This window comes from Ambystoma mexicanum, chromosome 9 (assembly GCF_040938575.1).
Source record: "Ambystoma mexicanum isolate Mex_15411 chromosome 9, UKY_AmexF1_1, whole genome shotgun sequence".
Taxonomy (NCBI): domain Eukaryota; kingdom Metazoa; phylum Chordata; class Amphibia; order Caudata; family Ambystomatidae; genus Ambystoma; species Ambystoma mexicanum.
The window spans coordinates 730,213,605-730,790,320 of record NC_090931.1 but is presented as its reverse complement, the minus strand read 5'-3'; positions in this window follow the sequence as shown (position 1 = coordinate 730,790,320).

Below are 576,716 nucleotides of genomic sequence, written 5' to 3'. Positions count from 1 at the left end.
CTAGTGTTCTCCACAAATATCTTGCCCATGGAGGCGGTGTTGTCTCAGATGGTCCTGCCTAGAGAGGCAATGTTCTCCCGCCACTCCTGCCTTGCCTGTGCGTTGTCCTCCATGAACAAGGGCAGTCAGCACAACACAAGGGCAGTCAGCTGCTCAGCACGCTGCGGCCCTGCGGGTGCACCTGTAGAGGTGGACGGTTCCTGGGTGTCTTGCTTGGCCTCACTACTCGCCACCATCGGACTAAAGGGCCCTTCAATTAACTCCCACCTAGACTGCTCTGGGGTGGTGGCGTGGTCTGTCTCAAGGGATGAGATTTGGTGGGATGCCTGTGGACTGGGCCTGCGGGGCAGTTCTGGGGATTCATCCTCCACGGGCACCCATACCTCATCCTGTGCCGCCTCCACAGCCCGGGGTGCTGTGGCTGCCACCTCCCCAGACAAACTTGACTCCTCCGAGTTTGGTGCCTTGGCTGTTTCCTCTGGCTGTGCAAAATGTGTTGGCGCATCCACCTCTACGGCCCTTGGCAGCACCGGTGCACAGGCAACCTGGGGTGTCTTCACTGGTGGTGCACGGCGGCCCTTGGGTTGGCCCTTCGAGGTGGAAAGCTGGCTGGCCTCATCCCGGGACCTCTTCCGGGGTGTGGTTTACGCAGGGGTTGAGCCCTTTGCATCGCTGTCATGGTCAGAGCCTGTGCGGGTCGAAGAGAGGGACGGCATGAGTGATGTTTTGATAGGCATCATGCATACATTTGGACAATTGATCATCCACACAATCGAGGGTAATAGGCATTTGAGTTTGGATGATCACGTTGTTTGATACATGAGTGGGTTATGCAGGCATACGTCAGGGTCACTCATGTTGGCCAAGACCTATGCTATATGACATGCATATTTGTTGGGGCCTGCATGCTGTGTGACTTATGGCATTTACATTTTGTGTGGTATGTGTCAGGTACCGCATTGCCTTGCTGCAGGCATCTGCATGTGTCTCTGATGCGTCCGGCAAACTTGCTGGGAGTGTGTGTGTGTTGGGCCATGGCTTGCCTCTTTGGATGGACATATTGGTTGACTTTCATCAGACTCTGCATTACAGTGTTTTCTTAGGACACTCACCTCCATCCGCCGATGTTGTGGCGTCACACTCCATGTCACCGACACCTTCTATCCCCTCAATGTCAATGTTTGTTTGTTTGTTTGTTTGTTTGTTTGTTTATTTGTTTGGTAATGCGCACCAAGCCCTTGGGCAGACAGGCGCAACAGAAACAAGAAGTCTTAAAACTTAGTTACAGTGCAAAGGTAGCTATACATAGAGCAGTGATTGCAATAGGAGCAAGATACAAGTACAAGACACATTAAATACAAAGCAATGGTCTTGGTAAGTCAAGGAAGCATTATCATGAATGTCGGTATATGCACACCTATATATACATATATGTGAGTACAACCTTACATGTCTACATTATCGTATATCCATATTGCATACAAATATGACAAAGCAGATGATCATGCATGCCCAGTTAACCAAACTACAGTGTAGTTGGTGGAAGTCAAGGGTCGTGTAGGGGCTAGAGAGATAGGAGTGTGATTCGTCAGTTAGGTGTCATTGGTGTGTAGCCAATTGAGAATCTTATGTCTAAATGTAGGGTAGGGTTGTTCTAGCCTGAGGTCAACTGGTAATTTGTTCCAACATTGTGCAGCTTTAACAGGGAAACTAGTTCCTCCTGCTGTCAAACGTTTGAACCTAGGGATCTCCAACATAAATGGGTTGGTAGATCTCGTAGGGCGGGTAGCTGTTCTCCTGGTAAATTTATCCATTAGGTATGGAGGTGCTAGATTATTCAGGCATTTGGAGGAGAGGGAAGCTGTTTTGAGGAGAATTCTGTCTGTTATTTACAACCAATTTACCTCTTTCCTGAATTTGGTATTATGCTCTCTATAGGGGATGTTCAATGCTGCCCTCAGGGCGTTATTCTGCAATCTTTGAATTTCATCTGTAATATATTTGTTAGCTCCTGAGTACAGGGCATTACAGTAATCTAGTCTTGACATAATAAGAGCATTGGCTAGTGTGGTGCATCTCGCTCTCGAAAAGTATGGTCTGGAGGCTCTGATAAGTTTGCAGGTGTATGTTGTCGATGGGGCGAGGGAATTAACTTGCTTTTTGAGAGTGAGAGAGGAGTCCAAGTAGAATCCTAAAGTTTTAACTACAGACATCACCTTGATGTTGTTGTTATCAATGTTAATGGATGTGTAGTTTGGGCTGAGTTTTTGGATATTGGCTTCAGAACCTAAGATTAGTAGCTCCATTTTTTCGTCATCCAGGCAGAGGCCATGGGATGCCATCCATCCATCCATGCCTGAATGAGGGTGTATATTTTGTTCACCAAGGCTGAGTCCGCCTCAAAGTTGCCCGAAAGAGGTATGAGGATCTGTGTGTCATCTGCATAGTTAGTGTAGATGACACACAGTCTGTCCAACTTGTCAAACAGAGGCTTGGTGAAGATATTATACATAGTAGGGGAGACGCAGGAACCTTGTGGGACCCTGCAAGTTATTTTGATAGGGTTGGCAGAGGCTGAAGTAGAAAAGACTCTCATGGTCCTGTTGGCTAAGAAGGATTGGACCCAAGCTATAGCATCATTAGTGAAGCTGGCGGCAGATTGCAGGTGGTTGCATAACACTACATGGTCCACCAAGTCGAACGATGCCGACAGGTCCAGTGAGAGTAGCAAAGCTATTTTTCCATCATACTTTAATTCTTCAATTTGTGTCTTGAGGTCTAGCAGTGCTATTTCAGTGCTATGGAGAGGGTGGAAGCCTGATTGTCGTGAGCCAAGTAGGTGGTTAGCCTCCAGATAGTCCTGAATTTGTATGTAAGCAGCTCTCTCTAAGATTTCAAGAAGAAATGGTACAGTGGTGATGCGTCGGTAATTGGTAGGGATGGTGGGGTCTAGAGGTTGTTTTTTAAGTAATGGTAGAGCCCAGGATACTTTAAGGTTGGCCGGTACTGTGTTGGTTTTAAATGATGAGTTTATCAATTTGGAGATAAAAGGGGCTGGGTCTCTAGCTGCATCCTTTATTATCTGTGCTGGGCACGTGTCACCTTTACAATTAGAAGGTTTGAGGGAGAGTATTATTTTTTCTGTTTCAGTTATGGAGATGGTCTTGAATCTAAAGGGTGTGGTTGTCCTAGTCGCCGAAGGTTGACTAGTTTGTTGGTCAGTGAGTGGTAGTGAGGCCTTTTTTTGGCAATTTTGCATTGTAGGGATACAATTTTATTCGATAGAGCATTTTGTATGTTAGTACACCATGCTTTATCCTTTGGGGCATTGTTTATTGGTTGGATTGGGGATTCAAGTTCACGGAGTATGGAGAATAATTCTTTAGTGTTGGATTTAGCTTTCTCGATCCTGTCATTGAAGGTGTTCTTTTTAGCTGTGGTTATTTCTTTTTTGTACATTTTTGCAAATTCCGTGTGACGCCAAATAGACTGGAGTTTCCTTTTTTGTAATCTTAAGGATTTAAGTTGGGGGGTGAACCAGGCATTCAGGTGCGCTTCTTGCCTAGCTTTGCACAGTTTAACAGGAGCAATCGTGTCCAGTGCCTTAGTCATAGCATTCTTGAATGTGTTTACCAATGCGTCAGGGTTGTTGTTATTTTCCATTCCAGAAATGGCAGGGAGGAGAAGAGGGATACGTTTTTCTGCAGTAATATCCTTCTTACTTCTGGTAAGGAGAGGTGGTGCCATGTTATTATGTTTGGATCTGAGGAGGTCTAAAGCGGCAGAAAAATGTATTAAGTGATGATCTGTCCAGGATTGAGGGACAATATTGGTAATGTTGATGTTGCAGTTTAGTTCGGATACCCAGTCGGGGGTCCTTCCTTTAATGTGCGTTGGTGAGAGGACTTTTTGCGTGAGACCGTGGTCATTTAGTAAGGTTGCAATGGATTCGGCATGTTTGTTGTCGATATCATTAAAGCCTAGATTGAAATCTCCCAACAGTAGTGTTTGAGAGTGATCTTTGGTGTTGTCAGCTAGAAGACTAGTTAAGTCGTCTTCGAAGGTGCCTAGCGGCCAAGGGGGTCTATATATCAAGTGGATAGTTAGAGTACGGTTGTTAGAAAAGGGCAATTTGGCGGTAAGTACTTCACAAGATGTGAGGGGAGCTGAGGTGGCAAGTCTAATAGGGTGGGTTCTTTTGAAAATGATGGCTAGGCCACCACCTCTGGCATTAGGCCGGTCCACTCTAATGATTTGGTAGTTATCCGGTACTGCTAACATGAGAGTTGGTCCTGCGGCCTCATGTAGCCAGGTTTCAGTTATGGCCAGTAGATCGAGATTATCATTGTTTAAGATGTCTGCAATTTCAGTAGCATGGACTACCACTGATCTGGAGTTTATAAGGGACCCTGTTAGCATTAAGGTATTGTCAGAGTTGGCAGTTGGCGAAGTTTTGTGATAAAGGGTATCTTGGGAGGTGTGCTTTTTGAGTGGAGTTTGGTCAGTAGTATTGGTAGTTTGCGTTGGTGTGGAAGAGAGGTTCTTAGACCGGGTAGTAGTTCGTTTATTGGCGTTGTTAGGGGAGTTTCTATAAGGTTCATAGATAGGAGACAATCTAGACCTAAGTCTCAGGTTTCTATCCTTGGGGGGGGTTTATTATAGTGGCAGTGGCCATAATGATTATAATGGCACAGGTAAGTAATGCCGTCAGGGCTGGTTTAGTCAGGTAGGCAGAAGTCATTGTCAGACTATGCTGGGGTCTACTAACATCCAAGTGATTAATTTGGTGTAGATGAAGGGGGGAGGGACTTAGTACTATACCTGGCAGATGCTAGTTATGGTTAGATCACGTCTAGGCTAGTCAATGCAAGACACACTAAGGCTAAATGCAATAGAGGGCGCAGGGCACATCTAGGCTAGTCAGTGCAGAAACACAGATAGGCTAAATACAATAGAGGGCGCAGGGCACATCTAGGATAGTCAATGCCAGAACACAGATAGGATAAATGCAATTGTAGGCACAAGGCACATCTAGGCTAGTCAATGCGGAAACACAGATAGGCTAAATGCAATAGAGGGCACAGGGCACATCTAGGCTGGTCATTGCAAAAACACAGATAAGCTAAATGCAATAGAGGGCGCAGGGCACATCTAGGCTAGTCAATGCAAAAACACAGATATGCTAAATCCAATAGAGGGCGCAGGGCACATCAAGGCTAGTCAGTGCAGAAACACAGATAGGCTAAATGCAAAAGAGGGCGCAGGGCACATCTAGGCTAGTCAATGCCAGAACACAGATAGGATAAATGCAATTGTAGGCACAAGGCACTTTTAGACAAGTCAGTATAGCCTGGTAACAGTAATAGATTAAAGTGCATGTGATTATTTAAAACAATGAGGGTACCTCTAAGTGTGGCAGACACAGAGTGTCTATGAGTGCATGTGACTATTAAAGCAGTGATGGATCAGCTAAATGCTGTTTTCACCTGTGAAGGTTAATCAGACAGCAGTAGTAGGGGCAGTTGTTAGTTTCATCAGTGTAAGGTCCATAGGTAACAGACAGTGAATCGGTGGATACAACACGTGTAAACAGTGGCATGTTTGTCATCTCGCAAGAGAAGACGGTCATGAGAGGCACTACGCAGGCACCTGATATGTTACAATCACAAACGGGAGAATGGCAGTAGTTATGCGAAGTTCAAAAAGGCAGTAGCATCGATGATAGTTGGAGGGTCGAGATCCAAGGTGAAAGCAGCATGTGCAATGGCGAGGTGTTAGAGCGTTAGGTTATGGTGCCTCAGTGATCTGGACGGGTGATTTGGGCAGTCTGCAGTCTTAGACAGTGGAGTTAATGCGTTATACCGTGGGTTAATGCATTAAGTGGGGAAGGGACGGCAGTGATGTTTAGCAGTACAGGCACAATTTAACAGTTCACGGGCGGAATGGGGCAGGTATGACTTACCGGTATGGCGGCAGCAGCGCTGGGTGTCCAGAGCCCATAGGGCCCCAGACAGGTACACGACAGGTGATGTGCCTTTGTATGGGTGCCTTCGTGTGGAGCTAGCTTGTGCCTGCCGGCTCACAATTGGCTGCTCAAATGAAGGCAGGGAGCCAATGAGGCAAGGCGAGGGGGTCTATTGTTCCTCCTCAAAGCCGGGAAATATGGGTAGGCACTCTGATTTACTAGTCGGCCATTTTGTAATGGCATTTTCCTTGTGGGTGCTAATGGAGGCTAGCACAGATCATAGGCAAAACGGATCTGTTTGGATGATTACTGTCCAATCATTCTGGCGCAGATGTCCTCCCATGGGGTCAGCTTGATGGGGGAGCTGGCACCTCCGCCTGTTGCCATTGCCTGGCTCCTGTTGGCGGAGAGTATGTTCAGTACTTGCAGCCGCAAGTCTTCCCAGCGATTCCTGCAGTCTTTATGGTGTGTGGGGTGTTCCCGACTGCACTCACTTTCTGCACCACAAGTTCCCAGATCTCTTTTTTCTTCATGCTGTTGGCGAACACAATCTCAGCATGTTCCTGCAGGGTCCCAGCTAGCATGTCCAACTCATCTTCTTTGAAGCGCACCTTGCGCTGGCGGCGGCTCCCTTCTTAAGGGCCTTGGGCATTGTGGAGTGTTAGATGAAGGTTTTCAAACAGACAGCAGAGTCCCACAGGTCCTGTGTGCTGAGGATGGCAATGGATTGTGTTTTTAAAGATGGCCGCCATGCTCCTTCCCGTTCCTGTGCAATGACGCTACTTCCGGTTCCGCTTATTTATGGTGACTGTTATTAGCGGTGACCGCTATTAGCGGTGACCGCTAATGCTGCATTGGTTCATGCTGGTAGTGCAATCTGCGTTATGCATGATGCCGCTAAGGGCATTTTTCGTGCCTTTAACGGCATGGTGGTAATGCCCTTACCAGCATGGCACAAAGCATGTGCCCGCGAAGTCATAATAGCCCTCTATAAGCGGGCTATTGACTACACGGACACACTATTTGCGCCATGCCGGTAAGGACCATTACAATGGGGGTCAAAATGACCCCCATTGTGTTAGCCAGAGAGGCACGGTCACCTGTCACTTCTCAGTTTCATGGACAATCGCGGATTTCTTCACATAGGTCTGAGACTGATATAGTTGTGGAAAGGACGAATCAAGGCTTCCTTCTTGTTAACAATGGAGTTGAAGTGAAAGAGTATATACTGCCCAATAATGGCAGCACAATGCAAAAGAGAAAATGTTCACTGGGACTCTTTGATATTCAATTATGATATACTTTTCAAACACGCAAATTGTTGAAAAAATACGTTATGAGATGAAATTTGCCACATAAACTATTGGTGCTTTGTACCTACACCCACAGCTCTGTTGCTTCGATGTTGACTTGTGCTCAGTGAATGTTTCTTACTCATTGCTTTGTCCATAGGGACCCATGTACTGATGGCCACATTCAACTACTTGCCCAAAGCAGAGCTCATATTTAAGTGCTGCTCACTTTATCCAATGCAGAGAGGTTTGCTTATGACCTGCTAAGTCGTGGTGTATGTCTTCCCGGAATGATGTAAACGGAGACGTCAAAAATAAGTACATTTAATATCATTGGATAGTCTTTGGAGCTTAAATATTTTTTCTAAATAGATAGCAACAATATACATAAAGCAAATGATCAGATTTGGCATCTAAAATGTCTTGACTGACTACTGTCTATTTCCAATGCCAATAATAACATATGCCGGCAGATGTAATAATATTCCCCACGGATATGATGAATGCTTCTAATATATGTCATGCTCGCTATTTATATGTTACTAATAGTAACATGTAGCAAATTGGAAAAATCTATGAGATCGCCTTCATGATTTTGGTCTTCTAGGGTCAATAGTTAAAATGTAAACAAGTTTTGGATTAAATGATTATGAGCCAATAGATAGAGATGGCTTTTTAATTCCTTATTTGTAGAAATGTTCGCACTGCGGCCACAATGCTTTCGTAGCGCAAAATGTTAATCAAAAAGAAAACAAAATGGCTGCTATGGATGGTTTATAGAGATTTTACATGACAGACAGAGCTCCTTTCTACTAGTACCGTAAAATGGTTGTAGCAGAAAAGCGGAGGCAAAAAAGGGCTGGGCGGCAGAAGATACTGTCGACATGTAAGAATCGATATTTAGAAATTGTTATGGCATAGTTTTCAGGATGTGGGGGTTTCAGCAGCCCTTTCAATTACTCAGAATACAAGCCTGTATCCACAGATGCAGCTGCCGTTCTAGCCATTTTAATGGCCTGACACACTCAAGCCAGAAGATAATGCTTCATACTATTATCTTATTATTTCCAATGGTCAATTCAAATCAGATAGCTTTCTGGGTACAGGACAATTCCCCAAAGGATGTTCAGCACCATTAGGAAGCAAAACTGCAGTTCTGAATATTTAGAATATATATGAATTAAAACAGCTCATTCAAAAGCATGTAGTGCCACAATAAAACACCACACAATGCCAGGGGTTAATGAAGTAGAGGCCTACCAGAAACCAGCTATAATAATAATAATAATAATAATAATAATAATAATAATAATAATTATAATTATAATAATAATAATTATAATAATAATAATGTGTTTGTTTATATAATGCTTTCATCTAAAGTGCTTTACACAGGACATATTTACATACATTACTAATATTACCTAATCGAAAATGGTACACAAAGTAACATGAGGCGTTTGGGGCATAGCCTTAATCAAATAATCAAATAATTATAAATATGTGTAACTGTCAATTAAAATGAGGAGTGGCAGATGAGAAAGAACCACAAGTGTTGGCTGATGAAGAATATGCTGTACACCACAATGCCACTAACCAATATGATGAGATAAAATAATACATACCAAATAATTGCATCAACGGCTTAATAATAGAACCCAAGAGAATCTAGAGCCAATGATTAACATCTGGACTATCATATCTCCTTCCATCCACAACTGTGTGACTGTATTATTCCAGGGTATGCTGCTCCAGTGTGGGAGTAGCCATGACCTCCATTCTCTTAACTCGGATCATGTAGGACATTTTACACCAGTGCATTAAACCTCATCTTCCCCATGCATCAACTGCTCTTATCAGTGCTGTGAAAGTAACATTTTATGCTAGGGGAGACTTTCCAAATGTTGTTTGTTCACTGGAGTGCACACACACACATCCATTCAATGAGGTGAAAAGTGACCTGGTGAAGCAACGACTGATTAGGACGTTGTTTATCTATAATAATAAAAGGGTATCCAGTAAAAATGTTGAATGCACATTTTCGAATGCCTTTATGTCGAAAAGAAAAATGTTGGAAAAAAAAATTCTGCATATTATTTTTTTTTATTTTAAATATATTTTTTGGTTTAGTTAGTAAAATACATGGTCAATAAAAAAAAAAAACAGGGTGTTGGGGGGATCCCTCCCATTAAAAAAAATAAAATAAAATAAATCATATTTTTTTCCCAGCATTTTTCATTCGAGAAAAAGGCATTCGAAAATGTGACATTCGAAAATGTCACTATAAACCTAATAAAAGTGAACATTTGTGGGTTTGTGGCTTGGTGAAGTGTTGTTCCTTATACAATCCACACTGTTTCACCAATCTGCACCAAATATTGCATAGTTACATGCAATATTTGGTGCATGTAACTATGCAACCTCTGGACAATACTGGCTACGTGACATTCGGACACCCCACCCTGTTACCCGGATTACAGCAAAAGTCATCTATATGTATAAAAGTGAACATTTGTGGGTTTGTGGCTTGGGGAGGAATTGTTCCTTATACAATTCCAGACCGTTTCACCAATCTGCACCAATTTTGCAAAGTTACCTATGAGGGCCCTCTGGACATTACTGGCTAGAGGACAATTGGATATCACACCCCTTTCCCCAGATGTCAGCAAAATTATAAATGTGTTTGTGGCTTGGTGAAGCTTTGTTCCTTATACAATTCCACACTGTTTCACCAATCAGCACCAAAGTTTGCATATTTACCTGTTAGGTCCCTCCGGACTTTACTGACTGCAAAACATTTGGACACCCTATCCCTTTCCCCGGATTTCAGCACCTTCACACATGAGGCGGTTGCCTGAAATAAGCGAAACATCAATGTGATCATGGGAGGACGGGTCCTTAAACCTAGAATTCATGGTTTCTGGGACATTTGCACTGTAATGCACCACAACAAACTGCACCACACCAGGGTGAGTTAACAGGTGGGAGAGAGCACACTAGGTCCCAGTATGGAGCAGCCCACCAATTCTCGCCTCCCCTCAAAATCTGCTCTGGGATATGTCAGACAGCCACACACCCATTCTCACTGCAATTTACTTCAGAGTGCAAAGCACATCAAGAGATAAGCGAATCAGAACAGTGACCTACAGGATCATTTATTTTCAACAATTGATGAGAGTGTTGTCGTGCCTGTCCACAGAACCCGTTCAGAGCAAAGGTACTTTTTGCTAGATTACAATATACAAGACAAGGAATATGATACAGCATTGAAACACAAATAACCTCATTCTTGCGACAGTGGATGAGGGAGAAAAAAAGACAAATAATTCTCTTCACATTTTCCTCCCAGATCTACAGATTCCTCAGAAAGCAGGGAAAACTATTTGGTAAGACAAACATTCTTCCCTCAGTTGTCAGGTGGTGTGGCACAGGACCTCTGATCGGGTAATTGGGATAGTAGAAAATCTTGCACTTGCCATTCTTTTCTCATCACATCTTTGCTTCACACTGGAAAGGAAAAAGTGCATTCCTCGTGCATGCAGATATCACCAGGAATGAAAATAGTTGTGCAACTAAAAATTCTACATGAAATCTGGGGATGCAAGATATATTATACTGTTTTGAACTGGAGGCGGACTACAGGCTCACATCACGTGCTAGTACAAGGTGCAGAGACATATGGGGACAGTATAAACACTACATTATAATGAGACAGGAAACCTCATATTCTCAACTGCTGGGATTCACCTACATATCGCTGCAGGGTAGTTCATTTCAGCCCATGGGCCAGAGCAGCGAATCCTGGACGTCAAAGGGTGGGTGGCAGTATTCTGCTCTGCAAGTGTTGCTGTGCTCCTCTTCCATACCGCTGCAGCCTAGTTCAATTCAGCCCATGTCTCAGAGTGGTGAAGCCCAAGCATCAAAGGGCGGGCAGCAGTGTTCTGCTCTGCGGGTGTTGCTGGGCACCTCCTCTATATCGCTGCAGGCTACTTCAATTCAGCCCATGGTTCGGAGCGACAAAGACTTGCCGGGGTGATTTTCCCGGGGGCCAGCAAGGCCGTCCGCGTACCTCCGGGGCTGGGGAGGCCCCAACTCCTCCCGCGTCCCAAAAGGAGTATGAGACACATCCAAGAGCAAGGTAATAACTGCTGTTTATTGGAGTAATGGCAGGGATACGCTCAGACCGTATGCATCCGGAGAGGCTCTCGCCCTTAGTGGGGCTCGCAGGCCCTTTTTACAGCAGTGTGACGCGCTACTTGCATCACCTGGGAAAATCATCTCAAAACCTATCGCCACTTCGAGTTGGTTCCCCGAGTGGTAGGGTTAGTATAGTTACCCTATGGGTGAAATGTTAGTGGATAAGGACGGGACAGGTGGTACACTTGGGCTGTCCCTAAAAGTTGCTACATCGAAATTGTTACAAGGGGACCCTTGGTGATTATCTAAGAGTGATGGCATCAGTAATGAGCCCCTTCTGTTCTGATTGGTTCTCCCGTGAGCCCCCAAGCCTGGGACCATCGCCGTTCCCAGCTTGCGGTGTACCTGACATTGGCAATAATGTGCAACTATGTGTTTGTGGCGGACAATGGACAGTGCTGCATACGGGCTGGTGTGCATGTCTTTCCCATCGCTGTAGGTGTCCAACTTGTCGCTTCGTTGTTGCAGATTTGTGTCCCAGGCGTGGGACCCTGGCAATTCTCTGTCTCGTGAGCTTGGCACCTTGTCAGTTCGGCTTGGTCACGTGTGGGTAGACCGTAGCTGGAGTAGAATTATGAGCATTACATTTTGTATTCTGCCTCTGAGGGTTTGGCACCAGCAGGTATAACCTTGGCGCTGGGCGCGCAGCATGCGGGTTGCAACATCGCGGCCTTGGCTGTGGGCTCTCTTTGGGGGCTCGTTCTGCATGGTCAGCACTTGCATTTTCGTTCTGGGAGGATTTTCGTTTGCGAGGCTCCTGCCTGGAAACTCTTGCTTGCAGCCTACTTGGGCCTAATTTGTGGGTGGCGGTACATAATCCATACTATGGAGGTCGCGGGGTGCCAGAGTGTTATACGCAGCATTAGGTATATATGGTGGCGTCTTCATAGGGATAGGTAGCGAGAAAGCATCAGCAAGCATATACACGAGCTCTTCAGGCGTCTTGCGTTTCTGCGGTGCTGTAGAAGGCCTATGTGAAAAATAACAACGATGCATGTCCGTGGGTATGTCAGTCCGCTACGTCATAGCACTGAGTATATTCTTCGTGTGGGTTGGTGTGTGAGTGACCACTGTGCATGGTGGCACGTGTGTTCTTGTCTGTTGGCTATGTCGTCATGGCATCTCTAACAATGGTGATTTTCGTGGTTGGTGTCTAATCTAGCTGGTCCATGGCGCATGCGTCGGCTTGACCAGGGCGTGCTAGTGGGCATGCTCCTCGTATGTGTATGCCTTTGAAGCAGGATACTTTGTCATCTGGTAAGGAAGGGAATTGCTCAAACTCCTCTCGTGGGGGGTTCTTGGGCCGTGATCCCATAGGCCATGGTCTGGATGAGACTTGGGGGACGATGTTATCCCATTCTCCCACTTCAGCCTGGATGTCAAAGGGCAGGCAATGGTGTTCCGCTCCGCAGGTGTTCCACAACGAGCGTGTGAGCAACAAGCTAAGGAGATATTCAGAAAACATTAGCCCTTTTTATATCTACTCTACTTGGTTCTCAATGGTGATTTCCCCTGCATTGAGGTACTTTTGTCTCGCCCGTGTTGGCCACTGGTTGATGCCGGTTTGAATCGTGTTATGGAGTCGGCAAGGTCCGGTCTGCCCGGCAAAACATTGAGACTATTAGATTTGATCCCAGATTTATCCAGGTCTCGGGTTGTTGGGATGTCTGGCCACTCGAGTGCTACACTCTTGTGCTGGACTGCTCTCCAGCTGTGTAGCTTCAGGCTGTGATCCCTGTGGTGGAGAGTTTCAGCTTTCCTAATTGCCCATTACCACCGAATGATTGGGGGTTGGTGCTTGGACTGAGAGTATAGCCTATATTTCAGCTCTTAACATCTTTTCTTCTTCAATCTGGTTCAAAGGGTAGGCGGTTTATGCTTACATGGGTCTTGTTTCTGTGATTATAAACTTATGAAGGCATTTCTGATCCTTGCGGTACATTCCCATCTCAACCTGAGTCTACGTGTCTATGTGTCAGTTCAGTCAAATTACATTTTACACTGTGTTTACCAATTCATTGGATGGAGTAATGTTACTGATATATGCCGGTCACAATGCATGTTACATGATCACTAGTTAATGATGCATGTTATTAATTGATACTGAGATGACACCTAAACCTGGAAATAATATGACATGGGAATCCGGATGATGCATGATCGAGGAATACACGTTGCATTTACTTAATTGAAGAGTTGACTAATGTAACTGACTTTATTGAATCTATTGACCTTGAATAATGGATAATGTAAGCTTGGTTTTGAATGTGTTCAACGGAATAGAATTAGTTGTGGATGTTTATGTATAAATGATGTGAGAGGGGTATATGACATTTTGGTAATGTGAATAATTCCCTTAATGGTCCATTGAAAATGTTTTATGGGACACAAGTCAGACAAAGTGAAACCGTAAGGTTTCTTGTCGTGGAACATGGTGTTCCGTATAGATGGAGCTGAGCTGGTTACAACTTACAATGATTTCTGTTTATTTTACTGGGACTCAGTTGGGTCATTGGGGTTAATTGAGGATACGTAATACCATAGTTTGGGTAAAGAAAGTTGACTTAAGGAATCTTGAATTACAATGGGCGATTTTTGTGAACGAATGCTGAAATTAAACTAGATAGATGATTGCAATGTATATTATAATGTGGGGTAATCAGTATATATTGGGAGCGTATGGAAAAAAGTTGGAGGGTTGAAGGTAGTTGAGTCGGAAATTGAGGATGGGGACGGTCTAGCTCATTTACTTAGACATGGTGTTTTATTAGGATTTCAGAGTTTTTACTTTGTGCTAGGACGGTTAGTATTAGGATGGGGATCTTGATTTAACAAGATGGGGACAATGTTTTTCTAGAGTTGGGTTCCTCAGTTTCGTATTATAGATATTTGTGAAGTTCATTTGTATATAGGAGAGGTGTCTGGGACACTGGATTGTTTAAAATGTTATTTTTAGTTTGCAAATTTTGTCTGCTGTTGGTGTTTCGCTTCTTTTTCAGAGGGGGGATTTCGATTCACATCTGTAAATCATTTGTTGTGTATAATTGCTTTGGTTGAGTCTCCTTTAATTGAACAACCATTTACTGTGGGTAAGGTGGTGAATATGACGTCTGATCTACATGTGACTACTTGGAATGTTAATGGATTAAATAATCCACAAAAAAAATGAAGATTTTATCCTATTTGAAGGAATTGATGACTGATTTGTGTTTCATTCAAGAAACTAATCTCTTAAAAGATGAAAATGAAATTGGTTCCTCCTTTTCCTCACGATCAAGAGGTGTTGCCATTTTGTTTCTGAGAAATGTTCCGATTAAAGTACTGAGAGAAATAACTGACCTGGAGGGTAGATTGGTGGCATTATTGGTAAATATTCAAGGCTGTCTGGTTACTTTATGTAATATATATGCCCCATCAGTGGATGATGGGTCATTTTTTAGGAAAGTGGCTCAGACATTACAAGATTTAGGAACAAATAACATTATTCTAGGTGGAGATTTTAATGCTGTTTTGAACAAGGACATGGATAGAAGTGTATCTACTAGAAGTAAACAGACTGATCGTCATCATCTGGCTCTGGGAGACCTGCTTAAGGAACATACCTTGAAAGACTGCTGGCGGCTGGAACATCCGTGCACAAGGGAATATAGTTTTTACTCTGGTGCTCACTCTGTATATTCCAGACTTGATTTGCCGTTAACAGTGGGAAAAATGACTGCGAATTATAAGTCTAGTGGAATAGGCAACATTTTATTAACGGATCCTGCCCATGTATCTATGCACATTAAATTGATTAATGACAGAAAAAGACAACATACTTGGAAGATGAATTGTGCTGTCCTTCATGACGAGGGGGTACTAGAGAGGTTGAGAATGGAAATTGAATTCTTGTGTCAGAAAATCACAAGGGTGATTTGAGGCCAGAGATTGTATGGGAAACATTCAAATGTACCATGCAAGGCTATTTGATTGGTCTGACATGTGGGGAAAATAGAAAATGTGACACTAAACAAAAGGAACTTGAGAAAAAGATTGATGATCTGGCTAAGAAACAGATGGCGGATCCACTTGACAAGGACTGTATGGCGGAGTTGTTGGAACTAAAGAAGGAACTGAAAAATATAATTGATGAACGGACGGAAAGGAGATACCACTACGAGAACTGTGTATATTTTGAAAAAGGAGAGAAGTTCGACAGATGGCTGGCTTACAGGCTGAAGAAGAGGGAATCGAAGAGATCTATAACATCTATTCGAGACAGAGAAGGACAAGTCACCTTTCATCCAGAAGAGATCAACAATGTTTTTCGTGAATATTGTATGGATTTATATCAAAATTAATTTGACACAACTATCGGAGGAAAATATTTTCTAGAGAAAGCAGAAATTTCTAAACTTGCAGACATCGATTCAGAATTTCTTGAGAGTGAGATATCAGTGGATGAGATCAAAAGAGCTATCAACATATTGAATGTAGGAAAATCACCAGGACCTGATGGATTCCCAATGGAATTTTATAGGTTGTTACCAGACTCGGCTATTGCATTATTGAAAAACATGTGCATGGCCTCTTTGGCGAATGGGCTACTACCGACCACCACGAGACGTGCTATGATTTCGGTATTCCCAAAAAAAGGGGAAAGATGATACGCTTGCTGCGAGCTATAGGCCGATTAGTCTCATTAATACAGACAATAAAATCCTGGCAAAGGTCTTAGCAATTAGACTGGAAGGTATCTTCCCTACTTTGATCCACGAAAATCAATCGGGTGTCGTGAAAGGAAGGAAAACATCTAGTAACATTAGGAATCTTTTTCATACGATTTCAAAGGCAACAGATCCATTGGAGAATGCTGCAGTTGTTTCGTTAGATGCAGAAAAAGCATTCGATCGAGTAGATTGGGATTTCCTCTTTTCAGTCCTTGAAAAAATGGGTTTTGGTGAGACATTTAGGTCTTGGATTAGATTACTTTACACAGAACCAACAGCAGACGTCAATACAAATGGCTTACGCACAGAACCGTTCAAGCTAAAAAGAGGGATGAGGCAAGGTGGTCCTCTATCCTCTCTGCTATTTGTTATTGTGATCGAACCCCTGGCTGCTGTACTTAAATATCACCCAAATATAAAAGGATTATCATGCTGGGGGTTGCAACAAAAATTGTGGCTATTTGCAGATGACTTGCTACTAGTACTCAGGGAATTAGATCAGTGTTTGCCTACTCTCATGTAAATTTTGGCATTGTTTCACAAGTCCTCCAGATACAAAATAAATTGGAAAGAATCGGAAGTGTTACCCCTGGTACCGTGCTGTAATAAACGGTTTATAACCGATCTGGGATTTAGATGGTGCCCTGATAAAATGAAGTATCTGGGGATCTGTATTACTCAAAAAGTCAATGATCTGGTGAAGATAAACATGGATGAGGTCTGTTCAAACTTTAAAAATGATTTGGAACGCTGGGGCCTTTTAAATCTTTCATCATGGGTTAAGGTTAACGCTTTAAAAATGGTGTTGACCCCTAAGATCAACTATGTCCTCAGCATGACTCTGCTAAATGTTGATACACAATTTTGGAATGAGTTGGATAGGCTTATCCAAGGCTTCTTGTGGGATGGGAAACCCCCTAGATTGAAGTTGTGGAAGTTGCAATTACCTTTGGATAAAGGTGGAATGGGGGTGCAGAACTTTAAGGCGTATCATCTTGCCTACATGTTTGACTATTTGGTTCAATTCCTAACGCCGTCACCTGATGAGTGGGTTGTGGCAGAGACGAGCTATAATGGTCCTCTAACACCAAGGTCGATGTTGACTACAGAGTCTAGAACGAAATGTGTGAAAGATCCATTGACTGTTTGTCTGAGAAACTCATGGGACAAATTGAATAGATTAATTAATGTGAATGCATTTAAAGATCCTGGGGCATCGATATGGATGAATCCTTCCATTAATTGGAGAACAAAACTTTATTTTGGCCGGCATGGTTTTTGGGGGGAGTTAATTGGATTGAAGATCTCTTTAAGGAGTGAAAGTGGTTGGATATAAGAGAAATACAACAACAATATAGTATTGAAAATTTCAGAGCCTCAGAATACACAAAATTATAAAATGCAATTTGGGAGATTGATGTGAAGGCTACATTTAATCTGACTATACTCACAAGAGAGCCAAAGGATTGGGACGGTGGTCTAGCAAGCCGAGTGTACAAACTAATTGTGAACGTGTATAAGGGAAATAACTTGTTGAGAGATGAATGGAGTCGCAGAATTGAATCTGAAATTACTGCGGAATCTTGGATGAGAATGTGTGAAAATGTTAAACTATGTTCCTTGGGATTGACTGAGAGGACGAGACGAATTAAGATCCTTAATCGGGTTTACTGGACCCCCAAAATGTTATGGAAGAGAGGTCTGAAAGATGATCTAGGTTGTTGGAATTGTGTTCATGAGAGTGGTACATTGGAACATATGTTGTGGGACTGCAGGAAGGTGCTAGAATTTTGGACGGAATTAGGGGAGATCTTCGAGAAGGTTTTGAATGAGAGGATTGAGCTTGATTTTCAAACACTGGTTTTGGGTTGTGAGGATAACTTGTTAGATCTAACACAATGCCAGAAGAAATGGTTATATAGAGGTGCCATGATTTGAAAAAAAATCATCTTAAGGAATTGGAAAACTGCTACTACCTTACACAAAGATGTTTGGTTTCATGAAATGCATAGTCTGGCTGATGTGGAAAAGTTTTTTATACAAAAGACAAGACAAGAAAATGCTATTTAATAAGATATGGGGGAGATTTCTTTCAATATACTGAAAATGACAATTGTATATGTTCGGATGTGAATTCTACGAATGGGGGGTGGAATTTGTGTTCAGTGATTTGTAACCTTGTATATAGTTTATTTTTGTATTACCTTGATGTTTTTAATGTATTGTTGTATTGTTAAAATTGAAAATAAAATGTAAAAATAAATAAATAAAAGCTCAGTCTTTCTGGCTCTGTGGATTTGGGCAGGGGGCTGGAGCAGGGGGACAGACTCTGGCTGACCCTCAAGCTAGACAAGCATTCCCTGCTCCTGCCCCCATTGTGTTGGGCTGGGTGCGAGAAGGGCGGGTTGGCCGTCTGTCCCTGTACTTTTTGATTCCTGTAAACTGTGTTATTTAGTGCTACTTGTGGCCCAATTGTTGAGTGTATTTTGTACTTGTATGATTTAACCTCATTTTACTGTCTGCTCTGAGCATCTAGCCTCTTGGTATTTTTCCCTTTACCAATATAGGCATCTTTTGACACTTTGTGTTCATAATGGCTCATAAACATGTCCACAAAGGAAAGCCTTTACTCCAATTTCATCTAAGGAGCAACAGAAAAAAACTCTTTAAAATTGTTGAGCCAGTTAATGAGGTCAATGTTCATATCTTTGAAATCAAACATCTAATTCAGGATATCGATTGCTTAGATCCCCCATGGAAGAGGGAGAGGCCTTCCACAAATGAGATTCTAGTGACTTGTGTTATTGGTAATATTGCAGGCTCTAAGTGTGTAGCTATTGGTGATGCAGGCTAAAAAATATATTCCTCCTTTTGCTAGCTCTGGCATTGTTTGTCCTACACACTCCAGGAAGACTGCAAGGGATCCCCTTGTATATTTTCAGTTTAAGAGGAGAGCTGATCAAATACAGTGAAGGAATTGTGTACTGTCAGTTGGGCCAGTGGGTCAGAGTATTCCTAGTGATGTGATGGAAATCTATCCCCGAGATGATGAGTGTGATGTCTGTTAATGGACCATCTGCTGTAGCCATTGTCCCGCATGGAATTTTAGCAAAGGTGCAGCCTTTATGTAGGATTGGGGGCTGCAGATTAGTGGAGGTTCTGGGATGAGGACGTGTTGGTGGCAGTAGACAAGTGGAAGTAATGCTGATTGCTGGTAAGTAATCCTTGATTATCTCTTTGCGATTGGTCCAGCCAATGTCATACTTCACATTGTGGTGCAGAGTACTTAAACAGCGCTGTGTTCATTATGTCCTGGGGGTGTGTTGTGGGAGTGGCAGGAGCTACTCATTTTACTTTGTGATGCAGGTTTCTGCAAGCATTTCATTCTGTGAATCTGCTCCTGGTGCAGTACATTTGGCCTGCGCAATTTTCAAGCTAACTACTTTGCACTGATTTACCGCTTATTCTATGAGTTCTGGCCTACAAATCTTTTTTTATGTTGTAGTTTTGTAACAGGCCAAATTACAGCAGAAAAATAGATTCTAAGTGTAGTAAATGCTTGTAATGAAGACAGGAGTCTCCGAGCTTGTAAACGCTGTATTTATTCTATCATTGGTTTCATGCAGGATGCACACAACATGTGTGCCTCATTAACAGAGGCCAACGGGCCTAATGTGGCTGGGAGGCAACTGCCTTGTCTCCGTGTCCAAGTTTCATAAGGAGCGGGCCCCGTATGAGGAGGGCTCAGCAGGACGCGCCTTGTCGCGTCCTCCGCTCGTCCCGTAGTGCGCGCGAAGCGCGCGGGGGCGGAGCTTTGGTCCGCGACAAGATCTCGCGAGAGCACGCGCTCTCGCGATATCTCTACACATCTCCCTTTTTCAATGCACAGCGGAATCACTGTAAAACATAGTCATTATATCTCACCGGTCTTCTGTGTTCTCTTCTGGGCCGATCATCAGTTCTGGTGCAATTCTCCTGTTGCTCCTGATCGGGATCTGCACCCAGTGCTTCCGGTTCGACCTCAGTTTCCACCCTCTCTCTGTCGTCTCCTTCTGGTTCTCGTTCTTCACCTGCTCCGCAGTCTCTTTCGGTTTCCGTTCGTGATCTCTCTGGGGTCTTCGCTCTTCCCCGAGTCTTCTGGTATAGTGCCACTCTTTCAAGATTCCACGCTCGCCCGTCTTCCGTGCGAACATGATTTGTTCCTTTGTGAATCACTTTGATGGGTCGGCTAAACCGAGACCCTGTGACCTGATCTTTCTTCGGCAACTGGATTTTTACCAAGTCTCCTTTTCCTATGTCGGACGCCTGCTTGGTTCTTCTTCTCCTATCACTCCATAATTTCATGCGTGACTTGTTGCTTTCGATTCTCCAGACTACTTCTGCCATGTCCACCACTTCATCTTCTCGTATTTTCGACAACCATGGTGGAATCAGCGTGGATGCCGCACTCCTCCCTCTCAACATTTTGAACGGGGATATTTGGGTGATCCCATTTGGAGTGAGTCTGTGGGCCGCTATGGCCTCCTTGGTGGTTTTGAGCGGGTCCATGCCCGAAGCCGTTGCTAATTGTATGGCACCTTTTATGAACCTGTTGGCCCTCTCTACAAGCCCATTGGCTTGGGGGTGATATAGGGCCGCTTTCCTTTGTTTTATGTGATTTCTTTTTAAGAATTCCTCCATGTCTTTTGAGACTAGTTGCACCCCATTGTCTGTAACCACTTCCTTGGGGAGGCCTTCCCTCTGAAAAATTTCTGTGAGTACTTCTATAACGGTTGCCGTGGTTATGTTCGGGACGAACGCGGCCTCCACCCACTTGGATAGATAATCAACCAGTACTATGCCATACCGGTGTTCAGGTGCCATTGCTTCCAAAGGCCCTATGAAGTCAATGCCAAGCTTTGACCACACGGCTTCTGGAATTTCCGTGGGTATTAGGGGTGCTTGGCGAACCTTAAGTCTCTTGTCGCTGTTGAGACATTCATGGCAACGTTCTATCATGGATCGAATCTCCTGGTCCATGGATGGCCACCAGTAAGCCTCTCTCACTCTGCGACGGGTCATGGTGTTTCCCAAGTGGCCTGCGTGGGCTCTACATAGGATGATCCTTCTCATTCCTGTGGGAGGAATAATTTGATCAGATTTCATAATTATCCCCTCCGTTTCAGACAGTTCGTCCGACACCTTCCAGTAGGGTCTCATGCCCTCGGGCAACGCCTTTTCAGTTGGCCAACCTTCCTTGGTCCATTTGCGAATCATGGCCATGGTGGGGTCTTTCCCGTCTTCCTCTTCCCAGTGTCTCTCACTGAGTTCCAGGTAATCTGGCGCTCTCAAGTCCATGATGGATGCAACTATGCATTCTCCATGAAGGAAAGTGGTGGCTTTATCCTTACCCTCCGGCAGTCTCGACATGCAGTCAGCTTGTGAATTTTTCCAACCTGAGATATGCTGGATCTCAAACGTGTACTCTTGCAGCTTGGCTGCAATGCGTGCCAATCTGGGTGTGGATACTTTTGTGCCACCCGGGCTGAGCATATGGATGAGGGGCTTATGATCAGTTACTAACTTGAATTTGGTGCCCCATACATACGTCCTGAAGTGTTCTACCGCCCATGCACATGCCAACATTTCTTTTTCAATCGTGGAATAGTTCTGTTCCGCTTCCGATAATGCCTTCGATGCAAAGGCCACCACATGTTCAGTGTCACCTTTCTTTTGTGTTAGCACTGCTCCCAGTCCATAAGCACTGGCGTCGGTGGTTACGACTGTTACCCACGCCGGATTAAACGGTTGAAGGCACGGGGCATCTATGATGTGCTGCTTTATATTCACCATCGCCGTCCTTTGGGGTTCTTGCCATACAAATTCCGAGCCCTTTTTGAGTACGTCGCGAAGGGGTGCCGTGGTCTCGGAAAACTTCGGTATGAACTTCGCATAGTATTCAGCCAACCCCAGAAATGACCTTACTTCCTCTTTGCTGTTTGGTTCCGGTGCTTTAATGATTGCTTGCATGAGATTCTGTTTGGGACTGATACCCTTTTCTGAAATCTTGTACCCTAAGTATTCAACTTCTTTCACTCTGAGCAAGCATTTTTCATACCGCAACCGCACCCCTGCTACTTGTAGCTTGTTTAGGACAATTCTTAACGTGGCGTCGTGCGTCTGCTCATCCTCCGCATACACGAGGATGTCATCCTGGAAGTACACCACGTTTTTAACTTTCCTCAGCAAGACATCCATCATGCGTTGGAAAGCCGATGCTGCTGATGACAACCCGAATGGCATCTTGGTGAATTGGTAGGTGCCAAATGGAGTGATGAATGCCGTGAGGGGTTTCGACTCTTCATGTAGCTGTATTTGGTGGTATGCATTCCTCATGTCCAGTTTTGAAAATATTCTGGCTTCTTTCATTAACAGAATGAGTTCATTTATGCTTGGAAGAGGGTAGTTATCTGTGATGACTTCCAAGTTTAAACTGCGTAGATCTATGCATACTCTGAGTTCCTGTGATTGGGGTTTCTTTATAAGCACGACAGGGCTCAGCCATTCAGATGCTTCGATTTCTTCGATGACACCCTCCATCTTCATCTTTTCCAACTGACTTCTGAGGATGTCCCTTGCCGTGGCTGGTACTGGCCTCACTCGGTGCTTTACAGGGACTGCATTCCTTTTGAGCACTATTTTGTGCAGGAAACCCTTAATGTGCCCCGGCTCCTCCGAGAAAAGTGTTGGGTAGTCGCTTTTGACGACAGGTCCGCTCGTCACCCTGACCGACAGGACCTGATCTTCGGTGCTGGGATCCAGTCTGATTTTTAGCTTGTCTTGGTCGTCCCACCCTAGCACTGCTGGGCCTTCGTGACTGAAGTAGACCCTGGTTGTGGTTTCCCTTCCTTTGAATTCTACTTTGGCTTTGATGTATCCTAACAGTTCGACTGACGCCCCTCCAAAAACCGTGGGTTTGTGCCTCGTCATAAGCACTTGCACCTTTTCTTTTCCCACCATGTCCTTATATGTGCGAAGGGGAATGATCGTTAGATCCGAACCTGAATCTGCCATGACCCTTGTTTCCATGCCATCAATCTTGATCATGCAGTGAGGTTTCTCTCTCCTTGCTCTTGTGCTGTTCACCATGATGACTGTGGGTCTTCCTTCATCTTCTGAGGATGATTCTTTCTCTGTATTGCGATCTGCATTAAGGCTGGAGACTTTCTTGTTCCTCCACCGACACACAATGGAGAAATGGCCAATGCGTTTACAAATGGAGCACTCCTTGTCTCTGGCTGGGCACTCCCTGTCAAATGCCAGGTGTTTCGTGCTGGTGCACCTGTGACACTTTAGGGGTTCTTTCCTGTTCCCTCTCCCTTCTCTCGTGTCGGTTGCCGGCCTTTCTCTTCTTGCATGGAAACCCACAGCTTGTATTTCAGCGGAATTCTGGGCCCCAGTAAGCTCCTTTCGTCTTCCCGCCGTTTCCTCGACTGCTCTGGCGATCTCAATCGCTTTCTCCAATTGCAGTTCCTTTTCCACAATAAACTTATCTTGGACCTTCCGACTGTTGGTGTGGACGACCAACATGTCACATATGAGGCTCTCCGCATTGTTGCCAAAATTACACAGCGCTGCTAATTCCCTCAGCTTGGTGACGTAATCGTCAACTGGTTCAGACATTTCTTGCCTTCGCGTGTAAAACCGTATCCTGTGGAGCACTGTGTTCTCTTTACTGGCAAACCTTTTTACGATTCTCCTGACTGCCTCCTTGAAAACATCGTCATTGTCGCCAGCCACCGGTACCGGGGTGAGACTCTCGAATATTCTTTGACCTTCCACTCCCAGGGCATTTAGTAACATGGCCCTGCGCCTCGCCGCTGCGAACCCTGCCCCACCTAGGGCCTCCACATATGTCGTGAATAGGGGCTGCCATTGTGGCCATGGGATGGCAGGCCTACCTGGAGTTTGGAGAAAGGGTGGCGGTGGCGTTGTTCCTTGCATGCTCTTCCGTGAGTTCTGGTGGTGATCCTCGTCGCCAATTTATGTAGTAAATGCTTGTAATGAAGACAGGAGTCTCCGAGCTTGTAAACGCTGTATTTATTCTATCATTGGTTTCATGCAGGATGCACACAACATGTGTGCCTCATTAACAGAGGCCAACGGGGATAATGTGGCTGGGAGGCAACTGCCTTGTCTCCGTGTCCAAGTTTCATAAGGAGCGGGCCCCGTATGAGGAGGGCTCAGCAGGACGCGCCTTGTCGCGTCCTCCGCTCGTCCCGTAGTGCGCGCGAAGCGCGCGGGGGCGGAGCTTTGGTCCGCGACGAGATCTCGCGAGAGCACGCGCTCTTGCGATATCTCTACACTAAGCTCTCAAAAATGATGTAGGCATATTCTCAGACCACGTTTAAGCACAACCCACAATGGGTTCGCTTTAGGACAAATCTCAAAATATGAAAGTACCAATAAGTATGCCAACGTGCAACCAACTTTTTTTTAAATTCAAGATGTTACACGCCTGGACTGTAAGTGAAATTTTTCGGGGATGTTATTCGAGACGCCCTAATATTTAATACCCAAGGTGGATTGGCCCCTCGGCCTTACGGCCAGTGCCCGGGCCGAAATCGTCCCTGGGGAGTGAGGGCTGGTTTCTGGCAATGCCTGGGCCTGTTTGAAAAAAAAAGTGGAGAAAGAAAATGCCGTTCATCCTTCTTAGGTCGATAAATGAGTACCAACACAGGTTGGGTGATATTGTATACATATTTGTTCTATAAAAAAGAGCTTAAGTGTAAGTGCTATACAATAACAGATTATCATTTGGCCTTGGACGTCTGCTTGGATTCACAGTAATTTGAAAATATGGTTCTATACACACAGATATGTATATCACATTAGTAAAATCATAACCATATTTTTCGTTGTGTACTTAGGAACAATGCCATTTGATGCCACTTCCTTTTTTGTCAAGGGGTGAAAGGTCGTGTTTCATCGCTTCCCGGGATGTCACTTTGGGGTGGGGTCAAAGGACATAACTTCCGGTGATGTCATCAGAGGTCAAGGGTCATGAGGCGAGGGGTGGGCCACATGTTTTTGGGTCACCGGGCCTATTTCTTGTCCCAGTCCGACCCTGTTAATACCCGATTGAACATGAAATAAAATCCACAAGAAAAGTCAATGGTCTATGCAAATATCAAAGAAACAGCCTGCAAAGACTGTGACACCACATATATCCTTAACAAATTATGGCTACAAAGGCATAGTAAATTTCAAGAGAAAAAATGCCACCAGAAACAACTGAATTCCCTTGCAATAGAGATCATATTAAAGCTGGGTCTAGGGTTGAGGACAGGTACCTCAGGGTTGGAGCATTGTGTTAGTCAGAGAGGCGTGGTCACCTGTCACTTCTCAGTTTCATGGACAATCGCGGATTTCTTCACATATGTCTCAGATTAATAGAGTTGAGGAATAACTAATCACTGCTTCCTTCTTGCTAACAATGGAGTTGAAGTGAAAGAGTAGATAATGGCAGCACAATGCAAAAGAGACACTGTTCACTGGGACTCTTTGATATTCATATATAATATACTTTTCAAAAATGCAAATTGTTTAAAAAATACTTTATGGGTTGAAATTTGCCACATAAACTAATGGCGCGTTGTACCTTCACCCACAGCTCTGTTGCCTTGCTGCTGACTTGTACTCTACTCTGTGAATGTTTCGTAGCAATTGCTTTGTCCATAGGGACCCATGTACTGATGGTCACATTCAACTACTTGCCAAAAGCATAGCTCATATTTAAATGCTGCTCACTTTATCCAATGCAGAGAGGTTTGCTTATAACCTGCCAAGTCGTGGTGTATGTCTTCCCGGATGATGCAGAAGGAGACGTCCAAAATAAGTATTTAATATCATTGGACAGTCTTTCGAGTTTACATAATTTTCTTAAATAGATAGCAACAATATACTTGAAGCAAATGATCAGATTTTGCATCTAAAATGTCTTGACTGACTACTGCCTATTTCTAATGCCTACAATAACATATGCCGTCAGATTTAATAACATGTGCCACAGATATGATGAATGTTTGTACTATGTGTCATGCTCTCTATTTATATGTTACTTTTAGTAACATGTGGTATATGGGAAAAATCTATGAGATCGCCTCCATGATTTTGGTCTTCTAGGGTCAATAGTTAAAGTGTAAAAACGTTTTGGATAAAAAACAAAAATATGAGCCAATAGATTTTAACTAGAGATGGCTCTTTTAATCCCTAATTTGTAGAAATATTCGGACTGCTGCCACAAGGCTTTTGGAGCGCAAAATGCTCTTCAAAAAGAAAACAAAATGGCTGCTATGGATGGGCTATGCGGATTTTCCTTTACCGAAAGAGATCCTTTCTCCTAGTACCGTAAAATGGGTGTGGCAGAAAAGAGGAGGCACAAAAGGGCCGAAGGACAGAAGATGCTATCGAAATGTAAGAATTGATGTTTAGGAATTGTTATGGGACAGTTCGCGGGATGTCGGGGTTGTAGTATCCCTTTCACTCAGAATGCAGGCCTGTATCTCCGGATACAGCTGCCGTTCTAGCTGTTTGAATGGGCTGACACACTCAAGCCAAAGATAATGCTTCAAACTATTATCTTATTATTTCCAATGCTAAATTTAAATCAGATAGCTTTCTGGGTACAGGACAATTCCCCAAAAGATGTTCAGCACCATTAAGAAGCAAAACTGCTGCTTCTGAATATTTAGAATATATATGACTCAAAACAGCTAATTCAAAAGCATTTAGTGCCTCAATAAAACACCACACAATGCCAGGGGTTAATGAAGTAGAGGCCTACCAGAAAACAGCTATAATAATAGTAATAATAATAATAATAATAATAATAATAATAATAATAATAATAATAATAATATGTTTTTTATATAACGCTTTCATCTAAAGTACTTTACATAGGACAAATGTACATACATTACTATTATTACCTAATCGAAAATGGTACACAAAGTAACATGAGGGGATTGGGGAAAGCAGCATAGCCTTAACAGAATAATTATAAATATTTGTAACTGCCAATTAAAAGGAGGAGGGAGTGGCAGAGGAGATAGAACTACAAGTGTTGGCTGATTCTACACAAGTGCATGAAACCTAATTTTCCCCACTAATAAACTGGTCTTATCACTGCTGTGAAAGTAATATTCTATGCTAGGGGAGACTTTCCATATGTTGTTTGTGCACTGGACTGCACTCACAAATCTATTCAATGGAGTGATTAGTGACCTGGTGAAGCAGCTAGTGATTAGGAAGTTGTTTATGTATATTTATAAAAGTTAATATTTGAGGGTTTGTGGCTTGGTGAAGCATTGTTCCTTATACAATTCCACACCGTTTCACCAATCTGAACCAAATATTGCATATTTACATATCAGGACCCTCTGGACAATACTGGCTACATGAAATGTGGAAAGCCCACCCCATTCCCCAGATTACAGCAAAAGTCAAAATGCATTTGTGGGTTTGTGGCTTGGAGAAGCATTGTTCATTATACAATTCCACACCGTTTCACCAATCTGCACCAAATGCTGCATGGTACCGCACAAAAGGTACCTGTTAGGACCATAAAGACATTACTGTCTACATGACATTTGAAAACCCCACCCCTTTCCCCAGATTTCAGCAAAATTCTTTATTTGTTTGCGGGTTTGTGTCTTGGGGAAGTGTTGTTCCTTATACAATTCCACACTGTTTCACTAATCTGCACCCAATTTTGCAAAGTTACCAGTTAGGACTGTCTGGACATTACTGGCTACATGGCAATTGGATACCACACCCATTTCCCCAGATTTCAGCAAAACTATACAAATGTTTGTGGCTTGCGAAGCTTTGTTCCTTATACAATTCCACACTGTTTCACCAATCTGCAGCACATTTTGCATAGTTACCTGTGAGGACCCTCTGGAATTAACTGTCTGCATAACATTTGGGCACCCTACCAATTTCCCTGGATTTCATCACCTTCACACATAAGGTGGTTGCCTGAAATCGGCGAAACATCAATGTGATGATAGGAGGATGGGTCCTTAACCCTAGAATGCATGGTTTCTGGGACATTTACACTGCAATGCACCACAACAAACTGCACCATACCAAGGTGAGGCAAAAGGCGGGAGAGAACATAGTATGTCTCTTCGCGCTCTGAAACATTTGTGTATGAGCGCGATACAAATAAAATATCATATCATATGCAGCATCCCACCAATTCTCACCTCCCCACAAAGTCTGCTCCGGGATATGTCAGTCAGCCACACATGCTCATTCTCAGTGCAGTTTACTTCAGAGTCCATGGCGAATCAAGAGATAAGCGAATAAGAACAGCGACTTACAGGATCATTGATTTTCATCAATTGATGAGAGTGTTGTCATGTCTGTCCGCAGAAACCGTTCAGAGAAATTATACATTTTTCTTGTTTACAATATACTAAGACTAGTGATATGATAGAGCATTGAAACACAAATAACCTCATTCTTGGAACAGCGATGAAGGAGAAAAAAGACAGATAATTCTCTTCACATTTTTCACCCAGATCTACAGATTCTTCAGAAAGGAGGGATTGCCTGCAGTGTGGAGAAACTGCTGGTAGACACCGTAAATCAGACAATCACAAACGTATTGCTGACAGCAGAATCGTCATAATTGTGAGCTCTTATCGAGGAGATCCTGCACCACCTCAGACATCCCATGATTCCCCTGGAAAACTATTTGGTAAGACAAGCATTCCTCCCTCAGTTGTTAGGTGGTGTGGCACAGGACCTCTGATCGGGTCATTGGGATAGTAGGAAATCTTGCACTTGCCATTCTTTTCTCATCACATCTTTGCTGCCCACTGGAATGGAAAAAGTGCATTCCTCATGCATGCAGATGTCCCCAGGAATGCCAATAGTTGTGCTACTAAAGATTCTACATGAAACCTGTGGATGCAAGATATATCATACTGTTTTGAAATGGAGGCAGACTAGAGGCTCACAGCACGTGCTAGTGCAAGGTCCAGAGACATATGCAGACAGTATAAACACTACCTTTTCATGAGGCAGGAAACCTCATCTTCACAACTGCTGGGATTCTCAACCATATCGCTCCAGGGTACTTCAATTAAGCCCAGAGCCCGGAGCAGTGAAGCCTGGACATCAAAGGGTGGGTGGCAGTATTCTGCTCTGCATGTGCTCCTCTTCCATACCGCTGCAGCCTACTTCAAGTCAGCCCATGTCCCAGAGTGGTGAAGCCCGGGCATCAAATGACGGGCACCAGTTTTCTGCCCTGCAGGTGTTGCTGTGCTCCTCCTCCATATCACTGCAGACTACTTCAATTCAGCCCATGTTCCACGACAAGCGTGTGAGCCACAAGCTAAGCAGATATTCTAAAAACATCGGCCCTGCTTACCACTTCTCTACTTGGTTCTGGATGGTGATTTCCCCTGCATTGAGGTACAACCGGTTGATGCCGGTTTGAATTGTGTTATGGAGTCAGCAAGGTCCGGTCTGCCCGGTAAAACTTTGGGAATATTAGTTTTGGTCCCAGCTTTATCCAGTTCTCGGGTTGTTGGGCCGTCTGGCCATTCGAGTGCTACACTCATGTGCTGGACTGCCCTGCAGCTGTGTAGCTTCAGGCTGTGATCCCTGTGGAGGAGAGTTTCAGCTCATTCTTTTTGACTCTGTGGGTGTCATGTAGATTTGGGCAGGAGCCAGACTCTGGCTGCCCCTCAAGCTGGTCAAGCATGCCCGGCTCCTGCCCCCATTGTGTTGGGCTGGGAGTGAGAGGGTCATTTTGGTTGTCTGTCCCTTTACTTTTTGTATCCTGTAAACTATGTTATTTAGTGGCACTTGTGGCCCAATAGTTGGGTGTGTTTTGTACTTGTATGGTTTGACCTCAATTACTGCCAGCTCTGAGCGACTAGCATCTTCATATTTTTACCACCACTAGTATTGGCATCTTTTAACACTTTGTGTTCATAATCGCTCATAAACATGTCTAAAATCAAAGCTGTTACTCCAATTTCATCTCTGGAGCATCAGAAAACTATTTAAAATTGGTGAGCCAATTAATGAGGTCAATGTTCAAATCTCTGAAATCAAACATCTAATTTAGTATATTGATTGCCTAGATTCCCCCATGGAAGATGGAGAGGCCTTCCACAAATGAGATGCCAGTGACTGGTGTTATTATTTCTATTGTAGGCTCTATTTGTGTAGCTGTTGGTGATGGATGCAAGCTCATTGAGCAAGCTAAAAATTATATTCCTCCTTTTGCTAGCTCTGGCATCATGTGGTCTACACACTCCAGGAAGAATGTGAGGGATCCCCAAGAAGATTTTGAGGTTAAGAGGAGAGCTGACCAAATACAGGGAAGGAATTGTGTACTGTCAGCTGGGTCAATGGTCAATTTGTTGAGGTTCTTCAAATATTTACCTATAATGAATTCAAGGATGTATGTCCCAATTCCAGTTATGTGATTGACTCTGCCGTTCCACTATCTAATCATTTCTCCCCATTGATTACATTGGGTACCTTGAGTAATCAGGCTGAGCCATGTAAGGGCAAGCAGCTTGTTAAATCCGAAGAGGTTCTAGAAAAGGTAAAAATAAGAAAGTACCCTCCCATAGAGCGAAGACGATAAGAAGTAAGGGGAAGATGACAAATGCTTAATGCAAATGTAAATTTCTCACCTATATCCCTGGGGATCACTCGAAAACTGAGGTGTTCAATTTCTTCGAGACAAATTTGGGTAGTTTGAGAGAAAATGTTTCTATATTTAAGGATAAGATGAATCTGTATATTTTGTTTGGACTGTCTAATGAGTTAAGGTCATTCAATAACAGTATACAAACAAGTGTAATTAAAATTGATCAAGGACAGGGTTTCTTGTCTAAAATTCCCTCCCAGACTGGCACAAACCCTGCATCGATACCTCAAGAAGGGATGGGGTATAAGGTACAGTCAGGCCATAGGGACTCTCCTTCTCGTGAAGTACCGGGACACAGTACCAACCCGGGAAGTTCATCCTAGGCATTACACCTCCTGTTACCCATTCAAGATCTGCATTAAAAAGACACTCAGTAACACTGGAGGGCTGGTATGATGTTAAATGTGCCCAGGCTACACAATGTTTTGTGGATTGTCTGTCTTCCGCTCCACCTATTGATGAAATGTTGCTGCGAGTTAGACGTATTCACTACAAAAGAACCATGAAAAAAAGGAAATGTTCCTAAGAATGTGATGGACTGATCTGGCAGAAGCTTGTGACAATGGTGATTCTATCACCTTTTGACAGTTGGCCTTTGGAATAGGGGGATATGACTACCCAGTGCAGTATTACTGCTGATGCTTTTCAGAACCATTTTTCAACCGTATATGGGGGTGGACAGGACCGTTTTATGCCTAGTGATCTTGAAAAGAATTTGCAGGGCTCTATTGGTGGATTGACTATCACCTTGGAGGAGATTGCTTCTCCAGCCCGCGCGGACAACACACCACAAAGTCCCCGGGGACGCCAGCTGCCGTCACCAGCTACGCTCCACCTCCCGCACCGTGGGCTCTCGTTCCCTCCTTCCCGCAGCACAGAGACACCACGATTTCGGTGCTGCTCCTCCATGTAAGCGGCTCCAGCACGCTGTACCACGGCAGTCAAACCAGGCTGTTTGGGCCTACAAGGAGTCCTGCTGCTCTGTTGGCGCGTTCTGCCATCTTGAGAGTAACGGTCCCAGGGAGAATTTTGTCAATTTCATCCGCATTAACGCTCCGTTATCTCTGGAATCTGCGATCTGGGGATCCGCATTAGATTCTCCAGTCAGTCTTGCTAAAATCTTCCAGAGATAAAGTTGTTAAACGCTAACATTGCGTTGTTCGGGGCACCCTTCGGCGGAGCTCACAGCAGGCAGAGCCTCATTGCGTGCTGTGTAGCCACGCCCCCTTTAAGACTTTCTGACATGTGAGACCATGGAGAAAAAAATTAAATTGTTTAAAAAAATCAATACAAAAAGGAGTCACCCTACTCTAGTGTTAGACGTCCCATACACTGTATTTTAGTCTGTGTATTCTCACCCATGCTATTATATCTTGAGTAATTGTACCCATTAAATGTATCCCCATCTAGTTTACTGTCATGTATCCTCTGCTTTATTTATCCTCATTTGCCTTACATAACTACATGAGAAGTCTTATTCTGTATTGATGTTTTAACTTCTTTTGTATTATACAACCCGAAATGAGCCCCCTCTCCCTTTAACTACAAATGTGTACTAGTCTCAATGAACTCTAACCACGGTTATATTAAAAAAATGGTTTGGGGTACTATTTTGTTGTATTTTTGTATTTATATGTGACAAGTAGTACTTAAAAGGACTGTTTTGGGGTATACTGAATGTAGTATTTTAGCTCATTTGGAGTACTGTTGTGATGTTATGAAGGAGCACCATATTTCCTTCATCGGTTAGGTGTACTTCATCATGTCTATAATACAAATTGGCCATGCAGAACTGTATGTTGTTGTTTGAAATCCATAATTGGAAGTGGTCTCTCATGAATGCTGAAACTACTTTAACATTACTACATGATTTTTCAATTTTACCATTACATTTGATGAACCATTTCCATTTTCACCTCTGAGTCGGACTGGAAAAGATAAAGACGGTGTGAGGACAAAGTTCTATTAGTTTTTCCAAGTCTTGTTTCATCATTAAAGTAAGGGACACACCTCGTGCATTCCCCAAATCATTGCCGCAACAATGAATTAGTATGATGTCTGGATGCCCTGTCCTTTTCTGACTGAACTATTTTAGAAAAACTTGGAAGCAATACATTCCCCGCAATCCAAACCATTTAATTGTAAAACCAAGGTCCATGTTAAAATTTGGTTTCTCACAAAAAGCCCACAACCAAATCAGCCAACTATCTCTGACCAGCCACACAGTTTTCAAACCAGCCATGATATCTGCAGTCTTTCTCTATTTCCAGAAAAATGTTCCTAGTTTGAATTTCTAATAACTTCTATGAGTAGGCTATGTATGATGTGGGTGTTTTGTTGTTTGTAATTGGTTGATGTTACTGTTGTAATTCTGTGTTTGTCTGTGATAGATAACACTCAAAATGTATCAGCCATTTTTGTGTTTTGGTTAGTAAATATAATCCTCTTCTGGTTGTAGTACTCTCAATGCACTATAATCTCATTGTTTGTGTTCAACCCATCCATTACCTGTTTTTGAACTTTATCCGGCCTGCCTAACCGCAATCTTCTATATCCTAACAACTATGTATACTTTATCATCATCCACTTTAAATAACTCTATGAGCATTTGTGTATTGTATTAACACCTTTTAAGTACCATTGTATCATTACTGTCTCTTTTGTCATTTATATTCAATACTTTAAAAAAGGAATTCTAATAGCAGTGGCTATACAAAAAGGGGAATGATTGGTGTATTGAGGATTGAGCCCAGAAACAACAATGACTGTGGAATTTACCTGTGGCTATCCAGCACCCAACAAGTGAGAGGCGTTGCTACCCGTGGGTAAAAGTGGCACCCTGTGCAGCCGGCAAATGGCATGTCCTGCATTTGTGGACTTGTGGTAGACACGGCTATCTGACATTTTGGGTGTAGTAGCATCATAGATGCATTGAGTATTTTGGAGGATTGGGAGACAGTAGGGGATTGAAGGAGGGCCATTGGTATCATATGTAGGTGCTATAAAGAATGTTAGGGACACTTGTTTGGAGTTTGGAGGAGTGGAAATACATTTTTATGTTTGTTGTTTTTTTAGTTTTGCCACGGCTAACAGCAAACGACCATGAAGGGCTTCTCTATAAATGTGTCTATAAAAAAGGATGTGTGTAGGTGCGTCAACGCTTTTCGTCATTTTATTAGTTGTACCATTAGGAACAGCTATATTTATAGCTGCATCGATAACGCATACATTTTCTGTGCAATAATCATATTGTTCTGTGGATGATATAGCACAAAACTTTATTTGTGTGTGTTATTTTTTCTGCTTAGGTATTCTCTTATTTCATTTAAGGTTTTAAAGGCCAACTTGGTTTGGTTTTGGGCTTGCAAAAAAATTGACGTGTAGCCGCGGATACAAAGCAAAATCTTCAGCCATGTCAAACAGCTGATGTTATGAAAGATGCTGGTTGGGGAAAAAATTGATTTTTGTGAGTTTCATTTTTTGTTATTGGTTGTTGTAACTGTTCTATTTGTGTTGCTCTCTGTGATAGGTGGTGGTGAAAACGTGTCATCCATTTTAGTAGTTTTATTATTTGGTATTATTTTTGGAAAGTATAAAAGGCACCATTTTCTGCAGTGTTATCCTTTTGATTCCAGAACTTTCACTGTGCACATGGCAGGAGTATGGCTGCTGTGAAAGTAAGTGTTCACAAATATGCATATATTTGAAGGTTTATTTGCATTGTTGTGTGTGCTGGTAATATTAACCACTGCTGTCAGGTGGTGTTCATTATCATTTTGTTGATCTGCTCTGATTGTGAGGCAAGTATATTTTAATGTCTTTTTTTAAGTTTCACTAATATGGACGCGCATATTTTTCACATTCTTTTTCCAGGCAGACGGTTAGTTCCGCACGTACATAGCAACTGTGCTTGCCCCGTGTGTCGCGATCCCCTTCAAAGGTCATTGTAGGCTGCTTGTATTATGTATACGCTTATTTTTGTGTTTCTGGGTGCCATTTTTTCACACACGTGGTCTACAAGGGTTTGCGTGCACGTTTATTTTTGATTTTGGGCTGCCTATGCGTTGCGTGACCCGTCATCTTCCCCCAGGGGTCACAGTCAGCCTTGTTAGAGCACTAGGGTACGAATTCCATCTGGTATCCTACCCCTTTGACCCCCAATTGCCCAGGGCAATAGTTTACTGCAACTCCCATACCACAACAACATCAGTGCCATGGCTGGGAGGCGACCAAGAGGTAAGGGAGGCAAAGGTGGCTGACCCTCAAAAGGTGGGCGTGGTGGGCGTGGTAGGGGCGTGGCCGGGATTTGCAGGGTGCCCCTATGCCCCCATGTGTGGAGGAACAATCAGGGACACCCATGCCCCCCCCATGGTTGAGGGAAACATGGCTGACGCCATCCAAGCTCAGCCCCTGTTGGACCAGCCCATTGTGGCACCTGACCTGGCACAGGATGACTCCCTGGCTGACTTCCAGGTCAGCAGGTCTAGGCCACGTGTGGCGGTGCAAGTTGTTGTCACCAATCCACGTGGATCTGGGGCAGGTATGTCATCTGCTGCCTCAAGTATGCAGGGTGGGGAGGCTGCAGGGGCAGCTGTAGCTCCATCCACCCAGCTCTGACTCTCCCAGCCAGGACAGTGTCAGTCCAGGTCCATCATACTAACGTTCCCCCTGACAACATCACACTCCAGCCAATGCCTGCACCAAGTCCCATGGTCAGTGTGCATTCGCACACTCCTACTACCCAGTCCACTGGTGCTCCTGCCCCTAGTGACCAGAGCGGCGTAAGCCACTCACGATCCCCACCACCTTTGAAAAGAAAGAAGAAGAGTGCTCGTCCACTACAGGCTGATACCCCAGACACGGCTACACAGTCTGGCACGTCAAGGAAGCCTAGCTTCAATGAGGCCGAACGTGATGCACTTGTGGAGTATGTCTCCACACATGACCGCAAAATGTTGATTACTGCAGGGTGCAAGACCACACCTGGTCAACGTCAGGCACACTGGAAGACCGTCGCAGACATCATAAGTGCCCTTGGATTTGTGAGGCGCACAGCTGGTGATTGCTACAAGCGGTGGAATGACCTGAAACGCAGGGCAAACAAAAAGCTGACCTCAAATCATGCCGCTACTCTGGTGACTGGCAGTGGGTCTCCACCAGAGGACAACGAACTCACTATACATGAGTATGTTGCTGGGACCTGCATCACAGAGGAACAGATCCAAGGTGTGGGAGAACTGCCAGATTACGAGGCATTGTCCGGTGAGTGCACATGCATGTGTGTGTTATCCATGTGTATGTTGTGTGTGTGACGGGTTCTGATTGAGTGCCAGGTGAGGGTGTGTGTGCCTGAGTCGTTTGGGTCACCCATGTGCTTCATCCGAAACATTCTGCGGCCTTGGATTTGGGTATTACAGTATCCCTTCTGCCCACAGTAGACATTTTACGCAACATTACGGCAGTTGCCCTTGAAGTGGCATCTTGCAACAACATTGTTCCATATTTTTCAGTGTTCATCAGGCTGAATGTTCCAATTTTCCCACTTTCACTATGCATTTCTCAGCCCTATTGTCACATATGTGACATGCTTCTGTCATTCATTACACACCACATTGGCCCACATGTGTTACCTTGTTAGGTGAATGAGTACAGCATTCAGGCTGATTGAGAATCATGTCCATCTCACATGGATGGGTGACAGTACTCATTCACTGACATATGGCAGTACTTGTCATATGCACCATGTCTATGGTACATGCCATCTGTGTTTTGGCATGTGTCATGTATGTGGATTGGACATGCCACTCACAGGCCAATGTGTGATGGCACTGCTACCCAGCATGCAGCTAATGTGTTGCTCTTCCATCTTGGTGTCATCAGTGTCTGCCATTTGCCCCCCCCTTCCAACTCAGTGACAGTGCATGCATGGGAGGGTTATAGTCATGTGGAACATGTGTCAATCATGTACTGGTTCTGTAGCTTGTCAGGCCTATTTGTGTGCCATGGTGCTAATGCCTGTTTCCATTTTTTGTCTTTCATATTTTTGCAGGGGATGATGCACTTGATGCTGTTGAGGTTGGGGAGATGGTGCAGACCCAGGAGCGATCTTAGGCACGACCGGGCACCAGTGGGGGACGTGGTGTGGTGGGGGGTGAGAACCCAATCTTGCTGCAGACCATTCCCTCCAGGGGTGTCTCCGGGTGCACCTCCCCAGACCTCGATTCAGGTGCTGATTCGGATGATGAGACCTATGTGGCGTCGCAGGTAAGTCGTTCTGGCAGGGATTCTGTTCTGTCCAACCCACCTGCACCAGGGGGTAGAACCCTCTAAGGGGATGTCAGTGTTGGTAGGTCCGCCTTTGGTGGTTACGGATGCAGGGTCACACTCCGCAACATCTGATCCTGTTCCTGGGCCAGCAGATCAGAGGGGGAATGCAGTCCTGCAGCCTCAGGCAGTGCCGGCACAGCAAGGCGCAGTTCACCTTGCCCCAAACAGGTGTGGTGCCCGCCGACGCGGTGGCCGTACGCCACCAGGCAATACCGCATGGGAGCAATCCATATACGGTATGGCAAACCAACAGGCAGCATCAGCTGAGATGATGGCTCAAGCAATGGAGAGGGTGGCCACTTCCATTGTCCCCCCTTTAAGGCAGATGGAGCAACTACAGCAGGCAACAGACTCCATTTGCCAATCACACAGGGAGGACATGTTGGCGTCCAACAGGGACAGATGGGCGGCACTGGAGACTCTAGGCCAATCGATAGCAATAGAGTCCCAGGGCCACAGGGAAGCCCTGAGGGTAGAACTCCATCACCTCAGGGAGACTCTTGTTGACCTTGAGGCTTCTACTAACTTGAGGACAGAACAGGAGCTGGAGCGGCTCACACGTTCGCTCTCAGCTGAGATGCAGGCAACTCGGGAGGAGATCCGGTCATCACGTCAGGTGGTGCATGGGAATCTCCGCACTATAATCCTCCAGAACAAGACCTTCCACACCCGCATGCTTGCTGCCATGGAGGACCAGACCAGGGCTTTGCGTGGGCTGCCTCCCATAGTGCCACCACCTCCTGATGCAGCAGCAGAGGGTGGGGAGAGCGACAGCAGCGATTCTCTCACAATAGCGTAGCCGTGCAGACATGAGCCCATGGAGGTGTTTTTTTTTCCCAACATCCACACAGGTGGCTGTTGGTGTGCACCCTGTCCTCGGACCTCCTGGGTGGCCTCCCCCACACCCTCTAGCCCCCACATGGCCATTTTTGATTTTTTATTTTTTTTACAGTGTGTTGCCTTGTGTGGCTCCCGTGGGCATCCACTGTATTCCGGCTGGGCACATGCAGGCTTGTCATGAGTTTGGGTTAGATGCTTGGGTTTGTGAGACACACACCCCTCCTGCTTCCCGTTTCCATGGGCTTGCAAAGGGTGTGCCCAAGTGACAGTGACTTACACAGTGATGTTGGACTCCCATGAGCTGTGTGGGCAGTCTGTAGTCAATACTGTGTATACATTCCTAGTGGATATTGTTGTTGTATTGTACACTGCATGGTGTATTGATATGTGCTTGTGCATCCATGTCTTCCTCCTAATTTGCAGGTTACTTCCTCATGTCTTCACAAGGCCGTCTACTTTGCAGATGGAGTTCATGTTGTATGCAGTACACTGGCACATTTGCGTGGCAGCAACACTCTACAGTTGGAAGGGGTCGATGTGCTGGCTTATTCAGGTTGTAAGACTACCACTACTTTCACTTAGTACTGTCATGTTTTAGCAATTTGGGGGGTGTGGGGTTCGGGTCTGTATGGGTGCATGCTTGAGTGTGCGTGTGCTGAGTTAGGGGGGTGGGTCTTCGAGTTCGTGCCTGATTGGAGATGTTGACCCGAAGTGTGGTGGGAGCCATGGGGCTTAGTGTTTGGTTGGGGGTGAGGGGGCCATGGGGCATGGTGTTTGGTTGGGGGTGGGAGGCATGGGCATTGTGTTTAGTTGGGGGTGAGGGGGCCATGGGGCATAGTGTTTGGTTGGGGGTGAGGGGGCCATGGGGCATAGTGTTTGGTTGGGGGTGGGAGCCATGGGGCATTGTGTTTAGTTGGGGGTGAGGAGGCCATGGGTCATAGTGTTTGGTTGGGGGTAAGGGGGTCATGGGGCATAGTGTTTGTTTGGGGGTGGGAGCCATGGGGTATTGTGTTGCACTCCAAGAGTGAACCCAATAATAAAGCTGAAACAGGCACAGTTAGGAGATGTACATCCTTTGCTTTATGAGGAAACCTGACCCAACGAAGGCCATACTCCTCTTGGCCAACCTGAACAGCAAACTATAGCAGTGAAAAAGAACTGAATGTCCAATCAAGAGGCAATAAAATATATATGATTTGATTGAACAGACGATATACAATTACTAAATTGAAATGATTCATGACAATGGATAATGTGTAGTACTAAATGTACATTTGAAATGCAAATGAAATTCGTTACCCCTCAACAACATATTCTTTTTCCATGTGTTTAATACAAATTGGGGGTTGAAGGAGTCTCCTGCCACGCCCCACCTAACACCCCTCCCACATTTACTTTTTGAGCCGCTATAGCCCTCATGTAAGATACTTTCAGCCCTCTCTCAAAATCAGTTGTGCAACCCTGGCATAGATGTATGTCTTTTAATGACACAGAATTGGTGGTGTTTCGGTAGGGATGCACACAATGTAACACGTCCAGGTGAACAATCTCAGGCTGGTATGGTAGTGACAGTTGACTGTCCCTTGAGTCATCATCATTGATTGTCAGATGGTATGTGCCAGGGCTGTGTGCACTCACAGGGGTGTGATTTTGGGTGAAGTAATTAGCCACCAGCTGCGTACGGGCTGCCTCACCCCGTGCCCTTTCCCCTCCCATGCGCAGCGGCCGTGCATGTGGTTGGGGATGTGGGGGCACCACCATGTCCACGGGCAGGCCCCGGCGTGTTGCAACGTTATGCAGGGCACATGCTGCCACTATGATCCTGCACACTACTGGGGGAGCGTATAACAGCTGCCCGCCAGAACGGTCAAGGGAGCGAAAGCATGACTTGAGCACTCCGAATGTGTGCTCCACTATGCCCCGGGTTGCAATGTGGGCTGTGTTGTATCTTACCTCGGGTGGCATGGTGGGGTTCCGAATAGGCGTCATCATGTGGGCGCTCAGAGGGTAGGCACTGTCCCCTGGGGAGGTGGTGATGGGTATCATTAGTGGGGTTGTGACATTACTCAGTATCTGACATGCATGCATGTGCAGTGGCATTTATACTCACCAAGCAGCCATGTGTCGCCATGCCGCCCAGTTTCTAGGTCCCGGTTTAGGGTTGACATTCTGTAGATGAAACTGTCGTGGGTGGACCCTGGATAGTTGGCATATACTGAGGTGATGATTCCCTTGGCATCACATACTACCTGGACGTTGATGGAATGCCAGTGCTTGCGGTTTCTATAGATGTGCTCAGATGCCCTGGGGGGACATAGAGCCACATGGGTGCAATCAATGGCACCTAGCACTTTGGGAAATTGTGCCACCCCGTAGAAATCCTGGATGGCAGCCTGCCTTTCTACAGGTGTTCTGGGGCGGTATATGCGCCTGCGGACTGACGGGCGTGCAGTGATGATGGTCAAGACCTGGTGTAGACAGCGTGACTGCGTGGCCTGTGACACCCCCCCACTATGGCACTTGTCCGCTGAAATGATCCAGTGGCCAAGAAGTGCAGTACATTAAGGACCTCCTCCAGGGGGCTGAGTGCTTGGGAGCACAGAGTGGGTGATGTGAGGTCCTCCTCCCACTCACTGACCAGGTCGAGTATTATGTGAGGTGGAAACCTGTACCTCCCATACACCTGGTCATCAGGTATCCCAAAAAGGCTGGTTCTGGATGTAAACATTCTGGCCCTGACTATCCTCCTCCTTCTCCTGCGGTATCCCACGGCCACTGCTGCTAGGAACGGTATATTCATCCTGGCGTCTGAGCTTGTTTGTTGTTTGCGCGCACTTTTATGCTGCGCGGGTCGACGTATGCCTGCTTCCTGCTGGCGTACGTCTTTCCGGATTGGCGCGTCTTTTTTGGCGCATGCCTTAGCCCCGTTCAATTCCATTAATACGTGTTCTAGGTGAGCGTATGACCGTTACGCGCACTTGCCTCCTGTACTTCCCCGCCCACCCCAGTAATACACGTACCCCGCTCGCCCAGGCCCAATCGCGTATAAACATTCCTGCGAGCCCCTGAAATACACGCACCCCGCTCGCCCAGGCCCAATTGCGTGTAAAACTTCCTGCGCACCCCCGAAATACACGCACACGCTATTTTTGACACAGCGGGTGTCCGTGTTTGTCGCGTAGCCCTTTGCACGTCATTTGTCCTAGATGGCCACAGTATGGGACATTCATCAGAGCTGTATATACGTGCTTTTTGTTAGTGCACATTTTTTTAATGCGCAGGGACGCTACTGCCTGCCTTCGTGTGGCGGACGTGTGTTGATGTACATAGTTGACTTTTGGTTTGTGTCATGAGATCGCCATTTCACTGCTGGGGGTGGAGGTGCTGGGGGACATGAGTGGTGGCCTGCTGGCAGGTGCCCTGCACTGCTGGGTGGTGGGGGTGCTGGGGGCCATGAGTGGGACATGAGTGGGGGCCTGCTGGCAGGTGCCCTGCACTGCTGGGGGGTGGGGGTGCTGGGGGACATGAGTGGGGGCCTGCTGGAAGGTGCCCCTCACTGCTGGGGGGTGGGGGTGCTGGGGGACATGAGTGGGGGGCCTGCTGGCAGGTTCCCCGCACTGCTGGGGGGTGGGGGTGCAAGGGGACATGAGTGGGACATGAGTGGGGGCCTGCTGGCAGGTGCCCTGCACTGCTGGGGGGTGGGGGTGCTGGGGGACATGAGTGGGGGCCTGCTGGCAGGTGCCCCTCAGTGCTGGGGGCTGGGGGTGCTGGGGGACATGAGTGGGGGCCTGCTGGCAGGTGCCCTGCACTGCTGGGGGTGGGGGTGCAAGGGGACATGAGTGGGACATGAGTGGGGGCCTGCTGGCAGGTGCCCTGCACTGCTGGGGGGTGGGGGTGCAATGGGACATGAGTGGGACATGAGTGGGGGCCTGCTGGCAGGTGCCCTGCACTGCTGGGGGGTGGGGGTGCTGGGGGACATGAGTGGGGGCCTGCTGGCAGGTGCCCCTCACTGCTGGGGGGTGGGAGTGCTGGGGGACATGGGTGGGGGCCTGCTGGCAGGTACCCTGCACTGCTGGGGTGTGGGGGTGCTGGGGGACATGAGTGGGGGCCTGCTGGCAGGTGCCCCTCAGTGCTCGGGGTGGGGGTGCTGGGGGACATGAGTGGGGCCTGCTGGCAGGTGCCCCTCAGTGCTGGGGGGTGGGGGTGCAAGGGGACATGCGTGGGACATGAGTGGGGGCCTGCTGGCAGGTGCCCTGCACTGCTGGGGGGTGGGGGTGCTGGGGGACATGAGTGGGGGCCTGCTGGCAGGTGCCCCTCACTGCTGGGTGGTGGGAGTGCTGGGGGACATGGGTGGGGGCCTGCTGGAAGGTGCCCTGCACTGCTGGGGTGTGGGGGTGCTGGGGGACATGAGTGGGGGCCTGCTGGCAGGTGCCCCTCAGTGCTGGGGGTGGGGGTGCTGGGGGACATGAGTGGGGGCCTGCTGGCAGGTGCCCCTCAGTGCTGGGGGGTGGGGGTAGAGGGGGTCATGCTTTGGTGATCAGTAGTGCAAGCTGACATGTGGCTTGCCTGGGGGGCATGCCCATGATGGATGGGGGCCTGCTGGCAGGTGCCCTGCACTGCTGGGGGGTGGGGGTGCTGGGGGACACAGGGCCTATCGCATGTGAAACTTCACGCGAACCCCAGATTTACACATACCCCGCTCGCCCAAGGCCTATTGCGTATGAAACTTCCCGCAAACCCCAGATTTACACGTACCCCGCTCGCCCAAGACCTATCGCGTGTGAAACTTCCTGCGCACCCCCGAAATACACGCACATGCTATTTTCGACACAGCGGGTGTCGTGTTTGTTGCATACCCCTTTGCACATCATTTGTCCTAGAGGGCCACAGTATGGGACATCCATCAGAGCTGTATATACATGCTTTTTGTTAGTGCACATTTTGGCGCACATTTTTTTCATGCGCAGGGACGCTACCGCCTGCCTTCGTGTGGCGGACGTGTTTGGGCCTGTGTTTGCCCTATTCGATTCCATGAATACGTGTTGTAAGTGAGCCTGTGGGCGTTCCGCGCACTTGCCTCCAGTACTTCCCACGTAACGCCCACATTTTCACACGTTGTTCCCCATTCTGCGTGTCACACCCCGTGTTACGCCTACTTTGTTATGTGCGCCAAGCTATGTGCGCTTTCGCTGTGGCCGTAGCGCACGCCGTTAGATGACCTGTACGCCGGCGTGCGCCACGCAGATTTTCAGCGCATTTCCCAGATTTTACTCGCACACGGACTTCCATGAATCGATGTGCGCGGGTTTCGCTGCGATTTTCGCACTTGCACTGCGATTTTCGCACTTGCACTGCGATTCACACGGTTTCGCATGCTTGCGCAGGAATTTTCAGCGCACATTAATTCCATGAATCAGTCTGTAAATCTGCACAACTACTGCTCACAGCTCCAGTGAAGGGGGAAGACTACATGTAAGTCAAAAAAGGCTGCAGCCTAATATGGGGCAGACCATCAGGAAACATTTGAAGGCCCATGTATTAGTTTCTTTTTGTGAAAGGTGCATTGGACTTTCTCCATTTCTTTTTTGCCACACATTATGAACAATTATTTTTTTAAAGTGCTAGTATTACTAAATGTTTGATTGTTTTTCTTTCACATGTTCTCTAAGTGTACTTATCCCACCCTGTTCTCTCTTTTTCTCCAAGTTTACCTAACCTTCCCCATCCTCTGTCCTGCAACCACCCAGTATAACATCCTTTGTTTATTCTTACCCAGTTTATATATCCCTGTTTGTTTATTATTGTTGTAGTTTTTGTATTTTGTTATATTATTGCATGTTGTTATTTATCCAAGTTGTATTTTTTACCCAGTGACTCATTGATTACTATGTACAAAGAAAACAAAAGTGCTGTATGCTCAAATATTGTATTTTGTATAGTGCATGTGATGCACTGCATACAAGATATGAGGGTCATAAAAACATGTATAAACATGGTGTTTCTTAAAGTGTGTGTGTTCATTAACTAATAATGTTTTCTTTTTTTACAGATAGAAGGATTTTTTTAAACATAGATGAATAACTAACCGTGGCTACGGTATAGCCCAATGGGTTGTCGAATATTGGAGGTGCATTTAACCGCAGCAACAACTGGGGAGGGTCATTGCCGCGGGTACATTGGCCCATACCCATGGCCATTGGCCTCGATGTGCAAAAAAATGTAAGCTGCTTGTACCCGAAAGAGTCCTTTCTAAAGAGTATCTAATGGGTATAGATATATATACAAATCTATCTGATTTACACCCCAAAGTTTCATATTGTATCCACAGCTAGTAAAAATGTACATGAACTCTAGCCGCGGCTATGAGCGATGATTTATTTTAGAACATGCTTTTGGACGTTATTTAATTGCATTTGTGTATTTATTTGTGAAAAGTAATCTTTAAAAAAATGTTTTGGGGTACACTGAGTTTTGTATTTTAGCACATTTGGCATGCTCTCTTTATCATCATGTCCCTTACTTAACTCATTTTAATTACCATTGTATCACTACTATATCTTTTGTCATTTATATTCCATACTCAGTTAAAAAAAATCCTATAGCCTTGGGTACTTAAAAAGGGGTGTCATAGGTGTATTGACAATTGCGCGCAGGAACAGCAATGACTAACCCACCGCTGTCCCACATGCACCCCCATGTGCTGGATTGTTATCCGTGGCTATAAGTGGTGTTCTGTTCGGCCGCAGTAAATGAGCAGCCACCGGCACATCGTGCATTGGGTAGCCGTGGCTATAAAAATTTGTTTAAAAAAAATATATACTTATATGTGTGAGTAGTCATCTTGTAAAGTTTTTTTTTTTAAAGATATATTGACCCGACATTGTTTATTTATCTTGCTGAAGCACTTTTTATAAGTCTCAAGTGCAACTAGTGTACATTCAAGAGAAAATTAAACAGAATATAGAAGATATTTGAACAGAACTTTATATGTATTTGTAGAAGAACGATTTGGCCACTTTATTTTTTATAATCAAAACAATCATTCCTGCAAAAGAGTCTTGAATGACGTTTTAGCACCTGACATCCCTGTTGTGCTTCAAAAATGTTACATGTTTGAAGTGATTGCATTGAAAACAGTTCATCCTTCTCAAGTTATTGTTAGATTGCAAACAAAGATGTCAAACCTGCCTATAAGATCAATAGTACAAGCTATGAGAGGCAACATTGTGTATTTACCTCTCGACTTGGAAGAACTTGTCAACACTCTAGGGGTGAAGTTTGACATTTCAGATTCTTTGTTTGTTTTAGTATAGGGTGTTGTCACTAAAGATAAGAACGTTTGGCAACAGCTTATGGATATAGGAAATGTGAAAAACGCATTGGCATTTCTATTGGAGCACAATGATTTATACAAAGGCAGTATGGCTGTACCAGTCTTGTCTATGCTTGATGTTGAGTCAACAAACAAAAGCAGTGAAGGTCAGTTCCATCTATCTATCTTTTGCAGAAGGGAATAGTTTGTATGAACATTACACTATTCATCCTCACAACTCACGTGAAGTAATGGGTGACAGTTTAGAATTGTATCAAATGAAAGCAATGAAAGGTATACGAATCAGTGTCTGTGAAAAGACGTTAGAAGCTTGTTGTTTCCCTATGCTTGTAAAGGAGGCAGATTGGATGATCGGGAAGGTTCCAGTCTCTTCTTCAGACAATCATTGTACAAGAATGTATTCTGAAGATTTCCTGAATCAGCACTAATGTTGAAAGTATTTTTCCAATTATTGTGTGAAAGTGAATTTTCAACATTATGTTATGCTGTTGCTCATACACTTCAGACCGGAACTAGATTTCAAAATTGTGCTGCATGTGAGATGCTGCAACAGGTGAAATAAATAAATGAAGTTTTAGAGAGTAAACTTACCAATATTCTTAATACAATGAGAGGAACTCTGGAATATTGGTATAGGAGACACTCAGAGGTTAGATGCAGGATCAGAAACTCTGGCTTTCGAACTTGGTTTGCGACTTTAAGTTGCACTGAGTATGGTTGGGATGATCTTGCTGAGTGGATTCATAAAACTAATCCACAGAAAGAAAACATAGAACACTTTATATGTAATAAAGAAAATGGTGCATTAGGCACTATGAAATATTTCTTTTGGAGTTAAGAGTACCGGGCACGTGGGGCTCCACATACACATATGCTTTCTGGATTAAAGAAGCTCCTCAGTTTGGGTAAGAAAGTGATGGATGCGTGATGGAGTTCATAGAAAAATATGTAACCTGTTCCATTCCTGCTCAGCATGTGAATGCTGATCTATGGAACAAGGTGGAAAGATTTCAAAGGCACTCATGTGGAAAGTACTGTCAGAGAAAATACAAAAGTAAAGGCAAGCACTACAATCAGAGAAGATTTGGTTTTCCAAGGCCTGTGACACCAGTTGGTCGAGTGAATAGTTTGATGTCATCTGTTCGACACCATGTTACTGATAAGTCACCAAGAAATAAATATCGTTTAAAAAGAGATAAGGAATGCCAATTCATTAATGATTACAATCCTGTCATTGCTCAGCTCTGGAATGCAAATACTGATTTACAGTATATTGCTGATGATACAACAGCTGTTGCTCGTCATGTTACAGCATACATTACAAAAGCTGAAAAGAGCAATGCAGCTGATGTATGGGCAGATATACCAGCAGATAAAAGTCTTAGTCAGAAACCTCTAAGCTTTTCTCTAAATATGCTCTCACATAGAGAGTGTGGTAGCTACAAAGCTGTAGATCAGCTAACTAGTTTGCCTCAGTATGGATGTAGCATTATTGTACTTTGGTTCAGTCTTGGCTGAGCTAGTACTAGAAATCGGGTACTGAAGCCTTTGTGTCAAATTCTGCAGTTAACGAAACAGCACCTGACAATACAGAGATTCTGAAATCTAACTTGATTGATACATATTATCCAAATTGATCTGTAGAGTTGGAGGATCTTGCTTTACGTGATCGAAAAATATTGAAGCAGTGACAGAGTATGGTTTAATGTACATGGATGGACTGGTTGTGTACTCGTTGTCTAGTGAGACATGAGAAGGTAAGTCTCATCAAGTACATGATACTGTCTTGCCAAACTGCAAAGAAAAGGACATTATTTCATTTTTGTCTTTTGCAGTTGTTCTTCCAATGGCGAGCTGATAGTGATTTGTTTGGAAGTTTTTAAACTTTTTTGAAGAATCATTTTTTGTTAAAAAAAGCTTAATTGCATTTAAAAAATGTGAGCAGTACTTGGAGTTACTGGAGAAAGAATTACATCAAGTAGTACTTTTGTCAGCTGAATTGGCAAAAGAGAATCCTGAGGGAAGTCACGATTCTGCAGCAGGAAGTCAAAATGTGCTTGGTGAGACAATTTTTCAAACTGATGCTGTGCTTGCCATTGAAGAAGTAGAAAGTGCAATGCTACAAACTAACGTTGCAAATGCAAATTATGATGAAATAGTTACTAAACTTAATATAGAGAAAACATAAGTATATTATACATTTAAAGATAGGTTCTAACATGGTTTACAGCATGACAAGCCTGAAAGTTCTTGTGTCCAATGCAAACCTGTATTGTTGTATGTTAGTGGACAAGCTGGAACAGCTACATCTTTTTTAATTCATGCAATATGAGCTATGATCCTGAATGTAACTTATAGTTCTTTGTCATGTACTGCAAATGCTCCAACAGGTTTAGCAGCATTGATCGTAGGAGGTGTTACTTTACATTGACTGTTGATACTACCAGTGGAGCACGACAACAAACTAGAGTATTGAAAACTTAAGTATTAAGTGCAGCACAAGAAGTAGGAAAAGTTCAAAGAAAATTAAATACTTTGATTTTAGATGAAACAAGTATGGTATCAAACTTAATGCTAGCTTTCACTCACTCGCGAATGAAAGAAGTTTTGAAGACTGGCTACAATGTTTTGTTTGGAGGTAATCATGTAATTCTTTTGGAGACGTGTAACAATTAACTCATGTGAAAGGTCAACCAGTTTTCAAAATGTGCAATCTAAGGATAGTCAAAAAAGTATAGGAAGTGCTGGGAATTGTAACGTTTGGAATTATTCTGAATTTTAGGAACTTACCATTAATATGAGGCAATCTGTAGAGTTAGAGTAGACAGAAATGGTTAATATGATTCGTATAGGTGTTTATGAGGAGAATGTGAAAGCAGTCTTAAAGGGAAGACTGATTTCTAACATGTTTGATGCATATTGCAGTCCGCCTGATGTCATGTTGACTCTTTAGGAAAGAAACATTTCTTGTGTTGCTTTGAATGTGCACACTTGCAGAGTATAACACGTTTAAATCTACAATGGTACGGTCACAGAAGGAACATATTGTGGAAATAAAGTTGTGTTTTAGATGGTCATGTTATTCCATTCGAGTTGGATAAGAGAGTATAAGCTTGATTAGTTCAACTAGAGAATTCAATTTCTAAAACAGTATAGAAGCAGTTTTAAAACTGTGCATCAATGCACGAGTAATGCTAAAGAGGAACTTGAATGTAGGAATTGGTCTAGTCAATGGAGCGATAGAAAGAGTGCTTGCATTTCACACTTTTTCATCTCAGTACAAATATTGAACACTTTGAAGTAAAGTTTGATTGTGTAGAAGAAATTCCTTTTATTTCTCAGACCTCTTCACGTGTCATTGTGATCTACTTTGCACCCCGACCTCGGCCTCCCCAGTACACACACTCTCCTCACCTGAGCTGCTGGAAGTGTCAAGGTCTTGCAGGCGGCGTCTAGCGAGGTAGTCCTTCTGTTTTTTGGGAAGATGGTGCTTGTCACGGAGGGAAGCCACAGTGACTGCTGAAAAAACAGCTGTCCCGCGACTCCCTTCCGGAACCAAGCCAGAAAATCAGGGAAAAACCCCCATGGGGAAAAAACCCTGTAGTGAAGCAGTGACGCTGTTCAATCCAGATGTCAGTATGGACCGTTGGCAATGGTCGGATACGAGGCAGAGTACAGTGTCCTGTAGCGAAGGGATAGTCTCGATGCCAGGAGTGCCGGAGAAGCAGAGTTCGGGTAGCAGCGACCAGTGAGGCAGGAAGGAAGGCTGGACCTGGAATATGGGACTGCTGGAAAAAGGTAGGGCCTCAGGGAAGCAGAGAGGCCAGGTAAAGAGGGGGAAGGAGAAAAAGGAAGCAAGCGGCAAGAGCGGCAGCAAAGAGAGGGAGAGAGAGAGACCGGCAGAGCCCTGCTCCGCGAGTGGGAGAAGGAGGATGGCGACTGCGAGGAACAGGAGAGACTGGAGGGAAGCAGAGGCACCAAAACAGCACAAGAAGGAAGTTTCCGAAAGGAAGCCGAAGCCGGAGGACAGAAACAACACAGCGTGTTAACCTGGAAGACGGAAAAACAATCCAGAGGAGGGTTGCAACGCAGCGTCGTGCCGGAAGGCGGGGCCTTAAATACGACCGGCCGCGCTGCGCTACATCGCTGGAGACGAGGAAACAAAGAGGGGACTAAACTCTACCTCCGCGTCTCCAGCTCCAACGCGGAAGCAATCGCCAATCTCGACTGCGGCCGGCCTGGCGGATGACAGTATGCCCCTCACTAGATCGCACCCACCCCGGCTTCCCCAGGTGGAGGCGATGGAACTTGGCAAGCAAGCGAGGGGCATGTACCTGCGAAGCTGGCTCCCAGGAGTCCTCCGACTCAGGGTACCCCTTCCATGACAAGAGATATTCCAAACATCCCTGGTTATACCGAGAATCCCGGATGGCAGAGACTTCGTATTCCTCCTGAGAGGAGGTATGAGCCGGAGACTGCCGGAAGGGAGTCCGGGGATGTGGATCAGGGAAGTAGGTCTTGAGAAGAGAGGAATGAAAAACAGGGTGAATGCGTCTAAGAGACGGGGAGAGTCTCAAGCGATAGGCCACAGGATTAACCCTAGAGAGAATAGAGAAAGGACCCAGGAAGCGAGGTGAGAGTTTGGAGGGTCTCGTCCACCTGGGAAGAAACCTAGTCGACAACCACACTTTGTCCCCTGGTTTCCAGGACGGGCACGCTCTGCGGTGTTTGTCTGCACTAGCCTTATTCTGTCGTCTGCTGTCTTCCAGGCTGCGCAAAGCGATGGTCTGAGCCTCTTGAATATTCCTCAACACCTCTTCTGTCGTCGGAGAATTCGAGAATTTAGGCACATCTGAAATTAGGAATCTGGGATGGAACCCGTAGGTACAAAAAAATGGAGAGAGACTTGTGGCAGAGTGCTTGGAGTTGTTGTAAGAAAACTCCGCCGTTGGGAGTAGGGAGACCCAGTTGTCCTGATGTCTGGAAATGAAGCATCGCAGGTACTGCTCAAGTGTTGCATTGAGTCGCTCCGTCTGGCCGTTGGATTGTGGATGGAAACCTGAAGAAAGAGCCCTTTCTATACCCAATCGGGTGCACAGGGCCGACCAAAGCTTCGAGACATACTGACTACCTCGGTCCGAGATTATCTTGTCAGGTAACCCGTGTAGTTTGAAAATGTCTCGGGCAAACACCTCTGCCATCTTGGTTGCGGTGGGGAGACCCATTAAGGAAGAAAAATGAGCCAATTTAGAAAAGGCGTCCACCGTTACCATGATACAGGTACAAGCTTCGGATTTGGGAAGATCCACGATAAAATCAGTGGAAATAAGTCCCCACGGGCGAGTCAGCAGCTCCACTTGGGTAAGGAGTCCGAGGGGTTTACCCGAGGCGTACTTGGTCCTGGCACAAATGGGACATGTTTTAACATAATTCAGCACTTCCCTTCTGATATTGGGCCAGAGGAATGACCTTGATATTAGTTCAAGAGTACCGTCGCCACTTCTGTGCCCTCCCATGCGAGAGTCATGACACCAACTCCACACTTTGTTGCGTAGTGGACCTTCTGGGATGTACCACTTCCCTTTATAGAATACCCAGCCGTCCTTCATTTGAAAAGGGGAATCGGAACGAAAGGAGAGATGGGGTATCTCCTGCATGACAGTTGCTTTAACCTCTTTGAGAAAAGAGCCCACCGTGGCCAGTATTTGATTCCTGTGGAACATGGGCTCGACCTTGATAGCCGCTCTTTCGGTGTGGGAGTCCTTGCGAGACAAGGCATCGGCCAGACGATTGAGTGACCCAGGAATATAGGTGATCCGAAAGTCGTATAGTGAGAACAGGTATGCCCATCTTGCCTGTCTGGAGTTCGAACATTCCATCTCTTGTAAGGCCTTCAGGTCTTTGTGATCCGTACGAATGAGAAACGGGTGTCTTGCCCCCATAAGGAGATGCCGCCATTCATCACAAGCCGACTTCATGGCAAGCAACTCTTTTTCGAGAACGGAGTAGTTGAGTTGGCTGGGTGACAGCGTTTTAGACAGCTAAGCCACCGCGTGTTCAACTCCTTGAATAGTCTGAAGAAGCACGGCCCCAATGGCTATGGCAGATGCATCCGTCTCCAGAATGAATGGTAGTGTTTGATCCGGATGTTGTAGGATTGGGGCCGAGCAAAAAAGGCTCTTGAGACTGCAGAAACTCTGCTCCTCCGAGGCAGACCAAGAAAAAGGGTAGGCTTCTTTTTTAAGCAGTCTGGTGATGGGAAACACCACCTCCGAAAAGTTTGTGATGAACCTCCAATAGTAATTTGCAAGTCCTAAGAACCGCTGCACCTCCCGGATAGAAGTGGGGGCTGGCCAATCCAGTATGGCATTCACCTTGTCTTGGTCCATGGCTATCCCTCTTTCAGACAGGACATAACCCACGTATTGCACAGAAGGTTCAGCGAATCTGCATTTCTCTGCTTTAACGAGAAGATGATTCTTCCGAAAGCGTTCTAGTACCAGTCTGAGCTGCTCAATGTGTTCGGTCATATTAGGGGAGAACACCAGAATGTCATCCAGATAGATGACAACCGAAATTAAGAGCATGTCAGAAAACATTCTGTCCATAAACCTCTGGAATGCCGCTGGGGCATTCACCAATCCAAACGGCATAACTCGGTACTCAAACAATCCTAGGGGGCTCCGGAATGCGGTTTTCCACTCATCTCCTTCTGCGATTCGCAGCAGATGGTAAGCGTTCCGGAGATCCAGTATGGTAAATACTTTGGCTCCCTGTACCACCTCGATGATGTCCGTGATGAGGGGCATGGGATACCTATCACGAAAAGTAACTTTGTTTAGGCCCCGATAATCTATGCAGGGCCTAAGATCGGTAGAGTCTCTCTTCTTGATAAAGAATAGCGGTGCTCCAGTCGTTGATTTTGAGGGTTGAATCAGACCGTTCTCCAAATTGGTGTCTAAGTATTCCCGAAGAACCTGTCTCTCCGTCTGTGTGAAAGAGAACATTCGTCCGAATGGCACCAAAGCGTTGGCTTCCAGGTCGATGGTACAGTCTTCTGGCCGGTGAGGCGGCAACTGAGCATGAATGTATTCCTGAAACACCTCCGAGAATCCTGAACAGAAGTTGGGTAAGGCATGGACTCCTATGTGATGGTTGGAAGAGATCTTAACCGGTTGTAGGTCTCCCTGACCTTCCAGTGAGAAACATTGGTTACGGCAATAGGAGGAATCAAAACTTAGCTGGTTCTCAGTCCAATTTATCCGGGGATTATGCCGGCGGAGCCAAGGGATACCCAAAATGAAAGGGAAGTGGGCAGCCCTAATGATGTCGAAGCGTAGGACTTCCTTGAGATGGTCTATCGTCAGGGCTAGCTCCTCTGTAGTTTGGGTAATGGGGCCAGAGGATAAAGGGGACCCATCCACACCTTCAACCTTCTGACGCTCCTTCCACTGTATCCAGCGTAGACCCACTCAGTCTGCCCACAGGGTGTCGAGGAAGTTGCCCACCGCACCGCAGTCCAGTAGAGCTAGGGTCTTAATTTGTTGGCCGTCAAGGTCCAGAAGTACCGGAATCACCATAAGTCTGGAGTCCTCCTGCGACCCGGGTGAGGAGACCGAGAGGGAGACATAGGGACGAGGAGAAACATTTGGAGACCCTTGGTCATCTGTCCCTATTGATGCCGAGGGGGACCGTTTCCCGACCTCTTGCTTGGCAGTTCTGTGCAGTCTTTCAGAAGGTGTTGGTCCGAGCCACAGTAGGCACACAGACCTTTCTCCCGTCTGCGACGTCTTTCAGCCAAGGTCAGTGGTGAGGTGATCGGGTGGTACTGATCTGCATTGGTTCATCCGTCGGAGAGACTGTGGAACGCCCAGGGGAAGAGTGTGTAAGGGGTTCTGGAAGATAACCAAGGCCTTTTTGTTTGCGACGTTCAGCCCTCCTTTCTTGGAGGCAATATTCTATGTGAAGGGCCGCAGCAAGCAGATCCGCAAATGTAGGTGAACGAGGAGACCTCGCAGGCTCATCCTTAATTTCTTCCTTCAAACCCCTTCTGAAGATGGCGTATTGTGTGGATTTGGCCCATCCTGTTCCGGCCGCCAACGTTTTGAAGGTTGAGATGTAAGACAAGACATCCAGGGAGCCCTGTTTGACATCCAGCAGTTCTTCCCAAGCGGTAAACGATAATCCTGGGCGTTCAAAAGTCTGCTTTAGCAAATCCTGAAACGCCGAGAAATCCTGTAAAATGGCGTTACCACTGGTCACCAGCGGGGTAGCCCAGGATAGTGTGTTTCCTGTCATATTCGAAATCAGAAAACCCACTCGGGCTTGATCAGAAGAAAAAGTGCGGGGGCGAAAGGTGAAATATACCATACATGCTTCTAGAAACTCCTTCACCTTCTTGGGAGAGCCGTCAAATTTTCCGGAGGACAGTGCCATGGGTGGTAATTCAGAGGGAGCAGGTTCTCTAGCGGAGACCATCTGTTTTAGCAGTGCGTTCTCAGTCTTTACCCCTTGTAGCTCCTGAGACATTGCTTGAAATGCCTTCCATAACTCTTGGACCTGATCTTCCGCTGATATCGTGATTCCTTTTGGCGTTGCAATCTGTGATCTAGTATGCACCCCGACCTCGACCTCCCCAGTACACACACTCTCGTGACCTGAGCTGCTAGAAGTGTCAAGGTCTTGCAGGTGGCGTCTAGCGAGGTATTCCTTCTGTTTTTTGGGAAGATGGTGCTTGTCACGGAGGGAAGCCACAGTGACTGCTGAAAAAACAGCTGTCCCGCGACTCCCTTCCGGAACCAAGCCAGAAAATCAGGGAAAAACCCCCATGGGGAAAAAACCCTGTAGTGAAGCAGTGATGCTCTTCAATCCAGATGTCAGTATGGACCGTTGGCAATGGTCAAATACGAGGCAGAGTACAGTGTCCTGTAGCGACCAGTGCGGCAGGAAGGAAGGCTGGACCTGGAATATGGGACTGCTGGAAAAAGGTAGGGCCTCAGGGAAGCAGAGAGGCCCGGTAAAGAGGGGGAAGGAGAAAAAGGAAGCAAGCGGCGAGGGCTGCAGCAAAGAGAGGGAGAGAGAGAGACCGGCAGAGCCCTGCTCCGCGAGTGGGAGAAGGAGGATGCCGACTGCGAGGAACAGGAGAGACTGGAGGGAAGCAGAGGCACCGAAACAGCACAAGAAGGAAGTTTCCGAAAGGAAGCCGAAGCCGGAGGACAGAAACAACACAGCGTGTAAACCCGGAAGCAGGAAAAACAATCAAGAGGAGGGTTGCAACGCAGCGTCGTGCCGGAAGGCGGGGCCTTAAATACGACCGGCCACGCTGCGCTACATCGCTGGAGACGCGGAAACAAAGAGGGGACTAAACTCTACCTCTGCGTCTCCAGCTCCAATGCGGAAGCAATCGCCAACCTCGACTGCGGCCGGCCTGGCGGATGACAGTCATGCTTTTTAAGGATACCTTTGTGAAAAGAGCACAATATCCATTTTGCTCTGCATATGAAATGACTATTCATAAATCACAAGGGCTGAATTTAGAAGAACTTATTGACTTTGGTTATACAGTGTTTTGGAAGGAATGTCATATATAGCTCTGTCACGTGTGAAGAATATTGAAGGTTTATTTTTAATAAGCTTTGATGAAAGAAAAGTGACAGCTGTCATTTCTTGCATTGGAGAATATACTAGGTTACGTGTATTCTATGTTCCTCACCTGAACCTTATACCTGCACCTGCTAAGCACTTAGCCAGGAAACATAAGGAGCCAGTCAAACTACATTCAAATTAAATAATTTCCCTTAAGACTAAAAAAAAAACAATCTACCGGAGTTGGAGAGTTGTTCAACGATGACATACTCTCATTGCAGATTCAGTAATGAAACAGGAATTGAATGCTATTCTAATGCAGCTTTGTGTATGTTGTTTCAAATGACACCACTGATGCAAGAAATAGATTCCACAGCAGACAATCAGCGATGTGTGGAACTTTCAATTCTTAACATTTCTGTAGATGAAAAACCACACAGTACACATTCAGCAATGTAACTGCTGCAAGTGGAAATCAACAATTTCTCAAAATGCACAGGAAGATAGTCAAGAATTGTATATGACTGTCTTCAATTTATTAGTGCAGAAAACTGTTAGTGTGGATAGGTATGTATGAATTAGTTACAATTGGAATCATAAGTGTAAGAAAGAGTACACTACTCAGGATATTTATGAAATATTTGTATATATTCCTATCCATGAACAGAAAAAAGTGTAATTTTTTCTGAACCTTTAATTAAAGTATTCCATGACATGCAATGCAGTGACTGTGATTGTAATTTACAATCTACTCTGTAAAATCTAGCTTTTAATAAGTGTGTATTGATTATGTTTCAAAGATACATTGTTGAAGGTAGGAAAATTAACACATTATTAATGAATTGTGTGTGTTAATAGTCAAGTTTACATTAGTAAGAACACTTTTAAGACGTGTTTTATTATTTTTCATGAGGGGTCATCCATTCACTATGGACATTTTACAACATGGGCGCATACAGAAGTAGTTTTGGCTTCTTTGTAATGCCTCTATAGTGACACACCAAGCTAGATTGCCAAAGGGTTTAAAGAATGCTTATTTAATGTTGTTAGAGCAACATTTTGAAATATATGGTTTATATTCTTTGTGAATTTAAACATACAAAATAAAAGTTTGAAATTGAAGAATAGGGTAAAAAGTGTTTAATGTAAAGTAGAAGATAGATTGTTACTAGAATGTATTTTAAAATCAGTATGAAAAAAATATAGATAACATTTTGAAGATTATATACATTAAGAGGAGAAAACAGCAATCTGCAATCTTCTACTTCTATCTACTTCTGTTTTATTGTGTAAAACAGTGTGTATTTTAATATGAACATGTGTTCCCTATAAGTGCTAGGTTACATACATTGTTCCATGTACATTATTTTGAGTGTTAGGAAGCGTAGAAGGTCATGACTGTTTATATATGAAACAAGTAAACAGTAGGATGTATATACAAAAACAATAAAGTACAATGTGTGTAAAATAAATCACTTCTAACTACTTGAGTTTTAGGGAAGGATTTAGATATACTGTTTTTACTTGTCATGTGTATAGGTGGCCAAAATAAGGACGCACACAACGTTTTAAAAAAGGTATTCCAATTCAATAAAAAATTGAAAAAACAGTTTAATATAAGTGTTAGTTTGTTCAATGTTTAAAAAATTCTAATTGTAGTGTGGAAGTTTTCAGAAAAGTTGTACAATGTATTGTGTCATTAGACCGTGGACATTTTGATTTTTTTTATAGTAGTTTATACAAAATTGTCATTAGCTTCTGAAGTGTGTAGCTGACCAAAAAAAGGACGCACACCAAATAAAAAAAAGAAGTATTGTAATGGCACTGTAGAGATAATTATTATATTTTAAAATTTAGTTTGATTTAATTAAAACATGTATTTCACACTGCACACAGATATCTGTGCAAACAGAAGTTTAAATAACATTTTCCAGTTTTAAAGCATTTCAAATATGATGTGTACATTTTGAAATGTCATTATTAATTTCTCATGTGTGCATGTGGCAAAACAAAGGATGGACAAAGATTAAACAAGAAGTATTGAAATTACATTTGTTAGGTTCTTAGTTTAGCTTTTGGTGAATGTTAATACGTTTGCACACAGAAAGGTTTTATTGTCCACCTATTATTTGAAATATTTGTATGACTATACTTTAAACAGATTTATACTCAAAATAATGTTAGAATATTGGCTTGTCTTCATACATTTATTTGTAAAACTGAAGACATAGTTAGGTTGTATAACTTAGTTTCCTGGTTAAGTTTTCATACATTAATCTGCACATTTTTCATCATTTAATTTTGAATAATGTTTGTACAGTATTGAAACATGTCCTCATTCTAATGAAATGCCTTTATAGGTGCACAACTATTGACTATTGTATATTGACTATTGAAGACTAGTCAAGAGGCTCGACTAGGCCAAAACACGTGTCTGGGGTTGCTGATCGTACTCTTGTTCAGAGGAGATTTGTCTAGCATTTATGTGCTGGACTGTGAGACAAAGACTGATATGCAAATGGCTATTTCTCCTCCCGGAAAGGTGCACTGAGCTAAAACATGGTTGCAGACCCTCCTGAGTGGATGAAATTCCATAGAACAGGGTATTATACCCATGTTTGTTTTCAGTAGAGGGGCTCCCACACTCCTTTTTAACTTTCTAAAACGTGGGGTTTTACCCTAAGTAAACCAAGATAATCCAGATGTGGACCCCTTCCTCACTGTGTCTTAGAGAGGCTCAGATTCCCCTCACTGAAGAGTCCCGACTAGGCTGAAACACGTCTCTGGGGTTGCTGATGGTACTCATGTTCAGAGGAGATTTGCCTAGCATTTTGGTTCTGACTGCCCTTGTGGGTGGGACAAAGACTGATTCGCAAATGGATATGTCTCCTCTGTGAAGAGTACAGTGAGCTAAAATGTGTTTGTAGACCCTCCTGAGTGAAGACATTACATAGAACAGGGTATTTTACCCATGTTCACTATCGGTAGAGGGGCTCCCACACTCCCTTATAGTTAGGTTATATGTATTGGTTTGCTGGTTAAGGTTGCATACATTAATCTGCAAATCTGACATCATTTGCTATTAAATAATGTTTGTACAGTATTGGAACATAGCTTCATTGTAGTGAAATGCCTTTACAGTTGCACAAACTATTAACATTGTGTGTAATTCTATTGAGAATTTTCTGATGCAAAACCAAGTTTGTTGTTACTTAAATGGTTAGTGTAGTTGAGGTAATCATACAGCATTTATGTGTTGTATACTACACTGTAGATACCCCTCCTCTTTGAAAGTGTTATTCTTTTTTTGACACAATGTTTATTTTACACAGTTAACATTTTTATTTAACCCTTTAAGTGCCACCGACGAGCCGGCTCATCAGTAGAAACCGCTCCAGGTTGCCACCGACGAGCCGGCTCGTCGGTTTTGGCACTCTGCTTTGCTCGATCCCTGCAACGCGTAAAGCACGTCGGCGTGAAACTGAAAGTAAAATCACTGCAGCAGCCATTTTCGGCTGCTGCAGTGAAAGAAAGAAGGTAAGAGCCCTTCTTTTTCCGCGTCGATTTCCGGCTGTATTTCAAGCCGGAGATCGAGGTGGGTATCGTTGGAAAGGGGAGATTCTCCCCTTTACAACGATACCCACTGTGTGGCATTGCTACCTGCGGATCGGGCGCAGGGCGCGCGATCCGCGGGCAGCAATGTCACCGGATCAATACAGATCCGTTTGTGACGTGGGGGGAGGGGCTGCCTCTTAGGTAAGCGGCATCCTTCCCCCCGTGGACCCAAAGCATGGGGCAACCAAGGTAGAAAGGGGGGGCACCCCTTGTAACCCTCCCTGGGGCAGATATCTCCTCCTAGGAAGGGGCATCTGACCCCAGGGAGGGATGCATGAGGTGGGCCCCCCCCTATTTGCCCCCAGGGAGGGTTGCATGAAGTGGGGCCCTCCATTTGGGGTTGGGGGTGAGTGCCACCCCCCGTTGCTGTACAACATTCTCTGCCAATTTAGGGTGGCCCTCAGTCCCCCCTAAAATGCAGCCTACAATTTTGTATTCTTTTTTTTGTTTACCCAAGTTCACTTGGCGCAGATGGCCACATTAGTGTGCCAATCTTCCCCAGGGTGCCCAACCCCTACTGCCCCATCTATTGGGGGTCCTGCCCCACCTTTTGTGGTGGCCCTCTCCCCCCCATCCCAAATGGCTGAGGGGACACCTCATACAGCCCTCCCTGGGGGCAGATATCTGCTCCTAGGAAGGGGCATCTGATCCCTGGGAGGGATGCATGAGGTGGGGCCTCCCCTATCTGATGCCAGGGAGGGATGCATGAGATGGGGCCCTCCATTTGGGGTGGGGGGGCACCCCCTGTTACAGTAGAACATTCGCTGCCAATTTAGGGTGCCCCTCAGCCCCCCTAAAAAGCAGCCTACGATTTTGTATTATTAGTGTGCCAATCTGCCCCCAAGGTGCCCAAACTCAACTGCCCCATCTATTGGGGGTCCTGCCCCACCTTTTGTGGTGGCCCTCTCCTCCCCACCCCAAATGGCTGGGGGGACACCTCATGCAGCCCTCCCTGAGCCTCCTAGGAAGGGGGAGGGCTGCATGAGGTGTCCCTGCGGGGGTGTCTGGGTAATAAATTCTGGGGCGATTTGGGCAAATCATACCTCTGCGGATTCCCACAGGTGTCCTCTTTTTGGAAATGCATGGGGTTCCCTGTTTACCTTGGTGGCTTGGACACCCGAGTCCCATATCTGTATGTTGTGCCGGTCGGCAGAGCTTCTGAAATTCCTGTCTGAAAACAGACTTGGGGTTACTTGTGTTTTAGGCTTTCCCCTTGGCGGCCAGGTAAGTGCACCCACACATGTGAGGTACCATTTTCATCGGGACACCTGTGGGAACGTGGGACGGTAGGCTATGTGTTGTTGGGGCGTGTTTCGATGGGTGAGCCGAGCGAAATATGCGGAAAATGCGTTTGTTTTCCCACATTTCAGACTTTGCAGGGGTGTCTGGGTAATAAATTCAGGGGCAATTTGGGCAAATCATACCTCTGCTGATTCCCACAGGTGACCTCTTTTTGGAAATGCATGGGGTTCCCTGTTTTCCTTGGTGGCTTGGACAACCGAGGCCCATATCTGTATGTTGTGCCTGTCGGCAGAGCGTCGGAAATTCCGGTCTGAAAACAGACTTGGGGTTACTTGTGTTTTAGGCTTTCCCCTTGGCGGCCAGGTAGGTGCACCCACACATGTGAGGTACCGTTTTCATTGGGACACCTGTGGGAATGCGGGACGGTAGGCCATGTGTTGTTGGGGGCGTGTTTCGATAGGTGAGCCGAGCGAAATGTGCGGAAAATGTGTTTTTTTTCCCACATTTCGGACTTTGCGGGGGTGTCTGAGTAATACATTCTGGGGCGATTTGGGCAAATCATACCTCTGCCGATTCCCACAGGTGTCCTCTTTTCGGAAAAATGCATGGGGTTCCCTGTTTTCCTTGGTGCCTTGGACACCCGAGGCCCATATCTGTATGTTGTGTCGGTCGGCAGAGCGTCTGAAATTCCGGTCTGAAAACAGACTTGGGGTTACTTGTGTTTTAGGCTTTCCCCTTGGCGGCCAGGTAGGTGCACCCACACATGTGAGGTACTGTTTTCATTGGGACACCTGTGGGAACGCGGGACGGTAGGCCATGTGTTGTTGGGGGCGTGTTTCAATGGGTGAGCCGAGCAAAATGTGCAGAAAATGCGTTTTTTTCCCACATTTCGGACTTTGCGGGGGTGTCTGGGTAATAAATTCTGGGGCAATTTGGGCAAATCATACCTCTGCGGATTCCCACGGGTGTCCTCTTTTCGGAAATGCATGGGGTTCCCTGTTTTCCTTGATGGCTTGGACACCCGAGGCCCATATCTGTATGTTGTGCCAGTCGGCAGAGCGTCTGAAATTCTGGTCTGAAAACAGACTTGGGGTTACTTGTGTTTTAGGCTTTCCCCTTGGTGCCCAGGTAGGTGCAACCACACATGTGAGGTACCGTGTTCATCGGAACACCTCTGGGAACGCGGGACGGTAGACCATGTGTTGTTGGGGGCGTGTTTCGATGGGTGAGCCGAGCAAAATGTGCAGAAAGTGCATTTTTTTTCCCCACATTTCGGACTTTGCGGGGGTGTCTGGGTAATAAATTCCAGGGCGATTTGGGCAAATCATACCTCTGCGGATTCCCACCGGTGACCTCTTTTCGGAAATGCATGGTGTTCCCTGTTTTCCTTGGTGGCTTGGACACCCGAGGCCCATATCTGTATGTTGAGCCTGTCAGCAGAGCGTCGGAAATTCCAGTCTGAAAACAGACTTGGGGTTACTTGTGTTTTAGGCTTTCCCCTTGGCGGCCAGGTAGGTGCACCCACACATGTGAGGTACCATTTTCATCGGGACACCTGTGGGAACGCGGGACAGTAAGCCATGTGTTGTTGGGGGCGTGTTTCGATAGGTGAGCAGAGCAAAATGTGCGGAAAATGCGTTTTTTTCCCCACATTTCGGACTTTACGGAGGTGTCTGGTCAATAAATTGTGGGGCGATTTTGGCAAATCATACCTCTGTGGATTCCCACGGGTGTCCTCTTTTCGAAAATGCATGGGGTTCCCTGTTTTCCTCTGTGGCTTGGACACTCGAGGCCCATATCTGTATGGTGTGCCGGTCGGCAGAGCGTCTGAAATTCCAGTCTGAAAACAGACTTGGGGTTACTTGTGTTTTAGGCTTTCCCCTTGGCGCCCAGGTAGGTGCTCCCACACATGTGAGGTACTGTTTTCATTGGGACACCTGTGGGAACGCGGGACGGTAGGCCATGTGTTGTGTTTGTGTGGTTTTCATAACGTTTTCACCCATTTGCTGGTGCCCTTTGTCAAACAACCCTTTCATTTCCCAAATGTGACCTACATTTAGTCGCTGCTTTAGGCACCATACGCTTTTGGAACCTGCACAAGTCACCTACCCTTGAAAAGGCCTGCCTGTGCTCTTTCAAAAAATGTATACTTGCCATTCCTCACCACAATTGTTTTCCCGATTTACACATGCTAAGTGCGTTTGTTCAGGCCGTGTGCGCAAAACTCCTGTGTACCATGGCTCAGTGTTTGGCTTGTGGTATTGCTTATTTTGTAAAACACTACAAAAAATGTGTGCTCTCCTAGCTGCAAGAGTCGGGGGAATGTAGTAGAGCATTGCTTTTCTTAAAATTCATAGAAGCCATTGCCGTACCAAGCCAACCATGTCCAACACATACCTTTTTTTTCAGTCATTTTCCCGCTTTTCCCCCAATCTATGGTAGTTCCCCTACCTAGTTGTTGCCTGAGCTACGCAAATCACCCCTTCCTAAACTTGGAATTTTGTCTACTTTTCAGAAATGTATGCCTTTTCATCCTCCAAATCGGCTTTCCTACCCTTTTCTTCCATTCCGTCAATGCATGTCTAGTTGGTAAAAATGGCCAAAATCGCCTACCTCTCAAAAAACGGTTGAGAACCACATCAAAATAATGTTTTGCCGTTTCCACTCAACCTGTTCTTGAAAGCCAGGAAATTGGGAAATACAGCACAGCAAACCATTCGTTCCTAGCTCTTACAAGAAAAAAACCACAGGCTACCTTGTACATCAGTTTATTGGCATTTTTTGAAAAAAAAACAGGTTATCCCTTTAAGTGCCATGTGTATTTCCAACCAGGACACCAATCATGAGGTCCTGTGAGGGGTATTGCACTCTAAACGAAAACAACGCTAGCACAGAACTCCGCCAATTTTTTCTTTTTACAAAATCAACCCAACAAATGTCAAATCTTCATAGTTCCAGTTTATTTTGACAAAAAGTTCTAAAAAAGGAGAAAACACAGACTGACCGACGCCATTTTGCAGCATACTTGCCGCTTGTTCACACACATATATATGGAGTTTTTTTTTCTCTCCAACTAGAGTTTTTTTTTCTCTGCAGCATGATTAATGAATACAACCTTTTATTGGTTGTGTACTAGGAATACATTCAGTATTCACTTAGTATTATTATGAAAAAACATCACTATTCTTGTTTTTATTTTATTTAGACGTTTGATAAATATGATATATATATGTATGTACAATGCATATATGTATGCACACAGATTTTTATATGTTGTTATATTATTATTTATAGCCGCGGCTACAGCACAGGCCAATGAAATGCGGGTATATACAGGCAAGGCTGAAGTGAGCAATGACTGTTGTGATTATATCTGCGACTACATGCCCCCCTGTTAACATTGGTTACAAGTAAACATGTTGGGGGAATTTAGACACTCAAATCGCATAAAATAAATTACAATAGATATTCCAATACATTTTTGCAGTGTATGTTCAATTTCATCTACTTTTGTAGGTTAAAAGGTGGCCCTTAAAAGGGCCATTTTTGGGGAAGCAACGGGTGGGGGGGTTGTTACAGGGAAGGAAAACACATAAGGATGAAACATATAACAAAGGATATTAAAAAGGAACATCTTTTTTGGTATTTCATTTATTTATTTATTTTCTGAAAAAAGGGGGAAAATTTGCACTCAAAAATAAAACAAAATATCACAGTTAATTTGGTGTTTAGATATTAAGTTCTCCCATTCCTTAGTTGTGGCACCTCCCAGGGCTACCCATTGGTGCCATAGTTCACACATGACTCTCATAACTGACATATTGGGAGCCAGTAACTTTTAAACAAGTGCAGATGACACTGCTGCAGAAGTTGAGGCTTTATTCAGTGGTGGTGATGTCTCACTGGTGGATGCAGCTGCTGGGGGTGGTGCTGATTTATGGGCACGTAAGCCTGATGCATTTTTATTTCGTGGAGTTTGTGTGATTTCCGATACGCATCGTCCACATTATCCCAATGGACTCGCACCAGATGCTTTATCATTATTGATGTTCCCAGGCTTTGCGATGGAACATTAGAAGGGCCACATCGTAGTGTTTTATTGCACAATGTGCATAGTACATCCTTTGTCTCTTTTTTTTAGAACAGTGTTCTTTCACCTTGAAATATCACCAACTGTCTGCGGTGGTCTTCATTCCAGTTGCTTTCTTTCTGCGTGACGACGGATTGGGGACCCAGATGACATTGTCATCAGTGCTGCTGCTATCATGGTTGGACATGTTGGAATGTCCAACTGTGGAAGAAAATGTAAAACAACAAAAATAACAACACTAGAAACAAAGAGACAATGCCACAAAAAATGAAAAAGTAAAAAGTTAAAGAAAAAAAGTAAAACAAAAAAAGGGCAAACTGAACAATTCACAATCCAAGGTTCTAGAAGATTAGGTAAACAATGGGTAAAAAGGAAGAAAAATGTAAGGGTTAAAGTGACAAAAGTACTTCCAGTTACTTGGATAACCTTTCACTGACAAGCACTGATTACAATAATCAATATAAATATATTTTTTGTGGCTGGGTAGATAATTCGCAGCTACACACTGCCGCGTGCCCTGATTGTAAACTTTCACTCTTGCATATGTCCTCATATGGCATGGGCGTAGCAGAATTAATACATCTCACTTTGTGATTGGGGCATTCATTGACGTGGCTAGGAGTCACCTGTAGGCACGGAGCCGCAGCACGTGATATGATTGGCTTGCGCACCAGGCACAGAGATGTGTAGCTGCGTTGATGGAGCTTGACTTCCTATTGGCTCATTTTGCATGCGCAGATTTAATCAAAAGGCATGGGCGATGCCATGAATATACATTGCCACATGTGATTAGACTGTTTGTTGACGCGGATAGGAGTCACTGTAGTAACCGAATCGCAATGTGTGATATGATTGGCTGGCATATCAGGTGCAAAGATATTCCTATTGGGTCATTTTGCAGAAGCAGATTTCATCAAATGGCATGGGCATTGTCAGGGGCATGCAGGCAAAAGGGAAGAGAAAACAAGCAAAAACGAGAGGGACAAAAATGACTTGCACTAAACCTAGAAATGCTTTTAAACATGCCAAGATGGACAAACAGCCAGATAGAAGACTGCTTTGCCCTGCAAGGGAAGAGTGTATAAATACTACATTTCCCGGCAAGCCTTGGGCAGCCAGGAACCAAAGAGAGGCCGGACCCATCGGGGTATGCTAACGCGTATGCACGTGATTCAAAGCACGGGGCGTGTGCTTGAGTGTTCACGCAAGGAAGATGTGCATCAAGCAGCTCCTGCCAAAGAAACCTACGCGAGGGGCCCAGCCTTACCGGAGTTGCAGCCCGGCCCCTCGCAACACTCGGGTAAGTGCTGCAGCATTTTAGAAAGCAAAAGGGACTGGGGCAAAGTGCAGGGGGCTCCAGCCCACCCTTTAGCCCCCGCGCATACTGCATCTAAGTTGCCGCGTCCTTGCTTTTAACTATTACTTACCTATAGTTAGTTAACAGTATGCATTACATCAAACACGGTTGGGTGTTTCCCATCTCATGTGAAAGACAAAGCAGTCGCATGAGGCGATAAATAAACAATCCTAACATGTAACTCAAAAAGAAAGCCACGTGCAGCAATGCACGTTTTGACAGCAGGAGTCACTCACATTGAGCCTGCATGACTACCAAAGGCCACATGTGGCAGTCCACATTGTAGGCTGCTAGAGCTGCCCCATAACTTATGTTCCCTTAGATGGAAAGCCACATGCTGCAGCACATGTCATAGGAGGCAGATGTGTGCAATGAATGTCTTAATACATATGTAGAGCGAATTGCCCATGTGTGCTACAGTGTTCAGCATGCACTAATATGGTTGTTCTTTTTCAGCATGAGCCTGCTCTTGTAAGCAACTGGCGCACCACAGGACTTGACTGCCCATTGGAAACAACAGGACACACTTCATGGACCTTATACCCCAAAAGTTAAGTCTGCATGCTTGCTTATGTAACCACAGTAGTGGTATTGACAGATTCTTATGCACCAAGGCTCTCTTATTTTTGCATATGTGTGTATGGGTATGTATGATTGCATTGGGACGGCAGAGAGGGAACGTGGCAGACAAGGGGATTATGGATGCATCACAGCAATGCTCTACAAAAGCTGGATAAACGTGTGCAAAGATCTGAGCCTTTCCTAAAATACCCAGTCCTACCCATAACCTCGTTCTAAACATCTTTCCGGTTTCCCTACAACCCCCATACCTATCCAATCAACGATACCCTAACCCTCCTTCCCTGCAGTGGTCAGGAAAACCTGTGTAAGCTTTGCCTTGCAGGTCCCAAGAACATAGCAGGTGTGGCTGGTTCATGCCCCTCCTGCGCCTTGGAGCTGTGAACCACGACAGGTGTAGTCTCATCATTGCACCGCAGTGTGTCATTTGCTCGTTCGTTGACGTGGCTAGAAGGGTAGAGCAGCCCATGATCCAATTGGCTGCTAAAAACAGGAGCAAAGTCGTGTAGCCGCATCAACACAGCTTTCAAATAGATTGGGTCTTCCATTGATGTAGCTACTGCCACGTGCCGGCACAAATCCTCATTGGGCTATGCGATAGGTCAATAATTTAAGTGCAAACACGTCATTGTGCTTGGGTGTAGCTGTGCATACGGAAAACACATTCCGGTTGGCTATACCGCGTAACTGCTTTTACACCCCTCTCTCAAACACATTTTTTATGTTTTCTGTCATTGCTTTTTGTCTCTTGTAGGTTGAACTTCATTGTGAGCCTTGAGGAACTTTTAAAAACAGTACCTGGGTTTATCCATTCCTTTTTTACCTTTCTTCTTCCTAAACCTTTGTCCTTTGTGTTGTGCTTTGTAGTTTGTCATGTTTTGTTATTTTAGCTAGTTATATTTTTTTTTACCTTTTTGATATTAAATGGCAGAGTCCTTCTTGTGTTGCGTATTTTTACAGTTTTTATTTTTCCTCCACGTTCCTGCATTTCAAAGTGACTACGACCAGCAGTGATGATGAGGTGGTGTATGTGGCTTCAGCTTTATTGCCTCAGAAGCAATGTGCACAAAAAGACATAGCTGACAGTTGGCAATATTTCAGTGTAAAGGATCAACACAGCAAAAAGGAGATCAAATAGGTCATGTGCAATTTCTGATGTAAGGTTTTGCGGAGGGGACCTACACAACAGCCATCACAAAGCTTGGCGACATCCACGTTAATTCAACATCTTGTCCGAGTTATTTAGGATGAAGTGGATGAATTCTATAGGAAGGCTCATGTGAAACATAAAGTCAAAGCACATGGAGCAAGATCAGCACAGCAGTATTTATTATCTGTGTCACAGACTTCCAATTTGATGAACAGCTATTTTCCACCAACTAACACCCAATCTCAGTCCATCCTGCCTGCACCCTATCTTTCTAATTTTATTGCGATGTGCAAAACCTGACACAGCTTGATCGAGGTGGGAGCTGGCACCCTAAATTCTTGCGGCAGGGCTCTTTCAGAACATATGGCCAATTGCCAATGCTAGGTATATTTTTAAGTGTCCATTTCTTTTTACCCATTGTTTAGAAAATAAAACACAAAGAAATATACAAAATATAAAATGTTCAAAAAAATAGATGTTATTTTTTTAACCTTTTGTTATATGCATCAATCCTAGTTTGTTTCCCTTCCCAGTTCCTACATCTTATCTCCTTATCCCACAAAACGGTCCTTTTCAGGGCCAACTATTCAGTTATAAAAATAGACAATAAAAACACATACTGTAAATATGGATCAAATACCTTTAACTGATACTTTCGATACAGTGGGCCTCATTCCGAGTATGGCGGTAAGGGATAGCGGCCACCGGTAACGAGACCGGTGGCGGTAATCCCTTACCGCCATACTCCGAGTTCCCTTTGCGCCCTCGCCCTTAACGCCTGCTTTGAGCAGGTGTTAAAGTCGAGGGCGCAAAGGGGCCTCCAAGCCAATAACGGTGACCCTATGGGGGCTCATTTGGGAATGGGGAAGAGCCTTGGTGAATGGGGAATTACCGCTCCGCCAACCTTGGAATGGGGCGGTAATTCCGCCATCCACCAAGGCGCTGCCGGTCCGGGTACGGCGTCAACCAAGGCGTTAAAAGCGCCATTGGTTAGCGCCGTACTCGGAATGAGGCCCAGTGTGTGTTAAAAAAAAATATATATCCTTATGTATTTTATAATAGGCGTGTGGGAGCCGCGAGCAGAACCCCCCAGCCATTGTTGCATTTAGCCACTCATGCATTTAAATTGTAGTTACGTTGATCAGATTTAACGCAACAAAACCTTGAAATTCGGTGGATGTGGGAAGTCATGATGTGGGAAGTCATGACCAGCTTAACCCGGCACTTTCTCGTTGCAAAGCCCATGAGCACATGCATGTTATAAGAGAAGGGAATCACAATGACATAAAAAATTGAATAATGGGGGACAAAGCATTATGGGGAACATCAACAGGAATGTGCCGATGGTTTGCGCTGATAGCTTCAGCTGCGGAAACACCACTAGGTTTTGTTTGGGCCAAAAAGCCATGGCCTTTGGTAATGGGCAGAAGCCATGGACTTTCACCGTGGCCCCTTCACATGTTGTCCACTTGGTGCTGTGTCCACTGTACATGTTCCCCCATTATCTTTCTTTCTGATCCACTAAGTGGCCACGGCCAACTATACATGTCTTTCGGGCCCAATAACCAGGACCTAGATTTTAATTCACTACCATTCTTTCCCCCTCACTAGCCATGGCCTACCGCCCTGACCATTAGCCCCGGCCTTCAACTGTGGCCCCTTTACATGTTACCCCATTAACTTTTAAAAATGTAATTTATAACGTGCACAAATAGGGCTGAGGTATAAGAGCTCACAAAAAACATCAACAAACAACACAACACAAAAACAAACGATGACCATGGAACATGTCTAGCATAATTGCAGATAGGAAAACACAATCTTCTAACCCCAGAATCCTCCCGCAAATTTCATTAGCCTCTCTCAGCCTCGATGCTGCAAAGCACCAAGAACGATATAAAGGTGTTAAGGAGCAGGGTCAGGTCACCCCGTTCTCTTTCAGAGTTTTTTAAAACTACTGCCTGAATTTACCCCAAATTAGTCATGTAAATTAAGTCAATGCTTTATTCCCAAAATGCTTCTTATTTAATCATAATCTTCCAAGCGTTTTTCACACCGCGGCTGTAAAAAAAAAAAAGCTACACCTTTTCTCTAAGGTAACATAAATGCAAAAGGGCTGAAATAAGTGTTTTTTATGTTTTCTTAATAACTTTTTCATTTTCTGTGACTTGTTAAAAAAATATTCAGTTTAGTGGTGCTTTTGATAAACTGTTTGGAAATTTTCATCCAAATTCATCTAACAAGTCAAAAGTTATTTGCTCAACCTCTCTGCTGTAGACATCACCAAGTACGATTTTAAGGAGCAGGCGGCACCCCCTTCTCTGTCAAATAGTTTATAATTGACTAGATGGATTTACCCCAAACCAGTCAAGTAATTTAAGTCAATGCTTTGTGCCCCAGTTATTTCATATTTGGTCCAAATCCACCCAGTGGATTTCGCACTACAGCTGTTGAACAACTTCACTTTTTCTCTATGGGGAAATGAATTGGCTGAAAACAGTGAACTGTGTTTTTTTTAGTTTTATTCATAACTATTTAATTTTACAACCCTTTGTTCCAAAAATCTGCAGTTTGGGGGGTAGGGAGAGTGGTAGGGGCATCGACGTACTCCTTGTCCAAATCCATCCAGCAAGCCAAAAATTGCTACTCTTTCATTTCTGAAAACCCTGTCAGCCTCTCTGCTACAAAGCAACATAGGAGATATTTCCATCATTTTGGGAGAAGGGGCTATGCGCTTGACCAAAACTGTCACTTTTCTGTAAGGGAAAATTAATGGGGACTGGCTCAAAACAGTGTTGTTTACATTCTTAATAACTTTTCAAAAATTGTAACTGATGTTTCCCAAAATTTCCAGCCGGGGGAGGTGACATGGGGGCCATGAGTACAATTTTGTTTGCATAATTTCAACCAAATCCTTCATGCGAGTCAAACGTTGTTAGCAATACATTTTTGGGGTTTCCTATCGAACTCAATACTCAACTATAGTGCAGTGGTCGCAGCAATATAGTTAAGTTATTTAGCAAATTCCATAGGAAACCCAAATATTGCTAATAATGTTTAACTTGCATGATGGATTTGACTGATAATTTGCAAACAAAAGATGTGTGACACTCCCGCCCACCCCCAGACTGGAAATGTTTGGAAAAGATTTGTTAGAAAGTGAAAAAGTTATTAAGAAAGCAAAAGAAAACACTTTTTGGCATACTTGCATTCAATTTCCACATTTCTGTGCAATTCACAGAAAAAACCGCTGTGGACAGAATTGGACCAGGTAGGAACCAACTTGGGCACAAAGTGTTTACTCGATTTTCAGTAGAGGACAGGGGATATTCCATCCAGTAGTTGTTAAAATATTTCACATAGCATGGGGTGCCCTCTTCTCCCAGAATTATAGCTATATGTGTCAACAATGCATCAGCAAGCCTTTTCCATGTCCATGCATGATGGGACCTGAGGAAAGCTATTGGGCGAATATTTACAGTGCCCAAAAGAAACATAGTTATGTGCTTTGGCCAAAGGCAATGTCTAGTGGGCCGTTTAGGAAACCTATTGGAGCAGCATGTACAGTGGCCACGGCCAAATGCCATTGCTAGTGTGACCCAGGAAAGCTATTGGGGGAACATGTAGAGTGGACACGGGATAGTAGTGCATAAAAAGAAAATATGTTATGACAAAACCCTTGAAATTCACAGAGAAAAACCTGAGTTAATGTGCAGTTAAGATGTGCAAGATTTAAAACAACAAAACCCTTGAAATCCAGTCATAACCAGGTTAACTCTATGCATTTCTTTTGTAAAGCTCATGCGCACACACATTTTATGAGAGAAGGAATTCATAATGACATCAAAAATGCATTATGGGGGACATGGCATTGTGGGGGACATCAAAGGGAGGATGCTGAGTTAAACTGGTCATGACTTCCCACATTCTCTGAATTTCAAGGGGTTAGTTGCGTTGAATCTGTGCAACCTTCCTATACATTAACTAATGTTTTTTCGGTGAATATATACATACTTGAGATTGAAAATGAATGCTTGCGTGAGAGCCAGTAGTGGGATTCATGAATACATGTCGGCAGCTAAAATTCATTTGACTGACCAATTGTTCTTGTTTCTATAACACTGTGGTGGTTTCCTCTGTGTAAAATGAGAGACCATCTTTGTTTGAAATGGAATTTAATTCTTTAAATATATTTCGAGTTTGAATACACTGGGCCTCATTACAAATGTGGCGGAAAGGCAACAAGGGTGCCAGTAGTGCTACCTGCGCCGTTGTTAACTCTCCACCACATTACGAGTTCTGCTTGCCGGTGCCGGACTGCACGAGTAGTCTGACCAGGCGTGCAGACCGGCACCCGCGAGCAGAACTCGGGATTGCACCAGCACCGTTATTAATGGTGCCGGTGCAACCATGCTCCCGACCCCCATTCTACCATAAGGGGCAGAATGGGGACCGGGAGGCCGGCCATACCGGCACCCGCGAATGGGCAATTACCGGCCCATTCATCTCGTAATGGGCCGGTATTGGCCCATTCGCAGGTGCCGGGCCAGTAACGAGTTTGGCGGTAGCCGTGCCCTTAATAAGGGCACGGCTACCGCCAAACTCATAATGAGGCCCACTGTCTGTTTTTTTTACCCAGAATTGTAGGGTGGGATGGGATGGTATATAAGGTGGCATCCTAACAGAATCCATAACTAACGCCAATACGTATTTCTATAATGGTCATTCCCATAAGCCATTGTCAGAATAACGATGACATGGCCCATGAAGGACAGAGTGGGGTAGAGGCCCCCAAACAACAAAATAGGGACAGCATGTGGTTCCCAGGTCTGGATACAATGGTAGAGATGACTGTGAACACCCGCCATCTGTGTCAATGCATCATGGTGCAAGAGAAGCCAGAACTATTATCACTGTCCAAACTGCCTAATGCTATTTGGAGCTAAGTGGCTGTTGACTTCTTTGGTCCTCCGTGAGATGGCAAATATCTTTTTCACTGATGGATGAATAATATTGATTCCTGATTGTTTGAGATATTCCTTCGACCTTAGCATCTATGGTCCTTTCCATTTTGGATGACATATACTCAGCACAGTCATTCCAGTAGCCCTCAAATCAGACACCAGCCATCCTTTCAGTGGATATTATTTTACATGTTTAATGAGATACATAGGAGTGGAAAATAGGAACATAACACCCCTAATGTTCAAGGTGAATGGCGTAACTGAGAGATTTGTGGCCAGCCTCAAGAAAGCCTTCCAAATATGAGAGACCAGATAAATTCCCCGAAATCCAACTTTAAGCATGATACACCAAGACTATCAATATTCACCTCATAATACTACAGGGGCATGCCCGCGTAATAAATGCTAGGCACAAAAACTCCCAAGATACTATCATGTCTACCTCTGAAACAACCTGACTATGTAAACAAAGAACCGAGATTGGCAGCGCAAGTGTCAGTTAGACAAAGAAATATTCTGATTATCAGATCCATGCTAAATCATCCCAGCTGCAAGTCCTAGCAATGTTACCAGCAACTTTTTCAGACCTGGTCACTACGAGTCTGCTGATCGGTAGTTCAGGCCCCTAACGCCAGGGTTTTCACTGAAGCACCAGCACCGTTAACAACAGTGCTGGTGCTTACAGTACCACCGCCTCTGATATCCTGGTAACACCGGGATGTGAGGCGGTGGTAACAGTAAGGCAAGGTTGCCGGTGACCCGACAGCAACCTCGTAATGAGGACCACTGTCTTGGTTCAAAGACAGCGGGAGAGGAAGTCAGAGTTTACTTTGTCTCATCACCACTGATTATTACACACGTTAAAGGACCAAATATAACTATAAGGACTCCAAACCGAGTTGTTACAAGGAATGTATCTCACTTCAGGAGATACCATGATGCAGAGGTTGAATAAGAAGTAGCCAGCAAGTCCACGGGGGTGGAGACAGACTTTGGTGATCATAAGAATGTCCAAGAAGTGCCTAGCCAGTCGTGATCACAGAGTCACCACCCATGCAAAACATTTGTTGTTTGATTTTGATTGTATTAATTGCACACATAAACAACCTGTGGTTTGTTTGTTAGCACCCTGGGAAGATGTGTCCACCTACAAAGGGGTAAACAATTTGTCTTAGGGGGAGTATGACCCTGTCACCCTGTCAAGGAGAGCTAATCAGGAGGGAGAGCAGGATAAAAGGGAACAGGATGGGGAGGGGTAATAAGGCTGTACTTCTAGTCTAAGTACATCGCTGGGGACAGAACAACTGTCTCCAGGCTGCAGCTTGAGGTAAAGACTAGCAGATGCCGCCAGTCAGTCTCCGTCCATTATTCCACTTCATGTCCTTCATGCAGAAGGAGACAATACCACCCTGATCAGAGCTGTCAATGTTGTCCATTAAAAACGTAGCAGATCACTGCATCAGTGTTATTTTGTTCATATTTGTCTATCTGGTCCATTTCGACCCCCGTTGACATTCTGTGTGGCCAGGAGGGTGCATAATCCTATCTGATATACATGTTGATGAACTTGTGTACACATAGGGCCTCATTACGACCCAGGCGGTAAGTTACCGCCTGGGTCGTACCTTTACCACCATGGCGTAAACTACGTTTACGCCATGGTGGTTGGCGGACTTACCGCCCCATTCCGAGGTTGGCGGGGCGGTAAGTCCCCAATCCCCATTTACCCTTCCCCATTCCCATTTTTGCCCCATAGGGCATAATGGGAGTGGGGAAGGCGTTAATTACGCCACCGTAAATTACGGTGGCGTAATTAACAACAAGGACCCTTAGCGCCATGTATTTTAACACCTGCTAAAAGCAGGTGTTAAATCCTCCATGGCGCTAAGGGACCTCGGAATCAGGCGGTAAGGGTCGGCGCTGTTTACGCCGCCATAAACCCCTTACCGCCTGGGTCCTAATGAGGCCCATAGACATTTCATTTTCGAAATGACTGTGTTATGCATTGCGTTAATGAACCTTTGTAAATTAACCTTGCTTTTAATTATATGAACTTTCTACATTTCGCATGATAAAAGTTGCATATTCCCAGCTGCCATGTACATAGCTTCAACACCGTGTGTGGTGTGTCACATTTTATTTTAGATCAATTTTGGTAAGCAGCTTTCCACACTGTTGTGTTGACCATCTCGCTCTACACCGCGTAGCTTGAGCGTTGCCTCTTTACTGCCATGTATGGGTGCCTGGAGCTGGTGAGGCAATGAGCATTGCATTTACAAGGCGTGCTGGCAGACCTCCTGGGTCACAATCTGGACAGTGTCGAAGCGCTGCGGTTCATTCTCAGTGCCAAGTCCTCCTTTAGCTGGGCTGTTTGTGAAGCAAAACATGTGAAAATGTGAAACTAAGCTCCTTGCTGGATGTGTGGCCGTGCAAATCAAGAAACACCATTCTTCGGAAGTCCATGCAGCAACCGTTCAGGGAGGGAGTTTGCGAATTGATGGATTATTAGAGTGAGCTTGAAAACACACGGAGTTGTAGGATAATTAAAAAAGGCCTTGTGGATACCTTTTTTGGAAGCAGCATCAACTCTCTCTAGTGCCTAATCTGGAGTGAAAGGAGCTTTAGAGTGATTGGCTAATGCCTCTCACGTGATGGCTTTCAATCTAAACAGACACTGTTTGGAAAGTGAGAAGTCTGAAGCCAATCAAACATTGTGTGTTGTTCCAAAGGATTGGAATATAAGGGGATTCTTGCCTACCTGTCGGTTTTTGTAGGAAGATCCAAATACAAAGCTGGAAGAAATAGGTCTTCTCAAAGGGTCTTTGTATGAACTCAACCTTCCTCCGCCACTGTAGAAGATGAGGTGAAGGATCCTTAGACCCAGATCCTGTAAAACAGGGGTCTTCCCCTTCTTTGGGTAGATGTAATCTGGGCTCTCAAAGTGTGGGATGAGCAGAAAACAAGCAGAGAGAACATGCTGTGCCCTGGGGATCTATATCCATGTGAACGCAAAAAGCTCTTTAATACAGCCATTATGGATCATGCTTCTACTTTCCTGTGTGTTGCTCTGCAGGTTTTTATGGGAATAAAATGCAGTGTTCACAGTTATAAAGTAGTGAGTTTTTGTATGTCATAAACATCAGCAACAAAGAGAAAATGCACATAGAAACACACGCGCACACTAACACAAACACACAAATGCACAATCACAATCATTTTGGTCGAACAATCTCAGACCAGGTATTGTATAGGTCCAGAAGAAAAAAAATGCCAAACCCTTTGTAGACATGGAGTGTGAGTTACTGTCATGTAAACTGGTGAAGGATACAAACAAACTAACAAAAAATAGTCCATAGGCGCCCCTCTTTAGGAACAAACATGACTAAATGACCTGTTCCTTGGGAAGGTACCTACTCAAGAGTCCGCAGCCACACTTTAGCTCACTGTACCTTTCACAGATGGGAAATATCCATTTGCACATCATTCTTTGTCCCGACCACATGTGCAGTCCAGCACCCAGAGGCTATGGCAATTGTTTGTTTGTTTATTTATTTATATAGCACACCAAACCCTCCGGTATCTGGGCGCATTGTTAAAACGGTAATTATATAGCGCCTCCATAGTCTTTATATTGGCCTAGGCCTATTCGCGCTACATGGAAAACCGCATTGCAAAGTTCCGATTTTTGGATTAACTTCGCCGCAATTTTAAGATTCATCCGCCATTTTGATTTCCAATCGTGTGTTCGGTGTTCTAAAATGGTGGACTATGTTTTCGACTTGCAGCCAAGCCTTCCGACCTTTGCGTTTTGTTAATGTTTAGGTTGTCCGAGAGCCGACTGTTTAGACTGAGCAAAGAGACCTTGTGCTTCATATGAACTGTCATTCAAGTGTTGTCTGCGCTCACAAGCCTCATCCTTGTATAAACATTGGGACAATGAAGAACAAACCTCGAATGTATGCTTTAGCTGAACTACATTGAGAAGTAACTTGGAGCAAGGCTTACCGCGGGATCCGACAACATACACCACCACTCTGTATTCATGGAAATACAAACTTATGTAATCTTTGGCATGATATTGTAAAATCTGTATGTGAACTATGCATGAACTCTAGACCACAAATTATTAACGTGAAGAGAGGCTGAACAATATTACATGAATTGTATAAAAGTACACATTTTTAGATGTTCAGCACTCTCTCACCTCTCCTTGTCGGCTGGTACACACTCTGAGGTGTTGGGATCCAGAATGCTATCTGTTTTGCTTTGTAAACTGTACAGTAATAAAAGATCTGTGAATCTTTTTAGCCCGTGATTGGTGTATTTCCTTTGTGGTACTCAGGCTCGATATTTCTTTGTTCTTTCAGATGGCGCCCGAATAGGGACCCTCAAGATTGATGCCACCTCGCTGAAGAGTAGACGTGGCTATCGGACCGGGATCGGATGGTGAGAAAAGGGGGGCCCTTTTTGGATGAGATGAGATACCTCAACAGTACTGCACAATCTGATCCCTGGACGGTGAGCACGCTGTCCGAGATGGCATCTTGACGAGGGTCCATATATCGAGGCCGGCAGTTTTGCCGAAATCACCAACCACAAGGGTCCTTTGCCCTTTGTAATTTGATCGGACCTCCCTTTGTCCTTTGAATCAGGTGAGTCGTGCCCCGATTCCTAAGGATCCTGATATTCGGTTGTAGAATTGTGCTCGCGAGCATAATCGACGCCAGGTAACACCAGTAATCTGACATGCCTGGGAAACTATCTGCCTGTTTCAGGGCGTTATTCCGCAGAGACAGACAATCTTTGGAATTTGGCCATCCGGAACCACAGGAGGGGTTGCCGGCATGTACTATGTACTGTAAGTGCGGCATTGGTAGTATAGTATTCAATGATATTTGGCACAGACAAATTAGACATGCTTCTGAACGTCAGTGGCCATTCAATGGTAGTTTTTAGATTACCTGTATAGAGTATTTAGAATCCATATTGTTAACGGAAAAAGCTAGACCTGCAGCTTTTGATGTAATACAAAATTGGAAAAAGTAAGCTATGCAGCAACTTAGGAGTAAGGAGAAGCATGCACGTCGTCACATGTCAAATTCTGAAAAGGCATTATTGTACGATCAACAAAAACAGTCACAGTCTGTTAGAAACATGGATAGGGCTTTTCAACTTGGTATACAGAAAATATATCCGTCTAAAGATTTTCATGCCTCAGATGAGCTAATTGATGAACTCTTAAATGAACGTAGGCCTGGTGCCACTGCACCACCTCCGTATGTACATCTTCCTGTTGTCTTACCTCTTCCTGCTGTCGCTCCCCCTCCCGTAGCAATTCCTGTTCTTCCTCTTGCTCCTCCACCACCAGGTGTTGCTCCTCTTCCTGTTGTTGTTCCTCCACCTGTACCTGCACCTTTACCGACTGTTACTGTTCCAGTAAATCTGTTGTTTTGCCAGTAGTAGTGTCTCCACTACCTATTGTACAGGATTTGTCTGCTCACTCTTTCCCAAGTGGTTCTGCTATGCTTGTAGCTGATAAAGGGGCGAGTGCTGAATCAAAGATTGTAACGCGGAACACAGATTCCAAAGAAACAAGGAGAGATTTGAATGTATGGGCTATGCAATGTATAGAGAAAGGTGAAAAGTCTACTGTTTTATCTACACTCCTTAATCTAGAAAGTATACATATGGTGTCATGGGTAGATGATCCATAGGCCGCCCTGGGTTAGGGGGTCCTGGTAGAAGCCAGTTCGCTCAAAATTCTCAGTCATTCTCGCAAGATAATCAGCAACCTAGTGTAGGTAGCAGAAATATTTTTAATAATCCTTCAACTGCCTATTTTTCTGAAGATCTTATCTTTGACAATATATTGTTTCGTTAGGACAGCACAAAGCAGGGTCTGGATCCGATGCCTATTCCCGTTAATCAGAAAGGTCCCTACGTTGAGATGATGGTGGGGAATAGGAAGCATCTATATTTGATAGACACAGGAGCACAGAAGTGTTTCATTGATCATTCACGGGTTCCGGATATTACACTGTCAGGGCAGAATAACGTTTCTGTAGGGTTTTCTGGTACGCCAGTGGTTAGTCTGGTTTCTCTGTAGGTACCGATTTCACTGGGGCCATTCACGGATCATTGTCCATTACTTCTGACAACGAACTGTGGAGAGAATTTGTTGGGGTTGAATCTGTTGAAGTAATTAAATGCGGTAATTCATTGTTCTCCGGATGGAGTGTGTTTGACGATTTCACCTCAGCAATCTTCTGCCTCACAGTTTTTGACTAGACCTTTGCCGCCAATATTTAGTGAAGTTCTGGTGTGTTTATGGGCAGTTGACGACAATGATGTTGGTGTTATGAAAATTGAGCCTTTTAAAATTGTTTTGAAACTAGGAATTCAGTTGACACGAATTCCACAATATAAGATTTCAGTTGATGGTGAGCAAGTTTTGAAGTGTATAGTTTCTGACTTTGTACATCATGGCGTAATCTAAGAAATTGCAGGAAAATTGTGCAATAGCCTGATTTTACCAGTGTATAGGAAAATGGATAATGTGATTCTGTTCCGTTTCGTTATCGATGTACGCGCTATTAATAAGATTGTTGCTCTACAATTTCCAATTTTGCCTGATGTAACGACTATACTAACAATGATTCCAGCTTCTGCTACATGTGTGGGAGTGAGGGGCCAGTAGGCCACCCCATCCCTCTTTTCCTTAGTACAAACTTGGACCATGTGACTCCCATGGTGGGGGGTGCACCCGTTGCCCTTATGCAATGTCAGCATTGGTTGGCACTTGCGTAGATGGGACCAAGGCATCCATCTTTGTGCCCCCTTGATGCCATCTTGGTAACCAGGCCTCACTGTGATAATACGAAAAGGCTTCTCTCCCCTTTGCAACGCCACGCACACAGCACACATGGCCCCCACCTTTTCTCTCACTGTGTCTGGAAAACTCACGGCTCCATTCTCACGCTGAAGCCGGAGGTAATTGCAACAAAGAATGAATGTAACAACTCACTCTTCCTCTGAGATCACTGCCCTTCTTGTGAACCAGCTTGAGCCAAGCATCCATCTCCACAAATCTGTCCATGCCCCCTCACCCTTGCCATTGGAAAATTACTGCCAGTGTAACCCTGTGTCCCTGCAAGGTATTCTCTTGATGTACCAAATATGTGACCCCACCATGATACCTGCCAAGCAGACCCCCGACTAACATTAGACCCCTTTCACAATATATCGCCTCCCAATACAAACAAATGCCAACGTGCCTCTGATTCTTTACAAGTCCAGACCCCAGCTACAATCAATGCAATCATGATGGTCAAAATCCCTTAACCTGATGCTCTATATAAACCACTGTTATTGACGATGTAAATACATGTAAGACGTTTATAGGTTTACAATGATTTGTTCAAACGAATTGCAAAGTAATTATTTAGTGCATGCTTCACAAAGATGTATTATGTTAGCTTAGTTAGTGATCACCCCACCTCACAGCAACCTTACCTTCGTCTCTCCTGGACACTGACAACAGGATCACATGAAGTCCACCCTCCCGGCAAAGGAGCAACCAATCCAGATGGAACTGTGATGTCATCGCTATATGGGCCTATACAGACTGACCAATCCTGCACTGCCTCGACACCCTATACTAATTGCGTCATCTATGATGAGTTGTGCCTTTATAATATGATGTAACTGTGATATTTGTTAGAGCGCTCTCGGGCAGCAGAGTTCTTTGGATGCCAATTACATAAACTATTTTTTGAACTCTCGCAACCTGTCCTCGTAGCCTTATTCCCCGTCTGGGGAGTGTCTCATTTATTCTACTGCACATCTAAAGATGGGGAGGGCGCCTACAACCACAAGGGTACACAGAGAGTCTGAGCATTTATAATGGGGCTTTGAAAGAGCAGCTTGATACACTTGAGTTGCCTTCTACTTGTACATGGTTGCAGTATGTCAACAATCTTCTCTTAGCTGCAGACTCAGAAAGTGCTTGCAAGGAAGGCACTGTGTTATTGCTTATTCATCTAGAAAAGCATGGGCATAAAACTTAATTGAAAAAGTTTCAGTATTGTCGACAGGAGGTCGCCTGTTTAGTATATCTCCTGTCAAAGGATGGAAGAAGACTGACACCTGAACGAATTAAGAGCATTTCTAACATGTCTGTCCCAAATACACAGAAGGAAGTCAGAGCCTTGATAGGAATGGTTTCTAACTGTAGACAGTGGATCTCTAACTTCTCACTAGTGATAAAACCAATGTTGGCATTGACAAAGAAGGGCATTTCTTTGCCACTACCGTGGAACTTGCAACACCAGAAAGCTTTTGATCTGCTCATGACTGCAGTGTGTTCAGCACCGGTTTTGGGCCCACCAAATTATGATAAGGCCTTCGAGTTGTATGTGCATGAACGTGATGGATGTGCTTTGGCTGCGTTAACGCAGGAACATGGGGGGAAGAATAGACTGTGCAGTTATTTTTCCTCCACATTTGATCCTGTTGAATGCGCTTTGCCGATATGTCTGAGAGCTGTCGCTGCTGCTGCTTCATCTGTAAAACAAAGTGAGGGCATGGTCCTAGGCCATACTTTAACTGTAATGGTACCTCACTCTGTAGACGTTCTATTAAATAGAACACAAATGCAACACCTTACTTCCGCACGATTAACAAGATATGAACTGATCATATTTGCACGGAAAATCCAAATTAAGAGGTGTAGCCCATTGAATCCGGCTGAATTGTTTCCTCTTCCGCAAGATATTGCTTGCAATGACAAAATGTCACACAACTGCCTTTATACTACAGAGCAAGAAACTAAAGGCAGGATTGATTTAAAAGATACACCTCTGAATGATCCACAAGGTGAGCTGTTTTTTGATGGCTCCTGCTTCAAACTTCTGGATGGTACATCCACTGCTGCTTATGCCATCCCTACAATAAGCACGATCCTGGAAACCAAGAGAATTTTGCATAACTCTGCGGGGCCGCAGAGATTATCGCACTGACTCGAGCTTGTGAACTTTCCGAAGGGCTTAGAGTGAATATTTTACTGACAGCCAGTATGCCTTTGGGGTGGTTCACAACTTCGGTAGACTATCGGCAGAACAAGGTTTCTTGACCTCACAGGGAACAAAAATCCAACATGGCACCTTGATAGGTCAGCTACGCTCAGCACTTGCGCTTCCTACTCAACTAGCAATCATGATGTAGGGAAAGGGAACGCTTTTGCTGACAGGATAGCTAAACAGACTGCTACTGTTTTATATTCAGAGATGTATGTTACAAAGGAAGCCACAAATACCTTTACAGTAGATGAAGGGATTGAATCGATAAAGAATATTCAAGCTGATGTCACTTTATATGAACTCAAACACTGGGCTGAGGGTTTAGCAAGTTTGGATGAGGAAGGGTGTTGGGTAGACAGTTCAAAAGGAAGATGGATGCTACTTGATGCATATGTCATCACCATCGTTACAATGGCTGATGGTCCTACTCACATATGTGCTAGGAAAATCTGTAAAGTACTAGAATCTGTCTGTGTGAATGTCAATATTTCAAAAACTGCTGTGCGTTTTGTCCAGAATTGTATGGTTTGCTTACAGCATAATGCGGGGAAGGGTACGACGATACCGAGGGGTAGTTTTTCTGCCCCCTCTGTGCCTTTTGAAGTGATTAATTTCGACTTCATCCAGATGGAGCGCTGTAATAACTACAAATATGTCTTGGTAGTCATTTGTGCCTTTAGCAAGTTGGTTGAAGCCTTCCCTGTGAAAGATGCTACAGCAATGACAATGGTGAAAACCATGCTTAAGGAATATTTTCCTAGGTTTGGTTTGCCGAAGGTCATCTGGTCGGATAATGGTCCACATTTTATCACTGCTGTTATTCTGCAAATATGTGCAGGATTACAGATCGATAAACGGTTCCATTCGGCTAGACACGCTCAGAGTGCTGGACTTGTAGAACGCCATAATGGTATTTTGAAGAATAAACTCGCAAAGGTCTGTGCCAGTAGTAATTTGAAATGGCCAGATGCCTTACCTATAGCACTACTGTCCATGCGGACAAACTCACAGACTAGAACTGGGCTCTCCCCCTATGAGATTATAATGGGGAGGCCAGCTAACATTTGGAACCTGCCTAAACCTAAGAAGCTGAAAGATGTGGAGCAGTTGCTTCTTGTTGAATACTGTGACCAGTTAACTAAAAACTTGTATTTGATTTATCAACAGGTGTGAGAAACCCTCCCAGTTAAATACGAGGGGCCAGTTCACAGAATTTGACCCGGTGACTGGATGCTCACAAAATCATTTGAGAGAGCATCCAGCCTCGCTCCGTGCTGGAGAGGACAATTTCAGGTCCTGTTAGCCACAACGACTGCTGTACGAGTAACTGGCCGATGACATTGGATACACGCTACACACATCAAGAAGATACCTTTCACTTCGCCACACAACAGAGACGAAAAGAAGGAAACTACTTGCTCTGCTTCTGGTGATCAATTGGTCTTGAACAACACCAAAGGTATTTCGGAGACTCTTCCTGAGCCCGTGGGACCTGGGGAGACTGCTGCTTTGTCTCTGAATTCTTCTTCGGATCTTTCTGCACCCTTAAGCGACCTTGCCTCTGTTTCACCACTTCCGCAGGAAGCAAAAACACATTGTTCACAGATCACACAGTACCTGGAGTCTTAAGGTAAAATCTGCGTCCACAGCACTAGACTTACAGCACAGCACGGCTGTGCCCCCAGGAAACAACTGTTGAGCTTGTCCTTTGCCACTTTTGCGCTGAAACATAAGTAAGTGGCTGGGACCGGCAAAAGCTATCTTCAATCAAGATCAGTGGTCAGGAGATCACCAACAAACAAACTTACAGAGTCTACCGCAGAAACTTTCCAGAAGAGAACTTTAATGAACAATGCCTGTCACTATCTCTACTCGTACAGAGCAACCAATCGATTGTGTGGCTAACAAAGATATTGCACAGAAGAATACATGGTCCTTGAGGACGTACTGTTTTCTTGTAATTATGTTAACTGGTCTGACAGTAGTAATTGCTCTCGTGTTTTGGTACATTGAAGTTGTGCATCCACTTGAAACTTTTATACCTAATGAGAATGTTCCCACTATGTCTTCTCCTTTCATGCATCTGCACACTCTATCTCTTAGGGATTCCCAACACAGACAGAGTTATCACAACAATACGCTTTTGTTAATCATGAATGCAACCCATGCGATTTTGAATAGAACTAATTGCTGGATCTGTTCGCATTTGCCACAACACAGGGAAAAGGGGTAGGGCTGGTATATTCATCCTTTGCCTCTAATTACTGAATGCTATGCCTCTCTAAGGGCATTATTCTTTGGTCGTTGGAATGATAGCTTCTCAGGGAATTTCGACAGGACTAATTTAAATGAATTTGAAAGGTGAGTCCTGACGCCTCTGGGATGCTCCCTTTTCGCAAATAAGAGCAAGCTTAATGTTGCTTGTATTAGGCCTTCGGATAGACTTTCTAGACCTTTACAATCGTTACTTTCTTTTAAGATGGCTCCCATAGGCAACCGGGATGCTACGCTTCCTTCCTATACTATCAATCACAGGCCCAACACTGTTTCCTTCTGCATACAAAGGAATGGTTCTCAGTCAATGGGTACTTTTGAGGGTTATACCAATATTGCGAATTTGACTGGTGAGAACAGACCCTTGTATGTAGGCGATCCTGCTTATTTCATTTGTGGCAATGAAGCATATCCTTGGCTACCTAGGGATTGGCAGGGTACTTGTTATTTGGGTATCTTGCTACCAGGGGTATATGTAGCTAGCACCTCTGAGGTCTCTAGGGCTCGTCCAAGGCGGTACGAGAACAGTGATACTCCTTCACAAGTCATGGGTGATGCAGCAAAATCCTTTGTACCATTTTGGGGACAGATCATGAATTCCGAGGATAATAGGAGACTAGCAAGAGTATTGGAGAGAACCATCAACTGGACCACTGATATACTCTACAACATGATGTTAGAACAAAAAGCAATTCGATTAGTGGCTCTTCAGAACCGGATGTTGTTAGACGTCATTCTGGCTGAGCGTGGTGGACTATGTAAATTGGTGGGATCTGCTTGTTGCGTTTTCGTACCTGACTCCTCCCCTACCATATTCAAGGCAATGCAAAATCTGCACATCCTAAGTACAGAAGTACATGTTCCCGAGGGAAACTGGGATCTTAGTACTTGGCTCTGGGGCTTTTTACAGTCTTGGGAATGGAAACTCTTTTATGTCTTAATGGTAATCCTTGGTATGGTGTTCTGTTGTTGTTGCATACAATGTCTTCCTGTCATATCTTCGATGTTAGGGTTATGTTGTGCGCAAACTGTAGGAACATTAGGTCCAAAAATACTCACACCTGATAAAATGACTAATGTTGTTGTAATGAGGATATTACTGTCAAAGATTTGATGACAATTGATATATCTGATGAATGTGATTCAGGATGTACGGACATTGAAAAGTGGAGCTACGAGTAAAGCAACTATTTTTAGTAAGGCTCTTGGCTTAGGCCAAAAGGAGGGTTTGTTAAACGGTAATTATATAGTGCCTCCTTAGTATTTATATTGGCCTAAGCCTATTCGCGCTACATGGAAAACTGCATTGCAAAGTTCTGATTTTTGGGTTAACTTCGACGCCATGTTAAGATTCATCCACCATTTGGATTTCCACTTGTGTGTTCTACGTTCTAAAATGGTGGACTATGTTTTCAACTTGCAGCCAAGCCTTCTGACCTTTGAGTTCTGTTAATGTTTAGGTTGTCCGAGAGCCGACCGTTTAGACTGAGCAAAGAGACCTTGTGCTTCAGATGAACTGTCATTCAAGTGTTGTCTGCGCTCACAAGCCTCATCCTTGTATAAACATTGGGACAATGAAGAACAAACATATGCTTTATCTGAACTACATTGAGAAGTAACTTGGAGCAAGGCTTACCGCGGGATCCGAGAACATACATCACCACTGTGTCTTCATGGAAATACAAACTTATGTAATCATTCGCATGATATTGTAAAATTTGTATGTGGACAAGGCACGAACTCTAGACCATGTATTATTAATGTGAAGAGAGGCTGGACAATATTAGATGAATTGTATAAAAGCATGAGTTTTTAGATGTTCGGCACTCTCTCGCCTCTCCTTGTCAGCTGGTACACACTGCGAGGTGTTAGGAGCCAGATAGCTATCTGTTTTGCTTTGTAAACTGTGCAGTAATAAAATATCTGTGAATCTTTTTAACCCGTGATTGGGGTATTTCCTTTGTGGTACTCAGCCTCGATATTTCTTTGTTCTTTCAGCATTATATCATTAGATGAGAGATACATAGGCAGCGATAAGCATGTACCAGAGCTTGTTGCAATACATTACAGATATTTACAGGCAAAGATAAACATATGCAGGAACTTCTCTTCTGAACAAGAGTACCAACAGCAATCCCAGAACGTGTTTCAGCCTTGTTGAGCATCATCAGTGAGGTGGAGCTGTGCCTCTCTGAGCACAATGTGCAAGGGGTCCGCCTCTGGATGACCGTAGCAAACTTAGGATGACTAAACTGAAGTCCCTTAAACAATCAAAAAATAATCCATAGGCACCCCTCTTTGAGAATGAACACGGCTAAATTACCTGTTATTTGGGAAGGTTCCGACTGAAGAGTCTGCAGCCACACTTAAGCTCACTGTAACTTTCACAGAAGGTAAACATCCATTTGCATATCTGTCTTTGTCCTTCCAACATGGGCAGTCCAACACCGAAATGCTATGCCAATTCTATTTCTGTCCTCTCGACAATATCATTAACTTCGCAACCAGGTGTCTCTTCAAACTCCCTCACTACACACCTACTTTGTCTTTCCATCATCAGGCTGGATGGGTCAGAATAGAAAACACGGCCAGATATACATTTTCTTCTCTTGGTTCACCAATCTGTCCATGGTAAGGCACCACTGTATCTATCCTCCTCTATCCAACTCTACAAGCCTTTTCATAATATCTGTTCTGCCTCCATGTCTACCCTTGTTACACCTCGCTCTACCTTGTTCTTCCTCTCGCTTACGCTCTTCCTCTCTTCTTCTTCGACTTGTTGGTAATTCTCTTCCCCTGGACATCTGAGAAACAGTCCACATTGTTTTATTCAAAGCCAAACTGAAAGCCTACCTCCTCGCCTCTGAATTACCCTTTTAACCTACCTCTCATCTGCCTTCATGCAAAAAGATTACCCCTCCACTAACCTGCCTCTGTCCCTCACTTTCTCTGCCTCCACTCTAGAACGTCATCCATCATTGTTGCATCCCTAGCACAGCAGGCCGTAAAGCCTAGCTGCACTTAGACATGTCTAATGTTGATTGGTCTTAATCTATGGATGTCCACCCAAGTTTGGTCCCTGGTGACCGTTCCATTTACTCACTTCCACAACCTGGTCAGAATGCCCCTCAAACTCATTCCATTGTAAGAATCTCACTGCTTCTTGTCAAATCTGATATCGTAACTTTTGTAAGTTATTTTGTGATCAAAAGAGCTTTATTTTTCCCTGTATGCAAAAAAAATATAAATAAAAAAATGAAATGTCCCAAAATAGATAACGCAGCTTAGCACCCTAAGTGGTATGACCTGAGTAGTCATCCTATAAAAGCAACATCAAGGTGTACATTACAAGATAACAATTTTGTTTACAAATGTTCAGCAATTATGCATTTGGGAAAACAAATAATAGGTCATAACAAAGCAACATTGCATAACATATCCAGCAACTTAAAAATACTTGACATAGCATCACAGAACATAAAGTGGCATAACAGACCTAACAAAGCACTTAATGTAAAAGCAATGCAAATAATTATTTAACGCCCACATTTTCCCTTGTTCTTCCTCATTTTACAAGTTCTGCCCCTTCACCTGCACTCTGCACAAGCCACGCTCTGCGTGGTGTCTTGCGCATGGCACTCGGACACTCGTTAGAGACATGCCAGCCACGGACAAACGCCATGCAAGTCCTGAAAAAGTCCTGCCCAGTTCATTCCATGAATCGACAGGGTATTGTGCACAGAATGGCACTCAAAGTGCCGATTTTGCACGCAAATAATTCCATGAATCGGGCCCTATATATATATGTCATGCCATAAAATAAACTGTGTTCTACTGTGTAGGTTGCCATTTTTCCGGGGCGATTTTACTCAGACTTCATCTCTGGCATTAGTAGATCATCCAATCTTGTTTTTCCCTTTGCACTTTGGAATTTGCAGTGTTGCTTTTGCCCTTCTAACTTTTGACTTTGGGCAACTTGCGGGATCTGATAAGGCCAGTCCTTGATCAACTAAGAGTTTGCTCATTTATTTCTTTAACATCACTCACTTTTCAACACATTTCAGGGTCACAGAGACAGTGACAATGTCCTCATTGCTATAAGTATACCTCCCAAAAACACCAGAAAGTGATTGAATTTTGTGGCTTTGGTTTATCTTTGCAACTTCATAAACATGCTTTAAGGTATTTTATAGGAATCCGACAAGTGAATAAGCCATATAGCCATAAAATGCATAGATTGTGCTGCTAACTACCATTTTTTAGTGGAGCTAGTGAAGCCGAGGCGATCAATAATTCAACATGTGCACAGCAATGGATATAAGACTGTAATTAATATAATTTTGTTTAAGGTGACAGTGCTTTTTGAGAGTATGTTTTCTATGTTTACGTATGTTGGACTTTGAAGCTATGTATGTTCTGGGCTCGGCGTACATGCCATTGGTGTTAACAGTTTGTGCAACAACAAAAAAATGCATTTTGATGTATGACATGCATGTCTAACTCAGGATATGCATTAAATACTATTTGTCTGTGTATTTGTGAAAATGCAGATTAAAATGTTAAAAATTTGGTAAAATGTGTGTCACCTTGATGTGACTTAAATGTATAAGTACACGTCTGTTTGCCAACGTGTCAGACTAAGAGGTACGGATAATGCAATTCTGGCTTTTTGGCTTATGTATCACCCAGACTATGACTATTGCCCTATAGAAGATCCGGGTCTCCCTAAATTACTTTGTGTGTGTAGAGTAGGATTCTTGACATATGCATGTTAAGGAAGGGTGATAAGAGCATGCAATGGAGAGAAGATGTGATGTGTGTCAAGAAAAGAGGTGGGGGCATGCCACCAAAGTACACGATGTGTGGCACAGAACGGACATTAGGATATTTTCAGAAAAGGTGGTTGGAGGAATTTCAGGGCTGGAAGTTTGGAGACGTTTGAAGGGAGAACAATCATTACTTTCTCACAGAATAAGGACATGAGTAATCAGGACAGGCTTATTGGTTTCATCTCAAAGATTATGAAATGGAAACCAGGGCAGACTTAGCGGTGACATGTTAGGTGACATGTTAGGTTGTTTTGGAACGTGGGCATGAACATTAGGGTGATTTGGGGCATGTAATTGACAGATGATTGAATGCATGTTCCTGACATTCCCAGCATCTTCCCAGGTTGCCATCTTCCTAGGTTGCATTCCACTGGGCTGTGCTGCACACAGCTGATGACCCATGAACGACTGATGTGACAAGGGCTCAGATTACTGTGTGGGCAGCCATTGCCTTGGGGACATTGCCTGGAAAGCGAGCACATGGGAACGGCAAACAGTGATGCCTGTTTCCTTGTTTGCCCAGTCACCACCCTTGGAAAAGGAAACAGACCTCTCTATGAACAGGGAAGTGATGACATTCCCCTGTTAATGTATTCCCATGCTCACCTGCTGCATTTCACTTACAGGTAGCTCACTGTCATTCATTCTCTATTGTCACCTATTGCTGCGTGCTGTGCTCTAATTTGTGACTTAATACAATCCTGCTCCCTGATGTGCAACTGTGATTCTTTTCTCTTGTGCCCCATTGTATTTTCCTTAAAGGTTCCCCAATGTAACCTTGCTGTAAGTCTCCCAGGTGCCCCACTGTAATCCTGGTTGCTGGTGCCCCACTGTCATTTCAGTATCAAGTGTCCCACTTTGATTGGCTCCCTGGTCTCCCACTGTAATTCATGCCCTACTGTAATGTTGCTCCCTGGTTCCCACTATGCTTTGCTTCATAGGGTCCCCCTGTAATGTTTCTCCCTGGGGCCTGACTGTAATGTATGCCCTATTCTAATTCTGCTCGTTGGTGCTCAACTGTATCTTGCTTACAAGTGTCCTGCTGCAACCTTGCTCCAGGTCTCACAGATCTGGGGAGTGTTAGGGAGCCATATTTGAAACCTCACATTTGTCAATATGGTTTAATGGGAAAAGTGCCAATATCAGGGACTCAGATTCAGTCTCACCCTCAGTTGCTCCCTTTTACTCCTCTCCCGGACCTTACTTCTCCCTCTAGTCTATTCTCTCGCTCCCTTACACTCACCCACCCTGTTGCCCTCGCTCCAGTTGTCTTCTCGATCACTCTCTTCTGTCCCTCTGATGTCCACACTCTCTCTTCACTCCCCTCTCCTTTCCACTGTCTCTTCATCCTCTCCCTCCTTTCTCTACTCAGCTCTCCTCTCCCCCTCCACTCTACTCGTCTTATCACTCTCCTCTCCACTCTTCACAAACCTCTTCTCACCTCTCTCCTACACACAATGTTCTGTCTACACTTATGTAACTTAATCTTACCATATTCTCTACACCTATGTCTTGCAACTTCCTTCCCCTTGCCTCAGTCACGCTCACCAATACTTCCAATAGAACCTTCTACCACACACTCTCCTGTCTTTCAATTCCAATCTATTTCTAGTCCCTTACACTTCCCCCTCCATCTATCATTCATGTGTTTCCTCTCTTACATACCTATTACAGACACACTACCTCACACTATAGTGCACACAACTGATACCATTCCCTCTCACAAATACCTCATCTGCAATCTGCTCCAACACTGCCACCAACTCTTCAGCACTCCACTCATCAGTCGGTCCTCCTCCTGGTCTCTAAGGTCCACCACCACGCCCCCAGACCTCACCCCTGCAACCCACAATCTGCATCTCATTAACTCTCCTTATATACAGTGTATCTGATGGTTCTGTCATTCCTCCTCTATTAGCTGCAGATCTCATATGACTCTAGGGACCAATACAAATCTGTTATTTCTCCAGGAGGTGGGTCACACAGATGAGAGGCTTTAAAGAAATCCTTTAGCACTGCTCACCTTTCAGTCTCTGCTGGCAATATTGCATCCAGGTGTTCAGGCTACTCATTGTCCATGTGACCTTTCTCCTGTGCTGGTGATTTTGGTTTCAAATGTGGTTGGGGAGGATTTCAGTTTCTCTCCTGTTCCGCTGCAGTTTTTAACATTCCCAGTTTGCTTTCTGATGTCCGACCAGTTGCCTGAGGTCTACCTGGGGTTGGTAGGTCAGGTGCTTGGTGTCTCATTTCTGTGTGACATATAGAATTCAAGCCCACTCCCCGTCTGTTCATAATTCCATTTTCCAAGCCCCAGTCTAGGTGTTCTTCATGGCAATCATGTACATGCTGGGAGCTGTAGTCCTAGAAAAGGAAAGAGAGAACACTGACCAGAAAGACTAAATGGAGGCATCATGTGACAAATGGGGGTACCAGTAATAACATTCATGGAAAGGGCTGTGTTCATTGACTGGGGACCCCCAAACCCCCACTCCCCACATCTGTCACAAGGCAGGCTCTGGCGTTTGTCCATGTAAGCCTTCTGCCCCCAGTTTGCATTTCACTCTCTGAATACTCACTGTGTTTGTGCTGCATCTTGTCCAGTAAGTTGTACCCATTATAATTCGTTTCCATAATGCCCCAGTGTGAGTCGTATCCTACTGTAACCTACTCTTCGCGGCTCCACTATAATGTGTGACCCACTGTGACCTTGCAACCTTGGTGCCTTGCTTTCATTAGTGCCCAACCACAATGTTGCTCCTTACTGGGAAACGTACAGAGGTTTGCGTACAGTGGTCCAAACCGGCTTGAAATATAAAGAACAATAAGGCAATCATAATCAACCAGAAGTTGATTTTCATAGGGGTTGATGTCTCACGTTCCATGGCCAGGTTCAGCAGTTTTGATAGTGTCAAATGATGTCGCTACCAGATGTGTAAATTAGAAATAGGACTATCTGGGGGTGAATTAGTTCATTGTTTGGTTGGAGGTGGGATAATTGTGCTGGAAGGCCAAGCAATAAGATTCTCAATCTTCCTTCAGTCAGGCATCTCGTGCCCTATAAATGTATGGTGTCTAGAGTATGGGTCGGGTCAAGAACATGGTGACCCGTTTTGTGCAGTATGATGTTTTCCTTGACTTACAAGCCAATTAATAAAAGATAACTCTGTTTGCCATCACCAGATATTGATGTGTGAGTATGTTTTTTCACACACATGACTTTTCTTAATTTAAATAGAAACACTGGACCATAAGCCAAAGCAGAGAGGAATTCCACAGCAGAGAATTAGATAAACTGCAACCTCATCAATGGTCATGCTATGTCTAAGATCAGTAGAAGAATCTATGAGCTACTCACCAACAGAGGCACCAACATAATATTTATGAAGGACACTAGGTTACCAAATTTAAGGTCCTAAATGCAAATCATGAAGGAAAGGGAGGAGAGGGATAATGGTGATGCATAAAGACCATTTTATGGTTAAAGTAGAACCACTAACAAATGCCCCAAATAAATTATGAGTCACTCCTCATCCTTCCTAACCTCAACCACCAAACGCATCTATCCATCCTCGTGAAACACTGACCTCCATCATACGTCCTTGGCGTGGCAGAAAGACTCACAGATATGATCAGCAACCTTGTGGTGAAGTATTAACACTAAATTATACTTAGGGTGTGTCAACGTCTGGTATGAAAAAGAAATAAAACTTTAACCAGGTCACTCAGCCCCACATGCCCACCCTTCACCATAAACAAATGGTTAATTGGGCGAACAACACAGACAGAAACACATTAAGTGCAGGTTTCTGTGAAGAAGGCATAACTACTACAGGCCCATCTATCCACATACTGTGAAGTGACTACATTATTGTATATTGAGGAAGTGCACCTGCCTACGCTGTCCCAACCCATAAGGGACAAGCAAACATCATAAACAGAATTTAGAAAATTCTCAAATTAGAGGAACTTAATTTACTACAGGAGAACACCAAGCCAAGCATTCCATCCAGCAGTCACTCACTCACACTCTATGCTCACACGCTTTACTCAAGCTAACCATCCCACTTTCACTACTTCACAAAATATTGGATCCCTATTACTCGATCTTCCAAACCCCAGAAATCAAGGACATTCCAACTCTGACAGACTTCAAGATGGCCCTTAACAGCAAAGCCATCTTCCATAGTCTTGGAGTGCAGTAATTCCCAAAAATATTCCTACAATGATCATTAAATAGTGTTATCGCTGGATTGCATATCTCTAAATATTGTAACTAATTAAGACGTATTTCATTTCTGCACTCTCCCCATTTACAGTTTCCAGTTCCATCCCTGCTATCACCTATGTTAATGTAATAACTTCTAAATGATGACTTTGTAACAGAGCCAGCAATGGGACTGCTCTAGCTATCAATATCTCGGTTTTACCATTTCTTCTTGGGGGAGCACTGTGCATTTTAAATACATAAGCACAGCATCAGAAAAAAGCAATGAGTCATTTCCATTGCACTTGATGCCTGTAGGCAAGATTAGGCACAAACAATCATTGGCACCGCTCTATGAGAACGAACACAGCTAAATGGCCTCTTCTTTGTGAAAGTACCCGCTCGAGAGTACAGAGCTCAACCTCACTGATTAGACCCAACAAGTCTGAAACACGTCTCTGTGGTTGCTGTTGGTACTCTTGTTCAGAGGAGAATTGCCATAGCATTTTGGTGCTGGACTGCCCATGTGGGCAGGACAAAGACTGATATGCATATGGTTTTTACCTTCAGTGAAAGGTACAGTGAGCTAAAGTGTGGCTGCAGACTCTCGAGTGGGTGCTGTGGGAAACCAAAGGGTGTCTCACCCGCTGGTCCACAGGGACTTGTCATCCAGGTGGCCAGGATACGACCATCGCTTTTGATCTAGTTCCTGAGGGTGGACCAATGCGTGAGGATCACCTGGGTGAGGGGTCTTCGGGGTGTTGTGGTGAGGCAGCTGATGGTGAGATGCAGTATTCCCCCTTTTTTGTACACTTAACCCATTCTATTCTTTCTGATTATACAATGTCCCAACCCCCACCATTTCTATACAAATACTAGGCCAAGGAAGAGGGCGACTAAGAGTACCAAAACTAATTCTTACACATTGTACTGGACATGTCCCACTAATCAGGTCAGGCAAAGTCGGGCACTTGACTTTAAGTGCATACACCTGATACCAATTAGCTCTCCTCACAAGGATACAATGCGGAACACAGAAACACACTCTGAGCAAGGTGGAACACGAGTAAGAGCAGAACTTCTGGAGCAAGGTGAATCTACTGGAACAGAGCGATGAACCAAGGGATGAGAGCAGCGGGTCGAAAACACCATGAGTTTCCTACCGGTGGATGTTGCCTACAAAAGGCAGCGAAAAACACGTGCATAAGACCAAGTCTTAATTCAGAAGGCTTCATTGTGTTTCAAGGATGCCAGCGACCCTCCCGGGTGTACGGCAGAGTTGGGGAGGCGAGGTCAAGCCTGTGGTACTACACGTGACTCGTCAATTGGAAAAATAAAAGGACAAGAAAGAAATGCACACAGCCAGTGATTTGGCAAGCGACCTGAAAGGCCGATGTGTGCTAGAGAAAGATTAGAGTTGCAACATTATATTGCAAGTGAAGGCTGCATGCGTGTGGATGAGACGTGAAGAAAGGCAGATCCGTGAATGAACGTTGAAATAAAGGCAACTGTGAAACCAGCAATACTGAGTAATGGAGTGTTCCTGCGAAAGGAAGTATCCCACTTGAAAGTCTCTGTGAAAGATGAATTGTTTGTAGGAATAAAGTGAATGAACTATAAAAACAAGGTGATCAAAATTAAGCGAGAGAGAAGCGAAGAGTAAAAAGCTGAACGTTGAACTTTTAGTCGAAGTAGTCGTGCAGTGGTCTGTAAAGAAATCCACGCACATTTGAAAGTCTTTGACATCTGAAAATGGTCAGAGCCCGACTGAGGGAGACCTGAAGTGTAATAAGTTTGGGGAAGGGAGCCCCTGCCAGTATTGTTGAACTTCATGTGAAAGGTCTGAGTTCGACAGAGGGGGACCAACTTGAACCTTTGTTTTGAAGAGCTATGTATGAGCCCGACAGAGGGGGACCGGCGTGAGCCTTTTTGATGAATGTTGTTTGAAAGACAGGAAAAAGAGACTTTAATGTGGAAGTCCAGGCAGTCCTCGATCCACGTTTTGAACGGTTCTTGTGTGATGAAAACCTCAGCCAGAGTGTGTCATCCTGCCTGCAGGAACCACCTTGCTCCGTGCTGTCTAACATGGGGAGGAGAGCTGATTCAGCCACATTTATTCTTTATATTTGAACACTGATTTCCCTTACATACATATTTCCATTATACACTTTTTGTACAAGAGATAGGGCAAGCATTAGGTTTTGTTATCATAGGCCATTTTGATTTTACAGACACAACTAGGATTGTTTATTTATTATTTGATGGATCAAGACTACTCTCATCCTGGGTATAGGGCAAAGTAGGAGTGTTTCCAAACCCAGAAACTTTAATAAAGGTTTTACAAATATTACCTTTTTTGTCGGTGTCATACCTGTGATGCCATGCCTCCCCTACAGTACCTTGCCAAAGAACAGGAGCTGTGTTCATTCTCGCAGACTGGTGCCTATGATTATTTTTTGACTGTATGCAAGATTAGGCCTCGTGACCAGAGATGTGAAACACTCAGGGTGCTACAGCATTTAAATAACAGTGAGTTGTTTTCTTTCACACTTGACACAGCTACACAAGGGTAGACGATACTGTAATAATGGAGAGGGCACCACCTGTATATTTTATTACCAAATTGATAAACTCAAAAGATCAAGGAGCATCACAGTTAACCCAATGTTGCATCGTTGATGTGAACATGTGTCTAAAAGACCGTGGAGAGAAACCTCTAGGTGCTGTGTGATCACTTGCTGGTATCAAACAATTCACATTTTATTTCATTTATTTTATTGTTCATTTATAACGTGCCTAATAGCAGCCTGTGGATTCAAAGCATAGGATCAGGATTCGAACCTGTGTTCTGCCACATTATCTTGCTTCCAAGATAAGCGTGTTTCCCCTGAGCTATCCTTCTCATCCGTCTCATCCTCCTTATAAGTATAGTTCGAAACATAATTGACAACACCGTCAAATAGTTATGTATTTATTTATGTATTTTATTTATTGCATTTGTTAAACGCCCAAACCCTAAGGTATCACGCCGTTGTTACACATAGCTTACAATTTGGTTCAATAGCACTCAATATACATACATTTAAACATTTGATATACATACATATGAAAGGCAATGATACCGCAGATGACGTATTAAGGTATTAAGGTAGCTTAAAAAAAAAAACTTTAAGGAACAGATGCATAGAAACATAGTGGAGACAGATTACAAAGCAGAAATATTCTTTTGCGCCAATGACTTTCGGGAAGGAAATAATTCCTTCTTCAAGGGAAATCTCCAGTTTACATGTGGAGAAACAAATATAAAACAAAAGGAAATGGGGTGATCAACATGGTGATACATGGTATTAGAGGGTTTGTATAAATAAAGACTTCTTCATTCACCTCTCTTTTTTTATTAGATCTTTCAATTTCCCCAAGGCGGTCCTTGGCACATTTGCCACTCTTGTCACTCAAGTTGTCAGTAATATAACCATCATGATTTCCTCTGGATGGTCGCCGGATGGCCAGCCTCCCCTTGAGCAAGATCCTAGAAAGAAATAACCATATATTGCTATTTGGATCTCTGCCTTCTTAGATTTCAGGGCTTCCCAAAGTTTTTAGATGTTCTGCTCTGTTAAGTTCCCAATTCCTGCAATCTGTCCTTAGCCTGCCAGCCGGATCACACTGAATAATGTTAACATTTCTCATATCTTTCCTAACCTTCACTATGTTTACTGTCTATCCTATCGCTGACATCTTAGTTTAGCGATGTATCATTTTATTCTCCAGGGGGAAACTGCCTGGGTAAAAAATGCTTTGCAAGGAAACAGGACTATCACTACAAATATATTGTTTTTAAAGATGTTTACAAACGTTCTTTAGGGCAATTAATAACATCGTAAGTAGCCCATTTTAATTGAATGAGTACGTTGCACCGAGAAGTCCTGTTACATTTGGACTTTCATGCATAAAGGCCCCCTTCATGCAATTGTCATCATTCATACTACGAAGTGCAAAATGAAAAGCTGTAGGGCACATGGCGTAAATGTCGCCTATAATATACCCATGGCCGATGGCATTTGCAATGGCTGCTTTTAAACACAGTTGGACTGTAGAGACATCAAATGCATTTGTGCCAGCATGTAAATGTCATACTGGAAAACATTATTTTGGTTTTGACTGGTGGTGTCTTGGGCTGCGCTGGGAACAACAATTCCATTCCCTTCCATGCCCCTCTGTGCCACCAGCTAAAATAATGGAAACTCACTGGTAGGGTATCTGAGGTGTATAACAATGTAGAACACTTCCATACATTATTTATATGCCTATCATATCTCTATGGGACTTAATAAATGAGGCCCTAAATGTTGTATTTTTCATTAGTTTTTAGTTACTACTTGAATGTAGGGAAAAAAATTGGTTTGATATGATCATAGATATGTCACCCCCGAGGGGACATAGGCAGAGTGGTCACAAGACTGTCTTTGGTAAGGTCTGCGCGGTTTGTGCTGGGAGCGCATGCTAGGCTTCGCTCATAATGCATTCTCAATTAAAGGATTTGTTTTTCTGTTTGGTTTATCAAAACCTTTACAAAAAAGAAAAATAAACTCAACATACATCAAAAAAGTTATTTGACAGTGACAAAAATTCCACGTTACAATGCAGCAATTCGTATGTTAATGTCTTCATAAACTAGTCAGACACATGCTAAACAACTTAAGTCAGAATCTTGCTTTCGACATCTAAAAGAGCGATCAGTCTATAATTCAGGGGGTCCCACCTCTCACCCCTTTTATAGATGGGCACAACTTGCAACCAGCTCCATGACTCAGGAACCACTTCCGTTTCTGCAATACTTCCAAATAGAATAGACAGAATAGTTGACCAAACATTTGTGTCGCTCTTGAAAAGATTTATAGGAAGGCAGATAGGGCCTGGAGCCCCTGATGGTTTGGCCTTTGTAATTATTAGAAGGATGTCTTCCGAATTTGGTTTTATGATATGCGGGCCAGCCGTGTGGCCACTTTCTCGCTCATACTTGTCCAACGACACGATTATCACTTGAGTACACGTTTTTAAAGTGGGACGCCCAGGACGATTCCGCCACAGCATTTATCTGGGAGCGAGCTTGGGATGTTGTTGCTGCATTTACTTTTTCCCAAAAGAGGCGAGCGTCTTTCCTAGCTGTGATTCCCAATATGATTTCGGCATCTTGCAGCAATAGCACTGCATTGTTTTTTTTGTGGATTTTAATTTTAGAATCTTGACGTCCTGATCACATGAAATATTCTTTACTAGCCTAGACGCTCTCCTAAATGCTTGTTTCTTTATAACTAGATGATCATTATAAAAGTGTGGGGGCGCTCCCTGAACATACTGTTCTTCCTAAAGACATTTGTTGGAATCTTAGATAAACATGAGGCTAGAGTCTCAGCATAATTATCTACACGGAAATAAACCAGTTTCTTTCGTATGTGGACTTTTACAACAGCTCCATAAGATCTTTGTTTCGTTTCGTGGAAGCCTTGTTTTTCCATCTCACTCTATTCCCTCTGTTATTTAATATCAAGTTACGTGGACCATGTACATCAACTTTGGCATATATCACATCAAATTGTGTCATTACCACGTTATGGTGACTCCAGATGTTTTCCAGGACAGTGAAGTCTAAACAAGCATCAATTATCAAACGATCGACAAATATGTAATCTAATATCGAATAGCGTGACCCTCTGTGCCATGAAGGTAATCTTTTGCCTGTCCTCAGTCCGCCCTATTAACCATATGAAGGTCTACCTCTCATGGTGATTGCCCAATTTAACCCTGCCATTGCTTTAGCACTCTTAGGTCAATCATAAGCAGTCACTCTACGAGTGTCATCATCAAAAGCAATGTCAGGACAATCAGCGTTTAAATCACAGGCCACTAGGATGAAGCCCCCATTGTATGACATTGTCCATCTTATTATACAACTTTGTAAGGTGGTTAAGAAGTAATCTGGAACTGTGATCCCTTTGTGCCAGTAGATATTAACAAGAAGTATAGGTACTGATAGCTTAATGGAGTGTACCTCAGCAGCCAGTATACAAAACCGTAGATCTGTAAACTTCTTAACTGTCAACCCATGCCCAGTTCGAATGGCTATCAATAACCCTCCCAGTGATCTGCCCAGCTCAACAGAAATAGCAGCTTGAAATACAAGTTTGAAACGGTCCAATTACGGACAGGCAGTTAGCCATGTCTCTTGAAAGAAATGTATTGTATTCATTTTCAAATAAGACGAGGCATCAGCAGTCTCATTCAGGTGAACTGACCCTTGGGTATTCCAGGTGACAAATGAATGCTTAAGGATTTGTTTAAATCTGCTTCGGGCAATTCATCATTTGCTATTTCTGGCCCCCAAAGCTGGGGTTGGGTCAGAATGATTACGGCTGTTGCGTCCACTATGGTCACTTCACTGGTCTCTGTCTCCCTTGAGCGGTAATCCATCGTTGGAAATATTAAACTGAGATGCTAAATAACCAGTATCATAGTGGACCCTTTATTGGTCCTTACTTTTTTCGGTATTAAAGCCCAAGCCTTCAAGTTTCACACTTTCAGACAACACCAAATCCTTTACTAGCGGGGAAAAGAAATATATAACACATGTATTTGTTTGCGGTCAATTGGGGAAATTAATTTCTTGGATATCCAAAGAAGAAATAGAACGCAGTGACAGCATTTCTCTAAAAATGGTTAATACATTGGATCTTTTCAAGCAGACATCGACTTCCCGAAAGGACTGGCTGGTCTTGTAGAGATTCTTGATGTCCTTTGTGTCATATCGCAGTGGAAACTGAGCAGTTCGGAGAAGAGGTAGTTTCTTGGCCATCGACGCCTTCAGTTCTTCGTGATTATAGGAATGTTTATCAGGTCAAAAGTGAAGAAGATTATCGGTGGCATTATAAATCGTGTGATCATTCTCAGAAAGATCAAGACCTTGGGCACCATGTAGGACGAACGTGTGCACCTGCTAGGCTCACTTTAAACGGAGCTAGAATCATATTGATGATTCGCCACCAGAATCTTTAGGTCCATCAATTTACTATTTTACACAAAGCCTGCAAAGCTTGATGCCTCCAAAGCAGATGATAAATGCTTGTGGACTGAGCCAGGTCGAGGCCAGTATAATTTACCAAAAAGAGACAGCATGTCGACATTGATCTTAGCAGTCGATGAGGAGTTGCAACACCCTAGAATTGAAGGCGGTCTAAAATCCATGTTTTCACATTTTCACACGGATTAACTGGGAGAATAGGGATTACATTGTTCTGCAATCTCAGGGATAGCATAGATTAACCTCTGGTATTGGTTGTTATGGCAAGGGTAGAAAGTTTGTCTTCATTTCTGTGTTGGTCTTTTTGTGCTTTGAAATGGAACTGGTCATCTGTGGCTTTAAGGCAAGGATCAACTTGCACCTCAGTCTGAACACCAGCTGAGATGGAGGCCAATGGGACAATGTGGACTGTGACTGTGTTTTTGTTTACTCACAAGGTACACCTTTGGGGCAGGTCATTTTGCAGCACCATTAGAGAGTCTTCCTTGAAAGCATGGTTAGCGTAGCCGTCAGTAAAGGAATTCCTTCAGCTTCCGTTGCTATTATTCAAGAGTTGGCTTCATCAGTCATTTGCATCTGACTTCTTTGCCATATCTCAAAAAAGGAGATGACTGAAGCAGGACATTCGTTCATTTACACAAGGTTTTCTTTCTGGTTAAGTTCTTTATGCTCAAATTGACGTTTTTGTTTTTCGGACTTTGTGCCTCTTTTGTAATATGTCACACTTATTATCTTCATTGCCAATTTCTGGTATTGGTTCTCTTGTGTTATCATTTGTCAACGTGGCTGCAGGAGGCAAGGGCAAGGTACTCCGTTTCTGGACCTTTGATTCGACTAGTACAACTGAGTCATTGAGAATTATTAGGTTGGGACCGTCTTCATGTTTTTCAGCGAACCAGACAAGTGACAGTAATGGAAGGGGGCACAGCATCTCACCCATTAGGTCCAACTTCTGTGCAATCGCATCAAGATAATTTGTGTGGTCCCTAACTTCTTCATGGATGTTATCCTATAGCACAACAAAGGAACTGAGTACCATATTTAGTGCCAAAATCGTGGTTTAGGTCAGGCGAATTCTGTCATCCAGCTCCAATAATGTGTGCTGAAGGCCAGCTCTTTCCAAAGGAGGGCTGCAGTGGGCGCCCTCAGTTGCAAGTTGTTTAATATTCTTTTCTTCTAATAAATTTGCAAAAGGAGTTAGAGAATCGGGAGCCAAGCTGTCATTGAAAGGATGTAATGATAGGCTTGCGATGGCAGGGGAAGATGCTGAAGCTAAAGGAATACCGGGTTGGTCGAAAATCATTGATTCTGCCAAATTTATCATGCTAAAATCATTTGCATGTGAATGGTCCACCTCTTCTGGATTCCTCTCGATCAAGGGATTTGATTTCCGTACTGGAAACTGATTTTTTTAAGAAACTGCCCTTGTTGACATCAAAAGTCAGATTGATGAAATCAAAGATAAAGGTAACGCTGCCATCCTACTCCTTTTAGACCTCTCAGCAGCCTTCGACTTGGTCGATCACAAAATCCTCTGCAACCACCTATCTTCTGCAGCTCACTTGTCCTCCTTTCCTGCCATGTGGATACAATCCTTCCTGGCTAATAGAACAATGAGGGTCTTCTCACCAGTAGCAGCAGCTGACCCTATCCCTATCACATGTGGAGTCCCACAAGGCTCTTGTGTTTCGCCCACTTTGTACAATATATTTACAAAGCCACTCTTTGACAAACTGGACCATCTGGGTGTCACCTACACCAATTATGCAGATGACACCCATATACTTCTTACCCTCTCAGGTAACTACAATGCTGATGTCATCCGGATTAACAAAATCTTTACCATCATTCAGGCATGGATGGCCACACGGCCTCTGCCTGAACGATGAGAAAACTGAACTTCTCCTTGTCGGTTCACCCAGTAACCTATTGAAACGTAGCCCCAACTACAACAGCATCATCATCGATGGTAACACCATTCCCATTGTTAAAAGTGTGAAAACCCTTGGCTTTTATCTTGATGCCAACACTAACCTTTCCAAACAAATTAACATGACTGCCTCAGCCACTGCCTACACTGGTAAACTGATCAGGGACTGCAGACCTTTCGTGTCCTCTAATAGCTGCCTCACGCTGCCCCGGGCTCTCATACAGTCCAAACTGGACTACTGTAACAGTCTATATCTAGGCGCAAACCAATCCATAATTAATAAACTACAAGTACTCCAAAATAATGCGCCATGAGCAGCGTTAAACATCCCCAGGCGAGAACACATCTCTACCACCAGAAAATCGTGCAAAGGGCTCTCCATGCAACAACAATATCAACCTAAAAAACATCTGTCTCACATACAAAGCCTTAAACCATCTAGCCCCTCCTTATCTCACCAACAAATTTACCTTGAAATCTGCTGCCAGAATTACTAGATCCTCTAATACACTATGCCTAACGGTGCCCAGATTCACCTTAAAAAGAGCTTCAGGATCCAGTTTCACGCTCCTTGCCTCCCAACTCTGGAACACCTTACCATTCAACATGAAATCTATCGAGTCCTTTTAGCCATTTAGGAAACAGGTCATTAGATGGTTACTGAATAAAAACTAGCATTTACCATCTTCTCTCTACTATATCTGATGATATTGCCTATACCGTAATTGTGCTTTTTACTTACAAACTGTATAAATGTATAACTGTAAACTGTATATAATGTACTGTGTAACTTTGTACCGAAGCGCCCTTTTACCTCTGGGTCTGGAGCGCTATATAAATAAATAAAGCAAACAAACAAACAAATTAATGATTCAATTCTCTCCAGGAGGAGAATTCGTTGTGTGTTCAGTGATGTGGATTATAGGAACCAAACGGCTCATAGGATTTCTCAGGAGTGGCTCAGAAATTGTCAGTGGTAGTGCATTGTTCCCTAGGTTTGTTAAAAGTTCTGCAACAATTGTGTCTTCCTGGAAAGATACACAGTTCGATTTCACTTAAGAAAACTCTACAAATAAGCGGGGACTTTTTTGAGTGTTTGCATTCCATTTGCTTTGTTTGTTAATAATAGTTTCGACTTTCCCTTTATCGGCTTGAGTCTGACCTGACTCAAGCCAGTCTCTCCCTTTATTGCTGCAGTGCTTCTAACGAGGCATAGAAGACAAGAGGTAAGCCTTTACCTGTGATTGTCAGAGTCGTCTCAGAATCCTCTCAGTCCTCAGTCGCAGGCCACGGACCGCAGACTGCTTTACTGAACAATCACTTTGCGGCCACTTCACGGAAGTCACATGATTTTAAGGGCAGGCCCAGCAGCAGAGGGTGAAGTCACTGGAACAACCAGGTAGCCAAGAGCAAACAGGAGAAAGTCGGGAGCCATGGAACACACAGCCATCCAGACCGCAGACCGATTCACTTAATGGTCACTTCGCAGCCGCTTCGAGGAAGTCACATGATTTTAAAGGCAGGCTCAGCAGCAGAGGGTGGAGTCACTGGAACAGCCAGGTAGACAAGAGCAAACAGGAGAAAGTCAGGAGTCACAGAAAACACAGCTTTTTCAGACCGCACACCGCTTCACTTAACGGTCACTTGATTTAAAGGATTAATATTGTCTACTTACACTTACAGATCATTTGCCAGACTATTATTATTTAATGCACACATTATTGTATAATGCACACGTTCACATGAAGAAGTGCCATGGGGCTCAGATAATGTGCAGAAAAGTACTTGATGTAAAAGCATACAATAAAATATAGGATCTTTGCGTTGTTGGAGCAGCCACCCCCTCTGCCGTGTATTGTCGGCAGGCACTGTGAAAGCAAAATCAAAATATCGAGGCTGAGTACCCCAAAAGGAAATACACCGAACACGGTTTACAAAGGAACATACAAAGTACTTTATTTTAAACTGAATCCAGTTACAAAAAACAGAGCAAAATCAGATGCTATCGGCCCTCAGTACAACACAACGAACTCCAGTGTGGTTCAGTGTGTTCAGTGAGAGACGTTGTACATTAGAATGCATTCGCTTTTTATACATTTGATGGGCACGATGTCCAGCCCCACTTCGGGTTAATATTCCTTTTAATACATCACCGATCTAGGGTTCGTGCCAAGTCTCAAACAACCGCATATAACTGGTTTGCCTTTAATACATGTATCAACAAGCCTATGCAATAACTTCTATTATTCTAAGATTTTCCATGCAGGCTGTCCCAAACATTAATACAATGTATTTAAACAGGTGTTTTTAGTTCAGTATTTGAATACATTGTCTCAAAATATGCTCGTGGATTAGTTTCATTGCACGAGTAATCCTTCTACACATAGGTCAGCTAAGGACAAGGTCTCAGTTCACGACTTCAACAAGTGGCCTGCAGGCAAGTTACACATTAGCTATGTACAGAGGTCAAGACGGCCATGTTGTATTCTGGAATGACATCGTCCACCATTTTAACTCACAGGGTGACTTTTACAAAGCGAAGCCTAAAATGGCGGTATGACCTAAAATGGCGACTTACATGGATTTAAGGTCAGGACCTTGCAACACGGATTTCTTTCGCAAGCGACTTTCGAGCAGCTTGGCGTAGGCCAATATTAATATATTTATTACAATAGGAGGCACGATATACTTTCTCTTTCGACAAACCCTCCTTTTGGCCTATGCCAAGTGCTAAAAAACTACTTTGGATCTCCTTGCAAATAACTCCATGCATCATCGTCCATGCACCCCGAATCACTATCGGAAATATATATTGCCAGTAGGTCATTTGCTACAATATCTTTCAACACACGTTCTTTGGAAGTTTTATCCGGGACATACACTTTATGTCCTCTCGAATCTATCGCTTGTGCGCAACATCACCCTAGCATCGAACACATACCAGGTAGACACTGAATACAGCAACAAAGAAACAACAGGATTCCCAAAATAATTAGTGAGACCGAAAGTACCTTCCAACTCCAAGATCACAAGAAGTCCCAGAACCAAGCCCTTAGATCCCAGTTTCCCTCGGGAACATGCACTTCGGAACTAAGGACGTGCAGATTCTGTATTGCCTTGAAGATAGTTGGGGAGGAATCTGGGACGAAAACACAGCAAGCGGACCCCACTAATTTGCACACTCCACCACGCTCAGCTAGAATGACATCTAATGCCATTCGGTTTTGAAGTGCTACTAATCTTATCACCTTTTGTTCTAATGTCATATTATAGAGTATGTCCGTGGTCCGGTTGATGGTTCTCTCCAGTACTCTCGCTAGTTTTATGATATCTTCTGAATTCGCTATCTGCCCCCAAAATGGCACAACTGATTTAGCTATATCTCCCAAGATGTGTGCTGGGGTGTCACCATTCTTGTTCCGCAGTGGACGAGCCTTCGAAACTTCTTTTGTACTAGATATAAACACCCCAGGTAACAGGATCCCTAAATAACAGGTTCCCTGCCAATCCCTGGGCAACCATGGGAATGCTACATTACCGCAGACAAAGTAGACAGGTTCGCCTACATACAAAGGTCTGTTTTCCCCAGTCAAATTTGCAACGTTGGCACAACCTAGAAAATGTCCCATTGACTGAGTTCAATGCCTCTGCATGCAAAAAGAAACTGAATCGGGGCTATGGTTAACAGTGTAAGAAGGAGGCATGGCATCCTTAATGCCTATTGGAGCCATTTTAAAGGAATTCAAAGATTGGAAAGGACAAGACAGTTTATCAGAAGGCCTAATAGAAGCAACATTCGGTTTAACCTATTTGCAAAAAGCGAGCATCCCAGGGGAGTCAAAAACACGTTTCTCAAAACTATTCAAATTGGTTCCATCAAAGTTCCCTGAGATGCTATCATTCCATCGGCCAAAGAACAGTGCTCTAAGAGAAGCATAGCAAGCAGTTGTCAATGGTAAAGAATGAATATACCAACCTACCCCCTTATCCCCGTGTTGTGGTAAATGTGAGCAGACCCAACAGTTAGATTTATTAAAAATGGCATGTGTAGCATTCATGATAAGCAGTAAAGTGTTGTTGTGGTACCTTTGTCTGTGCTGAGAATCCCTAGGGGATAGAGTATGCAAATGTACAAAGGGAGTAGGAACAATGGGTGCACTTTCAGTAGGCAACAAAAGTTCTAAAGAGTGAGTTTCCTCGAGGTACCAAAATCCTAAGGAAGCGACTATTAAAAACCCAAATATCATTATAAAAATACAGAAATACATTTTCGGGGCCCAGGCATTTTTTCAATTGTCCCAGTTGGTCACCCCTTATTAACAAGTCCCATACGAGCAGAAGCGGTGGCAGGCATCGTAGTCTTCAAACGGATACTCTAAGGTTTGTTGCTGGCGACCTCCCGGTCGAGCGACTTCTTAGTCCTTCCACAACCCTAGCCAACAGAATCCCCTTTCTCAAATTTGGGCAAAAGCAAGCCCTCAATGGCTCTTTTACTTCTCCGAATGAACAGCCGAACCGTGCCATAAGTCTATCAGAAGCACAGCAAAACCGTGCCATAAGTCTATCAAATGCACAGCAGATCCGTGCCGTAAGTCTATTTTCGCGGTTGTAGGTTATATCTTACTTTTCCCGGTGCTGATTGATCCGGAAACAAGATGTCGTCACTTCCTGCTGGAAGCAACGTGTCGGAAGCAAGCAAAGGTGCTGAATTCGAAATAGCAGTTTCCGGATGCAAAATTTGTGGAGAGTGTGGAAAAATGGCAGCTTCCCCAAGCCTCACGGGTTCAGAGAAATTCTCCGACACACTCTCAGTGACACTTACTGCTTTGGGATCATTGGTTGCAGTGTCAGCGAGGGGTTCTGTTTCTTCTGTAACGTGTGGCACAGGGTGAGGAAGTTTCTTGATGTGGGACGCGTGTATCCAGTTCTTTCTCCCAGCGACCCGCACCGCTGTCTGGGTGACCAACAGTACTTGGAATGGCCCACGCCAGCGAGGCGCAAGGCAAGAGGAGCGTACAAACGATTTGACGAGCACCCAACTTCCAGGCCATATGCTGTGGCCCGGGGCCCCGTATCGCACAGGTAAAGCTTCTCGTATCTGGTGGTAAATCAAATACAGGCTTCTAGTCAATTGGCTACAATAATCTGAAAGTAGTACATTTTCAACATTTCTTAACGAGTTACATTAAGGAAGGTTCCAAATATTGGCAGGTCTCCCCGTTACCACCTCAAATGGAGAGAGCCCAGTCTTAGTTTGAGGGGCTGTGCGCATAGATAACAACATGATTGGTAAGGCGTCTGGCTATTTTAGTTTGGTGCCGGCACACGTCTTAGTAAGCTTGTTTTTGATGATACCATTGTGTCTTTCTACTAGTTCGGCGCTCTGAGCATGTCTGGCCAAATGGAACCGTTTGTCAATTCGTAATGCTGTACATATCTGCACAATTACAGCGGCGACAAAATGTGGACCATTGTCCGACCAGATAACTCTTGGCAAACCGAACCGTGGGAAGTATTCTTTTAACATTATTTTTGCAGTAGTCATAGCTGTAGCATCTTTAACAGGGAAAGCCTCAACCCATTTACTAAAAGCACAGATAACCACCAGTACATATTTCTCATTATCGCATCATTCCATTTCAATGAAATCAAAGTGGATCACTTCAAAGGGGACAGAGGGTGGCCCAAAACTACCCCTTGGAGTTACGGTCCCCTTTCCCACGTTGTGTTGGAGGCAAATCATACACTCCCGGACGTAGCGCTGGGCAATTTTCAAAATTTTGTCATTTACCCAAATTTTCTCTAACATTTTTGTCATTTTCTGGGCACATACATGCGTAGGACCATGGGCCATGATGAAACATCATCATGACATACGCGTCAGGGAGTAGCCATTTCCCTTCTACTATGTCCACACAACACCCGTCATCATCAAGTTTCCCCAGGCCTTCAGCCCACCTTTTCGATTTGTCTAACGTGGCATTAGCTTGGATATCCCGTACAGACCCATCACCCTCATCTATTGCATAAGCATCTACAGATTCCCTTGAAACATACATCTCCGTAAGGAGATTGGTAGCAGTTTGGCTAGCTATCTGATCAGCGAAAGCATTCCCTTTCCCTACATCATCTGTAATCTTTCGATGTGCTGCACATTTCATAACTGCTAACTGAGTAGGGAGCGCAAGCACTGAGAGTAGTTGTACTATTAGGGAGCCATGTTGAATTTTGGTGCCATGCGAAGTTAGGAACCCTCTCTCTGACCAAAGTCTCCCAAAGTTGTGGACCACCCCAAAGGCATACTGGCTATCAGTTTATATATTTACTGCAAGCCCTTTGGAAAGTTCACAAGCTCGGGCAGAATAATGCATGATTCTCTTAGTTTCCACAACCGTGCTCAATGTAGTGATTGCATAAGCAGCTGTGGATGTACCATCCGGAAGTTTGAAGCAGGAGCCATCACAAAACAGCTCTCCTTGCGGATTATCCAAAGGGGTATTCTTCAAATCAATTCTACCCTTTGTCTCTTGTTCGGTCGTATACAAACAATCATGTGGCACTTCATCGCCGCAAGTGGTATCTTGCGGGAAAGGTAGGAGTTCAGCCGGATTAAGAACACAACACCTCTTAATTTGAATGTGAGGAGCAAACAAGATCAATTCATATCTTGTCAACCGTGCAGAAGTGAGGTGTTGCGTTTGAGTTCGGTTCAGTAGAACATCTACAGAGTGAGGCACCATCAGGGTTAGATCATGGCCTAGGACCATTCCCTCACTCTGTTTTACAGACGCGGCAGCAGCAGCAACAGCTCGCAAACATCTTGGCAAAGCGCATGCTACAGGATCAAGGGCGGAAGAAAAGTAACCGCATGGCCTATTCTTCCCTCCATGTTCCTGCGTTAATACAGCCAAAGCACATCCATCACATTCATGCACAAACAACACAAAGGCCTTTTCATAGTTTGGTGTGCCCAAAACTGGTGCAGAGCATAATGCAGTCTTAAACAAGTCAAACGACTGCTAGTGTACCGCGTTCCATGGAAATGGAGAAGAAATGCCCTTCTTTGTCAAAGCCAACATCGGTTTGATCACTAGTGAAACATTTGGGATCCACAACCTACAGTAAGAAGCCATACCTATTAAGGCCCTAACCTCCTTCTGTGTATTTGGGACAGACATGCCAGAAATGTGTTTTATTCTTTCAGGTGTCAATCTTCTTCATTCCTTTGACAGGAGATAGCCTAAATAGGCGACCTCCTGACAACAATATTGACATTTTTTAAGCGAAGCTTTGTGACCATGTTTAGCTAGATGTATAAGTAATAACACAGTGCCCTCCTTACAGGCACTCTCAGAGTCAGCAGCTAGAAGCAAATCATCAACGTACTGAAGCAAAGTACAGGTAGAGGGTAATTCTACTGTAAATGCTAGGACTCTCTGTGTACCCTTGAGGTGCACGAGTAAATGTGAACGAGCATCCCCCTAAGGTGAACGCGAACAAATATCTACTATCCTTGTGTATAGGAATACTAAAGAAAGCATTCTTCAGGTCCACAACACTGAAGTAAGTAGCTGTAGCTGGAATCATGGTTAGGATTGTCGTTACATCAGGAACAATTGGAAATTGTGTTGCCACAACTTTATTAAGGGCACGTAAATAAATTATGAAACGGAATGGAAATGCATTATCGCCTTTCTTGTACACGGGTAAAATCAGGCTGTTACACAAACTTCCTGAAATGTCTTCAATCACCCCACGATGCACAAAATCGGAAACAATACATTTCAAAGCTCGCTCGCCCTCAACCGAAATCTTATACTGGGGAATGCGTGGCAGCTCAATTCCATGTTTCAAAACTATTTTGACAGGCTCAATCTGTAAAACACTGACATCATTGTCGTCGACAGCCCACAAGCTCTCTGGTACATTAATGAATTCTGGAGGCAAAGGTCTAGGGAAGAATTGCGAGGCAGAAAATTGCTGTGGTGAAATCGTCAAGCGCATTCCATCAGAAGAACAATAAATCAGTGCATTTAATTATTTTAACAGATTCAACCCCAGCAAGTTCTCTCCGCAATCCAAAGTCAACAGAAATGGACAATGGTCCGTAAATGGACCCAAAGAAATAGGTACCGGCATAGAAACCGGACAAACAACTGGTGTAACAGAAAACTCTACAGAAACATTGGTTTGCCCTGACAGTGGAATGTTTGGAACCTGTGAAAGATCAATGGAAAACTTCTGTGCTCCAGTGTCTATCAAAAACTGATGTTTCCTATTTCCCACCACCATTTTAATATAGGGACCTTTCTGATTGTCGGGAATAGGTGTAGGTTCCAAACCCTGCTTCGGGCAATCCTAACGAAACAGAATATCATCAAAAGGAAGCTCTTCAGATAAATGTGCAGCGGAAGGATGATCAAATATGTTCCTGGTGTCCACACTCGGAGCCTGATTGTCCTGCGAGAAAGGTTGCTGAGGGTCCTGTGTAAACTGACCCCTACCAGGGCCCCCTACACCCGGGCGACCTCTGGATCACCTACCCATATTACCAAATGTATTATTTGTCTTTTGTTGAAGGACGGGGCATTGTGCTCGCCAATGACCCTCTCGACGACAATAAGCACACTGGTTAATGTTCACAGGATCCAAGGGCACATTCCCCTGTGGGACATACTGACCTCTAACCTGAGAACTACCCCCTCTGGGGACCCCTAACAATTTGCTGCAATAGCACTTTAGTTTTTAAATCGCCTTTCCGTTTTTCAATCCTATCTTTTTCATTAATGACATGGTTCTCGCAGTACTGAGCCATGTGCAGTACTTCTGATTGTGATTTTGCCTGCCAAGCGCTCTCAGAAGACATCATTTGTGACTGGATGTCAGACAACAATCCACGTACAAATTTGTCCACAAATAATCTTTTCCCAGACTCTGTGCCTAAGTCTTGTCCACTGAAATCCGAGAATACCTGTCCGAACCGATTAAAGAACTCGGTAGCACCCTCAGACTTTCCTTGGACACAGGCCGTAAGCTTGTCCCAAATAATTCTCTTTTCAGGAATTATGGTTTTTAATTTAGCAACGATTCTGTCAGGCAAAGTTAATATCACCTGAGGCGGTCTTTCACCAGCTGGCCTTTCCCCATCGAGTCTAATTATTTTCACCCATGTAACTCCCAACCCGGGTACGTCGTCAATAGTTCTAACTTGTTTCCATAAATCTATGGGCAGGAGTACAGGAAACAACAAATCAATGTCACCTATGGTGAACACTGAGGACTGTAGAACGGACTCTATCTCTTTATAGAACCCTGTCGGATTTTTCCTAATATCAGGAATAGATTGCCTAATAGTATTCACTTCCTGTCTTGAGAACGGGACGTGAACGAACTGTGATACATAATGCGCAGGAATGTCCACAGCGACTATATTCCGTTCAACATCGGCCACAATCTCAACCTTCGGGACAAATGTCGGAGGAACCTCTCTCATAGGCAACTGAGAAGTAGGTGACTCCGAACGCTTACTAAGCAACAGAGCCAAGTCGAGCGCTAAAGCAGTTGAAGAAGTGTCAAGTGAAAAAGCTCTCTTATAAATGCTCAATAACTCTGTGGGACAACTAATCTTCCTTTTTACACAATCATCCTGCAGGTACTCTACCATTACCTGTATCACTTTCCTCTGCATTTCTAGCGTATATTGACTATATGTGTCATATACCTCAACTGGAGTTATCGATATGTCTGAAATCCATCTAATCACGTCTTTCTTACAAATTCGCGTTTCTTCAGATATCGATTTACGACACAGAAGGAACCTTTTCTGTACATACATATTTTCCTCCTTGTCATCCTCATTCTGTAACTTTTCTAACTCCTTTCTATACCCAAATAACCTCTTGACATGCTCATTTACCTTCTCCACAGTGTCTCTAGGAAGCGCTAGAGTATTTAGATCCCTTAACCTTTTCGGAAGATCTGCATTATTTAATCTTCCCCACATTATACATAACTGAATCCCTAAACCTTCAATAAAAACATTTTTCTCAGGAAAATGATCTGTAATACAAAGTGTGGCAAAAACGCGAGCTTGATCATCCTTCTCCATACAATGTTTAGCCCATGCAATTAACTCACGTTTCTTCTCCGGCGGTACAGTATTGCGAGTTACAACATTTGTTCCTGCACCTCGATCGATTACAAGTGGCTCAAGACCACTTGGAAAAGAGGGAGCAGGCATATTTGATGGAAGTACTATAACTGGTGCGATAAAAAGAGGTGGGGGAGCTGAGGAAGGGGAACATTAGGCAGAGCAAGAACAACAGGAACAACAACAGGTGGAGCAGGAATAACAGGAGGAAGAGGCAAAGCAGCAGGAAGAGGAACATATGTAGGTGGTGCAGAGGCACCAGGCCTTCGTTCATTTAATATTTTGTCAATAAACTCATCAGAAATATGAAGATCTTTAGAAGGATAGATTTTCTGAATACCGAGTGAGAAAGCCCTATCCATATTTTTAGTCGCCTCAGACTGTTTGTCCTGATCATATAACAATGCTTTTTCAGTGTACGTTTTATGACGGCGTGCATGTTTCTCCCTACTTTTAAGTTGTTGCAACGCTTCTTTTTTCCAATTCTGGAAAACATCAAATGCTGCAGGTCTAGCCTTTTTCTTTAATAGAATTGACTCTAAATACTCAATACGAGGGATTTCAAAACTACCCTTGATTGGCAACAGAGGTTCGGAGGCATGTCTGGTTTGTCTGTGCCAAATGTCATTAAATACTATACTTCCAATGCCATGCTTACAGTACATAGTACATGCCAGCGACCCCTCCTGTGATGCGGGACGGCTAAATTCCAATGATTGTCTATCACTGCGGAATAATGCCCTAAAGCAGGTAGACAATTTCCCAGGCATATCTCAAATTCTTGGTGTTACCTGGTCTATAATTGTGTCTGCAGATACAATGTGCCAAAATTCCAATTGTCAGGCTTAAATTAAGAATCGGGTCACGACTCACCTGACCAAACCTAAGGAGGTCCGATCGGATTTCTAAGAATCTTACCTAACTAATCTTACCTCGTGTATGGTGATTTCGTCCAATCTGCCCGCCTCGATAAGTGGACCCTCATCAAGATGCCGTCTCGGACCACACGCTTATCGTCCAAGGATCGGGTCGTGCAGCGCTGCTGAGGTGTCGTGTCTCGTTCAGGGGGCCCCTTATGTCACACTGTCCAATCCCGGTCCGATAGCGTGCGTCAATCTTCAACAATCCTGCATCAATCTTGAGGGTCCCTATTTGGGCACCAACTGTGAAAACAAAATCAAAATATTGAGGCTGAGTACCCCAAAAGGAAATACACCGAACACGGGTTACAAAGGAACATACAAAGTACTTTATTTTATACTGAATCCAGTTACAAAAAACAGAGCAAAATCAGACAGCTATCGGCCCCCAGTACAACACAACGAACTCCAGCGTGGTTCAGTGTGTTCAGTGAGAGACGTTGTACATTAGAATGCATTCGCTTTTTATACATTTGGTGGGCACGATGTCCAGCCCCACTTCGGGTTAATATTCCTTTTAATACATCACCGATCTAGGGTTTGTGCCAAGTCTCAAACAACCACATATAACTGGTTTGCCTTTAATACATGTATCAACAAGCCTATGCATTAACTGTGTATTCTAGGATTTTCCATGCAGGCCTTCTCAAACATTAATACAATGTAGTTAAACAGGTGTTCTTCGTTTAGTATTTGAATACATTGTCTCAACATATGCTCGTGGATTAGTTTCATTGCACGAGTAATCCTTCTACACATAGGTCAGCGAAGGACAAGGTCTCAGTTCACAACCTCAACAAGTGGCCTGCAGGCAAGTTACACATTAGCTATGTACAGAGGTCAAGACGGCCATGTTGTATTCTGGAATGACATTGTCCACCATTTTAACTGAAAGGGTTACTTTTACAAAGCGAAGCCTAAAATGGCGGTATGACCTAAAATGGCGGCTTACATGGATTTAAGGTCAGGACCTTGCAACACGGATTTCTTTCGCAAGCGACTTTCGAGCAGCTTGGCGTAGGCCAATATTAATATATCTATTACAATAGGAGGCACGATATACTTTCTCTTTTGACAGCACCAGCACGATGATGTCACCACACCAATAGCCTATGTCAGTAGAAGGGAACACAAGAGCCTCCCTTCAGTGTCTCCTGGACTGGAGTAATCTTTCTCTTCCTTCTTCAGCCTGGTGAGCACCAACATTTTCTGGCAGTAGTGGCAGTTTATGTTGTATTTTATCCCATTTTCAAGTGCTGCAGCATGGCATAGGTACCAGTGGCAGCAGCTGAGGATTGGAGGAGCCCTATTGAGGAGCTATGGCATTGCTGCTACTTGTGTGGTTCCCTCTGCAGGTTCAGTGCAGGGAGCATGGAAGACCAGCAGAATATGGCAATGTTGAGGAGAAGCGACAGAAAAGAGAACGACTGAGCCAGGCCTGCAGGGTGGTCAGGATGTGCCCTGGTAGGCTGCCCAAAAGTGAGAGATTCTGATGGGGTGTTTTATGGAAGTGAAATACTCTGTGGTACTTCATTCACGTTGACAGAGTAACTTTGTGCTTTTTTATTTTCATTTTTTAATGGGTGGTTCCCTCCCATACTCGCCCTATCACCCTCCTGCCCCTGCAACTTTCTTATGCCTCTGCATGATTGGGACAGATTCCCCAGTATCAAGAGACCTAAATAGGGCGACCTTGTATTTTCTGTACAGGCCTCGATGCTTTGGAATTCTCTCCCTTTCTACAGTTCGAGACCAGTCTGTTTATCACTTCTTCAGGAAATACATTCATGGTCAATTCTGAGATCTGCTTTTAGCACCTTGATGCCTCTGTTGGGGTGATTTGTTGTGCTTTATAAGATGTTTACCTGTCTACATACCTACCCACCTCCCACTGTGCCCACCCTCTACTCATTAATGCACATCTATATGTTTACATTCCCACCAAGTTATTTTGTCGAAGTGAAGTAGCACAACCTTTTTCACTTTGATAAAACAACAGTAAATGAGTGAAGGTCATAATAAGGAAAGGCCAAAGGAACAGGCCCCTGTGGGCTACTCAGGACTTTGGCCCAAAATATATTGAGTTAAGACCCACAGCCCTGACCCTATCGACCACAAATTGGTTGGCCAGATTAGCTAGGGAAATTGCTAGGTACCACCAGGGAATGTTAGGTGAATACAGTGATATGCACATTGGACTAACAGGGAACTGCATTATTTTGAGGTAGAGGGCAAGTGATATGGAGTGGCCGTATTGATATATTGTTTTGCTTCATTGGTATTGTGTTTGGCCCACATAATATTGCCTTTTTGCCCATTGCCACTGTGCTTTGCCAATATTAAAATACATTGGGCCTCATTACAACCCAGGCGGTAAGGGGTTAACGGCGCCGTAAAAGGTGTCGGCGCCGTTAAACCCTTACCGCCTAATTACGAGGTCCCTTTGCGGGTCCGGACCTTAACGGCTGGTTTTACCAGCCATTAAGGAAGGAACCCACAGTAATTCCGCCATTCACCATGGCGGAGTTGGTAAAATACCGGTGTCAACCATGGTGCTAATAGCGCCATGGTTAACGTCAGGGTCGTAATGAGGCCCATTGAGTATTGGCCACATTGAGATTGTGGTTGACCTGTGTTGTTGGGTTTTTCCCACATTTGATAGTCTGTGATTTTTTTCAAACCCACATGCATCAAGATGGAGGCTTAATAAACAGTGCCAGACATGTGGTGAGATAGCACAATTGCAAGGTGGTTGGAATTCAATATTTCAAGATGTTCCTGCTACTACCTAGGGAAGGGGAAGAGAATATGTATCAAATGAGTGGGTTGACCAAGCAAGCCCTCCTAAGGTCCTCACCCACTTCACCATCTGTACTGCCATGTATTACCTAATGTAATGTACTTTGATATTCTGTGATCTTTGCAATGTAGCATCTGTAACTCTTTACACCACTTGCATCATAATGATTAATTCCCCTCAATCTAGATGTACTCAATAATGTATTGAACATTTTTTACTTTACTGTACTCTAACTGCTGATATGAAGAATGCACCATTATACCTTTGGGTTAGGTGCACTATCTAAATAACTAAATAAATAAATAAATACAATAAAGACATAACTAAAACGTCTCCTTGATGTACCCTGATACACACTATAACTAGAGGACATCTCTGGGGGTCATGGCCACGATTCTGTGGGAGGAAGAGCCTTTCCTAGTGGAAGATTTGTGGGAGTATCAAGAGGTGATACAGCAAATGAATGAAAGGCATTGGAATCATGGGTGCCTTTTTTATCATCAGTGTTTCCAGCAACACACTGAGTTGACAACTTCTCATGCGTGGGATAAAATGCACAATGGCTTGTCACAGAAGGATGTGGACAGTTTATCCACTGGGACATTTTTCTCAGGATCCTCTCCCCAGATCCCTAGATACAAGTGTGTACAGTACAAAAGGGGTGGCTTCATAAAGAAAGTATTTCGCTGGAAGTTTGACTCTGGAGTGTGTTTTGAGAGGCACTCTGCAGGCCTGCCCACACATGCACCAACTGTGTGGTTCTCACCCCAGATTGGGCTGCTGAACACAAAGCAGAGATAGGAAATAGTGAGAAGAGAGACCCAGTAACAAGTCAGGCATCCAGGAAAGGGTTAAGAAAGACCCCAGAGGAACATGGTCAGAACAGTTTGCAGGTAGATAAAGGTACCATGGTGGCTCTGCATTTAAATGCTGATCAGCTACCCCCACTTGTAATTTTGTTAAGATTAAGAAAGTTCAGAAATTGTTATCATGACCAGAAACAGAAGAGTTTCTGTTGAAGGGATTTGCAGAGGGTTTTAGCTTTTTGTAAAAGTAACTAGGGCCAATAATCCCATGTCAGCAATGGAGCGATCAGCGCTACTATAGCAGTGGAAGAAGGAAAGACAGCTTGGTAGGGTTGTGAGTCTTCTCATGTCCCATGTCTATGCTGATTTTAAAGTGTGCCCACTGGGGTTCTTTCTTGAAATGAAGGAAGAGGAGTTCAGGCTGATCCATCACATGTTTTACCCAGAGGGATACTCGGTCAATGATCATTTAAGTAAGGAAGATTGCGTGGTGGTTTACATCTCATTCAACCAGTCAGAGCATATGGTCAGAGCTGTGGGAAAGGTTGCAATGCTGGATAAACTAGAGATTAACCTGGCATTTGGACATCAGATATGTATCCAGGACACTAGACACCAGGGTGTGTGTTGAAACGTTTCACCCGAGCTTCGTCCTGCACAACAGAAATCTTGCATTTATGCCTTCATAACAAACTTTAAAATTCTTAACACGACTCAGTGGTCCCAACATAAGGCTTGCGAGAGACGAAAATGTTCCCTCTGGACATCGATCCCATCCTGTGTGGCAGAAGGCTGAGTGAAATGACCATGGCCTGGAAAGCCTGGGCTTCCTTGCACGCTCCAAGGGGGCCATCAGGGCGGTGTATCCATAGCCATTGCTACGCAATGTACATGATGACTAGAAGAACAAATAGAAGATGCTGAAGATAGGGCTGGGTGGAAGTATCTGCACATCGCGGAGCTGCTCAAGACCCCTTCTTGGAGCTATATGTGGAACAATGTTTTGCAAATTTGGTTGGCCCTTTGGGCCTCTCCAGCTTGTTCTTGGTGGAAAGAGCACACCTGGTGCTAGCAAGGACCCCACCACCTGGCACACCCCCTTGTGCTGTAGTGGCCAGGCTACTTAACTACCGGGGCCAGGACACAATTCTGCAAACAGCGAGAAAGAGAGCAGCACTGATTGTCAATAATGCCAAGATCAATATAATTCTGGACTTCACTAGAGCTGTGCAGAAGGCGGGGTAATCTTTTGAAGCAGTCATGTATACGCTTCAGATTTGGGTGAATAAATATGCACTAAGACCAAGAGGGTAGCTCATGGGCAATGTGCTTGCCTTGGAAGGAAAACAATGCAGAGCATCACAAGGTTTTACTCCCGGTCCCATGTTTAGCAACTGCCCCAGTACTAAGCGTATTACAAAAGATGAATTAATTAATTGTTCTTCACAGCACATTTTTAAATCTTTCATGGAGACAAGGAATACTTCTTTGACAAACCAAAAGGCGCTTAGAACTAGATGGACATGCAGCTTCTAATGCAGAGAGCTTGTGAAAACCGCACACCAAGGGCCAACTAGAGAAACAACTGAACGGATGGAACTCCTTGACTATCAAAGCATGCAGAGGATCTGGACGATATGCTTGTCTTAGGCCATGATCCATGGACAGCTCAAATAGACCTTGGGGAAAAAGTGAACCCACTGACCCAGGACTCAGCTGTGAATCACTGTGTTGCAACGGATATGCGTGGAACAGGCTACACTACAACACGTTACACATAAAACGCCAGGGCTCTCAATATAAGTGCAGTGATGGAAGCAGCATTATTGGTGTCTGAGTAGCGTGTAATCACTGTGATTTGATGCTGTTGTTCTTGCGACAGATAAGGGATATAGGGATGGGCAGAGAATGGGGGTATTCTTAAATGTTGTTCTACCAATTTGGTTAAAGGGACGTATACAGGAGACATAGGGCCTCATGACGAGGTTGGAGGTAAGTAACTGTCCTTACCGGCATGGAGCAATTACCGTGTCCGTGTTGGTAAGAGCCCGCTAATAGCGGGCCATTACGAGTTTGCGGGCACAAGCTTTGCGCCATGCCGGTAAGGACATTACCGCCATGCCGCTAAAGACCCAAAAATGGCCCCTAGCGGCATCAAGGAATGCGCTGATAGCACTACTGCCATCGATGGACCCGGCATTAGCAGTGACCGCTAATAGCGGTGACCATGAATAAGCGGAACCGGAAGTAGCGTCATCGCACAGGAACGGAAAAGAGCACAGTGGCCATCTTTAAAAACACAATCCATTGCCATCCTCAGCACCCAGGACCTGCATCAGCACAACATTAGCCCCAACTTCACCTAACACTCCATCAGAATGCCCAAGGCCCTGAAGAAAGGTGCCTTGTGCAAAAGGTCAGTTTCTCAGTGGAGGAGCTAAATATGCTTGCGGACACACTTGCTGAAAATGCGGACGTCGTGTTTGTGCAAGACATGCGGCGTACCGCCCAGATAAGAAGGAAGGAGATCTGGGAGGAGGTGGCACGCAAAATTAGTGTGTTGGGTACCACCCCCGCACTGTAAAGAATGTGCGCAAGCGCTGGGATGACCTGCGCCTCCGTGTCAGGAGCATTCTTGCAGCCAATCGGAGCCAGGGCATGGGAACAGGTGGCGGAGGAAGCTCCCCGGTCAAGATGACACACTGGGAGGAGACATGTGCCAGCACAATTGGCATAGAGACAATTGAGGGAGTGGGGGAAATGGAGCATGGAGCGCCGTCATCGGCTGATGGAGGTGAGTCTCCACACAAACCACTGTAATGCAAAGCATGACGATGTCCCCCAAATGTGACAGAGAAATGAGGCAATGCATGGGGCATCACACACACATGTAAACAACCCTCCCTATAGGCTGTCCAGAGCACCATCACATCCCCATGCATGCAGCACCTCATACATGTGTCACCCAGAGGAATGCCTGCATGACCTACCTATATGGCAAGCAACCCGTATGTCACAACTCAAGTCCAAATAGCCTCAAATGTAGAAAACTGCAACAATACCAATATATGCATGATGCACTTAGAACCATCACTGATGCTTTCCCTCTCTTTGTCCCCCACAGGCTCACAACCTGACAGTGAGGATCAGGACTCCGCGGCACAGGCCACAACACCAATGAAGAAGGCCAGGGGCATGGAAGGAGGCAACAGGCCCACCACATCAAGGGGCTCTGGCAAACCAGGACTGCTGCAGAAGCCCAAAGCCACTCAGGATGCTACGTCACCAAGGCGTGAAAGGGGCACTGAAACCACAATAGCATCCACACTAGCCACTACCACCACACAGGAGCCAGTGGCAGAAGGCTCACTGTCCGCTGCAAACAGTTGGGTTGGAGAAGCAGCTGCCACGGCACCCCTGTCGGATGAAGATGGACAATGCCAAACACCTGTAGGACAGGGCACACCCAGCCCACAGCTGTCAACCCACCTCACCCCACGCCCCACATCCAATGCCAGCATCCATGAGCTGTCTGGTGGTGAGTCATTGCCAGGGAGGTGGAGCCCCAGGGAGAGTTCACCTGATGGCGGACCCATGCCGCACGCTGTGTCAATATCCACCGGTGTCAGGGACAGAGACCAGGGAATGAGCCTCATCCAACAGCGCCAGGAGGAGCTCACTGCGCTGGTTGGTCAGCACTTGAGCGAAGGTGCGCTGGCGAGGGAGGAGTGCCGTGAATATGCTACGGCCATTAAACTCGCAATAGAAGCGAGTACCACACGCATCTGTGATGAGTTGGCAGGTGTGAGGGAGGTCCTCAGCCGCATCGCGGATGCCATTGAGAGCCAGCGTCCTGCGCAGGGACTGGAGCAACCAGGCACCTCCTCCTCTGCCAGCCCCAGGCAGACCAGCCCCCTGCGCAGGTCCACACAGACCTTGCGGCGGCCAGACATGCAGCCACGCAATGCACACCATGTGTGGGGGAGTTGTGGTGGAGGGGGAGGGGGAGAGGGTATCTGGGGGAGTTGCGGGGGGAGGCGAATGGGGGAGAGGGGATTTGGGGGAGTTGTGGGGGGAAGGGGAGGGGGAGAGGGTGTGGGGAGAGGGTGTTTGGGTGAGTTGTGAGGGGAGGGGGAGAGGGGGTTTGGGGGAGTGGTGAGGGTAGGGGCAGAGGGGGTTTGGGGTGGAGGGTTTATGCACTTTCTATTCACCTTATGGTTAATACACCCGTTGTGTCAAGAACAAACACATGACTGGACATTGGTTATTGTGTATGTGTGCTTTATTGGTGGACAGTGCACAGTGTCCATTTCCCCCCAACACCCAGTGCCCTGAGTCCCGCATCCATTGCACCCTTCGCATCCATGTGTATTAGAAATATTGGTCTATCAGATTCTGGCGCACAGCACGTCCCTCCTGTGCATCGCCACCTTCCTGACATGCAACCCCATCTTCTTCCTCCTCCTCAACCTCACCAGGCAGTTGCAGTTCAATGTCAGGGGGCAGAGGCATGTTCCGTCTGATGCACATGTTGTGCAGCATGACACATGCCATGATGATCTTGGCCACCTTCTCATGCCCGTACAGGAGTGCCCCACCTGACCTGCTGAGGCAGCGAAAACCGTGCCTTCAAAAGGCCAAAGGTCTGTTCGATCACCACATGGGTACGGGTATGTGCACAATTTTAGTCCTCTTCGTGCCTGTTCTGCGGGGTCCAGACAGGGGTAAGGAGCCACCTCTTCAAGGGATAGCCAGCATCACCTGCATGGGTGCACCATTGGTTATGTGTAAGTGATTTCATCAAATGGAACCTGTACCTATCACACACAAGCCTACAGTGATTTGTTGCTCACATCCACATATCCCTGCATGAATGGAGATATTCAAAGTAACCGCAATGTGTGAAGTCACATGATCCACAGGTGTGCGTAGCATCGTCTAGTTGATGCAGGGGTGTCCTATTCCTTGCTAGTGTTCATGCACTGTGGTTGCCTATGGCAGTTGTTGCCATGATCTAGGTGATGTGTAGTTAATCGTATGCTTTGATCCGGTCACCGTAGGAACCAAACTCTTAATAATCTGCCATTCCATCCTTATGTCCTCATGCTGGCATGCTGCACTTCTGTGGTGGTGTGCCAGTGACATTCTGTAAATTGGCTCCGTGTGATTCCTTTCTACGCACTCATGGACACATGTCGGGTGTGATGCTGTTCAGCGTTCATTTGCATTGGGCATACTGACAGCATGTTGCTGCATTGTGTTGCAGGGGGTACGGTCTGATGATGTGCAGTGTACATGTTGATGGATATGGGATGGTTGCAGTACTGGCTTGTTGTCATTGTCATGCAGCTTACATCTTGCATATTGGATTCAGGTGTCAGGTTCAGTCTGAGCTGCTTTGGGGCACAGTGTATTGCAGTATGGGCATTGTTCAGTCTCTCAACTACTACCACCCAGGTGAAGTATGCATCTCTTCTCCCCCCAATCTCACCCAGGTGAGGTATGCACCCCCCCCCAATCTCATCCAGGTGAAGTATGCATCTCCCCCCCCCAATCTCACCCAGGTGAATTATGCATCACCCCCATCACACTGCCATGTGCGTGCGATGCAACTCACCAAGTAGCCAGGAAGATTGTCCGGCATGTTGCTCCATGTAGCGGGGTATCGTGGAGTTCCGCAGGACCATTGAATCATGGGTTGATCCGGGAAATCGGGCACAACAATGTGTGATGATCTTGTTTGAGTCACATACCATTTGCACATTGATGGAGTGGTATAGCTTACGGTTGCGGTACACTACCTCCATGACATGTGGGACCGAGAATTCCACATGGGTGCAGTCGAGGGCATCGATGCAATTTGGGATGCCTGCCAGTGCATGGAAGCCAATTTTGGTGTTGGAGATCTCCTGGGCAGTCCATGGTAGGGATATGTGGTCGCTTGTGTGCTTCAGGAGGGCATTGAGCACTTGGTTCAGCGTGCGTGAAAATAATGGTTGTGATATGCCATGCATCTGCCCTACCGTGTGCTGGTAGGTGCCTGTGGCCAGGAAGTGAAGCACAGACACCAACTTCAGTAGAGCGGGGATGGCGGTACGGATGTCTATGAGGCTGGTGATATCGTTATGTATCATGTCCACAATGGTGGTGATGGTGTCCCGGTCCAGACGGTACAGGGTGTGGATCTGCTCAGGGGTTAGGTTGAATGGACTGGCTCTGATGCAAGGGATTGGGGGCTGCCTGCGTGGTACAACTGCCTGCACTGGTGGGGCATGCTGTGCCTGTCTCACCCTCCTTCTCCTCCTGTGTCTCCTCTGTGCTGCCTGTTGTTGTTTTTGTTGTCGTTGTTGTTGTTGTTGTTGTTGTTGTTGTTGCTGGTGTAGCAATGCAAGCATGTCCTCCAGCCCCAGTATTGCTACTAGTATTGGAATCATTTTGGTGTGAGAAGGGGTGTGGGAAGGGGTGTGGTGTGCTCCTTTTGTGCTGGCACCGTCTACATTGCCTCCACCTGTGCTGATTGTGTGCCCTGTGGCAGTTGAGAACACTGCACATGGCAGTTTACGGGTGGTTCGCGATGCCGGTATTGCCAGCATGCCGGTATCCATTTATAGCGCCTTCTTCATGCCGGTATTTGCATGTCTGCCTGACTTGAGATCTCCTCCTGTTTACGGCATGCCGGTATTGCCGCCATGAAGGGTCGCTTGCCCGCGCCCATGCCGGTTTTAGAGGCACCGTTATTTACGGTACCGCTAATAGCGGGTTGGCAAGTCAGAATAGCCCGGAGTGGTAAGCGATGCCGGTAATCCATTACCGGCATCGTTTTTTCCTTACCTCCAACCTCGTAATGAGGCCCATAGACATGCAGAGGACAGCTGAGCACTTGTATTGTTTTATGCATTGTGTGATAGATGCAATGAGAAACAAGGAATTAAATGTTCCCTCGTTCCTGACCTGGAATGTGAACGGGATGTGTGACAAGCTCAAATGGGATCATCTTGAAATATCTTAATAGAAATAACTTAGATCTGGTGTTCCCTCAGGAAACTCATTTGTGGGGGGACAATAGTAAATTCTTCTCCTGAACCAATTATTCCTGTATGTGCAAGGCTCCAAGGGGGTTGTTCAAGAAATCCTCTCCTTAGTCAGTAACCAAAATAGAAAGAGATAATAGTGGCTGCTTTCTCCTGCTCATAGGGGAATTCTAGGGAGAGACATGGGGTCTCCTTCATCTATATGCTAGTTCTACCCTTCAGACCGACCAACACTCAGATCATTGTGGGGGACTTCAATGATGTCATGGACCGTGTACGTGATCACTTTACTAGAAAGGCTGGATTCACTGCGGGACAAACCAAATTATCTACTTTTACATATTCTGCTGTCCTGGTCGATATATGGTGGGACCAAGACTGGGACCAGAATGAATATTCCTTTCACGCAGGCAGGCATCTCTGTATGTCCCAGCTCATTTACTTCTTCACTAAACACTGTTCCACACATAGGTTAACAGGCGAAAATGTTTGGCTCGAGGGATTTCTGACCACTCCCCTCTAGTGATGTATACTTGGGACAGGACACCACACATTAAATGTGTTGGCAGTTACAGTCATACTACTTGAATACACCAGACATTGTGGACGTTATTCACACTACGACTACAGCATTCTATGAACTCCCTACCACCTCAGTAAATGATCCAAAGATCTTATGGGAGGGGTATAAGAAGGTATTATGAGGAGTGCTGATATCAGCACTAAGGTTAGGAAGAGAAAATGGATTGAGGCCCTCACTGAGCTGAAGATGAAAACCGGGGGAATGGGAGGGAGACTTTCTGGTTAACCCTTCTGATGTAACCCAACAGGCTTTGTGAAAAGCACGAGAAGAATACCATAATTGCTATAAAAATAATGCTAAGCAGGCATACTAGGATACCACGGACACATTTAAGAAGTGGGAGACAAGGTGGGGGAATGATTGCTTAGCTAGAATAGAGAGGTAAGGCATCCCGACATGTTCTGGAAATTGTGAATGATCAGGGGGAAGTGTTTCAGACGCGGGAATGATTGCGGAAGCATTTACAAGATACTATGAACGACTCTATCATGCACCCCAGACACAGTGGAATACTTGGGCCAGTGCCCTAACCCAAACTTGTGGCTTTCTTCAAATTGTCGGATCAACAGAAAACCAATCTGGAGTGAGAGGTGGGGATGGATGATGTCCTAGCGGCCATATTTGATCTACACTGTATGGGCCCGAATGTCAACACGATTGATGTGTCGAAAGCCCTGGGTGCCACAATTGTGAAAGTGCTGCTGCAGACGTTCAGAGAAAGCAAGGCTGATGGGGAGTTGCCTCCAGATCTCCAGATGGCATTTATAATAGTCTTCCCTTAAAAAGATAAATTCCCCAAATTTAGAGAATTTGTACTGACCAATATCATTGATAAACACTGAGGCTAAGATCTTCGCTAAGGTCCTCGCCAACCGCCTGCTCCATGCAATACCGTATCGGATCCCCCTGAATCAGTGTGGCTTCACCCATGGAAGATCCACTAGAATTAACATATGTTGGGTGCACATCATTCTTGTTCAAGCACAGGACATTGATACCCCTAAGGCCATGATGTCGGTCCTTTTTCGAAAAAGCATTTTATTGTAAAGCATGGCAGTTCCTTTAGGACGTGATGGCGGAGATTAGGTTTGGGGAAGAAAACCTGGGATGGGTGAAGTTATTTTTGTTTTATTTATTTTATTTTATTGTGATTCCGTTTTTTTCAAACTTTTCACAAACACAGACCCATACCTAAATCCATTAATTATATGAACAATACATCCTATCACATCTTTAACACATGGTCACATAAAAAATATTAAATACGGCACCCAGTCCAGACGCATCTTACAGCAAAAGCACATAATTGAGACTCACAGTATCACAATTATTACAAATCATTCAAATCCTAAACAAATGACTTAACTTAAAATATTAAGAATGTCTTTGACCTTCTTCGAAAATAGAAAAAAATAAATGATACATGCTTCATGTTCTCCACTCACAAATAAAGACAATTTTCTTCCATTGTTACCCCTTCATAATGGCCCACCTGAACAAGTACTAAGCATCTCAGTTGTATTAATGATTCGCAGTCTGCCAGTAGATGTTTCACTGTCTCCAGAGTATTTTCATCACACAGGCAACACACCTTCAATTCCCTTATGTTCTGGGTCCAAGCCCTGACTGTTTTGCGTGTTAGGACCGTATTAAACTTTATTTTCAAATATTCGCAGATCAGGAAATTTCCAGTACATTGTTTGACATATGAAGGTGTAGCCACCTGAATATAACATCACAATAACAGCCACGGTGGATGTCAATGGCCAGACCTTCTGCTCATTCCCACTGGAACGGGGCATGAGGCAGGGTTGCCCCCTACCCCCACTATTTTTTACCCTAGCAATTGAACCTTTGGCACTCTGGCTACGATCAGACACAGAGTGGTCATGCATAAGGTGGCCCAAGGGGCATGAGGACTGGGTGGCGATCTATGCCGATGTCCTACTTCCTTTCATGAGGGAAGTGGCCACGTTCATACCAAGCATCATGGACATTCTGTCAGGCTTTGGCACTTACAATGGCCTAGAGGTAAATTGGTATAGTAACCACAGGGAGCACTGGGGGATATGGTTTAAGGGTAGCGCATTAATAATTCAAATACTTGGGGATACAGGTTTTCAGAATGAGAGACGACTTCCTTAAAAAAACGTAGAACCTATTACCAGACATTTTCAGGGGCATATGCTCTGCTGGGCATCTCTTCCATTATCATTATTGGGATGAGCGGCTCTCTTCAAGATGCTCACACTCCCCAGATATTTGGTTGTCCTGTAGGATAAGCCCTATGACATCCTGGACACCGAGTTCGACACCTACGAAAGCTGCTATGGTAGAATTCTCAGCCGCGTATCTCCCTACAGATACCATGCTGCTCGGTCTGGGATGGCGGTATTGGGATAACGAATATGCGTGCATATTTTTGGGCCTCACACTTGGCTGTCACCAATGAATGGCTGCACTCAGAGACCACGTTACCGCATATCATATGCGATACCATGTGGATGCAGCCGGATAGCGTGGTCATGTTCCTATACAGTAAGAGGATGGGGGACCACACTGCCTGGGGCCTCAAGCCGGTACTTCACATTAAAGAGGCAATGCTAAAAAAGATGGGTTGGAAACAGATAACTTTATTTATTTGCATTTTTAAAGCAAATAAATACAGCTTGGGGGCATCAAGGCACTGTTACAGGAATATGTCTTAGTTGCGTATTTATAACGTGATTAATACCCAGAGGTTTCTAAGGGAGACCGGGGATTCTTGCTTCGTTTCATCTTGTTTCCAAGGCAAGCACGTCGCAGCTGAGCTAACCTCCTGGATAGTAACTTTGGATGCAGCTCTATGGAACAATAAGACCCAATCAGATGTTCAGAAAGCCAAACTGGGTCAGGGCTGGCTGAACAACAATATCGTACATTTAAAGGACATAAATGAGGACCAGCAAATCATCACATTTGCTAAACTTGCACCAACACGTACCTTGCCACAGAGAGAGCTCTGGAGGTATATTCAGCTGACACATGCTCTGAATGCTCTAAATCTGGATCTGGGGGCACTGTCTGCTCAATCCCTGCTGGAAGCTAATGGCATTGCCGAAATAATACCTCAGAGGGCAGTTTCTATATTGTATCAGGCAATCACATCATTCACTACCCTGCAAGTGCTCAAAGTGAAGGCAAGACACTTCAGGAATCTTGGCCCACTAAGCGGAGGAATGGGTGGAGGCTCTAAAGCATGCCAGGGAATACATTATTACTACCAAACTGTGATTAATGCAATTAAAATATGTACACAGAATATATTATGCTAGAGACAAGCTAAATGGGGTCACACCCCAGATCCCCACTGTCTTGGATGCAGAACGGCTCCGGGCACATTCAAACACATAGGGCCTCATTACACGGTAGGTGGTAAGGGATTACCGGCACTGGTAAGGGATTACAGCCACCGGTAAGGGCACCGGTGCCAGTAATCCCTTACCACTCTACTACGAGGTCCCTTAGCGGGTCCCTTCCCTAACGCCTGGTTTTACCAGGCGTTATGGACGGGACCCGTTGAGGGACTTCAGAGCTAATAACGGTACCGCAAACTGCGGTACCGTTATTAGCTCCATCCCCATTCCCATTGAGCCCTATGGGGGCTCAAATGGGAATGGGGAATGGTTCCCGGAATGGGGACTTAACGGGTCCTCCAAGGTCGGAATGACCCTGTAAGTCCCTATTCCGGGAACACGGACCCGGAATGCAGTAAGGGGGTAGCCATGGCGCTAATAGCGCCATGGTTACCGCCTACCGTGTAATGAGGCCGATAATATGGCAATGTCTGTGATACAGACTTATTGGTCCAGCGTGGTGATTCACCTATCCAGGGTTCTAGACAAACAAATCCTGGTCAATCCCAAGTTACTTTTATTGAGCATCTGAGGTGAGATTCAGGAGGGGAAATACGCAAAGCTCTGGGGTTCCTTCAGAATAACATCGTGCTACATTGGGGCAATGAAAAGCACCCTACATCTCAAAATGGAAAACAGGGTGTAGACACCTCCAAGTTCCTGGGGAAACATGTCTATAGGGTGTGGGGATGTCCACAAAAGCACAATAAAATCTGGCATAATCGGAGGATTTGGAGTAATGGGGCTGGGCAAACCGGATATTGAATGGGAAATACAATGCACTGCTGTCTCCAATTTTCAATTCAATGTTTATCCTCCCATGGGTCGATACAAGCAATGGTTGCCAGGTCTCTGCTAGTAATACGACCTTGTACCACAATGTTCACCGTGGCATATCGCTCATATTGCGGTACCCATGGGTGGGGATGCCATACTGTAAGTTATTTTTATTGTGTTAACTGAATTAACAGTTTTTACAAAAGAAAATCCTATTTCATCAAAAACTTTTGTATGTTTTCACATTTTGTTTTTTCAAATTGCTTCTCCAGTTGCTTATCAAAGGGCTAAGTCCTTTAAGGTTTTTCTGGTCATTGACAGGTAGCGTCCAAGTTCAAACTATGCAGAAAGTTTACAACAGCGATGACTGGTCTTCGACTTAGCCCATTCATCAAGCAAGACCACCAATAGTCCTCGTCCAGTCTTGAATATTCAGAATAGAGGTGACCTAGGGGGGTTTCCCTGTTGCCAGTGGTACCCGGGCAATGGAGAATCAAGTGTTTTAGGCTCTCCTTTGAGTCCTGATTCAGACAAAAACGGCAAGAGTCAGTCACAGATTTGCCTCGAGTTCTCAAGACCTCGTTTGTTTTTAAAATGTTCAGTCTTGCTCTCAAGAAAGTCGAAACGAAAGATCTTGTTCGGGAACATCAGTAAATAGCTGATAGGCTCATTTATTTTTGGGGAAAAAAGCGGCAGGTGGGTCGCAGATTTGTAATTCAGAGCTTTCAGCTGTGTGTCACACCAGTCAAATTCTTTCAATTTTTTTGCCGTCTTTGTTGGATTAACCAGAAACTCGTCCTCTGAACTTCCTATTGTTTTTAGGAGAGTTTGCTTTTTATGTATCCAGGTTGTAAGCATTTTGTTTGAGTTTTTCTGGATTTCTTCTTGGATTAGTGTGTAGATTTTCTCCTGTGATGGTCTCACTTCCCTGTAGAACATCAAGCTGTTAAGGGATACCGTGCCTTCGAGTGAGATAAGGCCGAGTTCTCTTCTTATAAGAGTTATTGACGTAGAGATAGGCAGTCAGAGGACTTTTTTCCAGAGGAAGCCTTCCAGTTTGGGCCAAATTGAGTCTGGAATACTTGGCATGGCTGCCACACTGTAGTTAAGGGCTGGAACCACTTTCATCCTGTAAAAGTTGATTGCCGCCTTAACTGAGAAGCGACCACATTTTTTGTGCATGATGATCAGTTGATTAGTCATGGTTTTGTTTTTATGGATCAAGAGGTCTAGCATTGGTTGCTCATTCATCTTATTGCTGAACATGGTGCCCAGGTTTCTGAAAGATTCCACCTCCTCAAGGCGGACGTTGTTGAAGAACCATGCCTCTGATGCTTTTCGTTTGGTACTTTTATCAGGCGCATCACTTTAGTTTTCAGGGCGTTGCTTTCCAGATCGTTGGTTTTCAGATATGCATTCAAATTGTCCAGTTTTCGCTGGAGCCCTATCTTTGTTTGGTCAATTAGAATATTATCATCTGCGTAAAGCAGCCTACTGATCTTTTCAGAGCCCAGAGAAGGGGGAAAAGCTTTTACATTTCTTTCGGCATGTTGGTAGTCGCCAGTGTAGGCGTTGTAAAGTGCCGGTGCCAAGGGACATCCTTGCTTTAGCCCGCAATTTGCACCAATTGGTGAGGAGAGTAGACCTGTACCATTGAGTCGGACTCTCATAGATGTTTCGGAGTAAAGTTCTTGTATAGGATCCAACAAAGCGGGGGGACAGTTCCAGTTGGTAAGTTTTGTCCATAGCTTCTCTCTGTTTACTTTGTCGAATGCTTTGGACAAGTCGTTAAAAGCCAGGCACAGGGGGGGCGCCCCTTCCTGTACTCTGGCCTCGAGAATGTTGATAGTAAATATGTTTGCCATGGTGCTTAGGTTTTTCCTAAAGCCAGTTTGGAAATCGTCCCACCCTTCTGAAGAAGACACCTAGATCTTGAAGCTGTCAAGTAGGAAGGATCCAAAGAGTTTTCCGATGCAGTCGAGGAGTGCGATGGGGCGATAGTTGTTCGGGTCGCCTCTGTCTCCTGATTTGTAAATAGGCACAACGTTTGCTGTTTTCCAGGACATCGGAATAGATCTAGTTGCCATGTACGATTCAAAGATTTCCGCTATCAGGATAGACCAGCTTGCCGGGTTGGATTTTAAGTCCATGTTTGACAGACCGTCAGGGCCGGGTGCTCGTGATGATTTTAGTTTCTTAATTTTAGATTCAATGCAAGTTGGGTCAATTTCAATGTCCCAATGGGTACTTCGATGTTTCAAAGATTCTATCCCCTTCTCGGGTAGGCCGAAGAGAGCTGAAAAGTGGGCAATCCAGGCTTCTTCTGGGACGCTAGATGAGAAAGCATCCTCACTTGATGAGCTTTTTGAAGTAATCAATGACCAGAAAGCCTTTGTTTGCTTGCCACTAAGTACTCACAGCATTTGCTCGGAATCGTCTTGATAAAGCTGGAGTTTGAAGCCTTTTAACCAGTTCTTATAAACATTGGTAGTGGTCCGAGCTGCTTCTCTATTAATAGTGGAAGGGAAACGTCTAGCCTTTCTTGTGGCTCGTCTCATTATAAGCCTTTTTTCTCTAAGTATCAAATTGTTATAGTGGTGTGTCTTCACTTTGCTTCGGCTAACAGTTTTTTGAATCTGGTATGGCTGTAGTAGGGGACAGTAGTCCGTGAGGCTACCTGCCTCTCTTAAAATGTCCAGTGCTTTTGCTTGACAATAATTTGTGGTTAGTGTCGTAATGGCTGAGCCTTTCAACCTCAGACGTTTGGAGTTGGCGTGGGTCTCAATGTTGGCCGATCTCAGGACACACAAGCTCTTATGGACGTGTAGGCGGGAAGCTGTCCACGTCATTTTCAAAAGGTTGTGGTCGCTGTTGCGTGTTCTGATAACCTCAAAGCCTGTGACCTGCGTCAGAAGGTTTCTGGAGAGATAGACATAGTCTATGGTAGCGTGTCTTCCTGCTAATCCCAGGTTGGGAGGACTGGGTGGGATGCTTTGCCCAAGAAGTGGGCGTTGTGAAGATCGAAAGTGTTCATCAAGTTAGCCCATTTCTTTCCTCTTTGTAGGGAGTTTTCTGGCAATGTTAAGATGTTGGCTTTTATTTGTGAATTTTTGACTCCTTTTTGCATGATCTTGACATTTAAATCACCACAGATGATTATACTGTCGATTGAGTTGTTTGATAGAGCATCTTTCAAAATGTTTTTGATGTTTGATGAGAAGTGCTCCGTTGCACATTCTTTAGGGTTCCAGTACAAGGTTACTAGTAAGTAAGTCGTTTTCTTTATTTTACTTGATCCTTGTTGGCTGGCGCCTCGTTGAATCACCGCTGCCAAGATGTGCGGCTCCTCCTTTATAACTTTAAGAAACTGGAGGTTGGATCCGATGAGCAGAGCAGTCAGTAATCCGGCCCTTGGTCGACCTGTGGCTCCTCTCAGGGCTGGAGAAAAGATGGTTACATAGCCTTCTATCGTTGGTTTGTTTTGGATCCATGTTTCTTGGAGACACCAAATGTCAGATGATCCCAAGTTTACATCTGAGGAGTTTGTCAGGTGGGTGAAGCCTTGTGTGTTCCAAGAACCCAAGGTTAGGCCGGTAATGGATTCCATGTTTGATGTCTGACCAGAGGAATCCTTGTTTATCTGTCTTATGTTTGATTGCTAGTAGCCTTGTTTTGTTGACAGGGCTTTGGGCAACCAGGCCCAATGGTTTGGATCTTCTTTGAGACTAATTTGATTCCGGTCGCCAGATGACTTCTCTTTTCCTTTAGTTGAGATGTCTAGTTCGATGGTAATGTTCCAGTTTTTCTGGGGACCTGACGGGACTCTTTCCAATTCTAGAGAGCTTGGACGATGGCCCTCGTTCTGTTTCTGCAGAGCGGACCTTGGGTTACGCCTGTTTGAAGATGACGAAACTCGCTCATACCGGTGAGAAGTCCCATTGGTACGTTGGTCATTCGTCTTTCTGGGTCTCGAGCGTCTTTCCAAATGATCTGTTTGTGACCTTCATTGATTGTGTAATCTATGAGATCGTATCTTAAAGCTCTTAATTTATTTTTTGCCTTGGTTAAGAGAGACTTTATTGTTTCAGAATGTATGTGTAAGTAAAGACTGTCAACTCGCTTTTTGTCTTGAAACTCCACAATCGTAAGATCTTCTGTCGATAGATTTTTTAGTGCTGGAACCAAGTGCAAGATTTTTAGAATGGTTTTCCTGTTGAGAATGAAAGCAGAATCTTCTTTCCAGATGCTTTTCAGGATGAAAGAGCGGGTCTTAGTAGACCTAGCAGAACGTCTTATGAGTTCTCTTTTTGCTCGCCGTTCTTTGCTTTTTTCTCTGGGTGTTTTCACGTGCTTTGAATTTCGGGGCCCTCTGGAATTTGAAGTTCGTTGTTTTCTTGATGTAAACGAGTGTCTGGCTGCATGATCTGATTTTGGTTGCCTTTTTGTGCTCCAATTTCTTGAAGTTGAACGCTCATCCCTGTGGCGACTTCTATGAACTCTAGAGTGCAATGAGTTGAATTTTCTGTCGGCCGTTCATATTTTGGTTTTTGAGAATCACCTCTCATTGATAGTTTCCTGTTAGATGAACGGGGCCTGGACCTAGCCCGCACAGGAGACTTTTCCGTTTTCTTGTCGGGTGGGTATTGAAACATTCTGGTGCCTTTATTTTTTGCCAGGAGGTTTAGTTTCTTCTCCTCCAGTGTTAAAAAGATTGGACTTGTTTGCTCCGGAGAGAGCATTTTTTTTTCTTGTTTTTGTTTTTGGTCAATGTCCTCAGTACTTGACGCAGGAGATTTACTATTTACGTTTCTTTTCCTTTTTTGTGGTGGCTTCCGATCGACCTCGTCCCAGTCCTCCCAGGTTTCTGTCTCATTCAAGGCCGCCTCCATCAACTCACTTTCCGTGATTGACAAGGTGGTATCGTCCGTATCCTGCTTTCCTTTGGTGTAGGTACATGAAATCTTTGGTTGAGTAAGAAGCGTAGGATCATTAGGTTTGGGCTCAAAAGGTAGGCAGGATTGTTTTAATGAAGATGCCAGACTGTTGTCATCGATTTTGAGTCTGGCTGAGGGCCTGCTCATCGTCGCCTTGGAGTGCCCACTCAGTTTAGCACCGTCTTTTTGGATGGATTGGTTAGAGGACCAGATTGCACATCCATTTTTCAGTTAAGGTTTGGTTACAGTTTTCAGATTGATTTTCTTCAGGTTAGTTGGAGACGACCGCAAAGTCTTAGTGTTCAAAGATTTGTTTTTTTCTTTTGATTTCAGTGTAGTCGAACTTGCAGGAGGAACTTCAGCTTTTGTCACTGCCTTCCGGCTAGATGGCTCGCTTATTGCTTGAGTGGTAATGGCTGTCGTGGCTTCTTTTGCCGAGTTTCCTGTAAATTGGAAGGTTTTGATGATTGGCTCATCCGTTTGAGTGGACTTCGAAAATTCTGTGCCAACGGCAGGATATCCAGGTTGCAGAGAAACTTCTCCCGTAGGAGGTTTATTGATTTCCTTTGCTATAATGTAGCCTTCAATGAAGGAAAGTCGCGTTTGCATGTGGGCCAATAAAGTTACTTGGTCTTTTGCTGAGTCGTTGAGCGCTTCATACAGCTTGGTGAAAGGAGCTAGTGCTATAGTCAGAGATGACATGATGGCAAAGAGGTCTGTTTTTCTTTTTGGAGATTTGGTGGGTGAGCCAGGAGCAGCTCTAGAGTCGGGCGTAGAGTTAGGGTCATGTCTTTCCGGTGAGGGTTGACGTAAATTATTGAGCCTCTCACTTGCAGAGTTCTCTTGGGTGGAACTACAGGGAGCAGCGTCTCTTTTCCGCACTTCCTGGTCGGTCGAATTTATTAAGTCTTTGCCCGGGAGTTTGATTCGGCATTGACTCTTTGTTGGAATTACAGAACCTCTTAGCACAGGATCCTCGACTGTCTTACTTGTGACAGGGACGCAGTTAATTTGCGCTTGGTCAGTGAAGGGTTTGGTATCCTTTTGTGTCGGTTTGGATTCTGGAGCGTTCAATGTGGTTCCAAGGCCTGTCCTCTCCACTTTGAGGTGCCATCTTTTCAGGAACTCAAGTTTGCGCAAAGAGTCTTTATCACTTTCGTGGTTCAGGTCTTGATGAGTTCCTTCCAAGAGTTCGGCGTCCGATAACTCAGCTTTGGCTTCCTCCTGCAGGTATTTTTTTTTGTCACAAAGAAATCGACTATGGATCCCATCGTTGGTGTTTTTTGAGCCTTGCAAGGGCGTGATGGTGTTTTGTCTTTCATCAGTGGTTTTTTACTCCGCTGCTGCTTAGTAAACTTGGGAAAAGACATCGTACATTGTTGTGACTGGCACTTAATGTTGGTTGCTACCATAGGATTGAGGCGACTTGTGAATACTGTTTCAGTCGGCGTGGAGTGTGGCTCCGAGAAATGGAGTCTTTGGGGGATGATTGGAGGTTTTGTGGCGTCCTCCGATACATCCAGGTAGTCTTCAGAGTACTCAATTGTAGAGTACGAGCAGTCCTCAGTGCTCTTGCCAATAGCCCTGTTTTTTGGGGGACTGGGTAGGTCCTCATTTTTGAGTGGTTGATGAATTTCCACTATGGTTTCATCTTTGTTCTGAAGGTCGGCTAATTTGGCTGACAAGATGGTAATTACCAAAGGCTTAGGCATACTTGGCACTTTTAGGGGGGTAACAGCTGGTTGGTGGACCCCCAATGCAGCTGGCTCCTTCGTTATCTGGGTCTCCTGATTTTCTGGAGGAGCAGGACCCAGTTTTAGGTTTTCTGGTGAAGTCGGGATCTGAGGATTACCCCGACCTGACGTTGAAGCGGGTTGAGCCTCTGAGCTTCGCAGTTCATCCGAGTTCAGCAAGGGCTGCATGGTCGGCAGAGTCTCCGAGACTGAGCCGCCACTCTGCCCCGTGTTTTCCAGCTCACTCCCCACCGTTTGCGGCTCATCGGCAGTGAGACTCGTCGCCTCCGCGGCGGGCTCCCGACCGGCGGCGGCGTTCAGTTCGAGAGGAGAAGGATTTCGGACGGGCGAGACTCGCCGATCCAAGGGGAAGGAACAGTGCGCCTTCGCAATTTCGCCCACAGAGACTTCCACCTTGGTGATGGCGTAATCGGCAGGGCAAATTGCTGGCTCCTCCGCTTGCAGGTCTTGAGGGCTAGTAGAGCCCGATGTACTGTTTTCAGGAGAGAGGGGGTGGTGGGGTAAGGTCTTGTTGTCAAACAGCGGGGCATGTTTGAACGTTTCCACCGCCACCGCTGCCATTGCGGGCTGGTCACTCCCCTCCATGTGACTATGCCGTTCCAGTGGTGTTGAAACTGGAGGAACATCTTCCAAGATGGTTAAGGCTTTACTGTAGTCTTCTTGGTGTTTGCTAGAGTCCCGCAGCACCAAAGCTTCAAGTTGTTTGGGGTTTTGTTGAGCTGTGCTTGCCTTCGTGGAGGGTGGTTATCTGGCGCGGCTCACCGGCTTCAAAGGACTCCGCCGCTCCAGGCCACTGTCCTCCGTCCGGGTTCGCTGGCTCCGAAGCCAGTGCCCCTCACTGCCCGTTTCACAGACTAGCATCTCTGAGGCAAACGGACCGCGGAGCGGCCACGGACTGCCGTAGACTGCGAGCACCTCAGTGAGCAGCTCCGCGGCTCAAATGAGGTTAAGAAAGCTGTGTGGGTCACTCCTCCCACCACAGCAATGGCGAGCAGACTGCAGGAAACAGGAGACTGCCGTAGACACATAGACTGCGAGCACCACAAGGACAGAGTGGAAGCCAGCGGCTGCTCAGGACCACCAAAACACCACAAATTGACGATGAAAACTGTAAGTTATGTACGGTAGTATGACCATGTACGGACTCACAGGTCCGACCAGTAATATTTTCCAGAATGCAGGCATTTTGCAACTCATTGATTGAAGTACCTATGGAACAGAGCACTGTCAGGTAATTTGTTGTTGTATAACCTTTTCATGAAAATCAATAAAAAGAAATGTAAAAAAAAGTATGTATCTAGATAGCTACAGGTTTCTGGAGTATTTACTTGGGAAGGCCATGCTATTATGATATGTACTTGCTCATAGGTTGTGACATTTCATTCACTGTATTTGAAAAGTTCAGTTCCTTTCTGGAATGGTGCTATATGGAAGAGGCGAGGTTGGATGGAGTGGAGCACTGCCTGGATGATTTTTTGATGTGTGAGTTCTAAGGGTTCTGCTCAATGTCAGACACTCTTGGAATGTTTCAAGTAATTCAATGTCATAGTGGTGGTCTGGCTAATGGAGCAGGAGAGGATCCAGCAAAATGGCTGCCATTTCTGCAGATATAGTTGGGCAGTGTAAAACAATCGCCCTAGCTGCTAGAGAGCAAGGTTAAGGTTTTTCCGGCAGCAACAAGAACATTTCTAATGGGTGACAAAATGATATTGGGTAAGCTGCATTTATTCATTAGAGAGCTAGACTTTGTGACTAGAGAGATTCTGATGGGTGTTCCCTTCTCCTGAAGACTTCACAAGGCTATCATGAACAGTGAATCAGGATCTCAGAGTGGGTGGCACCTTTTCAATGGGGGTCTCCCTGGGGAGATGGGGGAATGTGAGCAGCTCTGCTCTCTATCTCTTCATGGGGCAGTCTTAGGAAAGAGGTGGTGCGTACAGTGGTGGCCAGTGGATTCTCTTATTGGGGAGTTGAGTAAGAACATGAACTTCCTGCAGATGCTGTTGCAATTGGTTGCAGTCAAGATCTAAAGAGAGGAGATGACCAACTGTCAGATGGTGTTCAGTGAGGAGATCTGTTCGTTGTCCATGTGATGGACAGGCTATCTGCAATGTGCCTGCACATCTCATGCTTTTTTAAAGCATTGGTATTACCTTACCTAGAACTATATATCTTCTTTGTGATTAAGCTTATGGGGTGATCTATGAATCTAACTGTGGTTGCTTTATCTTATTTCAAGTGAGACACATTCTGAAAACTGGCATCAGAAGCAGAAAATGAACACAAAATAAGTTCCTAATAGAGGAACTCCCATCCCCTGCACACTTTCAGTAGCTCAAGAAAAATGAGCCACACACTTTAGAATGTATATTTACACAATGTATGTGTCTTTTGCAATCTTTCAATCTTTACAAACATGTTTCTGATATTTCAAATAATAAGACAAAAATCGCCACTCATTAAACATTTTGCATCTGTTTTAATATTCATAGGGCCTAACACGTTTCGAGAATGATCTCTTCCTCAGGGGCAATTTCTACATACAATTAATATCTAGAAAAGAAATTTCAAAACATATAATTACTTTTTTTGTAATTAACATGACTCAATAATATCAATAATGTTAATTTTAACTTAAAGCAGGTCCTCATAAAGTATATTTCCTATGGTATATCTTTTGCTCATTGTTGAAACATGATTATGTATCAGAAAATAACCTCCTTATTTGAAGATTATAATCCTAATTTCCTACTATGGGTGTGTTACCAACTTCTGTTTTGTTACAATATCCCTTACCTAAATATTCTGTAATTATCTAAAAATTCCTAACTTAGTTATGGTTACGTTTATACTGACCTGGATGGTCTACTTGATAAGCCCATATCCTGGACTGTGCTCAGCTAAGTCTGTTTTTCCGGATTTCTTAATATTCAATATCGTTTTCAGATCCTGCCTAGAGAAATACCTCTGGTGAGAGAATGATATTGCAAAATATTATATTTATTATAATAAAGACATATGTTCACCTTAAGCCTGTTGGGTATTTTGTATAGATTTGGGGCCTAGCGGTATTTTCTTATCGCCAAAAATGAAAATAATTCAGTAATAATCACTCTTTTCATTCAGATTGGATTTGGTATATAGTACCACAGTATACATACATTATTTCAGCACACAGATACATTTAGTGGTATACATTATGTTGGTATGCGTTATTGGTGGTATTTCTGGTGAGCATAATTCCTTTGTTTTATATGTGGCCACAGTATCCAGAACCCCTTATTTTTGTTTAGTTTGTTCGTGTGATCACTAGAGAGGCCTCAGGCTTACATTTCAGGAACACCACATTTTCATTTGGAGTGCCACCATGGGCTGTTCTCAGTGACTTATCTACATCAGTGAACTATGTCCAGGGCCTCTCTTTCTGCTGACTCATGTACCTCCAGCAGCAGGCTATTTCATTATGTTATTATTATGTTCCGTTCAAAAAACACACACACTTATATACTGAATGAAATCGTGCACACAGCTACCGCCAAGTCTTAATTTTAGCTACCTTAAAAATGACAATTGCACTGTCTAAACATCTTCCCATATTATCAGTGCTATAATGGTAGATGCACAAAGAAAAGAGAAAAATAATACACACTACCCGTCTGCTTTCAGATATTTTTGTGTATTATAAAAATTGCATTTCAACACGATCTTACTCTTTTTACAGAAATAAATGGAAATTGCACAGTAACAACATTATCTGTAACAAAATGAGAAGAGAGCGGCGAGAACATATTCAATTTATAAATGGAAATTGCACAGGAACAACATTATCTGTAACAAAATGAGAAGAGAGCGGTGAGAACATATTCAATTTGCAACATTAAACATGTTGATAAAACACTGGAATTCCCTCTTCTACTCTGACTGAATAGTTTCGAACACATACACACTGCCCGCGCACTCTGCAATATAATTACCAAGCGTGTCCAGCATGTGAAATTCTTCGGCTGGTCGCCTTCTGGAAGTGGCTCAATGCTCTCTCTTAATTCACCCCAGCAAGGACGAGCATCTGCCGTCACTCAAACCGGGGCTTATTGACTGGAATTCCCAATCTCTGCAGCAGTGCACTGGGATCTGCTTTTTTCATTCAGGAAACTCCCCAGCCACCAGCCAGGTCTTTCTCCGAGCTGTGTAAAATGTCTTATAACTATTTTCTTCCCCGAGATTCTATAGGAAAACTCTTGTTACCTCCCTTAATGTGACGTGCATCCAATAAAATCCATCATGTCCTATACTCCTACTCTCAACAATGGCTTGGCTTATACAGTTGCAACTGTAACAAAACTGATTTCCTGCTTATTCAAGTCTTTGCTTCCTGCAAATACTGTGGACAGAGCACAGATAGAAGCAAAGAGAAAAGAATCTGGATGCACGTTTAAAATGACTTTCAGAGCCTGTCTTTTCCATCTCATTTTACAGTGGAGAACACATTATATTATTAAAGAGTTAGAATCATGTTAGTATTGTTAATGAGGTTATTTCATTAATCCTCAAATGTGTTTCCTGCAACAGAGGAATTTAAGGTGAGAAAAAAATATATATGCTTTTAACTGTGAAAAAATTATTTGCATTTTAGATGTAGAAATCGTTTTTGACTGAATAGCCTGTTTTCATTTACATGTCCATGTCACACTGGCAACACATGCCTTGCTGTACCGCATTATAGCAATGCACCAAACCCATGCAGTGGTGCTGCATGAAAAAAAATGCTAAATAATCTTACAAGCCTCTAGTCTATAGCCTTGGTGTTCAGGACTGAACTAGCTGTTGATATGATACTGTCTCTGTCCAAGGAAAGTCAAGGGAAGCATGCAGATCTCATTAGTAATTACAGAAGATGTTAAAGTTCCTTGTTTAATGGGTGTCCAATTGTTTTGCAGAGAAATCAATGGAGTAATTTGTTTTGTTTGCCTGGAATTTGGGAGCGTGTAAATAATGGGAAGCACAGAGGATGTCCGCCATTTTATCTATTGCCCGAGCAGATGGAGAGGAATGAAGAAGAAGCCAATCCCTTTCAGTTAAGTAAATGTCCAGGAGAAAAGAGAGGACCAGCCAAAATAGACAAGGAAAAAAAAGAAAGGCATTTTTTGTGAAACTTTACAGAACATTATTGTCTGCCTGGCCTTTCAGTGCACGTTCTTACGTGTTTTTATGGTGCCACCATGGTGCGTGAACTGGCACTTAAAAGAAGAACATTTTATGGCAGGAACGTGGTGCAATGGAAGGACTGTTGGCTGGAGCAAGACCAAATGGGTTTAAAAATCCCAAGATCCAAGACTGACCAGTTGGACTATTGGTTATTCTGGGCATGGCAGAGGTGAAGCTATATCATACAGTGTGAATGGCTTAGAGCTCCTGTCATGTCAGGTGGTACAGGGATTTAGGAGGATGAAGCACACAACTTGGCTTTCTGGATGCAAATGGCCCCTGGGAAAATGTTCTATGAACTTTTTGCCCCTCCCCAAGGGTACGTGTGGAGCTTTCACAACTGGCAGGGCTTCAATTTCAATTTTAATTTCAATTTTATTAATATGCATACAGCATATTTGCTTTGTATATACAACATGTAAAACAAAGTTATCAATGCATAAAACACACTCATAAAATACATATGTATATATATATACACACAAAAAATGTGGACATAAAATTACAGTTCCATGGACTTAGACTAAAAAAAGATAATCTATAAAATTAAAATGTTAAATACAGTCAGTTCATAATTCATATAGTTCAAATATTTCAGTACATCTCAAGTAGAATTTAATCATAAAATAAATACAATGTAGGTCATTTCCATCCATCAACATATGCCACAACAACAAAGGTTCCCTACAAGTAAAAGTATTATTATAAGATTTCAGTGTTTGGTTAATAATAAAAGTAAGACATTCACATCTTGTCAGGATATGTTCTAGTGATTCTATTGTGTTTTCTCCACACATTTGGCAGTACCGCTCACTACATGATATACCTGTTCTCACACCCTCAACCTCTAGGTGCTTACATTGATTAAACTTTAGCAGGATATATTGTCTTACTACCCATGACTTTGGGAAAGTTGTGATGTATTTAGGGGTGCAGTTGGGGAGATGTATATACTTAATGAAAGGACCACTATTAGTCTTAGTGGATATTTGTACCACATTATTATCCTGATCAAATGATTTAATTTTCTATTTGAACCAGTGTTTCATCAGCATTGTGTTAATGGCAGACATGGCAAGGTCGCATCCGCTCTTCCATCGATTAAATATGGTAAAGATTTTTCCCCACATTACAGTCCATACATAGTTCTCCAGACCCAAGAGGCCCTCACATAATCAACCATGATTGTGCCATTATTCAATGTTCCCGGAAAAACTGGTAAGGCTACCTCCAAACTTGCAAGAAAATCTGGCACCCGTGAATGGGTAATTACTGGGGTATTCCGGCCCCCCCGGACCTGGTAATTGCCCTTTTGCGTGTGCCAGAATCGGGTGATCCCCATTCCCATTTAAGCCCCAGAGGGCTCAATGGGAATGGGGATGCCTGAAGCACTGGCATGGTTCATTACTGTGCCGGTGCTATAGGCAAGCTGTGTTCGCGGGTGCCTTTCATTCTGCCTGGTCAGACCTGGAGGAATGAAAGGCAGCCGTGAGCACAACACAGTGTTTGCCGGTCCAGATACAACGGTACCGGTAAGCTTACTGGTACGGTTGTATCCGGACCAGCAAACTCGTAATGAGGCCTTACTAAAATTGAAGAGATACAGGTTAATTCAAACTCAAAATAAAACAATTCTACAGGTATACGTTGTGGCAAATGAAATAGCCTAAGTATAATTTTTGCTTCAAATTTAATAAGCTCAGGCAGGGAACTATGACCCCATAGCTCGATTCCATAAGTAAGCACAGGAACTATTTTCATTGAGTATAGGAGTACAACAAAAAACCCTAACACCCACCTATTGCAAAGGGCGCACCCTTGAATGGGTAGTAGACCAAAACTGTGATGTAGACATCAGCTCTAACACCCCCAGCCCCTGGTCTGACCATCACCTTATACACTTCCCCATTCCTACCTGCGCCAACACATCCAAAATCTCAGCCCAATTCCACCTGCTTTAGCTAGAAGTGCATTGGACCTCATTAAAGAAAGGATCCTCCCCCACTTAGACACTCAAACTATCAACCTCCCAACCTCCTCAGACCCATCGGTGCTGGCGGATATATATAACTCAACGCTGAAAACAGCCGTTGACTCCATTGCACCACTGCAGAACAAAAAAGCGAACCAAATAAAACACTCTAATACTTGGTTCTCTGCAAAACAAAATGAACTACATGCCCTAAAACATAAAGCTTTGAGCAAATGGCTAGGTTTTCCACACAAATCCATGCTATCCTCTTACAAAACTCTGGCCACTCAATACAAGAAAGCCATAATTGCAGGCAAATCTTCTTCTTACAATGATAGAATCACCAATGCCACATCTGAATCAAAATAGCACTATGCCATCTTTAAAGAACTATCCACTTCTGCCACTAAATCACAAGAGATTGTTAAAGATAAAACATGGTGTAATACAGTACAATCAGCCCTGCTAAATAAAATGTATCTCTTGCAAAAGAAGATCAATGAGCATCACAAAAACCGCTCTAAACATATCAGGTTAGCATCCCTCCCTGACAGTAAGGTCACCAAATACAAAATAAAACCTTTCTCCTTCAGGGAAGTGACTGAGTCCGAAGTATTGTCAACAAAATCAAGCCATCCAACTGTAAAGGAGATGCCTGCCCAGCCAAACTAGTAAAGGACTGTGCAGAAAACCTATCCCCTTTTCTAAAAACATTCATCAACGCCTCGTCCAATTCCAACACAGTCCCTCACAGCCTAAAAGAATAATGGGTTTGCCCACTTCTAAAAAAAACCTCACTGGCTCCTGAAATAGCCAATAACTACAGGCCCATCACCACCGTCCCATTCCTGCTCATTATCTTGGATAAGGTTGCCTACACGCAAATCCAGCAATTTCTGGAGGAAGTCAAGATCTTAGGCAAAAGGCATTCAGGATTCCACGCAGGCCATGGGACAGAATCTGCCCGACTCGATCCCAAAATACAACTTGGCGACATTATGGACAAAGGCAAACTGGCACTTCTCCTCCTGCTAGATTTGTCGGCTGCCTTTGATCTAATCAACCATGATATTCTCGGTAAGCAACTGAAAAACACAGCCCACTTTTCCCCGGAAGCCACAGCATGGATTGCATCCTTCCTCAATGGAAGACTCATGAGAGTCTTCTCAGACTCTGCATGTGCCTCTCCAATCACCATACACTGTGTAGTCCCACAAGGATCATGTACGGTACCCAAACTGTATAACATCTTCACCCTCCCACTTTTCAATGACTTAGATCGTCGTGACACAGCCTACACAACTATGCTGACGACACACAAGTATTACTCCCCTTAACCAGCATCTATGAACAAGACTCTGCAGCCCTAACCAATATCTACACAGCTATCCAAACATGGATGGCAGCCAACAGCCTTTGTCTCAACTGCGATAAAACAGAGATCCTTGTGGTAGGCACCAAAGAAACGCTCAATAAACTATCCCTTCTGTATAGCTCCTTCAACATCAACAATACCACCATCACTGTCTCATCAACAGTAAAAACTCTAGGAGTATACCTGTCCATGACTTGCCAGGTCAGTGCCATAGCCCCCTCCGCTGCCCTCACCTCTAAAGTTATCAACGTAGTCAAATCTTTCCTATCAACCAAACATTGCCTGTCTATTGCCAGAGCCACAGTCAGCACCAAGCTTGATTATTGTAATGCCCTCTTCCTGGGCACCTCTGCCAAAAACCTCAACAAGCTACAAGTTACACAAAACAATGCCCTTAGAGCAGCACTGAGTATCCCTAAAAGGGAACACATCACCAGGGCAAGAAAAAACCCACATTGGCTGCCGGTGAAAGATCGCATTCTCTTTAAAACCTTGGCCATTACACACAAACGCCTCTCACTTAGCGCCTCCGCCGTATCTATCGGAAAGGATCACTCACAGCTCTTCATCCAGACCCACGAGAGCGCATCTCACTAACTAGATCTATGTCCCCTCATTCAAACGGTCCAAAGCAGGAGGCTCCAGTTTTCAACAACTAGCACCCAAAAACTGGAATACCCTCCCCACTGAACTAAGAAATGAAAAGTCCTATACAGTCTTCTGCAAAATGCTGAAAACCAAATTGTTCAACTGTTCATGTCACTTCTCTGTAACCAGCAACACTGTCTCAGGTTTGTTATGCTATTCCGCTGTTACCAATGAACATGCATCCTCCCACGGTTGTCTATATTGTCTGCACTTCGATCTTCTCATGTAAGTCTGTACTAAGCACGTATTGTGTAACAGCGCCACAATGCCCCAGGGCCGCTGTGCGCTATATACATTTAAATAAATAAATGAATGCTCTTACCGCACCTGCCAAGCTGCAACATTTCAATTTAATTTTCTCCCAATGTAATTTCCAATTCAGTCTCTCATCTACTAGGAGACCTAGATAATTATCGGAGTGTACACGTTCCAGTTTTTTCTCCTCAAGAAACCAACTCACATTTACCCTTTTTTTGTGATTGCGTTCAAAGACCACTATTGCGCTTTTTTCAATATTGCCCTGAAGACCATTCTGTTTAGCAAAGTCACCAAGGCCATTAATCAGACTTTGCATGCCTTTTGGTGTACAATCTAATACCAGCAGATAATCTGCATATCCCAACCAGCGGGTGCGCTGTGACCCGACTTTGACCGGACATAACATACTGGACTGAAAAGACATAGCAAAGTCAGCCTGGTACAATTATGTAGCAGCAACAGTAGGAATGGAAACAGATAATTGGCCAACAGCATTCAGTCGCACTTTGACACTAGTCTCAGAGTGGAATAACATTAACATACTCAAAAGTCCCAAAGGTATCTTCCATGCCATTAGCTGCCGCCAAAGGTTATGTCTTATCACTGTATCAAAAGCATTGCAGAAATCGATGAAGGCACCATACACTGTGGTTTCCTTACATGACCAGGCATATTCAACTGATGATACTAGTATATGTAGATTGTGAGGTGTCTTGGATTTTGCTCTGAAGCCAGTTTGGTACTTGCTTGGAATATCATTCTCATTTATCCATGTATCTAGTTCTGCTAAGAGTTTAAGTGCAAAACTTTTGCAGGGATGTCCAGCATTGCGAGCAGATGGTCATTTCTGGGATCACTGCGCTGACCCTTCTTGTATACAGGGAGGATGTGACTCTCCCTCCAGGTTACTGGGAGTGTTCCAGTGCTTCCAATATTCACGAAGAGCCACCAGAGTGTCTCTGCCCACATATCAGCAGACATCTTCAACAGACCATTGTTTATCCCATCGAGGCTGCATGCTTGTGAACTATTTAACTTTTCGATTATTTGTATTATGTCTGAGAAAGTGACTTTACATTGCCATGGAACATTTGGAATTTCCAACACTTTTTTAATTTCAATGCCAGCCCCCAATGTGGTCTTAATATGTCCAACCCATATCGCTTTGAGGACACAATTAATTGAGACATCACTTCTTTTCCCAGCTCTTATCGATTACCATATGGCTACAGTGTTATTGGTCATGGCCAAATGAGCTATATTTAGCCAACGTTCATTTTCACATTTTTTTTTGTGTTGTCGAAGCCAGCGTCTATATAATATTTTAGCTTCTTTGATTTTCCCATTAACCTCAACAGCATTGTAAGCCCATGTGGTGGAAGAGAGTAGAGTTGAGATAGTTACACAGAGTTGTTTTTTTGCGATGTTAATCTTAGGATCATAATCATTCCGTCGATTATATATTTTATTACTGCATTCCTGTGGTGTTTTGTACTCTCGTTGCGAGGCCACTGTACTTTTAATCAAGTCGATCATGGCAGAGAAGGTCACACTGATCTTATTTGGGCCAAACTCCGTACCATGACAATAATCGACAAACCCCAGGATCAATTGTTCAGTAGCTAATTTACCCTTGGCTAGGTTTGCTGGGTGCCATTGGATACTGTTGCCTCCATTTTTCAGAAGTATGTCACCACACATGTAATGTATTATTTGTTTTTTGGCTTGCCCGTGGTCTTAAGCAGCATGCACAGAGGTAAGTGATCACTCTCTTAGCGTGAAACTATTCCCATATCTAGTGTCAGTTGTAATCCAGTATCATTCACAAAAACATAGTCGAGAGTAGAGGCACTCTTCGAGCTTATTCGCGTAAATGCCCTTTACTCGTCCCCCTTACAGTGTCCGGTTTAACTGATCAAATTTTACATGGCAAGCATACTAGTCCATCCACTGGTAGCTCTTAGAGAATTGTGTTCATTATTTGGTCTAGGTCGAGGGTATACCCGCATATCTACATGTGTTAAACTAATATCTACATTAAAATCTCCCCTAACATTTATTGGAAATGTGTTCTGATAGGTTGCAATTACATTTCCCACGGCTGTCATGTTAATTTTTGTGGCAACATTATAAGAAGGGTCATACACATTGATAATAATGATGGTCAAGCTTGGTCTAGACAGCCTCCTAACCAGCAGCACAGGAGATTCACAGGGAATTTTATCTAGAGACCAGGGCTGGCAAACTCCAATCAGCAAGCCTCATTTAGGCCGGCCTAGACAACCTTTTGTTGTGATTTTTTGCACTGTTGCTCGCCCATCCAAGAGTAGATTTTCAACTAACCACGTTTCTTGCAAAACAATGATTGAGAATAATTCCATATTACACTACAGGCCATTGTCTCTGAACAGATGCGCAAAGCCACGGGTGTTCCAAGAGTACAGTATGTCAATGTCATCGACTCAGCACAGAGAGGTGTGTTTTGAAGGCTAATGACAACCATTGCCAATATTCTTCTTCCTTGGCGACCTCATCTCATTTGGCACATGTGTCGCTAACAGCTCCAGTTGTGAATTGCATATCATCTACAGTGCGCTGTGTTGTTTTGTTAATATGTGTGAGAGCTACCCTATGCGTTTCTTGATTGGGGCTATGGAGTCAGAGACTCCTTTTGGCTGTAGTCATGTCTTTATTTTTCCCATTACCTTGAGTATTGTCTCCATACTTCCTTAATGTCCCATACATTCTGGTTTTCTCCGGGTTGAAATCTACTATACTGCATGTAAAAACCATGTGAAATATCTCATTCTCATGTTTTAATATATATTCAAGTATGGATTCGGATTCAAACCAGATATTAGAAATACTTGTAGGTGTATGGTCAATTTGATCTACAATTTTGATATCATCTGATCCTATAACTCGCAGTCCAACAATAGAGTGGAATATTTAAAGGATTGTCGCCCTGTTCAGGGGAGGTAGGTGTGCATCCGCCATTATCGGTTTTATTTGTAAGGTTTTTTTAACTACCTCTGTGTGTGATCCTGAGGCAGGTTTAGATTGAGATTTTATTGGCCAAAGGTCTGTCAATTTCGTTTGGCCCAATGGATCACCAATCACATTGTGAGTCACAGACAGAATATTACCATTAGTTTGAGGTAAGGCAAACAATGGATCCTTCAGAGTTAATGTACTCAATGGGATTCCAGCCAGGATGATGGGAGTATTGGCGGGTATTGTAGGATCCAGTTTATCACCAGGTGGATGAGCTACCCTTCCCTGCACATTTTCCGTAATTTGTTTACATGTGCCATTAGTCAAAGAGTCAAGGGATTTGATTATATTCCCATGTACATTCTTCATTGATATACTACAGGCACTTTTCATAGGTTAAGTCCGTTGTGCGTACATAAAAGCATGCAACACAACATTTTTGGTTTTCTTCCTAGCAGATACACTTTTTGGCATTGTCTCTATTCTAAAGACTCAGATTCTTTGGATGATGAATTCACAGCTAAGTGTGTAGGTTTATCAGCCTTAAATATAAAATGAGCGCTCATGATGTTACCAGAGAGGTCAGTATTGGCAATCTGCTCACGCATTGTCTTTCGACTTTTGTTGATACATTTGTGATGGAGTACTGACTGAATATCCAGCTTATTCTCGGGTTTGCCGCAAGTAGTCACTGAAGTTGTTAATAGTCATTCAAAGACGAGGAACATTTCACTGGAAGACATGCTATTCAAACTGCTTTCAGATAACACAGATGCTAGCTTGTCTTCATTAGATTGTATTATCTCAGTGTCATGTGTGGCACAATGATCAGATGTGAGAAGAGGAGCGCCCGTATTGTGCATGTTGTTATTTGTCACTGGACTCTACAATTCCCCAGCATCATTTAATGTCTTTTCAAAAATTGATCTGTAGATCAATCGACATAACACACAGGGTTGATGTAATGTCAATTTCATTCCCCAGATATTCCACCTCGTCATTCATTAAAGGGAGATTGATGTTTTCATTTAGGTCTATTAGGCATTTGGTTGCCACTTGATGTATCATTTGACCAGTGCATGGTGGTCCAAGGAATGTCTTGTTTATTTTTGAACACTTCAACTAATCAGATATTTCTCCAATTTCGTTCTTAGGGTGATTAGTATTTAACAATATCTCCATACATTCATCATGACAATTAAAATCTTGTTTACCAGATTGTTAGCTCAGAGTTCTCACTCGAGGCAGGGCGGGGGTGGGGGGGTTCCAGTCAGCTTCACATCCGAAGAAATAACTTCAGATGACACTGCGTTATTACTATTTTTTAAGATCACATCGTCTATGAATTTTGTTCCCATGCAATTCAGGGATAGGTTAAATTCAGAAACAATCTCCTGGGCAGCCTTTTCTTCTTCTATTTTACTCAAAGTGATCTTTTTGGGAAAGAAAGTCGTCAATTTCTTTGTTTGAATCGCTGGATTAGAACGGAAAATAACTTTGGGGGGACAAGTGTGCCAAGAGCGATGTATGGGAATGGGAGTCGTTTTTCCAAGTACGGAATCCGTGTGTGTCTCATGTTTCATTCATACATTCTACGTCAGTCTCAATCCCCTTGCCGGACAGTATTCCTGCTTCCATTCCTAGCAATTGTGGTGTACCAGACAGCCCAAACACTAGATTCAAATATACTTCAAAGATTGCTGTAGGATATTGCTATAGGATAAACAAGGTGGGACATAGCTAGGGTGACCAGACGTCCGGGTTTTCCCGGGACAGTCCCGGGAAATCACCCTCAGTCCCGGGGTCCCGAAAGTTTTTTCATTTTTGAAACTGCGTCCGGGGTTTGCATGTTTGGAGGGCTACGGTAATTAAAACCGTAATTATTTTTCACAAAAATAACAGAATTTTTTACTTGGAGGTTTGGCTCGAACCCCCAACCTCTCAGGTACCAGTCAGAACACTTACTAACTGTGCCACAGAGACTGGCTTGGAAATAACTGTACAGCAAGCCATGTGATATCAATTAGAGCTAACGCTCGTTTTCAATTAACATGCTACGATTCACAGACAAAACTGCACAAATGAGATTATATACAGTTTATAGAAAGGAGAAGTGCTGGAAATATGGTTGGGGGGTCGTCGTGGGGGCGTGTTGGGAGAGGGGCGGTAATTGGTGGGCTGCGATGGGGTAGTCCCTCTTTTATGTTGTTGGCCGTCCCGGTTTTTTGTTTTGAAAATCTGGTCACCCTAGACATAGCGCAATGAGGGTCCCAGGCATTCACCTTAGCGGGCAAGTCAATTACAGACACGATACCGTAGTGAACCCTAATTGTGGGACGTGCACATATGATTGCACAGCGAATACACACGGAATTGGCTTGGGGAATGAACAGGAGAAAAACAAAGTAGTTGTCAATCATGTGGTTTCCAAGGATTACAATGATTCAACTGTCATATTTCTGGGCCTATACGAAAAGTATGTCGTAAAAAGATTTTACTGGGAGTGGAGACTGGCTCACACGGGATACACGGGATAGAACGGTTGGCTCCTAAGCGAACTCAGCCCAGCGCTACCAGCTAATGCCAACTGCACACTTACTGCACAGTTTCAGACGCACGGCCACCAATTTTATACAGGGCTTCCGGGTTCAAGGGTATAGGATGCTCTGAGTTTGCCCACATTGCGGTTGCTGCCAACACTGTCAACTGCACACTTACTGAACACTGTCAGGACTTCAGGCCTTGTGCCCAGCGATGAATGCTAAATGGCCGCTGGAGCATTTTTTTAGAGTACAATCACCATTTTGTTTGCTACCACATGGGTTTTTGGGGATCTGTGTGAACATTTCAATTCAGTGTTTTAGGCTTCTGAGTGATGGGATGTGGTATTTTGGTATGATCCCGGGTTTTGTCACCAAGTGAGAACATAGTGATGTGGCCAGGATGTGCAACTCATATTAGAGGTTTGAGGCTTTGCACACAAACACCGCATTAGAGTAGCACGTGCCCTTATGGTGGTGTGGTGTGTAGGTGGTAGGATAGCGACTAGGGTTTTTCCCCGTTTTAAGTTTGGCCAAGCATTTTTGTGGGTAACAGCTGATGACGATTGCTGCAGGGGGCTCCAGATGGGTCACATGGTTACCCCAACTCATCCGGCCCCTGGGTGGTGTCTGCTCGTCCATGGGGAGGTGCCAGTCTGGACACTTCGGCCTGCGTTTTACTGCAAAAGGGACTGACAGGTAGCTCTCGTCAGCTCAAATCTCCAGCCCTGGCAGCCTGGAGGCCTCAAGCCTGGGTAGGCTAAATCGAGTGGAGAGGCAGTTCTTTATCTAGGACACTGCCTAGTGCCTACCTCTGGATGTGGTCACAAACCGGATGGCGAGTGTAAGCAGATGTTCTAACCAGAGGCTTTTCACCTATCACTTGGCCTTCTTACCAATCAATACGTCTGCAGCCTTATGTAACCCAAACTGTGCAGCGTCTTTATCGCCTACACCATTTTGATTTCATGACTCGCAAGTTATTGAGCGTGCATTGGTTTATGTATGCGTGTTATTGAGGAAAGCGTGACTGAACCCATTCCCATCTCATCAAGATATACATTTTCTGGACTATTTAAGTTTGGCTTCATTTTCTTTTTTGATCTATCTGAGGACAGCATAAACATGCAAGCGATTGATTTTGCGAACCAAGGAGAAAAATCAGTCGCTGTACATCTTTATACAAGTGTGATTGAAATTGACCTGTTATCAATTGAAGCAGTTATCAACGTTGAGGAAATTCCACATTGTGTCCAAATAGAAGCACTACTAGACAAAAGGAGACCGCACAGGCTGACCCCTCATTCCCCTCAACCCGAGGTCAACTTTCACTAGCAGCGAAATCCCAGGACTGGAAGGACTGGTGAGGACGGCCTGGACACCTGCTGACGAGTTTGGAAACCTTGGCTTCCAGGAAAGGCTTGTTCCCGCAGGTTCTTGGCGAGAAGCAGGATTGTGCGATTGAATGGGATGGTGTTGGGTAAACTCAGTTCGCGTTCCAGGGAGTGTGAAGGACTTAAATAGCAATGCCTGTGTTTGAGCAGGAATGGAATTTAAGGGTTTAGGGCCGGATAACTATTTGCTATGCAAAGTACCGTACTCATTCTAAGGCAAGCAGTCACACATGAGAATGAACACAAAAAAAAACGGCTTCTTTGTAAGAGACCCGTAGCAACCCGCTAAGTGCAGAAATGGCGGACATGTTCAGGCTCGGCGCGTTTACAGTTTCCTCACAGGCTTTCCTTTGTCTTACCATGTCTGCATTGTAAGACTGTTTATCTTTTCCCAAGCGGCTTCTACAAACACGGCATAGCGATGACATAACGTGTTCCAAAGTTAGATGGTGTTTACTTTCCCCTGGCTGACCACCCACCGGAGCAGGCCCCAAGACTTGCCGCACTCCTCCCGGCGGACCCGCTCCTTCCCGACCAAGTGTGCGCGGCAGGCAAAGCGCCCCGCCTTGCTCTCAGTTTGGAGTAATTGTACGGGAGAAGGCGTTATGCAGAGAACCATTCATGATGGTTTAAAGTAGTGTTCAAGAATGATGATGGAGACAGAACACATGAAATGCCCATGTGTTCTTTTTTTACAGAAAATTGCAGAAGACAAAAGGCTGGGGAATGCCTTACTTATGCTTCTGTGAATCATATACCAGCTGCAACCTCTCCCACGCTTCCTCTCCATGCTCCATGGCTGTCCTATCATCATTTGAGGTGCACATTCTCTTTGCTATCAGCAGATCATTCTCTACCTGAGTCTATCCCCTTTTTTCTTTTCTCCACTTTTACCTTTCAATTTCCAAAATCTGATTTTTGAACAACACTTCACAGAACGCGGCCTGCCCTTATGGCTAACATGCACCCGCTTTGGCCCACAACAAAGTACACATAGTTTCCATTCATCTCGTCACACGTTTAACTGACCCTTCCGACCAGCACTCATCGAAACCACAAGTTTTCCACATCTTCCTTCCCGCTAGAGGGGTTGGGTCTTGGGCGAGAATGGAAGGTTCTGAGGGGCGTGGTGCCAGGCCAGGTCACACAATACAGTATCTCTTCATAGAAGCCAATCTTGGCAATTTGCATAAAAGCAAAGAGCATTATGGGAACATAAGTATGTCCAGAATTTTTAATTTTAAACATGCCTTACTGTGATTCAGTAAGAAACCCCTTTGAGGGAATAATGGAAGTTGGGGTCTGCAGTTTTAATTGGTCACACTACTCACCCTAAGAAAACAAATGTCACTACATTGCAGGACATATATACCAGTCTGGGCAACTATAACAAATATCTGAGACTTTTTGGCTGTTCCTATATTCAGTTATCTATGCCAAATCTACTGAAAGCGTCTGTTTGTTGAAACTTGGGTTGCTCATGCATGCGATAACTTGGCTTCAGGACAGATAAGCAACCCATGTTTCATGGAGCAGACTGCTTATAGAAGACTGGCAGTGCTGCAGTCTTCTGAAGCCTGAATGTTAAAGCGTGAGTTTTGTGGCCTTGCCTGGGTACAGGGCAGAAAAACATGTTTTGCCGGAGTCCCTCTCCGTTGTGTTCTTGCATATTCCCTGCACTGGGTCTAGTACATAATATCACTTTTAGGGCACTTGACAGGATGCAGCTGAAGTTTATGGTTGTGAATAGTACCTCCACGGAGTGGCTGTGACAGAAAGCTTCCTTTGTTCAAAGGGGCAGACGTTTTCTATTGCAGTTATTCAGGCTTTCAGGTGACCATTGACAGAAGATGGCGTATGCCTCCTTCCACCAATGTAAGGGCTTTAAGCTGATTCAGTGGTGGTTGCTATACCAGCAAAGGGGCTCCTTCTCCCTGCCTCACTACAGCTTCTTGGCCACTTCATCAACCCAGCCGCTGGGGTTTTAGCAGTAGGTGCTGACAGTTTGCAGGAGCATTACTACCACCCACACCGGTTCAGGCCTGGAAGTAGATGAAACCAAGCCAAAGGATTCCCTGATCCATTCTCACCAGCAAGGATTACTTACAAAGCTAGGCAGAGGGTATTCCAGAGGCATACATGAGTATTGGAGGAGTGCTGACCCTTCTGTCCCATAGCTGGAAGCCCACAGACCTTCAACCTACCAGATAGCTTATGGAGGCCGCCTAGCGGAGCGGGCAATCTGCAGGTTGGAAATGCTTCTGCCAGACTGATTACTGCCTCTGCCCCCCCACCCCTCAGACAATCATCCTTTAAAAGAAGTGACCCTTCCTTTCTCCAAGCTTAGTGGATGGGACTCCCAATGTGGACACCTCGCGGTGCAGCTGCTTCCACCAGGTGTTAAAAACAGAGACTTATCCTGATGCCAATATCTGCAATCCAGTTGTAAGCTGTAAATGTCAGAAATGGCGATTTTGGCTGGTAAAATCTTTGCGGTACATATGCTGGTTATCAGCATGCCACAAGAACACATTTTCCATAACCCAGACTGTGTCTAATAGGGGCGGGGAAACAACCCCTGTGTAGGAGGCCTAGATATCATTGCAAGGTCCAACGAAGACAGTGTTGTTAGAATTCTATCCACAGTGGTAATGTCCATTGACTTCAAACTCCCCCTAAAGGAACTTGACTACAACTTGTGTTCATGTATTACTAATGTTGTACACCCATTAGTTTGTACTAGCACTGCTATCGCTCCTTGGTTCGTCATGTGGCGTTTCCAAGAGGCAGATTAAGCCACTGTCTCAGCACAGGATCATTCGTTTATAGCTCAAGGGAAGGTAACCAGCTGCTCGCTAGGTGGCCTGGACTATGCTTCCCAGGATCCACTGCCGTTGACTATACTGGATAGTGCTGAAAGGAGTTGCAGTCCAGAACATCTGGAGAGTTGCAGGTGGCCGACCCCTCTTATATCTGAATGAAGGGCATTGAAGAAGTGCAAAGTTCGGACAGATGTCTTTGAATCAGGCATATCCCTCGCGCTGGCGCACAGCCACTTTTCATGCTCTTTAAATTGTGTTACATCTTATAACCCCATTTACCTAAATATGCTTTTTATCTATTCAAGCTTAATAAATATCCTTAAAACCAGATGTTTGAATGCTTTATTACATAAAGGGAGTTGCAAAGCCAGCTAGGCTTGTAACGCAAGCACGTTTAGAAAAAGTATTCTTGTTCTGCACCCAATTGCAATCATGCGTACAGGATAATTAATAATCCCGACAATTTAATGACCTGTATTCCGGATGAGAGAGCAAAATATCCAGATAGCGAAGCATCCCTTTACTCTATTAATCAGCGCGCTATGATCAGACATTCTCAGTTATCTGGACTATGTTAACCCTCATGTTGTTATCCCTAATGCTACTGCAAAGGGCTATTGCCGTGGCAGCAAATACATTGAGCCAGACAATAGGAGTGCCAGATAACACAATCTGTAATGCTGTTGATAAAGGCATCTGTTTGTCATTTGTATGGCTAACCATTGTATAGCTATTTAAAAAAGAAAAACACAGTTAGAATAGGGGCAATTGTATTTGTCCGTTCAGTTCAGGAAGGATCCTATCAAGTGTCAAACAAGGTGTCATTTGTTGATGTTCCGCAGACACTGCATGCAGACTGTTTGCATTTAGTGCGCAGGGATATATCACAGTACTACAGTACTTACTCAGTGGTATAGAAAGCGCATGTTTTCTGACATTAAAAAGCAGGTGCAGCTGCCACCCTGGCTTCCTGGCTCAGTAACTCTATGCACATCAGATCATCCAGCATCTCATTTCTTTGTGTGAGCCTGGGATTCCGGGGTAAAGAAATTCCACAGGAATGGCCAGATACCCAGACAAGGCGGTGGCGATACTTTCATAAACATTGCTGATTATCTAAATAGGGAGCCTTGCTCAAGGTGTGTCACCGCACCTCACCGCCTACCCCAGGGCCACCACTACTGCAGCCAAGAGGACCATCCTCAAGAAATATCAGAAATGTCATGTTGGGGAGGAAGAGCAAACATGGACCATTCCATTTCAGAAGGAATGAGGCATACAGTCAAAGTATGGGGTGCGGTAGGGGGGGCACCCACATCATATTGGAGGATCTCCAAGGGCTGGAGAATTTGAATCAAAGGCTCAGACAATGGCCAAAGAGGTGCCCAGGGCAAAAGAACACAATTAATAGGCAGCAAAGAGAAGACATTGCGGACTAGGGCAGAAAGCAGACACCAGTGGATAAGGGAAGACAATGTATACACACAACTGAGGATAAGAGGAATCTAGATCAATATTGCAACTTTAAATAATTTGCCATGGCATTAAGAAGGAAGTGTAAGAAAGGGTAACAATGAATGGCACCCACATAAAGAGACAGGCGTTCTGAGAGAGCTTGCAAAGGGGGCCTAAAGGTTACAGGCAGGTTGATCAGAAAGCATTGCCTTATAAGAAAAAGGGAAACTTGGCAGCTACTGTAGGAAGCGGGCATTCACGCTAGGCCTCTAGATCAGGAACACAAGGGAAGTTTGTATTCGTCAAGGAAATGACCAGGTGATGGAAGGAATGCAAGATTCAACAGTAAAGAAGGGGAGCTAATATAAGAAAGCAGGGGCACACCTTTGAGATTTAGCTGCATCAGAGGTTTGTGGAGGAAACATGGAAGAGGCTGAATCCTCCACATGGCTGGCGGACCAGCATCCCTCATGCCACATGCGGTATGGTGGGGACATGCACTGCAGGGCTTACGGAGTGAATGGGAATTATAGATTCAGAAGTGACCAACCTCTACACCCAACATACTATGGCAGGACGTGTTTCAAAAATAAAGGATGATGGACCGCACACCAGCCTTAATTATGTTCATGGGCATTTATTTGTTATAGGTTATAGTATCGAATCAAAAGGGTCGAATGACAAAAGGGTCGAGTCAATTCAACCGAAAAAAAGGATCACATTTTTTGGTGTAGAAACATCTTTTTTAAGCTAAACAAGAGCAAAAAAAAATAATATACATTTAAAAACACATTTGATCCTTTTGTTTTTGGTCGAATGCACTCTCATCTTTGGCATTCGATCCTTTTGTTTTTGAAACTTTAACTGGCCACCGTATTTATTCAGATAACAATATAAGCTTTGGGCAAGAGCACCGGCATCCCATCCGACCAGTACAGATCTCAACCGCCACTCTGAACCCAATGATGTCACCCCACGCTCACATTCCACGAGCTCCCATGCACGAGGACACTGAAGACATCACAACACTTCTCCCCCCCGTAAGAACACCACAACCAAGAAACACATCACAGCACTCCGCCCTCACAAGAAGACCACAACCAATGAAACAGATCACAATACTGCACTTGCCCCCAAAGTGTGGCCACCACATAAACAGCAAGTATGTCCAGAAAAATGAGCAACAACCAGTGTCTCCAACACGACACAAACTCCAACCCAAAAATGGCATTACGGCACAGAGCCTTCAATATGCATTACACGACAGTGCCTTCAATATGCATTACAGCACAGAGCCCACATGAACAGTCACAAAAAGAAGGTCCAACCACCAAAAACAAGCAGACGCAAAACCAACCAGATGACCCATTACTACCCATACCTCAGTTGTCCCCTAACCAAAACAACGTAACAGGAGACCAAAACCCTCGAGAACAAAAAACAACAAAACAAACATCCACCAGTCCTGAGCTGCCCCTCAGACCTAGGCCTGCCACACCTACTCTCCCCTCAAACAACAACATAATTAACATGCCAAACCATCGGTGCATAGATATCCGCCCGCCCCGAGCTGCCCCCGGGACATTGAGCCTGCCACGCTCGAACACAACCAGCCCTACCCAGGGCAACAACACGCACAAATGCCCCATGATGGTCCCTAATGCAACAACACCCCGAAAAACAACCAGGCCAACAACACTTCACCAAAAGACAACCCAACCAAAATAGAACGCAACAACACTATCAATTCCACCAAAACTTAGACTCCAAAGCAATTGATCTCTAGTCATACTTCCAGTCACAGCAACCAACTCACGTGTGACCCCAAGTCACAGCTTCCTCATAAGCAATGTAACAGCAAGTCACAATCTCTAACACTGACGTGACCCCAGGTCACATCCTCTAACACCATGTGACCCCAAGTCACAGCCTCTCTCTCCACATGACCCCAAGACACAGCCTCAACACCAATGTGTCCCCCAGTCACTCCCACTAACACCAACGTGACCCCAGGTCACAGCCTCCAACACCACGTGACCCCAAGTCACAGCCTCTAACTAACAGGCACTCCAAGCCAGTGCAACAGGACCCGGCCGGAACCCTGCCACACCCTGGAAAAACTGGCCACTCACCCTACCACTATTGAGACAGCGCACCCCTTACAGAATATAATTCACAACCACACACCTCACCACATGTACAACTGCGCACGACAGCACGAGACCGCAACCCACATCAATGCTGCATAACCACACAACAGAACATGGTGAGTTGCTTTAGAATAACTGAAAACCACACAGTATTAAATACACAGAGCATTAAATACCCAGGATTAACTACCCTCTCTCCAACCCCAAAGAGGATGCAACAGTCTCCACCTTGAGGAAAAACCCACCCTTAGGTCCGCCCCTGTAGGGGAATGTCACAAACCTTCCTTCCCGAAACGAGAAAGCCCTTGAGGTACAACCCACCATCAAGTTCGTCCCGGTCATAGGAACTTGGAAATTGCAAACTTTTATGCAGGAAATCCGTCCCACCTGAAAGGGAAAATTCCATAAAATGACAAAACAACGTCATCAAAAATTGAAACAAAACACTTGCTTAAAACATACCGTTACAACGATTAGTAAAACGTCGCTAGCATTATCAATACTTAAACTTTTACAGCTGTTACATACATGCGGGCCACAACATGAACACTCGCACACACACATATCGGACGGCCCAACGCCGCAACGTGGTGTAGGAGGCCACCACAGAACATCAACACTCCACTCAAACTGGCCTAACCCGACATCACAACGGTCAATACTCTGCAAGAACAAGATCGTTCATGTAGAGGTCCCACAGTTCGGATTGTACTCCTTCAAACTGCAAAGCAGAACACCACAACACTCGCAGTACAACTTGTCGAGGCCAACTTCCTCTCCACAAACCGCACATGCCCGCAGACATGACCTCTTTCCGTAACTCTGCAAACGGTGCTCAGGCGAACTTTGTACACCACCAAACTTCCTTTTCTAGGAAAGCTCCACTTCCCCCCTGACATGGGAACAGGCTTTACGCTCACCTATTCCACGCTCCGATGCCAGCGGACCACAGTTCACTGTTGCTCCAGTGTGACACGACAACAAACTACTCGCCAACTTCGAATCAACAACGGGCACTCTGCTTTCCACGCCACCCACAACGCTGCGTTCCAGCAGCGCTTCCTGGAACTCCCCTTTCAGAGCAGGCGACATCACCAACACAGTCGCCGGCTCTGTGGGAGCAGCATGTCCGTTGCGAAACCAACGGTCAGTTTGCTCAAACAGCTGCTGTTGCTCAAGATCACTCATTGTGACGGGCACACAGGAAAACACAGTACTGATAAGTCCACTCGCAACACAGGCCTTGACACTGCGATCGCCGGCTCACAACTCCACGGGTTGAATCACACTGCAGCTCAACACACCCTCCATGTCCGTCCGACCATGGACACCTCCAGCCAACCGCAAAGCTCCAAATGCGTGGCAGGATCCTCGCCCCGACCACCACGGCAGCACTTCTGACAATCCTGACCCTGGCCTCAGGCACCACTCCAGGGCCCGCTCCAGCACCACCTTCGACACTGGTCCCAAATGCCCATCCCTGTTAGGCCTGCTACAGTGTCCTCACCAATGCTCAGGCATGCTACTTGCCCTGACACCAACTCCGCCACTTGCCCTGACACCGACTCCACCAGGATTCACTGCAGAACTGACTTGGCACTGCTGTTGCCACAGACGACAGCTCAAGCACCTAGCACTGCTGGATGGGACGGGTGGCTGGGAGGGCGATGACCTCACACGTTAGGCCGCCCCTTCCACATCAGCGATCCCATACTCATCGCCAGTGTTAGAAATAAGGGATGATGGACTGCACACCAGCCTTCATTATGTTCATGGGTATTTATTCAGATAAGAATATAAGCTTTGTGCGAGAGCACCGGCGTCCCATCCGGCCAGTACAAATTTCAACCGCCACTCCAAACCCAATGATGTCACCCCATTCTCACATTCCACGAGCTCTCACGCACGAGGGCACTGAAGACATCACAACACTTCTCCCCCCGTAAGAAGACCACAACCAATGAAACCAATGAAACACATCACAACAAAGTGCTAATGTGTGGAAGTTACCTGGAAGAGGCGTGGACGAAGGACCTCATCACAGAGGCGTGATCAATGGACTATGCCCCTCAGGTGAATCTGCACCGATTGCCTCGCTGTTTGTAGCATATTTGCCAGGTAATGCCGGATTGCCTGATATGCCAATGGCTATTCTCAGCTGGTATGGGACATACAGCTAAAACAAGACGGATATCCCACTGAGCGGGCTTCCGCCCATGGATCACACTAGATTGCCTTTGGCTCTTTTTCTGTTGAGATCCCACTCATAGCTGACAACATCTAAACCTCTTAGTGACATTAAACTGTAAACGAGAGCGTTCCAGATGATGCCAAACAGGAAGATGTTCCTAAGAGTGATGCACGGGAGACTACAAATAGAGAAAATATGTGTCAAAAAGGCAGGCTACCCCCTCTAGTGACTATGGCAGAAGTATGAAGTAGGAGGAGAAGGTGGGTGGTGGAGAGCGGCACATTTCATATACCATAAGGCTTTGAGAATAAATGCAGAGCTCCTGGACATCATTTATAGTCACATAGGTTAATATCATGAATCGTGATGCTAGAAAGTAACAACCCTGAAGGCCTAAGTCACAGATTGTTTTCCGATGGGGTTTTGCCATTATAAAAGGTTTCTGTGAATTAGTCCCTGAATGTCTAGGTACTAACCGTGGATGAAGTTGAACTAACAATAGTGAAAGAACATGTGCGTTGAGGCCGGTTCAATGCTTCCGGGATATTGTTCCCCCAGTCGGGAAAGTGCCATTTCATTGACTTTCCATTACTTGAATTTTCTGATAGAACGGCATGGTTCATTATTGGAAACGTGCCCAGTTTTAGTATCCATAGCAAGCGAAACGCAAAAAGGGTTTTCCAGAGAAAAGAAAATGAAAAAAAACATCTGTATCAGTTCAGGGTTCAGCAATAAGTTCCGAGGAAAGGCGGTTATTACCATACGGATTACAAATTCCATAGGCGGGTGAATCAGAACATTCCGTAAATCCCTCAGGAATGTGGGAGCAGAAACATGACTAACCATGGAAAATGTACAAGTGAAAACTGCCTACGTTTATTATGAGAAGGTGAGGACAGCCTCAGTGTACAACCTAAACAGTCATTCGTGTCTAACTGAAGGTTAGTGATATTGCCACTGCTTGTTAGATATGTTGAGAGCCTCCATTTTATGCATTTAATGCATCTTAGGTCATATGCCCAAACAAAGCCATCTCCGGATTTCAACAGCAGAATGCACTTGTGACCATCAGTTGGAAGTGCAAGAATACAATTGCCAAACCATGTGTACCAGGTTGAACTTCTAGTACCCCTTGGAACTGGGTGATCTGCATCTGCTCACCCAGAGTTAGTTTCACATGGGGAAAATTGATGAACAAACAGACCAAGCTCTCAATAGGTGAGTGTAATAATGGTATAGATGTGCTACACACGAAATTGAATATATGGCCAATGTTAAAGATATGGGGCCTCATTCTGACTTTGGAGGTAGCCATGGGAATGGGGAAGGCGCTAATTATGGGCCCGCAAATAGCAGGCCCGTTATTAGCGCCCTGGTCCATTAGCGGGACCCACAAAGGACGTGCGGTCAGACCACACGTCCTTTGCGGGTCCCGCTGAGGGACCTCAGAATTGGGCGGGAAGGGTTTAACGGCACCGGTCTCCTTACCGGTGACCGTTAACCCTTAACACTCAACTCGGAATGAGGGCCATGGCCTTAGAGCTAAGAGGGAAGCAATATGGGCAGCACCTGGTCTGAACGCTCAGGGTGGAAGGGTACAGCCTCTGAATAGTTCTTTTAAGGACCGACTCATCTGCACCCAACATAGGAGTGGTAAGTGTAGCACACCAGAATATACGACAGGGGAAGGGACATGGACCACAGTCAATCAAAACAGTGGGGGTAGAACCGCCACTAACCAACCATATTAAAAAATGCACCCTTCTGCATACACCTCTCAAACTCTGAACTAAACACAACCACATTTATAGAGCACAACAAACCACATGCACTTCACCACACTGCAACAACAAAACAAACCACACATAGACTCACAGAACAGCACATGACAGCTATCCACTTAAAAGTCATCCACGCTGAGAGAAAGGTGTAAACCGAACTGAAGCTGCCAACAGCACATCACAGCTCCTTTACTCGTTCTCCTGCTCAGCCCTAATAACGTACACCTCCCCCTTGCCGTCTTGCCTTACAGATCCGCCAGAGTGCCAAGTGACCACGCAGGTGGTGGCAGTGTGCGGTATAAGAACCTTTAACATAACATACCTTTGTGAATATCGATGCTCGCTCAAAGGTCGATACAAGGACCGGGGGCGCAGGATAGGAGCAATCATGAATATCTGGTTATGAACTGCCCATAACATTTGAGCTAACAGTAAAAAAAGCACATGTTCACTTGAAGCAGGTTCAGTGCTGCTATGAAATTGTTTCCCGAGTTGGGAAAGTGCCATTTCATTGGCTTTCAATTACGTGAATATTCTTGATAGACCCGCATGGTTCATAATTGGATAAATGCCCACTTTAAGGATCCATAATAACAGAAAGCACTGAGAGTTTTCTGGGGAAAGGCAAATGGGAAGCGAGCGGTAGCAGTTCAGGGTTCAGCAACAAGTTCCCAGTACTGACAACCACAATGAAGGATTCCCAAGGCTAGCACATCAGAGCTTTCTGTAAGTTTCACCCAAATGTGGGAACAGAAACAGGACTTGTCTTGGAACATGAACAGGGGAAAACTGGCTTATCCAAAGAAATTAAGGACATCCTCAGTGTGCAATATGAGCAGCCTAAGCAGCGTAAGGTTGATCTTTTCACTGATTGTTACATATGCTGACAGCTATCTTGTATAGAACTCCATCGTATGAATCGTATGCATCTACGGTCTTATGCATGAGTTCGCTGATCTTATGCATGAGTTCGCTGAAACCAATTCTTCACCAGATATCTTCAGCACAATCCAAGTGCGGCCATCATGCCAGTTAAGTTGAAAGTGCAAGTATACAATTTGCGAACCATGGATACCAGGTTGAACTGGTGTACCCCTTGTAACGAGGTATCCACTCAATCAGGATTTAGATTTTCAATGGAAAAGTGGGCGCACAGAGCAACATCTGAATGGCTGATTGGAATGTGAGGCTTCATCTTGTGATGTTGTGGTACCTACAATGTTAAAGCATACACCTAATGTTAAAGGTATGGCCTTGGTTGCGCATTATCTGTTGGCTTATCCAGAGAGAACTGAATATGGAGGGACCTTAGCCGGTCAAGTGGCACAGAGGAGAGTGCTCGCTTTAACATCTGTGCAGAGCCTGCTGATGCAGGTTCGAATCCCGACAGGGCCAAACTGAGCCTTTCATCCTTCTGAGGTCGATAAATGAGCACCACACACTGTGGGTAATAATAAGCAGCGCTCAGATACCTGAGGGTTCGTAGCACTATATAAATGCCAAATTATTATTATTATTACAATGGGGCACCATTTGGTGTTTTGGGAGGCAAGATATCGGCTACTGTAATCCTTAGCAGGTCAGTGGTCAACAGTTGTGTTTCCTGATCTCTGATGCTGCAACACGTACCCTAGTGTCAATGAAGCTAATGTACAGGCAAGAGAGTCAGTGGAAGGGCCACTGGAGAAAGTACTGGATTTTAGCAAAGATAAACTTCTGAGGGTGGGGAACAGCATGTTCTGAGGCATACGTCGTCACAGTTATAATTGCCAGATTGGTGCAGTTGGACTCCAGACATCATAATTCAGGTACATTTATGGACACTCAGATCTTTTACAGGCCACAGTGTTCCTGTGTGTTGTATTTTTTGATGACAGGAGTCAGGTTCTATTTGGAACTGTTACCCTGATCGTCGTCGATCCCCGCTAATGTCGGGTCCACACATGGATGTGTAGCAAGTCTTTCCTTGAGAGCATAAGCTCCTCGTGGCCTGTGACTTACCCATGCCCATTGAATCAAGCGGAGAGGCACTATGTTCTTCAGTTTATATTCCAGGCAGGTGAGAAGTCCTAAGTCTGCAGATAATGGCAGCGCCTGTTTGGCAGATTGGTTCTGGCAATCGACCTTCAGTTTACACAGCCCTTTTTGTTAGGCTTCATCTTCTCCCTGGGATTTGTCCCTATGCTCAACTCCCTTTGGAGCAACCAAGTATAGATTCAGACTCTCCAGTGAAATCGATATTTTATGGTCTGACCTCTCCATAGTAAGGTGCATCCATTCAAACTTTTGTTGGACACCTGATCGCTGTGGATTGCCACATTCAAATGCTCACAGTGGCCCTCATTAGGACTCCAGTGGAAAACCATAGTGCTATTAGCACCATGGTTCGATGCCGGAGTCCACCATGGCGGAATGGGGAATTACCACCCCATTCCAAGGTTGGTGGGCGGTAATTCCCCATGCCACCATGGCCCTTCCCCATTCCCATTTTTGCCCCATAGGGCATAATGGGAATGGGGAAGGCGGTAAGTACGGTAGCGCAAATTGCGGTACCCGTACTAACCTCGAGAGTCCCTTTACGGGCACTTACTTTAACAGCTGGTCTAGACTTGAAACTTGATTTTGCACAGAGATTCCTCTTTAAAACATCGACAGGAAATAGCAAGCTGTACCACACAAAAGTTATAAACACACACCATGGACTGCCACCAACCAGATCGGCCCACACAGCTAATTGTGCGGGGTTACTCACACAGTGTACCTTTAGGGACATTGATCATGTAAGGCTTAGGGTCTTATGGGCACATCAAAAAGTCGAAGCTCAGATGAGGTAGTAGATGCAGACTTATCTGGGGAAATTCAATAAACCAGTCAGGAAAAAGAAGGAACAGTGATGTCTTTCCAGAGGTAAGGTTTAGGACTTTCAAACTCACAAAGAAAACACAGTCATACGTTGGGCATGCCATTTTGTTCAACATCAGCAATAAAAGGACAGCAGAAAATGAAATATTTTTGCAAGAAACCAGATTTTCAAGTTTCAAGAGATGGCTTGTGAAGTTTCGTTGCTAATAAACATTTTATCAGATATCTTGTTTGTTGTATATATTAGAAATTACTAGCCTGCAAGAAGCCACTCGTCCAGAGGCTGTTCTGCTAGCCGGTGAGCCTGGATGAGCATCACCAGGATAATCTTGTTAGTCAAACCAAATCCCACAGCTGGGATTTAGCAGACTTGTGATATTTCACAGAATTCCTCACAGCTCAAAATCAGTGCTGATGCGCCCAACTTTGCAGACCAATCAGAACCACCAAACCACTTGGACAAATTCAACCAAAAGCGACACTGGACGATTCAACACTGTCTGCAAAGTTAAAAAACAAGTTAATCTAGAATCAATTTAGGGAGCAAATTTCAATGACTTCTTATACCTTGAGGGGACACCAGGACTAAAGACACCAACACTACAAGGGCCTTGTGTTATTAAACATTGATACAGGAAACCACAATGTCAACATTAGAGAGAAAACACAACAATGTGCTCTCTGTTTCATACAGAAAATAGTAAACAGTGCATTTGTGTTCATCTAAAAACAGTTTCAGTTAAAAAGTACATGTGATTCAATATGTGCACCCCAGTGTGATCAGTGCTTAATTAAACAGTACATATTTCAATCGATCAGATAAAACACATAGTTCTTGCACAGAAAAACATTTTTTATAGCACTGAATCTTTTATATAGGAGCAGGAATGCAATAGTTATAATTCAAATTATGTAGTCTTTCGACTAAGGCCATGTTCATAACCAAACATGTTTCGTTCCTTTCAATATGTGTTATTACATCTAGGAACTTCTTCAGGGGATTTCTTTGTCTCTGGACCTTTCACAATACACCCATTTGGGTTAATTGAAATGCGTGCCAATGTTTGAAGTCACGATCAAGTAAAGTGCTCAATTATTGTTCTTCTACTTCTAAAATATGTTGCAGGATGTTATCAATGTAGGGTTGCCTGTATCGTGCAAAACACACAAAAACAGCTCAAGTTATATACTGTTCTTGTTATAGAGTTTTTTTTTCCTTCTATTAGTGACCTGAATTTAATACAAAGGCCTATCTTTCCTGGATTCCTACCTATAGTGTTCAATTTAAGTAGGTCATCTGAAGAGGTTCAATTGTTCTCTTGTCTCTTCCTTTGGGAACATAACATGGTATCCCTTGGTTATTACCACTAATCAATCTACTGTGTTGGGCTGCTTAATTTCGAGTGTAGAAAACACGTACCTGTTCTAGCCCTGGAAATGGACTTGGCTTCTACTTGCAATTCTATCTATATTTTCAATCTCCATATAACTTCTGTTAATTGTAGATTTCATGTACTCCCAAAAATGACACAACGTTGTCCTTTCAGTACATTATTTTGGTATTAACATTATGCACTTATTTGACAACATATTGAGAGTACTTAGAGAGTGCTTAGTTGTTGTACACGAGTTGTGGTTTATCATCAACTGCGCATCCTTGAAAGCATGTCTATGGAATCAGTTACAAGTAGTCCAGATTAGCCTTGAATGGCTCGCCTTCTGTGGGGTATGGAGAGTAGTGAGGACATTGGAAGTGGCTTGTAAAAAGAACATGACATCACAACCGCTGTGTAATCAGTTCATACACCTCAGTCGTGACTTCACAATGCCTGCTGCTTGTGTCAGCAGAGAGCACAATTTAAGCTGACACTGCAGAATTTAAAGCCACGAAAAGCATTTCATGGCCCTTGCGTGCAGAATAGTTTTCTGTGACACATGGCAGCTGGTGATTGACAAGGAAACTGTTTATGGTAGAGTGGTTCATTTGTGCCGTGCTTGAGTTTTACTCGTGTGAACAAGAATCTCCATTTTATTACTTATTTCATAGCACAAAATGAAAATTATGTTTCCAGTACATATTATTAAACTGCTCAAAAACATGTTTTGGAACACGCTAGGCGCTGCATTTTTCTGCTTATCTAAATCCAAACAGATGCTATAGTGATTATATTGATTAGCAAATGGAAGATCTATTACATTATATCATACAAGAGACGAGGTATTAACAGGAATGGCAGTGTGTGGCCATATAGTATAAGGGATGCAATAGCCGCTACCATACATGCAAAGGATATTGCAAGTTCGGCCTTGTTGCTTTTTTGGTCACAACGCTCATCGGTGACCTGCAATATTCTTATAATGTATGGTAGGGGGTACTTTATCCCACAAATAGTACCTCAGTGGGATTGTTTTAAATGATCTGTTTTGAATCCCAGAACATAATCATAGCTGAGTGAATTGAACATCATTGAGTTTCTTGGAAGTACAACCCTGCAGGAGCCATTTTTCAATCTCGGCCTGGCTCTCAGAGAAGAGGTTCTGAACAGCGGCCAAGTGACGCATGTAATGTATTCAGAATGTTTATAGTCTGATGCAGGAGGATTAACGTACCTTCATTCTGGCTGATCCCTAGTGTTAACACAAGCTTTTAATTGTTGTCCTCACTGAGGACCTGATCATTGTTATGTTACCAGGAATTTATAAAGCACATCTCTGACATTTTCATGACCTTGTGGCACTGGGTGATTCATGCTGACATCAGATACCTCCCGCCTCTACTCAAGCTGCAAAGTGAATTTGGCTGTGAGTGTGTCCAAGAGTCTGGTTGAACCAACATGGTTTAATCAGACTTACATTTCCATTTAGCTGTAAGTATTGCATTGACACTATAAATACAATTGCAGAGAAGGACAATTTGATACTCTGAAGACCTGCCAATCAAATCACTTCAAGATGTTTGGCCCTTCTTTCTTTTTGCAAGGGAGGTTGTACTCTGGTATTCCAAAGAACTTCAGCCTTGAAACAAGATATGGGCTAGCTGTGTTGCTGCCCAGAGTTTTTAGAGCAGAACTGGTTAAAGTGAAACCTCTTTAAAATGAAGATTACCATTAGTGGCTCCCAGAGATGCTTGATTTTGGGAAGTTAGAACCTGTTCTCTGATTAATTAAGTGGACATAGGGGTTCATTATGGGGTTGCTGATAAATACCTCCCGGTTGGCCCGCGGGCATCTGACAACCCGTAACACCCTTACAGCTGCCTGATATCCTGGTGCCACCGGGATATCACAAGTGGCGGTGGTAATGGTTACTCCCCAATTCCATGGAGACCAAAAGCACTCCATGGAAATGATGTCACTGAAACACCGACACCATTGCCAATGGTGCCAGTGCTTCAGTGAGATACATGCCAGTAGGGGCATGAAAACATGGCAGGTCAGGCCTGATGGGGGATCCGTAGTCCCTACCAGCATTCTCGTAGTACAGCGGTCTGGAAAGGGTGCCGGTACGTTGCTACCGGCAGCCTTATTTCTGGACCGCCACACTTGGAACGAGGGTCAGAGAGTAGTAATGTTGTAATGGTGCACAGGCTTCTGGAGCATCATGATTGAATCCAAAATATGAGATTTCCAACTCATAAGCATGCAGTATTTATTGCATTGTGGTATTCCCTGAAATATCAAATAATGTATATAACTAATGACCTATAATAGAGCAGATGTGCTTCAACCCACTTGACTTCCTGCTCACCTCTTTCTCTGTCCCTGGGCTTTACACAGATATGTGGGCCCTGAGCAACACATTACTGTGTTACCAATAGCCAGGGATGTCATTTGGGGGTTGTGAGGGGTAGCAACCGCTATCCCTGGCTCCCTCTCTGCAACTCCTAGACCTGTCCTTGTGACCACTGGGCCACTGGACAAAGAGGCAATGCTAAGAGCAGAATCTGGATTGCCCCTGAAAAAGGTGGTTGTAAATGCAGCTACAATGTGCCACAGCTGTTTTCACCTGGAATCTAAATATTGTTAGCTGGAGAGATACCAGGGATGCAGGATAAACCACGAAGCCGCCACCACTAACAAGTTGGCAGTCCATTAGTGAAGAATGGCTGAATGGTTGGTTTCGGAGGCGGGGCTGTCTGTGCAGCTTATACCCAGTACTGTAGCAACAGGAAGGGTATGAGGGCTAGGTCTAGCTAGCTGGGAATGGGTAAGAGCAGCCTGAAGTACTCAGTGACAGCACAGCATGAATGCACATCTCATCATTGTTTCTCGTTGTCTACTTTGCACATGTAGTGAGCCACTGGGCCTATGATCAGAGGGGTGCACCCCAGTGGCGTCTGCCACCAATCCTGGGCACTGGGTGGCTTGACCAAAATTTGCCAGACCTGCATCATAGGCACACTGTAGATAGAAACAAGGTCAGATAATTAATCTGCATGAAGCTGCCCTCCGCCTTTGAAGTAATACATCTGTTGCTTCCTCTAGCAAAACATATATATAATTGGATGGATAACTCAGTGGCAATACACTTGCTTTGGGAACAAGAGGATGAAGTGCAACATGGGTTCAGTTCCTGTTCCAGTGCTTACAAGCTGGGGGAGGTTGGCACTAAGCTACATATAAAGGACCCAAGAAAATAATACAATGGTGTTTTTCTAGGGGTGGTTTCATAGTGCTGCTACTGCTGTTTACATTTTAAAATAAAAAATAAAAACTTGCAATTACTGTTACCTGCAAAACACACCTCTCCTCTTTTTCCCATATTTCAAAAACACATGTGGGTTACTTACCAAATAAGCACAACAGAAAGGTGGTTGTTAGAAGGTTTCAAATCATCCAAAACCACTGGCTCTCTCTGGGTTTGAGGTGTGTTCTTTAGGCTCAATGTTAGGGAGGCTGGCACTGGTACTTAAGATGTTGTACTATCGATTTACAAATGTTGGAAGAGAGTGTTTGAGACATAATGCTTCTTAAGAGAGTTGGAATGCATTGAATGCAGATATAAGATGCTTGGGGAGGGCAATTGAGACTCACACTGTTGGGGTGTTGAAGGAGGGTACTGGAGACTTATGTTGCTAGTTTGCTTCAGGTTGATGGTGTTGGAGAATGCTGGAGACTTAAGTTGCTGGAGGGTGGCACTGTGTAAACATGAAGGTATTGGAGCAAGGCATTGGAGGTGTAAGGTCTTGGAGGGTGGGAGTGGGTGCCAGACATTTAAAGCTGTTGACTGAGGGCCATTAGTGGGGGCAGGGGGATATTCAGGCACTGCGAGACTGGTGGGAGTGGGTTGCTGTGCAATGATTCAAAGTGCCCTATTGACAAGAAAATCCCTGCGCGTATTGTCCAAGTGTAAAAGCATGACATGCTACAGCCTGTGATTGTCTTCTGGTTGGACTTGTGTTAGTCAATTGCTGTTTCCAGTCTGTGGCCAGACACCTGGCAATCCCTGGATGTCTGTGCTTTGGGGTTTAGGCCTCTTTGAGATGCACAGTCCATGTACAGTTTAACCAGAGTGATGTACAATAGTCCAGGTTGTTGTGTTGAGCGTCTGCATACATTCACAGTTATTTGCTAATATGGCCCTATACAAACTGATATTAACGCTGCATATGGTGATCCATTCTTGTATGAATTGTATATCATAATACAATGATATCATAACCATATTGTTCTTAGTGTACTGAGGAACAATGTATTTGATGCCACTTCCTGTTTTGTCAAGGGGTGAAAGGTCATGTGCCATCACTTCCCGGTTTGTCACATATGGGCCGCGGTCAAATGGCATCACTTCCTGTGATGTCATCAGAGGTCAAGGGTTTTGCAATGTCATTTCCGCTACACCTGGCATTTTGGTGAAATAACATCCCTCCCAATAGTGTGAATTGTAAAGTAGATCTGCCTGTCTGCCTGTTCTCGCCAAGCCTGCCTATGCTTTTACACTAACAGGCAAGGGAGGACTGGCAATTTTTGGCCTGGGGAGCAGTTCCAATGTTCTGGCTCATGATGCAGTGGCCCATACCCAAAATGCAGCTGCCACATCTTTCAGAACAACCAAACTCAATACAAACCTCTCCATCAACCACACATTCTGAAGTATATATGGTAGACATTATTGCCATTTCATTTTATGCATCGCTTTCATTTATGTTTGTGGCTTCTCAGAGACACCGCTGCCGGGAACCTTCCCACATCCAATCACTGTTAAATGATTTCACCAGGATAATATAATTTGGTGAGATGGAAAAGCTAGGATTTGAGCCCAGGTATCCATGTGTTCCAGTTTGCAGTTTGACAGCAGGCTACTTCCAATCTCATTCCATCCCATTTTGCATTTAGAATAATATAAAGATGTGTATAAGCTAGAACATTCAGTGATATAGCCAAACCAGAGGCTTTGTTCTATGAGCCAAACACATACCGGCATGTCAGAAAATACATGGTTGCCTTCCTCCTTCTCCACCCCACAACACAACACCCATACTCAGCACCCTGTGTCCCCTCCACAATATAAGAATGAACTTTGTATCCTTGATCTCCACCAGTATGCCTTCTATACATAGTTAATATTTATTTAAGGAGTAACACTATGGATCATACACCCATATGAGTAAGACTTTCCCTACAGACAGTTTAGGAAAACAAGGTTTTGTGACGAAAAAAAATAATTTGCACAGGATCACATAAAGTGTTAATTGTGGAAGGCAGGGATTTGTGCCTTAGCTTCCGTATTTCAGTTTCATATTTAGACAGCAGAGGAGAATTCATCTTCCTCTATTTGTTCTTCAATATTGGAACCAATAAAATACTTTCTGCAAAGTTGTTATTAAAGGGCTAAACTAGTCAACTGTTCAATAACTCTGGCTGTCAAAACACCAAGTCACATGATAAAACAACATGACAAAATATAGGAGAAGTTTTAATTCAAACACATCGTCATTAATGAATCACTTATTCAGAAAAAAGGGATTGAGACAGTCCCATAATTGCTTGCAGTGGCGTGCAGTTCTTGCACAGATCTCAGCCACAGTCATCTAATACACTAACATACCTTTCCAGATCTGCACCTCTATCTCATTTACACAATTTCATAACACATTACCCTCCAGTGTCTTTCCTTTGTGCCACATTCTCAATGTCCCTTCTCCCCCTTCCTTAAAATGAACTGTCAGATTTCTGTTCCCCTTTTGCGCCATCTCTTAACCCTTAACCCAATCCCCTTCCCTTATCCTACACTCCCACATTATCCTTGCTGACATTGCTCATTCAGCAATGTCTTGTCACTCACCCCTTCTGTTTTTCTGGCTCACATGTAGATGGTAGACCCCCTTGATTTTCAAGCCAGCCCCTCTGCCAGACATGACAAGAAGCTGTGGTTGTTGTCTTTCTTGTAACTATGGCTGTGGGGTCTTCACTTGGACAGTGCATAGTGAAAGATGCCATTGGGACTTGGCTTTTATTATGCTCCCAAAGTTCACTTTCCTTAAAAGTCAGCTGCATACTTCATTAAATGGAAGCAGCGGAAACTGCAAGGGAAGTCCACCTGTGATTTGGTGATTGAGAGGGAGTAAGAGTGACATGTCATATTCATTTATGTTTTGAAGGAAAGTGCAATCTGTGTGTATGTGACTGTGGTGATGTGTTTGAGTGCATTTTTGACCAGATAATGTATATGAGGAAGAATGTATCTGTGTTCATATGAGTAGGTTTATATATATGTGAAAATGTTGATTTGTATGTGTTTGTTGTTGGTCAAAACTTAGATGGGTCATTCAGTTTTGCGATTTTACTGGTCACCCAATCCAGGGTTTGATCAAATACTACTAGCAATTTCCATGATATACCAGTGGCAGTATTTCAGTGGCTGGTCTGACAAAAATGTGCCTATTTTTACCTCCAGCTAGGAGGTGAAGGTAAGAAATCCAGCTTGTCCACAAATGTTTTTGAACACTTTGTTTACATTACAAAATGGAAGTGTAAGCACTTCCCTTTCAAATAGTGTCCTTTTTTTTTTTTTACAGAGGGCCATGATTAATGGGTGGAACGGTGGAAATCTCTGATTCCCCAACGCACCACCTTACGTATGAATGTACTGACCCTTTTGCACATAATAACATGTGCAGTATTGGAATGAGCCACTACTAAACGTAATACATTTCCACCTTCACATTTAATGTGGAAATCGCTAAAAATGTATGTTAAACAAAACCTATTTACATTGCCACCAGCAGAGGCAGTATTTCAAAAAAGCCTCTGGTGGTATTCTCCAAATTCCCCTGTCTATCGATGGTAAACTATGAAGTGTACTGATTTTCAGAAGACACTGGTGGAGGTGGTAACGTTCTTCATTGGTATTTCATTAAAAAAAAATCTGGCCAGCACTGAATGCCCCCCATAGTTTGTAGTCTACTAATAATTAGTACCTGAACGTTAGTTCTTTCTGTGCATGTTTTTCAACTGGGCCCAAAGGTGAGTACCACCAACATTCTAACAGCCATTTCTATACGCTGTGTATAGTAAGATGTAGGGGTGCTATAATAGTGGTATTACACTTTATTTTTAAATGAACACACCAGTGATCAAGAAATTCACCAGAGCACAGGGGAAGCATAGTTTCAGAATGTAACTGAGGGAAAACTCTACTAAGATGTAGAGCCTTACTTCCTTGGCAAGTAGAGCCGGGAGAGCGAGCGAACCCAAGCAGAGGGCTGAAGAGGTGGTCTGGCCTGTCTCTAAAGGGCCAAATGTGGGCTGAGACAGAAAACCGATACCTGCAACCATAACATCAGGAGTGCGTTTAAAACAAAATAAATCATTCCAAGATAATAGGGCAGCAGGTGGTACTCATGGGCAGGCAGTGACCTGAAAGGAGGTTCAGGCCACAGCCCTGCTATGACCCAGGATACCTGGATCCCCAGTTCTGACCTGGGCCAGCCCGAAACTCACAGATAGCAGCTCTATCGGCAAGTAGGAGTCTTGATAAGTTGCCGAGGATTGCAACCACAGTGATGCCAACATTACCATCCAGGGTCACAGAATCTGTTATTAAAACGTGTATATTGCTGCAGCCTAGACTCCTCTCCCTCCCACTCACTCACTATGGAGGCCCATGTTTGGGGGCCACCCAGGTGAATCTGCAGCCTTGCTGAAGTTGAGATTATTGACTCCCCTCATATACACCGACACCAAGCAGGCCTTGCAGCACTTGGTTTCTTCCAATTATTCTGGATTCTTTAGGATTTTATCATGATCAATTTTCATTGTTTACATATTGCAGCTCTGGACCAGGGAGTAAAAGCTCAGAGAGTCTGGGTAAAGGGGGGGGGCGGTGGAGGAATTGTCCCCTTTCACCTCCCCAGCCTACCCCTGCATCCAGGACTTTGATGCATTTCTGTGGGAATTAGGACGTGCAAATATGTCCCAGCAAAATGGTTCAATAAAGTGTTAGACACGTTTTTCATATCTGCCCTTCAATTTGACAGAAGAAAATAATAATTTGAGTTTCTAGTGAGGAGGATGCAAAAGCAGCTAGGGTGCTACTCATACCTGGAAGCTGTCCCAGGTGTTCAGACACTGCCATAGGCTTGTGTTATTCAGATTGTGCAAGTGCAACAGCGCACAAGTGCAGGGTTGAAGGGAGAGGAGGGCAGTGCCAGGGAAGGGGGGGGTGCAAACAGGGCAGCAATGCTCTGAGTGAGTGCAGCCAGGGCAGAGCCTCTCTGGGTAAGTGCAAAGTGGCAGGGGCTGTAGAAGTTACAGTTACAGCCCCTAAGAGCGTGGTAGGCCTGGAGGCAGTGCATCGGAAACTGATCATGGAGGAGACAAGTTCCCAGTGAGACCATGGGGGTAGCTAAGCAACTAGTCTACGCAACAGGCAGGTAGGTCAACAGGGGAGAGAGAAAGAGAGAGAAAGCAGAGGAGACCATGAAAGTTCCTGAGCAGCTTCTGGAACTTCAGGTGGTCTGGCTTAGGTTTGAGAGGGGCAGGGAGGTCATTCTAGAGGGAGGCACATGCAGAGGAGAGAGATCTACCCCTGCTCTCTGCCTGCAGAAGTGTCTGACCCTCAGAGAGTTGGAGGTAGCTGAGCAAAGGGCTCGAGAAGGAAGGTATTTTGCAAGAGAGAGCTGGATTTAGTGCAGGCCCGGCTCCAGAAGTCCTTGTGGATGAAGCTGAGGGTCTTGAACCTCAACCTTGCAGCCACTGGGAGCCAGTGGAGAGAATTCAGGGCTGGAGAGATATGGTCCCTGGGCTTGAGTCCAAGGATAAATCTCACAGTCCTTTTCTGGATTAGTTGCAGAGGGCTGAGAGTAGAGGAAGGAAGTTTGAGAAAGAGGCTGTTGCAGTAGCCCAGCCTAGGATATGTCTCTGGATCAGTAAGACACTTTGTGCATTGACAGGCTATTCATGTTAGTGCATGTTATGCAACTCTAATGAATTCAGTGCACATGAATTCCTTATCTCACAGATACATGTCATCTGTCACCCCGGATAAATCACACCTCACACATTGACTCACCTACATCTAAGCCTGGATGACAAGCAAAAACCTGGAGCTCAGTCCCACAGTAATGGAATTTGTCCTACTTGGTCACCCATTTTCACAGGTTTCATTGACATGCACATTGATATCTTCACAGCTCAACTAGGACTAACTACCAAATCATTTCGGTTCACCATAGACAGCACTCTCTCCTTCCAATGACATCTCAGCCAAAACGATCAAACTGCCTGGTACCAGCTAACACTCCCTCAGAAGATAAACATCTTCTTTTCACCTAAGGACTTCAGAATCACAGTCCAGGCACTGGTAATCTCTCACATCGATGTGGGAAACACCCTCCTCACTGGTATTCCGGCAATTTATCCTACCCCATTTAGGGCCACCCAATACACATGACTCGAAAGGGAAACAAGACATTCACATACTTTTCTCCCACCATAAGAGATTTTCACTGACTTCAAATCCTTGCCAAAATGCTCTTTAAGTCTGCCTGCATTACCTACAATCAGACACCAGTTGCACAGTTGCCTAACGAACTTAAAAACTATATAGCTCAGGTGGGTCATGCTCCTCCAAGAGCCTGGGCATTGCTAGGCTTCAGATGACACTGGCATACAAGGAAAAATAACATAACACAGGCGTTCTCTAGCTACAGGCTTGTCTACTGGAACACAGTGCATGGCAAACCAAACCATGCACACTCTTGCAGAATTCCAGACCTTACACTTCAGTCAATACCGAGGTGCCCCCCAATGACATGCATAGAGGTATATTGTTTTCTAGCCAGGTTAACTATATATATACATATATATGAATCCCAAATGCTAAATACAAAAATTGCAGGGGTACTAGTGTTCAGTTTACTGCCTGAAACGTACACATAGTACGTTTCGCTTTTCTTCAAGTCCCTTCCTCATTCCCTCCTATTGAGAAATTAACAAACACTTCGTGTCTCTGTTTATAGCTTTTCAGGTCTATTTGTGGCACAATCATGCTAGGATAGACATTATTTGCACACAATGTTTACTGTTCAAAATTCGTGATATTGGCGGTTCACTTTAGAGATTGTACACCACTCTTTTTTAGGAGATAATAGAAGATGTGTAAGTCCCTCGGTCAAGCGATTTATGCATGTTTTACAAAGAGTTAAAGAAAAAGATTACAGAATGCTTCTAGCAGCAGAGCAGCGAGTGGAACAAAGCTTAGGGCGTGAGCAGCAATGCTGAAGGCAGCCCAGTAAGGGATTACAATCTTGGAACCAGCTGCCTTGAGCACAGATGTCTTTGCAAAGGTGCCTCCAGATGGCAGAAGGCCAGAGGACATGGGGTTATGTTCAACAAATCCAAACAATATATGCGTATATAAAAATGCTCTCGCAAACACATCAAACATCCAGCCAATGTCATGTTTCTCAAGACGATGGGTGCCAGCAGAGTGCTATCCTACTTATGAAAAGAGCAAACAAATGTGTAACCTTTGGACAGCTCTTCCATAGCTATGGTTCTGGGGAAGGCACTTACTCCTTAACATTTGCTCATATTCGATGACAAACTCCTGTGTGACGCCCACTGCTTTGTCTCATGACCCTACCGGTGAAATGTGCCCCCCAACGGTGTCCACACAGATCTTGTGTCCGTTCAGCAGCTCGCGCCTCAGCCTGTGGATGACTAACTGCATCCCGCGCACAGAGCTTTCCTTGCCATTTCCCCCCTCCCCCCCAACCCCTCACCATGATTTCAGTTTGTGGGAGAAACACTAAGCAATGCAATTCATAGAGGGCCATTGACCTGGACCTTCTCTTGCATGTGTATTTTGTTTGCCTAATGCGTTCCTTTTATAGAAAAGTATGCATGAACTCCTCGTGGTTGATTGTATCCAAAAATATGACAGTTAATAAGTGTTCAGTGGAGTCCAACCCCAGCGGCTATGAGTTTTTTGTATGGTTTGGAGATTGCACCCAGTCCAAAACAGTATTCGAATCCGCAAACGGAAAAAAGTGACATTTTTTCATCCCATGTATTCAATTTGTGGTTTGGGTAAATGCTGGTCCAAAACTCATCAGCACAGGCTTACGAGTCAGTGGAGGTCATTACGACCTTGGAGGTAGCCATGTTGCTATTTATGACATGGCTACCCCCATTCCGGGTACCAGGTCCGGGTTCCTGGAATGGGGAAATACCGGGCCATTCTGACCTTGGAGGGCCCGGTATTTCCCCATTCCAGGAACCCATCCCCATTCCCTTTCGGACCCCCATAGGGCTCAATGGGAATGGGGAGCATGCTAACAAAGGGCCCGTTAATGACGGGCCCGTTGTTAGCATGCTGGTCTGCTCGCGGGCCACGCTAAGGACGTGGGTCCCGCAAGGAGACCTCGTAATGAGGCGGTAGGGGGTTAACGCGGCGGGCAGCTCTACCGGCCCCGTTAACCTCCTGCCGCCAGGGTCGTAATGACCCCCAGGGTATACGAAAAGTGGTATGCATACAGCTAACATGTTTCTTTCAATGTTCCTTCTGTGACAGTGAATTGAGTTTGCCATTCTCAAAACCATCTGCTGCCTCCTCATCATTCCCTACACATCCAGCTGCCTCATCGCATTCACATTCTATAAAGCATTATGGTGGTCACTCCTGTCAGCATCCTTTCATCCCCTATGAATCCTAGTATCCCACACACCTCCCATTAACCCTGTCCTCTCCTTCCCATTTGGTATAATGTTTTTGTGTGGTTTACTTATGGCCACCCCCAATTCTGTTTTTCTCGACCATCGTGTATGCTGAAGATCCACACGTTATCCTTAAGATAGATAATGCTATGGCCAAAGGGGCTGCTGCCACCGGCTGCTGTGTGATCCAGGGCACAGGGGTAGTGACAGATGGATCCCTTGGCCATCCACAGCCAACCATGAAAGGGAGGCAGGTTTTTGCACAATCAGGCCATGTAACACTTCTCCTTAGTAGAGGCAGGTCAACACGGATACACTTTGGTGAGTCAACCCGCCACAGATGGAACCCTGCACTGAAGAGGGGACATATACATACAACTCATGTGAGACAACGATTGAAACATGCTCCGATCGCCATTGTGTTGTATAGGGGGAATATGGAGCCCAGATGATTTTGCTACAGTAAACTGAAAACATGGAGACAGCTTCGTCATAAAGTGAATGAGGACTTGCACAAAAGACTGTGCTTATGCAAGATTCTGCTTCTTGCGCACTACCATGATATTAAAGGGTGCAGCAAATTTACGTATGGAAGTGAGAGACGTTCTTCAACAAGTAAATTAAACTCCCAAAACTATCACCATTTATTGTCCCTTTTAACTACATTGGGCCTCATTACAACAGTGGCGGCCACGGTATGAACGGTGCCGGTAAGGCACCGGCACTGTTCATACCGGGCTGCCACATTACGAGTTCTGCTCGTGGGTCCCGCTCTGCACGCATGGCCAGACCACGCGTGCAGAGCGGCACCCGCGAGTAGCGCAGGATGGTAGCCACGGTACCATTATGGATGGTGCTGCTGCTACCATCCTCCCATTCCCATTGAGCCCTATGGGGGCTCAAATGGGAATGGGAACGTATCGGCTCCGGGTCCCATGCATGGGAATTACTGGGCCTTCAAAGGTCAGAATGGCCCGGTTATTCAACTTTCGCGGGACCCGGAGCTGGACCCGAGTTTGGGGTTAGCCATGCCCTTATTAAGGGCATGGCTACCCCCAACCTCGTAATGAGGCCCATTGTGTCCAGAGTCCAGGTTAATGATGCCAAGGTAAAGGCCCAGACATTTGGAGTGTGATTACAAGCAAAACAACTCAGCCCTAATTTCAGATTACTTATTTTGAAACTTTAAAGTTTAAAATAATAACTCAAACTCTGATCATGATATTATTCCTGATCGCAAAATGCAGAGAAAACACATCTGTGATTTTAAAAGTATGTTCCTTTCTTTCCAGTGCTAAAGTCATGTGAAAATGAAATCATACCTTATTATTATTATTATTATTATTATTATTATTATTATTATTATTATTATTATTATTATTGGGTTATTTATTGAGCACAGACCCAGCTTTGGGAAGCAACAGAGCATTTTACAATCATAGGGGGGAGACCACATTGAGGGATGCAGAGAAAAAAGGAGCGCGGAGCAAACAGGGGAGGGTGGGCAATTGGTAGCAAGGGATCTACAAGCAACCAGGGGGGAGAAACCATGGGGAGCAGATCAGCGAATCTCAGGTGGGGTGGGGAATGCAGGGTGTGTGGACCTAGTTGTTAGGAAGAAGGTATTAATTGAATAGGAAGGTTGTGAGCTATTTCCTTAACTGTAGAAGTGATGGGGAAATTCTGATGTCGATGGGCTGGACGTTCCAGAGTCTTGGAGTGTAGACAGAGAAGGCCTGTCTTCTGGTTCTTTCATTCCTGCAACATCATAATTCAAGTCTGCACATTTCCTTACTTCTGGGGGTTTGCAGGCCTCCAGAGATGCTGAGTTTCTCAGTGAGGTAGCTTGGGGACTGCAGCATGACAGCCTTGTAGATGATGCAACAGGAGTTAAAATTGATAGACGCTTGCAGTGGCAGCCAGTGCAGTTCGATGAGGGTTAGGGTGATGTGGTCAAATTTGTGGAGTCCTTTAATGAGTCTTGCTACATCATGCAACACACATTTCAGAGGTGCCAGGGTAATTGCCAGAAGGGCTTTCAAAAGGTCATTGCCACCATCCAGGTGAGAGAAGATCTAATTTTGGACAGCAGATCTGAAGTTGTTTTCTGAAATAAACGGCTTGATTTTCCACAAGAGCAAAGGTTGTTATCAGGCCATTTGTGTCTTCCCTGTTATGTCATTAGACTATAACAGATTTACTACTCACATTTCAAGTCAAGAGACTAGTTGTGAATGGCCCATGACACTTTGTGACAAGATTAAGGGAGGGGTTTAGATTATAAAACACCTTGCAGACAGATAGAGAGAAACATTATCATGATTAATCTGTATATTACTCAACAGAGATGGATGGAGAGAACCGACACCAGCACAAGGACTGGAATGCCATGGAGGCTGCAGGTAGGATTATCTCTATTCAAAAGGAGATAAGCAGGCCGTATGGGAGTCAATGCAACAGCTAACTGGGACTTTGCAGAATTAATTGTTTCAAAATGAGAGGGCCCAGCCTGATTCCCAAAGATAGAAAGTAACATTTTAAAGTAAGTACTCACCCCCGATATAAGTCCAAATTGCCCTGTAGTATTGTCAGGGTAACTCCCCAGGAGTAAGGGTGACATGGAGACAACAGAGGGGATGATAGTTTTAAAGAAACACAGGCATACTGTAAAATGAAAAATATTGTGCTGTTTCAGTATAGTGCAAAGTGAGTTTAATTTCCATAAAGCCCAATACATTTTTGTATTGAGTAGTGCAGTGCAAAACTGACAGCATTTTGTTAAACTAAAATGCAGATTGTTTCTATAGATTATGCCAAAATAAAACAGAATCTGTGTATCCTACCAGCATAGTCATTGATTCGGGCCATGGCACAGTCATGAAGCTCCATTACCTGATAACATATTATGTAAACTTTATTGGCAGACGGGGACTTGGTCATAAAGAATTGTTGTTGCTGAGAGGTAGATTAGAGGACTTATTTCTATTCACTGAAAACCTATGCAACTTCTTATTCTGCAATGAACGGGGGGACTCATCCTTGAACTGAAAGGGCAGGGGTACCTGCATCTAGTCAATACAATTGGGAAACATTCTCTTAGATCTGGTAGTTAAACCATATTTTTGTGCACTCCCTAAGAATCTCATTTTCCTAATGTAAACATGTAGGAGTCATGTACAATTTGTTATTGCCTGCATGTAAATCACCTGCACATAACTTATACATTCATAACCCAGCACTCATATAGGGGAACCAAGTAGAGTGAATATGTGCAAATACATATAATTTGTGTAAGTAACATTTCCCTGCTACCCTAATTGTTTTGATATTGGATAAAATCAAGCATTTTTGAAGAGTTGTGAAACAGTTTATTAAAATGCAACATAAATATATCTGAACACACTGGCCAGTAAGCAGCGCTATTATTATTTAAGTATATTGGGCCTCATTATGAGGAGGGCGGTAAGGTGTTAACGGTGCCGGTAAAGGTACCAGAGCTGTTAACCCCTTACCGCCCTATTACGAGGTCCGCTTGCGGGACCCGCTCACGACACCTGGTTTTTCCAAATGTCCTTAGCCGGACCAGCGAGCGGCCCATCATGCTAACAACGGGCCCGTCATTAACGGGCCCGTTGTTAGCATGCTCCCCATTCCCATTGAGCCATATGGGTGCTCAAATGGGAATGGGGATGGACCGGGTCCGGGTTCCCTGAATGGGCCACCACCTAAACTAATGTGTATTACTTCACTATAAGCAACAAAACAACCAAACTCTGCTTGAGTAACAACCAAAAAAAGTTAGGCACTGCTCTCCCCAAGTTCAATACACTTGGAACACTTTCTTTGCCTAACCAAAAATGTCATGCTGATAATTAACAAATGGTATCAAAATAGCAAAATGTATCAAATTTTGGTTGTAAATGTGTTTGTTGTTACTGCATCATGACTAGTGGTGCAACTAATGAATGTATTGGAATCCATCTATGTTTGCTAGAAGACTGTAAAATCAGTAAAACTGTTTATGATCAATCTTTCCGTTCTAGCTATTAGGAACCAATTGTTTTTTAAAAATGGTTTTCATGAAAAAGGTAATCTTTTGTCAAAATCCATTTCTGTTTTCCACCCCTATCCTGGAATCCATGCTTAGTTTAGATATGGGAAAACCTGGATCTGAACACTGTTTCCACTCCTTGATTACACGTAATGACAATGATTTTTCTTTGTGTTTCTATGTTGTCCACTTGATCTTTACTCATAAATACATGTAAATAAATGCATGTCCCCTGAATTAAGGGGTCTATAACAGTTGTTATGATTTATTCAGAAAAAAACTCTGTTATCCTTCGATGTGAGCAAAATTTGACTTACTTGCATGCTGGGAATAGGGTGATTATCTTTAACACTATCAAAGTTTCCTATAATCAATACAACATTCTACAATCTAAGAATGGTTTAGTTTTTTCCGGCGGCTACCATCCCCCCAGTTATACATACCCCCATTCCCATAGAGCCATATGGGTGCTCAAATGGTAATGGGGATGGACCGGGTCCGGGTTCCCTGAATGGGGAAATACTGGGCCCTCCAAGGTCGGAATGGCCCGGTATTTCACCATTCAGGTAACCCGGTCCGGACCCGAGTTTGGGGGTAACCGTGCCCTTATTAAGGGCATGGCTACCTCCAAACTCGTAATGAGGCCCAATATTGTGTTGCTTATATAGAAACTATCATAGACACCACTGTGTATGTGTGTATTGACAATAGTGAAATCTAAGCAGGTAGGTTCATTTCATTTTTTGTTCATAATCTTCCTGTGATTCAGGAACATTGCATTAAGCTGAAGACCACCTTTATATGGACGTGACTGTAATTCCTTTAAATAAATGCAGGCTTCCGTAAAACTCTTAGCCCAGAACTGTGGGATGGGATTGTATGAGCAGGGGACATGAGATTAGCCATGTAACACTAATGGCAGCTTACAAATTAGATTAAAAATATATACTTACATACATAAAGTGAGGGTGAGTATATTAGCATGTGAACCATAGTAGGGGGAGGCTCCTAAACTTACACAATTAAGCTTTAGTCTGGAGAGAACAAGAAAGTGTTGCACTGTGTTTTTCCCTTTCAAGTTGAAGGCCTTTTGTGTGAATACATGATTTAGAAATCCATGGCAAAAACACTGCAAAGGCAGAGAGAACCATGAATCCCAAGACGAGCATACAAACTATACACATATGAATTCAATAGACAATGACCACTCCCTGGGGGCTAGACATAGCTGAGATAAAAGACAGGTGGGGAACAGAGAGCTTTGGTGGGGAAGCTGAGGAAGCAGGACGTTGTTGGATGTTGAAAGGTGGTCTGTAGGAGGAAAGAAGCGGCAAACATTGACAGTAGAGAGAGAGTGAAAGCAGAGGACTTGGAGGAGGAAACTGTCAGGAGTGATTATGCAGAAGGGATACAGAAATGATAAGGAGGGGATCAAGAAGAGGGACATGGAGGTGGTGGAGTCAATACAAAGTGGAAGAATGTAATAAAAGAACTGTAAGCAGGCAGGTAGAACAACAAAGAAAGTGAGTGAATGGAGAATGTAGTTGGTGTACAGTCAAAGGAGAAGGGAGGAAAAATAAGGAGAAGACAAGGCAGGAGTTGAGGCAAGAGCAGAAACATTGAGTGTACTTTTGTATAATGCTGGGGGTAGAGAGACAGAAAGGAAGGCAGAACATTAACGAAGGCAAGTCAATTGCTGATGCAGACAAATTCTGAGAGGATAGCAGAGAAGAGGTGAAAAATGAAGTCAACATGGAAACGATGGGCAGTGGTATATATTTAAAAAGAAGAAGTGTAGACAAAGGAAAGACTGTGTGACAAAACGTTGAGGGGAAAGGTGAAGAATGAGCGGATTCCCTATTTACAAGACCTTTGCAAGTTGTTGCGGAGCTAAGGAACATTTTGTTGGCAGAATTCTCAGTTTTCTACTCGAGAGCGAGATGGAGAGTTAAACCAGTGAACCAGCATTCTGCCAAATCTCACTGGCCCACACCTTGATGGCAGCACTGGGGCTGGAGACAGCAAACATCTCCTCTGCAGCTGTCTAGGCTGAATGAAATTGTTCTCACGGTCCTTGAAGCCAGAACAAACAGATGCTTGAAATAAAAAGTGTTGTCAAGAAGCCCACGAAATTAATTCCAAGGACGTATATACTATACAGCCAAGAAAGCAGTGTTGAGATTATTTAACCTTCTTCGGGCGTGTAGGGGACTGTAAAAGGCCTACATATCTGGGAGCAAATCCACACCATGAACCTTATGACCTAGGGACTGGTTAAGAAAATTGACTTTGTGTTTGGGCAGAGTGATCGTGAGTTGGAATGTTTGCTTTGGTTTTCCTTTCATTCTAATCCCATGAGATGTCAAGTTGCCTAAATGTCGACCAATTCTGTGTTGTACTAAAATATGCTACAAAGTTGTTTCCTAATAAACCACAGAAATAAAAAAAATATATACATTTTAGAAATCCTAGCCATAATTATATCACATGGACCATGCAAGCCTACTCCCTACAATCTGTTTAAATTTAAGCCGAAAGACAATAGTGATTTGCCCTAGCGTCCTAGCCCTGCAAAATAAACAACATATCTCCTCTCCCAGTTAGTGTATTCTAAGGTAAGTGTCACATGACTTACAACATCCTGAATATCATGCAATTCTCTGATGCTACTTTATTTACACTTCTTCATACTGAGAGTTTTATATATGTTGGATACATGCTCTTGATGGTGTACACAGAGTGGGTGTAACCACTGGCAACATTATTACATGTGTCTGGAAAACACAGGCTAAATGAGCTGTCTATTGTAATCTTATAAAATGTGTTCCTGTCCTCAGATACTCACATGTGCATATGTTTGGAGTCAATCTGTTTATAACTAACACTGATTTTAATTTTTCAAGACCCTCGGTGTGATGCAATAGCTCACATCCTTAATGTAGGTCCTTGTTTCTTGTCACACCCTCATGTATTGGCCCACGTCTGTTTATATCGAGTGTGCTTTCTACTTCAGCATTGGTTGCACTTGCTTCGATTGTGTCAGTGCGCAGTCAGAGAAACAGATGAAATCTGAAGAATTGCAGTCTGACATCCCCTTTTCCACCCATGTACATGTGTCGTTGTTGGATAGTATGGACAAAGGAAGTAAAGTGAGAAAAAAAGAAGGAAAAAAAAGGAAAGAGTAGATGGGTAGAGGATGCAGTAAATGCAGTAGAGGAAAGGAATGGGAAAGGCTAGAGGTTGTTGGAGACTAATCAGTGTGTTGGAGTGGAAACACCATTAATAAACAATACAATTCTTGAACATCTGGCAGGCCCCAAAGGTTCCAATCAACTGTCATCAATCAGGATTTAGGTACTTGTAAGGAAATGAGCCACCACCCTTTGAAATTAGACAATTACATATCAGTGGTATTTCATGCCATTGACCACAAAACTCTCATCCAAAGGTTGTAACACCATATAAGCATCGCAGGTACCATGTTTATGTGGAACAAAGATTTGCTCTCGATCAAACAAAGCTCAGCTATTTCCTCACCCAATTCACTACTCTGGGATTTGGGGTTCCCCACTGCACTTCCCTTTCACTTCTTCTGTTTAATGCCTATTTAAGAACTCTTGCTAATGTCATCTGTTGTGTCACCTTAAAATGTCAAATGTGCACCATTGTCACTTAGATAATTGTAAGAGAATCCCCTTTCAGATTCACAACCTGTCATCTCCATTCTTCATGGTGGCTTGAAAGACATGAGAACCTGAATTACATTTAAGAATCAGGTGCTAAACTCTGACAAAACAGAAATGGTGTCCTCAGCTCCTACATAAATGATGTCTGCGTTTTATAGGTGGCCTATGGACATGAGTACTCCCCCTTACTGAAACCTTACGATAATAATGGAGGCTAAATCAACAAAGTGGTCAAATCATCCAAGAAGGATCTCAGGCAAGTCAACGCTTATCTTCACCGGTGGTCCTTTACATAGGCCGAGCTGTGTTTTGTATGAATCATGTTTCCATCTGTGCCGCTATACAGTTTGGCCCATTCTGTGTGCATTATAAATCCACAAATACAAATACAAAGACCATTACCCTAATCTTCTCAACAGCCACCGAGCTTCTCTCTTTAGAACAATCACCCTACCTAGATTGGCTTCGTAAATACCCTGCACATTGGCCTACCAACATCCTTCTATGTCAAGCCACAGTAAAAAAAAACTCCAGAACAATTTTTAAACTAAAACACCAGTCCAACCAAGGAAGCAACTGCACCGGATTCCAATTTCATCCAATGTCACCTTTAAAATGTGTTTCCTTGCCATAGAGCTATACACCACTCCAACCACACCAATCTGCAAGACTACTTTAAGCACCTGATTTACAGAATTTTCTGTGTCCTTAATAGTGACTTTGTCTATATGTGGAACCGACTTTGCTTGCCTTTCTGGGTCCTTGAGGATACGTCACCCAGGTCCATCCAGTCTCTGTGCGCAGTCGAGTGACTTGCATGAGACCCTTCGCAAAGTGTGGGAGGGGCCTAGGCAATGAGGTAAATAGGGGGGCGGAACATGCATTTCTCCCATTCCCCATGCAGAATGGGGAAGAACAAGGCATTCCGTGGGCCTACCGAGGGACGGCCTGCATGAGGAAATCACACTCCAGGCATTGCGCAAAACGAAGCATATTCATGTATCTGACCGTGCAACGTCATGTCGGGGGAAAATCAACATGCAAAGCTGCCTTTGTTTCGGGGAGACATCATGCAGGATTGCCAGGGTGCATGACTTTGTGGATGAGGAGGGCTCATAGGTTAGTATATTTGCCTATATCTGCTTTGAGTGGGGGCATGTCATGGGCGTTCCAGCTGCTACTTACACATATGGTTACTTTGTGGTTAAAATTAATAAATACGGGGATCGCGCATGACATACTTTTGAATGCAGGTACGCGCAAAGTGGTGTTACGCACAGACGACTTTGCAGGGTCTATGCACATTTTCTATACACAGTGCCCTAAGATTTATCATCCACCCAGGACTCTTTGATCGTCCAGTTACATGCTCCTCTCCATTCCAAACATCTCAGAAAAGCAGCTGGAGGTCTCTTCTTTGACTCTGAAACTCTTTTTCACAATCTCTGTAATAAAGAAAACTACACCAATTTTAGTGTCAACCTGGCGATTCACCTTCTCCACCACAGCTTCTGAACTGCTAATTTCATCTGTTTGTGGTACTTGTATTGCTCTTCTCCTCTCCTCTTACCCACTACTCTCCTCCCACCACTTTGCCTCAGACACTCTAAAGTGATATTGTAATGTGTTGCATGAGCATGCTACAACCAGCCAACAAATAATAATACAATAATATAAATATTATCCATGTTATTGCAGATACATTTTTTAATAGTGGATGAAGAAGACTTCGAAGGAAACCTTCAATGATTTCTTTTCAAAGTTCTCTACAGAAGCCAAAGCAAGCAAACATTAGTTACCCACATGTCATCTTCAAGATCCTTGGGATCATGGTCTTTAGATGTTGGTTTGGATCACATAAGTCTCCCTTGGATGTCCACTCTGTACATTTTCATCAACTGTTATTCTTTGGTCCTCTTTGGCTGTTCCACTGCTAAGCTCAAACGTGTACTGTGGTGTCTTCCGTTAACACATGTGTAACACAAGTATGTCTATCATTTCAATGATATGCTTGTTTGCCCCCATTTGCATCCAGCTGTTTTGCTAAACAGCATTCTTGATTATGCAGACCATTGTACAGCAGTCTTGTTCTTTCCCTTTTTGAGGTTACGCCTCCTATCATCATTGCAAGCAGGTATTTGTTTGAGTCACTCTCACTCAACCGTGCATTGTCCATGTTTTGTGTGTATTTTCCTTGAAGCCAGTGGGCATTTCGTGTTTCATCCTATGTCATGTCTCCCAATCTCTTCCTTGTGCTGGTGCTGCATCTGTTAAGTTCTTTTACTGAAGACTGATTTCCTTTTACTCAATGTCTTCTTTCTTTTGATAATTGTAACCACTGGATATTAACTGCAGTGTGCTGCTTTTGCATTCCTTTTTGGGTCCTCAAAGTCTTGCAATGTGGCCCAAAGGAAGTGGACCAGTGGCTATACAGGATGTTCTTCAATGTCAAAATGTTTGATATGCCGCTCCCGCACCTATGCTTCAGTATAACCAGTCTTTGAATGCTCTCCCTGAATTGAGGAGGGTAGGAGAGCGGCTCATTGCTTTTCACTCCGGCCTTCTGTTCTGACCAATAGTTTGCTGGACAATCCCGGTGCTCAAGCGAGGCACTTAGCCACTCCACAATCCTCACGGTGCTCATACAACTGGTGATTGCTGTGCATCGCACACTCACAAGAACGGATTTCTTTCCCACTGTGGCAACCTCTCTGGGAATGTCATGGTTGAGCACTTTAAATTCCGGTTGTGACTGGTCCACGGAAGTGCTAGGGAGAGGGTCTTCTAGAGTCTTACTTCAAGGCCCATTGCTTCTGAGGGCCAGTTTTCACAGGGCGTTTGCCCTTCTTTTGGTAAGGAAGCATGCTAACCCAGTGTCTCTCCCATTCCTCCCCCACCCCCATGGCGAGGGGGAAGGATTTCCTCCTCCATTTGTAGCATTTGCTAGAGCTAATTTGTAACCACTGACCTTAGCTTTAAGGTACACAGATTTTCGTTTCACATTTTTAGCACATTTTTGGCTCATGGCAGAGCTACAGCGAAGGACCACCAATAAAAAGCCATCTTGGCCATTCCTGATAACCAAAGATCATCGCGAGCGGCTTTCATGGACTGAGATGCATCTGCAGCTAATGTATGAGCAATGTTGCTTCTGAACTTTCCGAAAGTATTTGGTTTGTAGTTCTATTAACAGACCCTTTCCACGCTGCGCAGCGCATGGCTATTGTCCCCATTTGATGCATGTACACTGGGATGCTGTAGTGTGTGCACCATTCTTCATGTGGTAACGCCCGTATGTGTTGCATCCCCTCCCTCGCAGACCATCACCTCCAACCCGTGAATCGTGTTCTTTTGGGTGGCCCTTCGGTGCTATGGGTGTGCCTTTTCCTCCTTTTTAGGAATGCATAATAGCTCAGTAACGATCCCGTCTCTGGCCCTTTGGCCTTTTGCAAAACAAGAAAAACCAAGTCCTTATGTTAACGCAACATCGCGCCAGCAAACACAGCCTCCATTTTGGGCGTCGATCCAAAATACCACCTTGCTGTTGTAGCCTGTTTTTTCACGAATCAAAACAATGATGACATATTTGAAATAGCATTTCCTTTTGTTTCTGTGGCAGTGCGGATGGGGGAAACCTTGCTGTGCATCAAGCATCTCTGGAGGAATGGCAGGCCAGTTTCTTGGCCCGTATGAGGCGGGTGGCTGCCCGGGGCCCAATTGTCCAGAGGGTGCCATTGCAACAGTCCCTGAAGCCCTTCCAGGATTGAGGGGATGACATTCCCCAGTTTGTGAGGTAGCGCGATTGCCATAGGGAGAGTTCCTGGCACTGCCTCTTCTACAGTCAGAGGTTCCGTCAAGCACTTTCCTGACACTGTGGTGGGGTGAGTGCATAAGCACAACAATAAGAACACTTTAGTTCCCCCTGCAGCTAAAACCAGCCCCTCCCATCACAATGCCGGCAGGAAACTGCTAATGATGGGCCATTAGTTACTGAATGGTTTTGTGCCGGCATTGTGATGGGAGAGGAGGTGCAGTTGGATGTGGGAAGTGGGCTTGCATTGTAGGCAGCTTTGCCTCTCTGCAGATGTGCAAGTTAACACTTCACACTCTGATTCACGTTCATACAAGCACCACTATTGCAGTATAAAAAGTGCTTAAAAACGTTTACCTGTATGTCCTTGTTTCTCTTTCTTTAAGTATTTATTCATTTCTTTCTCGAAGATTGGGGGGATAACTGAAGGGTCTTCGCCTTGCAGAGACACACCATGGGCCCAGACACGGTACATACAGAGACCGGTATGGGCCCACGGTGCATCCCTGCAAGCCCAGGAAATGCCCAAAATAATAGTTTGAAGCAGCGCTATTTCTTTCATGCTGCTTCTTTTCCAAACTATATATCAATTCCACGTTAAACCACTCCCATGGCACTGGTGATGAGTTACTTCATTATGCTGATAATAGTTTTGACCAGTGTTGCTGCTGAGTAAATATTCTTTAAGACACAACATGGTTTATTTATTTATGCAATGTTTGACGGGTACATGGACATGGATAATTTATTCATGCAATGTTTGTCGGCTACCTGTATCTGACAAACATTGCATACATAAATATACAGGTAGCCGACTAACATTGCATGAATAAATAAATAATCAGGGTCCATGTATCCTTATAACAAGTCGACAGTCAGACTTTACTGTATCAAAGCATACACTTGATTCCCATTCAAATTATTTTAAAGTGATTGTTGTGTTCAGGTGTCTCCTTGTCATTGTCCTTTTGGCTTAGGTTGCCTGCAAACCCCCTTCAGCATCTTGTGTTCTTTGTTGGTTGTATATACTGCATCCTATGCCATATTCATGGTCTCTTGGTGTGCCCAGTCCTCATTATCTGCAGCCTAAGTGGGACTGGGGCATAAAATTGTCTTGGGCACCAATGAAAAAGTGGCCCACCATTGCAAATGGCAATTCATTCCTTGTGTGACCGACTGTTAGACTTTTGGTAGGAGTTCCTTCTCGAGAATAAACAAAATAGAACATTCCTAAGGGTATTCCGGTTTCTACAGCCAGTGTTTCCGCATTTCTTCATTGCATATGTTTCTAATTAATACCCCGCAGCAAAGTGGTATTGATTTGCAACGAGACTGATCAGTGATTTCAATGGACATCTAAATATCTAAATGGTGCTGTTAGCTGTAATGACAGCCATTGTTCATGTCATCCTTTGCATTGTTGGCTTTTCCAGCTTGTACAGAAGCCAATTAGATGCCAACTCACCAACAATGCAATACAAACGTGCCAATGCATTTCATAATGCCATTGCCCACTCTTTGCGGGTTGGACCAATTCCCGTTGTGTAATGGCTTGACATACGAAGAATGATTAGCTGGAGGGTTGCCCACAGCAATGCCAGCCACCACCTCTTTTGTATTGCCCAATATATGCCAGTATTCTGCAAGTTAAAAAAAACATTTTCATACTGATTGCGCCCACACATGTCTATTCTGTTGCACCAATATTAGTATGTCCACATAAGAACATACTCATGTTTGCTTGGCCCATAAGGCCAGCAATGATACTATCACAAAACATGTTCATGCTGGCTCAGCCAATCTATGCCAGTAGTGACATAAAAACATACTCCTGTTGGCTTTGTCTTTATGCCAGTAAATAAATAGCCACACCACAGTAAGAAAGCATTGCTTTGTGGGTTGCACAAATGCCCCACACCCCCATGTGTAAAAATGCAAACCATGTTACCTTTGCCCTTCATGTGAGCACACAATTCCAGGCCACAGTAGTACCCATGCTGCCCTGTTGTAGTACCCTCCCTCGACAAATGCGTGTCCCCTTTGCTATCCTTCCTCCCCGTTCACACTGAATTCGCTCATATGTGAGCACCTACAGACACACCTTTGCACACATACATACAGATGCATACATTCATGCATACCATCCTCGCACATACCATGCAAGCATACTGAAACAAACATGTTTTTTAAAACTGCTGTTTCCCTCCAGACGCGCCGCCGCCACCTCACTCTGCTGCTCCATATGCTGCCTGGTAACGTGCTCAACACAGACAGGAAGCAGGGAGAGCCTCCTGGTTTCTGACATATGTGGAGCATGGAACCCAGAGAATGAACCTTGCTGCTCAGTCTGCAGGGTGAAATCTGGAAATGCCCTCTGAGCGATGCATGCTCAGTGGGCATTTACAGATTTTGGATGGGCCTGACCCGCTAAGGCTCTACCCTATCTACCCCGTGCCATGGGTTATGGGTGAGGGGCAAAGATATTCCGGTGGTTATTGGCGGTGGGGGGTAAAGCAGGGTATCCATATTGTCCCTGTTTGATGGTTCGTTCATAATCAAAGAATGTCCAAACAAAAAGGGATATAGTCAGTTGCGTGGAGAACACATCTCCCTGCAAGAGAGGGAACCTCTGTGTTAATGTGCATCAGGGCTGGACTGCCCCACCGGGACAGCGGGACATCCCCCGGTAGGCGTCTGGCCTGTAGGGCCTCTTTTTGAGCGGATACACTTTGTTAAGCACAACGATCACAGATTTTGCCTCGGCTCTTCCTGCGTGGTTTGCCTTGAATTGGTTGCCACCGCAGTGCGACCGAGGCAGGCGCTGCAAATTTGGTCTTCCCAGAAGCTGGGCTGGGCTGGTCCCGCCCCGCTCCTGCACATGAGGGCCTCCTGGGCTGGGCACCAGAGGAACCGCACGTGGCCCTGGCCCCCTGCTTCAGCTCAGACTGCATCACTTGCACTGTGGAACAGACAGTCTGAACAAGTTAGGGCCCAGTCACTTTCTTGCTCTGCCCCCTCTATTTCCCTCTGCACCGGCACCCCCTACCTCTCCCTCTCTCATACTGCCTCTCTATGGTTCCATCTCTCTTTGACTCACACTGTCTCGCGCTCTCCCTTGTCTTGTGTGCTTCTCCTAAGATGTTGCCTCCATGTTCGCCTGCGCCGGAGCTCTGCTGCCAAACTCTCCTGCCAAATGTTTTGGTCAAAACCTGAAGATTGTACTGTTCCTGTCCCTCCCCCACCCAATGTCCAGAGCTCAAATTTCACACAAGGTCTGCCTGAGCCCTGCGCTCCCCCCGCAGCAACCCTTCTGCTCTCCACCCCTCCTCTGCCTCTCACACCAGACCACGCATTCTCCTGCGCCCGGGGTCGCTCTCACTCGCTAAATCCCATTCATTATATTTCATATTTTTATAAGAGTGATGCGGGCCAGACACGAAGCCCCGATGGGAACATGAATGCATAACTGGTAAAAGCGTTAGAAGTATGCCTTAAAAACAAGCAATGTTAAAGCCAACTGTTTTGGCTTTTGTGTAGGCATGAGATAGGCATTTGCCAGGTAGTGCCATAATGGTACTCGCAGGGCCTGTGCAGGCTGTAACACTGCAGGAATGCAGAGCAACAACAGCAAATGGTTAGAAATTGTTAAGGGAAGGGAGGGCACGCTCACTTCGGCAAGTTGCCATGCACTGCCATGGTGCCAGCGCCAGTCGCACCCACCACACACTCACGGCTACCACTGCTTAGTTATTTATTTTGTAGATATAACGGAGCATACGAATGGTTATGTATCAATGGTGTGATAGTGCTTATTTACTCTGTTGTGCACGTGGTACCTTAATTTACATGGCCTTGAGTTGGCACAAAGGATGTGGCAATGCCAGAGCACGCACAAAGATCGAAGTTTTAGTGGGAGATGGTATGATTATACATTTGCTTTTTATAGTAGCAATTTTATACTTATTTATATTATTTAATTTTTGATGATGAGAAAGGCATTATAAATGGGTGCACTTTCCTGCTCTGTCACGTTCAAGAAATAGCTCAGTCGGTCATTTTACCGGTTCAGGGTAAGGTAGCCAGGCCACCTATTCCTCTGGCATTTCTTGCAGTGCATTGCTGAAAGACCGATTGGTAATTGGGTGTACTCATTGATTATCGTATGGCGTTTCTCATCTGTTTTATGATTCGTTGCTAATACTTGCACTTTATTCATTTTTGGCGTCCTGGTTATTGATTTTCTCTGTGTCCAATTTATGTATATTGGCAAGGGGCCAGACTTGGGGTTTAAAGGGCCGACTCTTGGGGCGATAAATGGCAACTTTTGGACACATTCTACAGGAGCAAAGAATTGGGCCATGCGTTTCAATTGCCAGCGGGTGGCAGGGAAGAAAAGGCAATCGGAATCCAATGGGATTGAAAGCAAAGCGATTATCAGAGAAGGCGTAGGTACTTTCAACTGCAGTCAAGTGGAAGGACCCCATGTTAGTTATTGGCCTGGTGACACTGCTCAATATTCTTGCATGGATGATTTACTTGGAACAGGGAAGAGTCTTCACAGGGAGCGTTGTGTCCTGTGCAGGGAATTACAATTCGCGAGTGTGCAGCATGCAATGCACCCGATTTGTCTGCTGTATACAATGCAGGCATGAGTCAGTGGGCTGTGGAGATTGATGGAGTGAGTTGTGTAATTACCCACTAGAGTGGACCTATCATCTGTGCACATCTTTTGTATCTTGAGTTGTCTGATTTTGTAAATAGTTATGTTTGTGCTAGGCTTAACGTTATCAAAATATTCTTGTAGCTTCTTGACATCACTGTCCTGTCTCGCTGCTGTTGTAGTTGGTGAAATCCCTGCTAAATATAGGTAAAGGCAGAATAGAGTGGACTTGAGGCTAGGACCACAAACCAGGATGTCTTGTGTGATGCAGCTATTGTTTGAATGTGGGGTTGGTGGTCAGCAAGCTGTCACATTCTGTGCCATGCACCTGTTGGGAGGTGGGAGCGACCTCGTACTGGTCCATCACCTTGCTTTGTACATCTAACCTTTCTACAACCACTCCTTCCTTCAGAGGTCAGAGCAGCCTTGCACTTTCCCGCTAGTGACAAAATGACTACTGCCCTGCAGAAGTACAAGGCTGAGTAGTCTCTAGCCCGCCGACTCAGCCCTCTCACTTCTACAAAACAACAGTGATTCCAATCAAAAAGGTGAAACGGGCACAGGTTAAAAAAAACACGCCCTTCCCCGCCTGTATGGTGTTGAATGAGGCCCCAAACTCTCCAAACACATTGGCATTGGCGAAGTGGTCCCACCGAAAAACGAACCACTATGGTTGAAGGAGCAGGTGCCGAGCCACTTTGTCGGAACATTGTGGGCACTTCATTGGCATGACTCACTGATCTCATACCAAGTCAACCTTTTAAGTGCCACCTATAAGCTGAAACTATTGCATTAGAGTACAGCTAGGAAGAAATAGCAAATGAGGTCGGACACAAAGCTTGTACATGTTGTTTGGTTATTTACCCACCCATTGACTGCCCATGCCATGTGCTAATCCCCCTGGCCATTTCTACGCGCTTTCTGCCCCTCTTCACTCAAAACACATCCTCCTATGCTGTATTTGAGCTAGCTTTATCATGCCTTACCATCAAATTGTGTGCCTTAAGTGCCTGCCAGTGTTTTCTCAAAGCAGTCTTCCGAGAGTTAATGTTTTTATTGGAACTGTAAAAGTGCTACTTGTGAAATAAAAATGTCGACCAGGTCTCCCTTCAGCCACTCGATTTATAAGCACTATGCCTGTCCTTTACTGAAGTCCTGCTAAAAGCAAGTATTGGCAAAGCCAACAGTTATTAGCTTGTGTATCAATATTAGGCATTCACCAGGCTGTGCTATTATATGCCCACGTACTCTCGCCACTTTCTAGCTGCTACCATCAATGGACAGTTAGTACCACTACGAAAGTGCCTGGCAAATGCCTTTCCCATGCCTACACACAAGCCAAAACTGGTGGCATTGCCACTAGTCGTTTAAGAATGTATTTTATTTGTGTGCACTTACCAGCACAGGAACAGGATGAAATGGATTAGGGATGCATGTTGTCTGGGCACCTTTAATCCCACAATTCGTTTTCCACATCTGCAAAATGTGCAATATCCCAGGCCCCTCTATCATTTAAGATCTACTTTGAGAGATCATAAACTTATTTAAAACTAACTTTTAAATCCATATATATTTGCTTTAAATGCACTAATTTTGACAAATTGTATTCAACATTTTCTTGGAGGATACTGCCAATACCCTCATGGAAGGGTTGGGCTCACACGCTGTGCTCGCTCGTTCAGCGGAATATGGGGCCACTTTGAGAACATTTTCCAGGGCGACTTTTCGTTCCCAGTCTGGCCCTGATGTGCATTGGCCGAAACAAGACGTACGCAATATCTTTTAAAGAAATAGACAAGAAGTTGCAACCCTTCATGCAATAGCAAACTGTGTATGGAACTCAAAAACAGTTGTAACTCTCATTTGACCACCGCCAACCTCCAACAATGTAGTTTTTAATGCAAGCTCTACTACCACTGTAATTAAACAGCATACAATGAATGTGCAAATGTTTATAGAAGGTGCATTCAGCAATAGGAGTTAGTTAATAACAGCCAATAAAACCCCCCACTTCATTGCAACGAAAATTATCATTCTAATGTTTGGGGTGAGCACTTGAGGGCTGTCATAAGAGAAACGTTGCACATGTGCAGCACACATTTGTACTGTGATTTCCCCAATGGTTAAAATTGCCCAAAATGCAATTCATTTTTGTAATGGGACATGTGTTTGCCCTGTGAAAAATGGCGTGCAAATTTTGACTAAACTGGTGCAATGTTTCTTTAATAAAAGCCCTCCCACCCAACAAAGATACTGTGGCCCTCATTACGACCCAGGCGTTGGACCATGGTGCTAGTAGCACCATGGTCCATGCCGGTAACTTACCGACTCCGCCATAGCGGAATGGGGAATTACCGCCCCATTCCGAGGTTGGCGGGGCGGTAATTCCCCATGCCGCCATGGCCCTTCCCCATTCCCATTTTTGCCCCATAGGGCTCAATGGGAATGGGGAAGGCGCTAAGTACGCCACCGCAAATTGCGGCACCGTACTTAGCACCAAGGTCCCTTTGCGGGTTGGTTTTTTAACGCCTGCTAAAAGCAGGCGTTAAAGAGCCACCCGCAAAGGGACCTCGCAATCAGGCGTTAAGGGTTTAACGGCGCCGCCACCTTTTACGGTGCCGTTAACCCCTTAACGCCTGGGTTGTAATGAGGGCCTGTATCTTTTTGCTTGTACCCATGTATCCCTATGTAATGATTGGCTTGCGACCGTAACAAACATCAAGACATTGTGGCAGACTATGAGCAGGCCACCTCAATTTTTGTGCATGAACTAGTGTGGTTTGGAAAATAATGATTGCAAATAAATATATAATGTGCCAGCGTCTTACATCTGTTGCATCACCCGATGGACTGCGTCCAGTGCATGCTCAGCCGGTTCTGAAGACGACACCTGGTAAGCTTGTGCATCTGTTTATGAATGAAATGGTTTTGTGCTACTATGAAAGTGTTTACAGCATGAATTTCCATGAATGCACACACGATAGAGGGCCCGATCGCGCCAGATTTTCAGGATAAACACCGACAGGACCCTTTAAAGCGATTTTCAAGCACGGGGTGCACATCCATTATGGCCCCCCTAAACCAAAGAAAATAAGGGGTCAAATAATCACTGTTTTCCCCTCTCCCATTTTAAAATGATCTTCCATAGCTTGAGCTCTGTCGGCAGTGTTAAAAATAGCATGCTTAATCACTTCAAGACCTTTACCCCCTCATCCTCACCAGAATCAGTATAATGATAAACATTGGAAAAGCAAACAGTTTTGTTTAGGTATGGGGTAGGCATTTGCTAGGCACTGTTGTAAAGGTGCTACATGACCATGTGATCACAACACCCGGATATGCAATGATTACCTGGACATATGATGTCAATACCTCAAGCCAAAACTGCTGGTTTTGTTCTTGCTTCGTTTTAACATGACTTCAGTGCATTTAAGAGATATAAATGAAGTGGCTAAAGGCAAACTTGGTTAAGACACTTGTATTACACCAGTAGCCATTTACATATGCAATTAAGCTATACACTCTCAGCCCAGACTGCATAAAAAATCACAGGCAGGCCGAAGTTACTGTCTGATAGAGTGATCCCAAAGAGATCCCAGGAAGATATGTTTAGGGTGGGGAGAGGCAGGTACTGGGTGGAGATTAGCATGGCCGATGGCCGTCACTGTGGGGAAATAAACAAACAACACCCGCAAGTTGTGTGTCCCTCCTTGCATGTAATTTCCCTCCTACCTGTATTCCAGTGCAATACTTTCAGCTTATAGGTGGCGCTTAAGAGCCACCCAGTAGCTCAAACTAAAAGAAAGTGTAAAATCAAGGGCAAAGCTATCAGTCCACGACAAGGGTACTTGTGTTCTAGCATAGGCACAGGACACATTCTAACAATAGCCACACAGAAGCTAAATAAGCTGTAGTACAGATGCTTCCAGACCAGTAGCCATAGGAACAAGATGCGTATATCCCCCTAAAATCCTCCTAGAATAGACACAGACCTCGGATTAGCAGTAGTCAGTGGTTACATCAACAAAGAAAGCACTAGATGAAGTGGTAATGTTCATCCAGATGTGTCACCACAAGGAGAGAATACATCTGGTCAAGTGGGATTCAGGCCCTGAATGGGCACTGAGCCTTAATCGGATGATCCAATGGAGAAGTTAGGATGAGAAATGAATTATGTTTTATAAAATCAGTAAAGCATTTACTTTCTGAGGCATGTTACTTAAAACATTTTAAGAAATGACGTATGAGATTAAAGAACACTTATAGAGTACCATTTCTAAATATAAAATTATTGTTTTTATTTCTTCGTATATTGTAATGAAGGATGGTTGTATCATAACATGCTTTGCATAAATACCAGTTTAGTTTTTGTTTTAATCTAATGTGCAGAGTTGAGACTAGACAATGGTGATTTTTCACGAAAGATATTCATGAGTATTAAAGAGTACCCAAACATGCACACCTACACCCCTTTTGTCTTCTCTGAGAGATTGCTAAGATGTTTTGGAAATGTTGGCTTCGAAGACATGCTTGGGTACAAGCAAAATGTCTCTCCAGCATTCACAATATGATGAAAGACCAGTGCTCCAGGAAGAAGTCAGACTCCAGTGACTGAAACCTTTCCCCTCAGGATTTCCAGAAACTGGTTGAATGATGGGGTATCATAAGTATGGGCTGTTTGCATGCATAATAAAATACAATGATCAATGTTTTTTTCAGCTGCAGGTTAGAATTGATAGTGGTTGTGACAGACTCATAGTCTGAACTGCGTGCATGGCTTGCTATATGTTTTCCCTCTTGTTACACTCCTCCCAAGGGTGATTGCACACTGACAGACCCTAGGAAATTCAATTTTATTGACGCAATTTTGGAAGTCCCGAGCGGGTGCGTGGATGTGCCGGTCATGCTCCCATCTTGTCAAGACGTTGTGATCCATTCAGGAATAACCCTCTGATATCCCATGAGTATATCCAGAGGATGACCTGAAAGATCTCCGGCATGACAGTCATCCACAGGCTTTTTGGAGGTAACTCCTGGATTCCAACAGCAGTGGCATAACATGACTGAAAGGCAGAAAAACCCTGTGCAAGGCTTTGACACCTTCATATGCACCATGCCACATTTTCATGCATTTGCATGTTAGAAAGATGTGACGGAACGCAACTTGTGTTTCCGCCGCCTGCCTTCCTCTCCACCATACAAATGCTCAGGCATTTGTGCCGGCATGGATTATTAATCCCTGGAAGGTCAACTCAGCCTTTCATCTTTCCAAGGGCGATAAATGTGTACCAACTTTTGTTGGGTGATCAATGTATGTAAATATGTTCTCTTTAAAGTGCTATGTAAACAACACATCATTATCACAGACTCCACATTCTCAGCATCACATCTTTTCTACGTGTTTTAGCACTCTTGCACCCACAACAATGTGACGCATCTTCACACACTGAACCTGACAATGCCAATCATTTGAGTATGAGTTTGCACTTGCCAATTTAAAGGTGAAAAAGGAGTGTAAGCTATTAAAGTATTAGTTTGGTGAATAGGCCCCACCATTAATCTGTTCAATGAACACCCATCTAAACCACAGAACATTGCTAAGAACAGGGTGACCTTAACAACGTTATTAAATCTCTCTAGAAGGCCATTTTTCCACGGACAATACAAAGTGGTTCTCCCACGGCACATCCCAGTCCAGCACCGCAGAAAGTTCTGAATAAGTCATGACCAGAAATGCATTCTGTTATCAGTCAACAGGGTTGTGTGGATCCCTCTGTCTTAAAAAACCTTGCCCAAAACCTGAACTGCTCTGGTGTCAATTGCATCCCTGGCCCATGACAGCACCAGCCAGAGAGGTAGATATTACAAATGAAAATGCTCCTCGCTTCAGGCCATATGCCAGACACCAGCCCTGTGATATCTAGCACCAAATTCGACCACAGAAACACCGGCAACTGCACAGGTTATATGCCCAGTGCCAGTATGGGACTTATCTGTCTGTGCACATGCCAGTAAGATTTGTCTAACGTCTTCCATCTGCTGTTCCATGCCAGGCCCACCAATATTATTCCTGGATATGCTCTTCCATCTTGCTCCTTCCCCGATGGACATTATGGGCCATGCTGATAATAGGTGCAATAGCGTCCTCTAATCAGCAATTTGCCGGCTACACGCACCCCATTGTTGAATCTGGTAAACATCTTCCCCACAGCCCCCCTGTCTGGGCAGTATCGATCTCGCCTCCTCGCCATCACATAATGTGCATCCTGATTCCAAATGGGTGGTCTGGTTCCATGTGTTAAAATCATGGAAAAATGGCCATTTACACAAGAAATTGAGGCAAAAAGGCTGCGGTTTTGCCACCACAATACATGTAAAGGATGCGGGTGACACCCCTGCAACCCCCCGACCCATTATACCATTTAAGGGGAGCGGGGACACCCTCACAACCCCCGCTCCCCTTAAATGGTATAATGGGGTACACCTTTACCGGGTCAAACCACAGCATTTTTGCCGCAGTTTTTGGTAAAGGCGACATTTTTGCTGCGATTTTATTACTGCACACCGGTGGTCCATGACCTTTCACAGCAAGGACACACCTCTCCTTCTACTTTCCCTCGGGCGGTTGAAGTGGTAAGCAAGATAAGAATTGGCTGCAAGTCAGGTGAACATGAACATGGTATTCCGATGAACCTTAGGACCCCCTGTTATCACTGGGTGAGGTGCACTGTCCACCTTTGACAGTTGGAGTATGAATGGGCAGCTTGTAGTCGGTCTTCATCTCGAAAAGAATATCACACAGGGATAACCTGAAGTGATCTCAAGCCCACCTACAAGCAAAGGCCCCTTTTAAGTTTGGGCTATTAGGTGGAGCCAACACTATTGGATTAGAGTACAGCTACGGAGAAATGAATATGAGGAGGGACACAAAGGTTGTAGGTGTTGTTTGGTTATTTGCCCACCCATTGACTGCCCATGGACATGCTAATCCCTATGGCCATCCCCAAAAGGTTCCTGTCCCTCCCAGCTAAAAACACATTCTCCTGGGATCACTTTTAGCTCTTTTAATTCAAGGCTTACCATCAAACATTGTGCTCAAAGTGCCTGCCAGTGTTTTCTCAAAGTAGTTTTCTGAGAGTTAATGACTTCATTGGGGCTGTGCGCTACTGTTGTAATGAAAATGTCTTAGCCAGGTGTGCCTGCAGCCACTCGATGTACAATCACTATGCCTGTCCTTCACTGAAGTCATGTTAAAAACAAGTATTGGCAAAGCCAACCATTTTGGCTTGTGCATAAGGATTAGGCCTTTGCCAGGCACTGCTACTATAAGCCCAGGTACGCACACAATTTTGTACCTGCTAATATCACTAAGGCAGTGGATGGCTGGTGGGTTTCCCATGCCTACACAAAAGCCCAAACTGTTAGCATCGCCAATATTTGTTTCAATTTTCATTGTAATTATTTGTTCTGTGCTACAAACACCACCACAACCGTATGCCTGTCACACCACTGTGCAATGTCAGATTGGTCTCATCCAAGGGATTGAATTTGCCACCCAGAGGTGCTTGTGAAATGGCCTCTGTTATTGTTGAAATGGTGGTTTTACACTGATTGGGTCACGGATATTTCACACATTTCTTTTGCAATTTGCATTTTTCCCATTTAATCATCAATTTCCCATTTAATCAGTGCCACAATGCCTCAGGGTTGTTTGTGCGCTTTACAAATGAAATACATAAATAAATAAATAGCAAAATAAACCCAACCTACTTCAGGATGTTGAGTTGCTGCGGGCGGACCTCCTCCTGCAGACCGGCAGCCTTGGCAAAGATCCTGATCCTGGGACTACCTGATGCTGCTTAAACCCATGAGTAATTTCTGCATAACTCACTGGATGGCTGCTTAAGCCCAGGCTAGTCCGAGCGGCATCCGCTTAAATCTAAGGATTCCCACAGTGATGCTCTGGCATTTTAGGGATAAGGTAACTGCTGTTTTCAGGGCCAGTTTACAGAATTATAATTATAATTGGTTATTTATAATGTGCTTAATACCCAGAGGCGCTGATCGAATCTGTGTTGCTCTGCATTGACTTGCTTCCAAGGCCAGTGTTGCCCCTGAGCTATCCTACTGATTCTATCCTTACCCTTAGCATAAGACTTGGCCTGCCTCTAAATGCCTTCGACATGTCACATAGTTCACTTCTCATTTAGGGAAACAAGAGACAGCTAGGGAATGTCTGACTTGACCACAGATTCACTGATTTAAGCATGTGCGTCTAGTGAAGCAATTTAATACCGTTTAGAGGATAATTCGTTAAACCAGAGAACACTGGTACAATACTTTTTCAATTGACGCAATTACACAATTATATAGGAATCACATAATTCTTTGTGGTAATGGTTTATTCATGGTGCAAAGTTAGGAATCAGTCAATGCAAGTTTCACCTTGATGCTCATCACATGGGTGCATGGTGGTCAGTTCAACCGGTTTCCCAGGCAGAGGAACAGCGAATGAGGAAAATGTGGATGTTCATGGGTGCATGGAGCAAATATATTTAGGTTTGCCATTGTCTTCCCAGTGGAAAGTTAGTCCATAATGTGCATATGATATGCACATAGTGCTTATGGGGCACTGCGGCTGTGGGCCTGTTGGGTATTTTGTGTAGGTTTGGGGCCTTGCTTCGTTTCAGTGAGCATTCCTTATTACATTATATATGATTATTTAGTGGTATACATTTTTGCTGGTGGTATTTTCTGGTGATAAATTACTTAGTGGTGAGCATGATTTTCCTTCCCTTCATTATAGCCCCATCATATGAAACCTTCATTATTCTTATAATATTTCTGTGATCTATAGAGAGCCTTGGATTTACATTATTCAGAAAAACCACATTTTCATTTAGAGTGCCACCTGAGGCTGTTATCACTGATTGATCTACACCAGTGAACTATGTTTCCATATAGTATTCATAATAACATGTGGTATTATCACTAATTTATATACATTAGTGAACTATGTTTCCATAAAGTATTCACAATAACATGTGGTATTATCATTAATTTATATACATTAGTGAACTATTTTTTTTCCATAGGCCTCTTTTGCTGATTCATGTATGCTCAGCAAGAACTATTGTATTATATTCCACTTGGAAACCACACTCACATCCTGAGTGGAATCACGCACACAGTTATTTATAATCATTAAGTCTTATTTTTAGACAACGTATTCTTTCTGTTGTTTTATCTACATAGGAAAAATAACAAATGCACTACCCAAAAATCTTCCCTGTATCACGAGTGCTATTCCAGAAGCACTAAGAAAAGAGAAAAACAAAAACACTACAGGTTTGCTTGTATGTATTTTTTGTGTATTATAAACAGTTGCATTTCAAAACACCATCTTACCCTTTTGTTTTCCAGAAACAAACAGAAAAATGTACAGCAGCAGAACGATATTCACTTTGCATCATCTGTAACAAAAAGAGAAAAAAGAAAACATGCAGCAAAAGAACAATATTCACTTTGCAATATTACAGCGTGTCAATTAAACACAGGGGATTCCCTATTCCTATCCTTCCTGCCTGATATTAGATCATTCGTACAGCAGTCAAAGTCATCTCCATTCACTTTGATAATTACCAGCTATCTGTAGTTCTCCCACACGCAACCTTCCTGCGCTCGTCTCCGAGGAACGGGCCCGGGGTTTTCTTTTTAATTTTGAAGGATTAAAATGCACAGCGAGAACATGCAGTTCAATCTACAGTTCTCAAGCCATGCTAAGTGACCAGGAATCCCCAGTCTATGAAGGTCAGCAGTGCAGCTGAAACGACTCCTCACAGCAGCCCAGCAAAGGCGACCTCTCCACAGCAGCTCAGCAAAAGTGATCTAATCTTTTTCCTGTCAAATCTTTTCCAGCAGACCTCTGTTGCCTATGCAGTCTGTCTGCAGATATACGTCCCTCCAATCATATTAGCAGAAAGAGCATTAGGTTGCCACCCCTGTGTCACAAACAATGGGATCTTCATACTGTAATAACTGTTTCTGTTTGATTTCCTGTTGCCTTTCCATCCTTCACATTTCAGCGCAGCCAGAGAAAATCAGAGAAAAATGCACGTTTAAACTGAATCTCAGAACATGTCTTTCCTGCCTCTTTTTCCATATGGAGAGCACATTATAATGTTATTTAGTTAGTACTAGTGTTAGTATTGGTTACTTAAGTCAGTCAATTAGACAGCTAATGTGGTCTCCTGTGAATGAGGCATTTCAAGTAAGAGAAAAAAAAACAAATATATATTCTGGTGCTTTTAAATTTGCAACCTGTCTCCATTTGCATACTCATATGTTACACTGGTGACATATGGCTGGCTATATGTGTGCCACATTATAGCAGTAATGTGATCATATGCAGTGGCGCTGTACTCCAAAACACACTAAATTATACTACATACCCTCCTTTTTCTGAGAATTTGGCCATGGTCCAAGCCACAATTGGAAGAAACCCAACTTGCTCCTTTTCTTCTCTTAAATCATAGCAATTCAATAACATGAATAATAACCCATTTTACAATAAATCACTGTTCATCCACCGTAATACCAAAATTCATCTCTGAGTCCATTAGTCCTCACAAAATATTTTACATATTTGTTCCCAATTGAAGTGTTTATAGTTCATTGTCCTGTCCTTATACTTGAAGTCAATTATAAAACAATAAAATAAAATAAAGAATTAAAATAAAGAATTAAAATAACAGATTAAAATAATTAATTAAAATAATAAATATGTGGAACTCCATACTCCAGGGTACACCGGAATTCATGCACCAACAATGCTGCAAGTTCATTGTTCTTCTACTGTTGTCTGCCCCTGAGACGTCCCGATCAGCAACATCCCATCATCTGGTTTATTTGGCACACTCTTTCATCCTGGCACTCTTGGATGCTTTTTCCATAGGAGTCATCTCTTTGGCATCCCGGTTACTTTGTCTTCACCTCCACCCAGAGGCAGGCATCACTTGATCTTCATCCAGGGGACTCCACGACTCCATCCTCCCGTGTCCTCCGGTCCTGTGACCTCCGACCAAATATTTGTTAATCAATAGTCTAAATCAAATAGAAAAGAAACAAATTAAGTACATAGCACAATACTAACTTCACCCTTTTGCCAAAAACAAAATTATATATATATGTTCATGCACTTCATAAATCATTTCGCCCTCTTCCTCTCGCCTTCTGAAATTAAGCACATGTTAGAGAGAAAACAAACATACATAAAATAGCATTCAACATTTAATTTTGTAAAATAACTCCATTAGTTTCAGCCCCCATTTTTTTAATATATACATATACATATGTCACAGTATTTGTGTTCCATCACAATAATCAATTAAATCTATTTTTATTTCTCTGTCACTGTCCTATGACTAACCTCATTATTTTTTTAATGTATTTAAGGGACTCTATCTGTTTCTACACGCTCAAGTCTCCTTACCTCATGTTTGGGGTGCCATGGTTTAATTTGGTTTACATGAACAAACTGTTCTGTTGCTGTTTCACCTTCAGTTTAAAAAAATGTGTACACTACGGGAGAAATCTTATCTATAATTCGAAATGGCCCCTGACAGGCTGCCAGAAATTTAGAATTTTTCTGTTTACCTTTTACAAAATGAAATGTATACACCTGATCGCCCACACAATACTCTTTCACTGAAGTCTTTTTATCATAATATGACTTGGCACTGTCAGCAGCTCTTTCTAGATTTTGCTGCACAAAAGCAAATGCATGTTGTAAATGCTTCCTCTGTTCATCCATGTATTAATGAACTGTAGCTGCGCTCACAAGTGTCTGCTCATGTGTTCTCTATAGTAGGTGTTGCGGCAACACCATTTTCCTACCTGTCAAAACCTCATGGGGGCTAATACCTGTTGCTTTGGCAGGAGTTGATCTGATTTTCATCAAAACCAAAGGTAAACGTAAATCCCAGCTGGAACCTGCTTCTGCTACAAACTTCTTTAATATGTCCACAAAGGACCTATTACAGCGTTCAACTCCCCCAGAAGAAGCTGCTTGATATGCAATGTGGAATTTTCTGTTCACTCCCAGTATTTGCCATACCTTACTCATTAGAGCGCTTGTGAAATGACTTCCCCTGTCTGATTCTATTCTTTGTGGTAACCCAAATCTTGAAAACACATGATTCACCAGTAATGTAGCTGCTGTTTGCGCACTACAATCTGGTGCAGGAGTACACTCAATCCATTTTGACATCAAACACTACACACACAAAATGTAACGGTTCCCCCTGCTCGGCCTCTTTACAGGCCCTACATAGTCTATTTGAAAATCTGACCATGGAAGAGTTAAGCCTCTTTTCATTAATGGGGCTCTATGCATTGGTGAAGCAGGTTTAAATTGGGCACATACTAGTCATCCTCTAGTATATAATTCCACATCCTGGGACATATGTGGCCAGTAAGAATAATCTTTTAGTATCTCCAATGTTTCTTGTGAACCTCTGTGGCCTGCAGTTATTGCATCATGTGCATGGTGTAGCATTAACCCTCTGAATGAAAGGGGTACCACCCACTGTATTTGTCCTGTTATGGACTCTCTAATTATGAGACCATCCTGTAGTCTAATTCATTTTTTATTCTTTAATAGTACTCTTAACTCTTCTTTTCCCACACAATCATTTTCTGTTAAAGGGTTTTGTTCAGGGTCTATTAAATGTTTATAATATATTCCCAAAATTGGATCATCCTTTTGTGACTTAATCAGATCTTGATCCGGTGTATCGTAACTCCATTGTACCATTTGGTTGATCCACCTCTTTTGGCGCTTTAGAGCGTGTTACTGCATCAATTTGTATCTCACCCAGTAAATGTTCAATAGGTAGCAACTCTCCCATCACAGTCCCAATTTTAGCCAGGTGATCTGCCTTATCATTCCCCTCCTTATCCTCTCTTGGAGTTTTTAAATGTACAAAAAAATGTTCTCCAGTATATTATTAAATCATTCTCTGACACCAATTTGTCTATGGCTTGTATAATTTTTCTATGTTTAAGTGGCTTTTTGTTGTATGTAACCATGCCTCTCGCTTTCCACCCAGGTAAATATTCCACAAAGCTATTTCGTACATAATCAGAATCAGTCACCAGGACAATTTCATTAAATTTATTATCAACTGCAGTAGCAATTGCTTTATAAATGGCTGCCAATTCCGCTACTTGACTGCTCCCAGCTCCAATTCTCATCCCTATTCTGGGGATGCCTTCACATTTCAACCAGACATTTCCTATTCCTGACACTAATTGTTTACTACTGTCATTTTCAATGTGGAAAGCACAACCATCAACATATACAGTTGGCAAATCCTTGCATGTATTTTCATCAAAAGCTTTGTGTGGTGATTGCCCAAATTCCTGTAAACTAGATTCCACTTCTACTTTGTTAGATACATGTTCAGCTGCACAGTCATGTAGATCTGCCAAACCTTGAGCAACTGGGCTCTTTTTTATTTTGGCCATATCTCACTTCTACAGGAAAACCCTGTAATGCCAGTGTCCATGAAGTGATTCTGGACTGTGCTAGGTTGCCTGACCTAATTCTTTTACTCTCAAAAAACTGCAAAGGTTGATGATTTGTCTCAATAATCACCTTTTCTCCCTGAACAATGGGGCGGAAATGTTTTAGCGCCCATACAGTGGTCAAAAGGGCCTTTTCACATTTACTGAATTTAATTTCAACTTGGGAAAATGCCTTACTTGCATAGGCAATGGTTTTGTGATTCAAATCATGTTTTTGTGATAACATTGCTGATATACAATGTTCAGAGAAACCTATTTCTATAAAGAAATCCCTATCCTTTATGGGGTATGCTAAACATGGTGCCTTTGCAAGACATTCCTTTAATTTAGCCACTGCCTCAGACTGCTCTTTTTCCCATTTCCAGGGTGTATTCAGCTTTAGCAGTTTAGTCAATGGTTGAGTAATTTCAGCATAATTTTCAATGAATTACCTGTTATAGCCTGTCATTCCTAATAAACTGTTTTACCCTTTCACATTTTTAGGGTCTTTTAGTTTTTGTATGGCCTCTACTTTGTTCTTTTGTGGGTTTAGCCCATGTTCAGTCACTTCATGGCCTAGAAAATTCACTTTTTTCCTGCACCATTGTACTTTCTGTAAAGATACTTTGGCGCCCGCTTTCTGCAATTGTCCAAGAACATGTCTTATTTCATCAAAATAGTTTTTCAAGCTCTCATTTTTTATCAGTACATCATCCACATAAACTATGGTACCTCTTTCCGCTGCATCAGGCATGGCCTTTCTCAAAAATATTCCAAATTCACTCCCACTATTGACATACCCAAATGGAACTCTTAGCCATGCATATTGAGTCTTATCAAATGAAAATGAAAATAAATTCTGAATCTCCTCTGCCAATGGCACGCACCAATATCCAGAGGTGAGATCTAACGTGGTAAACACTTTTGAACCATGTACCTGAGCTAGGCCTTGATCAAAGAATGTCAGTGGCCATCTGGATACTGGCACTCTTTTATTTAATTCTCTCAAATCTGCACATAGCCGCCATTGACCATTTGGCTTTAACACACCTAAAATAGGTGTGTTGGATGTGCTATGAATAGGCCTGATAATTCCCTGAGACTCCAAACTTTTAATTATCTCTGCCAATTACTCTAAACATGCCAGTGGTAATCTATACTGGCGCACAAATACTGGGCTTCTACTACACCCTTCCGGTAGTGTGGCCACATGTAAATTAGTTAGACCGCAATCATAAGCATCTTTTGCAAATACATCTTTAAACTCCATAAATATCTTCCTCAATTCATTTCTATCCTCATCACTGTCGCATGCATCTGCTGATAAAATCTGCTCCTCTACCATTTTTGAAAATTCTGGAAAATCTTCCAGTAGACGAATCTCTGTGCTTTCCTCTAACTGTGTGGCTGTGTCTCTCTGTAAAGCTGCCACTTTTAAATATTTTGGCATATCAGCCTCCACTTCAATCGGCTGATTTTCTGTTTCATCTTCATCTACGTTAAATGTTATGCAATCCTCTTGATGACAGCACACTGTCTCATTTGAATCTTAAGGGTACACAGAATGAATTTTAAATATTCCTTTGGGCTGAAAATTCAGGTATTCTGGCAACTCACCCTTGGTATCTACATACTTTTCAGGTATATTTCCAATCACCACGTTATTTAGATCTGCAGTATAATGTGATTTTTGTATGGCCATTCCTAATGAGGAGTTTTCCTCTGAATGAATATCTTGACAACCTTTATTATTCACCATAATTTTTACAGACCCTTCACCAATATCTATCAATGGAATGTATTCATAATCCAGGCCTTGCTGTTTTATGGATTCATTCAAGCACACACATGCATCAGAGTCTTCTATCTGCTGTCCATTTTTGCATTTCAGTGTTATTGTAACCTGTTTGGTGAATGCAGGGATAATAGTACCCTTCCTCAGCTGTAATTCAATTGCATATGGGACCAGTTGTGCGCAATGATTAGCTCTTCTTTTGTCTTAAAATTCAGGTGCCGGCCCACCTAGGCTTGACCATATTTTTTGATTAAGGAAATCTAACACCATACACATTCTGTGCATTATATCATTGCCCATGTAAAAGTCATTTTGTGTCCCACTCACTATCCAAACATTATGGTGAATTGTTTTTTGTCCAATACTAATTTTAAGCATGCATCTGCCTGCAATTCGGTTTTCAAAGTCTGGACTATCCAAACCAGAGTCATATTCGTTTTTAATTCTAAATTTCGGGATCTCCTCCCTCTCCATTATTCTTTGCAACAATTTCTCATTAATGAAACTCCTTTCCTGTTCAAGTGCTAAAATGACTTTTGTTGTTTTAGAATAGTCATTTATACCAATGTGAACCCATGGTTGCTCATCTTCCATGTGTATTTCAGCAAGAGTGGTGATGTGTTTTTCTGTATTTGTTTTAGGAGCAGTATTCTGTTTGCATGTTTTCTCTTTTAAATAAAAACATAACATGTGCTCATCTGTGGCAGTTTGGCATTTTTTCCTTGGGTCCAAGTATATTTGTACAGATTGTTTCTCATCTTCACTCTGCATTTTGTCTTGACACATTAAGATAACAGTGACACTAGGCATGCAGCTATTCTGGAGATATACCTCCACTGCATCATTTGTTTTGGCAACTGTGTGACATTCATTTATATTGCTATTTTATGATTTTAGTTTCTTAGGTCTCAATGGTTTTTTGGTTAAGCACCACAATACTCCATTCACCCCATCTATGAGAGGAGACAATCTTTTCAGGCAATCTGTTCCCATCAGAAATGGAATTTCACAAATAAATGTGATCAATAAATCTTGTTTCATCCTGTGTTTTCCTATCTTTATGTCAACCTCAGTGACACCTATGATGGGCACCTCCTCCCCATTAAAATTATGCACTGGACCTTGATTTTCCTTCACTGTGATCTGATTCTGTGGGGATCTCCCTTCATTGATACTCTTTACCAATTCTTTAGACATAATTGTGGCCTGTGCGCCAGTTTCAATCATTGCAAATGTATTGCATTTTTCTTCTACAGTGATGGGAGCATAATACCTGTCTTCAACTTCCTCTAACACACATAAGAAGTGTGAATTCTTACCGATTTCAGGACTCACCTTTCTCAGGCCTTTTTCACTTTTGGCTAAACACATTGGTAAATGGAAAGACATTTTTCCCTCCTTTTTGCCCATTTCTGTGTGAGAAACTTTATCCATTTCCCCATGTTCAGAGGTTTTTTGGAGTGTGGCCACCGTTCGCCCATCCATCCAGGTATCATCAGAGGTCACATTACAACCCTCCAACTGAACATGTGTAGCAACATCACTAGGCAATTTGTCATTGTCTAACTCTGTGCATTTGTGGTTATTCGGTATGGTGCCAGTCCTTTTGACTTCTTCAAAAATATGTGGCTCAAAGAATTCTACAGGTGATTGACCTGTACCCTCCTTTTGAGTATTTCTTTTTTCTGCCTGTGTTTGGTCATTGTTTTGACTGCCCAGGGAAAGGGTTATACCATCCCCACTTACTCCCTGTTTACTGGTATTCCCCATGCATGAGTCATTTTTCTTAAATCTGTCTCTTTGTTCTTTTGGAATTTCAGGTTGTCCTTTTTCATTTGTACAAATCTCCAATGTTTGATTTAGCTCTAGGTTAAACCGTACCTCTCTTTTAGATGTATTTGCATTTTCTGTCACATGTTCATTTACTGGTACTTTCACTTTTAAATCATTAGGCATCTCAGAGTCATTATGCATAATTACATCAGAGCAATCTGTCTTTTTGGCACTTCAGGTATTATAAGTACTTAGTCACTTTTCAGAAACCACCCGGTCATTGTTATGGCTTTCTGCCCCCTCCTTTGATGACTGTTATTGTGCTGTACAGAGCATTCCTATTTGCTCAGCTAACATTTTCACTTGGGCCTCGAGACACTGGAATCTTTCCATCTCTCTATAATCCTCTCTCTGTGGCTTAGATCGATATTGGTTGTTTTCCCCCTGATTGGATCTATTCTGGTACCTCTAAGGGGAATGATTTCCATTGGGGTTGTTCCTGAACTCTTGATTCATATGTGGAGGGGATTGGGATGCACCCATCCTTTGGTTGTAGTCCCCTGGTGGGGAATCATTGTACTGACGTGGCGCATAATTCATATTCTGCCTCATGTCCTGTCTCTCATTTTGTGGGTACTGTCCTCTATGCTGGTTCCCATTATCAGTAAACCGATCCACATATCGGGGTCTGTCCTGATTACCATATAGCATGGTATTAGGATCAAGTCTACTTTGTGTCCCCACTGTCTGGTAGGGACCATTATGTCTTTGATCCTGGCCTTGTCTCTGATTATTATTCATACCTGACATATCAGGCCGATATCCTGCCCGGGGTCTGGCTCCATAGTACCTAGGGCTAATGTAGCTCTCCCTATTACTAGGATCATGTGATTGAAACATTGGTGCAGGGTGTTATGACATTTGTTGATTACCCCTTTGTTCTGGTGCCAAAATATTTTTACCTGGACTTTGAGCAGACTAAAGGGACATTTTGGCTGACCTGATTTCCATCACTATTGCTGAGGGTTCTTTAGATTTAGGTCTAGTATCTTTCATTTTATCACTTTCTCTACTCTGACAATAGAGTACTTCATATAGTTTTGTGCTTTGGTGTACAATCCATTCAAGGGACTTGTCACGGTCAAATTAACGGACCAATTGGGATATGATGTCTTTCGGTAGCCCATAGAAGTAGGCAGTTTTAAACTCATTAGAATTGGGGTCAAAAGATACATCAAAGCGAGAAAATGCTCTTTTTAAGTCTTGTAAAAACTGGCGAGGTGATGTGTTAGGCCCAGCAGTGATTCTGTAACCAACTTTCTTTGCCTCCTGCAATGACTGGAAAGGAGAAAAATGACGCCTAATCTCTTTTTCAAACTCTGCCCATGTCTTATTCTGCTGCTCATTCAATCCCCTTATGATACTGGCCGTGGGAGCATCTAAAGTTAAATGAAAATATAGCCTGTATTGTTCCTTGGGTATCTGGAGGGCTTTAAAAATGTCATGAACCACTTCTAAGTGATCCTCTATGCAGCATTTCCCTCCCTTTTTAAATGGTTTGATCAGGGCTTTGATGGATTTCATTATCTTTATGGGGCTACTTGTTGCAATGCATGGAATTGCACTACTTGGTGACTCAACCCTGGTTCCAGGTATAAGGGATTGGTGGCGGCCCCCAATGGGAGTATCAAATCCCCCAAGGGTGCTGCAACCAAGTTCAGTCACCGGCCCAGTCACTGGGGCACTAGCTCTTTGGGTAGAAATAGAATTCACCTCAACTCCATTGAATGTGGTGCCCTGCCGACTATCCTGTGGCCTGGAAATGCATATTTGCTGTTCCAAGTCCTTACACTTCTTAAGGAGCCTGTCTGCTTCGTTTTGCAAATAGTTGTTTTCATCACTCATTTTATTAATTACCTCCTGCATGTCACACATTTGCATTTGGCATTCATTGAATTCTTTGTTTCTCTTGTCTCTTTCTTGAAGCATTTTAACCATTTCCTGTTCTGCATTTTGGAGATCACTTTCTTTTTCAAAATGTTCTTTTTGTAAGGTCTGCATTTCTGAGACAACCTCATCTTTATCTTGTATAATGTGGTCCACCAATGCTTTTAAGTGTACCAATTCTTGTCACTGTCCTCAAACTGTTTCTTGCTTTTGGACAATTTAATATCAAAATCTCTGCATTTTAACTGCATGTCTTTTTGACATCCTTCTAATTCTGCTCTTAACATTTCCTCCTTTTTACTTGCCCCATCTAGGTCGGCTTTTAACCTGTTAATCAGCTTGGTATCATTTTCTTGCATTCGCAGGGACCTATTCAAAATAAACCAGATCTTGGCGCATAGCCGTATCAAACAATCTTTCTCTGCATGTTTATCGGCTGCATTTAACAACCTTAGAAGGCAGACCTGAATTATGCTGCCTTCTGCAAAAATATTGTCCAGTTTTTTTTGCTGCACTTCACCATGAATGCGGTCATGCCATTCTGTGGCACTGTTCGATGACCACGTTCCATGTGCATATAACTTTGCCTCTAAATATTGCACTAGCTCTGAGAATGTGGCTTCCCTTTAATGTACAGATGGCAGTGTGAGACACACATGCCATGCCCAGTAGGTGCTCTATGATCACTTTCCCAGCCTGCAACGCACCATAAATATGTTGGGTATTTTGTGTAGGTTTGGGGCCTTAATTCATTTCAGTGAGCATTCCTTATTACATTATATATGATGATTTAGTGGTATACATTTTTGTTGCTGGTATTTTCTGGTGGTAAATTACTTAGTGGTGAGCATGATTTTCCTTCCCTTCATTATAGCCCCATCATATGAAACCTTCCTTATTCTTATAATATTTCTGTGATCTATAGAGAGTCTTGGACTTACATTATTCAGAAACACCACATTTTCATATAGAGTGCCACCTGTGGCTATTATCACTAATTTATATACATTAGTGAACTATGTTTCCATAAAGTATTCAAAATAACATGTGGTATTATCACTAATTTATATACATTAGTGAACTATTTTTTTTCCATAGGCCTCTTTTGCTGATCCATGTACGCTCAGCAAGAACTATTGTATTATATTCCACTCAGAAAACACAATCACACCCTGAGTGGAATCACACACAAAGTTATTTATAATCACTAAGTCTTATTTTTAGACAACTTATTCTTTCTGTTGTTTTATCTACCTGGGAAAAATGACAAATGCACTACCTAAAAATCTTCCCTGTATCACGAGTGCTATTCCAGATGCACTAAGAAAAGAGAAAAACAAAAACACTACAGATTTGCTTGTATGTATTTTTTGTGTATTATAAACAGTTGCATTTCAAAACACCATCTTACCCTTTTGTTTTACAGAAACAAACAGAAAAATGTACAGCAGCAGAATGATATTCACTTTGCATCATCTGTAACAAAAAGAGAAAAAAGAAAACATGCAGCAAAAGAACAATATTCACTTTGCAATATTACAGCGTGTCAATTAAACACAGGGGATTCCCTATTCTTATCCTTCCTGTCTGATATTAGATCATTCGTACAGCAGTCAAAGTCATCTCCATTCACTTTGATCATTACCAGCTATCTGTAGTTCTCCCACACGCAACCTTCCTGTGCTCGTCTCCGAGGAATGGGCCCGGGGTTTTCTTTTTAATTGTGAAGGATTAAAATGCACAGCGAGAACATGCAGTTCAATCTACAGTTCTCAAGCCATGCTAAGTGACCAGGAATCCCCAGTCTATGAAGGTCAGCAGTGCAGCTGAAATGACACTTCACAGCAGCCCAGCAAAGGTGACCTCTTCACAGCAGCTCAGCAAAAGTAATCTGATCTTTTTCCTGTCAAATCTTTTCCAGCAGACCTCTGTTGCCTACGCAGTCTGTCTGCAGATATACTTCCCTCCAATCATATTAGCAGAAAGAGCATTAGGTTGCCACCCCTGTGTCACAAACAATGGGATCCTCATACTGTAATAACTGTTTCTGTTTGATTTCCTGTTGCCTTTCCATCCTTCACATTTCAGCGCAGCCAGAGAAAATCAGAGAAAAATGCGCGTTTAAACTGAATCTCAGAACATGTCTTTTCTGCCTCTTTTTCCACATGGAGAGCACATTATAATGTTATTTAGTTAGTACTAGTGTTAGTATTGGTTAATTAAGTCAGTCAATTAGACAGCTAATGTGGTCACCTGTGAATGAGGCATTTCAAGTAAGAGAAAAAAAACCAAATATATATTCTGGTGCTTTTAAATTTGCAACCTGTCTCCATTTGCATACTCATATGTTACACTGGCGACATATGGCTGGCTATATGTGTGCCACAATATAGCAGTAATATGTAGTGGCGCTGTACTCCAAAACACACTAAATTATACTACAGGCCCTACTAGCACTAAGTGCATTTGAGAGTTTGATGTCCCGTCACTGTGAGCCCCATGAATAAGACGTATGGTAGAGTTAAGTGGTGCTTCCAATGGAATAATAAGTGCAGACTGATCTATCATTTATTTGAACGTGTATACAGTAAGTCTAGCTCGAGAGTAACAGAGCACTTTACCGCATGTGGAATGCAGTGTTGCACTTGACATTTTTGGACTGGGGCACAGTACTGTTGGCAAAAGGGCTGAAAAACATGGATTTAGTCATGTGGAAGGTATTGATGGAAGAGACACTTTTTTTAGTGTTTTGTGAGACTGGTGTATGAAGGTGGAGTTCCGAGCAAGAACAAGAACTGCTGAAACATCAAGAAAAGTGGAGCATTTCATAAGTCACTAAAGGATAAAATGAGGCATTTTGCTGAGTGTCAGTGGCCACAAAAATAAGCTGGAATAAAGACATTCATTCGGGGTATTTTGTTTAGCAAGCAAACTCTGTTTCTTCTGGGTGAGACATCAAGTATACTTGCATGAGAGCTGCAGCATGATTACCTCTTTGAAAGGCATGCTGGCATACGAAGAACAGTTGAACCTGTATCTTTTGGTGGATATACATGGCAAAATAATAGTTATACTGTTCAATTATGTACCACTGGTGCCACAACAAACACGAAAGAATCTGCACCAATTGTTTACGTCCTTTGCCGCTCCAACTAAATCCTGACAGAAGATACGCTTGGATTTCGTAGAGAAATTTCCAGTATCAGAAGGATACACTACCATACTCGAAGTAGTAGCTTCTCTCATAAAATGTGCACATAAACTTCAATGAGGTGCGCTTTAGCACAATTCTTTATTTCAGACATAGTTAAATTGCATGCACTTCCCGGAGCAAAAAGAACATCACATGGGCTTCCAGATGATATAAAGACTTTTTTTGAGCAAGGTGTAACGTGTTTGTGTTTGTATTTGATAGGTGTTCTAACTATCAACCACAATGAGATGGTCAATCTGAAAGGTTAACCTGTAAATGGAACAGTGTTTACAATGTTTCATGATGCAATTTCCAAATTAATTACTCTCTAAATGCTTGCAGCCCCACATATTTTCTCCAGTTTTCTCTGTATATGGTTTTCACCTCAGTATGTTTCCTCCGGGTGTGGACATGCACACTTTGCCACTAGCAAATAATAATTTCATGTTATTAAAGTGTACACTCCTGAAAGTAATTGCGCACCTAAAAGGTGCCAAGGAAAGTTCAAATAAATATCTTGGCAAAAATGGCATAGGTGCTCAACAGTACAAGGTTGGCCAGACAGTCACATGCAAGCGTGTTCTCAATGTGTACTATTGTTCATTGGACCATTTGGGATTTCTAAAAGAGTGAGAAGTGTGGAAAACAAAAATTAAAATTGCCACAGCATTGGAAAATGCATCCAGTATTTTATGAATACTTATTACAACCAGCCAATAGCAACTATAAGGGCCAACACCCCCCCTCCCCCTCCGACAGCTGTAGAAGGGACACGAATTTGAGGTAGAGGCACTTTCGGATTCTATATACTCCCCCATTTGAGCCAAATTATCCTATAATATTACTCTATCAGCCTTATCAAAAGCTGTTCCTAGGTCGATTAAAGGCTACATAGATGGATTTTTTCTATGAATGAACAGACTTGTATAGTATCAAAATACAGCCAAAAATCCTGATCTACCATGACCATTCCCTTCATAAAACCTGCCTTTACGCCTTTGGTGATGTTATGTTTACAAACCCAGCTTTCAAGGGCATTCACTAAAGCCTTCCTATATGTGTAGACATACCATCAATTAAAGAGATGCACTTGTAATTCTCGGGTTCAAGCCCTTCGCTTATTTTGAATATTGAGATAATAATTGCCTTTTTGCAGTTTGTCGGAATACATTCAGGTTCATTGACCAAGTTAAAAAGATACGTTAAGAAAGGAACACGGATGCCAGGTTTTAACTTAAATAAATAAGTCAGATGTTTATCCTCTCTTTGGACTTTACCCTCCTTTTGAGATTGTAATCCTCTATAGACTTAATGTTCAGTCATGTGAATCTTTTTACTGTTTGTGGGTCGCCAATCTGTGGAGAGGTTTCACTGACAACTGAGTCTTCGTTTGTTATGTGTACATTCTGTATCAGACCAAGTACTAACGCTGTAAGGAAGAGTCCTGCAATTTCCAGAAAATTCTTTCGAGAGACTTCCATACATTTAATCTACAGTTTCAGTGATGACACTTTGTAGTATGAAACATTGCTCCAGTCTTTGGGAAGTAGCCTGATATATTAATGGTAATTGAGTATCATAATACAACTTCAAATATTTTACACATCTTCTGTTGTTAAGAGTGGGATCATATGTTTGCGTGACACTAATGCTTACGTCTGTATTAGTGTTAGACAACATACGGTATAAACAGAAAGATGACCTACAATAGGATGCAATCCATATGACTACAATACTTGCCCTTTCAAAATGGTGTGTAGCTGGCCTGTCTCCTAGAAAAAAAGCATTACAGCCACTCACACCCATGGTGCATGTAAAGGAAGGACGGATTTTAGCATTATGTTACATTTTATTGCATTGCTGGGCTATTCAATCTCTAATTTCCCAGGCTTCACCCTTCTCATCTATTAAAGGCAAGCACTCACCCGAAGGTTCAAATTGCATAATTAGATTGCCCCACCAGTTACAAAACATTTCTCCCTATTTTAAACCTTCTATAAGTTTATTGGTCAATTCTTCAATTGTATTTAGAATAGCTATCACTTGATTTCTCTTATGTGATCTTAAATACATGTTAAACAAAATGAGTGCAAATTATTCTGGACCTTACGAGAAATACACATAGGGCCTGATTCATGGAAGTGTTTTATAAAGGTGCAATACCATAGGAAAACGTTCCATGAATCAGGCCCATAAGATCTTGGGAGTTGCTGCCTATAATATTTACAGGCACATTTAAGCAAATATCCAGAATGACTGCCAACCCACCACCTGGGCGCCCGATGGGGTCATTTTCTGTCATTTTTTATAGGTCTTAGGCTTGAGGTTACAGAAGGAATCATCTGTTGACCATGTTTCCTGGAAACACATTATTTTGTGAGATCCAACAAATGTATTTCAATCTGGGTCCATTAACCTGTTTGTAATGCCAGAAATATTTCATGTGGCTAGCTTAGAGCATAGGTAGCCCCCCCAACACATTGATAATAACATGTAGCACTGGATTCATTTCTCAGGGCAATATCTGCTCAAGGAGACGCCCCCAATGTCAGTCGATTCTGTTGATAGGCATTGCAGTTATGGAATTTTTTTAGGCCTTTATAGATACACACAGTGTTGGGTTGACTCCTGTAATAATCTGTTTTTCTGTTGCTTTTGTCTACAGTCCAAAATGTCTTCCATATGTTTACCCAGAATAATTTCTGAGTTAATAGGACTGTATGTTCTATAATCGACCCAGTTCTAGTAAGTGATCTCTCAGCACAGCTTTCACAACATCAACCTTATTTTCAAACGGATCTGCAAAATACACTGGTTCTAATTCATCAAATCATTTCCGTGTAAAACAGGGATTTGCGTGCCTTTCTGCGTGTAAATCCCTGTTTGCCGAATGGGGATTTGCGGGCAGAATGGCATGCAAATCCCTGTTTTACACGCAAATAATTCCATGAATCGGTGCCACTGTGTCAAACAAATCCTGAAACACTATTGATAAACAGCCCTTCATCTATAGAATCCAATGTCAAACATTTTTTGTCAGGTTTTCTCTATTCTATCTTGAACCTTTACATAATGTAGACACCCCAAACATTAGCGATGTGTTTTGTGGAAAAATAGTGGAAAGGTTGAATTTTTGCATCTTGCACCGGGTGGAAACATTTACCTCTCCCCGAACTAAAGCCCAGTATAAAGGGGCACCGGGTTTACACATGTATGCCTTTCGCGAATCCTGATGTACTTGTATTGTTAAGAGCATAGTCTGATTTTTCTTTTTCTTTAAGTAAGAGCCAATCACTTTCAGGAGCAGGGAATATTAGACCTCTGAAATGCCATTAAAATAAGTGGCATTTACATCAGAAGATTATTTTATTAAATGCAACATGACTGACAATCCACTTGACAAGACATTTCAATACCCCTCAAACTCGAACCAAACACAACCACAAACCTAAAATGCAGCAATCCGCACAAACTTCACTAAACTGCAACAACAAAACAAACTGCACATTGACTTGCATAACAGCACACAACAACTACCGACCGTAAAACAACTCAAGCCCAGCCAACGGACCCACCAGGCTGAGGTTGCCAACAGCACATCACTGCTATTTTGCACTTTTTCAGCTTCCTCCCACTAACTCACTCCCCGCCTCCTCTACCTCTTTCAGAGCCGCCAGAGAGCCAGGGTACCGCGCCGGTGGTGATAGTGCACGGTACAAATATCCTTTAACATTAACATTCACATTAACATTAACATTAACATGTGTTTGCTTCGTAGTATTGTGTGCTGCTGCCGTAGGTTGGAGAGAAGAGCTGGAAGTCTTATTATTTAACGGGGTTGCTTGTTAGGTTGAGAAAAAGAACGTCTAATCCATTCAACCTCAGAGCGATTTACTGTTGCCGTAGCCAGTCATATATACTGTAGGTCTGTGATCATGCCACACCTTTAGCATGAAGGCAGATCATCAGCCACGTTATTTGAGTTTACAACAAAATCCTGCAGGATAGAGTTAGTCTGCATGTTAGCCAGGTCTGAAGTGAGATGCTATATTCTTTTCGAAACAATATCTGAACAAAGTTTTCCCTGAATAATGTGTGATGCTTCATCTAAAAAATCAGCTAACGGGCAAACTCTGTAATATATTAAACCACTTCTTTGTCAGTGATGGAACATTGAGAGGGGGTTGCAAACTCTTGTGCAATTTGTGAAGGGACTGCTTCTGAATTATGCACCTGTATTGGCAGATGAACATTACATCCCCTGAGCTGGCCCTGAGATCGGCCAACTGCATATCTCAGGATATCATCTTTATGAACTAATTTGGAATCTGAAGGCTTATTAACATTTGTCGATACAGATGTAGATACCGACTACTGAACCTCCTTCCTGAAATGATGTAATGTTAAGTGTTAATGGAAAGTGACTCATAGCACCCAATAGAAACTACATTTTAATTGATTATGGTGTTAATCTCATTTTATGGGCCATGGAATTGGCAAATCTCTTCTTTGTTTCTGGAGCTGCTGCCATATGCTTCATATGCAATTCAATCAAAGAAGAACAATAGGGAAAGAAAGAAAGAAAGAAAGAAAGAAAGAAAGAAAGAAAGAAAGAAAGAAAGAAAGAAAGAAAGAAAGAAAGAAAGAAAGAAAGAAAGAAAGAAAGAAAGAAAGAAAGAAAGAAAGAAAGAAAGAAAGATGTATTTCCACTCTTGGTATTAACTTTAGTAATTGCTCTTTAACAGGCACTTGGTGGACATTTGTCTAGCAATGCATTATGGGACATGTGGACCCAGGTGCAATAAATGTTAACCTTCTGCTTTGATACCAGGTGCTATTATGTACCGCATATACGTACACGAGACCTGCACCTTCATTTTGATAATACATGATTAACATTACTCCACCCCTGGCCCCAAAAACATTGCATTTTCCAATCACCTCCCTAACGGAAGTTTGGTGGCTATTCTCAGCACTGAGGTCAGGGGTATCTGGAGCAATTGGTGGCTTCTGTTAGAAGGAAAAAACAAAGCAACAATAAGAGGCAATAGTTTTTCTTCTGAGTGGTTGTCTCAACTTTATTTCCATGTAAAATGCAACAATAGCATTTGATAAGAACAGACTCTGTAGTTAGTGCCAGCTCTACGATTGGAGTTGTTGCTTTTAAAGGCAGGATAGTTAAATTCTGGTTGACTGGCAGACTTACTACCGCTGCATGGCAGAACATGCTACCCCTAAGCGTTACCAAGCCACAGCACTGGAAAACTATGACAGCTTTCTTGAAACCATGAAAACAGTCTCGCTTTCGGGGCCGTGTCTTGTTATGTGGATGTGATGCAGCCTTGCACATACAATCTGCAAATGATTCTGAACACTACTCTGTTTCCTTGCATCAGATGCAGGGCGTGCTTTCCCAGTCCTGGGGCTTGCATGCTGGGATTCCTGTGTATTTTACATCCACAATGCACAGCTACACAGTGTTACTACACTGTTCATCAAAAAGATCATAACAGCACAGTTTATTTCATGAAGGCCCAAAACACCCCATGTCTGCTGTCCTTTGATGCACCTGATTGCATGAAGGGACAGGGAAGGATTCAGAAACCGTGCCCATCTTTGCACTGTACGCATCACCTGTTGAATGTTAAAAAAAAACATTATTGTGTCCATAAGAAAGAATTGCTGAAGTTTGTGGGGTTTAACTAACCTGGGTCCTTCCATCTCTGGGTCATTTCTCTGTCTGTATTATCATTAAGACAAGTATTTCTGGGCGGCAGTTGGTGAGTGCTTTATCCAATGGGATGGCCACAACATCGACTTTCTGATTTTGCTTGCTCTACTTCTCAGTGAACCTCTGCCATCTCCCCTTCTGCTCCCATTCTCAACTGATTCACTTCTGAGAGCCCAGTCTTTCAGTTTAGTCCTTGCATCATAGGCGCCTATTCAGGACATCATGGGTACTTAGCAATGCCACAGGGATGGATGGAAATGACCTACTGAAAGGATGAAATTACACACCCCAACAAGACAGAAAGAGACAACCAGCCAGAGGTAACCAAACCTTTGCAGGAGGCTAAGACAATAACCTCGCTACCTCAAGTCTGTATTACCAAAAAAGTACACACTTTGACTGGCCCTTCACGCACACCAAGTCAATCAATCACATCACAACATACCACACACGTATTAAGGAAGGACATTAAAAAAATAGCAACCTAACATATTTGTTGAGAGGGAATTGTCTGGCCCTTGTGTTTTAATGTTTCTAATTCCTAGTATTTTTATATGCTGTTTTAGTATTTTGGCACTGGATGTCACGAAGCCTATAAGTAATTTTGAACTCCGGACGGATTAACCATCCTGTGCAATTGATAGATGAACGGACTACTTCTAAGTCCCAAGTAAACATACAATATCCTGTTGTCAGCCAAGCCGCAATGCCATTGCTGCTCCAATTATGAATAAGCTCAAACTGCGCATTGCCTAGTTGTGATCTTTACTGTTTGCAAACATGAGAAGAAAAGGTGAGGGAGCTCAAAAGTAGTGTTTGATGTCAAGGCAATTCAAACCTGTGTGCTTTGATACCTGCACAGATTATTTTAACATGAAGTTTAACAGGCTTGGTGTTCTGCTAATGAGCTCTGCCTTAATGCCAGTAAGACCAATGTCTTTCTATTGGGATGCCTGATCCCAGCTTACCTCCTACTCTCTGGCTGCCCGCCATGAGCCCCCCATCACCCTCTTATTTGGAAAATCTTCAACTCCTCTCTATCCTTCTCCCATCACATCATGGACCTTGCCAAGAAGTCGAACTTTCAGCTCCCCCTCCTCAAAGGCATTGTCCCTTTTCTCACCATCCGCCAGGATCTCTGACATGCTCTAGGATGGACTACTGCAACAGCCTCTTCCTCAATCCACTCTTTCCCCCCTTCGCCCTCTTCAATTAATCCAGAATAGGGCTGCACAACTTATCCTTGGCCTCAAGCACAGGAACCACATCTCTGCTGCCCAAAAATCTCTCCACTGGATCTTGGTGACTGCAAGGATCAAACCCAAATTGCTCTGCATCATTCACAAGGTATTCTGGGGCCTGCAAACCCATTACATCCAACTTTTCTCCCTAACTACCTGCCTGCTAGAGCCCTTCGGTCCCCAAGCTCCAACTCTCTGCTCACCAGATGTTTCCACAAGCACAGAGTGGGGGGTATATCTCATTCTTCGGCAGCAGCATCCCTCTGGAACTGCCTCCCTACCCTCTCCGACCTGAGCCAGATCTACTTAAGTTCTAGACGCTTCTCAAGACTTTCCTTTTCTCCTCCTCCTTTCCTCTCCCCCTCCTGTGCTAATGTTCCCCCCACTGCAGCTACTGGTGCCTGGTCCTTTATGGTTATTACTGGGGCCAGACCATCCTCGAAAAGTCTATACCCCACCACACCAATCCAGCACTTGCCCTCAGGGACCCTGCTCAGACCAGCCTGATCTTGGTTCACTAGCTGTCCCCTACCCCTGGAATCCATCTGTGTTCTTGTATTGATCCCTGTTGGTTTTATTTGTAATGAACCGCAGTTTGAACTTGCCATTGACAGAGTCCTCTGTGTATCTTGGGGGAGGGAGTTGGGCCCTCAAGGTCCACGGACTACCAGCATCGCTCTGGAATACCAGGGAGTTCTCCCCAACAAGTTGGTAACAGCAATGATGGTTTGATCCATCAGACCGGCAAAAGGTCATCTCATGCGCTGCAGAACCTGAGAGACTGCAGGACCCTTGCATATTTTGAGAAGACGGGGAACACGTGCCCGTGGAAAGGTGTGGGGAGCCAGCTTCGAAATTATCCTGCTCGAAGTCAGCGAGGGTGAGTGAATGGCTGAACGGTCTCCTGAAGGAGGCCATAGCCAAAACGACGCAGAGCACAGTGAAAATGTGGGTGCACTGCTTACCTCTGGCTTTGTTTGTATTACACAATAAGACTGGGTTTCACCACCATTTAATGCCACATGAGGTGGTTAGAGGATGGCAAATGCAACTGCCGCTGGCTCCTCCCACAAGAGCAGTGAAAGACTGTGAGAGTAGTGCAGATGTGTTAGGACAAGAGATGTATTAATACATTACTTGCTTGATTGCTAGTGGCTCTTTTATCTTTCGCCAGATACGACGACAACTGAAGAGCCAAGAAGACAGCGAAGAGAGCAACTGTGACAACACACCAAGACACTCAGAACTTAAGAATCAAGTAAATATGGGGGACCTAGTTTGACTGTGGAATTTTATCTGCAGGTGGAACACACCAAGGTTCACAGGTCCTCACACAGTGGAAAAGGTGGCCGATCGAGCAGTGAAACTGGAAGGGAAGGCAGTATGGAACCACATGTCTGATATCAAGCCCTACAAACTAGCTGCCGTGCCTGGCAATGAGCTCAAAAGGCCCAACGATCAATAGCAAGAAGAGCAGCAGAAGGATTCTGAATTTACACTGACGAGTGGAGGACACCCAATGGTTACTCGCTCATGGGCAGCAGAGTCAAGGACTGGACTCCTAATAGATTTAGAGTGAGGATACACTGTCTGTTTGTTATTTTATTCTCTACACACTTTTGACGAGAAAGCTGATGTAATAGTTGATGATTTTTCATGTTGCCCACTGCCCACCACCCTGATACATTCTCAAACCAGTTTGTCCACTCTGTGAGAGGACCCAGTAGATTCCGAGCCTGATAACCCGTAGTGTATTATCTTGCCTCTGTAGAATAGTTGGCCCAAAAATACCCCCAACTCCAACACTGAAATCCTCCTATTCTCCCCACACTGAGAGACCCAGCAGTAAGGGCAGCGTGGGAAGGAGTGTTTGTTTTCGCCATTAACGATTAATTAGTACATAGGGCTTAAGGAGTTACTTACAAATACTAAAACAATAATGCATCTCCTTGCGCATTTCAGGTGGGCAACTATATCTTCAGGCTGCACAGAATCAGCAGCACAGGTAAAGATGAGTGAAATAATAAAGAATGTGATTATCCTGTTCTGTCTCCTTATTCTCAGTGGAGTAGTTGTGTTTATTTTTTGGAGGATTTCCTTTGTTGCTGGTGCTAATGCTGTATCCTCTATTAACATTCCTCCAACCCAAGAAGGTGGAAGAACAATATTAGGTGGACATGAGAGCACTGCAAACATGGTAAGGAGAGGTAAGTAGACTGTTGACACAGACATGAAGGGGGTAAACATGTATCTCACTGACACGGCTTGAATGTCTAACAACATGTGCTACAAGCACATGACCAAAGTAGGTAATGCCTGATATACCTGTCAATGGTAAAACTTGAGGGAGATTTCAAGGAAAGACAGCAACATTGAGATGGATGTCTCGAGCAATGTTCCCGTATGAAGATAATTACATATTACATAAAGACACTACACAAGATGAACAATTACTGGCAGTTAGATGAAGCTAAACAATACATAACTGAAGGGCCTGAAAAGGGAGAAACAAGGACTATAACAATGAAGTAATGGCCATGTCCATGGACAAGAGTGAAGGAAAAGGAGGAGAGCCCGGATGCTGGGAAAGACCACATACACCTGTGTATGGCCAAATATACACAGAAGATGGATGGAAGGATGGAGTGTTGGGAAGCAAGGCACTCACCTTAGTGCAGCAAGGTACAGGAAGAAAACGACAAGTGCCTGAAAGAGTGGGATGAAAGTGCAAAGTTACTGATGTGGGTGGAAAATGGAGCTGGACTAATACCGATAATACCCTTGAAGACACCAGCACTCTGTTACCAGAATAATGGTGAAGCAGAGGTTGGCGAGAATGTCGGATGCAGAATCATAGAGAAGCATGCAGCAATGAAGCCAGGCACACTAGTACTGATGGACCACTACTGGGCGTGCAGATCAAAGGCATACAAGAATCTGCCACCCAACTGGGGAGGCGTTTCCTTGTTGATACATAAATATGCCATCATTGGTCGTGCCATGAAAAGATATAAAACTCGATGAGTTCCCGAAAATGGACACTAACAAAAGGAAGAAGAGGTCTGTTGAGGAGGAACACATGGGTAAGAAAGAGAAGCCAGCTGAATTAAGCAGAATTAGGAGAGGAGGTAATTACTTCTCAGAGGCATGAGAAACAGCACTAGATGAAGTTCCGGCAGAACAAGGGTTGTTCAGTAGGATGCAAATGTTCTTTGCAGCAATCATAACATCTGTACAGGCATAAACAAATGTGGAGTGGCTGCAGAGAACCCGTTGGGAGCTGATGGTGACAATCAACTCCACAGTGAATGGGTTCAACAGAAAATAAGAAGATCTCCGAGCAGTGAGGTTGGTGGCGCTCCATAATAGATATGTTCTAGATCTGTTCACAGAAATGGAAGGATGAGTTTGCTCAAAATTCCTGTTGCACATTCCCACCTGCAAATGACGATGATAATGGTACACTGTCAGACACAGTATCTCAACTTTCCCAGATGCATGTCAAAATGGATAAAGAAGCAAAGGGGACTGGAAAGGACCAGAGCTGGATAGCGTACGTATGGATCTACGTGATCCGACCGCGGCTGATTTGAAAGTTTGCATGAGAAAGGTGTGAACCACCAAAAGTTTGCACCTTTCTCATGCAAACACATGTACATACCCACACCCTCACCCACACCCACAACACACCCATGACACCCCCCCAACACCCCAAACATAAACAAACCCCAATTGCCTTCTTCTTCACGCTGAGTGCCTGCAGCAAAAGTTACCTTTCACTTTCGTGATCGGGAACCAAAGCCGCAGGGTCCTTTTCTTTTTTTTTTCTTTTTTTTTTACGGGGGTTGCAAGGGTTTCCCCCCACAACCCTTGCTCACTGTACTGTAAAGTTATCTTTCTCAAATGGATAGTTATCTGGGCAGCTGTGGTGAAGACCCTGCTGCAAAATGAATTTCTGTGGGCCATGATGAATTTGTAATTGGGTAAGACCAAATGTGAAAGAATCAGTACATGGACTCATATACCCAAGGTTCAAGACAGTGATATAAAATTAGATCATAAATATTACTAGCATTCTTTACTTCGGAGCAAGTGTTTAGTAACGTAGTGTACAATGGGGCAGATAGCAAACAATAAGGTAAGTTACTGCACACTTGAGTCAGAGGTATGGGATGAAATAGATTCTCGGATATTCGAGACTGGATGTCATCCACTTCAATTGAGAAGTGTGGTAAGAGGAGTTGTAAGATATCTGCAACCAGAGCTGTATTCACAGGGGCACATTTTTGAGTGTGGGAGGCATTGACCCACTAGGATCTGCCCTGCGACATCACTGTGTGCTGGTGGCACCAGAACCAACAAAATGGCTGCAAAAAGCCCTATGCACTCTAAACCTCTGAGAATTGTGCTGTGAAACCAGAAAGTTGGCTCCCAATCTACTTTGCCTGTGTCAGTGGGGAGACCACACTGCTGAAACCTGTCATTGGGCTGCCCACAGAGTGCATACAGAAACTTCATGAGAGGCAGTGCTTCATTGCCAGGAAACCCAAAGATGCTCTGAAATCATTTTTCTTTTCCTTGGCTGCTGAAATTGCAAAATCATGGTTCAAAACATCATGAAATATCCAACATCATTGCTGGGTGTTACCCGTCACTTTATTTAAAGGATCCACATTAGCACACAATGTCAGGAGAAGCAGAATTCATCATAGAATATCCACATTAAAAAGTGTGCTTCTCTGTGAAAAAATCTGTCAGAATATGGGCGCAGTACCGTCGGCCACCTGTATGAAAGCTGTCAGTTAAATGCATTAGAAGTTAAACTTGTGCATTAAAATCAAATTGTGGAAAATACGTAACTTGCCATCAAAAGCAATATAGGTTGCCACTATTCAATCTCTATGTTGTAAAAAGACTGGAATTAGAGATATGTGTGTCTATTTTTGAAAATGTAAAGTTTATTTTATCAAAAATAAATTTAAACAAGTTGGGTTTTAAAGTAAACTGATGCCAGCCACAGAACCTCAAAGGCAAATTCCACAGCGTACCCCAAACAAAAGGTACCTTCCTTTTGCTCTTTGCCCCAGGAACTCTCAGTCAGATGCTAATGAAATGGGGAGGGGATTTTGCTCTGCTTCCCCTGAGAGAGACAAAGGGTTTTCTTGGCTGAAAAGAATATGCAAATTCAAGTGTTAACAGAAAACTCCTGCCAGAGGAAGAGAGGCAGAGATTGATCTTGACTCACCAAAACTTTCGGGGCGGGACAGACAATTATGTGTATCCCTAAAACACAAGAAAGTATATGTTTTAGAAGGACTGACAGCAGACTTTGAAAAATTGTAAAAGTTTGTATAATATAGTGTGGTTAACATGAAAATCCTGGTCACGGTTTTAAAACTACTTAGAACTCTGTGCTATGTTCAGGGAGAAGACTACAGAATTTGTCGTTTTGTAGCAATTATGGTGATGCCAGAAACATGAAACTTCACATGATTATGCCCAGATGTCATGCGTACATATGTATAAAAATGTGAACAAACCTGACATTGGATACTAGACGAAAAGTGCAAAAAATTGCCAAATCTAGATCCAAGCTCTCACCGAGACAGCGCTCGGATGAATACTTGCTGCAACAAATATCTGATATAAATATGCTATTGGTATTAAGGTTGCAAAATTGTAAATATGTCGTGTATGAAAAATAGATTTCATGTGCAGAAACAGAGGGGAGGTTCTCCCTGAATCAGAAGATACAGCGTCATCATGACACCATGTTTTCTTCTCGAATCAGGAGAGAGGAAATATTCTAACCAATAGAATCCCTAGGGGTGAACCTAGTATAATTCAGCCTACCCACCCCTTTAGAAAATACATAAATAGAGCCAGATTAGGACCTAGAGACACAGACACAGATTCACCCATCAATTGATTGTTGGCGGAGCACTTTGCAAGAGAAATCCATATCCAAGACTCCAGACTCCTAACTCCAGAACTTTGAAAGCATAAAGGCCCACTTCCAAAGCTGAACCCCTGTCAGCTTGGCCTTTTAAAATCCTGAAACCAGATTTTACCCCAAACCTCGAAGTGGAACATAAAAAGAACAGCCTGGCTGAGCTGTGCTGCTTTCTTGGTAAGAATTCTTGCCAGAAATCCAGAGATCCAACCCAGTAGAGCAGAGCTGTAACCAGATAGCTGCGAAACAGAACCAACCCGTCAGATACAGTCCAATTTCACCATGCAGTGTCCAGAGTACCGTGCTGGTTGCAGAACCAGAGCGCTTTGAGTCCAGTCCGGGGTGCTAGCCGAATTCCAGTCCAGAAAATATCCCTGACCAGATCTCTGACGGGTCCATTCCAAACAGTGGTAGTGAGTATCCTTAGCATAGGATTGTCGCTAGCAAATAACTTATCAATAAGTAATCCTATCCAAACCCACTCTCTTATATCCAGAACTGCATTGTAGAAAATCTTTTGTCTTACCTGAATCTTCTCTCATCCCTATAGTCCTTTGATAATAGTAGTGTTAAAATCATCTTTACGCTAATATATTTGCTGAAGAAAGACAAGCGTCTCGGCAGGTAGAAACCATCCAGAGGCGTCGCTGAGTTGGTGGCTATGCTGTTGTGTAGCTTGTGGCTTCATAGTCTCCCTAGTGTAAAGAAACCTGTTTGTCATTTTAAAAAGCGCATCTTTGTTTTACAAATTTTGACTCTTTCTGAAAAAAATCGACCTCCACAAAAACCTTCATAACTTTGTTACTGTGCATGCTAGAGAATTTTAAGTGTCAAATTGAAGCTAACATCCTCAGCTTTCCAACAAACCGCACATTTTTTTGTTTGGCTCAAATCTATCACGTGTGAAACAGCTGTTCATGGCATTCGATCTCAGGATTAAGTTTTCAACCTGTTAGTTATTCAATAATCATTGATAGTGTTTATCTGAAACTATATAAAGCGGCTCCCACTAGTATTGAAACCATTTTAGTGAATTAAATCCATTTTTCAGTGTTTTTACCATTCATGCAAAGCCAATTTTAAAACTGTTTTGAAAGTTTGCAATCATTCCTGTTTCTCTCGCTATGCTTGCTGGGGGGGAATTGGGATTGATACTGTGTTGTTGAATTCTGTATTCCTGAAACCTGTTTTCTCTCCTTCCATCTCTTTATATTGCATATTGGGGGGATTGAGTAGTGTGCAGGAGGAACAGTATCACATTGCAATTTTGATTGAATCCACACAAAGTATTATTCTATTATTACTCTGTGTGATTAAAGAGAGTTGTATTGTGACATTACCCCATTAGTGATCCTTGTATAAATATTAAATAGTGTGATATATATTTATATATATATTGTGAAATACATAAAATAAATCCTTTTAACTTTGCAAAACAGCCTGCTTCCTGGTTCAGTGTGACCGGGGGGGATTCAAAGAGAGGGGTGTGATATAAGGGTATATCTTTCAGGAATAAAATAACTTATAGACATAAATAAATAGTTAAGGGTTCCAGCTGTGCATCACATGCTCGGCATTGACTTAGATGGAGTACCGGGTTGAAATCACTTACAAGATTGGGGGCTCGTGTCCGGGATTTCTGAATTAGACATACCACTTGTGACAGTCTAATACAGTGTGCTAACTAAGGGGGTACATAATCCCTGTTGGGCTACCACGCTGTGTTATACTGTGAAAAGCACCCCTCAATAGGAACGCTCTAAGGATTTGGTCTGTTTTGCAAAAATAAAATAAACTTCTGTAAGTCAGAAAGGAAATTAATATTTCCAGAATGACGAACTTGGTAGAGATCAATATGGCTAAAGAACACCTAATGCATAAATTATATGTAAGGGGTGAAGGACAGAGCAGGATCAGAATGTTGCAGGCAATCACAGAACAGACCACTGCAACAGGATTAGACATATGGCAAGATCAGGGTCCATTACATGTGGCCCTTAGTGAAATGTATATGGCCCCTAAGGTAACGGAAGAGCAGAGCAAGATTGCCAAAATAGTGGCATATTTATACCTCCATAGTGGAGCAATACAGGTCAAATAAGGGCCAAGATCTGGCAAACAAGCAACTGCAGGCATTAGAAAAGGCCCAAACTGATCTGGACTCTGTATAGCAAAGCCTACAGAGGAGCCAGGAATCAGAAAATAAAAGTAGGCAGTACCTAACCAAAATAAAAGAAGACATGGGCATCCTGCAGCAGGAGAAGGTAGAACAGGATACCAAAATGCTGGCCTTGCAGAAGGAGAACCAAGAAAGTTTGGACTCTCTACTGCAGAGCCAGACAAAGCTGGAACACCAAATAAATTTCAACATGGCATGCGCGGAGCAGGTAGTCTCCCTGACAAACCGCCTAGGCCAAGAAAAAGAAGAGAATAATAAACTAATTCTCAAAGACCTGGACACCCAGGCATAATATGATGAAAAGCACCAGAAAGCTGGTGTGCTCCAAAGACAGAGGGACGACCTGGCTGCACAGAGGCAGTCTCTTGTTCAGGAAAGGGACACCTTAGGCCAGGAAGTCTGTTATTTAAAAGAGAAGATAGAAGAAAATCACCTGTCCCTTCAGGGACTGGGTGACCTCCAAAAAGACCATGGAACATTGTTAGAGCACACCAGGAGGGTGGAAGATGCTCTAGCAAGGAAGGACCAGGCCAGTATGGACAGGACTCAGGAGGTAACCCTCCTGCAGCAAAAACTGACCCAGTACTCTAAATTGACACAGGAAGCACAGAGAGACAATGAGGCTCTCTGTGAGAAAAATGACAGGATCCACAGCCAGGTAGCTATGTAAGAGCAATTGATCAAATCTAGCAAGGCCTTGATAGAGGAACAGAAAGCTCAGGTTCTTGCATGGCAACAGGGAGCAGGGGCTGAGAGAGATGAGGTTCGCTGGGAAAGGGAAACACCTGAGCATAACCTCAGGAACCCTACTACCAGAGGCCTTCATCTCTTCCAAACCCTGGACTCTGCCAATCCAATGTCCACTGGCGCACATGAGCCAAAGGCCACAGGGATGGCAGACTTCAATCCAATGAGGAACATGGGGCTCATGGATCAGCGCCTTCCAGGAAGCGATGGGCGGGCATCTGGTTATGGGTTCCCAAGTACTGTCAAATTTAGTGGGGAACTCCATGAGAGTAGGCCCACTAAGGGCATCCTGAAAACCTCTGCCCAGCTAGGACAGTGGGGGGGGGGGTACTAATCAAATCCTGGGAGTAAGGGGGAATCAGAAGACTCCTCTGAGCGCTCCAGGACACAGGAAACTAGGCCCCCACATTCTGCCAGCCATTCCCAGGCTCACAGAATCCAGGAGGGCCTAGAAGACCAGACGGGCACCTCTGGGAGCAGTGCCTCTGAGTCAGAGGAGGAGTGGACCAGGGTCACCCAAACCAAAAAGGCCAATAAGGTAAAAAGGGCCTTGCTCAAGGATCCCCTAATACAAATTAAAGCGATAGGGAGCGTCATCACGCCCTATCATAAGAACGTGACATATTCTGCCTGGGAGCACCTAGAGCTCTTTGAACAGAAGATGGAAACTTTCCATTTGAAGGACAGCAAAAGCTGTATTCAGTTTGAGAAATGGACCTTCTCTCCAGAGTACTCCAGCTTCTTTGCGGGGCTGAAGGACCAAAATCATTCTAGATGGTCTACCTATAGGGCAGCCATCTTGAAACATTTTTCTGTGCACAGAAATCTCCAGAAGGCTCACAAGGCATCCTACAACTTGCAATGTGGCGAAGATCAGGCCGCACAAGAATTTGTTCAGGAATTAAAGCGTACCTTTGCGCAGACCACCAGAAGGGTGCACACTGACAGCAAAGAATTTGTGAATAAGTTTACCCACGCTCTCCCCAAGTACATCATGACCCAGCTAGTGAGAGATTTTCATGAGAAAAGATGAGCATGCCGGCGCAGAATGCCTCAAACTCGGGACCTGGCGCTCCAGAGCAATGACGGGGGAAGAACCCTGACAACCCACTGGTTCCCAGGGAGGAGCCACAAGGGGAAGGGGGGTGTAAAGCCTTGGAGGGAGCTTCCTTCCCCACTTGTAAAAAGCCCCTGGAAACCCAGGAACCGGAACCAAAATCTCTTGCCCCTGAAAGTCTGCCACCCAAGGAGCAGAGGGGGGTAGGAGAAACAAAGAACCCAAAAAGACCCATTTTGGGGAGGAGGTACAAATCTTCCAATTTGAAGGAGAGGAATCCTCAGAGGATCCTGGGGAAAGGATCTTCTCCTTCAGAGATGGGGGAACTCCTCCCAAAGAAAAATGGGTCCCAAAGGATCCAAATCCAGACTGGGTAAATGTGGGGACTGAGATAGCACCGTCCATCATCCAACCCCAGAACCAACAACATGACAATCCCCTGGTTCAAACCCACCCAGGTAACTCCCTCCAAAAAGGGGGGGCAGCCCAGAACCAGGGGAACCCAAAACCTCTCCCATAGCTAGCTGTCACCTTTTCTTTTCAGATTCCCAAGACTCAAAATAGAATTCTGCCCAAATCACCTCTCTATCAGTGTCCAAAACCTAGAAATTAACCCACCAGTTGTCCAAAAATGTACATTATCTGTGACCCCTTGAGGAGAAGGAGTGAAGATTCTATGCCCCTGTCCAGATACAGGGGCAGTGTACAATGTTGGCACTGGTGGACACTGGATCCCAAGCTACCCTTCTGTCAAAAAGGGCCTTTGATAAACTGAATTCGGGAAGGGGGGAGAAATACCAAATTCCTCTCACCCCTCTTCCTGGACAACTTCAGAACTTTGACGGGAAGGAAATTCCTGTCGAGGGGACTGCAGATCTGGACATTAAAATTGGGCGACACAAGGTGAAGCACCCGGTCATAGTTGTAACTCCAGAGGCACCCCTTGTTTACTAGTGAATGACCTCCTGCGAAGGTTGTCACCCCTAATAGATTGCATAAACAAGGTCCTCTGGACCCAGACTAGCAGACCAATAAAATTAAAACATAGTGTCAACCATGTTAGTTTGAACGGCACATGCCCCGTGATTGAGCAAAAATCTGACCAAGTTGAATTTCATTTCCAGAACAATCAAATCCCAGATGTAACAGTAATAGCAGTAGGACAACAAACTGGTGATGGGGGTCCTCTCTTTTTCTGAAAATCAACCTTCCTTCCAGTCTAAGGTGGCATTCCACACTAGAAAGAAATACTCTGAAATTCTTTACAAATTCACAATCAGACATTCCCACTCCTATAGTCCAGAAAGAAGAGAAATCAGCTCAAAGCCTGGCTGATATTCAGCAAATTGGAGAGCAACAATCCCTATTTAGTTAAATGAAGGGAAGGACTCTTTTCTCGCCCGAGTGTGTGTGAACAACGGTAAGAGCTTCATCAACGAGGCCATGTTCCACCAACTGCCATAAGATCCAGCCATTTCCACATTTTAACTGATAGACAAATGGGAAATGGATCTGGAAACACCCAATTCCAAACATCACCTGCCAAGCAGGTGTATGCTCAAAATCTCCATAGGCAACAAGAGCATAGTCCATAATTGTTGGGTCGTGCGAGACGTCACTGCCACCTTTTCCTTAGGCAGTGACATTCTCAATCGCTTTGCCATTAGTTTGGACCTAATAAACTTCAAAGCTTGGTCCTGATTAGCGGATAATCCCATGGGCTTTGATGACCCAGAGAAAGCATTTAGGTCAGCTCAATTCTTGCCTTATGCAGTTGAAATTCAGATTGGAGAGGAAGTCACCATCCCAGAAAGGACCCGACAATTCTCCCTGGAAGTGAAAGTTAAAAGAGGACAGAAATTGAAAAACCCTGACGCCTATATTCATCTTAATGCTTACTTCCAACAGCAAGGGTTGGGGGTAAACCCAACACCATTAGTCAATATAGAACATGACACCATTCAAATAGAGGTGGATAACAGCGACTTAAAGAGTATCACTCTAGCCGCAGGCATCATTATTGGAATGCCGGTTGATGACCGACATTTTTTCAAATATTTAGGCAATGAACTGTTAGGACCAATCCCCAAGGACTGTTTTGACAGTGATAGTTATGACAACACAACACCAGACAGGATCTTTACCCGGCATGGGGAGAATTTCCTGGTGTACACATCCTGCCCTTATGGTAAGGAAGATGTGACCTGTGACTTCAGGAGGGATGAGGTGATTTTCCAAGTCCGCGAGGACTGCCTTCCCCCACCTGAAGCCACCAGTCCAAATCAGCACTCTGACCAGGGACTTCTCCACCCAGCTGGAGGAGGTTGCTGAGATAGCAAAACCGGAAGTCTTTCCAGGTTTCAGGCAGATGGTTGAAGAGATAGTCAACCTAGCTGATGCCTCTAAGGCTCTGGAGCAGAAGCAACAATTAAAACAGGTTTTCTTGGATTATCAAGATCTCTTTGCGGTGGACTCATATGACTGTGGTCGCACCGACATCTACACAACAACAATTCCCACGGACCCTGGCATGACTCCAGTGTTTGTGAAGCAACATCGCTTGCCTCTCGCATCAATGGATTCCCTTACTGAAATAATTAAGAACCCTGAGTCCTGTAGGATAATCCATCCAGTCCACAGCACCTTCAATAATTTGGTGCTGGGAATTTTGAAGCCAAACGGCCAGTGAAGACTCTGCGCCGAACTTAGGGAGCTCAACAAATGGGTCAATACTTCTCGATGGCCTCTTCCCTACATTGACCAAGGGCTGGGCCAGATCCAGGGGTCACAGGTATTCACTGCCATTGACCTGACCAATGGGTACTGGACTGTACCTGTCAGTAGGGAGGACCAATACAAGCTGGCCTTTACCTTTGGGGGGCAGCAGTACACATGGACCCGGACTCCCTTCGGATACATCAACTCCGGCAATTAATTTAACATTTTTCTACATAAGGCAATGCCCGACCTGGGTGAAAGGGGTAACCTGGCTTATGTAGATGATGTTTTAATAAAAAGCTCAACTGTGGAGGAACACATAGCAGAGATCCGTTATGTTCTGACACAGTTGAGGGCTGCCAGAGCAAAACTCTCATTTCAAAAGGCACAGTGGTGTGGACCCCGTGTCAATTTCTTAGGGCATGAGATTACTCCTCAGGGTCTCTGTCCCCAGGAAAAAAATAAATGGAAGCACTCCAGAAGTTGAAAGACCCCACAACTCTGCGGGAACTAAGGAGCCTCCTTGGTCTGACTAATTACAGCAGAAAGTTCATTGAGGACTATGCAGAGATCATAAGACCCCTGATCCATCTTTTGAAGGGGGGGGGTCAAGTGGGAATGGGGTCCAGAACAAGCAGAGGCAGTAAATCGACTTAAAATAAGCCTCTCATAAGCGCCTTGCCTAGCTTACCCTGTCAAAAACAAGGAGTTCTTCTTAGAGATAGGGTTCTCAAATACATGCTTGACTGCAGTATTATACCAAAAGCATGACAAGGTCAATAAAGTAATCTCCTATGCGAGAAAAACTTTATCCTCTATGGAGGAAAAATTCAATGATTGTGAGAAGGCAATCCTGGCAACGGTGTGGGCATTGAAAAATTACCGCCCGTTTATCCAGGGGGAACACATCATAGTAGAGACTACACACCAGCTTCTGTAATATCTCCAAAGTGACAGAATCCGGGCCGGAAATGTGAGTAATTCCTGAATTACTTCCTGGATTCTGTCAATGCAAGGATTTCCTGTGGAGGTCAGATATGGCCAAAACAAGAAGAGTCCCCTCGCGCAAGGTCTTGCTGACTTGCATGATTGTGCCAGAGAAAACTGTCTTGAGGACGAAAGTCTAAAAATCAAGGACAACATGGAGGCATACCTTAATTCCCCACACAAAGTCTTTGAAGAAGACAAGTGTGAGGGAATGCCCACTGTCCATGTGGATGGATGCTCCTACCATGTTGACAACAACGGGGAAAAAGAACTTGTAGCCGGCCTAGGGAATGCCTGGGTGCATGAAGCCCCAGAACCTTCCACTGGGTACAAGATTGCTCCCCGAAGTAGTCAAGTGGCAGAGTTGATGGCTGTGTATCAAGCCATCCTCACTGCTGTCCAACACCAACTCCACGAACTGGTCATAATCACAGACTCGGATTATGTATGGAACGGGTTCGTGGAGCACCTGGTTAACTAGAAAACCAGAGGCATGTTATGTGCTTATAACAAACCATTGAAACTGCAAATGACCTAGCTGATCAGCTGGCCAAAACCGGAGCCACCCAAGGGGATCTACTTGAGATCGAGTCCCTGTTGGGGGAAATCTAGGACACTGCTATCACCAGGTCCCAGACAAACGCTCACAATGAACTCTCAACTGCACAATGGAGTAAGGAGACCCCAGATGCTGATTTGATTACAGCTCAAAAAGGAGATCCAATAATTGGTAAGTTTTATCAACACATTGAGGATCCTGAGAACTTTCCCCTGACAGATACCAATTACATAGGGAAAGAGGACCTCAGAGTGTTGATGAAATGTCCAAAAATGTTCCAAATCCAAGATGGTTTGTTGGTAAGGAGATCCCTAGCTGGCCATGATCAGTGGGTTGTTCCTACCTCGTTCTAAAGCCTGATGTTAAGCCACGCCCATAATGCGGCCACAGTCGGTCATCGGGGGTTTCATACAATGCTTGAAATCTTGAGAGAGGTTGCATACTGGCCACACATGGGGCAGGACCTCAACCAATACTTGAACGGGTGTCTTGTGTGTGCACAATTTCAGTCAACATCCCTCACACACCGTGCGCCTCTCCAAAAGAGGGGGAATCACACTGCCATGGTCAGATTTACAAGTCGATTTTATTGGGCCCGTGATTCGCTCCTCTAGGGGGAACAAGTACATGTTGACCGTGACATGCTTGTTAACTAAATGGATGGAGTGTCTACCGGCCCCAAATTGCAAGGCAGAAACAGCAGCTACCCTAATGATCAACCACATCTTCTCACGTGTGGACTACCCCAAAAGATTGAGTCAGACTGAGGTAGCCACTTCACTAGCGAAGTAATGACAAAGATGTGGGAGATACTTGGGGTCAAAAGGAAATTACACATTGCCTACTGGCTAGCCTCTAGTGGCGTAGTCGAGAGATACAACAAAACAATTGTGAGCATATTAAAATAAATTGTGGCAGATTCTGGGCCAAGTTGGGATATTCGATTACCACTTGCCCTGATGGCCATCAGATCTACCCCTTCATCTGCAACTAAAAGTTCACCGTTTGAGCTGATGACTGGATGGAGGATGGTGCTTCCCCAGCATCTGCTTTACAGAACCCAACATCAGACATTGATCAATGCCTCCACAATTCATGAGTATGTTGAAAATCTGAGAAAAAACCTTCAACATGCTTTTGCCTATGCTCAGTGAAATCTAGAGAGATCTGCAGACTGCATGAAGACCCACTATGACTTAAAGGGTACTAGAAAATAATACCATGTAGGAGAGCGGGTCTACTTATACAATTTCCAAAGGAACAGGCCAAACAGCGCACATTTTTGCCTAGCTGGAGGGGTCCATTTGAAATTGTAGACAACATCTCACCAGTTGCCTACAAAATCCATATCCCCAAAAGCAGTTTGGCAGAGGGGTAAGATAAGTGGGTCCATATCAGCCAACTAGCCAACTAAAGTGTTGCCATCCTAGGCACACTCTGCAGCCACTAGAGGATTCATCGGGGACCCCAGAGGGGGTCACTCCAGCTCCCTAGAATTCCCACTATAAAATGATTCCATCTATATAGTCAATAAATTGCAAATAGAAAAAAGTGTCCTGATTTGTCAAAATGTATGTATCTTCCCCACTACATAAATAGTGGTGGGGAAATGTCTACAAGTATGCTTTGCTTTTTCATCCTAGAATTGGAAACCATGGAGACTAAAATCAAGGAGGACCACCCAGGGACCGGAAGGAAAGATCCAAGGGGCCCGGGTATCGCTCCATACTCTCATCAGGAATTGGCAAGGAGAATCAGTCGATCCACCACCGATGGGAGAAGCTGATGAATTTTGACATTTGGACCATAAAGAAAAGACACTGATCATCACAATCTCGCGACTTCCCTTGACAGATGGTCAAAGCTAAATTGTGAGGGTGGGCTTGTGGGATGCATTGACCCACTAGGCTCTGCCCTGTGACATCACTTTGTGCTGGTGGCACCAGAACCAACAAAATGGCTGCAAAAAGCCCTATGCGTGCTAAACCTCTGAGAATTGCGCTGTGAAACTAGAAAGTTGGCTGCCAATCTACTTTGCCTATGTCAGTGGTGGATGAGGAGACCACACTGCCAAAACATGTCATTGGGTTGCCCACAGAGTGCACATGGAAACTTCATGAGAGGCAGTGCTTCATTGCCAGGAAACCCAAAGGTGCTCTGAAATCCTTTTTTTTTCCCTTGGCTGCTGAAATTGAAAAATCATGGTTCAAAACATCAGGAAATATCCAACATCACTGCTGGGTGTTACCCGTCACTTTATTTAAATGATCCACATAAGCACACAATGTCAGGAGAAGCAGAATTCATCATAGAATATCCACATTAAAAAAGTGTGTTTGTCTGTGAAAAATCTGTTAGAATAAGGGCGCAGTACCGACCGTCGGCCACCTGTATGAAAGCTGTCAGTTAAGTGCATTAGAAGTTAAACTTGTGCATTAAAATCAAATTGTGGAAAAGAAGTGACTTGCCATCAAAAGCAATACAGGTTGCCACTATTCAATCTCTATGTTGTAAAAAGAATGGAATTAGAGATATGTGTGTCTATTTTTGAAGATGTAAAGTTTATTTTATCAAAGATAAATTTAAACAAGTTGGGTTTTAAAGTAAACTGGTGCAAAAAATTGCCAAATCTAGATCCAAGCTCTCACCAAGACGGCGCTCGGATGAATACTTGTTCCAACAAATATCTGATATAAATATGCTATTGGTATTAAGGTTGCAAAATTGTAAATATGTCTTGTATGAAAAATAGATTTCATGAGCAGAAACTGAGGGGAGGTTCTCCCTGGATCATCAAATAAAATGTCATCATGACACCATGTTTTCTTCTTGAATCAGGAGAAAGGAAATATTCTAACCTATAGAATCCCTAGGGGTGGGCCCAGTATAATTCAGCCTACCCACCCCTTTAGAAAATACATAAATAGAGACAGTTTAGGACATAGAGACACAGACACAGATTCACCCATCAACTGATTGCTGACGGAGCACTTTGCAAGAGAAATCCATATCCAAGACTCCAGACTCCTAACTCCAGAACTTTGAAAGCAGAAAGGCCCACTTCCGAAGCTGAACCCTTCTCAGCTTGGCCTTTTAAAATTCTGAAACCAGATTTTACCCCAAACCTCCAAGGGGAAATGAAAAAGAACAACCTGGCTGAGCTGTGCTGCTTTCTTGCTAAGGATTCTTGCCAGAAATCCAGAGATCCAACCCAGTAGAGCAGAGCTGTAACCAGATAGCTGCGAACCAGAACCAACCCGTCAGATCCAGTCCAATTTCACCGTGCAGTGTCCAGAGTGCCGTGCTGATTGCAGAATCAGAGCACGTTGAGTCCAGTCCGGGGTGCTAGCCGAATTCCATTCCAGAAAATATCCCCGACCAGATCTCTGACGGGTCCATTCCAAACAGTGGTAGTGAGTATCCTTAGCATAGAATTGTCGCTAGCAAATATCTTATCAATAAGTAATCCTATCCAAACCTACTCTCTTATATCCAGAACTGCATTGTAGAAAATATTTTGTCTTACCTGAATCTTCTCTCATCCCTATAGTCCTTTGATAATAGTAGTGTTAAAATCAAATTTGTACTAATATATTTGCTGAAGAAAGACAAGCATCTCGGCAGGTAGAAACCATCCAGAGGCGTTGCTGGGTTGGTGGCTGTGCCGTCGTGTAGCTTGCTGCTTCATAGTCTCCCTAGTGTAAAGAACCTGTTTGTCATTTTAAAAAGCGCATCTATGTTTTACAAATTTTGACTCTTTCTGAAAGAAATGGACCTCCACAAAAACCTTCATAACTGCGTTACCGTGCATGCTAGAAAAATGTAAGTGTCAAATTGAATCTAACATCCTCAGCTTTCCAATGAACCTAAAACCGCATTCCAATTCCTTATAGTTTTTCCGCAATCGTGCTTCCCGCGCGTGGAAAAGGTTGCCGCAAATGTTTTGTTTGGCTCAAATCTATCACGTGTGAAACAGCTGTTCATGGCATCCGACCTCAGGATTAAGTTTTCAACCTGCTAGTTATTCAATAATCATTGCTAGTGTTTATCTGAAACTATATAAAGCGGCTCCCACTAGTATTGAAACCATTTTAGTGAATTAAATCCATTTTTCAGTGTTTTTACCATTCATGCAAAGCCAATTTTAAAACCGTTTTGACAAGTTTGTAATCATTCCTGTTTCTCTCTCTATGCTTGCTGGCGGGAAATTGGGATTGATACTGTGTTGTTGAATTCTGTATTCCTGAAACCTGTTTTCTCTTCTTCCATCTCTTTATATTGCATATTGGGGGGATTGTGTAGTGTGCAGGGGGAAGAGTATCACATTGCAATTTTGATTGAATCCACACAAATTATTATTCTATGCTGCATTATTTTTCCTATTATTACTCCGTGCGATTAAAGAGAGTTGTTGTGACATCACCCCATTGGTGATGCTTGTATACATATTAAATAGTGTGATATATATATATATATATATATATATATATATATATATATATATATATATATATATATATATATATAGTGAAATAAATAAAATAAATCATTTTCTCCACTGTGGGATTGGGCGTGAGTGTTTTCTCTGCTGACCAGATGACTACATCTACCAGTAGCCCTTGCAGCAGATTTTTATCACCTGCACCTGCGGTGAGCTGCAAGTCCACCCAGCCTCCCTGATGACGTGTATTGGCACAGAAACCGGTCGGAGGAGTACACCAGTGGCCTGGAAGGTCATGCAGAGAATTGGAGTGCGCAACTTTCCTTGTTTTTCCATATATATATATAGTGAAATAAATAAAATAAATCCTTTTAACTTTGCAAAACAGCCTGCTTCCTGGTTCAGTGTAACCGGGGGGGGGGATTCAAAGAGAGGGGCATGATATAAGGGTATATCATTCAGAAATAAAAGAACTTATAGACATAAATGAATAATTAAGGGTTCCAGCTATGCATCACACGCTAGGCATTGACTTAGGTGGAGTGACGGGTTGAAATCACTTACATGCGACATAAATGGAGTATATTTGGTTGCAGAAAGCCCACCAGACTGAAGTAGTTTATCATAATGTGGCCATATTTATCAAGTTTAAAGGGGTAAGGATTTTCTGGGCACTAAATATGTATTGGTCCAGATGAAGATACAGAAACAATGCTGTAGCTCACTGTATTGAATGTTTACATACACCAGAAGAAATTAGGTGGTCAGTGCTACTCCAACTTGAAACCGGCAGAGACACAAACCTGGACAACGGGAAAAAGAACAACAACTCATCCTTTTAGCAACAAGTGTTGAAAGAGGCCTCAATGAGAAAATTGATCTAACTTTTAAAAGGGCCAAGAATGGAACTCATATGAGCTGTGTAGAATATCTGATAAATTACAAATGAACTAAAGCAATGTAGATGTTTGGGCAGAGTAGAGTACATCACTACACTTGGAACACGTTGATGTCCACATAGCCAAGCCCTTTGCACACACAGTATTAACTTATCCATCACCAGCCCAATGATACAGGTTGGATGTCCACTACCTAGATTGTCAATCAGTTGAGCTGTTGCTTTATTGACATAATGAGGTTATATTTGGGTTGAGATGTCCGGGTAGTAAAACCCTTTTAACACACAGGACCAGCCCAGCCATCTTTAGCCCATTGATATAGATTGGATGTATACTACCTTGACCTGGTAATCAGTTGAGCCCATGTTCCATCGATAAAATGAGCTAACATTGAGGTTGAGATTTGTGGTTTAGATAAGATCGTGTTTGGTAAGGAGCCACAATATTGCTGGTGATTACCTTATGAGACCTATGGACAACTGGTACAGTGAGAATGTGCTAATTGCAATCCAATTGCTCATTGCCTGATCATGGTACATACTGGCAGAAAGATGACTGATAACATTCAAGCCGCGCCCCTCTAGAGCAATCCAACTCCATAGCAACATACATAGCAAGTGGTTGAATCAACCTCGCTCAATAGAGATCGAGATTCCAATTATGGAGACAGAAAGAGGACTCAGTAGATTCAAGCCTCTTTCATTGTAGCAATGAATTCCTTCCACCATAAACTTAGCAATAGGACTAATGCACTAGAGATCCAGCCATTTACACCGGATAGAGATAATGAGGCTACTCGGTTTGCCCAGAACAACACAGATAACTACACTGGACCGACGTGATATGAGATTCAGCGAAGTTTGGAAAATGATTGACAATTAGTACGGTGAGTGTACCCCTAGTGATTTGTAGGAACAAACTGTAGTCTAGCTAATATACCATAATAATTAAAAAGAGTGCGTCCTAATACTGCACCAATATCTGTTTATTTACAGCAATGGAAGTAATGGTGTCCGGGATGCACCTAATGTGTAATTTCTGCGCAATTTGGACACACAGCTAAATAGTAGAATGAAGCTGGCGATTTTCTAGATGCCAGCTTTATTAGACTTCTCTTGTTGTGTTTTTAATTTAGATGGTGGAAATAGACCTGCATCATGCTGACCGTTAAATTGCCTTTGCGACCCTCCTCTAAACTCAGTAAGCGATCATGCTGACACATCCATTTCTAACCTGGTGCTTCCCTATCAGAGCCACTTACTACCGTCTTTAGAACAAGCAGAGACATTCAATTCTTATCGGACACTAAGTTAAAGCAAGTTATGTATTTGAGCCACCACCCATATCGGGCGCATTACTAGAGCCCCTAAAGCGAACGGGGACACTTGTGCCGTTGACATTGGAACACTTGTAGGCATAAAGATGAAGATGATAGCAGACACTATCTGCAGAATTATGAAAGTTGTTAAAATGAAACGAGATAGGGCCTCATCACGAGTTGGGCGGTAACGCCGGTGGTATTACCGCCAGCAGTATTAGCCCTACCGCCAACCCTCCCGTAGCTATTAGCGCCAGATCACGGGTTTGGTGGTAATGGAATTCCCCATTCCCCACTGAGCCCATTCGGGAATGCCCCATTCCCCATTGGGCTCAATGGGGAATTTTCATGCTCTTACCACCGGCATATTTCCCGCCGGCGGTAATAGCGCAAATTTTCTGCGGATTTCCCCCCAGCTCAGAGCTGACGAGAAATCCGCCGAAGCCCTGATTTGGCGGACCCTTAAATCCAGCAGTAATAGCGCGAACGCCGGATTTAAGGGTTACCGCCAAACTCGTGATGAGGCCCTCTCTCCCTTATGGGGTAAATCTGTAAGAGAGGTGGAGATAGAGCAGGTTTCTGCATGTCTTACAGACTACTCCTCTGGTGAGTTTGTGCTTTTTTCTAAAATTGTTACAAATAATATGTAACTAGTTGAAAGTGAGTCACATTTTTGTGCTCTTGGTACTGACAACCTATGAACATATGGCAATTTAAAAGAGCAATGTTCCTATCGTTTCAGGAGAATATATCGGGGTCCAGCAGAAGCATGGCGAAGAAAATTGGGCCCCCTCATGAACAAAGGAAGTGGAAATGAAGTTATAAATAGTTCCGCTTATTGCTAAAAGAGTCAGTTACACCTTGATGAAATTCCCAGAATGTCAATATAATAACAGACATGAAGGAATGAAACATGTTGGGTTTTGTTTGTGTAGTTTGAATAGTTTGAATGGAGAGATTGAGTTTGGTAAGGGAATGACTAATGTATGTAAATTGTTTGTAGAATATTGCACAGCTCAAAGCACTTTATCAATTATAGACGTGGCCTCATTACGACCCTGGCGGTAAGGGGTTAGCGCCATCGTTAGCTGCGCCGACCCCTTACCGCCAATCACGAGTTCCCTTTCCGCCATGGCGGATTTTACACCTGCTTCTAGCGGGTGTAAAAATCCATGGCGGTAAGGGAACTTGGTGTTAATTACGCCACCGTAATTTACGGTGGCGTAATTAACGCCTTCCCCACTCCCATTATGCCCTATGGGGCAAAAATGGGAATGGGGAAGGGTAAATGGGGATTGGGGATTTACCGCCCCGCCAAGGTCGGAATGGGGCGGTAAATCCCCTTACCGCCATGGTGTTAACGTAGTTAGCACCATGGCGGTAAAGTCACGGCCCTGGCGGTAACTTTCCGCCAGGGTCGTAATGAGGCCATGACTGTCCTTTGATGTGGTTTTACTGTTTGTTATGAAATTATATAGCAATAAAATGTGCCTTTTTAAACTGTTGTAGTTATTAATTGAAACGTTAGAGGTTGCCCTGTATTGATTTAGGTTTCAGTGAATAAGCTTCCACCCGAATAATGGACCCGTACTCCTTTGAAACGATACAGACCCATGAGCACTGTTGTCTACTGTAAAGGATAGTAACCTCAAGGTGGGGCTGCTCTTGTGTGTCTTCAAAAACATATATGTCGATCAGTGGTAAATGAACAAACAGCCCAGAGAAGCTGATAACTAAACAAAACTAATCCTGTTTCATGTAAAGGCAAATAGGTGGGCCACACAATGGGCCTCATTACAAGTATGGCGGTAAGGCAACAACGGTATTGCTACTGGCACCGTTGCTACCCTACCGCCATACTACGGGTTCTGCTCGCGGGTACCCTTGCAGCCACCAGCCCTATGGGGACAAATGGCAATGGGGATGTACCGAGCCCGGCACCAGTGAAAGGGCAATTCCCCAATAATTGCCCATTCGCGGGTGCCGGAACCGGATGCGAGTTTGGAGGTAGCCTTGCGGTTTTTACCAGCAAGGCTACCTCCAACCTCCTAATGAGGCCCAATGTATCTGCAATAAGCCGCTATGCATTTGAAATCATTTTGTGTGTACCTATGTTAATGTGCAGAACATAACACATATCATCAAAACCAGGGGTGGACTGGCCTATAGGGAACTCTGGAGATTTCCCGGTGGGCCTCTGCACCCTGGGCCTCTTTTCTGTGGTATTTCCAAATGTTCTCATAGGAAAAGCATTGGGCTTGCTGAAAAGGTGTCATACAGGGCCACTTTGAACTTTATTTCCAGGGCCTCTTTTGGTCCCCAGTGATTATTTCCAGGGCCTCTTTTAGTTCCCAGTCCAGCCCTGACAAAACTCAGTGAGTTAAAATGAACACAGTGCCCAGAGACATACGAATTGAAAGCAATACTTTATTTCCTGTGCACTCCAATAGTTTCTACTCACTTCATGACGCCTGCTTCTCCTTCTCCTCGTCATGCATAAATCATATTTACAGCAGCTTCAACATAAACATCGTAATGATACATTCTATGATGTCGAGAGTTGTTTACACGATATGACTCATTCCGTGTTTTTGATCGTTAAAACGAATGATTTTCATTGGCTACGGTTGTATTGTAATAATCCCTACATGGATTGTTCATTTCTGTGTTTAGCATATACAACTAGTGAATACAACTGTTAAACATGACAACTATAGGTGGATATGTAATCCAGGCTCGCTCTGGTGCCACATTGTTACATAACACATTGTGAGCACAGCTGGTGGGAAAAGAGACAGAACTAAGAAAGGGAGAACATGCAGGTCAGCTTCAAGGAAAAGAAATGGGAAAACTTCTTCTGCAGTGAACACTTGCCCCAGAGGGAACGCATGCAAATGCTGATTGGAATCAGCATTTTATAGTAACAGCGTCCGGCCACAGCAATGATAGGCCATTTCTTAAGGCCACGTTACCTCAACGTTTCCAAGGCGCCATTATCTAATCACGATTCATCATCTTAGGAAACAATCAAAGGAATTGCATTATAGCTTTGATGTGTTTAATTTACGGAAGGAATGCATCCACGTCACCGCAAATCTACATGAAACACTCTATAGGAATCTACAAGATGGCGGAGAATGAGGGCTATTGTTGGTGTGCAAACAGTCTCGAGTGTTCTTTTTTTAACTTCCCAAACCTTATCACATGACATTAAAAGTGTTCTCTAATTGCTTGCATGAATATTAATCATATAGCGATGTTTCAAGTATGTGTGTGTGTGTTTGAGCGCGCGCGCACGCTGTGTGTGTGTGTGTGTGTGTGTGTGTGTGTGTGTGTGTGTTTGAAATGTCTGTATGCAGTATCATAAAACAGCCAGAGTGGCAACATGCGCCAAATTGAGTACCATAATGAGTACAATAAAATACACTTTGCACCGTTCCATGAATCAGGGTTTGTGTCTGCAGTGCAAAGTCACTTTTCAGTAGTGCAAATTCACTTTGAACCGGGCTACTATTCCATGAATCGGGCCCTATGTCTTTTCACTAGATTTTTTACAGGAGGGGGGTTCTTTGGGATAACATGAATGCAATCCTGGCCCAACAGTATTTTTATTAGTATTAATATTATTAACACCAGTATTTAATTATTTTAACGCTACCACACACCCATAGGCCTAAGGGCACACGCACAACATACACAGGTACATAAAGATGAAAGGCCGCGAGATTCATAGCCAATAAAACAAAAGTCAAAAAAGGAATCAACAGTGAATCCCTCTGGTTGAACACACGTGTTTTTGCAGCTCTTTTAAAGTTAGGCAAGCGAGAAATGGCCCTTAGAGGGGCCCACGGCCCATTCAAGGCACAAGGGGCCAATGCATCAAACAACGTGCCCCCGTACCTCTGAAGGTTCAGAGTTAATTGCCTCCATTGGAACGGAATGGTCTCAATTCTTAGATCTAGTCCCAAATGGCAACTGCCCATGGATAGCTTGTTCCCGTCATTTTATAGATCATTCTTCATTTTATTGGGAGCCAGGAAGGGGATCCCAGGAAGCGATTCACATGTTTCATTTTCCCTCGGCCTCATGTTGCTGTTCAGAGGAGGCTTTTTTTGCCTTTAGCTGGGCTTTTGAAAGGCGTGCAGACAGATCGGCCTTTGGGCTTGATTCAGGAAGTTGCGGTTCAGATTTACAGAGTGGGATAAAAGTGTTTCCTGCCTGTGTTTTTATTATAGGGCCTCATTACGACCCAGGCGGATTTCGCGGTGCTAAATGCACCGCGAAGCATGGCGGAAAGCCGCCGATAGCGCCATGGGGGTTGGCGGATTTACCGCCCCATTCCGACCTCGGCGGAGCGGTAAATCCCCAATCCCCATTCTGCCCTTCCCCATTCCCATTTTTGCCCCATAGGGTATAATGGGAGTGGGGAAGGAGTTAATTACGCCACCGTAAAATACGGTGGCGTAATTAACAACGAGGTCCCGTAGCGCCATGGTTTTCTCCGGCTGGTAAAACCAGGCGGAGAAAACCTCCATGGCGCTACGGGAACTCGTAGTATGGCGGAGAGGTACGCCATGCACTACGCTGGCGTAATACCCTCTCCGCCAGGGTCCTAATGAGGCCCATAGCCTTTAATAAGCCTGAGACCAGATGATTGGCGGTCTTTAACAAATTGCAGATACCACATGGTATTCCGTGTAAAAATTGGGTAAGTGACTGTGCGCTGGAAATCCATTAAGCTGCCCAAGTCATGACTACCTAGCTCTTGATAACGGATTATGATTGTGAATAGAAGATTTAAGCGCTGTGGACATGGTCTTGGAAATAAAGTACATACTGGTACAATGATGTGCATTAACCAGTGATGTCTACTGCCACTTTATTCTGTAGGGGACTACAAAGAACAAGGAGGAAGCGTGCCCAGTCAACAGCATGTGCTGAACTAGATCTCTGCAAGGCACGGCCATAGGTTCTTGGACAAAACATGTCCGTAACAATAACATGATATCGGAAAAGTAAAGTCTCACCTTGCGGTTGCACTTTTAGACGAACTGCTGGGAATGATAAGACAGTGGTTAATTCCTCATTACTATAACGTGAGGTTATGATCCTATTGTAATTGATTATTTAATACCCAGAGGTTTCTAAGCAGGAGACCCGGGGATCGAACCTGTGTTGCACTGTGTCGTCTATCATCACGTGACACAGGAATGTGTTTTTTTTTTCAATTTACAAATGTTCATTTCTTTATGGCAAGGCAGCATTGCACATCAGCCTGTTTTTACCATTGACTATCTGTTGTTGTGTCCAATTTTATGGTTCACTGTGAGCATGCACACCTGGGGTCTGATTTACAAAAGGGTTTAATAATGGAGCGATCCCATTCACAAACAAGGTACACAATTTTGGGTTCACAGGTTGAGCAGCCATAAGTACACACAGATACAGTTCTCAGTGTTGTTATTTGTAGCATTTAAAGTGTGTCTGAATCATTGGGAGACAAAGGGGACCATGTGAGCACATGGGTGTAGTCCAATAGAGCAAATATGATGGTTCTAGATGAATTGTTGTTAGTACTATTAGAGGCCTGTATTGAGTTCATTGGTTGGAACCAGTGAGCCCTCTGAATGTTCAGCTGGACTGATGACGGGAGTTCTAGGAGCTTCATTAGGAGTGTGTTAAGGAACAGAATTGGATCATCTCCCTCAATGCCTTCTAGCAGTCCAACAATTCACATGTTTTTCCTTCTGTTGCGATTTTCCAAATATTTGGTGTGCTTCTGCAGGATTCAACGGTAATCTCAAGCACTTGGACTCTAATTGTGACGTCTTTGGTATTATTACTCAATCTCTTTTCAACTTCAGAGATCCTTGCTTCAAATGAGGACCATTTGTCATCGATTTGTTGTAATTTGACGTGTGTGGCCTCCATAAAGGGGTCCAGAACTTTCATTTCCATACGAATGCCTTGCATGGTAGAGTCAAGGATGCCCTCTTTGGGAATTGGTGATTCACTTTTATGTCTCTTGTTTGATGGTGAGATAGGTATTTCCTTAACTCGGCTTTTCTTTGATGCCATTTTGAGGAAGTATGATCAGCGGCACACTTATAATTACTAGAACACTTGCACTCCACTTGCCCCTTGATAAAGTTCCTAGGCAAGCAGGTATCTGTTTCATAGGTAGATTAGTAATGGTATGTTAAAGCAAATGCTCAGTGAAGGAATGATGGCTTCTGGTAAAAACCACTAAACACGTATAGTATTCAATTCACAATGCAGCTTTGGTGAGTAAGTCAAGATGAAAGAAAGGTAGCCCGCTAATGCGTCTGCCCTAAGATTTTGCATGCGATTGACCACTATATTGCAAAGTAATTGCTATACTTCCATGTCAATTCTCAAGGCTATTCTGGTACCTGCGCAGAGTTGTGAGTGAACATAGCTAGCTAAAGTTCAGCCGTATGTTCTTGAATGTGTTAAACAGCTATGTTTTAGAATGGCAGTTTTTCTTTTATGTGAGCTAAAAATGTCAAATGCGCATTAAAATGGAATGATATGTTTATGGGCAGCGAGTTTTAAAAAAACAGTGGCCAGCAAAAAGTTCCCCCATGTGTGCAGACAAAATATTTAAGTGCTATAAATAAAAGTAGTAAATGTGGCTTTATGTGAGGCCTTAATGTTTCATCTATTTTGCAATACAATGTAGTATGTACCTTTAAATTCAGTGCCGGGCACGTGTTGTGAAGGAAAGTGCTTCTCGTTGTCGACACGTGTTCTGGAACAGCTGACAGGAACGTTGGCTTTGAAGTCACGGGACTTTGCAGCGTTAAGGCCCGGCCTTCCGGCACATGCAAGACATCTCGTGGAGCCACAGCACAGCACACAGGATGGCCCACGGACCACCAGGGAGATTAACAAGGTAATAAGGGCACTTTACCTCGAGTGCTGTGCACCATGAAGCAATGAGAATATACAAGTTATAAACCGGAGCAGGAGCTAACGGATTAGGTGCCCATCTCGTACATCGCCTTGCCACGTCGCCGCCCCGTGGTGCAATTCTAGCTTGCCATTACATCTAAAAGACAAGGGTGAATAATACGTGCAAAATCCTAGATAGTCACTCAACAGAGTGACAGCCATTGGAGAACGACTGTGAGGCAGGCAACAGAGCAACGTGAATCCCCTGGATTGGGTGGAACGGGAGGATATACTGGATATACTGGATTTCAAAATATACACATCCAAAGCGATGTATTCTTGGCACAATGCTGTAGCATCATGTGGTATGGCATTATCGCATGATAATTGCATGCCTGAGTTATAGTCCTAAACTCCAAGTAAGAGTCATACATGTTGAATGATATGTATCCAATGTGATAATGACCCCTTCTAAGGTCTAGACTCCTATTATCACATTGAAATCACCTCTCTCGTTGATTTCCTGTACCCAAAGCCTCACTTAGCTACTCTCAGTCTCAAGAAGAGGAGGGAAAGCAGGCCTTAAGCGGAATGTGCTTGGATATATTGTGTGAATTAGAGTAGGATCGAATATTAGGGGCCTGATTCATAGAACATTTAGCACAGTGCAAAGTGACTCTACACTGCCAATAGACACCCTGATTCACAGATTGGTGCAAAGTACTGGTGTTAAGTCACTTTAATCTGGAAAAATTCGCGTTGCACCGCTCTATAAATCATGGTGTCTATTGGCATTACAAAGTCATTTTGCACCATGCTAAATGTTCCATGAATTAGGCCCTTAGAGCCACCATGCAAACCTCACTGTTTACACTGTGCATGTGAGCTCTTCCCGTTCTGTTCACTGCTCTTCCCCAACACGTCTCAGGCACAACTCAGCTTTCACACTGGCCACTGCCTCCTTGCCACTGATTGTTCCCTTTGTTGTAGGTGACGAGGCTATATTAGGAGTTTGAGAGCAACCAGAAACAAACTGCCCTCCAATTCAGAAAGCACAAACTGGGAGGAAGTGGCCAAAGAACCAACACATTGTTTGCACACTCGTTTCTACTCTACTAGGTCTTCTGGTGCTGCATGGTCTTGAACCCACACACGGCTCAGCACAACTTTGCCCCATTACCACTGACAGCTTCCAGTGCCGTTGGAGAGGGAAAGCTTGGTGTGGTGTTACAGCAGAGCATAACCAGCACAATGAAGGCACAAAAGACCGATTTGGGAATGGAAAAGACACATACCCAGCAAAGTGTGCATACTTATAAACACTCTACTGCTCTGGCACTGTGTCACCCATTCAATCATAATCACTTTCCCTCCTCTTCCACACTGGCAGCTGTCAGTGACGAAGGTGAGATGGAGCACTGAAAGCTGAGTGAGGGGACATCATCCTATTCTTGGCACTGGCAACTGTATCGGATCATTTCGAAATAAGCTAATACCGGCGTTTGTTGATAATATTGTGAGCACTCTTATTGGCTGAGAAGTGGTAATAAATACTATGAACATGCAAATCATAATTGTGTCAAGTGAGGTGTATGGTTCTTGCTGGGGTTTTAGACCTCGGTGTGGTCAATGCTCAAACATTCCAATGTTTAAATATGGATGAGCTATGATTTCCATCCTTCATTATGTGGTTGAACCTAAACCCTTTCCGCTGTGAATTCAAGTCCACAACTGTGAAAGCCACGCTCGTTAATGCTGAAAGCTGCAATTATTTTGATCTTTGAAAACATTAACAAATCTGACCAAATCTCCCTCTTAGAACTTGTTTTAGACGTCAATTTATAAATTCAAAACTTCCGGACCTCCAACGATCTTTGCCTGCTTGCCGTATCTTCACCCTGCATCAGGCCCTGCACTATCAATGACTATCCCCTAGGATACACCACCATGCGCAGTGACAAAGCCCACAGCAGAGGTGGTGGAGTCACTCTGATCTACAAAAATTATATCACCATCAGGGCCACTAAGTCCAACCCAATCCCAAACTGCAAAATGCTGTCCTGCAAAACTCACTCACTCACCTACCAACACCCTCAATCTCCACCTCATATATTACACACCAGGCCCCAGCTAATCCTTTAGGAAGACCTCATGCTTATCAACAATCCCACCATCAAGCCCAGCTCTAAAATCATAATCCTGGGAGACCTCAATCTCTGCCTCAATGACCCTACAGAACCATTTGCAAAAAGCCTAGCCACAGCCCTCTACGACTTTGCTCAGCAAACTACTGTACCCACCCACATCCAGAGCCATAACTCTTGATTCTGATTTGATAAGTCATTTATAACGCACCTGTACAAAAGTGTGTCTAGGCATGATTGGACTGCCAACCTCAACTGCAACTTGGTCGGCCTCACTATCACAACCTGCCTGTGGTCTGACCACCACACCATCACATTCGCCCTCCCCAAAATAAAGAGGCCCAGTCCTTACCACTCAATGAAACCTGAAGCCTTAGCCCCCTTACCTCAGCCTCATAATCCCACCCATCCAACACAGATCCAAACCCAGAGTCCCTGGCTAAACTGTACAACAACACCATTGCTCTAGCTGTTGATGCTCAAGCCCTGCTAAAAAAGTGCAACACCAATCAAGCTTTAAAAAAGAACACCCGGTTCAAACTTGAGCTCCTTGCCTCTTGCACCAAGAAATGTGCTGCCGAAACAGCAGGGAGAAAAGACCCCTCCACAGTCTCGAAAGCCCAGCAGAACTCCCTAGCCAAAGACTACAAAATAGCTAGTCACACCGTCATAGCCAGCAGCTACAATGCCAGAATAAACAATGCACAATTCAACACCTGCAAACTCTTCATGATCTTACGTGCACTTGATTCACCAAACTCCCCTCCCAAAGACATCATCATAGATGATACCCAGTATGCCAAGGAACAAGAAGCCCTCATTGGGAAAATCGCCTCCCTCCAGACCAAAATCTGCGGCAAGCAACTGGCCATCCTAGCCAAACCACCGCAGGCCACCTACATGCCCCTAACCCCTCCGACCAGTCGACCCATCTCCCAATTTGACTTCTGCCTGGTATCAGAACCCGAAGTGACAAATATCACAAAAGGCCCTCCCAATGCAAAGGAAATGCCCGTCCGGCCCCCATCATCAAAGACTGCACTGAGATGCTCACACCCATAATCACATCTATTATCAACTCCTCCTTCTCAACAGAAACTGTGCCAACTGCCCTCAGAGAAGCATGGATCCTCCTGCTTCTAATAAAAAACCTCCCATGACCGCACCATCCCCACCAACTACCGCCCCATCACCACTGTAACCTTCTTTCTCAAAATCCTCAACCGTGCAGCATATATCCAGGTCCAACAATGCATCGAGGAAAACCACATCTTGGGAATCTGCCAGTAAGGCTTCTGACCAAGGCACGGAAACAAGATCCCCTTACTGGACCTAAAAAAAACAGTTAGATGACATCAAAGACTCAAGCAAACTTGCCCTGCTCCTACTGCTGGACCTATTACCAGCTTTTCACATGGTCATTCACCAGACACTCTGCAACCACCTCATCACAACAGCTAACTTCTCCCTAGCAGCAACAGAGTGGATCAGATCCTTTCTAGCAGACAGATCCTCCCGTGTCTTCATGGACGACCATGCTGGCCCACCGACACCAGTAACCTGTGGAGTCCCACAAGGTTCCTGCATCTTCACAACCCTGTATAACATTTATACTAAACTCCTTTTTGATCATCTGAATGCCCTTGGTATATCCTACAAGAATTATGGCGATGACACCCCAATACTCCTCCCTCTCTCAGGCACCTACATCCATGATGCTACAACCATCAACTCAGTTTATGACATTGTCCAAAATTGGAAGGCAACCCACCAGTTATGCCTCAACAATGACAAAACTAAGATCCTCATTGTAGGCTCTCACTCCACCCTCTGCAGCATGGACCCAGCTGTCACTAGTGAGGTTTACCTGTGTTTCAGTGTCCGACTCGCAGGAAGATGAATCAGATTGCGTAGGTTCTGTAGTGCGGTCCAGAGTTCCTTTTTTGGAGAAGAAATAGGGTCTGTTCCGGAAACTCGCCTCAGTGGTTGTGTTTGGAGGACAGACAGCAACCAAAGTGGTGATTCCCCTGCACAGCCTGTTGAGGGGAAAACGCCAGTGGCACAAAAAAAACTATAGTCCTTTAATGTAGATAGAGCAGAGTGGAACTCTCTATAGTTCTTTCTTGATATAGGCAGTAATCCTTTCCTGAATGGAAGTGCGCTAGGATCCAGCAAAAGGCAGGCAAGAAAGTCCAAGCAGAATTCCAGTAGAGGCCAAGTTTCTTTTAGCAGGAATCCAATAGAGGACAATGCAGGTAAGTAAATCCGAAATGTGGATTTAAAGAGATAGGCAACTATGAAGGACCAGAGGAAATCCTTAAATAAACAGATCTGCATGAATAAGAAAGGAAGGTTGAGTAAAGCCACTCAAGTAAGAAACAAACAGGAAAGGTAAAGTAATTGCGTGTGTTGACAGAAAAATAGATGACCCAAACCAAGAAGAACTCACTGTATGTTGTCGAGTTTGGATTAAGAAACAGGGTGAGATTGCATTCCAAGAGAAATGCTAGACCGCGGTGTGAGCCTAAGCCTGGAAAGAAAAGGAGCTGCGAGAAGGGCTGAAAGGCTGATAGAAAGAGGCACCAGCACAGAGCAGTCGGAGATGCCGATAGAGGAGTAGGAGGGGTTAACAGAAATGGAATGCCAAGAGCGGGTGGAAATAAAGCACAACAATGAAGGGAGCCGTGAAGGCAGCTAAAAAGGAAACAAAGGGTCGGAGGACAAGGGGGCGGGTGTGCGAGAGAAATATCTGCCAGGAGGAGGAGTAGAACACGTAGGGCACTGGAACCGAAGACATCAGCGTAGCATAGACTAAAGGGTCAGTTGCAACACGCTGAGGAGTGGTGGCTACCCTCAATATGAAAGCAACTGAAACGGAACAACTAGAATGCTGCTCCCCGCGCGGTGAGGGGTGAATCAATGGCACTTCCACCTGGACCAAATCTTCCATTGGCCTGCCCTTATGACAGTATGCCCCTTTCTTGGGGCACCAACCCTGGGCTTACCCGGATGAAGGACATGAAACCTCTGTACACATCTGGGAGCTGAAATGTTGGTCACAGGTTCCCATGAATCTTCAGCCGGAGAATATCCTTTCCACCTGATCAACTACTGGAGCCAACCCCTGTAGTATTGGGAGTCTAGAACCTTTTCCACTTCATAGATTTCCAAGTAAGGTTCCTTGTCCCTCATCCAGAACCTGTCCTTCCTGTGGTGAAGATCCAGGATAAATTATTTCAGCAAAGAAGGGTGAAATACTGGGTGAATTTGGCTGAGTTGAGAGGGAAGTTTCAGTTGAAACGCCACTGGATTAATACAGGCAGTGATGGAATACGGACCCAAATATTTGGGATCCAATTCGAAGGATGAGTCCATTGGGGTAGGTACTTAGTTGAGAGCCACACCTTGTCTCCGACTTGCCTGTCGGGATTCTGGGTGCGATGCGTGTCAGCTTGGTGTTTGTATCAGGCTTGACTCTCTTGTAGATTGAATAAGGCAGTCTTTTGCATCCTGATGATGTTTTCCAAAAGGGTGTCCACTGTTGGTAGACTTGAAGGGGGGACTTTATCCACCCGGAAGGAACGAGATGATGCCCAAAAACGCAGAAAAAATGTGACATCTTGATGGCCGAGTGCATATAAGACAATTCGGCCATGGGAAAGAGGGAGGCCCAATCATCCTGGTGTTCGTTAACAAAGCAGTGGAGATAGTGCTCCATAGTAGCATTGAGTCGCTCCGTCTGTCCATTCGACTGGGGATGGTACCCCAGGGTGAGAGCCCGTTCAATACCCAAGAGTTCACATAATGTCTTCCAAAATGTCGAAGTAAATTGAGAACCTCGTCAGATAAGATGGTCTCTGGGATGCATGAAGTAAACACCTGTGCCATCTCAGGAGCAGAAGGTTCTCCCTTCAGAGGTGTAAAATGGCCCATTTTACTGAAGCTGTCGATCATAACCATAATTGCGGTGTATCCTTGTGACACTGGAAGGTCTACCACAAAGTCAGTGGAAAAATGTGACCAGGGGGTTGTGGGCAGTCTAGGTTGCAGTAATAAACCTGCAGGTTTTGAAGAGAGTCTCTTACTTCTGGCACAGATAGGGCAAGAACAGACATATTGCTGTATGTCAGAGAGCATGGTAGGCCACCAGAACGTCCGCCTGATCAAGTCGGAGGTGGCAGTGACGCCCTTGAGATCTGAGACTCATGACCCCAATGAGGCACTCTTGCTTGAAGTTTGGTATTAGCAATGAAGAGTCTTCCTTTATGGAACCACATCCCTTCTTTCTTGGTTAAGTTGTTTCTTAGCAGTCTACGTGTCAAGCTTGAGAGTACTCTCCCATTCCCTCTCCTCACCTGATTCATCAGAGGTGTATTTGCGCCCTTCTGAAACCTTCTTTCTTCGTTCCTTCTTGGATTCCTTTGATTTATTCTCTTTCTTCTTGTGTAAATAAGGCTGAGCTCCCTCGGAGGCCACCTTGTCCTGGTAGTGCACAGAAGCAAGGTGCCCCCCAAGAAGCAAGCTCCCAAGTTCTTTCAGGGAAAAAGCTGTATAATGACAGAAAAAACCCCAGAGGTGATGGAGTATATCCTTAATGGACAAGAGCATTCCTTCTGGGTTAAGTAGTCTTTCTTGAAAGACGGGCAACTGGCACAGGTCTTCAAAGTGCTTCAAAATCCTTCTCAAGGCAAAAATGGGAAGTAGGTGGATAATGCAATGATAGATGGGAGAATCCACCAATAGAACGACTGGACAAGAAAATACAATACAACAAGAAAAGGTAGCAGAATAGTAAGGATGAGAGGCGCATAAATGCAGAGGATAGATACAAAAATAAATAAGAGAGAGAAATCTGCACGCACCGTGACACCTACCCACAAGGGACAGAGCCACGGCACGAAATGGACAAAAGGTAAACTACAAAAGAAAAATAAACAAGTAAGAAATCTGCACGCACCGTGACACCAACCCACGAGGGGGTGGAGCCATGGTACGGAACGGATAAGGCAAACAGAATAAAGGCAAAGAAATTAATTAACCAAAGCAAATAGAAAAGGCAAACAGGCGAATAAAAGTAAATATCGAATGTAGAACGAAGAAAGAGATTAAGGCTAGGATGTAATAAAAGCAATTTTCGTTAAAGAAATATACACCAGGCAAAGTAGAGCTAGGACAGAGCAGGAAATAGACAGGGACGGAGAAAAGACAGAAACGGAGGAGACGAGGAATTAGGTGCACAAAAGGGTAGAAAACGAAATAAGCACAGAGAGAGCAAAGTAGAGCGTAGTCCAGAGACAACCAAACATGGAGCGGCTTCAAGACGATACAACGCAATGGAGTATCCAGAAGCTTTTACCTATAGACATCCGGCGGCCATGTTGAAAGAATACTAGACTGCTAAACGCGGTTCTAATGCACAGAACCGTTCAATCTCCATCTCTTCCATAGTCGCCAAGGGCGAAACGTGAGACTAGGAATAGGCCCTAGGGGCTCTGGGGATGCCTTCTTTACATCCTGAGGAAACCTTTAGACAATATGGACAAATCAGACTTCAGGAAATAACACTTCTCCCTTAAAGGTTGGATTGGTGAAAGAAGAGGGACTACGAGATAGCAGTCCGCTAGTATGTTCTTACTACCTGGAAGGTAGGTAATGAAAAAAATCATATTGGGCAAACAAATATGCCCATTGGGCTTTCCTTGGTTTCCAGCACTCCATTTGCTGTAATACTTTAAGATTGCTGTGGTCTGTGCGGATTTCAAATGGATGTCTAGATCCTTGAAGTAGATGTCTCCATTCCGAGCAAGCCTGTTTGATGGCTAGCAGCTCTTTCTCAATTACAGAGTAATTGTTCTCGCTAGGGGCTAGTGTGCGTGAGAGGTAGGCGATAGGGTGTTCCACCCCATTATGCTCTTGCTTGAGAACTGCCCCCAATGCCCCAGCCGAAGCATCCGTTTCAACAATGAAAGATTTTCTTTGCTCTGGCTGTTTAAGAATGAGTGCTGAACAAAGGCTCTTTTAAGTCCTTGGAATGCTTGTTCCGCCGTGTGGTTCAAAATGAAGGGAACGTCCTTTTTCAGCAGAGCCCTAATTGGAAGCACCTGCTCAGAGAAGTTCACTATGAACCTTCTATAGAAGTTGGAGAGACCTAAGAAGGCTTGTACTTCTTTCACAGAAGGGGGAGCGGGCCATTCGAGTATTGCGGTGACCTTCTTAGGATATGATATGATATGATATGATATGGTATTTGTAACGCGCCTATACACATGTGTTTCAAGGCGCGACGAGGCAGGGAGGGGGGGACAAGGGGAGACAGACAACAATCTTACTAGGCCAGGTGTCATTCAGATCGCGCAAGTGCAGGGGTGGGGGAGGGGGAAAAGTGCAAGGGGAAGGGGAGGGGGGAAGTGCAGTACAAGGTAAGTGGCGTAACGTAATAGATAAATAAATAGGGCCAGCTGGTGGCAAGTGTGAGGTAAGTGCAGAACAAGTGCTGGGGGAGGGGAGGGCTGTAGGGATACAGAGACAGTCCCGCAGTGCAAAGGGGTTCCAGGGCATAAGTGCAAGTGGAGAGTGGCAGGGCCCAGGGCCGAGGCCGTTTAGAGTGGTCCAGTTGCAGGATCAGTGCAGTTTCAGTGAGGAATTAAATTAGCTGTTCAGCAGGGGAGAGGGAGAGAGAAAGCAGAAGCAAAGAGGAAGGTTTTGAGGTGCTTCCGGAACCGGAGATGGTTCTCCTCAAGTTTCAGGGAGGCAGGAAGGCTGTTCCAGAGGGAGGCCCCTGCCGCGGAGAGAGATCTACCCCCAGCTCGTTGCTTCGAGAAGCGGCTAACCCTTAGGGAATTGGAGGCGGATGAGCGAAGGCATAGAGATGGATCCATCTCTATGCCATGCTCGGATAGAATAAAACCTAAATAAGGTACAGAAGGAACAGCGATGAGACACTTTTCTGGTTTTGCAAAGAGTTGATGGCATCTCAGACGCTCCATGACCTTAGTAAGATGCTCCTGATGTTGGAGAGGGTGTTGAGAAAAGACCAAAATGTCAACCAAATAGACTATTACAGAGACAAACAATAGGTCAGCAAAAAGATGGTTCATAAACCCCTGAAAGGCTGCCGGGGCGTTGACTAGGCCGAACGGCATTACCCTATATTCAAACAGACCAAAAGGGGTACGAAAGCTGTTTTCCATTCATCCCCTCTCTTCACCCTTAAAAGGTGATAGGCAACCCTTAGGTCTAGTTTGCTGAACAAATATGCTCCTTCGACTGCTTCCAGTATGTCCTTTATTAAAGGCATTGGGTACCTGTCCCTCACTGTGATCTTGTTCAGCCCTCTATAGTCGATACATGGGTGCAACTCACTTGTATCCTTTTTGGCAATGAAAAATAAGGAAGCCCCAGCTGGGGATTTAGAAGGCCGTATCAATCCATTTTGGAGGTTTTGATCTAAATATGTTCTTAGAGCTCGTTTTTGGGTATGGTTAAGGAGAACATGCGTCCAAAGGTGACCGATGCCCCCGGGAAGAGGTCGATGACACAGTCTCCAGGACGGTCTGGGGGTAGGTCCTTGGGCAATCTGTCTTCAAATACGTCTGCAAATTCCTGAAAAACTGAATGGATATTATGGACATGAAGAGGATCAGAAACCATGGAAGGACACGAAACAACAGCCCTTTCTGTTTGGTTATGGGTGAAACAATGTCGGATACAAAACTCAGATTCAAACCTTAAGGTGCTGAGGGACCAGTTTATTGTTGGATTGTGCCAGCGTAGCCAAGGGATTCTCAATATTACGGGAAAATGCGCAGGTCTTATCACATCAAAATCGAGGGTCTCATGGTGATGGGAGATGCTTACTTGGATGTTGGTAGCTGCTTGAACAATGGGTCCAGAACTTAAGGGACGACCGTCCACACCTTCCACCTTTTGTTCCTCTACCTTATTCACTAGGCAGATGCCCTCTTGTTTGGCCCAGTTAATATCAAGGAAGTTACAAGCCGCTCCGCTGTAAATGAGGGCCAGGGCTTTCTTCTTAGGTTGTTCTTTCCATTGAAGAGTGAGTTGTAGTACCATAAGATGTGGATCTTCTCCTGAAGCTTGAGCACATGGTGAGCCTTCCACTGCACCTTGGTAAGCGGCTCCTTCTAAGACTGGGGTCCTTCATTTCCCTGATGCCGTGGGGGAACCTCTGGGCAATCCCTAAGGGGGTGAGCGTCTGAGGCACAATACATGCAAAGGCCCTTTTCCTTTCTTCTGCTTCTTTTCGTGGAAGACAGGGGACACCTGGTTAGGCCAATTTGCATCGGTTTTTCCCCTGCCCGGTGGGCTGCTTGAGGTGCGAGGATGTGGCTCCAGATGCTGGTAATATTTGGGTCCGGCCTTTTCTTTTCTCAGATCTTCATTCCATGATTCGATAGTCTATCTGAAGGACCAGAGAGAATAATTCAGCGAGTGTAGCAGGTCTAGGGATTCTTGGAAATTCATCCTTTAGATCATCGTGCAGTCCTCTACGGAAGGCAGTGTATTGCACAGTATCTGGCCACCCCACGTCTCCTGCCAATCTCTTAAACTGTGAGATGTAGGACATGAGGTCCATTGATCCTTGTTTGATGTCAAACAATGCTTCTCCAGCCGAGAACCCAATCTCTTGGCGTTCAAAAGACTGTCGTAACAGGGTAGTGAAAGCATTATAGTCTTGTAGGACAGGATTGTTGGATGTGACCAACGGAGTAGCCCATGCTAGGGCATTCCCAATCATATTGGATATGAGGAATCCCACTCGGGTGCGATCAGAGGCGTAAATAGCTGGTCGGAAGGTGAAATAGACCGTGCATGCATCCAAGAACTCCTTGACCTTCTTGGGTGCTCCGTCAAACTTTCCTACCACAAGGGATAATGGGGCTAGGTCGGACTACTGGGCTTCTCTGGCGGCCGCCATCTGTCGGAGAACAGCATTTTCAGCCTTAACTCCCTGCATCTCCAGAGAGAGGCTCTGTACTGCGTTAATCAACTCCTGGACCTGCTCCGCTGTAGCCATATCGGGGAGTTGCAGTCTGTCACTAGTGGGGCTCACCTGTGTTTCGGTGTGCAACTTGCAGGAAGATAAATCAGATTCCGTAGGTTCTGTATTCCGGTCCGGAGTTCCTTTTTTGGAGAAGAGATAGGGTTTGTTCCGGAAACTCACCACAGTGGTTGTGTCTGGAGGACAGACAGCAACAAAAGTGGTGATTCCCCTGCACAGCCTGTTGAGGGGAAAAAGCCAGTGGCACAAAAACCCCTGTAGTCCTTTAATGTAGATAAAGCAGAATGGAAGTCTCTATAGTTCTTTCTTGATATGGGCAGTAACCCTTTCCCTGAATGGAAGTGCGCAATAATCCAACAAAAGGCAGGCAAGAAAGTCCAAGCAGGAATCCAGCAGGGGCCAAGGTGGTTAAGTTCCTTTTAGCAGGAATCCAATAGAGGACAATGCAGGTAAGTAAATCTGAAATGTGGATTTCAAAAGATAGGTAACTATGAAGTACCAGAGGAAATCCTTAAATAAACAGATCTGCATGAATAAGAAAGGGAGGTTGAGTAAAGCCACTCAAGCAAGAAACAAACAGGAAAGGTAAAGTAACCACATGTGTTGACAGAAAAATAGAAGACCCAGACCAAGAAGAACTCACTGTATGTTGTCGAGTTTGGAATAAGAAACAAGGTGAGATTGCATTCCAAGAGAAATGCTAGACCGCGGTGTGAGCCTAAACCTGGAAAGAAAAGGAGCCGCGAGAAGGGCTGAAAGGCTGACAGAAAGAGGCACCGGCACAGAGCAGTCGGAGATGCCGATAGAGGTGTAGGAGGGGTTAACAGAAATGGAATGCCGAGAGTGGGCAGAAAGAAAGCACAACAAGGAAGGGAGCCATGAAGGCGGCTAAGAAAGAAGCAAAGGTTCGGAGGACAAGGGGGGGGGAGGGGTACGAGAGAAATATCTGCCATCACAAGGAGTAGAACACGTAGGGCACTGGAATCGAAGGCACCAGCATAGCATAGACCGAAGGATCAGTTGCAACGGACCGAGGGGGCGTGGCTATCTTCAATATGAAAGCAACTGAAACGGAACAACTAGAATGCTGCTCCATGCAACGTGAGGGGTGAATCAATGGCGCTTCCACCTGGACCAAATCTTCGATTGGCCTGCCCTTCTGACATCAGCCTACAAAGCATTAAATATTGACAACAATCGGATCCAAACATCTTCTGGGGCCAAAAACATGGGCATATACCTAGATGACACCCTTGACCTCTCTGGCCAGGTTAACGCCATTGCCTCCTCTGCTGCCTACACTGCAAAACTATTGAACGCCAGAAAGCCATTCTTCACCACAACCAACCTCCTCACCATAGCTAGAGCCATCATCACAGACAAACTGGACTACTGTAACACTCGCTTTGTAGGAACCTCTGAATGTAACTTGTGCAAGCTGCAAACCATCCAAATCCAAAATGATGCTCTCCGAGCAGTCCTATGTTTGTCCAAGCATGAACATGTCACAAAGGCTAGTAAAGATGCCCACTGGCTCCCGAGCAATGAATGGATTTAATTCAAGACCATCTGCCATCACACACAGGTGCACCATGAACACTGCACCAGCCTACCTATTGTGCCAGTTCCAGATATACACCCCACTCACCCTCTAAGGTCCACAAACAGCCATCTCCTCAGAGTGCCCATCTTCACCAGAAAGATCACAGAAGGACAGAGCTTTTTCATCGTGTCCTCCAAGCTCTGGAACAATCTCCCCATCACCCTGAGAAAGGAACCATTCTACTGGACCTTCAGAAAATTTCTAAAAATGTGGGTTTTTTGCGTAAAAGCTCCCTGAGCTAACAGACTAAAGGAACGGGATACCTGTCTCCCCTCCTTACCCACTTGCTCCTCGAACCAAGACTTTAAGACACCATGACACCCCTCCCTGCCGGGTGTGTTTTGTGTTTGTTTCTTGTATTCTCTGTAGTCTATATTTTTTGTCTCACCATGTAATTAGCGCCTAGATACCCATGGGTTCACTGTGCTTCAACAAATGCAAAAATAAATACATAAATATGGAAGAGTACCCTTGTTTTCAGGTCTTCAGGTTATGAACAGACTGTCTAGTCTATTCAGGTTTTGAATAGATTGTTTGGAAAAGCCTAACTACCTCTCTCCATCTTGAGCCGGACCTCCTCAAGTTCTGGAAAGTTCTCAAGACCTTCCTCTTCTCTTCCTTTTTCTCTCTCTCTCTCCCCTGCTAACTCTTTATCTTCGCTTGTTTCCCTCTCTCCTTCTCTTCCACAACATGCTCAGTTAGCAGACAGGTCGCCTGGTGCACCTCCAGAGCCTCACAGGTCCCAGGCCCCTGGCCAGTCCTGCACTTGCTTCCAGGCCTCTGCACTCTGCCTATCACTACTGCAATATGAGCCATGATAGGGGCAACCACACTGCACTAAACCCTGCCCCCTGCTGGACTGGGCGCACTTGTCCCCCTCCCTCCCACTTCCTGTCTGTCTGCCCAGTCCTCCCTCTGTCTCCCCTCCCTATCTTGGTTGTGTTGGAAATATTCACGCATAGGCGCTTTGGATGACCAACCAGCAAGCAAGCTGAAATGTTCTCCAGACCAGTACTGTAGTTTATTGAACATGGGATGTTGGGGTGATGTCCTCTGTGGAGACATGCCCCCTTAGCTAGGTGTCATGTTGTTCATTGCCTGAGTTTGGGCTGATTCTAACATCACCCTTACAGATTTTACCCCCAAAATCACTGGTGTGGATTCGCACTTTGGTTCTGTCTCTTTATTCTTAGGCCCCTCCTCTCTCAGACCAAATATCACTTCATACAGGAAGGTATTGGCGAGGTGATATATCTGGCTTTGCCATCATAGTATAAACTGCTTTTTTTTTTTAAATTTGTTTTTTATTGACAACGTACATGACTGGGTGGGCCAACTGGCCTATCCCCCCAACAATAAATGCAAAAGAAAATCACATTGTCTGGATCATTTTTTGGTTAACTCCCAGCCCATATTACCCCCCTCCCGTTCCCACCCCCCAAACAATTAACACGCCATGTTTAGAGAAGATGCTTCTACGATAAGCCTAGTGGAGAACACTTGCATAGAACTCGTCAAAGAACAATAATCCTTAAGACAGCGGGGTAAGGCCATGGTGGGGTTAAGTCAGGGCTAGCCCCGATCTCTGAGAAGTACGGGGGCCCATGTATTGCAAACATTAGCCTAAACATCTACAGACGCATAGTAATACAGTCATCATGCAACAGCACTGCTGTCCATTCTTGGACAAAATCAGTCATGGAATCGTTTGCTATTGCTGAGAGTTTCTCATAACTAAAAATCGCCCTAAGTTTGCAGAGCCATTCCTCTTTGGAGGGGGTCAGGGAACTCTTCCATTTTTGCGCAAGCGCCAATCTCCCTGCTCGCAACATGGCACAGATGATCCTGGGGAAGGTATTCACCTCCGACTCAGGCATGGGGGAGCCCAGTAGGATTTCCAGCGGGTGCAAAGATGGACCATAGCCCTCAATGTCTCTGATCCAGCTAAGCAATTCCGTCCAGTAAATCTGTATGGACGGGCAGTTCCACCACATGTGAAACCAGGTTCCCCGTTGGTGGCATCCTCTGGGGCAGAGGGGGGAGACATCCCGGTACATTCTAGACATTAGAGCCGGGGGGCGGTGCCATGAATGAAGGATTTTAAAGTTATGTTCCATAGCTGCTGTGTATAAGGAGCCCGTGAAAATGCCCTTGAAAACCGCACTCCAGGTGAGATCATCTATGGACCCTCCCATCCTCTCTTCCCATATGCGCTTGAAGGGTTGTCTGCCCTCCAGGTCTGCTGTAATCAGTACACTATAGAATTTAGACAGCGCACCCTTACGCGAACTGCTTTTGGCCAGAATGAGTTCGAATGGGGTTAGGGGGCGGCTAAGCTGCTCAGACCATCTAGGTTGGGTAAGTATCCCTTTCAGCCGCAGGAATTCAAAGACAGTGGGGGGCCTATCCACCAGGGCCTCTGTTAAGCTGTCGTATTCAATGAAGCCCTCTTCTCGTGTAAGCTGGGAGACTCTTTCCAGGCCCATGTCCGACCAGGCCTGGGTGTCCCGGAAGCCCCTCGTGCCCAGATCGATGGGCGGGCCCCAGAGTGATGACATCGGAGAAGGCCATGTAGATATCAGTTTATTAGCTTTGCTGGGTTTCCAGAGCGTCCATAGGACTGCTAAGGTAGGATGTGCCTTGAGGTGTGGGGGAAGTGACCTGGGCGGAGCCCAGAGGTAGTCTCTGACCTTTCTTGGGTGAGCGTGGGTGTCTTCGACATACGTCCAGTATGTACGCATATCCTCCCGTATATGCTCCAACATTACCCTAAGCTGAGCTGCTTTATAGTAGAGTCTAAAGTCGGGGAGTCCGAAGCCACCGTGGGATTTTGGGAGGGTCAGAGTGGAAGTTTTAATCCTGGGCCTTTTGCCATTCCAAATGAAGTGCAGGACACGGGACTGGAGTACCTCGAAAAAGGCCTCGGGTATCACGACAGGGAGTGCTGAGAAGAGATAGAGGAGGCGCGGTAGGACGTTCATCTTAACCGTAACCATCCGTCCGAGCCAAGAGAGCGTAAGGGGAGCCCATCTTTTGAGATCGTTACTGACCCGGGCGAGAATTCCGGGGAAGTTACGTTGGTATAGTTGTGACAGGTCCCTGGGGATGACGGTGCCCAGGTATCCTGTAGATTCCCGCTCAATTCTTACCCCTTGGATGTCGGTTCTGTTCCCAATATCCTGTTCTCCCGGGCCCATGGGCATAATGCTTGATTTGGACGTGATTATTCTCAGCCCCGAGAAGGAGCCAAAGAAGTGTATGAGCTCAAACAGCCTCGGTAGGGATTCTTGAATGCTGGTCAAATAGCCAAGTATGTCGTCTGCGAATAGGGAGAGCTTAAACTCGCACTCACCACATCGTATTCCCGTGATTCCCGGGTCATTCCTAACCGCTATGGCCAGGGGTTCCATGGCCAGGGCATAAATGAGAGGTGACAGGGGACAGCCTTGCCGGGTGCCTCTGGAGAGGGAGAAGGGCTCAGATGTACCCCCGTTAACCAATACTCTCGCCGTGGGCGAGTTGTATAGTGCTGCGACCCACCGACAAAAATTATCTCCCATTCCCATTTTCCGAAGGACCTTGATCATATACGGCCACTCGACCCGGTCGAAGGCCTTTTCTGAGTCGAGTGAGAGGAGATACCCCTCCACTCCCTGCTCGGTTGCTTCATGCATAAGGTCCAGGGTTTTTCTAATGTTGTCTGAACCCTGGCGCCCCGGGATAAAGCCCACTTGGTCTCCATGTACCAGGGTAGGGAGGAGTTTTGCCAATCTATTCGCTAGGAGTTTAGCCAGTATTTTAACGTCCGTATTTAGGAGTGATATGGGGCGATATGATTGGCATAAGGTTGGGTCTTTGCCCTCTTTAGGTAAGACCACTATTAAGGCTGACATCATTGTGGGCGGGAGGGATCCTTGGCTAAGTGCAAAGTTAAACAGCTTAGCCAGGAAGGGGGCGAGTGTGGATCTATAAGTCTTGTAAAATTTAACTGAGAAGCCGTCATCTCCCGGGGCCGTGCCACTTTTTAAGGAGGAGATAGTGTCGATTACTTCTTCCGGGGAAATGGGGATTTCCAGGGTGTCAACTTTGTCTGGTAGTAGGCCCGGGACTGGGATCGAATCCAGAAATCTATCAACGTCTATCCCATCCCCTTTGTACTCTGAGCAGTATAACTTTTCATAATATAGCCTGAATTGTTCCGCTATTTTGGAGTCCCTTGCAGTCGAGTTACCGTCCGCAGAGCGGATTGAATTCACTCTCCTGCTGTTCCTAAGTTCGCGGAGTCTCCAGGCCAGTATCTTGTCGGCCTTTTCCCCCTTCTCCATGTATCTTTGTTTAAGAAAAGAGAGTTTCCTTTCCGTTTGTCCTACTTGGAGGTCAGCCAACCTGGCACGCAGCTTCTGCAATTCCTCCCACTGCCCAGGAAACATCTGTGTTTTCAGTTTACCACCCGGTTGTATGGCCTTTATTTTAGTTTTCAGGTCTTTCTCTTCCCGGACCCTCTCCCTTTTTTTCCCTGCGCCAATGCCAATCAGGGTACCTCTGATAGTTGCCTTGAATGCCTCCCATACTCCCATAGTGCCTACCTCCCCGTTGTCGTTGAGGGAGAAGTAATCATTTATGGCTGTCAGAAGGGTTTGGCGCGTCTCCCTGTCATGTAGTAGGAGGTCGTTACAGCTCCATCGGGAGCCGGCTGCGGGAGCAGGGGGGAGGCCGATCCTAATCTTGACCATGTCATGGTCTGTCCAGGGGACGGTTTCCACTCCCGTGCTTGTGACCTCTCCCTGCCTTGATGAATCAACCAGTATGTAGTCTATGCGCGAGAAGGCGTCATGAGACTTAGAGTAAAACGTGTAGTCGGGGTTCAGACCTTTCTTGGGTAAGCTCGTGTCACACAATCCCAATTCCGCATTCACTTCCTGGAAGGTTGAGGCCAATTTTTTGTGGAGACGGGCATTGGCACAGGGTTTCGCTGATTTCCTATCCCTCTCAGGACATAGCACCATATTAAAGTCTCCTCCCACCAAAAGAGTACCCTCTGCGAATGCCATTATTATCCCCTTCATGTTTTCCCAGAAGACGTCCTGCGACTCATTTGGGGCATATATACAGACCAAGGTGAACAACCGTCCCCGCACCTCCCCCTTTACCATAAGATACCGACCTTCAGGGTCAGACTGTGACACTTTGAAGCCAAAGTGAGCCCCGGGGGACACCAGCAGCGCTACTCCCCTCTTCTTAGACTGGGTGGAGGCAGAGAACACCTGCTCTATATTTTTAGCTTTGAGTTTGGGCTCCTTCCCCTGAACCCAGTGAGTCTCTTGCACAAAGAGGAATTGTAGCTTCATCCTCGTGAATTCCCGCACAAGCAATGACCTCTTGGTGGGTGAGTTGAGCCCCCGGACGTTTAGAGACCCCACTGACAAGGATTGGAGTGAGTCATCCATTTGGACGCGTTTTGAAGCTCGTAACTCCAATATCAATGACGCAAGTGGCACTACCCCCTGAGTGCTTTGATACCTCGTAGAGGGTTAATAACAGCCCACGAGATGTGAGCGAATCCCCAAACTTTGGCGTTTTATAACAAATCCCCCAACAACCCAACATCCCCTCTTCTCTCCCCCCACCCCCCTTCCCCCAGATCGCCTGGTTGTGTTGAGGCATCGTCCCAAAGTCACACAACCGGCCAGCCATGTCTTCCCCCTCCGGGCTTATAACCTCTTCATAAACAACCATCCGAGCCCCCCCCCCCCCTTCCCCGGGATTAATGCAAAAAACATGTGATATAGCAACATCCCCCCTCTGCTGCGACTAGAAGATGAGTTTTTAGTCGGCCTCTAGTAGACTGTTTCAGTCATTCTGAGGATTTGGCGACGCCAGGGCTACTCTCCTGAATTTTCTTTGGCCTCGTACCCTGCGCCTCTCTTTAGGAACATTATTCTTTTTTGGGCCCATCGGGGTGCGCTCCCGTTCACGGTCTCTCGGCTCCAGGCCCGAGCTATCTATGAGTTCGCTCGTCACTCTTTGAATGTCATCTTCGGTGGTCAGGGCATATTTATATCCCTCGAACTCAAAAGAAAGTGAAAAAGGATACCCCCATCTGTATCGGACTCCCTTGGCTTGAAGCATCTTCGTCAGGGGCGAACAAAGGCGGCGTCTCGCCAACGTGAAGGCCGACAAGTCCTGATACACAGATATCTGGGCTCCCTCCCACTCCACCGGGCCCTTCTTGCGAGCTAGTTCGAGAATCCTGCTTTTCTCAGCAAAGTAGTGGAAGCGAGCCAGGACGGATCTAGGGCCTCTGGAGGCAGCCCCAGCTCTGTGGGCCCTATCAATAGTGGGTTCGCTGGTATTCGCTCCATCAAAAAGCACTCTCACCACCGCATTGACAGCCTTGACAATGTCTGCCTGAGTTTCACCATCTTGTTCAGGGAAGCCTAGGAAACGTAGGTTGCAGCGCCTTTCCCTATTTTCCAAGTCATCCATTTTCAATGAGCATTTCTCCTCTCTTCTCTCGAGCTCTGACAGGCGCATATCAAATTGTGTCTCGGAAATGTCGCTCGAGGCTGTGGTATTCTCCAGTGCCTGCACCCTGTCTTCTATATTGTCCACCTTTTTGTCTAGAGTGTCCAGTCTAAGGGTGATGTCTGCGCGGAATCCTCTAATTTCGTCCAGTAGGGCCGCCATACCCCTGGTGACCGAATTTGCGTCTGTCACTTCTTGTTGCATTTGGGTAGCCATTTCAGGGGCTGTGGGGGGCTCGGGGGACGGACGCCGAAACCTCTGTAGCGTTTCCCTCCAGTTCATAGGCCCTTCCTGGGCACTCTTGTTCCCCGGTGGCTGCCACCAGGTGGACGTGGCTAACGGTGTTTGTTTGTCTCCTTTGAGTCCTGGGGGGAGCGGGGGCCTCTGGTAGCTCTGCGGCCGCGGGTGGGGTCACGGTTGTGGGGGGGGGGATGGTATCCCAGGCAGTTCCCTCGTCGTGGGCTTCCCTTTCTCGGGGTGTCCCCGTTCACTTCCCCGTAGCTGGAGGCTGCAACCTGTTGTGTTTTGACTGGGCAAGGAAGGGGTGAGGAGGGGGGTCTTCTGCCCCTCTGCCTGACCCTGAGCGGTGTTTGCGGGGGGCGATTGCCCTTGGTGGGGCCCGGCGCACCTCTCAGGCTCAGGGTGCTTCAAGTGCTTCTTTTTTTATTTATTTTTTTTTTATTTATTTATTTTTTTTTTCGGGCTCCTGGCTCCTCTCCTCCCAACCTCTTGGGGGTTTTATGGCCCCCGACGGGTGCCCCGCCCCGGGTTGGGTCTCCTTACCTCGGGGGGCCGCTCCTGCGCCACTCGGCCCGGGGTGGTGTCCTGCGTATTCGCCCGCGCGGGCTCACCAGGCTGTGGGGCGTTGCTCCGTTGCAGCCTCTCCGCTGGGAGGGATCCTTATCTCCTGCTACTGACTCCTCTTCTTGGGCCGTTCCGTCGTCCCGGGCCGCGGATTGGTGGAGGCGGAGGCCCCCGGCCTCGGCCGCCTGGGCCTTAGCGCGTCTTCTCCGAGCCCGGGCTCACCAAGGATTTCCCCGGAGCCGCAGGGCCGCAGGGGGGAGGGGCCTCGCGCCCTCGAATTTCGGAGGCTCGGGGCTCCGGCTCCGACGCGCCGCCGAGGCTCAAGTTTGGGCTGGGGGTGCCCGGCGCCTTCGTACTGGGGGGGGGGGTGTCGGCGTCTCGCTCCGGGGGTGTCGGGGGGGGCTCAGGTCCCTCGATTAACGCCCTGTTGGGGAGACGAGCGGAGATGGATCAGCACATCTCAGCGCCCCCTGGTGGATCCCTAAACTGCTTTTTTGGCATGCTATATAGACTGGAAAAGTGAGAATTGATGTCTAACCTCCTTCTCAAAGTCCGCCCATGACAAATGTTCCCGTTCATTGAGACCACAAATGATGCTATCAGATGCTGCATCTATGGTGAGGTGAAAGTACTGTCGATATTGTTCCCTAGGTATCTGGATGGCTTTGAATATATCGTGAATGGTCTTTAAATGGTCTTGCATGCAACAATCACCTCCCTTTTTGAATGGTTTATTTTAAGTCTTGATGGATTTCATAATTTGTATAGGACTACAGGGTGAATTCTGGTGTGTGTCATTTTGTCACTCATTCCTGTTCTATTGTGGGGAAGAATGTGTGTGAATATTTGCAGGTGATTCAAACCCCACCATTGGGTTATACCCAGGTCGGTCAAAGGGACAGCTGTTGGTACATTGTTTCCTTGGCCATAGCTTTGATTGAGTTCAGTTCCATTGAATGTAGTACCCTTTCACTTTTCCTGAGATCTGAGATTAAATATTTGCTGGTTTAGGTTCTTGCACTGTCCATGAAGCTGTTCTGCTCACGAAAGAGATCAGAATTCTCACCCCTCATCTTATTGACTATTGCATGTAATTCATTGATTTGTGTCTGAGACTGTTTAAGCGTTTTGGCCTTTTTGTCATTTTCTTCCAGTAAATTCAAATATCTGCTGTTCCATAGCATGGAATTCTTTATTGTTCTCCCTGCCATCTTCACTAAGGGCTTAGTGATAGAAATAACAACATCATTAACTTGACTTATGTCATCTAAAATTGCTATTAAGTGGTTTAATTTTTGCTCACTCTGATTAAATTGTTTCTCTCTCTGAGCCAATTGAGTATCAGGATCGCTGCATTTGGCTTGCAATTCTCTACTTTAATTCTGCGTTTAATTACTGCACCTGATCACATTAATTGTCCAAACTGCATTGTAACATGATAATAACTTCACTGTCTTTCCCTTGCATCTTTATGGATCAGTGTAACAGGAACCACAATTTTGTGCACAGTCTGATGATGCAGTTTTTGACCTCCATGCAGTCTGTTGCTCTGAACAACCTAAGGAGACACACCTGCACAATGCTTCCTTCATCACAAGTATTTTCAAATGCCTCCTTTCCTACCTCTGTGGTAATTCTGTTTTTCCATACTGTCACATTTTCTGAGGACCAAACTTCATCGGCATAAAGCTTTGCCTCAAGGTAATCTGACAAATCAGAAAACTCAGCCTGAATCTGAGACATGGCAGCACTATTGCCAATAACACTACTATAATAGTCAAATGAGCACACATTACTGCACTACCTTACAGCACTAATTCAAATCATGAGTGTGTAATATGGTTATGCTTTAGGATGGAAGGACACGCCCAGTAATTATGTTAAAGCTTCCCGGCCAACGCACCAAATTTGTAAGATATATTTTGGGGTAATACCTAGTGCTTTGTGGTATTTTGTTGTGGTATTTTGCTATGGTGGTATTTGTGATATTTTTATAGTTGTGAGAAATGTTAGGGTTCGAATGTCTGCAGAAAATGAATGCAAGCACACTTTTCACCACTAGATGTGGTTTATTATAAGCCAGCGCAGCTGAAAGTATAACATTCATTAGATTGCTGCATAATTAGCGATAGCATGAGATATGCTAGCTTGGTCTATGTTACAGTGAAAAGAGTATTGAGAATAAACAATAGATAACTACTACACATATAGTATGCATTTCACAAACTGAATTGTTTTTAGACACTGAGGACATCCAATGAGTACAATACAAATGCCAGTGCAGTGCATGTCTGAACCCACCAAGCTATCTACAGACTTTAAGTGATTTCAGTGCTAATGCAATGTAACATTTAGATGACTACCCATGCTCATCCAAATGTTACTTAGGTATAAGCCTGTGCAAGTGTCCTGCAAGTGTGGGTAAGTTTGTAAGGAGACACTGTTTTTTGGGAAACGTGTTCCACATTGAAGCCTTTCCTTCACCTGGGGCCACTGACCCGCCTATTGGAGCCTATTAATGCTGTATCCTCACGTGCCTTGTGCGTGTGCCTGTGCAAGAGACCTGCCAGTGTGGGTCTGTTTGACAGATCGGCATGACCTGTGTATATTGGAGGTCTTTGCATCTGTACCTGCAGCTATTATTTTGGAAGGTGGTGTGCTAATTGAGAAAAGAACAACTTCATCACAGCAAAGCTTCGACATGCAGCTGTTCAAAACCGGAGTACGTGCTGTGGTACTCGCTTATCACCTGCTTTATTTGGTAAGCCTTTACCCGTTTTTGACTTGAACATTTGGAAAGGTGTACTTTACTATACTCAAGTGTGATTCATTGGTCTATCATCAATCATACATGTACGATTTGTGGTGTGGCAAGCTTAGGAACCACACAATGACTAATAACAAAACCTTTTTTGATGAGGATCTGTTGGCTGCAATTAGTCTTCTGCTTCCTCCCTCGCCAGAGATGTCGCATTTTGTTTCTCCCTTGAGTGACCTGGTGGACAATGGTGGTGCTGTGGCTAACCCCTCAGTATGTACTGAACGTGAAACTACTACTAATGCACCCAGTTCTGCAGCACTTGGTTCAGTGAAACCAAGCAATCGTTTGCGCATTGTAGCAAAGATAATCAGTTCAGTGAAATCTCCAGGGAATATCACAGCCTTCTTTCCAGTTGTTAATCAGGCTGTGTTAAAGGCCAACTAAGTGTCGGTGGATATGACATGTCTCGATATATGCCCCATGGACTCGATTAAGCATGTTGGAAGCTCCATGGAGGCGGCAAGAACAGTTAACGGGGATGGATTTAGTTCTGCTACCCCAATCTGACCCTCATGTGACCTCAGACTAGATGGGTCACCTTCTTGATCGAATGATTGATTCCATCTCACACAGTAGTTCTGATTCTCTGCCTGATTTGGGTAAATTGTACATTCCAGATTTTGACTCATCCTTATCATCTATTGGTTTTATGTCTCCAACAGTGCCAGTCAGTCATTTTCCCGCTGAATCAACTAAGACGCTTAATGAGGGGCAAGTTCAGGCAGGATAGTCAATAGTTGAGATTAACCAAGTGCTATGCATCCTTGTCTCCCTCTATGAAGGCCTTAACGTGGAGGCAAGGGTGAACACCGTACTCTTAGAATCTGTACTCTCTAAGTTTGATAACATTAAGTCGCATGTGACTTCCAAGGTGTCAGAATGCACACAATAATGGAGGAGAGAAATCGACACTCTCCCCCGAACCACAGAAGCCGAATGAATTTGACCCTCCACCCGTGGTTGGCACAGGCACCTGATTATATACACAGGACACCACGTGGCAGCCAATGGGGGGAAGAGGAGTTAGGAAGAGGTTGTGGATAGGATAGGGATGTAGGAACACCGGATAGAGGGTTAGGGAACTCCTAAGGTGGATACGAAAGGGGAAGCACAGGGAAAAAACCTCCTATCTAGTTCTTGTACTCAACCAAACACATAGGGTATGCGTTATTAATCTTGCCTCCTGCCTACCTCTAAATCGTATAAACACACCTTAATACGTGTGAACATGTAACAAGATAAACATATAGCAAGCATAGATGAGCACAAACAATGGAATTAAATTCCATACATGAAATACATGACACATGGCCCGTTGGGCAAGCTGAAGCAACACTGGACACATATAGCCATAATGTACATGCCCAGACAAGGACACCAGATCACTGTTGTGCCCAAACAGCCCCTAACCCTAAATGTCCTGTACTGTAGGTTACTGATTTAGCAACCCTAAACATTGTCCGCACTCTGTCGTGTGCCTTTAAACACACGAGTATTAAGCATCGAAGTCCTTAACAAGGATTTACTGAAAACACACACTTTGCTGTAAATTCGTAATGTGCCCAGTACTTATCTGAGCTCTGAGCGGCCCCACGGGACCACTCAGAGTTTCAAGAAAATGCTGTAACCACTGTCAGCCAGCCCGCCCGCATTCATCCTGCTTCCCAGTATTTACCAGCGTAATGTGCCCGTTACTTATCTGAGCTCCGAGCGGCCCCACGGGTCCACTCGGAGTCCGAGCTGTATCAACTGCCAGCCAGTCCGCCAGCTTCGTCTTGCTCCAAAATCTTACGGGCTGTAAGGAAAGCTTCGCTCACGTCTCGCTCCGACCGCACCCATCCAGGAACACAAAATAAGCCACACCTGCCGGCGCGAGCGTGTTGGCTTTATGCTACCTTTCATTACTTGCAGCTGGCAACGCGCGGCAACTTGCGCTGAACTACAGGTCCTCTCCGGAATGCTGGGAAATGTAGTTCTCTTTACCAATGCTTTAATAAGCAAACTTAGTTACTCCCCGGCGGCACCAGTCCCTCCTAAACCCTACCTTTTTAGGAGCTTCTTACTCAGCTACCTTATCATCTAAAACATCTTGACTAGGATCCTGTGAGAGGAGATCAGAGCAACAAGCAGTAGGGTCATCGGATGCCCCGCCTAAGGGAGTTCAAACAAAGAAGTCCCAACCGATTATGGATGGAAAAAACCCTCAGGTGTTGACTATTTATATAGATCCTGTTGCTCAGGGGTCTGGTCCAGCTTCAGCCACATTGACTGGTCACCCTATGTTGTCATTATTTTCCACTACTTTTGTTGTTTCCTTTAGGAGCAAATCTCTCCCTCATATGTGAATGGTGAGCTCTAACTCTCCACCTACTTTATCCTTAAATGCTCAAGGGGGAAGGCCCACCTTGAAGGCACAAGATAAGAAGGGTCCACTTAGGAAGACAAGGGAAAATCTGCCAGTTTTGAAGATAACAAACTCAGCTTTACATCGATTTTGTAGATTTTTTAAGCAATCAACAGTTCAAGCTGCACTAGCGCATAAAAAGAACGACTTGTTGAACCCTGCCCAGCTAGATGTGTTTTTTGTTAGTGGCCGGACCACCCATAATTTAGCATTCAAACAACTGGCTTTGGTCACAGATTAGCCATGACAGCCCCGTTGATCCAGCGTAGGGGACAGAGTAATCTAAATGTTGTGCCTTCATTAACCAGTAACGCAGCAGTACTGGCAAAGGATGTTGACAATTTCCTGAAGCCTGCTCAGGATAATAGGTCAGTCGGACACTGGAAGGGTCACTTAGAGAACTCTAACACTAGGCCCAATTTTTGTGTGGTTGTGTCATCTGAACACTACCCCTTAGCCCCAAGAGCTGTGCTGTCTTCAAATAAATATGCTATGGTTCCTGGCCAGGAATCTGTGACTCTGGCCATTCATTTAGGCTTTTGTTGCAATCTGTCCACCCAGATAGCAAGTCTCTGACTCTTAATCACTCTAACATTCACCGCTTGTTTTCTGAGGTAGCCAGTTCATCGAGCGATCTTCAGCGAGTTGATATGATTGGTGTATTTAGGACTGATTGATCTGTTATTCATTCATTTTCAATCTAAATTGGGTTATGATTTTGTTTTACGAGAATGTCTTTCTTGCCATATATTTGGCTTTGATCTGCTTCCCTATGTTAAGAGGTTGTCATCAGATGTCACACCCAAGGGGCCTGAGAATGTAAATGTTTCAGGGGATGAAATCCAAACCATGCAGCTTAAGATAAGGGCTTCAGAGGAAAGTGTTGATTGTTCCTGGCTTCTGAGTGTGACGAATCACAGACAAAACACAATCTTATTTCTGCCTATTAGAGGAAAAACACTCACTCTCCATTTCTTCCTGAAATACTTGTGGCCACGCACATTTGTTTATTCCTTTAATCCTTTAGTAGGCACCCAAAATGGGTTTCACATGATAGTTTGTCTTGAGGAAACCTGGTAGCAAAGTCCTCCCTCATTTGATGGTTTTGTTGTGATTTTTCAGGCCGACAGGCGAGGCGTCGAAGGTCGCCTATATGGGGGCCTGTTAACACTCGTCAAATCAGGCAAGGACCTTTGTGTGAAATAATCTACGGTTTCCTATTTTGGTGCTATAGTCACACATCTCAGGAAGCCCAATCATTGAGATTCTAATTCTTAACTGTATATTGGCACAAGGGTACGTCCGGGCCGACAGAAATTTTGGAGTACATAGTTGAATCCATCAATGAATGGTGAGAAGTATTAAAGGGAGGTCATGTTGTTCTCCTAGGTGATCTGTACTCTGACTATTTTAACATATGCTCTCGTGATGTTCAGGATCCACCTGGTGTTGGGACTGCTAACCAACTTCAGAAGGTTCCATGTGTTAATCTTCCTGCAAAAATATGGCCATACAAAAATATGGCCATATTTATGCAGTGATTTTAAGTATTGGAATCTGTGGGGAGCACCCCTGGAACCCCCATCTTTTTTTCAATGGAGCAGGGGACTCCTCCGTAACCCCCGGTCCCAATAACCCAATATATTATTCCCACTAATAATATGGCCTATGGCGATATTATTGGTTGGGATTATATTACCTGATACCCTTCCAAATGGGTTTATTGCTGGGCACTTTAAAGGGGTAAGTTTATTTGTTTTAAATGGTACAGTTCACTGGGATTTCCCGTACCACCCAACTTGGTCCAATGGGAATGTGTATTCCACCATCAATTACATCTTTGCGGTTGGTGGCTTTATACAAACTGAACTAGCTTGGAAATAACTTCTACCCCTTCAGTGACCATTCTATGTTTGTTTGTTTGTTTCATTTATTCATTTAGTTATGTGTAGCCTGCGCCAGACCCAAAGGTATGCTTTAGGCTTACATGTTACAAAGTTACATAGGCATCACAGTACAATTAAATGAGAATACAGTAAGTAGTACAGGTGCATTACATAAATAGAGTCAGTTAGGCATTCAAGTAATACGGGTGAGGAGTCGTTGCAATGGGAGGCGAGTGTTCAATAGGTTGCTAGGTCAAATAACTAGTGCAGTTGGGCTATAGGTCATTTTCTTTGAGCCATTTGATCATGTTTAGTCTAAAGAGTTGGTATGATTGGTCAGTTATTAGAGAAGGTGGGAGGGAGTTCCACAGTTGGGCCGCTTTGACGGGTTGTCGTCATTTTGAAGGTGGGAACTGATAGCAAATTTGTATAGGCTGCTCTAGTGGGGCTAGATGTGCCTCTTCTTTTCAATCTCTCTGTTAGGTAGCACGGTGCAGCGTTAATAAGGCATTTGAATGTTAGAGAATCAGTTTTAAGTTTAATTTTGTCAGCTGTGGAGAGCCAGTTGGATTGTCTCCTAATTGTTGTTATATGTTCTCTTTTAGAGATTCCTAGTGCCGCTCTAAGGGCATTATTTTGCAGTATTTGAATTTGCTGCATGATATATTTATTGGATCCCAAGTAGAGAGTGTTACAATAATCCAGGTTGGACAACACAAGTGCTCTTGCCAGCGTGGTGCAACTATTCAATGAAAGGTAGGGTCTAGCTGCACTGATCAGTTTACAGGCATAGTCATAGGCTGTGGAGGATGCCATAGCATTTACTTGTTTTGCCAAAGTGAGGCTAGAGTCGACGTAAAAGCCTAGTGTTTTTACCTTCTTTACAACTGTAATTATGTGCCCATCTATGACAAAGGTTGTGTAGTCCTGGCTAAGTTTCATGATGTTCTGTGTAGTTCCTAGTATGATGAGTTCTGTTTTGTCATCATTCAGGCATTGGGGGTCATTACGAGTGTGGCGGTAAGGGGTTAACAGCGCCGGTAAAGGTGCCGGAGCCGTCAACCCCTTATCGCCACATTACGAGTTCTGCTTGCGGGACCGGCTAAGGCCGCCTAGTAAAACCATGCGTCCTTAGCGGGTCCTATGAGCAGACCAGGGTGTTAACAACGGGCCCGTTATTAACGGGCCCGTTGTTAGCACCCTCCCCATTCCCATTGAGCACTATGGGGGCCCACATGGGAATGGGGATGTACCGGGTCCGGGTTCCTTGAATGAGGAATTACCAGGCCCTCCAATTCGAGGAACCTGGACCCGGTACCCGGTAAGGGGGTAGCCATGCAGCTAATTGCAGCATGGCTACCTCCAAACTTGTAATGACCCCCATAGACCATGACGAGCCATCCATGCCTGGATGATGAGGAATATCTTATTCACCAAGGCCAAATCCTGTTTGTAATCCCCAGAAAGTGGGATGAGAATCTGGGTGTTATCTGCATAATTAGTGTAGGTGACACCTAGAGAGTCCAGATCCTCAAACAAGGACTTAGTAAAAATGTTATTCATAGAAGAGGAGATGCATGATCCTTGGGGTACACCACAAGTAATAGGGGCAGGGTCAGCAGCTGCTGATGTAGAGAAGACCCTCATGGTTCTCTCGCTTAGGAATGATTTGATCCATGCTATGGCTTGGGGTGAGAAGGGTGCTGCTGACTCTAGGTGGTTGCAAAGCACTTTGTGATCCACCTGGTCAAATGCTGCTGAGAAATCCAGGAGGAGAATCAGGGCCATTTTTCCTTTGTCTCTCCGCTCATCGACCTGGGTCTTAAGATCAATGCGTGCTGTTTCAGTACTGTGCAGTGCTCTGAAACCCGATTGCCGTGAGCCTGGGAGTTGGTGCAGCTCCAGGAATTTCTGTATCTGTAAATAGGCAACTCTATCTAAAACCTTTATTAAGAATGGCACCATGCTGATGGGCCTATAATTAGTGGGTATGGACGGGTCCAGTGATTTCTTCTTAAGGATGGGGAGGACCCAGGATTCTTTAAGATTACTCGGTATGGTACCTGAGGAGAAAGAGGAGTTGATGAGTTTAGAGATGAATGGTGATAAATATCTAGCAGCATCTTTTATTATTTGACCAGGGCAGCTGTCGCCTTAGCAATTTGATGGTTTAAGCGATAAGATTATTTTTTCAACCTCCAATATGGAGACTTTGGTGAAGTTAAATCTTTGTTCGGGCTTGGCAGTGGTACTTGGTTTGTCAGTTTGGGTAGTTGTAGGAGGTAAATTTAGTTTTTTCTTATCGATTTTAATTTGGAGGGTGGCAATTTTGTCGCTAAGGGCCTTCTGAATGTCAGAGCACCATATGTTATTTTTGGTACAGTTATCAGGTACCAAGATAGGGTTCTCCAATTCTTTTAGTATTGTAAAGTGCTCCTTGGTTCCTGATTTTGCTTGCATTATTCTAGTGTCATAGTTTTCTTTTTTGCTCGCTTTATTTCAGATTTGTATTTGGTAGAGATAGTGGTAAGGGTGGCTTTATTCGCCTCTGAAGATAGTCGCCAAAGGATTTGCACTTATGTTTTTCTTTCCTTAGTGATTTTAGGTAAGGGGTAAACTAGGCATTTAGGTGTGCTCTAGGTTTGCTGTTTGTCATTTTTAATGGGCGATAGTATCTAAGGCATTGGTCATTACTGTGTTAAATACATTGACTAGTGATGAGGGATCTAGTGTGTCAGGAAGTGAGTTTAAGGTAGGTAGAATTAGCGGCAATAACCTGTCTGTGGTTATGTTTTTTTTTTATTCCTTGTTAGTGTTGGGGGTGCTGGAGTATTATTTTGTGGTTGGAAGGTTTTAATGTCTGTACAGAAAGCTATAAGAGCGTGATCAGTCCATACTTGAGAACTGATGGGCATAATAGTTGTGTTGCATTTGTGGTCAGCCACCCAGTCTAGTGTTTGGCCTTTCTCATGGGTAGGCTGTGTCACTCTTTGAGTAAAGCCAAACTCTGAGAGGACATTAGCAATGTTTTACGGCTTGTACATCTTTATGATCATTAAAGCCTAGGTTCAAGTCTCCTAGTTGAAGGGCTTTAGATATATTTTTTAAGTTATCTGAGAATATCGTAGAGATGTCCTCTTCAAAGTAGCCAATGGGTCCTGGTGGCCTATAGATAAGGTGTATGTTAATAGTTTGAGAGTTAGAGGTTAGGAGTTTGATGGTAAAGGACTCACAGGATTTGGTATGCAGGGGTGTTTCTATTCTTATTGACAGATTAGTTTTGGCAATGAGTGCTAAACCTCCTCCACAGGAGTTGGTTCTGTCTTCTCTGAAGATGGTATAGTTAGTGGGCACAGCGAGCATCAGGGCTGGGCGAGCAGCTTGATGTAGCCACATTTCTGTGATGGCTAAAAAGTCATAGTTGTCTAATTGTATGAAGTCTGCAATTTCAGTAGCATCGGCTATTAGTGACCTGCTGTTGATGAGTGCTCCTTTGAGAACAGGGTTAGGTAGGGCAGGCGTGCTATGCTTGGCTGGGCTGGTTCATGGTTTGTGGTGTTTGATTATTTTGTCAATGTGATTGGTGGTGGCACTTGTTGAGGAGTAGTTTTGCTTAGTAGTGTCCTTATGATGACTTTTACTCTTTGCGCATGCAGTAAGGTACCTTGCGGGTTGTTCGTAAATCTTAGGTAATCTTGAGCATAGTTTAAAATTCCTGCGTGTGATGTCGCTAGGAATGTTGGTAGTGATGAAATCAGGAGTAGGAACATTTTCTAAAGTCTGTTCAATGCCTGGCGTGGTCAGGTACAGTCTGGTGTTACAGTTAGGGCTTTGACTAGGCATGTCTAGATGAGGTATGCTCGTGGGAAGCATTGTCAGCCTGAGGGCAGTCATAGCGATGAAGATAATAAGCATTGTAAGCATGAAACATGTGCATATATCGCGGCAAGGGCGTTATGCTAATAAGGTAAGTCACAGGGAAAATCGAGCTTGGTGTAAACTTAAACAGTGAATTCATTAGGGGATGCCATAGGTCAATTGCAGTTCAGTTAAAGAGACTTTAAGTTAGCAGGGTGTGGTTATCTTGAATATACTTTATATAAATGCTAGACAACGTGAATAATGGCTGGCAGTGTTATGACGTCAGATAGATATAGAAACAATGGTATAAATGGTCAGCGCGGCATTTGACTGTGAGAGTCATGTTGACAAGGCATTCAAGTTGCAGCAAGTATGATATATAATATAGTAGTTGAACGTATACTATTCATATAAGACACTAATGGGGCACATATTCTGCCGCACGGTAATCAAGATCACAAGAAAAAATTATACCAAATGAGGACTTTGAAAGGCAGTTTGTTTCAAGAGTCAATATGCTGGCACTGAGAGTGCAGCAGCAAGATTATAGAACAGTGGGCTATGTGTGGGTTGCTTGATAGAATTGTGGTTGTCAGCTCAGTGGGAAATATGAGGCGGACTCACCTAGGTAAAGTTTGCAAAAGTAGTTGTGCTGCAAATAGTTTCATGGCCCCTGGCTCCTGTGGTGCTCTGTCAGTTCTGTCAGCACATGCCTTCTTTCCTAGGCCTTACTTCATAGGCCGGCTAGTAACCTGCCTGCTATTGGGGTAATGGATAAGCACTGCAGCAGCCAATCAGATGAAAGGGAGGCCAGGCACACGGTGCTATAAGATCAGGCAAAAGTTCAAATCTGGGCGGCGGCCATCTTGGAAGCTTTTTGCTTCGTGGTTCCCAATGGATATGGGTCACAGAAACGATATATGCATACAATTCAATGCAGGTAGCTTGTAAAAGACTAGAAGATTGTGGATATCAGGGAAAACCTAACGGCTGGTGGCGCGGATCGGGGGTGCCTCGAGGGGCTTCAAGGCAGTGAGTTATGATGGCTGGAGCTTACCTCCTCTGCACAGGGCTTCTGAGTTGGGTGTGCTGCTCCTGCAGCACTCGGCAGCGACAACACTGTGGCACACATTGCCTTTGGTTTGAAAAACCATAACTTGGGCCTGTGTGGTTTACTGATTAACATGGCCGGAAATAAAATCCCCTGGAATTTGGTCTTAGCAGCAACAGTGAATTCCTCTCTTAAAAAATGATTGGATACAACTACTTCTGATTGGCAATATCTTACCTTCCCAGTGAGTAATTTTGAGGACTTTGTTGGAGTGTTAATTAACTAAAATTGTTGCTAGGAAACAAACATAAAACCCTAAACACTCTCATGTCTACAATCCGGAAGTATTCTCCAAAAACGAGATATGAGAAAGGCAATTAGGTTACTGAGCTGGCAACCTCCCCACTCCTTGGCTTAAAGGACTAGTGCGATTAAGGAGCTACAACAAACTTATCGCAACTGGCTTAGGCAGAGTCGTGCCAAAAGGCAGCAGGCTGATGCCAAAGCCGTGTTTTCAATCATTGTTAATAAAAAAACAGGGCCTTATGGGGTTTAATGAATCACATAGAATCCTGGTAGCATTGTAATCAACTAAATGTCTGACTGGGTTTCCTACTTTCTTTAGCTGATTGCTCGACCACCGGGGAGTTGGTTAACTTTTCCCTGATTTGGGGGGTAGAAGATACATTGAATCGTCTTTTTTTGACAAGAGAGCGTGTCTGAAGTTATAAGTAGGATAAGTAGTTTTCGTGCCCCATGCCTCAACCAGTTGTCCAACTTTCTTATTAAACAAGAACCAGAGGTTTGGGCATCAATGTTGTTTACCCTCTTTGAAAGTATCCTTAGTGAACACCTTTTCCCTCCCTCTTCGTCCACGGCTTCTTCGGCACAATTATTAAAACGCATGTGAAATTGAACCCAACCAACTATACACCAATTGCAATACCGTATGCAGGCAATAAGGTGTTTTCATGAATAATACTGAGGCATTTGGAGCAATTGGTGATTGGGGCTGGAAGGTTAGAGAAATGGTAGAGTGGGTTTAGACAAACAATGGGAACATCGTTAAATGGTCTCATTGAGAAAAGTGTACAACAGTTGGCATGGGAGGGCAATTATGAGTCAGTTTACATCACATCAAACGACCTGAGTGCCGTATTTGACGCCGTTGATAGAAATCCTCTATGGTCCCAACTGTGGGCATGGGCTATTCCATCAGGCCTCTTAAGGCTGGTTATTGACCTCTATTCGAACTCTAATTTCAAGTCTGCCTCAGTGGTGCAGGTGAGCTTTCACGCCAGATGTCCACCTCTCATGGCATCACGCAGGGGTGTGTTTTCCCCCCGGCCTGTTTCATTAATATTTGGCAGATCTGGGTGATCATTTGAAATAGGCAACTTTCGTGCCACTTTGAGAACATTTTGGCTGGCTTATGCCAGCAAAGTGCTCTCATTTTCAACTGCACTCCAGGTGGATTACAGCGTTTGATTGATGCACTTGCTGTGTATTTCAATAATCATTCTCTGCAAATTAACACATCGAAAACAAACAGTCTGCAATGTTCATGGGGTAGGAAAATCTAGACCTTTCATTGGAGGCTGGGGTCTGAACAGGTGTGGAGAGTCAACTCACTGCTAAACCTTCAATTGGTAGTTTCTTGATTTGGCTAAGGAACCGTGCCTTAACCCTATATAATCAACAATCAAGGATTGATTCAAGTTACAGTAAATGTTCCCTTCTTCCATGTGTTAAATATTATGAAGGGAAAATAGTTCCAAAGATTCTGAATGGATGTGTATACGCTATCTTTCTTGGACTAATTCCCCATTCTCGAGGGACTAATTAGGAGTAGGATTTTACATCTTCCTAACTCGATCCTGATATGTTCCATAAGATATGAGCTGGGATTAGTATCCCTTAGGGCGAGAGCCCAGTGGAAACCTCTGTCTCTCCTAAGCAAGTTCATATCTCCATTCGAGGGCTCCTTGTTTGTTGATCTTAAGCTGAGTCTTGAGGGCAAGAGGAGTACTTCGTTGCTTGAGATACACAAGTTATGATATAATATCTTAACAGTGATAGGCTGTTCATTGTGTGACCTGATGAACAGTCCATCCAAGGTTAAAAACTCTCTTTTCTTTAGTGATTGGATTGAAACTATTGAACAACTGCACACATACTCATCGCTGAGTCACCTTCAGTTCGATCACAAGAAGCCTGGAACTTTAAACCCTTATCTTGGAATATATCTGGCTAAGTATGTTAGGACCCTATTTTTGTGATTTCAACTGAATCTGATCCTCACTAACCGAATCTTGGAGAGACATGGCTTGCTGAGGATGGATCAGGCAGTCTGTCGGTTTTGTAGGGTCAAGAACCAGCTTGCATGTTTTGAGCATCTACTATTGTATTGTACTGCTGTCTGTGGCCTCAGAGATAAAGATGAAAAAAAACTATCTGAACTTTTTGAGCTTGGAAATTAGGAGTTCATTTGGTTGATTTGTTTGGCAGGCCATACTACTTCAACTGTTCTTGCAGTGATCCATTTTTTAAAATCATTGAATCTAAAAGACTCCTTCCTAATTATAAATTGTAGGAAATGTATGTGTGTGCCTATGATGCTGTTTTCGTTAATAGATGATTTTTATATGATTGTATTTTTTTTTTGTTTTTTTTTGTTTTTTATTTTTTTTGTTGTTTTTGTATAAATTGTGCTTTTTATCATTTTACCATTTTTTCTTCCAGATTTTTAATGTATCTTGATGTTTTAAATCTGTTCATGGTTAAGTTTTCTTAACAATAAAATAATAAACCAAATAAAAAAAATAAGCCACTATCAAGGAAAATAACATCATACAGTCTGAACCGAACCTCACAGCATTTTCTTTTGACATTACATGAAATTGCATTTTTACCAAAGGCAGAATGCAGGGAGATGGGAGATTTACTGACCTGAAACCCAGCGTGCAGTGATATCAGGCAATGTGATGCTCTTTCCATTCCTCGCTGTCAGGGTCACTTTCAGATGCGATGCCCGAGTGGCTTCCACACACACACACACACACATACACACACAAAGCATACGTATCAAAGCGCGGTGCGGGCGTGTTTCTGCTTTCATGAGTTATATATGTGAGCCTGGAGACCTTTCACATGTCGAGGTCTGCCGTCTCCCAGCTCTCGTGCCATTCGGCGCCTTCGCTGCTCTGCTGACTCTTTGATTTCCATCCAGATGCCCATTATAGCCTGAATATAGCAACTCTATAAAAGGAGGCACACAATACTACGAGTTATACAGGCAATTGCATATCATGTTCACAAACAACCTTTAGGTTCTGCCTCTGCGTGCAGAGTTGTAATGGAAACAAAAGCATTTGATTTAGGTTTATGTGAGATTTTTGACAGTTTGGCGTCAGTTTTAAAACGCAAAGTTTATGCTCTTGCCTAAAAGGAAAATGGGCCCATTGGGACGCCTGCGCAGCTGTTAAGTATTGCTTTCAAATGGTTTATGGAATAGGTGGGCCTCGATCGTTTTTCTCACGCCCAGCAAGAATGGGATGTTCTTGAATGCACGTTTTCGTTTCTTCCAAAGACAAAACACTTTGGGCCATCATTACGACCCTGGTGGTACGGGGTAAACGGGGCTGTAAAAGGTGCTGGCGCCGTTTACCCCGTACCGCCTCATTACGAGGTCCCCTCGCGGGACCCAGGAAGCAAAGCCTGGTCAAACCAGGCGTGCTTACCGGGTCCCGCGAGGGGAAGAGGGAGCAAACAGCGGGCCAACTCGTAATGGCCCATTGTTTGCTCCCTCTCCCACTCCCATTCAGCCCTATGGGGGCTGAAATGGGAATGGGGAAGGACCGGGTCCGGGTCCTTGGAGGGAGGAATTACTGGGCCTTCCAAACTCGGAATGGCCCGGTAATTCCTCATTCTGAGGACCCGGATGCGATTTTGGCGGCATGGCTACCGCCGAGGTCGTAATGAGGCCCTTTCAGTTGATCTGCTTTTTTCGAACTCCTCCCAAGAAAGGTGATTCTTATGCAAAGAGCTGAGCGTCCAAAGCAATAATGTATATTGTTATAACTTTTTTTTTTTGGGGGAATTCAGTGAATGGCATTTGAGGTTAGGCTGCTCACTGGTTCTCTTCCCAAGATCAGCCTCATAGCTGCACACGTTTGCTCTGCAGTTGAAAGTCTTGTATCCCAATTTAGGAGCCCTTTATGTAGGAATTTCAATTCCCTAACTTTCAAGTCTACTCCTTTTGAATAAACCTAGGCAAACTGTCTCCAAAGTGACCAGTGGGCTCTGGCAACTCTCCTAGTGAGATTCAGGTAGAGTTTTGGTTCCGGCAGAAATTTCTTCCAGGCCAAATATCCCTAAATCTCCTTTAAGGACCCTAAACATTCAAGGAAGTTCAGTAGAGGGTCGTGCAGATTCAGGGTGATTCTTGGGGAAAAAACATATGCAAATTAAAATAACAGGCTTCTGGAAAGGAGATAAAGGCAGGGAAAGTGTATTTCTGGTGAGACTGGGTGGCAGAGATAATAAAACAAAATTAAGTTCTGTCCATATGTGAATATTATTTGTTGGGGTGGTCAGGAAAGGTCCCAATGAGAAAGAGAGGTTTCATTTTTGTGAATGGGGCAGCAGAGAAGTTGGCGCGATGCTGCAATTTTATATTTATTTAGCGTAGTTGCTGAGAATGGGATATGTCCTACTTTAAGTGTTACTTTGTGTTGATACATTTAGGAGATTTGCATCAGTGCAACAAGATAAATGTCAACATCATCAATTAACTATAAATACCATCTGGGTATTGTGTGCCATGAAGTGCCTAGAAGCTGGGCAATGAGCAGCTTCATAATGGGCATTCGAGGAAGGGGATTTGTCAAGAAGAACCCACTGTGAAGAAGATATGGTACTAATTAAACATGCATGCACTGATATACATACATGGGGAATTTGCAAATCTATATGCAGTGAGCTCTATTCATAAATTGGTTAAACTCTGAAGTCAGGACTTGTGAGGTGAATTCTGAGTGACTTGGAAAAACTGGTTTTGCAGTGTTTGGAGGCAGAAGGAAAAGTAATGAGTTGCTGCGACATTAGGCAGATGGTCAGGAAACAGGCTGGGCCAGTGTTGTTATGGCTTGACAATATCATGGAAAGAATATGCAATATTTTTAAAGTCTATTGGGAGCTTGTTATTTATTGTTCAGGCGGATCCAGCCATTCACTTTTTGACCAAAAAACCTGGGGTGAAGGGACACCTGAGGCCCTAGTTGAACAATAGTTCATGGGTCTCAATTGTTTTCTCAGGAAGTGAACAGAGGCCATGTGCATTGAACTGGTAGTTATTTAGATAAGACTTTTCAAGGGCATTTGGGTGGAAATCAAAGAGCCAGCAGAGCTCAAACTTAGTTGCATAACATTTGGTCAACTTTAATTTACAAATAAACTTAAACAAGTCTATTTGGGTAGAAGTGTAATCATATGCCTAGGTGGGTCTAAACAATTTATTTAACAAAGCTAAAGAAAGAGATTCGACAGACTTATTGAAGACTAAGCATAGGAAACTGGGGGAAGATATAATTAGATTCATCACAGGTTTTAATCATCTGGCCAAAAATGTTCACACCATATTATCTAAACTTTGGCATTTTTTGATCAGTGATGCTGATCTGAAAGGAGCTTTAGGAGAATTCCCTCAAATGACATTTTCCAGAGCACTCTTATTAAAAAAAAACATATCATCTCCTAGTTCTGTTAATATAGAGACACCACCCAGTATTTGGCTACATCATGCACGTAACCAGACTGGTTTTTACAAGTGCCATAAATGTAAGATGTGTGACTATTTGTATAAAGATGTTTTTCAGGCTCAGGATGGAAAACCATAGCTATTCAAATATAGAATACATGCTTAACAAAGTTTGTTGTTTATGTTATTGTGTGTAGCTGCAATTTGCGATATATAGGATCAACCACGGGACCTTTGAAGTTACATATAATGCAACATTATAGAGCAATGTAAACACTGTCATCAGCTACTCTTTGACACATAATTTTATAGACAAACATCAAAGTACATTTGAAAGCATGAAATCCTCTGGTCTTGCACTTATTCCAAAACACAACAGAAAATGGAACAGATAGTTAAAACTATGCCAATTGGAAGCCAAACTGATAAGTAAATTAAACACCTTGAAACCATTTAGGTTAAATGTGGATTCAGAAATGTGTTTTTGAACTAATTATATACTTCTGGTAGACAATTTGAAAAAAGTTGTTACTTTTATTCTTAGATGGCTTGTGTTTAAATGAAGAAGTTAACGACATATTTTTTAAAAAATGTTTTTATTTTAGTTTAATTTATTTTGTTTTCTTGAGACTTGCAATCTAAATTGTTTGCTGTAGATGCAGTAATATTGACTAGAAGGCACCAATTCAAGTAAAAATATGTTCTCTAACCATGAAGATGCCTTGTTCATCTAATTCAGATGTGTGCCCACATCTGCTATTTAGGCAGTGTCAGAAATTACGCACTTGCACCTTTCTATACGGTAGCCCTGTCAAGATTACAAGTTTAGCATTTTCACTTTTTTCATCAGTAATGTCATCAATTATTTTTCTGATGTCATCTTTGATATCCTGGGTGTTAGTCTTAGCAGTGCACAATGCTGGCGTGAGTTATGGTTGCTTAGCTTACCATAACTGGCGAATTTCTGGGGGTTTCGGTTTTACTTGTAACCATAACATCCCTTTAACAAAGTGTTTTCACCGAATTTGATAGGTTTTTATTAGTGCAACTTAACCATAAGGTCCCTTTAGCATAGTTTGTCACTGAATGGCATGCCTTTTTACCTGTGCACCCTTATTTTGCTAAAAGTTCCTTAAACTAAAATCACCTCCAATATTGCAGCACCAGAGTCCGCTGACAGTATGAAAGTCAGTGGACAGAAGGTAGCATATACAAATCCCAGAAGTGAAGGGGAGAACAGAAAATGTTTACCCTTCAACCAACAAACACATATCAATAAAACAATATTACTTATATTTACTACACCCAAATATACCTTTTTGTATAAATCATCATTTGAAAATGTACACATAATTTTTTCATTTAGCACACAATACAATGGAATGCACCAAGCACACACCATAACTGTGCACCTCATATCACCACTTCAAGGCAAGTCTTCATACAGACTCACATACACCAGGCGCTTATTGCAAAACTACCTCTTACCAAATACACTGTATTAATTTCTCTGTTATTACGCATGTAAACATTTCCTATAAGCAAAAAGCACTATTTATTTATTTTCACAGAAATGGCAAACACACATGAGTGGTTGGAAGAAAACTTCCCACAAGAAGAAATTAGTGATGATGATATCTATAATGGTAAACAATGCATCTTTCAATATAAACACATAATGTCATTTATACAGCTCTCATTCAAATTATAGCATTGTCTTTTCTTTAAGCACATACTTTACATGACAAAACAATACCCCAATTTTATTATGGATAATCCCAAGAATCAGAAAGACAATCTCTATCCCCAACTGCACACAATCAAATAATGATCTTGTCTGCAAAATTGGATACACTTAGTAATGACTTTAAGGAACTTTTAAATAATGTTAAAAATCATGTTATTAGAAATGTTGATTATCACTGTTCTTCTTGTACCTGTTCCCCCATCCCCAAATTCTCCTATTTATGATTGCCATCCTGATACCCCATCCCTTTCATAAATAAATGTATTTTGTATACTATAAATATGTTGTATATTGCTATGTCATATTATTTTATAAACTCCCATTAGTAGTCTCTGGACAATACAACTGTCCTGGGTGTCCGTTCTCAATATGGGGTGTCCGCGGTCATCGTGCCTTGTCCGGACATGCCTGGTCTCACATGAAGCATGCCAATCATTCCAACATACACATGAACTCATATGGCCAATATGTGATACTAATGCTTCTAAGGAACAATGTAAATGGTATCAAAAACAACTGTAAGCTTACAGGCTTCACACATGGCAAAGCATCTCTTGGCAAGAAAACCTTCACAAAAGTTGGCATAATCTACCACACTGGTGCTACAACCACTTCAGGCCACTATACTGCATATGTCAAAAAAATAAGTGGTTGGTTTGAATGTAACAACAGCTCTGGTACTCCAAAACATAGGCTACCAGCAAATCTAAAAAAGGTCTACTTAGTGTTCCTTCAACCCAAATGTTACTCACTAAACTGTAGCACAATAAGTAGTTATAATACGCCAACGGGTATCTAACTACTTCCATAATATTACAATAGTACTTTTAAAAGCCAAGATAGAATATGCCAACATGTATCTAACTACTTCAAAAATACCTTTCATTGCAATATGCCATCACAGTTCTTATTACTGCAAAACTTCTTGTAGAATCTAATAAAGTTAGACCACGTCTGGTTGCCCCCAGACGTGGTCTCCCTCTCACTGTGCTTAGAGAGGCATCAGCTTCACCTCACTGATGATCCCCAACAAGGGTGAAACACGTGTATGGGGTTGCTGGTGGTACTCTCGTTCAGGTTGGAATTGCCATTGCATTTCGGTGCTGGACTGCCCCTGGGCAGGACAAAGACTGATATGCAAATGGATATTTCCCATCTGTGAAAGGCACAGTGAGTAAAAGCAGTGGCTGCGAACTCTCAAGTGGTTAATAACCACTGAACAGGTTATCAGGCCTTGTTCTGTCGAGAGAGGGGCGCCCGCTACCTTTGCAAACTAAATTTCAAGGAACCTGGGATTGGTAACCCTAGGTCTCCTGGGGGCAACCATACGTGGTCTCCCTCTCACTGTGCTTAGAGAGGCATCAGCTTCACCTCACTGATGATCCCCAACAAGGGTGAAACACGTGTATGGGGTTGCTGGTGGTACTCTCGTTCAGGTTGGAATTGCCATTGCATTTCGGTGCTGGACTGCCCCTGGGCAGGACAAAGAATGATATGCAAATGGATATTTCCCATCTGTGAAAGGCACAGTGAGTAAAAGCAGTGGCTGTGAACTCTCAAGTGGTTAATAACCACTGAACAGGTTATCAGGCCTTGTTCTGTCGAGAGAGGGGCGCCCGCTACCTTTGCAAACTTGTTAAGCAGGATAGTTTAAAAGCTGTAGTTGTATACAATTTTACATATAAATTTTTCAGACCCTCATACTGAGTACATTCTAAATTCTATGTTTGGTACAACATTAGTGTATGACACACTGCTGTTGTCATGACTTTAAATAATCATTGGGTCATAGGGAAAAAATCCATACATTTCGGTTGAAGGATTATTAAATAGGCATTTGTTAAATTTGCTGGTAACCTATGTGTTGGAGTAACAGATTTATCTTTACATTCAAACCAACCCCTACGTTTTTGACTTATGCAGTCTAGTGCCCTGAAGTGGTTGTGGCACCATTGTGGTATACTATATCTACTGTTATGAATGTTTTCTTTCCAAGAGATACTTGGCTGTGTGGGAAGCCTGTAAGCATACAGTTATTTTTGGTACCATCTGCATTATACCTTAGAAACATTATTATGACATATTGGCTATGTGAGTTTATTTGATCGCCTGAATTCCAAAAAGTGCTTAATATGCCATGATTTGCATTCTGCAGAAGCTGGTGAAATGGAATGGATTCAGAATTTGGTATGGATACAAATCGTTCATTGGGTATGTGGTCTTGTGAAACATGGTTGCAGAGAATGCATGTGTGTTTCCATGTGTATGAAATCTGGAAGATTTGAATTATAGGGACGTTTTTGGTTTCCAGTACTTGCAGTAAATTCATTAGGAATTCTTGTGGATCTTCCTGTGTTTTTATGGTAAATTGTACCATTACTGCGCAGTAGTCCAATTATTTCCTTATACGTGAGACACTGTAAATGTTGTCTGGATTATTTGTGGCATTTCTGAAAAGGACATACATTTGCAAACACAACTGGTCTGAGCCGTTTAAGTATATTTTGTGAGCAATTGGTGGCAATTGAAAGAGAAGATTCATCATCACATTAGCATAAAAATTTACTCCAGCTGTGTTGCTGAATTTAAATGGACCAGAGAGTTCTGTTTGTGGGCCTGAAGATCTTTCTGGAGAAGAGACATTTGTGTTTTTCTTTTGAGATTGACATGCAGTTGTCTATGTACTAGACAGTTTTGAGGTTTTATTGTTTGATGCAGAAGGAGCTTGTTGTTTCTTTAGCGGTACTGTTGGGAGATCTGCAATAGTTTCTGTTTGTATTACTTGCCTATTTAAAGGTTTCTTTTTTTGAGCTACAGGTTACATATCTAGATGGGGAGTGTATAGTGCCAGTAGCCTGTTGTATTACAGGATACAAGGAATGTCAGTGTTGACTTTGTTTGCATCAAAGTTAACAAGGAACTGACCATTGAGTGTAAATAGACCTGAAAGTGCTATCTAACTCATACCTTCTTTAAAGACTGTGCTACCAATGTCAATCAATGCTTGATCTAGGGTTACAACGTGTGATTTGTGAATAGTGATAGCATATGCCGGAGATAGAGAAAATTGCTCTCTGCGTACGTACATGTCTTTGAAAAAAGGAAATGTACTATTGTCTCAACCAATTTTATTAATTTCTTCAAGTTTATCAAAGTGAATGTTGACGAACTGAATGTTTGGAAGCCGACAACTGTAACAAATGCTCCATTGACTAAATTTTTTCTATGTCAAGGTTATGTTTTAGAATTACTCTGCAGGTTAGACAAAAAGTTCATATTTTCTCCTATACAGCTGTGTTGGAAACACATTTTTCTAATCTATTTAGTCGTGTTTTTGCTTGTTGACACATAGGTAGTGTAATGCCTGCACTTTTAGTTTGTCTGTGGATATGATATGCTGTATGGGTTGCATTTATTTTTCCAACATTGACTTGTTGAATTGACTACAGCTGGCAAGGGTTGGCATTAAGGATGTGCATTTTAGATTTTGTTGAGTTAAATTTTCCATGACATCAGAAGCAGATGTGTTTCTTCCATTTAGCTCATGGATTAGTATACTGTTTAAGATGGATTTTGCATCTTTAGTAAGCAGACCAGTTCTAATGCTTTTTTAAATGTTAGCACAGGTGAGGTCTACAGACAAATGCATGGTTTGAGTTATTTCTACGTAGTGAAAATGTTGCCAGAGATTTACATTCCCAATGCTGCCGAGGTTATTGTGGCATTGTTTATGTCCTAATGTTTTGAAAATAGGTTGACCAATCACTGGTGTTAACAGTAGGAGGTCTCTGAAAACAATAACATGTTTCCCTCCAAACAGTACTTCGTAGTAGGTTTTTAGGATAATTCATTCTGAGATGAATCAAAGACAACATGAGGTTGGAAACCATGCTTCATATATCAGCAGCACTTTCATTTGTTTTACAATTCTGCAAACTTCAGTAGCAGCTCTGTAGATAATTTGTAGTATTCTAATGTGCTTTTGTGTTCTACAGGTAACAGCAGTAGTCAGTGTAACATTACACCTCCTATGAGTTAGGCAGCCCAAACGTGTGTACGATGTTAATACAGCTAAAAGGGTGTTGTTTGTTAAGCTTTGTAGAAATGTGTTGATTCTTTTAATTAAGAATGTTTTACCAGAACCTTCTTCACCACTTAGATAGTAGAGGTTTATAATTTTTACAGCTACAAGTTTTAGTTTCATATTTAAAACCATGTTGAATTTCTTGAATAACTTCTAGATAAATGGTGAGTTGTTCATCATTTAGCTGTGATTTGAGCACTGACAAGTCTTTCTCAGATTGTGTATATTGATACATGGTATTTTCTACCTCAGTCACGGTTATCTCTGCTTCATTTAGAATGAATGGTTCTCCAAGTGGTTCTTGGTTGACTGTAAGGGAAGGTTGACTGCCCTCAGGAATATCTTTGTCTAGTTGAGCTTCAATTTCTTCTTCTTGTTGCCGTTTATTGTCCTACATTTGTTTGTATCGTTTGAAATTGTCATTTGTTAAACTGTTTTCATTTGCTTGCAATGCAGCGTCAAATGAGTCATAGTCACCTAATAATAATTTTTCTTTTCTCCAAGGTTTAAAAAGTTGGAGTAGGGCCATGTAATACAGTTCTCTATATTTTGGATCTTTACAATGTATATGATTAATTAGACTGTGTTTGTTGAGTTTCACTAGGCTTCCTTCACAAGTTGAGACTGAATATTTGTCAGTTGTGTCATTTGATGTGACATTGTTTTTGTAGGTGTAGTTTTAGGCAACGTTGTACAGACACATGTTTTCCAAAGCAGTACTTCTTTTTTGGTAGTATGTGTCAATTACATTGTTTTAGAAATTGTCCTGGCTCTTGGGATCATTTGTGGCTGTGTTTTCTTTCTCTTGGTAGGATTTTAGCACTCTTTTTACGGATGAAGCAGGTCCAAGGATTAGCCAGACAATGTGTTCAGATTTTCCATATAACGCTGTACCTGTTAATTTGTCTGCAGCTTCGTAGCACCTACATTCTCTTTAGTACAGCACTTTTATACCGAAGCTGTTGAATTTTTGTGATAGTGTTTTGTCAGATGATATGTCATCCAAGAGGTCTCTGTGTTCTCAGCTTTGGTGAGATAGGCTGTGACATATCTTGCAACTGCAGGGGAATTGTCTGATATGGATTGTATGTCTATGTTTGCATTCCACAAGAGAGCAATGATTGCATTGAAATCATTGATGTACTTGGATGCTTCATACCTTTTAATGTTGAATGTATTTTTAGGGGATTTGCCTTTCATGCTGTGTCTAACAGAAGGAATCAATCTATTTATTTGTCCTTCTTTGCAAACTGGTCTTGGGAAGCCAAAGCAACATTTGGAATAGTATTTGCCTTTGTTTTTATATCTACATCAGCAGTATTTGCCACACTTAATGGATGTTGCAGGTAGTGCATTTTTCAATAAACTGTAAAACAGTGGCATCACTATCATGGCCAAATTTAGGAGCATCTTTTTTCCACAAGAGGATGTGGATGTGTAATGCTCCTCTGGATGATAATATTTTCTCCAAAAGAAGTGTTGCACTTCTCTGAGCGGTGGGGGAGTTGTATTGCAAATAACGTGCAGCATGGCATTGAAGCGATGGTGAATGTGCCTTGATACATTTACAGGGTCAAGAGAACAGAGTTTCCATGGTGTTTTTAAAAGAATTCCATCTTAATTTTGGTTTGCAGTGCATAGGAAGTCGTGTAAGTCATCCCATGCGTACTCTGCACAAATTAAAGTAACAAACCATGTGGGTGGGCATAGGTTTCTTAGTATACAACGTACAACAATGTGACGTCAGAACCAATATTATTTCATACCACACATGTTTGTCAAGAGGTCTGTGATACTTGACTGCAAAACTTCATATTTGTCTGTTATTTTCTGAAGCAGTTGCGTAGTGGTTATGTCTAAAAAGTAAGAGCCTGTTTTTAATGCGTGGTTGCAACTCTATAACATAGAGTTGCTAGATCACTTTTGAAGAGGAGGTGGAAAATGTATTCGACATTTTGTTTGAATCTGGGGTCTTCAGAATACATTCTTCAAGAGCAATATTCTGATGCACTAATTTTTGTGGACCTTTCATCATATATTCTTCCCTTTCCTGTAGGAAAGAGTAGAGGAAAATAACATGCTTCTACAATGTTTTCCCATATGCTCATTGGGGATCCTTTGGCTTAATGCAATTGGTATGTTTCTAATGCATCATCAATCGTGTCTTTGGAGTGCAGTGGGTGAATTGTATAGTTATCTACAATGTTGGCTGCAGTAACAGGATCTAGATGTTCAAATTGGCCAGTTGCTGGTGAGTCATGAATAATTTGGATGGTGTCTCTTAAGGTTTCCTCTATGTTTATATCTTTATAGTATTCATTGTTTTCTTTTAGATATTGCAGTTGTCTAACTTTGATTAAGTTGATTAGTTGTTGCCAAATGTTGACTTTTGTTGGCACACCGTTAACTAGTATAACCAAAGATTGATATATTGGTCATTGTACTCCTAGAGTTTTTATATTTTCTTTTAGATCTAATGGCAAATATACTACTTTGCCACGAATGCCCTTTAGTAACTCAGATGAAGGTAATTTGGCTAATTTCGGTTGAAGGCGTTTTATTGATCGAATTGGGTGCACTGTTTGTATTATGATGGTCTCATACAAGTTAAGTCATTGGAGAGCTTTTGGAAGTGGGTATATTTCTAAGTTATTAGTGACAACACATGATGGCATTTGGTTATTGTCAAGCTCTGTGTTGCAGTACATGCACAATGTTGAGGGATCTGTTATGTTGTGTTTAGTGTCTGCTATTAGATATAAAGCTAATTGGAACAATTGGGATTCTTCATTGTCTTCTATTTTGTAGGCTAGATCTACTATTTTTTCTATAAAATAGTTTGCGACCACAGACACATATTTGTTCTTGTATTTCAACAGATGTGTTTTGAAACTTCTTTTTTGTGTCTTTATTAGGACGTTGGTGTTCATAAGGTTTTCAGTAATGTTTTCTGAAGCTACAGAATTTTCTAAATCCACTTCAGTTCCAAAGTATTTACATTGGATGTGCTCTATTTCTTGAAGAAATTCTTTGGCTGTTCCATGTAGGAGAATGTTATGTAAATTTTACAGTTTTAGAGCAGGACTTTTTGGATATGATAGTCGATGCACAAGATTCCATATAGTTGGATGGTGTGTTGCTAATATTTTGATGTGGTGGATAGTGCTTTTGCAAGCAGTTTCAAAAATGCAAGCTAATGAATTTTCTTTCAGACCAGTGTGGCTGTCACTGGACAGTGAGTCTATGGTTTGTAAAGCTTTTATTGTACGTTTACCTTTTAGCTTCACATAGTGAAGGAGGAAATGCTGTAAAGATTTAAAGGGTTTTTGGTGTACATTACACATTGAGCTGCAAGTCCATTTGTACACTGGGTGGTTTGTTTGAGTGAAAGGAGCATTTGATTCAAGGTTTGTTGGGGACATTTTTTCTATAAGGATTTCTTTTGACATAATGGTGTGTTCCACCACTGCATACCCTCGACCGTTATTGCCTATGGAAATTGTTTATTCTTTTTCTTGTTTATAAACATATTAATTGAAATATGGTTATGTGCTGCTTGTGTGAATCCATTCACCATTACAGAAGTTTGAAAAATGTCTGTATATTGACACTACATATGTTTATAAGTAGTGTTCGTAATGTATTGATTCATTTAGTTAGTGGTTTCATTCTGTTTAAAATCAATACATATAATGTTCTCTTTATTAGAAGGCGCTGTCAATTAGAGTTTGCAGGTTTGGCCTCCTTCAGTAGGTTTTAAGGGTAGATCGTGACTTTTCAGCTGTTTTTCTAAGATTGTGAAGAACTCTACGATGGACATTTTCTTTAAAATACATTTTTTGGATTGATTTTCTGTGATTAAATTGACACTGGTAGATAGAGGGTTAGGTTTGTCAGTATGTCTACTTTTCTGTGTACATATTTTTTTACTTTTAGTTTTTGCAAGAGGGCTTTACCATTTTTAGTCATGGCTGGTTTAGTTTTGTTGACTGAGGTTACTTGCTCTTTTGTTTTAATCTTTTCTATACTTTGTTTTAGAGGTGGATGACTATATGGTGCAGTTTTATTCTTATTTGCTCTATTTTTTCTTTCTTTTCTATGAAGATAATTTTTAGTAGGAATTTTGTTGCGTCTGTGGGGAAAAGCGAAAGTTTGCATTGGAAAGTTGTGCAATGTATATGCATGTATGGTGCATGGGTTTGTGGGTGTGATTGTAGAGGTGAATAGAGTGCTCTTTGATTGTGAGGTGCTATATTAAGTGTGGCTAGCAAGGTTGTGAGAGTTAGAGTCTGTAGAAGTGTGATGGTGTTGAGTTAATGAGTAAGGTGGTGGTGGTGTGTTTGAATTTGTAGGTTGATTGTGCTGTTTTGAGCAACAGAGTGTGTGTTGCAATGGCCATGTGCAGATGTGGGGAATATCATATCGCGCTCTGAAACACCTGTGTATGAGCGTGATTGAAATAAAATATCATATCAGATGGGAATAGTGAGAGTGTGAATGGTGGAATATAATGGGCTAGAGTGAAAGAAATGTTGGTTTGAAAAGAGTAGTCTGGGGTAATATAAAGTGGAATTGTGCTGCTGTAATGTCATACATATACATGGTACATGAATGTATTCATTTTTTTGGTTATTGTCTTTATAATGTGCTTCTTTTCTGTAATTGTAAAGGCAAGTTAGTGGGGATATGTGGAAATGGCGAAGTACTTTTAGTAAGCAAGGTTGATAAATATGAAGCAAGGAGGAGTGGTGGTAAAACAGTTAATGAATTGGTGGAGGATTAAAAATGGTTGCTTTTAGGAGCATTTTCATAAACGTTAAGAAATGTGTATGTGCCTTTATGGAAGCTCTGTAATATTTTGTAAAAGAGAGGAAAAGTTGATGGAAAAGATTTGTATACACTTTTAAATGGCAGTTGGTGTGTGGAAGTTTAATATGTTAGGAGTATATTCATACTTGCCAACAAGATGCATTATAATCTGTAGGTGTTTATGTAGTTCTAGATTTTTTGTTTGCGTTCTGGGACTTGTAGTTCCACTTTTCCCATTGTGAAAGTTGGAGTACAAGTCACAGAACGTAAAGAAATAAGTAGGACTGCATAAGCAGCTGAAGGTGGGAAAGAGTTGTGTTAGGAAGTATACATGTGCTGTCAATATATTACACTAAAACACACTGAGTAGCAATTACAAATGGTGTACACATCTATTTTATCTGCTTTTACTTTCTTTTATGAAAAAGTAACACAGTGCAGCTGTTATTGCAGGTATGTATTTTTTTACTTTCTTCAAAATGAGGTATTTATTTTTTTAATTTCTTCAAAATGCTATTAAAAAATATCTTGAAAAGTATAGCACAGCATTTTGTTCATTGATATACATGTCACAGTTTTGAATGTTGATGTTCAGTTGTGTTTTTCTCTATGCATTCTGGGACTTATAGTTTGAATTTTATAATGGGTGAAGTTAATTGGAAGTGACAGAATTCAAAGGAAAACATAAAGACTTAATAAAGACCTATAGATTGGAATGGGTGATGTTGGGATGTATTATGCATGTGCTGCCAACATTTTAAACTGGCAGACTCTAAGTGCCATTTAAAAAGGGTCTAAAGCTCTATTGTGTCCGTTTTCCTTTATTTTATGGAAACAGTGACACAGTGCTGCTATACATGTTCATTTAACTTTCATCACAATGCTTGTAAATAGAAACATTTTGAAGTGCAGACCATTGTAATTTTTTGCTGCTTCATGTGATGAAAGCTGCAATGCATGGCATTTGCTAGTGCGGATAAAAAAGAGAATATGCTTATTGAGAAGCTTATTACATGTAAGTAGCAGGAAACCTCCATATATATATACATATATATATGTATGTGCAAAAAATGTTGTAAAGGGACATTGCAGTTACTCTGTAGTAATACCAACCTATCCATGTTATGGTTACATGTAACACCGAAAAGCCCCAGAAATTCACAAGTTATGGTAAGATGAGAAACCTTAACTCCTGCCACCACTGTGCACTGCTAAGACTAACACCCATGACATGAAAGATGACATCACAAATGTCATTGATGACATCACTGATGACATCCCATGTCTAGCTCCCTCTTTTATGTCCACTGACATATCTAGGCCAGGTGGTTTTCTTCAGTGACAGTCAGCAAGTAAACAGTCAAAAGGTACCATATTTGTAGAGCTTACCCTTCCCATATGGTCTTACACTAGTTTCTTTATGATTTACCTACATCAGTTGATACATATACATAGGGGAAGAAGCAAGCCTGAAACACAGCAATTATTACTATGCATGAAAATAATCAGGTAGGTTATGATCACTTTCCGGTAATAGTGCTGATTTTTTGCTTAATTTACTTTCCCTTCTCTGTGTATGCTCATATTTGTATGCGTTGTGGTCTCTTTATGTTCTGTGTGTAGTAGTACAATTATGTAGTAAGTGAGGCATTGTTAGCTACTAATGACATGCTTACAGTACGCAAAACTCTGATATGAAAGCGTTCACCATTTTACTATCCAACATCGCAAGATGTTAAATATTGCACCTCTATGTTGCATGCTGCAGACAATGCCTATGTTTCCACATGAGTAGGTTCATGTAATAGAAAGAACTCTGTAATGCAATGGTCTTTATAGCAATACATTGCTTAATGAACTATGTATGTCATGATAGTTGTCCCAATGAAATCTGATAGTTTTCTGCCAACATTATAATGACAATCCCGGTTGGAGGCATTTCATGACAACTAACTGCACATGTGATGTCATCAGTGATGTCATCAATGACATTTTTTATGTCATCTTTCATGTCATGGGTGTTAGTCTTAGCAGTGCACAGTGGTGATGGGAGTTATGGTTGCTTAACGTGAACAAGCCATGTAACCCAAATGCTTGCCGCCATAATGCACAATGACAACGTGCACTGTAGCAATACTGGCCACTTGTCTGAAAAGGTCAAGCATAATGCCGAAACTGCGGTCATGGACAGCGCACCACAATGCGTCCACTCCTTCCAAACCTAAATCATATCAAAGTGTCTTTCCTGGTCAAACGTGTGCAGATCTACCACAAAGGCATCACCCAAAATCAACACAATGCCTTTCTCCATGTCAGCCCTCCTCACTACGCAGAGTAATGAAAAATAGTATTTCCGCCCCTTCCTGTGACCACACCCTCAGTATCTGATTGGATAATCCTGTCATCCGCCGAGGAGACTGGCGGTTACTTCCGCATTGGCGGCTCCGGCGAGGAAGACAGACCCGCTAGTTCCAATACGTTCTTTTCATACGTATTGTGCGGGTCTAGTTGTTTCCAAGATGGTGGCCGCTGGGAGGTACTAAGCCATCCTTCTCCCAGCAGCCATTGCGTTGCAACCCCTGAATTGTGGCTAGTGCTTTTCTTTGGGTCTAAACGCTAGTGCTCTGCTTTCTCGGCTTGTGCTGCAGCTGCTCTCAGTCTCTTCGGTTCGCACCTCTTGCGTTCCGCTTCTTTCCTCTCTCTCTCGCTCTTATCTGGCCGCCGGTTTCCGTACCTCCGGCTACTTTCTCTTTCTTTCCCCTGCTGTGAGTGCTTTCTCCTGGTACCCTCTCCTGTTTTCCTTCCTCTGGTCTTACCTGTATTCCGCTCCTTGCGGTTTGTTTTTGCTTCCTTCGAACTCCGCCTTTCTTTTGTGGAGTTCCGAGTACGTGGGTCCTCCTGAATCTCATTCTGCACCTTCCGGCCCACCTTACTTCCTGCTCATCGGATCTACAAGGAACTTTCTCGGCCGGCTCCATCAGCTGTTATTGGTACTCGGACTCTACATCACGGCATAAGGGTTTTTTATGCCTTTTAGCTTTTCCCTTATAACAGGCTTATCACGGGAACGGAGCCTCAGGACTGCTCTTTTATAAGCATTCACTGTGGCTTCCTCTCATGGCAGGCACACCTCATCCAAAAGGGAGAAGGATTATCTGGCCCATCGTCATCTACGACCGGAAGACTTGGAACCCTTCGAGTCAGGTGAGGAGAGTGGGGAGGAAAGAGGGTCAGAGGAGACCATAGAACAGGTCAGTTTGCAACGCCAAACAGACACAATGTCAGCCGAGGAGCAAGTCCAGGAACTCTGGAAAGCCATCCAAGGAATGTCCCAAGAATTACAGACAGTGATGGCAGAAAACGCTGTACTTAAGCAATTAGTTACAGCACGTGAACCACCACCTGTAGAATTGCCTTCTATGTCGCTTCACTCTGGGAAGTTTGATGGATCCCCCAAGAAGGTAAAAGAATTTTTGGAGGCTTGCATAGTATACTTTACCTTCAGGCCTCGTTCCTTTGCTATGGACCAGTCACGGGTCGGTTTCTTGATTTCCAACATGACTGGTAATGCGCTGGCATGGGCCAACCTGTTGGTAACAAGTGCTTATCCGATTTTACAGGAATTTGCCGGGTTCCAGACTTTACTCAAACAGACCTTTGAAAGACTGGAATTGACGTTCACGGCTTGTGACGACTTATTGGAAGTTCGACAGGAGTCTTCCGACGTCTTATCATATATCTCTACCTTCAAGAGCTTGGCAGCTGGGGCTGGATGGCCAGAACAAGCTCAATATACCATCTTCCAAAGAGGCTTAAAAGAAGAGATAAAGGACGAACTTGCTAGATCTCCTCGACCGCCAACCTTTTCAGACTTGCTGTCATCCATATTGCAGATTGAATATCATCTCCAGGAACGGCGCTCGGAACGCTGTAGACACCGGGCTGCAGTACATCTCTCTGAACCCATGGCCTTCATCTCCTTCACACTCTTCCTCTAACTCTCATGAAGAACCCATGCAGATCGGGGCTACTAGAGGCCCTCTTTCAACAGCGGAAAGAAGACAAAGAAAGGAGAAGGGACTTTGTGCCTACTGCGGTTCTGATCAACACCTCCTCAAAGACTGCTCTGAAGTTTGAATTAAATGACAGGGAAACGATCACCCACGGCGCAAGTAGGGACTAGGTTCCGAGGGGCATCCTTCAAATCACCCAGTCCCTCCGTTTCGCTCTCAATCTCCGCCCCCGACATCCATGAGGATTCCAGGCTAATGGTGATTCCTGCACTCATCGGCATCAACAAGAAGTCAGTGGAATCCCTAGCCCTCTTGGATTGTGGTGCTGCAGGGAATTTTGTTGACACTCTATAGGCAGAAAAGATGGGCCTCCGAAGGGTATCCCACAAAGAAGATCAAAAGGTGGAAGGAGTGGATGGTTCTCCCCTCTCTCAAGGCCCATACCACTGAGGATTTGCCCGTTACCATCTTCCAACACCCAGAAGTTCTCAATTTTGACATTATATGAGCCGCTCATTTTCCTATTATACTAGGAATTACATGGCTGAGAAGGTATAATCCTTAGATTAACTGGACAGACAATTAATTGAGTTTTTGTTCCACATTTTGTAGACTTCACTGCTTTCCCAACAGAAGTGATCTTCAAACCATGACTGTGTTAGCAAAAGATCATTTTGGAGTGGACGCCCTACAACGGTATTGTTCTCCTTACCAGGGAGTTTTCACAGAAAGGAAACCAGCTACATTACCTACACACAGGCCTGAGGTTTGTACCATAGATCTGGAAGCTAATGCTCTAGTTCCGTTTGGTCGAATGTTTTCTTTAACCCAAACCGAGAAACATGTCCTGCAAGACTATTTGGATGCCAATTTGCAGAACGGTCTCATCCAGCCTTCGAAGTCTCCGGCAGGAGCTTCTTTGTTTTTCATCAAAAAGAGAGACTCAACTGAACTCCAGCCCTGTATCGACCATAGGGGCGTCAATAAGGTAACTGTCCGTGACCGCTACCCCATGCCGTTGATAACAGATATTATCGAGGCAGTGCCAGGGGCACACATTTTCACCAAACTCGACCTCAGGAATGCCTACCATTTGCTTTGCATTGCCAAGGGGAATGAGTGGAAGACAGCCTTCCGTAACCCGTTTGGGTTGTTCGAATATAAGGTGATGCCTTTCGGACTGGTGAATGCGCCAGCAGCATTTCAGCGGTTTATGGACCGGATATTTTCAGACTTACTGTTGGTATCGGTCATCATATACCTTGATGATATTGTAAGTGGTTTCAACCCAGCACTCCACCTAAGTCAATGCCTAGCGTGAGATGCCCAGCTGGAACCCTTATTTATATATTTTTATGTCAAAAGTTATTTTATTTCTGGATGATGTACCCTTATATAATGCCCCTCTCTTTGAATCCCCCCCGGTCTCACTGAACCCAGAAGTAGGTTGTTTGCCAAGTTAAAAGATTTATGTTATGAACTGAACAATACTTATACACTGATCAGCAATGGGTGATATCACAACAATCAACAATCTCTTTAATCAATAGGAGTATGGGTGAGAAGAATAATTTAGCAGAGAATAACTTTGTGTGGGGGCTCAATGAAATGCAATGATATGAAATTAATGCAGCACAGAAATGAAACTTGATATGAATTCAATCAAAGACAATGTAATCACTCTTTCCCCCTGTTACTACACAATCCCCCCCTAATATACAGTATGAAGAGATGGAATGAGGGAACACAGGTTTCAGGAATATACAATCAACAGGAAGTTCAATCCCAATTCCCCAGCAAGCTTATAGAGAACAGGAATGATTTAAACAGGCGAAATGCTTTTGAATGTGGCTTGCAATGAATGGAAAAAATGCTAAAAATGACTTTAATTTGCTAAATGGGATTCAGAACTAGTGAGAGTCGCTTTGGATAGGTTCAGGTAGACACTAGCAATGATGTTGGAATGACTAATAGATAGGAAGCTGAATTCAGAGATTGCATGCAAGAATTAGCAATTTTTATATGGAATGAAATTGAGCCAAATGCAGAATCGCGGCAAACGTTTCAGCGCGTGAGAAATGCGATTACAGAAAAACTATAAAGAGTTGGCGCGCTTAGTTCGTTTGAAAGCTGAGGATGTTAGCTCAATTTGACACTTAAATTCTGTTCCTAGCATGTACGGTTCAAAAGTTACAGAGGTTTTAGTAAAGGTCGATTTTTCTGAAAAATAGTCAAGGTTTTATAAATGGGAGATGCGCTATTGAATTACAAACAAGGATGGGCTTACACTAAGGGGCTATGAAGATGCCAGATACCCAATGGGACAGCCACCAGAACAGAGCGCCTTCCGCTCTGACTTTTGCCCGCCTAGACGCTTGCCTTTCTTCAAAATATATTAGCGCAAAGAAGATTTATCACTACAATTATCACAGAATTATATGGATGAGAGAAGGAATCAGGATAGACGAAAGAGATTCTACAATACAATCTGGATATGTTGGAATGGGTTGGATAGGATTACTTAAAACTAAGAGATGGCTATGGACAGTTCTGTGCTAAATACTCACAACTATGGCTTTGGAATAGGCCGTCAAGATCTGGTCAAAGGTTTGGACGGGAATTCGCTTGCCACCGGACAGGTCTCAGGTGATTGGTTCTGCTCTCAGCAAGGTACTCTGGTCTCTGCGCGGCCTCTGGTTCTGGGTCTGACGGGTTGGTTCTGGGTGACAGCTCTGCTCTACTGGTTTGGATCTCTGGGTTCTAGCAAGGGTTCTTGGCAAGAAGCAGCCAAAACAGCACAGCCAGGGTGTTGAATTGATTGGGCCCCGTGGACGTTTGGGGTTGAAATCAGGTTGCAAGATTCTAAAGGCCAGCTGAGAAGGGTTGAGCTTTCTGGATTGGGCCTTTTGCTTCAGGGTTCTGGAGTCTGGATATTTCTGGAGTCTGGATAGTTCTGGAGTCTGGATTCTCCTTCAGAGCGCTTCGCCAGTAGATCAGTGATGGGTGAATGTGTGTCTCTTCCTGTGCCCGTAACAGTCCCAATTTATGTATTTCCCAAGGGGTGGGGAGGCTGATTATACTAAGCCCACCCTCTAGGAAACTGATTGGTCTAAGTATTCCCTCTCTCCTTATTCGAGAAGGAAACAGTGTGTCATGATGTGCCATGTTTATGGTCCAGGGAGAAAAAACTCCCCTTTGTGTCTAACCAGAAAATCTATTTTTAATAAAAAAAAACATATTCACAATATCACTTGCTAATATTACATATTTACATTACAGATTAATTAAGGCATGTGTCTGTCAAAGTCCCATCTTCTGGAGAGGTTTGGTTCACAAATGACAGTTTTTTGTGCTTTTGGTCGGTTACTCAGTGTCAGTTCTGTACCAATTTTCTCACATACATGCACATACCATCTGGGCATATTCCTCTAAATATTCATATTCCTAGCATAATCACAATTGCTACAATATCAACATTTTCATGATTCAGTCTCTGAACATCACACAAATGCCAGAGTAGTTTTGACTTGTGAGCAACGTTTTCATTTTAATAACCTCTAAATTCCTTATTTTTGCCAGTTCAGCACAATTCTCTATAAGTCTTTTCCTCAAACATATATTTTCTCCAGTTTAAAATCCACATTTATAATTTTGGGCCCGCCTCCAAGGCTTGGCTGAGCCAGAGAGCAACTTGAGCTTCTTCCTGCCAGGGCTGGTTTCTATTGACGCCCGTAATTAGCATTTCCTTTCAGTTCAAGGGAGTCCTTTATCTGTTTAGCAACAGGCCAAAGTCCCCCCATCCCCCAGTTCCTTTCACACACCCCTGTCAGTTTCTCAGAAGAGCAGGGGGGAAGATTCCTTTGTTGAGTAGAAGGTGTGGAATGTCTTTGAAGCTCAGTGTGGGTAGCTTTACTCACTTTTAAAACAGTGTTTAAATAGTCTTGTCCTAAAATACAAATTACATTTTTACAAAAATATCCACAAATCTCTTAATTCCAGCCTTTTTAAAATATAGTTTTGAATTGTATCCACCTCTATTGTTTTTGATAGGAGTTATTTTCCATACTTAGATGTTAATGTAGAAGTTTAAATTGACCGGTTAAGTAATCACCAGCTTCTGACACAGACGAGAAGCGGTACTGCGCCCATTTTTGACATATTCTTCCAAGCAAGCATCTTTATATGTGGATTTTCTTCTCATCAAAAATGTTTCTGCTTACATTGTGCTTAGGTGAATTCTTTATATACAGTGATGTTTCACACCCAACAAGGAGATTGGATCTCTTGTGATGTTTGGTAACCATGATTTTTGCACTTTCCACAGTCAAGGAAAAACAGATTTCTTATGTACCCTATTTAGGGTACATTCTGTCGGAAGAAGGTATTTCAATGGACCAAGGCAAAGTGTCAGCTATACTTAATTGGGCTTCTCCTACCCCAGTCAAGGAAGTGCAAAGATTCCTCGGTCTACCAAATTTTTACCAAAGATTCATACCCAACTTCTCGGAGATTGTTCTTCCCATCACCAGATTGCTTAAAAAGAGCATCAGTCCCTTCACATGGTCTGCAGAGGCAGAGCAGAGTTTTGGTTGCTTGAAAAGACTCTTTTGTTCCGCTCCCATTCTTCATCACCCCGATCAGACCAGACAGTTTATTGTTGTGACAGATGCATCAGCTATGGTTATAGGGGCTGTACTTTTGCAATCCTATGAAGGTCTTGAACACCCCATAGCTTATCTTTCTAAAACACTGTCTTCCAGTCAACCTAATTATTCAGTCCTAGAAAAGGAACTGTTAGCCATGAAGCAGGCTTGTGAGGAATGGCGGCACATACTTATGGGATCGCGACATGGATTTATCATCAGAACAGACCACAAAAGCTTGAGAGATCTACAAACCATGGAGTGCGCTAACTCAAGGCAAGCCCGATGGGCTTATTTCTTCACCCAGTATGATTTTCAAATCACCTATCTACCCGGTACCAACAACAAGGTAGCGGATGCTTTATCTCAGAAAGAGTCCGTTATAGACGGCGTTACGCATCCTAGAGAGCATATGTTCCAGAGAAATAAGATTTTGGGACTAGTTAATACCTTTCTTCAGGAGGTCAAAACATATTTGATCTCAGAAATGCCCAGACGTCTGCATCAGAGAAAGACTCCTTATACGGAAAAAGAAGGATTGATATATTTTGGAAATCGCCTGTACATTCCTTCAGGTCCCTTACATAAGAGAATAATTAGCTGGTGTCACGATTCACTCACAGCCGGTCATAGAGGATAGTACAACACCACTGAACTTGTTGCAAGATCTTTTTTCTGGCTGGATCTTAAGAGAGACGTCAAGGATTATCTTCAAGCATGCCCGGTCTGTGCCATAGCCAAATACCCATCTGGCAAACCCCTTGGCCTTTTGACCCAACCGGAGATGCCTACGTGTCCTTGGGGCCTCATTTCCACAGACTTTATAGTTGACCTGCCAGTGTCAAACTCCCGCACATGTATAATGGTAACGATAGATACTCTTACCAAATTAGCACATTTTTCTCCTTTACCAGGTTTACCAACGGCTACGGAGATGGCAGAGGTTTTTGCTTAGGACATTTTCCGGTTACACAGTCTTCCTGATAAGATTATCTCAGACGGAGGCAGTGAATACATTTCCAGATTCTGGAAGGCTCTTTGTTTCCGGGTAGGTGTAGAAAGAGCTCTATCATCTGGGTTCCATCCTTTGTCTAATGGCCAGGCGGAACCCCTCAACTCTGCTCTGGAGCAATATCTGAGGCGCCACAGCAACCAGTAAAAAGACAACTGGGTTTCCTTGCATCCTACAGAGGAATTCACTTATAACAACTCAAAACACTCAGCCATTGGTCAAACCCCTTTCTTTTGTACCTATGGGGTGCACCCGATATCTTTTCTTCCGATACTCCCCAATCCTACTAAATCCCCAACAGCAGAGCAGTACTTAAATCCATAGCAGAACCCCACGTTACAGCCAAACATTGCTTGGAGGAAAGTAGGAGACACAATAAGGTACAAGCTGATAAACATCGCAAGGACTGCCCCGACTGGGGCAAGGGAGACAAGGTGTGGCTTTCAACCAAGTTCTTACCCAGATGGGTTCATTCCTCTAAGCTTTCAACTCGCTTTCTGGGACCTTTTTCTATTCTATCTAAAATCAACCCTGACTCCTTTAAGCTAAAACTGCCTCCTAGTCTCCATCGCATACATCCTGTTTTCCACTCTTCCCTTCTCATACCTTTTGTCCCAGACACTTACCGGAGATCAGTTCCCCATCAGACATTTTCTCATGAAAGAAGCAAGGACGAGTATGAAGTCTCTGCTATCCGTGATTCCAGATATTACAAGGGATGCCTAGAATACTTAATTTCGTGGAAGGGTTACCCTGAGTCGGAGGACTCATGGGAACCCGCTTCACATGTCCATGCTCCTAGATTGCTGAGCCGCTTTCATATCCTTCATCCAAATAAGCCAGGGGTGCTTTGCACTGGAAGGGGGCATACTGTCATCCGCCGAGGTGACTGTCTGTTACTTCCACGTTGGCGGCACCGTCGAGGAAGACAGACCCGCTAGTTCCAATACGTTCTTTTCATATGTATTGTACGGGTCTAGTTTTTTCCAAGATGGCGGCTGCTGGGAGGGACTAAGCCATCCTTCTCCCAGCGGCCATTGCGTTGCAACCCCCGAATTGTAGCTAGTGCTTTTCTTTGGGTCTAAACGCTAGTGCTCTGCTTTCTTGGCTTGCGCTGAAGCCGCTCTCTGTCTCTTCGGTTCGCGCCTCTTGCGTTCCGCTTCCTTCCTCTCTCTCTCTCTCGTATCTGGCCGCCGGCTTACGTACCTCCGGCTACTTTCTCTTTCTTTCCTCGCCCGGTGCTTCCCCTTCTGTGAGTGCTTTCTCCTGGTACCCTCTGCTGTTTTCCTTCCTCTTGTCTTACCTGTATTCCGCTCCTTGTGGTTTGTTTTTGCTTACTTCGAACTCCGCCTTTCTTTTGCGGAGTTCCGAGTACGTGGGTCCTCCTGAATCTCATTCTGCACCTTCCGGCCCACCTTTCTTCCTGCTCATCATATCTACAAGGAACTTTCCCGGCCAGCTCCAACAGCTGTTATTGGTACTCGGACTCTACATCACGGCATAAGAGTTTTTTTTATGCCTTTTTGGCTTTTTCCCTTATAGCGGCCTTATCACGGGAACGGAGCCTCAAGACTGCTATTTTATAAGCATTCACTGTGGCTTCCTCTCGTGGCAGGCACACCTCATCCAAAAGGGGGAAGGATTATCTGGCCCATCGCCACCTTCGAACGGAAGACTTGGAACCCTTCGAGTCAGGTGAGGAGTGTGGGAGGAAAGTGGGTCAGAGGAGACCATAGAACAGGTCAAATCCCCACAGTCCCATTTTCATTGGCCAGCATGGTGAGAACCACATACTGTAGCACGTGCGCTTCCCCAAGTACCACGAGGGCCACACCCCAGTAAAGCAGGAGCAGTCCTTCTTTCATTTCCACTATTCTTTGTCCAGCACTACCTCATTGGGTACTGTTAAATAGTCACACATGCATCCACCAATCACAGGCAAGGCATCAGCATCAGCATCTAACACTGTCAGTTTTCGTATGCACCGTCATATTCAGACTACAAGTGTCGTGAGAATCGAAAGCACCTCCAGTACAAAGTTCAGTAAAACTATCCAAGACTTCGGCATCCAGATTCATGCTCATCACCAGGAGTGGGGGAATACATTTTTTACGTGCTTGCACAAAACTTTGTTTGTTTTTGCTCTTTATCTCAGTTTCTGTTTCCTTTTCCTCCTTACATTTGTATAGAATTCTCTTAAATGCTTCTTGTACACTGTAAAACAACACAGCCTTGCCAATGGCAGTCACAGAAATTAGATTTGCATGGAACCAGTGCACATTTTGCTCATTAATGATGTCATAGTCGATGGAGAACATCCTTGCACTGGACATGAACCTACGCATGCTTATGTTTTTAAGACATCTTCCGACCTCTGGCTGAGGACAAATTACACCGGCATAGTCCCATGCTCCTCTTGGTGGTATGCTTGAGAAAACCACCTTGGCAGTAGGAAAAATCTGGATCACTGCTTTCATCAACTTCTTTAGGTGACGGAGCAAATGTCCACACGATATGTACCCAAAATGTTGACCTCCAAAATGCACCACGACAACATCAACAGTACCGACAGAAGCCACACATCTGCAAAAGTCAACCATACCGCTGAAACTGCACTCATAGACAGTGCCCCAAAAAACCTCCACTCCTTCCAACTCAAAATTAACAGCGACACCTCTTTGCACAGCATACCCGTGCAGATCTTGCACAAAAGTATCACCCACGATCAGTGCTCTGCGTCTCTCCATCTCTGCCAACGTCACTACAGAGTCACCATTAATCCTATTTTAGAAAAGCCATTTCACCAATGTCTACACTGAATCTCACATTTCTCACACCCCATCTTACGTGAATTGAGCTTCTACAAGGCGTTGTACATCCCTTTAGGTGAAAATGGCATAGAGTTACTAATCCTGAAATCAAAATGCTTCATGAACTCAGGACTTGATGAAATGGCAAATAGTACTCTAAAATACAACACAGAATTGTGGTCTGATGCACTGAAGAACTTTTTCACTTTATTGTGCTCACAACACACAATAAGGAACCCCAGGGTAAATGCAGGTTGGTACCCCTGGATTTTACTAATCTATAAACAACAAACCCACTTGTGCATTTAATACCACATCGTTGGTAAACAAATCTTTGTTATTCAACATACAATTTAATAGGTAATTTAAAAGAATATAGTTGTACAGAAGTAGGAGACCCAGCATGAAAATCAACAGGTGTAATCACAAAACATATAAAACATATTTTCCTTATGTAAACAAACATGTAAAAATGCACATATAAAATACCATCTCTCTACCCTAATTGCTCACACCCACACATTCATATATAAGTGCCTAGTGCTCAAAAGTGGAACTCTTCTGGTACAATGGGCCTCATTATTACCATGCCGGTCCAGTAACAACGGTGCTGGTAAGCCTACTGGCACCGTTGTTACCAGTAAATCAGTTAACATCAGCGTTTGGAGAATATAAGCTCAAAACTGAGCCTAAAGTGTCTGTCTAAACTATAATAACACAGGTCAAAACGGCTTACCCACATTGCATACCTCTGGCACTCGTTGCAGTGCAAGAATATTAGGCAGGAAAGGACCACTGTCCTCCTTCCGATGTGAGTGCTCTCTAATGGATCTGGACCTATGAGGACAAATTTTGTCTTGGTCAGGTTTAGTTTAAGGTAAGCACATGATATCCATGCTTGGATAGTAGCCAGGCATTTGCGATGTGTGCAATATCATGTGGGCCACTGACCTTAAGGTACAGCTTAGTGTCCTCAGCATAATGATGTATGGCTATGTTGGTGTCATTTAGGAGATTTCCCAAGGGTTCAATGTATCGATTGCCGAGGAGTGGGGAAAGAATGGAACCTTGGGGAACCCCACACATGACTAGGAATTGTTTGGATCTGAATGAGCACATCTGTATGACCTGGTGCCTGTCAGATATGTAGGAGGCAAACCATTCCTTTCTACTTAGCATGCAGCAAAGGCACACTCTGTCCTCAATGAAGCTAATGCTGTAACCGTGTTCAATGGAGGCTGTAACTCTGTTGTGAGGAAGTATAGGGGTTACTCAAGATGTAAGTTTTACTGAAGGTGCTATTTAACCATGTCAGTCAATTATTTATTTATTTAAACATGGTCAAGATGTCAGTTGACATCTGCAGCTTAATTAAGTTTCTACAGCATGGCACACAGACCGTTGGCTCACCACTTTTTATATCTTGCTAAAAGGCTCAAAATAGTAGAAACAAAAGGAAGAAAAGGTTCTAACGGAGAATGCATTTTTATTTGTTTTGCTAATGGGACTCCTTCAGAGTTCACTTTGAAGGCATGGTTTAGACACTTTGTAGGTCAGACATGTTAGGCTATTTGCAATGCAAAAGATGCTAGGAACCCTTGATGGTTGCTGTGGACCAGTGTCATGAGGGCACCATCTAGATATGCTAACGTAGTATTAAAGTGCAGCTGCTGAGATAAAGACAGAAATAATATCAAGGAATTGGCAGAGTTGTTGTACAGGAGACAGTAGAAACTACCGCCCATCGCCTTAAAACCTTCATTCACATTTCAATATGACATATAAACAAGAAACATTATAATTGACAAAGGGCGAAAAAGCACAGATGCACAAAATCAAAGGAATAAAGCAATGGGCACCGGGTGGCATGGCTTTGTAGAAGGGGATGGCCTGCTGTGTTTGCCTGTTAGCAGTATTACCTTGGCTGCCTTCACCAGTTCCCATAGGGCCATTCGTGATCTTGGAGGACTACAACAGCACACTTAATAAATGTCGAGTTTAGAAAGATTTTACAGCTTTAGCCATGCCCACTAAACTACCAACACCATGGGCCTCATTACGACTCTGGCGGTAGCCGTGCCTGTAATACAGGCAAGGCTGCCGCCACAGTCGTCATTTTTCCAGCGCCCTAGAATGGGCAATTACCAGCGTATTACAACCCCAGCGGATCCGGAAAACTCGTAATGACCCCCTATATCCCCTTCTGCATCTCAGGTTTAAGTATCCACAGCATTGGGTTTGCACTTGAATAAAATTGCTAAATAATTGGGGTGCATTGAAGAAGCAAAATGTTCTTTGTTTTTCACAATGAATTATTATAATAAATAATGGGGAGAAAATAAATAACATTAGATGGAAGGTGTAAATCCACAGGCGAGTGCTCTAACCTCTGATTCACCAGTGCTTGGACATGGTACCTGCTTCAGCATACACAAACCTACCTTTTGTCATAAGAAAATGCACGCTTTGTGGACAGACCATGCTTTTAGTGCCCTAGCCCAATCAGGATGCAGGAAATGTGAAATACGGTTATGAACTATCAGTTAAAGTCTGTGTTCCACTTCTTTCTATGTCTCTTCCCTGGATCCACATCTTTTTTTACAGGACACTGTGGGGGTAATTATGACTTTGGCAGTGTACTAATAATGTGCCAGTAATTCCGTTTACCAGCACGTTACCGCACCAGAAAAGTACAAGTTTGCGTGTCGAGCACCTGAGTTACCTGGAGATAAGTCAGGTGCCTTACCGGTGCCGGTAATACTGGCAAATCCCACATGGAGTTCAAAGGGACTCCATGGAATGGGGATTTACAGCCATTGCCGGCACTTGTAATCCGGCAGTAATACCACCGGACCAAGTACAGCTAATGGTAATATAGTTTTGCGGTATCTTGCCAGATTTACTGCCAGGATACCGGCAAACTTGTAATGAGGCCCACTGGGCCACCCTCATCCTATGATTCCCCACACCTCTAATTCTCCCCCTATTTTAGGACACCAATCCCCATACCTCTACTTACCTGACTACTAAGCCTTAATTCTTTAGTGCTGCTTCCGCCCCACTCAAACGCCCATGCTAGACAAGGAAAAGAACACTATCTCCGTTCTGCACATTGGGTGGCCATTTTAAGTTTGCCATTGTTTTAAGGGACATCAAGCACAAGCTAAATGTGTGGCCCATTTTCCTTCAAAGAAATACAACTATTGGCAACCTATGTCATAGGCCCAGGGTGGTAATAGTGTTAACAACCACCTTAGCAACCAATCCAGATAAGCATCCCGCTGTGATTGGGCCTATCTGGATTGGGCTAGCAGGCCATTTCTGGCCATGTCTGCTCATCAAGGACATGGTCAATGAAATATTTTGAAACCCATGGAATGACAAGGAGACACCTATCGGCTAAACGATAGACAGCATTTTAAGTGCCTGGATTGGCCGCATCTCAATGATATTTTGCGGCCAAATATGTCTCAATGAAAGGTGTTGGGTACTAAATTAAGTGCTATTTACACATTTTGCTTTCAATTATTTTACCAAACGTGGACTGCATACAGTCTTTCTATCTCACAACTTTGAAATCTGTGAACTTCAAGCAGGAATACACAAACTAGCATGTACATGTCATTCAATAGACACTGGAAGCAATATGTCTGACCAATCATTTTAAACATGACACATGACATACACTGAAAGACTTGGAATGTCATCAGCTTTCCAACTACGTTTGCCTCTGAGGCATGATCAATTTCCAAAGCCAAAGTTCTTTTTGAAGGGTACTAAAGAAAGATGTTGATGAAGGCGTTCATTATGGCTCTTAAGTAAAATCAATGAGGAGAGAAGAGGTCACATTAAAGAAATGCTGTACTGGTGCAATTGCAATTGTGCACAGCATTTACATGTAACTAATAAATAAAATACATTGTTTGAATGCATTTCTGCACCGGGGCCACTTTCACCCTTCTGTAAACCCCATGCACAAGAGCTCTGCACTGCGCAATATGTCTACTGCAAACAATGCTAATTAGCTCTCCATTGCACAATGCTTTTGCAATGCAAGATTAGAAATGACCTTAGTACAGTATTCTTGTCTGCAGACAATCCAAGCGCATGAGAAGGGGGAAACATGAACATATGCCAAAGAAAATACAGCACAGAGGAAAGTGAGCCCAGCAAGCTATCATTTTGTTTCACAACACGTTTTATGATTGTTCTGCTTTAACAGCTCTTCTTTAGCACAGTCATATAAAACGTGCTCCACGCTTTAAACAATGAAATGTTATCACCACATACGTTTGTGTAAAAGTATGACACTTGTAGATAAACAATTCCTCTTGTTACAGAGAATGAATTCTCACTAGTGTGTGCATTATTGACTGCATGCTTAGGAGAACCCGACATACTGGGATTGTTTATAGAACTGTTATAAAAGAAAAGGCTTTCAATTTATTTTCAATCTTTTTGAAACATTTCTGCTGACTGGTAGCATTTTAGTGTGCCCAGTCTCAAAGCTCTGAAAGGCAATTGACACATCTGCAATAGATGAATGCACACACTAGTAGGACATCCTATTTATTGAAGGATAGCATTGAGATATCACCTTCAATTAGTGGGAGACAGCCTCTAGTTGTACATTGTGAAAGAATTTGGAGATTTGTTTAGAAAAGCACTGTTTTCTTTTACAGCGGATGCTTTCCAAGGTGCCCGATTTAGACCCAGTCGATAACACAACTCTTGTTGAAGTCTAATTATTTCTAACAGTAACTCGACTGCTAAAACGAATGGTAAGGGCAACAGGAGACATATGCATTGACTTGCACATCTGAACTCAAAATGGTAGAATACAATATAATTTACAAAAACGCATTTCCTTGGATTTTTAGGATTTTTATATAACATATTATTTAACTTGTGCAAGCTTTCAGTGGAAGCATGTTGTAGAAATCCACAGGAATGTCTCCACCCAATTGCTTGTTAGCTCAGGTGTACCATTTTGTCAAGCAGCATCCAGTAGATACCAGGCAATTCTTGTATTTGCTGAGGCGTCGTTTCCTCGGATAAAACTGGCCTTTGCAGGCTCAACTAAGGAAGGAGGAAACGCTTAGCTGCATTGGCAAAACTTCAGAAAATAATTTACATTACAATTTTAGCAGAGATATGCAGTGGGAAAAGCTATTTTTTTGTAAACATGAGATATTTCTCTGGATTCTCATTAACACTAATAATCGCCTCTGAAAAAATGACAGAAAAGGCTAGACTCTGTTGTAAACTTGGTGGTTTTCAAAGGCTCTAAAAGGTCAATTAATAAATGTGTCCCCTACAATCTGGCGCTTAGTTCAATTGGCTTGAATGCAGGTATTGAATGCAGGTATAAAGTATTTTTTAAAGTTCAATGTTATGAGTCTACAATTCTAAAAAGGTTCCTTTGACTTGTTTAGGATTTTACCCTGAAGGATTTAAAACATGACAATTCTCTGTTAAATTACGTATACTTGATCTTATCTGCTTAGTTGCAATTCCAAAGTATTTTGATCTTGCCTGTAGTAGCCTTGAGTTGGCTGATTGTGAGCATTTCTTGTGACATTGATTTATACTTGTGTGGTTTCTTATGAAGTAGTGAATTGTGAAATTCTTTGTTTTGTTCACAAACCAACTGTCTTTTGGGTGAGCTCTATGAAGACTCTATCAGGGAGCATGGCTGTTCATGACATGACATGTCAGGCCATATTATGAATCAGACTCGGGATATCACAGCATGAAATGGAAACATTTTCGACATTAAATCGCACATTTTGCGTAACAAAACTTTATTTATTGCAGCATTTTTCTGGCACATTTGTCATTGACTCGAGGATGTAAGATTGGCATATCACAGGAAAGAGGCAGTGTTCAAGGCTGCAAGCGAGCCAGGGTGCCATTATGTTTAGCTTTTGTATACATTTAAAAGGAAGAGTCCCAGATATCCCCGGCTTGGCAAAACAGTGTTTGTTTTGGCTATGTTTTTGGTTTAATGTGTGTGCCTATTTAATATTATTGACAGTATTGATCATTATCAGTTGTAATGCTGAAACTAGTACCCTTCTATGTTCTCCAAACCCCAAACACCCATCCACCTCGCTCACCAACACAACTCATACATCTCACCATTTCCCCATCACAACTTCCATTCCCAAACCTCCTACTGTGTCATACACATACTCACGTGCTCTGTCACACTGTCAAGTCACAATTTGCACTCCCCAGTCCCTGCCACACTCCAAATCATACTCACACCTCCCCAATTATCTGGCAGTGTACAGTCCCTGATTCTTTAATGCTACTTCTGCATCTTGAACCCTTTCTCCCATTTTATTGCACTCTTCCCTCATCCCTTCACTCAATCTGCAGCTCACTGCCTCTATTTGTCTCAACCTCTCCCTCTCTGCTTTTTGGGTCGTTGCTCCCCCTGTGCACATACTCCCCTCTAGTTTCTGTACCTCCTCTCCCTCTTTGATTGCTGGCCCGCTGCTCCCTCTCTGATGTCTGGCCCACCGCCCCACAGCTTTCTCTCTGCTCTCTTGCCCATCGCTTCCTCCGCTGACCCACTGCTCTCCTTCTACTTTCTTGCATACCACTCCACATCTCACCCATCACCCCCATCTCTCTCTTGTCCCTCTCATATTTTGACCATTTTTTAAATGTAGATTTAGGCCCAGATCCTCAAAAAATGGGGCATCTAAAAAAGAGCAAAGGATATATTATTTTTAGATAACCCATTTTTGGAAATGAGCAGGTCACATTATTCTCAAAGGTGACCTGTGCATTAGGCTCCCAGCCCATTTCTCTGTGATAGTCCTTTAACAGCAGTTCATAACTCTGCTGACCCACTATAAAAATCAAAAAATAAAAATGGTCAGGAAGACTGTATCGTGCAGTGGCACCCACTGTTTGCCTATTCGAAGCAGGTACATTGGGTTCTCTAAAATGTCTGCACATTTAGAAGCACATCTTCTTTGTAAATTTGGGATGCACGTTTAAATGTGCAGAAACAGCTCCTGATGGGCAAAGGGGTGAAAAAGGCCATTTGAATGCACCCATTCAGATGTCTTAATGGAACAATAAGGAGTTTAACTCTTAACAGGCTGAAACATTATGTTCCATGTCTAAATAACATTGCAAATATTTACTTTGCTGTAAGATCAGCAACTGATAGTGGTGTGGCTAATGACATTAAATCAATCAAAATAATGTTCTAGTCAACTGACCTATATATGGATTAGCAAAATATTGTTGTTGTTGCTAGTTATTGATGAAAATCTTATATAATAATAGTGTTAGAGCCCGTGTATGAAAGATTAAAGAAATATCGAGACTTAATACCACTTAATAGAAATACGCCAGACATGAGTACAATGTACAAGTACACTTTTATTTTGCAGAACAGCTGTCTAGTCTCTCAACACCTCGCAGTGTGTGGTAGCGGACACCGTGAGATGAGAGAGTGCTAGACATTACAATTAATGCATATTTATACATTTCTCTCACAATCCCGGACACATCGTCCAGCCCATCTTTGAGTTACCCATACACTATGGTTCGTGGCCAGTTCACATAACTAATACAGATTCAAACAACTATACAGTGTTCAATGTTTTCCTCAAACACTAGACATGTTTTTCTGCAAATAAAACACTATGGTAACAGTCCTTATTTCATTTACTCATATTTGTCTACCTTTTGTTCTTAAGTTTAAAGTCAGCTTAGTTTCAAGAAGCGAAAACACAGATTTCTGCAAAAGCATATATTCAGCTAATCAACTTTCTATTTTGCTGTTTAAACGGAGAAGACACTATTGATAAAGATGGTCTCTAGATTACTGTTTGAATGCAGTTCATGTTTAGCTCCAAGGTTTCTTAGTGCAGGACAAACAATTCCACCTTAGCAGCTTCAACATGCTCATCTACGTTGACACAGTACAAAGTTCATTTTCTCTGCTGGAGCCAAAAACACAATTTCTAGCATGGGGCAGAAAACAGGAGTTAATCAAAATGGCAGATAACTTTAAGATGGCGGTGTAGACAACTTATTGCAAGTTCATTTAAATGCGATTCACAGTACGATGCGAATACGCTTAGGCCAATGTTCATTATCAGGTGGTATTATGCGAAATATGCTTTTACAAACCCTCCTTTTGGCCTCAGCCAAGAGCATTAAAGATTACCATCATCCGAAGACCATATCTCATCGTCTGAATATCCTTCGTACAACCTTCAAATGTACCCATTCGTGGGGAACCTTCTCTTTGTTTTCAGAATAGAACAGAGTTTGGACTATGGTTGATGGTTTAGGAGGTAGGCATGGCATCCCTATTACCTACAGGAGCCATTTTAAAGGTAATCATTGATTGGAAAGGTCTAGCGAGTCTGTCAGAAGGCCTAATAGAAACAACGTTTCGCTTGATCCTATTCACAAACAGAGAACATCCTAAAGGTGTTAAGACTATTTTTTCAAATTTGTTAAGATTAGTTCAGTCAAAATTCCCAGTGACGCTATCGTTCCATTGGCCAAAGAATACTGCCCTAAGCGAAGCATAACAAGCAGTAGTTAAAGGGAGAGGATGTATATACCAGCCCAGTCCGTTTTCCCCAGGATGCAGCCGATGTGAACATACCCAGCAATTGGTTTTATTTAAAATGGCATGGGTTTCATTCATAATCATTAAGACGGTATTGTTATGATAACCCCCTCTATGTTGGAGGCCTCGAGGATGGAGAATGTGCAAATGCACATAAGGTGAGGCACAGTGGAGATACTTGCATTGGCAATAATACATCAAGTTGATGTGCATTTTCCAGATATCAAAACCCAAATGCCAATGCAATTGTAATACAAGCTGCTATTGTGACCAGTGTCCATTTGATCCTAGGGGACCATGACTCTCGATGAACGGATTCATTATCAACAAAACGATCAAAATCCTATTTAGTACGAGAGGCTTCTAAAATAGTGTCATGCCCCGCATTCCTGCATACGGACGACTAGGGCCGTCCGTTTCCATGTGGAAGTTGCCTTGGCGACTAAATCCAAGCCGCGGGACACGCCGCACTACATTTCCCAGCATTCCCAATTTTTACGATCACGTGACACGCCGGCAACGCGTCTCACGTCCTGGGAAAGTTAATCGTATTTAACTAAGCTTGTCCATGCAATAGGTGCTCCTAAAACTAAGCAGTTAGTTTAAGCGCCCGATTCAAGTTATCCTGTTTCCTGAACCTCCTAGACCCGGCTCGTGCTTTAAGGATTATTCTATACGTCTCAGCCCTTACTATTTCTGGCGCCAAAACCCCCTTCTGTTTTCCCTTTGGCAAACGAACTCCTGGCTTTGAATAACGGATTGCTCTCTCCTACTCCTGTTTGTTGTGACGTTTTCGGATTTGCTTCTCACTACTGAATTTCCAGATAAAGTTCCATTTGTCCCCTCTGATCACTATCCTCACGGACTTCCTAATTCCCCTTCTTTTTCCATGCATCAACGTGACTATATGAACGCTCTCCTGATTCTACTGGTCACTATTTGGATCGCTCACCTTCACTTCAAGGACGCTTTGCTGAATGGAATGTAATAAGGGATTGCCTTTGGACATTAGCTGCGCCCTCGTGTCGTTCGGGTTAGGTGAACCCCTACACTTCCTGCACCACCTGGTTGTCGTAGAGTGCTTTGGACTCACAATAGGTTGTGGGATTTCTCTCTGGCTAAGCAGGTAAGAGAGGGTATTGTGGGTGGCTGGTCGCTGCATTTTGGATAAAATTAGTTGCTCTCTTGAACCATTGTTTTTTGTTTGTTCCCTTAGCTCTGTTGTCGCTGCTCCTGCCTTTTCGCCCAAGCCCCTGGCCTGTTAGTTATTAAATTCCTACAGGCTACGCTCTTGGGGGGGGGGAAGTCTTGTTTAGCATCACGCGCAAGGTGTCCCGGAGGAATCTGGTTCGCTGCACGTTCAAGATACCCCAGAACGGAAGGGCTCCCCGAAGTGTATACTGACTGTATCCTTTACACGGCTGTATCCTTTATAAAATTTGTCTAATCTGTGACAAATAGGCATAGTTTCTCAGTGTCAATTAAGAAGCCTGACTGGCTCTTTTAGTTAATCCGTGGGTGGCACTTGACCACGTGGCCAATGTTTATTGAAGGTAACTTTGCCAGTCCCTGCCTCTTAGTATATGCCGTAGAGGAATGACAAGGGACTGGCTCAACGGTGGTTTCTTGTGGGTTTCTTGTGGGCACAGCCAAGATGTACTTTCCTATCCAATTTACATTAATATGTCAGCATAATCTAAATCTAAATCCGTGGTCGCAGATCGTACCTTGTGACGACGGGTACGGAATGATCAGTGAACAAAGTGTCGTTGTGTCCTGAACAAGATGAAGAAGCAGAAGCAGGATCGATAGACGTGAAGAAGAAATTGAAGAAGAAGCAACAATCTCCCAAGGCCCCACAGGTTCAGGAAGGACTTTCGAAGAAGCAACAACAATCTCCCTAGGCTCCACAGGCTCATGAAGAACTTTCGTGACACCCTGTGTGTCGATCAAAGCAGGCTCGTTGTAAGCATTAGGATCATCAATTCCGTTCTCCTCCCCTTTGTCATAGGGCAGAGGAAAAGGAATCCTCTTCATGTCTGTCGCGTAGATCTACTGCTTCTTTCCAGCCACTCGTACAGCGGTTTGCATAGCCAAAAGGGGTGTCCAGTCATAATATCGAATGCAATATTTTCGAAAGTCAAAATGTCGAAAGAAAATGTCGAAAATAAAAATGTCGAAATACATAGTTTATTAAACATAATTGTTTTAAATAATTAAAGGTATATCCATGGTGGGTGGGGGGATGGGGAGGAGGGGGGGTTGGGGTAGGGGTTTGGGATGTTTTTTTTTTAATAATTAATTATTTAATTAATGTTTTATTAAATATATTTTTTTTTACAATTAAAGGTATATCCATGGGGGTGTTGGGAGGGGATGGGGAGGAGGGGGGGGTTGGGGTAGGGGTTTGGGATGGGGGGGTTGGGGGGACCCCCCCATAAAAAACATTAGTTTTTGTGACATTTTACATAGTTATTTTAACATTGGTTTTTCGATTTTTTTTCGACATTTTATTTTCGAATTAATGACTTTTTCTATTATATGTATGTGTTTTCGACATTTTTGAATTCGACATTTTTGTTTTGACATTTTTGTAATTCAACATTATGTTTTCGATATTATGACTATAAACCGCCAAAAGGATCTGATGCGTTCCTCTCAAACAGGGTTGCAAGGCAGGTGCCCCTCTCAAAATTCTTCATAAGTATGCACTGGCCAGGTCGAAGTTGATGACCTGGACCCTCATATTTTATAGGGAGGGCTGCTCATACCTGAATCAAACACAAGTTTTGAGTCAACTGGTCACAATAATCAGAAAAAAGCGGATACACAATATCTTTCAACTGCTTGGGTTTTGGAACATCCCATATATTTGCTGGTCTTCCCATTATAATTTCATAGGGGGACCAAAACATCCCTTTGGTGTTGGTCTTCCTTTGTCAATGTTATGTTGCAAGCATATCATGTAACTTTGGACAAAACGTTCAGCAGTTTTCTGAATATTAGTATTATACCAGACTAACTGTTTGCAAATCTTTTTGGCACATATGTGTGTTGGGCCATGGGCCATGGTAACCATAGCAGTGACATAGGCATTGGGTAGAATCCATCTTTGTTTTTCACTATCCACCCAACAACCCTCATCATCTAGACTCGCTGGACCCTCAGCCCACTGTTTGATTTCTTCTACAGTAGCTTCAGCCTGAATTTATTGTATACAGCTAATCCCTTTGTCTATCATACAAGTGTCAGTGACCCCTTTCGTTGGATCCAACATGTACATTTTTGAGTGCAAATCAGTAGCAGTCTGTTTGACTATTCTGTCAGAAAAAGTGTTTCCTTTTCCCATATCGTCCGTCACTTTCTGGTGTGCGGCACACTTCATTATTGCTAACTGTGTAAGAAGTGCAAGTGCTGAAAGCAATGGGACTATTAAAGTACCATGCAGAATTTTTGTTCCATATGAGGTCTAAAATCCTCTCTCAGCCCATAGTCGGCTAAAGTTATGTACTACCCCTAAGGTGTATTGGTTATCTGTGCATAAAGTCTTTTCTGACTAATCAAGCGCTGACCCCAGCACCATTAAATGCGGGATACTGCAAGGCTCTTGTATGGCCCCCACCCTCTACATCCTCTTTACGAGGCCACTGTTCAAAATCCTGGACTCCTTGGGCATCTCATATACAAATAATGCAGATGACACCCAGGTACTCATCCCCCTCTCGGGTGACTACCTGTCCAATCAGAACACCCGGAACTCCATATAAACAACAATCCAATCCTGGATGGCAGAAAACTGGATCTGTCTCAACAGTAAGAAACCTGGACTCCTGCCAGTTGGTTCCCCCTCCATCTTGAGCAAATTGGACAGCCAATAATCCTCCTTTCCCATTGACAACATCTCTATTACCGTGTCACCCTCAAAAACACTAGGTGTCTACTTGGAACCTGACCTGACCATGAACAGGCAGGTAAACACCATAGCCTTCTCATCTGCCTATCACTCAGAACTCATCAATTAGCAGCTTCAACATGCTTATCTACGCTGACACAATACAAAGTTCATTTTTCTCTGCTGGAGCCAAAAACGCGATTTCTAGCATGGGGCAAAAAGCAGGAGTTAATCAAAATGGCGGATAACTTTAAGATTGCTGCGTAGACAACTTATTGCAAGTTCATTTAAGTGCGATTAACAGTACGATGCAAATGCGCTTAGGCCAATGTTCATTATCAGGCGGTATTATGTGAAATATGCTTTTACAGTGTACACGAGCCAAAGTGCAAGTTTCCATGAACACAGTAGGACCACTATATATCCTAAGACAACAGCTCCCTCTAGCGTGACAACAATTGAAGCTATGTGAATTGGCCTTACAGTACGACCACTATGAATCCTAGGACAACAGCTCCCTCTAGCCATGACAACAGGCGAAGCTTTGAGAATTTGCATTGTCTGTATTGCACATGACTGCATCAGAGAAACATACACCTGGCCGTTTATATTATATTAAGATAGAGAAGATGCTAAGTCAGGAAAGGAATTCAGGAAGATCACCTAGCCTTGCTTCAGCTGTATATCTATTATGTAAACATTAATGAATTGAAAGAAGAGGGCATCACAAGGTGGCATTCTTTAAATATGCTAAAACAAACAGTCAATCTAAAAGCATCAAGAATGAATCCCCATTCATTATCCCATTCTGAGATCGATACTAACGAGAATAATTAGTCACCAATTTTAATATAGTTAAATTAGTAGTAGGCAGAATGGGATTATTACTTTGCCAGAAGTCTGTCAAAGAACCTATTTTCTGGTTAGGGTTATTTTCTGGTGTTAAATTGTCTTAAGCATAAGTCAATTCTCTTTGGATGGCTTCTTCAGAGTATAATTTGGAAATTGAAACCTTTTTCAAGACTCATTCATAGGACCCACAAGTTCTGCTTTTATTGTACAATTGCTGTTACTTGTTCATAGAAAATATATTAATTCTGAGGCAGCTAGTCAGCGTGTGTTTGTTATAATACTAGAAAAGTTCTCAAGCCCGGAACCCAATAGAATAAAGGAATATGCCATTCCTTATGAAAAGATCTCATTTTATCACAGTTTCATAGGCATGTGCAGCACTCAAGTGCCATTCTTCCCTTGGATAACATGTGACTGTATCAATATTAATAGGATATGTTGACTCTGATGTTGAGAGATTTTTAAAATGGCTCTGTATCAGTCTACTCGTGACAAACCAGCTTTACAATTGCTAAGTACTGGCCAATTACCCAATTGTGTATTATTATGTAAGGGCTATTTTTAGATATGAAATGGTGTTGGAATTTGAGTTGAAATTTATCTTGTCATTCTGATTGGACAAAAGGAGCTCAGAACATATGCATATTCCAAGGACATGGGCACTCATTATGAGTTTGGTGGGAAGTGGTAAAACTGGTGAAAAAAACCTGTTACCAGATCTTTTACCACACTGCAGAATTCCAGGACACCAAACATGGGCAGAATTTCTCCAGTCGGAATTACAGCCAAAACAAATATCCTAATTCTGCTGAATTACAGGTCAAATTACTGCCAAAATACTGCCAACAATTGGCAGTAATTCCACCAAAAATGCATTACACTTATCTCCACCCATAAGGTGGAGGTACAAGCATCCAGGTGATGGTAATCAAGCACAGGTTTGATTACACAGGTGTTTCTGTCTGCTATCCAGGAGTGGTGTGCCGCCAATGACCTCTGACTTAATGCCAGTAAGACTGAGATTCTTGTCATCGGCACACCCGCTCCCTCGTTCCCTGTAGCTCTCTGGCCAGCTTCTCTTGGCCCTCTTCCTGCTCCCACCTGCAAGGCTAAAAAACTCCGTATCATCTTCGACTCCACACTCTCCTTCTCTCCTCACATCTCAGACATCTCTAAGAAGTCACACTACCAGCTGCACCCCCTCAGAGGTATTCTTCCCTTCCTCTCCTCCCCCGAGAAGCTCACTGTCTCCAGAGCACTGGTTCTCTCTAGGCTGGACTATTGTAACAGCCTCTTTCTAAATCTGCCTGCTTCTACTCTCCGCCCTCTGCAACGTATCCAAAACAGGACTGCGAGACTTGTCCTTGGCCTCAAGCCCAGGGATTGTATCTCTCCAGGACTGAAATCTCTGCACTGGCTCCCAGTGGCTGCTAGGATTAAGGTTAAAACTCTCTGCATCGTCCACAAGTCCTTCTGGGGCCTGGGTCCTCAATACCTTCAGCTCTTTCTTCCTAAATATCTTCCTTCTCGAACTCTTCGCTCATCCGCCTCCAACTCCCTCAGGGTCAGTCGCTTCTCCAAGCAACGAGTTGGTGGTAGATCTCTTTCTTCGGCTGGTGCCTCCCTCTGGAACATCCCCCCTCCCCTTAAACTTGAAGAGAACCATCTCTGGTTCTGGAAGCACCTTTCTCTTTGTTTCTGCCTTTTCTCCTCCTCTCCTGTGCTGACCTCCTGGCTGAAACCTGAACTACACTCGCTACCTGGACACCCTCTGATCTTGGGCCCAGGTCTCTCCCCTGCCAGCATCGAACACCTGCACTGCCCCCCTGGAGAAACCCCTGGAAACTGTTTCTTTATCCCTACAGTCCCCCAACCAGCCCCTGACACTGGATGTCCGCACTTACCCTTGCACTTGCTGGCTGCTACTTACTTATTGTTATCTTCTTGTTTTGCACTGTTCCACCCCCCCTTCCTACGCACTTCTGAATGACACCTGGCCTAGTAGGATCGTTGTCTTTCCTCCCTTTGTTCCCCTCCCTTGCCTCGTCGCGCCTTGAAGCACCTGTGTATAGGCACGTTATAAATGCCATATCATATCATATCAGGTGGTAATAATAGCCTCCTAAAGTGCATTTGAGGCCCACATCCTCCCCAAACACACTTCCAAGCAACATGCAGCCACAACTAGCAGTGTATTACGGCATCCCCAACCTGCTGCTGTATATTGATCTCCAGGACAACCACATGGAAGGATACATGCTGCACAAAGATGGAGGAGACATGTTTTGGGGAAACCGCTTATGTCACGTTTCCATTCGTCCCTCTTGGCTCTGACTATTTTCTAATTCAACTTGCTGTATGACTTGAAAAAGAACACTGTAGGAGAGCTGCTGACCTTCATAAAGGCAGATCTCCAGGGTGCCATGCACATCAGAACTGCAATCGCACAACTGCATAATGTGGTGTCTGTCCCCCACTTCTGTGCCACAGGTGTTTTCCAGCAGACTGTGCAGATGCTGCATGGCATGTCCCAGCCAACATCCTCAATAGTACTTGTGCAAGTCTTGGGCACGCTCATGAGGCATGCCCATCAACACATCTCGCTGCCCTCCACCCAGTCCCAGGTGCATGCAACAAAGGCCTGCCGAAGGTGACTCAGGCTTTCCGATGCTACCATGGTTGCTGACAGCAGTTAGGAACCCTGTTACACTGCCTACAATGAGGCACGCATAAGGACCAGGACATGCATAGAACACACACTTGGACTCCTCAAGGGAAGGTTAAGTGTCTCCACCAGACAGGTGGGGCGCTGATGTACACTCCAGAAAAAGTGGGTAAGATTATCATCACTTGTGCTATGCTGCACAAAAGGTGCATATGTCGGAATGTACCCATGCCTCCAGATGAGGACAATGCACGCCCAACTCAGTTGGTGAAGAAGATGCAGGCAACAACAGGTAACCACAAAGTAGATGTGAGGAATTGAGGAAAGGGGACTATTGTCCAGCAGGACGTCAATGACAAGTATTTCTGAACGCATTTATAAACACCTGTCACTGTATGTTTAAATTCAACTGCTTTCACATGTATCACTGTAATGAAATGACAACTGGATCAAGTGGCTGTACTTGAAAGTGATTTATTGTACAACTCTGCACCTAATACACAACAATATGACACTCCCAACACTCCCATCCCCAACACCATCCCCTCCACACACACACACACACACACTCACCCAACATCATCCCCCTCCCCACTCATCATCCCCAACACCATCCCGCTCCCAACACACTCATCCCCCAACCCCATCCACCTCCCCACATCCTCATCCCCAACATCATCGCCTTCCCCAGACCCTTATCACCAACACCACCCCCCTCCCCACACCCTGTGGGCTCCAGTACGTCCCATGAAAGTGTCACTACCTTGTCCTCTTATCCCCTGTCCGTGTATATATAATATAATATATAATTGGTTATTTATAACGCGCTTAATACCGAAGAGGTTTCTAAACGCCGACCTGGGATTTAAACCTTTGTTGCTCTGCGTCATCTTGATTCCAAGACGAACACGTTGCCACTGAGCTATACTACCTTTGTAGGCACGGCTGCTTGAGTTGTGCAGTGCTGGTAGGATCTTGGTGTTGTGCTTGACACTGATCCCTCAGTAGGGTTGGCCGACACAGAACTAGCAAGTTCACTGCCCCAGAGGTACTGCATTGTAAGGGTGATAGCCCTCACCATTTTCTTATGAAAGGGAGACATTTGCTCTGCCCACTCCCTAACCCTCTGACTCATTAGGGTGTTGCTGGTACTGGATTCTGCTGCACACCAACACAGACGGCCCAGGGAAGTGGACACTTACCCGCAAACACCCATCACAGCATTGCACATTACCTGGGAGTGTCCCAGTTGCTCCTGGGCTATCCCTCAATGCCATATGCCCAGCCTGCTTGCTCCACATTATCCTGGCATTGGGAATCTCTGTCCTTAGGACGGTGGTAATGGAGTGCATGGCGAGAATACAAAGGGGAGGGGGAGGTGCGCATGGGAGATATACTGAGTAGGGAGGATGAATCAGAGGATATCTGCTTCACAGGGTAATCTGCAAAGGTTGAGGCAGTGGTGGCAGACTCCATTGGTGCAGTTTCAGTGGGTGCAGTGGCCTGGCCCCAATGCCTGCGTGTAGTCGGCACTTAAGTGGGTGGGTTGGTCCTCAGACTCCTCCGCAGTGGTTGAAGGTGGCTTAGTGGTGGGAGGTACTGCAACCGCTGTCATGGCCGGAGCTGGCGGCATGATCATGGCAGGTGTGCTTGTGCCCCCAGAAGTGGCAGAAGTAGTGCGCTTGGACAAGAGTATTTTGGATGTCTTGTAAGAACTCCCTTCCTGGGCACAGCATGCCCTGTGGCCTTTTTGCCACTAGCTATAATCAGGTGTGTCAGAGGTGCTGCTGCCTTCCATGGGGTCCTTGGCAGGGTCAATACCTTGATGGCCTTTAGTAGAGTGTGCTTTCATGTAGTGTCCTATTGACTATGGTGTCACAGGGTGCAAGGGCCCCATGGGGAACTCCTTTATGTGGCAAACAGTATGATGGTTTTCTGTCTTGATGATTGTGTGTTCAAATGGACAGTTGGAAATGTGTGCCATGCTTGAACTGTGGTGTCATGTGCTTCACAGTTGTGCAAGGCCACGTGTGCCCATGTACGGCAGGTACAAGGTTGATTGGGCATCCTGTTGTACTGTCAGCTGAGGGGTGCCATGCTAGGTATGTTGGTGTGATTGCATCATTAGGTGGGACACACTTTTCATGGAGGCATTTCAGCTACTGGTCTGTGAGTTTGAGTCATATGTGTGGTGTTGATTAACACCATGTGCAGGGATCGGAATTAGGATTTGTGATAGCAGGAGCAAAAACCAGCTCCTGGTTATCTAACATAATCAGCAAGGCAGGAACTACCGCTGGGGAACCAGGATCTAGTACAGGGTATGCTGCAAGACTAACTTTGTGCAAGATGCACTAAATGTCCCTTAAGAGTGTTCTTTATCGCCCTTTATATACATCCCCAAACATTCATAGTTAATATCACATAGCTAGGTTTATATGGCATCACTTAGCCTAGGAGTCAAACATAGCTCCTGGTAGCTGCTGGTTTCAAGCTAACAAGGCTCCTCTTGGCCATAAACAGGAGCTTAATATTTCCAAACCTCAGCCATTTTAAACCCTGCATACATAACATGTGTAGCAGCAGTTTGGCTGATGTGTCTGTACATGGGTGGCTGGAATTCTGGCAAGGGCTTGTGGTGGTATGACATGTGTTTGGGTGATTGCCCATGATACTTGCAGTTCCATGGTAGTTGCATGTGTCCTACATCATGGCCTTTTTGTTCTACATGGCGGAGTGTTAAAGGGGGTTCACACCTTGCATGCATCCTGGTGTACTGTTATGTGGTGTCACATTATTAGCTTTCACATTGTCTGGTTTACTCTCAACTGGATGCATGGAAGTATGTTCATGTCAACATTATTTTGGGGTTATTGTGCAATGGGTCCCTCATTCACTCATGTACTCACTGGGTTCTTCCAGGCTGCTGGCTCTGACCTCTGACGAACCCACACCCTCCAGGCTTGTCATGTAAAGGATGTTGCTCTTTGTCTCCTCCCAGGGGGTCAGCTACATCAAGGCAACTGTTCTTCCATCGGTGGTTGCTGTCTCCCAATGGTGGCTTGAGATGAGGGTGCAGACTTGGACTATAAGGTCATTCCACCTCTTCTGCATGTCCTCACTGTCCCGAGGGAGATGCCCAACGGCCAACACCTTGTCCCTGATTTTGTCCCAGATGGTGCTCTTACACGGCTGTGATGTTTTGCAGTTTTGTGACCCAGACAGCTCCTCTACTTGGGCCACCACCAGCTCGACAAGCACACTGAACTCCTGCTCAGCGTACCTCTGCTTGTTTTGCTGCATTTCTGGGACCTTCCCTTCCCTTTGCCTCCTGATATGTTTTTTGTGTCTTATAGGGGTGGATTGTGCTTTTTAATGATGATTTATAGTGGATTGAGTTTTTCAAGATGGTGCCATGATGACTTCCTGTACGGTGTTAATGCCGCCGGAAGAATTACCATTGGATAATTCTGTCAGGCTGAATTTTGGTAGAATTGCCTTTGGTGTTCGGTTTTTCTGTGTTAATTCCACCAGTGGAATTACTGTTACCGCTGATGGGTGGTGTTTGCCCCTGTCTACTGATGATTCAGCAGACATTCTGCCAGGATGCTTGCAGTAATGGTTATTACACCTGGCAGAATTACTGCCATTCTTACTGCCAAACTCGTAATGGGGGCCATCGTCCTGTCATTGGAGTGCTTACCCACATGCTTGACTGTAGCAGAGTCTGTTACTGCCATCTCTGGATTTAAATCGGAAACCATTCTTTCTTCTGAATGGATGCTTAAATGTAAGTTCAATGACTGTGGTTTAAAATTGAATGCCACATATCTAAGCTAAATGGGTATAAACTCTTCCTCCATGTTGGAAGAGCCGGTACATTTTCCGATGAAAGAAAACCTTGACTGAGCTGAGAATTGATAAAAGTTTGGTCCTTACCTTTATCGTCTTTGGGCAGCAGGCATCCTTCATTTTAATGATTTCCTCTAGTTTCTTCTACTCCTCGTCGGTTCGTCCACTCCACTTCCATCTGACATAATTTAAAGATCTTAGCAATGCACTGTCAGGGTTTTTTGGACAGGAAAGAGAGCTACAATATCATTCAAGTAACTTTAGATGAATGGTACTTAGGAGGAAGAAAAATCCCACATTTCAATACAAATTATGAAACCTTCAAATTTCTTCAACTGAGAACAATAACGCATATATGGATAGAAACTGACAAGCACCTGCTTTCACTGCAATGCTAATCTAGTTCCATGAATGTAGAAATGGCATATCAAAAGAAAATAGCTCTTCGGTTTGTGTGCAACATCGATACAATTATCAATACTGCCTACCCAAAATATGTTCTACTCCCATTGCATGTAACAAAATGAATGGCTTGTCACACGCAATGCCCACCTGGGGCAAACATATTAAAGAAAAGGGCAAAGTGTTGTTCCTTAGGATTAATCATCAATAATTTTGTGATTTTAATCATTTGGTTTATGTTCAATTGAATGGTGTCAAAAGTTTCCCATGTTTAAATCTAATACATGTTTATAATAATGATGTGTTTTTTTAGACACATAACACTATTGATACATTTTGGGAACACCATAAACATATTTTATATACAGGAATACATTTTAAAATCGAATCATGAAAAATCTCTCTATCTATAAAGCAGAGCATCTGTTAGTTTGTTCCTTATACAATTCTGCACTGTTCCACCAATCTGCATCACATTTTTATAGTTGCCTCTTAGGACCCTCCAGACATTACTGGCGAGATGGCATTTGGACACCCCACCCCTTTCCTTGGATTTCAGCCCCTTCACACATGGGACAGTTGTCTGCAATTGGCAAAACATCAATGTGGTCAAAAAAGGACTGCAAAAGGCTCATTTTAACCATCTCGATGCAAGGGGCAAATCTCAAAGACCTTGAAAAGCATGTGGCATGGCCCTAAGATGCACCGTTTCTGAGATATTCGCACTGCAATGCACCACAATGCACTGCACCACTCCAGGGTGAGAGGCGACTGTTTGGGAGAGTGCACAGAAGGTCCCAGTATGCTGCAGCACAACAACTCTTGTCTCTTGTCTTGAACTCTGCTCTGGGGGATGTCAGCCAGCTACACATGCCCATTGTCAGTACAGTTTTCTGCAGAATGCAAAGCACATCAAGCGACTCAGAACAGCGACCTACAGGATCATTGATTTTCAACAATTGATGAGTGTCATCATGCCTGTCTACAGTATGCGTGCGGAATACAGGTACTTTTTTGCTAGTAAACAAATAAATCAAACAGAAAGAACAATACATATTCTTTGGTTCTAACATAACATGATATAAAGAATAGGCACCCCCCCCCAGGTTAGTTGGCATGCTTCTAAGCAGTGTCTCGGCTATCAGTAAATGTGTTATTGTAAATCGGTTCTGATTGCAACTGACATCCCTGTTCTTCAAATGGATTCAAATGCAAATACAAACTATAAAAGTGCAACATTGTAACAAATTATAGGGTGGTCTTGATTATGTTGAGCAACCAGTGGCAGGTGTGTATTTTTTTCATTCGAGGGCTGTAAACATTGCTCATGAATCTATGTGAGTGAGTAAACATGTTGAGGAAGCCGGAACCAACTAATAGGGGCTCAGTGTATTCTCCCCTTCATTTATTTTTTAAATGATGGGATGATGCATTTAACAACACACTTTCTGTGAAACATTGGTTACAAAGGCCCCACAATTTACAAAAAGCACATGAAAAAATCCAATATATGCCAAGTCACCATCAGTACACAGGTGCATCTTCTAATAGATTTGCATGGTGTCATTGCCCACAATATATATCAGCAGTATACCAGTGTTAACAAATGTTTAAATGCGGGCTGTGCAAAAACATATCCATGATGGCTGCACCATGTATAACAGTATTTCCACATACGAAAATGCTCATGGTTGCTTTGCCCATAATTCCAGTAATAATATCATGCACCCACCCTCTGGAACTCAATCTCTTTATTGACTCGGAATGCCCCCATAATTCTCCCATTTAGCAAATCACTCAAAACATGACATTTTCAACAGAACTATGGACTGGTCCCAATATACGCACAGAACGCACATCACCGTGTAGCACCACTGTCAAAAGCATCCAGCCGAAACGCTGGCACCCCAAACCTTGAAAAACACCCTGCTGCACTAGAGCTAGGTCTGCACTTTAAACAAAATAAAATGAAATTAAAATAAGAAACATGTCAATGCTGGCTCTCCCCATATATGAATGGCATCATCCGCATGTAAGAACATAATAATGTTTGCTTTTCCCACAATGCCAGAAAAACATGCAATTATAGTATATGAAATCATGGTCATACTGTCTGCACCAATATAGGGCAGTATGCCTACATAAGTACAATAATGTTGGCTTTGCCCATAATGCCAGTAAAAAATGCCATTGTACTGTAAGAAACATTTCTTACTGGCTGTAACAATATAGGCCGGTATGCCCACCTAAGAACACCTATCATGTTGGCTTTGCACATAATGAGAGTACAAATATGTCATGCTGCTTTTTGTAAGCATGTCTGTACAGGCTGCACCAATGAATCCATGGCCATAAATGTAAGAACACTCACGTTTGTTTAGCCAATAATGCTAGTAACAATACTTTACCACTATATGTGAACATGTCGATACTCGTTTCAACAGATTACACTCCACCGCAACATGAGAACACCTATCCTGTTTGTATTGTCCCTAATACCAGTACAAACTCACTACTGCTTTAAGAAAACATGTCCATAATGGCTGTACCAAAGGACATCCCTTGATGTAAGAACACACATTATGTTCCTTTTGATCATAGTAAAAGTGATTTGCCACAGTGCATATCCTTACTGGCTGCTGCAATGCGATTTGATATTAGAAAGATTTTCCTCAAACCCTGCGAGCAGTATCTTTAGGTATATATGTATACTGTAGGTGCTGCTAGAGATTCCCTCCAGCTCACCAGCCCCTCTAAATTGTAATGATGACAGTACCGGTCCTAAATTTATTTTAAGAGATGGAGTTAGGTGATTCACAAGTACAATATACACTTTTCTTTAATACCAGAATGGCCACACACTATCATACTATATAATAAAAGGCCAGATGTACATTTGTCGGAAGCCGTCCTGCCCGTTTCACCTGTTATCACTGCTAGTGGAAGCTGTTTCCTTAGGCATACAACAATAAGACTTCACGTTCATCTTCCACATGAACAAAATGTGTATTTCAAGAATGATAACATACTATTAGCTGCAGAAAAGGCCCAAGGCAGGGATACCACTTTAACAGCATACTTTAAGTTGTATACACTATGAAAATATATGTACATTAAAAAAACAATATATTAACAGATATTCATTTGATTAAGCACTATTTCTCTAACAAAATAATATATTTTTTTCAACTCACTTATGTTTTATGTAATTATCTATTGTAATATTTATTGGTATATAGCATTATATCAAAAATATTGTTCATGTACATTTTTAACTTTATTAGACTTTAATTTACTTTATTTTATGATCTCATGCCTATTTCAAAATAATGCTGCAAGTGAATTGTATTAGTCTCACATCCCTGAACCTTATATATTTGAGTCCAAAACCCATAAGTGGAATCCAAGACAATGAGGAGCAGATACAGCATTTGGCCGTATGTACTATGTTGAACTTTGAACGGATTCTGTGAGATTTTGATTGAAGTTACTACTCCTCTACGTAAAAGGAGCGAGATCCTTTACACACATTTCTTTTTTCTATCTTACGTTAAACTACACCACATAATATATTTACACTCTTTAAATGTCTTCCTTCACGCACATTAGTGCGTGTAGATAGGCTTTTCCACCAGTATATTTTATAAAGAAATATATCCTTTATATAATAAAAGTCAAAGAGAATAATCACTGCACTCACAGGTAAGTAAAATCTGTACAACAAAAGATGCCGCTATGTCAGGGAAGTTATAACAGTTTTTAGAGTTCCATAAGAATCTTTCCTAGCAAAGACAATGCAGTAACACGTATGTAAACAGTTGTCATATCTAGGCTAGTAGTTTTAGAGAAATCAAATAAGAAATGTAGTTTGAAAAGGGGAGGTCTTTGTCAGGAAACAGATATGTTCTGAGAAAGTGTCCCCAAAGACCAGTTTCAGGAGCACTGTTGAGTCAGTCACACAGAGGAAACTTGGTGAAGAAGAAGAGGCCCAGGGATGAAGAAATGCATGAATGAAAGACTCACCAGTACCACTGAAGAGGCAGCAATGCTACACTCAGGCTCCAAAAAAGAAGTTTGGCAGCAGGCAGTTATCAGTTTTCAGATGTGATACGGTCAAGTGATGACACACTGGTGCAGTAGGGAACCCGTGCCACTTGTAAAAAGATTATATTTCACAATTCAGAGATTACTAGGTCGAATAACAGAGCCAATCAGTAGAAAGGAGGGTCGACCATAGTTGACAATAGTCATCAATGCATTATTCCTATGTAATCCTCTCACACAGAATTCAGCTTCAGATGATGGGATCAGCTTGGAGAAACATCAAAGAAAAATGAATATTGAAGCGAAGTTGAAAAAGTCACACTAGAGAGGAACTAACCTTGGAGGGATGACCTGAAGGTGAGTTTGTCAGAACAGTTTCATGAACAAAGGCATAACAAGTCAATGGAGCTTACCAGTCAGGGGAGATGGAACCAGGGTGATTAACAGATATCCTGGGATGAAGCTTCTCTGATCGGTAGAGCACGGTGAGCATTCAGAGTCTTGGCAGCAAAGGAGCAAATATCTCTGCATCCGGGAATGGAGACAAGTTCTGGAGCTTCAGGAAGATGAGGCCTTTGAGCAATACGTGTGATCCAGTTGTCCCCACAGAATCAGGTGAAAGGAGTTCCAGAGAGGATTGCTTCTGGTCATTTAGAGGCAAAGCTTTTCCATCAGACTGTCAGAGAGTTGAAGCATTCTAGTACAGAACTTCTGTCCTTCCATGATCATCAGGCCTTAGAGGAATGTTAATTGGAAGCGGTAGGAAAGGCAAGTGGGCAACATGTTCCTATGTCATCCGTCTTGAAAGGCAGTGCATAAACATGGCACGGAATCTCTCACCAAGAATACTTCAAATAGAGGGTTGTGAAGCTGATGGCAGACCATCCAAAAAAGATCTGTCCACCAAATACTCCCAAATCAGACTCACTCTCCCAGGCCCACACCTGCAGGCACACACTCATTCTCACTTGCACACACAGGCTGTCATACACATTGCTCTCTTATTGATTGACACACACATCAATTTACTTCAAGATCCATGCATCACTCTCCTACACACTCATGCACCTTCACAAATGAAACCATACACTACACCATATGCACTGCATTCATCTCATTAACACCCAAACTTACTTAGACACGTCACACCACCCTTTACATGCACATAAAGCAAACATACATACACACACAAAGAATATTTTTTTCTTACCTACAATATGCCTCTGCTCTAGTTCAAGACTCATGCCGCATGCTGCCACAATGGACCATCAGCTCATGCGCACCTCATAGACAGGAACCAGAAAATAAGGAAGAACATCCTCAGTCCTGTCATGCATCGGGGAACAGAATGCCTCCATGTCGCTGCCCTATAACAAACAAATGTGTGTGTAGGAACAGGAGCACCCTCACATACATTATAGGCTGCAGGGCCCTAACATGCAAACCCAATGGGCCAATCAAGCATGGGAAGAAATAAGAGCAATAGACTTGCATGGCCCATTGGTCAAGCACACTTGGGTAATGTACCATAGTATCAAAGAAGCCAACCATGGTGCACTCCTTCAGCCGCAAAGCGCTCAGACTTTCTTTCTCTGGGCTTGTTTTCGATTTCATGGCATGCCACTGATTTGTTGTGCATGGGGGACACCACAATTTGCTTAAGGTTCATGGATACAGTCAGTGCAAAAAAGTGTGCTTTGAGTGTGGTTGTTACCATGTTTAAAATCATGGTGCACTCCCTCAGCCGCAAAGTGCTGAGACTTTCTTTCTCTGGGCTTGTTTTCGATTTCATGGCATGCCACTGCCCCTTTGACAAACCAAAAACCAACCAGTTTCTTACCATGACCTTATAAATTGACAGCTCCATCTTCATCAGTAGCACACATATGTACTTACTGGGAGAAATATATCTTCGAGACATTTTAATAGCATGTGTCCGACTATTGATGAAAGAAGCTTTTAATTTCTAGTCCAGGGTTTGGTACAAAGCTTTACTAATTCAAAGTGTATTTTGCTCCTGTTAGAGACTGCCAGAATGGTGGGAGCAGTAAGCAGCTTTAGCCTCAGTAACCAAAATCCTATGGTTGACACAGAGTGATTGTGGTTGTTGAGATCTCCTGGGGTATTTTTTTTGCAGCACTCTTTTCCTACGACTCTTTTTGAGCATTAGTTGCAGTGAGCTCATGGGTGTACCACAGAGTGTATTGTTTGGTTTTAGCTCTGGTGGTTTTTAACAGGGCACGTGTGTCCTCCAGATTCATAACTGAGCTCTTTGTTGAATAATTCTAGGAGGACCAAAGCATTCTCTGTGGTGTGGAAGTCTGTGAAGTTTGCTTCTAGCACATTGACCGGGCAGATTTTAAATGAGAAGGGCTATTCTAGGGGGGTGTTTGGCCTGACCTTTGCAAGCCATGATAAGTGGGTGTTCTACAGAGGGATGGTGGCATGGTCAGACCAGTCTAGTGAAATAGGCTTTGCGCAGGTGACGAGGGGTGATCATATAAAGACTAAAGGAATCATAACAAGTTTCCCGGTATCCCGCTGGTAATTCCAGCAGTATACCGGCAAACTACCCCTACCATTTCAGCTGCCTGATATCCTGGTCTTACTGGGATATTCGAGCCGGCAGAAACGATTGTAAATACCCATTCCATGGACTCCCATAGGACTCCATGGAGGGGATTGGCACAATTACCGGCAACGATAATACTGGTGCCAGTTATTACTGAATTATTTGCCAGTGGGGGTCTGATTTACTGGCAGCTCTGGGCTGGAGGTAAGCCAGTGCCCCTACCAGCAAACTTGTGTTTTGCAGTCTGGAAAACTGCTGGTGCCAGAATTACCAGACCAGCAATACTGTAATGAGGCACTATGTGTAGGTTGTTGGCTTTGTTGTGCATGGGGAACACCACAATTTGCCTAAGGTTAATGGATACAGTCAGGGAAAAAAAGTGTGCTTTGAGTGTGGTTGGTACCATGTATAAAATCGGACAATCAACTTTGAAAAAAGGAAGCAGCCTTCTGTGTTGAGTTTGACCATCTTCACCACTGTACTGCGTCTTTTAAATGTAAACTATGTCGACTTAAAACACACATTGTTTGATTGAAATGAGTGATTCAAGATTGTGAAATACAAAGTAGAACAAAAGATATAAAATATGAGATCATGTACAGCCGCATACTACAAAAGAACCGTCATTGATACATAGTTCTCTACAAGTGTTCTGCGTTTTTGTTGTCTGTTTATTATATATTTTCATTGATTTAAAGTGGCCTACATTGCTGGCAACACCCCAGAAAAAAAGTAGAGCCCACTTGCTAAGGATTGTGATTATGCAAGTCATCATTGAATACAAGTTATAGATTTGTTGCTGTAAAAACGGCCCTCCTAATATCTCATTTAGCAAAACAACACACTGCTCTGCTTCCCTTCCACAACAATAGCATTATCAAGTTGGGCAGATGCTTACATTGAGGCCATAAGCTACATGTAATCTTTCCAGTCATTGATGTGAGTGGGGAGGCCTGGTCATCCATTTTCAACGGCCATTCTGGTTGTTGTTTTGAAATATCCCTTTACAATATAAAATGACATTTCAAAACAACAAAAATTAACATTTCTAAACAACAAAGGGTTCGGTGCCTCGATGCCTATGGGTGTGCTTTACAAATCCCAAAAATATACATAAATGAAAAAAATAGAAGTATGACAAAAAAAAAGGAAAAGTGCATTGGTTGTCTGGGGAGACTAATCTTTGTTGGGCATTTTGGTCAACGAATGGACTACTTGCAGCACACCCAGAAGGCATTCCCTTTTGCTACAAAAGCTAGGCTCAGTTTAGGAATAATTTTTGTTAATAGGCAGGCAATTTGTACTAATATAACATAATTAATGCTTAAAATAACATGGGACCATTGGCTTAGCTGCATACAGTAACAATTTCTCAATACCAAAATACAGTCAAAGCGTTCAGAAGCCTGTATGCTTGCATCTTTCCTTTAGGAAATGGAGTAGACCTGTCTGAATTTGTTCATCAAATAATTTGTGATGGCAAATTGAAATAGTAGTAATGTGATTAGTAAAAATAATGAAAAATCCTCTCATAAATGTAATCAAGAAGGTGATGTCATCCGGCAGATGATGACATACTTGGATCTGTTTCTATGTCCATATGCTCTTGTACTCATTTCATAAACAGATATTTGGTAGAGTAAAGCTTTGAAAACCTGACCACCAGAAGAGAGAAGTCATAGAAGCTATGAAGAAACCTGGGCTGCCAGTGCTCTACTTTCAGTGGTGAAGTTAGTAGATGATATTCACAGATGTAAGGAACATTGATGGGAATAATATTTGACCAGTGGTAAAATACGGTAGTACCCAAACTGATTGTATCCAATTGACCGTAGGGTAAATCGGGCCAAATTCGTCCAGTACCATTCAATCATTTGAAAATGATCAATTTGGTTAATCACTACCAAACATGGAGAGCAGGGGTTGCGGGGGTGTCCCCCGCTCCCGATGTTTGGTAATGATGACCTTTGGGGGTAGAAGGGGTGTCCCCCACTTCCGGAGGTTTGGAGGCAGGCGACAGGAATACAAAAATAAGAAAAGCAGACCCTGCGGCGTCGGATCGGACCCGCGTAGGACGGACAGATCCGACGCCACCGGGTCAGAAGATGAGCAGACGCCGAAAAGGTAAGTAGGGGTGGGTGGGGGAGTTTATGGGGATGGGTGGGGGTTTTCAGTTTGGCCTGATTTGGCCACAGGAAAATCGGCATCATGGCCAAATTGACAACGGTTAATTCGGCTGCAAACAATTGTGCCACGGCCAAATCGTATACATCCGAAAAACACACCTGAAGGGTGGATGCTTATAGAGGAAGAGGAGGCAGTTACAACCAGCATCTGGACATGCAGATCCACATAGTTGCATGATATAAAAGGGAAGCAGCATTAGAAGTCCAATGTTGGGCACACTTTGAAAGGTGGCATGTTTATTTGGAAGGGGACGACAATGGATGTGTCGCTAGTTTCCATAGAAACATGTGTCACTTAGTAGGCATCTAGATATGTAAATGCATGATTTCAGGTTGATTATGACATTCCACAGCCACAACTAGTTCCCCTAAACTATGGACACTGTACCCAAAATATGTGCATCATGTTTTAAGTCTCTTCTGTATAGGGATCAAATAACACTGAAAGAATTCCACTTCACTATACTGGAACCTTTATTTTATATCACATCATATGGCTGAACTAAAAAAATGATGAACGGTTATACAATTTTTTTCTTTTGTAGTGATGCTATGCTTTGGAGGTTGCCGTTCTCACCTTGAAGATGTGGATGAACACCTTGCAAATAAGTAATTACTATCTACTTTGGATGTAACGCATGTGCAAACTAGTGTTGATGGTCGCTGTGTGGGAGGGGAAGTGACAAAAGAGCAGCATATGAACACACTACTTCCGGGCGGTATAGCGAAGCAGCTGGTGGGGTAAATCAATAAATGAATGAAGGTGGATTTACTATCCTGGAGAAAGTTGTAAAGATCTCCCATCATCATACAACTTACACATTACAGTCACTGAGGTACACACTGACATGCCCCATCCCATTCTGGAGATGCCTGTCCAGCAACAAATAGTACTCCTGATTTGCCCAATTCAAATGCAAGACTATAAGCCCCACAACACAAAGAATAATCTTAGTCAATCATCTTGTGAAGATAATAAGTTTGAGTATGGCTTCAGCAACTATTCCCCTTTCTTAATGCTGTTTATTCGTACCATGACTTCATAGCAGAGGATTATGTAATTCATAATCAACTGCTATGACATCAAGGCAGGTGGATACTGCATTTTGTCTGCCAAGTATATTTTTCTTTTTTGGCTTGCTGTAGGCTGAGAGCAGAAGGAATTTGGTATTGTTTATGCTGTATATACTCCCTTCATGCATCTGCTCTTCACCCCCTGCAATGCTGTTCAATAAAGGACAGCTGGGTTGGAAAAGCAATGTGATGGGGTGATACACAACATAAAGCTATAGAGGGATAGCTTTCATTTACGGGGTGTATACCACCTGAGACCTCAAGTGACATAAACAACTTGAATTTCACTCTCATTTTCTATCATATTCCACTCGAAAAAAGAAATGTTGTGGACTGCATACCCATAGTTGTTAGCTACCCATCTATAAACTCTAAATTCTAGGTCAATCACACTAGCACTGAAGGCCTTTCTGCCCTCTGTACGGGGAAAGAATGTCCTGATAATGATGGACAACACAGTGGCCATGTACTACCTCAACAAGAGCCTCTAGCCGGAGAGGAGAATATGGCATCAGGCGCTATGAGCAGGCAGAGCACAGTCTCTCATGAGTGAGAACTAGCTCAGGGTGTCCTTCAAGAGATCTTCACCCTTTGGGGAACCCCTCAAGTTGATCTGTGCGCAATCAGTGTCAACCGAAAGTGCAAACTGTTCTGCTCTGGGGAATTTCCCTCAAGAGGAGTTCTAGGAGATGTGTGTGTAGTGGACTGGGTTTTTGGGTGGTACCAATGATGGCCCTCCTTCCAATATTGATCAAATGTGGTATGGTCACATGCAAGTGATGGGAAGGGAGAGATCAAATGAGACTTGCTATGTTTGCTTTCTCATTCCCCATACAACGGATATCCCTAGGCTGTTCATACCTCAGCAGGTGTCAGTACCTATGGTACACTGTCTGCTATAGCTTGCATTATGCAAGACAAGGTGGACAATTCAGAGATGTTGGGCCCACACAGAGTGGTTAGGAAAGGCTGACTCCTCAGTTGTTGTTGTTGTTGATGATTTTATTAAACTTACAAAATTGGCAGAAAGATTAGGATAACCAATATATATATATATATATATATATATATATATATATATATATATATATATATATATATATATATATATATATATATATATATATATATATATATATATATTTATATATATTAATGTAGGGGGGAGCTGACTTTCAGGACACAGGGCATTAGAAAATACACAGATTCGGAAGGTAGGACACTGCCTTGGTGCTGGGTGAGACTGCAATTGCACATAATAGGGGAGGTGTTCTACTGAGGGAGATAGGAAGAGGGGTTACTGGGATGCAGAGCAGAGGCAATGGTAGGACTGGCAGAAGAAATGGTTACACATCGTAATAACATAAGTGAAGTGAATTACTTACCTGGATTGATGAAAAGAAAGAACCATTTCATATACATAGACTTACACACCCTTCTTTATGTTTCATATATAATAGAACAGTTCAAGTGGGCAGGAATACAGGGACATGTCAGGATTGAATCTACAAACTGCAGCAATGATGGACCACTATTGGTCCTGAGGCACCCACCCTTCAATGCAATTCGGTTCCTGTTCAATAACCACTCTACATGCAACAGTACTGTGGTGCCTCAAAGCCATGTTGTATTGATTACTGAGCATCCTGCTATTACTGAAGTGAATTTTGGGAAGCAAACCTGTCGCTCTTTGACATAGCATTGGAGCAAGCATGAGAATGACTTCTCACAGGAATACTCTGATAAATTGGTGAAAATTCCCACCAAGTATTGCTTGTTCAGTAAAGCTGCTGTCTTTTTCACCTCTCTTCTTGCACCTGTTATATAGGCTGCAGTAAATTCCAAGTGGATACAAATAGCTAGGTGGGAGTTGCTCCAAATGGCAGATGACATTGAGAAAGGATTCTGTTGCGTCAAGGAGAAGCGGAGGACTGTTATATTTGCCACTCTCCAAAATTGATACATGCTCGACCAACTCACTGCTACGAAGGGGGTCATGTGCGTGAAAATAGGCACAAGTTACTGCATGTTCATGACGGAAATTGACACGTAAAATGGCAACTTGATTCATGCTATATCTGCCTTATATACTTTGCACACTGCAATGGAAAAGGAGGGAGGTCCATTGCTAGATGAAGATTGGTATCACCTGATGTTCTCCTGGATGCCTGCCTGGTTAGACAACTTTTTTAAGGTGATTGTTCCTGTCCTTATTGTGTTCCTCATAAGCCTCTGCATCCTACTAATAGTTTTGGGGTATTTTAAAAGGTTTGCGAAGAAAAAGAGACAAGAACAAATGTTGTCACTTAAACTTAGTTCTTTTCATGCCATCCCTCTCACGATATATGTTCATATGCAAACAGATCCATGAAATGGTGAAAAGGAGCATCACATGGTCAGAATTGCATACCGAATTGGTCCCCCGGCACATGTTTTGCCCCTCTGCAAGGCCCCAAGAATTAGACGCAGCATAGGGTAGATTGTGTTGGAGTTGGAGAGTATTATTTAATGACCTGCACACTGAAGGTGTATGCAGCACATGGAGGTAGCTTGAAGGGAGTGTGCAGAGCATGGGTGACAAAAGATGCCTATGACAGAATGATGGTTGGAGGTTTATTGGTTAATAAACTAACCCGAGGGGGGTATGTGATGGTGCGGGTAGGGCAGATGCAACATTGCACACCACCCTCTGGATCTCCCACGTAAGAGCAGACATATACAATAAGTAAACTCTTTTAGTGGAGGTGTTTTAGCCTTTTGTAGTTTTAATAGCTGTCATGTTGTTTTGTAGGCTTTAGACACAAGTAGAATAGAGTTAGTTTTGCCACACTTCATGGAACAAGTTTTCCTGCACGTAAGAGAGACTTAGGTTATTAAATACATATGTGATAGGGTTTATATAAAATTATTAGCTTTGGTGAGTTTTGCTTGTTACATTGAGCAAGGGTATCACCATTTTGAGACAAGTCCACATTCAAAGCTGCACAATTCATTCATTTTATTAAAAGCTTTTCTTTCACTTCTGGGTGAAAATCATCAGGCAGCCAAGTTCAGGACGGAGGGACGATAGGATGGTGTTAGCTGAAGCTTTGCAAATCGACTTTTCCAAGGACTCAAAACTAGATATTAACACTTATTTTTGTTCCAGAGGATAGTTACATGAATACACAAATCATTCATTGCCAGGTGCATGATGATCCATGTAGTAACATTGCCAAAGATACAAAGCTAAACTGCGTACGCAGTGCCCCCAATGAAAAGTTACTGCCATTGTACCCATGGTAGAATGTATTGGTGAGACCAATAAATATGAGAAATTGCCTTCTGCACACTTCGCTATATTTTTTCTAAAACAGCTATTCATCCCATGACCTAATTAGAAGACTGTGCACATGCATTGGCAACATGTATTGAGATGGGAGTGGTACAATGAGCTATTCAAGGTTAGGGAACAGTCTGGGATCATTGGGGCCCGAGCATGGGTGTTGAGATGGGAGTATCTGTTTTTTCTTGATGCTAAGTTTTGCTCTCTCTGTTCACATGAATTACTAATTGGGTTGTCTCTGAAGGATGCTATGTCCAAGGCCACCCTATGGAGTACCAACCAATGGCACAGAGACACTCTATCACTGTCAGCATTTAATCTGCCAGCCAATCAAATGATGTTAATGGTGATGATGTTATAGCTGGTGGGTTGAACCTGGGTGGTTCTGGAGATAGTGGATTAGCCAATGGTAGATTCCAATGTGTAGGGTTCTATAGGGCCTTGATTAGAGAAGCCAATGACTATATTAGAATTGTATGAAATGTTGCTTTTTGTAATTTTGTAAATTGCATGGTTTTCCACTTTATATTCCTTGACCCGATGTGGGCAGGTTGAGAGAGAGGTTTTTGTTTTTTCTCACAGTCATTTTTTTTTGCAAACAAAAGTAAATAAAGCTGCTGTTTACTTGCACCTGGTGCATGCCATTATTTTGTTTAACTGTATTGATTTTGGTTGTACTTATACAGACATACTGATGATTTTGGAATAGTCAGCTTTTCAATGGATGTGAATCATGTTATAAATGACACTTAATTGGTGGACATTTGTGTGTGACTTCTCATGAGGTTCTTTGTAATATGAAGGTATGCCACTTATCATTGCATGATCAGCCACTTTGGACGTGTGACATGCTGTTTAATAATTGTTATTGCACACTTCCGAGGTCTTCACAATACCACTCTTGTGTGTAAGTGATCCTGCTCTGTTATTTGCCATGTATGGTCTGTGAGGAGGCAGCCCTTTCGAGGGTGGGTATCAATCACAAGGTGCCATTACAAGTCATTAATGGAGAAAAAACAGTGTCCCAGAGGTCAGAAAATGACCCTGCACATTAAAGCCCATTGATGGAGAACGGAGAAAAGTTCCTTGTGTGCAGGCACAGCCTCTGAGCATTGTAATGAGACAAGTGTCCTCAAGGCCATTAAGGCAGGGGTATACTGGGAACCGAAAGAGGCCCTGGAAATAATTACTGGGAACCAAAAGAGGCTCTGAAAATAATGTTCAAAGTGGCACCACTTTATATATTTTCAGCAAGCCCAACACTCTTCCTATAATAAAAATTGGCAGTAAAATAGGTTACCACACAAAAGAGGCCCAGGGTATAGAGGCCGGCCTGGAAATCTCCAGAGTTCTTTATATACCAGAGCACCCCTGCATTATGGCGAAAATGCAGAAACCAGTCCATGGAACTGGTACTTTGCATGCACCATCACCTCTGCTGAGGATAATTAAGCTGATCCTCATGAAATACTTTGTATCCATTTCTACTTCTCCTAAAGGAAATGAGAACAAACATTGTCATAGCTTAAATCTATCACACACTGTGCTTTCTCTCCAACAAGTGTCACACGAGATTAAATGCTAACATTTCCCTTCCCAAAGTCTCACTAGAAGAAACAAAAGAAACAAAATATCCCTCAGGCTTTTTATAGGGGTCCTTTAAGAGGAAAACACCTGTTAGATACACAGGTACGAACACAAATGAGAAGGAACCCTTCCAGGAGTTTCGGAAGAGTCAGAAGAGGGATCAAGATTGCCTGGAAGCAGAGTGACAAGGGTATGACCTGGTAAATCAAGGAAAACCTTTGGGAAGTAGAACAACAAAATAGGGAAGAGTGTATTATTGCACAAGAAAGAGTAGTGTAGACATAATAGAGGAAGACAGAGAAGAACCTAAGGAAGTGATGAATAGGAAGGAGATCACCAGAGAGTGAGACCAGTCAGAGATAGAGATGTTGTAGTGGAAGAAGACAGAGAGAGACCACCCATAGAAAAAGGAAAGTCTAAGCCAGTAACGTCTTCCGTGGTGGTGCGTGTTGTGTGGTTGCGTACATGTACGTGTTTTTTATTTTATGTAATATGTCTGTATACATTTAAGAAACAAGGGTCAACCCCTAATTTTTGTTCCCAGGGGGGTTATACTCGTAAGCGCAGGATAATAGATAAAAAACAATGATGAGTATATATCTACACCTCCCTCTTGTATCCAGATTTTATGTCACCTTTAACACTAGTGCAGATGTGTAATAAATGCTGCACTGAAGCTCACCTATTTTTCATGTTAAAACATTCAAACTTATTTTACAATATTTCATAATACACGTTTAACACACTTCATGACAATAGAAAAACAAGTTCAGAAAAACTATTTCACATAGGTATCACATTTGACATACTTGGGGAAAAGAATGATTCCTGATTGTGGATATGACTTTTCACTCAGACGGGGAGTGCTCCCAGTCAGCTCTCTTCCAAACATAATAAGTGTTATAACTAGACAAGACAGACTAAATTAATGTAGGCCAGTCTATCCAATCAACTTTGCTTTACTCTTGATGCCAAGTAAAAATGACATGCTGCATTAAGAACGAATGTGCAGGCTGGCACTACTAATAGTGGCAGTCTTAATATTACCTGGAATGTTTTGCCTGGCATGAAGGGTAAAGCAAACACATTAATTCTCCCCTTGTGCTGTTATTCCACCCCCTGTTCTGCCATTCCTTCCCCCTTGCTATGTCACCCAGTCTGTCATTCCTTCCTCGTAAACTGTCATTCCCCCTGTGCTGTCGTTCCTCCCTCTTGTGCTGTCATTACTCATTCCTTCCCCCTTGCTAAATATATAATGCATTAGTACCTGGCGGTCCATGTGTCTGTCCCCGGAGGGAGGCGTGGCAGCCCCTTAGCCAATGAGGAGGCTCCAAACGGGGCAGTCCCCGCCCCGAGCCTCCCCAAGGCTGGAGGCTGCCTTCGTCCCCCGCCGGGGACTCAGGTACGTTTTTTTGTCCTCCACCCCCCTCCCCTGCAAACTATGCTCTCCCAACCCTCCCAACCCCACCTACCTTCTTTTTTCTTTTTCTCGGGAGCGAACGCGCTGGGAACACTTCTGTTCCCAGTGCGTCTGCTCCCGATGACTGCCATTGAAAGGGAAAAGGGACTACGTTTTCCCTTTCCTGGCTGCCATTTTATTTGACTTTTTTTTCTGTTTCATAAAACGGTAACATTTCAGAACAGAAAAAAATGCCATTAGTACCCCGGTCTAACGGGCCAGGTACTAATAGCTATAAGACCCTAGGCGGTGGGCCAATACCGCCCACAGTAATGCCCGCTACGCTTGGGCCTGTAATTAGGGGCCCTGGGGGCATTTCTTGGGGCGGTTTCTGGCCTGCTGCCTCGGGTCTTATTGCCACAATAAACATCTACAAATGCCAAAACGATTGCCTTTGCCAATGCTTGATTAGAATAGTAATGATGACGGCATGTTTGAATTATTTCAGTGGGAAAACAGAAGTAGAAAGGGAGTTGCTACAAACAGCAAGTAGAAAGTGGAACAGTAAAGTATAGACATTTGGAATAAAGGAAGAAGGATAGCAATCAAGAGAAAATGCCACACGTTATGAGTGAGATAAGAAGGTGGCAGTGTGGGAATCAAAGAAGGATAGAGAAAAAAGCACCAGGGGAGTATGACATGATAAAACATTAGGGGGTCGACGGAAAAGATAAACAAGGATATCTTTGTCATAAAATAGAGAAGCCAGCAGGAGACAGTGAAGAAGGTGAGAGCAGTTGAGTTGAAACATTCTTTGAGTATTACTTTTCAGAGATGATAGAGATGCGTCATATGAAGTGTGAAAAGAGGAAATACAATATTAATGCAGGAAAGTGTATTTTCCCCCGTCTTTGCTTGGCAGGAGGAGGCACAGAGAGAGCAAGCAGTGGGGAGAACCAAGGACTAGAGGGTTTACAAGAGGGAGAAAAGGGGCACAGAGGAAAGTAGGAGCCTCGTGCAGAAATAAGCCCAGAGGTGATAGATGAGACAACGTAATCCAAAGACAGAAGTGAGAACTCAGTAAGAGGGGGGCGAGAAGATGATGGGGAAGAGAGAAAAGTAAAGGCATTAAACAAATGCCAGTTGTGATGAAGAAAGGTAGAGATAGAAGAAGACTAACAATTAGAATAGATAGGAGTCTAGAAGAGAAGGAAGGTTTGGAGAATAATGGGAACTGGTACCGAATGGAAATATAAGGTGAAGGATTGAGAATTGGATGGGGGAGAGACATTGAAGAATAAAAATAGTAACAACTCCGGTAACTAGGTTGGGAGGGGTCTGAGAGAAATTGGGGAGTGAACAAACAACGCCAAGGCACCAGCATTTATTGGAGAGGGCCACGCCTCTGTAAGATGGAGACATGTCATTCTTTCATTGTGTTGGCTTTGGGATGTGGGACATGCACACTGGAGTGTGGAGTGGTACAGTGACAGGGTTGCACATTTTGGACTCTTCACTGAGAGGGCCGACACTAGATGGATGTTTTTCGGTCCTCATGTCAGGCTATCGATATTGATGACCATGTGCTTTGGCACTTTGATTCTTCCATCCAGCGTAGACACTATTTTGTGTGGCAGTGTAGGCATCTGAGTTTGTAATCTGTATTGTGGAGGTGGTACAGGAATGTGTAGCACAGCTGATCTGAATGTGAACATTCAGAGACGTTCATCAGTGTGTAGGGATCCTGCCTCTGCATGGCTCTCCCGGTACTTCAGATTGCAGACTCAGGTGCACGCATTTACATGTCCCTTCATGTTCTCTCTCTTCATCATCAGCTGACTTTACTATTGACAGAAGCAAAAGGAGATATGCAGCATCTAATGCGACCAAGTGGGCTTGTATTTGGGCCGCTGAAATTTCAGACTCAGAATGTGACTTTGTCGGGTGATATGTTTGCGCAGCCTCTGCGGGGAACAGATGTGCCATTTCACTGACTGCTGTGTTAGTTGTGCATGTTGGTAAGTAATGTACCATAAGCTGTTTGTAGCAATCAGGGCTGTCTGTCCATCAAACTGTCCTCCACAGTTCCCATGTTGTGAATGGTGTTGCAAGTGTGTGCTGTACTATGTGATTTGTTGGCATGGACGTTGACCCTGGCCACAGTGAGCCGTGTCATCTGTCTGCTGGAGTTGCTACCTAGATGGTGACTTTACCTATGATGTTCTTGTAGTGTTGTAAAGCTTGTAACCCCATCGGTGATTCCTCAGGATGCTGGCAAGGATGCCCTGCTCTGAGGGTCTCCGGTGCGTTGTCTGAGGGGTATCCTCTTCTTCAACTGTCAGGATCCTAGTGTGCTTGTACCTCATATGGACCCTCGGATCATTCCATGTCTTTGTGAGTTCTTCAGAGTACAGCTTTCAATGCCCAAGGGACTCACGTTCTCGCTGACCCCTCTCCCAGAGGGCATCTCTTTGTCTGATGGCGGTACAGTTCACTAGCAGTTTGCAGATGTTGCAAGCAAAAGTGCACTGGGCCCCCTGTCTCCGCTGCTGTAAAATTGTGCTTCCCGCAGGTGGGCTTTTGGGGAATCTCACCACTAGTGTTTTTGAAATGGTCTCAGGCATAAGGTGTAAGTGAATTATGTTTCACTAAAGTTTTCAGTGGCTTACCAGAGGTTTTTCCAGTGTTATACGTTACACGTGCAAACCGATGGTGAAAGTTTGATGCAAACAGTGTTTCAGTGTTTCAGTGTATTTTGTGGTGTGTGATGTTTACACATGGGTGCCTGGTAAAAGTGCTGTTTTGTGTTTGATTGTGATATTTCTGTTTTGTGGGTGTGACTTGTTTCTGCCGAGTAGGTTTTAGAACTTAAAGGTTTTTGGAGTGGCAGATGTGAGGCGTGTTTTTTTCTTAGAGAATCGGGTACCACTTACTCAGGGTTTTGCGTCTGCATAAAAGCCTCCTCAATTAAATAACTAACTGAGTAAGTTACTTCGAAACGCCAAATGGTGTAACTATACAATTTTTCGTGTAGTTAGCGAATCAGGACCTACATTTCTAATCTTAAACCTAACTGCATCAGTACAGGCAGAAAAGAAGAGACAGAAATTGTTCCTATGTGCTACAACCACAAATATACAAATATTAGGAAGCAATGAGCACACTAAACTCTACTCCAACATGATAATGAAAACAGAAAAGCAAATATCTATATATGCAAAATAAGAACGATCAAACGGAAATGTACTTTATTACCGCCCAAAGAAACCGTTGCACCACCCAAAACTGATTAAGGAATCCGAGTTTTGGTATTTCGTGTGCATTTTACTTAGTTACACATCTGGTTTATGAGGAATACCACAAGGGACCTGATCACAGAAAGTGTTCACAATGCGAACACCTGGCATGTTTAAAGGCGAAATTTTGTCCTCAATATAGAGCATATCCCTCTGTGTCAAATCCTCTAAACTATGTTGCTTTTAGAAGTGTGTAGTTGTTTGTCTTGTCCTTGCTTTTTTGTATAGTATGTGTCAGGAGGCGAAGACCCGATTGTCTTCTCTATAACACCACCAGGTACAGCGATTTCTCACTCTAGGGTCCTCTTAGAGGGTGAGTATAATGCAGTCAACTAGCACATAGACCACCTGTGGAACCGAGCCACGCTCCTTGTACACAGATGGAAACGAGGATGTAGACATTGTTGTTGGTACTGGTAACCCATGTTCTCCTCTCGCACTTTGCACCTTTGCAACTTAGTGGAAGGCGCATGCTCACTCCACACACCCTGAATTCACATATAGCATAAATATTGATGCACAACACCTCTGCCATAAGAATTAAGCTACTTCTAACGACACAAACTCGACCTGTAGCTTCCCACATAACTCTCTATCTCCTTAAACACAATCTTCCCCTTAAATTCACAGTATACCCCCACTGGGCCCATACACACTCACATAGACATGGGTGTCCAGCAGGGTCATGGCCATCCTCACATAACTTTAATGGCTGAAATGCCCACACTCATAATAGAAGCTCCCAATTCTCGCCGATGCCTCTGAGCACGTTCAACCAACAGCATGTTGGGACCATAATTATGTTGAAAGGCGCTATGCAAATGAATGAGTGAATGAATGAATGAATGAATGAATGAATGAATGAACACGACTTTTGTTGCTGCACTTTTCAGGGCACATTGATATACATTTTATGTTGCATATAAATATACACTGCTCATGGACAGCTATTTGCTATGCAGTATATGTTGAGGTCCGTGCAGCACTAGAACATGCGCTCTGTGTTGCACCGGTACACCGAATCATGCCTTTGTATCCCATGGTTTGTAATTGATGCACCATTCTAGCTTTGCATGACTCTGATCATTTCCATTTTCTTTCAGTGATTCTAACCTCATTTCTTAACTTTAAAGGTCTGGAGGGAACCACTAGCTCTCATACCCTCTTCTCTTCTGAAATAAACACATGGTCACAATAAATACACAAAAAATATAATCCTCACTGGCTTCTGCTTTGCATTGAACCGGTACAGGTCCATATTCCCTGCTGTGCAAATTTCCTCTGTATCCTCCACTTTTTCCGCTGCTTCGTCAACCTCCTCTCACCCTTTCCTCTTCCTTTAAACTGTGGAGCTGGCATCCCATTGGAGGGGGGTGTCCAAGGGGCGTGAGGCTCTTCAAAAAAGGATTATGGTGAGGCTCGGACTAGCCTATAGGGCAATAGCCCAGTGGCTAAACCAAAAAACAAAAAATGCTGGTGTGGACCAGTTTTGTTTGGTCAAAGTGGGCCACTTTTTTGGCCAATGTGGGCCAGTTTGATGAGTTACTTCAATATGTGGCTAATTGTTCTACCAGTGTTGCTCAGTAAATATTCTTTAAAATTCACAATTTGCACCACATTTTATCGAAAAATCAAATAATGATGCATAGCCATTTGCAACCATGGGCCACTTTTTCATTGGTGCCCAAAACAATTGTATGGCCCAGTCCGAACCTGTATGGTGGCTCCTTTTAATAGAAAATATAAACACATACGGCATCTGGGGGTCCCAGCAGCAATGTTTTTACTCATGGGTGGGTGTGGGTGTGCTCGGCATCAATATTTTGTACTCAAGTAGGGCTCAGCATAAAATGTTTGAATTTGAATACCACTGCTTTAATCGCATTGATGAGATAAGAATACATGTTTTTTATAATTTTTTGGAGGGGATCAGGTGAGGGCCTGGAGAACCCTGCAGAGAGACATGTTGTCTGCACCTGTTGTTTGACAACACAGGCCCCGGAGGATGCAAGTGACTGCCCCATCCGTCTTCATTTCTGAGGGTGTTGGGGGGTTGGTGGGTTGCTTGTCCTTTACTATGAACGCGACTTCTGATGTGTACTAATAGCGATAATGCCGGGCATCACGCGCTGCATACCAGCCAGCACATCTATGGCACCCAGTATCACTGCCTAATATAACTCTAAATTGCGCATTGAATCACAATATAAAGACATTGGGGGTCATTACGACCCAGGCGGTAACCATGGTATTTTACCGATTGTGCCATGGTGAATGGCGGAATTACTGCCCCATTTCAAGGTTGGCGGGGCGGTAATTCCCCATTCACCATTGGCCCTTCCCAATTCCCATTTTTGCCCCCATATGGCTCAATGGAAATGGGGAAGGCGGTAGTTACGGTACCACAAATTGCAGTGCCGTAAATACCTCCAAGGTCCCTTTGCGGGTCCAATCCTTAACGGCTGGTAAAAACCAGGTAAAAACCAGCCGTTAAGGTCGGGACCCGCAAAGGGACCTCGTAATTAGGCGGTAAGGGGTTAACAGCGCCGCCACCTTTTACGGCGTTGTTAACCCCTTACCACCTGGGTCGTAATGAGGCCATTTTCCATATTTCGATAGTCCGGATTCAGGGTGGTGCCATGATCCTTTCTTGTTCATTGTGGTGGTAAACAGACCCTGGTGGAGGAGGGGGACAGGGTATGGTTAATGTATCAATACATATGCTGGGTTTCATGATGAATGATGCTTTTGTATGAAAAACTCCCAATAAACAGAAGTAAAAAAAAAAAGACATTTTCTAAAAGAAAAGAAAAATTGAACTTTCCACAGTGCTTAAATCTATGGAATTAAAATGAGCATTTCCATGCTTCCTGCTGTCAGTAAACAATTTACAATTCTAAAACCTTTATCTAAAGTTCCCACTTCCTGTGTGCTTTTTCTTTTGATTTTGAGAACGAACAAAATCAAATCTGCCAATACTTTTAATATTAAAATACCCAGTACAAAAAATAAACTTCTTCAATCATTTGGCATCTCTCCCTGATGACATCCAGATGTTCTAATGATGCACAGCTGAGAAAATCCCCCTCTGGATTTTGCAATGGAGTGGTTTACATTAGCGAGGATGGTGTACATTGACATACTCCGCCCTGGTGCCTGCCTGCTCACATGATGTCATTGCTTTCAGGAATGGGTCGTGACACAATGCTAAATGGATAGTGAGTTGCAAAGCCACATTTAGTGAGTCTTGATGAGTGCTGGGACGGCTCAGATGTTTGGGTGATGTGAGATTCATATTTAATCAATATCAAGGGAAGATTTGAGTCCTGGTGAATGTGTGTTAGTCCTTCCACCTTGTGACATCTACAAAATAATGAACAGTTTCAATTACAGTAAATCAGCTCTTCATCTATATAAGCATATTGCAATGATTCATGCAAAAGGGAGTCTTCCCTCGTACACAAGGATTTTAGCTGCCTTAGAAGTAAGATCATGGTTCCGCCCTTTTCATTTATCACGCCCATTCCATGTCCTAACCCACATATCTACTGAGTATATTAGAAGGAAAACACCTTCCATTTCCCCATATGTGTTGTAGCATGATTGCATGAAATCATTATCTCCTATGTAAACTAGCTTGCAAAATTCAGGCAAAGCCCTGAAGCATTGCCGGATGTGGAACGCTCTACCAGGAAACTAATAGTTTGTAAGTATTGAAATTTAGCAACTTACAAAATAAAAATGCTTCCACGTATCAGGGGGATGGAATTATACATAGTCCCTTCTCCCTTTCCATGGTGGCCTTGCAGAGGTCAGAGCTGTGCCAGGGACACTACTGTGCATTGCGCAGCCAATGGATAAGGAAGGAGGAGGAAAGTGGGGAGGCGCGGGTGTGCCTTATTGTTTAGAAAAGGGGGGAGGCGGGGTTTGGGACATGGGAAAGCAAGAAAGCAGGAAAGAACACTTACCTGCAAAACCCGGTGAGAGAAGAGGGCGGCCTCCTGCTCTCAGGAGGCTCAGAGTGGGGGCTGTACTGTGTGGTAAAGCCCCCACTCTGAGCCTCCTCAATTGGCTGGGAGGCCACCACACACCCTCTACAGGGTACTAATGAGAAATAATTACTATTTCAAGAAGGAATAGCAACCATGAACTTATAAGGCATGATTTCATATACAAATATATAAAGATGCTGGTATCATGTAGGTTACAGAACAATTATATCATACAGGTTTACAAGGCATGAGCATATGAGACATGTATAGTCATAAGAATATCAGGCTGGAATTTCAGTAAGGAATAGTAAATAATGATCATACCATGAAGGATTAGAAATACTGAATATCACCTTGACCCGACTCCCGCACAAACACATACACACATGCATGAAAGTGCATACAAACATACACAGCAAACATACACACACACACAGGCTAATGTTCCTTGATAGGTAAAGAATTGGTAGAGAAGTGGTTGGGTTCCCTCATGAACAGGCACAAGTACATCATAGACAGGGGCAGTGTAAGCCTTTCTCACAAGTGGATAAAGCATGGGCACCCACCCTGACCCCTCTCAAAGTAGATTAGCATGGATATGGCCAGAACATGCTTTAATCGCAAACAAGGCACTGCTAGTGTAGGGCAACTGTAGTCTTAAATTCCAAGTATGGCATGAGTAGGGAGAGTGCAATCATTCCTCGTGGACCGGTACAGCATGGGTAGGTCTAGTGGAAGCTTCTTCATAAAGGAGTACTTTATCGGTAGGGTCAGTGAAAGCCCACCTCACAAACATATGTAATTACAGAAAGGTCAGGATCAGTGTAAGCCTCTGTGAGAAAGAGTGTAGATATAGCATGTGTAAAGCAAGAGACAGATTTATTCACAAGTAGGTATATCCTTGGCAGGTCCAGTGTGGGCTTTACCCACAAAACAGTTGCAGTAGCTAATTGGTCCAGAGTCCCAATCAGCTTTCTGATCTTCATTTTAAAAATAAGTGCGAGGGACAATCACCATGACATTGACATTGAGTGCATACCATCTACTGTATGACTGAACCCACCCAGCATGTCAGGAGTAAGGCCCTGAGAATGTATTTTGTCTGCCCTAATTTACCTAATCTTTGCCCTATACACTTTCAAATGTGCCCACATCAACATTGTGGACACCAATTGTGCCCATGAGAAACCTTAAGTCCATTAGTAGGGGGAAGTTTCAGCCCCAAGACAAAGCGAAACTGTGTCTGGCTGACTGGGGCCTTAACATGCAGAAATACTTTCCTGTGATTTGAAAGCACACTGTTAACTGGCAGACTGAAAGGCCAGCATGGGAACTTCAACACTGATGAAAACCCTAACAGTGTTGTCAGAAAAAGAAAAATATTATTAAGTGTGCGCTGTGTGTGAATGACAAGGTTGTAAATAAATTAGGTCTACCTTCCATTACAGGCTATTGAGTCATTGAAATGCATTTCCCCAAAGAGAAAGCTGCCATAGAAATTAATACATTTGTCAATTTTGCTGAGAGGAACTGTTTACATTGTAAACTCCCTGGCCTGAACCATTCAACTGAATATTATTCCTGAACCATTCAACTGAATATTATAATGGCAAGCTGGACATTGATGGCCTGTAATGAGATTTTAAAGCATGCCTCATGTTCAAAGGAATTGCAATATTCAAAAATACCAGTTTTCTGTGCATGAAGAAAAGCTGAACTTAGCCCAAAAGAAATTTCTCTCATAAGATTTGAAGGCCCCGAACTGCTCACCTTCCCCCCCATCAGTTGCAAGGGTCAAACACTGCTCTTCCCTTTATCTAAGAATCTCTTTGAAGCTCACAGAGCCAAGAAAGGGAAGGGTCTTGTATCAGACTAAAGTTGTATGAAGTCAACAGATGACCACAGTGAAAATGGGACCCAGCTAATATGGGGAGAACTCTTAAAAATACAGAGTATTAAAATTAGATTCCTGGTGAAGTCCAGGGTCTGACTGACAACTGACATGTTACAGAGTGACGGGGTGAGGCATAGCCTCTGCTCAGGAAAGATAAAGACCAAAATGGGCATTAGCCCTGGGAAAATAATGTATTTGACTTTAGAGTCGGTAGAATAAACAAAGAAGCAGATGGCACAGATCAATGTCTAAGTTTGAAGAAACGAAATGTAATATACCAATAAGTTGAAGGGAAAAAGATGCATGTTATAAGCTGAAATGTGATGATAGCGTCTCAGAAAATGTCACAAAGTGGAGATTCAGGGAGCTGATAGCTTACTGAGTTAGATATCTGTATAGAACATCCCATGTTGATAATTGTTATATTTGTTGAATGAATTACAAAAATCTGCCATTCAAACCTGCAACATTGCTTATGCCAGACACATTTCATTAATTCCAGCAAGGTCAGACAAATTCTGAAATATATATTTTATTATGCTTATTTGTAAATTGAAAGAAATTGCCAGGTTGAAGATTTTAGTGCAACTGGAACATTGTTCAGTGAGATAATATAAGGGGGGAACTCATAAACTCCTAAGAATTGAGCCCATTAACTAAACAAAACTAATCAGAGAAAAGGGGCGGATAGTAGATGTCCAATCCAGATCAAGAGCCAATAAGCTGGAATCTGATCATTTGGATATTTTGGGGAAGTGGTTGAAGAATCATAAAGAGACATACAATAGGAAAAGAAGAGAGCTGTCTGAAATCATCCCAGTGGAAACTGCTGGAAAAATTGCTGGAGAACCAACATTGCCTCGGAGGTGGATTAGAACAGGAGGTAGACTCAAATCTGCAGGGAACTTGGAGAGGCAAATAAAGGGTTGGATTCTGGATGTACCCATACCTGAACCTGGAGAGGCCATCTAAGCAATGCCCTTTGTTTCCCCTGAGTATCCAGAAGCTTTGATGTCTTTTCCTATGCACAATACCCAGAGATATTCTATGTAAGTAAACTCTTCCAACTAAAGTCAGTCTTGAGGGGATCTGTTTTATTGATTTGGTGGGCCGACCCAAGTATATCCTTAGCATTTTTACTAAATAATAATTTAATTAACTCCCATATAGTCAAAGAATGCGGGGTGAGCTCGGGGAGTTTGAAACCTCTGCTGTCTCTCCTAGCGCTGATTTAGGGAATAGTCATTAAAAATAAGTGGGTATTCCTTATTTTATTGTGGTCAATTCAAAATTCCCCTAAAGGGAAGTAGTGCACTTATAAAAACAAAATTCCTAAATGATTAGCATTTCTCAGGCCCTGCCTTAAAGCAGAAGGTTGTTAAATATAATCTGAATATCTGGGTTTGTGGTCAGACAGAAAAGTGTCTTTCCACATTAAATAGATTGAAGTCCCCATTTAAACGCACACAGTCTACACATAGTGAGAAAATGTAAATGACTCCTGTAGAAGTCTGGTGTAGGAAGAAGGGTAATAGTGTTTAACACATGATTTTTGTTCCAGTTACTTAGACTGCCCTATGATCAGGTCCAGAGGCAACCAAGTGGGATACATCTACCAACCCCTGACCGTGGAATAGCACACAGCACGGAAGAAGGGTATGATATGGATGGAGTACATAAGTATTTTTATATCCAGACACAGACAGAAATACGTCCAGCATTCAGCCTGGTACTCACTGGGTGATGATACAGTGCTTAGGAGCAATTCGAGCACACCCCACTCCCACGCATGCCCGTTACACACTAGGGGAACGTGGGCAAGATATAGATACACATTCTTCCTCCTCCCATTCCCCTTCTCACTCTTTAGACATGAGAGCACGAATATGGAGCCAGTAATTGGCCTCCCCACATTCTGTAGCTTGCAGCTATCTCTATTTAGAGAAGCAATATGTTAGTTGATGTCACACTGTTTACCCGGAGTAAGTTTACTTTCGGGTATCACAAGGGGTGATTTTCATCCTCGGTTTTGTCTGCCTTATGTTTTCCCTTAGGAAGCAGAAGTGCTAAACAGATCAACACAGCGATCTGAAGACGGACGTATTCCTAGTCAAAGTATAGGTCCTGAAGAAGATGATCACACCTACAAAGATCATCGAAACCGCTCGACCTTCAAAGGCATGAGCATGCTCATACAGAAGACAATGTTCATCACAAAAATTTCTGGACATGTCCACAAAATGTTTTGTTTTATACTAGACAGCTATACCAGCCTCTAGTCGCTTTTTTGCTCTTTGTTGAGAGTAGTTTTTTATGCCCCTAACTATACTTAGGTCTGTAGTGGTGGGGATTGCCTCCGTTTAATGGTGATTAAAACACATATTGAAATCCAGATGAGAGGACAGCCCAGTACCACTATGATTTAGAGAGAAGTGGCCTACACGCTGTCATAGAAAAAACATGGAAAGAAGACTAGATAGGGAGATGTTCTCTGCTATCTCTGCTATCCCTGTTAGATAGGCAGTACACCATTCGCAGCCTAGGGAGAGACCTTGTGTATAGACAGGGACAGGGTGTTCTTCTAAAAGGGACAGCCCGTATGTTTGTGATCTCTTAGAGATACAGCATGGATGTGAGAGCTTTTGTTAAGATAATCTCTGGTCACTGTTGTATAGTGTTACATAGGAAGAAGGGGTTTCATATATAAATGCTGTTTTATTTTTTAAAAGTATGTTGTGCTGCATCTATACTAGTATTGCCAAGTGTGCAGGGAGATTAAAAATAAAGAGCGCTCTGTGAAATTTCTTTTGTGTTGCATGTTATTCAAATTAAACTTCATGGAAAGTATATTACCAAGCGTTTGATCCGGTCAGGTTTCAGGGTGCTACACGTTATTTAAAGTAAACCCCTTGCAAAGGATATTGGGAAGTTAAATAGTTCTGTCATGTCCAGGATGCTGCACAATTCTGTACATTACAAGTATTTTGTGAGTGACCCAGGTATCTTATGTATTCTGCAGACCTGTGTTTCTATGTAACCAGGGACAACAAAAAGAAAACTAGAAGGAAAACTGTGCATGTTGTTGGGTTAAAGTGTCTGGATCTGTGTTATCATAAACCAACTGTTGTTTTCAATATGTGTGAAAAGTGAATTGTCAAGAAAAAAGAGCATTTGTGCCACGGAGTGAGCTGGCTTGTCTTGGAACTTGTGCAGATATTAATTTCCTTATTTATTTATATATATATATTTATATATATATATATATATATATATATATATATATATATATATATATATATATATATATATATATATATATATATATATATATATTACATGGCCACGGTAGTGGCCATGTAGTTATGGTTAAGTTGCTGTTTCCATAGGAACAGCACTTTTTGGGTGGCTTATAACTTCGCTCTCCCTGGACGGATCCTCACCAAACTTTGCAAAAAAAGTATTTTGGTCACTCTGAATTTTTTTGCAAAGTTTGGTGAGGATTCGTCCAGGGGGGGCAAAGTTATAGGGTGGTCTCAAAACTTTTTTTTTTCCCATAGACTGAATGGGAAATTCTTTTTGCTCGTGCCAACAGCCCACACCGCTGGACGGATTTCCACCAAATTTGGACCAGGAGCAACGGCTTGGTCCCGAAAGTGTGCTTTTGCAAATTTGGTGAAAATCCGTCCAGTAGTTTTTTTTTAAATTACCAAAAAGTAGGTGAAAAAAAATTAGTGATATCTGTGTTCGGTTCTCGGACACACTTCCCTGTTCGCTCCGCGGACAGTGTCCTGATTGGCCAATCGTCTTGCGTGATGTTCGCGGACATGCAACGTGTTCGCTGATTGGACTGTCGGGGGGAAAATTCTGCCGGGGTCGGCCGGGCCGTCCGCAGACCTCCGGGCAGGGAGGCCCCAACTCCTCCCGTATATCCCAGAAGAGATAGAGTATGAGACACACGCAAGAAGCAAGGTGACTCTGCTGTTTATTAGACAAAAACGGCAGGGATGGGTCAAGGATCGTACGCGTCCGTCCTGACACACACACAATCGTGGGGCTCGCAGGCCCTTTTTACCTTAGTATGACGCGCTACTTGCGTCACCTTAGAAAGTTAGCAAAAAAACCTATCGCCACTCTTAATTGGTTGCTCGAGTGGTAGGGTTAGTATAGCATACGTATAGAGAACAATATTAGTGGACAAGGGTTAGTCAGGTGATATATCTGGGTTGTCCCTACAATTAGATACACGAGAATTTTTACATGAAGACTCCTGATGATTGGTTAATGTTAATGGCGTCAGTGATAAGAGCCCCATGTTCTGATTGGTGCGCCCGCGAGCTTCCCAGCCTGGGACCATCGCTGTTCCCAGCTCTCGGTGTACCTGTCATTTGCAACAATGTTTCACTATGAGTACGTGCATACAAGGTGAGGACTTATTCATGAGCTGGAAGGCCGACTACTCCCACTGTCGCAGATGTCCATTGAGCCTTTTAAGTGTATCTGCCTGTGTCTTGTAACGAGAGATCCAGACGCCTTCTTTCTCCTGGGCTTGGCATCCTGTCAGGTTCGGCTTGGTCACGTGAGGTGGGACCGTGTTTGAGGCAGAATTCTGCATAATTAATATTGTTTTTCCACTGTGTGCCTGGTTTAATTTGCAGGTGTGACTTTAACGTTGGTGCGCGGCGTGCGAGGTTGCAACATCGTGCCCTTGATGGTCTGCTTTTGGAATGTGGGTTTGCAACATTACGACCTTGGCTGTCTGCTTTTGCCAGGCTCATTCTGCAGGATCAGCAACCTGACTCTTGTTCTTTTAACGTCCATGGGAGCTCTTGCTTGCGGCCTACTTAGGCCTGGTGTATAGGTGGAACCGTTTGGTGCACAGGCGCTTTAGGTTATAGTATCATATTGTCTTATGACCAGTATCGTGTCTTCGTTATATTTCTCATTATGGCACCTGGGTTTAGGAGAAGCGTAAGCAAGTTCTTTAGATGAGTTCATGATGCGTCTTGCGTTTCTGCATTTTGAGAGCCTATGTGGAAAATAATAAAGATGCACGTCCGTGAGTATGTCTGTCGCCTACGTCATAGCACTGAGTATATTCTTCGTGTAGATTGGTGCGGGAGTGTCCAGTGTGTATATTGGCACAGGTGTGCTGATCGTTGGCTAGGTCGTCATGGCATCTCTAACGACGTGTAGGTTTTAGTCTAGTTGATCCATGCCGCAGGTGTCGGCATGGGCAGGGCGGGCTGCTGGGCAGGCAGATGGACACATCCGTATATTCCTGTACCAGGGTACTTGGTCGTCTGGTAGATGGGCAAACTCTTCTCGTGGCGGGTGCCTGGGCCGTGATCCTTTAGGCCAGGGGCGAGAGGGGAAGGACGGGAGCCTGTTTTTCCATTCTCCCACTTCAGTCCCACCTCTGGTCGACTTGTCGACCACAAACATATCCTTTTCGTTATCTCCTCTTACTCTCCATATTTTAGTTATTCCTCCTAAATGTCCATAGTGGTTAACATGATCTTCAAATGACCAATACATATATTCACAGGTTCCTCCAGGAGTACAGTATACCCATTTCCCTATGTAACTCCTGGGGTTTCTTGGGTTCTCGATCTTCACCGATGGTGGGTCCAGGTGGTTGGTGATGATCTGGTTGCGCAATTTCTCTCTCTCTTGTATGATTATGCCTGTGTGTTGACCGTCATCTGCTGGCATCAAGGGGTGCATACCGACCATTTCAAGCAACTCGTCAGTGGTGCGTGCCTTCCGGGTCTTCCAAAATCTTATTATGATCAGTGTAGCTCCAGCCAAAATAGTACAACCAACTATAATTTTCAGTCCATCTGACAGCCAAGATGGCATCCATGACCATAATAGCGAAAACCAGCTCTCATCCTTTTTTACACCTTTACTTTCATCCATCATTTTGGAGTGCACCTGGGCCAATTGTGAAACTGCTTCTGTCAACGTACCGTTGTCAGCATCGTTGGCAGGAATGAACGTGCAGCATGATTGTCCTATCTTTGCGCAGACTCCTCCTTCCATGGCTGTGAGGAGGTCCAATACATATCTGTTCTGAAGTTCTACCATCCTTATAGCTCGCAGCTCCTCTTTTATTGCGTTGAATCCATTTACTGTAGAATTGATGGTCATCATTAGTTCCCATCTAGTTATCTGGAGCCATTTTGCGTTTGCGTAAGCCTGCAGTCCCGGATGGATTATTGAGGAGAAGAACATTGCTGCTCTGCTAAATAGTCTGTGTTCTGGCGGAATTGAAGTGAGTGCCTTTTCCGACCTTCCCCATAGGTAATTTCCTGTCAGAGGTTCTCCTTGTCTTTTCCTTCTATTTAGGACAGTATTATTGCTGCTGGTCCTGTTCCCTGGCTCCTCCTGAGGTGGTGCAGATCTCTTCTTTCTCTTGTCCCCTTCATCCATTTTGGGAAAGTTCGCCACATTCACATGCTTCTGGGGTACCACTAGTGATGGTACATTGACGTGCACCATCGTGCATACACCATTCCACAGAGGGGGCAGTGTGTGGTATGCCTTTTCTCCACAGGCCCAGTAATGGTCCATTATCACTGCTGTTCCTGCTCCCCCCTCAGGTAACTCCATCACGCTTGCACAGTTGGTGTTGTATCCTACGTCCACCTCTCCTTTATGTTGGTAGCATACCTTAGGCGCAGTCAGCGGCAGTATTGTTATTGGGTCTTCATCCGTCTCTATCCACGTGAGCATGGGCACGTACTTGATCCAAGTCGTCCAACATCTGTGGTTGTGTGCATCGATAGTTGAAATAGTTTCTTTTGTTACCATGTTGCTGCCAATCACTCCTATCTCCCATTTGTTGTCCAAGTACACCTTCCCCGTTATCGTCACCAGTGGCCTCTCCCAGCATCCTGGTTTACCAGGAACTTCAGTGGCGTACCAATCACATAGTAAATACTGCAGTGTTACTTTCTTTGTTTCCCCTTTTGCAGGACCACTTGTTATGTATCTGAATGCTTCAGCATGTAAACTGCTCTTGTGGTAACTCAAATAAGTCTTGAGGAAGTTGTTTTCGTATGGGTATGAGTCTCGTGTTTTCCACACCATATGCACCACTGTCCCTTGAAATCTTCCTTTCGTTTGGAACAGTGCCAAGTATATTATGCATCGTGCTGTCTTTTCATCTATTTCTGTGGCAACAAATGTTCGAGAAGCGCTCATAGCGTATGGTATTAATGAGCAAACGTAGCAGCTGTCTTCTGTTGTCTGCTTACCAATGCGGGTCATGTGTTGGTACCATATGTTGTTTGAGACGTGTGCTGAATCTTGTATATAATTGTCAATACCTTTATTATCTGAGTATGTGCTGCGTTGAACTCTATTTTGCTTGTGCGCAATTTTACTAGTATCACCTGACGTAACACCTGTTGCAGCTGGGGATGGGGGTGGGTTAGGTTTGGGTACAGCAATAGTATTGATAGCATAGCTGTACTGCCATACAGAGGCAGCCAAGAACCAGGTGATCATCAAAATCCCTATTATTTTTATTACACATGCTAATTTCACCGGCATTTTGCTCTTACCTTGCTGCAGTCCGGCAGCGTATTCTTGCGACGTTAGAGTTGCCCGCCTGAAAATTCTCAATATGCTGGTTATTAAATGTTAGTTGTTGTTTTTTAAGCTCTCCCTATCAAATAGTCATTCAGTGCCCAGGCGAAGAGCTGTTCCCACGCTAATCTAAGCAATCTATCTCTTAGGGCAGGCAAGTATGGGTGGAGGTGGGGCATTGAGTATTCTATGGCCAAGAGGAATGCTGTGTAGTAGACACGTACCCTTCTCCTTTTCAGGTACGTTGGCCTTTTTATTTCATATACAAATTGGTGTGACAATTCTTCTGGGTAGTTATCGTCTGAGGGTACCATCTACTCCTGGGCAGTGAATTTGTTAGTTATCTATTTTCTTAGCAGTACAATAATACGCAGTTCCTGCATGTGCGAGAGAAAAGAAAAGAGAGCATTCACGTGTTTACATGTGTACGTGTGCAAGACAATGTCCTTCAGTTCAGTTATTACTGCAGTGGGGGTGGGGGTCAGTGGGTGGTGGGCAGGGGGTTTGGGCTCAACTGGTGGAAGTATCTTTACTCCTTGAGCGTGTGACCATGGGGTGGGTAGTATGGGGATCACCCCTTTCTTCTTCAGTTATTCGCTCTGGGGAGTCTGGGGAGTGACAGGGTATGGGAACACTTGGGTCGTTGGCTGTGGTAGAACTTTCTTCCTCTGTTGGTGATGTTGTCGCTGTTCTCCCAATGGACCTGTCGGTGGCGCTGGGGCGGGTCTGGAGTTTGTAGATCTTTACATCGTGTAGGTGGTTCCAGGCACGCTTGTCCTGTAGCTTTACTGCTCTCGTTGATACCTCCTCTACCAGATGGGGGCCAGTGAATCGTGGACTATTCCACTTCCTGTTGAAATTGCGAAGTAGTACGTGGTCACCTTTAGCAATTTTACACAGTCCTTCCTTTTCCAGTTCTTTATCCGCGTCTTCTTGTTGATTGCTGTTAGACCCGCCCCGTGTGCGCTCGAGCTGTTGAGACACAAACACTACACTAGTAATCAAAGAAGACACATATTGGTACATTTCATCACCAAGAACACTCGCTGTACTTTCGTGGTCGGTAAATGCTCTTGACGTTGGCGTTACGGGAAGGCGCATTTGACGTCCGGTAACCACCTCGTGAGGGGTGAGGTGGTGGTCGGACCCTGGTCTATTCCTTAGCTCAAATAGGACTAATGGAAGGCAATATAACCAACTCTTCTTTGTTGTTTGCTGTATCTTTGCAATTGCCTCCTTTAATAGGCCATTCAGGCGTTCACATACACCGTTGGCCTGTGGGTGGTATGCACATGCAAATTTATGCTTGATGTTCAGCAAGGATGTGATGTGCTGGAACATTTCGTTTGCGAAATGTGGGCCATTGTCTGACCTTAACACCTCGCACACTCCCCACCTGGGGAAAACCTCCCTCACTAGGAATTTAGCTGCTCTAAATGCATTTGGGTGTGAACAGGGCCCTGCCTCAATCCACCTAGAGAATGGGCATACTACTAAAATCATATACCTATTTCCTTGACATATGTTGATCATATCAACATAGTCAATATGGAGATGCCGGAAAGGTCCCTCTGGCCGGGGTATAGTACCTCTTATCACCTTTAGAGTATGGCCGGCCGTAAACTGTTGACATGTGAGACAATTACTGATAAAATTTGACACATGAGAATTTAACTCGGGGCAGAACCAGTCTTCCCTAATTCGTGCTGCAATTACTTCCTTGCGTGTGTGGGCTGGATGATGTAGTTGGCTCAGGGCGGTGTTCAAAAGTGCCAATGGTATTACAACCTTTCCAGTGCCACCCTGGCGCCATAGTGCGTCGGTTGGTGACATTGTGCATCCTCTTTTTACCCATATTTCTTTTTCGGCCATTGGTGCAGCCGCTTGTAGCTCCCTAATCTGTGTGGCTGGGAGATGGGTGTATCCTTCTCTTATCAACATCTCCTTAGCCATTCCCCTCCCTCTCTGTGACTCTGGGGGGTTCCATATCTCACCAAAGTATGCAGCATACTTCGCATGTGCGTCTGCTGCTGCATTCCCCTTCGAGACGTGGTCCTCACCATTGGTGTGTGCGGTGCATTTTACTAAAGCTAATTCTTGGGGGTCATTTATTACTTTAATTAGTTCAGCCAATAAGAGGGCATGTTGCACTGGAGTGCCATCAGCTCTCCTAAACCCTCTTCTTCTCCATTTCGACAGCCCTGAGTGGACAGTGGATGTAACATATGCGCTGTCGGAGTATATGGTCACCCGTTTGTCAAAGCTTTCCTTCAACGCCAAGATCAGTGCAACTAATTCCGCTGCTTGAGCGGAGTAATGCTGTGGTAATTGTACATATTTCATTGCCACACACACCGGTACCTCCATCATTTTTACCACTGCTGCCCCAGTTCTCCTTATACCATCCCTTTGATCGATAGTTGATGACCCATCAATAAACAAAAGCTCACCTCCCTCTAGTGCGTTTTCTTCAACCTTTCTAGTACATGAGTACATTTCAGTTATTTGCGTACAGTCATGGGCATAATCTCCCTCCTCAATTACTTCTGCTAGGAACCTTGCAGGGTTGACCGTGCTACATCTAACAATTGATAGTTCAGCTCTGGATAAAATGATCTCATAACCTGACGCTCTTTGCGTGGTTAGGGTGGATTTAGGTTTATTCAATATCGCAAATAGTGCATGTTCCACAAATAGTGTAGTTGGGCACCCCATGGTGATTGCTGATGCTTTTTCCACCGCAAAAGCAGCTGCGGCGAGACCTTGTTCGCAAGGGAAGTGACCTAACATCACAGGATCTAAGTGGCCGCTGTAAAATGCTACTGGTTTGTAGCCCATGCTTGTTTTTTGAGCCAACACTGCTTTCATTACTGCTGAATCGCAATGTGAGAATATAAAAAATTGTCGCTCATAGTCTGGGGATGCCAGTACCGGAGCAGTTGATATCACATCTTTCAATTCATCAAAAGCCTCTTTCATTTCCATCCTCCACCCCAGCTTTTTCTCCCCTTTATTAGCTTCCCTTAACGTCTCAAGCAGGGGTCCTATGTACGAGCTGTAATCAAATACCCATGCTCTACAGTAGTTGCACAGCCCCAGGAACTGCTGCAGTTCCCTCACAGTTTGTGGCATTGGAGTGTTTGAAATGGCCTGTGCTCTTTGTGGTGCAATCTTTCTTCCATGTTGGGATATAAGTTGACCAATGTAAAGTACCTGTTCTTGACAGTACTGTATCTTTTCCATGTCTACCTTGTAACCTTTTTCAGCCAATATTGTCAACATCTTTAAGGAGTCCTCTCTGCATGTTCTTTCGTTTGTACTGCAAATTATTATGTCATCCACATACTGTAACACCGTGCTTTCCACTTCAATGTTACCCAAATCCATCTGTATTACTCTATTGAAAATTGAGGGTGATTCGCAATACCCTTGTGACAATCTGGTGTGCTTCCACTTTGTGTTTCTGTAAGTGAAGCTCGTCAGATCTTGTGAGTCTGGGTGTAATGGTATTGAGAAAAAAGCATTTTTAAGGTCGATCACTGTAAATCGTGATGCTTCTGCTGGAATGCCACACAATATTGTGGCCGGGTTTGCTGCTACGGGATATTCCGCTTCTACTATGTTGTTCAAGGGCCTGAGCTCCTGTATGAAGCGCCAAGACCCCCCTTTAGCCTTGCGCACTGGGTACACAGCCGTGTTACATGGTGATTCTGAGGGGACCAATATGCCATTATTTATAAGGGCCGTTATGGTTTCATATATGCCCTCATCTGCCTCTTTTGATAGTGGGTACTGTTTTACTCTGGGGAGTATTGCACCTTTTTTCAATTTTATTCTTACTCCCCCTATACTTTTTATGCACCCCATGTCATAGGGGCCAGTAGTCCACAATGATTTGGGTACTTTTGACATATCCTCCTTAAAGAAGGGGACTGGGGTGCATGCGGGTGCCTCAAGTGCCATTGCAATTTTCTGTGCTACTTGTTTGTAAGCCACTCTTAGCCATATTTCCACACTCATCATAAACACCATTTCACCTTCCTCCTTTTCATCTGAGAACAGCTCCTCATCTGACACCTGGGTGAGCCTACATCCTTCTGCTAATGCTATCACGGCCCTCCATGCTCTTCCTTCTCTGTCTTGGGCATGTACAGCAATGTAATCAGCTGTTGCAATAATGCTCTCAATGTCCATTAGAACCACCTATTCTTCTGGTTCATTAACAGGTGTTTCTGGTCGGAACAGATAGGCTGCTGGCCTCCTCCATATTTTCCCTTCTATCCCTGGCATCCATGCAATTGCCATATCTGTTCCATACTGGAATAGTTCGCCATCTACTGGCTCTGCCCTAATCACTGTTTGTCCGCAGTATGCTTGCATAATCTGTCGTGCTGTGAGCATGTTAAACCCTGGAGTAGAGCAAATGATCCCGTCCTCAGTAAATGAGATCGTCATATTTAACCTGTTCATTATGTCTCTCCCCAGTATATTTACTGGTGAGGCACTATAATATAGAAGTGGAACTGACAGATCATAATCTCCAATAGATAAGGGAATGTTATCAGTAAAGGGAACCAACCCTCTAGCCCCAGAGAATCCTTGGGTGTTCATGGCTTCGCCTGACATCTTAAATTTACCTTCCCTTATGCAAGACCGGGTCGCCCCGGTGTCAACAAGGAATGATAATTTTTTGTCACCTATCGTTACCTCTATGCGTGGTTCCTCCGCACTATTAGGTGTTACAGACAGGATGGGACACACCAAGGCCGTCTGTGGGCTGTCCTATTGAGGGTACAACGACTGGCCATTTCCGGTGTAAGGGTTGTGTCCCAAAACCGTCACCCTACCCAGTTGTGTTTGTTGTGCTTGGGGTTGTTGTGTTATCGCTACCTGTTGTTGTGGCAGTGAATATGTTTGTGGCTGTTGTTGTGTTAATTGTTGTTGTTGTTCATTTCCCTGTTGCAACGTCTGCTGTTGTTGTAGGCCCTGCTGTTCCTGTGAGGGCCTTGGTTGTCCCTGTTCACTCCATGATGGTGTTCCTGGTCTAACTCTACACGTGCGTGACATGTGCCCTAATAGTACACAACTCCAACACACCAGTGGTTCCCTACCCTGCCATGGAAAGCTCCCTGTGTTATCCTGGTATATTGGTTGCCCTGTGGGGTAGGAATTTCTAAGTCCTCCCACCTGCTGTTGGGTGTTATATCCGTATCCTCTCCCTCTCATAATTCCTCCTCTCCCCCTGTTATAATTATAATACCCAGCTCCTGCCATTGTATGTCCTCCTCCCATGTTGGTCGTGTATGGTTGGATTGGCGGCGCCTGTTGTGTTATAGCCGGTGAAGGTGGTATCTGGGAGGAATCTTGTGCAGCCACTACTTGTGTGGGGCTTTGGGTCATTGTTGTAGGCGTAGTTATTAGTGCCCCTTCCATTGTGTATTTAGTAAGCTTTTTCTGTACTAGTTTAGCCTCTTCCGTTTTCCTGTCCTCTTCCTTTTGTTTCATTTTTCCTTGCCATGTCCTGCAATGATGCACTATCGTCAGTTGTATTTCTGGCCATGGTTTTGCTTCCATTCCCACTACTTTCTTTAGTTGTTTCTTAACTCCTTCTGGGAGCCCTTGTACCAGTATATGGTAAAATATTGCTGGTGTTTTATCCCATTGTTCTCTAGTTTCCATGCGCCACTTCTCTTGGATTTCCTGGATATAATCAACAGGATCTTCGTTCTCACGCATCTTGCGGGAGGTAATTGCTCCTATGTCTGATGTGTCTGGGTACTGTACCCTCAGTGCCTGCCATAGTGCATGTCTGCAGTTTGCGAATGGTGCCCCATCATGCGATGTGTTTGTTATTGTTACCCCATGGAATCCCGCTCTCTTCCAAATGTCATCCGCTCTATCCCCTAATATTGATATTAAAAGGCCCTTTACATCTCCTACTGCCAGTTTCTGTCCTGCGGTGTGTTTTTCCATTTCATATATCCACTTACCCGCACCTCCACTTAATGATGGGAGCCTGCATTTTATATTTTCTTTATCGGTATGCTTCCAAGGGACATACTGTGGTCTAACCCCTCCTCTCTCCAAAAGTGGCATTAAGTTATGTCTTGTTTCACCCTTTGTGTTCCATAATATCGAGTCCTCACACCCTTCCTCCTCTTCTCTTTCTTCTACATCTTCAACTTCGTCCATATTTCCCCTGCTCGTAACTCTTTCTTCTCCATCTTTTCCCCTTCTTCCATCATTTCCTTTATTTAATGTGGGCATGTGTATTCGTCTTTCCTGCCTGCGACTAGGGAGGTCTCTAAGCCGACATGCATAGGGTGTCAGTTCGTCTGTGAAGGGCGCGAGTTTTATTTTGCGTAACGAGCGTGAGGTGGTTGAACATGTAGGGTGCGATGGGGGAGGGCGTGATGGGGATGGTGCGGCCTCATGTGCCTGTCTTTCCGCTATTCCTTGCTCTCCCTCCTCACTTCTCTCCAGCTCATCCTTTCTCCTACTGATCCATGGTGAGTCTGTGTTGGTCCGGGTGATGTATAGTTTATCTAAGCTTTCCCTTTCACTGTTTCTTCCTTCCTTTTCCACTCCTTCTTCTTCCTCACTACAAAAGCTAGTCATAAACGGCACCCCCCACTCGGTCTTTTTCCCCTTGATCGTTACTGTTTGTAAGTCTATTAGGTCCAGTTTTCCTTTTTCTTCTTTATCAACTGCTCCCCTTTGTGCTGATGTTGTTGCTACTTCTGTGTTTCTATATACATCCCCCCATGCTCCACTCTCCCTTCTCCTATCTTCTCTTTCTCCTTCATTTCTCTCCTCCATCTCCCTACTATTTTCCTCCCTTTTCCTTTTTAATTCCTCCATCACTTCACTTCTCATCTGTTCCAATATTCTTTCATCCTCTTTCTTCCTTTCCCATTTCACCCTTTCTCTTTCTACTATACTCTCTATCACCCTCCCTTCTTCGTATTTCTTAGTTGTTTCTGATAGTAACCTCCTCTTCCACATTGCCATTTCTTTTTCTTTTTCTTCTTCTTCCCTTTTCTTTTCTCGCAGCACTACTCTTGATACCCTTTCTGCTGCTGCTTTTACCCTTTCAGCTTCTCTCCTTTGCTCCTCAGTTCGTTCCCTTATTTTTTCCAATTCGTTCTTACCTTCTTTCCTTTTCCTCGCTCTCTCTCTCTCTTCCCTCTCGAGCTGCTTGATCAATTCATTCTGCTCATCCCTTAATATAGCTAGTCGTTCCTCCAAAATCTCTTCCTTTTGTCTTAACAGCTCTTCCCCCCTCATTTCACTCTCCCTGGCATTATCCTCGTCTGTTTTCTTTACTACCTCCTTCTCTTCTCCTGTTAATGAACCTCGTAATTTTAATAATATCTGTGCAGCTACCCACTCATCATTTCCTATTTCCACAGTCTGGTCTTCTCCAGTCCTCCCCTCCCCTGCTGGCACCTTCATATGAGCTACATATGGTGGAGGGCTGTATGTCGGGTTCGAGTATCCCTCAGCCGCCCTTAACTGTCCTCTTTCTATTTCTCCTAATTCTCTTAAAGGGTACAACCCCCTTCCCTCTGTTTTCACTCCCTTTGCTAGGAGTATATCGTTGCTCGGTTCCTGTTTTATTTCATCTGTTTTATTATTCTTTTCTCCTCCCTCTCCTCTGTTCCCCGTGTTCATTTGGTCCTCACTCCCCTGTTTCCCATCCTCTCCTTCCTCCTTAATCTCTTTGTCTTCCGGTATTTCCCCCATAGTGAACATTCCATTTGGTCCTGGTCGGGACCCTTGGAACATCCTCCATAAGTTAAACACCTCCACGTGGTTTGCCAACTTCTTCCCTTTATATGTATTGTGCAGATGGTTTAATGGTGAATGTTGGGCATATGGATCGAAGCTACCATTAGGCGGCCACGGTGTTAGCATTTTGTTATCCGTCCCCTGGGTCCATTCTATGCTATACTTAATCAGTTTCTCCCTATGGGGTGGCAGTGTTGTGCATATGTGTTGTAGTGGGGTAGTGAGGGTGTTCCCCCACCCTCCCGATCCTGTCCCGTATGACATAGTAGCGCTCCACTTGCTACCCTTCCCCTGTCTGGTAACAGTTTATCTCACTAGTAGTTTACAATATACAGCCTTATATCGTTACCTGGCCCCGTAAGTTTGGGGACTTACGATAGTCCGCTAAGGAAAATTATAAAAAAAATATAGTATGTTACATTTGTATATTTTCTTCTGTCTTTCTTTCTTTATACAACACCCTTACGACCCCCTGCGGCTGAGGCGCACGTAGCCCCCTGCGGCTGCGTACCCCTTATGATGTTCTTATACAGTCGTCCTATTTTCACGTGCTCCTCCCCCTTCTACACTTGCCGTGGCCGGCGTTCTCCGTGCGCAGCCACGTTCCCTGTTTCGCCTTCCCCGATCAACTCATTTACCGCTTATCTCCGTTTCCACTCCCTTACCACACTTCTCTTCCCCACCACTCTCAAAACGAAGATGCCTTGTGCTCGCGATATCCTATGAAAGCCCTACTGGTGACGTCACCGATCTCTTCGAGCTACTGGTAAGTTCTTCATATATTCTTCAAGTTCAAAATACACTTGCAATCTACCCCCGTTAACCTTACAGCTGTCTTCCTGTCACTCCTGGAACAAGGTAATCAAATCAATAATATAATCGGACTGCGCACGCTGCGTCGCCTCGCGTGTGATACGCCCCTCGACAGGAGGGCTTAACCAGCCAATTTTCTTCCGTATTGGGCAACTAACTAGCTACCACCTACAGGGAAACGTCATCTACCTATCGAGTGTCTTGCTCGAACAATAGGGATCCTCATCTACTCATTGATCAATAAATGCCAAATCGTAGGAAACCACACACACCCACCCTTGCACGTAGTCTTGACCTAGGCCAATCAGTTTCTACGAGCGGCCGCACGTGATGTTTTCGTGCTCCGCCCCTCCCCCCTTTGCGTAACGTAGCCGACTGCTCTCGCACTTGTTCGGCTACCATTCATTCCATTTCCAACACTAAATTGTCAAACCTTCGCCGCGCACCTGTGCAACACCTCCCACCTCCCGTATTTAATTCCTCCCCCCTCCCTCACAATTTCACATTGCTTGTTGTGCGTGGCATGCTCACCAAGTTCTCTTGATGCGGGGCCGCTCGACTGCGTGCACCCCTCCAAGCGGCTCGTCACCTCCCCTCGTCTGGACCACGTCTGGACACTCGCCAACCGCGGGCGGGATACTTCTCAACCGGCTCCCGAGGGCCAATATCCGGATTGCGCTGTCCGGTCTTCTCGCAGCTCCGCGATGGTCCTGTAGTCCTCAGAAGGGGGCAACGGCAGAGGGGGCCGCGCCGCCGGGCCTCCTCGCAACTGGAGTGCCTGGAAAAAGCAAAAATAAAAAGGCGGATCTTAAACAGATCTCAGCAGTGCCTCCAACTTGTCGGGGGGAAAATTCTGCCGGGGTCGGCCGGGCCGTCCGCAGACCTCCGGGCAGGGAGGCCCCAACTCCTCCCGTATATCCCAGAAGAGATAGAATATGAGACACACGCAAGAAGCAAGGTGACTCTGCTGTTTATTAGACAAAAACGGCAGGGATGGGTCAAGGATCGTATGCGTCCGTCCTGACACACACACAATCGTGGGGCTCGCAGGCCCTTTTTACCTTAGTATGACGCGCTACTTGCGTCACCTTAGAAAGTTAGCAAAAAAACCTATTGCCACTCTTAATTGGTTGCTCGAGTGGTAGGGTTAGTATAGCATACGTATAGAGAACAATATTAGTGGACAAGGGTTAGTCAGGTGATATATCTGGGTTGTCCCTACAATTAGATACATGAGAATTGTTACATGAAGACTCCTGATGATTGGTTAATGTTAATGGCATCAGTGATAAGAGCCCCATGTTCTGATTGGTGCGCCCACGAGCTTCCCAGCCTGGGACCATCGCTGTTCCCAGCTCTCGGTGTACCTGTCATTTGCAACAATGTTTCACTATGAGTACGTGCAGACAAGGTGAGGACTTATTCATGAGCTGGAAGGCCGACTACTCCCACTGTCGCAGATGTCCATTGAGCTTTTTAAGTGTATCTGCCTGTGTCTTGTAACGAGAGATCCAGACGCCTTCTTTCTCCTGGGCTTGGCATCCTGTCATGTTCGGCTTGGTCACGTGAGGTGGGACCGTGTTTGAGGGAGAATTCTGCATAATTAATATTGTTTTTCCACTGTGTGCCTGGTTTAATTTGCAGGTGTGACTTTAACGTTGGTGCGCGGCGTGCGAGGTTGCAACATCGTGCCCTTGATGGTCTGTTTTTGGAATGTGGGTTTGCAACATTACGACCTTGGATGTCTGCTTTCGCCAGGCTCATTCTGCAGGATCAGCAACCTGACTCTTGTTCTTTTAACGTCCATGGGAGCTCTTGCTTGCGGCCTACTTAGGCCTGGTGTATAGGTGGAACCGTTTGGTGCACAGGCGCTTTAGGTTATAGTATCATATTGTCTTATGACCTGTATCGTGTCTTCGTTATATTTCTCATTATGGCACCTGGGTTTAGGAGAAGCGTAAGCAAGCTCTTTAGATGAGTTCATGATGCGTCTTGCGTTTCTGCATTTTGAGAGCCTATGTGGAAAATAATAAAGATGCACGTCCGTGAGTATGTCTGTCGCCTACGTCATAGCACTGAGTATATTCTTCGTGTAGATTGGTGCGGGAGTGTCCAGTGTGTATATTGGCACAGGTGTGCTGACCGTTGGCTAGGTCGTCATGGCATCTCTAACGACGTGTAGGTTTTAGTCTAGTTGATCCGTGCCGCAGGTGTCGGCATGGGCAGGGCGGGCTGCTGGGCAGGCAGATGGACACATCCGTATATTCCTGTACCAGAGTACTTGGTCGTCTGGTAGATGGTCAAACTCTTCTCGTGGCGGGTGCCTGGGCCGTGATCCTTTAGGCCAGGCGCGAGAGGGGAAGGACGGGAGCCTGTTTTTCCATTCTCCCACTTCAGGACGGTGTGGAGCGTGAAGCGCGTCAGATTTTTCGGTAGCGCCCGCCATCTTGGATTCGCGGACGTCCGCGGACAGCGCGGTGAAACTTTGTTCAAAATGTGTATTTTGTAGAGTGTGTTGGTGTGTAGGAGTGTTTGGGGAGAGTGGGAGTGTATGAGATAGGATGAAAGTTGTGTTTTATATGTGTTAGACGTTCTTTTTGTGTTCGATTTGTTTGCGTGACATCACAGGTGTTCTGAAATGTTCTAAATAAACTGACTGGGGGTGTTCTAAGGACTCAATATGTGTCCGTTTTGTTCGCAAGCAAAGTGAAACTGTTCTAAGAACACTCGCGGTGTCCAGGGAGTGTTCGTAGGGGGTGTCTTGAGGACGCTGTCCGTATTGTTCTCTGTCAAGTTGAATGTGTTCTAAGAACACCCGCGGTGTCCTGAAATGTTCGCAAATAAACAAAATGGGGGTGTTCTGAAGACGTTTTTGAGAACACTCCCGGTGTCCTGAAATGTTCGTAGGGGGTGTCCTGAGGACGCTGTCCGTATTGTTCTCTGTCAAGTTGAATGTGTTCTAAGAACACCCGCGGTGTCCTGAAATGTTCGCAAATAAACAAAATGGGGGTGTTCTGAAGACGCTTCTAAGAACACTCGCGGTGTCTGGGGAGTGTTCGTATGGGGTGTCCTGAGGACGCTGTCCGTATTGTTCTCTGTCAAGTTGAATGTGTTCTAAGAACACCTGCGGTGTCCTGAAATGTTCGCAAATAAAGAAAATGGGGGTGTCCTGAAGACGCTTCTACAAACACTCGCGGTGTCCGGGGAGTGTTCGTAGGGGGTGCCCTGAGGACGCTGTCCGTATTGTTCTCTGTCAAGTTGAATGTGTCCTAAGAACACTCGCAGTGTCCTGAAATGTTCACAAATAAACAAGATGTTGGTGTTCTGAAGACGCTTCTAAGAACACTCCCGGTGTCCTGGAAAGTTCGTAAAGGGTGTCATGAGGACGCTGTCTGTATTGTTCTCTGTCAAGTTGAATGTGTTCTAAGAATACCCGCGGTGTCCTGAAATGTTCGCAAATAAACAAAATGGGGGTGTTCTGAAGACGCTTCTAAGAACACTCGCGGTGTCTGGGGAGTGTTCGTAGGGGGTGTCTTGAGGACGCTGTCCGTATGGTTCTCTGTCAAGTTGAATGTGTCCTAAGAACACTTGCGGTGTCCTGAAATGTTCGCAAATAAACAAAATGGGGGTGTTCTGAAGACGCTTCTAAGAACACTTGCGGTGTCCGGGGAGTGTTCGTAGGGGGTGTCCTGAGGACGCTGTCCGTATTGTTCTCTGTCAAGTTGAATGTGTCCTAAGAACACTCGCGGTGTCCTGAAATGTTCGCAAATAAACAAGATGGTGGTGTTCTGAAGAAGCTTCTAAGAACACTCCCGGTGTCCTGGAATGTTCGTAGGGGGTGTCCTGAGGACGCTGTCTGTATTGTTCTCTGTCAAGTTGAATGTGTCCTAAGAACACTCGCCGTGTCCTGAAATGTTCGCAAATAAACAAGATGGTGGTGTTCTGAAGACGCTTCTAAGAACACTCGCGGTGTCCGGGTAGTGTTTGTAGGGGGTGTCCGTATTGTTCGTTGTTAAGTTGAAAGTGTTCTAAGAACTATCGCGTTGTTCTGAAATGTTCGTAGGGGGTGTCCTGAAAACGGTGTCCGTATTGTTCTCTGGCAAGTTCAAAGTGTTCTAAGAACACTCACATTGTTCGCGGACATTAAAAGTTTCCCATAGATCATAGTTGAAATGTTTGACTCTATGGATGTGATATGCTGCGGTGGTTGCTGCCAGGGCATAGAGTCTTGGGTGCGTGGCCATTTGGCCACGCACCCAAGACTTTATGCCCTGGCAACAACCACCGCAGCATATCACATTCATATTTGCTTATAACTTTGGGTGAAAAACAAATGTATAAGGAACAAAGGTATTAGATACTATGGATGTGATATGCTGATATGGTTGTCCTTATTTTTGTATACTTACTGTTTGGTCTAGTAATGGGAGTCCATGTTTTTCTTCTTCATTTCTGTGATAAAAGAAAATAGCATGTTAGTATTAGTATTTCGTAATGACTTATTACATTGTATAAGCAATATACTTTTATTTTTTTTCGACCCTTATATTTAGTAGAGTACAAATCAGAGTACTGTGCAATTTGCTCAGTTTCTGTATTTGTTGCTAAAATCATTGGGTATTTGGGAGAAAAAAAAATCCATGTTGGATTAAAAAAAAAACCTTTTTCTGTTATGCTACAGTTTATTTGTTTGTTTGTTTTCAGTGTTCACTTTTTGTTTCTGGCTAATGCCTTATACTTTGCTTTGTTGTATTTTTTTTGGAGCAGTAACAGATTCTTCATTTGTTTTGATATTATAAAATTTTGGAGCAGTTAGATACCAATTGGCATATTCTAACTGACTATTTTTTTAATATATTTTCGTGGTTTTGATTTATCTATTTGGATATTGTTAAATTTTGGGACAGTTAGATACCAATTGGCGTATTCTAACTGTGTATTTTTTGGCCTAATTTAGTGGTATTCATTTATCTGATTAGTTGTTGTAGAATCTTTGAGCTGTTAGATAGCTTTTGGAGTATTCTAACAGTTTATATTATTTTAACACAAATTTATAATTTTGGGACATTTAGATACCAATTGTCGTATTCTAACCGTGTATTTTTTGGTGTAATTTAGTGGTATTCATTCATCTGATTAGTTGTTGTAGAATCTTTGAGCAGTTAGATAGCTTTTGGAGTATTCTAACAGTTTATATTTTTTTAACACAAATTTACTTAAAGGTTTAAATACAGTTTATTTATCAAATTTTGGTTTTAAGAACATCAAATAAGCGTTTGTAAGATTTGCTGGTAATCTCTGCTTTAGAGTAATGGTACTATCATTACATTCAAACCATCCACATTTCTTTTTTATATATGCCGTGTAGTGCCCTGAATTGGTTGTGGCTCCTGCGTGGTAGATTATACCTATTGTTGTGAAGATTTTCTTACCAAGTGATATTTGACTATGTGTGAATCCAGTCAGCTTGCAGTTGTTTTTGGTACCATCTGCATTGTAACGTAGAAGCATTAGTATTACGTATTTACTATGTGTTTGTATTACTAATGTGGAGCGATTATCTGAATTGCAGGTAGAGCATAATCTACCATGGTTTGCATTTTGTACAAGTTGCTGAAATGGAATGGATTCACAATTTGGTATTGATATATATATATGAAGCGTTCATTGGGAATTTCTTCTTGTGCCACATTGTTGCACAGAGTGCATGTATGTTTCCACATGTATGAAATCTGGAAGATTTCATTTATAGGTATGTTTTTGTTTTCCAGTACTAATAGTAAGTACATTAGAAATTCTTGTGGATCTTCCTGTGAGTTTATAGTGAATTTCACCATTCCAGCACAGTAGTCCAATTGTCGTCTTATTCCAAAAACACTATATGTGTTGTCAGGATTGTTTGCTGCATTTCTGTGAAGTACTAACATTTGCAAACACAAAGGGTCTGTACTGTTTAAGTAAATGTTGTCAACAATTGGTGGTGATTGAAATAGAATATTCATTGCTACATTTGCATAGCAACTTACACCAACTATATTTGAGAATTTAAATGGTCCAGGTAGTTCTGTATCTAACTGCTTTTTTTGGAGTTTGTCTTCCTTCTTTAAAGAAGTACCTGGTTTACTTTCTCTAATTGATTCTTTTTTGTTTGTGGTACTTGATGAAGTATTAGTTTCTTTTACTCTCTTTGGAGGATTTGCAGTGACGTCCTGTTGCATTCCTGTTTGATTTAGTTTTCTTTTACAACGTTTTAGTTTTTGTGGAACAGAATATGTGTTTAGATGGGGAGTGTATAGTGAGTGAAGTCTATTATATTCTAAAATGCAAGGAATATCAGCGTTTACTTTACTTGCATCAAAGTTGATTAGAAATAGACCGTCAAGTGTACGTAAGCGTGATAGTGCTATGTAGCTCATGCCTTCTTTAAAGACTGTGTTACCAATATCTATCATTGCTTTGTCTAGGGTAAGACCTTCTATCTTTGAAGAGAAGGAATCTAGCTGTTGAGCGTCCTATCCGTTTTACTTCTGAAAGTTTGTCAAAGAGTATATTGACAAACTGAATTTTGTTGTCACGTGGGTATGTTTGAAAGCCAACAACTGTACCCAGTGCTCCATTAACTAGTCCTTGGTCCACGTCAAGGTTACGTTTAAGCATTACTCTGCAATTTGAGGATAATTTTAACATCTTTTCTAAGCCTGCTGTGTTTGAGATTGATTTTTCTAAATTATTTAGTTTTGTTGTGGCTTGGTCACACATGGGTAGTGTCATACCATGTACATCTAGTTTGTCTGTGGCGCTAATTTCCATTATTGGTTGCATTTCTTTACTTAACATTATTTCATTGAATTTGAGACAGCTTGCAAGAGTTGGCATTAAGGCCATACAATTGACCTTTTTGTGGGCTAATTGTTCCATAACATCTGTAGCACATGCATTATCGCCATAAAGTGCATTAATGTGCCGGGTTTTCAATGTTGCTTCTGCTTCTTTAGAAAGTATACCAACTCTCAAACTTTTTAAAATGTTGGCATAATTTAGATCTGCAGATTGGCACATGTTTTCTGTTAATTCTCTGTATTGGAAATGTTGCCAAAGGTTGACATTTCCAATGGTGCCAGCAGTTTTATGGCAGAGTTTGTGCCCTAATGTTTTAAAAATAGGTTCACCTTTTACTGGTGTTAATTGAAGCAGATCTCCAAAAACAATAATGTGTTTTCCTGCAAAGAGCTCTTCATAGTCTGTTTTGAGTACTTCTTGTAATCTGAGGTGAATCAAAGCTAACATCAGGTTGGAGACCATGCTCACTTCATCTATTAGTAGCATTTTCATTTGTTTCAATACTCTGCGTAATTCCATTGCAGCTTCTGCAGAAAGTTTGTAATAGTCTAATTTGTTCTGGTGTTCTACTGGTAATAGTAGTAATCGGTGTAATGTAACACCACCTATGTTGTAGGCAGCTAAACCTGTGGGGGCAGTGACAACAGCTGACAGTTTGTTGTTTGTCAATTGTTGAAGGAACTTACTAATGATTTTGATTAGGAATGTTTTGCCAGAACCAGCTTCACCACTGACGTACAGTAGTATAGGTTTATAATTATGGCAGGAACATTCTTTATTTTCATGTTTTACACCATGTGCAATTTGTTTTGTTACTTCTTGAAAAATGCTACTTTGCTCATTGTTTAGTTTTGATTGTAGTATAGTTAAGTCTTCCTTATCTTCATATTGACACATGGTGTTTTATACTTGTATCATAGCTAATTCTGCCTCATTTGTTATTAGTGGTTCTCCCAGTGGTTCTTGGCTTCCTGTTACAGAAGGTTGACTACTGTCAGGAGTATCCTTATCTAGTTGGGCTTGGAGTTCTTCTTCATGTTGCTGTTCATTGTGCAACATTGTTTTGTACTGTGTAAAGTTTACATCAGTTATAGTGCTTTCATTTGCTTTGAAAGCATCCTCATATGAGTCATAGTTATCTAGTAATTGTTCTTCTTTTCTCCATGGTTTGAAGAGTTGTAGCAGGGACATGTAATATACTTCTTTATGTTGAGGAGTCTTCAATGACAATTTGATATGATTAATTAAATTTGGTTTAGTGAGTTTAACTAAGCTGCCTTCACAGTCTGTCACTCTATATTTACCTTTTGTTTCATCAGGTTTCATATTATTTTTGTATGGGTAGTTTTGGGCTATTTGGTATAGACACATGTTTTCCAAAGTATTACTTCTGTTTGGGTAGTATGTGTCCAATAGATTGTTTTTTAAAATGTCTTGGCTGTTGGGATCATGTTTGGCTATTGTTTCTATATCTTCATATGATTTTAGAACTCTTTTTCTAGATTTAGCTGGACCAAGACTTAGCCATACTATGTTTTCAGATTTACCATACAATGAAGTACCAGTTAAACGATCAGCTGCTTCATAGGATCCACATTCTCTATGGGTGAGCATTTGTATGCCCAAGCTGTATAATTTCTGAGATACTGTTTTATCTGATGACAGGTCATTCCAGAGGTCTTGGAGCTCTGTCTTTTCTGCTTTAGTTAAGTATGCTGTGACATATCGTGCAACTGCAGTAGAATTGTCTGCAATGTACTGCACATCTATGTTTGCATTCCATAAGTGGGCAATGATTGCATTATAATCATTCATATATTTTTCTTCTTCTTTTCTTTTTATGTAATATGTATTTTTAGGTGACTTATCTTTAACACTATGTCTAACTGAAGACATGAGGTTGTTTACTTGACCTGTATTTGTAACTGGTCTAGGGAAACCAAATCGGCATTCGGTGTAGTATTTGCCTTTGTTTTTGTATTTGCGACGACAATATTTTCCACATTTGTGTCTTTGAAATTGTAAAATTTGTGCATGAAGATCACTATTTGTGGCTTCTGATGGAATTTCACAAGTGACATATTTTTCAATAAACTGTAAAACAGTGGCATCACTGTCTTGACCAAATTTAGGAGCATCTTTAATCCATAAAAGCATGTGGATATGTGGTGCTCCTCTGGCTTGGTATTATTTTCTCCAAAAGAAGTGTTGCACTTTTCCAAGGGAAGGAACAGTTTTATTACAAATAAAATGTAGCATAGCAATGAAGCGATGGTGAAAATATCTTGAAACATTAACAGGATCCAAAGAACAAAGTTCTCCAGGTGTTAGAATATCTATGTTTGTTTTGTTTTTATTTGATATGCGTAGGAAATCATGTAAATCTTCCCATGCATATTCTGCACAACTTAATGTAACAAACCAAGTGGGTGGGCCAAGGTTTCTGATCATACAACGTACATCTCCATGACGTCGAAACCAGTACTCTTTAGTACCACACATATTTGCTAATAGATTTGTAATATTTGATTGTAAAACCTCATCCTTTTGTTGCACTTTCTCTAATAATTGTGTAGCTGTCATATTTTGAAAGTGTGATCCTGATATTAATATGTGTGCAACTCCGTAACATAAAGTTGCTAGTTCACTTTCAAAGAGTAGGTGGAATATGTATTCCACATTTTGTCTAAATCTGGGATCTTCAGAATACATCCGTAATGAGCGGTATTCTGAAGCTGATATTTGAATAGGTCTATCATCATACCTTCCTCCTTTGCCAGTAGGAAAGAGTAGAGGAAAAGCACGTGCTTCTATACTTTTTTCCCATATACTGATTGGCGATCATTTTGTTTGACGCATTTGGTAAGTTTCCAGTACATCTTGTACGGTGTCATTACAGTGCAAAGGATGAATTGTATAATGGTCTAAAGTATTTGATATTGTAGCAGGATCTAGTAGCTCAAATTGACCAGCTTCTTGTGTTTCTTGAATTATTTCAGTTGTATCTTTCAAGTTTTCTTCAATATTAATTTCTTTTTAATATTCATTATTCTCTTTAAGATATTGGAAGGCTTGTCTAACTTTATATAAATCTACCAGCTGTTGCCATATTTTTTTGTCTTTTGTAGGTACTCCATTTACTAATATAATTAAAGATTGCTGCATTGGACGTTGCACTCCTAGAGTATGCACATTTTCTTTTAGATTTAATGGTAAATAAACTACTTTTCCACGAATGCCTTTTACCAATTCAGAGGGAGGTAATTTTGCTGTTTTTGGTTGAAGGCGTATTATTGCTTGAAATGGGTGTACTGTTTGAATTATGATGCTCTCATATAAATTAAGTTGTTGTAGAGGTTTTGGTACTGGGTATAATTCCAAATTATTTGTGATACAAGGTGAAGGAGTTTGGTTGTTGTCAAGTTTTGTAGTGCAATAACTGCAAAGTATTAAGGGCTCAGTTATTTCATATTTGTTTTCTGCTACAAGGTAGAGAGCTAATTCAAACCATTTAGAATCTTCATTGTCTTCTATTTTGTATGATAGGTCCACAGTTTTTGTGTTACTTTTATAAAACATTCTACGGCAACATACACACACATGGTTTGGTACTTCAGCTTTTCAGCTGTACTTTTAAATTTTAGTATTTCTTTTTTGTATGTGTTTAGCAAAAGGTTGCCATGTGTAGAATTGTTGCTTAATTGGTTTAAAGCTATTTCATTCTGTAAATGGCTTTCACTTCCAAAATATTTTTTCAGCTTTTCAGCTGTACTTTTAAATTTTAGTATTTCTTTTTTGTATGTGTTTAGCAAAAGGTTGCCATGTTTAGAATTGTTGCTTAATTGGTTTAAAGCTATTTCATTCTGTAAATGGCTTTCACTTCCAAAATATTTTTTCTGGATATAGTGAATTTCTTCAAGTAGGTCTTTTGCTGTACCATGTAGAAGGATGTTATTTAACTTTGCTAGTGCTAAAGCAGGACTTTTAGCATAGTACAGTTTATAGACTAGATTTCTTATAGTTGAATGATGTGTTGATATCCTTTTGATATCATGGGAAGTGGTTTTACAAGTAGGTCCTGTAATGCAGGCCAATGAATGTCCTTGTAGTCCTGTGTACTTGCGCACTGGACAGGTATCTATATGTTGCAGTAATTTAATTTTGATTTTGTCTTTGCTTTTTACATATTTATTGAGGAATTGGTGTAAAGATTTGAAACATTGTTTGTGAATGTTACACATTGACGTGCATGGCCATTTGTACACTAGACGTTCTGATTCAGTTGAATGGAGGGGTAATTCTAAGTTTTCAGGGCATATTTTTGTAAGGAGTACTTCTTGTTCCATTATGGTATTATTCACTTTTTCATAACCTCGACCACTGCCATTTATGGCAATTGTATTTGTTTGCTTTTGTTTGTACACTTCTTCATTAAAATATGGTTCTGTGCTCGTAGTGTGATTCCATTCACCTTCGCAGATGCTTAAGAAGTTCTTTCTGTTGACATTTCGCTTATTGAGAAGTCTTTTTTGTAATTTAGTTATTAGTTTTGTTAGTGGTTTCATTTTGTTTAACAGTAAAATAAATACATTTCTTTTGAGAAGAATTGCACTGTCCATCAATGCTTCTAAGATTAATTTCCTACAATAGGTTTTAAGCTTTGAACCTGATTTCTCTCCTGTTTTTATAAGATTTTGAAGGACTTTGTGACGGTATATTTTGGCTAAAATACTTTTCTTGGTATGCTTACTTTGCACTATATTAACATTTGAAGAAGTAGTTTTATCTGTACTGATAGCTGATTTTCTGTTAATTGTTTTTTGGTTTGTTTTACATATTGATAGAGGAAGCAAAGTTTTTGTATTTGAAACTTCTTGTGTTTCACTAAATGACTGTATTAGCTGTTTTGTTTCAACCTTTTTTTTACAAATTCTGCTAGAGATGGATGCTTATGTTGGACACTTTTATTTTCATTTGCTCTACTTTTGCGTTGCTTTCTACGGACTTGACTTTTGGTAGGCATTCTTTAGGGTCTGTTGAAAAAAATAAAGAAGATATGGGTTGGGGTTTTCTGGAATGTATGTGTGCTGTGTGCATGAGTGTTTGAGTAAGATGATAAAGATGTATGTAATGGTGTGTGATTGTGCATTGGGAACTAAAACTAGTAGGGATAGGTATTCTTGAATGTATGTGTTACTAAAATGGGGTTCAGATGACAAAAAAAAGTAAGCTAGTGGTGTGGAAAAGTACAAATAGTAAATCTAATGTATACAATTAAAGCAGTTGTTTGTTCTATAATATGAAAATTGTAGTGGTTCAGTTGGGTAATTTGTTTGTCCAAAAATAGAAATTTGTGGTCCATTCTGGCTGTAAATCGCTGTTTAAGACATGGAAATTTTTGGACAAAATGATACAAAATCTCTATTTTTAGAAACCAAAATAGCTCGTATTAATGTTATAGTATATTTGATTAATAATACAAATATTATGGTGATATTTTACTTACTTTTTTTTAAAATTAACAGGTACCTTCTTAGTTTTTCTTTCTTCTTCGAATTCGGCTGCTTCTTTTCAGGAAACTGGTCTTCACTGCAATTGTAAAAGCTTCAAATTAGTAACTGTGTTTGTATATAGCACTGTTTTTAATTTAGATATTGATTTTTTTAATTGAAATCCTCAGTGCCTTCTGTAAAACCATTAAACTAATTTATTTACATAAGATACATTGCATCAGTTCAGTACATATGATATGTTCTTAATGAACAAATTCTATTGAATGACTAACTGTAGCAAAAAAAATATCTTTACTATGTCTTGTGAAATTTATAATATATTAGTAAATACCACTATTTCTGTAAGTAAACTGTTCTAGGTAATAGCGCCTCAATGTCATGTCTAATTTAAAGTAATTAAGTAAATAAATAAATAAAAACAAAAAATATGAAATTGTATAAGTATTTTTATAAAGGTTTAAACATAGATTGTGTTTGCATGCAATTTTGTTTGAATATATGTAGTCTATATATTTCATTTAAAAAATGTTAGTTTAACATGATTTGAGTGTGTGTGTATAAAGAAAGTAAATAGTATAAAGGTTTATAAGTGATAGTTGATTTTAGGACATTGAAAAAAGTACAGTAAATTCATTTTACAGATTTTACAAGGTAAAAGTCTGTTTGAAAATGTGTTCATCTACTATACAGAAAATATGCATACCTGAAGTTTGTGTTGATGCATATGGATATGCATGGAGCTGCAAGTAGAAATCTTGAAGACTTGTACAGTATTTCTGGTAGATGGTGCTTGCCAATGATATGACACTTGTACTCAGAGAGATTCAGAGTACATTTGCAGTGCTGATCTATGATGATGCAGTTAGATGTAGAGGTCTTGAATGTGATTGGTGCATGGTCATGTGATTTTTGAGGTACATCCAATGAGGGAATGGCAGAGATAGTGTAGTGGAAATGGTAGAAGGGCTGTTCATGTTACGATATGTCCGCGGACATGGCGGTAGTTTGCGGACATCGGGAGTTACATCCGGGGATTTTTGGGTTCAGAAGTCATGCAAATGAGAATAAGCACTGAAAGGGATTGGTCAGGAAAGTTTGGTGGGTGTGTTGTGCCAGGAGAGATTTTCTCAGATACTCTTTTTGCTGAGAGAACAAAAGATAGCTATGGCTGTGTGTTTCAGAAAACAGATTGTTTGGATTGTAGGAGATTCGTGGATACATTGCTTGAAGGTGCATGCAGAAAGCTGTGGAGTAGCTGTAGATCTTGGATTCCCACATGTGGAAGTACACTGGCATGGAGTACGTGGAATGAAGTGGTTGGACTTGCTACCTCTCTGTGCTACTTTGGAGACAGAGCAACATCCAGACATCATTGTAATTCATTGTGGAGGGAACAGTTTAGGACATGTGCGATTTGCTATAAAAGAAGGACTTAGGAAGGTTATCGACATGTTTCCTAATTCTCAAGTGATATTTTCACAGATTGCGCAGAGACAAATGTGGCTTCGTTCTTCTTCATTTGGTCCACAAATGGAAAAAGCAAGGTGCAATGTTAATAAGGCTGTTTGTGCCTTTCTAAGAGATTTTGGCATGTCTTCTTTTCACAATGAAAATATTATGTTTTGTAGTACATACATTTTTCGCAGAGATGGAGTCCATCTTACTTATGCTGGCAATCAGATTTTTCTGAGAAATGTACAAAATGCATTGCGACCTTTTTTGGAATTACAACAACGATTTTGAAGTAGATGTTAAGCATTTACAATTTTTGACTTACAAACACCACCCAAAGGCTCTTTTCAGAGCCACCACTTCTTTCCAGAGAAAATTACAATGTTTGTGATGGAGTAGCAACCCAATTTTTTTAATTTTCGCGAACTGTCCGCGGACTTCTAAAAAATACAAAGAGCCCTGCTTCATTTATTTTCACTTCTATTTTTTAACTGGGAAAGGCGGCTCTGAAAAGAGCCTTATTTTTTTTGGATTTTTGTAATTTTGTATTTTTTTTGGTTTTTCAGACACGACACACTAGGAGAGGAGGGTAAAGGAGGGTAAGGGGGGGCACCAACCACAGGGATAAGAAAGGGCGAGCTGAGAGAGGAAGATGTAGAGTGGGTTTTATTTGGGTAGTGAGCAGGTCTTCTCGTGCTCTGAGACGATAGTCTCAAAAGCACTCCGAAGTCGCTCCCCTCTGCAGAGTACTGTGTCACAGTACATACATACAACTGTGACCCTCGAAAGGTAAGGGTCATCAGCATTCCGTATGGCCTGTGAGGCAGATTGAGGAAGACACTGTCCCACAGAGGTGGTCCTTGTGGTGACAGGATCAGAAACAGAAGATGAAGTAGAGGAAATCAACCTGCTACGTTCTTCGCAAGGTACAACCCTGCGAATAGCCCCATAGTGAAATGACCTCAGGTGTCGCTTCATAGTAGTCGTCCCAAAGCTGTACTTACCGTGCTTCCCGTGACTGAGTATCATTTTGCACTCATTGCAGGTAACACGGTTCGCACGAGCCTTAGGAACTTTACCATGAATGGTAAATAACCGCCACACCCAAGACTCACGCCTAGTGCGGGTAGTAGGGTTTTCCTCTACCTCATTCTCATCATCCTCTTCTTCCTCCTCCGCATCCTCACTCCTGTTCCCCTCTTCAGGCCCTTGGGGAGGTGGTGGTGGTGGAGGGGGTGGAGGTGGTGCTGAAGCAGGTGCAGCACCAAGTGGCAGTTCAGCAGCCAAGGATGCCATCTTGATGATGGTGTAGTCTGCAGGTGGCAGCAAAAATCACTGTGTTCTGAAGAATAGCCAGAAACACAATGGGAATAAGCTCTTGGGCGTGGTCTTTTATAGGGGTGCTTGTTTGCGGTTCGCGGACATGCGCACTGTCCGCGGACAGATCGAACACAAAAAAAGGATTGGAAAGTTTCAAAAGGTATATAGAAACTCAAGATTGCTATGTGGGACTTGTGCCATGGTGAGATTTTATTGAAAAATATTATGGATTAACTGAAAATGTACTTTTAAATTGTTCGGGGACACGAACAGTGTCCGCATTTCAGGACACACGATGAGCGTGGACGCAGTCATATGATCCATTCGCGAACTAGTCCGCGAAGGAAGCGCCTGTCCGCAGGACACCAAGTGCACGGAGATTGGTTAGCGCATGCGCATTGATGTCCTACGGACACTGTTCGGGTTCTGAAGTAATTAAAAGTGCGTCACACGTGAAACGAACATTTCAGGACACCGCGTGTGTTCTTAGAACAGTTTAAACTTGGTAGCGAACAGTAAGGACAGATATAGTGTTCTTCAGGACACGTGTAATTTAGTTTATGTACAAACATTTCAGGACACCAATTGTGTTCTTAGAACAGTTTCAATTGGGTATCGAACACTACGAACAGGTATAGTGTTCTTCAGGTCACCTCCATTTTCGTTTACGTACGAACATTTCAGGACACCAATAGCGTTCTTAGAACAGTTTGAACTTGCTAGCGAACAGTACCGGACAGGTATAGTGTTCTTTAGGACACTTTAATTTTTGTTTGTTTACGAACAATTCAGGACACCTCGTATGTTCTTAGTACAGTTTCATGTTGCTAGCGAACACTACGAACAGTTGTACTGTTGTTCAGGACACATCATTTTCGTTTATTTACGAACATTTCAGGACACCAATTGTGTTCTTAGGACAGTTTTAAGTTGATAGCGAACATTACAGACAGAAATAGTGTTCTTTAGAACACTTTAATTTTTGTTTTTTTACGAACATTTCAGGACACCACGTGTGTTCTTAGAACAGTTTCAACTTGCTAGCGAACAGTACGAACAGGTGTGGTGTTCTTCAGGACACCTCCATTTTCGTTTATGTACAAACATTTCAGAACCCTCGCACTGTCCGCGGACACTTTTATTGTTTTTAGAAAAAAAAACGGTAACTATTCACAATACAATATAAAAATTAAACTTTATTTAACATATATTAATAATTTATGACAGAGAAGGTGAGGCAGAGACAGAAACAAAAACAGGAGAATTTGGGGTTTCAACATGATTGGTATTAGATGAAGAAGGGATGGAAATCTCATCAAAACGTTTTGGATTATGGAGAGGGTTTGGGGATAATTGACTGGGATATGGTGAGGAGGGACAAGTACATGTGGGGCAATGGTACGAGGTTTTTGGTTTGAAATTATTTTCTACAAAAGTTTTTAAATTATTAAAATTAGCCAACAATACATCCATTTTTTCTTCTATATTGTGAAGACTGTTATCCATAACAGGGTTTTCTGAAGTTTTTTCTATTTTGGTATGCTCTGTACAAAAAAATAATATATATGTTAAATGTATATAAAAAAGAAATAATAAATAAATGGTTTATATTATAAAGTGTTTACCATTAGTTTCACTATCTTGTGACATTTCTTCATGTGGGAAATTGTCCTCTAGCCATTCCAGAGTACTAGACATTTCTGTGAGAAAAAAAAAAGATAATATATTTTTTAATCTAATACAGAAAGTTAATAAATATATGAGTAAAATGAAGTACACTTACTATTTCTGGTAAGATAAGTCCTATGTATTCAGTGGGTCTGGTCTTGTTCTCAGTTCTGTTGTGTCTGTGAGGTAATTATGTTGGAAGCCAATTTATCTTCTTGTGGTATATACCATTTCAGAACATATTGTATTTATATGAATGGTTAGTGTGTTACATATATGGGTTACATTTCTTATGTATTACTATATATAATGTGTTTGTGTGCTGCTTTTTGAATTTGTTAAATGTTCCTATATTATGATATAACAATCAAACATACCCCACCACCCCCCCCCCACACAGTTTTTAGGTAGTGGTACTGTTCTCCGAACATGTCCACGAACATTGAATAAGTTCGCGGACATCAAGTTCATAAGAAGAGATCTAGTCAGTTCCATATGACATGTATATAAAGTCAAAGTCATTATTGTTAAGTTGTGCTACTAAAAAACTATGAAATTCAGTGAAAAAACTTTGTTAAAGGGACGTTATGGTTAAGTTGCGCTACTAAAAACCTATGAAATTCAGTGAAAAAAACTTTGTTAAAGGGACGTTATGGTTAAGTTGCGCTACTAAAAACCTATGAAATTCAGTGAAAAAACTTTGTTAAAGGGACGTTATGGTTCCAAGTAAAACCGAAAAACCCTTGAAATTCGCCAGTTATGGTAAGCTAAGCAACCATAACTCGCGCCACCACCGTGCACTGCTAAGACTAACACCCAGGACATCAAAGATGACATCACAAATGTCATTGATGACATCACTGATGACATCACATGTGTATGTTCTTCTCATGAAATATGCGTAGAAGGGATTCTTATTATGTTGCGAAAAAAGTGTCAAGAATCATTGCAAGAAATATACCCTAATAAGTGCATTGAACGATGCATTGATATAAATAGCATCCTATTATGGGGTTCTATCTAGTATACTAAGCTACTCATACAGAAACATAACATTGTGTGCAGCGTACAAGATGAAGGTATGATATTTGTAATGTTAATATGTTGGATAATGTAATGATAATTGTTTTCTTAATAGATTTTTGTGTACTGTGAAATATGTAATAAGTAGCTAATAAAGCCCATGTATTACATAATTGCATTACTATATACAAAACACAAAGACACAAGAACACATACCAATATGGGTATATACAGGGAAAGTGAAGTTAACAAAAAAGCACAAGTAGTCGCAGAAACAATTCATAACTTAACTGATTAGTTTCATGCAAATAAATGATTGCTCTGTTTCAAAGCTGCTATTTACCCTATGTATATGTATCACTTGATGTGATTGGACCCTAAGGAAAGTAGTGTGAGTACAATGTATACAAATATGACCATATACAGGGAAAGTAGAGCCATAAAAAAAACAACAGAACTATCAGAAAGTGCTCATAAGTCTAGTGATTATCTTTATGCACAAAAAGGATTGCTGTCTTTCAAGCTTGTGTTTTCCCATATGTATATGTTTCATATGATGTGACTGTACTCTAAGGGAATTACTGTAAGAACCTACTAGAAGGATATGTCTACAAATAAAATACAATTCTTAGTTTCTGACTGTTACTGAAGAAAACCATGTGGCCTAGATATGTCAGCAAAAGAAAAAATAGTGAGCCAGACATGTGATGTCATCAGTGATATCATCAATGACATTTGTGATGTCATCTTTGATGTCCTGGGTGTTAGTCTTAGCAGTGCACGGTGGTGGCGGTGGTTGCTTAGCTTACCATAACTGGCAAATTTCAAGGGTTTTTCAGTTTTACTTGGAACCATAATGTCCCTTTAACAAAGTTTTTTCACTGAATTTCATAGGTTTTTAGTAGCACAACCTTGGGTAGCTTTGGTCAAATCAATTACCTGTACATGTGATTGAAAATTAGATGTTTTATTTACTTTGGCATTTGTTTGATAAGGTTTAGTCATTAGCTGTCTAGCTCGAACTTTCCTGCGGGCACGTTTGTTAAAGACATCATATGTTTTGTTCCTCATATTCTGAGATCAGTCGGTAAGTTGTTTTCTACACTCACCCATGAGAAGTTGAGGTCAACTGTAGTCACTTCATCGGCTTCAATCAGATGTATAATTTGTGTAAATATTGGTAGAGCCTGGGCTGCTGCGCTTAGTGTGGCCAGGTGCATCCTTGTATTTTGATCATTCATATTCTCAGTTGTTTAATTGGAATTATTCTGCAGTGATAGTGCATGCTGTATATAAGGATGTTTTGCAATCCAATTAGCTATTTGTTCAATTTTTAAGGATTGCTGATTGATTTCAGACTTCAGGTATTCAAATAGTTTGAATAAACTTTGTATCATTGTATTCACTGCCACCAAAGCGATTTCAATTAATCCATTATTGACGGGTGATTTGATTTGCTCTTTGGTCGATAAGCGTCGCCTCAGAGTTGGTTGAGTATAGGAAGCGGCCATTGAAATGCTCAAATCCATTGAGCATCACACATGATAGTCTGGAGACACTGGCTTTGAGGAGCTCACTTCTCCACTAATACTTGCGTGGATTGAAATATCAGAGAATACTTCCTCACTTTCTGAGGTTTCTTCCACTATTGTCAGTGGAGGGTGTGGCACCTTTTCTTTCTCTGGTGACTTCATGGCCTGTAATATGGTGATGTCAGATACACCTTGTATATTGGGGTCGCAGAAGTTCTCACGACAGCTGGAATTACCTTAGATATGTCAGCGTTGAAAAGAGTGTTTAGTAAGGGTGTGTCTGCGATCTTCACGGGAGCGCAAAACAGGCGGATGTCTCGAGGTAGGAGTCTTAGAAAGCAGGGTAAGTGTTATAGTTTTACTTGAAGTACAGCGTTTAGATTTGTCCATGCATGCCTAGGAACAAAATAATGAAAGAATGTTTATCTATTAAGAATCTAGTATCGTGGCTCCACGGCTCAGCGGCTAAGCGGCCAAGCAGGACTTCCAGGGACTTGCTAGGGTGCGCGCACGCTGTGCGCGCGCGTACATGATTATATAGCAACTCCCCAATTGACATGAGACAAGCCTAGCTAAAATAGAAACAGTATGTCAAAAGGGAGGTTTTAGCACAATAGTGCTAATATCAAAGTCAATTATAGTACAGTTCACCTTCTGGGCAATGTAGTTGTGTTCTTTGGATGGTCTTTAAAGTCCTTTGGCATCCAGTAGAAACGTAAGCAAAACAAAGCACAACGAAGCAGAGTACCGCGGCCAAGCGGGACTTCCAGGGACTTGCTTGGGTGCACATCTTTTTGCACTACCAGAATATTCTCCACTGTATCTGTTATGCAAACTAAGTCTGCACCATGTCAGAAAGGACTGTATTGCATACCAGTAGTGACAAACTCTGACCTGTGCTTTCGGCACCACCTCAACACTAGGAACTCTTAGCCCCAGAAAAACCAAAGGCCACTAGCACAGCTAACTACCATTATTGCACCCCATGCAAGTATATCTTTGGTTCAAACCAAGGGATGGGCAAACCACCTGAAATCGGACTGAAGCTGAACTAAACAATTTTGGTTGTATTCAGCTCAAACAATTCAAAACCTTTGCTGCTGTAGCTCGAAATGATTTAACTCTTTTGAACTGCAGTTGTAGCCCCTCGTATAGATATGAGTGTTTGATGGTTTGATTGGGTTTGAGAAATACTCAATTCTAAGAATCAATTCTGGGATACTGTTGGTTAAAAAATGATACAGGAGGGGCATTTTTCCTGACTGCAACCATTCTGCTGCAGAGAGAAAAGAGGGACAGAGCTCTGGGTCTTGTGAGCTTCATCTTAAGCCACACTTTCTCAAAATTCCTACAAGTTTAAAATGTTCACTTTACTTTTGTTGATGAATCCTTTTATTTAAAAGATGGTTTAGTTTGTTTTACTTGTGGTTTATTTGAGGGCCTGGTTCATGTACTTAGCAACCTGCTGAATGAGTCTGCCTTTTTTCTAGGTATCCCAAACGTAGTTGGTTCAGCATTTACTGTTGAGCCCCCATTTTAGGTGTTTCTCCCTCTATCCAGGTATCCCAAATCTAGATGTTCCTATTCTAGGGGTTTCACCCCATCGCTGTGTCCCCAACGTAGGGGTTTGCCTCTAGTCATGCGGCCCAACCCTAGGTGTTGTACCACTACTGTGTTTGCTGCTGTGTCCCTGGTTTGGACATTTCTCCTACTTGCTAGGTGTCTCAGGTCCCGGTGTTTCTGGCTGCTGCTGTGTGTCTAGTCTGGGTGTTACATGCGCTTGCCAGTTGTCCGGCACTAAGGTATGTATAACTCACACCACGTCTGTGGACACATGCCGCAGGCAGGGCTCCCCATCCATGCACTCTAGAATGCAGCTATGGCTAAGCAAATCCGGGCCTACAGCTCGCATAGCCGTCCACACTGAAACCCCTGATGTACCTCAACACTTCTGGCATTAGTACACAGTGACAACATATGACCAAATTCAATCTAGCTGGGCACGCGTCGGATCTCCTGCACTTGCACTCTATCCTAATCACCCAACAGCACCCGCCAACGTGCCTGACTCGTGGCTGTATACTGGGACCCAGCCAACCCTCCTAAGACCTATCCTGGCAGAATGCACACCCACATCTTAAACGTAATCTTTCAAATCTCCCATACATGGTCCATGAGGACGTTCCAACCACAACATGCATTGAGGCCATATAAATGGGGAAAGGCTGCTATATCACTGACAAATACAATTAAATATTCCACTTAATTTCAGAACATGCTCATACTAGGCATGTTTTCTCCTTTCACTTCATTTTGTGTTGCATTTCTAAATGAAGTAGCCTTTGTTTGATCTGCTCCTTTGAGCTGTTAATAGTTTAAATGTGTTGTACACATTTTTTTTCCATATATTTTGTTCTGATTGTTTTTTATTTCTTTTTTATTTCTTTTGATATTTTATGAAAAAGACAAGTATCTCTTCAAGCCATTGCTTTGAGATTGGATAATTTTAAGTTGTCTAGAGTAGAGTAGATATTTCCATGTTATTGTGCATGCTTTTCTAGTAGCATGCATTTATTTCAGATAATTAGCTGTTTAGCAGCCACCTGAAGTTTAGTTTCCATGAGTTTTCTTTTATTTCATACCCCGTTCATTTGAAACATACGAAAATATAGAATTTTAAAAGGTATTCTCTAAAGGTTGTTCATGTCCAGCGAAGTATAAAATTAAGGAGTGTGAGATCCACCCGAATTTAAGATTGAGGAGCATTTCGGTTAACAAGTGCCATTGCAATGTATCAAAGAGAATTTGTTCTGTGATGAACAGCCACTACAATAGTTTAATATGGTACAAAAAATACTAAGCTGTTTTGAATCAATATATGTCTGTTGTTTGAAAATGTGTTAAGCCAATAAGAACTGTAGTGACCTAATGGCTCGAAGTCGATTGAGCCAATCCAAGATTCGTTGAATTGGGAAATTGCAGATTTGGCTGAATTCAACTAGCAAGCCATCTCTATGGAGGCTTGAATGGCACAAGCCAATTCAAACACCAATCTGCACGGTTCAAACTGGCATTCGAGTCGAGCACTTTGATACCTAGCCATCCCTAGTCAGCCCAGGTGACCTGCACAAGCACCTAGCGATCAGAATCTTTGTAGATATCATGCTTAACATGTTATACAGTATATTTTCAAAATGCTGCTGCATGCACATTCCTTCATCCAAAGTAATACTCTGTTAACCTGCACTCATGCCTACCCAACCCACTCAGTAAATATGCACTTGCATTTTTAACCACAGCTACGACCAGGCGAGGTCAGCCAAAGAAAGCTTATTGATTGCCTCTTTGAGTGTCTGTTTGGTTAACTGTAGGACGGTAACCCCATAATACCCTGAACACAGGGCTGGGGAAATTGTCCTTACCTTCATCTCCCTTTCCACAGAGAAGAAGATCTGTATCGTGTAACCCTATACCAGCCAGAACCACACGTTGGTCCGGTGCATTTGTGGCACTGCTAACATTCTAAATATGGGTTAAACTGTGTGAAGCACTGTTCATACATGACCATATTGTTATACTACGCAAATACACTAGAGGCACTGCTAGAACTTTGTATCCATGTAGCCCAATGCCACGCCCACTTTAACTGAAACAGGCTCATGCAATCACTTTCATCATATTGGAATCATGTGACCTCAAGCCAAGAAGAGTTTGTACAGTTTTACATTGTGCCAGTGTGTCGTGGGACTGCTTACCCTGCATTTATATATTGTTGTTAAAAAAAAAAAGTTAAATATATGTATATATATATATATATATATATATATACATATTACATGGCCGCGGTGGCGGCCATGTAGTTATGGTTAAGTTGGTGTTTCCATAGGAAGAGCACTTTTTGGGCGGCTTATAACTTCGCTCCCCCGGACGAATCCTCACCAAACTTTGCAAAAATGTATATGGCCCACTCTGAATTTTTTTGCAAAGTTTGGTGAGGATTCGTCCAGGGGGGGAAAAGTTATAGAGGGGGTCCCAAAACTTTGCGCACGGCTACAGCCCGAACCGCTGGATGGATTTACACCAAATTTGCGGCAGGAGCGGCGGCCTGGTCCCGAAAGCGTGCTTTTGCAAATTTGGTGTAAATCCGTCCAGTAGTTTTTTTAAAAATGACCAAAATGTAAGGCAAAAAAATGTGTGATATCTGTGTTCGCTTCGCGGACGGACTTCCCTGTTCGCGCCGCAGACAGCACCCCGATTGGCCCAGCGGCTTGCGTCATGTCCGCGGACATGCAACGTGTTCGCTGATTGGGCGGCGTGGTGCGTGATGCGCGTCAGATTTTCTGTCGCGCCCGCCCTCTTGCATTTGCTGACGTCCGCGGACAGCGCGTTGAAAGTTTGTTCAAAATGTGTATTTAGTAGAGTGTGTTGGTGTGTAGAAGTCTTTGGGGAGGATGGGGGAGTATGAGATAGGTTCAAAGTTGTATTTTATTTATGTGCTATACGCTTTTGTTGTGTTCGATTTGTTTGCGGACAACACGGCTGTTCTGGAATGTTCGTAAATAAACAGAATGGATTCGGTGTCAACTTGAAAGTGTTCTAAGAACACTCGTGGGGTCTTGGAATGTTTGCAGGGGGTGTCCTGGAGACGTTGTCTGTATTGTTCGGTGGCAAGGTGAAAATGTTTTAAGAACAATTGCGGTGTCCAGAAATGTTCGTACATAAAGAAAATGGGGGTGTCCTGAGGACGCTGTTTGTATTGTCCTCTGGCAAGTTGAATGTGTCCTAGGACCTTCCCCCTGTCCGCGGACATAACAATGGTTGCAATGTTTGCATCTATGGGTGTGATATGCTGCGGTGGTTGCGGCCAGGGTATAGAATGTTTGGTGCATGGCCATTTGGCCATGCACCCAAGAGTGTATGCCCTGGCCACAACCACCGCAGCATATCACACCCATAGTGGCTTTTAACTTTGGGTCAAAAACTAATTTATAAGGAACAATGTTATAAGCTTGTATGGGTGTGATATGCTGCGATGGTTGTATTTATCTTGTTATACGTACTATTTGGTTTAGTAACGGGACTCCATGTTTTTCTTGTTCATTTCTGTAATAAAAGAAAATAGCATGTTAGTATTAGTGTTTTATAATGACTTATTACATTGTACAATCAACATTTTCTTCTTTTTATTGACCTTCATATTTAGTAGATTACAAACCAGAGTACTGTGCAATGTGCAAAGTTTCTGTGTTTGTTGCTAAAATCATTGGGTCTGTGGGAGAAAGAAAATCCATGTTGGATTAAAAAAAAACCTTTTTCTGTTATGCAACAGTTTATTTATTTGTTTGTTTTCCGCGTTTATTTGTTCTTTCTGCCTAATGCTTTATGCATTGGATTGTTCCAGTTTTTGTGAGCAGTAAGATATTAGGTATTTGTTTGGATATTGTAAAATTTTGGCCCAGTTAGATACCAGTAGGCGTATTCTAACTGTTTATGTTTTGATATAATTTCGTGGTATTGATTTATCTGTTTGCATATTTGTAAATTTTGGGACAGTTAGATACCAATTGGCGTATTCTAACTGTCTATTTTTTGCTCTATTTGAGTGGTAATCATTTATCTGATTAGTTGTTGTAGAATCTTTGGGCAGTTAAATAGGTTTTGAAATATTGTGACAGTTTATATTTTTTTACTACAAGTGTACTTAAGGTTTAAGTACAGTTCAGTTATCAAATTTTGGTTTTAAGAACATTAAATACGCATTTGTAAGATTAGCTGATAATCTCTGCTTTAGAGCAACAGTACTATCATTACATTCAAACTATCCACATTTTTTTTTTTATATATGCAGTGTAGTGCCCTGAGTTGGTTGTGGCTCCTGCGTGTTAGATTATACCTATTGTTGTGAAGGTTTTCCTACCAAGTGAAATTTGACCATGTGTGAATCCAGTCAGCTTGCAGTTGTTTTTCGTACCATCTGCATTGTAACATAGAAGCATTAGTATTACGTATTTACTATGTGTTTGTATTAGTAACGTGGAGCGATTATCCGAATTGCAGGTAGAACATAATCTACCGTGGTTTGCATTTTGTACAAGTTGCTGAAATGGAACGGATTCACAATTAGGTATTGATATACAGACAAAGCGCTCATTGGGGATTTGTTCTTGTGTCACATTGTTGCAGAGAGTGCATGTATGTTTCCACATGTATGAAATCTGGAAGATTTCATTTATAGGTATGTTTTTGTTTTCCAGTACTGATAGTAAGTACATTAGAAATTCTTGTGGATCTTCCTGTGAGTTTATAGTGAATTTCACCATTCCAGCACAGTAGTCCAATTGTCGTCTTATTCCAAAAACACTATACGTGTTGACAGGATTGTTTGCTGCATTTCTGTCAAGTACTAACATTTGCAAACACAATGGGTCTGTACTGTGTAAGTAAATGTTGTCAACAATTGGTGGTAATTGAAATAGAATATTCATTGCTACATTTGCGTAGCAATTTACACCAACTATATTTGAGAATTTAAATGGTCCAGGTATTTCTGTATCTAACTGCTTTTTTTGGATTTTGTCTTCCTTCTTTACTTTCCCTAATTGATTCTTTTTTGCTTGTGGTACTTGATGAAGTTTTAGTTTCTTTTAGTCTCTTTGGAGGATTTGCAGTGACTTCCTGTTGCATTTCTGTTTGATTTAGTTTTCTTTTAGAAAATGTTCCTTTTTGTGAAACAGGATATGTTTGTAGATGGGGGTGTATAGTGAACGAAGTCTATTGTATTCTAAAATGCAAGGAATATCAGCGTTTACTTTACTTGCATCAAAGTTTATTAGAAATAGACCGTCAATTGTACGTAGGCGTGACATTGCTACGTAGCTCATGCTTTCTTTAAAGACTGTGTTACCAATGTCTATCATTGCTTTGTCTAGAGTAAGACCTTGTGATTTATGAATGGTGACTGCGTATGCAAGAGTTAGAAAAAAATTGTTCTCTGCGTACATACATGTCTTTGAAGAGAAGGAATCGAGCTGTTGAGCGTCCTATTCTTTTTACTTCTGAAAGTTTGTCAAAGAGAATATTGACAAACTGAATTTTGTTGTCACGTGGGTATGTTTGAAAGCCAACAACTGTACCCAGTGCTCCATTAACTAGTCCTTGGTCCACGTCAAGGTTACGTTTAAGCATTACTCTGCAATTTAAGGATAATTTTAATATCTTTTCCAAGCCTGCTGTGTTTGAGATTGATTTTTCTAAACTATTTAGTCTTGCTGTTGCTTGGTCACACATGGGTAGTGTCATTCCATGTACATCTAGTTTGTCTGTGGCGCTAATTTCCATAATTGTTTGCATTTCTTTGCTTAACATTATTTCATTGAATTTGAAACAGCTTGCAAGAGTTGGCATTAAGGCCATATAATTTACATTTTTGTGGGCTAATTGTTCCATAACATCTGTAGTACATGCATTATCACCATAAAGTGCATGAATGTGCCGGGTTTTCAATATTGCTTCTGCTTCTCTAGAAAGTATACCAACTCTGATACTTTTTAAGATGTTGGCATAAGTGGGATCTGCAGATTGGCGCATGTTTTCTGTTAATTCTCTGTATTGGAAATGTTGCCAAAGGTTGACATTTCTAATGCTGCCAACAGTTTTACGGCAGAGTTTGTGTCTGAATGTTTTAAAAATAGGCTCACCTTTTACAGGTGTCAATTGAAGAAGATCTCCGAAAACAATGATGTGCTTTCCTGCAAAGAGCTCTTCATAGTTTGTTTTGAGTACGTCTTGTAATCTGAGGTGAATCAAAGCCAACATTAGGTTGGACACCATGCTCACTTCATCTATTAGTAGCATTTTCATTTGTTTCAATACTCTGCGTACTTCCATTGCAGCTTCTGCAGAAAGTTTGTAATAATCTAACTTGTTTTGGTGTTCTACTGGCAGGAGTAGTAATCGGTGTAAAGTGACACCACCTATGTTGTAGGCAGCTAAACCTGTGGGGGCAGTGACAACAGCTGACAGTTTGTTGTTTGTCAATTGTTAAAGGAACTTACTGATGATTTTGATTAGGAATGTTTTGCCAGAACCAGCTTCACCACTGACATACAATAGTATAGGTTTGTAATTTTGGCAGGTGCATTCTTTGTTTTCATGTTGCACACCATGTGCAATTTCTTTTGTTATTTCTTGAAAAATGCTACGTTGCTCTTTGTTTAGTTTTGATTGTAGTGTAGTTAAGTCTTCTTTATCTTCATAGTGACACATGGTGTTTTCTACTTCTATCATAGCTAATTCTGCCTAATTTGTTATTAGTGGTTCTCCCAGTGGTTCTTGGCTTCCTGTGACAGAAGGTTGACTACTGTCAGGAGTGTCCTTATCTAGTTGGGCCTGGAGTTCCTCTTTGTGTTGCTGTTCATTGTGCAACATTGTTTTGTACTGTGCAAAGTTTACATCAGTTGTACTGCTTTAATTGGCTTTGAAAGCGTCTTCATATGAGTCATAGGTATCTAGTATTCCTTCTTCTTTTCTCCATGGTTTGAAGAGTTGTAGCAGGGACATGTAATATATTTCTTTATGTTGAGGAGTCTTTAATGACAATTTGATATGATTAATTAAAGTTGGTTTGGTGAGTTTTACTAAGCTGCCATCACAGTTTGTCACTTTGTATTTACGGTTTTGCTCATCAGGTTTTATATTATTTTTGTATGTGTAGTTTTTGGGCCATGTGGTATAGACACATGGTTTCCAAAGTGGTACTCCTGTTTGGGTAGTATGTGTCCAATAAATTGTTTTTTAAAATGTCTTGGCTGTTGGGATCATGTTTGGCTATTGTTTCTATATCTTTGTATGATTTTAGAACTCTTTTTCTAGATTTAGCTGGACCAAGACTTAGCCATACTATATTTGCAGATTTACCATACAATGCAGTACCAGTTAATCAATCAGCTGCTTCATAGGATCCACCTTCTCTATGGGACAGCATTTTTATGCCCAAGCTGTATAATTTCTGAGACACTGTTTTATCTGATGACAGGTCATTACAGAGGTCTTGAAGCTCTGTCTTTTCTGAGTTGGTTAAGTATGCTGTGACATATTGTGCAACTGCAGTAGAATTGTCTGCAATGTACTGCACATCTATGTTTGCATTCCACAAGTGGGCAATGATTGCATTGTAATCATTGATATATTTTTCTTCTTCTTTTCTTTTTATGCAATATGTATTTTTAGGTGACTTACCTTTAACACTATGTCTAACTGAAGACATGAGGTTGTTCACTTGACCTGTATTTGTAACTGGTCTAGGGAAACCAAATCGGCTTTTGGTGTAGTATTTCCCTTTGTTTTTGTATTTGCGACGACAATATTTGCCACATTTGTGTCTTTGGAATTGTAAGATTTTTGCATGAAGATCACTATTTGTGGATTCTGACAGAATTTCACAAGTGGCATATTTTTCAATAAACTATAAAACAGTGGCATCACTGTGTTGACCAAATTTAGGAGCATCTTTAATCCATAAAAACATGTGGACATGTGGCGCTCCTCTGGCTTGGTATTCTTTTCTCCAAAAGAAGTGTTGCACTTCTCCAAGGGGAGGAACAGTTTTATTACAAATAAAATGTAGCATAGCAATGAAGCGATGGTGAAAATATCTAGAAACATTAACAGGATCCTGAGAACAAAGTTCTCCAGGTGTTAGTATATATATGTTTGTTTTGTTTTCTTTTGATATGCGTAGGAAAGCATGTCAATCTTCCCATGCATATTCTGCGCAACTTAATGTAACAAACCAAGTGGGTGGGCCAAGGTTTCTGATCATACAGCGTACATCTCCATGGCGTTGAAACCAGTACTCTTTAGTACCTCGCATATTTGCTAATAGATTTGTAAGATTTGCCTGTAAAACCTCATCTTTTTGTTGAACTTTTTGTAATAATTGTGTGGCTGTCATATTTTGAAAGTGTGATCCTGATTTTAATATGTGTGCAACTCCGTAACATAAAGTTGCTAGTTCACTTTCAAAGAGTAGGTGCAATATGTATTCCACATTTTGTCGAAATCTGGGATCTTCAGAATACATTCATAATGAACGATATTCTGATGCTGATATTTGAACAGGTCTATCATCGTATCTTCCTCCTTTGCCAGTAGGAAAGAGTAGAGGAAAAGCACGTGCTTCTATACTTTTTTCCCATATGCTGATTGGTGATCCTTTTGTTTGACGCATTTGGTACGTTTCCAGTGCATCTTCTATGGTGTCATTAGAGTGCAATGGGTGAATTGTATAATGGTCTAAAGTGTTTGCTATTGTAGCAGGATCTAGGAGCTTAAATTGACCAGTTTCTTGTGTCTCTTGAATTATTTCAGTTGTATCTTTCAAGTTTTCTTCGATATTAATTTCTTTGTAATAATCAGTATTCTCTTTGAGATATTGCATGGCTTCTCTAACTTTATGTAAATCTACCAGTTGTTGCCAAATTTTTTTGTCTTTTGTAGGTACTCCATTTACCAAGATAATTAAAGATTGTTGCATTGGACGTTGCACTCCTAGAGTGTGCACATTTTCTTTTAGATCTAATGGTAAATACACTACTTTTCCACGAATACCTTTCACTAATTCAGAGGGAGGTAATTTTGCAGTTTTTGGTTGAAGGCGTATTATTGCTTGAAATGGATGAACTGTTTGAATTATGATGCTCTCATATAAATTAAGTTGTTGAAGGAGTTTTGGTAGTGGATGTAATCCCAAGTTATTTGAGATACCACGTGAAGGAGTTTGGTTGTTGTCAAGTTTGGTAGTGCAGTAACTGCAAAGTATTATGGGGTCAGTTATTTCGTATTTGTTTTCTGCTATAAGGTAGAGAGCTAATTCAAACCATTTAGAATCTTCATTGTCTTCTATTTTGTATGAAAGGTCTATAGTTTTTGTGTTACGTTCTGCGGCAACATACACACACGTGGTTTGGTACTTCAGCTGAAGTGCTTTGAAATTTTAGTATTTCTTTTTGTATGTGTGTAGTGAAAGGTTGCCATGTGCAGATTTGTTACGAAGTTGGTTGACAGCTATTTCATCTTGTAAGTGGGTTTCATTTCCAAAATATTTTTTCTGTATATACTCGATTTCTTCTAGTAGGTCTTTTGTTGTACCATGTAGAAGAATGTTATTTTAATTGGCTAGTGCTAAATCAGGACTTTTTGAATAATACAGTTTATAAACTAGATTTCTTATACTTGCATGATGTGTTGATATCCTTTTGATATCATGGAAGGTTGTTTTGCAAGTAGCTCCTGATATGCAGGCCAACGAATGTCCTTGCAGTCCTGTGTGCTTGCGTACTGGACAAGCATCCATACTTTGAAGTATTTTAATTTTGATTTTGTCTTTGCTTTCACATATTGATTGAGGAATAGGCGTAAAGATTTGAAAATTATTTTGGGAATGTTACACATTGACGTGCATGGCAATGGGTAAATTAAATGTTCTGATTCAGTCGAATGGAAGGGTAAATCTAAGTTTTCAGGGCATATTTTTGTAAGGAGTACTTCTTGTTCCATTATGGTATTATTAACTTTTTCATAACCTCGACCACTGCTATGTATGGCAATTGTATTTGTTTGCTTTTGTTTGTACGCTTCTTCATTAAAGTATGGTTCTGTGCTTGTAGTGTGACTCCATTCACCTCCACAGATACTTAAGAAGTTATTTCTGTTCACATTTAGTTTATTGAGAAATCTTTTTTGAAGTTTAGTTATTAGTTTTGTTAGTGGTTTAATTCTGTTTAACACAACAATAAATACGTTTCTTTTGAGAAGAATGGCACTGTCTATCAACGCTTCTAAGATTACTTTCCTACAATAGGTTTGAAGTTTTGAACCTGGTTTCTCTCCTGTTTTTATCAGATTTTGAAGGACTTTGTGACGGAACATTTTGGCTAATATACTTTTCTTGGTATGCTTACTTTGCACTATATCAATATTTATTGAAGACGTTTTATTTGTAGTATAGTTGATTTTCTGTTAATAGTTTTTTGGGTCGTTTTACTTTGTGATAGAGGAGGCAAAGTTTTTGCACTAGAAACTTCTTCTGTTTCACAACATGACTGTATTAGCTGTTGTGTTTCAACGTTTTTTATAAATTCTGCTATAGATAGGTGTTTATGTTGGAGACTTTTCTTTTCATTTGCTCTGCTTCTGCGTCCCTTTCTATGGAGTTGCTTTTTGGTGGGCATTCTGTAGCGTCTGTTGAAAAAAATACAGAAGGTATGGGTTGGGGTTTTCTGCAATGCATGTGTGTTGTGTGCATGATTGTTTGAGTAAGATGATAAAGATGTATGTGTGTGATTGTGAATTCGGAAGTTGAACTACCAGGGATGGGTATTCTTCAATTAATGTGTTACTAAACTGGGGTTCAGATGACAGAAAAAAGTAAGCCGGTGGTGTGGAGAAGAATAAATAATATAGGTAAAGCTATACAATTAAAACAGTTGTTTGTTCTACAACATCTACATTCTAGCGGCTGAGTTGGGTAATTTGTGTGCCGAAAAATAGGAATTTGAGGGCCATTCTGACAGGAGATCACTGTTTAAGACGGGGGGGATTTTTGGTCAGAATGGTGCAGAATCTCTATTTTTAGGCACAGAAATATCATGAATGCACCGTACAGTGCGTGTGAGTTATAAATCAAATATTATGGTAACAATCTACTTGCTTTATTTTCAAAAATGAGTAGTTTGCTTCTTAGTTGTTCTTTGTAAATCAAAATCGGCTGCTTCTATCCAGGAGAATGGGCTTCACTGCAATTGTAAAAGAAAGAAATTAGTAATTTGGTTGCTATATAGCACTGTTTTCATTTTAGACATAGATTTTTTTAAATTGAAATGCTCAGCGCCTTCCTGAAAACCATTAAAACTATATTATGACTAAGAGTAGGAAAGAAAATATCTTTACTATGGTTTGTGGAATTCATAATCTACCAACGTATACCACTATTCTTGTAACTAAGCTTTTCCACGTAATAGTGAGTCATCATAGCCTGCTTTTGCATGTAACAGTGAGTGAAAGTCATAGTCTGCTTGTCGTATGTAAATGTATGTAAGTACTTATATAAACGAAAAAAATTAAAACCAATTATGTGTTTGTACAAATATTATTGTTTGAGATTTGATCATAGAGTGTGTATGTTATTTTGTGTGATTATATGTCGTGTATATATTTTATTTCAAAAATGTTAGTTTAATAGTATTTGCATGTGTGTGTATGAAGAAATTAAACGATATAAAGGTTTGTAAGTGACAGGTCATTTTAGGACAATGAAACAATGATCGTCCATTCATTTTTCAGATTATAGAAGGTAAAAGTCGATTAGAAAATGTGTTCATGTACTGTGTAGAAAATATGCCAACCTGTACTTTCTGTTCATGTATATGGATATGGACCAAGCTGCAAGTAGAAATATTGGAGATTTGTATAGTATTTCTCGTAGATCGTGGTTTTCAATGGTATGAGACTTGTACTCCGAGAGATACACCGTACATTTGTAGTGCTGCTCTATGATGATGCAGTTACATGTAGAGTTATTGGATTTGATTGGTGGATGGTCATGTGATTGCTTAGCTACATCCAATGAGGGAATGGCACAGAGAGTGAAATCGAATTGGCAGAAGGGCTGTACATGTACATTCGCGGACATGGCGGTAGTTCTAGGACACCGCGTATTACATCCGGGGAATTTGGGGAGGGGAGGTATGGAAATGAGATTGGATGAAGCAAGGGATTGGTCAATAAAGTTTAGTGAGTGTCTTGTGCTAGGAGAGGTTTTCTCAGATATTGTTTTTGCAGAGAGAAGAACAGATAGCTATGGCTGAGTGTTTCAAAACACAGATTGTATGGATTTTGGGAGACTCGTGGATTCATTGGTTGAAGGTGCATGCAGAAGGCTGTGGAGTATCTATAGATCTTGGATTCCCACATGTGGAAGTGCACTGGCATGGAGTGCGTGGAATGAAGTGGTTGGACTTGCTACCTCTCTGTGCAACTTTGAAGATAGAGGAACATCCAGACATAATTGTAATTCATTGTGGAGGGAACAGTTTAGGACATGTGTCTGGAATTTCTTTGCAATTTGCAATGAAAGAAGGACTTCAGAAGATAATGGACATGTTTCCAAACTCTAAAATAATTTTTTCACGGATTGCGCAGAGACAAGTGTGGCTTCGTTCTTTCTCATGTGGTCCACAAATGGAGAAAGCAAGGCGTAATGTTAATAAGGCTGTTTGTGCCTTCCTAAGAGATTTTGGCATGTCCTCTTTTAACAATGAAAATATTTTGTTTTGTAGTACATACATTTTTCGCAAAGATGGAGTCCATCTTACTTATGCTGGCAATCAGATTTTTCTGAGAAATGTACAAAATGCATTGCAACCTTTTTTAGAAATACAGCATTCGTTTTGAAGTACATTTTACGTAGTTAAAATGTTTTACATTCAAACACCTCCCAAAGGCTCTTTTCAGAGCCACCACTTCCTGTTAGAGAAAAATGTATTGGTTTCAATAGGGTAGCAATGCAATTGTTTTTCTGTTCGCGGACTTTCACGAAATGGAAATGGCTATGCTTTATGTATCTTCACTTCTAATTTTTTAACTGTGAAAGGCGACTCTGAAAAGAGCCTTATTTTTTTTTTTGCTTTTTGTTATTTTGTATTTTTTTTGTTCTTTTTTATACACGACACACTAGGAGAGGAGGGAAAGGAGGGTAAAGGGAGGGGGACACCAACCACAGGGATAAGAAAGGGCGAGCTGAGAGAGGAAGATGTAGAGTGGGTTTTATTTGGGTAGTGAGCAGGTCTTCTGGTGCTCTGAGACGATCTTCTCAAAAGCACTCCGAAGTCGCTCCCCCCTGCAGAGTACTGTGTCACAGTACACACATACAACTGTGACCCTCGAAAGGTAAGGGTCATCAGAATTCTGTATGGCCTGTGAGGCAGCTTGAGGAAGACGCTGTCCCACAGAGGTGTTCCTTGTGGTGACAGGATCAGGAACGGAGTATGAAGTAGAGGCAATCAACCTACTACGCTTCTCGCAAGGTACAACCTTGCGAATGGCCCCAGTGTGGAATGAGCGCAGGTGTCGCTTCATGGTAGTGTTTCCAAAGCCATACGAACCATGCTTCCCGTGACTGAGCACCATTTTGCACTCATTACAGGTGACACGGTTCGCATGAGACTTAGGACCGTTTCCATGAACGGTAAACAACCGCCACACCCAAGATTCACGCCGAGGGCAGATAGTAGGGATTTCCTCTACCTCATTCTCGTCATCCTCTTCTTCCTCCTATGTATCCTCACTCCTGTTCCCCTCTTCAGGCCCTTGGGGAAATGGTGGTGGTGGAGGGGGTGGGGTGTTGCTGAGGCAGATGTAGCACCATGTGGTAATAGTCGAGCCATGGATGTCATAGGCTTGGAGATGGAAATCTCAAAATCTGCAAAGTATGCAGCAAAATGCAGTGTGCTCTGTGGAATAGTCAGAAACACAATGAGAATGCGCTCTAGGGCGTGGTCTTATATCGGGAGGCTTGTGCGCGGGTCGCGGATATGCGCACCGTCCGCAAGACAGATCGAACATCAAAAAAGGTTCAAAAAGTCACAAAAACTATGGGGAAAGTTAGGATTAGTATGTGGGATTTGTGGTATGGTGATTTTTTAATGAGAAATATTGTGGATTACTTGGAAATGTACTTTTAAACTCGTCAGGGACACGAACAGTGTCCGCATTTAGAGCACGAGATGAGCGTGGGCGCGGTCACATGATTGTTTTGTGAGCATGTTCGCTAAGGTAGCGGTCGTCCGCAGGACACCCAATGTACGGACATTGTTTTGCGCATGCGTGTTGATGTTCTGCGGACAGTGTTCGGGTCCTGAACTAATTAAAAGTGCGTCACATGTAAAACGAACAGTTACGGACAGCCATTTGTTCTTAGCACAGTTTAATTTATTTGCTAACAATACGGACAGACATAGCGTTTCAAGCACACCTCCATTTTCATTTATTTACGAACAATTCAGGACACCACGAGTGTTCTTAGAACAGTTTCAGTTTGCTATCGAACACTATGAATAGGCACAGTGTTCTTAAGGACACCTCCATTTTCGTTTATTTATGAACAATTCAGGACACCACGAGTGTTCTTAGAACAGTTTCTGTTTGCTATCGAACACTACGAATAGGCATAGTGTTCTTAAGGGCACCTCCATTTTCGTTTATTTACGAACATTTCAGGACACTACGAGTGTTCTTAGAACATTTTCAACTTGCATGAGAACATTACAGACAGATGTAGTGTCCTCAGGACAGTCACATTTTTGTTTCTTTACGAACATTTCCGAACAACCGCAGTGTCTGTGGACACCTAAATTGGTTTTATCACAAGGAACTGAAAGTAATTACAACACAATATAAGAAAAGTAACTTTATTTCATATATATACAATTATGACTGGGAAGGTGGGGCAGAAACGGAAACAAAAACAGGAGAATTAGGGATTTCTAGATAACTGGGATCAGGTGAAGAAGGGAAGGAAAGCTCATCGAAACGCTTTGGTCCATAGACAGGGTTTGGGGTTAACTGCGTGGGATAGGGTGAGGGGGGACAAGTGCAGGTTGGACAATGGTGTGCTGTTGGGGGATTCACATAATTTTCCACAAAGTTTTTCAAATCCATAAAATTTTGCATAAGGTCGTCCATTTTTGATTAATCTGCTGTAGAGTGATATCCTCTGATTGTTGTTGTGAGATGCTTGGAATTTTTGTATGGTCTGTAATAAAAAAAATGTATATGTTAAATGTATACAGAATAATATTTATTAATTGGTTTATATAGTAAAGTGTGTACCATTAGGTGGCCTATTTTCTAACACTTCCTCTTGTGGGAAATGCTCCTCTAGCCAGTCGAGAGTACGACACATTTCTGTGAGAAAATAAAAAAAGTAATATGTTTTTTTTTTCTAATATAGAAAGTTTATAAATATATGAGTAAAAAGAAGTGCACTTACTATGTCTGGTGAGATATGTAATCAGTAGTGTATACGTCTGGTCTTGCTGTTGGTTGTGGAGCGTCTGTGAGGTAATTATGGTGGAAGCCACTTTATCTTCTTTTGGTATATTCCATTTAAAAACATATTGTATTTACATGAATGGTTAGTGTGTTACATATATGGGTAACATTTTTTAAGTATTACTACATATACTTTGTATGTGTGCTGCTTTGTGAATTTGTTAAATGTTCCTATGTTATGATATAACTATTACACATACCCCCCCAGAGTATTTAGGTGGTGGTACTGTTGTCCAAACATGTCTGCGGACTGTCAAATTCAGTAGAAAGGGTTCAGTATGTTCCATATTATATGTACATAAAGTCAAAGTTATTATTGTTAAGTTGTGCTACTAAAAAACTATGAAATTCAGTAAAAAAACATTGTTAAAGGGACGTTATGGTTAAGTTGCGCTACTAAAAACCTATGAAATTCAGTAAAAAAACTTTGTTAAAGGGACGTTATGGTTAAGTTGCGCTACTAAAAACCTATGAAATTCAGTGAAAAAACGTTGTTAAAGGGACGTTATGGTTTAAAGTAAAACCGAAAAAACCATGAAATTCAGCAGTTATGGTAAGATAAGATCGCCACCGTGCACTGCTAACACTAACACCCAGGACATCAAAGATGACATCACAAATGTCATTGATGACATCACTGATGACATCACATGTGCATTTACCTTTCATGAAAAGTCTGTACAAGGGATTCTTAGTGTAATGTCAATAAAAAAAGTGTCAAAAATTATTGGAATAAATATCAAGTGCTAATCAGTGCATTAAGCTTTGCATTGATATAAATAGCATTCTATTATTAACTTCAATCCAGTATACTAAGGTACTTATGTAGAAAAACAGGCATTGTGTGCAGCATACATGATGGAGGTGCAATATTCATAAGCTTGCCATGTTGAATATTGAAATGATAACTGTTTTCATATTAGAGTTTTGCGTACAGTGAAACTTGTGATAAGTAGGTAATAAAACCCACTTACTACATAATTGCATTATTATACACAAATCACAAAGAGACAACACCACATACAAATATGAATATATACAAGGGAATTGAAGTAGGAAAAAGAAACAGCAATAGTAGCAGAAAGTGTTGCTTTATGCAGAAAAATGATTGCTCTGTTTCACAGCTGTTACTTACCCTATCTATGTATATCACATGATGTGTCTGGACCCTAAGGAAAATAGTGTGATTACAACATATAAAAATATGAGCATATACAGTGAAAGTACAGTAATAAAAAAACATCAAAAGTATCAGAAAGTGCTGATAAATCTACTGATAATTTTAATGCACAAAAAGGATTGCTGTCTTTCAAGGTTGTGACTTCTCCTATGTATATGTTTCATATGATATGACTGGACCATAAGGGAATTATTCTAAGAACATACTTGAAGGATAAGTCTACGAATATAGTAATTTACAATTTTTAGTTCCTGACTGTTACTGAAGAAAATCATGTGGCCTAGATATGTCAGGAAAGGAAAAAAGGGGGAGTCAGACATGTGATTTCATCAGTGATGTCCTGGGTGTTAGTGTTAGCAGTGCACGGTGGTGGCGCGAGTTATGGTTGCCTATCTTACCATAACTGCCGAATTTCAGGGGTTTTTCGGTTTTACTTTGAACCATAACGTCCATTTAACAACGTTTTTTTACTGAATTTCATAGGTTTTTAGTAGCGCAACTTAACCATAACGTCCCTTTAACAAAGTTTTTTTACTGAATATATATATATATATATATATATATATATATATATATATATATATATATATACAATGACAGTAGCATCCCCTACATGACCATACTACTACATTGATCTAAGGGAACTGCTAGTGTACAGTAACCATGCAAAACTGCCATGCACTGCTTCTACTGGTTCTGACTGTGCTTGCAAAACTGCCATGCACTGCTTCTACTGGTTCCGACTGTGCTTGCACACTTAGAGCACTATTAATGCACTGTTAATGCTCAACATGCATGATACAGTGCAAGGCAATCCTCCCACAATTTACAATTCTCCAGTGTGCTAGGGACACTGCTAAGGATGCTCAACGCACTCTGTAATTGTGCTGCACTGTATGGGGTCTTGTGTCTGAAGCTGCAGCATTGGAATATTGGCACTGAAAATGGTGTTTATCCATGTCCCCCTGAGAAGTGTGCTTCACCTAATTGCTAATGCAATCAGTGAACTTTGAGCAGAGGCTAGGGTTCATGAAAGCATCTGAGATGGAGAGGTCCCGGGGCCCCGTTGTTCTGGAATCCTGGAAGTGCAGCTGAAGTTCCCCTATTCACCAAATACTCTTCTTCTCTCTGATTCCACCTGATTGCACATACGGACCTTGCAGGTTATATTGATAGGTCACAGAAGTAGTTATTGTTTAGCAGACATGGTAGCTCTTGTGCCTCATTGATGCGTTGCAACCCCACACTGAGTAAGGGCTTGCTTGCAAAATACACTGCCCACTGCCACATTGTGAGGTGTGATACTCTGCGATAAGGTTCACTCTTAAAGTCACATTCCATTTAGGCCCCCTCACTGCTGTGCCAATTTGGATCTGCATATGTTTTTGAGGTGATTTTTTTTTTTATTTCGATTTCGAGATCTTGTCTTTCATAAACATGCTGTGGCAGCCATGATCTCAGCATGTAGTCTCAAAAAATGTTCACATTTTTTTTATCCTGGAAGGCCTCCACCTTCATTACATATAAGGTTAGCTAAAAGTCACTGAGGTTAGGTTGTGGATCCTCATAGTTGGATACCTGTTTCTGACACTAAAGGCTCTGAGGGTTATGTGAACAATAAGAGAACACAAGAGAGGACATCATTGACTGATGTTGAACCAAGGACTTAACACTGCAGTCAGGAATGTCAGATTGTTGGAAACTCCTATGAGGAGATCTTCAATGGAAGCAGATCTGTGCCATCCTTGACCTAGACATGATCTACTCTTCCCTCCCTGACCAGTATCCCCTGCCTGTTACCCTTTGTATCCACTCACTACACAACCTTCTAACTGTACCCGTAATATTGTTCTCTTCTAATTGTGCCTGCATCATGTCTCTTATTATTGTTTTACAGCTCCCTGTTGCTTTAGACCCCGGTTCTCACCATATTAAACCCAAAGCAGTGAAAGGAGTGCATGTGGAGTAAAAAGCAAAAACGTATTCTGGTTTTATAATGTAAAGAACTTACAGGTTTTTTGCAGATAGGTTGGGTTTTCCAGGAGGAAAGACGGGGTACAAGTGGAGAAGCAAGGGGGATAGATGAGGATGGAATGTGAATGACATCTTGGAGTTCTTTTTGGGGTGCAGAAGGCAGGAAATTCAATGTAAGATGGGGCAGAGGCGGTGGAAGGCATGATGGCGATATCCAAGGCAAAAGAAACAGAGGGAATGGGAAAAGGGTAGTGAGAGGAATAGAATATGGCTTTCATGCCTGCTGTGGGGGGTGGACATGGCCTTTAATTGGGATTGGATACTAACGCTTAACGTTGTCGGAGGCGGCCTCTGTGAGAAGTTGTGCCTGTGCTGGTGCTGAAGCAAGAGGTGCGGCTTGACACGCAAATCCACGCAAGCCCACGTTAGTGGGTTCTTTCCTCGAATCTCGTATCTCGCGTCTCGAGTAAGTGAGCGAGCGACGGAGCGACGGAGCGAGTGACGGAGAAACATCTTGCGGGAGAAACGAAGGAGAAAGAGAGATTCAGGCAGCAGGGAGAAGTGCAGGCAGGTCCAGGCAAAAGCAGGTGAGAACCCTGAGGTCCCTGAGGAACGGAATAACGTGGATGCTTGCCGCTGAGGCGGCTTCCTCTGGCTTCCTGCGGCACCCGCTCCCAATAGGCTACGTCACGGCACGCAGTTAGCTGCGGAGGTCCCGGGTGTTTGGCTTCATCTCTGCAAGGAGCCCCCCGGAAAGAGGTGGGCACGGCCTGGATTGGCCTCTGCAGTGCCCACTTCATAAATCAGTGTGAGAGTATAAACTCACTGGGCGCTCCATCCTGGTGGGCTTCTCTCCTTGATAGGAGGAGGGAGCCTGGGATTAGAAGAGGCAGCAAGTTCCTCACAAGTGCTGGCCATAGTGCTGGGAGCCGGTACACCCTCCATCGACCTGACTGTCCCGCTTAGATAGTGCGACCCCCTACCTTGGAAGTAAGCTGGAGCTGATTTGAAGAAGAAGGGGAGTCTACTAGTATCTCCCGGAGACTGCGGGCTTCGGCCTTTGATCCGGGTTAACAACGCTCCCCGGTATACCATATTGGTAAGGGAGGGTCTCGGGGAAAGAGGGGAAAGGGGGGAAATCCATTCATCTCTCCTGTGCAGAATAAGGGGAATTATCCCTGCATATTAACACCAGCCCACTTTTACTACCCGTGTCTGGAGTGATCTATATTATCTGGACTCTGAATTGAAGTGAGTTATAACGCAGACATGCAGCGGGGCAGAAGAGCTTCCCACTCGATATATAACTTACGTAAAAACAAGTCTCAACCCATAAAGGAACCTAAAGAGCCCCATAAGAAAGGGGGTAAAGCTAAAAAGAATGCCAAACATGCTTTGCCAGTGGCGCAAGGGGTCATAACCGAGTTTTTCACTGTGAATCCTCCCCTGGCCACCAATTCCACTGTGATTGAGGAAACGGCAGCATTGATACATAACGATGGCGTCTCCCTAAATACCACCAATTTTGATGACATAGACAATAACTCCCTTCTAGATCTCTGCCTGACTATACAGAGAGAGATGCGGGTACAAACTCCCCTGAGGCTATCTAGTGGTATAACATCCTTGAAAGAAAACAGCATGAACAGCATTGCGGGGGAGCATAATGCTCTGGGAAGCAGCGGACGTCTGTCTGCATCTCCTAATCTAGTAATGGCATCGATGGAGGATGTACCAGATAATGAGATTGAAGACAATACCGAACAACACCCTAGCTCAGCAAAGATAACTGAACTTCAATCATCGGTGGCTGCTTTGCAATTTGCCCTTAAGATACTCCTACAGATGTCGGGACGTATCCTGGCCAATACTAACACCATCACCACGGCATTAGGTTCAATGGGCCTCCCTCGTGAAGAGGCAGAAATTAATCTATCGACTGCATTGCATATAGCTGATGAGATTGATGAGCAGGAAGTAGCGTTGGAAGAGGGCGAGGCGCAACATGTACCTAGCAGCAATAGTATAATGGAGATAATCCCCGAGGAGGCTGACGATCAAGAGCGGGAGCATAGTCCCCTGTCCCCTCCCACACGGAAACAGCGTAGATTGGCAAAAAAGGCACTGAAAAACAAGTCAGCTGCAAAATGTGCCCAACCTCCTATAGCAGGACTTAACCCTGCACCTGAGACCCGATCAAAAAAGGCCAGGAAAAGAATGGCGAGAGCAGCCCAAAGGGCGGCCAAGGCAAAGGGCCCTCTATCAGACTGGTTGATACCCGATGAGAAGCCCTCGGGTGCGGATGTAGAGGATGTATCTGTGATGTTTGCTGAGCCTGATCTGGAGCCCAGTACGCATACACAGCTGGAGTATATCCCTGAACCACGGCCGCAAGAAGAAGCGGTCGAGCCACCATCATTGCCCCAGAAGAGGTCAGTGAATGATATAAACACGAATCGGATTTGCTACATCAAGAACCTGTATCCCAGTGGCAAAAATCCCTGGTTAACACGCTCAGAGTTACTAGCAAGACTTTACCATATACCTCAACTCCGTGTCCTAAAATCTGAGGATTTCTTATTCATTGAACCTCTGGAGGGCCCAAATCCTAATGTCTCTGCTATACATTGTACCTTTCTGACTACGGCGACTTTAATTAGAAAATACAAAGAAGATCTGTTAGCTGTGGACATAGATATTGATGTGGACCCACTGCAGAAGGTTCTTTTGCCTGAACCAGTGGATTCTATGACAATGGCCCCTGCGGTTAATATGCTTAAATCTGGAGGAGGGGAAAACCCTGCCCTGGCTGAAATACAGCAAGTGCTAAAGTCACTCCTAGAGTCCATTCCACAACTGTTAAAGAACCATTGATGCTTCTCACTTCTCTCATGGAACTGCAGAGGTTTCTCACACCTCCTGAGGGTGGAGGGCTCGGTAGACCTACTGTCACAATATAGCTGCATTTGTCTCCAAGAGACATGGTCTTTGGACCCATTACTCCTGGACGGTTTTGTTATCCATCAATCAGTGGCTAAACGGGGCAGTAAGGGACGCCCATATGGTGGCTTATTAATTGGGGTAGTAAATACGATCACGTCCCGCAAGATTCAGTGTAAAGCGGAAGAGCAGCTTTTGGCGGTAGAAGTAGAATATTATGTTGAAAATGGTATGGGAAGGCTCCTGCTAATTAATCTTTACAACCCTCCAGGAGAGTTGGTCCGTGACTCACTTCAAGAGGCAATACAGGATTTATTGGCCTCTTGGTGGCTGAGAACGGGTAATGTCGCTGTGGTGGTCACGGGGGATTTCAATTGTCAGATGATAGATGAAACACTTATATCCTCTAATCCTGATCTCAATGTAAGGTGCTCAATGACCCATGGAAAGAGGGAGGTTGAAGGATTAGGCTGGCTGCAATTGCTCGGAGCTTGGGATTTGGCTATGATTAACGGCCGTACTCTGGGTGATATGCCGGGTAAACACACCTGGTCTAATGGATCATCATCTAGTACATTAGATTACATATTTATGTGTCTCGAGCTGCAGTCTAGAGTGGTCGATATGGTCGTGAAGCCTAATGTATGGAGCGACCATGCGTCGCTGCAATGCACATTCCGGATCCCTCGCCCTAGCTCTACCCCCACGCCTTTGAACATGGGTAACATCCAAGCCAATTGTGCAGGATCCAGAATAGTGTGGTCCGAGAGAAACATAAGATTGGCCACTGAAGCTCTTGAACCTATTTCAGCTCTAGGCTTCTGTGACTTCAAATTTATGGCGATAAATGAGATTGAAGATTGGATCACCAGGTTCTCAGGGCAGCATGCCACGGCAAATAAGAGATATATGCTAAAAACAGGGGGGGCTGTACTCCCGTTCAGTAGAGAAATCAGGGATGCCAAGAGAGGCTTAAAAGCGGATATTTGAAGTATGAAGTTTATGAACCTATCCAGGGCCCTGTACCGCGAGAAATTAAGAAAAATTAAAAATCGATACAGAGCAGAGATTACGACCATTAAGATAACAGAGAAAAATCTTAAACACCAGCAGTTGATACAAACTATCTGCTCTAGAAATTCCCGCGGCATTTGGTCACTCCTAAATGAGAACAGAGAGAAGACCAAAGGCCCATTAATTAATCCAATAAGTAAGGAGACATGGGAAAAATTCTTATTAGGCCGCAATTCAGGAGGAGAGGAAACCTTGAATAGATCTTTGGAAAAGGCCCCCACTCAGTTGCCTTTCGATGTCTCAGCGGAGGCAATACGGAATAAAATAGCGGCTCTTAAGTCCTCTAGAGCCCCTGGACCCAACAGGCTAGCTAACGTAGTGATCAAGAGCCATCCCATATTTTGGGCTGACTTGTTTTCCCTACTCTTTAACAAGATCTTAGAGCAGGGGATTATCCCCCAGTCCTGGCAAACAGCCATTCTAATTCCTGTATTTAAAAAAGGAAGTCGAACTGACCCTAATAACTATAGGTTGCTATCCATGCTTGATATCTCAGGCAAATTATTTGCCTCACTTTTGCTTGACGAGATGCAGAAATGGGTAGAAAATTATAAAATACTCAACAGATTCCAAATCGGCTTTAGGCGGGACTTTTCCACCTCACATAACCTTTTGGTCATGGATATACTTCGTACACGGGCACTTAGTAAGGGGCAGCCCCCGTTGTACGCCCTGTATATTGACTTTAAAGCCGCATTTGACTCCATCCCCCGTGAGAGGCTTTGGGCCAAGTTAGAGAAATTGGGATGCCCGTCAAGTATATTATATTACCTGAGATTACTCCATCATAACACCACGGTGTGGCTAAGATTGAATCAGGAAGGAAACATGACCCAAAAGGTGATCCAAGACAGTGGGGTAAAACAGGGATGCGTTACTGCACCCCTGATTTATAATCTCTATGTGTACGATATCCCTACAGCATTAGCCGAGGTTGATAACTGCCCTCCTAAAGTAGGTACAGTACCGTGCGCTGTATTAGCGTATGCGGACGATCTGGTCGTCTTTGATAACAGCATAGGTGGCCTGAGACGTTCTGCTTCTGCCCTATGGGATTATGCCAAGATTAATGGCCTGACCATTAATCTGGATAAGACGAAGGTGCTAAGATTTACTAGGAGAAGAGTATCGCATGTGAATCTGATAGTACATGGAAATCACATACTCTATGCTCCATCATATCGCTATTTAGGAGTCGAAATTGAGCCCATGGGCGATTACTCACTCTGTAGACAGGGTCGAATTACTAGGGCCATGCAAGTCACCTCACTTATTTCCTCTTTTACAAATAAGCAGGGTGGCTTCACCCTTTGGGGTACGCGCCACCTTTACATCCAAGTGTTTGCCCCCATGATCATCTATGGCCTTGAGTCACTGCACACAATTAATCTTGCGTGCCTGCAAGTGTTGGAGGGCAAGTTCTGGAGACGGATATTAGGACTACCCCCCGGGGTACCAATGGCCCTGATCAGATTGGAATTGGGCCTCCCTTCTTTGAAAGCAATGGTACTGAGGAAAAGAGCAGGGTTTCACCTTAAGATGATAGGTAGTACCAATAACCCCTTATTAACTGTGATCCATCAGGAGGTGACAAAAAATATACTACTTCGCCCCTACATAAAGATATGACTGAATTTCTCTTAGACATTGGATGGATACATCAAGGGGCAATTGTCACCAAGGAAACCCTTCATGCACTTGGAAAAAAAGTAGACCGGTGGGATTGGCTTGAGAATTTCGCACATATAAGTAGCCTTAAGACCTATCATTTTGTGAAATACAGACTATATAATTTCATGAAACCTCAAGCCTACCTATACCTCTGCCCCTCCAGAAAACTCAGACGCTTCATCATCCTGTTTAGATTAGAACAATTGCCTACTTTGTACATTAGAGGTGCATGGGAGAACATCCCGGTTGATAAGCGTACTTGCCGTCTCTGTAAATCCTCAGAATGCCTAGAGACAGCCAGACATCTTCTCACTGAATGCCGGATATTGAAGGACACAATTCTACGTTATCTGGGAGAATTTGTACATGATGTTGCAACCATACGCAAAACGTCTTTCTGGCGCTATTGCACGAACTCTAGCAATATGCATCTATTTATAGCATTCTACAATATCTGGCAACAGGTTGAACTTGCTATGGAGTGTGGATTGGAATCGCCCCAATACTGAGGAGATTTAGGAATGCATAGAGTACCCTATTTGAGACAGAAATTGATCATTATTCCTAAATATACTCATTCCAACTCCAACTTAGTTATTAGTCATTACCCCGATATGATCATTTGTAAATCCTATAAGGAAAGGTAATGCGTAACTGTTCCTTTTAACTGCCGCTTTTATATTTGAGATTTACTTATGTTTTTTTATATATCTGCATATATTTATGATTTAAGTTCAATGCTTTGTAATTCTTGTAAATTGTAATATGTGTAAAGTCTGAATTTATTTTCATTCTATACCACATTAAAGTATCGAGTTAATGTACTTTTCTGAACTTTGCCTCATTGTGTTACTGCCTTCCAACATGGTTGCTTGTTTTTTCACCAACTGTAACTGCAGCCCTGTGGGTTGGCCCTGCTCCCCCTACCATTGGTTGCACTTGGCTTTGATAACCCAATGAGAGCAACCGGGAGGTGGGAGCCAGCCATCCACCTAAGGCCCACAATAAAGGCCCTGTCTACCCCTGTCCACCATGGTACACCGCAAGCCGGCCCCTGTGTCCATCTGTGTGCCCCCACTCACTGGCCCCTATGTCCATCTGTGTGCCCCCACTGGCCCAGTGTCCATCCATGTGCCCCCACTGGCACCTGTGTCCCTCTGTGGACCCCCACTGGCCCCCCATGTCAATCAGTGTGCCCCCACTGGCATCCATGTCCATCTGTGTGCCCCACTGGCCCTGTGTCAATCTGTGGTCCCCCACCAGCCCCCGTGTCCATCTGTGTTCCCCACTGGCCCCTGTGTCCATCTGTGTGCCTCCACTGGCCCCTGTGTCCATCTTCTGTCCCCACTGGTCCTGTGTCCATCTTGTGTCCCGACAGGCCCCCGTGTCCATCTGTGTGCCCCCTCTGGCCCCTGTGTTCTTCTATGTGCCCCCACTGGCCCCCGTGTCCATCTGTGTGCCCCCACTGGTCTCTGTGTCTATCTTGTGTCCCCACTGGCCACCGTGTCCATCTGTGTGGCCCAGTGGCCCCACTGGCCCCCGTGTCCATCTCGTGTCCCAACCGGCACCGGTGTCCATCTGTGTGCCCCCTATGGCCCCGTGTCCATCTTGTGTCGCCACTTGCCACTGATTCTGTCAGTCAGCCTTATTGCCCTCTGCTTCCCCCTTCACATTTCAACTATCTTAGCACTTACTCTTATCATTGTCCCTTACCTTTGATAATAGTTTTTTCTCCCCCCCTTTTTCCCCCTTGTCTTCGCCTCCCTCTCCCTTCCAGCACTACCTTGATCAGTCATTGACCCTTTAAGATAGTCACTTGTTTTGTTCCTCTCCTCTTCCTTTCTCTCCCCTCCCACTCACCCCCCTCCTTCCCCTCCTCTTGTCACTCTTGCACTCCAACAATTGTTGTTAGGAATAGTAAAGTTACTGCTAGTATTGTCTCCTTTTTTCCTTTCTCTCTTCTCCTTTATTGTTCCATGCACTTGGACTATCTGTATGGATAGTTATTCTCACATTCTGATTTGTTTCAAGGGCCTGTAAGAATGTAACTGTATTTTCCCATGTCCCCTCCCTCCTTGAAGCACTTTGAAAAACATTGTATATAGGTGCTATACAAATAAACAATCAATCATTCTTACTGGAACACATAAGACCCTCTGTTCATCTTCTAAAGAGAAAAACCACCATTGTGAGCCGGGGACACCCAGATCGAAATCTCGAACTTGTCCCCTGTGGGGCCAGTTTACACCTTTGTTGTGATTCTCAACCAATGTTGTTCAGCTGCTCCTTAGCTGAGTTTGTTCTATATAAACAAATACAAAATATACATGCTTGTGCTCACTGACAGTCTAAAGGAGAAACTAATTGTTGCCTTAGATTGCGATGTGATCTACTGCAATTTAGAAGATGCAACAAAAAAAAATAATAGGAAAGGGTACAGGCATCTGCATTATCGGAGTATCAGCCACTGTCCTTCAGGCAGATCACAGATATCAAATGAAATTGATTACTGGATGAGCTCTGTAATGGGCCTGTGAGCCATGGAAGTGTTAATGTGTTGGGTGCTCGCCCAATAGTAGTGTTTAGACTGCAGGACACACGTTCTAATCTTTGGCAAGGATAATGCAACATTTACATTTTATTTAAGACACTTGTGCTATAGATATTGGACCCTGTACCTGGTTGTCGTGCTAGCTCTGCCTTTGTAGCGCAGCTGAGCAGCTACAGCCGGAGTTGCCTTACTGCCATCTCCATAGGATTGTTGCTACAGAGGCAATTTCTGTCACTGCATGGAAGCTGTGGGATACCACAGACCCAAAATGAAGACACAGACTTAGCATTACTTTTACTTTAACATTTAACAAGGCTGGTGGAAAAACAAAATAATGCAAGTAAAGGGTGCACCATGATCTTTGTGTGCATGCCCCATCGAAATGTGGGCCTTATGGTCAAACACACGGACTATGTACACTGCACTCTGCATTACACTCAATATGTTTAGTATATGCATATCCATAAGCACGTGTCTGTTGCAAAGTAAACCCCTGGGAGCATGGTAGCTCCCAGGATGTTGTCATGGGTCACGTGGCAATAAAAGTAACGGGCCACTTCCGGCTCGTCAGTACGAGTGATCCTGACTCCAGTGTCGTCTTTGAAAGCACCACCTTAGCAGAATATTGGCCAATGGCCACACACTGTGGCCCTGCCCACTATATATTCTAATATATAAATGGGCCACTAGCCATGGCCTTTGACCTTGAGCAGTTTGTACATCTTTTGGCCATGTCCACTGTATATTTTAAAATAATAAAAAGGAATGAGCGATGGCCTTCGGCTGTGCCCACCGTGTATTATACAACACTAACCAGCCACTAGCAATGTCCATTGGCCGTGCCCACTGTATATTCTATACACTAACCAACCACTAGACATGGTCTTCAAAACAATACTAGCCAGTGGCCACAGCCTTTGCCTGTGCCAACTGTATATTGTAACATATTAATGGGCACTAGCTGTGGCCTTTAGCTAAGGCCACTGACTACAACTTTCAACGCTGCACACTGTATATTTTAAAACATTGATGGGCTACTAGGCATGGCTTATAACCATGCACATTGGAATTTTGGAACACTAACCGACCACTAGCCATGGCTTTTGGTGCTGGCCAGTGACCACAGCCTTTGTCATGGCCAATTCCATGGCCTAATTTGTTATTAAGGTAATAAAAGTTTTCATGAGCTAACTTATAAATGATGTTATGTCTAATTCTATTATTGATGTAATCAGTTATATACAATGTCATTAGTGTTGTCACCAGTGATGGCATCAGTGATGGGATTTGTAATGTCATCAGTGTTCTCATACAACATGTAACTAGTGATGTCATCAGTGATCTGTAATTTCATCATTGTGGTCATAGGCTGCACAACTGGTGGTACAAAATTAAATTGGATTTAGCTGAATATCAGGGGTTTTGTTGCATTAAATTCTCACCTTTCATCTATCACACACTGATTTTGTCCTGTTTTGACAGTGGTATTGTTATGTATAAAAGATTACAGGCTTTGAGAACCCACAATGTTTTTAGGCAATGCGCAGGGAGATTAAATAATTTGCCATGGTCCCCACACTTTGGTTAAGCAGCGTGCTGCAATGCCCTTGTTTTATGGCCGGTCTCTTGGTGACTGTTGTGATACATCGCACAACCCCAATTAACCAAATGTAAGCAGCACGGAAACAGGAAAAAAATGACCGGCTACAAGAAAAACATTTGCCCAGGTAATTTCTGCACCCCTAGCGAAAACGAAAAGCTGACACCATTGAAAATACGCACAGTAGGTGAACATGTATCTTAAAGTGAAATATACAAATATAGTTCATTTGACCTTCTCCTTAGAAGAAAGTGAGTTTAAAAAAAAAGAATGAAGACCAGAAAAATAACCTGAGAACAAATGTTCCAATAAATGTGCTGGCAAAGTATAAAATGTGCTCACCTTTTAAAACCAGCAATCTGTCGTGAAATATTCCCTGGTAAACAAAATTCCAAAGTGCTTGTGGTCTTGTGGGTAAGCGTCTGCACTGGAAAACATTATTACCTGAATAAAATCCTGGTAGCCAAATACTTGAGAAAGCTTGTCAACTTAAAAAAGAAAAAGAAGGTATTGTGTCATAAAGTTACGCTGTCCACCCACATGTGTCCTTTACTGGTGCGCTGAAAAGCAGCCACAATCAGTGGAAAATAACTGCACCAATGTCCAGGATTGCAAATACTCATGACTTACTTGCCCTCTCATAATTTTCCATCCTCACCCCCATGTATGGCTTTCAACAATACTCTGCTTTATAAAGCTAACTTGAAAAGTACACATACTATAGGGTCACTCAAATATATAAATACTTATAGAACTATGTTAGACAACAAGTGTACAGTTGTGGCATTATTCCCCCCATCTTAACTATGAGACTACAAATACCAAAATGAAATTCAGCAAAAGGCAAATAAATTGTCTCTGAGTGCAAAACGTTCAAGGACCAACGGATGCAGTGTGTTATGAGATATTTAAAATAAGAAAATACATGGCATTCAGGATTGTGGACTGTCTCCCATCCATGCAGTAACCGGGACCAACCCTGATTAGTTTCAAAGCGAAGAAGGATCCAGCCCCCTCAGGACATGTTTCTCTAAGCGGTCTTGTAAGGTGGTCTCATTTATTAGGCAACATGGCCTTAGGGTGCAGACCGCTTCCTCCCTTTGAAGCTAAGCCGGGTTCGTCCAAATTACTGCCGGGATGAGAAACACACTGTTGCTGTAAAAATATATATATATATTTTTTGTTATTGACTGGGAAACTATAGATACCAGAATTCAATTAGGGAAAAGGCAGAAAATGGACTCTGAGTGCAAAACTTGACAGTAGCACAATTTAAAAAAATAATTATTTGGATGCCCATCCATGCAGTAACCGGGACTGACCCTGCTTAGCTTCAAAGCAGGACTGACTTTGCTTAACATCAATGCAAGGAAAGGGCAGGCCTGTTTCTGTAAGTGGTCTTGTAACTTTGGCTCATTTATCCAGCAACTTGGCCTGAGGAGGCTGGCCACATCCTCACTTTGAAGCTAAGTAGGGTCTGTCGTGGTTACTGCATGGATAGGAGACATGGATGCTAATTATGTCACTGGCCATGGCTTTCAGCCCAGTGTTTTTTCACCCCTGACGCCACTATAGCTGTAAAAATATCTTTAAAAAAAAAAACTGTATTGTGGCTACTGAATTACACATAGCCTCGGCTATCCGTAGTCCTTTATAGCCTTGACTATAGCCGGGAATATCGGAAAAACAGTGGAACATTTTCTTTTTCCGGCCCTCAACAAGTGCCCTTTTCATCTGTGCTTGTTCCTCCCACTCCCATATGGCCTCCATACCTCCCCTGCCCTCTCCCCACAACACATGATGTTTCTGTGATGCAGTTAGCTTTGAGATGTCGGCTATTCAAGGCTATGGCTGAGGCTACAGAAAGCTTTTTCCCCTGCAACACCCAGATTTCACTTAGTGCCCTCTAGCCACCCTACCACCTCTAGCCCAAATGCATTTGCATGTTTTTTACCTGCCTTTCTCCTGCATTTTATTTTTCCATATCCTCAGCTATTGCCATGGTTATCTCTCGCATTGAGAGAAAAACAAGGTGGCAGCCGTTTAATTTCTAAAAATCCTGGGTTTCGAGTAAACCCCTGAGACATAGCTATCTATTTTTGAGAAGGAGCACCTCCTTCTCCATCAAATTTTTAAATAACTACTGCATGGAATAACCCAAAACCATGTATGGACCGCAAGTCAATGCTTCGTGTCCAAGTTCTTTCATCCTGGTCCGAATCTGTCCAGTGGTTTGGGCTGTGCACTTTGAGAAAAATTGACCTTGTTTCTGTATGGAAAAAAGATTGGGAAGTAGGCTGCACTTTTGGGGAAAAAAAACTTTTTTTTGTCTTCTTAATAACCTTTTTAGTTTTATCGAATCTTAACAAAACTGTGCAGTAGGGGCAGGGGGCACGCAAGTCCTTAATGACTTTCAGAATTCCGGTCAAATCCGTTGTTTGAATGAAAATGTATTAACAATAGAACGTTGAGGGGTTCCCATGGGATTCCGACTGACCTTAACTCTAGAGTGGCTATTGCCACCCTATAATAAAATGTACAGTGTAAGAGTTTTGTTTGAACTGAAGTAATTACTGGGTTCAGTATATTTACCTACAGCTCACATCTTCCGCCTATGATAAGCCTGACTGCTCTGCCATTCTACCAAGATCCTTTGGGTAGTACAGACTTATACTAAGAGTCGGGGGCTGGTAACAAAGGCTATACTGAATTAGACTTTCAACCAATGAATTACTGTTACTGTCAACAGTAATGGCAAATCTCCACCTGATTATGGATGTTTGTTACTTCACCTTCTTTAGTCTCCGAGAATGTATTAGAGAGTGGGGTTATTACTGGATGTAATAATACAACCAGCCCCATTATTGGCATTTTGTTGGTGGTAACACCCCAAGTAACACCCCAAGTCACAAGCAGTTGGTATACTTGCCTGTGTGTATCTAAACCCATTAATCAGTTTGAGTGTCCATAGAGGGTATATTTTACATTTTAAATTTTTTCATTATTTGAATTTAATGAATAATTGACTTTTGACATGTGTAAATCAGCATTTTACAAACAGCATAGCTACATTTCATTATATATAAAATAAAAAACATTTTTTGTATTAAGTAGTTTTCCCACCAATCCTCGGATTTTATTCTTGGCTCTGCCCCTTAATTTTAAAAAGGTTCTATTGACATGACAGTCCCGTAACCCAAACAGAGTCTCTGCCAGAAGTATTATGTATCCAGCCACTCCTCACAGTGTAAAAAGCGAGCAAAAGAGCTTGTCATCAGGTTTCTCACACACAGACATTTAAAAAAAAGATGTTGCATGGTATGTTTTTGGGGGCTCCCACACGTTGGGCCTGAGACATTTCTATATTTTTGTTTTAGTCTGCTAGATATTATTTCTGCCATCAGCAATAAGCTCAGGCGGAATCTGAGCAATGTATCTCAACCATTTATATCAGGTAACTTCACCAGGTTGGCAGGGAGGATTCCTCTAGATTTGACTAGGCAGGAGAGACTTTTGTGAAATTTCAGCCCAGAGACCTAATCTATGGTCTTAAACCAGTCAAACCCCATAACAGTGATCTTCAACTTCGCCGGAACTTCAATTAGATCTTGGATTGTTTTTGAGGTGCCTTCCAATATTCCCCTAATGACTTTTGTCAACTTCTTCAAATAGTAGTTTGGGTGATTTATCTCATCCCTGGATATTTCTTCAAATAGGGTGTTTTCCACCGGACACTTAATACTTTGATATAGTTGAAGACGTCTCCAATTAACATAGGCCTTTAATAAATTCAGGCCCGATTCTTAGCAGAGATCAGCCATCGTGATGGTGTGAGATTTAACACCTTTTTCCAAAAACTGCCTTCTAACCATTCCGAATTCAGACCCCAAACCTGAGGCTCAATATCCATGCCGTCAAACAACAGCAGTGTCACTTTACCCTTATAGTATTTAATCAGGCTAAGATACAAAATATGCAATAAGAGCTCTAAATCGTTTTCATTTGTGATAGTGCTTTGTTGGCTTTTGCTGTGTTTGCACCGACCAGATGCCGTTACCTTCTTCTTTGATGCGACCAGAGAATTTCATTATCAGGGTTTTCTCAGCATTAATAAGTAATTCATTGCCCTCTGCATATGAGCAAATGGCCGACAGGAATTGCTATATTTCTCTGGGGGTGAAATCCATAAAAATGATGTCATCAGCGTACGCCAACCAGGATATTTTTTCCCCACCAATTGTGGGACTTGCTAAGGCATGTCATCTGCCAGATGGAGGTTGAAAAGAAAGGGTGCTAAGATGCACCCTCGCCTCACGCCCCTTTCTGTACTGATCATGGTAGATATATGGTCCTTTGTATCTAACTTAACTTGATTGGAAGTATTCTCATGCAGGTACATTATCTCTGCTAGTAGCACTTGGGGAATGTCCCAAGAGCTTAGCCCATAAACGTGACCTGTTTTAGTATCTAACGCTTTTGAGAGGTTCACCATAGCCATGTACAGTGGATTCTTTCTTGCTTCCCATGCAGTCTCCCTGAACATATTGATGATTAAGCAATTTAGGTGGGTCGACATCCCTTTCTGGAAACATAAGTAGTGTCTATCCAAAATATAATTCTTCTTGGCCCAATTCCCGCAGCAGTCACCCCGCAAAGATCTCAGTATCAGTGTCTAAAAGGGCAATCGGACGATAGTTAGTCAGATCAATGTGATTGCCCTTCTTGTGAATAGGTACAATGACTGCAGTTTTCCAACTATCCGGGCTTCTTCTCATAGCGATGATGTTTTCAAAAAGTACATATAGCATGTCAGTCAAGCTGCTCACATCTGATTTCAATATTTGGCTTCATAGACCTTTTGGGCTTGGCGTTCTCGAGGACGAAGAGTTTCTAATCAAAGACTCCACTTTTTCTTTCAGATATTTTGTACAACCATGAAGTATCTTGGATTTTAGCTGTAAATTCCATTCCAGTCTTACTGAACAGAGAGCCAAAATGTTCTATCCAGACCTCTTCAGTGACACTGTTACTTTGTGTCTGTAACTGGGCATTTCTTTTTTTATTTATCAATGCCCAGAAATTGCAGTTATTGGGCCTCATTACGAGTTTGGAGGTAGCACATTACAAATGGCCTGTTATAACCTCCCTCTTCCCCTCGCGGGACCCCGAATGAATGTCAGGTTTTACCAGACGTCTGGTCCAGGTCCCGTAAAGGAACCTCGTATTCGGCGCTCACGTAATGAAGGGTGCCGGTCCCGTACCGGCACCCTTCATTACGTGAGCGCCAGGGTCATAATGAGGCCCATTGTTTGTTATTAGTGCGTTTAACATAGCTTCTCCTTGGGCCTCATTCTGAGTATTGAGGTAATCATGGCACTATTTGCGCCATGACTACCTCCCATACCGGTACCGAGTTCGCCCTGGTTCAATGGGGACTTACTGGTCTAGTCCGACCTTTGCGGGACCGGTAAATCCTCATTGATAAAACCATTCCCCATTCCCATTGAGCCCCCATAGGGCTCAATGGGAATGGGGAAGTAGCTAATAACGGTAGCGCAATTTGCGGTACCGTTTTTGGTTCTGATTTCCCTTAGCGGGTCCCGTCCATAACGCCTGGTAAAGCCAGGCGTTAAGGGAGGGACCCACTAAGGGAACTCGCAGTAGGGCGCAAAGGGATTACCGGCACCAATGTCCTTAACGGTGCCCGGTATCCTTTTGTGCCCTACTCGTGATGAGGCCCCTTGTCTTTGTAGTTTTTAATATCTATTGGCTCTATTCCAGTTTTTAAACTCTTGCATTATCCATTTTCTTTTTTTGGTTTTATCAGTACTCAAGAGATGGGATGTTTTGTTTAATGTCAGATTTTTATGAAGAGCTCTTTTTTTACAGGCCCATGTTTCATGATCAAAATCATATTTATGGATTTTGGAACAGGGGCAATTCCTATAAGTGGATTGTCCAATTACCATAACAAGGATTTGTGTTGGGTTGGCTCACATTCTCAGGATAGCTTTTCTTCAGTTAGGGTCCACACCTTTCCTCTAAAATTGCTATTCAGTTTTTGGCCACTCCCTTTAAACCTCACCAATCGGTTCCCATCTTGATTCACCATTGAATTGTATGGGTAGTTTAGTTTATTATTTGTAGAGCACACCTAAACCTGGGCGCTTGAGCTTAGGTGAATGTTACAAATACATACATAGGGAGACAGTTGACACAAGACTCGTTGTGAGGGTTGCAGAATTAGTCAATGTACCAACATCATGAATAATACAGAGAAGTGGCAATAGCAGATGAGCAAATCACATAAATATGCTAGCAGCTAAACTTAGTGTTGCTGGGTCAAGAGCCAAGCTTTCACTTTGGATCTAAAGGTCCAGAAGGACGGTTCCACCCTGATGGTGGTAAGGAGAGAGTACCAACTCTTTGCAGCTAGTACGGGGAAGCTAGACCCACTGGAAGTTTTCAGTTTGTGCAAATAGAAGGATCTTGTGGGTCTGGATGGTAGGTTCTTACAGAATTTGTCAGACAAATATTTAGGGGCTGTGTTAGACATGCATTTATGCATGATGACTAATGTGCGCAGTGAGATTCTGTCACGGACTGGGAGCCAGCGTCCGTCCTGTCTGGTTGCAGAGATGTGGTTAGAACATGGGATATTTAAAGCCGATCTGAGAGCATTGTTCTGAAGAACTTGTAATTTATTCAGATTGCGTTCGGTGGAGCCTAAGAATAAAGTGTTGCAGTAGTCCAACTTAGATAAAATAAGTGCCTTGGCAAGCGTGAGGCAGCTGTTAGTGGACAGGTAGGGTTTACAAGCGTTGATTAATTTATTGGTACATGCTGTCGTTGAGGCTGTAGTGTTAACTTATTTTTTGAGATAGAGGGTGGAGTCTAAATAGACATCTAAGGTATTGACTTAATTGGCAACTTTAATGATGTTTCCATCAGTGTTGAAAGTCTTGTAACGTGCATCAAGTTTGTTTAGACGAGCTTGGGATCCAATGATCAGAAGCTCTGTCTTGTCGTTATTTAGACAAAGGCTGTGGGCAGCCATTCACATCTGAATTTCGAGGTAAATGTCATTTAGCAGTTTTGAGTCTTTTTCATAGTAGCCAGTGAGTGTAATGAGGACTCAAGTGTCAGCATAATTCATGTGGATGACACCCAGATTGTCAAGACAATGAAAGAAGAGCTTTGTGAAAATGTTGTACGGTGTGTGAGAAACACACAAACCCTGTGGGACTTCACAATAGTTTGGACGCGTTCAGTAGAAATACCCTTGTTGTTCTGTCCGAGAGAAAGGATTGGATCCAGATGGCGGCGTTCAGAGAGAATGATGCAGCAGTGGTCAAATGTTTGGTAAGGATCTGATGATCAACAAGATCAAACGCTGTTGAGAGGTCCAGCAGTAGAAGAATGGCCAGATTGTCATTTTCTTTGGCTTCATCCATTTGGATTTTAAAATCCAGGAGGGCGGTTTAGATTCCGTGCCTGGATCTGAAACCGGATTGACACAAGCCCAGAAGGTTGTTGACCTCCAATTGTTTTTGTGTTTGTAGATAGGCTGCTCTATCTAATATTTTTAGGAGGAAAGGGACTGTTGTTATAGGTCTATAAATAGTGGGTACGTTTGGATCCAGATTGGGTTTTTTGAGGAGGGGCATGTGTTCTGACTTGAGTGTCGTGTAGACCGATGAGACCTCCGTCCCCAAGTGACGCACAGGGAAACAAAATAGAAACCCGCTGTGCGACCCTTGAGGCCACAGGTGAGAGATGTCTTCCCAGATCCACGGAGCCTCTGGAACACCGATGCTGCTGACAAGAAGGAATGAGGTTAAGCACCAGGCAATCACAATACAGGCAGGTAAACAAAAGAATCTAAAGTGTCTTACCTATCTGGTGTAAGGGAGACCCAGGTAACCTAATAGGGAGGTTCGAGGCTCAACAAGATACAGCGGTCCCTGGAGTGGTAGAACCGCAGGTAAGCGTGGATCCAGGTAGGCCACCTGTAGATAGGGCTTGACTTGGGCGTAGAAGAACAGCAGGATACTCAGGGATGATCCAAAGACAAGTCGAAGTGCAGTCCAAAAATCCGGCAACAGGTAAACATTTCCAGGCAAAGGTACAAAGGGGTGTCCAAGAGAGGCCAAGATAGAGTTCCGTGGTCGAGGTAGCAAGGAGCAAGTAATAACGCCAAACAGGGTCCGAAGCCAGCTGAGAAGCAATGATCGTCCTGCCTCTCAGCTCTTTATACTGTGTGTCCCTGGGTCATGTGACGTCTCTGGGCCATGTGACGTCCACCAAGGTCACGTGAGGAACGCCACACTGTATCACGTGACCGACGTGATGACGTAACGCCGTTCCTTCTGCGATACATCCTCCAAGGCAGTTGCCAGTGCAGGAAAGGCTGTAAACGAGCCCGTACACCAAAGAAGGTACGGTGTCTTCGGTTCTGTGGGTTCACCGAATCCCTTGAGCCTCGAAGCTGGGGTGGAGATGTTTGGGGAATGTGAGCAGTGTTCTGATGTGGGGAGGCCTGATGTGCTGAGGATCGCCTAACATAGCCCCTCCCCAACGGCCCACGACCCCGTGGGCAAGATGGATGGTCCAAATGGAAACGGGCTACCAAGCGAGGGGCGTTCAGGTCAGAGGTGGAAACCCATGAACGTTCCTCCGGGCCGTAACCCTTCCAATCTACCAGATACTGGATCCCCCCCCTAAACCACCTGGAGCCCAAAATGGCCGACACCTCAAAAACATCAGGAGAGGACAAGGACACCGGCGCAACAGGGGTACGAAGACGGACAGAGTCGGGACATGGTTTGAGGAGGGAGACATGAAACACAGGATGGATGCGCCAAGAGCTGGGAAGCACTAGACGGAAAGCCACCGGATTAACAACCTTCGATATCACATAAGGACCGACAAAGCGAGGTAGCAACTTCCGACAACCCACTAGGCGAAGATGACGGGAAGACAACCAGACCCTGGAACCCACCACCAGAGGGGGAGCAGCCCGACGTTTGCCATCCACACGGGCCTTCATAGCAGCCTTTGCTTCAGTGATATGAACCACTGTACTAGCGTGTAAGGCAGAAAGATCCCTAAGACATGTCGTGGCCGCAGGGTTCGCAGAATCAGAAACATCAGGGACCGGCAAGACCTTGGGATGTTGGCCATAGAGGGCGTAAAAAGGAGAATAACCAGTGGCTGAATGAGCCGCATTATTATATGCGAACTACGCAAGCCGTAAAGCGGCCAACCAAGAGGTCTGATGTTGCAATATAAGGCAACGAAGATATTGTTCCATAGATTGATTCGTCCTTTCGGTCTGTCCATCGGTCTCAGGATGATAGGCCGAAGAATACCTGGTATCAATGCCCAATAGCTTCGTCAGGGATCTCCAAAACCGAGAGGTGAACTGTGACCCTCGATCAGATATGATGACCGAAGGAAGGCCGAATAGCATGAACACATGTTCAAAAAACAAATCCGCTAATACAGGAGCCGAAGGGATACCTTTGCAGGGAACAAAACGGGCCATTTTAGTGAACGTGTCCACCACCACCCAGATGGAGTCGAAGCCCTTCGATTTGGGGAGATCGGTAACGAAATCCATCGTCAACGTATGCCAGGGCCTGGGAGGTACCGGAAGCGGAAGCAACAACCCTATTGGTCGACCCCTTTGATATTTAGCCTGAGCACATACTGCGCATGATCTAACATAGCATTCTACATCGCGCTTCATAGAAGGCCACCAACACCAACGCTTGAGAAGATCTAAAGTGCGCTCCTGTCCGGGGTGAGCGTTAAAGGGAGCGTCATGAGACCACTCAAGGGCCAGATTCCGTGTGTCAGGTGTGGGAAGGAACAGGCGTTCATGTACGAACGGTAACCCATCAGAAAACACTGGGTCCCATTCTCGCAACTGGTCAGAATGATCGCTAGTCCAGGATCGAATCGAGTCTATCAGTGACAATGAGGGAGTACAAAGACAAATCACATGACTCTTTCCGAGAACAGTGTCGGGGAATGTAGGCAATTGAACCCCCCCCGGGGAACGTGACAATGCATCCGCCTTCCCATGTGCCGTTCCAGGACGGTGCATAATACGGAAGTCAAAAGAGGAAAAGAAAAGATGCCATCGGACCTGTCTGCTATTAATGCATTTCAGAGAGGCCAAATCCTGTAGATTCCGATGATCGGAGTATACTGTGATAGGATATTTAGCCCCCAGAAGATGATGACGCCAAACATGGAAAGCGTCCATGACAGCCAAGAGTTCTTTTTCCGTAACGGTATAATGAGACTCAGTACTGGAAAATTTACGGGAGTGGTATGCCACTGGATGTAATTTGCCTGTATTAGGACATGTTTGTGACAATACCGCCCCGAGGGCAAAGGAAGAGGCATCTGCCTCGACTATGAACGGGAGATCAGGATTGGGATGTTGGAGTACCGGTGCGGTGGTAAAGGCAGTTTTCAAAGTCTCAAAGGCCTCCTGCTGTTCTCTCTGCCACTGATATGGTACCCGAGGGCTAGTCAGGGCCGTGAGTGGGGCTACAATCGTGGAAAAGGAAGAAATGAAACGCCTATAAAAGTTGGCGAATCCTAAAAAGGCCTGCAAGGACTTGAGTGTTTGAGGTACTGGCCAATCCAAGACTGCTTTGACCTTAGACTCGTTCATGGATAACGCCCCAGGGGTGATGTGGAAACCCAAAAACTCAACAGAGGTCTTATGGAACTGACATTTCTCAGGTTTGGCAAATAAGGAATGATTGCTCAAACGGGTTAATACTTCTCGGACGTGTTTTACATGGTCATCCAGATCACGAGAGAAGATCAGGATGTCGTCCAAATACACAACCATGTACACATCCAGAATATCCCTGAAAATGTCATTCATGAATCGTTGGAACGTGGCCGGGGCGTTACATACGCCAAAGGGCATGACAAGATATTCGTACAAGCCGTAACGAGTACAGAAAGCAGTTTTCCACTCGTCTCCCTCGCGAACGCGTACCCAATTGTATGCGCCGCGTAGATCAAGTTTGGTAAAGATGGAAGCATGTGTTAAATGATCTAAGAGTGGAGTGATTAACGGGATGGGATATCTATCCTTCTTGGTGATCGCGTTAAGACGCCGATAATCCACACAAGGACGTAAATCCCCCTCCTTCTTGGGTACAAAGAAGATAGGACTTGCCGCTGGTGAAGTGGAGGGGCGGATGTGTCCTAAACGCAGGGCGTTCTGTACATATTCTTTTAACACCAGTTCCTCCGAAGGAGACAAAGAGTAGATCCTGCCCGAAGGAACAGTGGAATCAGGAAGCAATTCGATTGGGCAGTCATAAGTTCTATGTGGAGGAAGTACCTCAGACGAGCCTCGATCGAAAACTGATTCGAAAGCCCGATATTCTGGCGGAATCCCAGACACCAACCCCCCAACAGTATGGGACTGTATGACTTCTGGATCGTCAACTGTCAGTGTGAGTTGTGCTAAGGCCCCCAAGACCCGAGAGGGTGTGTCAGGGGCTTGATGGATCGGGAGACAATAATGCTGACAAATATCGGACTCAAAGAGTACAGTGCCTGCTTGCCAATTGATCAGTGGGTTATGTTCACGTAACCAGGGAATCCCTAGTATGATACCGAATTGAGGTGCGGTGATCAAATCAAAACATAAGGTTTCTGTGTGTATGTCTTGTATGTTCAACAAGAGGGGTGCAGTTTGATGTCTAACAGGACCAGAAACCAATGCGGAGCCGTCTACGGCTTGGACATGTTCCGGTCGTGTTTTTACCACTAAGGGTAGATTGAGGGAATGGGCCAAATCAATATCTATGTAATTACCAGTGGCACCGGAATCAATAATGATATTGACTGCATGTAGAAGGCCAGTAGAGGGACATAGAGTAGCCTTTACGGAGATGGGTTGAACACGAGCAAAGGCAAGAGGGGTTCCCGGAGAAGAAGATGGGAAACTCGACCTGGTCTCCGGTTCTAAGGTCGAGCCATCCGAAAAACCTGACTCTTCTTGGGACGTCGAGGACACTCTTTCACGAAATGTCCAGTGGTGCCACAGTAAAAGCACTCATTATCTACCCTTCTACATTCCCTCTCAGATGTTGTAATAGGACTGCGTACCCCTCCCACTTGCATAGGTTCTTCAGTACCGGAAGCGGGAGTATTAACAAGAGTAGGAGAGGATGAGGCCCCCAATTCAGCTCTACGCTCCGATCGGCGTGCATCTACCTGCAGGACGAGATCAACCAATTCCTGACACTGAGTAGGCATAGAAGGGATCACTGCTAAAGCGTCTTTCATGGTGTTACTCAACCCCCTATAAAAGACCACCGCCCGCTTGTTTTCTGGCCATGATGTTTCCGCAACTAGCTGATTGAACCGGGTGATGTAATCTATCAGAGTTCTTTTGCCCTGAGTCAATTCTAACAACTCCAAATCCCTAGACTGTGCCTTGTGTCGAGTATCGAATACTCGGGACATTTCTAGGACCAACAAATCAAAGTCATAAAGAACTGGGCTATTGTTTTCTAACAGGGGATTAGCCCAAGCGGCAGCTGTTCCAGCTAAATGGGAAAGGGCGAAGGCGGCCTTAGCAGTGGACGTGGGAAAGGCCAAAGGCCTGCATAAGAAATGTAATTTGCACTGGTTAACAAAGGTTCTGAATTTCTTGGGATCACCCTGGTAACGTTCAGGAGCAGCCAGGGGGGAAGGAGTTGGGAGGATTATTGGAGTCGGGACTGTAGAAGCAGCCAAGGGAGGGGGCGTAGTGGAGGAGCTGCCATCTCCAAACTCAGGGTCTGCAGGAAGAGAATGCTGAACGCTCTGTATGGTATCCAACCTTTGATGGATCACTGTGTTTGCGGCGGCCATATCTGCCCTTAGTATTGTAATTGCCTGAACTAGAGCAGTTATGGGTTCGTCCGTGGATCCCTGCATCGTCTAACACGACTATACGGCTTCTCAGTCTGTTCTGACTTGAGTGTCGTGTAGACCGATGAGACCTCCGTCCCCAAGTGACGCACAGGGAAACAAAATAGAAACCCGCTGTGCGACCCTTGAGGCCACAGGTGAGAGATGTCTTCCCAGATCCACGGAGCCTCTGGAACACCGATGCTGCTGACAAGAAGGAATGAGGTTAAGCACCAGGCAATCACAATACAGGCAGGTAAACAAAAGAATCTAAAGTGTCTTACCTATCTGGTGTAAGGGAGACCCAGGTAACCTAATAGGGAGGTTCGAGGCTCAACAAGATACAGCGGTCCCTGGAGTGGTAGAACCGCAGGTAAGCGTGGATCCAGGTAGGCCACCTGTAGATAGGGCTTGACTTGGGCGTAGAAGAACAGCAGGATACTCAGGGATGATCCAAAGACAAGTCGAAGTGCAGTCCAAAAATCCGGCAACAGGTAAACAGTTCCAGGCAAAGGTACAAAGGGGTGTCCAAGAGAGTCCAAGATAGAGTTCCGTGGTCGAGGTAGCAAGGAGCAAGTAATAACGCCAAACAGGGTCCGAAGCCAGCTGAGAAGCAATGATCGTCCTGCCTCTCAGCTCTTTATACTGGGTGTCCCTGGGTCATGTGACGTCTCTGGGCCATGTGACGTCCACCAAGGTCACGTGAGGAACGCCACACTGTATCACGTGACCGACGTGATGACGTAACGCTGTTCCTTCTGCGATACATCCTCCAAGGCAGTTGCCAGTGCAGGAAAGGCTGTAAACGAGCCCGTACACCAAAGAAGGTACGGTGTCTTCGGTTCTGTGGGTTCACCGAATCCCTTGAGCCTCGAAGCTGGGGTGGAGATGTTTGGGGAATGTGAGCAGTGTTCTGATGTGGGGAGGCCTGATGTGCTGAGGATCGCCTAACAGCATGACAGATTATTAAGTACTGAGCAGCTTTCAAAGGATGAGTTAATCAAGGCAGTGATGAAGAGAGCTGGATCTTTTGCTCCTTCCTTGATGATTGGAGCTGGTCAGGTATCTCCCTGGCATCTTGATGGTTTTAGACCCGTGATAATGTTTTCCACTTCTTTTAGGGTGACTGGAGAGAAGTAGAAAGGGTGACACGAGAGAGATTGACGGTTAGACATTTTGCATGAGTGGGAACTCAGAGCAAGGTTGTTCTTATTAGTTTTAATTTTAGATTGAAGTAAGGCTATTTTGTCAGGCTTTCCGGATATTGGTGCACCAAGCCGCGTCCTTGATGCAGGTTTCTGTAGGTGGAGCAGGGGACTCCCATTCCCTTAGTATTGTAAAGAGCTCTTTCATGCCAGATTTAGCTTTCGGAAGTCTAACATTGTAGATCTCTCTTTTGGTATTACGAGTGGCTGCCTCATAGGTAGTAGCGGCCATCGTGAACTTTTCCTTGTTAGATATTGAAGGTGTTTTTCTCCAAGTGGCTTCAGTTGATCTTTTAATGTTACGGAAGGTTTTTAGGTCAGCAGTGAACCATTTATTTAAATGGGCTAAGGGTTTGGCCTTTCTTAATTTAAGTGGGGCAATTTGGATTAGGGCTTGTTCTAAGGTACGGTGGTACAGGTCTACCAATGAGGATGGGTCCTTATCAAGGTTCTTTGAAGGATCTGTGATGGGTTGAAGTAGGGGTAATAAGTTGTCTAGTGGTACGTTTTGATTGTTTCTTGACAGGGTTTGAGGAGCAATGGCGGTACAGGGATCAGGGCGGACACTTTCCTGAATGCTAAAGGTGATGCAGTGGTGGTTTGACTAGGAACAAGGCGCATTGTTAAGGATTGTAGTAGTACAAATTAGGTCTGCCAACCAATCGAAGGTTCTGACTTTGTTATGTGTGGGCTCAGTGATGCGGTGCTTGAAGCCAAGTTGTGAGATAGAGTTTTCCATGGCTGTAGCGTTAGAGTCATTTAAGTCATGAAGGCCTATGTTAAGATCTCCCAATAACAAGATTTGGGAATCAGGCTTGGTGTTTTGGGTCAAGAGGAGGGTGTTTTCTTCCTCGAAAGAAGAGATTGAGCCAGGGGGCCAATAGATGAGATGGAGTAGCAGGGTGCGGGTGGCTGAGATAAGAAGTTTGACCTACAGAAGTTCAGCCAAGGGGAAGCCGGCTTTGGAAAATTCTCTTAGGCCCAGATGTGATTTGGCTATGAAAGCCACTCCCCCACCTTTGTCAGTTCCTCTATCTTCTCTGGTGATTGTGTAGTTATCAGTGAGAGCTAAGGACAGGGTAGGTCCAGCCGCAGGGTATAACCAAGTTTCTGTTATGGCCAAGAAGTAAAGTTGATTGGTGGTGATGAAGTCGGTATTGTCAAGAGCATGAGCTAAGAGGGATTTGTGCATTAATAAGAGCTCTTTGATAGCTAGTGCCTCAGGTATTCCGGTACTGGCGTGGTGGTTGCCGGTGATCGAGGTTTTTTATTGATGTCGGAAGACAAGATGGGAGGCATTGTAGGCAAGATATTGATCGGATTGCAGGTGTAGGATGGGGCCTAATCGTCGTCTTATTGCTGAGAAAAATGGGAACCCAATCTGACATTCCTCAGGCTGAGTGGGCACATGACCCATGGCGTGGGTGTAAGTGCGAAAAGGTGGATACATTCAGCAGGTGTAATGGGCCAATTGACATTGTAGGCTGGAGCTAGGTGCACATCACGCCGCGGTGAGTGAGGCTGAAGGGAGGGCATGAACCTAGTTGGTGGTATAGTGTGAAACAGGGTGTAAGGAAGGAAGGGGCAAATTAGCCCCCACCATACATTCTACATGAGATGAACCGCTTGCTCTTGCACTAGTAGGGGACACCTCCATCGCCCATCTGCCGCCATGGGGAATAAGGCCTCAACAGAAGCAGAGGTGGGGCTATTGCAAGACACGCTTGGACTCCATTTTGTGTGCCCTCGACTCCATCTTTGGACTAGGTCGCAATTCGGCACTACGAAGTCTTCTCTCCCCTCAGCAGTGCCGCGCATTGACCATACATTATTAACACTTTTCTATGCATTTTGTTGGGCTTGGTACACTCCAGCGGTTTGCCTTGCTGAGACATTTCCTAAGGAGTTGGTCATGTTGTCTTTTTTTGCGCTGTCCCCAATTTTGATCGTTTCTACTTGTCTAAACATTGTTAAAGGCGCAATGGTAGGCCTATTTCCACAATAGTTGTGCAGCATTCATATGGAAAACGGACCAAGTCCAAATCATGGGAGGAGAGCAAATATACCTCTGGAATATCTTTTACTATTTTTAGAATGGCGTTTCTGTTCCAAGTAACTTGTTTAGATCCCAAGTCTATCTGTTCTAGTCAAACATGTGGATGGGAAAAGAAGGAGTTAGAGAAGCTCTCCTCTGCAGAAAGGGTTCCTGCACCTTCCAAATCCCTGTAAACAGTCTCTTTTCCCCTTTTTAAGGCCTTCGCATCTCCAGTGGCTGCTCCCCATTGTGACACATGCGCGCTAATAGGCGGACTTATCAGTTTCTGCGTTGCTCTAAATACTTGTGAGGTAGAAGGTGTAGCTATTTCTTGGGGGGCATTTATTATGCATGGTCGACTTCTATTTTTTCCCATTTGAAAAATTGGGGCCCATTTAGCTACTGCTAAAGTCTTCTGTGGCTGGGTCCCTGAGCTCTTCATCTGTTCCATCTGAATTTCAGCTTGACCATCCCCGGTTTCTCCACAGCATGTACCATTTGAATTCCATATCTGTTTGCTGTTATGCATTCTTATTCTTACCACATGTTTCTGCTTTTTCTCTCTTCCCTCCTTTTTCATTTGGAGGTTTGGCTATGATAGGCAACATAGAACAGGATATTATATTAGTAACATCTTCCGTTATATGATCCTTCCTGGATGTATCATTATTGTCATTTAGCTCTTCTACTTCCATCATTCCAGATATCTAGGTATCACATATATTTTCTTGAACTTTTATTATTTCTCAACTGCTTCCTCTTTTTATATCTCTTACATGTGTGCCCAGTACCATTATCAATGATGGGCCCTTCTTTCAGGTCCTCTACCGCGAACAAAGCAGGAGATCTCACTTCTTTCTCATCAGATGGATGCATTGTCTTTTCTGCTTCTTGGCGTGTCTTTTCTGGTTCATGATTTTTTTTGTTGATCCATTTTGGCCGACCACCCCAGGCCTAGATTCAGAAGTTATGGGTGGTACCCTGTTTATGGGCCTATGGGGCCTTGGTAATGCAGTGGAATTCTGCCTGAGATCGATAACCGTCTAATTTTGGATGACAGAGACTCAACTTTCTGATTCAAAAGTTCCAGTGAGCTCAGCAAGGTTTTGGGGAAATTCTGAGCAGACCCACAATGTTTTCCCATTTGTTCTTGTATACTATTCATTGACATTTTTATTTCACTAGACTGTAAGAAGTTTGCAGCAGCAGTGTACTTAATATTATCCTAAAGATGCGCAAAGGAACTTAGTACATTATTTAAGGCTGAGATCAAAGGCAAGGCCAGCTCAATTCTCTCATCCATTTTCGAGCAAAGAAAATCTGGGTAGAGACTCGGGATGTTGGAGGGAACTATCCACAGAGTGCTCAGTCAAAATGGTCAAGATGGAGTCATGATCTATATTGAGGATTCCTGTGAATCTCCTCAAATATTAGGATCAATGGGATTTATGATGCTCAAACCTGCTGAGAGGTGGGTGGGATGGTCCATTCTTGGAAGTGCATCTAGGATACTTTTGTCCAGGATGCCCATTTCCAGTTTGCATAATCCCATCTTTAACAGTTCTCTCCTGGTAGTTGAGCATTTTCCCAATTTTAAGAAAAAGTCCTTCATTTTCTTTTGGGTTTTGCTCATGTTACTCGATTCTCAATTTGGCAGTATAGTTTCATAGTGGATCATGTTGAATGTGTTGCAACTGTGCATTTGTCCGTACTATATGTTAGGTTTGCATTGGGTTGGGTGGGGGTATAGGGTGATTGCTTCCTAAAGCTTCCATAGCCACTTGTTGGTGAGTCGCAGTATTCTATACATTCTCTTTAGGAGTCGAGGTAGAGGTTTTCCTCCCCACCTTAGCTCCAACACCCTTGTCGGGCCCCTCTGCCAGCTTGTGTAGCTGAGCTTTAAGTTCTGCACAATAGTTAGATACTGAGCTGGGTGTTCTTGCAACCCCTTCTTGTTCCATACCCTGCTGGTCTAATGATGATGTTTGGGGGAGGGGATTTGTAATCTGTCGAAACGGTCCCTCTCGTACACCTCCCCCAACCACACCGTTGCTAATATTTAGTTCATATAGAGTCAACGTCTCAAACTGTTCTCAAGGGGCTGTGGGTAGTTATTTTAAGTTAGTTAAGTCATTTCTATCAACACCATTTTCCACAGGGGCCTCCATAGATCTTTGCCACACCCCTGCCCTAGGGTGGCATTTGTACTTGCTGTTTCGAAACCGTCTGGCAGCAGATTTGTATTGCTTTGCAGAGAGTAGATATGTAAACGCTGTTGGGAAGGAAGTCTCTTTTCTGTGCGTTTACAGACCATGTTTAAGATATTCTAAGTAGTCAGAGCTAGAGGAGCTAGGAAGACTCAGTTCTCGGGTTCAAAGGAAAATTTCTGCAATCACCCCCAGGGCGAAAATAAAATCTAAGCTCCAAATTAGGTTCCAAATATTACTCAATAGCCGATGTAGGATGTAGGACTATGATTGAAAGGCTTGCAATTGAGTCCATGTAAGATGTTAATCTTACATGCCACTGGCCATGTGCCACCCGCCAAACCGCACAACTGCAGCACACTTGACCTCACACTTGCTGTGAGTGTGCGAGCATGAGCATGTGGGGGCTGATTTTGTAGCTTCTTGCCTTGTTATGTATGTGGCTTCCAACGGACTCGTAGCAAAACAGGTCAGAGAAGACAACATGAAAAGTACTTCCTGCCGCACAACTGCAGCACACTTGTCCTCACACTTGCTGTGAGTGTGCGTGCATGAGAATGTTGGGGCTGATTTTGTAACGTCTTGCCTTGTTGTCGGCGTGGCTTTCAACAGGCTCGTATCAAAACAGGAGATCAGGAAGACAAAACGAAAAGTACATTCTGCCGCACAACCGCAGTACACTTGTCGTCACACTTTGATTTTTAGTTTGAACTATAGAGTGGAACTTAAGATTCACCTGTATGCCAAAACTATTGAATTGGAGCATAGGGTGGGGGGTGACATGCAATGAAAGATACAGCTTGTGGGTGTTGTTTGGTTATTTATCAACACATTGACTGTTCATTTATTTATCCATGGGGCCATTCCAACCCACTCCTTGCACCTCCCCACCCAAAGCACATTTCCCTGAGATTTCTTTGAGCTCGCCTATCAAGTAGGAAAATCAAGCTTTAGCGTGTTAGCGTTTTTCAAAGCAGTCTGCAAAGAGTTAATGGCTTAGTTGCAGCTGATCATGGCTAATGGCGCAACAAAACCTGTCTTAAACAAGTGTGCCTTCAGCTACTCGATTTATATATTTCCCCTGCACTGATGTCCTGTTTGAAGCAAGCAGTGCCAGAGCCAACCAATTTGGCTTTAGGAATTAGACATTTGCTAGGCACTTAAATCATGTGCCTAGGTAATCAATCCGTTTTCCAGCTGTTGCGATCTTATGGCTAGGTATTGCCTTTATATCAGTGCCTAGCAAATGCCTATCCCAAACCTACAAAGAGACATAAAGTGCTGGCTTTGTCAATACTTGTTCCCCATTGCCACATAGCCATAATAAAGCCTTTGGGATGCCAGTTTGATTGCAAACTGGTGCCAATCATGATTTCAGTTTCTGCCAACCTGATAAACATCTGACTGGTAAACTTCCAGAGACCAGAACAACAGTCATGATTGGCTGCTAAAGGCTGAGGCCATTCAGCCACTCCTACATGCATCAAGTTTCAAATTAGTCTCCAGACGTGAAAGCATTTTTTCCTTTGAGTTACATGTTTTGAACGATGCAATCCACCTACCAAAGCAAAATATGCTATTAGTGTGATGCACAATTTGAACAAACAAACATTGCACTGCAGGTTCTTTTCCCTAGACTCCTTCATGCAATAGTCCTGGCAGAAGTGAAACAATCTAAACAAAAACAGACACTTATAATAAATAGTTTATGCAAGAGGGAAAGTAGTTTTGAAATATTTATGTATTTATTCATAAATTAAAGTATTAACCTAAATCTCTTTTGTGCAATGAATTATTTATTCTGTCATACACATGATTGCCTTATCCACAATGGTTTATATTAAGGCTTCTAATATTCATGTGCAAATCTGACTTCAGAACTACAGATGGTTTGTTGTTGGAGTGGGTGTCCTAACTATTTCTTGCATTTTGGAAAACCTTAGGATGCATGCCATTCTTTCAGAATCATGACCTGAATCTCAGACTCTTGTGCTATAAAAATAGACTGCTTTATATTGTTTAGATGCGCAAGCAACATTAACACTAATGCAATTACATCTTCATTGCATTCTCGCTGTAGCAAATGACGTTTTGATTATATGCAAAATGCATTTGGCTGTGAACGTTTTCTTAATAATGCCATATGAATGATCCAAACTTTAAATAGGAGAAAGACACGATTCACCCATCCAAATGTAGCATAGGCCATTTCAGTTAACAAAGCACACATGAAACAGCACCACCTAGCAGAAGTTAATCTCCAGATCCACACAGCAATGAATCATGGGGAAATAGCTGAACATCTTGCTGTCCCATATGTGAGTGTCAGGGAACTTTGTAACTCCTGTAATGTCACAAATCCCTGAGTTGCCTACTCTTCCCACCATGAGGTAGCTAAAATGCTTAAAAAATAACAGGAGCACAAATGCATGTTGTGCATGTATACACAGCTTTTTGTGGGATATATTTTGCCGAAGAAGAAGGAAACTTAATGTAGCCACTACGGGCTTAAAAAAATGTAGGGCATTGAAAACATACCGAGATTAATGCCAAACTGAAAAGGCAGTATTTCATTTGCATTTGGCACATATCACAATGCTGTTTCAAATAAAGAGAAATTCACCAACCGATCGGGCCTTGCATGCGACTGACAGAGCCAACACATATTAAAGGCTTCTTCTACATGGAAAGAATGGCATCTTCAAACACTGGAAATGCAATCATGGAAGTGGGTGCATTTTGCAGCTGAAATAATGCCCCTTAGCAAAATGAACATATCATGATGGTAAAATGAAGTATAAAAATAAACAAATGCCTTATGTGCTCAACGAAATGTAACCTTCGCAAACATAAGTCTCTGTTTCTAGAGGCATGACTTTAAGATTCTCTTTCCTGAAAAGGGGTCATTTTCTATTCAGAACACTCAAGCAGTGACCAGGAAGGGATTTTACTGGGGCCTGTTCTCTGAGATAAGCAACAAGATGAACATTAGCCTCGGGAGAAGAAAGGTTGATGGCTTTGCAAAAGTCAACAATGGAGTTGACACTCTCTTTGGAGGAAAAACAAAACTTAACTGCGAAATGAAAGTCAGGACCTGCAGATATGTTTGAACGTTACTATGATTTTAAAGGGAAGATCATAGTTTGTTAATTTTCTCAAGAATCATACATCACATTCTAATGGTTCAAGTATCACTAAAAAGCTGCTGAACATGCCTATTTATTGAAGTAGCCCTTATCAAAAGCCAATGGCCCTCATTACAACCTTGGCGGTAAGTTTTCAACTTTACCGCCAAGGCGTAATTTACGTTAATGCCATGGTGGATGGCGGATTTACCGCCCCATTCCAATTTTGGCGGGGCGGTAAATCCCCATTCACCATGACCCCTTCCCCATTCCCATTTTTGCCCCATAGGGCATAATGGGAGTGGGGAAGGCACTAATTACGGCACCGTAAATTACGGTGCTGTAATTAGCACCAAGGCGGCTTAGCGCCTTGCATTTTAACGCTTGCTAAAAGCAGACGTTAAAATGGGAATCAGGCGTTAAGGGTTAACGGCGCCGACGGCGCCGTTAAACCCTTAACGCCTGGGTTGTAATGAGGGCCAATGTGTTTTCAACTCCCAAAACAAATGTCACACAGCAGAGGTTTGAGGATGTGATAACCTCATAAATTAGATATATGGGTGGAAAATGTCACGCTCATTAGTATATGCAAAAATGGTAAAATGTGCCCCTCTCTAGAAAGTACATGGCATGATAACCTGTTCTTAGTTTTTTTCCAACTTTGAGAGTCAGGCAAACATACTTCGAACAAGAGTACCAACAGCAACCAGAGTCACATGTTTCAGCCTTGTAGGGCCTCATCACTGAGGTGGAGCTGTGCCTCTCTGAGCACAGTGAGCAAGGGGTCCACATCTGGGTTCCCCCAGGTAATTTAGGGTGAACAATCCCAAGTTCCTTGTAAAAATACAAACAAGGTAGCAGGCACCCCTCTCTAGAAAGAACATGGCATGATAACCTGTTCTGTATTTTTTCCAACTTTGAGAGTCTGCAGCTATCACTTTTTGCTCACTGTACTTTTCACAAAGGAGGAATATATACATTGGCATATCAGTGTTTGTCCCACCCACAAGGGCAGTCCAGCACCAAAGTGCCAGGCAAACTTCTTTTTAACAAGAGTACCAATAGAAACCCCAGACACTTGTTTCAGCCTTGATAGGCCTCATTAGTGAGGTGGAGCCGTGTCTCTCTGAGCACAGTGAGCCAGGGGTCCACTTCTGGTTTCCCCCAGGTAACTTAGGGTGATCAATCCCAAATTCCCTGCAAAAAAACAAAAAAGGTAGCAGGCTCTCCTCTCTAAAAAGAACATAGCATGATAACCTTGTGTTTTTTTTCCCACTTTGAGAGTCTGCAGCCACTGTTTTTTGCTCACTGTACTTTTCACAAAGGAGGAATATTAATTTGCATATCAGTCTTTGTCCCGCCCACAGGGGCAGCCCTGCACCAACATGCCAGGCAAACCTCCTTTGAACAAGAATTCCAACAGCTACCTCAGATACGTGTTTCAGCCTTGTTGGGCCTAATTAGTGAGGTGGAGCTGCGCCTCTCTGAGCCCAGTGAGCAAAGGGTCCATGTCTGGGTTTCCCCAGGTAACCTTTCCTTGCAAAAATACAAAATAGGTTGCAGGCGCCCCTCTCTAGACAGAACATGGAATGATAACCTGTTCTGTGTTTTTTTCCCACTTTGATGAGAGTCTGCAGCCATCTCTTTTTGCTCATGGCATTTTTCACAAAGGAGGAATACCCATTTGCATATGAGTCTTTGTCTCGCCCACACGTGCAGTCCAGCACCAAAATGGCAGGCAAATCTCCTTTGAACAAGAGTACCAACAACAACCCCAGACAATGCCTCATCAGTGAGGTGGAGTTGTGCCTCTCTGAGCATGGTGAGCAAGGGGTCCACGTCTGGGTCCCCCCAGTTAACTCAGGGTGACCAACCCTCAGTTCCTTGCAAAAATGCAAAAAAGGTAGCAGGCGCCCCTCTCTAGAAACAACATGGCATGATAACCTGTTCTGTGTTTTTTTATTCCTCCTACAGTGAGCAAAAGCGATGGCTGCGGACTCTCACAGTGGGACCGTGACCTGCAGAGACAGTCTCCCAAAGGCTGCACCGACAGACTCCCATTTCCAATTGTAAGTACGTGCTGAAGACAGTGCGTCTCCTGTGCCCACGAGACTGACCACCAAGAATAGATTCTTTACAGGTTTGGGCTGGGGATAGTATTCGGGCCTGTTCTGTATGTGCAGTGATTGCTTCTTGCTCAGCCGTTGGTTCAGTGCTGTTGTGTTTAGTCCTGCTGTGTGCATGTGAGACAGTTGACATGATGCCCCCAATCTGTGCTCTAGGGATAGTCATTCTGTAGTTTTATATAGTGCCACTAACACTTGGGATCCAGTTTCAGAGCGTTTGGAAACAGGTGTTTGTAATTAAGCCGGAGTAACTTTATTCCACCGAACCGATTTTAAAGGGATTCAGGGTTCGGTGGAACCCTCCAATTGCTCACAAATTTGATGAAATGCAAATACTTTTCTTAACTTCTTTAATTTGTTGAATATTTGTAATCCTATGGTTACCCTTCATGATCATATAGTGTGACTGACTGGGCCTTTACTTTCTGCTGCTGCAGGCGGATAAGTAAGCCTATGTTGCTCTGTTGGTGGAGGCGGGGTGGCTACCCCATACAGAGTTAAAAAAATATATACATATCTTTAATTTCGGCAAGCAATGTGGAAGCCCCAGGCACCCGCGAATATATTTACGGGCTGCCCGATTTTTGATAGCCAGTCTAGACCCGCAGACATGACTTAGGAGAAGATTTGCCCAGGCCTCTTGTAATTATCAGCATTGTTGTTACCCACGTTCTGGTACCCGTTTTCTGACATTGGGAAGATAAAGGCGAAGGTCAGCCTGTAGGAGTAACAAACCTGTGTCTGTGCGGTGGCTCCGCCTCATCAGAGACACGCAAAATCGCATTTTCAAATCACAAACAGGCAGCAAAGGCTCGATGCGATGAGAAATGTTATCAGCTTGGTTTTGTGTGAAGTGCTCAATGTAGCACAGCACCGATCAGGTTAGGAGAATAAAAGATCATTGAGTTGCTTTCGGGTGGGCTCCTCTTCAACATGTTGTGCTGCAGAAATCCATGTTTAACGCATTGGGCACATGCTTCTGGGCATATTTTGTTTCGATGATCAAGCACTGACCGCTTCCCCGAGTTACAGCCCACCTGAAACACACAGGCTGCGTCCCTGGCTCTGCAGCCAGTGCTGTAATGAACTCGACAACATGTTTCTTTTGTCATCAGCAGCATAGGCTTTCTTATGCGTGATGGTGAATTTCCAAATGAAATACCGTCAGTCACCTTGCAAGTCTGTGACTGTTAAAGTGAGCAACACAATAAAGCACCCTTTAAAAATGTGTTCACACCCATAACGTCTAATAGCTTGATATGCTAAAAAGTTAAGTTTGTTTTGATGTCCTTAGTTGAATGTTCTTAAAACCATACATAACACCACATTAGAGGTTTTTACAACTTATTTTATTGTGTGTCTTAAAGCGCTGAAAATAAAGTGGGTAAATAGATATTTTGCCTTTTGCATCTTATAGTTTTCCATTCAGGATGTGGAAAATAAAGATACACTGATATTATTTTGGGCCAACATGCTGCTATAAGGATTTACATGTTGTCATGATGCTTTACAATGCAATGTGTGTATTTTTCAAGTAAACTCTATAGCACAGTATTATTGTAGGTCTTGACACCAAAAACTTACATATTTTTTCCAAGTAAAGTGTGGAAGAAGGTGGACGTGTCCAAATTGCAGAGTGGGTTAAACTACACATTGGTGTACCCTGGTGCTCCTCTGATACTGGCTCCAATACTGTCACATAGAATTGCATTATGGCTGCACTGGCCCTCCCCTCCTCTCCACCAGTCTCGTAACACTTTATTTGACAGGCAGACATAGTCTCAGCTAGTCAGTGCACCAGAGATTCTAGTATAGTATAGCGGACTAACGGTGGTATAATCAACCTTACATGTTCTCCCCTGTTGCTTCCAGCCACTGAAGTAGCTTGGGCCATCCAGAGTACTGCCGCAGACTGCAATGTCCTGTTATGCTATGATATTGAGTCTTTCATTGCACACAATCTGCCGTTTTCACACTTTCTAGGACCTTCAGGATCTGCAGGAAGTGGGTGCTTTCAGACTTAAAGGAGAGAATTAACTGATTGCAACATTGAAGCTGCACTATAATGGTCTCATTACAATGAGTAATGAAGTTAGATACCCCTATACAAGTAAGTTTGCCACTCCTCCACCTTCTCTGGAGTTAGCGCCTCTCCCAACATTTGAAGGGTTAGCCGCCCCCCAGCCTAAATGTTAGCCCAGGTGCACCCCTGGATGTGCGCACTTGCATTTTGTTAAGCTGAGAGTTGAGGGAAGCCTTTCCCCGAAACTGGCTGTGTTAAAGTTTTACTGTGTTTGTTCAGAAAAATGTACTTGAACAAAAGCAGTAAATATTTAAAGCTGCTACAAGTTTTAAGAAGGAATTTCTCTCTAAAGGCAATATTTTCAGTGTGACTTAATTACATGTGTTTTAAAGAGTTTCACGTTGTAACCTCACACATTGGATTTTAAAGCCGATTGTGTAATTCCAAAATAAGTATGACGTTTGGACTAACAATTTTATGTGGCATTTACAACCACAGAGTAAAGGTCAGACTTTAATGAATGTTCACATTGAAGAACCAAGGGTGTCACTCTACCCCCATTTTCCCCCCTGCGTTGTTGAAGTCAATTCAAAAATATGTCTATGTGTGCTGTGATTCAGGTCAGTAGAATATTGTGTAACATCCTGTCATTTTAAGTCCTCCCTGCCATTGAAACAGGGTCCTGTTAGTTAAATGTCTCACTTGCAATACAAAGAGTTGGCCTACTCTGTCCGATGAGGCTTTCTTTACCCTCACATTTGCTGCATACAGTTCAGGGGCAATGGTCATGCCTTTTGTGTGAACCCAAATATCCCAATTCTGCTAAGGTTTCAGGGATGTGGGTTGTGACGATCAGGGGGATTTTATTGATGTATTGGAATGACTTTTTTTTAATGGAATGCCTAATGGAAAGCTCCTGCTAGCCATGAAAGGTTTTGTGAGCCTGGCTTGCCTAACAGGACCAGGGCCATCAAAGTGCGAGTTCTCATGCTCAATGGATTCCTTAAGAGGGCAGATAGCTACTCAGGAAGCACGTACAATACAAAGTATATTGTCTCCACCTACTACTGTTTAACGATGCAGCAGGCAGGGACATCATTTAACTTATACATTTATCTACTGGTTTCGTATACTCAATACTGGCTCTGCTTTCTGATGCAGTACCTGTATGATGACCACCACTTAGGAGTTTCTGCTGTTTCACCCCCCAGTCCCAGCTAGCCGGAGAAGAATTTCAATCAGCCCACCAACAATAATGGCTGCATACTGTTTGGGGGAAACAAAACACAATCCAATATGCCTGCTTTTGATGCCTTATTTCTGGCTGCTACGAAGGAGGGGGCATGTTGCCTTATATCTGTACATGTGTTGACTAAAATTTTGATCCTTGAAAATCTAGTTGTCTCCTTAATTGATCTTGTTGGAAGGGATGTGTGTAAAAGGGGCCATTGATTGATCAGGAGGGCAAAACAGGGAACCCAGTAGTAATTATGTTTTCAAGGGTGGCTGTGCAGAATCCAGCTATGAGGCTCTCTTCTCTTTTGTTTGTCCCAGTGGGGCAATGTCTCACCTCCCAACCTTCTGCAAAGCTCTAGAGACAAACACCCTCCCTTCAGCAGTTGAATTTCCTGTTGAGCATATGAGGTATCACACCAGTGTGTTGCAATTTCATTGACTTAGTGCCTTTGCCCCCCTTTCGGTTTGCAGTGAGGGACTTCATCAGAGGTTCATCGTGGTGGCAGTCAGAATGTGAGAGTCTCATGCCGCTGTGTGGCATGCATCCTTGTACCTGAAAACAAGGTGAGATGTTACCAAGCATAAGTGGGGGGCAATTGTTTTACTGACTCAAGTAAAGTGGGTGTGTTTTAAAAATGGAGACGGGCATGGGTACTACTACAAGCGAAATTTCAAAAGTCACAACATTTTATGGTTCAGTGGGGTGTGAGGGGTGTTAAAAGGAGGCAACTGGCACTTTGCAGCCATTTACAAACCCACATGGTATTTGTTGTTAGATTTCTTTTTGCAATGTTCTCTGCAGCCCGAACAAGTCAAATGTGTGCACATTTGTATTTATTGACTAGACCTTAAGACCAGTCCAGCCTGCTCTAATGGAAACCACATTCCATGTGTGCACCATTATACATTGTGTTCTTATACATTTGCGGTTCACCAGTCCTTGATACCATTTGAAGCACTTAAGAAGGCTGTTGTCCTGTCCTGACCCGTGGCCTGACCCTGGGTGTGCTTTATTTCCTACACTAAATGTTCATTTTGTATTTCCGAGTGACACAAAGGAAAGTGCTCACTAGTCTCACACACGTATTTCTCTATGCTATCCTGTAGGTACATATGACCTCGTAAATGGTAGAGCACATTTAATTGATGCTGCAGAGAACTGGCACTTTGCTATTATTTCAGTATTCATAAATCGGCATGCTTCTTCAATTTTCTTTAGTGTGCGTTGAAAAATCTAAATGACCCTTCATCTATCTTCCATTAGCACAGAATGTGATAGTACCTGTGTGCTGCTCTGGCTGGCTTCCTGGCATCATAGATGTAGCACACGCTCTCTCTTGTGTTCTGCTAGAGATTATTAGTGTATTCTTACCCTCCTTCAGTGATTACATTTACATGGAAGTTCTGTTCTGCCCCGGCCTACCTGAGGTGGTTCACTAGCTCAAGAGTGCTGGGGGGAATAACCATGTGTTGAGGGCCCTCAGAAGGCCAAGTGTTCCTCTATGCATCAAACAATAGGTCTATCACTGAACCAGCCCGGCGGCGCCGGGGCTGGCATTGGGGGGCCAAGATTTTTTGAGCCCTGGCACTTTTTAACAAATTAAGCACTCAAACAACTGAATTATCTGCACCACTGTTCCACGAATTATAGTGGTAATGTGGAAGGTTTACCTCTGGCAAACCCCTGGAGGTAAATATTCAACCTTACTGCCAACACTTGTCTGATTTATAGTGTGGAATTACTGCTTGTGGTAAATCTGCTGAAAACCTGCACTGAGTTCCATGGACTCCAGCAATGGGGACTAACAACACTGCACCACCACTCGTAACCCCATGGTAAATCCCACGGTCTGAGTGGCAGAAATGATCAATGAGTTTGACAGTAAATCATTTGATTGACCGCTGATTTATCGACAAACTCATAATGAGGCTCTATAATCCCAAATGCATGTGTATGTTGTCTTTATTTATATAAATAAATTGTGACTTAAAATATGATTGTTTCTCAGTGCTTCAACAGAGCCACACATTGGGTTGCAGAGCTGAATAACGGAAGAGTATTATTGGGCAGGAAAGTCACCAGGTGATTCTACGTAATCAAATAGAAATTATTTTGGAAGATAGAAAAAGAAAACATATTAGGTTGACTGGTAGGGAGTATTTATCAATAGCTGGGCACTTGGATACCTGTTTTAGTCCTTACCTATGGATACTTGATGATGTTGATGACTGTTCTGCAATGCCATAATGTACCAGAGACCAGTGTATCTTCGAGTTTGACCTGCACCAGCAGAATAAATAGCAATGTGATGAAAAAACCCCTGCACATGTAGGTGATGCTTGCGCGGTGGAAGAGACAGTAAAGTGTACAGCAGGATCTAGTAAGGGACGGTGGAAGAACGCCCAAAGCAGAACTCACGAAGGAGCAAGATGCCACTAGCTAGACATGGCAACAACAGGCAAATGAACTGGAAAACGGCCTTAGGCAAGACCAGACAGTGGGAGGAAAGGCCACTCAAACAACCAGCAAAGCACTGCAGCAGGAGAAGACACGAAGGGGGCGGGGCTATGCAATGGCTCATCATTATGGTCAGGCCATGACAGTGCAGAACGCCATGCAGTCACTGTTCCTTTTGTGCTATTGGCCTAGAAGTGAACAGCCATCATGATGGCTTGGGGCCCTCCGCAGACCTGTTGGTGCAAGAGGACAACACCATACTAGCAAGGAGTAAGCCCGGCAGCGCTGGCCAGAGGCTCCCACCGGCGAGTGTTTTACCAGTCACATAATCCACCGCCTGTCATCGCTGGCCATATTTACTTGGTAGTACTGCCCATCCTATTTCTAACACCAAATGATCTGTGCCGATTATTGCTATAACAAGGGATTATACCTATGCATGGACCACAACATTTTGTATGATGTAAAGTTGCAATGCCCACATGCTAGAAAACCTGAATCCCAGAGCTTAAACCACTCGCCAGGAAACACATCTCTTATTTTGTGTACCATGCTATTGAGTGAGTAGGAATAACCCGTGTATACTGTTTTAATTTAAAGTTTACAATATTAGCATGGTAATGAGCAGGAGCAGGGAACCCGATCTTCTGGTGGGGTTTCCTGCTTCTCCACGTTGCTTTAATTACAGCAATACGTCTTTCACTTTTTGCAAATGTTGGCGTTAATCCATTCAGGGATTAAAGGAAATGGCATTTGTTGGCCCTCTGTTTAAACACGACTTGCTGAAATGTACCAGGCTGGGATGCATTAGTCATGAATCATTAGAGAAGCGAATGGAACGTGTACCATATGCTCACCCGTCATGCAGTCAGTTAAAGCATGAAGATCAAGTGAGAATGGCAGAACATGCAGGACGTCATTTCCCAGAAGACAAGAGCAGTCATTTATTCTGTTCACGTCCTTCATCCTACTTATCCCTATTTTCCGTTTTTGGTACTTCATGGGGAATAAATAAATACATAAATAAATAAATAAAAAACGAACTCGCCCTCTAGAGTGATAAACTACATTTGACAGAGATGAGGGTGTCTTGGGGAAAGCCAGGCTAGCATAGAAGGCCGGAGCCAAAAAGGGTGAAGTTGCAAAGAGGCCAATTGATACAAAAAATTTGGAAAGGGGATGAATGGAAATGGACAGTTATGAACACCAGCAGAATTCAGCAGACACCTGCGATCCACCCCAACAACCTCCTCCCTTCATAACTCAATATTTCATCCATTTTGCCTATACTGTCTCGGAAGGATAGCTCAGCGGCAACATGCTCTCCTAGGAAGCAAGACGATACAGAGCAGCAGAGGTTTGATCCCGGGTCCGCGCTTAGAAACCTCTGGGTATTAAGCACGTTATAAATAACCTATCATACTTCACCCGAAACTCATGACACAGTTATTATTGCTGTTGAATTATAATGTATTATTTGCTTATTTTGTTTAATTACAGTTTCTAGGGAGAGGTTTAAGAGACTGAAACATTTTTTTCCGCAATCTTTCACCCCAGCCACAGCTTGGTCCTATTTATGCTTCGACGTCTTGCTGCTCGACCCTGACCTGGAATAAAGTGCCATTCTCTGGGGTTTGTTTGGACTTTGTGGATGGCTCACCAAGCCAGTTGCTTCTGGTATAGAGTCACAGGTTGATGCGTCAATGGAAGAATCCAGACAAATGAGGGAATATGCAAATAAGGTAGTGTGCTCAGACATAGAGGTTGAAGTAAGGATTTTAGGGCCTGACAGGGAGAGGCTGCAAACAACGTGCATGACTCAATAGGAGGGTGCAGAGGTTCAGGGGAAAACCAATCCAGCAAGAGGGAAAGTCAAACCCTGATATATGGTAGAACCAAAGTCCTTAATGGTTCTGACAAAGACACCCATACTCCTTGAAAGTTTCATGGGTTCCGGGGCCCTGCTTTCATGGTCTGTATCAGGGTTGTTCACGTGGCATTGAGATCTGCAACTCGAATTTATTTGGGTGCAATGGATACAATTCAATTTCTACTCAATCTGTCCTCAGTGGATTCTCCATCTGCTGTCATTTGTATCACTCCCCCCAGGCAAGGGTGGTAGGCAGTGCCTGCGGCCAGCCACAGGCTCCTGCTTCTCAAGTGGTCATCAGAGCCACAGGGTTGCAACAGCCCACCACAAGTTCATATATTGAAAGATCTAGCAACATGCTCAGGTTTCACAAGAGTCTGCCACAGGCATGTGACTCTAAAGAGTCTACCAAAGGCTCAGATCTGAACTTCTGCTAAGCATGATGACTCCGCTCGCAAATCCAATACATCGCTCTATGTAAAAGATATTGTCATTTTATTTCTCTTGTCTTTGCTCCTTTTTTCTCTCACAGGTTCTTAGTGTTCTCAAGTCTTTCTCCAGACCCATGTACCTCACGCTCAGCCAGTCTTGATTCTAATTTCCGGCTTTCTGAACAATTATTTTTGGTATGGACTATGATCTGTGTCTGAACATCAAGTAAGTCATGGGCAAGGATCCTTCCCTGCCATCACAAACAGTGGATCACTTCCTGGATAACTTTCATCAGCCTCAGTCTGTTCCCTTCTCTCTGCCTACTTATTGTTGTGTCACTCTCTTTCCTCTCTCTCACACACTTCTGAGTCTTCTGAGTTTCTCCTTTGACCTGATCTTTCCCTACTTCATCTCTCTTCTTTACTCATTGCTCTTCATGTCTCCTCCTCCCTTTTGATCTTTCCCTCTTACCTCACGAACATCCATTTCACCCTTCGTCTCTACTTGAGTTCATTCATCACTTCTTCCTCTGCAAAAACCTCTCAGTCCTTTCCTCTCCTCCTCCATCTTATTCACGCTGTCCTTTTCCTCTGCACAACTTCATTCCTCCCAACCCTTCCGAAATCCCCTAATGATAATGACTTCCAGTTCCCTTTTCTACTAAGTGGTGATTGGTAAGGGAATTTCCAATGGGTCATTGGAATCAACTCTGGTTGGTCTATGAGGGAGCTTATGATGTGTTCTTGTGGTATTTTGAGTAATCAGACATAGGAGACCAAAGGATAGGTCAGAACCTACTCTTTATTATTTAATACAGGACACGTTGGATACATGTCTATGGGTCCCTTGAGTGAATACAGATATAATATACTTTACCAAAAGTGACAGTTGTCTACTCCCCCTTTCTGTGTAAGTTCCCATAACTTCAGAGTCCATGCCTCACTGAAGACTACTTTACAACTGAAAATTAGAAAATGATGGGCAAAAGAAATTTCAAAAACATAAAGTCTCTAGCCTGGTGACTACGGTATGGTATAACAGGAAGTTCCAAGTGTTGACTGAAATCAATAGTCCAAATGTTTCCTAACCTTCATAAATCCGTCCCTAAGATTAAGATTCAACAAGTTCTTATAGAGGTTTCTAACAGTATATATAATCCGCACCCTCTGTGCATTCTCCTGATGACACTCCCTGTGAACAACTTTCTGTAATTCTTATCATACACCATTCTTACAACCTTCCTTGCAGCAAGCCGTTGTCTCAGATGCACGACTTCAAGTTCCTTCTCCCACACAGCGATGCAGGAGAACTTTGGGTCCTTTGTGTGTTTTCAGTATTAGGACAAACTGGATTGTGCTCTCAGTTTATGTTCCTTTTTTAGAGCCTTCATTCAAGGTTTGAAGTTCTGTTTCACAGCAGGTTGGTTTCTGGACCTGGTATTGAACCTAGGTCTCTGGTCTTTCTGGAGTGGCTGATACTCGCTTTCTTCAGCCCCTGGATCTTGCTGAGTCTTTCAATCAGTCCGTTTCCTTCTTATGTCTTTATGTCAAAGGCAACAGGGCAAGTTGCATTATTCCCTGCCTTGAATGGTTGGATCACCTCTGAATTGTTAAGTTGCTTGTAACAAGGCAAGTTTTTTTTCCCTCCCTTATCTGGCTCCTTGTTAGCCAGTCAATATTATTTATTCTGCCACCCTTCCAAGGGTAGACCTCATACCTTCAGGTCGCAAATAGAGGGCCTCCTGCACACCCAATTCCCAGAAGGTTACTTGTTAGGTTTTTCCTATTCTTGGTGGACTTCAAGGTTGAAGATTCTTCCATCAGCATTAATTCCCTGGGAGGGTTTTATCCTCTGCCACAACCTGGAAATTGAATGGAAATTGACTCAAGCAGTCCAGCATTCTTCTGTCATTCACCTTTCCCAGGATATCCCTTAATATAAAGAGAGCATGCATAGATGCGTCTATGTCCCTCAGAGTCTGTCTGGGCCTACCAAGTCACTTTTATCAGTTCCATGTTTTAATATCCCCCAACAAAATATTGTGATACAAAAATATTGCCATATTTTTGTGGCAATATTGAGCGATGGACCCTGTGGGGGACCCCCATTAATCCCTGCATTATTTCAAAATGTGCCGGTGACACCCCGGCAACCCCCGCTCCCACAAATTATCCCCCCAAAAATATTGCCTAGGTCGAGACAAACAACCATATGTGCCGCAATATTTTTGGTCGGGATAATATGTAGGGATACCCTTTTATCCTCTTCAATGTGGGGTTGGATTTTGTCCTTTACCCTCACCCACTGTTTGGCTTTGTTTAGGGTTAGAATGTTGGAGGCTGATAGATTAATTGGGTAACAGTCCAGTTTCCCTCTAATGAGGGTCTGTGAATGTTTAATGGGCAATGCAGTTATCAGCACCATCTTGAATCTTACCTGAGTATGGTATATGCACTTGAGCAGTTCCAATTCTCTTGTGTTTCTTCCACACTGGTGTTCCTCGAGAACTGCTGACCTGCTATGTGGCTATGATTCGATGTCCTTTTCTTCCAGCAAGTTATATTTGTTTGTTTCTTTGTCACAGGGCTTGCGGGCAGATACGTGCCCACAAAGCCAAAGGGAGAAAGGTACACAAGAAGCAGGAGTGCAAGGTGTCCTGCAGACAAGAAAGGATAGGCAACAAAGGCAGGGAACAGAGCATGGCGGGGAGTACAATTAAAACAAACACCTTAGGTTCCCTCTTGGGGTGTACGCACAATAGGGGAAGAGTTTCCCACAGACCCTGGGAAACCCCAGCCTTCTGAGCAGGTTACTATTACAGGGTCTTAGACAGAATGCTCATGGAAACGAGTAGCAGCAGTGGGTGTCTTTGTCTGGACTTAAAGGGATATTCCAGTAAAAAATGTTATTTAAAAAATAGATAGGCAACATTAAAAAAAAAATACTAGCACTTTTTTTTTAAACTTCCTATGTAAAATGTTGAGCCATTCAAGCTCAAAATTCGCAAAAGCAAGCACATGGGCGCATCCATTTTGTGAAATGGATGCCCGCCTGTGCTGGCTTTTGCTTTTGCGGCACTAATGAAGGAAAAGCCAGCCAGCTGTAGTAAACAAAAGCTACTGGAGGAGCCCGGAAAACTTAGAAATAAAACCGCAGCTTTAAAAACGTTGTATTTATGTTTGCGGTCGCTTTTGAAGCGACCGCAAACATAAATACAACGTTGTGTTTGAAAACGCTGCGGTTTTTCTTTCCAAGTTTCTCAGGCTCCTCCGGCGCTGAGGAGCCTGAGAAACTCAAAATAAAAAAACGCAGCGTTTTCAAACACAACTGCGTTGTGTTTCTGCCTGCTGTGGCTATCACTTTGGGTCTCCGGTGCTCGAGCACCGGAGACCCAAAGTGAAAGCCAAGGCAGGCAGAAACACAACGCGGTTGTGTTTCTGCCTAAATCTGCTTTCCCATTTGGGGCTCTCAGGCTCCCCACGGGGGGCCCGAGAGCCCCAAATGGGAAGGCAGATTTAGGCAGAAACACTGCAGCATTTGGCATTTCCCATTTGGGGCTCTCGGGCTCCCCACAGGGGGGCCGAGAGCCCCAAATGGGAAAGCAGATTTAGGCAGAAACACTGCAGCATTTAGCATTTCCCATTTGGGGCTCTCGGGCCCCCCGTGGGGAGCCCGAGAGCCCCAAATGGGAAATCAGATTTAGGCAGAAACACTGCAGCATTTAGCATTTCCCATTTGGGGCTCTCGCGCCCCCCATTGGGAGCCCGAGAGCCCCAAATGGGAAATCAGCTGTAGGCAGAAACACTGCGGCATGTAAACACAACCGCGTTGTGTTTCTGCCTGCCTTGGCTTTCACTTTGGGGGAGCACCGGAGACCCAAAGTGATAGCCACAGCAGGCAGAAACACAACGCGGTTGTGTTTGAAAACGCTGCGGTTTTTCTTTCCGAGTTTCTCAGGCTCCTCCGACCCGGAGGAGCCTGAGAAACTCGGAAAGAAAAACCGCTTCAAAAGAGACCGCAAACATAAATACAATGTTTTTAAAGCTGCGGTTTTATTTCTAAGTTTTCCGGGCTCCTCCAGCCCGGAAAACCTAGAAAAAAAACGCAGCTAGTGCTTATTTTTTTTTAAAAATAAATATTACTTACCGAGATTCAGCTGCAGCTTTCCTGCTCTGGTCTCCGGTCCCCGTCCTCCGTGTACAGTACCAATGAAGGAAAAGCCACCCAGCGGTAGCTTTTGTTTACTAAAGCTGGTTGGCTTTTCCTTCATTAGTGCTGCAAAAGCAAAAGCCAGCACAGGCGGGCATCCATTTCACAAAATGGATGCGCCCATGTGCTTGCTTTTGCGAATTTTGAGCTTGAATAGCTCAAAATTTTACATAGGAAGTTTAAAAAAAAAAGTGCTAGTATTTTTTTTTATGTTGCCTATCTATTTTTTAAATAAACATTTTTACTGGACCATCCCTTTTAGGAACGTACAAGGTAACAGTAGCCACAAGACTGAAGCTTGTACGGGTCCAGCAGGAACTGAAAAGGAACTGAACAATGACTGCCTCCTGAAACAGGAACAAACACACCGTTAACAACGACACAAGGTACAATACTGAAACACGACAGAGGAAAAGGGAGGCAAATGCCTGCTGGAAACCCATCAGCCAAACTTGGAAAAAAAGGAATGACACAAAGCACAAGTGAAGACAAGAACTGCAACATAAATATCTAGGGAATAAAGGAAGTCAAATTGAGCAACGTTCAGGACAAGGAACCGGAAGAAAGAAGAAAAGAAAACTAGAATCTAAATGCAGTGGTAAGGAGATTGGGAACTGCAGATTGTGACACGGAACAGTAACTCTGAACAGGTATAACAAGGGTAGGACTGCAGAGAGAAAACAAGGAACTGTAACTCTGGAGTGGGATAACAAGGCCAAGACGGCAGACAGATAACAAGGAACATTAACTCTGGAGTGGGATAACAAGGGCAGGACTGCAGAAAGATAACAAGGAAGCTAAAGTCAGGTAACACAGGACAATGGGCACAGAACAAGGAACTGCAGACAGGGAACGATATATTTAGTGTTAGAGAGAAAGGGGATGTAGACAAATAACAGAGGACTGCAAGCAGGGGAGCAGGGCTGCAGTGCAGGAATCACAGAGGTGCAGTGCAAAAGGCAGGAGAGTGATGATAGAGTAGCAGGGCTGCAAGGCAGGGAGCACAGGGCTCTGGAACAGAAGCAGGTTCTGTAAACAACAGGACATGACAGAAATCCAAGGATCAAAGCAACAAAGGGCTGGAAGCAAGCTCAATGCAAGAGATTTGAGCTCCTACAGGCAGCTGCTTAAATACTGACCCACCCTGTGATGAAGCAGGCTAATTATCAGTACCTGGACAGCACATATGATGGTAATTAGCCTCCTTCCTCTGTGGTCTTGGGAATGTGAAAACAACACTGATCTCTAATGCTTCTGGGCATTGTAGTTCCAAGACTGTTGCATAGGAATAGCCAGGGAGTAGGAACTGACACAAGGAGCATTATGTGACATGCAGTTTGTGAAATTATATATGGAAGTTCCCAAATCTTGCAAACAGGAAGTAAAGACAAAAATATGAATAGGTAGTATCCGGAAAGGTTTATGGTGATGATTGAGTAGCATAAAGTGCACAATGGGATCCAATTGATGCTACAGTGGCACAGTCATGAAATTCTGTCCTAAATGTTGTTTATTCATAGCGCAGCCACCACAGTGCCTGTCTTAGATGTTAGGGAAGGACATGTGTTCACATCTTTCCAAAAACCGATTGCATTCAGGCTCCAATGATACAAAGGCCTTTAGAGATCTGCAGACCCTTGAGAACTCATCCTTTGATTTAGTCCTCTCAAAGGGCTTGTCCTCTCTTCTGAGCATTAGCTGCCCCACGGGATCCCAGCTCAGTGACCCTCAGAGAGTAACATTGTGTAGCATCCCAGCCATCCCCATCTCCAATGACCTGTTAATTCTGCAGGGTATCAAAAGGAGTTCAGAGGTTTCACCACAGCCATTCCCTTGCTTTGAGGATTTCCTCTTGCTGATTACAGGGAAATCGACTCAAGAAGTGCCAATTGCTGTTCATTGGTGTCTTCTGCCATGCCAATCATACAACTGGGATATGGTCGGTAAATAAGGTGAATTTTCAACTTTCTATGTAGTACTCTGGAAGAATTAATGCCCAACATAATGGCTAACACCTCTAGCTCAATAGTCACATAGTTGATACCCAAGGGAAAGAGGTTTTGACTGCTAAAGAGGATGTAGTGATCTTTCCTATCATGTATTTGTGAGTGGATTGTCGTTTACTCAACCTTGGGGGCATCCAACTGAAGTGAACATGGGTTTGTAAAGTCTGACTTTTCTAACAATGGCAGAATTTACATTCTTTAAGCCAGTCAAATGATTATTGGTCCTCTTCATGGCACTGTGACACATTGGACTGTTTTCTTTTGCAGTTTCTCAGTTAGTAGGAGCAGTGATGGTAGAGAAAGATGGAATGGAGCATTAATAGTATCCGACCATTCCTAGGATTGCATTGAGGTCCTTCTTAGTATGGAGTGCTGATGCTCCACAACATCTACCTACTTCTCTTGGAAATTAATTGGGCCATTCCTCACAAAATCTCACAGGTACTCAAAGTGCTTTGGTGAAGGGGACACTTGGCGGGGTTGTCATTAAACCCACTATTTGCAGTTCTCAAGTGACTTAATTGAAATGCTGCATGTTGTCTACCCTGGTGTTACTGTGGATGATAATATCAACTAGGAAAGCACCTTTGAAAATCCAACACAGTTTCAGAAAACAGTTCATGAGCTGTTGAAAGGTAGCTGGGGCCATCCGTAAACCAAAGAGTTATGCTGAATTTGTGCAGCCCGTTGGTGCTGGAAAATAGGGTTTTCTCCCAATTGGATAGGTTCAGGAGAAACTGCTAACATCCTTTGGTAAAGTCAAGGTTTAACATATATTAGACCTCCACCAGACCTCCATCAACTCATCAATTCTTGGCATTAGATATGCATCAGAAGTTGATATCTTGTTGACTCATCTCCAATTCAAGCAGAATCTTAGGTCTTGTCATGTTTTCATTTGGAAATGACTGGAGATAGCCAGTGACTCTGGGATGGCTGAATTGCTCTAAGTCTTAACATTTGTCATACATTCTCCCTTGTGAACTCTCTACCTGTCTATGAGATCTGATAATGTCTTAGGTGCACTAGTTGTTCCGGCGAGGTGTGAATAGAATGGAGCATTCTTCCACACAGCCTGGCTCCTCAGAGAACATATGTGAAAACTGTTCTAAGAGTTACTGTACATCTTGTTGCACAATGTCTCGGTATTACAAGACAAGATGAGAGGTGCCCCATGTACATATCAAAGTGGCTTTATAATTCATGGTGCGGTAGTTTCTTTTTTTCACTCTTTGAACTGGTTCATATGACATACCTGCCCTTAAACCATCTGATCAGGTTGCATGACCTGATCATTAAACTCCCCAGTTTCATTGATGAACTCATATGGCCCATGCCTCTTGGAAAGCAGTTTATTGTCCTAAGTTGAAAAGAGACCAAAACTTGATTGCCAACCTTGAACATCCGGCAATGGGTTTTGCTGTTATACAGTTCTTCTTGTTCTTTCTTGGCTTGATACAAGGGGCTGTTTGTGAGGTCTCTAATCAAACCCATATAAGTACTGGTAACCTGTGTGTATCAATCCATTTTCTCACCTGGATATTCCTGTTGCACCCAGCTTTCCCTGAGCAACTACATTTTTTAGCTCTCTGCCATTTACCTGCTCAAATGAGAAAACCCCAGTCATGTTTCAGGGCTTTGCAAATTGCAACCACAAACCAAGATAGAAGGGCACCCAAATTTTCCCATCTGTCTATATGAGTTTCCAAAACATTTTAGAGTCTTATTAAGGCCTTCATGGAGAATTACTCGATGTATTTATGCACAATAGATATTTTACCTCCCCATTATCTTTGGCCTAAAGCTACTCTACTGGTAAGCGAGGATCTTTTCTGGACACAATACTGACCAAAAGAAGGGCAACAGCTGATTTGCTATCTGTTGTGATGTGTTAGATATCAGCTGGAACACTCAATGATACCGTGTAGCATAGTCTATGATGAACAGAATAAAGGGATTGTCTTGGCTTTACGGTTCTGATAGGCACACATTGTCCTTACTAACCTTGAGAAGGGGTCCTCGACAATAGGCACTGGTTGCGATAGTGCCTTGGGCACAGGCTGATGGGATGTTTCCTGGCAGGTCCCACTCTGTTCTGGGCCAATGGAAATGTGAACAAATATGGTGATACCCCTTGATGTCAAGAGGTAAGATGTTCATGGGCCATTTCCATCAACTCTCATTGTATGGATGTGTTAACTATAACCTCATAGCATGCCCGATCATCACCTTTGGTGTTAGTCTGCACCCGATATAAGAGGGCCCCGCTTCTCAATGAAATATGGGCAGTGATGGTGGATCCTGGTTGGCTCAATATGGAGGGGGATTTGCAGGGGTCTCTCCCACATGCATTTGGGATGAAATGTCTTAAACAAACAAATATATGTATATTTGATTAAATCAAATTTCATTAAATGGGTTCGATGGAATCACATGGATCTGCCTGAAATAAATAAATTGTTCACATAATCCCTAACCTTTAAAAATGCATCCCCAAGCCTAAAATGCAAACAATTTATATATAGTCCCAAATTACCCAATGAGAGGTGATTCAGACTGTCTTGCACTACGATTATTTCATGTGTCACAAAGTGCTACCGAAGGGTGTACGTTTTGACCGAGCACACCCATCGATAATTTGGACACATATGTGGACCCTCTTGAATCTCAAGCAGTTACCCCAATCAAAAGAAACAGTCATGATGTCAGAGATGTAAACACATACTTAAGCAGACCTCTGAAATGTGCAATTACTTAAGTTAGTAGAAGCAAAGCAGGAATCCAATGTGTCTAGGTTACTTGATGTGTTGAACACACATCAAACAATGACACTAGCTAAAGAGCTGAACAAGAAATCAACATTCACACCAATAGTCTCTGCAGGTACCTCCGTGGATAGGTTTAGCAACGGATGAAATGTACAAGTACAGGGAGCAGAGCAGCTACACAATATATCAATATAATCAGAAATCAACCATTAAAGAGAAAATGGCCATCAAATCCGACACTGACATTATCATGAAACAGACAAGGGAGATCATATTGTTGTGATGAATAAGAGAGATTACATTCAGACAGGCATAGACCATTTAAACATAGTACTTTGGTACAGGCAGGTGTATGTTATGGAAGCAACAGAGCTCAAGGAGATATACAGTACAAAAATTGAATAAAAGGCTGGCACTGGGGCATTAACTGATGAACAAGACAATGGGCCTCATTACAAGTATGGTATTAAGGCAACAATGGCGCCGTTATTGCTACCGGCACCATTGCTACAGTACCGCCATAGTAGGAGTTCTGCTCACGGGTGCCCTTGCAGCCACCAGGTCTGACCTCGTGGCCGTACCTGCACCCGTGAGCAGAACATGATGGTAGCACTGGTACCATTATTAACGGTACTGGTGCTATCACCCTCCCCATCCCCATTGAGCCCTATTGGGCTCAATGGGGATTGGGATGTACTGGGCCGGCACCCGCGAAAGGGCAATTACCGGGTCCGTCTGGGCCGGAATAGCCCGGTAATTGCCCATTCACGGGTGCCGTACCCGGATGCGAGTTTGGAGGTAGCCTTGCCAGGAAAACCGGCAAGGCTACCTCCAACCTCGTAATGAGGACCAATGTTTAATTGGTTGCCCACGGTACAATACCAATCATTTATTTCCTGCCTAATCCCCACAAAGAATTAACAAAATTAACAGCAATGAGGCTGTTATTGAATTCATTCAATGATGGAAGCCCTTTCCAAGTTGATGGACTGCTACTTAAATCCTATGGTGAAGCTACTCCTATCCTATGTTAGGCACTGCATGCATGTATTACGCATGTTAGAAAAGACTGAATGGAATGAGCAATACTGGTGGGTGGCGTTGGATGTGAATGAATTGTATGCATCTATTGATCATGAGTTAGCAAACAAGGTAATGAGCTATCATTATGTTATGAAGTCTGTATTCTATTAAACTGTGCATCATTTGATTCGTGATATGTTACACCTCACCCTAAAAATGACTCCTTTCTTTTTAATAGAATACTTTAGAAACACTTAAGAAAGGAGATGTAATGGCCTCCATATGTGTCCCTTTCTTAGCACATCCATCTGCTTATCGGTCAAGTTGAGAAAACCCAGTCACTTTGGAATAGTGAAGAGAACTTGATCAAATAGATGAGATACATACATGATGCATTATATATTTGGACAGGAAATGAGGATGGTCGTTTGGGATATTATGAATATTGAAACACCAATTAATTCGGGAAAACAGAATATTCCACTTCACACAGTAAAAAGGAAATTTCTTTTTTGGATTTACAAATATTTGTGCAAAAGAAACTTGTGGACAAAAAACATTAATTGAAGCAAGAGAGGCCATTACTACACTGGTTGCCACAAAGTGTCACCAAGAAACATTCATTTAGGAGAGTACTGAAATGACAAAAGAAACTGCAGCCTTGACTTTGATTTCAAAAAGGAAGTCAAAACAATCAGAGAGTTTTTAGAAATTGTCATGCATCAGCCTTGGAGATTTGTGTATCATTGGAGGTACTACTAAAATGGCTGCTGCCCGTCCCATCTAACGGGTCTAGTTTATTCCAAGATGGCTGACGGAAGCTTTAACCTGCGAACCAGAGCAATTCCCATTGCGTTGTATCATTTTTCGTTACGTGCCTGCTAGTCGCTTCCAGCGTCCAGCCTTTCAACTACTACTACCTACTATACCTAGTCCCTATACTTTCGTTACCCTAGCGATGCGCTTTGTTTTCAGGTAAGGTGGTTGGGATCGTTTCTGACTCACACGACGCGTTCTACCAGGCGTCTTCCGTATATATGTTATTTCTTCCTTGTATCTCTACCAGCCAGAACGATCAGCGTTCTCTTCCACTGTTCGTAGTATCAGCTGAACTATACTCTTCTGTCTTTCCCCCCTCCTCTTCCATTCCTTTTCGGATCTCTTACCTGCCACAGTGTGCAGCGTGTCTCCCCTACATTCCGTTGCACCGGAACTCCACCCGGAGGTCAACCAGAAACCCGATTTGGAAACTGAGCCCTTACTAGTCGCGGCTCACTGGAACGAGTGGAGCCAGGTGTGGGCGTTCCTCCGAAATCTTCGAACCTCAAGGGCTACACCTCCTGCCAGGACTCGATTTTCCATCTCAAAGGTGAACTGAATCTAAATTGGGGTTTTTTTGCCTGAGGACTTTTTTCCCCATTTTTAGGGCGTGCTCCTCGATTAGCCCCTAGATCTGTCACAGTCAGATCACGGAGGCTACCGAGGGAGCGTGTCCCTACCTACGACAAAAAAAAGAGAAGAAACCGGCTGAAGGGGAAAGAGTCAGGAAGAAGAAGACTACAGCCAGGGTGGAAGAAGTAATGGATGAGACAGGTGAGGAGGAGGAGTCAGGGGAGGTAGAGACCAGGCGTGACAGTATACAACTTGTTGACGCCCAGAACACTATGGCGTCACCTGAACAAATCCAGGAAATGTGTAATGCCATCCAGAGCCTTAGAGCGGACATGCAGTCGCTTCACGCCGAGAATCTTCTTCTTCCCCAACAAGCCGCCACGAGGGAAGCTGGTCGGGATGATCTACCTCCAATGCCATTTACATTCGGCAAATACGATGGAAACCCCAAGTCAATCAAAGATTTCCTCGTTGCTTGTGCAGTCTATTTTTCCTTTAGGCCTCGAGCTTTCGAATCTGGAAGGGCCCGCGTTGGTTTTCTCATAGCCAACTTGACGGGAAGTGCCCTGGCATGGACTACCCCTTTGGTGACTAATCAGGACCCTCTGGTAAACGATTACGCTCTCTTTATTCAGGATTTCAAGAACAGATTTGAGCGTTCTGACATACAGTATTCAAAATATGATGCCTTTCTCGATGTCAGACAAAGAAACCAGGATTTGCAGGGTTATATTGCTCAATTCCAAGCACTGGCGCTGTCCACAGGATGGCCCGAAACGGCACAACAAACCATTTTCCGCAGAGGGTTAAATGAGGACCTGAAGGACGAACTGGCCAGAGTGGTTCGTCCCAACAACTTCCAAGAACTGGTTACATTAGTTCTGCATATCGACTACCGCCGTCTGCAAGAAAGAAGGGCTGAGAGGAGGAGAGGAAGAGGTTCGGTACCTCGCTATAGTCCCCCTCAAGGAAGAAGAGAAAGACCCACGCCAGTGCAACCTATGCAAATAGGGTCCACCAGGGGACCTCTAACAAAGACTGAAAAGAGAAGAAGGCAAGAATTAAACCTTTGTATGTACTGCGGTTCGTTGAAACACACCCTTAAGGATTGTCCAGACATTCCCTCTAAGAGACAGGGAAACGCCAGACCCCAGGCGTTTGCAAGGGAAACCCTGGGGACAACTGTTCAAGCTCTTGCAACCTTACCCCACCCACTAATGAAGGATTAGAAGAAAACCGTTTGATGGTTTTCCAGGTATCCTTCTCAGACTGACTGAAGCAGAACCTCTCAGTATTGGGTATGCTAGACTGTGGAGCTGCAGGCAACTTTATAGATGTGACCTGGGCTCTGGAAAATCAAATCCCATTGAGGAAGAAGGACAAACCGATACCAGTAGAGGGTGTGGATGGCCTTCCACTCTCATCTGGACCCATTACAATGGAGACAGAACCAGTGACCGTAAGAATGGATCATCACATCGAGACATTCTGCTTTGACGTCATCAGAGCAGCTAATTTTCCATTGATATTGGATGTTTCATGGTTAAGAAGACATAACCCCAAAACCGACTGGACTAACAACAGGCTAAGTTTCGACTTCGAATACTGCCAGGAACACTCCCTGAGAACCAGAGAATCCCAGAGCAAGGTACATTCCAGTCTAACTCAGGCGCAGTACAACCTTTCCATATCCTCCATTCCAGGACAGTATCAAGCTTTTTCAAGAGTATTTGAAGACATAAACCCTAGACTCCTCCCACCTCACCGCAACAAGGACTGTAGCAAAGATCTCAAGGAGGAGACCTCTCTACCATTCGGACGGATGTATCCGTTATCCTTAAACGAAAAGGAGGCTTTAAAAGAGTACCTAACAACTAACTTGGAGATTGGACTCATTCGACCATCAAAGTCCTCAGGAGGGGCGTCACTGTTTTTTATATCCAAGAAAGACTCCAAGGAACTACGACCATGTATAGATTACAGGGGCTTAAACAGCATCACCATCAGGGACAGGTATCCGATGCCACTCATCAGAGACATCCTGGAAGCCGTCAGAGATTCCAAGGTATTCACTAAACTTGATCTCTGTGGTGCGTATCATCTGTTAAGGATAAAGAACGGGGATGAATGGAAGACCGCATTTAGGACACCGCTGGGGTTGTTCAAGTACTGTGTTATGCCATTTGGACTGGTTAACGCCCCAGCAGTGTTTTAGAGATTTGTGGATAAAATCTTCGCCGATATGTTGTACATATCGGTAGTTGTATATCTTGATGATATACTAATCTTCTCCCCTTTCCTGGAGAAATACCGGATACACGTGTGTGAAGTTCTTTGTAGGTTGATTGAAAATCAACTCTTCGCCAAACCAGAGAAGTTTCTGTTCGAGACTACTGAGATACCTTATCTGGGATTCATATTATCCGAGAATGGAATTAGTTTGGATCCTAACAAGGTGTTAGCCATAGACAGATGGCCAGAACCCCCTTCAGTTAAGGAAATCCAACGTTTTCTAGGACTAGCAAACTTTTATCGCCAGTTTATACCCAACTTCTCTGATCTGGTATTACCCATCACAGCCCTCCTCAAGAAGGTTACAGTGTTCCATTGGGGTTCGACAGCTCGAGAGGCGTTTGATACTTTGAAGAAACGTTTCACCACAGCCCCGGTTCTGGTTCAGCCGAATCAGGATAAGCCATTTATTCTGGAGACAGATGCTTCAAGAGGCGCCTTACGAGCGGTGTTGTTGCAAGAAGACAGCAATGGAGAGGAACGTCCCATCGCCTACTACTCTCGCACCTTGACAGGAAGTGAAAGAAACTACTCAGTACTGGAGAGAGAATTGTTAGCAATACGGGCAGCCTGTCAGGAGTGGAGACATCTACTACAGGGAGCCTCACATCAGTTCGTCATCCAGACAGATCACAGGAATCTTAAGGTCCTCCAACAGATGGAGTGCAGGAATTCAAGGCATGCACGTTGGGTCTATTACTTCTCTAATTTTGACTTTCGGATCACGTACATACCAGGATCCCAAAACAGTGTGGCAGATGCTCTATCACGAAGCTGGTTGGAAGCGGATCTCTCAGAAGTCAAGAAAGAGAAAATTCTACCCAAGGACTCTTGCCACACTATTTCGAACATATTCCTTAAGAAGGTACATGGTGAACTCAACAATCTTTCTCAGGAAGAGAGACAATCCAACAAATTACAGGAACGCAACGGATTGTGTTTTCACCATTCAGCATTATTTGTGCCAACCAATGACCTCCGTAGACAGGCCATTTGTTTTTGTCCTGATCTTCCCTTGGCAGGACATAAGGGGGAGAAGGCAACTTTCGAACTGGTATCCAGGACTTTTTGGTGGCCATCAATGCAAAGAGACATTACTTCTTATGTGTTGACTTGTCCTGTCTGTGCCGTCAACAAGACTCCTCATCACAGACCACTCTGACTTTTACATCAAGCCAAGATGCCTACAGGACCCTGGGAAAACCTCTCCTTGGACTTTATTGTAGAGCTCCCAGTTTCTCAGGAGAAAAGGGTGATTCTGGTGGTAATTGATTCATTCACCAAATTAGCCCACTTTACAGCCCTCTCAGGAGTTCCTTCGGCCTCAGAGACTGCTACAGTCTTCCTCCGCGAGATAGTAAGGTTACATGGATTACCGCGATCCATCATTTCCCACAAGGAGAACGCAATTCACTTCCAAGTTTTGGGATTCACTGTGCAGCCAATTAGGAATACAGAAGGCGTTATCCTCAGGATATCACCCCCAATCCAACGGACAAACAGAAAGATTGAACTCAAATTTGGAACAATACCTTCGCTGTTTTTGCAACAGGAAACAAGACGACTGGGCTACCTTGTTACCAATGGCAGAATTCGCGTACAATAACACCTACCACACAGCTATCAAGATGAGTCCTTTCATGTGCACCTATGGTTACAACCCAAATCATTTAGGAGCCTTAACCTTCAAAAGCCAAGCCACAACTCCTGCTTTGGAGAAGATGCTGATGGAACTCAAACGTATACACAAGGAGGCCGTACAAACTTTGGAAGAAAGCCGCAAGAAATATAAGGCCTATGCGGATACCAGACGTAGTCCTGCTCCTTTTTGGAAACCCGGGGATCTAGTCTGGTTGTCCACACGATATCTACCACGCTGGACTCATATTGGGAAGTTTGCAGCAAGGTATATTGGTCCTTACCCAATCATGTCCCAGATCAACCCTGTAGCCTTTAAGCTCGGACTACCGCACTCTTTGCGGCGGGTGCATCCTGTTTTTCATGCCTCCTTACTCAAGACACATCAAGAAGATCAGTACAAGAGACCTCTGCGAAGAACAGTGATTACCCTGCCTGAAGAGCCTGTAGAATATGAAGTTGGCAGAATCGTGGATTCCCATTACAGGAGAGGAACTCTGCAATATCTAATCCATTGGAAAGGGTACCCTATCACCGAAAGAACATGGGAACCAAGATCCCATGTGCACGCTCCCCGACTTGTACAGTGTTTTCATAGGCTGTATCCAGGAAAGCCAGCAGGGTGCAGATATCGAAGGGGGCATACTGTCATGCATCAGCCTTGGAGATTCGTGTATCATTGGAGGTACTACGAAGATGTCTGCTGCCCGTCCCATTTTACGGGTCTAGTTTATTGCAAGATGACTGACGGAAGCTTTAACCTGCGAACCAGAGCAACGCCCATTGCGTTGTATCGTTTTTCGTTACGTGCCTGCTAGTCGCTTCCAGCGTCCAGCCTTTCAACTACTACTACCTCCTATACCTAGTCCCTATACTTTCCTTACCCTAGCTGTGCGCTTTTGTTTTCAGGTAAGGTGATTGGGATTGTTTCTGACTCACACGACGCGTTCTACCAGGCGTCTTCCGTATATATGTTATTTCTTCCTTGTATCTCTTCCAGCCAGAACGATCAGCGTTCTCTTCCACTGTTCGTAGTATCGGCTGAACTATACTCTTTGAACTTTCCCCTCTCCTCCTCCATTCCTTTTCGGATCTCTTACCTGCCACAGTGTGCAGCGAGTCTCCCCTACATTCCGTTGCACCGGAACTCCACCCGGAGGTCAACCAGACACCCGATTTGGAAACTGAGCCCTTACTAGTCGCGGCTCACTGGAACGAGTGGAGCCAGGTGTGGGCGTTCCTCCGAATCTGCCAGGACTCTTTTTTCCATCTCAAAGGTGAACTGAATCTAAATTGTTTTTTTTTGCCTGGAGGCTTTTTTCCCCATTTTTGGGGCGTGCTCCTCGATTAGCCCCTAGATCTGTCACAGTCAGATCACGGAGGCTAACGAAGGAGCGCGTCCCTACCTACGACAAAAAAAATAGAAGAAGCCAGCTGAAGGGGAAAGAGTCAGGAAAAAGAAGACTACAGCCAGGGTGGAAGAAGTAACGGAGGTGACAGGTGAGGAGGAGGAGTCAGGGGAGGTAGAGACCAGGCGTGACAGAAATGGACTATGAACAAGAAATTGTCAAACGAACAGAAGAGGAAGAAGAAAAGATAAAAATAAGTGAGAACATGTTTAGATGTATAACTGAATACATCTCACCCAGCACATTAATCTACAATGGCTTAGGAAACTGTAGCATGTCTTACAAATATTGAAGAATTTCTGGAAGATCCCGTAATTGTGCTAAAGAAATGTTGTCTCCCAGTAAGCTACGGGAAAGAAGTGTTAAGACATAGATGTACGCGAAAACATTGCATCTATTATTGGGAAGTAGAAAACCTCACATTTTTTACAACAAATGTTTTCTAATATAAATGCGGGGGTAGATCCCCTGCAGCCCTCCGCCACATCCGCCCACTTTAATGAATACCCCAACCCACCCCATTTATGTTTTCACTGCAAATCGTTGTAACGTTTTCCATGTTTTCTATCTCCCAGTAATGGGCTGCGGCGTAATGTGGTGATACGTTAAATAATCATGGGTAGATGTTGGAAGAACAGTTTTTTACAGATGTGGAACATGTAATAATTGCTCACTTGCGCTTAATGATTTGAAAATGTGGGTGGAAATATGTGGAATACGAAAAAACATTGCGTGAGGCTTGTACGCCTTCCATTAGCGTAATCCCCCATTTGCATTCTTTTTTATGGTGGAGAGGTGGGGCGGAACGCAGCTTGCATTTCCTCCACCTTTCTAGAGCATTTGCACTGGCATGGATTGTCATTCCGGTGCAAATGCTGGGTTTCCCTATGGTGTCTGCCAGATTTATCCAGCAGCATAAAGCTAACAGACAAGGTAGGGATCCATTGTAAATTCTGCCTGACATGCTCGAATGGCAGGCAGCGTTTATAATTACAATTGGGTTTAATTGTAATTGTGAACGCTTCTTACCATGCGTGAATGGTAAGCAGTGTTTACAATTGAAATGAAATGCTGGCCGATAGGCGAGCATGTCAGCCAGTGCTTCATTGCAATTGTGAGCGCTGCTTGTCAGCATATCAAGCGGCATTCATAACGAAAAGTAAGCGCTGCCTGGAATGCATTGAATGACGAAGTGCAAAAGTGAAGGGCAAACAGTGGCCATCTTTTGCCTTGCACTTTTGCACTCCGTTGAGCAAATGACAATTTGATAGAGGGTTTACGAACACGTTAATGTCAACACGTCACTCCTCTCTACTGCCAAATTATTAATTTGTATGAAATGCGCTCCAAAGTAATTGAGTCCCCTTTGAATGCAATTTTTTTACATTGCCTCAACCTTTTGTGGTCAGCTACTTGAGCGAATACTCAGGTTTCTCTATCCAGGGACCTCATAAGCAATGCAGTCGCTGATGGGGGAGCATCAAAAAGACCTCCTGGTTAGAACGCATGGAAACAGATCTTAGATCTATTACAGCATCTGCTTTGTTTGCATAACGAGAAACAATCACACCACAGGCATGCCTGCAGACTAAAGAGGATAGAATGAGAAAATTAAGCAACGGAATTGCAGAAAACCACTATGCTTGGCCCTGCAACTATCTCACGCACTAACTCGCATGAACCCTACCATTTTTAATGGTGTCTTAGCATTTGTCAGTGGTGTTCTTTTCTGCTATTTACCTTCAATCTTCAATAAATTGACAAAGTCTTGTGAAGTTGGCAAGATTATGATTATCCAGGGTGCCCAGAAGCAATTGGATCCCTAATCGGTTATCTGTAACTGACCAATGCACAGAAGCACATAAGCAAGAATAATTATTCTGCTCCTAAAATTCAGGGATTTTAGACTAGGCCCAGCTTTTCTAAATCCCTGAGTAGCAGGAGACCTGTTCCATATTTAGGCTTTAAGTCTGAAAACAATTGCTTCTAACATTAGAAACACAAAACTGTCTATGATGATGGATTACATTTATGGAACTTGACTGTATGTTTTTCCTTTATTGTCATGGCTCATTCTGTTTCCGCATTGTTATTGGTTATTTATAACAAGCTTAATACCCAGAGGTTTCTAAGCATAGACAGGGGATGTAATCTGCATTGCTCTGTGTCGTTTTGCTTTGTAGGCAAGCACGTTGCCTCTGAGCTCCAGAGCCATCGGGCCTCATTACGAGTTTGGAGGTAGATTAGCGCCATGGCTGCCACCAAACTCATGTCCGGGTCCGGGTTCCTTGAATGGGGACTTACCGGGTCATTCGAACCTTGGAGGACCCGGTAATTCCTCATTCAAAAAACCCATCCCCATTCCCATTCGAGCCCCCATAGGGCTCTATGGGAATGGGGATGGAGCTTATAACAGGCCCGTTATTAGCTCCCTGGTCCCCTTGCGGGACCCGCAAAGGACGTCTGGTCTGACCAGACGTTCTGAGCGGGTCCCGCAAGGAAACCTCGTAATAGGGCAGAATGGGTTTACCGGCACCGGCACCATTGCCGGTGCCGTTAAACTCTTTCCGCCCACCTCGTAATGAGGCCCATCATGTTGTGTTACCGTTTCCTTGAGTTCTATTTTTGTGCTTCAATTATACTTTTTTTTCTGTGCAAATTGAAATAATGTCATTAATCAATCACTTAACTACTGTTAGAATGAATGAGTTGTTTAATCACAATACTGTTGCCACAAATTGTCAACCACGATTTCAAATCATTAAGCTCAAATTAGCAATCATGTTGCACATCTGTAAAAATATTTCTTTCATCATCTAACCATGATGTTTTAAGGTATCACCACATTAAGTCGCAGCCCATTACTGTATTAGTTAACTTAAAGCTCATTCCAACATTTTTTGGTTGATGTATAAAAAACATTTTATGGATGTGTTTAACGCTTGAAATAAACTTAAATATGATGATGAGTAAAATATATGTTTGAGGTTTTATGATTATGATAGGATATGTATTATGCGGTTTCTAAGCACAGACCCGGGGATCTAAACTGTGTTGCTCATGTCATTTTGCTTCCAAGGCAAGCACATTGCCGCTATGCTATCCTCCCAAAACCACTGTATTGAAAACAAGAAAAGAGACAAAAGTTACGGGAACAGTGAAGGTGCCGGCCAATTCCAACGACATTCTTGTGTAAGCGAACAACCCTGACAGTCTATCCTTTTGTTGATGGGCCTAACCAAGGATTATAGCAGCATTTTTGGAAATGACAGAAGTTTCCCTTATGGACAAATGATGCAACCCCACTATGTATCTTCATCAATGTTTGACCCGGAGGCCTAAAGGAATTAAATAAATAGGCATTTAATTCACCCCAACGCTGGAAGGAACCAGACAATAATTAAACATGGATTGTGATGTAATACAATCCTCCATTAGTAGACAGAGTCAGTTCATCCTGCCAGGGTGGGGCAGACTGGAATCTATCAAAATGGCACTAACGCACATTGATACTACACACATTAGAATATATACCATGTGTCTTCTCTAGGTTTTAAGACAAAAGTATTACTGATATGCATTGCATACAATGAATGTGTGATGAAGCATTCAAATGGTGAGTATTTACTTTATGGAATATTGTCACAAAACACCATCAGGCCGATTCATGGAATAATTAGCGCGGCGCAAGTGGCCAAAAACGTGCGATTCGCAGTGGAATAGCGAAAATCGCAGTGGAATAGCGAAAATCGCACGAAAAGCAGCGCACATCGATTCATGGAAGGCCGTGCGCGAGAAAACCATCGGACGTGCGATAAGAAAGTGCGCGGCGCACGTTGGCGCACAGGCCATCTAACGGCATGCGCCAGGTCACAGCGAAAATCGCACAGTCCACAGCGAAAATCGCACATAGCGCGGCGCACGCAACAAAAGTAGGCGGAACACGGGGCGTAACACTCGGAATGGGGAACAACTTGCCAAAATGTGGGCGTCACGGGGGAAGCACAGGGTAAAAGTGCGCAGAACGCCCACACGCTCGCCTACAACACGTATTCATGGAATAGAATAGGTCAAAAAAGCGCACGCTCAAACCAGCGCACAGGCACAAACACGACCGCCACAAGAAAGCAGGCGGTAGCGTCTCAGCGGCTGTAAGAAATGTGCGCCAAAAGGTGCGCCAACAAATAGCACCCATATACTGCCATGATGAATGTCCTATACTGTGGCCCTCCAGGACAAATGAGGTGCAAAGGGGTACCCACAAACACGGACACGCTGACAAAAAATACGTGTGCGCGGGAAGTCTCACACGCGATTTGGCCGGGTACGTGGATTTCAGGGGTGCGCGGGAAGGTCCACACGCGATTACAGCAGGGTACGTGCATTTCAGGGGTGCGCGGGAATTTCCACACGCGAATAGCCTGGCCGCGTGTATTTCAGGGGTGCGCGGGAAGTTCCACACGCGATTACAGCAGGGTACGTGTATTTCAGGGGTGCGCGGGAATTTCCACACGCGAATAGCCTGGCCGCGTGTATTTCAGGGGTGCGCGGGAAGTCCCACACGCGATTACAGCAGGGTACGTGTATTTCAGGGGTGCGCGGGAAGTTCCACACGCGAATAGCCTGGCCGCGTGTATTTCAGGGGTGCGCGGGAAGTCCCACACGCGATTACAGCAGGGTACGTGTATTTCAGGGGTGCGCGGGAAGTTCCACACGCGAATAGCCTGGCCGCGTGTATTTCAGGGGTGCGCGGGAAGTTCCACACGCGAATAGCCTGGGCGCGTGTATTTCAGGGGTGCGCGGGAATTTCCACACGCGAATAGGCTGGGCGCGTGTATTACAGGGGTGCGCGGGAAGTCCCACACGCGATTACAGCAGGGTACGTGTATTTCAGGGGTGCCCGGGAATTTCCACACGCGAATAGCCTGGCCGCGTGTATTTCAGGGGTGCGCGGGAAGTTCCACACGCGATTACAGCAGGGTACGTGTATTTCAGGGGTGTGCGGGAAGTTCCACACGCGAATAGCCTGGCCGCATGTATTTCAGGGGTGCGCGGGAAGTCCCACACGCGATTACAGCAGGGTACGTGTATTTCAGGGGTGCGCGGGAAGTTCCACACGCGAATAGCCTGGCCGCGTGTATTTCAGGGGTGCGCGGGAAGTTCCACACGCGAATAGCCTGGGCGCGTGTATTTCAGGGGTGCGCGGGAATTTCCACACGCGAATAGGCTGGGCGCGTGTATTACAGGGGTGCGCGGGAAGTCCCACACGCGATTACAGCAGGGTACGTGTATTTCAGGGGTGCGCGGGAATTTCCACACGCGAATAGCCTGGGCGCGTGTATTTCAGGGGTGCGCGGGAAGTTCCACACGCGAATAGCCTGGGCGCGTGTATTTCAGGGGTGCGTGCGAAGTTACACACGCGATTAGGCTGGGTGGGTCCTGTCACCCTCGACGGCCCCTGCAGGCAGCCCACAAAACAGGGGACTACCCTGCACACCTGCTCATGTCTCCCACCACCCCCACCCTCCCGCCACCAGGGGCAGCCTCCACCAGGCCCCCACCCATGCCTCCCACCACCCCCACCCCCCCGCCACCAGGGGCACCCTCCACCAGGCCCCCACCCATGTCTCCCACCACCCCCACCCCCCAGCAGTGCAGGGGCAGCCTCCACCAGGCCCCCACTCATGTCACCCACCACCCCCACCCCCCCCAGTCACCAGGGGCACCCTCCACCAGGCCCCCACTCATGTCTCCCACCACCCCCACCCCCCAGCAGTGCAGGGGCAGCCTCCACCAGGCCCCCACCCATGTCCCCTATCACCCCCACCCCCCAGCAGTGCAGGGGCAGCCTCCACCAGGCCCCCACTCATGTCTCCCACCACCCCCACCCCCCCGCCACCAGGGGCACCCTCCACCAGGCCCCCACTCATGTCTCCCACCACCCCCACCCCCCAGCACTGTGGGGAACCTGCCAGCAGGCCCCCACACATGTCCCCCTGGCCCCAGGTCCTGACGATACACAATCATGGCAGTAATGGCCAGCATACCCAGCACAAACACCCAGGCAAGGATTGCATCCACCCACATAGTGAATGCAATCACATGACACAACCCCAATGCCAAGTATGCAAAAGAACACATGTCCATCACATACACATACACAATGGGTGCAAGTGAATGTCAAAACCCATATCATGACATGTAACAAACCAATGAGAAAATAACACAAGTGTAAGAAAATATAAAAAATGTATTAAATACCAAAAATAAGTGAACTTTTCAAACATACAACGATGTGGCTAAGTAAATAAATGGTCCATGTCCGAGAACAAAAGTGATAAACAAAAAAACAAAGGAATAAAAAATTAAAATGAATTTGTCCAAAGCAATATCATGTCATAGGAAATTAATGAAAAACCATTACGTCATGGTGAAAACAATAAGAAATTAAAAAAATGTATCTCCCAAAAAAACAAACTATATACAGGAATGTTCCAGGGTCCATGAGCCCAACACCAAAAATGAAACCTACCACTAACTAATGAAAAATATATGTACAAAAAAGTGGCCATTGTCCGAGCGGTCCAAAATAATAAAAATAAATAAAGGAAACCTAGCACTAACTAACTAAATAACTATATACAAAGGCAGCGGGCAAGTCCTGCGGCTCACTTGGTGATGTTGCTGGACAGGGCATCATCGAACTCCATGTCGATGTCCTGGAGGCGGGACTCTGTCCTGGCCCCGAGGTCTCGCAGGGACAACCCCATGTCCACCTCAAACTCCCTGCGAGCTTCCTCAAGGCACTCAGCCCGCCTCAATGCCCGACGCATGGAGAACTCCGCCCTGACCATGGCGAGCCGCTCCTCTTCCGCCCGCTGCCGCTCCGCACCTATCCGCTGGCCAAACTCCTCCCACACGGAACACACCACCATCCCAGGGTTGCCCTGCCCTCCGGCCGATGCCTGCCCCTCTGATCTTGATGGCCCCGAGCCATGATGCCTCCCACGTCGAGCCCGCTGCTGCCTCCGACGCCACTGCCTCTGCCAGCACGACGGCATCCAGGCTGATGGAAACCACCGACGCCGTCGTGCACGTGCCCTGCCCGATGATGCCGTCACATCTTCCATCTGCTGGGGTCCACTTGCTGTGTTGTCCACCCCTGCTGGACCTCCGACTCCCAACTGTGGCAGGGATGGGATCCCCACCGAGCTGGCTGCATTGGTCGGGGCAGGTCCACAGGGGGCCCTTGTGGCATCTGGGCCGGAAGACGGCAAGGAGAACGACCGGTGGATAGCCTGCACAAAGGAGGAGAGGGCCGTCAGATTGGCCAACACATGCAGGAAACCCCCGAACATGGCCGATCCCAATTGGGCCACGTCGGCACGGTGCACTTCGTGATGACGTGCGTGCTCCTCCCGGGAAGCACGCACGTCATCACGAATCACAGCCGTGCGCATCGCGACCCCAATCAGGACCTTCTCCACGCGGCCAGGGGTTACCACGTCCGCAGGTGGAGGGGAGTCAGGTGACATGGACATCCCCTCTACCTGCGGACGGGCCTGGGATGGGGCATCCCTGCTGGTGCATGGTGGTGCACTCACAGGGTCAGGGACAGTGACATGCACAGGCCCCTCCACGGTGACCTGTGCTGCCTCCTGCCCCTGGCCCTGGACTGCACCACTTGCACCAGCAGGGATGCTCCCACCAGGCCCCATGTGTGCACCAGTGTCGGCCTCCTCCTCCTCTGTGCAAACCACCAACCTGGATGGCTCCTCACCGTCTCCCGCCGTAGCAGGCCCCTGTGGGGGCTCACCCACCCCTTCCGCTGCAGCCGTGGGGGCATCCCCGCCGCCTTGCTCCACAGCGCCGTCTCCGCCCTCTTCTTCACTAGCCGCTGCGTAGAGGGAGACAAAGGACACAAGCATCAGGCCACTGTACAATGGTCCCCTAGACAGGAAGCAATAGCAGATGAGCACCACTGTCAAAGTACACTTCCATCATGTCCCTCCACAACACATGGGTCAGTCCAGGCAAAACACACACAGTAACAGGCATGGTGCATGCCATGGACATTTCCATGCATGTCCAATGGCCTCTAGAAACATTCAATGATATGTAACTCACATGCATCATGGCTCATGCATATCACATGCACACACTTCACCTCAGTCACATCCATCTGGCCCCAAACACACCGAACACAGGCGAAACAAGGGTAAGTTGGGTGCGTCACTGAATCTGTGCATTGTCACACACATGTGTCATGCATCCATGGCATGCACAAGTCACAGACACGCAGGTCAGGCACACAGACATGGCTACCATATATGTACCTGGCATCAGCACCCATCCTTCACCCCCATCCATGTCCAGGTACAGAGACTGGCATGCTCTCATGTCCAAAATCTGCATAGGGCTCCCCATGCCGCATTTCAACACATGCAACAACCATGTGGGTCACACATCACTGGTCGCACATGCATTACCATGATGTCCCTGCACACATACATGCATACATGGCCCATGGCACACATACAGGCAAGTATCATAGAACCAGCACACCGCAACATGCCCTGTCTCACACAGTAATGCTTGGACACATACCGCTCAACTCCAGACGGGCCTCCCTCTCAAGGACCTGGGCGTGGAGCGCTGGGCGTACGCGTTCCAGGACCCTCTTCTGGATGGAACTCATGCGGCCCCGGCCCCCCTCCACGAGGCGCCGGGCCTTCACAAGGGTCCTGGACCTCAAGTCCTCCCAGCGCTTCTTGATCTTCTGGACTTTGCGGGTTGCCACCCCCTCCGCGTTGATGGCAACCACACAGTCGGCCCAGATCCTCTCCCATCCTTCCTTGCTGGCGCGGGACGATCCAAAGAGGGCATCATACTGCCCCAGGACATGCTCCACCAGGACACCAACTTCGGTGGCAGTGAAGCTGGTGCCCCTCTGCCCCTCTGGCCTGGGGTTGCCACTGGTGCCAGATGTGGAAGTGCCCGACATGGCAACCCCAGAGGCAGGTGTGGGTGGGCAACTGGGTCCTGGGGCTGGGCTGTGGAGCGATGTAATCCCAGTTGGGAGTCTTCAGTTCCAGCAGGGGTGGACACAGCAACTGGACCCCTGCAGATGGCTGATGTGCAGGCACCAAATGGCAGGGCACGGTGGCAGCAGGCAGGCAGGCAGCAGCAGATAGCACGTGGGAGGCTGCTCGGGGCACTGGGGGGCAGTAACTCGGCCTTCTGGGCAGGAGCGTGGTGTTCCGTGTGTTTTCGGGTGGCCAGCTTGATACGGAGTGATTTGGCACGTGAAAATCCTGCACGTCAGCGTGAAATCCGAGGAAAGGCCCTTAGCGCGTAAGCGCGTCAGCACGCATACGCGATTCTATTGGACCAGAGTCCCTCAGCGCGTAAGCACGTCTGACGTGACCCGCACGGGCGTTCCCCACTCAGCACGTGATGACGGAACACACGTGGAAATACTGCACGTCAGAGTGTCATCGCGTGATTGGCCTATGTACGTGTATTTCATTGCGTGTAATTGGACAAAAGTGCGCGTACACGCGATTGGCCTATGTACGTGTATTTCAGGGGTGCGCGGGCACTTACACACGCAAGTACGTCAGCGCACCTGTATGGCTGCTGCGTGGGAATTTCCACACGCTATTGGAGTGGGAACTAGATTCCAGGGGTGCGCGGGTCACACGCTCGCCTAGAACACGCGCAAAGCATTAATTTGCGCACTTTTCAAATAACAAGCCAGATGCCAGGATGAACATACCGTTCCTAGCAGCAGTGGCAGTGGGCTACCAAAGGAGGAGGAGGAGGAGAGTCAGGGCCAGAATATTCACACCCAGAACCAGCCTTTTCGGGATGCCTGATGACCAGGTGTATGGAAGGTACAGGTTTCCACCACACATAATACTGGACCTGGTGAGTGAGTGGGAGGATGACCTCACATCACCCACCCTGTGCTCTCAAGCACTCAGCCCCCTGGAGAAGGTCCTCAATGTACTGCACTTCTTAGCCACTGGATCATTTCAGCGGACAAGTGCCATAGTGGGTGGGGTGTCACAGGCCACCCAGTCACGCTGCCTACACCAGGTCTTGGACATCATCACTGCACGCCCATCAGTCCGCAGGCACATATACCTGCCCAGAACACCTGCTGAAAGGCATGCTGCCGCCCTGGATTTTTACGGAGTGGCACGATTCCCCAAAGTGCTAGGTGCCATCGACTGCACCCATGTGGCTCTACGTCCCCCCAGGGCATCAGAGCACATCTATAGGAACCGCAAGCACTGGCATTCCATCAACGTGCAGGTAGTATGTAATGCCAAGGGAATCATCACCTCAGTATATGCCAACTATCCCGGGTCCACCCACGACAGCTTCATTTACCGAATGTCCACCCTATGCCGGGACATAGATGCTGGGCGGCATGGCGATACATGGCTTCTCGGTGAGTATGTATGCCACTGCACATGCATGCATGTTGGATACTGAGCAAGGTCACAACCCCACCAATGATACCAATCACCACCTCCACAGGGGACAGTGCCTACCCTCTCAGCCCCCACATGATGACGCCAATTCGGAACCCCACCACGCCACCCGAGGTAAGATATAACACAGCCCACATTACAACCCGGGGCATAGTGGAGCGCACATTCGGAGTGCTAAAGTCACGCTTTCGCTCCCTTGACCGTTCTGGCGGGCAGCTGTTATACGCTCCCCCAGTAGTGTGCAGGATCATAGTGGCAGCATGTGTCCTGCACAACGTTGCAACACGCCGGGGCCTGCCCGTGGACATGGTGGTGGCCCCACATCCCCAACCACATGCACAGCCACTGCGCATGGGAGGGGAAAGGGCACGAGGGGAGGCAGCCCGTACACAGCTAGTCGCTAATTACTTCACATAGTATTCACTCCCCTGTGGAGTGCACACTGGCCTGGCACATTCCATCTGACAATCAATGATGACTCAACCTGACACTGATCCTGAATGTCTGGAGATTCAACCGTGAAAAGCATATCAGCCTGAGATTGTTCACCTGGAAGTGTTACAATGTGTGCATCCCTACCCACACACAACACCAATGCAGTTTTGTGAAGGAACACATTCAAGCAGCCAAAATTAATACCCACTTGCTAAATGCAACAAGAGGACAGTGCCATGTCACCCAACCCATCCCCAGCACCGCCACACAACACACCGTGCCATGTCATGCTATGTGCAGGTAAACAAAGTAATCCCCACAACGTGACAAGTGTTGCGATGTACAGTGTCCCCAATTGAAACTTCCTACACCTGAAATGCTCACTGTAATGCAGGACAAACAACATACTTGAGCACGTACTACCATAAACATGACTTCAGTAATGTAATAAATCAGTTGTCTCACCACCTGGATATGCCTGCACTCCCACCACTTCCAACTGAACAGTGTTGGTGCCATGTAGAGTTGTAGGTGCACTGCTGCCAACAAGGACCCCATCTCCAGACTAGAGGGCCTTGTGTAGACATGAGGAAGGGACCTGCAAATTGGGAGGCAGACACAGATGATGAGTTACACATCAATGCAACATGCAGTGTACAACACAACAGCAATATGCACTAGGAATGTATACACAGTATTGACTAGACTACCCACACATGTAGTGGGAGTCCAATGTCACCATGTACTTCAATGTCACTTGGGCACACCCTTTGCAAGCCCATCGAAACGGGAAGCTGGAGGGGTGTGTGTGACTCAAACCCAGGCATCTGAACCTAATACATGACAAGCCTGCATGTGCCCAGCCACAATGCAGCGTATGCCCACAGGAACCACGGAAGCCAACAATGTGTCCCCAAAAAATTGGGAAAAATATAAAAACAAAAATAAAAATAAAAATTTAAAAAATATAAAAATAAAAAGAAAATCAAAAATGGCCATTAAAGGGCCCGGGGGGGTTGGGGAGGCCACCCAGGAGGTCCGAGGTCAGGGTGCACACCAGAAACCACCTGTGTGGATCCTGGGAAAAAAAAACACCTCCATGGGCTCATGGCCCACACGGCTACCCTATTGTGGGAGTATCACTGCTGTCGCTATTATCACCCTGTGCAGCTGCATCCGGAGGTGGTTGCACTATGGGAGGCAGCCCACGCAAGGCCCTACTCTGTTCCTCCATGGCTGCAAGCATGCGGGTGTGGTAGGTCTCGTTCTGGAGGATGAGGGTGCGGAGGTCCCCATGCAACAACTCACGGGATGCCCGGACCTCCGCCCTCGTTGCTTGCATCTCAGCTGAGAGTGTACGGGTGAGACGCTCCAGCTGCTGTTCTGTCCTTTGGTGTGTTGAAGCCTCTAGCTCAACAAGAGTCGTCCTGAGTTGATGTAGCTCCTGCCTCAGGGCTTCCCTGTGGCCCTGGGACTCTATGGAGATGGCCTCCTGCAGAGTCGCCAGTGCCGCCCGCCTGTCCCTGTTGGACGCCAACATGTCCTCCCTGTGTGACTGGCAGATGGAGTCGGTTGCCTGCTCTAGTCGCTCCATCAGCCTTTCAGGGGGGACAATGGAAGTGGCCACCCTATCCATGGCCTGAGCCATCATCTCGGATGATGCTGCCTGTTGGGTAGCCATACCGTAAATGGATTGCTCCCATACGGTATTGCCAGGTGGCGTACGGCCACCACATCGGCGGGCACCACACCTGTCTGGGGCAAGGCGGACTGCGCCTTGCTGTGCCGGCACTGCCTGAGGCTGCAGGACTGCATTCCCCCTCTGATCTGCTGGCCCAGGAACAGGATCAGATGTCGCGGAGTGTGACCCTGCATCCGTAACCACCAAAGGCCTAGCTGCCAACACTGACATCCCCATTGAGGGTTCTGACCCTGGTGCAGGTGGGTGGGACAGAACAGATTCCCTCCCTGGAACACACACCTGCGACGGCACGTAGGTCTCATCATCCGAGTCAACAGCTGAGTACAGCTCGGGGCAGGTGCAGCCAGAGACACCCCTTGAGAGCACGACCTGCAGCACTTGTGGGTTTTCACCCACCAGCACACCACGTCCCTCACTGGTGGTTGGTCGGCCCTCGGACCCCTCCTGGCTCTGCACCATCTCCACAACCCCAGCAGTATCAGGTGCGTCTTCCCCTGCAATGACATAATGACAAAGAAATGGAAACCCGCATTAGCACCATGGCACACAATGAGGGCTGTGAAACAAGAGAACCAGTACTTGATTGACACATGTCCCACATGACTAAGACCCTCCCATGCATGCACCCTCACTGCGTATGAAGGGCAGGCAAATGGCACACACTCATTACACAAAGATGGAAGATGAACACATTTCATGCATGCTGCCTGGCAGTGGCATCACACATTGCCCTGTGATTGCCAGGTGACACACACATGCCATCACACAGATGGCATGTGCCATTGCCATTGAGTGTAGATGGAGAGGAGGGCAGCACTTTTTCATTCTGTCCAGTTCCCACATGCAATAGCTTTTCTAATTCTGACAGGTCTGCTTTATCACCTGGAGCTGCCAGTCCAATATGGTCCAATTGCACAGGGACATGTGTGAACATATGATATCCAGGTAACAAAGTAACTCCACTTTACCATGGCCATGCCATACATGTGACTAGAGGACTGAGGAATGCCTAGTATAAGTGGTGGAATGCATACAATCTGTCTGATTGAACATAGGAAAATAATCAACAATGTAGTGGCAAGGTGACACTTCAAGGCCAACTTGGGTGCTGTTGGGCTAGATGTCTACTGTTGGCAGAAGGGATACTGCAATGGCGAAATGCACCTGCCCAGGATGTCTTGCATGAAGCACATGGCTGACCCATTCGACTCAGGCGCACACACTCTCACCTGGCACACAAACAGATGCCCTCACACACACACCATGCACATGGATGACACACACATGCATGTGCACTCACCGGACAATGCCTCGTAATCAGGCAGATCTCCCACACCTTGGATCTGTTCCTCCGTGACGTAGGTCCCAGCGACTGACTCATGTGGAGTGAGTTCCATGTCTTCTACTGGAGACCCACCTCCAGTCACTAGAGTTGCGGCATGACTTGAGGCCAGCTTCTTCTTTGCCCTGCGCTTTAGGTCATTCCAGCGCTTGTAGCAATCATTGGCTGTGCGCCTCACGATTCCAAGGGCACTTACGATGTCCGCAATGGTCTGCCAGTGTGCCTGGCGTTGTGCAGGTGTGGTCTTGGATCCTGCAACAATGACCATCTCGTTATCATGTCCGGACACATACTCGACAAGTGCATTCAGTTCCACATCCGTGAAGCTGGGCTTCCTCGACGGACCGGACTGTGTAGCCGTGTCGGGGGCATCAGCCTGTGCCGGACGAGCACTCTTCCTCTTCCGCTTGGAAGGTGGTGGTGATCCTGAGTGTCCTGCGCCGCTCTGGACACTAGGGGCAGGAGCCCTGGTGGGCTCTGTATCAGGTGTGTGGGATTGCACACTCAGCATGGGAGTTGGTGCAGGCATTGGCTCAAGTGTAATGGTGTCATGGGGAATGTCAGCAGAATGGACTAGGACGGACACTGTCCTGGCTGGGTGTGTGAGAGCTGGGGTGGATGGAGCTGCAGCTGCCCCTGCAGCCTCTCCGCCCTGCCTACTTGGGGCAGCAGATGACCTTGCTGCCCCAGATCCACGTGGCATGATAGCATCAACGTGCACCAGCGCACGTGTCGTAGCCCTGCTGACCTGGAAGTCAGCCATGGAGTCAGCCAGGTCTGGTGCCACAATGGGCTGGTCCAACAAGGGCTGAGCATGGATGGTGTCAGCCACTTCAGCCTCAACGGGAGGGGGGGAGGGGAGGGAGGGGGGGGATGATGGGTGCCCTTGACTGGTCCTCCACACATGGGGGGACAGGCTCACCCTGCAAGTTACGACTACGTCCCCTACCGGATCCACCACGGCCACCACTTGTGGCTCTTCCACCTTTGCCACCCTTACGGAATCCTCGCCTCCCAGCCATGGCACTGATATTAATGTGCGTATGGGAGTGGCTGTAGACAATTGTCCTGGGCAATTGGGGGTCAAAGGGGTTGGGTACCAGATGGTAATTGTACCCTAGTGCTCTAGCACGGCTGATTGTAACCCCTGGGGAAAGATGACGGGTCACGCAACGCACAGGAGGCCCAAAAAAGGGAGATGACGTGCACGCAACCCCTCCTAGACCACGTGTGCAGAAAGAAAAACCTGCACTACGCTGTGGCACCCAGTAACACAAGAATGAACGTATGCGTGTCACACGCAGCCTAGAATGACCTCTGAAGGGGTAGGCTACACAGGGGGCAAGCACAGAAGTTGGATACGTGCGTGACTCACCGTCTGCCAGGTAAAAGAGCGTGAAAAATGAGCGCGTTTGGCTGGCTAAACCCCCGCCAAAAGAAGATGTGTACGCTGTCTGAGAAGACAGGACAACAGTAGAAGGGGACACTGTTTGAGGGAACAGGCCCAGGTAAACCAGTACAAGAGGAAAAATAGAGAAAAAGCTGTCAGAGGTAACAGGGAGTACGAACTGGAAACGCCGTGAAGTAAATCGCGTGTGAAACGACAAGAAGTACAGAATTCACCCACTCGCTCTCCACGAAAAGCACGTACAAGGAAATGGTGTTCTACATGTACCTTATATACAGGCCCACACGTACAGCGTCACTTACGCGGCGTGTACGTTCACCAATCACACGCTTTGTCACTCCTGCGTGTAGATCCATTTTCACCAATCACACGCTTTGTCACTTCTGCGTGTAGATCCATTTTCACCAATCACACGCTTTGTCACTTCTGCGTGTAGATCCATTTTCACCAATCACACGCTTTGTCACTTCTGCGTGTAGATCCATTTTCACCAATCACACGCTTTGACACTGGGACGTGTCACGCAACAATTTCCTGCACGTGCAGGTGACTATAGGCGCGCATATGCTGTTGACGGGTTTACGCGCTAAGGGCCTTTCCTCGATTCACACGCTGACGTGTGGGATTTCACTCCCTATCAGGCTGTCCACGCGTTCACACACGAGAGACCACGCTCCTGGCCAGGAGGCCAAATTACTGCCCCCCAGAGCCCTGAGCACGCTCCCACCTGCCATCTGCTGCTGCCTGACTGCCTGCTGGCCACGTGCCCCACAGTGCTGGTGGGTGGGGGTGTTGGGAGACATGGGTGGGGGCCTGGTGGAGGCTGCCCCTGGTGGCGGGGGGGTGGGGGTGGTGGGGGGCATGGGTGGGGGCCTGGTGGAGGCTGCCCCTGGTGGCGGGGGGGGGGGTGGGGGTGGTGGGAGACATGGGTGGGGGCCTGGTGGAGGGTGCCCCTGGTGGCGGGGGGGTGGGGGTGGTGGGAGGCATGGGTGGGGGCCTGGTGGAGGCTGCCCCTGGTGGCGGGGGGGGTGGGGGTGTTGGGAGACATGGGTGGGGGCCTGGTGGAGGCTGCCCCTGGTGGCGGGGGGGTGGGGGTGGTGGGGGGCATGGGTGGGGGCCTGGTGGAGGCTGCCCCTGGTGGCGGGGTGGGGGTGGGGGTGGTGGGAGACATGGGTGGGGGCCTGGTGGAGGGTGCCCCTGGTGGCGGGGGGGTGGGGGTGGTGGGAGGCATGGGTGGGGGCCTGGTGGAGGCTGCCCCTGGTGGCGGGGGGGGTGGGGGTGGTGGGAGACATGGGTGGGGGCCTGGTGGCGGGTGCCCCTGGTGGCGGGGGGGTGGGGGTGGTGGGAGGCATGGGTGGGGGCCTGGTGGAGGCTGCCCCTGGTGGCGGGGGGGGTGGGGGGGTGGGAGACATGGGTGGGGGCCTGGTGGAGGGTGCCCCTGGTGGCGGGGGGGTGGGGGTGGTGGGAGACATGGGTGGGGGCCTGGTGGAGGGTGCCCCTGGTGGCGGGGGGGTGGGGGTGGTGGGAGGCATGGGTGGGGGCCTGGTGGAGGCTGCCCCTGGTGGCGGGGGGGGTGGGTCTTGTGGGAGACATGGGTGGGGGCCTGGTGGAGGGTGCCCCTGGTGGCGGGGGGGTGGGGGTGGTGGGAGGCATGGGTGGGGGCCTGGTGGAGGCTGCCCCTGGTGGCGGGGGGGGGCATGGGTGGGGGCCTGGTGGAGGCTGCCCCTGCACTGCTGGGGGTTGGGGGTGGTGGGAGGCATGGGTGGGGGCCTGGTGGAGGCTGCCCCTGCACTGCTGGGGGTTGGGGGTGGTGGGAGGCATGGGTGGGGGCCTGGTGGAGGGTGCCCCTGGTGGCGGGGGGGTGGGGGTGGTGGGAGGCATGGGTGGGGGCCTGGTGGAGGCTGCCCCTGGTGGCGGGGGGGGGTGGGGGTGTTGGGAGACATGGGTGGGGGCCTGGTGGAGGCTGCCCCTGGTGGCGGGGGGGGGTGGGGGTGGTGGGAGGCATGGGTGGGGGCCTGGTGGAGGCTGCCCCTGGTGGCGGGGGGGTGGGGGTGGTGGGAGACATGGGTGGGGGCCTGGTGGAGGGTGCCCCTGGTGGCGGGGGGGTGGGGGTGGTGGGAGACATGGGTGGGGGCCTGGTGGAGGGTGCCCCTGGTGGCGGGGGGGTGGGGGTGGTGGGAGACATGGGTGGGGGCCTGGTGGAGGCTGCCCCTGGTGGCGGGGGGGGTGGGGGTGTTGGGAGACATGGGTGGGGGCCTGGTGGAGGGTGCCCCTGGTGGCGGGGGGGTGGGGGTGGTGGGAGACATGGGTGGGGGCCTGGTGGAGGGTGCCCCTGGTGGCAGGGGGGTGGGGGTGGTGGGAGGCATGGGTGGGGGCCTGGTGGAGGCTGCCCCTGGTGGCGGGGGGGGGTGGGGGTGGTGGGAGACATGGGTGGGGGCCTGGTGGAGGGTGCCCCTGGTGGCGGGGGGGTGGGGGTGGTGGGAGGCATGGGTGGGGGCCTGGTGGAGGCTGCCCCTGGTGGCGGGGGGGGTGGGGGTGGTGGGAGACATGGGTGGGGGCCTGGTGGAGGGTGCCCCTGGTGGCGGGGGGGTGGGGGTGGTGGGAGACATGGGTGGGGGCCTGGTGGAGGCTGCCCCTGCACTGCTGGGGGTTGGGGGTGGTGGGAGGCATGGGTGGGGGCCTGGTGGAGGCTGCCCCTGGTGGCGGGGGGGTGGGGGTGGTGGGAGACATGGGTGGGGGCCTGGTGGAGGCTGCCCCTGCACTGCTGGGGGTTGGGGGTGGTGGGAGGCATGGGTGGGGGCCTGGTGGAGGCTGCCCCTGCACTGCTGGGGGTTGGGGGTGGTGGGAGGCATGGGTGGGGGCCTGGTGGAGGCTGCCCCTGCACTGCTGGGGGTTGGGGGTGGTGGGAGGCATGGGTGGGGGCCTGCTGGAGGCTGCCCCTGGTGGCGGGGGGGTGGGGGTGGTGGGAGACATGGGTGGGGGCCTGGTGGAGGCTGCCCCTGGTGGCAGGAGGGTGGGGGTGGTGGGAGACATGGGTGGGGGCCTGGTGGAGGCTGCCCCTGCACTGCTGGGGGTTGGGGGTGGTGGGAGGCATGGGTGGGGGCCTGGTGGAGGCTGCCCCTGCACTGCTGGGGGTTGGGGGTGGTGGGAGGCATGGGTGGGGGCCTGGTGGAGGCTGCCCCTGCACTGCTGGGGGTTGGGGGTGGTGGGAGGCATGGGTGGGGGCCTGGTGGAGGCTGCCCCTGGTGGCGGGGGGGTGGGGGTGGTGGGAGACATGGGTGGGGGCCTGGTGGAGGCTGCCCCTGCACTGCTGGGGGTTGGGGGTGGTGGGAGGCATGGGTGGGGGCCTGGTGGAGGCTGCCCCTGCACTGCTGGGGGTTGGGGGTGGTGGGATGCATGGGTGGGGGCCTGGTGGAGGCTGCCCCTGGTGGCGGGGGGGTGGGGGTGGTGGGAGACATGGGTGGGGGCCTGGTGGAGGCTGCCCCTGGTGGCGGGAGGGTGGGGGTGGTGGGAGACATGGGTGGGGGCCTGGTGGAGGCTGCCCCTGCACTGCTGGGGGTTGGGGGTGGTGGGAGGCATGGGTGGGGGCCTGGTGGAGGCTGCCCCTGCACTGCTGGGGGTTGGGGGTGGTGGGAGGCATGGGTGGGGGCCTGGTGGAGGCTGCCCCTGGTGGCGGGGGGGTGGGGGTGGTGGGAGACATGGGTGGGGGCCTGGTGGAGGCTGCCCCTGGTGGCGGGAGGGTGGGGGTGGTGGGAGACATGGGTGGGGGCCTGGTGGAGGCTGCCCCTGCACTGCTGGGGGTTGGGGGTGGTGGGAGGCATGGGTGGGGGCCTGGTGGAGGCTGCCCCTGCACTGCTGGGGGTTGGGGGTGGTGGGAGGCATGGGTGGGGGCCTGGTGGAGGCTGCCCCTGCACTGCTGGGGGTTGGGGGTGGTGGGAGGCATGGGTGGGGGCCTGGTGGAGGCTGCCCCTGGTGGCGGGGGGTGGGGGTGGTGGGAGACATGGGTGGGGGCCTGGTGGAGGCTGCCCCTGCACTGCTGGGGGTTGGGGGTGGTGGGAGGCATGGGTGGGGGCCTGGTGGAGGCTGCCCCTGCACTGCTGGGGGTTGGGGGTGGTGGGAGGCATGGGTGGGGGCCTGGTGGAGGCTGCCCCTGGTGGCGGGGGGGTGGGGGTGGTGGGAGACATGGGTGGGGGCCTGGTGGAGGCTGCCCCTGGTGGCGGGAGGGTGGGGGTGGTGGGAGACATGGGTGGGGGCCTGGTGGAGGCTGCCCCTGCACTGCTGGGGGTTGGGGGTGGTGGGAGGCATGGGTGGGGGCCTGGTGGAGGCTGCCCCTGCACTGCTGGGGGTTGGGGGTGGTGGGAGGCATGGGTGGGGGCCTGGTGGAGGCTGCCCCTGGTGGCGGGGGGGGTGGGGGTGGTGGGAGACATGGGTGGGGGCCTGGTGGAGGGTGCCCCTGGTGGCGGGGGGGTGGGGGTGGTGGGAGACATGGGTGGGGGCCTAGTGGAGGGTGCCCCTGGTGGCGGGGGGGTGGGGGTGGTGGGAGACATGGGTGGGGGCCTGGTGGAGGGTGCCCCTGGTGGCGGGGGGGTGGGGGTGGTGGGAGGCATGGGTGGGGGCCTGGTGGAGGCTGCCCCTGGTGGCGGGGGGGGTGGGGGTGGTGGGAGACATGGGTGGGGGCCTGGTGGAGGGTGCCCCTGGTGGCGGGGGGGTGGGGGTGGTGGGAGGCATGGGTGGGGGCCTGGTGGAGGCTGCCCCTGGTGGCGGGGGGGGGGGTGGGGGTGGTGGGAGACATGGGTGGGGGCCTGGTGGAGGGTGCCCCTGGTGGCGGGGGGGTGGGGGTGGTGGGAGACATGGGTGGGGGCCTGGTGGAGGCTGCCCCTGCACTGCTGGGGGTTGGGGGTGGTGGGAGGCATGGGTGGGGGCCTGGTGGAGGCTGCCCCTGGTGGCGGGGGGGTGGGGGTGGTGGGAGACATGGGTGGGGGCCTGGTGGAGGCTGCCCCTGCACTGCTGGGGGTTGGGGGTGGTGGGAGGCATGGGTGGGGGCCTGGTGGAGGCTGCCCCTGCACTGCTGGGGGTTGGGGGTGGTGGGAGGCATGGGTGGGGGCCTGGTGGAGGCTGCCCCTGCACTGCTGGGGGTTGGGGGTGGTGGGAGGCATGGGTGGGGGCCTGGTGGAGGCTGCCCCTGGTGGCGGGGGGGTGGGGGTGGTGGGAGACATGGGTGGGGGCCTGGTGGGGGCCTGGTGGAGGCTGCCCCTGCACTGCTGGGGGTTGGGGGTGGTGGGAGGCATGGGTGGGGGCCTGGTGGAGGCTGCCCCTGCACTGCTGGGGGTTGGGGGTGGTGGGAGGCATGGGTGGGGGCCTGGTGGAGGCTGCCCCTGCACTGCTGGGGGTTGGGGGTGGTGGGAGGCATGGGTGGGGGCCTGCTGGAGGCTGCCCCTGGTGGCGGGGGGGTGGGGGTGGTGGGAGACATGGGTGGGGGCCTGGTGGAGGCTGCCCCTGGTGGCGGGAGGGTGGGGGTGGTGGGAGACATGGGTGGGGGCCTGGTGGAGGCTGCCCCTGCACTGCTGGGGGTTGGGGGTGGTGGGAGGCATGGGTGGGGGCCTGGTGGAGGCTGCCCCTGCACTGCTGGGGGTTGGGGGTGGTGGGAGGCATGGGTGGGGGCCTGGTGGAGGCTGCCCCTGCACTGCTGGGGGTTGGGGGTGGTGGGAGGCATGGGTGGGGGCCTGGTGGAGGCTGCCCCTGGTGGCGGGGGGGTGGGGGTGGTGGGAGACATGGGTGGGGGCCTGGTGGAGGCTGCCCCTGCACTGCTGGGGGTTGGGGGTGGTGGGAGGCATGGGTGGGGGCCTGGTGGAGGCTGCCCCTGCACTGCTGGGGGTTGGGGGTGGTGGGAGGCATGGGTGGGGGCCTGGTGGAGGCTGCCCCTGGTGGCGGGGGGGTGGGGGTGGTGGGAGACATGGGTGGGGGCCTGGTGGAAGCTGCCCCTGGTGGCGGGAGGGTGGGGGTGGTGGGAGACATGGGTGGGGGCCTGGTGGAGGCTGCCCCTGCACTGCTGGGGGTTGGGGGTGGTGGGAGGCATGGGTGGGGGCCTGGTGGAGGCTGCCCCTGCACTGCTGGGGTTGGGGGTGGTGGGAGGCATGGGTGGGGGCCTGGTGGAGGCTGCCCCTGGTGGCGGGGGGGTGGGGGTGGTGGGAGACATGGGTGGGGGCCTGGTGGAGGCTGCCCCTGGTGGCGGGAGGGTGGGGGTGGTGGGAGACATGGGTGGGGGCCTGGTGGAGGCTGCCCCTGCACTGCTGGGGGTTGGGGGTGGTGGGAGGCATGGGTGGGGGCCTGGTGGAGGCTGCCCCTGCACTGCTGGGGGTTGGGGGTGGTGGGAGGCATGGGTGGGGGCCTGGTGGAGGCTGCCCCTGCACTGCTGGGGGTTGGGGGTGGTGGGAGGCATGGGTGGGGGCCTGGTGGAGGCTGCCCCTGGTGGCGGGGGGGTGGGGGTGGTGGGAGTCATGGGTGGGGGCCTGGTGGAGGCTGCCCCTGCACTGCTGGGGGTTGGGGGTGGTGGGAGGCATGGGTGGGGGCCTGGTGGAGGCTGCCCCTGCACTGCTGGGGGTTGGGGGTGGTGGGAGGCATGGGTGGGGGCCTGGTGGAGGCTGCCCCTGGTGGCGGGGGGGTGGGGGTGGTGGGAGACATGGGTGGGGGCCTGGTGGAGGCTGCCCCTGGTGGCGGGAGGGTGGGGGTGGTGGGAGACATGGGTGGGGGCCTGGTGGAGGCTGCCCCTGCACTGCTGGGGGTTGGGGGTGGTGGGAGGCATGGGTGGGGGCCTGGTGGAGGCTGCCCCTGCACTGCTGGGGGTTGGGGGTGGTGGGAGGCATGGGTGGGGGCCTGGTGGAGGCTGCCCCTGGTGGCGGGGGGGGTGGGGGTGGTGGGAGACATGGGTGGGGGCCTGGTGGAGGGTGCCCCTGGTGGCGGGGGGGGGTGGGGGTGATGGGAGACATGGGTGGGGGCCTGGTGGAGGGTGCCCCTGGTGGCGGGGGGGTGGGGGTGGTGGGAGACATGGGTGGGGGCCTGGTGGAGGGTGCCCCTGGTGGCGGGGGGGTGGGGGTGGTGGGAGGCATGGGTGGGGGCCTGGTGGAGGCTGCCCCTGGTGGCTGGGGGGGTGGGGGTGGTGGGAGACATGGGTGGGGGCCTGGTGGAGGGTGCCCCTGGTGGTGGGGGGGTGGGGGTGGTGGGAGGCATGGGTGGGGGCCTGGTGGAGGCTGCCCCTGGTGGCGGGGGGGGTGGGGATGGTGGGAGACATGGGTGGGGGCCTGGTGGAGGGTGCCCCTGGTGGCGGGGGGGTGGGGGTGGTGGGAGACATGGGTGGGGGCCTGGTGGCGGCTGCCCCTGCACTGCTGGGGGTTGGGGGTGGTGGGAGGCATGGGTGGGGGCCTGGTGGAGGCTGCCCCTGGTGGCGGGGGGGTGGGGGTGGTGGGAGACATGGGTGGGGGCCTGGTGGAGGCTGCCCCTGCACTGCTGGGGGTTGGGGGTGGTGGGAGGCATGGGTGGGGGCCTGGTGGAGGCTGCCCCTGCACTGCTGGGGGTTGGGGGTGGTGGGAGGCATGGGTGGGGGCCTGGTGGAGGCTGCCCCTGCACTGCTGGGGGTTGGGGGTGGTGGGAGGCATGGGTGGGGGCCTGGTGGAGGCTGCCCCTGGTGGCGGGGGGGTGGGGGTGGTGGGAGACATGGGTGGGGGCCTGGTGGAGGCTGCCCCTGGTGGTGGGAGGGTGGGGGTGGTGGGAGACATGGGTGGGGGCCTGGTGGAGGCTGCCCTTGCACTGCTGGGGGTTGGGGGTGGTGGGAGGCATGGGTGGGGGCCTGGTGGAGGCTGCCCCTGCACTGCTGGGGGTTGGGGGTGGTGGGAGGCAAGGGTGGGGGCCTGGTGGAGGCTGCCCCTGCACTGCTGGGGGTTGGGGGTGGTGGGAGGCATGGGTGGGGGCCTGGTGGAGGCTGCCCCTGGTGGCGGGGGGGTGGGGGTGGTGGGAGACATGGGTGGGGGCCTGGTGGAGGCTGCCCCTGCACTGCTGGGGGTTGGGGGTGGTGGGAGGCATGGGTGGGGGCCTGGTGGAGGCTGCCCCTGCACTGCTGGGGGTTGGGGGTGGTGGGAGGCATGGGTGGGGTCCTGGTGGAGGCTGCCCCTGCTGGCGGGGGGGTGGGGGTGGTGGGAGACATGGGTGGGGGCCTGGTGGAGGCTGCCCCTGGTGGCGGGAGGGTGGGGGTGGTGGGAGACATGGGTGGGGGCCTGGTGGAGGCTGCCCCTGCACTGCTGGGGGTTGGGGGTGGTGGGAGGCATGGGTGGGGGCCTGGTGGAGGCTGCCCCTGCACTGCTGGGGGTTGGGGGTGGTGGGAGGCATGGGTGGGGGCCTGGTGGAGGCTGCCCCTGGTGGCGGGGGGTGGGGGTGGTGGGAGACATGGGTGGGGGCCTGGTGGAGGCTGCCCCTGGTGGCGGGAGGGTGGGGGTGGTGGGAGACATGGGTGGGGGCCTGGTGGAGGCTGCCCCTGCACTGCTGGGGGTTGGGGGTGGTGGGAGGCATGGGTGGGGGCCTGGTGGAGGCTGCCCCTGCACTGCTGGGGGTTGGGGGTGGTGGGAGGCATGGGTGGGGGCCTGGTGGAGGCTGCCCCTGCACTGCTGGGGGTTGGGGGTGGTGGGAGGCATGGGTGGGGGCCTGGTGGAGGCTGCCCCTGGTGGCGGGGGGGTGGGGGTGGTGGGAGACATGGGTGGGGGCCTGGTGGAGGCTGCCCCTGCACTGCTGGGGGTTGGGGGTGGTGGGAGGCATGGGTGGGGGCCTGGTGGAGGCTGCCCCTGCACTGCTGGGGGTTGGGGGTGGTGGGAGGCATGGGTGGGGGCCTGGTGGAGGCTGCCCCTGGTGGCGGGGGGTGGGGGTGGTGGGAGACATGGGTGGGGGCCTGGTGGAGGCTGCCCCTGGTGGCGGGAGGGTGGGGGTGGTGGGAGACATGGGTGGGGGCCTGGTGGAGGCTGCCCCTGCACTGCTGGGGGTTGGGGGTGGTGGGAGGCATGGGTGGGGGCCTGGTGGAGGCTGCCCCTGCACTGCTGGGGGTTGGGGGTGGTGGGAGGCATGGGTGGGGGCCTGGTGGAGGCTGCCCCTGGTGGCGGGGGGGTGGGGGTGGTGGGAGACATGGGTGGGGGCCTGGTGGAGGCTGCCCCTGGTGGCGGGAGGGTGGGGGTGGTGGGAGACATGGGTGGGGGCCTGGTGGAGGCTGCCCCTGCACTGCTGGGGGTTGGGGGGGGTGGGAGGCATGGGTGGGGGCCTGGTGGAGGCTGCCCCTGCACTGCTGGGGGTTGGGGGTGGTGGGAGGCATGGGTGGGGGCCTGGTGGAGGCTGCCCCTGGTGGCGGGGGGGTGGGGGTGGTGGGAGACATGGGTGGGGGCCTGGTGGAGGCTGCCCCTGCACTGCTGGGGGGTGGGGGTGCAGGGGGACATGAGCAGGTGTGCAGGGTAGTCCCCTGTTTTGTAGGCTGCCTGCAGGGGCCGTGGAGGGTGTACAGGGAACACCTGTGAGGACCCACCCAGCCTAATCGCGTGTGACTTCCCACGCACCCCTGTAATACACATACCCAGCCAAATCGCGTGTGATGATTCCCACGCACCCCTGTAATACACGTACCCAGCCAAATCGCGTGTGATAATTCCTGCGCACCCCTGTAATACACGTACCTGGCCAAATCGCATCCCTGTAATACACGTACCCAGCCGAATCGCGTGTAAAACTTCCCGTGTACCCCTGTAATACACGTACACAGCCAAATCGCATGTGATAATTCCCGCGTACCCCTGTGATACACGTGCCCTGGCTAATCGCGTGTAAAACTTCCCGCCTACCCCTGTAATACACGTACCCTGGCCAATTGCGTGTTAAACTTCCCGCGTACCCCTGTAATACACGTACCCTGGCTAATCGCATGTAAAACTTCCCGCATACCCCTGTAATACACGTACCCTGGCCAATCGCGTGTTAAACTTCCCGCGTACCCCTGTAATACACGTACCCTGGCTAATCGCGTGTATAACTTCCCGCCTACCCCTGTAATACACGTACCCTGGCCAATCGCGTGTTACACTTCCCGCGTACCCCTGTAATACACGTACCCTGGCTAATCGCGTGTATAACTTCACGCTTACCCGTGATATGCACGTTACCCGCTTTGCGTTCCTTGTTTGGCAGCCCTGTAAACTGGTCCAGGGTTAGCGCAGCCCTTTGCGATGATTTTGCGATTTTGATGGCTTTTCCTTGCGCGAGGGCGTTCTTGGGGGCGTTACTGGCGCTGCTGCAGGGTCGCTGCGATACTCTGCGCCACGGCTGGTTTGGGAGCCTAAAATCCATGAATACGCTGTGCGCGGAAATCGGTTTTAGCGCACGTGCCTGGCGCAGTCAATCGCACGCGGACACTCTGCGCCAGCCGCTTGCGACACTTTTCTGCGAAATTCTATGAATTACCCTGCATAAGTCAACAACTGCTTGCCACAAATGCATTGTTAATCTGCCTGATACAGATGCAGACATATGGGTTTCTGTACATTGTCCAAATAGCTAAGAAGAAAGTTCCAGTCTTGGTTTGAATGTATAAAATGAATGGCCACGATTGTTTCCTCTGTCCAACGCCTATATGCTACAACGGGATCCTACAGAAATTGTTTCTTAGCTTCTCGCATCTTACTAAGAACCACTTGAGATATCCAAGCCTGCCACAACTATCCTCTACCTGCTGTTTCAGGCCTATTGCTTGATGGATGGGTATCCTAGTGGAAAATGTACATACGTTCTACTGGATCCTTTTACTGACATATGGGAATCTTGGTGGTTTAGGTCTCTGTTTCTGCACTGTACTGTCCTGTCCTGCCTCTCTATGTCGTGTCACCCTCGAAGCTCCACTTTTTCCATCACTCCTTGGCTCTCTTTTCCTTGCTACTCACTGCCCCACTTTCCTGTGTGCCTCATTTTACAGAGCAGCAGACTGCTGCTGGGGTAGGGGTGCTTCAAAGTGCCTTCTACATTGCCAACATATACAGAAATAAATCGATAATGGAGAGATTGTGAAATACAGACACACACACACACAAACAAACACGCACACAAACACACGATTGGTGAGACTGCATCCTATTTGTAATGGGTGCTGCCAAAGCCCAATGAGTGTGGGTTCTGGCCAGCCTTTGCGGTACAAGGCTTGCTTGAGGAATTTGTCGCCCTTGCCTGCACGCTCCTCTCTCCAGTTTTCCAGATTGGTGCATGGCTCCATTTAACTCTCCTTCCAGTATAATTCTGAGATATCACACAGTTCATATACAGAATTGCCTAGCATGTCAGTGCAGGACTGCCCTTTTGGGTGGGAGCAGATTGATATGCAAATGGTTATTTCTCATGTGTGAAGGGTGCAGTGAGCTAAAACGTAGTTGTAGACCCTCCTGAGTGGAAGAAATTCCATAGAACATGCTATTTGAACCATGTGTGTCCTTTGTAGATGATCTCCTACACTCTTGTTTAATGTGTAAAACTTGGGTTTCAGCCTAATCCAGACGTGCACCCCTTGCTCACTGTGTCTTAGAGAGGCTCAGCTTCACCTTTCTTTAGGACAAGGAATGCACTACAGCCTAAAGGTGTGAATTAATTTGCAAGCAAATGATCTGAACCCAGCAGACCTAATGTAGATGTGTTCCACCTATCATACGCCACAATGTGCTCCTTTCAGGTCTTTGACCTACTGATGGAAAACAAATGCTTTTAGAGAGAGCCCCTAAGGTCTATCGGGGATAGAGAGGAAGCGGAGGGAGCTTACAGACAGCAGCCACTGAGAAATAAATATATAGCTCATCTGTGACTGGTGCCAATTGTACAATTTTAAAGACCAAAGACATATCGTGGCTTAGTACCACAAGTGAAATACGCCAATCACGGGTTCAAAAAATACAAGTTTCTTTTATTACTGTACAGTCAAAGCAAAACAGATAGCTATCTGGCTGCCAACACCTCGCAGTATGTACCAGCAGACACAGTGAGGGGTGAGAGTGCTGGACATCTAAACACAGACATATTTATACTATTTTCGAAACATTGTCGAGCCTCTCTCCAAGCTAATAAGTTACATGCTAGAGTTTGTGCCCAGTTCTCTACATTGTCTCATTGTTTATATGAGGATGAGGCTTGTGAGCGCAGACAACACTTGGATGGCAGTTCATTTGAGTCACAAGGTTTCTTTACATTGGCCTTTACATTGGTCAAACAGTCTCCTCTTGGTCAGCCTAAACATTAACAGAACTCAAAGGTTGTTCGGCTCGGCTCCAAGTTGAAAACATAGTCCACCATTTTAGAACACAGAAACGAGAGTTGAAATCAAAATGGCAGATGATTCCTAAAATGGCAGCAGAGTTGATTGAACATCGGAACATTATGAACACGGTTTTCTGTGCAACGCGAATGGGTTTAGGCCAATATTCATAACAAGGCGGTATTATATGATTATGGTTTAACAAACCCTCCTTTTGGCCTAAGCCATAAGCATTTACTTAAATATTCGCTTTACTCAACCCCCACGCCTCAATGTCTGTGCATCCTGAACCACATTCTTCAGAAACATCAATTGCCATAAGATCCTTGATTGTGAGATCTTTCATTACAAAAGTGCTAACAGTTTCCTTGGGCGCATGTACCTTTGGTCCTATTGTACCTATAGTTTCTGCACAACATCCTCCTAACATCGAACATATGGCAGGAAGACATTGTATACAACAGCAACAGAACAATAGAACACCAAAAACTACCACTAGGACTGCAAAGAGCTTCCAACCCCATGAACGTAGAAAGTCCCAGAACCAAGCACTAATATCCCTGTTTCCCTCGGGGACATGTACTTCCGTACTCAAGGTATGCAGATTTTGTATTGACTTGAATATAGTGGGGGAGGAGTCAGGTTCAAGCAGATCCCACCAATTTACATACCCCACCACGTTCGGCCCGGATGGCGTCTAACACCATCCTATTTTGAAGGCCACTGATCTAATCGCCTTTTGTTCCAGCGTTATGATGTATAGTATATCAGTGGTTCTATTGATAGTTCTCATCAACACTTTTGCCAGTCTCCTGATATCCTCATAGTTCATTATCTGTCCCCAAAATGGCACAAAGGATTTTGCTACATCACCCATAACCTGTGAAGGAGTATCACCATTCTCGTCCTGCCTTGGACGTGCTCTAGAGACCTCAGAGAAGCTAGCTACATATACCCCTTGTAACAAGATACCCAAGTAACAAGTACCCTGCCCATCTCTAGGTAACTAAGGACAAGCTTCATTACCACAGATAAAAGTAAACGGGATCACCTACATACAAAGGTCTGTCTTCACTTGATAGGTTTGCAATGTTGGTGCAACACTTGAATGTAGCCATTAGCTGCAAACCATCCCTTTGTATACAGAAGGAAACAGAGTTGGGGCTATGATTGATAGTATAGGAAGTAGGCACGGCATCTCGTTTGCCTACGGGAGCCATCTTGAAAGAAATCAATGATTGGAAAGGTCTGGAAAGTCTATTGGAAGGCCTAATAGAAGCAACATTAAGTTTGCTCCTATTTGCATATAGGGAACATCCCAAAGGTGTCAGGACTTGTTTTGCGATTTCGTTCCTATTTAGTCCCATCGAAGTTTCCAGAAATACTATCGTTCCAACGACCAAAGAATAATGCCCTTAGTGAGGCGTAGCATGCAGTAGTTAAAGGAAGAGGATGAATATAACAGCCCAACCCCTTTTCCCTGTGTTGTGGCAAATGTGAACACACCCAGCAATTCGTTATGTTTAGAATCGCATGGGTCTAATTCATGATTAGTAGGAGAGTGTTATTGTGATAACTCGGTCTATGTTGGGAGTCCCTAGGAGGTCGAGTGTGCAATCCACAAAAGGGGAAGACACAGTAGGAACAATTTCAGTAGGTAACAAAGTCTCAAGTGGATGCACCCCTTCCAAATACCAGAACCCAACCGAAAATACAATTGTTAGACCAATTAGTACTGTGACAAGAAAACAATGAGTCCTCAAGGACCATGATCTTTGATGATCAGAGTCTTTGTCAGCCACAAGACCAATAGATTGTTCCATACAAGTACAGTTAGAAAAAGACATTGTTTCTCAGAATCTGTTTAGAAGCCTCTCCGTCAGGCTCTTTTAGTTCATCCGTCGGTGGCCCCTGACCATGTGGCCTATCTTGCTTGAATGTAGCTTTGCCCGTCTCTGCCTCTTATTTACGTTTCAGTGAGAGAGTGGCAAGGGACTAGCTCAATGGTGGTTCTTTGTGGGCACAGCTGATGCTGTGCTGTAAGTCTAGCGCCTTGGACGCAGATCATACCTCAAGACTCCAGGTACGGTGTGATCTGCCAACAGAGTGTCGTCGCTTCCTGATGGAAGTGGTGAAACAGAAGCAAGATTGCTCAATAATGCAGAAAGATCTGAAGAAGAATTAGAAGGCAAAACAGCAGTTTCCCCAGGCCACACAGGCTCATGGAGGGTTTCCGGGACACCCTTGGTGTCAGTCAAAATGGGCTTGCGATGAGGAACAAGGTGAACAATTTCCTTCTCTTCTCCTTCGTCGTGCGGCAGAGGAAAAGGTATCTTCTTGCCATGCTTCGCGTGAATCCAGTGTTTCTTTCTGTCTACTCGTACAGCGGTCTGTGTGGCCAAAATAGGACTTGGAATGGTCCTCTCCAGTGTGGTGCGAGACAGGATGCTCTTTCAAATGCTTTAGTGTGCACCCAGTTGCTGGGTCGAAGTCGATAACCTTGCCCCTCATATTTTACTGGGAGGGCTTCTCGCACCTGTTGGTAAATCAAATACAAGTTTTGAGTTAACTGGTCACAGTACTCAGAAAGGAGCAAATGCTCCACATCCTTAATTTGCTTAGGCTTGGGTATGCTCCAAATATTGCCTGTTCTCCCCATATCTATCTCATAAAGGGGGAGCCCAGTTTTTGTTTGTGGGGTCGTCCGAATGGACAATAGAGCTATTGGTAAGGTATCTGGCCATTTCAAATTGCAACTGGTGCAAATCTTCGCCATCTTGTTCTTCAATATACTAGTATGGCGTTCTACAAGTCCGGCACTCTGAGCGTGTCTGGCCGAATGGAACCATTTATCGATCTGTAATCCCGCACATATTTGCAGGTTACCAGCAGAGATAAAATGTGGACCATTGTCCGACCAAATGACCCGCAGCAAACCAAAACTAGGAAAATATTCCTTCAGCATGGTTTTTGCCGTCATTATTGCTGTGGCATCTTTTACAGGGAAGGCTTCGACCCATTTGCTAAAGGTACAAATGACTACCAGAACATATTTGTAATTCTGACAACGTTCCATTTCGATGAAGTCAAAATGTATGACTTTGAAAGGACACAGAGGGGGGACCAAAACTACCACTCAGTGTCGATGTACCTTTCCCCGCATTATGCTGTAAGCTTACCATGCAATTTTGGACCAAAGGCTCAGCAGTCTTAGGGATATGTATATTTACCCAGACAGCTGCCAACAATCTACACATTTTTCTAGAACATATATGAGTTGGACCATGAGCAATCGTAACCATAGAGGTAACATAAGCATCAGGTAGCATCGATCTTTCCTTGGCATTATCTATCCAACAACCTTGATCATCTACACTTGTAAACCCTTAGCCCATTGTTTAAACTCATCTGGAGTGGCATCAGCTTGAATGTTTTTTATACAATCAATTCCTTCATCTATTATACAAGTGTTGGCAACTTCTTTTGTTACATACATTTCAGAATACAAACGATTGCAGTCTGTGTGGCTATCCTGTCAGCAAAAGCGTTTCCTCTCCCCACATCATCTGTTACTTTCTGGTGTGTGGCGCACTTCATTATTGCCAGTTGAGTAGGAAACCCACTTGCGAGTAGCCGAACTATCAACGTGCCATGTTGAATCTTAGTTCCATGTGAGGTCAAGAAACCTCTTTTTGCCTATAATCTACCAAAGTTGTGAACCACCCCAAAGGCATACTGTCTGTAAATATATTTACTCTAAGCCCTTCGGAAAGTTCACAAGCTAGAGTCAATAAGATAATCTCTGTGGCATGCGTAGAGTTATGCAAAATTCTTTTGGTTTCCACAATAGTGCTTAATGTAGTGATGGCATAAGCAGTAGTGGATGTGCCATCCAGAAGTTTGAAACAAGAGCCATCGCAAAACAGCTCCCCTTGTGGATCTTTTAATGGTGTATCATTAAAATCAATTCTGCCTTTGGTGTCTTGCTCTGTGGTATAGAGGCAGTCATGTGACATCTTGTCACTGCAAGCAGTTTCTTGCAAAAGAGGCAATAGTTTGGCCAGATTTAATGCGCAACATCTGTTAATTTGGATATGCAGTGTAAATAGAATCAGCTTGTATCTTGTTAATCGTGCTGATGTGTGATGTTGCATTTGCGTTCTGTTCAATATAATGTCTACAGAGTGGGGTACCATCACGGTTAAAGAGTGACCTAAAACCATACCCTCACTTTGTTTCACCGATGCAGCGGCAGCAGCAACAGCTCTCAGACATATCGGCAAAGCGCATGCAATAGGGTCAAGCGAGGAGGAAAAATAACCGCAGAGTCTATTCTTCCCCCCATGCTCCTGCGTCAACACAGCCAGAGCGAATCCATCACATTCATGCACATACTAAACAAAGGCCTTATCATAATTTGGTGTGCCCAAAACTGGTGCTGAACACAACGCAGCCTTCAGATAAAAAGCTTTCTGGCAATCCAAGTTCCACGGTAATGGCAAAGAAATGCCCTTCTTTGTCAATCCCAGCATTGGTTTTATTATTAATGAGAAATTCTGGATCCACTGTCTACAGTGCAAAGCCATGCCTATCAAGGCTCTGACCTCTTTCTGTGTATTTGGGACAGATATGCTAGAGATACTTTTTTATCCATTCAGGTGTCAGTCTTCTTCCCTCCTTTGACAGGAGATAGCCTAAAGAGGCGACCTCCTGACGACAATACTGAAACTTTTTCAATGAAGCCTTATGCCCATGCTCGCTAGGATGACAAGCAGCAACACAGTGCCCTCCTTGAAAGCAACGTCTGAGTCTGCAGCTAAAAGAAGATCGTCAACATACTGTAATAATGTACAAGTGGAAGGCAACTCAAGTGTATCGAGCTGCTCCTTCAAAGCTCTACTGGAAATACTTGGACTCTCAGTGTACCCTTGCGGCACACGAGTGAATGTAAACGAGCATCACCCTATGGTGAACGCGAAAAAGTATCTACTGTCAACGTATACAGGAATGCTAAAGAAAGCATTCTTTAGATGTACAACACTAAAATGAGTAGCTGAAGCTGGAATCATTGTTAATATAGTGGTCACATCAGGCAAAATTGGAAATTGTGGAGCAACAAGCTTATTGGTAGCACGCAAATCAATAATAGAACGGAAAGGAATTGCATTATCCCCTTTCTTATAGACCGGTAGAATCGGGCTTTTGCACAAACTTCCTGCAATCTCCTCACAATCACTCCCCGATGTACAAAATCAGAAACTATACTCTTCAAAGCTTGCTCACCGTCAACTGAAATCTTATACTGTGGAATATGTGGCAACTTAACACCTGTTTTCAAAACAATTTTAACAGGTTCAATTTGCAAAATGCCAATATCGTTATCATCAACTGCTCATAAACATGCCGGAACTTTATCCAAAACAGTCGGTAAAGGCCTAGTCAGAAATTGTGAAGCAGAAGTTCGCTGAGGTGAAATCGTCAAATGTACTCATCCAGAGAACAATTCATTACTGCATTTAATTCTTTTAACAGATTCAACCCCAACAAATTTTCGGCACAATTCGTTGTCAAAAGAAATGGACATGAATCAGTGAATGGCCCCAGTGAAATCAGTACCAGTTGAGAGACCGGACTAACCACTTGGTACCAAAGAACCCTACAGAAATGTTATTCTGCCCTGACAGCGGAATATCTGCAACCCGTCAGTGATCAACGGAACACTTCTGTGCTCCCGTATCTATCAAAATTGATTCTTCCTATTCCCCACCTTCATTTCTACGTAGGACCCTGATCAATGGGAATAGGCACTGGTTCCAGACTCTGCTTCGGGCTGTCCTAACAAAACAATATATCATCAAATGCAAGATCCTCAGAAAGATAGGCAGTTGAAGGATTATCAAAAATATTCCTATTATCAACACTATGTTGCTGACTATCCTGAGAGAATGACTGTGGATTCTGAGCGAACTGACTTCTACCAGAACCCCCTATCCCATGGCGGCCTCTGGATCGTCTACCCATGGTACCATATGTGTTATTCGATCTTTGCTGAAGGATCGAGCACTGTGCTCGCCAATGACCTTCTTGACTCACTAAGCACATTAGTTCATGTGTACAGGACCCATCTGCGCAGTACTCTGTGGAGCAAACTGACCCCTAAAATGTGTACTTCCAACACTCGTCCCTCTTACTATCTGCTGCAACAATATTTTTGTTTGCAAGTCTCCCTTCTTCTTTTCTATTCTCTCTTTTTCAGTATTCACTCTATTTTCATAATACTGAGCCATATGCAATACTTTGGACTGCGATTTAGCTTGCCAGGCACTTTCGGAAATCATAATTTGTGATTGGATATCAGGCAACAATCAGCGCACAAATCTGTCCACAAACAGCCTTTTTCCTGACTCGGTGCTGAAATACTGACCGCTAAAATCTGAAAATACTTGTTTGAACTGATTAAAAAATTTGGTAGCACCTTCAGATTTCCCCTGGGTGGAAGCAGTAAGCTTGTCCCAAACTATTCTTCTCTCTGGAACTAGAGTCTTCAGTTTAGTTACTATTCTGTCTGGCAGTGTCAGTATCACCTGTGGTGGTTTCTCACCAGCTTTCCTTTCTCCATCTATCCGTACCAAGTTAACCCATGTGTCACCCAACCCTACCTGATCATCTACAGTTCTAATCTGTTTCCATAAATCAGCAGGTAGGATCACAGGGAACAACAAGTCTATGGGCCTCATTCCAGGGTGGGCGCAAAGGGAAACCGGGCACCGTTAAGGACTTCGGTGCCGGTAATCCCTTTGCACCCTATTCCGAGGTCCCTTAGCGGGTTCCGCAATGGGCGCCTGGTTTTACTAGGCGCCCTTAGCGGGAGCCGCTAAGGGGCCAGAGAGCTAATAACGGTACTGCAAATTGCAGTACCGCTATTAGCTACTTCCCCATTCCCATTGAGCCCTATAGGGGCTCAATGGGATTGGGGAATGGATTTTTCAATGGGGACTTACCGGTCCCCGAAGGGTCGGAATGGACCGGTAAGTCCCCATTAAACCAGGTCAGACCCAGAACCGGTATGGGAGGTAGTCATGGCACAAATAGCGCCATGACTACCTCCACACTCGGAATGAGGCCCTATATCACCCAGAGTGAAAACAGACAAATGCAAAACAGATTCTGTTTCTTTGTAAAACCCTGTTGGATTTTTCCTAATATGAGGAATCGACTGTCTAATGGTATTCACTTCCTGTCTAGAGAATGGGACATGAACAAACTGTGAAACATAATGAGCTTCTATAGTAGCGCCTGCTGCGCCTGTCGTGACATTCGCTGAAATCTCTACTTTAGGAACAAATGTCGGAGGAACCACCCTCATTGGCAATTGAGAAGTAGGCAATGCTCAAGGTTCATTAAGCAACAGGGCTAAATCAAGGGACAAAGCAGTTGAAGCAGTATCAGGTGAAATGCTCTCTTATAAATGACCATCAAATCTAAGGGACAACAAACCTTTTTCTTCATAAACACATCCTGCAGGTACTCTACCATTACCTGTAACACTTTCCTTTGCATAGCCGGAGTATACTGACGAAACCTGTCATATACTTCCATGGGAGATATCGAAACATCCGAAATCCATCAAAGCGCGTCCCTTGTGCAAATACGCGTCTCTTCACTCATTGGTTTACAAGAGGGGAGAAAACGTTTCTGCACATACTAAGCATACACTCTATCGCCATCCATATCATCATTCTGTAACCGATCTAACTCCATCTTAAACTCGAAAACCCTCTCAACATGCTCATGTACTTTCTCCGCAGTGTCCCTTAAGTAAGCTAAGACATTCAAATCCCTCAACCCTTGTGGGACATCCATGTCCGTCAAATCATTCCACATTTCAGCCAAGTGCATTCCCACCCCCTCTATACAAATATTCTGTTCAGGAATACTTTCTTGGTCAGAAATTGCAGTTAAAACAGCTGATTTTTCACCTTTTTCTACACATTTCTTAGCCCATGAAAACAATTCTCTTTTTCTAGCTTTTGAAACTGTACTTCGAGTCACTTCTTTTGAATCGGCACTTGCCCCTTCAATTGTTTCAAGTGGAGCAGAACCACTTGGAAAAGAAAGTTCAGACAAATCTTGCACAGCCGGTAGTGGAGACACTACTGCTGGCGGCAAAGACGGAGTTAAGGGAACAACAACTGGCGGTAAGGGCAGAGATGCAGAAGGAGGAGCAACAACAGGAAGAGGAGCAACAACAGGAGGAGGGCTTACAATGGGAGGAACAGGAATAACAGCGGGAGGAGGTGCAATAGCAGGAAGAGGTAAAGCAACAGGGAGAGTCACCTAGGGAGGAGGTCCAGTAACAACAGTCCTATGCTCATTTAAAAGCTTATCGATGAGCTCGTCTGAGGCATGAAAGTCGTGAGAAGGATATATTTTCTGGACACCAAGTTAGAAAGCCCTATCCATGTTTCTAACAGACTCTGACTGTTTCTGTTGTCCATACAATAATGCTTTCTCTGAGTTAGACATGTGACGACGTGCATGTTTCTCTTTACTCTTAAGTTGCTGCATAGCTTCCTTTTTCCAATTCTAAATTACATCAAATGCTGCAGGCCTAGCCTTTTTCTTTAACACTATGGACTCTAAATACTCTATAAAGGTAATCTCAAAACTACGATGAACTGGCAACTGAAATTCGGTAGCATGTCTAGTTTGTCTGTGCCAAATATCGTTGAATACTATACTATCAATGCGTACTTGCAGTACATAGTACATGCCGGCGACCCCTCAGGTGGCACCCGTCGGCCAAATTCCAAAGATTGTCTGTCTCTGTGGAATAGACCACTGAAACAGGCAGACAATTTCCCAGGCATATCAGATCACTGGTGTCACCTGGCGTCGTTTGAACCTGCGGGTGCAAATCTACAACCAAATATCAGGATACTTAGGAATTGGGGCACAACTCCCCTGATTACAAAGGACAAAGAAGGTCCTATTGAATTACAAAGGATCCTCGTGGTTGGCGATTTCGGCAAAGAGCCCTCCTCAATATGGGGACCCTCATCAAGATGCCCTCTCGAACCGCGTGCTCACCGTTCAGGGATCGGATCGTGCAGTACTGTCGAGGTGTCGCGTTTTTTGTCGAGGGCCCCTTTTTCTCACTCTCTGATCCTGGTCCGATAGCCGCGTCTTCTCTTCAGCGAGGTGACTTCAATCTTGAGGGTCCTTATTCGAGCACCGACCGAAAGACCAAAGAAATATTGAGGCTTAGTACCACAAATGAAATACGCCAATTACGGGTTGAAAAGATACAAGTATCTTCTATTACTGTACAGTCAAAGCAAAACAGATAGCTATCTGGCTCCCAACACCTCACAATGTGTACCAGCAGACACAGTGAGGGGTGGGAGTGCTGGACATCTAAACACAGACATATTTATACTAGTTTTGAAACAGTGTCCAGCCTCTCTCCAAGCTAATAAGTTACAGGCTAGAGTTTGTGCCCAGTTCACATGTCAAATATTACAATATTGTACAAGGAATTAAACAAGTTTGCATGTCCATGAAGTTACAATGGTGCTATTGGTTCTCTTATCCATGGTAAACCTTGTTCCAAGAATCACTACAATGCAGTTCAGCCAGAACACACGATCTAAGTTTGTTCTACATTGTCTCATTGTTTATATGAGGATGAGTCTTGTGAGCGCAGACACCACTTGGATGGCAGTTCATTCGAGTCATAAGGTTTCTTCACATTGGTCAAACAGTCTGCTCTCGGTTAGCCTAAACATTAACAGAACTCAAAGGTCGTTCGGCTCGGCTGCAAGTTGAAAACATAGTCCACCATTTTAGAACACAGAAACACGAGTTGAAATCAAAATGGCAGATGATTCCTAAAATGGCATTGGAGTTGATCGAAAATTGGAACATTATGAACAGGGATTTCTGTGCAACGCGAATGGGTTTAGGCCAATATTCATAACAAGGCGGTATTATATGATTATGGTTTAACAAATCGTGCTCAAAGAAGGAATCTGAGTGAGAAAACACAGTTAGAAGGGAGGGGTTCAGTGGTGTCTACAGACTGTATCCTTACAAAATGGCTTCCATCATGCTATGCAATTTGGTATCCAGGGGCTATCTAGGATCAGGAGAATACAAGTCAGGTGCCAGAGGAACACAATATACACTCCAGCAAGTAACTAACACTAGGCAATGCACTAGGGGTCTCAATGGGCATTTGGACATTGAGGAAATGACAAGCTGGTGGACAGGGGTGCTCACAGACAAAGTCGTGGGTTTCTGAAAGGGACAAGTAAGCCTAATATTTACTTGTGAAGGGAGCTATTTCAGGTTTAAGTAATAAAATGTTTATCAATAACAGGGCTAAGATATAGTTTTAGATTGATTTCAGTCATGCATTTCTTCCTGAAATGTTGGATGTACAGAGAAAGGTCCTGTTTGCCAGCACAAATGTGGCATGAGCCCCCAGAAGGGGAGATTGTGTTGTGTTGGTGTGGTATTGGGGAGTATAAACAGGGTTGCCTTTGTCTTTCAGACATGCCGTTGTTTTGAATTCAATGGGCTTCAATGTGAGGGAGCGAAGAGAGATGAGAATGGTGTGATATGGTTTAATTGACATGTTCCTGGGATAAACCTGGCAGGTGCACGAGGAAGGCTTTTCAATGAGGTGAGCCAAGACTTTGGAAGACCTGTCAGACGGGTGGTATTCTAGTCTTGTATGGACACACCTGTACTCTAATCTGGAGATCAGTTTTCGAAATGTAATACTCAATGTTTTTGAATGCAAAACTAATATTGGGATGGTTTTGTTGTATATGGGATGTGGAGGACAAGGTGAGTTATGCCATCCAATAGGAAACCCATGGACTTCACACCAGACACTAGTTTGGGAAAGATGTCCAATATTGTGAGGTTTGACTGCCAGGTGCCAGGTCTACCTGAAATGCGCCAAGGTGCTCATAATAAAACATTAATGGGCTGATTCATTGAATTTATTGCACAGAAAATAGGCTACTTGCACCCAATCTGTATGCGCAACTCTGTCGATTAATGGAATCGAATGCCCAGGACTTTCCCTGCACTTGTGTGGATTTCGCGCTGGCCTGGCATGCATGTGCGAGCCGTCCAGGGCTTTGCGCAAGACTCTAATCAGAGGGTGGGCATGGCCTTTACAGAGGGCTGAGAAGTGGGCGGAACACCTGAAATGGGGAATAACTTGCGAAGAAATTGGCGTTCTGAGAGATGGCCTGTAGGCAGTCCCTCGCACGCCCAGTATTGCGTGGCAAGAGATGTATTCATGGAATCAATCGCGCAACGTCTCGGCTGGGAAATGCCCACGAAAGTCCTTCATAGGATCAGCCACCTGAAGGCTGGCATAAGAACACTTGCGTGAGTTCCAGCATGGATCACGTGTCTGGTTTCGGGGGGTTGTATTCAATTGGGATTCTGGTGTGATGTAGGGGTGCACATAAGCTGTGTATCAGGGTGCAGGAACGTTTTACGTGGGTCCGCACTCACATTTCACAGATTATTGCTGAGTTATGATCTTTCATACGCATGTTATCGCGGTGCCGGATGCAGTTACGGGGGACCCTGTGCAGGCTCCCCGAGTCGCAGGCCTGCTTATGGGGGACCCCACGCACTGTTTGAAGGCTATGTGTATTTGCGCCCCGGCGAGCACGAAAAGGTATCTGATCTGGCAGTTTCCTGCTTTGCGTGAGGGCGTATCGGGGGCATTGCAGCCATATCTTGCGAATACAGTTATTTTGTGCAAACAAATCCATGAATACGCATTGCACGCAGATTTTCTTAATTATGAAGGCTCACACAGTGGCCTTTTCGGCGTGCAGCCCATGCGCGATTTCTGCGCATAATTCCATGAATCAGCCCCTAAGTCTAATGGCGGTTGAGTTTGAAATGCTGGCAGGGCCATCTTAAGCACTTTTGGGGCCCTGGGTGCGGACACCTTTGGGGCCTTCCCTCCATCAAACCAAAGAAATTAAGGGATCTAGAATATCTGGTCAGGACCACTCCCCACCCCCCCACCCATCGTGATCACAACACATAGCTTGACATGTTGCCTCGCAATGATTAAAAAAGCCAACGGTATTCCCTTTCTGTCTCCTTACCCTCTTCATTCTGGCTGTAATAAGAATAAGAATAAGTAGCATTTTAACGCCAACATCAGCAGTCCACGACACGGTTACTTGCATATTAGCATAAATAGAGGCCATTTCTCATCATTAGCAGTCACGAGGAAGTTACACCAGTCATAGTATAAATTCAGGACACAGATTGTATTTAAAAGGTGCACATAATACAGAATAGACAGACGACTCAGATTAGCTCCCTCACTGAATGCAAAAGTGCTCAAAGAGACCAAGGTACACCTACCATAGCATAGATAGCGGATGAAGGTTAGAAGCTACCAGGAAGGTGCAAGTGGCTCTGGTGTGCAATATGTCAATGCTCCCGATTATTATAGAGGAAGCAACACTATATCCAGAGAAACCATGATTGAAGCTGTTTTGAAGATCATACACTGAGAACAAAATCACTCCGAAGGGTGACAATTGTGAATGATTTAGGGACTGGCAATTTTGCCAGATTACGCAATGTAAGATTGAATAAAATGGTCGGGATTACACATTATTTAAAAGGAGACTCTTGGATTTGCGCCCACTCTGCAATTTCTGCACTTTACCAATTGCTTTTCTAGTATGTACCATAAAGTAAAATAATCCCATTTTATAGATCTCTCTTGGAAAGTGGACAAATCACATTTTAAAAACAAAAACGTTATAGAAGCTTATTATGCAAAATGGGAATGATTCTACTGTAATTATCTCCATCATCAAGGGAAGTATGTAAGTACGAAGATACTAATGGATATTACATCTGAGTTCTGCTCTGTATTTTAAAGCTTTAAATTGGCCCAAAACACAGGCTTTTGAAACTGTTCTTTATAAACATGCACAAAAACCTTTCAGATTATTTATTTATTGGTCACTTGTTTGGCGGTTATACAATTAGCAAAACTGTTTTGAAGTGCCCACAGGGCAAACAGAGTGGGCACAGGGGATGGATGACAATGAATTACAGCAAGGATAAATAATTAAGTTAATGTGCAAATAATAATGAGAATAAATGGAAGGGGAGATGAACCTACTATACCTTGTGAGTGTTCAGAAAGTGCAGGTGCAGAGGGGGCATGGGAGAGGGTAAGGTGCTTTGATGCTCATGGAGAAGTGCTCAGGGGAAGTGCTAAGAGAAGAAGAACGTAAGTGCAACCACCCATAGGTAGGGTGAGCCCAAGTAAGTGCAACAGAAAGACAGCAGCTGGGATGAGACATGTGAGGTGTCAAGGCCCCAAGGACACATATGGGCCCTGCACATCAGTCACACTGCTGTAAGATTAGCAGGGAAGAGAGGAGGAGAAGGAAGAGGTAAAGCGAAAGATCTTGAGGATTTTTCGGAACTTAAGGAGGTCATGCTCAAGACGCAGAGGGAGTGGGAGGCTGTTCCACAGGAGGGAGCCAGCTGAGGAAAGTGATCGCCCACCAGCTCTCTGTTTAGCAAACCGCTTAACACGCAGGGAGTTGGTGCCAGAGGAACAGTGCAAACCATTTTTTGTGCAAAATAAGCAGACCTTAAAATATGCTATCCAGAGGCCTGCAACATCTGATCTGATCTCTTCTGTCTAGGACCCCTTCCACTGAAATGGCCTTCATAAAAGGTGAGATCAGGTAATGAATGGGCTAGACAATACCCCCAGCATGTGAGAAGCAGACCTTTTCAAGGAATACAGTACCGTAATGTCAGTGAAATAAGATGCTTTGTCCAGGATCACTATATCGTCTGCTGGCAAAGCCAGGATAGAAGCCTGAATGCTTTGGTTGCACAGTCTTCAATTTGCACACCTAATCATCTCTCAGACTAACACTTTATAGTTTTCATTGATGGTAGCTGCCTACGTTTTACAAACCTCTATCTGAAGAAACCAATTTCAAGACCTTTCACCATACTGATGCTATATTCGTTTTTTATAGCAAACACAATCCAGTACTGGTACACTGCTAATAATAGCACCGGTTGCACTACAAAACAAAGTACACATACATGCATATTTATTAACTTCAAACATAGGAAAGTCCGAGTTGGCCATGCTGGAATTTAGTATTATAATAACACTGAGCTATCTTCTGAACCAGCGCGGCACTCACATTTATCAGTATGCATTTCAACTTTGGCTATTGCACATAATCAATATAATTCCCATAGACAGGTGAGAATACTGTGTCGTAGTGAACGCAAAACCTATGTGCAGGACAGTGAACACAGGATGCATTACACAATCAATTGATCAGAGCAGAATGAATTTGTCAACAAAAGACAGGCAATAGGTTCAGAGCCTCAGCAGCACACCATAACATATATTGATGTGTGCTATTTAGGTTTTGTAAACAATGGTCTTGGATTTCTTTAGATTAGGCAGCCTTGTGGGGCCCCCTCCAAGGTAGGGGCCCGGGGCAAGTGCCCCTTTTGCCCTCCCATAAAGACGTCTCTGGAGTGATTTGGTTATTTTTTTATTTTGTTTGCGTGCTTATAAAGAGGGTCTGCAGACGCCGTAAGACATAAATCCACAGAGGAACTTGCCAAACAACTGAACAGGGCACCACATTTACCCATTGAATCTATGACTGTAAACTCACTTTATTAGTGTGAATAACTCGGGTTTTATTTGTAGAATTATTGTTACAGGAAATGGCAAGCCTGGTTTAGTGATTGTATTGAAACCATGTTAGATCTGAGAAGTTGGTACAGAAGCCCCTGTGGATGCTATGCACATATCCACCTGGCCTGCAGAGTCTTTTGACTCTAAAACCCACTGTTATGGAAGACATTGTATAATTGTGAAAAATCCCTTATCTTGACATTAAGCAGTAAATGTCCCTAGGTTCATGAAAGTGAAGGGCAAATGCCCACTCAATTATTGATTGGTGATTGAAAGACGCTTAACGTTTTATCTAGTGAAAGTGGAGGTACTGGATGAATATGCATTCCGTATAGGGACAATCTAACACGCTTCTGGACTGGCTCTATAAAATGGGATGGGATTGAGGGCTGTGAATACAACTAAAATGGCGGTTCTTTGTAATTGTTGTTTTGCTTTTCACTCATGAATAAAGGTATGCAGATAATTTAGTAAGGGTCTGATTTCTAGGAAGAAACCAAGTGGTTGACAAACATGACCAAATCATCACAACCAGACATGCCGAACAAAATTCCTTTCAGAAAACCACCGTTTTTAAGGGAGCCATATTTATATAGCACGTTTGCTTTTCAACTTTTTCTTCCCGTAAGCGGAAACAGGTTGTACTAGTAAAATAAGCTTTTTGAAAGGGGAATTAAGTGATGTCTAACTTAAAAAAACACTTGCCAATTAAACATCACTTTCTCATTAAAAGAGGGCAAATACCATCAGGCATCAGAGGCTCCTGGGAGGGTGTATTGACCCACATGCATACCTGAACCTGGCAGGTTGTGTAGTCTGACATACTTTCCGAGCCTAAAAGCCAAAGTAGCCAAGCACAATGAATAGAGCCATTCATTTCTCAGAGAGGCAGAGTTTTCAGACTGCATGTCCTCCTAACTTGTGAAGTGGCAGCCATCCATGCCCGTGTCTGCTTGAACACACACCGCCATTCTTCTGACAAGCACTGCAAGTGGTGTTACCACTTCTGAGTCTTCATGACCTCTTGAACATACCTGTACGTACCACGTGACTAATGGACTAAGTTGCCTGTCATCTGCGTACCCTTCATTCCAGATTCATATCAAAGGAGTCATTCATTTTTTATTTTTTTTTAAACTTTCATGTTCCAGTTTTCAAATATTGAGGGGCTGTAACGCCTAACTCAGAACCAAGGCAAGTGCAGAACAGCTGTGGGGCCATACACCTGCTACTTCCCCTTAGCAAGTGCCTGCCAACTTCCAGATACGAAGTGAAAAATGCATAATAAACTCAAAAAAAGAAAAACAGAACTGGAAATGCACCCTAACTTCTGTAACATAGCTCATCCTTATGACTCATTGGGCCTGATTCACAGAGGGCTTTCCAGTGGGGTTGTGCCATTATAAAACGCTCTGTGAATCAGGCCTACTGTCTCCTAGTTTTGAATGGCACTACACAAGATTCTTTTTAGCACGATGTGCTGGGTTCCTAAGTAGGCCAATAATGCATATCCTTATTTCTGAATCTAATGCTAGTGCTGGCTTACCATGAAATGATGAATTCCTGAGTGGACCCTGCAGGGATTCTAACCTGAGACTGCAGAGTGCACAGAGATGTCTGGGACGCACTTAACTCATTGAGCTATCTCTAGGATACATGCCCAGTTTCATAAGTGCAGGTGATATTACATTACCCAACCCTCTCGTCAGTGTGTGTGCCCACCGTGCTCGTATGTCACTGTATACCCTGCTTTCTTGTTCCCCATGCTGTTGCTATATATCCGTATGCCCCTCTCCTGTCGCTCTAAGCCCAACCCGCTGTCACTGGGTATCCATGTGTCGCTGTGTTCCCTGCCATCGTGTTCACGTGCCTGGTCTCGGATGCTTTAAAAATGAACCATCATATCATATCACATCACTACGCTTACTCTCTACTATACACCATCACACAACTAGAACACAGCTATACACCTGATCAATTCGGCCTAGCTGTTCACATACGAACACTACCCCATGAGCATCTCATCACCCTAATAAAACGCAGATATCCCATGACGTTCCGGCCTAGTTGCTCACATAAGCGTCTTTCAGGCCTAACACATCCAGAACCCAGTCTGGGTGTCCACCCACCAGTCTGCACACATCCAACTGATATCTACAGCACCACACCTAACGCTAGGATGCAGCTACAATCTAGCAATTTCATTAGCTGCACACATAACTGGTGCACCCACGCACCCTATGACACTATCTCTCTCTACTGACCTGAACTACGGCTCCTGAGGGCGTTCAACCTACCAGCACTTTGAGATCATACCAATGATATATAGAGCGCTATATAAATGCCAAGTAACATAACATAACATTTCATGCAGCCAAAATATGTATTGCCCGTATGTGCAGGACATTAAGCAGCCCCCCTTTTTCACGTCCTACTTCCAACTGAAAAGACAACTGCATGCATAATTTTGAAAGGACATTTGCAACGGTTATATGCCAGGCTGACGATGATGAAGTGGATGGTTCGGTGATCCAGATAAAGCACGTGCGGTTGCGGCATCATCCATTTCAATAAAAAAGTAGCAATACCAAAAATGCAGAGGATTTGTCAGATTCTACAATTGCTGATGTTTGATGGAATCCACGTTTGCAAATGTATAAGGAAAAACATGGCATATTCCTTGGACTTTAACCAAGTGATGTCATCAAGGGAATACATTGTGATTTTGGAAAATTGTTTGAAAGGGGTCGGTAAATTTGCATTCTCAAAATGTGTGTCTAGAACCTGACTGAAAACACATTGTGCAAACAATCTTAAAATGCACACACGTTGATATGTTTACTGAGTCTTTTGCACACTGTAGGCAGCACTGACCTTTTGTGGCTTTGTGGTATTTGGTTGGTGTCACAATTTTGCTATGATGTCTCAGGGTTACTTGCATTTGATGAAAGGAAGGGGGTATTACACATGGTTTAATTCAAATTTCTATAATGCGTACAGGCCAACAATGAGAACTTTCACAAAGCATAAGTAGGGTAGGAGAGGGCACTGCCACTAACCAACACTACTCAAAAACCCATACTTCTGCATACACCTCTCAAATTCTGAACTAAACACAACCATACCTCTACAGCACAATACACCGCACACACTTCGCTACACTACAACAACAAAACAAATCACACATAGCCTTGGCCAACAGCACATGGTGGCTAAAACCCGATAACAAACACACACCTATGTTCAGCGAACCAAACTGAAGCTGCCAAGCACATCACAGATCTGTTGCTCTTCTTTGCCGCTCCGTCCTACTAACTTATCCCACCTCCTCACCCCTTGCTTTACAGATCCTCCAGAGTGCCAAGAAACCACACAGGTGGCAACAGTGCACGGTATATGAAACTTTAACATAACATAGCATACATCTGTTTTTAGGATGACCCTTTCTGTGACTGAGCATGTATTCACTGTTTATGGCATTAAGGGTTTTTAATAAAACTTCTGTCCATTCAGGATCTTTCGTGCAAAGCGTTACCACAAAAGAAAGGGAAAAAGAGACAGCCCTTAAGAAATAATGAAATAAAAGGCAGGTGGGAGAAAGGGGCAGAAAGAGAAGGGAAAAAAGTTGGTGAGGTGTTGGACGAATCAAAGAGAGCGAGAAAAAAATACATGCTGAAAATGATGATCGTTGCCATGTGACCATTGTTATCTGAAACCCTGCGCAGGACATGCAGGTTAGAGAAAAGAATTGTCTAACTGCCTCCGGCCAAGCAGTAGCCAATCTGGAGGACACAGCTATATTCAGACCGTTTCCAAATATCCCAACTATCATTGAATTTTTGTAGAATCTGGTGCTGCAACAGTGTAATAATAGTCTCTGCCCTAACCAGGCAGGTACTTGGTTGCTACACAGCGCTGACTTTGTGGTCATCTCATTGCTTGGTGGAATGGGAGGATGAGGTATGGGGCTGTCAGCACCATTTTATTGTTAGCTCTCTCAGAGGCGTCCAACGCCATGCACCTCAGGTTCCTTTTGAACATATGGAATCGGAGTAGAAAAATGTGCCTACCCTCCCCGATTAAAATCATTTTTTGCTACTTTTCCACCTTTTCTGTCAGCATTTTGTCATTCTATCTTTGGGATCCCACTGGTTTCAGTGCTCTTGCTGCATGTATTCACTATAAACATTTGTGGTGCAATATTAAACAGACGATACACAGATGCTAGAAAGAATACATCAACCACAGAGTCTAGGCAAATCAGTGCAACTTCACTGCCTGTTTGGTACTAGATGAATTTTGGGGCTAACAAACTCAGGCCAGAAGAAAGAGAACATGTTGGTAGGTGCCCACATTCAAGAATGGTCATGGAAGATATAGTCCAGCTCACATTACTCCTCCCCCAACCCTGTTATACGAGTAACCCTGCTCACTCAAATATATATAAATGGGACTACAGGTCAAAGCTTTGCATTGAATGTTTTGATTTTTAAATTGACATGGTTATCATTACCAACATAAGTTTATTCAGATAAAAGCCATAAACATTTGTACAATACAATAGCAACAATGTGTCAACAATAAAATACATTTCAGTCCACAGTCTCCAGTGTCTGTAATGGGCTTTTATATTTTCTGGTAGCCACAGGTGCGCCACTCCCCTTTTTCCTTCCATCCTGACCAGTTTGGAAATGACTTTTATTTTTATTTTTATTTTTATTTTTATTTTTTTATTTGTATTGGCTGAATTAAATCAACCTTTCAAAATACAAACATGACAAATTATTAAACAAATAATTCGTAAAACATTTCATAAAATAATTCTTCATTACAAAAGCTCCAGTTCACAAATCAACTTTCAACATCACTAAAATACACCAAACAATAAAGATTTTAAAAAAACACAAGTGCATATATTTCCAAACAAAGTAAAATTAGATAATCAGTTAAATTATTTAAATAATTGAATGTTATAGTGTTAATGGATGAATGTACATTGCCAAATATTGACATTATGATTGCATATCGTGACATTGACATCTATGATATTAATTCAGCATTTTCTTCCAGTTTTAAACTGTGTAAGAAGTTAACACCTGCAATTTGAATTGACATATTGTTACAGCCTAAAAGTACTGCCCAACATTCATTTTGAGATATGTTCCCCAAGTATTCACAATGTTGTGCAAAGAAAATTTCTCTTTTGGATCTTAATATTAGGCACTCTGTGATAGATGTGTGAGAGTCTCTGAAGTGGAACCATAATTACAGAAACAACATGAGTTTTTATCTGCACTCACAAGCCGGCGCCTTGCTTTTATATCAGTTGTGGCCCACAAAGTAAAGCGAAGTCGGAGTATACCATTGCGATATTTGAGTGAGGGACAGTGTATCAAATATGGCGGCAAAATGCCTACACTTTTCGGGGAAAAACGAACTGCGTCGCCATCACGAAAGCTTAAGCAATGGTCGCAGGTATTGATCCAGTCAGTTTGGTGGGTCTTTAGTTTGGCTTTGTCCGGATTGGACACCAGCAATTCAAGGGTTATGTCAGCCTTTGCCAGAATATGATAAGCTTTATCCAACCAATTGCTTACAAACACATGTTTAGCTGTGAACATGTACTGTGATAGGATTTGCAACAATACATTTTGTTTAGTAGACATCAAACATTTCCTGAATAAAGAGTAAAGACGCCAGTTATAATGCGCCTGGAGGGAAAGCAACCCCAGCTCATATCTTATCTATGCCATCGGTATACATTGGGGCAGATGCAGGACTGAACGGCAAATTTTGGCTTCCCACTGATTAAATTTAAAAGGGTACTCGTTTGTCATGGATTCCAGACCATAAAGCAGTATTAGTATGATTTTCCTGGTGCAGAAAAGCCACACGAGCAAGATCGAAAATGTACCATATTTATACATAATGATGCAGGCTTGAGATATGGCTGATTGTAGCTTAGACTCCACCCTCTCCAACTGACCTTGCGCTCTTGGTTTCCCTTCAAAAAGCATTCCCAAATAACAATAGTTTGGTACTACCATGACCGATGCAGAACCAATGGTCCAGACAAACGTCAGTGGGCCCTGGCGCCTAGGTGAATACTGTACAATTTGAGTTTTAGTTGGATTAATTGATAATTCATTTAAATGTACGTATTCCTGAAAGGCATCAAGTAGGCGATGTAGCCCAACCTGTCTCCTGGAAATTAAGACCAGGTCATTGGCGTACATAAGCGATTGAATCTGGTGATTGTTCAACTTAGGGGAATCTGAAATGACCTTTGACAGAGGAACTTTAACATCATGTATAAAATAGTTAAAGACCACAGAAGCTAAAGAGCACCCTTGCTTTAATACCCTGAATGTAGGAATTTTTTTCAAAAGAAGTCCGTCCAAGGTGATACGATTTGGACAGATCTATTGTGATGTAAGGAATGGATGATATCATATAAGGTAGGGGGGCAGCCATCTCTTTGTAGCTTGTTCATTAGTAAAAAGCAAGTAACTGAGTCAAAAGCAGCATTGAGATCAATAAACACAAAAAAGACCTGCTGCTTGTTCTCCTGAAATTGAGCTTTGATGGCATTAAGGGTCAATAGATTGATGTTTTTTCCCATTCCTGCCATAAACCCAGTCTGATTGGGGTCACGAAAGGTACAAGTCCATGTCCAAGTATTAAACTCTCGAAGAACCAACCTGGTAAAGATCTTACCCGGAGCGTCCAAAAGCGCTATTGGGCGGTAGTTCGAGGGGACAGTCTGATCACCTTTTTTAAATATGGGGATAATAATGGAAGACTTCCATGACAGTGGTATGTTTCGTGTGTATAGTATATCTTTGAAGATTGTGGTAAGTATATGGGCCCATTCTTGTGGGTTAGCTTTAAACATCTGATTAGATGACCCATCTGGTCCTTCTGCTCTAGAAGAACTAATCTTCTGTATGATGGTATAGATAGTTTCATAGGAAGAATCCAACTGCCAGGTCGATATTGAAACCAGTTCGTATGAACAAACAGCTTACTGGTGGTCAGCATATAAAGTTGAACAATGGATAAGCCACACTTGTTCAGACACACCATTAATTTGAGCATCTGCTTGCTGATGACAAGTGTGATTATTTAGAAGAAACCACATTCCAGAAGAGTTTTTATTGCGCATTGCAAAAGCCATAGCTTCACTATCTTGCTGGAATAAGATTGCCTTCCGACCACGCAGCCAAGAAATGGAAATTACTTCTATGCAGACTACCTGAAGCGTGGCCACTCTTTCAAGGAAAGTAAATACATACACAAATAAATAAATAAACAGACACAAAAGTGAATAAATGCCCTCGGCTGCAGACAAGACACATGTTATGCATAAATGGAAGTCATTGAATCTCCTAAGCGTTCACTGATGTCGGGCCCTCTCTGTGATTAGAAGAATAATGCCCTGCCACACTGCCACCTGCTTCTGACACACATCTCCATGTCAGGAAAACACAAGCCAGGACAAATCCATTCACAAATATCTGATACACCAACAGGGGTAGTGGAATGACATGTGTTTCTATGATGTGTGTTCATTGGCTCTATTATGTAAATGGCTTTAATGAGGCCCCTCTTGTTTGATAAAACTAGCATCATCTAAGCCGGACAACCCTGAGAGCCTGATTTGCAAAGGTAAAAAAACACTTTGTACTAAAAAAAGGCAATGTGAAGCTGCATGGAAACTACAACCCTCGGAAGAGAATAAAAGCATGCTAAGGGATATATCTATCCTCTATAAAAAGGAAATACTGTCGGCTAAACGGGAAACTTACAACACTAGAATAGCCCAAGCCAACTCTAGTATGAAGGCACTCTTCATCATCTTAAAGGAAATAGAATCTCCTATCCCAGTGCCAGACACCTGTGTCAAAGACAAACTATGGTGCACTAATATTCAGCAAGCCTTGGCTAACAAAGTGACTACACTCCATCCAAAATTGCCAAGAAAAAATCCTCACTTAGTCTGCATACCATGCCTAAAATAACTACCACCCCTCCTAAAAATAACATTGACACTCCTTGCTTCAAGTTCTCTTAAGTATCCATTATTGAGACTGAAATAATCATACTGTCACTCAAACCATCAAATTGCCAGGGAGACCAATGCCCAGCCCAACTGATAAAGGACGCAGCTAGAGACATGGCTCCCTTCATCTCAAAACTTATTAACGCCTCATTCGCAACAGGGTCTATACCAAGTAACTTAAAAGAATCCTGGGTACTCCCACTGCTTAAAAAACAGACCCTAGACCCAGCCATTCCCACGAATTACCGCCCAATTACCACTGTGCCATTCCTCCTAAAAATCATAGATAAAGTGGCATACTCACAAATACAGAAACACCTAGAAACCAACCACCTGCTAGGAGTCAGGCAGTCTGGCTTCCGTCCTCAGCACGGGACCGAAACAGCCCTTTTAGACCTAAAGGCACAAATTGACGAGCTAAGGGATCAAGGGAAACCAGCCCTACTCCTCCTCCTGGACCTATCAGCTGCATTCGACCTCGTCGACAACAAGGTCCTTTGTAGGCACCTGGACCTGGCTGCGCACTTATCTGAAGAAGCTACAGCATGGATCCAGTCCTTCATCAATAATAGGACCTTGAGAGTCTTCTCCTCCTCAGCAGCAGCAGACCCCATCCCCTTTACATGCGGCGTGCCCCAAGGATCATGTGTTTCTCCTACACTCTCCAATATCTTCACAAAGCCCCTTTTCGATGATCCGGACCTTCTTGGTATCACCTACACCAACTATGCAGATGATACTCAGATTCTCCTACCACTTACTGGTGATTATGACAAGGATTTGGGCTTGGTGAACAGGGTGTATCTCATCATCCAGGCATGGATGGCCACTCACGGACTATGCCTGAATGACGACAAAACTGAAATCATCATCCTTGGCACACCCTCTACCCTAAAAAAACTGGGCCCTAACTATTCCTCTTTTAACATTGATAACAATCAAATCACCACTGCTCATGCCGTCAAAACTGTGGGTTTCTATCTGGACTCCACCCTATCTTTCAACAAGTAGATCAATGCGATGGCCTCCGCCACCGCTTACACCTGCAAATTGATAAGAGCAGGCAAACCCTTCCTATCCAACAATAGCTGCATCACACTTGCTAGAGCTCTCGTTTTTTCAAAGCTGGACTATAGCAACTCGGTCTACATTGGGGCCAATAAGGAAGTTATCAAAAGAATTCAAATCCTGCAGAACAACGCGCTTAGAGCAGCTTTAGGTATTCCCAGAAGAGCCCACATCATTGAATATAGAAGAGCCAATAATTGGCTTTCAACTCATGAGAAAATCCAGCTAAAAGTAGCCTCCCTTGTTTACAAATGTCTAAACAATGCTGCACCTCGATACCTCTCCACGAGACTCACGAGAATAAATCCTACAAGACTCACCATGTCCTCAAACACTAATAACATCACAACACCCAGATTCAAGTTGTCCAGAGTTGGTGGCTGTAGCTTCCAGGTCAAAGCAGCTCAACTTTGGAACTCCCTAACATCCACTTTGCGGACAGATCAACCATACCCCACTTTCCGACACAACCTTACAAAGTGGATCAAAGACGTTGATTAACAATAGACTACCAACTGCCCTGACCTATTCCACACGCCCTGCCACTATTTGCATGTTTTCACATACCTACCTCTCAGCACTTACCGCCTGAGTAGGATTGTAAATACTTGTACCATTATTTCTTTGCCTGTATATACTTTTGTCCTCTTATTTGCCCTGTGTTCTGTAACTAACCTGTAAATTGTAACTAAGCTGTAAATTGTCATATGCAATGCGCCCGGTTACCCCTGGGTCTGGTGCGCAATACAAGTAATAAAACAAACAAACAAACAAAACAAACAATTTACAAGGGCACAAACCCATTGAAAAACGCTTTCTAAATCAGGCTGTGAGTGAGATTACATTTGTACATTGCAATGTATGCTAAATTGGAAATGCAATCCGATTTCTATGGCAATCACTTTCTTTATTCCTTCAATTTCTGCACATGCCTCGCAATATAAGTCATTTATATATTTTCTTTGTTGCTTTCTGAAACGTAACCCTATGAATGTCCGTCCATTTTCAAAAATTCACTTGGGGTAGCTGTGTTTGGCGGTATATAGGCCACACCATTAAACTTCTCCCTCTATGTTGGAAGGCACAGAAGTGGTTAATATAAATGTTTGCAGAATAAATTAAAATAATGTGCAACAATCTAGATTTAGATTTCAGCGTGCTGGCATGCACATCTTGGTTTAGTATGTGTTTGGCAAATCGCAATCTTAGAATTAATCCTCACAGCTTTCCAGTGATACGTGTAACAGGTTCTTATTATTTGTTAAGACTAGCAACCATCTGTTTTCAATTCCGCAGGTTTGTCTATGATCCAAAGTAACAAGATACGGAGGAGGTCGTGTACAGCAATTGGATTGGTTGCAATTAATTATTTCAATGCGTACACGAGATTAACGATTATGTTTTGTCAGGTGTTTTTTGATGACCTCATTCGAACTGGCATTCCTAATGTTTGGTGCACTAATAACAAACCTCATTTTCGAAGTATTGTTTCAGTTATATAAATGCACTATTTGAAAATGGGTGGGTTAGATCCTGGTCCCCATTGAATAACATGGAGGCTATGGGGCAATCTTAGAACTGAACCCTTGCTTTGAGCAGCTGGAACTGGTGAACCTGGTTCTGTGTATGTGCATAGCCATCTTGCTCAATTTAGGAATAAATCTAAAGCACACCATCGAGAACGCTCCCATTTAGTACTGCACTCTGTGTTGCAGATGGGGCCCTAATGGTTAATGGGAGACCCGGAACATGGTGCATAAGCACAGAAGAAATGCAAATGTTGAAAGATGGATGCCATTACAGTGGGTTTCTCTTGGCCTTTGAAAGAGCAGGATTGGGTAAATGGAAGAGTGTACAGTGCCCATGGCTCTTCCCACCTTTGCTGGCGGCCACAATAACCAGGTGCAGTGGTTCAATGGTGCAGTATCATGTTGGATTCTCCAACAAACACTGACATCTCTTTATCAAAACCAACTGTTGGCTTTTTAAAGTAGCACACTGTTGTAGATGTGCATTTTCCCTGGGTTCATGTAGTCAGTCAGTCAGAAATGCTTTATTCGAACAAGTTAATTAAACAATAGAAGCAAAAAACGAATTAAGTACAAAACCATATGACAAACATAGTTAATATAAATACAAAAAAGGTAGCAGGCAGCCCACTCTAGAAAGAACATGCATTATAACCTATTAAAGGATAGTTCCGGGACTTTTTTTTTATTGTCCCTACGGTTCGGCCATGTGTTTTTAAGCATAAATCGGTAGATCGTAGAAAACTTTCCTATGGACCTTACCCGACTTTTCGTCCATTAACGCACTCGAAATCAGCCGCCATTTTCTGATAATCCTATCATTTCCCCCCATCGACCTGGCTCACCTGCTTTTGCGGCACTAAATCAAATCCCCCGCCCCTGAGCCTGACATCAGCAGACGCGTACCGCCCATTTCCCAACGCCAAAGCACGTTTCGTGTCAACAATCGCTGCGCCTCAGCTAATGAAGTGTCGCCATGGAAATGGCAGGACGCCTCTTTCCTCAATAAGTATAAACACACCGTTTCACAACACACAGCAGCAGATTTTCGATTCCATTCCTCTCTCTGTGTTACTTTGAGTATTCTGTGACTCGTTTCTGTGCTCTGGTCAGCTACCTTCGCCGCTTCTAGGCCTTGTGAACACCTGTACCATCTCTGTAAATTATTTTACTTTCTTTACCACACAATGGCTACAATAATGCCGTATATGTACGAGCCCGAGTACACCGAGGAGGAACTACTGGAAAGGCAAGCACGCGAAAACGATGGGGATTCTGACGGCAGTTGGGAGGACCAGTCAACGGATGAAGAGCCTGGACCATGTCGCATGGACGGTGTCTCCACCTGGTGCACGTGCAATCGGTGCGAGCTAATGCCAACTGAGGAGGAGAACTGCTGCTGCCGTGAAAATTCCTGGTGCTTGGCCTACATTTCGGAAGGCGAGCCAAGTCCGCAATGCATCACCGAGCTGCCAGAGTTCAGGGAAGCCTGCCTCTCACGGACCGTGTTGAGGATGATGATGGTGCTTATGCACGAACTTCGCGGCACTGTTCGTCCGCGTAATCCGAGTAACGAGTAAGTATACTCTGGTTGTGATGTCAGTGATGCCACTACTATTTCATGGTCGTCTCCCACATATAAAATTACATCTACATATCATTCGAATGCATGTAAATTGGTTCCATATTGTGCATTTTCTAGATAGAATTTTTTTCAAAGCAGAATGACATTTTTTACCTGAATCGACAGTGATAAGAAAGTTTTGTCATTTTAATACAGTTTGCATCTTTCATTTTCACAGGTGGTACAGGCTGGTGGCCTATCGTTGCTTCACTTGGTGGCTTCACGGGAGGCTCGGACACCGCGTTCGGAGAGTAATACCTGCCTGTGCGGTACTTGCCATTAGACAACATTTCCCCAGCGACAGTGGACAATACCGCGGATTTTCCCTGGATGTGCTGCAACCGGAACTTTACAATGTGTAATGTTTATTATTTATGTTCAATTGAAATTAAGATCTAAAATAAAACCCAACATATATTTTAACAATGGTTGTTTTGATTTTTTAAATGAATCTAGTGTGTCTCCATTGAATAGCCTTCCTGCGCCTTGTCTTGTCACACCACATGTCTCCGGCCAGCATCCTCCCTCACGCTGGCCGCCCACCTTCAATCCACATAACCGTTGAACCCATATGCAGCAGACATACATATGTTATTTTGCGGGTTGGCATCAAGCCTCCCGGCCTTGCCTCCTCCCCCAAAAATACTTACCACACCACTTTGTTCAAGCGTTGGCAATAAAAGGCCGTTGGATTTTATTGATACAAAACATGGTTATAGGTAAATAACCAATATGGTTGATCATAATAAATCATCCTTTTGGGCACCGGGTACAGAGATGACCCCCTCTGGCCCGTGCCGCCTTGCCACCACAGGCCAGCCTGCTGCTGACTAACTGCCTAGGCATCCAGGGTCTCCAGGGTGAACTGCACCCATATATTCTCCTGGGAGGGTGAGGTATTTATAAACTCACCCCCCTGCCTTCCATGTACTAGATCCTGCAGCCTGCCTCTTACATGCAGTTAGATGGCCTCTCCTTGGTGAGGCCCTGCGGCAAACGAGTCTTGTCTGCACGACCACCGCCCCAATCCACCCCCCCGCCCTATCAAAGGCAGTTCGCACCGGGGTACTTGCGCTGGCAAGTGGAGCTGTCAGGAAGCGATAAAGGCCAAGAGGTGCCAAAGACCATGTACACTTCAAAGTGGTCTATAGAGCATGGGTTGTTGTTCCCGTGTCTACCTCCAGACCCCGTGTCTCCTGCCAAGCATCCCCCTCACGCTGGACGCCCCCCTGCAATCCACATAAGTGTGTCTCCATTCACGAGTCTTCCTGTGTCTTGTCTGCACGACCACCGCCCCAATCCACCCCCCGCCCTATCAAAGGCAGTTCGCACCGGGGTACTTGTGCTGGCAAGTGGAGCTGTCAGGGAGCGATAAAGGCCAAGAGGTGCCAAAGACCATGTACACTTCAAAGTGGTCTATAGAGCATGGGTTGTTGTTCCCATGTCTACCTCCAGACCCCGTGTCTCCTGCCAAGCATCCCCCCTCACGCTGGACGGCCCCCTGCAAACCGCATAATGCCACGACATATACACGTCATTCATTCACAAACACACCCCTGTTTCGAATTCTTTATAACCCACTTCATATTTCTAATGAGAACTTCTTTGCGCTTTGCTAGTCAACCCGTGAAGGTGCTGGTTATCTGCTCTTCGTCTCTGTGAACTTCCGTGACCACTTCGAGGAAACTCGTCAGTTTGCAACCTGTGAACTGCTCCCTGTTCTACGACAAGAAACTACTCTGATCCCTGCATCTAACTGTTTGTTCGTCAAGGTAAGGCCATGTACCATAATCATTTTGCGTCCAATTTCTTTTCGTTCAAGACAGTACATGCAAGGAACTAGTCACATGTTCTGAGTTTAGTCAAATTATTTTTCTATTTTTTTAAAATTATTCAAAAACGTATCCGCATGTGAATAACGTGTATAGTTCCAAGAACCAAAACATACCTTGCATTGAACCTTTTATGTGTCATTTAATTTTTTAACACATTGGTATTCATAGAGAATTGTTGATCTTTACTTTTCAGAACTTTCCACAATGTCTGCCTGTTCCATTGGCGGTTGCCCTTCGAAGACCCATAATAAATCTGAAGGTACTATAATGCATGTTTTCCCTAAGACAATAGATCAGATAAGAGATTGGGTCCGATATTGCGGATATCCACCGTCTGAGCTTGAAAGTAGAGTCCTAGAAGTCTTTGCGGACAAGAGGGGTGATCGATACCGCATCTGCAGCAGGCACTTTAGCTCAGACATGTACTCCACATCATTGCTAATAAAGAAGAACACACCGCGAGCGAGGCGAAAATTGCTCTCAACCGCTATTCCCACTCTATTCGTCCACATCCCTCCACTGGTGAGTCAAGTTTACGGATTTAGCTCTCGGCCTTGCGGTAGTGTGTAGCATTAGCTAACAATAATTTCCCCATTTATGTATCCACTCAATATGAAGGCGGAAGATTCTCCATCCGTGTCGTTATTGCAGTCATCAGCCACTTCAAGCGCCTATCGGGTAATCTTACTTAGCTATTCTGCCACTGACTAGTTTTAGGCATGTAAATCAATAGTTTTAATTTATCGTGTAATTATTTTACCCAATGGTACACCCTTGTACTCGTCCTCTAGTCTTTGTTTTCAGTTATAATTATTGTTATCCAAAATAATGCAAGTACTGTCTTTCAGGGAGATGCTGAGGAGTCCAACGCATTGACGACAACCGTTGATGTCACTCAGATGCTCGAGGTACGTTTCCGGACAGTTCCATCGATGGAGATCATCAGATCTTGCATTCTTGTAGCGTGATTGTTACACACAATGTTTCTTTCGTTTTTAGCCATTGATATGTCCTTCTGTCGTCGCCCTCCTATGTGTCTTCTTTTTTCAATATTGTGTTCATTACTAATGAAAGTCCTATGTTTCAGGGAGTCGATGGAGCATTAGTCCAAGAAGAAGGGGGAGCATGCAGTTACGGGTCGGCGCAACAGCTTGCAGAAGTGTGCACCGCAGTTACAGCGTCCCTTGATGTTCTTATGCATTTCGAGGTATGGATACTGACAGTTCGATCAAGCGAAATCATATGACGTGATTACATCCGCTATACTTCCTTCTTTATTAACGCAAGTACTATGTTTCAGGGAGATGACGGAGCTTCTTCTACAAGAACATCACCCCTAGTAGTTGATGCAGATCCCTGGGTGGTGACACTTCCAACGATCGAGCAAATCGAATCATATTTAGATATCCATTATTTATTTTAGACAACTGATCATTTGTGCAGGTCTATTTAGATGAGCCGTTGACGCCTGCACAAAGTTTATGTTCTTTTTAACAAAATAGAAAACCATACTAATGCAATTACTGTGTTTCAGGGAGTTGCTGAAGCGTCATCTTCAATAATATCATCAATGGAAGTCTATGAGGAGCCCGAGGTATGGATCTTGACAGTTCCATCTAACTAGATCAACAATGCGTGAATAATTGTCGTTTGAATGTTCTACACAAAGCGTTCATTCGTGTTTTGCTATTGAGATGTACATGGGTATTGGTCCCCAAGTACATTTTGTGTTTTCAATATTATTATACATACTAATGAAAGTTCTATGTTTCAGGGAGTCGATGGAGCGTCAGTGCGTGATGGATGTGCTTATCATGAAAATATAGTCGTTGCAGCGCAAGAGGAAGTGGAGACATGCACACACGAGTCGGAGCAACAGCGTCCTGATGTTGAAGTTCGAGGCAAGAAAGTTTCAAAGAAAAGAAAGCAAAAGAAGGTTAGTGTCCTGGTCACTATATTATGTTGTTTTTCACTGTTAATAGTTCAATACTGTAAGTTGTGTTTAAACTGAACATCCCTTTTCCAATCTGTCCTCTAGTTGCGAGTGGGTGTACGAACTAGATCTACACAGACAGTGAAGCGAACGAGAGATGTTGCTTGTCAAACCTTTTGGCAGGGACTTGAGACTGGAGATGCATCGTGCCAATGGGAAGAATATGAAGTGATTGACAACGGAGCTATACCACCACCAGCCATTGATAGTGAATGTCCTCCTGGTAGTTCGTATGCAGTCGGAGATCAATTCAAAGAATCCACACCCGCAAAAACTAAGACCGCGAGAAAGTTGAAGAAATTGTTTTATTCACCCATCGCCGGAGAAGGAACAGATGTTGCAATGGAAGAGAATGAAGTGGACGACAATGAAACACCATCAATATCACTGAACATAGCGGAAGACGATATCAGAGATTCTACCTTTCATGTGAGTGACATGTACTCAACGTTACAGGCCGAACCAGCTGGGATGCAGAGTGACAGCATAAGGAAAGAGGCCAAATTCATTGTATTCGATAGTTGTTTGATTGATATTATTATTCGGATGAAATGTGGGCATTCGGTTGGTGGGGAAGTATGTGGGGAGCCATTGATTAATGTGACTCGTGCAATTCGAGGCACTAACCTTAAAATACATGCCACCTGTACAAAATATCATCCTTTCTCATGGTCTGCACAACCCATGCTGGGGCAACTGCCAGCAGGCAATCTACTTTGTGCAGCGGCCGCACTTTTTAGTGGTTCAAGTTTTAAAAAGTTAGAGTCTTTCTTTCAGTTTGTGGGAATCCATTTCATTGCGAAAACTCAGTTCTACAAATACCAAACCGATTATCTATTTCCAGCCATTAGCGAAGCTTGGAGAATGGAAAAAATGTCTATTGATAGTACATTCGCGGGCAAACGGTTCAGGCTAGCCGGTGATGGACAGTGCGACAGCCCAGGATTTTCAGCCAAGTACTGCACCTACCACTTTCAGGACATGGAAAGTAAGAAAATTGTGAGTTCGGTGGTCGTGCAGGTGTCACAAAGTACATCCTCAGTGGCCATGGAGAAAGTTGGCTTTGTAGCATCATTGCAAGAACTACAATCGCGGGGAATGGTGATCGACCTGATAGCCACGGACAGACACGTTTCAATTGCCAAGACAATGAGAGAAGAGTACAAAAATATAAATCACCAATTTGACGTTTGGCATCTTGCAAAAACAATCAATAAAAAAATGTCGGCTGCAGGTAAAAAAAAAGATATGCAAGGTATTTCACAGTGGTCCAAGTCAATCAGCAACCATCTTTGGTGGAGCTCAAAAACATGTGGAGGGTCGTTGGAAATTCTACTGGAAAAATGGCGGTCAGTAATGCTACACTGTAGCAACGTTCACCGCTGGACCACAAACCAACATTTCCACAATTGTGAACATGGCCATTTGTCCACAGAGGAGGCACGGAAGAAGAAGTGGTTGATTCCTTCATCACCCACTCACAAAGCCATTGAAAAGATTGTATTTGATAAAACTATAACAAGAGATTTGAGGGGACTCACGGAATTCTGCCACACAGGAGATTTGGAGGTGTTCCACAATATGTGCCTAAAGTACAGGCCAAAACGATTGCATTTTGGCATGGAGGGCATGATAAATCGGACTCTTCTAGCGGTCTTGGCACATAACCATAATGTTGGCCGTCAACAAAGTAGGACGACCGGAACTTTAGGGACGCTTCGCTACAATAAGGCCTTCACTAAAAGAATTAAACAATGGGTGATCAAACCAGTGTTTGAGGATATGCAATATGAGTTTATTGAGAGACTTATTGTTGATGTCCTAGATAGGCACATACATGGAGTTGTGAACGAACCTGTGCAGGGGACAACTGCATTGCCACCCAACATTGCCTCTGTTCCATGTCCACCTAAAGCAGAGCTCATTGAGAAATACACATCACGGTTTAAATGATTGTAATTTGATTGTCTGTTCTCTCGAGTCTCCTCATGTCGCAGGCCCATTGAATATGTGTAGCTATGTATTGTGTAAATAAAAGTGATTGCTCAGTGTACATGCAATGTGTCTCTCCACCCTTGTTCATTTGCGAATTAAATTAAACCAAACAGTAATATATAGAATGTCTCCGTATTTATGGTTCGCTGGGGCTGCAAATGCACGCAGACAAAATGCAAAGATGGAGTGTAAATTTCAAGTCCTGTGAGATGGCCTTACACTGAATGTAGCTAACTAGGAATGTGTGCTCGTTCAAAGTGAAGGTCAGCTGCTTTGATTTTTTGCTCGGGTGCCGGAATGGCCCACGACTCAGTATAAGGTTCTATTGTTATTTGACCTTGACAGGCCGGGACCATCCTGAAAGACTTCTTTTTGGGGGTGTGGGGCAATAACGCAAGAAACGATATTGAATATAATTTCAGAAACGAAAGCCATTTAATGTTCGTTCATTAGAAGAAATAACGTCGGCATAGAAGGAGTGGTATTTCGGGGCTGCCCTACGCACAGACACAATGGAAAATGCAAATATAATGTAAGTAACTCTTTAGATGAGTTTATACCGCAATTTAATTACTATACAGTAGCTTTAAAGACGGGTTAAGTTGTACTTGTTCGTTCTATGTGGCATATTGTTTTGTACCGCGCACTATCTTGAGGAGAACCATCTCCTTTTACGGAAGCACCTCAAAACCTTCCTCTTTGCTTCTGCTTTCTCTCTTCCTCTCCCCTGCTACAACTGGTCCACTGTCTGCGACCTCGGTCCTGGGCCCTTCCACTCTCCACCTGCACTGCCTCCCTGTCAACCCCTGCACTGGGGGACTGTCTCAGTATCCTACAGCCCCCCCTTGACGTATAATACCCAGTTGCACTGTCCTAGCTATGAAATAATTTCCCGACCTAATATATAAAATGAATCATTTTAATAAAGATCTGATGGTGAGACTAATTTCATTTTTTATGTTTTTAAAACAGGTACATCCTTCATTATTGTATGTGTCACGAGTACCAGACACCGGCGGATGGCTTTTTCAACCGCCAGTTGCTTCTCCGCGTGAACAACGTTACCACCCTGACCATTTTATGGGACGATCGCCAAGTACAAGTATGCCCTTACGCGGTACTAACGGCTAGATGCAACATACAGACCGTTGTGGTGGCCTAGTGCCTCGTTGTTGGAACAGCCATGCGATTATCAGTGCGACCGAAGAGCTTATTTTATCGTAAACCAACACCCTGTGTACTGCACACGAACATCGCTTGCCTCAAGACGAACTATTTTGGATCGAGAGCAAAGAAAAATGCAAATCGCTGAATATTCTCTAAACATTTGATGTCCAATAAATGTACTTTGCCAAATGTACAATCTTGCCGTTTGCTTTTAAACCACAGTTTCATATTCCGAATTGTGGCGCTGTATTGTGAGATGATCTAAGACCCTGTGTACAGCAAAGGAACATCGCTTGCCTCAAGACAAACTATTTTGGATCGAGAGCAAAGAAAAATGCAAATCGCTGAATATTCTCTAAACATTTGATGTCAAATAAATGTACTTTACCAAATTTACAATCTTGCGGTTTGATTTAAAAGTACAGTTTCATATTCCGAATTGTGGCGCGCTGTGTTGTGAGCTGATCTGTGTTGGTTTCCGGGTTCTGTGTGGAGTCGCGTAGAAGACGCCTGGGCGCGTTTGCCTACGCAGCACAGTCACGTCACGGATAGAGGCGGGGAATATGAATGTTTTGATAAAGTCTGTTTCAGGGGCGGGGGATTTGATTTAGTGCCGCAAAAGCAGGTGAGCCAGGTCGATGGGGGGAAATGATAGGATTATCAGAAAATGGCGGCTGATTTCGAGTGCGTTAATGGACGAAAAGTCGGGTAAGGTCCATAGGAAAGTTTTCTACGATCTACCGATTTATGCTTAAAAACACATGGCGGAACCGTAGGGACAATAAAAAAAAAAGTCCCGGAACTATCCTTTAAGTGGATTTTACCCACTTTGAGAGTTCATAGCCATCACTTTTTGCTCCCTCTACTTTTCACAATGGAGGAATATCCATTTGCATATCAGTCTTGATATAGTTTTAATACAATGCAAAAGGACCAGACACAATACAATAATTTATCCTTAAACATTTAAAACCAGCAATAAAAATAAGCATCATCAAAGATGAATTATTCATACTATTTAATGAAGGCCAGATGTATTCTTGTCCGAAGCTGTCCCGCCCACTTCACCTGTTATCAATGCTAGAGGGTGCTGTTGCCTTACGCATGGAACAATAAGACTTCAAGTTCATCTGTAAGATGAACTAAATGTGTATTTCAACAATCGTTACATTCAATTGGCTGCAGAAAAGGCCCAATACAGGGATACCACTTTAAAAGCATACTTCAAGTTGCATACACTAAGAAAATATATACATTTAAAAAAACATATAAACAGAAATTCATTTGAATAAGCACTATTTCTCTAACCAAATAAATAACCCTTTCTCTATGTATTTATATGTATCATGTAATTATTCATTGTTAATGTTAAAGGATATTTGTACCGCACACTATCACCACCGCAGTGGTGCCCTGGCGCTCTGGCAGCTCTGAAAAAAGGGAAGGGGCGGTCGAGTTAGTGGGAATAATCTGAAAAAGTGCAAGAGGACAGTACTGTGCTGTTGGCGGCCTCAGCCCGGTGGGTCCGTTGCCTTGGCTTGGGGTGTTTTACGGTTGATAATCGTCGTGTGTTGTTGTGCGAGTCTATGTGTGGTTTGTTTTGTTGTTGCAGTGTAGTGAAGTTTGTGCATTTTGTTGTGTTGTAGGATTGTGATTGTGTTTGGTTAGAGTTTGTGAGGAGTATGCAGAGGGGTAAAATTGGTAGTGGATTGGTTAATTGGCATTGCTGTCCGGAAGTGATATTTCTTGGTACATATTATTATTACAATACTATTCTTCATGTATATTTGAAACTTTATTTGTCTTCAATTTACTGTATTTTATGATCTCATGTCTGCTTCGAATCATGCTGCATGTGAATTGTATTACCCTTAAATCCTTCAACATTATATATTTGAGTTTAAAACGCGTACGTGGAATCCAAGACAATGGGCCTCATTACGACCCAGGCGGTAAGGGGTTAACGGCGCCGTAAAAGGTGTCGGCGCCGTTAAACCCTTACCGCCTAATTACGAGGTCCCTTTGTGGGTCCCAACCTTAATGGCTGGTTTTACCAGCCGTTAAGGAAGGAACCCGCAAAGGGACTTTCGAGGTAATTACAGTACCGCAATTTGCGGTACCGTAATTATCGCCTTCCCCATTCCCATTGAGCCCTATAGGGGCAAAAATGGGAATGGGGAAGGGCCAATGGTGAATGGGGAATTACCGCCCCGCCACCCTTGGAATGGGGCGGTAATTCCGCATTCACCATGGCGGAGTTGGTAAAATACCAGCATCAACCATGGCGCTAATAGCGCCATGGTTAACGCGAGGGTCGAAATGAGGCCCAATGAGGAGCAGATACAACAATTGGCCATATGTACTATGTTGAACTTCCAACAGATTCTGTGAGATTTTGGTTGAGATTACTACTCCTCTATGTAAAAGGAGCAAGATCCTTTACAATGTTTTTTTTTCTATGAATATAAATTAAGTTAAAGTACACCATATAAATTATTTACACTCTGAAAATGTCTTCCTTTATGCATATTAGCCCATGAACACAGGCTTTTCCACTAGTCATGCAATAAAAGTTAGCTCATATGGTGTCATAAAAGCAAAAAAAACCCTCATAGTTTAAGAATCCTCTTTCTGATCCTCATTGCAGCGTCCGTCTAATGTTCCAAGGACCAGCAAAGAAATAAAAAAACGTGCTTCACTACATTGCAGCGAATATTTAGATTGTAGCAAAGGATAAAGAAACATTGTCATGGGACGTGCATAGTAGATACAAAATAACATAAAATAAGTAAAACTTCCACAGAGCTTTAGTCGCAGTGGCAACAAGCACTAGTATTTGGTTACCGTTTTTCCATGATGCAGGATAGAGTTATTTATTGAAAACATTTTTAAGTAAAGCACCTCCTTGCTGGTGGATTTGATAAGCATACTAAATATGAAGATGGTTCACCCTTCACATAGCTGAGGGGGAGAACACTTCTAACAGTAACATTGCCTTGTGTTGACAAGTTAAGTGCAAAGTTCACTTTCCCAGCATTGTCCTCTTTGAGCTGGTCTTTGGAGATGGGGGAAATTGCATTGGGGTCAATAAATAGATTTTGAAAGTGCAATGTTTCAAATGTATGTTTGTGTTACCAAAGAGAGCCATTTAGAATGTTAAGCTTTCTCTATGAATAGAAAATCCACTGACATCTCTGGATTCAATGTAGCCCTCTCAATTAACCATATACTTAGCCATAAGAGAGCTCTGGAGAGATAGAGCTTCTGCAAAAGTGAGTCAAAGTAGAGGAGCTCCACAACTGTCTATATATTTACACCCAGAATAGACATTAGAAAGTGTTGCTCAATAAGATCTAAGTGTATACAGAATTGAATACCCAAACGCCACTGCAATAGTGAGGCAGATTACTGCATTTAGCTTCAAGGCTTTAATAGTTGGGACTACTCCCCATCATATTTTATTGCAAAACATTAAATACCTCCACATGCTTGTTTTACATGCAGACCTGTTTTTTCTATGTGTGCTGACCAATTATTGTGGCTTACAAATGTCCCCTAAATAGTAAATAGAGTACACTCTATCAAGAGATTGATTTAGAATATAGAACCTACAGTTTTTAACTTTTGAATTTCTGATACACCATGGACTTTGATTTCCTTATATTTACCATCATTTTCTGTTTGTCCCTAAATTGTCAATATCCCTGCAACAAGGATTGTAGGGCTGCTGGTGTGCACCCATTCAAAACAACTTGTCAGCATAGGCCAAGTATGGTATACATCTCCAAGCAGTCTTATGGACATCAGTTGTTTTTAACAGGAGAACCTTGTCAATGCCATTAAGATGTAATTAAAAATAAGGGGTGCAATCACACATTCCTTCGTAACACCATATGTGATAGCAAAGTTTGCAGTTTTGTCCCTTAAATCGCCATATGTAACAAATGCCTCAGTTCTAATATGGAGTTGGAGCAGTAAACTAAGAATCTCTTCATCAATGCCCCATGTCAGCAAATTGAACCATGACACGACCTGTGAACCTTGTCAAAGGCTGAAAACAGGCCCATGAAGCATGGTCAATATTTTCCCCCGAATTCCATGGAATTGTTCCACAATTAACAAAAGATTTAAACAGTGGTTGAGTCTACTGGGTCCAATGAGTCACGAAATCCTAGTTGTTGTGGTTAGATAAGGTTTTTACTTTCCACCCACACAGATATCCTATAAAGAAGAAATGTACCCAACAGTTTTAATGAGATAACTGATGAAGAAATTGGCCAATAACAGGTTGCATCTTGTGAGTTACCTTTGTAAAACATGGACGAGAGTAACCAGGTTGGAGGAGGTACTCTAGTTAATAAAACAGGCCAAAAAACATTTACTGAAAGATGTGCCAAAAGATCTATATTAGATTTATCAAGGTCACCAAGGGCACCATCAGGACCAGGCACTAATATATTTCCTAACTTCAAGACATCTAAGTCACCTGTTAAACTGTACCAAGGTTTTAATTAATCAATGACGCAAACAGCACAGTCCTGCTGTAAACTGCATAGACTTAAACAGTGATTAAACCAAGTCAAAGCGGGCAGATTATCCTGAGGGGCCACTATGGAGTTGTTAGATGATGTTCCAGAAGGAGAAAAAGAATTAAGGGTTAGGTTAGGGGTGATAAGTAATTATGAATGAACCTAAAGCCTGACGTGCATATATTTTTAAGGTAAGTTTAGTTTCCTATTTCCATTTCAAATTCATTATGTTACTAGAACAGATGGAGTGTTGCCGTTGGCTAATATCAAGTCCATCCTGCATTTAGTTTTACATATAGAGAGAAATGACGACCTTCAGTATGCCCAGGACTTCAAAATGTTCGTCTCTATACCAGTACTGTGCAAGGAAAAGCAAGGAACATGGGCTTCAAAGCAAAAACATAACAGATATCAGCCACCTTGAGTACAAGAATTACTAGGAGAGCATGCCTGCTATCCCTCAACTCCAAAGTCTTCTCAACTTAATGAAGGTTAAGTAGCATGCTTAACATGCTCACCTATAACTTTTTCGTTAGCATATTATGTATAACCTGCTGCTTCTCCTCATTACGTCCTTCCATCCTTCCTTCACCTGAGAGCATCATGCACAGAGGTGCCAGGACCGCCAGGAGTGTATGAGATCTGACCAATATTGAGCAAGGCAGGGGCAAAGGCGACGAACAAACGATCAAGCAATGGATATTTAGAGAAATGGACCTAAGGCCGTGAACATGTCATCAATCCACACTGCCTCACAAATCAACAACTGCTTCTGACTGTCTCTTTCCCTCCAGAATAACTTCCAGGTCCATGTATGAGTCCTGTCATTATCAGCAAAGATCAACCAGAATGAGGTTGCCCGTCTACTTAAGGTCAATCGTGTGCTCTCATTATTCTATGCAAGAGAATGCAAATTATGAATTTCCAAAAACATTCCCTCTCTTTTTATAAACAAGGTTGCAGAGAAATCATCCACAAAGCCCAGCGGACACTTTCAACAAAGCCCATCTTCTTTTCACATGTATAACAATCATATGTTCATCTCCTGAAAAATAATCTTGTGTTGGGGAATTTTTATGGCTGAATTCGAGGTGGGTCTGTTTGACTATGTCCCAGCTCCATCTTGGGCTGTCCCACGTCACTGCCATCTATTGATCCCATTGTGCGACCATTCCTTGCCAAGAGCCTGCCGCTCTTAACCTCTTGAGTTCACCCGACCACATGGTTGGATTCTTCTATCCTTCAGGTTGCCTCTTTTTCAGTGAGGCTGCTTCTGACTTTTGTGTCATCCTCCAGGGTACAAGGGTTATACCTTCTTTCAAACATCTGGATTGTCATTGGTTGATGCCTCAAGACCCTTGGCATCAGAGAACTCCTCCAAACCTGTGAGAGAAGTACTGTGCATAATAGGTTACCATGTCTTTCCTCTGCAAAATACCACTGTGATTATCAGGCCTATATCATGGATATTCCATGGAGTGATTGGGTTCCAATTAATCTTGGAGTAGAGTTGTTTTTCAAGCTCCCACCTATCATGTACCACTGTTGGCCTACAATGGTTGTAATCCTGCTCTGATCAGGGGTAGGGGGGGGCCTCTGACCTTTCCTTGGGTAGGTTGCTTCTTTAGCTGCACCTGTGGGATAGACCATGTGCTTGCTATAGATACATCTTTTGCAAACGTTTGAACTCCTGAAAACGAATCTGAACATGAATATATTTCCCTGACCCCCCTTTGGTTCCTGGAATTCTCTCGCCAAAAACTGTTTAGAAGGTACTCTGGGTTCCTCTAGGACAACACTGGACACTTACTTTAAAAATGTGTTAATGGGTTTATAAGTGTATCTATGGTGTGAATTGGGACCTGACTAGGTCCAGTACATTGCATTGCATTACATTGCATTTCATTTTACTGTACTTTTTTTCAGTGCCCACTTTGTCTGCTCTTTAATTGTTTTAAGCCTTGTAATCCCCACACATAAAGCATTATAAGAGTTTTAGATCTTCACCTTTAGTCTATGGGCCTCATTACGACCCAGGCGGAATGGGATTAACGGCGCCGGTAGAGCTGCCGGTGCCGTTAAACCCATTCCGCCCTATTACGAGGTCCCTTTGCGGGACCCGCTCTGGACGTTATTAACAGGCCCATTGTTAGCTCCCTCCCCATTCCCATTGAGCCCTGTGGGGGCTCAAATGGGAGAGGGTATGGTCCGGGTCCGAGTTCCCTGAATGGGGAAATACCAGGCCCACCAAAGTCGGAAAGGCACAGTATTTCCCCCTTCAGGGACCACTGACCCAGACCCGAGTTTGGAGGCAGCCATGACCTTATTAAGGGCGTGGCTACCTCCAAATTCGTAATGAGGCCCATATGTGTCTATATATGTCTACCACAGAATGTGCCAAGTAGGGGACACAAGACAAAACCAAGTTTGGTGTCAAACAATGGATTTTATCAAGATATTCAAAGGCGGTAGCATTATTTGGGCATGTAAAGTGTAAGGGATGACTAATAACGAGTGGAGTATAAAAAATAAACTAAAAACCATGTTGCTCTAGTGGGACCCCTGTTTTGAGGTCTTCCTTGGTGTGGTAGCCTCTAACTCACACCCTAATTTTTAAGAGGTTTGTGTTTGTGAAGGTGCATGTTCAAAAAAGCAATACTTATAATCTTGTTTCTGCAGATAGTCTCTCAGTAAAAGTCACAATACAGTAAAAAATCTCTTCCGAGGTTTGAGGGAAAGATCTTGGTCCGGTTGGCCTAAATGTACAATTTATGAACCTGATCACTGTCTTCAGGATGTGTATTTCCTGGATTTCTTAAGCCCTTTTCAAATGAGTATGAGCATTAGGGTCACCATGGCCAACACATCTCAAGCATTGGCAAAGCCTCAGAAACTACTCCAGGAGGCTGAGGGAGGCGCCACCTCTTCAGCTCCCTTCACGAAAGTGTTCTCAATTATGAACACAATGGCATTTACTCATTAGAAAAAATATGAGAAGATGGTGGCCAAGCCTATCTGACAAACATTTATAACAATTTGGCCAACTGGAAACTGACAAAATAATGATAATTTGTTGGACACAACAGAAACATGTTTTGATGGCACCTATCCCTTTAGTGTTTTTGAAAAAAGATAACTCATTTTAATGGATTATTACATTTTAATTTATACCACCCTAAATCGCTGAAATTAGGATTTGTTGAAGGGTGCAGATTTCCATATCTCCATGATTTCTTGATAATTTGTGACATTTGGAAGCCATGAATATTCAAAAAGATAGATTGGTAAAAAAGGGAAAAAGAAAAGATGTGTTCAAGTGAGAGGACCCTGAACTACATAAACCCAAATCATCCAAGGTGGTTGCAGGGCTGGGCATAGTTGTTGTACTTTCAGAAAATCATAATTGTATGTGCATACATAGTACATACAGTTAGTTGCTTATTATGTGCATTCTAAACACACAGCACTACTTGTTAGAGCTAATGTTTGATGTGCATGCCTATTTCACCACATACACTCAGGGACATTGTGAGAATGTGAAATATCTTGCCCATGTACTTCTCTGTGTAATTTCTCTCGGATACCAATTCTTGTTTTGGCTATTTGAGAAAATAAAGTATTTTAATTTGCCATTCATGAAAGAAAACTCATTCCATGTAAGGTTTATGTATGTTACTCTGGTTGATAAGCTGTGATGCAATTGTGCACTTAGATTGTGTTGTTTAGAAATTAAATTGTCCTGTTAGAATTAGATTCAGTAATATAATTAACTAGCAATAAGTACCCATACTCTGCACGGTTTCTGTAGACAGGCATGATAAAACTCTCATCAATTGTTGACAATCACTGATCCTGTAGGTCGATGCTCCGAGTCGCTTATCGCTTGATGTGCTTTGCACTCTGAAGTAAACTGCACTGGGAAAGGGTGTGTGTGGCTGGCTGGCATCCCCGGAGCAGACGTGGAGGGGAGGAGAGAGTTGGCGTGCTGCAACATACTGGGACCTCCTGTGCACTCTCCCGACCTGTCACATACCTCGGTGTGGTGCAATGCATTGCATGGTGTGCAATGTCTCGGAAATGGTGCATCCTAGTGCATTGCAACGTGATTTCAATGTTATCAGACCTTTGCCTCTTGTTCCTCACATCGAGATGCTTAAAATTAGCTTTGACCGGTCCTTCTACGATCACATTGATCTTTTGCCGATTAAGGGCAACCGTATTATGTGTGAAGGGGCTGAAATCTGGGGAAAGGGGAGAGGTGCCCAAATGTCATGCATCCAGTAAAGCCTGCAGGGTCCGTACAGATAGCTATGCAAAATGTGGTGCAGATTGGTGAAACGGTGTGGAATTGTATAAGGAGCAAACTGACATATGTTCTGCTTTATATAGAGGGATATTGATCGCTTGCTTGCATTCACATGTGCATTGTTCTTAGTGTACTAATATTTAATTGTCCTGACTTCTCCATCGTAAATTTAGGAGACCACCATTCAAGAGTGTTTATTTGAATGCATAAAAATTGATTCCTTATACATGTTCCAAAATTGTGGGGTGGGATTGTAGACTAGGGGGCATTAATTAGGGTATGCACCTTCTATAATAGAATCCAAAACAATATCAGGCAGAACCAATAACAGGAAGTGATAGGCATTTTCCATGACAATGCAAAAAACACTGTAGTACCGGATATTGATAGCTCAATAGAAGTGAAACCAACCATTGGATACACATGAATTACTTGAGGCAATACTAATTACTGGAATGTAGGGTATTGTCCCATTCTGTGAAAATGCAATTATGACGGCCAGTCTATAATATACCATGTATTGAGCTACTGAGCATATGTTTTCAAGAATACTTTGCACGGAGCTATATTTATAAGCATTGATGTTCTCATAACAATACCCTTATAATGTTAGAAAGCAAAGAGCAATGGCATTTATTATGGCATGGTGGGCATGTTTTTTTCACAATGAAAATGCACACCTGGTTACATACGGTACAAGTACAAATGACCATAACAAAACATGTGTCAGGTATTCCTTTGAACAGTGCAGACACCACAATATTCCTATCCTGGCATCAACTCCAGCGGAATCAGCGGTGAAATGACAGTGTTATGTTATGATACTAACACTTGTAGCACATACGTTCACCGAAATGGATCCTGGCGAGAGGATGAACAAGGTAATATGGGCAAAAAGCTAAAACATAAGAGTTTTGAGAGAACGTCTAAATTGAAGATGGTTAGCAATACGTCTTAGTGCAAGAGGCAGTTCATGCCATAATATAGTACGAGAATGCACGGCCACCTAATCTAGCTTGACGATGTTTAGGAATCACTAATAAATTAGCAAGGCTTAAGCACAGCGTTCTCTCATGAGCATAGGGTACACATTTCTCCTGAAGATAATCTGCACCTTGATGGTAATAGGCAAAGTGAACTATGCAAAGAGATTTAAATTTGATGTGTTGAGCTACAGGAAGCCAAAGCAGAGCCAAAATCACAGGGCTAATGTGAGCACCAAATGGAGTAGCAGTAGCAATCCGAGCGGCCATATTCTGCAGGAGCTGCAGCCGGCGTCCATTCTCAGTGATTGGGCCAGATAATGAGCGTTACTATAATTGATTGGGCTATTGATTAGAGAGGCAACAGCCAGAGGATGGAGGTGGGACGGAAGAAAATAAAGTATCCTGCGAAGAGTTTTCATGACAAAATGGTCGGTTGTACATACCACGCTGATGTGATAGGCCGCAGAGGGAGAGGCTGAGAAGATCACTCCAAGATTGTTTCCTTCCTTCACTGGCAGAGGAAGGCCACCAAGTGAAAGAGGCCAACAAGATGAAGAGAGCGAGAAAGAGGCAGCAGTAGGGCCGGCCACCATGGTCTCGGTCTTCTCCCCATTCAGCTTGAGCATAATTGAACATTATCAACAATGTTCAAAAACATTAACCCCATAATAGTGCAAGGTGGACATGTTTGGTGATTTGCAGAATCACCTAATTTTCGGGTGTTTTTGTTCCAACACACTGTTTAGACCTTTCCTAGTAATTCGTTTTCAGAAGTGTGTGGTTAGAAGTGATGCAAATTAGGGCTTTGCAAGAGAAGGGGGGGGCTTCTGCACCCCCCAGAAGGCCCAATGACATGTCCCATTGCTCTATATGGCACTGGGCATGTTAAATCTGTTGTCTATTTCCAGCGTTTTTGTGTTGGGATAGATTAAAAAAAGGTAAGGTATTATTGGGGTGCTGTAGGAATGGCACAACGTATTGAGGCCATGAGAGCAGAGGTAGGGAGTCATATGGAGTCATAGAGGGGCATGCTGTGATTTTAGGATGCACGCAGAATAGTTTGTAACTCACAAAGGTCCAATGAATATTTGTAGAGAAATAGAAAGTTTGGCTCGGTGTCCCGTTAATTTTCGTCGGACCCTTTTGAGGAAGATGGAGACACAGGAATGTTTGAAGGGTGGCACATGGTGGGATCTGGGTTGCATTCGCAACACATAGAGGGAGAATCCGACTTGTCCTGACCAGCATTTCTTTTGTCTCGTCGACTCCACCCTCCATTGTCTTGCCTTAGTCTGGGGCTTGATTTGTACATTGGCTTTGCCTACAATCTTTGGAAATGTGGACATCTTTAAAGAAGCATATGTAAATAAATAAACACGATGATTCTCGTGGGATGTGCATGAAACTGAAGAATACATGCTAACCAGCAGCAGTGCCAAAGAGTCATTTTGGTTTGCCCTTCATAGAAGAGAGAGCATGTGAATACTGGGGTCTCTGGGTGGAATTTTAAATTTGTAAAGTATTGCTGTTCTTTCTTTCCAGAAGCACCATTTAATTACTGGCTAGCAATGTGGGAAAGGCAATTGTTCTCCCATATTTCTGACGTTAGAAGTACATAGCAACATCTTTCATATTAGATGTTAAGATGGTATTACATTAACTTACTGAAACAAATATTGCCCATTCATAATACAAGTCAGTATATGTTAATAGCACAGCTGATCGTAAGGTCATACTTTAACTTGTCAGACCTGATAAACATGTGTAGGGTACATAATTTGCTCTTCATGACCATTGGATTTGAAGACGCATGACACATAGGTGTGCAGGTAAGCTGAACAAAATGGCAAGCAAGCCAAATTGACCTGGGGACATAGTCAAACTATCCTACCAAACAGAAGACTTGCTTCAGAAGTCTAGTGTCAGCTTGCAAGTCAGGAAAGCAGTCATGGATTTGTAAGGAGCCATGCAGTAATTGTTCACATATGCTCATCTGCATAAAATGGCTGACACTGTGTAATACACTCACCCCTCTCCAATGATATAACATAGGGTAAAACCTCTTTTTGAGAATAAACTGCCACAGATTGTGGCAGACTGTGGGTGTGAGGTTGACATTGGTGTATCAATCTAAATACGGTGGAAAATGTGCAGTTTCCATTGTAAAGGGTTTCCATCTGGCAAGGGTTAAAAACGTGAGCTTTTTTATTTTTATCAAAATAATATTATGCAGGTAATCCATCTCATAAAGGGTTGTCTGCCAACCAGCCTCCTCCTTTCATTAAGCTCCATGCAAAAAAGCATAATGTACACCTGTGCCTTGCTGAATCGGTATCATGATCTGCAGTTCCAGCTCTCTTGTGGTACAGAGTGGGTTCAGAGATCACAGGCAGCCTGCTTGCCAGCTGCAGTGACAGGCAAGTCACTGCAGCGGCTCCCTTTAAATCTACACCTCTGTTCCAAAACCAACATAATTATGGTAAACTACCCACCTGGTGGCAGGGTAATCTTGCAATATAAGCTATGCCTATGTGTGTGAAGTGGTTAGTAGTTCACGTAACTACTAGTAAAGTCACACCTAATTTGTTGCATATCAGTATATCCCTGTGAGCTCAGACAGCTATGGGAGGCTATTTGTATTCCAGACACCTGCCTGTTTGCATTCCAGTGAATGAGACATTAGGTCAGGATGCATGCCTCTTGGGACGCTATTTCTTTTTCACACACCTGCCGGTTTGCATTCCAGCGAATGAGACATTAGGTCAGGATGCATGCCTCTTGGGGCGTTATTTCTATTTCACACACCTGCCTGTGTTTACATTCTAGTGAATGAGACATTAGGTCAGGATGCATGCCTCTTGGGACGCTATTTCTTTTTCACACACCTGCCGGTTTGCATTCGAGTGAATGAGACATTAGGTCAGGATGCATGCGCCTTGGGACGCTATTTCTATTTCACACACCTGCCGATTTGCATTCCAGTGAATGAGACATTAGGTCAGGATGCATGCCTCTTGGGAAGCTATTTGTATTTCACACACCTGTCGGTTTGCATTCCAGTGAACGAGACATTAGGTCAGGATGCATGCCTCTTGGGAAGCTATTTGTATTTCACACACCTGTCGGTTTGCATTAGAGTGAACGAGACATTAGGTCAGGATGCATGCGCCTTGGGACGCTATTTCTATTTCACACACCTGCTGGTTTGCATTCCAGTGAATGAGACATTAGGTCAGGATGCATGCCTCTTGGGAAGCTATTTGTATTTCACACACCTGTCGGTTTGCATTCCAGTGAATGAGACATTAGGTCAGGATGCATGCCTCTTGGGAAGCTATTTGTATTCCACACACCTGTCGGTTTGCATTCGAGTGAATGAGACATTAGGTCAGGATGCATGCGCCTTGGGACGCTATTTCTATTTCACACACCTGCTGGTTTGCATTCCAGTGAATGAGACATTAGGTCAGGATGCATGCCTCTTGGGAAGCTATTTGTATTTCACACACCTGTCGGTTTGCATTCCAGTGAATGAGACATTAGGTCAGGATGCATGCCTCTTGGGAAGCTATTTGTATTCCACACACCTGTCGGTTTGCATTCGAGTGAATGAGACATTAGGTCAGGATGCATGCGCCTTGGGACGCTATTTCTATTTCACACACCTGCTGGTTTGCATTCCAGTGAATGAGACATTAGGTCAGGATGCATGCCTCTTGGGAAGCTATTTCTATTTCACACACCTGTCGGTTTGCATTCCAGTGAATGAGACATTAGGTCAGGATGCATGCGCCTTGGGACGCTATTTCTATTTCACACACCTGCTGGTTTGCATTCCAGTGAATGAGACATTAGGTCAGGATGCATGCCTCTTGGGAAGCTATTTGTATTTCACACACCTGTCGGTTTGCATTCCAGTGAATGAGACATTAGGTCAGGATGCATGCCTCTTGGGAGGCTACATTCCAGTGAATGAGACATTAGGTCAGGATGCATGCCTCTTGGGAGGCTACATTCCAGTGAATGAGACATTAGGTCAGGATGCATGCCTCGATTGATCTTCTATGAGGGAAATTAACATCTCCCTTGACAGGCCTGGAATCTCCCAGTTGGAGACACCCAGAGAGTCTGGTTTCAAAGATCCAATTCCACAATAAAGGCTTGCCTTACATTAAGCGGGTACACACCGGATAGCCTTTGAAGCTGCAGGCTAGGAATGGGGAGGGGTTAGGGCAGTCAGGTAAGCACACGTTGATTTGTGGAAGTGCTCTTCTATTCCTTTGGGATTTTCTCTCCATCTTAACTTCATAATCTGTGGAACAAGGCACTCTTAGATTGGCATTAAACCTGTGATTCTCTCTGATATGATTGTTTATTTATATTGTGCCCATACATCAGTGTTTCTGTTGCCGTGATTCCAAAACAAACGCCCTGCCTGTGAACTATACTACCGGCCTTTGCATAGTTGGAAAGCTGTACTTCAGGAACTGGCCTAAGGCATGGATGACACCTTAAGCCAAGGTTCTCTACCAGGATGAGGATTGGTCTTGGGATGGGTTGAATTTTGAATGGGCAGGCATTGTGTGTGTTTGGGCCATGGGACCTTTTTATACTTGGAGAAAGCGTAGGGATTGTGCTTGGGTGTTCAGGGCTAGCTGATATAGTCAGACAGCTGTGAAGCCATATCTGGCTGAATATTGGATTATTTTGAACTCTCTGTTAACTGTAATTTTGTTATTTTACACTTGGGATTATATTGGTGCACTACGTCCACAGCTTAAAGATTTAGCACACAAGAAAAATGGCACAGCAAAAAAAAAGATTCCACACACATAAGTATGTATATATATGTTTAAACATGTTATTTATCAGTTTCCATGAACAAATCACACGTACAAGTAAGCAGGACCGAGTATGAATAAGTTGCATGCATAGCACCATCATCAACACAATTGTTCAGGAGAGGTTCAGAAACAACAAAACCCCTAAGAGGCGACCACTCCACCAACAGTATCTACCATATCCCCCCATACTAGCCACTCCACTCCTCATAGGCCGATTACCAAGACAAGTTTGTCTCAGATCCGAGCGCCTGATCAAGGCATCCCACATCTCGTGCCACACTGTGTGCCATGAGTCCTTCTCCTCCACTGGTGCACACAAGTCCCCCAAATCCATTTCAGGCTTCACCCACCTGCTCATGGCCCTATGCCAGTCTCCAATGTTGGGGCACGCCTGCACCTTCTGAGCCATTCACATCGCTTGTTTGGCTAGTAGTAGACCTAATGGCAAACCTTGGTCATGGCCTTGGCCCTTCTGAATTTCCTGCAAGTCCCGAACCCCAGCAAACACTGTCACACTGTGAGATACGTCCTCACCCCTACAAGCTCAAATAGTTCTTCAAAAACCATTTCTCAGAAAACTGTCACTCGGTTACAACCCCACCACATGTGTAAAAAACATCCCTGTGTCTCTCCCGCATCTCCAACAGTTCGGATCCACCCTTCCACCATCTTAACCACCCTCAGTGGCGTTATACACACCCTCCATACAGTCTTAGATTGCATCCACTGAAACTGGGAATTCCTGCTTTGCATGTCTGAGAACCCTGACCCATTTTCCATCCACAAATTGGTCCCCAAAATCCATTTCCCACTTCCGTCTCAGTTCCCCTGCAACATGTTTTGCTGTGTCCTGTCCAGCGCATACAGCTTAGAGATGCTTTTCCTCCATCCGCCAATTGTACCATATATACATTTTTTTAAAATTGTTTTTAGCTGATATAATCAACTTTTACAATTTAATTTAACACATATCAAATAGACAACATTCTAAATTAAATATAATCTCATCAATAAAAACAATTAATGAAAAAGAAGAAAAACAAAAAGACAAAAATGAGAAAATCCAATTTCAGATCATAATATAAAACACATTTTTATTTATTTATTAATGTGATATAGTTTAGTACATACGTACAAACTTTACACATATTCCACATAAAAAAGCGTAAAACAGTAAAAGAAATAAATAGGTGATAATTAGGTATTCATCCTCATAGAATCCTATAATCATATGATATTTCAAAATGTACAAGATTTACAGCTATATAGCCTCCCATAAATACCTAAATAAAATACATAAACATCTTTGTTTAACTATGTTTCTTGAACAGGTGTAGATAAGAGAAGGGATAGACAAGGATGCATGTGCATTTCCCATTACATAATTAATACTCCATGGCTCCCTCTGTGGGTTTGTAGTGCACAAGCAAAAGCGTCCCGCCATACCTGGTATAGTGCCATATGTAGTTTTGGGTTAAGGGTATTGATACATTGTATCCAGAATTCTGCTTGCTCTATGAATTCAGGGTTATGCACAAATCTACCAAGGTGTTTGATATAGCTAGCTCTCATCCCAGTACACGAAGTTAGAACATGTCGAGCAGTTTCAAGTTCATTGGGCAGATCACAGATTCTACAATACCTCTCCGTTTTTGCTAGACCCATCTCCTGACCTCTGGCCGCCAATATTGGGAGATGGTTAATACGAAGGAGTAGAAGAAAGCGCCTCAATTGATCCGACGGACAGAGGTTTAAATACGGCTGCGCCTTCATAAAAATGTAGAGAACGTGTGAGACAAAGCTGTAACTTTTCAGTCCTTCAAGGTGAATATAATTACACTGCCAGTCCCATAGCTTGAGACGGTACGCAAAATTGTTGAACAAGCAATTGTTTTCTCGACCCCACTCCGGCTGCCAGCAGGTTTCCTCACTTAATTTTTCCATCTGGGTTTCAAAGTTTTTCAATTTGCCTGCCTCCATCTCCCTGCTGATACTAATTAGAAGGCCATTTCCAGGGTCGTTCTTAAGACAGATATATAATTCCATTCGTTTTTTCAAAACCATGGCTCTGAGGGAACCAATTCCTAGTTCCAATCTAATCAGGGCCATGGGTATACACTGGGGGAGGCCGAGGATTTTCCTCCAGAAATTACCCTCAACCAGCTGTAGCCATCCCAAGTTCATATTGTAGAGGGGATCAAGCCCATAGGTGACCATCGGGGCCAGACATTGGATATACAGCTGTCGTGCCGCCCATATAGAGAAACCACTCTGTTCTCGCGTGAATTTGTATATGAGTGCTGTAAGTTGAGTTGCTTTTGTTCTGCGTAATTGAATACAAGTAAGATAATTTCCCTTGTGATCAAATTCAACACCTAGATATTTATAGCTGGGGGTATAGTTAATTTCAGTCACTCCTATCATCATACGGGGTCTGGCTACATTTCCAGCTGAGAACAATAATAGATTTGTTTTGCTGATGTTGATCTCAAGTTCGTTGGCCTCCGCATAATCCCATAGCTGTTTAGCAGATCTTAGGATCCCATTAAAGGTATGGTCGAGGATCACTAAATCATCTGCATATGCAAGCATGGGACAATGACTAGGGCCAATCTTTGGTGGGCAGTTGTTGATTCCCTGTAAGCATTCTGGCGCATCAAATACGAATAAGTTGTACAGAGTGGGGGCTGTGACACAACCCTGCTTCACTCCTCTGGTCTGGGGGACGGGTTTAGTCACTGCCCCAGCGTTATCTAATCGAACCTGTACCGTATTATTTGTGTGTAGGAGTTCTAAATAATAAAGTAAGGTTTCAGGGCATCCCAATCTACTGAGTTTCTTCCATAGGAGAGAACGATTCACCGAATCAAAAGCAGCCCTAAAATCTATAAAGAGTGCATACAATGGTGGATTAGAATGTGTTAAGGCCTTAATTCTCAATGTATTCATTATGAATAGATTATGTGTGGTCGAGTATCCAGCCCTAAAGCCACATTGAAATTTATCCAAAATGCCCGCGCTCTCAACCCATTTTAGGAGTTCACTAAGTATAAGAGCAGCAAATATCTTGCCAGTGCAATCCAACATGGACAATAGCCTATAGTTTTCAGGTTCGGTTCTATTGCCTTTTTTAAATACAGGTATGAGGATTGCTGTCTGCCAAGATGGAGGTATTTGGCCCTCACGTAGGATCTTCCCAAAAAGTATTTTAAGTAGGCAGGCCCAGAAAAGGGGATTTCGCTTCAGCACCGCATTGGAGAGTCCATTAGGCCCCGGGGCACGGGACGATTTTAACTCCTCAATTCGGCTTTGAAGCTCTTTAATAGTTATCACAAAAGGGTGAGCTTTAGGTTTCATATGCACCGGGTTGTTAGTAATATTACTAATCCCACCATTACGCTTTTCCAGATAAGCGATCCATTCAGTGTTACCTATAGGGTTGACCATATAAGTGGATTTCTGTCCTCTGACTTCACCTAGCAAAACACATTTGGAATGAGCATCTAAACATGATGTAGCTGTTACTTTTCATTTGTATCAGGAAATATTGTGGTCAAAAATTGCACAATCGATATGCGGACTGTTAACTTAGAATTATTAAAAAGATGTTGCCATATCACACTTCTTTCCATGTTACTATACAATAGTACATATTCTTTTTTAAAATGAGTTCTCCTAAGATTGGCTAAACTAGGACAAACTGTTAGACAATGCTCTAAAGTTTCTCTTAAGGCCTTGCTTTGACAGAATCGACAATATATTGATTCTTTCGGAATTAGTTTCCTTCATAAGGTAGTCTGCCATCGTACGGAATCGCTTGTGTATCAACGGATTAGAAAGGAAATCTTTGTAGCGTAGACATTGGTTACGATTGATATCCAATCATTCTGGTACAATTTAGTTTTAGCACGTTCAGGGTTAGTCAGAAGTAGGTCTAAGGGTATTGAGGCATCCGCTAAAGCATTTAGCGTATGATTGCACCACATTTTTGTGAAGGTCTTATCTCGTGCCAAGAGATGTTCAGCCATTATTCCCAATAAATTACTTGATGATAGACCTAGAATACATTTTCTGAGTAAAGCAGCCATTCTCCATTTTACTTGTACTTCAAGTGGAAGTAGACCAAGTTCATGCCTGATTAATGGTAATGGCACAGATTCAGGTATATTCAATAATTGTTTCCAAAATCTTGATTCAAATTTTGTCCAGTTGATGTTTTGAAGCAAGAAGGAATCTATCCCATTTATGTATCCATTGAATGCATGGTTGCACTGGAAACCCATTCCAGCCTTCCACCGCCCCTGCTATCAGTGTAGCAAACTCTAAGAGGTTTATGCGAGTCATTGCGTGGGGAGTTTGGACCTCTTGTAAGTGATAGTCTTACACTACATATACACATCAGCGCCAATGCCCCAGGTGACTCAACCCATTCCCCATGCGACTCCATGAATTGAGATTTACAACGAGAATAGTAATCTGCTGGCAATTCCGTCAGACCAAGTCCCGAAAAACAGTAATAGTAGTTGACGGTATCCTGGTGGATTTCCCGCCCGCATACCGGCAAGGTCTTGATGAGGCCCAGTCTTAGCAACTACAGACCAGCCTATAGATACAACCAGCAGAACAACATTCTTGATAATAAAACATTTGGGTTGATATATTTTTCAGGGCACAACATAAAATAAGTGAGGCTTTTTCTAGTACTCATCTGCGTTTGTGTATCCTGCACATGAGATCAGATTCACAAATATTTTCACTGGACAAAATAAAACGATACCCGCAAGCATCTCATATTTGCATATGAGTACATACTGTACATGCATCAACAACCCTACAACCGGAATAGCTCTAGGCTGAAGTTGAGCAAAGCTTTGCGAGTTGCTTTCACATGAAAGCATCTCCATGATGCTCCCGGCATCTCCAGAGGTGTTTCAGTTTTAGGATTAGAGGATTAGGTGTAGAGTAGCAGGTGCAATCAGAAATGTTGAAGGGCATCTCCACATTTGTGCCAGTGCAAATATTCTGGAATCTGGATAATGCTGATCATCAGGACAATCAAAACACATGGATCAGGCTATCTTGGAAAATCACATTCCAATCATGTGTTTCTAAGAGCTTGTTGGTCAGAGAACCACAATCCTCCATTGGAAAATATGACCAACATTATTGTGCAACAAAACATACATGGGCCAAGTTGAGATCAAAGCTTTTTTTGTTGACAATGTGTTGCATGTTTACATTATATAGTATCATATGGAAAGCTTAACGTGAGCATAACTCGGAAATTACAAAACTATTGGTCAGGGTGGTGAGTAGATTCGAAGATAAGTTCCTCTCAAACAATTAAGGTTAGAGGACATAACTATGGAGAAGACATTCATTGATGCTATGATTTTGCTGACTATGGCTCTGGATTAGTTGGGCAAATTTGATTAATGTAAAACAAAACTCATTATAAGGTGGTAGCGGAAAGAAATAGATGTGCATTGCCTTGATTTGTCAAAACGGAAAAATATAGAAAATATGTTGTTTCTTGCAAAGGATTGGGCGCACTTTTGGGAATCTAGCAATGCAAGGTCAGTTGCTTGGGATCTTTACCCACCGGAAGTTAGAGTGTGAGAGAGACATGTGCTGAGCTGGTTTAAGGTGGCTCAGTCGCCCTCATTAAATTAACAGATAAGGAGGCACTGGAGTCCTAGCAGGTGGTTGATTCTCCAGGTGTGTACTATTTAGCAGGCTGCAATCAGTAGGAGTTGTGTGTGGAATTTGCAGATAAATTGCCACTGCTCATCCTTAAGGTGTATTATCTAAGTGGTGTGTGCTCAGGAGATTTTATAAGATCCAATGGTGACGCCAACAAGGCTTTCCCATACAGTGATGGAGCTTAGATGCTTCTCTGCCTCAGGTTTCAGTTGGAGAAGACTTGGAGCCTGAGCAGGAGAGTGGATAGCCGGGAACCACTATCCCAGCTGTAGTTTCTGCACAATAAGGAAAATAGCAACTATTAAAAGCAAAATCACGAGAAGGGAATGTGGCATAGACACACGAATGCAGCCAGTGTGCAGTGTTTATCTTTACATTGTTAATTTGAAAGTCTAAAATATGATTTCTCCACAAATACTCTTTAAACTGAAAGTGCTTACTGTGACATGCCTCCATTTCTGATTCCATTCATGATATAGTGCAGGCCTTCACAGCAACCCTACAATAGAACTTGGCATCTGCGGTTGTTCAGGTCTTTGCAGGAGCAGAGGTCAAGCTGATAAAATAGGGTGTTTAATTTGGTTAAGTAGGAAGCTCTAGGTGAACACGCCTGGTGGCCAAGTGCAAACTTTATTTGGCTATTTGCACAATGGGAGGGTAAGCACCTGAATAACCCGGACATCTGATAGGACTCTGCTAGTCACCTTATTCAAAGTGACCTTTCAGTTCCCTTACACTGAGCTGATTGGTTGCTCGTTGTCTTGTCCTTGTGAGCGCTGTGAGTCCTTTGGGTGAGTGATGCGCTGTACAAATCTATTTAGTTATGTCCAGTGTACAGTACTTATCTAAAAGGACCAGAAAAAAATTTGACAAGCACAGTGTTATCCCATGTTATCAAACTGAGGTTATCCAGTTGAACCTCATGCTTGGTAATCGAGTCTAACATTTGAGCTTAGACACCAGAGATCTACATTGTAAATATCCTGTGTCCACTTCCATTAGGGGCTCTGGACAGGAGTGTCCAACAGTTGCTGGTGGGAATTAATACTGGAGGGTTGTCTTGTGACTCTGATTGCCTTGCTAGTCCTGGGCTCAAAATGGTTTAAAAATAGTTTGCCACAACACCTATAACTATGTTCAGATTTCGGTCTTTTAGGCTAAGATCTTAGATACTTGAGATCCCACGTTATTCTGTGTTTATTATTTGAGAGGTCATCTATTAGATCCATCGCTCATAGCATCTGCTATGTGTGCCCATCCTATGAGAAATGTCGACTCACTTGGGTTTCTGTTTTGTAGTTTAAGAAATTGAACAATGTAGGTTCATACTGTCAAACAACTTTTGGCAGGTCTCGGCTAAGTATTTTCCTTGTGGGCAGTTTTTGTTTTGGATGAGGTATAGAACATGGACGACCTGCAGCTGTATGTCTCTTGTAACTGCATGGTTCCAATCTCTGGGGTTCGTATGGCAGATTGAGTGCAGACGTGCTGGCGTGTTTTGCATCTGAACTGTAGCCGGGCTGGAAGCCCTTTGCCGGATTGTGGGCTCCCTTCTTCCTGGTGCTTAGTGGAGCTGCCCTGTTGCCTTACAGAGCCTGTGGCAGGCTGGGTATGGTTACGCCATCTGTATCCATAGCTGTGGTTAAATGGGGAGCTGCACTGGACTCTCGGGTGGAGCAACAAGCCTGGAACTGTTCATGGCGGTGGTGACTTTCACTGTTTTGGGGCCTCTTGGTGGCACAGCACTCATTTCCTCGCCATGGTCTTCAGTTGCTGCTTGGGGTGATTTTTGCCATGCATTCATTGCCACTAATATTGTGATGGCTGTTTCCATCTTTGCCTTTCTTTGTCTTCCTTTTGATTCACTGTGGATACATTTCTTGTTGTCTTGCTCATTTTCTTCATTTGCTTGGCCACCATATTGACAGTGTGCTGTTCCATCTACACATTTCATACTTCTGTGGTTTACTTTTGACTTTTTCTATTTCTTAATTTTCTTTTATGGTTTGGAATTGCCATCATATATCTTCTTGTACCATCTCTTGAATTATGTACAGCACTTTGGCATACAACACTTTAGAGTTTTAATAAAATACAAATGCAAAATACAAATCTTTACATTGAATGGATGGGTTCCTGGTCTTCTTCGTTCTTGATCTAGTGGAACATTTCTCCTGGTCAGGGATCATGCTAGTTTTAATGGCTGCTTGTATGCATTTAGCAGAGCTTCTTTGAACATTTCTCTCATCTCCTCATCCATTTTCAATATTGTTTGATGGTCCTTAACAATCATATTCAGTTGTGTTAGTGCTGGATGATAGGTGACATCCAAGGTAATTCGGTCTGTATTTCTGCAATCTTTGTATTGTAGCAGGTTGTCTCTGGGTATTTCAATGCACAATTACATTACTTGTCAAGTTGTCTGGCTGAATGATACTTTAAAAAAAAAGTAGAATGTTTGGCAAGTTGAGTGTTGTTGCCTTCCCGGTAGAACCTATGCACTGGTACTCGATAGCCTTTCTGTAGACAACAGAACCTTGTATATGGCTTGCGTGGAAACTGACCTTGAACAGGTATTTCTTCCTGTCTGCGTGTTTCTTGTATAGATCTGTTTTCAGATGCCATCCCCTCCTACTGAAATAGTTGTATGCAGGAATGGTATGCTTTTCTTGGAATAATTCCTAGTAAATTCAATGTACTAGTGGCAACCATTTAGTGATTACTGAAATTGCTGTGCCAATTTCTCTTTTCAAAAATTACAAACAAAAAGGGCCATCCAACAAAAAAGGAAAAGGGGTCATGTTGAGTCACTTCATTATTTCTATGGTGACCATCATGACATAAGGACGAGAGACGAGGCTGGCAAGGAGGGACCGGAGTGAAGATCAGGCAATACAGGAAAGTGGTGAAGGGATGTGGGGGCGGGGAGGCAACAAGAATCCAGGGTTGGGCACCGAGACCATAAGCATGCCAGCAGAGCCTGGGGCCGAGGTCAAGAACAAGTACGGGCCTTCATTGCTGCATCAGGCCTGAGTTATTGGACACCTGATTGGTTTTCACCTCTCCGAGTGATTCTAATGTTTCAAAATAAAGTTTTGTATAGGGCTTATGTTGCAATCAATTTCTCATATACATTCAATCCAGATATGTTTCCTGTAGACTCATGGCTTCAGCTATTTCATGTGCACTTCTATCCCATTTTTTGGAAATGTTCAGCGACTGTCAATTCATCTCTGAAAGTTGTTTAATAACTGTGTCATTCTGGAATATTTCTCATATGCTTTCCTAATTGGGTAAATTGTCATGCGAGGAATAAATCAGGCAACGATAGAGTCTGGAAATGTGGACTGAAATACGTTCCCAGACTGGTTTTCGGAAGAAGATGAGCTGCAGAGATCCAGAAGTCAGCCATTCGAGGTTCATGGTTGTTATATAGGGGCAGCATATTGTCTAGAAGGAGCCCACCACATATTTGACCTCAGACACCTTTGACCTAGAAATTATTAACTCAGTTGCTTAACATGTGAAAGAATACATTATGATTATCTGGCCTTATATCATGTCCTTGTAATTGCTATACAGCTGATTCTCAAACATTTGAAGATAAGTGGTGATATCTACAGATGTTGTTGTGAGTCAAAGAACTAGTATATAATCGCGGGAGAATGTGTTTCGAATTACGGCCATATGATGTTAGGCCATGCTGAAAAACAATTAAAATGACGAAAACATAAATGAATCTATCAGAAGCTAAATTCTTGAGCTTCTACTCTTCCACCCCAAAATTATTCTGTCCAAATAACTTCAACCAAACAGTTGACACTACACCGCTCTTAGAATCTCCCTAACTACCACTAACCTGCTAAAACCCGCCACAACCCGCAAACACACCACACATCAACCAAACACATCCACACACAATTACCATAACACCAAGTCTAAAATCATATAGCAAAATCCACACCTTCAACAACTCATGCAATCACAACACGCTCATTTCCAACCCCATGCCACAGTCACACAAAAACCTATACAGATGTACATTCCTGAGCACCCTCCAACCAATACCATATAAAAGCAAAACCAAACAACATATTGACTGGATTTTCTGAACTTAAACTACTAACAGAACAGCCACAGCACTCTTGGACTCTCCCTCTCCTCTCCATACCACCTAGAAGGAAAACCCGACACACAATGACCGTTTTTTCCAAACTGAACCTACCAACAGAACAACAAAAGCACTATTGTGCTGTCCCTGTACTCCCACTAACAAACACACCCCTCCCCCTCTTTGTTTTCAAATCTTCCAGCATGCATTGAGACCATGCAAATGGCAGCAGCATGTGGCATGAAGTACATTGACATAACATAACTGATCCACCCAGGTGGTCAGATGTTGAGGAGTGCTGTCATTGACGGAAATCTCCTTGCATCAACCGGTCAGCACAGTGGCAGGGGTGTGTTTTCAAATTGTAAAGCTCTAACAACAGGATTCTCCCATTTTCCTAATGTGCCCACCTTGTGTCTATGGTCACAGTGTGCCGGTACAGCAGCCATGAGTGGAATATCTGCTTCAATGTAAGGAAAGCATACAATTGCTTACACTCACTACCTCATGTAGATCACACTGCCACTATGCTCATGACTAGAGCACCATGATGTATTGATGTAGCCTAACGCAACATTGTTTATTAAGCTCAATGTAACCAAGAGTTTTTTTATTAAGCTCAATTTAACCAAGAGCGAACTATCTCTGAGTAACTAAGCCAAATATGTGCATATAAGACAATCTCTGCAACAGGGCCTCGATGCCTGCGGGCTGCTCGTGCACTTTACAAATGTGAATAAATAAATAAATAAATAAATAGTCTCAGTACACTTGATAACTCTGCGCAAGAAGGAACTCCCATCTTGAAACATGGATGTCATCCTTCTGCACTAAACACTTACTCGCCTATTATGAAGTCTGCACCGATGAATATATTCTGACCAGCCTTGCCACTTTGCCAAAAGAATATCCTGCTTGTAAAATCTTTGAAGAGCTGTTTTTCTCCCAGGCAATGACAAACCATGTGAAACTGGTTGTAGGTGGAAGGATTGACAACCAAAGGGTCGAATTGTCAAAGGATCGACACCAAAGGACTGAAAACCAAAGGTTCGAATTTGTTTTTATTTATTTTTTAATTTTTTTTTTTGGGGGGGACCCCCCCTGCAACCCCTGTTTTTGTGGTGAAAAAACACTTTTTTTCACTAAACGAAAGCCCAAAAAAATGTATATAATTTAAAAAAAATTCAATCCTTTGGTTTTCGATCCTTTGGTGTCGATCCTTTGACCATTAAACCCTTTGGATTCGATCCTTTGACCAGACACCTGTGAAACTCACTAGGGAATGGGCAGATTATTAAACCCAAACCAAACTCTGATGGCCTACTCTAGCACGGGTTGCTCGCCTATGCATACAGTACCACTCAAGTGTGTGATTTACAATGTTCCTTTTTGCTGAATGCCTAGTATGTTTCAAGGTAAGTTCCATATATATTTTCCCCATTTTCCAGTCAATATGTTTATGATGCTACTTGGCTCTCCATCCATCCAATCTGGGCATTATCATTTGTGATTTCCACTCTCTATTTGCACAGTTTTGAATCTTTACTTTTGTAAATGCAAATAGTAGTTGATTGCGTGCAGTATATAGGAAACAGTGTATATATATTATATCCAGGTAGAGATGGACGAAGACATGATTAAGGAGGGAGTGCCAATGTGTGTCGCTTTTCAATTAAATAAAGATGGACTAGGAGTGTACACAGTGTGCAATGTTTCAGTAGTTTCCATAACCAAGGGAGGCACAAGGGCTATCTGGCTGATACATGTCCATGATGTGCCCCCCCCCCCCCCTGGGGCGCATAGATCAAATGATCACTGCGTTGTAGAGTCTCCCAATTCTGATTTTAAGGACTGCTGTGTCTCAAGCAGTTGAACCATGGTAGAGTGACAGAATGTTTTGAATATTCCGGGAAGGGGATGTGATTTAGAGCTGGTTTGAATGCAGATATTTACATGGCAGTCTTCAAGCCCAGCGAAAATTGCAGTACAGGAATCATTTATGAGTTTGACAATTTGTAAAAAGAATTACTTCAACGTGATTCATAACAAAATTCCTGAATCTTGCACATGTGCTGTACAATTCACAGGTGGTTCTGTTGATGGAGGTGAAGTTAAGACTAACTATGGCGTTTCTCCTTGCAGCGATGGATGGGCTGATTATGACCTTGAGTGGCCTGCCATGTAATGACCTGAGAGTCAGACGAAAGCGTGTGCTGAGCACATGGCTCCGATTTAGCCAGAGAATCGGTGCCAGAATAAAGAGGTACATAGGAAGTGGGAGAGGAAGTCAAATGTTAGCATTAAAAAACAGTTCCAATGTTTAGGGTGGAGCACTGCAATAGACAGAAATGAATGCATTTTCAATAGTTCCGTAGTATTATGCCAAGTGTTGAGGATCAGGATCTTTGTCAAGAGACATGGACAATTGAGCTTTATACTGTGGAGTCTGTTGAGAAGGTTGAACAGTGCAGTGGGTGCAATGCTGCGATAAAGAAAGAAAGTCACATGTGGAATTGAACAGATAGGTTCCAAGCATGGGGACAGCAAACTAACAGCCTCGGGTTTGGAAAGATGGGGGCTCAGGACGTTTATGATTTTACTTTTGCACTGAGCATAATGCTGGGTAAAGCTATCAACGTTAAGCTATCTTTGACAATGTAAAAGAAAATTCTTCGTTTCAAAAGGCAAAACTAGTTGATAATATCCATGGAATAGATATCATTCCTGATTTCTGGACCGGGAGAGTAGCTCAGTTGCAACGTATTTGCAACAAAGGTTCGAATCCTGGGTGCTTAGAGACTGGTCACGGTGTGAATTGCATGCCTAGAGACTGGTTTCCGGTGTAACTTGCCAAAAATTCCAGGAATTGGTTAAATTCTAATCTAATGCCAGCTGTAGAACATTTGGGTACAGTACTGGATGTTGGTGAGGGAGCAATCAGAAATAAATATTGTTTCGAGAAAGGTATTTATTTCACCTGTGTTATTACTGGATATGAAGAAAAAAAGAAGGATGAGATGATGCAAAGGTTAGTTTGTCCCTGCTCCATGCTTTCTGATTTGGTTTAATGCCAACCAATCAAAGAGGACAACCATTCTAAAGAATCCTAATTGTCCAGCCAATCAGAGGACCACCTTAATATCCATATGCCCCTGATTGGCTGGAATGTCCTGCGTTCCAGCCAATTAGGTGGCCACAGCTCTTGGGAAACTCTGATATGCTTGAATAAGGACTATTCTACCCAACCACAGTGTATCTGGTTGCTCGCTATAGCTGGCAAAATAAAAGGAGTGGAATTCACAGAACCTGACGTTGCTGGCACTCTTGAAAAAGGGCACCGTGTGAGCCGTTTCTGCATCACCAACTTTATTGCCACTCAACCTAGGTGTTAGGCGGCTGTAAGTAAGTTGAGCCATGAATTACGTTTGTTCTGTTAAGAACTTTCTTCTCTACGATGACAAAGAGGGGGTGGCATTGAGAAGGAAGTGTCGCCGCAGAATTGCATCTGTTAAACGTAAGCCAGCAAATATCAAATAAACATGTACACCTGAGTGCAACCAGGGAGTAGAGGCCCATTACACAGGCTCTTAGGCATGCATTACCTAAGATGGAAATGGGGCATGTTCAATGTGAAAGTGTTGATCATTTCAGGCATTGGAAAAATGAAGAGAGGTTATAGAAGTGAGCAGCCTCAGATTTATACATATTAAAGTTGTTCGAGGAAAATGAGGCAGAAAGACAATGCGATGAAAAAGGGAACTAAATAAAGGCAACACATTGGAGACCAGGAGCGACTGACTGATGCAGTCCAGCTGCTCTGAGTAAACGTGTAAGTAGGAGACGAACATGTCGAAGTAGGAAGACACAGCCTGGTAAAAGACCACAGCAAGGGCGGTAACAGCCCACTGTGTTTATCAACGCTCTCATTGGTGCATGGCTAACCTCCCCTCATATATCGAGCATGCATGTTACTGGTAAAAAGAGAGTCAAAGACACATTAGGTGAATGTTGAATAGTTTGAATGGATCAAAGTGGGAGTAGTTTGGGTTGAGGGATAGTAGATTCTTACCAGAAGATCCTGTGAGAGTGACTCCCAGGGAATGTCTGCTTTTATATTGATACATGGGACAACATGTAGGTTTAAGGTCAGAGGCTGGCTGGTGATAGTGAGATGGAGGAGGTACTGGGTTGTGTAACCGTGGTCAATGGTAGGTGCTTCTATAGCTTGAGCTAAGGATGTGATTGCACAATTTGAAAGTGAAGTGTATAAGAAGTGAGTTAATGGGCCTCATTACGATTGAGGCGGAACGGGTTAACAGGAACCGCTAAAGGAGGCAGACCCGTTAAAACCGTTCCGCCTCATTACAAGCTCCCCTCGCGGGACCCGGTAAGTAACGCCTGGTCAAACCATGCATCCTTAACGGGTCACGCGAGGGGAAGAGGGAGCAAACAACGGGCCGCTCATGAACAGCCCGTTGTTTGCACCCTCTCCCATTCCCATCTGAGCCCTAAAAGGGCTCAGATGGGAATGGGGAAGGTCCGGGCCTTGGTTCCTGGAGGGAGGAATTACCGGGCCCTCCGAACTCAGAATGGCACCGTAATTCCCCATTCTGGGAACCCGGACCCAATTTCGGCGGCAGCTATGCCGCCAATAGCGGCATGGCTACCGCCAAAGTCATAATGAGGCCCAATGTCCTTAAGTAAGGTAGAGGTCAAGGTCAGAAGCAGATGGGACTGAAGCAGCACCTAAAGGTGAACTTTGTCCAGAATCAAGAGTCTTAAGATGTGTGGCTTGGTCAGCGCGCAGATCATCAATAATAATGTCCTTTGGGCCAGTGGAATTAAATGAGGGATGCTCTTACAGGACTCTTTCTTTCAGAAGATGTGTAGTCATCTTAATAAAGATAAATATATGAAGCTGGTGGATTAAATCCACGTTGTTCAGTACTCGACAGTCATTGTGTACAGTATAGAGTGTGTTCCAATGCACACTCAGCAAATTATAGATCTATAAGCATGCATTGGATTACTAACACAATTAGGGAATCAGGGTGTGGCATACAATTTAATATGCATTTAATACAAATCCAGTTCCTTTAAATTATGACATCACAGAATGCATTATAAATATTGTACAGATTTAAGACAAAACAACAATTGCCAAGTAGCATAACATAACAAAGCATAACATAAAATAACGTAACGTAACATAACATATAGTGCAGCTCCCTGCTCCAGTCTTGCAGAAATGCATCCGAGCCTAGAGCGGTCTGATCCAGTCTCCAGCTGAAGTAGCTGCTCTTCTGAACGTTCAGTCTGGAAGCAAACAAATCTGTGTATACTGGCAAAACAGCTGATCTAACTGCTGAAATACTTCCTTGTTCAATTTCCAGTCGCTGGAATCTGTCAGGTGGCGGGAATTCCAGTCTGCCACTATGTTGTGTGCACCTAGCAGATATTCTGCAGTCACTGAGGTCCCTGTCTGCAGGCACTAATGCCACCAATCTTTTGCTAGTTCCTCAAGGATTCTGGACTTCATCCCTCCTAGGTGGTTTACGTACTTGACTGCTGAAATGTTGTCAATTTTCAGTAGAATGCACAATTTCTCTTTGCCCAGCATGAACGCTTTGATTGCAAAAGCCCCAGCTAAGTGTTCTGAACAGATTATGTTACGCTGTAACTCCTCTACGCTCTGTTTCCCCGTGTCTTTAGCGTGCCGCACAGGGCTCCCCAGCCCACTCTACTGACGTCTGATTCTATCACTAGGTCAGGTCGGTCTCTGAAGATGGCCCGACCATTCCAAGCGTCCATATTCTGGAACCACCATTCTTGCTGTGTGACATACTCATGGTCCAGGGGAATTGTCTGGTGATTTCTCAGCCCTTGCTGAATGTGTCTAATCTGTAACCTCGCAAAAACAAAGAGGTGATGGCTGGAATGTTTAGAATGAATCTTAACCACTGGCATTGCTCTGGGCAACCCTCCAGACCATTTTGCTTCGCCTGCTAAGCAATTACAGAAGGAGAAAGACCATATGCAAATCAGGCTTGGTCCCACCCCAAAAGAGGCAGTCCAGTATGAACTGCAAGGTCACATCCCTTGTGCACGAGACCACACGCATCCCCAAACATGTTTCGGCCTTTTTGGGCCTCATCAGTAAGGAGTATCTTGGGTCTCTAAGCCCAGCAGACAGGGGACCGACATCTGGGCATACCTGAACCAATCGGGGGGACAAAGCAAAAACAAAGAGGTGATGGCTGGAAGGTTTAGAATTAATCTTAACCACTGGCATTGCTCTGGGCAACCCTCCAGACTAATGTTCTTCACCTGCCAAGCCAATACAGAAGGGGAAAGACCATATGCAAATCAAGCTTGGTCCCACTCCAAAAGGGGCAGTCCAGCCCGAACTGCTAGGTCACATAATTTCTGCAGGAGACCACAAGCATCCCCAAACATGTTTCGGCCTTGTTGGGCCTCATCAGTGAGGAGTAGCTTGGGTGTCTAGGCCCAGCAGGCACGGGTCCCACGTCTGGGCATACCCGTTCCACTCAGGGTGACAAAGCAAAAACAAAGTGATGGCTGGAAGGTTTAGAATGAATCTTAACCACTGGCATTTCTCTGGGCAACCCTCCAAGCTGCACCTCACTGAGGAGGCCCACCAAGGCCGAAACATGTCTGGGGTTGCTTGTGTTTCTGTGCATAGGGGAACTGGACTAGCAGTTTGGGATGGGCTGCTTCCATTGGTGGAAGTACCTGACTGATTTGCATATGGCTGGACCCCTTTTGCAATGGCGCAGACGGGCTAAAAAACGGTGGTGTGGAAGGTTGCCCAGAGCAATGCCAATGGTTTGGATTATTTCAACACCTTCCACCCATCACTTTGTGGTTATGTTTGTTTCACTATGTGAAAGAGGGTATGCTCAGACGTGGGTCCCTTGCTCGCTGCGCCATAAGGAACCAAGCTGCACCTCACTGAGGAGGCTCAACAAGGCCGAAACATGTCTGGGGTTGCTTGTGTTTCCGTGCAGAGGGGACCTGGCCTAGCAGTTCGGGCTGGGCCGCTACCATTGATGGAAGTACCTGACAGATATGCATATGGCTCGACCCCTTTTGCAATGGCACAGACAGGCTAAAACAGGGTGGTGTGGAAGGTTGCCCAGAGCAATGGCTGTGATTTAGATTCATTCAAAACCTTCCACCCATCACTTTTGTGGTTATGTTTGCCTCACTATGTGAGAGAGGGTATGCCCAGACGTGGGTCCCTTGCTCTCTGCGCCATAGGGAACCAAGCTGCACCTCACTGAGGAGGCCCAACAAGGTCGAAACATGTCTAGGTTTGCTTTTGTTTCCATGCAGAGGGGACCTGGCCAAGCGGTTCAGGATGGACAGCTACCATTGGTGGAAGTACCTGACTGATTTGCATATGGCTGGACCCCTTTTGCAATGGCACAGACGGGCTAAAAAACAGCGGTGTGGAAGGTTGCCCAGAGCAATGCCAGTGGTTTAGATTAATTCAAAACCTTCCACCCATTACGTTTGTGGTTATGTTTGTCTCACTATGTTAGAGAGGGTATGCCCAGATGTGGGTCCCTTGCTTTCGCGCCATAGGGAACCAAGCTGCACCTAACTGAGGAGGCCCAAAAAGGCCGAAACATGCCTGGGCCCGGTTGCTAATGTTTCCGTGCAGAGGGCACCTGGCCTAGCAATTCGGGCTGGGCTGCTTCCATTGGTGGAAGTACCTGACTGATTTGCATATGGCTGGACCCCTTCTGCAATGGCGCAGACGGGCTAAAAAACGGTGGTGTGGAAGGTTGCCCAGAGCAATGCCAATGGTTTGAATTCTTTCAAAACCTTCCACCCATCACTTTTGTGGTTATGTTTGTCTCACTATGTGAAAGAGGGTATGCTCAGACATGGGTCCCTTGCTCGCTGCGCCATATGGAACCAAGCTGCACCTCACTGAGGAGGCTCAACAAGGCCGAAACATGTCTGGGGTTGCTTGTGTTTCCGTGCAGAGGGGACGTGGCCTAGTAGTTCGGGCTGGGCCGCTACCATTGATGGAAGTACCTGATAGATATGCACATGGCTCGACCCCTTTTGCAATGGCGGAGACGGGCTAAAACAGGGTGGTGTGGAAGGTTGCCCAGAGCAATGCCTGTGATTTAGATTCATTTAAACCCTTCCACCCATCACTTTTGTGGTTATGTTTTCCTCACTATGTGAGAGAGGGTATGCCCAGACGTGGGTCCCGTGCTCGCTGCGTCATAGGGAACCAAGCTGCACCTCACTGAGGAGGCCCAACAAGGTCGAAACATGTCTAGGTTTACTCTTGTTTCCATGCAGAGGGGACCAGGCTAAGCGGTGGGGGATGGGCAGCTACCATTGGTGGAAGTACCTGACTGATTTGCATATGGATGGACCCCCTTTGCAATGGCGCAGACGGGCTAAAAAACAGTGGTGTGGAAGGTTGTCCAGAGCAATGTCAGTGGTTTAGAATCATTCAAAACTTTCCACCCATCACTTTTGTGGATATGTTTGTCTCACTAGGTGAGAGAGGATATGCCCAGACGTTGGTCCCTTGCTAGCTTTGCCACAGGGAACCAAGCTGCACCTCACTGAGGAGGCCCAACAAGGCCAAAACATGTCTGAGGTTGCTTTTTTTTCCGTGCAGAGGGGACCTGGCCTGGCAGTTCGGGTTGGGCTGCTACCATTGGTGGAAGTACCTGACTGATTTGCATATGGCTGGACTCCTTTCGCAATGGCGCAGACAAGCTAAACAACAGTGGTGTGGAAGGTTGCCCAGAGCAATGCCAATGGTTTAGATTCATTCAAAACCTTCCACCAATCACTTTTATGGTTATGTTTGTCTCACTATGTGAGTGAGGGTATGCCCAGACGTGGTTCCTTTGCTCACTGCGCCATAGGGAACCAAGCTGCACCTCACTGAGGAGGCTCAACAAAGCCGAAACATGTCTGGGGTTGCTTGTGTTTCCGTGCAGAGGGTACCTGGCCTAGTAGTTTGGGTTGGGCAGCTACCATTGGTGGAAGTACCTGACTGATTTGCATATGGCTGGACCCCTTTTGCAATGGAGCAGACGGGCTAAAAAACGGTGGTGTGGAAAGTTGCCCAGAGCAATGCCAGTGATTTAGATTCATTCAAAACCTTCCATCCATCACTTTTGGGGTTATGTTTCTCTCACTATGTGAGAGAGGATATACCCAAACGTGGGGCCCTTGCTCGCTGAGCCATAAGGATCCAAGCTGCACCTCACTGAGGAGGCCCAACAAGGTCGGAACATGTTTGGGGTTGCGTGTGTTTCCGTGCAGAGGGGACCTGGCCTAGCAGTATGGGCTGGGCTGCTACCATTGGTGGAAGTACCTGACTGATTTGCATATGGCTGGAACCCTTTTGGAATGGCACAGACGGGCTAAAAGACGGTGGTGTGTAAGGTTGCCCAGAGGAATGCCAGTGCTTTAGATTCAGTCAAAACCTTCCACCCATCACGTTTGTGGTTATAATCTTTAACCTCTGCAGGGCCCTTTAATGCAAGGGGCCTGGACATATGGCCTGAAGAGATGATGCTAACAGTCCTAATACTCTTGCCAGGTCTCTCAATGAGATCACTTACTTGTCGAGACATACTTTGATTTCTCTCTTGATGTCTCGGAAGTCCTTGCTGGCAATTCTAGTGTCGCTGATTTGTTGTCTACTACAAAGCCTAGAAAATCTAACCTTCTTGTCATGGTCATGTCTGATTTCTCTTGATTCACTAGGAAACCTAAAGACATTAAGAACTCCTTCACCTATGCCCTCTGATACACCAGTGTTTCTCTGTCACCTGCTAATAGCAGTATCTCATTTAAATATATGATCACGCAGAACCCTTTCTAGCTGATTGCTGCTGCTACCGGTCTCATGACTTTGGTGAAAGCCCATGGTGCTGAAGCTAGTCCAAAGGGCATTGTCTTGAAATGGCAAACCCACCCGTCTCAACTGAACGTCAGGAATGGACAGAAGTCTACCTGAATGGGTATTGTGAGATACACATTGTTCAAATCCATCCTGGTTAACCAATTCCCTTTCCTTAAAGTATCTATCAGCTGATGAATAACCTCCATCTTGAAGTGGCGGGATACCACCTAGCCGTTCAATTCCTTCAAATGTATAACTCTCCTTCATGTGAACCCGGAACATATTGCTCACAAATCTCAGGGTTGCTGGCGAGCTATGGCTCGATAGTCTCTTTTGCTCGAGCTGTCTCAATTCGTTGTGAAGGCTCTCCTTCTCTGCATGTGCCATATAAATAGGAAGTGGGACGCTCTCTTGTCTTGGCTACTGAATAAAATCTGACTGCAAACCTCCAGGCTGTTTGAAGTACGCAAGCATCGCTGGAACGCGCGTGCCAGTTCTGCCAGAATCACAATATCCTCCCCCCTACTTGTGGGTACACACAGGGTCTCACCTGAAGTAGAGCATTGCGTTCTTCCTGCGCCCCTGCTCCTGAAACCTCTGGGAAATCGTCATATGGGGGAAAAGAAGGAGTCATGATGTTAGTTTTCCAAGTAGCGAGTTCTGCGCTTCTGATGTATCCTTGCTGCCTGGAAGTGATCGGCTGTTCGACCCCTGTAGCGGCCAGTCCCGGCAAAAACTCTGCCTTGGAAAACTTTCCTAAAAGAGGCCTCTGTCTTCTCAAGTGATGTATAGGTCCCCACAAATCTCCCCATCTCTTTGCCAAAGGTCTCACCGAAGAGGAGACCCTGCGCTGCTTCACCTACCTCGTTAAGTGGCTGGGTCACTCAGCTTTGCATCTATTTTTGATAGAAGTCCTCTCCTTCTCTCTGAAGATATCATGCATTTCACATTACTGAGCAGAAAGACTGCTCATTCTGCCCAATTCGCTATCGTGTCTGCATCCTCTTCTTCACCTGTGTCTTGGGCGTGCTCTGCTAGGTCCATATTCTTTGACAATGGGCCTGCATGGTCCTGCACCTTCTCTTGACAGCTTCTCCAAGACCTAACAATGCCTTTACCTGGGTATTTAGCTATCTTGGTGATGAATGCTAGCATTTTGGGGTCTAACTCCGGTGTGTCTTCTACCTTGCCTGGCAGGTCTGTGCGCAGGCACTCAGCCTTCATGTGCTTTCTCATGTCTTTGTCTAGCACCTTCATAAGTCTCTGTGTCATGTATTTAGAACCCTGATGGTTGCCAGTCCGAAGACCTGGGGTTCCTGATATTATCTGGGTTCAAAATATCTGCTATCTCCTCCTCATCACCATCCAGGTGATTCTCCTTCCAGGCTCTTTTGCCCCCCGGTGGGCTTTGCCCAATCCTTCTCAGGCTTGCTCTCCTCATCTTGTGAAAAAACTGGGGTTTCTGGCGACTCTTCTTCCAAGTCTATACCTGCATCTCCCATATTGTCTTCCCCTGGGGAGGGGATCATGAGGCTTGGCTCTGCTGGCTTCGGCAAGAAAGCGTTTCTCAGATTCCCAAAAGCGTCAGCTGCCTCCGGTGCATCATTGTTCACACTGTTATTTTGACCCGGGGGGGGTCAGTAGAGGCTTTCCTCTTACAGGACTGGTTTCTTCCCTGAAGGCCCCTCTTACTTGCATTGGTGGGCGTGCTCTGATTCAATTTGGTGCTTCTATGTCATACGCTTAGAATGGATTCGAGTGTAACCAATCTGTCTTGTGAGGGGGTTACCCCTTGTGCCACAGCGTCCAAAAACAAGCTCCCCAGCATCTCCTTGAAGCTGTACACCAGGTCTTGCGTCTGCTGTTCTTCTCTCCACTCATAATCAGACATTCTCACAATGTATAGGTGTTCTGTGACAATACCTGAACAAGCAGGCTGAAATTGCACGCCCACAGCTACATTGATATCAATGCTGTCTAATTGCAGATGTGACTATAGAAATGTCCTTTCAAATTTTAGCTTTCTTTCTTCTCTTTATTTTATTTTTTACTTTGTGTGGCTAGCACCTTATGTCTTCCTCTGTGCTGCTATTTTTGTTTTGCAGGTGTTGCACTTCAGCAGCACGTTCCTGTGGGCTTTCCTCTAGCTGAAGACCACGTGCTGGGCTTCCATTGCCATTTGCACGTGTCGTGATGATGTGCGACACTAGGGAGATCCTTCTGCTAAAAAACGCTAACTCTGCTAAATTGACTCCCCTTCTCCGCTGCCAGAGTTCGGTGCGAGTACCGCTTCACTGAGGCACCACGTCGCACTAGCGACACGCTTCTCTAATGGCTATGCCCTTGCAAGGGAGGGGGCATTTGCACTCCTCCTGCGCTCGCCCCGCTGAATGGGCCATCATTCATGTCAGTAATGTGGCATGGACCCAGTTCGACATCCACCGACAATCTCTAATTCGCGCACCACAATTCTTCAATGGTGCACACTCCACCTTTACGCACTGTTTGTCACCTATGTGCTGTCACGCACCCATATAAATGAACGCAGTGCACTCCTCAGCTACATATACAATCAGTGTATTAACAAATGAACTCACTACCGAGCACCTTAAAATTGTTTTGATAAAACTAGCGCATTATGCCCATGCTACATTGCTCTATAGTAAGAGTGTACTTATCCTGCAGAAGAGCAGGACAACAATAGGGGGAGCAAAGGAGAGAAACTGACATGTAGACAGGGGCAGGGAGTTTCAAGGACTACAGGAGGAGTGAGATCAGTGGGAAATGTAGTTTGAGAAGAGAAAACTAAAGTGGAAAAGAAAGAATGAGTAGTTGGAGTCATTTTCTGTTCTTTTGTTGAAACGTCTGAAGAGTAGTTGAAGCATAATGCTCACTTCCAGTCTTGACATTGAATTAAGTAAACCCTCCTTGTAATGAAGTAAATGCATCTCTTGATGGAGAATTGGGCCAGTCGGACAATAGAAGAGTATTATTTGAAATATGGCATTGGAATGTGGGGAGGTGGATACATGCTTAATGGTGGACTGCATGGCATCCATTGTGATGATCTAGAGACGTTTCTACTTGAGCTGAGACCAAGGTATCTTGTCCAGGGAGTCTTTCAATGACGGTATAGCCACTAGGCAGTGTGACAGCATTGCCTGGATAAATCACCTTCTCTGTTGGTACACTGAAATGAAGCGGAGAGAGTTGTATTTCAATGTTTCTTTCATAAAGGCAGTCTTATTGCACATTGATCTATTTTTCTGTTGCCAGAAAAAATATAATTGGAGAGGTAAAGGTGCCTCGGGACATTGGTGTTCTGTTGGTTCGACTATCAAGGTTGTACACTGGGATTCTTAGGATGACATAGACAGAAAGGAGAGAGCACGTTTGGGGACAAGAGATATGGAAGTATTAAAATACATGGTCACAGAAGATGGGTACAGCTGAGACTGAAAGGACAGAAAGGGGGAGAGGTATGCTTTTTCTTTGGGACTTTGAGCATCCTGATCATTTCAATGATCGTGTGGGAGGATCTATGTTAATTCTTCACCCATTTTATTTTCTCAGCACTTTTTGCCAAAAATGTTTTGCTGAAAGTAATCATCACATTTTTGATTTTGGGGGTCCCCCCAGTCCCCTCCCCTTTTATTAATTCCCTATACATCACCCCACCCTACCCCTTATATGCCTTACCCCCGGTCCATATTTTCCACAGTTTTTTTTTTCAGCCATGCGTTTTCAGCAAAAAGTGCAGCGAAAAAGAAATGGGGGGTGAATGAACAGTGTACCATGTAGTAGAAGGAGGTGGCAGGAGTGCATATTTGTATAGATGTCATTATTAAGTGAAGATGAGGCCTGAGAGAAAATAGAAGATTTTGGGTGTAATGGACAGGGTACAAAGTTGTGTATTGCAGCAGGCAAAGAAAGGCCCAGGATTTTCGTTAGAGTTCATGGCTAAAGGCATCATATGGCCCAATAGCAATGCCCTTATGAGGCTTAAAACGGTATTCCTTTGCATGCCACTGCTCTGAGAGGGACTCTACCTATGTTTGACCCTGGTTCCTTTTTACACAACTTGGCAAGGAGCAGGTGGTAGGATTCAATGGGAGTTGATAATGGCAGCCTTTTGGTAGTTCTAATGCATATCACCAGGCCCAGGATGCTTGCAAAACATTTCAGAGACCATGGATAGTGGAAGTCAACTGTTTGTTTCCGATCCATCGGGTTGACTAAGGAGCCTCTCATGCAGTTGCAGCACTTATCAACATCATCTGAGTGTTTTGCTCCAAATGTGCTCGAATGCTGATATTTGATCATCTTTGTATAATATATACATTGTTTCTGCAAATAGTTTTCACTATACACTGATGGTTGCATATTTAGTTGTCTTTCTCAGCAGTTTTTGTTGCTGTCACCATCGCTTCCACTAGAACAGAAGTATTGTACTGTAGTTGTGATTTATTTAGTCGCATTTGTATGGCCTCAATGTGCTATATGGTTGGAACGCCCTTGCGGACCAAAGTCCAGGTCTGGGAAAATTCTAAGAGTTTACTTTAAGATGCGTGTGTGCATTCTGGCGGGATTAGGATTTAGGAGGGCTGGCTAGGCTCCAGTAAGCAACCCAGAGGTCAGGTATGTGGGTGGCTGCTGTTGGTGGTTAAGACAGAGTGCTAGTGAAGGGGAATTGATGTGTAACCAGCTAGACTGAATTTGTCATAGCTTGTCGCTGTATACTAATGGCAGAGGTGTTGAAGCACGTCAGGGGTTTCAGTGCAGATGGCTATGCAAGCAGCTAGACCGAATTTGACATAGCCGTAGCTGCATTCTAGAAAGCAAGGATGAGATATTGTTTCCCGTCCCGAAAGAAAGAACCATCTAAGACCATCTAAGAACCGACTAAGATGAGTAAATCATTCTAAAAAATGTTGTCGTGAACAGGTGAATCAGCTAGTGGGTGGTACTGTTCATCAGGTGACGGGAGTAAATATTAATCAGGATCATCAAAGGTATTATCATCTGAGTCGTCATAATGGTAACTATCTAAAGATCCCTGATCATCTCTACCATCTTGACATCGGTCATCTGTAACCACTTGCACCACCTCCTCTTGTAGTTGGGTAGAGGTCTCCTTTTCTAACCTATGAGATTTACATGGAGGCTGGCTCTCCTGTATATTAATGTGCTTTTGTCGCACTGGCCATTTTTCCATGAAAGTAACAAAAAAGTCTTTATCCATAGTCTCTTCAAACCATTCTTTAGTCCATGAACCGGTTCTTGGTGTATCTTTTAGAGGTAATATAACCTCCTCATGATCCGGAGGATGTTGTGAGAGTAAAGCCTCTGACAAAGGGGATAAGGCGTGTGTGTAATGTGTTCCTTTTGACGACTTCTGTTGTTGTGTCACAGTTTCTTCTTGTGCTGTGTGCATTTCCGTGGCTGTTTGTAAATGTTTGAGAAATTGGTTGTGTAATGAAGGTCCCGACCTATATATATATATTGAATCAACAGCTGAATGAAGTGGATCCCCCCCACTTAAACCTAACCAGAGAAATTCAAAGGGACTCATGTGGTGTTGCAATTATGCGAAAATGGTATTTATAATGTTACAACATACTAGTATTCAAAGGCATTGTGTTTATAAAGTCGAAAATGGCATTACCGTGATGTAATCTGGTGGCGAGGCACAGAATGAAAAATAAGATAATCTGTAACACAGACAGAAAATCGTCTGGCTAAAATGCCTTTAATGAAAATACACGTAACCAAATTGTGACTAAAATAAAAAGAAACTGAGTAGTGCTCAAAGTGTGTAATGATGAGCTCATTTTAAAATTGAGACATTCGAGGACACCAAGCTTTCAGAAACTTGACTAATGGACAGAAACCAGACATTAAATCGGGCCTGGTCGAAACACTTATCTGAAGAATCCAGCTGTACAAAATTATAATTGAACTTTGCACCGAAAGAAGAGTCAGGAATGCATGCTAGAGCGTATTTCATTTTGAAGGTTTTAGTCCAATTAAAATTAATTGCCCAATGAGCTAATGCTAACAATGAGGTTGTCTAAGACTGAGCAGGAGCAGTGGGGGCAGATTGCCTCCTCATATTTGGCAATACAAATTAGCTCTGGGGAATGCTGAGGGGGATTCTTTTGAGGCAGGGAACTTGACCATAGCAGATAGGGCTGCTCAGTGTCACCGGGGAAATGAAATAAACCTTTATGAATTTAACAGTCTCTTTGCCACATTTTTTAGCTGTCCTTATTGAATTGTGTTGGAGTATGTGAATCCTGCACCCCAACCTCCTCAAGGTGCAGCTATCTTGTTTTACAGGTACTAGAGGGTGTGCTCTGACCTATGGGCTCGTCAAAGACTGTGCGCCCTCCTGTACAGTCGTCTGTTTCAGCTTATGTGGAGGGGCATGCACTTCCGAAACATCAACCAGTGTTTTTTTGTTGGCAGTGGAGGTTCCACTCAATGCTTGTTTATTTAGTACGTCCTGCTGTGCACGTGCATGTGGACATAGAGTGGGCGCACATGACTGCAGTGAGGAAGAGGCAAGTGAGTTCGGACACTGCTGGCTATGTTTTGACGATTTTGTCGATGAATGGCTGGGGGTTGTTTGTTTCTAGTATTCATGCCTAACCCCTTGTTGTTTGTGCTTTTCTGTGCCATTGTCGCTGGATGTAGTCTCCATAGCAGGGCCACAGGCCTGCCTTCCGGAGGAGGGGGAGGACTGGAATGGAGGAATCTTCAGATCCCATCATTTTCTCGACATCACTTTGTGTGCCAAAACTGCCATATTGCTCTTTTGACTCTTTGGCACCTGTTGGTGTGCCTGGATAAACTTCAGTCTGCCTGTGTCAATCTTTTATTGTTTTAGGCAGAAACAGCTGACAAGCTGAGCAGCATGTTTCACAATGGTCCCCCGGGAGGCAGCGATTGCACACCTGCCGTGTGTCCTTCCAGGGATATTTTTTCTTACAGGAAGGGCAGAATTTAAAAGGAATATTTTCCATACTGAAGAGGCATGGAAACAGGAAGTAGAGTGTTTAGGGAGTAAGTAAAAGAGGCTTCTCCAGATGGATCAGCACAGGAAAGACAATACCCTGGTCATTGGATTACTGCAATGCGATATATCTGGGACAAATATCAGACCTAGCGCATGCAGGTTCTCCATAACTCAGAAGGAAGACTGGCACTTATGGCACCACGTCTGACCCCTTCATCAGCTCTTCTGCGTTGCCTACACTCGTTGCCAATGGCGACACAGATTGAGTTCAAGACAATGGCCCTCATTACGACCCTGGCGTTGGACCATGGTGCTAACAGCACCATGGTCCATGCCGGTAACTTACCGACTCCGCCATGGCGGAATGGGGAATTACCGCCCCATTCCGAGTTTGGCGGGTTGGTAATTCCCCATGCCGCCATGGCCCTTCCCCATTCCCATTTTTGCCCCATAGGGCTCAATGGGAATGGGGAAGGCGCTAAGTACGGTGTCGCAAAAAGCAGGCGTTAAAATCTCCAACCCGCAAAGGGACCTCGTAATTAGGCGTTAAGGGGTTAACAGCGCCGCCACCTTTTACGGCGCCGTTAACCCCTTAACGCCAAGGTTGTAATGAGGGCCAATTTGTGTCGTCCATCAGGCGGGACACAATGCTGGCCAAGAATATCTAAAAAGTAAGTTGGAGCGTTACTGCCCAGCCAGACAATTACCCTCCGCGTCATGCTTACTGCTTAAAATATCAAAGTATCAGCAGAAGCGACTGAGTTCCTTCTCAGTCCTGACCCCTAGTCTTTGGAATGCACTCCCACTATCCCTGAAAGCCATTGATGAGTGTCTCCCTTTCCGGGCCGCACTGAAAACCCACTTGTTTTAACTGAGTTATATACAGGTTAGGAGTATGAAGCATTTGGGCCTTAGTTGCACTTTATACATTTTCAAATAATAATAATAAGAAGAAGAAGAATTAATGGATATGTACACATGGTGGCATAAACTGGTGCAAACATCTCCTGACAGCACTTGAGCCCATAGGGTGCAGTATGCAGTTTGCAATATTATCTAGCGTTGCCTGCATATGCTTAGCAGCTTCCTAGTTATCAGCAACCAGATCATTAAAGGACCACTGCATTTCAGAAGACATCCTATACAGTGGTGTGAGTACCACAAGTACCAAGAAAGGGTGCAATATGCATTAACTGTCTGCAGGAACAAACTGCCAGAGGCAAATATTTTCTTTCCCAGAGCATTAAGTGTCTTGCTCTATCTGGGTGGCAATTAAAGTGGGTGGCTTGCCCCCCTGCAGTGGAGGCCTGAACTACAAAACTCTTAAGAGTAGGATGGGTTAAAAAAGACTAGGAAGGTAGGATCAGAAGCAGGTTTCTCCCATTATGAAAGTACACAATCATAAATTGGAGAGTTAAAGGAAAGAGGGACCTCCTTGCAGGGCCTTGTACCCAAATGTCATTTGGGTCATGTTTATAGTACAGAGCTGTCAGTAATACCCAAACAGACTAGGGCTTTAGCAATTGTGTTCTGGAAAGGCACACGAGCCTGGGGTTTAGCCAAATTAATGAACTACAGCTCCAGGGAAGTGTCAAAGCGTCCTTGATGGTCAGAGGCCAAACATATAACCCCAAACGCTGTTCATAAAATGTCTAAGGACAGTACTCTTAGTTCACCTTCCAGAGGCTCGGAGGGAATATTCATACAGTCACAGGGGCTATTACGCCAGTATGTAGAACCACCGAGATCTATAATTTCAGGCTCTGGAGAAAGCTCACAGACCTTCAGAGGTGGGCCAATGGATGTCTTCTACCATCCTTGTAAGACAGTTTGCCCCTGTTCTACCAAGAGCGCAAAAGTCAAAGCTGCTCACGGGAAACTTTTTAGTCCTTGTGTTTATTTATTTATTTATTTGTTTTTACATTTGTAGAAGCGAACCTAACCCGTAGACAACTGGGCGCTGGTTATATATGAATGATGGTAACAGTAGTTAAGTAGTTGCACAATGTACGTTATATATAATACAGTTTGTTACATAAGAGTTATGGAGAGAACCTATTGAACGTTACATATTACCATTGGTAACAGTCTGTGCAGTTGTGGTTACTTTTATGCAGTTAGGGTGCGTTGAAAATGTATATTTGGTTGGTCACAGGTAACGGTACAGGTGAGTGGCTGGTGCAGATCGTTCGTCTAGGTGTCTTGTGAAAAGAACCAGGTCATAAGGCCTTCGCGGAAGGACCAAAGGGGGTGACCTGACCTAAGCGCTAAAGACAGGGTATTCCATTGTTTGGCCACAATCACCGGAAAGCTGCTGCCACCAGCTTTTTGGTGCTTGTATGTGAGGATGGTTAGGAGG